Here is a 576,716-nt window from a genome sequence, read left to right as displayed (position 1 = left end):
ATAGAAATTAGTGACAGTGATCAGGATAAACTTGGATCCACCCTAATACTTACTTTTTAAAAAAGCCATTTGCAAACTTCAATTTATTATAACTCTTTACTAACAAAGATGTCAGACATACCTCACAACTTTGTCATTGAGACAACATAGTTGAGAATTGCTATAGAAAGCTGAGAGTATGTTCCTATATCTCTGTCTACTTTCCAGAAGTGAACACAGTTCTCTACGCAACTGGCCAATTTAGTGGCACCCTGGTGGCACAGTGGCTAATAGCTCAGCTCTAACCAAAAGGTCAGCAGTTTGAATCTACCACCCACTCTCTGGAAACCTGGGGCAGTTCTACTCTGTCCTATAGGGTGGCTATGAGTCAAAGTTGATTCCACGGCAGTGGGTTTGGTTTTGGTTTTGGACCAATTCAGTATCTTTAGCACAATTAAGAACACCTCCTCAAACTTCATCAATGCGAATGACTTTCTCACAGTGGTTTCTCCTTTCTTTATATGATTAAGATCAGTTATGAAACATGTTTGTCTTCTTCTCCTGATGTTTTTCCTCTTTAGGTTTAGGGCTTTGGGTAAAGAACAAGTTTGGGGTTAATAGAAATATAAAGAGCAGATCACGATAGGTGAAAAATTCCTGTATTTTAGCACTCATACTTTACCTGTCTTTGATAGGAAGTGGAAACTCAGGGATTTGAAGGAACTTGCCAAAAGCCATGAGGCTAACTAAGAATGCCAGAGATTCCCACACTGTAGTGGCATTTCTCCTCGGATGGGTTAAGCTCCAGCACATATATAAAAAAAATGTATTAAGAGCTCATTAAATTCACTGTAGGTGTGTTTCTCAAGTGAGGAGTATCAGCTCTGGTGGCCAGGACTACATTTGAGAAAGAGATAACAAAAGGAAAATATTAACATACTAAGGAAGTACTCCTAAATTTATTCATTTAATCAATTATCATTTAACTTACTGGCACACAGGACACAAAAATGATCAAGACCGATCCTGCCCTCAAGAGTATATACTCTGGCACAGAAAATGATCATATGTACAATTAGTTATGATACAATATTGTCAGGTCATAGTGGTGGAATAAGCCAGTGACCTACATACAGAGAAAAGGTGATGAATTTGCCTGGGGCTTTAGCTGTTGTAGGTGTATATGTGGTGTGTGTGGGGGCCGGGGCCTGTGTTGGGCACTCATTCAGGAACCAGGTCAGATGTGAAGATGACCACATATGTCATCGGTCTGTTTGAGAAGCCAGGTGGTCTCGTGAAACTTTCTCAAACTTTAATGTGGATCGTGATTTTGTAGAGAGGTCTGGGATGGAGCCTGAGATTCTGCATTTCTAACTACAGAGATCCCGGGTGGTGTCCATGCTACTCTTCCACGGACTACACGGTGAGGTGCAGAAGTCTAGTGACCAGAGATTTGGCATCAGAGGGAAGTGATTTTTTTCAACCCGTCTTTACTTTTTATAGGAGCCCTGATGGCACGGTGGTTAAAGTGCTCAGCTGCTAACTGAAAGGTTGCTGATTCGAACCTCGCATCCGCCCTGTGGATGAATGATGTGGCAGTCTGCTCCCGTAAAGATTACAGCCTAGGAAACACTATGGGGCAGTTCTATTCTGTCCTAGAGAGTTGCTGTGACTAGGAATCAACTTGACAGCAATGGGTTGGGTTTTACCTCCTATAGCTGGCAATATTTGGGTAAATTACTGAGGGTGAACTTCCTTCTCTATAAAAATGGCCATAATGTTATATATGCTACAGCTTGTTGTAAAGATTGAATGAGAATATTGAGTACCAGGCTCAAAGTAAAATCTCTATTAAAGTTGTTGTATCCTGTCAAGTTGATTACAACTTGTTTTTGTTGTCATTGTTGTTCTTAGGTGCCCTCAAGTCAGTTAAACTCATAGTGACCCTATATACAACAGAACTAAATACTGCCCAATTCTGCGCCATCCTCATAATTGTTGCTATTTTTAAGCCTATTGTTGTTGCCACTATGTCAATCCAGCTAGTTGAGGGTCTTCCTCTTTTTCACTCACCCTCTACTTTACCAAGCATGATGTCCTTCTCCAGGGCCTGTCCCTCCTGATAACATGTCCAGAGTACTTGGAACACCTGGCTGTACTTCTTCCAGGACAGATTTGCTCATTCTTCTGGCAGTCCATGGTATATACAATATTCTTCACCAAGACCATAATTTAAAAGCATCAATTCTTCTTTGTCTTCCTTATTCATTGTTCAGCTTTTGCATGCATGTGAGACAATTGAAAATATGGCTCGGTTCAGGCACACCTTAGTCCTCAAAGTGACATCTTTGCTTTTTAACACTTTAAAGAGGTCTTCTGCAGCACATTTGCCCAATGCAATGAATCTTTTGATTTCTTGACTGCTGCTTCCATGGGCATTGTTTATGGATCCAAGTAAAATGAAATCGTTGTCAACTTCAACATTTTTTTCATTGATCATTATGTTGCTTATTGGTCCAGTTTTGAGTATTTTTGTATTCTTTATGTTCAGGTGTAATACATACTGAAGGCTGTAGTCTTTGATCTTCATCAGTAAGTGCTTCAAGTCCTCTTCGCATTCAGCAAGCAAGGTTGTGTCGCGTGCATTATTGCAAGTTGTTGATGAGTCTTGTCCAATCCTGATGCCCAGTTCTTTTTCATATAGTCCAGCAACCCTATATAACAGAGTATAACTGCCCCACTGGGTTTCCAAGGCTATAAGTTTTGTGGAAGCAGATCACCGGGTCTTTTCTCCCCTAGGAGCCACTAGTGGGTTCAAACCACCGACCTTTCAGTTAGCAGCTGAGCACTTAACCATTGCTCCACCAAACCTGTTGCAATCAAACCCCATTGCTAGTGAGTCAATTCTAACTCATAGAGACTCTATAGGACAGAGTAGAACTGCCCCATAGGGTTTCCAAGGAGCAGCTGGTAGATTCTCACTGCTGACCTTTTGGTTAGCAGCCAAGCTCTTAACCACTGTGCCACCAGGGCCCCATTGTGCCATCAGGGCTGCTCAGTTTAAGTTAGTCCTAATGATATATAATCACTTTAGAAATAAATTTGTCTCCAAAGAACAAAATTCACTTAGAAATCCTTTTCATATGAATCCATTCAAAGTCTCTTGACCCTTTTTTAAAGTAAATATCCCTGATGTGTATTTGTTTTTACAGCAAATTAAGGCATTAAGATTTTCCCTGAGGCAATAACAAAACAATGGCCAAGTCAGATAAGAATACAGGAAGTATTATGCCTAGTCCCATAACCTAACCACTAACCCACTCAACCTTTTCAATAATGAAGTGATGCAATTGATGGATGAAACATGGGAAATTTTGGAACTTCCCAGTATAGCTGAGGGAAAAAGACCTACAATGACATGGTTTCATAAATCTAAGCTTTCCTTAATGTACTTGAGAATAGATAACCTGAGCTGAACAGTGACCACATTTGCATAGGATTTAACTGTTTCCTTTTCTCATTCATTTGCCATTTGAGCCTCCTGAAAGCCTGTGAGAATCAGGAAGGTGAGGAATTTTCACCTCTATTTTACAAAAGAGGAAACCGAGGCCCAGTGCCGTGACTTTTTCACTCTACTGTAAACAAAACTCTGACCCAGGTAGCCTGATTCTAAGTAATCTACTGTTTTGTTGTGCCATGAGGGGGTGCCAAGGATTTCTGTTGGGGGTGGGCAGTGGGCAGCAAAGAAGCTTTGAGAGTGGAATGCACTTTTTTGTTGTTGTTGTCTTCTGGTCAACTGTAGCTTCAAAGATTTATTGCCTGTGTTCTCAGCGACATTTGTTGGGCTGGAGTTAAGTAAATCAAATTGAAGGGGGAACAAAATCTCACAAGACTTATTTTAAAAATGCTTTGGCCTATTGCCCTGAGATAATCTTTAAACCTTAAACCAAAAATATCCCCTGAAGTCATCTTAAAACCAAACAACAGTTTAGCTTATGCCTTGAACATTATACTCTTCTAAGAACTATCTGTATGGGATCAAACTGACAACAGCAACTCAAAAGATTAGATAGGAACCTTAGGGGGCAGTGAGTTTATGTTAATGGGGGAGGAACAACTCAGAAAAGGAGGGTGAGAATGGTTGGACAACTGGAAGTATGTAATCAATGTCACTTACATGGCACATGTAGAAACTGCTGAATTGGTGTACCTTTTGCTGTGTATATGCTTAACAACAAAATAAATAAAATTTAGGAAAAAAAATGAACTGAGGAAAAAAACACTTTGGCAAACTTACAAATAGCATTTTTTGGGATTCGCCCAATTTTTTCTTGATTTCGATACGCCTTTTTTTTTTTGCTTCAATTTTTTCCTGTTTTCTCTTTTTCTCTGATAAAATTCCAGTTTAGGAGGTTTGCCAAATTATGAAAACACATACATGAAATTCAGATTTCCCTTTTCCTAGGTGTATTTCAACTTTTACTAATACCAGGAAAGCATAAAGTAATATTAAAAAATGGAATTAGCACCTTATATTTTAAGTAGAATTATTATTTTGCATATTATGCCACATCATTTTGACTGGATTTCTCTTCAGATGAAATATAACTGGTGGTTAAGAGCTCGGCTGCTAACCAAAAAAGTTGGCAGTTTGAATCTGCCAGCCACTCCTTGGAAAGCCTATGGGGCAGTTCTACTTTGTCCTGTAGGGTCGCTATGAGTTGGAATTGACTCGATGGCAAAGGAATTACTAAAATAGAAGATGAACTAAATGTTTTTTTTAAAATGATACTTTAGAAAGATGGCAGCATGTGCCACTACAAGACACCCACCCAGACCACAAGACAAGCTAGTTTATTTGACACTAAACCATCCAGGGATCTTTAATCATGATTTTTGGACTCAGTGATCATAGACGTTTGTGAAAATGACTCTAAGGAACCAGATTCACTCAGCAAACACACTTGATAAGCATTCCTTGGGCACAGCTGAGAACTAAATAGACAAGGTCCTGCCCTCAAAGGGTTAATACTCCAGTGCCTTCTCAAATACTTTCTGATCATCAAGTAGGTTGTCTGCTTATATCTTCGGAGTTGAATATTTCATTGTATTCTTTTAAATGTTTTTTGAATTAGCAATTGATTACAACATGGTTAATTCTTATCCTTCACTATTTATCAAATTCCTTGAATGCAGGAACCATATCTTGATCCTCCTTTTACATTGCTGGAGTGACCAGCAGAGTGCTTGCACTCAAATAGGCATTCAATACACATTTGTCAATTCAAGTTTTTGGCTGGAATTATTCAGAGAATTTCACTAACTGATCACATTCAGTAGTAGAATCTATTAGATATATAGATATTTTTCATCCTAAATTTCCTATTGAGCATCAGGATCAAATATGAGACTGGGGTGAAGAGATGGTCCATCTCTTTAAAAGTATATAACTAGCCCTCTCCCACTTTTAAGAGGAAAAAAGAATTAACATTTTTTTCCCTTATAATGACAGCTCTGACCCCATTCAAGAGTTCATGGTTACCCCAAAGCAGAAAACTTGGTCAAGGTACATAGGTGCCTACAGGCCAACACATGTTAAAACTCAAATCCCAAATAGATTATAAATCTCACCAGGTTGGATTTACATAAGCAATGAAATTTAAGAGTCCCCTAAAATCACAAATATTACTCACTGGTAGAATGACTGGCTTAAGTGAATTTGCCAATCTCAAGAGCATCAAATATCCAGATAATGAAAGGGCTTATGCCTTCCCTGATACAACAACTATCTCTGTGTAAGCTTACAATCCATGTGTTCTAAATATAAAGGCTGCAGCACAGTGTTTGCTAGGGTAACTTGTCTATTTGTTCCAATACCCTAAAACGATCTAACAAAAACATATGATCCTTGAGAATGAGTATTATTAGAATTATATAACAGTACTGAACTTATAGGAAACCCTAGTGGCGTAGTGGTTAAGTGCTACAGCTGCGAACCAAAGGGTTGGCAGTTCGAATCCACCAGGTGCTCCTTGGAAACTCTATGGGGCAGTTCTACTCTGTCCTATAGGGTCACTATGAGTTGGAATCGACTCGACGGCACTGGGGGCTGGGGTACTGAACCTATAAACTTCATTTGCCTTTTAACTCAGCATTTTTCCCATCCAGTTTGTCACCATTGCTTGAATAATTAAATAATTGAATCAGGTTATCTGGAAACCAATTTAAAAAGTAGCAAAACAAGTTGTCTGACCTTGCCAATTGTGCTGTGGACTGCTCAGCTGTAACAATCTACGTTTCTTAGGAAGGCAGGAGCCACAGGTGGTAGTAATTAAATCTATGGCCATTCAATGGGTCTGAAGAATCTGATGCAACCAGTGGTGTGCTGGTCAACGTTTAACAACCAGCTCTCTGAAAAGAGCCTTGATTATAGTGTTTGTTGATTTCATGGTATAAATACTCTCATCATGGCCATTTGCAAGCCAAAAACAGGAAATCACTGAACTCACAATTGGGATGAGAGGTTACAGACTGCTCTGGAGAGTTGGCAGGAGTCAGCTCCATCACACCACTGGACTTATATTAACAAAATGGGCTCTCATTTTCACAAACCTGCTAAAATTATCAAGGTCTGATCTGACAAAATGACTGTCATTCAGAAGAAAGGAATCCACGACATGTCTTAATATGGAAAGCCCTACTAGAACAGTGGGTCAGAGTCGATGGAACTGCGATGGCTTTTTTTTTTTTTTTTTTAGTTACTAGAACAGTGGAATCCCCGGGTGGCACAGATAATTAACTCGATTAGCTGCTAATTGAAAGGTTGGTGGTTTGAGTCCACCAGAGGCACCTGGAAGGAAAGGCCTGGTGATTTACTTCCAAAAAATCAGCCATTGAAAACCCTATGGAGCACAGTTCTACTTTGACACACATGGGGTCCCCATGATTTAGAATTAACTCGGCAGCAACTGGCTATTAGAACAATAGGGATAGTATTTCACAGACTTTGGGAACATAAAAAGCTGAATACAACAGTTTTGTTAACAAAGGTGGATGTTACCTTTTTTTTTTCCCAAGAAAATATCATTTAATAATGTATAATTGTAATGATTCAAGCTTCACTAGAAACTTAAAAAGTAAAAAATATATATATATTATTCAACATGTTTTACATAATTGTATCCCTCTAATAAAGCAATTTAAATATTACTCTAATCATATTTCATTAAAATATTGAAAAAATATTTGAATTCCCTGACTTCTTAGACAGAGTATAACAGATGTCATTCAATTCCAGGTTCTTCAACATGACAAACCTTGAAAACATTATGCTGAGTGAAATAAGTCAGTCACAAAAAGAAAAATATTATAAGTTCCCACTTAAATGGAATATCTAGAATAGGCAAGTATACAGAGACCCAAGTTTATTAGTAGTTACCAGGGGCAGGCAGGAGGAGGAGAAAAGGAAGACACAAAACTTAGGGGGACATTTACCATCTTTTAAGGGTGATGGAAAAATTCGGGAACAGTTAATGGTGATGGCTGACAACATGATGAATATATTCAATGTCACTGAACTGTACATGTAAAGATTGTTGGAATGGCAAATGTTTTGTTATCTATATATTTACCACAAAAAAAGAAAAAAGATCCCAGGTTGTTTTTAAGACATGAAGTATTGGACTGGTCTATTAGACACCGAGGTACACCAAGGAGCTATTTAAATAAACTCAGCTGTGGGAGTCTCCATGCTCACTGGTGTGTTCTTGAGTATTCAGGTTGGCTTTTTATATATCTCTGCGTTTCATCCTTTCTGCCCACTGTGAGCTGTCACTTGCTGTCTGATTGACAGCCTCTGGCTATTTCCCTGCCTCCTCCCGTTTCTAATTTGCTGCTCCTAAATTTTTAACCTGCCGAGGGCTAGGAAACAGCAGCTAGTCCAACTTCTTTGCCTTGTGTACAAAATAGACTCCAAGAGAGGGCCTGGGGGGCTTCCCTATGAGTAAAGGGCAGTGATTTCAATCCATCAATTTTGACATCTAGTTTCTTTACTGGAACTCGATCTGTACATTTCTTTCCTAAAACGAGGGAAAATGCACCAAGGTGGCTGTCATCAATTTAAGTGAGGCTGAGCTCTATTGCCCACAAACTGGCTAAGGGTTTACTGTTGTCTCCCATCTTCTAATATCTTGAAATATTAACAGTGATTCTCAGGGGTGGTGGAAGGAGGGAGGCTATCTCAGGCCATTTCGAAGAATAGACCTATCCTGCTAATTAGAGTTGGATTCAAGACATGAAATCTATTGTCTTTGCCTCTTCCAGTTCACGGTTCTCTACTGTCTCTAAATTATCATCTGGTTATTATAGAAGCCCTGATGGCACAGTGGTTAAGACCTCGGCTGCTAACCAAAAGGTTGGCAGTTAGAATCCAGCAGCCACTCTTTGGGGGCAGTTCTACTCTGTCCTATAGGGTTGCTATGAGTCGGAATTGACCTGACAGCAACAGGTTTGGTTTGGTTGTTACTGTTAACTGCTGTCAAGTTGACCCCAACTCATAGTGACCCCAACAAGTTTGGTTTGGTTGTTACTGTTAGTTGCTGTTGAGCGACCCCAACTCATAGTGACTTCATGCACAACTGAACTAAACACTGCCCGGTCCTGTGCCATTCCCATGGTCAGTTGCAGACTGAACCCTGTGACCCACAGAGTTTTCACTGGCTGATTTTCAGAAGTAGATTGCCAGGCCTTTCTTCCTAGTCCATCTTAGTCTGAAAGCTCCACTAAGATCTGTTTAGCATCATAGCAACATGAAAGCCTCCACCGAAAGACAGACAGTGGCTGCACATAAGGTGCACTGGCCACGAATTGAAGCAGAGCCCACCCCACAGAAGGCGAGAATTCTACCACTGAACCACCAATGCCTCATCTATGCTGTTGTTGGCTGCCGTTGTGTCGGCCCCTAACTCATGGCAACCCCACACACAACAGACTGAAACACTGCCTGGCTGTGGATCAGGGTAGAGTTTTCACTGGCTCATTTTCTCAAGCAGATCGCCTTCTACCTCATCTATAAACCCAAAACCAGTTGCTGTCAAGTCGATTCCGACTTATACCAATCTTATCGGACAGGTAGAACTGCCCCATGGGGTTTCCAAGGAGCAGCTGCTGGATTTGAACTGCCGACCTTTTGGTTAGCAGCCTAAGTCTTAACCACTGTACCACCAGGGCTTCTCCTCATCTATCAAAAACAAAAACAAACACACCCATTGCCATTGAGTCCATTCCGACTCATAGCGACCCTATAGGACAGAGTAGAACTGCCCCATAGGGTTTCCAAGGAGCACCTGGTGGATTTGAACTGTGGACCTTTTGGTTAGCAGCCAAACTCTTAACCACCATGCCTCCAGGGTTTCCACCTCATCTATAGTCACAGAGGAAAAGACAATTCCGATGAACAGCTTGAAACTTGTCTTTACTGGCCTCCCCCTCCCCTTCGGTAAAATTTATGTACAGAAATGCACAGATCTTAAATGTGCAATTCAATGAGCTTTAATAAATGTCTACACCTAAGTACCTGTCACCCCAATCAAGATATAAAACATTTCGTTACCCTGGAGAGTTCTCTTAGGCCCCCTCCAATCAGTTCTCACCCCTCGTAGGCAATCACTATTCTGACTGACTCTTTCTGAACTTTTGCCTGTTCCTGAATTTTGTCTCTGGCTTCTTTTGCTCAACAAGGTTTTTGGGATTTAGCCATCTTGTTGCATATATCAGGGATTCATTTCTTTTTACTGCTGAGTAACATTCCAGTGTATGAACACACCATGATTTGCATGTCCAGTCTTCTACTGATAGACACCTGGGCTGTTGCCAGCTTGGAAGTATTACACTTAACCCTGCTATCAACATTCCTGTAGAAGTCTCTGTGTGGCCATATATTTTTATGCTCTTGAGTAAATAAATATTTAGAAGTGGAATTGTTTTATTATAGAATAGGTACGTATTTAACTATTTTATCTTAACGTATTGCTATGAAATTTGTCAAACATACAGAAAAATTAAAAGAATTATACAATGAACACCCTATCCCCAATACCTGAATTCTACCAGTAGAATTTTGCTAATTTGCATTACCACATATCTGTTTCTCTATCCATTCATCTTATTTTTTTGCTGCATTTCAAAATAAGTTGTAGACCTCAGTACACTTTACCCCTAAATACTTCAACATGCATATCACTAACTAGAATTTGATGTTTGTTTGCAAAATTTTTAGATATAGTTTACATACAGTGAAATGCACAAATCTTAATCTGATGAATCTTGACAAGTACATATATCTGTGTGACCCCAACTTCTATCAAGATATAGAATATTTCTATCACACCAGAAAGTTTTTTCAAGCTCTTCCTTATCAATCCCTACCCCCACTCACCATAGGCAACCACTGTTATTATTTTTTAACATAGATTAGTTTTGCTTGTTCTAGAACTTCATATAAACAGAGGCATATAATATGTACTCTTTGGTATATGGCTTCTTTCACTCAACATGTTTTCAGTATTGACCACGTTGTTACATGTACAAGCAGTATGTTATTTTTACGGCTGAGTGGTATTCTATTGAATAGATATAACACTGTTGTGGAGCCATTCTTCTGTTGATGGATACTTGGGCTGTCTTTAGGTTTGGCTATTATGACTAAACCTGATATAAACAGTATTACACAAATATTTTTGTTTTCTCTTAGTAAATACCTAGGAGTGGAATTGCTGGGTCATAAGGTAGATACAGTCATCCCTCAATATCCAAGGGGGATAGGTTCCAGGACACCCTGTGGATACCAAAGTTCTTGGATGCTCAAGTCCCTCACATAAAATGGCGCGGTAGTATTTGCATACAACCTCCGCACAACCTGCCATATATTTTAAATCATCTCTAGATTACTTATAATACCTAATACAACATAAATGCTAGGTAAATAGTTGTTACACAGTACTATATTGTTTAGGAAATAATGAAAAGACGCAAGGCTAACAATGCTCAAACAAGTGCTGGTGAGAAGCTGTTGCTGTTGTTGTTGTTAGGTGCCATTGAGTCTCTTCTGACTCATCGTGACCCAATAGGACAGTAGAACTGGCCGACAGGGTTTCTAAGGAGCGGCTGGTGGATTTGAACTGCTGATCTTTCGGTTAGCAGGTGAACTCTTAACCACTATGACTGAGGATCTATGAAATGACGGGAGTCTAAAACAGGGTATGCCAACACATCATTCCATTCATGTGGATTAAGTAGAGTGCTTGGCATGTGGCAAATTCAAGTTTTCCTTTTTGGAACTTTTTTTGTTTTTTTTTTTAATATTTTCGATCCACAGTTCGTTGAGTCCACGAATGCAAAACCCACAGATACAGAGGGCCAACTGTACGTGCTTAGTTTTACAAAAAATTGTCAAATCATTTTCCATAGTGGTTGTACCATTTTACATTCCTATCAGCAATGTATGAGAGTCCCAGTTGCTCCGCATCCTTGCCAACATTTAATATAGTCAGTCTTGAAATTTAGCTCTTACGCTGTTGTTGTTGTTATTGTTAGGTGCTGTTGAGTAGATTTTCAACTCATAGCAACCCCATATGACAGAGTAGAACTAGCCCGTAGGGTTTTCTTGGCTGTAATCTTTACAGAAGCAGATTGCTGGGTCTTTCTCCTAAAGAGCAGATGGGTGGGTTTGAACTGTCAGCCTTCTCGTTAGCAGCCAAGTGCTTAACCATTGTGCCACTGGGGCTTCTTTTAGTTATTCTAGTGAGCATGAAATGGTATCTCAGTATGATCTTAACTTATATTTCCTTGATCACTGATGATGCTGAGCACCTTTACATGTCCTTTTTGTCCACTCATATATTTTCCTTTGTGAAATGTTTAAACTTTTGCCCACTTTTTAAATCGGGTTGTTATATTTTTACTGTTGGGTTGTAAAAGTCCTTTACATGTTCTGTCAGACAGATACATTTAAATATTTTCTCCCAGTCTGTGGCTTGCCTTTTCATTTTCTTAACAGTATCTTTCGATAAGCAGAAAATTTTAAATTTTTATGGTTAATACTTTTTGTGTCGTTACTAAGAAATCTTTGCCAATTCCAAGGTGACAAAGGTATTCTATGTTTTCTTCTGAAAGCATTATAGTTTTAGGTTTTACATTTAGCACAGTGACTTTTAAAAACCATATTCTGCAGTCCAGAAAGTACAACCAATTTATGTGTTGAACAGTTAACGTGCTGGCTACTAACCAAAAGGTTGGAGTTTCAAGTCTACGCAGAAACGTCTCACGTGAAAGGCCTGGTGACGTACTTCCGACAAAGCAGCCACTGAAAACCCCACAAGCACAGTTCTACTTTGACACACACGGGGTTACCGTGAGCCGGGGTCAGCTCCACCGCAACTGTTCTTTTGTTTCTGTTTTTTTTTAATATACAAAATGAGAACCAACAGTTAATTTTATTATCATACTTTTAAATCTTCTCTTGAACTATGGTTTATATGTCTAAATTCAACTCAAAGTGTTAGTGTTGTAAATGCCAAGAAGGAATTACGTAGCCTTGTCAACCTAGTAGAGGATCGCGTCCTGTTTGGTGAGCTCATCGGGAGCAGGACTTCACTCCGGACTGGCCACAGTGCCCAGGTCCACCTGCAGTCTACCCGGATACAGAATTGGTTAAAGCACGGTGCCGTAAAAAGGGTTGCTTGGCTGGTCTGCCTGCTTTGCATACCAGAATCTTGACTGAAACTGTCACTCAAAATCTCCTGGATCCTTCTGTATCCTTGACAATATTCTCTTAAAGTCCAGAACTTTATGGAGTTTTATTAACAGAGGGTGATGAAGGTACCCTCTGGAATGTGTTTAGTAAACAGAGAACTTGCATGTATATTCACAATAAAATACACGTCACGTTTCCTCAGCAAGGTCTCCAGCCTTTCTCACTGAGGAACTATGAAAAACCTTCGTCAGTCCAAGGGAATCCTGTCTCTGGGCAGATTTTTCGCCTTGTCCGTTGTGCTGGTTCTGCGCTGTTCGGTGATCTTGTTCAGATCCCGGACTAGTTGGTGCGGGAACAATTGCTTCCTTGTGTTAGGTCATGTAACACCAGTTGCAGCCTCTCAGTGTACAGGTGCTCAAAGTTGAGCTTTTTCTTTTTTTTTTTTTTTTTTTGACCTTTCACTGACCTCTCCACTATAACTGTAGCCAATCTTACATTAATTAATAATCTTACAAAGCAAAGGGAGATTCCCTGTACCTCCAGCACACTCCACACAATCTCCGCCACTGACTGGTTTTTTGGCCCCCAGAACAACAGCTTTGTATTCTGTTAACTTTCTGCTTGATTCTTTAAGCTGGGGCAGTGGGAAGGTTAGGGAGAAGAAAACAGTTTCTGGATATTCCAGACTGAACGTGAATTGAGAGAGTCCTTGGACTTTGGTATCCTTGAGTGTCACTTTTAATGCCCCTTTGATTCCAGCAGTTTTCCCCTTTGTTGTATTCCAGTTCTTTCCCTGAATTCAGAGCTGTCTTATACTAGCATGATTTGTCTAAAATTAGGAAAAAAAATTAATTAAGATATTTTCATATTTTTAAGAAATCCACATGATGTCAAACAACCAGCTGGAGTAAAATTTTCACTTTTTAAACCATTATTTTGGCTTCTTAACAAAACAGCCTTTGTTAAAATCCTTATCACTTTAATTTATGCAAGTTAGTAGTTCTTATTCCACAACTGGTTTACTCTCAAAATATAGGCATTCAATTACACCAAAGTCAGTAGTAAATACAATAGTTTTTTGCACAAGAATCCCTATGGAAACATTTTAACCACCTAAAATACCTTGAACTATAATTTTAAAACCAATCAGACTACATGAGATTTGGCAAATTCCTTGCCTTAAGACAAATCGTTCGTATTTTTCTTAATTTGTTCTTCCATATTACCATGGAGACAGTGAAGTCAAAACACACCAGCTAGTGCATCGTTCAGCTCTAGACTTCCTGCTATAGGTTTGATTAACTCTGGCCTAGTCATTTTGAGAATCTGAGGACATAGCACTGTTTCTTTAGCACAAACATGGTCACCATTAAGATGCGGTCAATAAGGCGGTAAGAATTAGATCTCACGTGTAATCATTGCCCTTTCTAATGTGATAAAATCAGGAAACAGTAAATCACTTCCTTCAGTTCGTTGTCTTCTCAGTAAATGTAACAGTTCTCATTCATTCCTTAGAGTAGCAGGGCTTGATCTTCCAAAAGGTCTTAAAGACACTGTTTATCTGGTAAATGAAACAGGTGGCCTTTTTGACTAGACCACCAAATAAGGAGATTTGGGGGCTTATTTCCTTTGCAGACGCATTGATTTTTATTCTCTGTCTTCCTGCCCTACAGACTACTTAAAAAAACCCAAAGCCATTGAGTTGATTCTGACTCATAGCGACCCTATAGGACAGAGTAGAACTGCCCCATAGAGTTTCCAAGGACCGCCTGGCAGATTCGAACTGCTGACCTCTTGGCTAGCAGCTGTAGCACTTAGCCACCATGCCACCAGGGTTTCCACAGACTACTTAGAACGATGGAAAAATGCACCTCTTTTTCAAGATGGTGTATTTGCAGTCTTATAATCTTGCCTTTAGGAGACCCCATCCATGACGCTCTCTCATAGGAACATTACTGTATTTTTATGCAAAGAGCGCACCCACGTTACTAATGATGAAATTATGCAAAGAGTTCTGGCATAGCACACCCATGCATACACTGCACATGTCTTGTGACATTTCCAGAAGTGAATTCTGACCTCATTCACCATCATTCAATAGTCTGAAAATGTTACTTTTGATCATATTTGTATAATAGAGGTAAAAGCCATGGTCAAGAAGTCATGGATCGAGTTTGCAGTACCACTGTAATTAGAAAATAAAACAATTGAAACTGTGCATTTGTTTCTATTAATTTAAGTTGATAATTATATCCCCATCACTTTTGAGTCATCAGTTGGAACCTGGAACCTACTGAAGCCTGTCCGTAAAACATGCGCTACCAACTGAAAGCCTAAATAAAGCGAAGCCTGCACTGGCATAAATGGCATCAAGTAGCTATCAGTAGGAATCTCAATTCAGCTTGCATTGACATAATTATCACAGTTGTCTTCCTACTCTGGCTTTTAACTGAAGGAATAAACAAAGCAAAAGTGAAATTCAATCACTCTTGGCTCAACGGTTATCAGATCATCTTAATGAAACCATTAAGCTAGGCTTAAAAAAAAGAAAAAAAAAAAAAAAAAACCGCCTTTGAGTCGATTTCGACTCACAGTGACCCTACAGGACAGAGTAGAACTGCCCCATAGAATTTCCAAGGAGCACCTGGTGCACTGGAACTGTGGATCTTTTGGTTAGCAGACGTAGCTCATAACCACTACGCCACTAGGGTTTCTTAGGGCTGCTTATTTTATAGCCTAATTATGTCTTATAAAGTCAGTGTCTTTGATCAATGATCACAAGTCACCTTAGCCACATGCTTGCAAGCAATAAAAAGACACTTGCTTCTTGTACACCTCCCATTTGAATTTTGGGAACTCTTTACTAGAATTAGCCAGTTATTGATTATATTGTGCACAGTTTTAAGTTTATAAATCTAAATCTAGCTGGTTATTGATTATATTGTGCACATTTTTAAGTTTATAAATCTAAATCTTGGAACCCTTTAGGATCATGTCAGGAATTCAATGCAACACCTACACCTTGACTTCAAACTGAAACTTGTTACCAGGGCGGAAGAAACAAGCAACAGAGCAGCAGCAAAGAGTTTAAGATTGGAGACTCGGCCATTCACGAACGGAGAAGGGAGAAAAAGGAGCTGGAGAACATGAATCTGCCAAAACACACACATCGTGGGCCCGGACAGAAATGGCCTGAGTTGGAGAATGACTTGAGAGAGTGGATTATTTCTCAAAGGGAACAAAATCAAGCTGTCTCTACTGTCCCAATTCAGATCAAAGCAAAGCGTCTGGCAAATGAAAGAGGAATCATAGATTTCAAGGTGGGTTTTGCCTGGATTTCTAAATTCATGAAAAGGAATGGCCTTTCCGTGAGGATGAGAACCACTGGTGATGATAATGAATGAATAATCTAAAGTAGCCTATTTTAAGATGAAAACAGTTTCTTCTGGTGACTTGTATTTGTTGATTTCAAAGACACTGATTATCATAAATTGTTCCATTTAAGATTTATGAAGGCAATAAAATATAAACATCTTGGCCTTATAGTTTTAGGCCTACTCTAGCTCTTCGTGCATTCATACTCTTCAGTTTCAACATGGCGTCGCATTTCCATCACGAGCTGGTTCAGTTCACCATTAACTATACTTGGTTTAAGAAAATACCTACCTTAAATGAAGTTATTATGAGATCAGTTTTATTCCAGTAACACTGAATCTGTTGGACAGGAGAAACATTGAAATTGAAATCAGCAACATGTAAAAAAATATTGGTATATTTGCTTATGAAAATAACGGCAGGGTGGTGTTGTGAAGTTTGAAAAAACATAGTGTGCACGTGTTATTTGCGTCAAAAAGGTACTTCTGTTTCCGTTGGGGCTCATCAGGAAAGTCAGCAAGGTTATCCTTTCTGCGTTGTGTTTCTTTTGCTCTGAAGATGGCAGAAGAAGCATTGCTACGGATAATCCACTGCAAGACAGACAGATGCTATGGGAAGGGCCAGAAAAGGTACCTTTTGCATATGTGGGAATCCAACCCTCCACCCCCGCATTTCATGAGGACGTGAAAAGAAAGGTTTTTGTTTTTAAATAAATGAATAAGTTGTCTGAATCCCCAGAGAATAGTCAGAGGTCATCCCTTTCTACCCTCTATCCATCACCAATATAAGCAAATTGGTCGTTTTTAGGGAATTTCCTTTTTTTTTTTGTATCGAAGCACTACCATGGAATTTTGTAGCTGGCCAGTAGTAGCAGTTTGGCTTCCTAGCAAGGGTTTTATACAGTAATGTTCAAATCACTCAAGCAGCTGAATAATTTCAGTGCTTTGTATAAAAATGTTCTGCCATAGCAAACAATAAAATGGCTTCATTGCAAGTACAGAAAAGACTAACTCTGTAGGTTTTCCTACTTGACTCCATATGGAAAACATTTCCATAATGGTTCATTAATGTATTTCTTTCCAATAATTAAAGAATGCATATTTAACCATGCAATTTCATTCCATCTCAGTAGAGAGATTTATGGGTATGATTTCTACACCAGTTCTTAAAGGATGGAACAATTCTTGCAATCTCAGGGAAGATTTCTCTTTCTTAGCACTTAAGTTGGAGTGCATACCCTCTATGGCATCCATGTAGACAAAGTTCATCTGTAAATATCAACTTTGTGAGTGAGCTAATGGAAAAGAAACCATCACTTTGAATGTGCCCAATAAATGTTCTGTTCGAGAGCTCACGTCTGGAGCAGGCCTCCTTCCTGGTTCTGTGGGTTGGGAGACTGGAGGCTGGGAGACTGTTTTGCTGCCTTTGGGAAGCCTCAGCCTTCCCCTCCCAGGAGAGCCAGGACAGATGGGCAGTGTATTTGACAAGGAACCCCTGCATCTTTGCTTCAACGCCCTGCTACTCTACTTTAAAGGCAGTACTGTATTTTTTAAGTGTTGGAACTGGCAGCTCTGCCGGCCACTGGCTTCAGTCAAACAATCCTCCATTCAAACTAAGCAGCCCAAACCCAGATTCAGTGGAAAGTTGTGATGGAGCACACAGAGGCGGGCCTCTCTGCCCTCCACAGCATGGAGGGTGAGGGTTATGTCGGGCGCCCCAAAGATTCCAGAGGGGAGAATTCAGCGGAGTTCTCATACAGCATCTATTATGCCCATTTCACAAGGAGGATTTACGAACTGGAATTTAAAAAAAAAAAAAAAAAAGGACAGAGAGAGTTTACCTTAGTTGGCTTCCTTTCACTGGTGCCACCACAGTTTGACACTCCTCAAATCTTCAAGCAGGAGGACTCAGTCTCGCTCCCTCACTCGGAGGCCTCTTCAAGCATGCCAGATTTTGTAGTACTAACATTTCTAAGTAAACATCAGAATAAAATGTCCCTTATAAAGCAGCCAGTGCATGGCTGGAGAGAGGAGGTGAGGGAGGGCTTGCAAGTTGTGCAAGGCACGTCTCAGCAAGGCAAAAAAAGAAAGTGAAAAGGAGAGTGGGGAAAGATAGGTGGATGTCTGTTAATGAATTTAAGTCATTTTTGACAAATGGCATCTCCCTAGTTTCCTAGGAGCTGAGAAATGTGCCTATGAAGTGCACTGCCCTCCAACAACACACACACTGCTCTTGCTCTTTGCAGGCCACACAGAGCTCAGCTTGGGCCCCTGCTGGTGAAGCACTTCTCATTTCCCTGTGCTTACCTCCTCAAGGGAGATGAAGCTCCAGATCTGTGGAGTAGAATAAACAGGACAAGATTGGTTCCGCAGTATGCAGAGGGGTAAAGATGAAGGCATGGGAGAGAAATGGACCACTTATCTCTTGAGTGCCTGTTGTATACCAGATCTGTGCTGAGCACTATCACAATCATTGTGTGTCTAAGAAGCTGGACCACCCAGGTCTTTTTCCCCTTGCCTTTTCCTCAAACTCCTGAGAACTTTTGACCTATAGCAGACTATGGATAAGCCCTAGAAAATAGCATCACCCAGGCTGAATTCTTAATTTTATAGATAAATCGAGAGTCAGAGAGGCCAAGTAATCTCTGCAAAGATGCACAACTAGTGTTAGAGCTCAGGCTAGAACACAATTCTGTTGGTTCCCACCCCAGCTGTCTGTGATCACACTGTTGCCTCTTTATTTGTCTTGACATTATTTGCAGGAGGGAAGTAAATTTAACCTTAGTTAACTCCCAGCCTTCAAGCCACAAGCAGAGTGTCCAGGTGTGCTGGCAGTCCCTGCCTGGGTCTCCCCTTTTGTTATCTCCCGGGATCATGCCATTTCCTAGCTATTTGCCTCAGGACAGAAGCAGATTGCATACGAGTAGAGTGTAAGACTGTCTGTTTTGCAACCAAATAAGTCTGCCCTTGCCAGGGCCTGTGTGGGAAACGGGGAGTCAGGGAGAAATGGAATGCAGCCCCTGCCTTCATGGAGTTTATAAACTTGTGGAAGACCCAGAGTTGGAAGAAGTAAATCCCACTCTAAGGAGATAAAATTTACAACAGAAGTTTTAAACCAGTGCAGAAAGAAGCTTGGAGATGGCTGGCAGCGAAGGTCCCCAGGATGAGTTGTCGTTTGCTAGGCATTTGTGGCGGAACGGTTTGGTCTAGGAAGAGAGCCTGTGTCTGGCATTCAGTGAGCTGGAGATGGGGTGGTAACGGCTAGTGCGTAGGGTCCTTGGGGCAAGAGAGAAGTAAGAAGCATCAACAAACGAGAATGGGTGGGTAGGATGGAGCCAGTTTCTTAAGAGTCTTGTGTGTTATCCTACTCCATTTAGACCTTCTCTTGTGGGTAAATGAAAGCTCAACGTTGATTTGAAGGCAGGGGAGTGACGGAAGTTGAATTTCTCTTTTGGGAGGCAGAAAGGGGGTTTGGCTGGAATGATGGAGCCCTTGGATGCACCAAAACTCGCCTTCTCTCGTCAACGCCTAATGAGGGCCTTGGGCCTTCCATTTGGAGTACCTGGCATCCGGTGACATCCCCCCGCTCCCCAGCTGGGATCCAATCACACCTGAGGGCTTCCCAGAAAAACAGGAGCCCCTAGTGAGTGTGGAATTACCACTTTACCTATGAGAAAACATAGCTCCAGTGCCACAGAGAAAAGCCCCTGACAAACTGTTGGGAAAGTGTCAGCAGGAGGGAGTCCTTGACATTTCAGAAAATCTTTTACCCTCTCTTTGTCCCTCCTGGTCCATGTCATTAATTTCCAGGCTGTCTCCATAGCAGAGTCCAAAGAACACCTTGGTATGTGTGTGGGTGTGTTATCTGGCAACCACAGGTATTTGTTGAGTTTGCTACCCAAGTAAACTCTGAGTGGTCGATGCTGCTGCTTTCCCCAAAGTTTAAAAGTTACAAGGCCGCTTTGTGCCTTCGTGGTCTGACTTCTCACAGGCTATTATGAAGCTTGAGAAGGGGAAATTTATTCATATATTTTGCATGTAAATGTTATTCTAAAAAATTCACTGAGAAAGAAAAAATATACTTTGATATATGCTTCAAGAGAACAACATTTCAATTCTTACGATCCAAGTGCCTAGCAATAAGAAAAAAGAAATCAATTCGTTTCAAATTAATTTTATTTATTACAAGCTTTCAGATATCAATAGTCATATTTATATGCTTAGTAAACTTTGCCTAGAAAAAGGAAGTTCAAAAAGAGATTCCTTCAAAATTTTCCCTTCCTCCATTCCTTTCCCTCAACAAACACGTATCAACACTTGCTGTGGGCCACAGGCTGGGTTTCTCAACTTGCAGCCCCTCAGCAAGTTATCAAGAACTAAAATAAAGTTGGCACGTGCTCATGGCCAAAGCTTTTCATAAAAAAAGAAAGAAATCCTACAGCAATGATCAAATTCATAAGGAATTTTCTGATTTATCTGTATTTGGATATGAAATTTTTCTCCTAAAGGGGAGAACAGAAAATGAATCTTGAGGGAAATAGCATGGGCAACGAGGAGTTTGGTCGCTCTCCTCTGGAACTTGTCTGAGAGGGTGAGCCTGATGGGTGTTTCTGCAGGGTGGCTTGAAAGGAATTGCTGTTACCTGCTGAATCACCCTCCTCATACCCTGACCCCATTGCCTGCTCCCTGGGGGGTGTCTGCCCTTCAGTAATGACCACACTTGCTCAGAAAGATGAGATCACCACCTTCCTGAGTTTCAGGGATGGACAGAGAGAGGCCTCCTCAAATAGACAGGGTCTACCCTCAGGAAGTAGGGAGGCTACCCTTTCCTATGTAATTAACCTAGCCCTTTTGGGCAAATAATGACTGTGACTTGGAGGTTCTTCACAACTGTCTTCACAGTTTCCATCACCTTTAATGTCTTGTGAAAAGAGAACTTTTCACGTCTCTCTACATATAAAACTATTGGCCTGGGGAGGACAATAACAACTGTAAAAAAATCCAGTGGAAGTGAAAACTAGTGGGAAACAGATCAGGAAACTTCGATTCTGGGTTCAGTTTTCAGCTTCCTGTGTGACTTGAGGAGCATCAGTTGTCATTCTTCACAGGAATGTTGCATTAATCTATAGGAACATGCATAGCAGATACTTGGTAGCAAATGCAGAATGGACTGGGGAAAAGGCAAGGTTGGGAAGAGGAGAGAATTAGGACATGGACCAGTGTGCAGAAGAAGGGCATGTCCCATAAAAGGAACTGTCAACGAAAAACCCAAGAAGGTACAAAACACAACACAGTTCTCTCCCAACATTATCCAGAGCCAGAATAAGTGATCTGCTGCTGCTGGCTCAAAGCATGAGGCAAAAATAAAGTATGGAAAGCGAAGAAATTTTTTAAGAATTTTTTTTTTAGTATGAATTAGTCTAAAAATAACTCTTAAAAAAAATTATGCCACCAGGATGGCATAAGAACATCTTTTTTAAGTCGTATTGACACTTACTCACTCAAATAAGTTGACTCTCCCATCTTAGCAGATTCATTTGGTGAGAACAAGTGCCCATTCAGTGCCCACGCTGGCCCACAGGGCCCATTTACTAATGATATTTATGTGTGCTGGACTGTCTTCCCAGGAAGCCCCAGGAAGTGATGAGCTTGTTCCCTTCCTCTCTGTCTCAGAGCAACGTGCATTACTGACCTCACCTGGGGTTGGTTCTCAGTAATGTGCACGTCAAAGATGAGAATGACATGTTCCAATCAATCAGCATTGATTGGACATCATTTACGTTTTAGGGATCACATTGGAGATACAAAGATAATTAAGACATGAGCACTGCCTTCGTGAAGGAGGCAGGCATGTAAACGAATAAATTACAACCAGGCATCCAAAGTGCAATGACAGGAACACGTGCACGTTGTGACGGAGGAGGAAGTGACTAACCCTTTCTGGGAAGGCTTCACGGGGGTCAGAAGATGGGGAAGAGAGGAGCAGGGAGACTAGACAAAGCATTTTAAAATTTATTAGGAAATGAGTTCCAATTCCATTTACCAAAAAATACATATTAAAAAAATACATATATACATGCATATATACAAACATATAACTGAGTAGACTCAGGAAGGTATGAATTAGAGCTTATAAAAAGTAAAAAAATAAAAGACAGCAATAACCCCAAAATAATAACAGCTGGCATTTATTGAGCACAGGTACTGCACCAGATACTGGTTCCTAAGTGCTTTACTTATATTAACTCATTTAATCCTCACAGCAATCCTATGAGGTAGGTAGTATCACTATCCTTATTTTACTTATGAGAAAACTAAAGCATGGAAGATAAAAAAAACTTTCCCAAGATTGTATAGCTGTACATGATGGAGCTGGAATTCAGAGCCAGACAGGGAGGAGGAGGAAGTGATTAACTCCTTCTGGGAAGGCCTCACAAAAGTGACAAAAGAAGGGGGGTGGGGAGGTATGTGCAGATTATACCAACTTTTGAATTCTTTATATAAAGTCTGTTTCAAAAATATAGAGGTTGGGGTTCCATGATCATATAATTTAAACAGACCCTTTACTGCAAGCTTTACTTTAATTTCATCACCATTTTGAGCATTTTTGTGTATGTATCTATGTCTTACAATTATCTAACACTAATGATGATATAAAGTATTTTACTGTTACCATTCTACAGAAAAGAAAATGGCGGTACGGAGAGATTAAGAAACTTGGAAATGCTCTGGAATTAGATAGTGGTGATAGTTGCACAACATTGTAAATGTACAAAAACCACTGAATTGTACACTTTAAAAGGGTAGATTTTTATGTGATGTAAATTATTTCTCAATAAAAAGATATCACCCCTCTAATAAGTGGGAAACTGGAGCCCTGATGGCACAGTGGTTAAGAGCTTGGCAGCTAACCAAAAGGTCAGCAGTTTGAATCCAGCAGTCGCTCTTTGGAAACCCTATGGGGCAGTTCTACTCTGTCTGATAGGGTCGCTGAGTCAGAATCAACTCAACAACAACGGGTAGTAAGTGGTAAAGCCTATGCCCATATATCCGGGGGTACCCAGTAACATAATAATTAGGGGTGGTGAATGACAGAAAAGAAATGAAAGAACAGAAGACGACAAAGGTTTACCTAGCACTGAAGTGGTGTGTTAAATCCTCTCATTTCCCAGAGGGAAAAAGGAAATCAGTAGGAAGAGTAAAATATCTCTGTGACATGCCTCAGTGTGAGAAGACATGTTAATAAATATGTGTTTGATGAATCTCAAATAGTTTTCTTCAAGGTAAAATTCAAAGGTGAAATCAATAAGTGCCCCTACTTGCATGATAGGATTGGTGTGTGTCTGGGGATAAGCAAGTGACACCTCCCGGGGTTTTAGATGCTGGATATGATGTAAGCTTTAGGAGTGGGGAAATTTATGTTTTATTTTGTAAGAGCCATCCAAATGGGAAAATGAGAACTATTGACTGTACTTTGTAGAAATCCTCTTGAGTAAACCAAGGATAAAATTCCACCAAATCCTTAGAAATGAAATATTGCTAGTTCTAATGGGGCAGCATGGGCACATTTTTAAAAACAGATTTCAGTATTAGTAGCTTCTATTTACTTTGGGGTCAGATATACCTAGGAGTCAATCCCACCTTTAGTTCTTATAGGTGCAATAATTTGGGGCAACTTACCCTCTCCTCATTTGTAAAATGGAGATGTAAAAACAAACCTCTCAGAGATAGGAGGATTTAATGAGATCACACAAAAATTGGGTATTCTCACAAGTACTGCACTATGTATTCTTGTGAGAGCAGAGAGGAGAAAAGGGTTGTCTCTTTCTTAGAGGAGAAGGAATCAGAGATGAGCTCACAAGAGAAAAATTCTTAAGATGCCCATTAAGATGACTACAATAAAAAAAAAATTTTTAATTAAATATAACAGAAAATAACAAGTATTTGCAAGAGTGTGGAAAAATCAGAACCCTCATACATTGCTGATGAGGATGTAAAATGCCACAGCCACTGTTGAAAATGGTTTGGCAGTTACTCAAAAGTTGAATATAGGGTTACTAATGACCGAACAATTCCACGCCTAGGTATACACCCCCCCCAAAAAAAGAAAACATATACCCCCAAAAAAGTTATACACAAATGTTCATAGCAGCGTTCTTCATAACAGTCAAAAAGCTGAACCTAAATGTCCGTCAGCTGATGAATGAATAAAGAAAATGTGACATATTCATAGAATGCAATATTATTCAATCATAAAAATGAAGTACTGATACATGCTACAATGTGGACAAACCTCTAAAGCATTATGCTGAGTGAAATAAGTCAGTCACAAAAGGCCACATCTGTTATGAAGTGTCAAGAACAGACAAATTCATGAAGACAGAAAGCAGATTAATGGTTGCCAAGGGCTCAGAGGAGGAGGGAAGGGAGTGACTGCTAAAGGGCACAGGGTTTTGGGGGGAGGTGATGGATATGTTCTGGAATTAGATGGTGGTGATAGTTGCACAACATTGTAAATGTACTAAAAACCACTGAGTCGTACACTTTAAAAGGGTAAATTTTATGTCATGTAAATTGTTTCTCAATTAAAAAAAAAAAAATTTTAGGGTAAGCCTTCAGAGGCCAGTATGGGTAAGTCAGGCAAAGTGGAAACCAGAAGAAGCCATCCCAGGAAGAGAAACTGAGTGGAGACCTGGATTAGTGGTAGAGAGGTGTCATGGATTGAATTATATCCCCCCACAAAATTGTGTATCAGCTTGGTTAGGCCATGATTCCCAGTGTTCTGTGGTTGTCCTCCATTTTGTGATTGTAATTTTATGTTAAAAGGATTTAAAAAAAAAAAAAATTAGGGTGGGATTATAGCACCACCTTGACTCAGGCCACCTCCCTGATCCAGTGTAAAGTTTCCCTGGGATGTGGCCTGCACCAGCTTTTATCTCTCAAGAGATAAAAGGAAAGGGAAGCAAGCAGAGAGTTGGGGACCTCATACCACCAAGAAAGAAGCGTGAGGAACAGAGCGCGTCCTTTGGACCTGAGGTTCCTCCGCTGAGATGCTCCCAGACCAAGGGAAGACTGATGACAAGGACCTTCCTCCGGAGCCAACAGAGAGAGAAAGCCTTCCACTGGAGCCAGCACCCTGAATTTGGACTTCTAGCCTACTGGAATGTGAGAGAATAAACTTTTGTTGTTAAAGCCATCCACCTGTGGTATTTCTGTTATAGCAGCACTAGATAACTAAGACAAGAGGCAAACGGGGCAGGCAAGAGAGCAGTAGGAAATCTCACAGCTAGCACTCTCCCACAAAGGGAAAGAGCCAAGCCAGCCTGCTCCACGTGTGGGAAAGCACTTGGAGCCTCTCAGAAGAGCCTTATATTGATTCCAGACGTTGTTATTTCTGTACGCAGAGGGAATGAAGAAAGGAAAGAAAACCAAGGTATTGACAGAAAAACCAGCTTCTACTTTCTCAAATGTCTTAGATGTCACTATGAAGCAACCACAAGACTTCCCCCATTGTCACATGCTGACTCATTCTCCCCCAAGCCAAGGCCGTTTATTTAATGTCTAGTCTCGTTAAAATTGATGAAATTCTGTTTCAGAATCCGGGGCAGTGGTAATGTAAATGCTCATTTGATTGGCCATGGCTGTGCAGAATGAAGGAAGTTTATGCTCTGCACAAGTAAAGCAATGTGTCATGCCGTGTTGCCAAAAGGTTGCATCATTTCTAAACTTTCCGGAAGACTGGAGGGACGAGAGGTCATCTATGTTTACTTTGTGAAGTTTGGCCTACCAGGAAATGTGTGGGTACAAGAGATATTTCGGGCCCATGAGACTCTCACTTTAGACCCTTAATCCGGCAACATGTGCTATAAACTTCAGTCTCTAGCTAAATCTTCTAAAAGAGTGGCAAGTTGTAAAGTATGTGAGGCTTTTGGTTGCACTAACAGAGCCACGTATAAAACCCTATTGCCAAACAGAGACTAGAACCAGATGACAAAGACTGAAAACACACCACATACTGACTTTCTCTATAAAATACTCATTACAGACTAATCCAGTAATATTCATTTCTAGAAGAACTGCATAATAACTCACAAATCCGTATTAATTAAGGTTGTAAATTGACCTTGAAGGAAGATTTTTAAGCAAGATTTTTCATGTCGGGTTTCTTTAAGAATATAACGGAGTTATTTCAATGAGGGAAAAAAATGCTTTAAGGAAGTAATTTTTAGCATACAGTTCAACAGATGTGATAATGGCCCACCAACAACCTTATGCCAGCTCTCTGATGGACATTTTATTTGTGGTATTCACATCATCCATCATCTAGAAGATAATTAATGCCACTTCCCTAGAAGATACTGCCCTTCGCTTCCCTTTCCATATGGTTCTGATGGGGTTAACAAAAAAAATATATTATCCCACCCCCTATACACACATCCACACCTCCTACCCCCACGACACCACAAGGCATGAAAGAAGCCCAACAATAGGAGATAATAAAACTAACACAGAGAAGACAGTTGCCAAGAAATGGAAGCAGAGACCAGCTCCACCTCTGGACTGCCTGGGAGTAAGCCAGTATATCTCCCCTTTTGTTTAAGCTATTTGAGTTGAAGTTCTGTCACTTGGAACCAAAGAATCCTAACACCTAATCCCAGGATTTTTCTCTCCCTGAGAAACTGCGGGTGTGCTAGCCTGGACTGGTACAATGGGAAGGACTCTCTGGGTGACTGAAGTAGTGTCTATTGACTGTCAACCCCGGGGAGCACAGCCCCATTTCCATATACTGCATGTGAATGGTGCCCTGCAGAGCTGCGCAAGGTGATGTAAGGAGGGAATCAGAAATTCCCTTGTTGTACCCATTACCAGCAATTGCTCCCACACCTAGTGCAGCTCAGGGTTGAGTAAACCTGCTTCTCCCAGAACTTCCTGGTCTTGCACTGCTGTTCCTGCCACCACTATTTCCATTTATCATGAAATGACTCTAAGAGGAATGTTCCTCCACTAATATCCTTTCCCTGGAACCTCACAACGCAGGTACCGCCTTCTTCACGGAGAATCTTTCATCTCAGGTGGAGCAATCTACTCCTCACTGCAGATGGGGCCACTTCTTGCTTTCCAACTCCTGGCTCCAGAATTTGGCCCCCAGATACCCTTGTATTGCCCACTTTCCTAAAGGCCACAGGTTCACTTCTCAAAAATCAACCTTAAGTCACATGTTCTTCAATCTTTTCCAGTTTCTTCTTCTGACCTGCCCACTCCTTCCACACTGGGTTTGGAAATCCATCCTTTCTTCTCCAATTCTAATATAATTGTAACTGAGAAAATGTACCATGTCTTTTAAAAAATATTTTAAGTCTTAGAAGTAGTGTTTATCAAAACTAGAGACTTTCTTTACATGTGGGAATTTGCAGTCAGCCAAGGTCTAGATGATTCCCTTAGCAACTGCAGATGAGCCTTTATGATTCACTGAACACACTTCCAAAAGTCCTGATAATTTATCAACAGAAGAGGAAAGGGTCCCCCTCCCTTAAAAACACTCTACATAAAAAATAGAAGACAGGCCTCAAACCTCTGATAAGAAAGAAAAAAAGACAATAAAATAAAATTAAAAAACGGACAATGACAACAGATCAACAACAACCACAAAAATCAATTAGCTGTGTACCATGCCAAGAGTCTCTGTAAAGAAAGAGTCATCCCTCAAAAATACCCCGTGAAAATGCAAAAGGAAGTAAGTGGATCTGTGGAAAATCAGCCCAGGTCTTATGTTAAGATTTTTCAGAGGACCGGGCTGGAAACTCTCCTCACAACATCTTAAAACTTCTGTCTCCACCTGTTCTGCTTCAGTCATTTGTGAAGTCAGGTCAATTCTCTTTCCACAGTAGTGGTGCATTCATTTAACACATATTTATTGAGCTCCTGCTGTGTACCAGGAATCATTGCAGGCACCAGGAACACAGCAAAGAAGGGGAGAGACAGGATCCTTGCTCTTGTGGAGTTTATATTCTAGCCGGGGAGAAACTATAAACATGTGAACACCAACCCAGTGCTGTCAAGTCAGTTCCAACTCATAGCGACCCTATAGGACAGAGTAAAGCTGCCCCATAGAGTTTCCAAGGAGCACCTGGTAGATTCGAACTGCCAGAACAAGGTAATTTCAAATTGTGACAGGTGCCACAAATACAGTAAAACAAGAGATTCAGATATCTTGAATCCAAAGTCTTTAAAATTCCCAGTTACTACCCTACATAGGATCCTCATTCCTTCTCAACTGGATGACTATAATCACTTCCTCTAAGTCTTCCTATCTCCTGTCTCTCCCCATCAGATTCAAGGTCCCCAACACTGTATGATGCATAGCTAGTCATGTTATTTCTCAGCTCAAAAATCTCAAAATGTGCCACCATACCACCATTGAAATACCAATCCTCAGCCTACCACTGAAGACACTTGAGTTATGATCCCAAGTGACCCTTCCGGATGCATCTCCCACCACACCCCTTGTGCACTCTGTGTTTCAGCCAAACTGGACAACTAATGGGACCTACGTACTCCACAGGATCTCCTGGCTCCCTCCCCTGCCCTTCAAAGTCTGTTCAGCCCTATTTGGCTTATCTCAGAGGTTATCTCCCTGATGGAGTCGCTCCTGACCTCTACTTCCTATCTCCCTGTTATGAGCTGAACTGTGTCTCCCAAAAAGATACGGTGAATTCCTAACCCTCACTACCTGTGACCTTATTTGGGAGCAGGGTCGTTGCAGATGTAATTAGTTAAGGTAAAATGCGGGTCATGCTGGAGTAGGATGGGCCCTTAATCCAATACCACTGATGTCTTTATCAGAAGAGGAGACATAGACACACAGAAGAATCCCACGTGAACATGGAGACAGGGCTTGGAGTGATGATACACCTACAAGCCAAGGAATGCCAAGGAAAGGCATGGAACAGATTTAACCTCAGAGTCCTCAGAAGGAATCAACACTGCCAACACCCTTGTTTCAGACTTCTAGCTTCTAGAACTGAGACAGTAAATTTCTGTAGTTATAAGCCACCCAGTTTATGTACTTTGTTATGACAGCTCTGGGAAACTAATACACTCCTCCCCAAATACAAAAATAACCTCTCCTTCTTTGATCCCCCAAAAGGGCCTTACCTTTCACTACCTCGTTTTAGAGTTACTGCTGCCCTATGGGGTCGCCGTGAATCGGAATTGACTCAACAGCAACAGGTTAGCTGCCCTTTTCTAACCGCCCCTGAGAGCAGATATGGTGGCTCCATAATTTCTGGATCCCAGTGCTGTCATTGTGCTTGGTAAACAGCTGCTACTAAGTAAGTCTTTATTATGAAATATTCTAGAATAATAAATCAACTGCCTATCTTTTTTTTTTTTTTTTTTGGCTTTAAAGAACAGAAATTTATTTTCTCACAGTTCTGGATGCTAAAAGTCCAAATCAGGGTCTCAACCATGTCAGTTCCTTCCTTGTTGGTAGCCTGGGTGCTCCTTGGTTCTTTGGTTTGTAGAGAAACCTCACGCAGGGTTTGTCTTCCCCAGTGTGTGTCTGCCTCCATGTCTAATCTGCTCTTTTTAGCTCTTTTTATAAATCAGAAGTGATAAGGCTTAGGACACACCCTACACTGGTAGGACCTCATTAACATAACAAAGAAAACCCTGTTTCTAAACAGGATTACGCTAACAGGTATTACCCTTTTTACTTGTTGTCTTGAGTGGATTTCAACTCATAGCAACCCTATAGGACAGAGTAGAACTGCCCCATAGGGTTTTTTCTTTTTTTATAATTTTTATTGTGCTTTAAGTGAAAGTTTACAAATCAAGTCAGTCTCTCACACAAAAACCCATATACACCTTGCTACATACTCCCAATTATTCTCCCCCTAATGAGATAGCCCACTCTCTCCCTCCACTCTCTCTTTTTGTGTCCATTTCACCAGCTTCTAACCCCCTCCTCCCTCTCATCTCCCCTCCAGGCAGGAGATGCCAACATAGTCCCAAGTGTCCACCTGATCCAAGAAGCTCACTCCTCACCAGCATCCCTCTCCAACCCATCATCCAGTCCAATCTGTGTCTGAAGAGTTGGCTTCGGGAATGGTTCCTGTCCTGGGCCAACAGAAGGTCTGGGGGCCATGACCACCGGGATCCTTCTGTCTTAGTCATACCATTAAGTCTAGTCTTATATATTTGGGGTCTGTATCCCACTGCTCTCCTGCTCACTCAGGGGTTCTCTGTTGTGTTCCCTGTCAGGGCAGTCATCGGTTGTAGCCTGGCACTATCTAGTTCTTCTGGTCTCAGGATGATGTAGTCTCTGGTTCATGTAGCCCTTTCTGTCTCTTGGGCTCGTAATCGCCTTGTGTCCTTGGTGTTTTTCATTCTCTTTTGATCCAGGTGGGTTGAGACCAATTGATGCATCTTAGATGGCTGCTTGCTAGTGTTTAAGACCCCAGACACCACTCTTCAAAGTGGGATGCAGACTGTTTTCTTAATAGATTTTATTTTGCCAATTGACTTAGATGTCCCCTGAAACCATGGTCCCCAGACCCCTGCCCCTGCTACACTGGCCTTTGAAGCATTCAGTTTATTTAGGAAACTTCTTTGCTTTTGGTTTAGTCCATCGACTGCCTATCTTTTGATGATATGAGCTATTTCATATGGCTGTGCCTAATGTCTCTCTAGATTGAGGTTAAGTAGTGACAACACTTCCTTTTAGCATCAAAAATACTTTCATTGGAATGGCAGCTCAGGCTAGGAAAAGAGAGCAACTAAAATTATTGCTTACCTACTATGTTTCAGATACTGACGCTTCCGGTACGTCATCTCATCCAAGCAAAGAAACCACCCACATGGTGAAAAACAGGCATCTTAGCGGATAAATTTATCTTTCAAAGTTCAGGGCAATTTCATCTAACATCATATATGCACTTGCTTGTTATTTTTTGTATATTGTCCATCTTCCCCCATTTTCTTCCCCAACTAAAGCAGTTTTTTCTCCCTTTCGTTTTTTTCCCCCCGTCCACTATATTTCCAGCACCTAGACTACCAGAGAAGGCATTCAAAAAATATCTAGTGAATCAAATGATTTTGACTTTAATATTTTCTTTTCCTATCTCTGCAAATTCTTTCCTAACAGGTCTTGTAGTCGATCCCTGAGAACAAAATGGTCATTTTAATCATTTGCCTGTGAAAATCACACTCTTCTCTGCTGTAAATAAAACTCAGCATTTTTCCCAAGTGACCCAGCTTCACAGGTGTACATCCTGAGAACCAGAAACATCTGGGTGAAGAGAGAGGAAAGGACCCTGCAACGTTCCAACACCACAAAATACTTTTTTAAAGACAAAATGAGAGAAAGCTTCAGGAACAGCCAAAGCCTTTTGCAAAAAGAACTCCCTTGTGGAATGATGGAAAAGTTTGGAACAGAGGTTTCCCTGGGGCTGGAAGTGTTACTGGCCTCAAGGATCGTCTGAACCAACAACACTGCGAGAATATGTTTCCAAACTCAGTGCCTGCCAAGTCCGAGATTTCTTCTCCCCAGTTCTGAAGACAAACCAGATAGAAAGGAAATCTGTTGGAAATCTGAGGTGCAAGGGAAAGTACACGTGGCTGCAATGAAGACAAGGAGTTGTTTCTGTTTATTTTCTTAATATTAGGCTCTTCTTTAGTTGGCGTTCGTTAGATTCTTGCGTAACAGAGCTACATTAACTGACGTGTGGGTGCTACTAGCAACTGCACACTTTTTTATTTTTTAATAAATAAGACAAGTGAGGGATATTGTTAGAAAGTATATTGATTTTCTTTTTTGTTTTGTTTTTGAACTTGAAGGACAAAATAAGAAGCTTTTTTTGTTTGTTTTTGGCTTTTTATTTTTCTATATTGTCTATTTATATAAAAGAGAAAATTCTAAACAATGAATATCTCTTAAACTTCAGCCCAAAAAACTGCAGCAGTTTTTACAGTGTTTTCTCCTTTTTACTGCTCTTCCACCTGTATCGTAAGAAAGAAAACCAGACAGCAATTATTTCTCCTGTCCTGGCCCATCCTTTGTTTTTAATATCACCTTTGAAATGGCAACACCAAGGTCAGCAGTGACTTCTCTGAGTGAGAGAGGCATTTCCTTGGCCAAGGGAGATAACGGGTAAGGATAAAGAAACATCGGGCTTTCTGGACCCATCACATGATGGAAGGAGGAAAATATCTTTGATTCTTTACCACCTTTAAATTCATCTCTTAACTCTACTGCTTCTTCAAGCTAAAGTTCAAATGCAACTAATATTTATAATTGTATGTCATTCTTGTGATACAGATTAATTGAGTCATCCATTCTTTAATTTATTGAGCTCCTAATACACACCATACACTGTTTTAGACCCTAGGGCTAAAACCACAAAGAAGAGCCTTGGTGATGCAGTGGTTAAAGTGCTCAGCTGCTAGATTGGCGGTTCGAACCCATCAGATGCTCTGTGAGAGAAAGATGTGGCAGTCTGCTTCTGTAAAGATTATAGTCTTGGAAACCCCATGGGGCAGTTCTACTCTGTCCTATAGGGTCACTATGAGTCGGAATTGACTCAACAGTTACAGTTTTGTTTTGTTTTAAACACCTAGCTTCATTATGAGAAGGTCATGAAGGCAACAGTGAAAGAAGTGATGACTAGGAGTTAACCCAGGAAGGGTTAACTTTACCCTTTGCACAGAGAAAAAGTGTAAAAGTCCAGAGGCAGGACACAGGGAAATGGTGCTGCAAGGGAAACACCAAGTTTAAGAGTGAGCCAGGTTTCAAGGAAGTGAAAGAAAGGTTCAGAAAGAAGGGGAGGAGCAACCATTATAGAACCACAAATAGTTCGGTGTAGTTGAAAGATAAATTGGGGGCAAGGGTGGCAAGCCACAAGCTGAAAGAGACCAGACCATGAAAAATCCTTATATTCTAAGAACATTAGGGAGTCGATGAGGAATTTTAGGTATGGGGGAAAGAAGATCAGATTAGAATCTCAGAAACATCTCTGTGGGTTCAATGTGAAGAATGGAAACCAAGAGACCTGTGAGAGGCTGTCGTGTAATCTAAAGAGAAAAAGTAACCTAAACTAAGCTAGTGACAGTGCTGAAAGAGACAAGCCCTGAGAGCTGAAAAATGTTTGAGGGAGGTAGAATCTTCAGGATTTGGCTACTAATTGGATGGGGGAGGGTGAGGAAGAGGGAAGAGTCAATGAAGATGCCCAGGAGAAGGAGCAGGCTTTAGAGGGGAAATGAAAAGAACTCACTTGTGGCCCTGTTGAGTGGAGATGTCTGAGGGACATTCAGGAGCCAGTTTGAAATATAGGTCTGAAGCTCAGGAGAGCCTTCTGAGCCACTGATATGGTTTTAAGGGTCGTCAAAACCAAACCAGTTGCCATGGAGTCTATATGGACTCACGATAACCCCACACGTGTCAGAGTAGAACTGTGCTCCATAGGGTTTTCAGTGGCTGATTTTTTTGAAATAGATCTCCAGGCCTTTCTTCTGAGGTACCTTTGGGTGGACTCGAGTCTCTGACCTTTTTGTTAGAAGCTGAGAATTAACCATTAATGCCACCCAGGGGTTCAAGGGTCATCAGCATATAAATATTCATTATAGCTATCTATGAGAATGAATAAGATCACCTAGGGTGTATACAAAACAAAAGAAGAGAAGGTAGCTAAGGTCATAGACTTGAGGACACTGACTTATATAGAAACACAGAGGAAATGCTGTCAAAAAGGAGACTGAGAAGGAGCAGCCAGAGAGGTAGAAGGGAAACTAGGAGCATGTGGTTTAACAGAAGACAAAAGACAAGAGCATTCTGAGCAGAGGACCGTTGGGAAAGTGTCAGACACTGAGAGGTCAAGCCAGATGAGAGATGAGTTACGGCTGGATTACCCAACAAGCAAGGTACACATGGGCCCAATGGTGCCTTCCTATCAATCTGAAATGTAAAATTTCACCTCTCCCCCACCATGTCAAAGATGTGATTAAACCCATGTGAAACTGCTCACCACAAATTAGCAAGTAAATACAATTAAGCCTGTGCGTACCTTGCTCGATACAAACTAGGGCATACTGGTTAATTGGCCCTATGATGAGACCCATTCGTTAGATTCAGCAGTAGGGAGGTGATCCGTGACCTTGATGAGAGCAGTTTCTGAGGAGAGGTGCGGGCAGAAGCAGATTGCAGTAAGTCAAGAGGGAAGGGAGGTGAGGAAGCAGCAGAGAATGTGGTTATTTCAAGAACTTGGACTGTGAGGGGGAGGAGAGGGACAGGAGAATGGGGGGAAAGCAAGGAGGAGTGAAATGGAAGGAGGATTTCTGTTTTTAACGATGAAAAACACTTAGGGACATTTAAATGGGAAGGATTCATTGAAAATGTCAAGGTGGAAAATATAGGCAAGAGGAGAGGATTATTGAGAGAAGTACCTGAGGCAGTCCAAGATGATGAGAGTTTAGACACAGGTGGAGGTGGTAGTCCTTGAGGAAAAAGAAGGTGGGCATAATTAAAATAGGTATAGGGACAGGTAAAGTGGTGGGTGAGGTGGCAGGAAACTGAGGGGTTTTTCATCTGTGGCTTCTATTTTTTTGTGAAGTAGAAGGTAAGCTCATCTGAGGATAAGGAGTGAGGTAGAAGTATGAAGGAGAGAAGTAATAGGCTGGAAGCAAATGGAGGAGATGCTGTGGGGATGGAAGGAAGACAGCTGACCAGGGAAATAGAAGCTCCAGGGCAATGTTGATGTTCTCGTTGATGTTGCAAACCATGGATATGGGGTACACCCATCTGGAAAGTTGATTTGCTCTAGCAGTGCTCCCCAGCCCAGGAGCATGAAGAAGGTAGACAGCTGTGGGTGGAAGGGTTTTGCCTGAAAGTTGTGAGGGAAAGACAACTTGAGAATGTTGCAGGGGTGAGCCAGGTTTAGGAAGGGAACCAAGTTTCAAGAAAACAGCGGAAGAGTCCAGAGAGAAGTGGAGGGTGGAGGCAATCGCTTTCCAAAAAGAAAATGGAGACAAAGGTTGTGAGGAGAGAAAAGCAGTGGAAGTTTGGGTCAGGGGAAAGGACACTAAAAACAGAGGAGTGAAATGGGAGAAAATAGATGTCCCAAGAGAGTAACACCTTGGCTAGTCACCAAGACAAGACAGACAGAAGGCTTAGGGAGCAACCAAGTGCATCCTGGAAATAAACCCCAGCAGTCCTCTGGTAACTAAGAAAAGCTCAAGCCCCGTGAAGGAGTAAAGCCAGACTTGCATGGATTATCTTGTTAAAGGAATCCTGGCCCAGTTGCATAGGTCTGCAGGGATTCCCTGGCTCCTGTGGCTCTCCTGCTGTAAACTGCAGCAGCCTCAAGTGACTGAGGCATTCCATTTCTTTGGAAGGAGTGCAGTCTCTGAAGGCTTGACTGGGGCTGGTTCAAGGGTGCCTCATTAGTTCTCACCTTGTGAGGTAAGTAGTACTGTCACCCAGTCATAGACAAGGCTCAGAAGAGTTTAATAACTGGCTCTAGGCCCTTGACTAGCAAATGGTAGATGCCAGACTAAATAGATTTTCTGACTCCAAGTTCAGTGCTCTTTCTTTATACCAAACTAGCTCCTCAATATCATGATACTGTTAATATCAGGACTGTCAATTCCCTAGGTAATTTAAGGCTTATGAAGAGATGCCAGTGCAAGTTGTAATACATTTGAAAATAAGCAGATATATTTTTCATTCAGATTAACTCCCAAAGTCCAGGTCTTCCCAACTCATCTACCAGATAGGTTGTCAACAAGAGGTGAATACTGTCCATCTAGTTGGGCATTTGGAAATGTTGGAGGCACTTTTGATTGCCACAGTGATTGCCACAGTTGGCATTTAGTGGGTGCAGTTATAGAGCATTAAATGTCCAACAATGTCCAGGACAATCCTGCCCAACAAAGAATTGTCCCACCTCAAATGTCAACGCTGTTCCCATTGAGAAACACTGAAAGAAAAAAGTGATAGTCATCTCTTGGTATTCACACTTGTGTATAATTCCCTCCCACCTTATACAAGGGTTTGTCTCTGTGACTGATAGAATATGGCAGAAGTGACAGTATTTTACCTCTGAGATTGGGTTATAAAGATTGCAGCTCTGTCTTGGTTGCTGTCTCTGTCTTGGATTACTTACTCTGGAGGAGGCCCTATGAAAAGGTCCACATGTCGAGAACTGACTCCTGCCAATAAAAAAAAAAAATAGTCACATGGAAATAGATCGATCTTCCACCACTACTTCCACTACTATAAAAATTCATGAAAAGGTTTACACACAAAAGAAACAATCTGTAATAGTTATGAAGGAGGGGAAGGGTGGGATGGAAAAACACAAAATAGACGATAAATAAGTGGTAACTTTGATGAAGGTCAAGACAGTACACAATACTGGGAAAGCCAGCACAACTTGTACAAGGCAAGGTCCTGGAAGCTCCATAGATACATCCAAAGTTTCTGAGGGACCAAATTGCTGGGCTGAAGGCTGTGGGGACCATGGTCTCCGGGAACAGCTAGCTCAATTGGCATAACATAATTCATAAAGGAAATGTTCTACTTTCTACTTTGGTGAGTACTGCCTGGGGTCTTAAGGGCCTTGAGATACTCCACTGGCCTCACACTTTCAGGACAAGGGAAAATGAAGAAAACTAAACAGACAAGGGAAGGATTAGTGCAAATGACTAATGGACCACAACTACCACGGCCTGCATCAGACTGAGTGAAGTATAACTAGATGGTGCCCTGCCACTACCACTGACTGCTCTGACAGGGATCACAACAGAAGGTCCCAGACAGAGCTAGAGATAAATGTATAACAAAATTCTAACTCACAAAAAAAAGACCAGACTTACTGGCCTGACAGAGACTGGAGAAACCCAGAGAGTATAGCCGCTGGACACCCCTTTAACTCAGTAATGAAGTCACTCCTGAGGTTCACCCTTCAGCCAAAGATTAGACAGGCCCATAAAACAAAATGAGACTAAAGGGGCATCTCAGCCCAGGGGCAAGGACTAGAAAGCAGGGGGAGACAGGAAAGCTGGTAATAGGGAACCCAAGTTGGGAAGGGAGAGTGTTGACATGTTGTGGGATTGTTAACCAATGCCATAAAACAATATGTGTACTAACTGTTTAATAAGAACCTAGTTTGTTCTGTAAACCTTCATCTAAAGTAAAACTTAAAAAAAGTTTTGTTGTTTTAAGCTGCTAAATTTTAGGGCAATTTCTTATGCAGTAATAGATAACTAATATAAACAATAAAGTCATGGCTCGGTTTGGACTAGCAAATCTCTCTACCTGTCTCCCTATTTATTTATTTATCTGTCTTTAATTCATACCAAGACTAGTCTTGAAATCCAGGCCCAGTAGATTCAATCCATAGAGCTTTAACGTGAGCCATGGGAAGGAAAACTCAGGATATGACATACGGGAAGTTCATGCCTACCCAAAGAGAAAGAGGAAGTAAGAGCTGTTTGCAGAGGAGATGATAAGAGAAGGAAAGGAAGCTTTCAGATGGATGCTTGAGACAAGAAGCATCAACCCGAAAGCTGAGGGCCTATTTTAATCTGACAGCTTACAGGTGGCTCAAGGACTAGCACCTCCTCTCTCCTCCCAGCTCCAGGGACATTAAGATTGAATTTATTCCTAGATGCCATGTTGGCAACAAGACCTTGGGAGGGAGGGTATCCAGAAACACTGAATATTTACCCAAAATACATGAATTAACCCAAAATGTCTATCTTAAACTAGAAGGTGTTAAGATCCCTGGGTGGCACAAACAATTTGCTCTCGTTTGTGCCACCCAGGAATCTTGATACCTAAAGGCTGGTGATTTGGACCCACCCAGTGGTGCTGTGGAAAAAAGGCCTGGCAATCTGCTTCCATAAAGATTACAGCCAAGAAAACCCTGTGGAGCAGTTCTGCTCGGTAACACGCAGGGTCGCCATAAGTTGGAATTGACTTGACGGCAACAAGCCTGGTTTTTTTAGGGACCTACAGAGATCTCCAAAAGATGAATAGTCCATCTTCCTACTACCATAATTTATTCACAGCAAGGTATGATAGAAAGCATGGAGTTACAAGGTGAGGATGTGCACCCCAGTTCTGCCCTTTACTACCTTTGTGACCTTAAAGGGCTTATTGAACCACTTTGAATCTCAGCTTTCCCATTCATAAGATGGAAATTATCATATTAATACTACCTATCTCACAGGGTTGCTGTGAGAATTCAAGGAGATAATATATGTGAGGCCTACACTATTTGGGGGCAATGTCCCAAAGCACCGCTGATGCCACAGCAAAAATGTTACGGTATTGGGAAGCTCATGTAAAATAAGAAATAAGTTTTCTTGTCCATCCCCCATCTACCTCCCTATCAAAACAAAATGGAAGCTGAAGAAAGCAGTTGCCAGACCAACACCCAAATGGTGCACAAATTAGCACCCAGCAGCTGTTCCCAGGGTTAACAACTCACTATTAAGGACTCTATGTCATCAGTAACAAAATCCCCCAGGAAACACAGACGTCCCAGGATGGGACAGGTGACAGGAGAGGACACAGACCAGACCCCCACTAGCTGAGGCTTATCAACAGTTCCTTAATGAGAGGTAACTGCAAGGTGATAACAAAAGTTTTGTTACAAAATCCTATTTCCTTTAGACTCTTGCTACTGAATGTGTGATTTGGGCACCAGCCACACCAGCATCACCAGGGAGCTTGCTGGAAATGCAGCCTCTCAAACCCTGCTTCAGACACCCTAATCCCAAATCTGCATTTTAACAAGGTCCCCAGGTGAATGAATCTGGGCACACTACAGTTTGAGAAGCATGGTTTTCAAAGTTCGCACAAGTATATAAGGTAAAGTATGTATAGTTCTCCATAAGATCTCTGATTCAAGAACCTCTCTAGGACCACAATCTCAGGGAATATGTAGCTCAGTTGGCATAAACACAGTTTATAAAGAATATGTTCTATGTTCTGCTTTGGTGAGTAGCATCTGGGGTCTTAATAGCCTATGAGCGGCCATCTAGGATACTCCACTGGCTCGCCCCTTCAGGAGCAAGGAATAATGAAGACAACTAAAGACACAAGGGAAAGATTAGTTCGAAGGACAAGTGGACCACATCTACCACAGCCTCCACCAGACTGAGTCCAGTACAATGAAATGGTGCCTGGTTACCACCACTGACTGCTCTGACAGGGATCACAATAGAGGGTCCCAGACAGAGCTGGAGAAAAATGTAGAAAAAAATTCTAACTCAAAAAGAAAAGACCAGAGTTACTGGCCTGTCAGAGACTGGAGAAACCCTGAGAGTATGGTCCCCAGACACCCCTTCAGCTCAGTAATGAGGTCACTCCTGAGGTCCACCCTTCTGCCAAAGACTGAACAGGCCCATGGAACGAAACAAGACTAAAGGGGCACACCATCCCTAGGGCAGGGACTGGAAGGCAGGAGGGAACAGGAAAGCTGGTAACAGGGAACCCAGGGTTAAGAAGGGAGTCTTGACATGTCGTGGAGTTGTTAACCAATGCCATAGAACAATGTGTGTACTAACTGTTCGATGAGAAACTAGTTTGTTCTGTAAACCTTCATCTAAGGTACAATAATAAAGAAAGAAAGGATCCCTCTAGGTATTGTTATACATAGAAATCTCATGCAGGTGGACTCTACCTGAGTATTACTATAAAGATCCTGGTATCCAGATGGGCAAAAACATAAGCAGCAGCCTTTGAAGAATAATGTCTTAATGAACGCCTATCTGTGCCTGAAAGGAGCCCTGGTGGCACAGTAGTTAAGTGCTGGGCTGCTAACCGAAAGACCGGCAATTCAAAACCCACCAGCCACTCTGCAGGAGAAAGACGTAGCAGTCTCCTTCCGTAAAAGATTATAGCCTTGGAAACCCTATGGGGCAGCTCTACTCTGTAAAATAGGATTGCTGTGTGTCGGAATTAAGTCGACGGCAATGGGTTTTTAATGTGTTTGGGAGATGGTGCAGGCTACAAGAACACCTATTATGAGCCCTAGTAAGAATTGAGTATATGTTTAGTGAACGTTCATTCAACAACCATTTATTAAACATCTACTATGTGCAGGGCTTTATTCTTAGAGAAGGCATTAACCAAGCCTGGAGTAAGTAATCGTCTTTGAACTTGAGCTACAACTCTACATAAAAATCAAAATCTGCGTGTAATTGAAAAGCATTTAAATTAAATTTTCAGTGAAGGGAATTCAAAGAACATTACACTCCTGTCTGTAGAAGTGTTAACAGGAAAGGAAATTTTTCATAGGAAAAATACTAGGAACCATAAAATATACACTCGAAATCCATTTTCTGGTCAGTTTATGTGAGCAACTAGGGATAAGGAAAGGAAGAAACAGATACAAAACAAGGAAGAATAAAAGATGAACTCAGAGAGGCTCAATGAAAGCAGATGAAGGACAAGATGGTGAGCAATGAACGGAAGAGAGAAAGAGATATGGGTAGAGCGAGGCAGAGACAGTAGTAATGGTTGGTGTATGACATGTTGGGCAAGTTAATGCTGCTGCTGCCACACTTGACAATTCCTTTGGGTTCATGGTAAAAGACAATTTCCTGTCACTTCCTTTGATAAAATTCTGTGGCACTTTAGCACTCACTCATCATGGTTCTTCAACAGTTTTTACTAAATACTGTTGGCTCTAAATGGAGGGGTTGCAGCAGCCCTTTTGTGCCTAGAGGTACTCTGGTATCACCTGTAATTGTAAAGGGATGATTTAATTAATCAATTATCAACAAGGAGGCTAATTAATTACCCAAAAATGGAATTCTAATATCTCTTGTGCCCTGAAAGACCTGACCTAAGGCCCTTGCCGTCTTCTCGTTAGTGGTCACAGCAATGATATAATTGAGTTGGACCTGCATGACTAGTGGTCATCTATCTTTTCTAAAGAATGTCCAGGAATAGAGGTGACATGTCAGGAAATTAATATAAAAATTGACAGTTGAGGTATCCTTCTGATATCTAAAATCTGTTTTAAGAGAAGACCATGTCAAGCTGTCTGAAGTGAAGAACAGTGAGACCTAATGGCTTTATTAACCCATGAGCTTTAAAAAAAAAATCTAGCCAATGCGGGGATTGCAACCAGTGTCACAAAATGATCTGTGTATAAATTTTTGAATGAGAAAATTAATTTGCACTGTAAACTTTCACCTAAAGCACAATAAAATTTTTTTAAAAATCTAACTTTGTTTTGTTTACTTATTTATTTTTACTTTTAAGGAAGAAATTCTGGAACCTTGTCAGAACTGTTGTTGCTCCTAGGATTAAGTGGAACACAGCAGATAGGTTTCATGCATTGCAATAATAATGGTGCAAGGAAGCAAAGGAACTAGCAAATAGATAGAGAGTAACTTGAGATTTCCCATGCAAATTATTCTAGAAATTTGAAGTATTTCATTTCTGATAAACTAAGAATTGAAACTTTGGTTGTCACAGATTTTACATGATCTTTCTCAGAACTGTTCACTACCACAAAGAAAACAAAGAATGAGAGGATTTCACATTTTTAAAGAAATAACAAAGGAGGAAAGCACTTCGTCTTGCTGAGGCTTCATAAAGCAAAATGATTTAGTTGGCTGCTCAAGGGAAGAAAATGTGCTATAGAAAACAGAAAACATAGCTTTTAGGCAGGTAGGCTGCTTTTCAAAAGATGACTCTGATTCCATGACAATGACATAAAAGTCGAAGAGTTATTTCGTAGTCCTTATTACATTTTAACTGTCAATGACAGTCGAGTAATGGAAAAATTATGTTTGCATGTTTAAAGTAACTATAAATTATCCATTCATTATAAAATGTTTATCCCTTCTCTATTTATATACAATTATAGCCTTGCTCTCCAGCATTTTAGAGAACAGGATGTTGGTTAATAAAAATGCCAGTTAAGTAAGTGTTCATTTTCTCTGAGTTAGTCTCTCTTATTTCATCACTCATTCTTCCCTACTAAAATGGGCAAAAGACACATGTCCCATGTGTCTAAAAATTAGCAGGAACAATAAACAACTCTAACTATAGCCTCCACTGTTTTTGTAGTCTTTTGACATTGTCTGGCATTGTCATTCAGCAAAAAGACAGACTATCAGACATGACGAATCTAGCATTTCCTAGTTAGTAAAATATTAGATATAGAGTTTGGCTGTAATTATACTTTTTAAAATATAGTATATACATATATATTTTACATACATGTAATATATATGCATATAGTTTCTACTAGATTGTAAGCTCCATGAAGGTAGTGACTAAGTATGTCTTTTTCACTTCTGTATTCACAGAATATAGCATAGTACCTGACTTATAGTAAGTGTGTGATGCATTTATTTACTCATTGACTAATATTTGTTATCTACTATATTTCAGGTTGGAAACCCTGGTGGCGTAGTGGTTAAGAGCTATGGCTGCTGACCACAAGGTGGGTGGTTCAAATCCATCAGACGCTCCTTGGAAACTCTATGGGGCAGGTTCAAATCCATCAGACGCTCCTTGGATACTCTATGGGGCAGTTCTAGTCTGTCCTATAGGGCCGCTATGAGTTGGAATCAACTCGATGCTAATGGGTTGGGTTTTTATATTTCAGGTACTGTTTCTAGATGCTAAGGATATAGGATCAAAAGATGAAAGAGAAAGTTTCTGCTCTCATTGTGTTATAGTCCAGTAGGGAATAGTAGGTAAAATATATAGCATATGCTTTAAGAAAAAGAAACCTTTGTAAGGGTTGGAAAACAATGAGTATGAGAGGGGTATGACTATGAGATGCTACCTTTATTGGGTGGTTGTAATAGAAGCTGTGTTGTGGTGTGCCACTCAGATCCCCCTTCAGGACAAGGCACTCATTTCTCCAGCTGCCAGGAATGTTGGCTGCTAAGGGCTCCCAGCTCAGTCATTCTCCAGGAATTGCCTTTGATAGAAGGAAGCTGCCTTGCCCAAGGTCATGGCCCTTGTTGGGGGAGTCTGTATGCACTAATAGGCTCATACAGTGGTACAGAGCTCCTTTGCCTCGACTAAGAACAATTCTGAGGGTCCATCCCAGCTCCAGAGCTCCCCGTAGGGTCACTGAGGCCTCTGCTGTAACTGCATCACCGTTCAACTTCTCCCTCTTCTCAGTCCTGCTCCCCTCATCCTCATCCATCATAGATGTTGGTCCCAAACACACTCCCCAATAAACCTACTCATGCAAATCTCAGATTCTAAGAGTGAAAGGGGTAGAGTGGTATGTGGATTGTATTGTAAGTGGGGTTGTCAAACAGGTACTTGATATTTGATTCTGGAGATCAGAGGAGAAGTGGGGCAGAGGATACAAATTTGGAAGTTGCCAGTGGTGGCTAAAGCCATAGGATTAAATAAAAATTACTCTGGAAGTAAGTATAAATAGAGAAGAAAAGAAGACCGAGGGCAGAGAGTTTTGAATATCTCCACATTTAGAGATCAGGAGTAATGGGAAGATTCAGCAAAGACTGAAAAAAAGCAACAATTGAGAAGCAGAACAGAGGAGCGGTGTCCCGTAATCAATAGAAGAAAGTGCTGGAAGGAAGGAAGGAAGGGAGGGAGGGAGGGAGGGAGGAAGGAAGGAAGGAAGGATAAACTAAGTCAAATGCTATAGACAGTTTGAGTTGAGGAAAACTGTGAGCTGATCATTACATTTGGCAACATGGAGGTCATTGGTAACAAGGACAGTTTCAGTGGAACAGTGGGGACAAAAGCCTAATTTGTTGAACATGAGTTAAGATTTCTTAAATGCCTACTATGTTTATACTATTTGAAGCACTTACTGATGAAGGTCAAAGACTACAGCCTTCAGTATAGATTATACCTGAACTTAAAGGAAACAAAAACCTTCACAACTGGACCAACAAACAACGTCATGATAGTGAAGAAACGGAAGTTGTCAAGGATTTTATTTACTTGGATCAACAATCAGCACCTATGGGAGCAGCAGTCAAGGAGTCAGATGACTTATTACATCGAGTCAATCTGCTGCAAAAGACCTCTTTTTAGTGTTAAAAAGCAAAGATGTCACTTTGATGACTAAGGTGTGCCTGACCTAAGCCTTGGTCTTTTCAATCGCCTCACATGCATGTGAAAGCTGGACAATGCAAAAAGAAGACAGAAGAATGATGCATTTGAATTGTGGTATTGGTGAAGAATATTAAATATATCATGGACTGCTAGAAGAATGAACAAATCAATCTTAGGAAAAATACAACCGAATATTCCTTGGAGGCAAGGATGGGAGACTTTGGCTTGCTTACTTTGGAGACATCATCAGGAAAGACCAGTCTCTAGAAAAGAACATCATACTTGGTAAAGTAAAGGGTCAGCACAAAAGGGAGAAAACTTCAATGAGATGGATTGACATAATAGCTGCAACAATGGGCTCAAATATATCAAAGATCATGGAGATGGTTCAGGACTGGACAGTGTTTTATTCTGCTATACAAAAGGTCACCATGAGTTGGAGCCCAGTGGGAGCCGAGCTGGAGCTGACTTAATGGCAACTAACAACTACATTTACAGGATATATCTGTACTTCTTCATATTTGGGAGGATAGGTAATCTTGTATTCTCAATGCCTACAATGTCTGTCTCATAGTATGGGCTTAATGCATATTTTTGAATGAATGAATTACATGGTGGCAAATTACATGCATTTTTGTAAATACACAAGCATCAGTGACCTAAACGATATAGGATTTTTCCCCACTTTTCTTTATTGAAATATAATTCATATAACATAAAATTCATCTTTTTAAAGTGTACAATTAATAGTTCTTAATATATTCACAAGGTTGTCCAATCATCAAAAAAAAAAAAAAAAAGTTGCCATCTAGTCAATTCCAACTCATGGTGACTCCATGTGTTTCAGAGTAGAACTGCACTCCAACCATCCAAACATCAATGTAGGATTTTAAGAAGGAAAAGAGATCATAACCTTTCTCTCTAATTCAGCTGCCTCTTTCTACAATCTAGTAGTTTCCATACTGCTTCAAAGGTAATTCTTTGAAATAGAAAACAGCCTGAGATTTAAGTCTTATTCTTTCAAGCAAAGAGTTACCTTGATACTTTTCAGCTAAATTTTTAATAGAGTGATGAAACATAAACCTTATCATTTGACCAAACTATAAAATTCTTTCATGTACATGGTGATTTTCTTGAAAAATTATTTTAGAGAATACAATTTAAACTGAGATAAAATTATGTTGTGCTAGTTATTTGTACTCAAAACAGCCTAGGTTATTTTCAAAGAATCTCAGTATTTAATATCAAAATCCAGAGTAAAAAATGCAGTATTTTGAAATTTTCTAACTTATTATATGGAGACAGATTTTGAATGTCACATTCAGAAAAATACTACTTGTGGGTAATATCATTAAACAAGTCTTTGGCAGAAACTTCAGAAAAAGCAACTGTCAAGTGCAGAAGAATAGAGGCTAGACTAATACAATTTTATTCTCATAGATTTTACTAATCAATACTGCTGATGCAGATGCCAAAATCAAAAGTATAATTTACTTGTCTTATTGGCTAATATGTTATAAAATTTTTTTTTTTTTTCCAGAAGTGACAGATAGCCTAAGAGGAAACATGAGATGCCAGCTGTATTCAGTTTGGTCATGGAGAAAATGAGCAAGTGTGAAGTAATCCTCTTTATTTTTGTCTACACAGGCCAAGTTAAAGAGAAAGGAAGCCATTATGTAGATCATTCAGCCTTCTAAACCTGCTATGGAAGAAAAACAGGGTTTTTAAAATAATTCAGTGTACTTCAACAAAGTTTATTTTAAACAATACAAACAATTCATTTGCAACAAAAAATGTAATAATTATTTAAGCAAGACTCATCAATGGATACAAAATCTAATGGATGAAATGTAGTTGGGGAACAAGATATTCATCTGGACTCAAAAGTAGCCTCTCACAGATTACTTGTTAATTTCAAAGGGAAACAGTGCCTTTATAATGGAAAGGTTTGGTAGGCACACACGCACTCACACTCAAACATACATGTTTGTTATACACCAGCACACACATATACTTATTGTAGTTGTTGTACGGGCCGTCAAGTAGATTACAACTCATAGTGACCCTATAGGACAGAGTAGAACTGCCCCATAGGGTTTCCAAGGAGCGGCTGGTGGATTTGAACTGCTGACCTTTTGGTTAGCAGCCTGAGCTCTTAACCACCTCGCTACCAGGGCTCTGCATTTATGTATGCAGATATATAAAAAAAGTTGTGTGCATATATATGTATGTATGTACGTAACTTTTTTTTTTTTTTTTACACACTTCTCTGCAACTTGCTTTTCTCATGTAGCAATAGCTGGTAGAATTTCCAAATCAACTTGTATATCTCTATTTTGCCATCACTAACTTTTTAATTTTTTTCTCTGGAATTTTTTATGGTTGTAAAAATACAGAGAACATATTTGCTAACTCAACATTTTTCATGTGTACAATCCAATAAAACCAAGTTGCATCAATCATGTCATACAATCATCAATTTCCATTACCAAATTTTCCATCCCCATAAATGAAAACTCAATGCTACCTAACAATGATTCCTCCCTTATCCTGTCCCCCTCACCCCTGGTAATTAAACTCTTATCTCTATACATTTGGTTATTCTAGATATTTCTTATTAGTGAAATCATACAATATTTGTCCTTTTGTGATTGACTAATTTCACTCATCATAGTGTTTTCAAGATTCATTCATGTTGTGGCATATATCAGGACTTCATTTTTCTTTAATGCAAAGTAATATTCCCCTACATGTACATACCACGTTTTGTTTATCCATTCATCTGTTGATGGACATTTGGGTTTTTTCCACCTTTGGCTATTGTGACTAGTGAACACTGGTGTACATGTGTCTGTTGCTAGTCTCTTGGGTATATACCTAAGAGTGGAATTGCTGGGTCATATTGTAACTTTACATCTACCTTTTTGAGGAACTGCCATACCGTTTTCTAGAGCGGTTATACCATATGGCATTCCTACCAGCAATGGAGGAAGGTTTCAATTTCTTCATATTCTTGCCGACATTTGTTATTTTCCCTTTTTAAAATCTTAGCCATCCTAGGAGTGGTATCTCATTACAGTTTTGATTTGTGGATTTTTTTGTGTGTGTGTGTGTGTGCGATTTTCTTTGGAGCCTGGTTGGGACAAATGGTTTGTGATCAGCTGCTAACCTAAAGGTTGTCAGTTCAAACCCACCCAGAGGCTCCATGAAAGACCTGGTGAACTGCTAATGATTACAGCCAAGAAAACCTTACAGAGCAGTTCTACTCTGTGACATGGGTTCATGCTGAGTTAGAACCGACTCGATGGCAACGGGTTTGTTTTTTTTTAATGGCTAATGATATTTGGCCATCTTTTCATGTATCTGTTGGCCATTTGTATATCCTCTTTTGCAAAAGGTCTATTTAGGTCCATTTTTCAATTTTTTTTTTTTAATCTTGTTAAGTTGTAAGAGTTCTTTATATATTCTCAGCACTAAACCCTTATCTGATATATGGTTCCCCACAAATTTTCTCCCATCCTATATGTTGTCTCTTCACTTTGTTGTTAAAGTCCATGGATATTCAGAAGCTTTTAATTTTGATGAGATTCTGTTTTGCCTTTTGTTGCTTGTGCTTTTGCTATCATATCTAAGAATCTGTAGTTGAAGACTAGGTCCTGAAGCATTACCTGTATGTTTCCTTCTAAGAGTTTTATGGCTTTAGGTCTTTGATCTATTTTGAATTAGTTTTTTTATATCGTGTGAGATATGGGTCTCTCTAACTCTTTCAATGGCTGGACAACATTCCATGGTATGGATATAGTATGATGGACTCAGCCAGTTTCCCCATTGATCTACATTTACTTTTTTTCCTCCAATTTGCCATCTCTACGGATAATGATTTTTCAGAAGTATACACATCATATGTGTTGGTTCTTTATTTCAATGAAATTAATATCTAAGAACGAGTCAGAAAGTATGTATATATCTTATATTAATACATGTTATCAGATTACTCTTTAAATAAGCTGGTAACAGTCCCATTTCCACAAGAAATATATGAGGTTATCCTTTGTCCTCAATCTTATTCCCACCAACAGTAGATAATATTGATTTACAACTTTCCTGGAGTCCTTGGGTTGTACAAATGGATAACTTGCTTGGCTGCTAACCAAAAGTTTGGAAGTTTGAGCCCACCTAGAGATAACTCTCAGAAGAGAGGCCTGGTGATCTACTTCTGAAAAATCAGCCATTGAAATCCTAGGAAGCACAGTTCTACTCTGCCATGCATGGGTTTAGCATGAGTTGGAATAGACTTGATGACTACTGGTGGTCATATATAATTTTCCTAGTTTGCTTGTATAGAAAGTGATAACTCACTGATGCTTTAATTTGTCTATATTTATACATACAGATATAGTTTAAGGATTTCCTGTCTTAGTTAAAGATGCCTTCACTATTCCTAAAAGAAGAAAATGAGTTTACAATTTTCTTTATGTAATTTCTTTGCTTTCCTTGTCAAATTTATTTGTATTTTTTTATTTTGTTGATTTTTTAAAAAAATTTTATAACAGCTTTATTGAAGTATAACTTATGTACCATTAAAAACTCATTGTAAATGTACAATTCAGTGATTTTAGTAAATTTATAGAGTTGCGTGACCATCATCACAATCCATTTTTAGAACATTTTCATCACGCCCAAACATTTCCCCATGTCTGCTTAGTCAACTCCCTTTCCAGGCAACCACTGATTTGCTTTCTGACTATAGATTTGCCTTTTCTGAAAAGGTAATTTGCCCAGCTACCACCTATGACCACCCTGACAGGGATCAAAACAGAACGTTCCTGATGGAGTAGGAGAAGAGTGGGGTGCACAACTCAAATTCTAGTAAAAAGACCAGACTTAATGGTCTGACTGAGACTGGAGGAACCCCAGAAGACATGGCCCCTGGACTCTCTGTTAACCCAGAACTAAAACCACCCCCAAAGCCAATTCTTCAGACAAAGATTAGACTGGACTATAAAACATAAAATGATACACGTGAAGAGTTTGCTTCTTAGTTCAAGTAGACACACGAGACTAAATGGGCAGCTCCTGTCCAAAGGTGAGATGAGAAGGGATAGGAGTTGATTGAATGGACACAGGAAATCCAGGGTGGAAAGGAGGAGTGTGCTGTCACATTATAGGGATAATGACTAGGGTCACATAACAATGTGCGTATAAAGTTTTGTATGAGAAACTAACTTGAGCTGTAAACTTTCACCTAAAGCACAATTAAAAAAAAATTGTTTCTTATAAAAAAAAAGAGAAGGTAATTTATATGCTTTTTATTTCATGAATAATTAAATGAATAATGCAACATGTGGTCTTTCGTGTCCAGCTTCTTTTTCTCAGCTTAAGGTTTTTGAGACTTTGTTTCCTGAGGCTGCCACCACAAATTACCACAAACTTGGCATATTAAAACAACACAAATTTCTTCTCAACAGGTTTCAAAAGACAGAAGTCTGAAATCAAGGTGTCAGCAAGGTCCATCATACTCCCTCTGGAAGTTCTGGGAGAGAATCCTTTCTTGCCTTATCCAACTTCAGTGACTCTCAGTACCCCTTGGCATCCTTGGTTTGTAGCCACATCCCTCCAATCTGTGACTCGGTCTTCACATGGCTTCTCTGTGTGTCTGTATTTTCTTCTCTTTTTGTCCATCTGTCTAATTTAAGGCCCATCTGAATAATCCAGGATGGCCTATTCATCTCAAGATCCTTAAGTTAATTAGATGTGCAAAGACCCTTTTTAAAAATAAGGTAACATTCATAGCTTCCAGGAATTAGGACATGGACAATCTTTGGGGAAGGGGCCACCATCGAATTCATTACAGAGGTTCATCCATGTTGTAGCATGGAGCAGTACTTCATTTCTTTTTATGACTAAATAACATTCCATTGTATGGATATACCACATTTTGTTTATCCATTCATCAGTTGATGGACATCTGGGTTGTTTCCACTTTTTGGCTATTATGCATAATACTGCTATGAACAATCATGTATAAGTTTTTGTGTGAAAATATATTTTTAATTCTCTTGGATATATACCTAGGAGTGCAACTGCTGGATCATATAGGTAGTCTAACTTTGTGAGGTACTGTTGTTGTTAGGTGCTGTCGAGTCAATTTCTACTCATAATGACCCCCTAAGACAAAGTAGAACTGCCCCATAGGGTTTTATGGAAGCAGACGGCCAGGTCTTCCTCTAGTGGAGCCACTGAGTGGGTTCTAACCACCAACATTTCCATTAGCAGCTGAGCGATTAATCATTGCTCCACCAGAGCTCCTTTTGTGAGGTGGTACCAAAATGTTTTTTAAGATGGCTACACCATTTTACATTCCCACTAGCAAGGTGTGAGGGTTCCAGTTTCTCCATATCCTCTCCAACATTTGATATTGTCTGTGTTTTTTGTTATAGTCGTTCTAGTGGGTCCGAAGTATTATCTCATTGTGATTTTAATTTGCCTATTTTCTAACCTTAATGTAATCCTGAAGACACATAAGACAAGCCTTTGAGGGATAGGCTACATAATAACAGACCCATAATCTTTTAAAATGTCAAGGCCATGAGAGCCAAGTAAGGAGTGAGGAGCTGTTTTAGATTGAAAGAGGCTAAAGAGACAAAGCTTTGTTGCAACGCATGATCCTGGATTGGATCTTTTCCCATAAAGGACATTACTAGGTCAGTTGACAAAACTTGAATGGTGTCTCTGGGTGAAGGGCATATGGATTCCTTTGTACTGCCTTGTGGATTTGAAATGATTTCAAACTAAAACAAATAAAAATTTTGGTGAAAGAGTTCCTGAGAGTGATTGCATAATCAGAATACACCCTACTTGGTCACATGGGTTATTATTTTGACACTTTATTGGGTTTTGATTTTAAAGTTTTTCTGGCTTCATCAAATTAATTGGGGTGCTTTCTGTTTTTTCTAAAATGTGGAATAGCTTAAATAATCTTAGAATTAGATACTTTAAAGTTTTGCTGAACCCAGAAGAGAAGGCATTTGACCTAGTTGCTTCTGTAAATGCTAGATCTTTTTTTTAAACTTTTTTTTTCAGTTGTTCTTTAGATGGAAGTTTACAGCTCAAGTTAATTTCTCATTCAAAAATTTATACACATATTGTTTTGTAACATTAGTTGCAATTGCCACAATGTGATAGCACACTCCGCCAAATTATATATCTTTATCTTTTTTTTTTTAATCTATCCAGCCAAGAAACATGTATGTGTATGTCTATACAAAACCAAAAACCAAACCAAACCTGTTGCTGTGAAGTTGATTCAGACTCATAGTGACCCTATAGGACAGGGTAGAACTGCCCCATAGGGTTTCCAAGGAGCACCTGGTGGATTCGAACTGCCGACCTTTTGGTTAGCAGCCATAGCTCTTAACCACTACACCACCAGGGTTTCTGTATGTATATACGTATAGAGGGTAGATATAGATAGATGTAAGTTGTTTAATTTTTATATATAATTTTTCACTTCTTATAATTTTGGGCTTTTATTGAATGTGAATTGTAGTTAGTATAGTCAAAATATTATTTTAACAGTGCTAGATCTTTAATCACTTTTTAAAACTCTTCTACAGTAACTGGTTTATTAAAATTTCCAGCCTTTACTTGGGTTAGTTGATATATCATATTGTTTGCTAGGAAACTATGTAAGTTTTCAAATTTGCGTTGTAGAGTCGAACATAGTGTTTCCTTCTATTTCTTTTCTTCTCTTTGCTATTTGTCTTTACGTGTTCTTTCTGATTCACAATCTTATTTATTATTGCTATCCCTGTTTTCCTTAATCTCAAATAAAAAGTGTTAATCCTTCCATATGTCATTCAGAGAACTAGATTTTGAGCTTTTCTTTCTACTAGATTTTGTTTCCTGTTTCTTTAATTTCAGGTTTTATCTTTCATAATCCCTCCTTCCTAGCTGGTTTGCATTTTTTCTGGTGTTCTTTTTAAAATTTTTGTAAATAATTATAAGGTTTGTTTATTTTAATATCTTTATTCTTTACTAATAAAAGAATTTAAGGCTATATTTTGTGTGTGTGTGTGTGTGTGAAAGTAACTTTTCCCAAGAACTATAAATCTTGGTAGGAAATATTATTTTCATTGCTTTCTTGATGATTTTTAATTTTTCATGGCTTCTTCAACATTTTTTAATATTCAATTGGATTCAAGATCACCTAGATATGTACTTCTTGATTTCAATGTAGTTAAGATTTTTTCCTTGTTATTTATTGTTAATTTATTGGATTATGATCAGAAAATATGACCTGTAAAAACCTTTCTCTTGAAAAAAAATCATTGAGGTGTTCTTTAAGGAAAAACGTATAACTGATTTTTAGAAATGTTCCATGAAATATACTTTAAAAAATAGATATCCTATACTTGAGGAACTTAAAGTTTTCATTAAATCTATATATCTATATAAAGTCAAGTTTCATGGTTATATTATTTAATTTCTTTATATCTTTATCTATCTATCTAAACTGGCCAATTCTTATATTCCAGTTTTCTATTCTAATAGTATTTTTAACAGTTGCATGTTGTCTTAGTCATCTAGTGCTGCTGTAACAGAAATACCACAAATGGATGGCTTTAACAAAGAGAAGCTTATTCTCTCACAGTTGAGAAGGCTACAAGTCCAAATTCAGGGCGTCGGCTCCAGGGGAAGCCTCTCTCTCTCTGTTGGCTCTGGAGGAAGGTCCTTGTCATCAGTCTTCCCTTGGTGTGGGAGCATCTTGTCACAGGAACCTCAGGTCCAAAGGATGCACTCTGCTCCTGGCTGCTTTCTTGGTGGTACGAGGTCCCTAAATCTCTGCTTGCTTCCCTTTCCTTTTTATCTCTTGACAGATAAAAGGTGGTGCAGGCCACACCCCAGGGAAACTCCCTTTACATTGGATCAGGAATGTGACCTGGATAAGGGTGTTACAATCCCACCCTAATCTTCTTTAACATAAAATTACAATCACAAAATGAAGGACAAGCACACAATACTGGAAATCATGGCCCAGCTAGATAGGTACACACATTTTTGGGGGGACATAATTCAATCCATGACACTTGTCTAATATATATATATATATTTTAACTCTATTTGTTTAGCTGCCATTTTATGTCATGCAGACAAGGTTACAGCTATTTTATTTTCTCATATATTAAAACTTTTGCTTTTATATTGTGTCCTTTTTTTCCATTTAGAGATTTTAAAGTTAAATTTCCTGTCCTATGATATTAATATCATCATGCCTGCTTTGAGATTTTGCTATTTTTTACATTTTATTGTTATTTACCTTTCCTAGCTTTCATATATAATCAGGTATTCCCCAGTTATTACATGAAAAGAAGGCACCAACTTTTTGCCCACTGAGTTTTGTTACGCCTACTGTCCTTCCCACACATGAGATACAGCTTGAGAAAGACTTTTATTTCCATTAATTCCTTGCTGTCCTCCCAAGAGATAAGATCTGTGGAATACTTTGGCTTCCTTCCTTCTTATGACCCTCCTTACCGCAAATTCTCCAGTTTTGCTGAGGTGGTTTTGTTCTTTAAATTCCTTGTAGTATGCCTTTCAGTTTCTAAAATCTCTGTTTACTACTTGCTACACGTTAACAGGAAGCCCTGGTGGCCTGGTGGTTAAGTGCTGTGGCTGCTAACCAAAAGGTCAGCAGTTTGAATCCACCAGGTGCTCCTTGGAAACTCTATGGGGCAGCTCTACTCTGTCCTATAGGGTCGCTATGAGTTGAATCGAATCGACAGCAACGGGCTTGGTTTTGGTTTTGGTACACGTTAACAGTCTATCATTGTCCACTTATTTTTAATTAAATATCACAAGGTCATCACTCACTATGACTCCCTCTCCTCTTCAGGCCCCTGTTTTACTTGTTGGGTTTTTTTTTTTAATGAAGTCTTTCTCCGATATTTTTCCCAAATGAGTAATGTGTGTGACATTATCTGAATTTTCATATATCTGGAAATATCTTTCATGTGACAGGTGAAAAAGTATCCCACTACCTTCTAAAAGTCTGTCTTCTAGTTTCCAGTGTTGCAAAGGAGAATTTCAGTGCCAATCTAATTCTTTTTCCTTTTTATAAAATAGCTTACAAGCTTCTAGATATTTAGAATAATTTTTTTCTGTTTATCTTAGGAATTCAAAAATTTTACCAGTGTAGGTCTTATATCTTGAGGTAATACATGACTATTAGGAGTCTCAGGTGGTACAAACAGTTAAGCACTCGACTACTAGCTGATAGGTTCGTGGTTCAAATCCACCAAGAGGCTCTTCAGAAGAAAAGCCAGGCAATCTGCTTCTGAAAGCTCATAGCCTTGAAAACTCTACGGAGCAGTTCTACTCTGCATACGTGGGGTCGCCATGAGTTGAAATTGACTTGGTTGAACTAACAACAACGACATACTGGTTTAACGCATACGTTACAGAAATGTCAGATTTAGAATTCGGAAATGGAGAAACCCAGAATGTACCTACAATCCACGTAAGGAACTATTTTACAAAGGAAAACATATGAAAATGCTTATTCCCATGTTTACAAGTTTTGTGCTTAATATATAAATTAACGTTAAATTAGCTTTTGAAAAAAGCGAAAAAAAGCTATGTTGTTTAATTAGATCGTGATCCTGTCTACCCTCTGTAGGAACACCAGGTTCAGGAGCTTCTTAGAAGTATTGAACTCTTGCAGAAAACATTATTTTTCTATTTTTTAGGTGAAATTCACATAACATAAAATGAAGCATTTTAAAGAGAACAATTCAGTAACATTTAGAACTTTCATAATGTTGTTCAACCATTGAAGCCTCCGCTGAAACTCCCCCCCCCTTCCTTTGCTGTTCCCCGCCCCCCTTGCAGCCCGCCAAGCCACAGCTTCTAACTGTGGTTTGGCCCCAACACGCTGAGGCCATAACCAATTTGAATTTGGTGCCAAAATCCTGCAAATGCACGAACCAAGGCATTTTGGCACATGTGCAGGACCTAAAGAGCTGTGTCCTCAATCTGTCCTTGGACCTGAGCATCATGGACATGATTCAACATCCGGACCTCCAAATGTGAATCTGGGAGACAGAGCTAAAGGCAGAGAGTTCTGAGCACCAAACCCAACCCCCAGATGCCATTGGAAATACAAAGCTCCACACCCCCCTCAGACAGCGAGCATGTGACCTTATGGTCGCTAGACGTGGCGTTGCTCCTTGTCTGTAAGCAGACAATCAATTTCCACTTTCTATTTCCCTTGCAACTGGTGGTGTGATGTCTGTCTTATTTCGATCAGCTAATAGAAGGGGACAAGAACCCTCGTTTGGTTACACCATCACCTCTTTCTAGTTCCAAAATATTTTCATCACCCCAAAATGAAGCCGCATAACTATTCAGCAGTTATTCCCTATTCTTCCTATTTCTTCCTCCCCATAGTCCCTGGAAACTGCCAATCTGCTTTCTGTTTCTGTATATTTACTTATTATGAACACTACATACAATGGAATCATGTATGTGACCTCCTGTGTCTGACTTATTTCACTTAGTATAATGTATTGAGGCTCATCCATGTTGTAGCATGTATCAGAATTTCCTTTCGATGCCTGGACAATATTCCATTGCATGTGTGTATCACAATTTGTTTATCCATTCATATGTTGACGGATGGACGTTTGGGTTGTTTCCACCTTTTACTTATTGTGAATAGTTTTGCAATGAACTTTCATGTAGCAGTATTTGTTTGAGTACCTATTTCAATTCTTTGGGGTATATACCTACAGGAGGAATTGCTAGGTCATATGGTAATTATGGGAGCCCTGGTGGCACAGTGGTTAAGAGCTTGGCTGCTAACCAAAAGGTCGTTGGTTTGAATCCACCAGCTGCCCCTTGGGAACTGTATGGGGCAGTTCTACTCTGTTCTATAGAGTCACTATGAGTCGGAATCGACTCCGTGGTAACGGGTTTGATTTTTAGTTTGGTGGTAATTTTGCAGCCCTGGTGGCATAGGGGTAAAGAGCTCAGCTGCTAACCAAAAGGTAAGCAGTTCAAACCCATGAGCCACTCATTGGAAACCCTATGGGGCAGTTCTACTCTGTCCTCTAAGGTCACTATGAGTGGAATTGACTCAATGAAAACAACAAAAAAAATTGTTTATGGTAATTCCGGAGTCCCTGAGTGGTACAAGGAGTTAATGGTGCTCAATAAAAGTTTTTTTAATGGCTAACCAAAAGGTTGGAGGTTTGAGTCCACCCAGAGACACCTGGGAAAAAAGGCCTGGTGACCTACTTCTGAGAATTCAGCCATTGAAAACCCTGTAGGTACAGTTCTACTTGGACACACATGGGGTTACCAAGAGTTGGAACTGGCTCTCCATCAACTGATAAATGTTAATTCTATGTTTAACATTTTAAGGAATTCTCTTTGGTTTCAATTTTGCTTAACTAATATGGGGTAAATAACTTGAAATTTGATCCAATGTACAACAGATCATGAGAATGTCATAGGACCAGGGAGAGTTTTATTCAGTTGTGTGTTGAGTGGCCAGGAGTTAGGAACCAACTCCATGGCAGCTAACAACAACAGCTTAAATCCCTGTTTATTTCTACTAGATGAGTGAATTAACTGCTGGCCGTGTAGGAATATTAGATAATGATGACACATATTCCTCATCACCATTTGGCTCATGGGGTATTTTCTTTTTCCTGTTTTTCCCTGAAACTGCTGAATAAAGAAGTAAAAAAAAAAGAGCCTAGAAAACCCTGCTGGTCTGAAGCATACATTAGAAGACAGTTCTTCCAATATAGAATTAACTTACTAATAATCACAAGGAATTGACAAACAAGTTACAAATTACAGCATTGTATTAATTATTGAACAATGCCAAGGGTGGAGAGAAGCAGACAGATTAAGAAAAAGTATACAAGTTAAGTGAAATACTAAAATTTAATCCTTGAAGTCCAGGTAGTAACAGTTGACCTTCTACACTCTTTGAAATCAAAACAGGCTCATGAACGTTCCAGAGAGTAATGTTTAAGGGAAAAATCTTTTAGAAAATATTTCTGAGAACTTCATACTCACATGCATTAATATAAATGTGTGATATGGCTGTTCTTATTTTTAAGAGGGGAAGAGGCAACAGTCGTAAAGACAATTTGGTTTATTTTAAAGGCATCACTATTTAAAATTCACTTTCCCTTTTCCTTTTGTATCTGCTATTTAATTAATTATTTATTTTTGGTTGTTTTGAATGACAAGAAAGAAGACAAATTGAGAGTTGTAACGAGTCCTTCAGGGGAAACTCAAGGGATATAACCACCTAATTATGAATTTCCTGAATGTGCAATGCAACCAGCAGCAACTGGACATGATTAGTACGGTGGGCCTCATCTCCAGCTGTTCTACAAAAACAAATCAGTGAAGGATTTCCAAGGCATATTTTCCTTTGGACTTGTTTTAAGCTTTAACAATGCAAACAGTGCAGAGTGGCTCCTTTTTTTTTTTAATAGGCAATAGGTTGTCTGAAAAGAAGCAAAAGTTTCCTATGGCCAAAGAATTAGCCTATGGAGCAACTACTTCTGCTTGCAGCACATGTGTTTGAGTCTATGTAAGAAAATAAAAACTGCAAATCTGTATATGTGGCACCAAAGCTGGGTAACTGTGCTCTAGAAGCAACTGTAAAATCATATTTCATTCTGGCATATGGGCCAATGATCATGTTGTGTGAGTAATGCCTATATGTAATCCATGTGGCAAGCTTCATGGGCTGGGAAAACGTCAGGGTAATTGGCTGAGGTTTGGCATGCAGGAACCATTTATTTAGAAAAATTTACATGGCCAAAAACAATGTGAAAAATGCACTGTCCAGTTTGTCAGCTTGTGAACATAGCAAAAACCATAACACTTTGATCAGCACAAAGGCTGAGGAAGAAAAAAAAAAAATTTTTTTCTGTTTTCTAATTTACACTCCAGGAAAAATTAATTCTTTTATAAGATAAGGGCATTTATACTTAACAGATACTATCTTTCACCAAATCAAGATGTCCAAATGGACACTGGATAAAAATTAAAAAAAAAAAAAAAATTCTGGCAATGTGATATACTAAGAGTAAACCTGAAAGTTTTTATGTTATTGCAATTTCGTATCAATTTTTAATTGCTTTTAGCTGTGGGTTCTTGGGTTTCAAAATAATTATAAAATATCTACGCTAAGTACATAATAGAGTAAGTTTTACAGGATGTATGGCTCCATTGAGGAGGAAAAAAAATGAAGATAAACTATCTTGGAGGACTCACATTAATCTTTGTAAATAGTAAGATATTATTTAGACATTGTCATGGATTGAATTATGTCCCTCCAAAAATATATGTCAACTTGGCTAGGCCATGATTTCCAATAATGTGTAATTGTCCTCCATTTTGTGGCATTGTGTAATTATCTTCAATTTTATGTGTTGTAAATCCTAAACCTCTATATGTTTATGAGATAGGATTAATGTGGGTGTATCTTGACTCAAGTCACCATCTTACTCAGCCTTATTCAAGTCATGCCTTTACTCAAGTCACCGCCTTACTTAAGTCATGCCCTTAGTGAAGTCACACCCTTCCTTGGGTTGCATCTTTTATCTTATAAGAGATAAAAGGAGAAAGATGCAAACAGAGAGGAAAGGGACCTCACTACCACCAAGAAAGTAGGACCAGGAGTGGAGCATGTCTTTTGAACCTAGGTCCCTGCACCAAGAAACTCATTGACACAGGGGGAAGACTGACACCAACACACATGGTGATCTCCAATGAATGTGGGGCACACAGATGTTGAAGGGAGACAAGGACCTTCCCCCAGAGCTGACAGAGAGACATAGCCTTCCCCTAGAGCTGGCAACCAGAATTTGGACTTCTAGACTCCTAAACTACAAGAGAATAAATTTCTGTTTGTTAAAGCCATCCACTTGTGGTATTTTTGTTGTAGCAGCACTAGATAACTAAGACAGACATTAAACACAAGTATACATTGCTTAACATTCACAATACACTGTGTGACATAGGACTCTATGTGATTTGAACATTGTGACCCCTGACAGAAGCCCTATTATTACCCAGCATACTGCCTTGAGGTCATTTCCCAATAACAGCATAAGGAAAAAGAAACAGCATCTCATCAAGCTGAGGAATCAGAGATCAGTTTGGGCAGGTCAAGGCAGCCTGAGGGCAGAAGTCAAGAGAAAGGGAGCTAAGCAGTGAAAAAATTCCAGAAATCTGCATAGGGGTTCTCTTGAGTGTTTTGCTAAATGCGAATCTGTGTATCCATGAGGTGAAATACCTTGTTTCTGGGCAAGAAAATCCTCTGAGGAAAGATTACTGAGGGACTATAAATGAACAATTTCTAGAGAACACATAAGGCCAGAAATGTTTGAATTCCCTCCATTGAAAGTAGAGAGACCTTGTTGAACACTTAGCCACTTTGTAGAGACCCCAGAAGGGCCATGCCTTATAAGTAGAATTAAATTAGCTCTAGAATTAAAGCTAGTTTAGAAGTTGCCTAAAAGAGCTTAAAAACAAGCCTCAGAATGATAAACTAACCTGCAAGTAACTGAACTGCCTATCAGAAAAAGTCTAAAATTTGTATAAGAAATACAGCACTAAACAATGTAAAATTACATTTATCATCAAATTAAAAAAAAAAATCACTAGACATACAAGTAAGCAGAAAAACTGACGCACAGTTACTCAAAAAAAAAAATAGTAAATAGGGACAGATACAGAAATGACAGATGTTGGAATTAGCAGACAAGTATGTTAAAAGAGCTATTATAAATATGCACTGCATACTCACAAAGATAAATAAAAACACGCACATAAGGAAGTAAGAAAAGAAATATATTTAAAAACAATCAAAAAGAACTTCCTTCAGAAAAGAAAAATATAGTATTTTAAATTAAAAATACACTAGATGGGATTAACAACAGATTTAGAAACTGCAGAAGAAAAGATCAGTGAGCATGATGAAAGCAATAGAAAAAAAATGAAGCAGAGAATTGCAAAAGACTGAAATAAGTAAGTAGAGCCTTAATGAATTATGGGTCACTATCGAGTGGTCCAACACACACATAATTGAAGGCCCTAAAGAGAAAAAAGAAGGAAAGAAATCTATTTTTTCAAATGTTGGCGAATAACTTTCCACTTTAAATGAAAACTATAAACCCACAGACTCAAGATGCTCACTGAGCCCTAAAAGGATTAACAAAATAAAACATACATGAAGAGACTTCATAATCCAATTTCAGAAAACCAGTAATTTTTTAAAAAATTATAAAAACAGAGAAAAACAAAAACCTGAAAAAACAAGTGAAACAATTATATTTAGGAGCCCTGAACATCAAAGGCAAAGTTAGAAAATGGACTGAGCAGCAGGGGGAGGGACAGATGGTAAAGAAGCAGAGAGGAGTGGCTGAACTGGAATAGCCAGGAATGCGCAGGCACCATTCCCTAGAGCAACTGTGGCAGGGTTGGCAGTAGCATTCCAGACTCAGTTTCCTCAGGGAGAGACAGCAAGCCGTACAACCTACTCACACCTTTAGACCCAGAGAAGAACGGCGCCCTTGGCAAAAGCTAAGTACTTCCATTTATTTTACTGTGCCCCCAGCCCCCAAGCTGGCTTCAGTGACTGTCGATTTTCCTGGGCCTGAGATAGGCCCAGCTTCACGCCCTGAGCCACTCTTCTGGCCTTAGAGAAGGAGTAAATTCACAATTGGTGGAAAAGATAATCTGCCAGTTCCACTAAGGTGGGGAGCTCAGGAGAGAAGTGGCCCCTGTCCACGCACAAACAGTCCATGGACTTTGAATACATTTCCCCCTGCATGGACCTATGTGGGTCTATGTCAGGAGAATAGGCTCTTGTTGGCAGACAGCGACCGTTTCAGCTATGCGGTGGAGTGATGCGTGTTTGATGTTTGACACTGCTTTGCCTATTAAACAGGGTCCTCACCTACCCACATAAGGAGTCTAAGGACTGGTGGCTCCACCCATGTCACCTAGCCACCTGCGACATCGGTCCAAGGATAACTGGTACTTCATAGTCCTTATAATCAAAAGCGTTGGGTGCCCATGATCCATCTGCAAAACCCACCCACCTGTGCACTCTAGAGAACAGGGACGTGCTTACCTCACAGACACTTGGGGGATGGTTCTCAGCCCCCTGCCTTGTTCAGAGCATGAACCCCTCCTGCAACCAGATACCGTACCTACACCAATCATCCCTGCCCCTCTAAGACTGTAGGACACAGCCTGTACCACACACTTGATGACCAACTATCTGAACACCTGACCTGAATCCATACAAGAAAAGTGAATGTACTCCTAGGCTCATATACCTGATAACATCTTTAGCCATCTGGTGACAGGACGTGAGCTGTTCAAAAGTGAAAATAATCAAGATAGCTCATTCAAGCAGCCTATTTGGGCATATCAAAACAAAATAAAGCAAGAAGCAAGGATACAGTAAGCAAACATAAAATAAACTAATACAATAACTTGTAGATGGCTCAGAGACAACAGTCTATATCAAGTTGCAGAAAGAAGCAGACCATGATCATTTCAACAAGCTCTCAAAAGAAAGAAACAAGGGATCTCCTGGATGAAGCTACTTTCCTGGAATTACCAGATGCAGAATACAAAAGATTAATATACAAAACTCTTCAAGATATCAGGAACGAGATCAAGAAAGAGATCAGGCAAAACTGAGAACAAGCCAAGGAACACACAGAAAAAGTAGTTGAAGAAATTAAAAAGGTTATTCAAGAATATAATGAAAAATTTAATAAGCTGCAAGAATACATAGAGAGACAGCAATCAGAAATTCAGAGGATTAACAGTAAAATTACAGTTAGACAACTCAATAGAAAGCCAGAGGAGCAGAACTGAGTAAATGAAAGGCAGAATTGGTGAGCTTGAAGATAAAGCACTTGGCACCAATATATTTGAAGAAAAATCAGGTAAAAGAATTTTAAAAAATGAAGAAACCTTAAGAATCTTGTGGGACCCTATCAAGAGAAATAACCTATGAGAGATTGGAGTACCAGAACAGGGAGAGAGAACAGAAAATACAGAAAGAATTGTTGACGATTTGTTGGCAGAAAACTTCCCTGATATCGTGAAAGATGAGAAGATACCTATCCAAGATGCTCATTGAAATCCACAAAAGGTAGATCTCAAAAGAAAATCACCAAGACATATTATAATCAAACTTGCCAAAACCAAAGATAAAGAGAGAATTTTAAAAGCGGCTAGGGAAAAACGAAAAATCAACTAAAAAAGAGAGTCAGTAAGAATAAACTCAGACTACTCAGCAGAAACTATGGAGGCAAGAAGGCAATGGTATGACTTATATAAAGGAAAAAGATGCCCAGCCAAGAACCACATATTCAGCAAAACTGTCTCTCAAATATGAAAGCGAAATTAGGACATTTCCAGAAAAACAGAACTTTACGGAATTGGTAAAAACCAAACCAAATCTACAAGAAACAATAAAGGGAGTTCTCTGGTTAGAAAAATCAATAATATCAGATATCAACCCAAGACAGGACAGAGGAATCAGATGCCAACCCAGAAAGGAAAATAAAAAAATATACCAAGATAAAAAAACGTTCAAAACAGGGAAACAGCGATATCATTACGTAAAAGAAGACAACATTAAAACAATAAAGAGGGACTAATAAATGTAGTCATAGATCTTTTCTATGGAGAGGAAGACAGGGTGATATAAAGAAATAAAAGATAGATTTAAACTTAGAAAAATACGGGTAAATATTAAGGTAACCACAAAAGAGACTAATAATCCTACTCATCAAAATAAAATACAAGAAAAAAAATAAAGACTGATCAGAAACAAATTCAACAACATCGAACAAGAGGAAAAGACAACATATAAAGATAAACTACTCAGCACAAAAAATTAAGTGGAAAAAAGAAACTGTCAACAACACACACACAAAAAGACATTAAAATGACACTGATGAACTCATACCTATCCATAATTACGCTGAATGTAAATGGACTAAATGCACCAGTAAAGAGACAGAGAGTGGCAGAATGGATTAAAAAAACACAATCTGTCTATATGCTCCCTACAAGAGACACAACTTAGACTTAGAGACACAAACAAATTAAAACTCAAAGATGGAAAAAATATATCAAGCAAACAATCTAAAAAGAGCAGGAGTGGCAATATAAGTTTCTGACAAAATAGACTTTAAAGTTAAATCCACAAAAAAGGATAAGGAAGGACACCATATAACAATTAAACGGACAATATACCAGCATGATATAACCATATTAAATATTTATGCACCCAATGACAGGACTTCAAGATACATAAAACAAACTCTAACAGCATTGAAAAGTGAGATGGACAGCTCCACAATTATAGTAGGAGACTTCAACACACCACTTTTGGTGAAGGACAGAACATACAGGAAGAAGCTCAGTAAAGACATAATAAAAATATATATTTTAAAGACATGGATGATCTAAATGCCACAATCAACCAACCTGACCTCACAGACACATACAGACACTCCACCCAACAGCAGCCAACTATTCTTTCTTATCCAATGCACACAGAACATTCTCTAGAAGAGACCACATATTAGGTCATAAAGTGAGCCTTAGCAGAATCCAAAACATTGAGATATTACAAAGCATCTTCTCTGACCATAAGGCCATAAAACTAGAAATCAATAACAGAAAAAGCAGGGAAAAGAAATTAAACACTTGGAAACCGAATAATAGTCTGCTAAAAAACAACTGGGTTATAGAAGACATCAAGGATGGAATAAAGAAATTCATAGAATCCAGTGAAAATGAAAACACTTCCTATCAGAGCCTTTGGGACACAGTGAGAGCAGGGCTCAGAGGTCAATTTATATCAATAAATGCACACATCCAAAAGGAAGAAAGGGCAAAAATCAAGGAATTATCCCTACAACTTGAACAAATAGAAAGAGAGCAACAAAAGAAACCCTCAGGCACCAGAAGAAAGCAAATAATAAAAATCAGAGCAGAATTAAATGAAATAGAGAACAGAAAACAAAAAATTGGAAGAGTTAAGATCAAAAGCTGATTCTTTGAAAAAATTAACAAAATTGATAAACCATTGGCCAAACTCACAAAAGAAAAACAGGAGAGGAAGCAAATAGCCGGAATAAGAAATGAGATACGCAATATCACAACAGACCCAACTGAAATTAAAAGAATCATATCAGATTACTAGGAAAAATTCTACTCTAACAAATTTGAAAACCTAGAAGAAATGGATGAATTCCTAGGAATACACTACCTACCTAAACTAACACAAACAGAGGTAGAACAACTAAATAAGCCCACAACAAAAGAAGAGATTGAAAAAACTCCCAACAAAAAAAGAGCCCTGGACCAGACAACTTCACTGCAGAGTTCTACCAAACTTTTAGAGAAGAGTTAACACTGCTACTCCTAAAGCTATTTCAGAGCAAAGAAAAGGATGGACTATTCCCAAACTCATTCTATGAAGTCACCATATCCCTGATACCAAAACCAGGTAAAGACACCACAAGAAAAGAAAATTATAGACCTATATCCCTCATGAACATAGATACAAAAATCCTCAACAAAATTCTAGCCAATAGAATTCAACAACATGTTAAAAAAATAATTCACCATGACCAAGTGGGATTCATTCATTCATGCAGGGATGGTTCAACATTAGAAAAATAATTAATGTAATCCATCATATAAATAAAACAAAAGACAAGAACCACATGATCTTATCAATTGATGCAGAAAAGACATTTGACAAAGTTCAACATCCATTCATGATAAAAACTCTCAGCAAAATAGGAATAGAAGGAAAATTCCTCAGCATAATAAAGGGTATTTAGAGAAAGCCAACAGCCAATGTTTTCCTAAATGGAGAGAGTCTGAAAGCATTCCCCCTTAGACTGGGAACCAGACAAGGACGCCCTTTATCACCACTCTTATTCAACATTGTGCTGGAGGTCCTAGACAGAGCAATTAGGCTAGATAAAGAAATAAAGAGCATCCAGGTTGGTAAGGAAGAAGTAAAAGTATCTCTATTTGCAGATGACATGATCTTATACACAGAAAACCCAAAAGAATCTTCAAGAAAACTACTAAAGCTGGTAGAAGAGTTCAACAGAATATCAGGATAAAAGATAAACATACAAAAATCAGTTGGATTCCTCTACACTAACAAAAAGAACATTGAAGAGGAAATCACCAAATCAATACCATTTACAGTAGCCCCCAAGAGGACAAAATACTTAGAAATAAATCTTACCAGAGATGTAAAAGATCTATATAAAGAAAACTATGAGACGATACTGCAAGAAACCAAAAGAGACCTACTTAAGTGGAAAAACATACCTTGCTCATGGATAGGAAGACTTAACATTGTAAAAATGTCTATTCTACCAAAAGCAATGTATAGATACAATGCAATTCCAATCCAAATTCCAACAACATTCTTTAATGAGATGGAGAAAAAAATCACCAACTTCATATGGAAGGGAAAGAGACCCCAGATAAGTAAAGCATGACTTAAAATGAAGAACAAGATGGGAAGCCTCACACTATCTGATTTTAGAACCTATTATACTGCCACAGCATTCAAAACAGCCTGGTACTGGTACAACAAGGGATACATGAACCAATGGAACAGAATTGAGAATCCAGACATAAATCCATCCACGTATGAGCAGCTGATATTTGACAAAGTCCAAAAGTCCATTAAATGGGGAATAAATAGTATAGAAAATGTTACTAACAATGCACAAACACCAGAAGAGAAACTAGGTATCTGGGAGCTCCTAAAAATCAAACACCTATGCTCATCCAATCAGGATGTATTGATAATAACTGGTGATTTGAATGTGAAACTTGGGAACAAAGAAGAAGGATCAGTAGTTGGAAAATATGGCCTTGGTGATAGAAAAAATGCCAGAGATCCAATGATAGAATTTTGTAGGACCAATGACTTCTTCATTGTAAATATGTTCTTTCACCAACATAAATGGCGACATACACATGAACCTTGCCAGATGGAACACACAGGAATCAAATTGACTACATCTGTGGAAAGAGACAAGGGAAAAGCTCGATATCATCAGTCAGAACAAGGCCAGGGGCTGACTGCAAAACAGACCATCAACTGCTCATATGCAAGTTCAAGCTGAAACTGAAGAAAATCAGAGCAAGTCCACGAGAGCCAAAATATGACCTTGAGTATATCCCACCTGAATTTAGAGACCATCTCAGGTATAGATTTGACGCATTCAATGCTAGTGCCCGAAGACAAGACGAGTTATGGAATGACATCGAGGACATCACGCATGAAGAAAGCAAGAGGTCATTGAAAAGACGGGAAAGAAAAGACCGAGATGGATGTCGGGGAGACTCTGAAACTTGCTCACAAATGTTGAGTAGCTAAAGTAAAAGGAAGAAATGATGAAGTAAAAGAACTGAAGATTTCAAAGGGCAGCTCGAGAAGACAAAGTAAAGTATTATAATAACATGTGCTAAGAGCTGGAGATAGAAAACCAGAAGGGAAGAACACGCTCGGCATTTCTAAAGCCAAAAGAATGGAAGAAAAAAATTCAGGCCTCGAGTTACAATACTGAAGGATTCTATGGAGAAAACATTAAAAGACGCAGGAAGCATCAAAACAAGATAGAAGGAATACATAGCTATTATACCAAAAAGAATTAGTCGATGTGCAACCTTTTCAAGAGGTAGCATATGATCAGGAACCAATGGTCCTAAAGGAAGAAGTCCAAGCTTCTCTGAAGGCACTGGTGAAAAACAAGGCTCCAGGAATTGATGGAATATCAATTGAGATGTTTCAACAAACAGATGCAGCGCTGGAAGTGCTCACTGGTTTATGCCAAGAAATATGGAAGACAGCTTCCTGGCCAACTGACTGGAAGAGATCCATATTTGTGCCTATTCCCACGAAAGGTGATCCAACTGAATGTGGAAATTATAGAACAATATCATTAATATCACATACAAGCAGTATTTTGCTGAAGATCATTCAAAAATGGCTGCAGCAGTATATCAGCAGGGAAGGACATCATGCTTGGCAAAGTATGGGGTCGGCAAAAAAGAGGAAGACCCTCAAAGAGGTGGATTGACACAATGGCTGCAACAATGAGCTCAAGCATAACAACGATTATAAGGATGGCGCAGGACTGGGCAGTGTTTCATTCTGTTGTCCCTGTGAGTAAGAACCGACTAGACAGCACCTAACAACAGCAACAACATGCTCATCCAAAGACTTCACCAAAAGAGTAAAAAGATTACCTACAGACTGGGAAAAAGTTTTTAGCTATGACATTTCTGATCAGCATCTGATCTCTAAATCTACATGATACTGCAAAAACTGAACAACAAAAAGACAAATAGCCCAACTAAAAAATGGCAAAGGATATGAACAGACACTTCGCTAAAGAAGACATTCAGGTAGCCAACACATACATGAGGATATTCTCAGGATCATTAGTCATTAGAGAAATGCAAATCAAAACTACAATGAGATTCTATCTCACTCCAACGAGGCTGGCATTAATCCAAAAAACACAAAATAATAAATGTTGGAGAGGTTGTGGAGAGACTGGAACAGTTATAAACTGCTTGTGGGAATGTAAAATGGTACAACCACTTTGGAAATCCATTTGGCGCTTCCTTAAAAAGCTAGAAATGGAACTACCATACTATCCAGCAATCCCACCCTTCGGAATATATCCTAGAGAAACAAGGGAGTTTACAAGTGCATATATACGCACGCCCATGTTCACTGCAGCACTGTTTACAATAGCAGAAGAGATGGAAGCAACCAAGATGCCCATCAATGGATGAATGGATAAATAAATAATGATATAGTCACACAATGGAATACTATGCATCGATAGAGAACAATGATGAATCTGTGAAACATTTCATAACATGGAGGAATCTGGAAGGCAGTATGCTGAGTGAAATTACTCAGTTGCAAAAGGACAACTATTGTATGAGACCACTATTATAAGAACTCAAGAGATAGTTTAAACAGAGAAGAAAATATTCTTTGATGGTTATGAGAGTGGAGAGGGAGGGAAGGAGAGGGGTATTCACCAATTAGGTAGTAGGCAAGACCTATCTTAGGTGAAGGGAAAGACAATACACAGTACAGGAGAGGTCAGCACAACTGTACTAAACCAAAAGCAAAGAAGTTTCCTGAACAAACTGAACACTCTGAAGGCCAGCGTAGCAGAGGCGGGGGTTTGAAGACCATGGTTTCAGGGATATCTAAGTCAATTGGCATAATAAAATCTATTAAGAAAACATTCTGCATCCCACTTCGGAGAGTGGCTGCTAGCAAGCAGCCATCTAAGATGCATCAATGGTTCTCAACCCACCTGGAGCAAAGGAGAATGAAGAACACCAAAGTCACAAGGTAATTATGAGCCCAAGAGACAGAAAGGGCCACATAAACCAGACTGCATCAGCCTGAGACCAGAAGAAATAGATGATGCCTGGCTACAACCAGTGACTGCTCTGACAGGGAACACAACAGAGAACCCCTGAGGGAGCAGGAGAGTAGTGGGATGCAGACCTCAAATTCTTATGAAAAGACCAGACTTAATAGTCTGACAGAGACTAGAAGGACCCCGGAGGTCATGGTTCCCAGACCTTCTGTTAGCCCAAGACAGGAACCATTCCCAAAGCTAACTCTTCACACAGGAATTGGACTGGACTATAAGATAGAAAATGATACTGGTAAGGATTGAGCTTCTTGGATCAAGTAGACACATGAGACTATGTAGGCAGCTCCTGTGTAGAGGGGAGATGAGAAGGCAGAGGGGTCAAAAGCCGGCTGAATGGACACAAAAATGGAGGGTGGACAGAAGGAGTGTGCTGTCTCATTAGGGGGAGAGCAACTAGGAGTATATAAAAAGAAAAAAAAAAAAATCCATTGCCATCAAGTCAAATCCAACTCATAGCGACCCAATATGACAGAGTAGAACTGCCCCATAGAGCTTCCATGGAGCACCTGGTGGATTTGAACTGCTGAGCTTTTGGTTAGCAGCCGTAGCACTTAACTACTATGCCACCAGGGTTTCCAGGAGTATATAGCAAGATGTATACAAATTTTTGTGTGAGAGACTGTCTTGATTTGTAAACTTTCATTTAAAGCACAATAAAAATTAAAAAAAAAAAAAGGCAGTCCTATAAATAATAGCACATTACATATAGAGAAACAAAGAGAAGAATCATATTGTCTTAGTAATCTAGAGCTGCTACAACAGAATTACCACAGGAGGATGGCTTCAACACCCAGAAGTTTATTCTCTCACAGTCCAGGAGGCTAAAAGTCTGAATTCAGGGAGCCAGCTCCAGAGTAAAGCTTTCTCTCTGTGTTGGCTCTGGGGGAAGGTCCTTGTCATTAATCTTTCCCTGGTCGAGGAGTTTCTCAGCCCAGGGACCCCAGGCCCAAAGGACACACTATGCTCTTGGTGCTTTGCTCTTGGTGCTTGAAGTCTCCATGTCTTTCTGTTAAATTCTCTCTTATATTTCAAAAGAGATTGACTTAAGGCACAAAATAATCTTATAGACTGAGCACTACCTCATTAATGTAACTGCCACTAATTCCACCTCATCAACATCATAGAGATAAGATTTATAACACACAGGAAAATCACATGAGATGACAAAATGGTAGGCAATCACACAATATTGGGAATCATGTCCTAGCCAAGCTGACAGACTTTTTAGGTGGACACAACTCAATCCATGACAGATATTAGAGTTCTAGTCAGAAGCTATGCAAGCCAGAATGACATCTTTGAATTCCTGAAAGAATTAAAAACAAAACAAAACAAGAATTCTATACCGATCATATATGTCATCTGAAAATGAAGGCAACATACAAACTCTTTTCATACAAAGAATAGTTGGGAGAATTCATTGCCAACATAAATACACCACAAGAAATATAAGAAGTTCTTCAGGCTAAAGAAAAATAATAACAAATAGAAATGTGGATCTACACAAAGAAACGAAGAGCATGAGAAATGAAAGAAATATATATATACACATAGGTAAATATAAATAATATTTTTTCTCATTTTTTATTTCCTTTGAAATGTAACTGTTTAAAGCAAAAATCATAACAACGTATATGTAATAATGTGTTTGTAACACATGCAGAAGTAACATATATGATCCCAACAGCACTAAAGAAGGAAGGGGAAAATGGAAGTATGTGTTATAAGCTTCTTACTCTATGTGTGAAATTTGTTGTTGTTGTTAGGTGCCATCACGTCAGTTCTGACTCACAGCAACCTCATATACAAAAGAACGAAACTCTGCCCAGTCCTGCACCATTCTCAAAATTGTTGTTATTCTTGAGCCCATTGTTGCAGCCACTGTGTTAATCCATCTCATTTAGGGCCTTTCTCTTTTTCACTGACCCTCCACCAAGCATGATGTCCTTTTCCAGGGACTGATCCCTCCTGATAACATGTCCAAAGTATGTGAGATGTAGTCTCGCAATCCTTGCTTCTAAGGAGGATTCTGGCTGTACTTCTTCCAAGGAAGATTTTGTCATACTTTTGGCAATCCATGGTATATTCAATATTTTTTGTCAACACCATATTTCAAAGGTAACAATTTTTCTTCAGTCTTGCTTATTCATTGTCCAGCTTTCACATGCATATGACTTGATTGAAAATACCAAGGCTTGGGTCATGCATACGTTAGTGCTCAAGGTGACATGTTTGCTTTTTAACACTTTAAAGAGATCTTTTGCAGAAGATATGTCCAATGCAATGGGTCATTTGATTTCTTGACTACTGCTTCCATGGGTGTTGATTATGGATCCAAATAAAATAAAATATTTGACAACTTCAGTCTTTTTTCCATTTATCATGATGTTGCTTATTGGTCCTTTTGTGATGATTTTCCTTTTCTTTATGTTGAGGTGTAATACATACTGAAGGCTCCAGTCTTTGATGGTCATCAGTAAGTGCTTCAAGTCCTCTTCACTTTCAGCAAGCAAGGTTATGCCATCTGCATAGTGGAGGTTGTTAATAAGTCTGCCACCAATTCTGATGCCCCATTCTTCTTCATATAGTCCAGCTTCTCAGATTATTTTGTCCAGTATATAGATTGAATAGGTATGGTGAAAGGATACAACACTGATGCACACCTTTCCTGACTTTAAACAGTGCAGTATCCCCTTGTTCTGTTCGGTCAGCTGCCTCGTGATCTACGTACAATTAAGCGTAATGGAATTTCCATTCTTCATGATGTGATCCATAATTTGTTATGATTCACACGGTCAAATGCCTTTGCATAGTCAATAAAACACAGGTAAACATCTTTCTGGTATTCACTGCTTTCGGCCAGGATCCATCTGTCATCAGCAATGATATCCCTGGTTCCACATCCTCTTCTGAATCTGGCTTGACTTTCTGGCAGTTCCCTGTCAATGCACTGCTGCAACCACTTTTGAATGATCTTCAGCAAAATTTTACTCCATGCGATATTAATGATATTTTTCAATAATTTCCACATTTGATTGGATCACCTTTCTTTGGAATAGGTGTAAATATGGATCTTTTCCAGTCGGTCGGCCAGGTAGCTATATTCCAAATTTCTTGGCATGGACAAGTAAGCGCTTCCCTTTGTTGAAACATCTCAGTTGGTATTCTCTCAATTCCTGGAGCCTTGTTTTTCACCCATGTCTTCAGTGCAACTTGGACCTCTTCTTTCAGTACCATTGGTTCCTGATCATATGCTACCTCCTGAAATGCTTGAAAGTTGACCAGTTCTTTTTGGTACAATGACTGTATGTATTTCTTCAATCTTCTTTTGATGCTTCCTGTGTAGTTTATTTTCCCTATAGAATCCTTCAATATTGCAACCTGAGGCTTGAATTTTCTCTTCATTCCTCTCTGCCTGAGAAATACTGAGCGTTTTCTTCCCTTGTGGTTTTCTACCAGGTCTTCACACATTTCATTATAATACTTTACTTTGTCTTCTAGAACCACTCTTTGTAGTCTCCTGTTCAACTTTCTTCATAATTTCTTCCGTTTGCATTTGACACTATTCTAAGTTCACAAGCAAGTTTCAGAATCTCTTCTGACATCCATTTTTTATTTTTCTTTCCTGATTTTTTAAATGGCTTTTGCTTTCTTCATGAATGATGTCCTTGATGTCATTCCACAACTTGTCTTGTCTTTTGTCAGTAGTGTTCAACACATCAATTCTATTCTTGAGATGGTCTCTAAATTCAGGTGGGATGTACTCAAGGTTGTACTTTGGCTCTCGTGGACTTGTTCTAATTTTCTTCAGCTTGAACTTGAACTTGCATATGAGCAGTTGATGGTCTCTTCTGCAGTCAGCCCCTGGCCTTGTTCTGACTGATGATTTTGAGCTTTTCCACCATGTGAAGTAGTATAATACAATTTGAAGGTATTGTGATAAATTAAAGGTGAATTCTGTAAACCCCAGACAAATTACATTTAAAAATTAAAGAAACATAGCTAATCAGCCAATAAACCAAACCAGAAGAAAGGAAATAATAAAGATCAGAGCAGAATAAATAAAACAGAGAATAGAAAAACAACAGAAAGAATCAACAAAACCAAAAGTTGGCTCTTGAAACGATCGACAAAATCAATAAACCACTGGCCAAACCGACCAAAAGAAAAACAGAAGGGGAAGCAAATAATCCAAATAAGAAATAAGATGGGGGATATTACAACAGACCTAACTGAAATAAAAAGGATCATAACAGAGTATTATGAAATACCTCAACAAATTTGAAAACCTAGAGGAAACGGACAAATTTCTAGAAACACGTTACCTATCTAAACTAACACAAACTGAGGTCGAAAATCTGAACACACCCCATAACAAGAGAAGAGATTGAAAAGGTAATAACGAAAAACTTCCAACAACAGCAAAAAAAAAACCTGGCCCAGATGGGTTCACCAGAGAATTCTACCAAACATTCAGAGAACTTGCACCAGTACTACTCAAACTATTTCAGAACATAGAAAAGGAAAGGATACTTCTGAATTAATTTTATGAAGCCAGCATAACCTGATGCCAAGTCCAGGCAGTGAAAATTAGTTTCTCACTCAACAATTTATACACAAATTGTTTTGTGACATGGTTGCAATCCCCTCGATGTGTCAGCGTCTCCCTTTCTCCACCCCAGGTTCTCCGTATCCATTCATTCCGTTTTCCTGTCTCTTCCTACCTTCTTGTCTTTGCCTTGGAGCAGGTGTTGCCCACTTGGTCTCATTTATATGATTGAGCTAATAGCCACTTTCTTCACATGTGTTATTGCTTGTTTTGTAGCCATGAGTAATCTTTGGCTAAAGGGTGAACTTCGGAAGTGACTTCAGTTTTGAGTTTAAAGGGTGTCTGGGGGCCAAAGTCTCAGGAATCCTCCAGTCTCTGTCAGACCAGTAATTCTCGTCATTTTTTGTGGATTTGATTTTTGTTCTACATTATCCTTCTCTGTCCGAGATCCTCTATTATGATCCCTATCAGAGTGGTAGCTGGGCACCATCTAGTTCTTTTGGCTTCAGGCTGGTGGAGGCTGTGGTACCCGTGGTCTTTTAGTCCTTTGGACTAACATTTCCCATGCGGGGTTTTTTTTTTTTTTTCCCCATCCTCCCTTCCTCCAGATGGTATGGAACCAATAGATGCATCTTAGGTGGTCACACAAAAGCTTTTAAGACCCCAGATGCTACTCACCAAAGTTGGATGTAGAACACTTTCTTTATGAACTAAGTTACGCCCATTGACCCACATGTCCCCTGAGACCATCGTCCCCAGCCATCAGCCCAGTAACTCAATTTCTGAGGGTTTTTGGATGTGTCTATGAAGTTTCTATGACTTTGCCTTGATCACGTTGCGCTGACTTCCCCTATGTTATGCACTGTCCTTCCCTTCACCAAAGTTACCATTTACATAATATCTAGTTAGTGATTTCCCCACCCGTCCCCTCTCCTCTTCATAACCATCAAAGATTGTTTCTGTGCAGAAACCTCATGAGTTTTATAATAGCGGTCTCATACAAATATTTGACCTTTTATGATTGACCTATTTCACTCAGCGTAATGCCCTCCAGATTCATCCATTTTGTGAGAGGTTTCATGGATTCATCATTGTGCTTTATCACTGCATAGCATTCCGTTGCGTGTATGCACCATACTTTGTTTACCCATTCATCTGTTGGTTCCATCTTTTTTGCTATTGTAAATAATGCTACAATGAACAGGAGTGTGCATATGTCTATTCGTGTGATGGCTCTTATTTCTCTAGGATATATTCTAGAATATATATTGCTGGATCATGTGGTATTTCTATTTCTAGCTTTTTAAGGAAGTGCCATATTGTTTTCCATAGGAGTTGTAACATTTTTCATTCCCACCAGCAATGCATAAGAATTCAATCTCACTACAACTTCTCCAACATTTGTTATTTTCTGCTTTTTTTGATTAGTGCCCGTAATGCTGGGATTAGATGATATCACACTGTAGTTTTACTTTGCATTTCTCCAATGGCTAACGATTGCCAGCATTTCCTCATGTATCTGTTAGCTGCCCAAATATTGTCTTCGGTGAAGTGTCTATTTATACCTTTTGCTCATTTTCAGTTGGATTGTCTTTTCATTGTTTCAGTGTTGTCGTAACTTATAAATCTTAGCCATTAGACCCTTGTCAGATATGTTGTAGCCAAAATTTTTTTCCCAATCTGTAGGTTCTCTTTTTACTCTTCTGGTAAAGTCTTTTGATGAGCATAAGCATTTAATTTTTAGGAGATCCCAGTCGTCTAGTTATTTTCTGGTGTTTGTACAGTGTTAGTTATGGTTTGTATCCTATTTATGCCATGTATTAGGGCCCCTAGCATTGCCCCTATTTTTTCTTCCACGATCTTTACAGTTTTAGGTTATATGTTTAGGGCTTTTGAATTAGTTTTAGTGTATGGTGTTAGGTATGGGCCTTGTTACATTGTTTTACAGATGGACATCCAGTTTTTGTTAGAGAGACTGTCTTTTCCCCATTTAATGGACTTTGGGCCTTAGTCAAAGATCAGCTGAATGTAGGCGGATGGATTTACGTCTGGGTTCTTGATTCTGTTTCATTGGTCTATGTGTCTGTCATTGTACCGGTACCAGGCTGTTTTGACTACTGTGGCTATATAGTAGGCTCTGAGATCAGGTAGTGTGGGGCCTCCTACTTTGTTCTTCTTCTTCAGTAATGCTTTATTTATCTGGGGGTTTTTCCTTTCCATATAAAGTTAAAGATTACTTTTGCCATCTCATTAAAGAATGCTGTTGGCATTTGGATCGAGATTGCATTATATCTATAGATCACTCTGGGTAGGATTGACATTTTTACAACGTTGAGTCTTCGTATCCATGAGAACGGTATGTTTTTCCACTTATGTAGGTCTCTTTTGCTTTTTTCAGTAGTTTTTTTTTTTTTTTTTTTAGGTCTCTTACATTCCTGGGTTGATTTATTCCTAAGTATTTTATTTTATTAGGTGTTATTATAAATAATATTGGTTTCCTGATTTCCTTTTCATAGTTCTATTTGTTGCTATATAGGAATCCAACTGATCTTTGTATGTTGATCTTGTATGCTGCTACTCTGTTGATGCTATTAGTTTCAGTAGTTTTCTTGTGAAATCTTTAGGGCTGTCTGTGTATAGTATCGTATCACTGCAAATAGGGATATTTTTTCTTCTTCCTTATCAATTTGGATGCCCTTTATTTCTTTTTCTTGCCTTATTGTTGTAGCTAGTAGTTCCAGCACAATGTTAAGTAGGGGTGATAATAAAGGGCATCCTTGCTGTGTTCCCATTCTCAGGAGGAATGCTTTCAGCCTCTCTGTTGAGAATGCTGGATGTTGGTTTTTTATAGATGCCTTTTAATACGGAGAGAAATTTTCCTTCTATTCCTATCTTATTGAGTGTTTTTATCAGGAATGAGTGTTGGCCTTTACCAAATGTCTTTTCAGCATCAATTGAGATGATCATGTGATTCTTTCATTTTATTTATGTGGTGGATTACATTGATTGATTTTCTAATGTTGAACCGTCCTTGCATGCCTGTATGAATCCCAGTTGGTTATGGTGTATTTTTTTTGGCATAATACTGAATTCTATTGGCTAGAATTATGTTGAGAATTTTTGCATCTGTATTCATGGGAGATATTGGTCTGTAATTTTCTTTTTTGTGGTGTCTTTACCTGGCTTTGGTATTAGGTTTATGTTGGTTTCATAGGATGAATCCAAGACTATCCCTTCCTATTTTATGCTCTGAAATAGTTTGAGTAGTGGTGGTACAAGTTTTTCTCTGAATGTTTGGTAGAATTCTCCAGATAAGCCATCTGGGCCAGGGCTTTTTGTTGTTGTTGGGAGTTTTTCTTTATTACCTTTTCAATCTCTTCTCTTTTTATGGGTCTCTTTAGATTTTTGACCTCAGTTTGTGTTAGTTTAGGTAGGTAGTGTGTTTCTAGAAATTTGTCCTTTTCCTCTAGGTTTTCAGATTTGTTGGGGTATTTCATAATACTCTGTTATGATTCTTTTTATTTTGATTGAGTCTGTTCTAATGTCCATTTCATTTCTTATTTGGATTATTTGCTTCTCCTGTTTTTCTTTTGTCATTTTGGCCAATGGCCAATTGTTAGTCAATTTTGTTCATCTTTTCAAAGTACCTATTTTTGGTTTTGTTGTTTTTGTCTGTTTTTCTTTTCTCTAGTTCATTTATTTCTGTCCTGACCTTTATTATTTCCTTTCTTCTAGTGACTGTGAGCTTCTTTTGTTCTCTTTCTGTTTGCTCGAGCTGTAGGGCTAACGTTTTGATTTTGACCCTTTCCTCTTTTTTGAAGTGTGCATTTATTGCTATAAATTGACCTCTGAGCACTGTTTTTGCTATGTCCCAAAGGTTTTTGTATGATATGTTTTCATTTTCATTTGATTCTAAGAATATTTTTATTTCATCTTTGGTTTCTTTTATTACCTTGTGGCTTTTAAGCAAGGTGTAATTCAGTTTTCAAGTTTTTATTTATTTATTTTTCCTTGCTCTTCCTGTTATGAGTTTCTATTTTTATGGCATTATGATCAGAGAAGATGCTTTGTATCATTTTGATGTTTTGAATTTTATCGAGCACTGCTTAGTGGCCTAAAATGTGGTCTATTCTGGAGTATGTTCCATATGTGTTGGAAAAAAATGTATACTTTCCTGCTGTTTGGTAGAATTTCTGTATATCTCTATGAGGTCAAGGTGAATGATTGTGTCCTTGAGACCTTTTGTATGTTTGCTGAGTTTTTTTCTAGATGTTCTGTCCTTCACCAAGAGCGGTGCGTTGAAGTATCCTATTATGTGGTACTATCTATTTCTCTTTTCTGTGCTGTTAGAGCTTCCGTGCTGTTAGAGCTTGTTTTATGTATTTTAGAGCCCTGTCATTGGGTGCATAGATATTGTTACAGTTATGCCTTTTTGATGGATTGTTCCTTTAATCATTGTATTATCTCCTTCCTTGTCTTTTATGGTTGCTTTTGCCTTAATGTCTGTTTTATTTGAGATTAGTATTGCCACTTGTGCTGTTTTTTTGGTTATTATTTGCTTGATAATTTTTTTCCACTTTTTGACTTTTAATATATTTACGTCTTTGTGTCTAAGGTGTGTCTTTTATAGACAACATTTTGATGGGCCCTGTTTTTTTTTTTATCCGTTCTGTCACTCTCTGTCTCTTTGTGGGTGCATTTAAGCCATTTACATTCAGTGTGATTATGGATAGCTGTGAGTTTATTGCTGTCGTTTTATTGTGCTTTTTTTTTTGTGTTATGCTGATGTTTTCTTTGTTCCTCTTACTTTCCTGTGCTGAATTCCTTTTGTCTGTGGAATTTCTTTTCATTTTTTTCATAATTTTAGATTTTGTGTTTATTGAGTCTCAATGTTCTTCTTTTTTATTTTGATGAGTATATTTGTTAACTTTGTAATTATGTTGAAATTTACACTTATCTTCTTACATTTAAACTAGTCATTTATTATTTGGTATCACTTTGATTTTGTCTTCATTTGAAAGTTTTATACCTACACCATTTTTTTACCTTTTATTGTTTTGATGTTGTCACCATTTACAGATTGATGTTTCTGTTTCCTTGTTTTAAATCTTTTAGTTTTGTTTTATTATTGAGAGTTCTTTACCTAGGTTGGTATCTGGCTGATGCTGTCCTTTGTTGTAGCTTCAGGTTGTTGTCTCATGTTAGTTCTCTAACTGAAGAATTGCCTTTAATATTTCTTGCAAATTTAGTTTGGTTTTTACAAATTCCCTTGATTTCTGCTTATTTGGAAATGTCCTAATTTCACCATTGTTTTGAGAAAAGAGTTTTGCAGATTATATTATTCTTGGCTGGCAGGTTTTTTCTTTCAAAATTTTGTATATATCATCCAATTGCCTTCTTGCCTGCATAGTTTCTGCCAAGTAATCAGAGCTTAGTCTTATTGTTTTCCCTTTGTAAGTGACTGTTCTTTTCTCTCTAGCTGCTCTCAGGATTCTTTTTTTTTTTCATTGGTTTGGGCAAGTGTGATTATGATATGTCTCAGTGACTTTCTTTTGGGGTCTGTCCTATATGGGGGTCATTGAGCTTGTTGGATGGTCATCTTTTCATCTTGCATGATATCAGGGAAGTCTTGTGCCAGCAAATCTTCAGCAATTCTCTCTGTGTTTTTCATTTTCTCCCAGTTCTGGAACTCCAATGACAGGAAAATTTTTGCTATTGGTTGTGTCCTACATAATTCTCTGATTTTCCTCAGGTAGCATCCCTGGGTTTGCCTTCAGTTTTGTTGATTCTCTCTTCTTTTGTTTCAGTTTTGCTCCTAAAGCCTTCTATTAAGTTTTCCATTTCTGAAATTTTGTTGTTTATCTTTTGGATTTGTAGTTCCTCTTTCTGTATGATTTCTGGTTGTTTATTTTGATGTTTTGTTCTTGTTTTATTTTCCAGAATTCTTCTATTGCTTTGTCTGTGTTTTCCTTCATTTTGACTATGTTTTCATTGGTTTTGTCTGTGTTTTCTTTCATAATCTCTTGGAGAGTCCTAAGTATTAATCTTTTGAATTCTGTATCAGGTAGTTCCATTGCCTTTTCTTCCACCAGAAGGCCATCTCATTCTTTATGTTGGTCGCTTGTTGGAGCCATCTTGTCCTGCTTTTTTATATGTTTTGATATTGTCTGCTATTTCCAAGACATTCAGGTATTATTTTCTTTATTTATTGGTAGTATTTTTTGTTTGTTTGTTTCATCATGCTTATTTGTTTTGTTTTGGTGTGTCTTGGTGGGTGGGCTGGGCTTGGTTTGTTGCTTGCACCTCTGTAGGCACTATAGCTCTCATCACCTTGTCCAGATAGGCAGGGCACCCTGCTTGGCTGTGATACAGCAGGGCGTGGCTCGTGGGCAGGGAGGACATGGGAACAAGACATCTGTACAGGGCCAGCAGGAAGGGAGGGATGGATGGCTGTGTTTCTTGGCTGTGATGCAACAGGGCCAGCCATGTAAGAGTGTCTGGGCACTTCTTTTGAGCTTCATCCAGCAAATAGGACCTTAGCTTGCTCTGGGTGTGTATGCGACACTCATCTATCTTTTATTAAAGGTTTCTAGAAGATGTCTTTCTGTGATCTTTGTGCGGAACTTCTGTCTTTATCTCAAGATGGCTGTGCTGTGCCATGCTGGTCTGCAGGGAACCACCATTCTGTATCTCTACTCATTTGCTATTTTCAATCAGTTTCTTCTTCTCAGTGGCTTCTGATCTAATAGTTTATCCTTTCATTTGAAATTCAGGGTTCTGGGATTAACATCTGTATCTGTTGTATTTTGGATTTTTGGGTCTTTGTTGCAGAGGAATGGCTTGGTATGTCTGATTAGCCTTCCATCTTGGCTTTGCCTTCAGTGTAGCTTTATTTATATCAGACAAATTAGAATTCAGAACAAGGAATATTACCAGGAATAATAAAGGATACTTTATAATGATAAAGGGGTCAATTCATCAAGAAGATATAACAATCCTAAATATTTATGCACATGAATCAAAGATTTAAAATAAATGAACCAAAAATTGATAAAATGGAAGGGAAAAATAGACAAGCCTACAATTATATTTGAAGATTTAAATACTGCTCTCTCAGTAATTGATAGAACAAGCAGATAGCACTAGCAACTTGAACAATACTATCAACAGCTTAACACTCCTCTGAGCAGTAGGAGAATACATAACTTTTCCAGCACCCACAGAATATCCACAAGGAAAGGCTATATTTTGATTCTTAAAACAAGTTTCAATAAACTTAAAAGCACTGAGAACGTACAGTATATATTCTCAACCACAACAAAATTAAGCTGTAAATCAATACCAAAAAGATTTCTGGAAAATCCTCAACACATTTCTAAATAACTCAAAAAAAAAAAAAAAAAAAAAACCACAAAGAAAATTAGATTTTATTTTGAACCTAGTGAAAATAAAAAACACAATGATTCAAATTCTATGGGAGGCAGCTAATGTAGGGTGCAGAGCGAAAGTTATAGCTTTAAATGCTCAAATCGATAATATAAATTTCTACATTAAGAAACTAGAAAAGGAAGTAATTAAGTACACAGAAAGCAGAAGGGGAAGTAAAGATAAAACTAAGAGCAGAAATCAATGAAATAGAACAGAGGAAATCAATAATAACAAAAACTGTTAATTTGAAAAGATTCAATGAAATTGATAGACCTGTATCCAATTTGATCAAGATAGAAGAAAAGAAGACATAAATTATCAATATCTGGAATGAAAAGGAGAATATTTCACAGATTCCTCAGACAACAGAATGATAATAAGGGAATATCATGTAGTATGTAGTAGTTACTGTCCATTCCCCCCTCTCCATAGCCTCTGGCAACCACTAATCTACTTTCTGTCTACATGGATTTGCCTATTCTAGACATTTCATATCAAGGAAATCATACAGTTTGTGGCCTCTCATGACTGATTTTTTTTTTCACTTAGTATGATATTTTCAAGATTTGTTCACGTTGTAGCATGTATCAATAGTGCATTCTTTCTTATGGCTGAATAATATTTCATTATATGATTATGCCACATTTTGTTTATCCATTCATTAGTTGATGGACATTTGGGTTATTTCTGCTTTTTGATTATTATGACTAATGTATCTATGAATATTCATATATACATTTTTGTATGAAAATGTGTTTTCAGTTCTCTTAGATATACACCTAGAAATGAAATTGCTGGATTATATTGTAAATTTTATGTTTAAAATTTTGGGGAACTGCCAAACTGCTTTTCAAAGTGGCTACACAATTTTACATTCCCATAAGCAAGGTATGAGTGGTCCAATTTCACTACATCCTCACTGACACCTGTTTTTGTTTTTTTTGTGTGTGTCTTTTTTTATTTTTGTCAGGTAGGTGTGAAGTGGTAATAAGTTTGGTTGAATGTTTGAAAATCAATCATATTAGATGACTAAAAAAGAAAACCCTTATGATGATCTCAATAGATGTAGAAAAAGCATTTGACAAAATTCAATACCCATTCATGATAAAAAAAAAAAAAAAAAAACTCTAAGCAAACTACGGAAGGATAGAAACTTCCTCAACCTGAAAAACTTATAACTCACATTAGTGAAAGATTGAATGCTTTTCACCTAAGATTGGGAAAAAAGCAAAATTTCTACTTCCTCCACTTCTTTTTAACGTTGTACTAGAGGTCCTTATCAGTAAAAGAAGACAATTAAATAAACAAACAAATAAAAGGCATACAAATTAGAAAGGAAAATGCAAAAATGTATTTATTTGCATGATCATCTACATAGAAAAGGCTTAGAAAACAAACACTACTAGATCTAATAAGTGAGTTTAGCAAGCTTACAGGAAATAAGTGTACATAAATCAGTTGTTATCCTAGCAACAAACAATTAGAAATTGAAATTTTAAAATACCATTTACAGCTGTCTCAAATACATAAAATATTTGGAGATAATTTTAACCAAATAACAAAAAAAGTCCTAGATGAGCACACTGAAAATTACAAAATGTTGTTGGGAAAAATTAAGAAAGTCCTCCATAAAAGGAAAGACATACTGTGTTCAATAAAAACCAAACCAAACCTACTGCTGTCAAGTTGATTCCAACTCATAGTGACCGTACAGGACAGGGTAGAACTGCCTCACAGGGTTTCCAAGGCTATAATCTTTAAGGAAACAGACTGCCACATCTTTTTCCCATTCAGCAACCAGTGGGTTTGAACATCTGACCTTTCAGTTAGTAGCCAAGCACTTAACCACTACACCACCAGGGCTTCTTACTGGGTTCAGTATTTTTCCTCAATATTGTTGAGATGTTAATTCTCCCCCAAACTGACCTGTAGATTCAAAGCAAAGCCAATCAAAATTCCAGAAAGCTTTTTTTTTTTAGAAACTGACAAGCTGATTATAAAATTTAAATGAAAATAAATAGCAAAAATAATTAAAAAAAAAAAAAAAGAGCAAAGTTGGAGGATGCATACTACCTGGGTTCAAGATTTATTAGAAGGCTACCAACCGAGTCTATGGTGCTGATATAAGGATAGACATAGAGATCGATGGAACAGACTGGAGAGTACAGAAATACACCCATACATAAACAACCATTCAATTTTAGACAAAGATACTAAGGTAATTCAACAATGAAATAATACTCTTTTTACAAATGATGGTGGAACAATTCGATTTTCATATGCAAAAACATGAACCTCAATCTTTACCTCACAACATATTCAAAACTCACCTTGAAATGGATCATAGATCTAAGTGCAAGAGTTAAATAACAAGACTTCTAGAAAAAAGCATTCATGCTTTGAGTTAGACAAAGTTTTTTTTTTTTTTTTTTATAGGATGCAGAAAGCATGAACCATAGAAAAAAGAACTGGATAAATTGGACTTCATCAAGAATAAAAACATTTACTCTTCAGAAGACACCATTAAGAATATACAAAGTTAAGTCATAACTTGGAGGAAATATTTGTAAACCTGAAAAATGACTTCTATCCAGAAAATATAAAGAATGCTTACGACTCAATAAAAAGACAAACAACTCATGAAAAATGGATAAAAGATTTGAATAGATATTTCAACAAAAAACGATACATAAATAGTAAATAAACATATGAAAAAAGTGCTTACCATCATTAAATACGTTGCTATCAAGACAATTCCGACTCATAGTGACCCTAAAGGACAGAGTAGAACTGCCCCACAGGATTTCCAAGGAGCAGCTGGTGGATTTGAACTGTCAACCTTTTGGTTAGCAGCTGAGCTCTTAACCACTGCGCCACCATGGGTCCTTACCATCATTAGTCAACAGGAAAGTGCAAATTAAAATCACGATAAGATACCACCACATATCTACAAGAAGGGTTATAATTTAAAAAGACTTAAAATTCTAAATGTTTTCAAGGATATGAAGCAACTGGAATACTTTGGGATACATACAACTGGAATATTTATATTGCTGGTGGAACTGCAAAATAGCACACCCATTTTGGCAAAGAATTTGCCATTTTCTTAAAAACTTAATTGCACATTGACCGGGTAACCTAGCAATTTCACTCCTGACCCAAGAGAAATGAAAACAGATGTCCAAACAAATACTTGTACATGAATGCTTGTAGCAGCTTCAAGACAAAAATTTGAGAAAAACCCAAATGTTCATCAATAAATAAACATATTTGGTATGTCTATTCAATAGTCGGAGCCCTAGTGGTACAGTGATTAAGAACTCGGCTGCTAACCAAAGGGTCGACAGTTTGAATCCACCAGCTGCTCCTTGGAAACCCTATGGGGTAGTTCTACTCTGTCCTTTAGGGTCATTACGAGTCAGAATCAACTCTATGGCAACGGGTTTCGTTTGGTTTTATTCAACGGTCCACTACTCAGCAATAAATAGAAATGAATTACTAATACATGCTGTAACAGTGATAAATCTCTAAAATGTCATGCTGAGCAAAAGAAGCCAGTCACAGAATGTATAATTACATTTCTATGAAATTGTTAGAAAAGGCAAAAGTTATCTGTTGTTAGGTGCTGTCAAATAAGTCCTGATTCATAGCAACCCCATTTACAACAGAAAAAAACACTGCCCAGTCCTGCATTATCCTCACAATTGCTGCTATGTTTCAGCCCACTGTTGCAGCCACCGTGTCAATCCACCTCCTCGAGGGTCTTCCTCTTTCTCACTGACCCTCTACTTTCCCAAGCATGATGTCCTTCTCCAGGGACTGGTCTCTCCTGATAACATATCCAAAGTATGTGAGAAGATGTCTCGCCACCTTGCTTCTAAGGAACATTCTGGCTGTACTTCTTCCAAATCAGATTAGTGGTTGCCTTGGGCTGAGGGTGGCAGTGGCGACTGCAATGTAGCAGAGGGAACTGTGTGGGGTGATAAAAATGAATGTAGTGTGTCTTGACTGAAGTAGTTACATGGATGTACACGTTTGTCAAAACACATGAAAATGTACACTTAAAATAGATACATTTTATTATATGTAAACTAAGCCTCTATAAAGTTGATTTTTAAACATTTGTAGAAAAGGCAGTAGTTTTGGAGAATGTGGCTAGAGTAGTTCCCCTCGCTCTGCCTGGCTATCTCCCTCTCTGCCCCCACTTCTTCTTCTCCACCCCCACACCCAACCTCTGCTCTTAAGCCACAGCCTTCTTTCATTTGCCTGCTTTCCAAATATTTGGAGAGGTCTCTATCAATGGTTTCCTTCACCCACCCCCCAACCAAAGTCTCCTCTCCTGCAGGTTAAACATTGCCAGCTCTTTGGCTATTCCTATGTGATGTAGTTTCTACTCTGGAGAAAAGAGGGACTGGAAAAGCTGTGTGGCTTGTATAGGAAGGCAAGATCTGGAAAGGTGATGAATTTCCCAAACACAGGAGGTATATTCAAAGGGGCTAGGCAGCCAAAACAGAACAAACAAAAATGTGTGTTTATATACCTATAGGGGCCCAAATCACATAAGCCCAAATAGGCGAGGGACAGATTTTGTGTTTCCTTCAAGCAAGTTTTAGGAACAAAGTAATATGATCTGCCACACTGTGGTCTCCCTGCTTTGGGCCCATAGAATTTTCTTCAATTAGTTTTCTCTTTTACTGGTCATATCAAGGTACTAATATCTAAGCAAATTCATCATCCTCCACACAATTTCTCTTTTCAGATTCCAAACACTCTGTGAAACACAGTGTCCTTAAAACAGCTTTTGCATTTTATTTGATCACTTGTGTTCTCTTCTGCCGCCCCCCTCCACCCCCCAGTTATTCTGAGTCTACTGTGTGACCTTAGGCAGGTTATTTAACCTCTCTTTTCCTCAGTTTTCTCGTCTGTAAAAGAGAGGTAGCAATTGTAATAGTTTCAAAGTGTTGCTAGGATGATTAGATGTATTAATACGGGTGAAATGCTTTGAACATTTCCTAGCACTGAATAAAAAAAACAAACAAACCCAGTGCCGTCGAGTCGATTCCGACTCATAGCGACCCTACGAATAGCACCGAATAAGCACTCTGTTATTCTTTATACCCAAGGATAAAGAGAAAATCTAACAGGCTTCCAGATAGAAAGAATAAATTATTTGTAAAGAGAAAAAAATGAGACTGACAGTAAATTTCTATGAAATTGTTAGGAAAGCAAAAGTAATGTGTTGCTGTTAAGTGTCACCAACTCTGTTCTGACTCATAACGACTACAACAGAATGTAACACTGCCCAGTCCTGCGCCATCCTCACAATCATTGCTGTGTTTGAGCCCATTGTTGCAGCCACTGTGTTGATTCATCTTGTTGAGAGTTTTCCTCATTCTTGCTGATCCTCTATGTTACCAAGCATGATATCCTTCTCCAGGGACTGATCGCTACTGATAACAAGTCTCTCTAACCTCTTTTCTAAGGAGCTTTCTGGTTGTACTTCTTCCAAGACAGGCTTGTTCGTTTTTCTGGCACTTCATGGTATATTCAATATTCTTCGCCAACACCATAATTCAAAGGCATCAGTTCTTCTCTGGTCTTCCTTATTCATTATCTTATTTATTTTCCAGCTTTCCCATGCATATGAGGCGATTGAAAATACCATGGCTTGAGTCAGCTGCACCTTAGCCCTCGAAGTGACATCTTTGCTTTTTAATACTTGGAAGAAGTCTTTTGCAGCAGATTTGTCGACTGCAATGTGTTCTTTGATTTGACTGCTACTTCCTGTTTTAACAGTGCCAACCGCCCATTTATACCCAGTAATTCTTGATCTCTTTTACCCTGTCTTTCTTCTTTTTCTCTTATAACTTATCACCTGCTAATATAGTACATCATTTACTTATTTATTGCACTTATTATTTATTGTCTGTCTCTTCCCCATTATAACGTAAGCTCCATAAAAGCAGGGATTCTTGTCTGTTTATTGTTGTAGCACCAATGCCTAGAACTGTGTCTGGCACATAGTAGGAGCTTAATAAATATTAATTGCAAGAAAGAATGAGATAGAGAGAGAGAGGACAGTCCCTCGTCCCCCAGAATATGCTCTTTCTACTACTTTATGTTGTCTAAACCAAGTGAACACACTAACTCCACTGACAAAAAACCTTAACAAGCTAAAAACAAGGCAGACTTGGGCAAAACCAGGAATTATGTAAGACTTGTTCATTATGTCATCTTTTCTATGTTCTCTTGTTCATCAGGCAAAACTTCAACTCCAGTTCTCCTATTCTGTTCAAAATTTTTCCAGTGGAACCATTAATTTCCTTTAAATTATACAAATACTCTCATTACAGTTTGCTTACAATGTGTTACACTTCCTTAGGTTATTTACATTTTAAGAGAAAACAGCAGGAAGAGGGCAATACTTAGTCTTAAGTAAAATTTCTGGCAGTATAGTATGTAGATGAGAGGGTTGTCTCAGTTGCCCAACAGAAGGATCTGTTTACTCTGGGTAAAATTAGCCCACTATTCTAAATTTGCCAAAATATTTTTTAAATAGATGTAAAATAAATTGAAGAAAAATTACAAAACAAATATAAAATGGAAATGACTTTTGAGCCCAGGTATAGTAAGGTCAATGATCTGGTTTAGAAGGATATATTCAGTAAAAAGAAGGAATAAAATAAAACATAGCTTGGAATAAAACTTTGAATATGGAAAAAGGTAAAATTATATAACATGGTGTGAAGGAGCAGAGGTTCAACTAAAATATGAATGTATTGGAGATCAGTGCTAAGACCCTCTGGTAAACAACAATTTTTTTTTTTTTAACCAGGAAAGCTGGTAGTGGGGAACCCAAGGCCAGCAAGGGGCTGGCAACCAATGTCACAAAGCAATATGTATATTAATTGTTTAATGAGAAACTAATTTCCTCTGTAAATCTTCACCTAAAGCACACACACACACACAAAAATTGGATCAATGTTTTAGATATTTTAAGCAAAATAATTTCTGTTGCATCTTTCACCAGCCTATATATTACAAAGCATCCAGAGAGACAAGGCCAGGTTAGGAATGCAGATAGGCACAGAAGAGACAAAACAGATGGAAGTATCTTAAGAAAATAGATCTGAATTTCAGTATTGACTTCAGGAAAGAAAGAGTTGATCAGTTTAGGTGTGGGAATGAAGCAGCTTTGGGATGGGTTGAGAAACTGAATTAAGCTTAAGTCTAAGAATAGACTAAATATCATTCCATTTGTGTAATGAAAAAATTTGTATATTTTTGTTCACACATAGAAAACTTTTGGAAGCCTACATAAAAAATTAATATGGTTACTTCTAAGGGGAAGATACTCATAGCTTTTTATAAGGGGAAGATATGAACATTTGGTTGGGGCATAAATAAGGAAAATTTTACATATACTTCATATGCTTCTATTCTATTTGAATGTATTACTTTGAGAACGTATTTGTTACATAATAAAATATGTTTAATAATTTTAAAGGGTAATATTTAATACTAGTTTGAAAAAAGACATAATCAAATCTTGATAATGCCTCAAACCTTACTTAACAATTATAAATAGCATCTCCCTCAGTGGTTTATGTAATTTTTAATGCTGACATGAAATTTGCTCTTTAAATCAAGCACAACATATACAATTTTAACCAATTTTCATTTCTTTAATGACTTTAAACAAAGACTTTAATCTTTTTGTTCATGGATTTTAGGAGGTAAACAAATTAAGTGAACTAACAGTATTATGCAAGGGTTACTATTATAAATAATTGCATGCAAGATTTTCAATTCCATTCACCAATATTTATGAACCAACTATGCTATAGTGGCTCTGTGCTCAGGTCTGTGGGGTGCAGAGCTGTCCCTTCCTGTGGTGTGATGGATCACTTTTGTGTGGCTTTTCTAGCCATGGTCTTGTAACTCCTACCCAAGTGATTGGGCGGGACCATGTGATAGGGTAATTTTGGCCTGCCAAAGGGATTGGTCAGTTTTGCTATTCCACTAGACCAAAATGAACCACCCCAGAGGCAGGACAGAGAAGATCCCACCACAACCAAGGAAGAACAGCCAGGAGCCAGCACATCCTTTGGACCCGGGATCACTGCACTGGAAAGCTCCCAGGCTCAGGAGACAGAAAGCAAGCTGTAACACTGAAGATGACAAGAAGTGGTGGCAGAGAACTAGCAGCAGAAGACAGTATGGTGGGCTTTCCAGCCCATAGAGAAAGAAGTGCCTTTGGCCAGAGGCTGAGGGCCAGGAGGAGGCATGCCTGCATGCATGGCTGGGAAGAGGCTGTCCTAACGGAGGAACTGTATCCTGACTGTTACTCAGCCAGAATTGTAACTTGTTACTTCCCTAATAAACCCCGTAAACATGATGGTCTGTGAGTTCTGTGTGGCCACTGCAATGAATTATCGAACCCAGCAGAGAGTGCCATGGGAGGAATGGTTGGTGTCAGAACTGGTAAAGACAGCAGAGAGAGGAGGCATGTCTCATCTCCGCCTCATGGAAATCAGCCTTGGGCTGTTGATCTTGATTCTCCTTCCACCTGGCGAAGTTACAGGAGGTTAGACACTGCCCCTATGCCATTTTTACACCTCCCTTTAGAGAGCTTACAGTGTTGCAAGAGAGACCACTGACAGCACACAGCTTCTGTTACTGTAGAAGCTTAGGGCAGGAGGGGTGCACAGCAGAAAGAAGGTAAGGCTGAAAAGGTGAATTGGTTGGAATATGATACACCTTGGATGCCAGGCTAGGAAAACTGGTCCATGAGGGCAGGAGTGTGTCTCTCGTGTTCACTGCTGACATCCCAGCACAGTGCCTTACACTGGTAAGTAGGAAACCAATAAATGTTGGTTGAATTAATGAATTAGATGGGGAAAGAAAAATAAGAGGTAGGGAAAGAACTAGGAGAATGTGTAGCATCAGATACCAAAGTCAAGGCAGAAGAGCTCTGAGAAGGGATTGTACTTGGATGCTATAAAGCCGGGCTATATGTACCCCATAACATATATGTGTATTTGTGAGTGTGATAAGCTTTAATTTGTTAAATGTAAATACATAAACTATTCCACAATTTTTGTAACTTGTTTTGCTATTCCCTAACTTGTTAAAAATATTTTTTATCGAGATGAAATTCATGTAAATTAATCATTTTAATGTGAACAATTCAGTGGCTTTTAGTATATTCACAACGTTGTGTGACCACCACTTCTATTTCCAAAACATTTTCATCTCCCCAAAAGGAAATCCCTTACCTATTAAGCAGTCACTCCCCTTTCTCCTCTCCTTCCAGACCCTGACAACCACCAATCTATTTTCATCCCCTATGGATTTACCTTTTCTGAATAGTTCATATAAATGGAATCATAAAATGGGTGATGGCTTATGTCTGGCTTCTTTCACTTAGCATGACGTTCTCATGGTTCATTCACACTGTAGCATGTGTCAGTACTTCATTCTGAACATTATTCCATTGTATGTACATACCACGATTTGTTTATCCATTCATTACTGATGAACATTTAGGTCGTTTCTACCTTTTGGCTATTGCGAATAGGGCTAGTATGAACATGCGTGTAGCAGTATATGTTTGAGTTTCTATTTTCAATTCTTTTAGGTATATACCAAGGACTGGAATTGCTGGGTTATTCTTTATTTTTTTGTATATCCATCCAGTATTCAGCAGATGTAAACACTCCGATATTTAGCCAGATTCTACTATCAGATGGTGTGAGTCTGGAAGCATGCCCCTGAGCTTAGAGGTGTACCATTAGTTTGTGGAGGAATCAGGGCATAAAAAAGACCTCCACCCCTCTTAACTCCGTTTTTGCCTTATGGCTCACAATCTGAGCATTGTTTCAATCGTTAAGAGCACGCTGACTCCTCCTTTCACATTGTGTCCAGCAAGGAATTTCATCAAAGGATGCCACTTGGAAGAATATTTTAGGGCAAGATCCCCAGGTCCTTCCCCCTCTTGGCTAAGGCCCCAGTACAGTGAACCTCTCTCAACCTCTAAGATGCCTTGATTGGGAGTCAGAAACCATTTCCACTGAGTGGTGAAAGGGGAGTCTGATTGCAGTAAATTGACAATGAGGAATGATTGTGATCCCAGAAAATGTGGCTCTGAAGCACATTCTTTGGTCTAAGAGTAAAATCTGTTGTCTTTAGAGAGAGACAAAATAATCAGAAAAAATATTTTAGCTTGGCTGTCTGCATGGAAAACGTTCCTGTATTATAACAATAAAGGATTTACTGCCTGCCTTTCTTAGCTTTCTCACAGTAATGCTCACTTCGAACTTTTTCCCTTGCTTATCATTACTGAATGCCCTCCTCAGCCTCTCTGCCCGCCTAATGTCCTTTGCTACCAAGCATCCATTCCCCTGTTCTAGAAATACTTCCACAAATTTCCTTTGAGAAACCTCCTCCCCTGTTGTTAGTTACTGGTTTGGGTGGAATTTACTCCACTCTGAGCTTTAGGGCCAGACCCAGGTTGGCTTAAACCAATCACTATATCCCTTCGCCCAGGTTACCACGATTAATGTTAGCATTGACATATAACATAATCTGAGCCAATGAGTTGCTAGGATGCATTTACCAGGGTTTCTAGGAAAAAGACACTTACTTGCTTTCTCTCAGGGCTTACTGGAAAAGATTTTCTCTTCACCTGGACAATGTGATATAAAGGAAAAAGTCTGGTACTGCTACAGGCATTTTATTGCCAGGAGAGAAGCCAGCTGGAGAATGAAGCCAATACTTTCTTATTTCCCTTTGCCACAGACTTTGGTACTTTAGTACTAAATCATATCATTAAATAATGGGTAAAGTTATTTATCAGTATTATATGTCAACAGAGCACAGTAGCTAAGAACACTGGCTCGAGAGGCATACAGCCTAGATTTCAATCCTGGCAATGCCACTTGCTAGGTGTATGACCTGAGATAAGTTTCTTAAAATTTCCATGTCTCTATTTGCTTATCCGTGAAATGGGGTGTCTTAGTTAGCTAGTGCTGCTATAATAGGCTGGGTTTAACAAACAGAAGTTTAGTCTCTAACAGTTTAGGAGGCTAGAAGTCCAAATTCAGGGCACCAGCTCTAGGAAAAGACTTTCACTCTCTGTTGGGCCTTCTGAGGGAAGGTCCTTATCACCAACCTTCCCCTGGCTTTGGATCTTCTCAGTGCAGGGGCTCTGGCTCCAAAGTATGCATTCTGCTCCCAGTGCTTCTTTTGTGGTGGTGTGAGGTCCCTCTTCTCTCTGCTCCAGTCTCTCTTTTATGTCTCAAAAAAGATCGACTCAAGATGTAACCTAATCCTATAGAGTGCATCCTGCCTCCTTAACATAACTGCCTCTAACTCTGCCTCATTAACATCATAGAGGTTAGGATTTACAACACATAGGATAATTACAGAAGATCACAAAATGGTGTATAACAAGACATTACTGGGAATTATGGCCTAGCCAAGTTCCAAGTTGACACACATTTTGGGAGGACAGAATTCAATCCATAACATGGGGTTAATAAAAGTGCATCATATTAGTTGCTTTGAAAATTAGGGATTTCCAGTTCTAGAAAGACAACAGATACAGCTAATAGTGAAAACTCACCATAAACACCTAGAAATACTAGGTGAAAAACAATAACAAAAAAACTTAATGCATATTTGAATTTGGAAGAAAAATATAAATCCTCATGTGCCATAATGGAAAAGTGGTGAGTTTGTAAGCTGATGTCTTATTGGCTCCGGGAGGAGACTATTACGTGTGAGTAATGGCTAGGAATTTTGATTTTAATACACACACGAGGAAAGGAAACGAATCCTTGGGTCTGTGGAAAGTAGAGAGTTAGAAATAAGATCCCTACACAAAGCTGGGACTTCAAAGATTGCTAAAAAAAAAAAAAAAAAAAAAACTCTCATCAACATAATGAGATAGCAAGAAACTTGTCTCTGCCTGGGCCACTCTAGGTTAACAAAAGAAAGTCTGCCCTGAGAAATTGAGATCCTGTATCTTTTAGAGGATTGAATTGGGAATTTATATTATCTCCATGGTAGAGGGATCCCCTAATGTGACAAAGTAACATAAACATGGTCCTGAGATGATAATGACTCTGGGTACCTGAGAAATGCAAATGTAGAGCCGATCTGGAGGTAGGTGCCCACATTCTAGTTCTTCCAGTGTTCTCTCAGTGAAAGATCCACTAATGATAAACCCAAAAACCATTGTCATGGAGCACCTAAGGAAATACTCTAGCACAAGCAAGAGTAGCACCTTCAAGAATTAGAAGTAATGGAACAACGGTCTGAAAAAGTCAACAAAATAAGTGTATTTAAATGTTAAATACATAAATGAAAGAAATTTGTATTCCTCAAAAGGAGAGCAAGAATAAGATACTATGATGTAAAATGGTGTTGAAAACAATTTGGCAGTTCCTAAAAAAGTTAAACATAGAGTAGTCATATGACCCAGCAAGTGCACTCTTAGTTATATAGCCAAGAGAAATATAAATATGTCTATATAGAAACTTGTATACAAATGTTCATAGCAGCATTATTCATAATAGCCAAAAAAGTAGAAACAACCCAAATGTGTATCAACTGATGAATGGAGAAATAACATATTCATACAATGGATTATTTTTTGGCAATAAGAAGGAATGAAGTGCTGATATATGCTACAACATGGATGAGCCTTGCAAACATTATGCTAAGTGAAGGAAGTCAGTTACAAAGGTCACATATTGTATGATTTCATTTGTATGAAATGTCCAGAATAAGCAAATCTATAGAGCTAGAAAGTAGAATGGTTGTTGCCTAGGCTGGAGGAGCTAGGAGGGTTAGGGGATGATGGTTAAGAGGTGCAGGATTTCTTTTAGAGGTAATGAAAATGATCTAAAATTTGTTATGGTGATGCTTGAACAACTTCATGAATATATTAAAAGTCATCGTACACTACTAAGCAAAGACGGGCTAGCATATCTGATAAATAAATAAAGGACTTTTAAAAGTAGTCATACTTGATCTATATCCCAACAGAGATCAAAAACCAAAGAATCAAATCCGTTGCCATCAAGCAGATTCCGACTCATAGTGACCCTATAAGACAGAGTAGAACTGCCCCATAGGGTTTCCAAGGAGCAACAGGTGGATGAGAACTGCTGACCTTTTGGTTAGCAGTTGAGCTCTTAACCACTTCGCCACCAAGGCTCCAACAGAGATCAGGGAATTATTAAATATCACTTAGGGTTCTAGCAGGAAACAGATGAAAAACTGAAGAGAGTTTAATAAAGGTAATATTTTAAATCCCATGCACCTGTCAGATTGTCTTACTGTGGTGGCTTGCATGTTGCTGTGATACTGGAAGCTATGCCACTGGTATTTCAAATACCAGCGAGGTACCCATGGTGGACAGGTTTCAGTGGAACTTGCAGATTAAGCCAGACTAGGATGAAGGACCAGCTGTCTGCTTCTGACAAATCGGTCAGTGAAAACCTTATGAACAGCAGCCGAACATTGTCTAGTAAAGTGCCAGAAGATGAGCCCTTAAGGTTGAAAAGCACTCAAAAGATGACTAGGGAAGATCTGCCTCCTCAAAAGAGTCGACATTAATGACATGGATGGACTAAAGCTTTCAGGACCTCCATTAGCTGAGGTGGCACAACTCAAAATGAGAAGAAACACCTGCAAATATCCATTAATAATTTGAACGTGGAATGTAAGAAGTATGAATCTAAGAAAATTGGAAGTCGTCAAAAAAGAAATGGATCGCATAAGAATCAGTATCCTAGGCATTAGTGAGCTGAAATGGACTGTTATTGGGCATTTTGAATCAGATAATCATATGGTCTACTATGCCTGGAATGACAAATTGAGGAGGAATGACGTCACATTCATAATCAAAAAGAACATTTCAAGAACTACCCTGACGTACAGTGCTGTGAGTGATAGAATAATACACAAACACCTATAAGGATGACCAGTTAATACGATTACTATTCAAATTTACACAACAATCACTAAGGCCAAAGATTAGGGAACTGAAGATTTTCACCAACTCCTGCAGTCTGAAATTGATCAAACATGCAATCAGGATGCACTGATATGCAAAAGTTGATTGGAATGCGAAAGTCGGAAACAAAGAATGATTGGTAGTTAGAAAATACGGCCTTGGTGATAGAAACGACCCTGGAGATCCCATGATAGAATTTTGCAAGACCAACTACTTCTTTATTGCAAATACCTGTTTTCAACACATAAATGGTGACTATACACATGGACCTCACCAGATGGAATACAGAGGAATCAAATAGACTACATCTACGGAAAGAGATGATGGAAAAGCTCAATATCATCAGTCAGAACAAGGCCAGGGGCTGACTGCGGAACAGACTATCAATTTACTCATACGCAAGTTAAAGAAGAACTGAAGAAAATTAGAACAAGCCCACGAGAGCCAAAATACGACCTTGAGTATTCACACCTGATTGTAGAGACTATCTCAAGAAGAGATTTGATGCATTGAACGTTAATGACCAAAGACCAGAAGAGTCGCGGAGTGACATCAAGGATATCATACATGAAGAAACCAAGAGGTCATTAAAAAGGCAGGAAAGAAAGAAAAGGCCAAAATGGATGTCAGGAGAGACTCTGAAACTTGCTCTTGAGTGTAGAGTAGATAAAGTGAATGGAAGAAATGACGAAGTAAAAGAGTTGAACAGAAGATTTCTAGAAGACAAAGTAAAATATTATAATAACATGTGCAAAGACCTAGAATTAGAAAGACAAAAGAGAAGAACACGCTTGGCATTTCTCAAGCTGAAAGATCTAAAGAGAAAATCCAAGCCATTGAGTTGTAATACTGAAGGATTCTACAGGGAAAATATTGTACAACACAGAAAACATCAAAAGAAAATGGAAGGAATACACAGAGTCACTGTACCAAAAAGAACTGGTCAACTTTCAACCATTTCAGGAGCTAGCATGTGATCAAGAACAGACGGTACTGAAAGAAGTCCAAGCTGCACTGAAGGCATTGGCGAAAAACAAGGCTCCAGGAATTGATAGAATATCAATTGAGATGTTTCAACAAATGGATGCAGCATTGGAGGTGCTCATTCATCTATGTCAAAAAATTTGGAAGACAGCTTCCTGGCTGGAAAAAGGAAGAGATCCTTATTTGTGCCCATTCCAAAGAAAGGTGATCCAACAGAATGCAGACTTTACTGAACAGTATGATTAATTTCACTCACAAGTAAAATTTTGCTGAAGATCACTCAAAAGCGATTGCAGCAGTACATCTACAGGGAACTACCAGAACTTCAAGCTGGATTAAGAAAGGAGAAGATGTGGAACGAAGGATGTCATTGCTGATGTCAGATGGATCCTGGCTGGAAGCAGTGAATACCACAAAGATGTCTACCTATGTTTTATTGGCTATGCAAAGGCATTTGACTGTGTGGATCATGACAAATTATGGATAATATTGCAAGAATGGCAATTCCAGAGCATTAATTGTACTCATGAGAAATCTGTACATAGACCAAGTGGATATTGTGTGGTTTCAAGTCAAGAAATATGTGTATCAGGGCTGTATCCTTTCACCATACTTATTCAATCTGTATGCTGAGCAAATAATCCAAGAAACTGTACTATATGAAGAAGAACAGGGCGTCAGGATTGGAGGAAGACTCATTAATAACCTGTGTTACACAGATGCCACAACCTTGCTTGCTGAAAGCGGACTTGAAGCACTCACTGATGAAGATCAAAGACTACAGCCTTCAGTATGGATTGCACCTCAACATAAAGAAAACAAAAATCTTCATAAGTGGACCAATAAGCAACATCATGATAAATGGAGAAAATATTGAAGTTGTCAAGGATATCATTTTACTTGGATCCACAATCAACACCCATGGAATAGCAGTCAGGAAATCAAACAACATGTTGCATTGAGCAAATCTTCTGCAAAAGACCTCTTTAAACTGTTAAAAAGCAAAGATGTCACTTTGAGGACTAAGGTGCGTCTGACCCAAGGCATGGTATTTCCAATCACCTAATGTGCATGGGAAAGCTGGACTGTAAATAAGGAAGCCTGAAGAAGAATTGATGCTTTTGAATTGCGGTGCTGGCGAAGAATATTGAATATACCATGGACTGCTAGAAGAATATATCCCTTGGAAGAAGTACAGCCAGAATGCTCATTAGAAGCAAGGATGGTGAAACTTCATCTCATGTACTTTGGACATGCTTATCAGGAGGAACCAGTCCCTGGTGAAAGACATCATGCTTGATAAAGTAAAGTAGAGGGTCATCAAAACTAAGAAGACCCTCAACGAGACAGATTGGCACAGTGGCTGCAACAATGGGCTCAAGCGTAACAACGATTGTAAGGATAACTCAGGACCAGGTAGTGTTTCATTCTGTTGTACATAGGGTCGTTATGAGTCAGAACTGACTCAACTGCACCTAACAACAAAAACCGTTATTCTTTTGGATCAAGATTTTGAAGACATATAAGTTTTCATGGGGAAACAGTTGATCTTTAGGGCATTCCCAGCCATATCCACTTTTTGTTCAGAGAATACCCTACACTAACCTCTAGCATAATATGTGCTATTGTAAACAGTGCAGCAATGAGCATGGGCGTGCATATGCCTGTTCCTGTGAAGGCTTTTATTTCTTTAGGGTGTATTCCAAGGAGTGGAATTGCTGGATTGTATGGTAGTTCTATTTCTAGCTTTTTAAGGAAGCTCCAAATTGATTTCCAAAGTGGCTGTACCACTTTCCGTTCCCACCAGCAATGTATAAGCTTTCCAGTCTTTCTACAACCTCTCCAACATCTATTATTTTGTGTTTTTTGGATTACTGCCAGCCTTGTTGGGGTTAGATGGAATCTCATTGTAGTTTTGATTTGCATTTCTCTAATAGCTAATAAACAGGAGCATTTCCTTATGTATCTGTTAGCAGCCCGAATGTCTTCTTTGGTAAAGTGTCTGTTCATATCTTTTGCCCATTTTTTAATTGGGTTATTCATCTTTTTGTTGTTGAGTTTTTGCAGTATCATGTAGATTTTAGAGATCAGACACTGATGAAAAATGTCATAGCTAAAAGCTTTTTTCCCAATGTGTAGGTAGTCTTTTTAGTCTTTTGGTGAAGTCTTTGAATAAGCATAGGTGTTTGACTTTTAGGAGCGCCCAGTTATCTAATTTTTTCTCTTCTAGTATTTGTACATTATAAGTAATGTTTTGTATACTGTTTATGCCAGGTATTAGGGCTTGTAGTGTTGTCCCTGTTTTTCTTCCATTATCTTTATCGTTTTAGATTTTATATTTAGGTCTTTGATCCATTTTGAGTTGGCTTTTTGCATGGTGTGAGGTATGGATCTTGTCTCATTTTTTTGCCGATGGATATCCAGTTATGCCAGCACCGTTTGTTGAAGAGACTGTCTTTTCCCCATTTAACAGACTTTGGGCCTTTGTCAAATATCAGCTGCTCATATGTGGATAGATTTATGTCTGGATTCTCAATTTGGTTCCTTTGGTCTATATATCTATCGTTGTACCAGTATCAGGCTGTTTTGACTACTGTGGCAATATAATAGTTTCTAAAATCAGGTACTGTTAGGTCTCCCACTTTGTTCTTCTTTTTCAGTAATGCTTTACTTATCCGGGGCCCCTCTCTCTTCCACATGAAGTTGGTGATCTGTTTCTCCATCTCATTAAAAAATGCCACTGGTATTTGGATGGGTATTGCATTGTATCCATAGATCACTTTGGGTAGAATAGACATTTTTACAGTGTTGAGTCTTCTTATCCATGAGCAAGGTATGTTTTTCCACTTATGTAGGTCTCTTTTGGTTTCTTGCAGTCGTGTCTTACAATTTTCTTTGTATAGGTCTTTTACGTCTCTGGTTAGATTTATTCCTAAGTATTTTAACTTCTTAGGGGCTATTGTAAATGGTATTGATTTGGTGATTTCCTCCTCGATGTTTTCTTTGTTGGTGTAGAGGAATCTAACTGATTTTTGTATGTTTATCTCATATCCGGATACTCTGCTATTAGTTTCAGTAGTTTTCTCGAAGATTCTTTAGGCTTTTCTGTGTATAAGATCATGTCATCTGCAAACAGAGATACCTTCACTTCTTCTTTGTCAATTTGGATGCACTTTATTTCTTTATCTATCCTGATAGTTCTGGCTAGGACCTCCAGCACGATGCTGAATAAGAGTGGTGATAAAGGGCATCCTTTTCGAGTTCCCGTTCTCGATGGGAATGCTTTCAGTCTCTCTCCATTTACGATGATGTTGGCTGTTGGCTTTGTATAAATGCCCCTTATAATGTTTAGGAATTTTCCTTCTCTTCCTATTTTGTTGAGAGTTTTTATCATGAATGGGTGTTGGACTTTGTCAAATGCCTTTTCTGCATCAATTGATAAGATCATGTGGTTCTTGTCTTTTGTTTTATTTATGTGATGGATTACATTGATTGTTTTTCTAATCATCCCTGCATGCCTAGTATGAATCCCACTTGGTCATGGTGAATTATTTTTTTGATATATTGAATTCCATTGGCTAGAATTTTGTTGAGGATTTTTACATCTAAGTTCATGTAATTTTCTTTCTTTTGTGGTATCTTTACCTGGTTTTAGTATCAGCGTTATGCTGTTTTCATAGAATGAATTTGGGAGTATTACATCATTTTCTATGCTCTAAAATACCTTTAGTAGTAGTGGTGTTAACTCTTCTCTGAAAGTTTGGTAGAATTCTCTGGTGAAGCCGTCAGGGCCAGGGCTTTTCTTTATTGGGAGTTTTTAACTTACTTTTTCAATCTCTTCTTTTGTTATGGCTTTATTTAGTTGTTTTGTCTCTGTTTGTGTTAGTTTAGGTAGGTAATGTGTTTCTAGAAATTTGTCCATTTCCTGTAGGTTTTCAATTTTGTTAGAGTAGAATTTTTCCTAGTATTCTGTTAGGATTCTTTTAATTTCAGTTGGGTCTGTTATGGTATCGGCCATCACATTTCTTATTAGGGTTATTTGCTTCCTCTCCTGTTTTTCTTTTGTCAGTCTGGCCAGTGGTTTATTGATTTTGTTAATGTTTTCAGAGAACAAGCTTTTGGTCTTGTTAACTCTTTCAGTTGTTTTTCTTTTCTCTATTTCAATTAATTCTGCTCTAATTTTTATTATTTGTTTTCTTCTGGCCTTGAGCGTTTCTTTTGTTGCTCTCTATTTTTTCAAGTTGTAGTAATAATTCTTGGATTTTGGCCCCTTCTTCTTTTTGTATGTGTGCATTTATTGGTATAAATTGACCTCTGAGCGTTGCTTTTGCTGTGTCCCAAAGGTTTTGGTAGGAAGTGTTTTCATTTTCATTGCATTCTATGAATTTCTTTATTCTGTCCTTAATTTCTTCTATAATCCAATTGTTTCTGAGCGAAGTGTTGTTCAGTTTCCATATGTTTGAATTCTTTTCCTTGATTTTTTTGTTATTGACTTCTAGCTTTATGGCTTTATGATCAAAGAAGACGCTTTGTAATATTTCAGTGTTTTGGATTCTGTTAAGGCTTGCTTTATGGCCTAATATGTGGTCTATTTTAGAGAATGTTCCATGTGCATTGGAAAAGAAAGTATACTTGGATGCTGTTGGGTGGAGTGTTCTGTATATGTCTATGAGGTCAAGCTGGTTGATTGTGGCATTTAGATCTTCCGTGTCTTTATTGAGCTTCTTTCTGGATGTTCTGTCCTTCACCGAAAGTGGTGTTTTGAAGTCTCCTACTATAATCGTGGAGCTGTCTATCTCACTTTTCAATGCTGTTAGAGTTTGTTTTATGTATCTTGAAGCCCTGTCATTGGGTGCATAAAAAATATGGTGATATTCTCCTGGTGTATTTTCCCTTTAATCATTATATAGTGTCCTTCCTTATCCTTTCTGATAGATTTAAGTTCGAAGTCTGTTTTGTCAGAAATTAGTATAGCCACTCTGCTCTTTTTTGATTGTTGTTTGCTTGATATATTTTTTTTCCATCTTTTGAGTTTTAGTTTGTTTGTGTCTTTAAGTCCAAGGTGTGTCTCTTGTAGGCAGCATGTAGACAGGTCATGTCTTTTTATCCGTTCTGCAACTCTCTCTTCATTGGTGTATTTGGTCCATTTCTATTCAGTGTAATTATAGATCGACATGAGTTTAGTGCTGTCATTTTGATGCCTGTTTTTGTGTGTTGTTGACAGTTTCATTTTTCCACTTTTTTTGTGCTGAGTAGTTTTTCTTTGTAAATTATGTGTGTCTCTTTTTCATTGTTGTTGATTTTATTTTTGCTGAGTCTTTACGTTTTTTTTGTATTTTATTTCGATGCGTAGGATTGTTAGTCTCCTTTGTGGTTACCTTAATATTTACCCCTATTTTTCTAAGTTTAAACCTAACTTGCATCTCCTTATATTGCCTTGATTTCCTCTCCATACAGAAGATCTATGACTACTTTTTTTAGTCTCTCTTTATTGATTTAATGTTGTCATCTTTTATACGATGACATCACTGCTTCCCTGTTTTGAGAACTCAAATTCTTAAACAGTCTGGACTTACTGAACAGGTTGAGACTAGAGGACCGCCCAAGACTATCTCCCTGAGATACCCTTCAAACCTTGAACTGAAACTATCCCCTGAGGTCACCCTTTAGCAAAATAACAGATTGTCTCATAAAGTAAAGAATATTGCCCGTCAGTACTGTGCTCCTTTAAAAAATCATCTATATGAGAACAAAAGGTCAACAATTATTCTAAAGAAAAGATGAGAAGGTAAGGGAACAGGAAAACTAGATTACTGGGGTCAGAACAGCCAGAATGGAATTAATGAGAATGTTGACACATTGTGAAAAATGTAACCAATGTCGCCAAAAAATTTGTGTAGAAATTGTTAAATGGGAACATAATTTGCTGTGTAAACTTACACTGAAAATACAATAAAATATTATTAAGAAAGAAAGAAATGATGAATGAATGAATGTGGGAATCAGTGAGGATTAATCACTCAGGGGATCCTGAAGAAACTGGCTTTAAGCAGGTACATTTAGGTTAGGGCAAAGAAGGGTATCTCATTTTGGGCAGTGGAAGTTTATGGGTGGTGTGTGGGAAGTGTGTGCTGAAGAAAGGGTGCCTTGATTAGTAAATGTTGACCTCGTAATATTCCCTTCGTCTGACTTGTTCAGTTAGTAGTTAGCTGTCATAACGATACTATACTAATTTTTCGCAACTGCTCCATAGATACCACATTTTATATGGTGATAGCTTCAACCTTGGTAAAGTTGACTGGAATCTTTAGCTATGTCTTTGGCTTTTTTAGTGCAGGCTGGAGCTCCACCTCGGTCTTTGTCAGACCATAGCATTGTGCTGAATCACATCCAGCTTTATGAGTAGTTTTTATAAGTTTCACCTAGTGAACCAAACTTCCCCTTAAAACTGTTTCTATTAGGGGCCAAAATAACCTATTGACTCAGAATTCTGGTAAAAATAAGAAAGTCAGTGAAACTGTTATTTGTAATAAAAAAGGCAAGCAATAAATTAATCGAATTTCTCCTCTTGGTTGGATAACTTTTGGAAATGGTCTTGGGACAAATTTTCTTCACCAGAACCATTTTCTTCACTCTTGAGTGTAGTCAAGAATGTCTTCTGAGCACCAGTGGGATTTGCAAAGGTGGTACAATGGCTGCTAACCAAAAGATCAGCAGTTCGAATCAACCAGCTGCTCCTTGGAAACCCCGTGGGGCAGCTCTATTCTGTCCTATAGGATAGCTATAGTTGGAATTGACTCAATGGCAATGGTTTTTTTCTATGCCCAGAGATCATTGCTTTAGAGGAAAAAGAGAGACCAGTAGAGTAAGGGATAGTCACCATTTAGAGTGATAAGACCTGAATTCAGGGGAATATTCAACCAATACATCTCTATGTGGTGTAAGGGCTGGTTGGTGTTCATTCTGATAGGCTGGTGTCAAGGTCTGTTATGGATTGAACTGAGTCCTCCAAAAATATGTAATGAAATCCTAACCTCTGCACCTGTAAATATGACTCTGTTTGGAAACAGAAGTTTTTCTTTTGTTGTGTTAATGAGGGTCTACTAACGTAGGTGGAGTCCTAAATCTAATCACTTCAGAGTTATTAGAAGAGTGTAACAGATACAGAGACACACAGAGGGAGGAGGAAGAAGGAAGACAGAGACAGGTGCATCTACAAGTCCAGGAACACCAGGGGTTGCTAGCAGCTACTTAAGAGCTGAAATTGGCAAGGAAGGACCTCTGCCTAGACCCATGCCCTGAATTTGGACTTCACCTTCCTCAACTGTGAGAAAATCAATTTCTGTTCTTCAAAGCCACACATATGTGGTATTTCTCTTTTGGCAGCACTAGGAATCTAAGATCATACCAAATGTTAATTATTTTGTTTATCATTCCTGCCTGGACTCAAGTTACAGCTCTGTTTCTCTTTTACTCTGTGACTTAGGTTAAGTCACTTCTCCCAGTTAGTTTCCTCATCTATAAAATGGGGGCAGTGATGATAATAACACTTGCTTTACAAAGATTAGATGAGGAAATGTAAATGATAGCACATAATAACCTGCAAAAGAACTATAAATATTAAATGTTATTATTGCTTATAATAATAATTGGTAAAATACTCCTATTGATAATGTGTTTTGCTCTGATATGCTGGGAGGTTAGTGCAACACACAGGACAACTGTTGATTCAGTAGTCCTCTTCAAGATGACCACCTTAAAGCTAGCACCTTGGGTAGAGGGGAAGTCCTTGGTGGCACAGTTAAACATTCACCTACTAACGAAAGCCCGGTGGTTTCAACCCACCCAGAGGCACCTTAAGAGAAAGTCCTGGCAATTTCCTTCCAAAAGGTCACAGCCTTGAAAACCCTGTGGAGCACGGTTCTACTTTGTAACACATGGGGTCACCATGAGTTGGAGCTGACTCAATGGCAAGTGGTTTGGTTTTGATTTTGAATAGAATGTGAGTTGAGAAGGATCTAATACTACCAGATTGGCACATGGCTGCTATGCAGTTAAGTCTTTATATGTGCCTCATGTGGAAGAGACTTCTGTTCCTTTCTTGGTGTTTTCACACATATACTACATCCTTGATCTCCAACAGTGGCACCATTGTTTAAAATTAAAGATAGCAATACTGAAGATACTGATAAACACATACAATGTCTTTGTGTCTGTGAAGCCTTAGAATGCCACCTTGTCACAATAAAGACAAAAATTTTGTTCTGGGCATTGTGATCATTAAGGTCATGTGTCAACTTGGCTGTGCCATGATTCTGTGGTTTGGCAGTTATGATATAGTTTGGCAGTCGTATAATGATGTATTCACCTCCATGATAAGATCTGATACAATGTGATCATCTCCATGTTGGGATCTGCTGTGAGTAGCCAGTTGGTTGACAGGGAGTTCCCTTGGAAGCATGGCCTGCATCCAACATAGGTGGACTTTCTGGCAAGGCTTGCGGGCTTTTGTTCACTCTGGATCCTGTAGCTGGCTCCTATTCATATGACCTCCGGTTCTTGGGACTTGAGCTAGCAGTTTACCTCCTATCCTGTCTGCCGATCTTGGGATTCATTGGTCTCTGCAACCTGTGAGCTGGGAGAAGCCTCCAGTCTGACCCACTGACTTGGGACTTCGCAGTGTCTACAACCGTGTGAGCCATTACCTTGGTATAAGTCTCTCTCTTCATATATTTATATGCTTTACTGGCTTTGCTTTTCCAGAGAATCTAGCCTAAAACAGGGATTATACCTATTTTATGAATCATGACATAAAATTGAATAAATCTAAATTGTCCTACTTTCAGAATATCTAGATTGCTAATATTTATATACTTTTCCAAATGTGCAAACTATTTCTGATTTCAAGTACTATGTATATTTTAAAATAAAGAGAATAAGGTAGGATAAAATCTCACAGTACAGCTAATACAATTTCCAATTTGGTGATTCAACAAATACTTACTGAAAATCTATTATTTGTAAGGCTGTTCTAGACATTCTGGGATAAACTAAGACCTAGCAGACAAAAATTGTTCTTTCAGTCTAATAGTTCTTAAGTACTTGATCTGGGTATATTTTTCAACATGTTTTTTTAATTTTTTTTTTTAATAGTGTCACTTGAATAGATAATAAGTTCCCTAAGAAGAGGGACGATGTTTAAACTTTCTCTGTCTTCCTTGGAATGATTAACATAAAAAAAAAAAAAAAGGCAGACAGTAAATGTTAATAAACACATGAAAAGTAAGTGAAGGCATATTAACATATTTTAATAAGTATACAGGAGTCTGGATGGGGCAAATAGTCAAGCTCTCGACTACTAAACTGAAAGGTTGACTGTTCGAACCCACTCAGAGTCTACTTGGAAGATGGGCCTGGCAATCTGCTTTCGAAAATCACAGCTTTGAAAATCCTGTGGAGCAGATCTACTCTGCACACATGGGTGGGGTCACCATGAGCCAGAATTGACTTGATGACGGCTAATGATGACAGCAACAATAAATATACATAATGTGTTCTTTGATCCATCATATATAAAATAAGGAATTTAAAAACAGATTACAGTCTGTTTTGCTTGCATTAGTATTGTAACGGTTCAGGAGTTCTAAACCAGCTTTAGCAGGAGGTGTTCCATTCTAACTTTATTTTTTTCCCTTAATCTGCTTTGAATTGGTTCCCTGTTGCTTGAAGCCAAAATACTCCTTAATATAACCACCTTTCATAAAGAGAGAACATTACATAAAATAAGGATAGATACAATAGATTCGTTAAAACCAATAAGAGTAATGTAATAAAAAGGGAAGAAGAATGGTCTTACCAGAAATCCTAGACTAAGTATACCCGTTGCCGTGGAGTCGATTCCGACTCATAGCAACACTATAGGACAGAGTAGAATTGCCCCATAGGGTTTCCAAGGCTGTATTTTTTTTCTTTTCTGTTTTTATTGTACTTTAAGTGAAAGGTTACAATTCAAGTCAGTTTCTCATGAAAAAACTTATGCACACATTGTTATGTGACCCTAGTTGCTGTTCTTATAATGTGACAGCACACTCCTCCTCTCCACCCTGTACTTCCATGTCCATTCAACCAGCTCCTGTCCCCAAGGCTGTAATCTTTACCAAAGCAGACTGCCACATCTTCCTTCCAAGAAGCTGCTGGTGAGTTTGAATTGCTGACCTTCTCGTTAGCAGCTGAGCACTTAACCACTGCACCACTAGGGCTCCTTTCTAGGCTAAGAATAATTGCCATAATTGGGACCAAAACTTATTTCTGACTTTCTTAACAGCCAAGGTAAAAGTGAATCACAATAAATACCTAATTCTCATTGTCAAATAAAAGAAGCATATTGCTTTTGTCAAGAAAGATAAGATTTTTGGCTTGAACTAAACTACTACAATGAGCTGTTAGGGATTTTCATGTAAGCGGCGCTGAAAGAGAAGAGAAGGAATTTACAAGTATTTATTCAATACCTATTATATGCAGAGTTGTAGCCCTGGTGGCACAGTGGTTAAGAGCTTGGCTACTAACTGAGAGGTTGGCAGTTCAAATCCTCCAGCCGCTCCTTGGAAACTCTATAGGGTGGTTCTACTCTGTTCTATAGGGTCTCTATGAGTCAGAATTGACTTGATGGCATTGAGTTTGAAATGGTTGTATTATATGCAGAACATTGATGAGCCAACAAAAGATCAACCTGTCTTTGTATTGCAAGCTCAGTGGTAATTCATAAAAGCATACAACAAATTCTATCATATAGGATATGATGTCCTGGTAAAGGTGTTATTTTGACCTGTCTCTCATTTAAACTTTAACATCATGATCTCATGATTGATAGTTCAAGGTGACCCAATTCACAGGGATTTTGCGAACCAAGGGAAGGTCAAATTATCTGAATACATGGCTACATCCTCACAGGGCTGACCCTGCAGATGCCATACAAAATTCTGATAAAAGGTATATGATAATGTTTCCTTGCTGAAACAAATATTGTGATATCTTTGCACTGGGTTTTATGGATATATTGTGATATCTTTATGAACAAGCTAGGGACATGGTTCCAAAAAAAAACCAAACTTATTGCGATCGAGTTGATTCCAACTCATAGTGACCCTGCAGGACAGAGTAGAACTGCCCCATAGAGTTTCCAAGGAGTGCCTGGTGGATTTGAACCACCAACCTTTTGGTTAGCAGCGGTAGTACTTAAACACTACACCACCAGGGTTTCTGGGACTTGGTTAAGTTATTAAAAATGTTATACTAGTAATTCATTCCTAAGAGTCTCAGAAAGTTGGAGATAAAATGACTAGATATTGTCCAGTCCGGACACAAAATTCTAAAGATATGTCAGAGAAAGAGCTTGAGACCTAGAGAGGCAGAATTATTTTTTTGAGATTACACAGCAAGTCAAAGCCACTGTCCAGAACCCAGGACTCCTCACAAGTGCTCTTTCCATTAGATAAGTATAACAGCATGAGTTTTTACTTGACACTACCTCCAGGTGAGAGTGGAACAAAAGCAGCGACCCTAGTACAACTCACCTTGTGCATTTCATGGATATTTGTTTGGAGTATCGTACAGACACAGGTCCAAGGTTGGGGTTGAGGCATGTCTGAGCACCTCTGATAGATGGCAGTATGGCCTATGGGGACTCTGGGAAAGAGCTTATCCTCAGTGAAGCGAGTTGTGCCAGGAGTCTGGTCTAATGACATTGCCTAATTCCTTAGAGGGGAACCATGACAATGGGTTAGACTCCTCCTCTAGTTAACCTTAAGAGATTTGTGTCTGGGTTCCAAGGGCAGAGGGGTAGCAAGTAAAAATGGAAAAAATCATTTTTTTTTTGTCGTAGCTTTTCCCTCACCTTCAATAACTAACTAGTGAGCTTTTGCTAGAATATCTCTAATCCATTTATTAATCTCCATCTTTTTTTGCCACCACTTTTGTCTAAGCAGCACCATTTCTTACCTGATCTACTTTAATGGGCCTCCCTGATTCACATCTAGTCCTTTTCCCAGTCCTTGTCTACACATCAGGCAGAATAATCATTTATATAAATAAATCAGATCCTGTCACCTTGTTAAGTCCACAGTAGCTTCTCTGAACACCATCCATACCCTATACCATGACCTACAAACCTGTGTGTGGAATTGCCCTGTCCATTTGTTGACTCCTGCCATTCAAACCCTCATTTTAGTGCTCAGCTGCTAACCCAAAGGCCAGTGGTTCAAACCTACCAGCTGCTCTGCAGGAGAAAGACATAGCGGTCTGCTTCCATAAAGATTACAGCCTTGGAAATCCTATAAGACAGTTATATTCTGTCCTATAGGGTCACTTAATGCAGAGGTACATACTTTTTTGTTTGTCTATTGAGTGCCTCCCTAAGCCCATCAGACTTATTAGCAGGGACTTGGCATGCCTTGCTTGCCATTATATACCCAGAGTAGTGTCTGGCTCATGGTAGGTACTGAGTAAATATTTGTACAATCATTAAAAAAAAAAAAACAAAACATGAGATACTGTGAACCAATATACTGATCTGGTGATCAGTATAACAGAGTATGTCACAGAGAGAGGGAGAAAGGGCTCTATCCAAGAATGATGCTGGTTTTATGGGATGGTCACGGTGGGCTCTCCCCAGTTCTACCAACAACAGCAGGCTCAACACAGTGAAAGATGCCATAGCAACCACTTTGGCTGTGTTAATACATTACTCACACTGCTTCTCTGGCTTCTGTAAGGTGAAAAAAAAAATTGCTCATAAACACTGAGGAAACTTGTAGAAAGAACTGAGAAGAGTACAAGGTGAGTGGGAAGTCCAGCATTAATGGTGGTTGCCAGAATTGGAGAAATGGTATTTTTTAATGATAATGTCATCCAAATTTATTCCCCCGGTTGGTGAGGTCCGAGACACAAATTATATATGAAATACCAAAAGATGTGTTTCCAAGAACTAAAAGAAATATTGTGGTGACTGTGAAAAAGATGAGAAACAATTTTAAATATAACATCCTCCTCTTCTTAAACCAGAATGGGTCCAGTTGTCTCTGTAGTAAATTTATCCTGTTTTCAATGTACTATTTTCTAGTCAAATCTTCCCTTGATGAAAATGTTTTATATCTGAGACATGCTGCTGGAGCTAAAGACATTTCTTTGCCTCATTTCTCTGTAAAGGGCACATGTCTATACCTATGTACATACATGTATTTCTATCCAGGGTGTATTTTTTATTTGTTTGAGTAAGATAGTATTTTGCGTACCTGCTGGGAAGAGAAAAAAAAAAAGACCCAGGTATAATTCAGAGGTCTTGATCTCTTAGGAAGTGAAATAATCAGGTATGAGAGTGAGCAAGAGTGGGGACAATATTATGAAGAAAGTCAGACTCAACCTGCCCTCCTATGGTGAGGTGGTTGGGATAAGACAGTGTGATAGGCAGTTCATAACTTTTAAAATAACTTTGTCTCAAATTTGCCTCCACTGGAGAGATATGACTAGTATTATGTCCTTGGCCCTGTTTTGTTGAGTGTTTTTGTTAGTGTTAGCTACTTGGATGGCAACATGGAAAACATGCTTATCATACTTACCAATGTCACAAAGCTGGAAAATGTTGTTCGATGATAGATTGTTAAGATTGTGTGTCAACTTGGCTGTGCTGTGATTCTCAGTGGTTTGGCAGTTATGGTGTAGTTTGGCAGTTGTATAATAATGTGACCATCTCCGTGATGGGATCTATTGTGAGTTGCCAATCAGTTGAAAGGGAGTTTCCTTGGGGATGTGGCGTGTACCCAATATAGGTGGATTTTCTGGTGAGGCTTAAAGGCTTTTATTTGCACTGGATCCTGCAGCTGGCTCCTATTCATCTGACCTCTGGTTCTTAGGACTTAAGCTAGCAGGCCGTCTTGGGATCCATGAGCCTCTGCAGCCTGTAAGCCAGCAGCATGCCAGCTTACCTGCTGATCTTGGGATTCATCAGCCTCCACAGTGTGAACCAGAGGCCTATTGCCTGATGTGTCTATCTTGGGCACACGAGCCGCTGCGGCTACGTGACTCAGGAGAAGACTCCAGCCTGACCCATGGACTTGAGACTGTCTAGGTTCTACAACTGCATGCACCATTTCCTTGATAGAAATCTCTCTCTATATGTGTACATAGATGCTTTACTGGTTTTGCTTCTGTAGAGAACTCAGCCTAAGACATACTCAATATCCAGAAAGTCTTAGGTAGGCTGGAATATGAGGATAAAACTTACAAAAAAAATTTAAGTCAAATATTCAATCTGTTAACATTAATTAAGGTCAATTCAGATTAAATAAATTCCATACCTAATGTTTGCCCAGCTTGACTACTTTTCATGGGAGAAGAAACGTGAGATAATTGGGTGAGGAGAATGCTAAGAAAATTAAAACAATACTAAACTGCGGAGATAGAAGTGTGGTGTCCAGATTGAAGGAGGAAAGGATACCACTCTTTTTTGGTCGTGATCTCATCTGCCTGAAATATTGTGAACAGAATCTGGGGCCTCAACTTTCAGAGATGTTGAACAAGCCAGGTCCCCAGGGGTAGCAGAAACAAATGAACAGAGATCTGGATGCCAGGCCATGAGATGAAGAATTGAGTATGCCAGAGACATTATCTACGACAAGAGAATCTATAGGAGGCACTGACAGATATGGTCAGTTTACTGAAAAGGAAGCCATGTGGAAGAGTGAGTATTGTTATTTTGTCTGCCTCCAGAGGGCAAAACAGGACCTATGGGGGAAAGTTGTAAGGAGGTGGGTTTCTGAAGGCTTGGTTTGGAATTAGAGTTGATAAACGACTGTCTTGGCAAGAAGCGTTTTCCCATTCCCTGGTGGTGTTCAGGGGCTGGGGCCCATGTCATGGGCATGGGACCGAAGATTCTGCTTTGGGAGGGGGAGCAGGTGTAAAACTTTTAGCTTCCTATCAACTCTGTGATTTTAGGAGCTCTGATAGTCATCCTGAATAGTTCTGACACTTTTAGAATAGATCTCCTTGTTTGAAAATTACTTTAATTAAAAAAAAAATTAAATATTGGGATGAATTTTGCCTTTCCTTGAACAATAGAAAAGAAGGTGAAACCACAAATTTGGCTGATTAAATTGTCCTTTAAATTGCGATTAACTGTAGTTGCAATGTTGCTCTTGGATTGTGTTATTGACTGAACTGACTGCCCTTTACTCTAGCTAGTGCTCTAATAATTTCAGAGTCTTCAAAACAGGATTAACTGGCTTTTTGTCAATATTCATATTGAAGCTGGTATCAGATCTGGCTCAGGACATTAGAACAAGCAGTAAATGCAAAGAGTTAATGACATCTATCTAAGGTGAAGATTGGTGTCTGAGATTAGAGGCAAGACTAAGCCTGTCTGTGAGGATCTAGAAATCCCAGGTATGGGCAGAGGAAGGACACAGAGCCTGAGAACTCTGCTATGTCTTCTAGATACTCTGTGATCTTTGAAAGAGATGTTCACATTAAAAGTCTTTCGGCTATACTCATGGGACATCCCAGTTAATTGGCCTAATAATATGTTTAGTGCTTCTGTTCTACCTCCTAGTTTGTTGGGTAGTGCCTGGGGTCTTAAAAGCTTACAAGCAGCCATCCAAGGCACAACAATTGGTCTTTATTCACCCAGAACAACAGAGGAAAGAGAGTCAGGGATAGGAGGGGGATATGGAATATGCAGCTAATGGCCTTCATGAACAACTTCCTCCTTTGCCATGAGACCAGAAGAACTGGATGGTACCTGGCTACCATGACTGAACATTTTGATCAAAGATTCCATTGAAGAATCCAGATCAAAAGGGGGAAAATGCAGAGTAGAATTTCAAATTTTCACGGACTCTAGACTTTTTGGAGCCATGGAGAGTGGATGAACCTCTGACACTATTGCCCTGAGATAATCTCTGAGCCTTGAACCAAAAATGTCCCCTGAATTCTTCTGAAAACAGAACAATAGTTTAACTAGTAAAAAAGGTCTGCCTTGAGCATTACTGCTCTTTTAAGAACTATCTATATGGGATCAAAGTGACAATAGCAACTTGAAAGACTGGATGGGAACCTTAGGGGGCAGTGAGTTATGTTAATGAGGGAAAAACAACTCAGAACAGAAGGGTTAGAATGGTTGCACAACTCAAAGAATGTAATCAATGTCACTAAATTGTACATGTAGAAATTGTTGAATTGGTATATGCTTTGCTAGGTATAGTCTCAACAATACCAACAAAATAAATAAAGTTTAAAGGAAAAAAGACACATTTTTTTTTTTAGACTATAGAAGTCCTCAGAAATTTAGTGGTTTGAAATCTTTCAATTTTGATTTTAATATGTTCATGTTTTCATATGGGTTAACATAGGTATTTGTTTTGTTATACATTAGTTGAGGTTGTTCCTGAGGTCATGATTTTGAATTTTTGTCTCTATGATTCAACCTACATTGAAGGGGTGAAGAAAGGTTTATAAATCTGTGTATTTTGTTATAGGACTTAACTTTCTCCGGGCATCTTCATTTGCATGTTAATTTTTGCTTTTGAGCAGATTCAAAGCTGCTTTTGGAGCAAGGTCTTGGACATGACCGTGGTTCTATAACCTGAGACCTATGATAGCTGGTGACCTGAGTTGCCAACATCAGATAATAGTACTCAAGGCCTTAGGTTGAAGTCCTTCTTCCCATTTACAGAGCCATCACTCTGGTCTAAGTCTTCATCATCTCCGACATAGGGTCAGAGCATGCTTCTGACATAAGCCTCATTCTACATCCTAAAAATAATCAACCTTGGGGCTTATTTTGATCATTTCATTCCTCTATCACCCCACTGTGTTTTCTCATTGTATTAAATCTAATCTCCTCACATGTAGCTAAGAACACTCTATCAAAGTCTTACCTTATTATTTGAAGTTTTTAATTTTCTGTACTAAAACTCTCCTCTCAGGAAGACATCTTCATTTATTCATTCACTCATTCATGGAGATATTAATATTTGCTTATAGAGAATCAGGTGCTTGAGTTTTTTTTAATCCTCACAACAACCTCAGCAGGAAGGCAGTCTTTCCATTAAACAAGAATACCTAGGCTCAGAGAACATTAATAACTGCCCAAGGTCACTGGCTTTTTTCTGATAATTTCTATGGTCTTCCCACTACATCATATTTCCTTCCACTTTGCAAACATTTATTGGGTTTCTTTTCTGTGCCAAAATGGGTGTTTTCAGTGTTAGGGATAAAAAGATGAATAAAACAATGAGATCATATGTATAAACATGTATTTTAAATTATAAAGCATTTTGTATATATTGATCTTATTCTTCTTAGTAAGAAGAAAGTCAAACTAGTGGAAGAAATAGGTAGCTAGTTCTGTCCTCTGAATTTCTCTTGCCTCCTTTGCTAAGCCCTTCCTTCAACACCTGAATTTAACTTTCCACCCTCTTTTGTTTGCCCATTTATCTAGTCATTCAGATTCTTCCACATAGTTTGCAATTAATTTATTCAACAAACGTTTATAAGGCAGGTACAGTACTCAGAGCGCAACGCAGAGTTCATGCTGGTGATACAAAGATGAGGAAGCCCCAGTCAAGTGGAAAAGGCAAACTAAAACTTCAGAGCAATGTGAGAAGAACTGAAAAGAATTATGTTCAGTGGGCTATGAGCCTGTGGAGAGGGAGGGAATAATTTTAGCTGGAGCTCAAGGATGAGTAAATAATCTTAAGATAGAGAAGAGGAAGAAGTATGTTCCAGACAGAGGGGAAAACATGTACAAAGGGGCAGAGGCGCCCTTGGAGGTCATGAGTTTAGCTGAGTGGAAGCATCTGGCTCAGGTGGAAGCTGGGTAAACAGGGACCAAATGGGATGAGTCATCTATGCCAGGACAAGAGTTTGGACAGTACCCTATAGGCACTGGGGGACCACTGTTTTTTTTTTTTTTTTTTTTTTTATTATTCCCGCCATGTAGGACTTTGATCTAAGATCACAAACATGCTTTAGAAAGATGGCTTTAAGAGCGCTGGTGAGGCCACTGGCAGGAAAGAAGCCAATTACAAGGGAGGGCCCCATTTACCTGGACTCACCATTATCTCTCACATCTCCACAAAAGAATTGCAAACTCATAAGGGAAGGAGTCATTTCTCAGTGTTCTTTGGGCTTTAATACAGTGCTATGTACAATAACGAGCTCTGGTGGCCCATGGTTAAGTGCTATGGTTGCTTACCTAAAAGATCGGCAGTTCGAATCCATCAGCCTATCCCTGGAAACTCTACGGAGCCGTTCTGCTCTGCCCTATAGGGTCGTTTTGTGTTGGAATCCACTGAACCGCAAACAGTTTTTTTTTTTTGGTTAAGGAGCATTCAAATGGTTAAAGTGCTGGACTGCTAACTGAAAAGTTGGAGGTTCAAGTTCACCCAGAGGTGCCTCCAGTGAAAGGTCCTGAGATCGCCTTCCGAAAATTCTGCCATTGAAAACTCTATGGAGCAACATTCTACTCTGATACACACCGTGTCGGAGTCAATTCGACAGCAACTTGTATATGCATAAAGAGTTACACTTTTCCAGGTCAAAGAAAGTAATACTTTGCCTCTGATCACTACTGAGTCCTGCTTTAGGGCCTAACACTTGAGGCGGAATGCAGTTATTCAGAACACCTGGGCAGCTATAGAGGTACGTGGCCTCCCTGGGCTGATTTCTGCTCTCTTATTTCCCGGATAATTTGGGCGTTTGGGAGGACGCAGTCTGTTCACCTTTTTGAGCCTGTACAACAGGCAGGTACACATTAAATTTGATTTAATTAATATAAACTAAACAATTATCTAATTACCTATTGTGGTCCATGCACCGTGCTGTGTTTGGCAGAGATACAGATATGAGTAAGGAACAATCTCTGTCCCTGTGAGTGCAGGGGGAGATAGACATTTTAATTTTCAGGCATAATAAAATCTGCTCACGCTGTGTTAGCTGTAGGAACAAAGTGCTGTGGGACATAGACAAGGGAGTGACAAAATAGCTCAAAGGGTTGCTGTGGGGATAAAAAGAAGGCAATATAAAAAAAAATATACGTGTGTGTAAATAAAAAAGTGTCATTTGAGCCCTAGCTATTATTACTGAACAAACACTGCATTTATATTTTATGCAGAACGTGCAGTCCTCGCCTTTCAGGAGTTTCTAGTTCTCTTAAGCCTCAGACTTCTTTAGTCTGTTTGAACCTATTCAGCTAGGCAGGCTTGGGGGCAAACGAGGCCCAACAGCTCCCGAGAGTAAGTATGCGTTTGTGGAGGCGGTTTTACTCTGTAGTTTACGGTAGTGGGCGGGCCTCAAATGCCCATGTGGTCCCGACATCATTGACATGGCGGAATCCCCCATCAAACCCTCCTGGTAGTTATTTGAGCGGCGGCGGCGGCCGGAGGAGGAGGTGGAGGAGAGCGGCGGCGGCGGCGGCCGGAGCAGCGAAGGGGGCGGCTGGGATATTCGGGGCTGCCGGCTGGGGAGGCGTGGGCGACCCGCTGTGTGGCGCGCACAGACCTCCGCGTTTCAGCCCGAGAAAGGTAAGACGCGCAGGAGCTGGGGATTCCAGGGGACCCGGACCCCACGTCTCGACCGCCCAGTCCCGGCGCGCTGAAAAGCCCCGGCCAGACGCGAGTCCGCCCGAGTGCGTTCCTGTCCCGGGAGCGCTCCGGGCTTCCCGGGGAAAACTTGGCGCCGGAGTGCTGGGGCGCCTCGCGCTCATCTGGGCGCCCGGGAACGCGGGGCCGGGGAGGGGGGCGGCCCCCGCCTTGGGGCTGCGTCTCGCCGGGCTCGGGTCCTCCGCCCGTTCCCCCGCTTGCCAGGGTTTGGAGGAGGGAAAGAAACGGGTAGATTCCTCTGGATGAAAAAAAATCTGGGCAGTGGCTCCCCCATCCCCCGCCCTCCCGAGCCTTCCCAGTAGATTTTGTCCGAAGAATCCGCTCCCCCTCCCGGAATCTCCGCTGCAGGAACGCGGCCCGGGAGGGGGAGGGCGGGTGGAGGGGCCGAGGAATCTTCGACGTGTCACTTTCTGAGGCTGTAGATTTCCATATGGTGGAGGGAGGGGGGCGTGCGTGCCAAGTGGGGTTGGAACTCGGGGCCGCCTCTCCGCGCCGGGCGGGGGCGGGCCGGGGGCTGCGGGCCCGGGGATGCTCGCGGGGAGGGTCCCGGGCCCGCAGCCCCGGGCACCGCTCTGGCCCCCAGCCCCGGTCGGGCCTATCCGGGACACTCCCCGCCTAGCCGCTGGCCACCTCCGTGCACGCCACGTCCTCCCTCCCCGTCCTGCCCACCGGGCTCCCCCCCGGGCAGGGGGCGGTAACCGGCGGCCGCGGCCGGACTCGGCGAGCCAGGCGGCTGGAAGCTCGGGCGGGGGAGCGGGGCGCGGCGGGAAGGAGCGGGCGACCCGGTGTGTAGCGCAGCGCAGCTCCGGTCAGTCGGTCACCCCGAGGGGCGCCCCGGCCGGGGGTGGGGCGCACGGGCGGAATCTGCGCCCGGAGGCGAACGGGAGGGGCCGCGCAGCGGGCGGGCCGGGACCGCACGGACTGTCTGGTGCCCGCGGCGGGGCGGGGGCCGGCCGGCGTGGGAAGGGCCTGTCACTCTGGGCGGAAAGTGGGGCCTCCGGCTGTGCCCGCGAACTTTCCTAAATGCCTGCGTCCCGCGCCCGGCGTCCCCGGAGACGGGGCTGGGCCGCCCGGCGGCGCCGTTGGCGGGGAGGCTTCCAGGAGTGCGCGGTTGGAGTTGGAGCTTTTCGAATCTCAACTCCCACCCTGGCGTCCCTGACGAAGCGAAGCGGTGGCATTTTATCCGGACTGCGCCGTGTGCGGACTTCCTTAAAAGTTACAACTCTATTTTATTTTCTCTTCAGCCCAGCGTTTTCTTTAAACAATTTGGAATTTGGCCGAGATGGGCGGACGCTGGGGCCAAAACCCCACACGTTTATCTCTCCATCCCGGTTAGTCTCTAGTCCTCCTCCCCCTCTTCCCTCTCAGGCTTAATCATATTTTGGAACCGGCGAGGTCTTTTGTTGGGTGGGCACCCCTGATTGCTTGTCTGTTTATTTTTTAATGTGCAGTTAATTTGATTTGAATTTCCTCCTGTTGCCAGGCCCTGCTAGGGAAAGCTAAGTGAGAGGGAATAAGCCCCCTCCCTTTTTTTAATGTGGAGATAGGTGGGGCATTGGGAAGGGGGGCACGGTGGTTGTGGGCAAAGAGTCAGAGGGAGCAGACAGACCCGGAAGAAAAGGAATCTGCTCTGGAATAACACTTTTTTTTTTTCCTGAGGCTTCAGGCCTTGGGCAAAATTGCACTGCTGGGTTCCTATTTCTGCTGCTGGAGTAATGCTTCTCCAACCCCAAGTTAAAGTTGTGAGTAGGCCACTTCCCTGGGAAAAGGTCCGCAGAGGATAGCAGCCCTGGGCCTCCCCCCCCTTTTTTTTTTTTGTGAGGCCCGTGATTGCCCTTCCTTGAAGAGGGGATCTGGACCCGAACCGAAACCGGACCCAGCAATCCGTAAATTTCCTGGCTCCCTGGGAGCAGCTGTTAATGAGGGTGAAGTCGCCAAACATGTTTCAGGTCCTGCAAGAGGACCTCACTGAAAAACCAAAAACCAAACCCATTGCCACTGAGTCCATTCTGACTCCTGGAAACTTCACAGGATAGAGTAGAACTGGCCGGTAAGGTTTCCAAGGCTGTAAATCTTTATCGAAGTAGACTGCCAAATCTTTCTCTTGCGGCGGGGCTGGTGGGTTTGAACCACTGACCTTTTGGTAAACAGCCTAGTTTTTAACCACGGTGCCACTAGGGCTCCTTGGACCTCACCCACAGGGTATAATTCTCAATTTGTTTAGACACCAGAGGACCACTAACAGGCTGGCTAAGAATGAGGCCTATCTGGTTAAAAAAAAAAAAAAAAAATCTGTCATTAAAATATTATATTTACACTGGTATGCGTTTTTAACGTGTCTTGGTTTAAATGCTTTTGAGAGAAAAAAAATTCATCTGTAAAGAGATAGTGTGCACTTAAAAAAGATGTTAAAACTGCAAGATATCATCATGGAATAGGGGGTTGTAGCTTCTAATTACAGTATATACAATTTCAGAAAGAAATTCCGGTAACTTTTTAAGACAAACTTTATAAATAGCTCACATCAGACCATGGGCTATACTGGAGAGCCAGTCTTCTGGGGTTTCTGGAAGAATGCTTGGGATCAGTTAGGAAGCTCTGGGAGTCTAGGTAGTAGTTTACTAAGTAGAAATTTGTGCCCCTTTTGCTCAGCACTTTAACATGGTAGCATTTGATAGAGTCCTTAGGAATTAACCAGAACTTCCCAAACTTTGCAGTTTAAGAAAACCAGGCCCAGGGAGCGGAAGTGATTTATTTTTTCAGTGTCACCATCATAGACAAAGTCTGATATAAACCCATTGCCTTCAAGTTGACTTGGACTCAAAGCAACTCTAAAGGACAGAGGGTTTCCCAAGCTGTAATTCTTGTGGAAGGAGCCCCGGTGGCACAGTAGTTAAGCGCTCAGCTGGTAATGGGTTGAACCCACCAGCCGCTCTACTCCTATAAAGATTCCCAAGAAACAGAGATTAAACCCATTGCTGTGGAGTCAATTCTGACTCATAGCAACCCTATAGGACGGAGTAAAACTGCCTCAGAGGGTTTCCAAGCTGTAAATCTTTAAGGAAGCCAGCTGCCACATATTTCTTCTGAAGAGGGGCAGTTCTGCCTTGTCCTGTATGGTCACTATGAGTCGGAATGACTCAACGGCAGTGGGTTTTTGGTTTGGGTTTAATCTTCACGGAAGCAGACTGCAACGTCTTTCTCTTGTGCAGCAGCTGGTGGGTTTGAACCGCTGACCTTTCGGGCTCAGTGATTCTACAGGACAGGGTACAACTGCCCCATAGGGTTTCCAAGGCTGTAATCTTTATGGAAGCGGACTGCCACATCTTTTCTCCTGCAGTGCGGCTGGTGGATTCCAACTGTTAACCTTTCTGTTAGCAGCTGAGCACCACCAGGACTCCTTTAAAATCTAAATATAGGATTGCATTGATACATAGTTTTTCTTGGATATCTAATATGTGATAAGCATTATGTCCTGTGCTTTTTATATATTAATTAAAATTCTTACAACTGGGTTTCAAATGAAACGTTAGGCACATTTTACACGCAAGGGCGTTGAGGTGTACGGAAATTTAAGTGACTTACCTAAGATCACATAGCTACTAACAGCACTGTTCGATAGAACTTTCCTTGATGATGGAAATGTTCTGTATCTGTGCTGTCCAGTATGGTAACTGTCAGTCACATGTAGCTGTAGGAGCATTTGAGATGTGGCTAGTGTGATGGAGGAACAGCATTTAGAATTTTACTTTCAATTATTTTAAATTTAACTTGTTCATGTGTGATTAGTAGGTAGCGTAACTGGAGAGTGCAGTGTAGAACTTCCTGACTCTTAAGTCTGTTCATGTTCAACAGAGTCATGATACTTTTAGTGGTTAAGCATTTGGCTGCTAACCGAAAGGTTGGCAGTTCTAACCCACCAGCCACTCCATGGGAGGAAGATGTGGCAGTCTGCTTCTGTAAAGATTAAACCAAACCCATTGCCATCGAGTCAATTCCGGGTGACCCTATAGGACAGGGTACAGCTGCCTCATAGGGTTTCTAAGGCTGGAATCTTTATGGAAGCAGACTGCCACATCTTTCTCCTGTGGAACAGAGACAGCAGAATGGCTGGTGGGTTCGAACTGCCGACCTTTCTGTTAGCGCCGAGTGCTTTACTACTGTGCCACCAGGGCTCGTTTGTAAACACTACAGCCTAGCAAATCCTGTGGGGCAGTTCTGCTCTGTCCTATAGGGTCACCATGAGTTGGAGTCAATTCCATGGTGATGCTCTTAGGTCAGGTTTTATATTCCACACCACCAGAAGATGCTTAGATTCCGCCCTTAGGTAGACTATAAATGCTGAGTTAGCTGAAAGCTCAACTTTGCTTTCACAAGTTGAATGGACAAAATGAGCACATTATTTGTTTTTAAAATGCTTACATGTCTTAGTTAAAAGTGATGGACAGAAAGTTCAGATGACTTTTTCTTGTTTGGTTGAAATAATTGTCTACAGAAATTGCTGGAAAAACCATAGTCAGTGCTACTTGGTTATTTTAGTGTAATGAGGCAATATGAAAAGTCGCCAGCGTCAGGTGATGTGTCAGCTCCAACTCATAGCTACCTAATGTACAACACAACGAAACGTTGCCTGTTCCTGCATCATTCTCAGTCATTGTGCTTGAGCCCCTTATTGCATCCACTAATAGTAGGAAAAAGATGACTCCCTCATACCCATGTTTCCTTGCTCACTGAATGATTCTTTGCAAATGAATTTATAACTGTCAGATAAATAATAGGGCCAAAACATCATCCTGCAGCTCTAAAATTAATCTGAAGAATTAAAATATAATTACTGCTTTAGTATCAGAGTATAAAGTTCAAATGCAAAACACTCTAGATTCATCCATGAATTGAGAAGAATGAGTAAGATTAAAACAAACAGCAAGAAAAATCCTTTTGGTGACTAATGGTCAAGTACTTTTTCCGATTAGTAGATTGAATTTAAAATCTAGCGCATTTTAGAGTCTATTTGGTAGAAGGAATTTCAACAACTGATTTTGTATGAAATAGTAAAAACCCCAACTCATGTTAAGGTCAGCATTCATTTAGATTCTATCCGTAAATATGCAATAACTTGATACTTTTTTTTTTTTTTTTTTTTGCGTGCCACTGTTAGGAAAAGAAAGGATAAAGTAACCTTTTTCCTGGGGATAATTGCATGATACGATCCTCAAGGGCTTACACCAGTGTATATCAGCATTAAATTGCTCTATAGTAGTGTTACGTGAATTACATTGCCTTCACCTCTTTGAAAATTGTGAATTCAACTTCTGTGCAGATAGCTGAAATCCCCTGTTTGTACAAAATTCTGGTCATTGGGAACAGTATACTATCCCCAGGAACCATGTTATAAATAGGATTACAGTGTCCTAGTGAGTGTGACAAATATAGGAAACATGATTTAACCTGTGATGTATGGTCCAATTTGTAGGACATTAAGGTGCTTAATACAAACGAGAGATTTACTGTAATCTTAAATGATGATGAAAAGATGGGCAGAGATTAGGAATCTATCCTTATGCCCCCCAGTAAAGGCCGCATGTGAGCATCAGTTTGAAGTCAGATCTGGTTCGTCAAGGAGTGCTTTACCTTTTAGCTGTGTGTCCTTGAGACACTGTGGAATCTCTCAGCCTCAGTTTCCTCATTTTAACATAAAGAGAAAACACCTTTTCAAATGGTTGTCACGAGGGATTAATGAGTCAGTGTATTAAAAAGTGTTTGGCAAATTGTTATTCAAGTGTTTATTCTATTCCAGAGTTTACAGCTGAGCTTTTCTTACAGCATTTGTTACGTGCCACCGAGTTGATTCTGGCTCATAGCGACCTTATAGGACGGAGTAGAACTGGCCCATAGGGTTTCCTACACACACACACACACACATGCGCGTGTGCGTGCACACACTGCTGTAATCTTTAGGGGCGCACAGACCATCTCCAAATTGTGCTTGGACAATTTGAAAAATGATTTATGTTTCCCCTTGTGATGAGTCAATAAAGCTTCAAGCTTCACGTTGCTGTTTCATTTTCTCCCCACTCGTGATGGAGTAGTCGATTTGTAAGTGCTCAAAAATTATATTTTTATAATTATAAATTATAAACTTATAAGTTGCCCCAGCTCTGTATTTGGTACTTTTCCCCCTAGATGTGGCCTTGAGCTAGGCCAGCATAGCTGATGTGAACAGGTCATTCTGACTTGACTCAGGGTCTTCCTGGGGTGGAAGGGGAAAGATGCAGTCTCATAGCAACTTTCAGTATTGAGCGATAGAGACGTGAGGTTTTAGTCATTGAATGTTACCTAAATAAGCCTATTATTTGAGCTTTTAATAATTACAGCTGAGAATGGAGGGAAAGAATCATATTTTCAGTGTAGGGGAATTTTTGCAACCTACATGCGTTTTCACTTTAGAAATCACAGTTGCCATTTTGCATTAATGAGGCTAATCCATTAAACGAGAGTCTTGGTAAGACGTTATTTTCAAGTAAACATTAATTCTCATCCTTAGAGCTGTTGGGAATGTACTTAGGTGATTGAGGAGAAGCTTTGTTCTTCAGTTTACTTTGAATACCTTTGAATATATTAACATATTCATCAGCATTTTTTTTTTTGTGTGTGCTTTAAAATATACAGTATGCATTATGTGTTTTAAAAAGGCAGAGAAAGCTTGACTGGCTTGTCTTTGGCTGTGTAGAAATCAAGCACAGGGCAGGTGGGAGGATGACTTAATGGTACTTGAGCGCTTTGCAAGGTACAGCTGATGAGAGGCCACAGTTCCCAGTCTCAGGCCTGTCAGGAGGAGAGTTGTTTATGGAGCAGGTTTAGTCACGTCGCCTATCAGGTCTTGGAGACCAAAGGTATGTGGGTGGGGGATGGGGGACCAGGGAGGTTTTTAAATCGTGGAAGATGGATAGACTCCAATGATCTGCCCTCTACAGGCAGGATGTTTCTCAATTTGAAAACAGATCAGTTCTTCAATCCTTTTCTTTGTACCTAGTTGAGATGTGCAAGTTTAGCCTTCTGTAAATGCTGGACTGTAATTTCTGATGCCCTTGGCTGATGAAGTGCCCTTGGCAGTCCTCACTGTAGGTCCCGGCATCAGCTCCTAATTCGTTTTGTTTCTATAATAGCATTAAAACTGCTTTTCAGTTGTCAATAGCTGGGGGCGAAGGGGGTTGTTGGGTGAGCTGGTGTTGAGCCAGAGTTAGAGTTGATTGATTGAGGTTCTAGCAAGTGTCAGCCTTTAAAATGTCCCTTGTATTAAATGACTATATTTGACTTTAAAATGCAATTTTATTTCATTTTCAGAAATCAGATTGACTTAGAAGACATTTATTGAGGCTAGGTTCTTTGTTAGTGGAATATTCTCTGTTCTGACTTTCTTTTTTTGCAATGGTTAAGTTTTCTCTTCACACACAGGTATTTTACTCATAGTTTTGGAATGCTGTACAGAGAAACCATGTCTACCACCAGACTTAGGGCAGGATTGTGGCAACTTCAGTTCTTTGCTCCTTTATGACAGTTGAGAAATGTTAAAATTTTAGAATCTACAGACTGCGTTTAAAACTAAATTTGTGTTAGGATTTAAGGCTTCTGATAGGTTCTTGTTTTGATGTTGGAAGGAGTGATAAACATTCCTGTAAAGGCAACCAGTCAGAAAAAATTACTGAAACTCAGTTGATGTAATACTAACTCACGGTGTTCAATTATGAAAAACTTTGCATTGAAATAATACTCTAGAAAATGGTCTTTATACATAAGCAAATAGAGGATGTGTTTGAGAAATAATTGAAGATTCTAAAATCCCAGGAAATAACATGATTTAATTTATTCTTAAGGGACTCAGTCAGATTATCCACAGTAGGGTGAAAGAGGGTCTCTATTAAAAAACACCATTGTTCTGGATGTAACTAATTAGGAATTTGCAATTACCCAGCAAGCCTAGGATAAGGTTTGCCTTTTTAGTTTGTATGAAAAGGTTTTACTGTGTATTTCAGAAGTTTAAATAGATCATAGGGGAATATTTACCTAATTAAAAGAACAAACCACTTTTAAGCACTTTGGGAAAATCACTTTACTGAAAAGCAATGTGAAAATGCAGTGTGGGTTGCAGCTGGTTCTGCTTGTTGCACGTTGCACAGAGGCGCAGGGCCCCTGGAAGTTGTAGGTTTTTGTGGATTGCCATGAAATAAATGTTGATTTACTTAGTGCTGTCGCTTGAATTAGGAACTGTTTGCCAGCAAAAGTTAGAGCCGTATTATCGGTATGCAAAATAAATCACAGCAATAATCAACTTTCTCCCACTCCCCCCATCAGTAGACTCCAACTATGCGTATAGTATTCATTTGCTTTGGAGTTTTTCTGTTGATATTTGTTTTGCTACGTGTTAATTTTCTGTCACCTGTAAGCATTTAATGATAGATTGGTGGAGCAGGTGTTAAAAGTTTAAGAATATTATTATTGCTTTTAGTTGCCCATCTCCTCCGGCCTCTGGCTTTTGGACCAGGGCTTCCACCCAGTTTGTTCTGGTTTGAACTCCTGCTGAGAACTTGCATTTTCATCCCGGATCTACTGAATCAGAATCTGCATTTTAACGGATCCCCAGGTGATTCTTATGTATGATGAATTTTGAGAATCACTGCTGTACCAGTGAAGGAACCCTGGTGGTGCAGCGGTTAAAGCACTTGGCTGCAAACCAAAAAGTTTGGTGGTTTGAACCCAGCAGTGGCTGTACAGATGAAAGATGTGGCAGTCAACTTCTGTAAGGATTTACAGCCTTGGAAACCCTACGGGGAAGTTCTGCTCTGTCTGATAGGGTTGCTATATGTCAGAATTGACTTAAGGGCAGTGGATTTGGTTTAGCTTCACTGGTAGTTCTCAGAATTGGTCCTAACCAGCAGCATTAAACATCACCTGGGAGCTTGTTAGAAATGCAAATTCTCAGCAGGGCTTCCAGCCTGTTAGAAGCTCTGGTTTGGGTAGACTTGTGGTCAAGTCCTGAGGTTAGCACTTAGGTATGCTCACTTCACATCCCCTTCCTCTACTTTTGCTAGAGCAAGACCCTCACAGGCAGCTCAGTTCCAGGCTTTGTATGAATTTAGAGGTAATAAGGTAAATTTCTTTAAAAATATTTTGTAACGCAGGCCTTTCTAGTTAGACGGATTTTATACTCAGACCTGAAGTTTTCTAGTAGGTGACTGACTAGGGGTCAGATTTGGTCAAGTCGTTTGTAATATATCTTTAGGATATTAAACACCGGTTTCTCTTGTATTTTACAGATTTTCTACACATTCTGTATCTTCTATTATTTTGATCATTTAAGAAGAAAACACAAAAAGTCTTTAGATATTGCTGTTTCCAATAGTTCTGTTGGGGTCTTTAACTTAGAGAAGATTCCAGTTTAGAGTAATAGAAGTAAAGATTAGTCTAAATTAGTGAATCAGGATGCTTAACAATATGTTGAAGATTTATCCAGTTCAATCACTCTTTGCTTCCCCTTGGTTTAGGAGCCCTGGTGGTGTAGTGGTTAAGAGCTTGGTTGCTAAGCGAAAGGTCAGCAGTTCAAATCCACCAGCTGCTCCTTGGAAACCCTGTGAGGCAGTTCTCCTCTGCCCTGTAGGGTTCCTGTGAGTTGGAATTAACTCAATGGCAATGGGTTTGGTCTACTCCAGGCAAGTATGTAGAAACAGCTATTATTTTTTTCTCCATTTACTGCATTGGAAAGGAAGATTCATCTAGGCCATGCTTTGAGATCAGAGCATTTCTTTATTAACTGGCTTGAATTTAAGAGAAGACTGTTTAAAAGTAGTGGCTCTCTGGAAGGAAAAAAAGGTATTTTAGTATTTAGATGATTTGGGTAGTTTACTAACATCCATAGACTACATATGCACAGACAGACAAAGTGACCCATCCTGAATTGCACCTCAAGCCATCTAGAAACCAGGGAGTAGGACGTACAATCTGATCTGTCACACTTTCTAGCCTTTCAACATTTTATTCAATTTTGTCATCTTGTACTTTAGGAAAACTTTGATTTTTTCTCAGAGACCCCTAAAGGAACACTGAAAGTGTCAGATAAAATTTCAAATGGAAAATGTTTAAGTTCACATTCAAATTATATGAGGAGTTATGGGAAAAATTGCACACCACGGCCTGTAAAGTATTTGCCATTCGTGGTAATTCATTAATTCCTGAACTCCTGAGAACGGGTACGGAATTATAAGGGTGTGATGGTAGTGTGTGTGTGTGTGTGTGTGTGTGTGTGTGTGCGCTGTATGTATGGGTATATTTTCTTCACTGAATGTATAAATGGTTTGAGATGAACAATGAATGAGCTTAGACCATGGCAGGCCATTTTGGTGGTCTACTCATTTCTCTAGAGGTGTCATCATTACCAACTGATATCAAAAGGTGAGGAGAGTCATGGTCTCTTTATATTCAGCAGAGAGACTTAAATCAATCACATTCAGAGTACCCTTCATTGATTTTGGGTTACTCAAAATAATGTCCCTTTCTTTCTTGCATATCTTCATTTTAGGTAATTTATCTTTTTCTGTAAACTCTGGTAGCACTATGGCGCTGTTTTCTTTTTTTTTTAGCACTTTATCTGTGTTCTTCAGAACACTTGTTCTTTTCACCCATGTCTGATTGTCTCCTTGTCTCCCCTACTTGAGTGTAGGGGTGGTTACTGATTTAACTTAGGGTCCTCCATGGTGGGTGTATAGTCAATGTTCCTTGAATGGGGGGTGGAGGGATGAGTTCCCAAGTTGAGTGTGCTGTTTAAACTTAATACCTCTCCTCAGGCACTCAGTCATTATGTGTTTTACAGAAGATAATCTCTTCGAAGCAAGGGGTATGTTATAGCCATTTTTCTATTCCCACAGTTTTCCTCAGGGTTTTTTTTTTTTTTTCCACCATAGTAGCGGTAAAAAAAAAAAAAAGTTTTTTTTCTTTCTTTTTTTTTTTTAGGGGTGAATAAATTATTTAATTAAAAAAATTAAAGACATGAGTCACCTCCAGTGCAAATGTAGGTCTTTATTTATTGCTATTCTTTTAAAAGAAATGGAAGTTCTCCAGAGAATAAACCAATTTCTGTTGAGTTAACTCTAACTCATGGCAACCCCATGTATGTCAGAATAGAACTGTACTTTGTGGGGTTTTTAATGGCTGACATTTTTGGGAAACAGGTCACCAGGCCTTTCTTCTCAGGTGCATCTGGGCAAACCTGAACTTCCACTCAGTTATAAAAGTTAGAAGAAAGGCTAACTTTTGATTAACAGCTGAGTGCAGTAACCATTTGCACAACCCAGGTACCCCTTCCGGAGACTACATGGACTTTTTTCATGTCTGTAGTAGATTGCTAATTAAGTTAGAAAGTTTGAACAAATAGCTTTCTTTTATTTCTTCCCTAAAAATATGGCCTTCCATTGGTTTTTTATGTACATTTTGCTTGTTTACTGAAGTTAGTTGGAAAATTATAAACTAAGAGAAGTGCTCTTTAAAAGAGATAACTTTTCCCTATTGTAAGAACTCAAGAAAATGTTTAAACACATAAGACAACATTCTTTGATGGTTATGAGAGTAGGGAGGGAGTGAGAGGGGTATTCGCTAACTAGATAGTATTAGACAGGAATTATTTTAGGTGAGGGGATGGACAACACACAATACAGGGGAAGTCAGTGCAACTGGACTAAACCAAAAGCTAAGAAGTTCCCTGAATACAACCAAACACTTCGAGGGACAGAGTAGCAGGGCTGGGGGTCTGGGGACCATGGTTTCAGGGGACATCTAAGTCAATTGACATAACAAAGTTTACTAAGAAAATGTTCTGCATCCCATTTTGATGAGGGGTGTCTGGGGTCTTAAAAGCTAGCATGTGGCCATCTAAGGTATATCAGTTGATCCTAGCCCACCTGGAACAAAGGAGAATGAAGAACACCAAAGACACAAGGAAAATATTAGCCCAAGAGGCAGAAAGGGCTGCATAAACCAGAGAGTCCATCAGCCTGAGACCAGAAGAACTAGATGATGCCTGGCTACCACCAATGACCACCCTGACAGGGACCACAACAGAGAGTCCCTGATGGAGCAGGAGAAAAGTGGGGTGCAGAACTCAAATTTAAGTAAAAAGACTAGACTTGATGGTCTGACTGAAACTAGAGGGACCCCGGAAGACATGGCCCCTGGACTCTCTGTTAGCCCAGAACTGAATCCATTCCCTGAAGCCAACTAATAAGACGAAATGATACTCGTGAAGTATTTCCTTCTTGGCTCAAGTAGATACATGAGACTAAATGGGCAGCTCCTGTTCAGAAGGGGACAGGAGGTGGCTGAATGGACAGGGAAATACCATGGAGAGGAAGACTGTACTGTCACATTGTAGGGAAAGCAACAAGGGTCATAAAATGTGTGTATAAGTTTTTGTATGAGAAACTGATTTGAACTGTAAACTTTCACTTAAAACAAGAAGAATCTCAAAGGTATTTTTCTAAAAAACATATGTTGAAGAAAAAAAAAAGTAACTTTCCAGAGATTTATAGTAGTTTTAAAAGAAAAGTCTTGTTAGTGAAATTCTAGAAGGGAGATATTAAAAACCAGCAACAACAACAACAAAAACCAAAATGTGCCTTGCTGAGATGTTGGGATCCCAATGGAGAGAGTTGACCTGCTGCTAGACTGTAATGGCTAGAATGCCCTTTAGTATGAAACAAGCCTTGGGGAAAGGGTAACAGCGTATGCCATGGAGAAGACCTCGGAAGAATGACCACAGCTATTAAAAAGGCAAAATAAAGCATGCCTGATAAGAGAATAATCTTCTGGAGAATTAGGAGGGTGTGTGTGTGGTGTACATGGGGCTATTATTCTTTGGGTCTGGGTGGGACCTGGGAATCTTTATCAAGTGTTTTGAGGTGAATGGTATGGTTAAACAAGTTTGGGGAACCCAGACTTGGAGAATTGGCTCTCTTGGTAATCTGTCCCTTTAAGTTTTTGAGCTACTGGCTGGGAAGAACTGAGGAGCACTTAGACCAAAGGACTCCATTTAGGAATGAGGGTAGAATTGAAGGGTTCAAACTTGGGTTTTTATCATCATATTCTTTGGGGTAAACTGATAGCTGGCTATCGGCATTTTGAATCTCTTAGAAAGGAAGCAGGTTCGTTTATAGACATGAAAGACACTTGTGCACTGTACTTCCAAACACTCAGATCATAAATCAGATATAAAATATAATAATAGCAACCAGCAATTGCTGAGCACCCAGCACTTACCAGGCACTTTCTTATATATGTATGTTAAAATAACTCTGAAGGTAGATCTGTTTTCCTGCATGTGCTTCCAGTGCCCTCAGTAGAAGTTGGTACATAGCAGGTGCTGTATACATGTTTGTTAAATGAACCAACGATTAGAAGACATGCTCAAAAAGGTTAAAATACTTACTGAGGTCAACTAGTTTGATTTTAGAACTTTTGTCGGCTGTATCACACTGCCTCTCAGTAGTTCAGGTCAGACACTGCATTTGTATCTCCAGACATGGTACGCTGTCTGTACGTGTTCCCAGATAGCTGGATGCAAAGGCACCGTATTTGTTGAATGCGTGCCATGTGCTCAACCTGTCTATTGCCCAGAAACCTAAAATTTATTTTGAAGCAATAATATCCTGGACATCTATTAAGAGGGAGATCTTCCTAGATTGTTTCACGTAATAGCAATTTGACCTTGAGATGAAAGAAACCATAGGATAAAAGGAAATGCAGTGGAAAGTAATACATAAGAAACTCAGTATAGTGAACGGGGAAAAATCTAGAGCAGTTGGTTAAGTAATGGTGAAGTTTTACCTTATTCAGACCCTTTAAAACTCTGTAACAGAGTCCTTTTCACCAGTTGGTAATATAGTTTTGTTCATCTTACATCCCTAGCCAAATGCCCTTCATTTAAGTCATCTTGTATAGAGTAAGATCCTGTACTTTTAATTTGCACCTGGGAAAGCAAATTCTCCCATTCCTACTAATAACTAACCTATTTCCTTTTAAGGTTAATAGTTTATGGTGGTTTGGGTTGCACCAAAGGCAGTCACAAGGGATGGGACGAGCACAGAACTGGCTGGAGCGTGTCTCATCTCTGAGAACTCAAAGAGCAGCTCCTGTGGTTAATTAAAGGTGACCTCAGGCTTCAGAGGAGTCCTGTGCCTTCCCAGATGGCCCAGGCTAAACCTGGGTAGCTGGCAACCCTAAATGCTTCCTTTGTTATAAATCATTTAGCTCTCTACTCCACCTTTAGAAAGTGAGTTCACTGAAGGTGAGTTAAGGACAAGGTTCTGAAGTGAGACCTGACTTTTTTCTTTCCTTGTGTTTTTGTGGGATGGTATGGATGAAGAGACTAAATGAAGATGTAGCCCTCAAGGCTGTGTTACCTAAAAACAGCTCCTTGCTTCTTCACAGAAATATTCCTCGTGGTCTGGAAGGAGCTGTGTGCTTCTCTGGAGGCTGTGTTTCTACAGAATGCTGAGGACTGTTAGAACCACCTTCTCTTGTTTCTCTTCTGCTTCAGAAGGGAGGCTGTAAATGGCAAAAGGTCTATGAACGGGTGGGACCCCAGAGAAGGGATTCTTAACGCGGGGCTGCCCCTGTGCTCTCCTCTTTGTACAGTTGGGGGCTGGGGAAGCCTTTGCCTTATGTGGACTGGCGTGTGGTAGATCCCCATGATGTGAGTTACCATAGGATCGAACTAATGGTTAAGAGTACAGGCAGTTCCCGGGTTACAGACGTCCGATTTACATACAACCTGTAGTTATGTATTAACCCTTGTAAAGCCTGTTTTATTAAAAATTTGAGGTACATGCAATGGTTTGTAAAAACAAACGAGCGCTACTTTGCGACACACATCAAAATGTTATTACTGCATTATTATGTTAAAGATATTTTAGTGTATCTGGTAGTGTTTCTTTAATGGTTTTTATGCATGGAAAGGTATACTATATACTAAGACAAACATTTGACTTAACTGTTGTTAGATACGAACCATACCTAACTCTTCTGATTTAACGTACATGTTTGACTTAAAGACAGATTTAGGAATAGAACTTGTTTGTAGTCAGGGGACCACTTGTACTTAATTTTAAAATGTTTTATATTTTACTATAAAGAGAACACTTTTAAGCATCTGTAAAAGAAGGAATGTTTTAATTTTAGGATTTGAGTGTTCTTTATGCTTATATGTATACCTGCTCCTCACTTATTGACTATCTTGTTATTTGACATTTTGCGTTTATGACAATAGTAAAAAATCTTCTATTTTGTGCATTAACAACATACATCTGGCAGTAACAAGTGCCAGGGTGCAAAGTGAGAGTAATGCTGGCTGTGATGGTTAAAGTTATGTGTCAGCTTTCCTGGGCCATGATTCTCAGTGGTTTGACAGTTATGTAATGATGTAATTTGGCAGTTAGGTAATGATGTAGTCATCTTCCATTTTGTGATCTGATGTGATCATCCCCCATTTTTGCATAATGCCATTTTTTGTATAATGACCCGGTCTTTGGAACCGAACTATGTCGTAGTGAGGAGTGGGTGTATTTCTAATTGATTGGATCCTCTTCTCTCTAACCCTTTACTTGCTTTCACTCCTATCATCAGAATATGCAGATATGCAGATTCAATGAATTAATTTCAGATAAATAATATTAAAACTTGCCTGTGTACATGCATTCATTTTTAAGGAAATTATTATAAAATTAGTAGTATGAGTCACTAGAAGAAAGCAAGTTCATTTTTTTAAAATGCTGTCTTTTTTTTTTAAGAGGTTGAGGGGAAAGTAGAAATGGATAATATTTTAAAGCTTATGTTTTATTTGGCTTTAATTGGCAATAGCTCTCTTAAGTTACCCTGAAATATCTCATGTTAATGAAGAAACAGTTATTTTCAGGTTTCTTTGCTTTTGGACATTCTTTAGTCCTACTATGTGGTTGTTGTGTAGCTTTAACCAGGTTTTCATGATACCTGTGACAGAATAATTTTAAAACAGTGTTTTAGCTTTTACCATTTGCTTGGTATATTCAATTTAAACATGGAAACAGTGTCACTTCCTATTTGCTATGTTTCATTTTTCAATTCTCTTAAATTCAGTGTTCTCTGGAGGTTTTTTTTTTGAACCTATTTATCAGGGCATAGTAGTTTTTTGTTTTTTTTTTAGTAGTTAGCTAAAAAGAGGAAACAAACAAACAAACAAAAAAAACCAAATAGAAGATTCACATGAATTTCCTTACTGAATTACTTTAGCTTCATTTCATTTAGTGTGGTTTTGGGCCCCACATGTTTGCCATTAACTAGTTTTTCTGGTTTTGCAAAGACTTTCCTTGTTGCTTTTGTGAGGAGCAGGGATAGTAGGAATTTGTAGAGGAGAATAGGCAGGGCTTGGGAGGAGGTAGTGCCAATGAAGGTGAGTGAGTTTGTTCCTGTTGTATTCTGTGGGGGATGGCAAGTTTTCCAGATTCTCATTTCCACTGAGTCATCCTTGAGTTCAACAGAGGGCTGAGTATAGCTTGCTTTCGGATGTTCTGCTTGGCAGATTAATGAGGAACTTTTTTTTTTTTAAAAGACTTAAAAAAGTCTTTTTAAAAGATTGTTAGATTTGTATATGTTCAGCAACTTTCAATTGGAGCCATGAAATAGCTCTCATAACTTTTTTTTTTTTTTTATGAAAAAGTGGAGAATGATTTTGGTTAGAAGATGTGTTAGATGAAAAGGAAACATCTTTTTAGATCATTCTTCTTGGGAATTCTTTTGCTGTCTCTGTAAGTAAGAGCAGATTATCACATAGGATTTTCGTGTTTGGGGGCATGGGAAACTACTTGCTTAGTTTGAAATTGGTGTTTTTGGTAGGAAGGTAAATTGTTAATCATTATTTACAGTGGGGTGGTTGAGTGGGGTAGAAACAGACCTGAGTTTGAGACTCCAGTATACAAATTTTTATCTATGACATCTCTGACTTTTAATTATAACTCAATCTCTCTAAGCCTCATTGTCTTCATCTGTAAAAAGGAATTGTTGTTAGGGTTATTTGGCTTGGCATAGTGCTTTGAACAAGTGCTTAATAAGCGATAGCTGCTACTTTATTATTTTATTGCTTTATTCAGTGGCTCCAGACAGATGTAATTGTTGGACGTACTTCTTGCTGGGATGATAATTATTTAAGATTTTCCCCCAGTTACTTTGAAAGTGTGTGACTACTAGCCATCAGTTTTGTCTTGGCCTTGCCCCGACTCCTTGATTGTCCTTGTTCAAGTGACAGCTTTGCATTCCATTTCTAAAGTCATACTTGAGCTGTTTACCTTAATAAGGTAATATGGGCATAAAATAAAATAATGCATGTAAAAAGAACTTTGGGGAAAAGCACGTCTGAATGGCGAGCAGTATTTAGTTATTACAGGTGCTACTTCTGCTGATACTTTCCTTCCTCCTGTCCCATTCAAGAGAGTTTGTCTGTTTTTAAGTAGATAGATGGCAGTTCTGCTTCCTCTTCTAAGTCTAGGATCAAAGGAAGGTTGTAATAAAGGAGAATCACTCCCTCCCATTCCTTCCCCCCTTTTGTGGATGTTTTAACTGTTTTTAAGGGGGAAGATCAGGCCTTGACATTAGTGGGTGAAACCATGGGGCTTCCAAGACCTGCCTTTCATCTCTGGGTCACCACCTCAGACAGCATTGTTCATCCTTGTCATGGCTAAAGATGCCATTGCTGGGAACAGTGCACTGAAGGCTAAGACCTTGAAGTGCTTCTAGAAATTCCAGCCACCTTTGCTGCTCATTGTTGTTTGGGTACTCGTTTCTTTAAAATGACAACAGATTGTTTGGCAGAAGTGTCAGTGAATAGAGTAGTTTTCTCTGCCCTAGAAGTGCCTGAACTTCACCAACTTCTTGTAAATTAGAGGTCTAGCTACAAAAAAAAGTAAAAGAGAAGAAAAACAGTTGTTTACTGGCAGGTTTTTCTAGACATAAACATAGTTGAATGGAAAGGATGATAGGGGTTGGAGCCTGTCTTGGTCCATGAGAGTAAATGAGCCAGTGGTACACCTTCATGTTGGAGAAAAAATAACATTTCCTTTTTTTCAAAAAACCAGGCCATCAGTGCAGGCTAACTGATGAAAATTAAAGGTCAGTTTCTTCAGTACCCCACCTCAGTACATGCCTCTGGCCATGTTAATAATGGCAATTCTGTTACTTTCTTGAAGGAGGCAGGAAATGCTGTCTATACCCATTAGATTTGTTTGAGTGGCCCCTGGCTGGAAATGAAGAAAATTTAATTTTGTAACTGGCAAGGAGAAAAAAAATCATGCAGTGCCACATAGAAGTGGATTCTTTGGCTGGAATAAGACAGTGTTGTGTTCAAAAACTTTGAAGTTCTTAATCTCCATCAAAGGGATATTTGGCCAGTATCCACTTTGAAATTATGAATGGATTTATGTGCAAGTTAGGTGTGTAGAAAACCTGATCATTGTCCAGTTCTGCACATTGTACCATATGTTTGCAGACTGCCCAATTCGTCACTTATCCCTTTGGTCGCTGTAAACTTCCTTGAAGGAAGGCTTTGTCATGGCTTTATCTGAGAAGATTAATTTGCTTTTCAAGTGAAGCATTCATGATGAAAAAAAATCTATGTATTCATTAGGGCAATCCATTACTTTGTGGTTTCAATAACAAGAAGCAAAAAATTCACATTAGTTAATGTTACAGAGAAAATACATGAACTTGTCTGTGCATATCACAACCATACTGCTTTTCAGAGTTATGTTTCCTCATTTTAGGACTGATTTAGTTTCTCCTACTTCTTTTGTGTTCTTTGTTTAAGAATGAGTTCTTTCAAAAAGTGATTTTTAGCAAGTTGATTATCTTTCCTATCTTTACTTTTTTCATATACAGTCATTATAAAAGTCAAGAATTCTGTGCTTTTCACATGACGCGACTTACTTTGTACGTACTTACAGTGACCAAAAATGAGGGACATAAGTGCTACAAAAAACATTGATGCTGGTGACAACCAGAAGCAAAATGTCAGAGGCAAAATGGTCACCATTATAGGTAAACCATAGGGTTTCCAAGGAGCTGTTGGAGGGTTTGAATTGCTGACCTTTCGGTTAGCAGTTGAGCACCTAACCACTGCACCATCAGAGTTCCTTCTTGGTGTATAATTAAAAACTAAAATACCAAACCTGTTGCCGTTAAGTCGATTCCGACTCATAGCGACCCTACAGGACAGAGTAGAACTTCCCCATAGGGTATCCAAAGAAGGGCTGGTGGATCTGAACTTCCAGCCTTTTTGTTAGCAGCTGAGCTCTTAACCACTGTGCCGTGAGAACTCCTCTTTGTGTTTAAGAACCAAATCATCTCATCTTAATAGGTCTATAGTTCCTATTGAGCAGAACGTCTAGTGTCAGCACCATAACTTCAGTTCCTCGGATTGATTTTACATTGACTATAATGGAATCCCTGGATGGTGTAGACAGTTAAGTGTTTGTGTACTAATTGGAAGTTTGAAGGCTCAAATCCACCCAGAGGTGCCTTGGAAGAAAGGCCTGGCAATTTACTTCCAAAAGATCATATCTATCAAATACCTTGTGGTGTGCAGTTCTTCTCTGAAACATACTAGGTTGCCATGAGTTGAAATTGGCTCAGTGGCAAACCCAAACCCACTGCTGTCGAGTCGATTCCGACTCATGGCGACCCTATAAGAGGGTAGAACTGCCTCATAGGGTTTTCAAGGCTGTATCTTTAGGGAATCAGACTGCCACATCTTTCTCCCATGGGGCAGCTGGTGGGTTTCAGTTAGCAGCAAAATGCTTTCAACACCATGCCACCAGGGCTTCTGACTCAGTGGCAACTTTGAAAAAAAATTTTTAATAGACATAGAGCTTTTTCTTTGTTTCCTGAAAAGATATGTTGGAAAAATGAGCAATTTCTAACCTCTTTATAGGAAAAGTGAAAATTTTTATGACATTTTTTTTCCCCCTCTCTCTTAATTTCTGGAACTTTTGGGAGCTTGCCTATAATGGTGACCATTTTGCCTCTGACATTTTGCTTCTGGTTGTCATCAGTACCAGCATTTTTCATGACACTCATTTTCCTCATTTTTTTTGTTTTGCTACTGTAAGTACTTACAAAAAAGTAAATCATGTCATGTGAAAAGAAAAGCATAGAATTTTTGACTTTTATAATAACTGTAGTATCATAACTTATATGTGTGGTGTTTTATAAAATACCTTTGACTGATAATGTATGGCATAATACATATAAAACAAAACAAAACAAAAAGCCCAGTGCCGTGGAGTCGATTCCGACTCATAGCGACATGTGGGGGGTGCTTTTTCAACCTTGTCCAAATTTATATTTCACTTATTAAAAAAAGAGGCTTCCTAGTGGTCTTTTCCTCAGTAAGGGCTCCAGGATCTATAGGACCTTCCAGTGGTTTTTATGGCACCTCAGATAATTACTTGTTCTCAGGACTCCTGACACTAATTGTGCCCCATGGTGTGGGGAATTTTGAGTTTATATAAAAACAGAGTTAGAGGACTTTGAGAAATTTCACCTGATATTCAGAGTGTGTGGGACTCAAACGTTTTGATCTGAACAATTGTTTTCTTGATTGGTAACTTAGGTTTGAAGGTAGTTGTATAGATTATTAACTAGCTAGCCGGGATCTGTTACACATGTCTAATCTATGTGAAATATATCTGGAATATTTAAGTTGAGCAAGAAATCGGAGCACGAATACAAGTTAGGCATTATTTATTTTTCTAAGTCAATATGCAGTTCATGTTTTGCCATGGAAAAGTAATCATTGAAAATATTACACCTGATAGCCTGCATAAACTTGCTTAACCTTTAACGTAATGGTATTTTTTTCCAGGATGCTGACTGGATGATTGCGTATAAGGATGTTTATCTATAATCCAGTGAATTAAAACTTTTAGACAAATAGAGGGCACTTATCACTTTTCAGTTTTATCCTGTGCGTTGATTTGGTTAGTGAGGACCTTGATCTTGAAGTGTTTCAAACCCATCAGGCATCTTTTCCCCTAAATCTTCCAGCCTTCAGCTTTGCTATTGTTAGCGGAAGTCAAGTTGGCCTCCTTGTGCATGATGGTCTGAAATGCTGCCCCAAAACGCTGCCTGGTACTGCCATCCCCATGATTGGTTGCAGACCAGATTGTTGGCTGATTTTCCAAAGTAGATGGCCAGGCGTTTTAGTTTGTCTTAGTCTAGAAACTCCACTGAAACCTGTTCAGCATCATAGCAACATGGTAAGCTTTCAGTTTAGGGAATACGTATTTGGGTTTGCAAGAATGTGAAGACTTAGCCAACTGGTCAGTTCCTATTAGTTGTGAGAAGTCTTTGGCCTCAATTGACTGGTGCTTATTAAATACCTGTTTTTTGCAGAACATGTTTCCATCATGAAGGGCGAGCCCCGATAATGAGCTGGGAACGGAACCAGTTGACACTTAATTCTTTGTTTTCTTTTAGGGTTCTCATGATTAGTCTTGTAGTGAACCTCTGATTGTTGTTGTGGGTCGTCGAGTTAACTCATAGCGACCGCATGTGACAGATTAGAAATGCACCATGGAGTTTTCTCAGCTGTAATGTTTATGGAAGCAGATCTTTAGGTCTTTCTCCCATGGAACCGTTGGGTGGGTTTGAACTGCCAACCTTCCTGTTAGCAGCTGAGTGCTTGCACTACCAGAGCTCCTTGAACCTCTGATTAGGTATAGGCAGTGAAGAATGGTGGGTTTTAATTTAAAATCATAGATTGTTCTTTTAGATATCAGTCAGTCCCATTGGTCTAGGAGGTGGTATATTCACAGTTTAGATGGCCTTAAGGTGACAGTTTAATGGTGGTGGGTGGGCAGAGAGTAGGGTACATTTATGACCTGGACCCACACCAAGTTTTTCCCTCCATTCCCAAGTCCATTCCCCAAGTCAGGAGCTGATTACCTCCTGTAGTGAGAGAGAACCGCAGTGACCCACTCCCTTTAGAAGAGGTAGGAGATTGTAGAGACCAATGGGTGCGTGCACCAATACATGAAGCTCAGGGGGAGGATTCAGTTCAATCAGAAGTACTGTTTGAGTGAAACTATAAAGGTGCGAGGAAACCCTGGTGGCGTAGTGGTTAAGTGCTATGGCTGCTAACGAAGAAGTCAGCAGTTCGAATCCGCCAGGTGCTCCTTGGAAGCTCTATGGCGCAGTTCTACTCTGTCCTATAGGGTCGCTATGAGCCAGAATCGACTCGATGGCAGCAGGTTATAAAGGTGTGTGGCAAGGGAAGGAGGAGGGGGACTTCTAATTCCTCTTTCTTGTCCTCCACTTAATTATAAATTCCTTGAGGGCAGGCAGGGACTATGTCTTTCCTGTGGTCTTTTACGCAGTCTGGCAAACAGTAGTTGTTCAGTAAATTTTTTGTTGAATGAATGCCTTAATGACAGAGCCAGACATGATATTTTGACATTGAGATGCCATGTTTTTGAACTAGGAGAAAACTTGTTATGTTTGATTTTTTTTTTTTTTTAATGCTATGTTCTAATTTCAGTTTGGGGAAGTATATAAAATTTTTGACTAAAAGGAATAACTGTGATGACCAAAAATATGTGAAGATTGAAAGATTTTTGTTGTTAGTTGCTGTCAAGTTGATTTCAACTCATGGTAACTCTGTGTGTTCAGACTAGAACTGCTCTGTAGGGTTTTCAAGGCTGTGACCTTTTGGAAACAGATCGCCAGGCCTGTCTTCCAGGGTACCTCTGGGTAGTTTGGAATCGCCAGCCATTCGACTAGTAGTTGAGTGCTTAACTGTTTGCGCCATCCAGAGCATCTGAAAGATTTTTAGTGTTCGGTAGTAGTCAAGGTGTTGCAAATAAGAGAATCGCACTCAAACTAACTTAAGCAAAAAGATGTGATTTGTTGGAAGGAAAACTGGGGCAGTGTTGGGAAGTGGTTGGGACCAAGACTGCTGTTTTTCCTTTCCTCCTTGGTACTCCTTCCTCTGTAGAGTCCATCCTGTATGAATGCTGACCAGCTGGATACTTCTAAACTCGTAAAGCTTTATCTTTTTTATTTTCCCTCCAAAATGGCCGAGTTTACACTATTACTTTTTAATAATGAATTGAGGGTATGGATGGTAGACCTATTCTCTGAGAGCCATTGTGAAGCACATTCCTTTCCCAGTGTGTCATTCGCAGTCTGTTTCGGGGAGGAAGGTCATATAAAGAGAGAATGGCCACTATTCAACAAAATAGTGATATTATATGTTTTCCTGTCTCCCTTGTTTCTTTCTTTAAAATGAACCGGAGTGAGACATGGCCAGGTTGATTTCTTCCCCTATATCATCTCAGAAACTGAACCCAGTCCATTTATTGCTTTGTTCAGCGGACAGGAAATGATTTTGTTTGTACAAGTTACACAATCTTAACTAAGTCAGGGCAAGGAAGCAAAGAGATCTCTGATCTCTTTTCCAGCGTTAGCCTTTCAGTTCCACAAATTAACGCATGATACATGTATCAGATTACTGGGGGACACTGACCAAAAAACATAACTGGTGGCGCAGTGATTAAGAGCTTGGCTGCTAACCAAAAGGTTGGCAGTTTGAATCCACCAGCCACTCCTTGGAAACCCTGTGGGGCAGCTGTACTCAGTCCTATAGGGTCGCTATGAGTTGGAATCAACTTGATGGCAATGGGTTTGTTTTTTTTTTTGATTATCTATCAGACTGGCTGCCTCTTCAGGGATATTGAAGAGTGGTTGCGTGAGTCGATCATGCTGTTGCTGAGCTTAAGTCTTTGCAGTTTTACTTCCTTAATAGTTTTTTATGTGTGCAATAAAGGACACGTCCCGAAGCTGGGGCACTGCCAGCGTTGCCGTGAAGTTGTCAGCCCCCACTCTGCCTTTCTCCACAAGCTTTTGGAAATTTATTCTTTTTCTAGGTTTGGCAAGACCCCCCCCCCGCCCCCCAAGCTGTCACCTGCCTCCAGTACCCCAATCATCTGCTAGTTTTTTCCTTCCTGAAAGTGGGAATTTTTTTTGACAGTTGCTGTTTGATGATTCTTTAGGAATTGTATTGTCGTTTTTGCAATTTGGGTAGAGCTGATTTTAGATATAGTATTTTTAAGTACTATTTGACTCTTCCTCCCTCTCTTCCCTTCCCTCTCCCTCTTGTCTCTCTTCTTCCCCCTTACTCTTCCTCTCCCCCGTTCTCATCTCCTCCCTGCCTCTCTTCCTTTCCTCCTCTCCCTTTTGTCTTCCCTTCTTTCCCTCTCTCATTTTGACTTCTGTTGGCTATTTCCTGAAGCACATATATCACCAAGAGAAAATACAATCTTAAGTAAGGGAATAACTAATAGAGACCAAAATGAGAGGAAAATGAATGAATGAAGTGACTGTAGGCAGTCAGAACATAGTTTTCTTCTTTAAAACATAAGCTACTGGTGACTTCTTTGAAAGAAGTGAAATTGCTGTGTGATCTCTTGCTTCAAAATCGTGTTACTCATAGATTATGTAAGTTTCTCTTCTCTTTTGAATGATGCATTGCCATCCTGTGTTCACCTGTCTTTTATTCCCTTTCTTCCCTGTTTTTTGTTGTTGGAGCAAGTTTTTATTTTTCTCCCATTTTTCTGCAAATGTTCCAGAACTCCTTAAAATTACATTGTATTCTTGGTCTTTTAAAATAATCTGTTCTTTGCCATTTACCAGATCACCACCCCCCAAAAAAACAAAAAAAGACGAAGTGTCTTCGGGAAGTTCCTGTCTGTCCTTTTCCATCTTCTTTCTCTTCACAACCTTGCAGTGGTTGTTGATGCCCTTTCCTACCCATTCTCCCGATGGTTAGTTTTCTCTGATGGTCTACCTGCCTTGGAATTTCTACCTGTGGCACCTTGGGAGAGGTAATTCTGTCAGTGTTCACTTCTCTAGTCCAGAGGACTGATGGCAATGACTCCTCCTGCATTCCTGTGATTCTACTCTAAGGTTTCTCCTTTCTTTCTCTTAGCAAGTTTCTGAATTCTCTGTGACTTTCCTGATAAGATCGCTGCTCTCTTCCCTGTCCTCAGGGGAGGACACAAGGGTACCATTTGGAGTTGGTTCAGGACATTCACGTACTATTAATTTAGTAATGATTACATGATGCTTTGGAGGCAAGCAAACAAAAAATAGCTTCTCTGAGGTGAGCTGGTGGCGTAGTGGTGAAGTGTTACGGCTGCTAACCAAAGGGTTGGCAGTTTGAATCCGCCAGGCGCGCCTTGGAAACTCTATGGGGCAGTTCTGCTCTGTCCTAAAGGGTCGCTATGAGTTGGAATCGACTCAACGACACTGGGTTTTTTTTTTTTTTTGGAGGTGAGCTGGGTAGCACTGCGATGGGGATGACCGCTGATGCCTTTTCTTGCTTTCTTATTCTGAATCTGTGAATTGATCCTGAAGGAGTAATTGTTCATCAGAAAGATGAGACCTGCTGTTGCCTAGTATGTATTTTTGTAACCTATCTGCAATTTACTTTTTTAATTAGGGGTATGCTGTAGTTTCACTCATCTGTAAAACTCTTTATGACTTGTCTTCGTGAGAAACAGCCTGCTACCAGATACATTTTCAGATTGGAAGCTTTAACATTTTACTTAAAAGGATAAGTTAATGGGAAGTGTGACTTCAGAGATAGCTTTCATTTCTTTGAAATCTGGAAAGAAAATGTTTACAGAAGTCCAGAGCCTTTGTTGGTTGACATCTTTCTACTTAGTGTGCTTGGGGAGATTATTAAATGTAAGCCTCTGAACTTTCAAGTTGCTTTTACTATCTGTAACATACTACACGTAATTGGTCTGGGATGTTCTAGATTTATATTTTTGGCAGAGATGTTGAGAGAGGTGATTTTCAGTCACCATTTCTGTAGGACTTCGCACATAGTAGGCTTTCCATTATAGTTCATTGAGTGAATGACAAAGTGATTTTGTTGGTCATGGGAGTGAAAACAACTTCTCCACCAACTTTGTAGGTCACCGTTCATCTCTGGTTCGCCCGTTGCCCTGTGTATCATGCGACCCCATGTTTATGGCTTGGCTGCTAACCGAAAGGCTGGTAGCTTGAATCCAGTTGCTCTTTGGAAACCATATGGGGCAGTTCTACTCTCTCTTATAGAGTTGCTATGAGTCAGAATCAACTCTGACAATGTTTTTTTTTTTGGTGTTTTTGTGGACATCTCACTCACTGCAGGATATGGGCTCTTAAAATTTCTGGTGGACTCCCATTTTTGGAGAACTGATACATTAACTGCTACACAGACTTCATTTGAGTTTAAAGATGGCTCTTTTTAGTGAAATTTGTTAGAAACAGTCCTACGTCCTGCCTGTGAAATAGGGCGATAGGATCACATGGGAAAAAATACCACCTTGTTCGGAAATGACATGATTGCTGTTCGGTTTGGAATATTGAAAAGTGGGCAGATTTGGACGCACTTTTTTTTTTTTACTAATGTGTGAAACTCCAGAGAGCACTGAATAGGCTATGAGGTGCTCCCTTTTGGCTGTGCGTTAGCAACGTGGCAGTTACGGATCTTTGAAAAGGACTTAGAAAGTTTTGGCCTTGTGCCTGGAGTAGCTCCAGATGGTTAGAAAAGATTCTTGTACTGAAGTCAGAAAATATATTGCAGTGATAGAATTGGGCTTGTCATGTTTATATTAGAACATTGGCTTCCCACTTTATCCCTTTGGAAGGTGTTTTTTTTCTTTTTTCTCCTAGAGGGAGTGAGGGGAGGGAAATGTTGCTTTTGAGTAATAGAATGTGATCTTTGGAATGCCTTTGTTTCCGGTGATAGTGATGTAGAGGTATGATGTGTGGTCCATACAGTGGTTTTGTCACCCCTCCCGCCCACCTCCCTGACATTTAGTATTATAAAGGATGCATGAAGAATTGGAATGAAGAGATACATACTAAGACCACGCTGGCTGGTTTGGAAGTGGGGACCAGAAGCTTCATTTGAGTTGCATGGACTTATGTGATAACCTGGCTGTTAGCCCACAACTGTTACTTAGTGGCTTTCCTTTGTCTGTTGGCCCATGCCCTGATGGGACCTAGGCATTACTTCATCTCTTCTCATGTTTCTTCATGACTCTGTGGTCCCTAGGGTAATGATGAAGTATGGTGTCCACTATGGGGGGGAGGGTCAGGGCTGGGGAGGTGAGCAGGGAGGAGGCAGTAATGTTAACCAGCATTTATCAGGCTGGTCTGGCACTAGAACTTACTTTTAAGTTCCACACATGACCTTCCACATCCACCTTGGAAGGGACATGATGTGATTCCTATTTCACAGATGGGAAAACTGAGACTTGGGGAGGTAATAATCTGCCCAAGGTATCAATTAGGTGACAGTTTTCTCCCACTTGTTGACATAGAATTTTGGGTAAATTTATTACGTGTTTCTTGCCCTTTCAGGGTAGAGGTAACTGAAGGCTTCAGGAAATAAAACTGCTTTTCCTCTGAGAAACTCAGGGCTTTTCCAAGTTGAGCCTTTTAGTAAAGCTTGGTCACAAGGCTCAGATTAAGACCTGAGTCTTGTGCTGCTGCTACCAGACTGCTTTCCGTTACTCTGGTGGTTATTGAGTAACTTGGAGTTATAAAAATATTAACAAAGTTGTCCGTTTTCGAAGAACACGCCTCATATGGGGAAGTGACATGAAAGTTGTGTTCCACAAGATGGAATTAATCTACTTTAAGTAAGATTTTGGTATGTAATTGAAAACAATTAAAAAATCAGCAGTTTTGATTACTGTTTTCTTAATCGAAGGAGCCTGGGTGGCACAGTAGTTAAGCTCTTGGCTGCTAACCAAAAGGTCAGCAGTTCGAACCCAACAGCTGCTACCCCAGAGAAAGATGTGGCAGTCTTCTTCCATAAAGATTTATAGCCTTGGAAACCCTGTGGGGCAGTTCTGCCCTGTCCTGTAGAGTCACTGGGAATTGGAATCCATTCAGCGGCACACAACAACAACAACAACAACAACACCACAGTCTTAACTGGCTGGACTAGTGTTAGATATAGGTAGGCTTTTCAAAGCATTTCTGTTGAAAAGTGAAAAGATTTTTGTTATTGTTCAGTAGCAGGTATATAAGATTCCCTTATTGTGGCTTTACAGGGCTCTGTCAGCTCACTCTTGACTCAGGTTGTAGCCCTTCCGGAGTCCCATTGTAGGTGGGGTGTTTCTAAACCGTGTTCTTTCCTGTGTACACCTAAGACTTGGTCAGCAGTCTTCTCTGAGCTACCAGGCTGTCCTCTAGGCTGTGTTGTCCTGCTTCTTAATCTTATCCTCTTTTTTTTTTTTATTGTTTAGATATTATTCAGATAGCAGTATTATTTTTCTATAATACTTTATATATATAAAATATACTTTCTATATGGATTTTTTACTGTAATACTTTCTATCTTTACTATAAATAAAAAGTATGTCTATACTTTTTACATATAATAAGTATTACATTATATATATATATATATATATATATATATATATATATATGCACACATACGGGGTTGCCTTGGGTCAGAATCTGAATTGACTCCATGGTAACTATCAGCAACAACACATATACGCGTATGTGTGTTAGTGTGTATACAAAAGACCTCTTTAAAGTGTTAAAAAAGCAAAGATGTCAATTTGAGGACTAAAGTGCACCTGACCCAAGCCATGGTATTTTCAGTCACCTCATATGCGTGTGAAAGCTGGGCACTAAATAAGGAAGACCTAAGAAGAACTGATGCCTTTGAATTATGGTGTTGGCAAAGAATATTGAATATACTGTGGTCTGCCAGAAGAACAAACAAATCTGTTTTGGAAGAAGTACAGCCAGAAAGTTCGTTAGAAGCAAGGATAGCGAGATTTCATCTCATATACCTTGGGCATGTTATCAGGAGGGACCAGTCCCTGGAGGACATCGTGCTTGGTAGAGAGAGGGTCAGCTAAAAACAGGAAGACCCTCAACGAGATGGATTGACACAGTGGCTACAACAATGGGCTCAAGAGTAGCAATGATTGTGGGGATGGTACAGGACCAGGCAGTGTTTTGCTCTGTTGTACATAGGGTCGCTATGAGCCAGAACTAACTCTATGGCACCTAGGAACAACAACAGCATATATATATGTAATCAGTTATGTGTGTACTGTAATTGGAAACCCTGGTGTCATAGTGGTTAAGTGGTACGACTGCTAACCAAAAGGCTGGCAGTTCAAATCCATCAGGTGTTCCTTGGAAACTATGGGGCAGTTCTCCTCTGTCCTGTAGGGTCGCTATGAGTTGGAATTGACTCATTGGCAATGAGTTTAGTTGTTTTTCGTTTATACTGTAATTAGTTCATGAGTTTTTTGGGAGTTGCAGGAACAGCTTATTCTGGTTGACATGCTTTTTGAATCCTTACTAGTTTTTTGAAGAGAGGATAAAATGGCATGGAGGTGGGTTTGTCTGACTTGATGTAAATCTCACCTGTAAAGCTTTGTCACATTCTCGAAGGCATCCCAATGGGCCTCTGCTTTTTTTTATTATTGTTGATATTTTACTACTTAATTATGAATGAAACATTAATGCTGTGATTTATAAAAGATCATACACTAAAGGTATGCTTTCTTAGTGTTCTATGTGGTTAAACAAAACACAACACCTACCATGCATAATGGAGGTAACTATTCATGAAGAGTTTCCTATGTGAAACAGAATCTGTGGTGGTACAGTCTTTGCACCTGTATCAGTGGAATGAAATAATGTCATCACCCTTGAAAAAAAAGTTCACAGATGTATTAAGAGTCTGTAGAAATTTGCACCATCTTAGGGACATGTGGTCCAGGAGTTGGTACTATAGAACAGACTTTTTCATAGATCGAGGAAACCAGTGATTTTTCCCTATACTTTCCATGACTTACAAAATATAATGTATTTTAGTTTGGAAGAGACTTTGTGTGAGGAATAATAGTAGAATGGGAGTGTTGGTGGTGCAGTGTTTAAGCGCCTGACTGCTAACTGAAAGGTCAGTGGTTCCAACCCACCAACTACTCTGTGGGAAAAGATGTGGCAGTTTGCTCCTGCAAAGATTAAGGAAATAAACAAAAAACCCACTGCTGTCAAGTCGATTCCGACTCATAGCGACCCTATAGGACAGAGTAGAACTACCCCATAGAGTTTCCAAGGAGCGCCTGGTGGATTTGAACTGCAGACCTCTTGGTTAGCAGCCGTTGCACTTAACCACTATGCCACCAGGGTTTCCCCATAAAGATTACAACCTTGGAAACCCTATGGGGGAGTTCAACTCTGACCTGTAGGGTCACTATGAGCCGGAATCGATGGCAATGGGGTTTTTTGGTATCGATGGTAGACTATTTAGAGATCTCACATACAGAGGGTATGGTATTATCACTGCGTTCATTTGTGCATGTGGTATTACCCTAACACCAGATACGCCAGTCAGCTTGCTGTTCAGCACACCTACCTGTGTTCCCATTTCCTGGAGTGACTCCCACTCTTCTCTGCCTCACACTCAGGATGGATGACTGCCTAGATTTCAGCCCAACATTCCCTATTAGGCAATTAGTGGAGCCCATGCTACAGCCCCTAAAGCTCCTTCCAGTTGCTTCTGTATTGTTTTTACATTCTGTTGTCATTAGTTACCTGTCCCTTCCGCTACTGCACTTGCATTCTCAGAGGGATTATAGGTTCATGTTTTATATCCCCAGGGTCAGAGGTGATGCTGTGCCCACTGAATGAGGAAGCACGTGAAAGAAGAAAATAAAAATTAGTGATTCAGGCCTAAGCATGGCTTCCACCCTTGCAGTATTCACCTCCTCCGTTTCCTCAAACGCTTTACTTAAATTAACACGAGTCTCTCCTTCTGAATCGCTGACAAAGTGTTTGGCAATACTGTTGGAAAATTTAATAACAATAATAAACATGCCTTGAGCACTTACTATGTGCCAGGTGCTGTTCTAAGTGCTTTACATGCTTTTCTTCATTTAATCTTCACAGTGTGATAAGGTAGGTACTTTACCGTCTCCATTGTGTCAGTGAAGACACTGAGGCTCAGACTTGCCTGAGCAAAAAGCCAGTAAGTTGCAGAGTCAGGATTTGAACCTAGGCAGTCGTGGTCTTTAGGTAAGCTGTGTTGGGGTATAAATAAAAAAACCAAACCCACTGCTGTCGCATCGATTCCGACTCATAGCGACCCTATAGGACAGAGTAGAACTGCCTGGTCGAGTTTCCAAGGAGCGCCTGGCACATTCGAACTGCCTACCTTTTGGTTAGCAGCCGTAGCACTTAACCACTACACCACCAGGGTTTCCCAATGTTGGGGTATAGGAGAGGGTATAAAAACATTCCCCTCCTTAGATTCCCTTTTCCTCTGTAAATATTTTCTGTGTGATATATTTCATTGTTTCTTGTATAGTTATTTGGGCCAACTTCTTGTGCTTTTGCTGCAAAATTATTATTGGGTAGAAACCCCAGTTGGCCAATGAATGAGAGACCAAGGTGGATGAACAAGAAAGGCACCCTTATTTCATTGTACAAGGAAATGAAGTATTCGGTGCTTACTGCTGCCAAGACTGCTTGCCAAGAGTGGGCAGGCAGGTTACTTTTAAAGGGGTTTACAAGTAGAGAGTTCATACAAGTTACATCAGCACTATTCTTAGTCAGCAGTGTTCTTGATCATACCATGCAGGTGCAGTGGGGTTTACGTATAACGTCCAAGCAAAATTAACATTCATATGCAGAGTTGAGGTGGGAAGCCCAGCAAAGGGAACAGTTTTGCAATACAACACTGTAGCGGAGGAAGTCAGGTAAAGAATACAGGTGAGCTGCTGCCCTGTCTCAAAATGTCAGTGTCGACTTCCTTGTCCTAGCAAGGCCTGATGAGATTTGTTAGCCCTGCCAGTAAGTTCCCACCTTTGGCTTTACTGCTGGCCACTCTCTCCGTTTGAAGTAGAGAATTTAGAATATAGAATATATTAATGAGATCAAATCAGAGATTGCTTGGCATTCAGGTATTTTTATTTTGCTAAGGAAAATGTTTTGTGGCTTATATGTGTCTGGACTCAGCAAATACAGTGTTAACACTCTTAGGCAAAGGTTGAGATCTTCCAAGAATTGTGGCTTTTTATAAGTGTGTGCCTTCTCTTGCCTTTGGTCTGGTTGGCCTGTCTCAGCTTCTCAGTTCTTCAGAGCCTGATTTGCATAGTATTTTTTTTTTTGGAGGTCTCAGAAAACCTGGTGGTGTAGTGGTTAAGAGCTTCAACTGCTAACCAAAAGGATGGCAATTCTAAGCCACCAGGTACTCCTTGGAAGCCCTATGGGCAGCTCTCCTCGGTCATTTAGGGTTGCTTTTTTTTTTTTATGAATCAGAATCGACTTGATGAAAACGGGTTTGGGTTTTTTTTTTTTTGGCGGTCTCACCCAGATTGTTCCTAGATGGTCTGGGCAGGGGGCTTTTTCATTATCATGGGGAGGAAGTTGTGGAATCCGGCAGATTATTCCATTTAGATCCTCCTCATCTAATTAGCTCTTTTTTTCTTTCTGATTCTACCAGGAAAATAGCCTGATGCCTTATATTTAAATAGCACTTTATTTACAAAGCACTTGTCCACATATTATTCATCTTTTCATTCTCACAGTGGCCCTGTGAAGTAAACAGAGTGGATGTTGTTGCAACTTTACAGATAAGAAAACCTAACCTGAGTCTCGGGGTGCCTTTTCCAAGGGCACCTCAACTAGTAAGAAAGAAACCAGGCAAGGATTTCAGTCTCCTGACTTGGGGTCCCTTTTTTCTTTCCAGGGCGTAAGAATGTCTCAAAACTGACTAACTTTTAACTGAAAATCTGTAGGTGCATGTCTTCTGAACTTTTAAAATTATATGAACGTTGGAATTTTTTTTTTATCATACATTTCCCAGACTGCATTATTGAATATCTTGACATGCATTTTTGTAAATGGAGATGCTAGTTAGAAATCACTTGAGTTACCATAATGGTGTGATTTTAGATCTTCTGGTGCTAAACCTGGATCCATCGACAGAATGCAAAGCCTTGATAGCCTTATAAAAAAGGGTACATGTTGGACTTAAGAATTGTAATATCAAAATCAGACCCTTGACTGTTTTGGGAGCATGTCAGCTAATCTACCCTGCAGATTTTTTTTTCTTGTGGAATTGGTGTGATGAAAAAAGAGACCAACAAAATGCAAAACCAAGTCACATGAAGAATTAACACTCCTTTGGGCATACAGTTGTTTGGGAAATTCGTAAATCCTTTTATCACCTGTAGAGGAAGAAAATAACAGAATCTAGCACTCTGGCTACTGAGTATGAAACTGATGCATGTTTATTAGGACTTCTAACCTTTATACCTTTTTTTTTTTACTTTAATCAACAAAATAAAACCATACACTTGTCTTAAAAAACCAAACCAAACCCATTGCCCTATAGTCGATTCCGACTCAAAGTGATTTTATAGGACAGAGTAGAACTGCCTCGTAGGGTTTCCAGGGAGTGGCTGGTGGATTCGAATTGTCAGCCTTTTGGTTAGCAACCAAATGCGTAACCACTGAACCATCAGGGCTCCACACTTGTCTTAGGTGAGCTTTTTCTTTAAAGATTGTAATGATGGAAAATTTCATACATGTACAAAAGTAGAGAGTAGTAGTAGATTCCTCCTGTACTTATCACCCAGCCTCAAAACCCATGAACTCGTGTCAATCGTGTTTGTCAATCGTGTTTCGTCTGTGCCCTTACTAATTACCCTACTCCCTGCTGTGATATTTTGAAGCAAACCCCAGACATCATATCATCTGTAAATATTCCAATATTTTTTCAGGTAAGGCCTTTCAGGAATTTAAATTTAAAACAAAGAGTTTTCCAGATGAATATTGTAATTTTTTGCTATGTAATTGGTGGTTAGGGTTATGCAATTGGTAACTAATCAGCATTTTTCAAATCGGCTGGTTTTGGCTGACAAATTTGTTTTTTTTCTGAACTAGGGAAAAAATTATAGTAACAAATAGGTGCGTGTTTTGGTATTGCTAAAAATTAGCCTATCTTTCAGGCTTAGAAAATGGTTTCTGACTGAAAAAATTAAGGTGTTTCATAAATTTTTAAACTATTATGTAGGAGCAAAATATTCTTCAGTTTTTTGCATTTCCAACCTTTACATTTTCCAGTTATTCTGAACGAGCTGAATATAGTGCACCTTAAGCTTATGCAGTCATTAATTTAGACTGTACTGCTTTGGAATTTCCAGTAAGTTGACTAACTTTAATAGCAGGTTTCCATTCAAGGAATATATTTGCTAATTGCAGATGTTATTCAAGAGAATTTGCAAGATGTTACAGAATAAATAGAAGGATTTATGGGCTCATTTATCTTTAGTTATATATATTTACAAAGCTTAATGCTCTAAATTTAACCTGACCTGGGAAAATGAACCTGGTTTATATATACATATAATGAATTGATTCATTAAAATTTTTATTATAAGGAAAAAAATGAATAAAACCAGAATTAATTTTTATTCATTATAGGTAAAAAGCTGACATTTTGAAAGTGGTCAGACTTAAAAGGCAAATGAAATTTTGTCTAATGAATCTTACTCGTAAGTTCTCAAGATAGCATGAAGGTAGGCATTCACACACTGGAAGGAACAAAAGACCAATTAGAAAAGGCTGTATTTTTAAGGCCTTGAAGCATACTGTAGAGCTTAATTATAATAATAACAGTAAATATTTGCATAATGCTTGCTATTCCGGAGTTAATTATGCATATTGGCTCATTTAATCTTCACCACAGTTCTATGAGATAGACATAACTTTGTTTTATAGATGAGGAAACAGGCATGGAGAAGCTAAATAACTAGATTAAGCGGTTGCCATCAAGTTGGTTATGACTCATAATGACCCCATGTGTGTCAGAGTAGAACAGCACTGCATAGGGTTTTCAATGGCTGTTTTGGAAGATTGCCAGGCCTTTCTTTTGAGGTGCCTCTGGGCGGACTTGAACCTCCAACCTTTTGGATAGCCATTGAAATGTGTTCACTGCACCACCCAGGGGCTCCAGAGGTGAAGTTACTGGCCCCAGTTCCAGACCTAGTAAGTGGTCGAGCCAGGGTTAGAATTCTTCAGCAGTTGGGCTGCAGAGTCCTGCCTCTTAACACTTCTTCCAGGGTGCCTCATTTAGTTTATAGATGAAATACTAATAGCTCATATGCCAAAAACCTGTTTCTCGTATTTTTTTCCATGAAAATACGACATTTTAGAGCAGCGTTGTCCAATAGAACTTTCTGAAATGATGGAAATATTCCATCTGAAATATGCAATGTGGGCATTATGCAATATTGAGCACTTGAGACATGGCTAGTATGACCAAGGAACAGAATTTTTTATTAAATTTAAATAGTCACACGTAGCTAGTGATTACAGTATTGGACAGAGTAAATTTTGAGTTCAAGAGACCTGTGAGAACTTACAGTTTACATTCTCCTGGGGGAAGGGCAGCATCTTGACATTTTGTGACTGTCAGTCTCTTGACCTCATTTGGGTAGTCAATAGTCGTGTCATTAAATAGCAGTGATGTTAATGAGGGTAAAGATATTTTACAAATCAGATAATTGAATGTTTAAAACCATAATGCCTAAGAAATTCCTGTTTGTTTACCAACATGAGAAATTGTCAGCCTACTGCATTGGAGGCATCCCCTTGCTAATTCCTTTGAAGCCGAGTGAAAATTTTCAGCCTTGTAGAGGAGTTCATGCTTTGTAAGGGGTCCAGCTCCTTGCCCAAGCTTAACATCGAGGGGCAATGATAAGATAGTGAGTGAACTTCATGGGCCCAAAGCATCCATTAAGAAGTAGGTGTTCAGCTTGTCTTCATCTTTCTCCTCAGCAGAACATTGTTGACAGAGCTCCCATCCATGAAAGTACATCAAGGAAACACAGCCGTAATGAGGCCACTTTTCATTTCAAATGAGGCCGGGTCACCTATGGCATTGGTGCCTCCCATAGTGTGCTTTCATCTAAGCCTTTATGAGGCACTTAAGCCTAATTATTTTAATCTTTCCTTTATGTTGATGAAAAGGGCCAGGGTGGTGGTTTCCACCAACTATGGGAGGGATCTGAGATGTAGACAGGCAGAGCACCCAGATTGTGGTGGGTTTTGGATCTTAGCCACTCAGCAGGCATAATTAAACATGTCTGCAGTCCCCTCATTCAGCAGTTATAAAACAGACGTTTTCTTTGTTTATGAAATTGAACTGTTATTATTAGCATTTGTTTAAGTGAAGGGCTTGGAGTACTCTAGCTAGGTGCTATTTATTATTCAGCTACATGTGTTAAACATAGGAGCCCTGGTGGCACAGTGGTTAAGCCTTTGGCTGCTAACGAAAAGATCAGCAGTTCAAACCCACCAGCCACTCTGCCGGAGGAAGATGTGGCAGTCTGCTTCCATAAAGATTAAATCAAAACCAAACCAAACCCGTTGCTGTCCAGTCGATTCCGAAAGATTGCAACCTTGGAAAACCTATAGGGCAGTTCTGCTCTGTCCTCTGGGGTCAGGATGAGTGGGATGCAGTAGGTTTGGGCTTCTTTTGTTGTTAAACATTGGGACTGGAACTTCCTAAAAGGCCTGTAAGGAGAGAAGTTTCCTCCAAACACTGGAAATTAGCATAGTGGTGAGATATTTTCAACGGGTTCTGCTTGCCCACTTCCTGTTCATAATTTTCAAGTGTAGCAAAATTAGAATGTAGAGAACCAGGACTGAGTATGAAAGTGGGTTGAGACTTTTTGACAGAGAGCATTGAATGACAGGTGAAACTTAACCTCTTTCCAGTTGTGGTACCAACTGCTAAGTGTTTGAAGCTGCTCAAGTCATTTAGTTGCTGTGTAATTGACTTCTCTGCTTGGCAAAGCTCCTTTTGGGATGGGAAACCACATATCACTAAAATGTGATTTCACTTCTTGAAAAGACAATTATGGCTTATTTGTAGAAGGGCAGCTATGATGAGTGAGTTCCCATGTTTACCGTAACTGCCTCATTGCCAATAAACTCTCCATTTACACTTTTAATGATGATTAAAGGAGCAGCAGGTGGGCAGATTAAAAGGTATTTGTGATACATTATTCTCATGCAGGTCACTGTACATCGTGTTCCGTAGTTACCTTTCTCACTGAAGCTCAGAACTGAGTCAGCCTTGTAGTGGGTAAATGATTCTACAGTATATGTTCCGTTAACTGACCTTGCTTTATATCCTCTTTACTGAGAAATAGATTATTTTAGCCAGAAAAATCCAAGGACATTTACTTTGTGCTTTTTTTCCCCTTGCCCTCTTTCCCCACACATAACCCCTAAGACCTGTTCTCTTTTTGGGAGGCTAGGCCTTCTGTCATAGGAGAACGTGGGGTGTATCACAGGATGATGGCTGTGGAGGAAAACTAACTCTGGTGATGACCTTGCAAAAGATGCATTGAAACACAGTTGCCTGTCAGATGAATTGACAGGCGTGGGACCCCATTTCTCAGTCACTTCATCGAAAGGATGCTTCTAGCCTAAGAGAGGTCTTTATACAATTGACAGCACACTGGTGCTAAGCTATAACCTATGGCTATTGTGACTACCTCTGAGGTGGCACAAGGAGTAGCCCTTCCAAAATTCCACAGGACAGTATTCAGACCTAGTTCTCTATTTTCACATTCTGTGGATTTCACAACTAAGCAACCATGCACATAGATGTGTTCTCATATGCATCAGCGTATACGCACACACGGAACAGCTAGTAACAAGGACTTCAATGACAATTGAGATTTGAACTCTGTAAAAAGGAAAAAATTGCAGAAAGTTAAAACCTTACTTATTTAAAGACAGTAGATTGGTTCTTTTTCAGAGCAGCCTATTACTTCATGCTTTTTGTGTATCGGTATCTTGTTCTAGAGTCAGTGAAATTTGTTGCTTGTGACTAAATAATCTTGTCTTCTGGCTGTAGAGGATGATTTCATGGTGAAGGATGTGACAGATAGCTTAGATAACACGGGTTATGTTAGAAGGGCTAAAAAATAAAAAAAAATAAGGCAATTTAAGCCTGTTTTGAGACACATGGAAAGGAAGCTGTTTCGTAACTATTGGGCACATGAAACTTGGAAGGCCCCAAGCCCTTAGTGGCCCCAGTCACATGATTGATTGCCAGTTGGGGACCCGCAGTTAGGTTATTGCAGAACTACATCTGGCATGATTGTTATCGGCACCCAGTGTCAAACTGCCCACCCTATTCTGCCAACTTCCTTCCAGTGATAAAAGCATCTTGCCTTGTATGTTCTTTATGTGTGTGAAAGTTAGGTGATTGTGTTTGTATATAGGATTATAGTTTTAAACATGCTCTAATAAGGTTTTTTTTCTAATAAGAGTTGTTTGACCTTCATGATTTTAATAAACTATTAAGGAGATTGAAGATTCCATCACCCCCCCCCCCCCCCATATTATGGAAACCTATGAGTTTCTTTTGTACTGGTTAATTAAGAAGAAGTGAGAAAGATTGTCCCAAACCATAATAGATAACTCGTGCCTGGGGCCTAAAAGAAATACAGACACAGATAGGCTCCCGAAACTTAGACAATGACTTGAAAACATGAAATAATATAAATGAATTTTAAATGTTCTTTGCTAGTCTTTCATGGAAGTTAGTAGGTTGTTTTCTGAGGCAGTTACCATAGAGAGACATTTTGGTCCTTTAATGACAGAGGTGGAGAGGGTGATGACAAGGTGGGTGGGACTGGTCAGAATTTTAAGAGCAGATCTTATTATTGCTTCCTTTCTTCTTTGCTACATATTCTTGAAAAAAATTAGGGGTTAACTTCTCTTTTGGGGGAGAAGATTACAAATGGAATTCCAATTTCAAAGTTTTCTGCAACTCATTTCAAGGTGTAGCTTCTTCATTTAGTTATGGATTATTTAATCCTTTTTTTTTTTTTTTTGGTTAAAAGTTTTTCCTTCTCTTTCTGTCTTCTAAAACTTCAAAAGAGGAGGTCTTTAATTTTTCCTTCATGGCTTTTATCGTATTTGAAGTCCTGAGCTCTGTAAATAATGACAGGTATATAAATTTAGCCCCCATTATCTTTTTATTCTGATAATTTATAAATCTGATTGTCAAAAGATAGGTACAGTACTTGTAGTTTTATGTCAAAGAATTTTAATAGACAGGAACCAGTAAGGTCCATTCCAACTAGTGCCAAGACCCTAACGCCCATGTTACATGGTCAGCAGCCTATGCTGGAGTCACTATGAATCCACTAAGAAGACTAGTGGGCTGGGAGCCTGGAGACTGGCCTCAGGCCTAGCTTTGTCACTAATTACCAGTTTGGTATTAGGTATCTTCGCCTTTATGATTGAGAGAAATGAAAGAGTTGGACCGGATGATCCCTAAGGTTTCTTCTAGCTCTTAATCTCTGTCTTAGTCATCTAGTCCTGCTATAACAGAAATACCACAGGTGGGTGGCTTTAACAAAGAGAAATTAATTTCCTCTCAGTAAAGTAGGCTAAAAGTCCAAATTCAGGGTGTCAGCTCCAGGGGAAGGCTTTCTCTGTTGGCCCTGGCGGAAGATCCTTGTCCTCAATCTTCCCCTGGTCGAGGAGCTTCTCAGGCGCAGGGACTGACTCTGTGTCCAAAGGATGCACTCTGTTCCTGGTGCTGCTTTCTTGGTGGTATGAGGTCCCCAGCTCTCTGCTTGCTTTTATCTCTTAAGAGATAAAAGGTGGTGCAGCTCACACCCCAGGGAAACTCCCTATACCTTGGATCAGGGACGTGACCTGAGTAAGGGTGGTGTTACAGTCTCACGCTAATCCTTTTAATTTAAAATTACAGTCACAAAATGGAGGATACAACCACACGGTACTGGGAATCGTGGCCTAACCAAGCTGATACACACATTTTTGGGGGGACATAATTCAATCCATGACCATCTCTGAATATCCTGTTGACAAGGAGCTTCAACTTGAGAAGGCATCAGTTAATTTTTTTTTTTTTTTGATGTCGTGTATCCTTTGAGCCCATGAGCCCAAATTGTTGTGATCGGAGTTAGGTTTTTCTGTAGCACCATTTATCTACATTTTTTTACCAGGACACACATGAGCAGCATGTTTTACACTGAAGCCCAGTAAATACACACACAAAAATTATGTTCATAGAACTGAATCAAAAGTTTCACAAATTAGTACTTACCTTTATTGTTTCTGATGCAATTCTGTTCGGTTTTATTTAAAAGAATACCAGTTAGTGACCCACTAAATTGCTTATACGACCCAAGAATAATCTTGACCTGTAGTTCAAAAGACACTGCTCCATAGCAACCAGAACAAGTTTGTTTCTTCTTTCACATGACAACCCTTCATACTCAACAATAGCTAGCCTTTTTGCCTTTAGACCTTATCTTCTATAGGCTTAAGGTCCCCAGTTTCTTAAGCTTTTCCTTGTATGGTTTGATTTTTTTTACTTCATCACTCACTATACTGGCCACCTGTCCCTGGATTCTTACAGCTTGTCTGTGTCCCTCTTAAAGTATGGTGACCAGAAAGAAGCATGGTTTCAAAATAAAATTTCAGACCAGTTCTTCCCTCTGCCTCCTATGTGCTGTGCATTTCTTCTGCAACTGCTTGTTCCACACATGGTTACTGGCACTATTGTGTGACAGGACTGTTCTTGGTGCTTGGGGATGCAGCAGTGAGCAAAAGAAAAATCTCTGATTGCAGAGAGTGCTCATTGTAGAGGATTGTGCTAGCTGCAAGAGTCTGGCAGTGAATCCTATCCAGCCCTTCTCTCACAGATCTCCCTGTTCAGTGCTCAGTTGCACGTGGACTGTTACAGCTTTGTGTTATTGTCTGCTTGTTAGGCATTTCCCCTCCGAACTGTGAGCTCTTCCTGCCTTTCCACTTGAGTGCACATCTCAACAAAGAAGAAATGTCAATTTCTAGGGAGAGATTGTATGTGTTAAGTTTTTCCTTTATTATTTTTAATTTTTTTAAGTGGAAATTAGAGAGTTAAAAAATTACCAATTAAAAAAATACTAAGTTACCTTTCTGAGTGGTTAAGAGGAGGTTGAAAGTTTCCATTATATGTGATGAAAGCATGTGAATTCAAGTCACGAGAGCATCTAGAGGGGTCTTTTAACTCTTTGGCACCATGAAGTAGACTTTTAAAATAAAATTAGGACTATTCTGGGAGTGACTTTGGCATGGGTAAATTTGGGCCTATATTAATGATTCTAAAGATTGAATTTTTAAATGTCTGTTGTATGTAAAGTAATATGTTTTGGGGGAAGAGGGTTGAGTGAACAAAATAAAGAACAGGGTCTCTATCTTCAAAGCTTACATTCCAGTTAGGAAGTAAAATCTACATACATGAAATTATGTAAACCAGTGATCAAGCCACTAAGCACAACTGGAATATGATTTTAGGTAAGTACAATTAATTAAGAAAGAATAACTGGAGACCTAGCCATTGAAGTTGCTGGGAATGGACCGGTAAAGATCATATCTGCTGAAAGTTGAATGTAGTGAAAGGAATCTGAACATTTTAAAATCTGTGCTTAGGTAAAGCTGCAATTTATTTACTTTTAAACAATAAACTGATTTATTTTTTTTCCTGTTGTTTGAAAAGATGAATTGGGAGCTTGTCACAGGAGATAGAAATATATTCCTAACATGAGAAACGAAGGTTTAGATAAGGAAAGCATGGGAAGCAAGCCTTAAATATGACATTATTTAGTAAGAATGAATTGCTTTGATTCAGGAGTGTGAAAATCGTTCTGGCGTAGTGTTTTTCACACAGGCCTCTTCCTTTACTTTATTCTGAACTACATAAATATCAATTAAAGCTTTCTAGTCCAAGTTAACAGATGGCGATTGCTGGACTTGTAAACAAAGCCTTAGAACACTACTACACTTAATTGATGAATGCTCTCTCCCTTCCCTGAACAAAGATCTTGGCTGCCAGTGTGGGTTGTCTGAGAGAAAATTAATGAATTCTTTTCTGTGATCTCATGTAGAAAGGCTCCCACTATAGAAATATTTGACGACACCCCCCCCACCCTCCCCACCGAAAGAAGAAAACTTGAATACTTTTAAGTTGCCTAGTAATGTCAGTTTACAAAGATAGACTGGAAAAGTGTTTTGGCAACTAGTACTCAAGTCACCTAAAGCATATATTTTTGGTTGCAAATTACATTGATGCCTCAAGACCAAAAATAGTAAGCAAAGTAAAATACATAAAAAAGGAGAACCTGTCTAATTATGTGATTTCGGGTAGACATTTGAATTAGATCTTATATTTTAAATCATTTTTCTGTGAATTTCCACTTGTTGCTCTTTAAGGTGAGATGATACTTTGCGCTAATTCCTGAAATGCTGTCTCTCTTCCTTTTAAAATATGTGAAAATAGCTGTTACATAATAACCAAAAAAACCAAACCCAGCGCTGTTGAGTCGATTCTGACTCATAGCGACCCTATAGGACAGAGTAGAACTGCCCCATAGAGTTTCCAAGGAGCGCGTGGTGGATTCGAACTGCTGACCCTTTGGTTAGCAGCCGTAGCACTTAACCACTATGCCGCCAGGGTTCCCCATAATAGGGGTGTGTAAGTGGTATCTTGGGGGCTAGGGAATGCAGATCTCTGCTTCAGAAGAACATGGGAAGAGCCATGGGTTGTAGAATGGACCGTTTTCATTTGCTTGAAAATGGAAAGAAGTCTACCTTGTCTTTTCATCCTAGCTTCTTTGAAATGATCAGTAGGCTGATTGCAAGACGCATTTATATATCCTGAAACATTTAGGTTGCTGCAGATGAAAACACTGGTTCCTCTGGTTGAATGCAATCCACACAGAATGATTTTGACTTTAATGACAGCTTTCTGCCTGCTGCCACCCAGGCGTCTTTTCCTTCCTTTCTTGTGCTCATTGGTTTGAGGGGCCTTCTCTAAAATGACAGGGTAATTTAGGTAGAAGTTTTGGAAATTCTTGCCCAAGGCACCCTTCTAAAGAGACCTGATAAATGTCAGGTGATAGCCAGGAGACTGTGTTTATCTGTTGACACTTTGATGCCAGAGATAAAGAAAACACTGACCTCTTTTTTGTGAACTCTGATATAAGCAGCCTTTGAGATAATACTGGAACCCACGCCCTGTAGAAATTATATGTGTTGTAGGGCCTTAGCAGGGATTAACATTTGTATAAAGTCAATGTAAATTGACCTAGCTTACATCTGGGTTTAGTTTCGTAAATAATTGAATCAACATCTGCCCAGAAGTGGGAAGACATGAAGCACTGTAAATGCTATGCCTCTAAACTACACCATTAGCGTCTGCGATGAGGCCTCGGTACCTTCTGTCCTGTGCTGAATGGGGAAAAGGAGTCTCAGAGTCTGCTTGGTCCTCAGGCCCCCAATTCAGAGTAGGCTTCTGGCTTCCTCCATAACTGCCATTTGCTGTTGGTGGGATTCTGTGTCGGGAGATACAGGAGGCATCAGAAAGAACAAACTGGCGATTAAATTCTGGAAACACTGACACAGAAGACTTAAGAGGAAAAGAAATTTTGTCGTCAGGACATTTTTTTTACCTTCAAGACTGAGGTATTTTTGGAAGTATTGTGTTGCCATTAATGAGGGCTTACTTTAGCCCTCAGTTTTGTGCGTTCCGAAATTTGCCCAGATAGTGCCTGATGCCTAGATAGCCACAATCTAGGAAATCACCACTACCCGTTAAGATAATTAAATTCAGTTTCCTAAAAGAAAGTCAGAATCGAGAGCATTTTTTAAAAGTGAGGTGCTAGATGAGAGGAGGGACCAAGGCAGATTTCTGATACGTGCTTCTACTTTATTTTTGCGAGTCAGTGCTTGTCATGAGAAAAGTATTATTCTGGTAAATGAAAAGCATGGAGGCAGAAAATCTATTTCTTAAAAAAAAAAAAGAAAGTGGATTATTGCCCTGCTGGATTAGCGGTTGATTTGGCAGCACTGATAACTGAAGTCATGCGTACGTGGCTGTGTAAAATCTCAAATGCCTGGTTTCAAATTTGAAATCACAAATAATAGAAAGAGGAGAAAGAGAAAAAGATTGAGAACCAGGCCAGTTATTTGCTTTTAGCCCTTTTGTGCTCACGGGTACCTCTAGGGACCAAGTGCTTTTTCTGCCTCTGAAGATTTGTTGGGAAGCTGCTGTACATCGACGGTGCATGCTGCTACAAGGCAGGGGCCCTTATGACTCCAAAACTGAAGAAAAGGGCGTGTGCCTCAAATTACTGTTTTTAACAGGGTATTATATGAGATATCTGAATTTTGGGTAGGAAAATAGAAATTTTGAAAATGTTACACATATGTACCAATAGACTTCAGTGGGGACTCTGGGGTATAATTAGTGGTACTTCATATGTACCACTGAACACTTAGGGGGTAGGCTTGTGGGAGGTGGGGAAAAAAAAATCCATGCTGACTACCAAAAATTCAGATACATCGAAAGATTCAGCATGCTTCCGTTAATGAAAACACTTGGTATCAACAAAAAATTCAAAGCAGAAAATTAATTCATTCATGAAGGGGCTAAATAAGAGTTAGGAGTTTGTTTAAATACGCCCAAATTAAGAAAATGGAGGTATGAATATGTGCTCAAAACCGAAAAATCAGGTTTGTCTTATAAAAATACTTATTTCACTCTTAGGCCTAGTTGCTAATGACATTCAGTCACCTGGAGTAGTTATAGAAAAGGGAGCACTACTCAGGTTCACTAATTGTCTTGCATCTAGGACTTTGGAAACAAAAACAAAAAAACTTTGCCGTTCTGACTCGTAGTGACCCTGTAGGACAGAGGAGAACTGCCCCATAGGGTTTCCAAAGGTGTAATCTTTACTGCTTATTTACGCCATACTTATTCAGTCTGTATGCTGAGCACATAATCCCAGAAGCTGGACTGAATGAAGAAGAACGGGGCATCAGGATTGGAGGAAGACTTATTAACAATCTGTGATACAGTCTTACTTGCTGAAGGTGAAGAGGACTTGAAGCACTTACTGATCAAGATCAAAGGCCACAGACTTCAGTATGGATTACACCTCAACATAAAGAAACAGAAAATCCTCACAACTGGACCAGTAAGCGACATCATGATAAATGGAGAAAATATTGAAGTTGTCAAGGATCTCATTTTACTTGAATCCACAATCCACACCCACGGAAGCAGCGGTCAGGATATCAAGTAACGCGTTGCAAAAGACCTGTTTAAAGTGTTAAAAAAGCAAAGACGTCAGTTGAGGACTAATGTGCGCCTGACCTAAGAATATACCATGGACTGCCAGAAGAACAAACAAATCTGTCTTGAAAGAAGTACAGCCAGAGTGTTCCTTAGAAACAAGGATGGAGAAACTTCACCTCAAGTGCTTAGGACATGTTATCAGGAGGCACTAGTTCCTGGAGAAGGACATCATGCTTGGTCAAGTAGAGGGTCAGCAAAAAATAGGAAGACTCTCAATGAATTGGATTGACACGGTGGCTGCAACAGTAGGCTCAGGCATAACAATGATTGTGAGGATGGCTCAGGACCAGGCAGTATTTCGTTCTGTTACACATAGGGTCACTATGAGTCGGAACCGACTCGTCGTCACCTAACAACAATAATAATAATACTTACTGTGGAAGCAAACTGCCACATCTTTCTCTTGCAGTTGGTGGGTTCAAATTTTCAACCTTTTGGTTAGCAGCTGAGCACTTACCCACTCTGCCATCAGGGTTCCTTTTAGAACTTTGGAAGGGATTGGATATTTTGTGCATTGACTCTTGAAGTTAAGTGTGGTTCAGCCATCTCGGGGGTTCTCGTCCTTCAGCTTAAAGGCATGCTTTTGCATCTTGGAATTTTTGGCAGTACCCTTGACATGATGGAACCCACTCATGGGCTGTTTCACTTTGGTGTGGAACCAGAAGGCCCAGCTCTCATGATGGTGTACTGATTAGCCCATCACTGGTTCAGAGTATATGTGTACTTAGTAAAAATCTGCCAGGCCCCAAAGAGGGCTCAGAATATGAATAACCTAGTGATTGTTTTTATTAAGGGCATCTCATGTGTTACACATAGAATGTTGGTGTAGACGAGATTTTCTGAATCTAGCTGTTAGTCTTTGAAATACCTAACTCATTTTCCTGATAGTAACTAACTTAGGAATGAGTATTAAGAACTTCAGCTGCTTAAATGGGCTCTCAGGGTTTGGAAATAGCTAATGCTTTTCTCAAAGTTGATCGATCACTGGGGTGTCATTTTAGTTTAAAAATTGATATATGAAGATTTACAGTTGTGATTTGTTTACTTTCCTTGAAAATCATCTGTCCAGTTTTTTATCCCTGTATTCCTTTCAAGGATTGATTCAAAGACATTGATTGCTCCTCATAATTTTCAGTTAGTATTTTTAGTAGGTTTTTTTAAATTAGAAAATGAACAGCAAGCGTTGGGTTACCTTTTGGTTTCTCTCGTTTAGCAGCCACACTGAAATTTCCATCTGCCTTACTTCACCTCTCCAGTCATTTCTGTGTTCTCTATTAACCAGGTTTCTGTGGAATTTCTTTGGTCTCATTATTTCCTCTTGTTTCACATTATCAAGCACAGTGGCTGAGTGAAATTAATTGCTGACCTGAAACACATGTATTTTCTATGGATGTGGATATTCCTTGAGTACATTTGACGCTTTGATAATAATTATGATTAGGTTTGCAGTTCGTCTAATAAATTGAGCTGCAAGTCAGGAGCCTGTCACATTTACGAAAGTTAAATAACAAGAAACTTATCATTAACTAGCCTTGTAGGGAATAGTGTTTTGGCATTTGAGACCTTTGAAGTATAGGGATTCTTTTCTGTACCTGTCTAGTAAATTAAATGGGATTCTGGCCAATATGTACTTTTTTTCTTTCATAAATATTTCTCCCCCCCAAAATAATTTGAATAAACTCAGCTTTGGTCCTGCCTTCCCTAGCCATTCACTTTCTGTGGATAAGTCATATTCCTTGTTATTTGCAAAGCTGATGTAACAGCACAGCTGTTAAATGCTTGGCATTTCTGCTTCTGGTGAAATGCTATTTGTGCAAATTTATCTGCTCCAGATGTGTGACCAGCAAGCCACATTTCTAATTATAAGGATAGCCAAATTCCATTATAAGCACATCATGGGATTATTGGGGCTGGGAGGCATTTTGAGAGGACATCTAGTTCATTCTCCAGCCTTTCAGCAGGACCACACTTCATAAACCACTCCAGCACTGAACACAGCGGCAAAGAATGTTCCACCCATGTATAGGCTGAGCGTAGAATCTTTGGAATTATATCTGGAAAAAAAGATGAGTCCCTTTGGTCCAGCCCTCTTGCTTTATGGGTAAACAGGTTCTATCCACAGAAGTTTTGACTAATTCTGGACGTTAGGACTTTTTGCTTAGGCCTCACTCTGCTTTCACCTGAAGTGGCCTGTGTTGAAGGAGAGAAGATGGAAGTCTTGATTGGAGACGTTAATTTCAGACCCAGATGTAGCTCTCATTAACTTCATTTTAAAATAAGAGGTACAGGCATACCTCTGAGATAGGTTCGCTTCCAGACCACCACAATAAAGTGAATGTTGCCATAAAGTGAGTCACACGAATTTTTTGGTTTCCTAGTGCATATAAAAGTTATGGTTATACTATACTGTAGTCTCAGAAGTGTACGATAGCGTATGTCTAAAAAACAATGTACATACCTTAATTAAAAAATGCTTTATTGCTAAAAAATGCTAACCATCATCTGAGCCTTCAGCACGTTGTGATCTTTTTGCTGGTGGAGGATCCCGCCTCAGTGTTGATGGCTGCTGACCTGCCTCATCAGGGTGGTGGTGGCTGAAGGTTGCAGTGGCTGTGGCATTTTCGAAAAATAGGACAACAGTGGAGTTTGCCTCATTGACTGATGCTTTCAGGAAAGATTTCTCTGTAGCATGTGATGCTGTTTGATGGCATTTTACCCACAGTACAACTTCTTTCAAAATGGGAGTCAGTCCTCTCAAATCCTGCCGCTGCTTTATCAACTAAGTTTATGTAATGTTCTAAATCCTTCGTTGTCTTTTCAACAGTGTTCACAACATCTTCACCAGGAGTAGCTTCCATCTCAAGAAACTACTTTCTTTGCTCGTTTGTAAAAAGCAGCTCCTCATCATTAAAAGTTTTATCATGAGATTGCAGCAATTCAGTCACATCTTCAGGCTCCACTTCTCATTCTAGTTCTCTTGCTGTTTCCGCCGTATCTGCAGTTACTTCCTCCACTGAAGTCTTGAACCCCTCAGAGTCATCCATGAGCGTTGGAATGATTTTCTTCCAAACTCCTGTTGATACTTTGGACTTCCTCCCGTGACTCATGAAATGTTCTTAATGGCATCTAAAATAGTAAATCCTTCCTAGAAGGTTTTCAGTTTACTTTGTGCAGATCCATCAGAGGAACACTATCTATGGCAGCTATAAACCCCGCTATACAGTCTTACTAAATGTATTTCTTAAATAATAAGACTTCAAAGTCGAAATTATTTATTGATCCATGGGCTGCTGAATGGATGTTGTGTTAGCAGGCATGAAAACAACATTAATGTCCTTGTACATCTTCATCAGAGCTCTTGGGTAACCAGATTCGTTATCAGTGAGCAGTGAGCAGTAATACTTGGAAAGGAATCTTCTTTTCTGAGCAGTAGGTCTCAACAATGGGCTTAAAATATTCAGCAAGTCATGTTGTAAACAGATGTGCCGTCATCCAGGCTTGGTTGTCCATTTATAGAGCACAGGCAGCATAGCTGTAGCATCATTCTTAAGGGCCCTAGGATTTTTGGAATGGTAAAGGAGCATTGGTTTCAACTTAAAGTCACCGGTTGCATTAAACCCTAACGAGAGTCAGCCTGTCCTTTGGAGCTTTGAAGGCAGGCATTGTCAGAAAGGGATACTTAAATAAAACCTATTACCCCCAACTTCACAGAGAGTAAAAGACATTAGGTAGTTGTTAGGAAGCAAATTCACAATAAGAGAAAATGGTGAGTGCTAGATAATTAGGATAATGAAAATGGGAGGAAAACATCAAAAAATTTAATTTGATTTCTTCTGTAAATTGATGTTACCAGAATTTCAGGACATGGTCAGATCATATTAAAATATTATCACACCAAAAATATTAGAGATTATAAATCTTGTTTCCACACTATTAAATCCACGTATTTTTAAAAAATAATTTTTATTGTGCTTTAAGTGAAAGTTTACAAATCAAGTCAGTCTGTCACATATAAGCTTATATACACCTTACTACATACTCCCACTTACCCTCCCCCTAATGAGTCAGCGCGCTCCCTCCTTCCAGTCTCTCCTTTCGTGACGATTTTGCCAGTTTCTAACCCTCTCTACCCTCCCATCTCCCCTCCAGACAGGAGATGCCAACACAGTCTCAAGTGTCCACCTGATACAAGTAGCTCACTCTTCATCAGCATCTCTCTCCAACCCATTGTCCAGTCGCTTCCATGTCTGATGAGTTGTCTTCGGGAACAGTTCCTGTCCTGGGCCAACAGAAGGTTTGGGGACCATGACCGCTGGGATTCTTCTAGTCTTAATCAGACCATTATAAATCCACATGTTTTTTGTTAAATGAACTTATAGTAGCTGTGAGATCCCAGGCATAGGTTTGTGTTGTTTACTGTACTGTAGTCTTAGTTTTTTTTTTTTTTAATTACAACAAAAGTTATTTATATTCTTTGTTTAAAAAAAAATCAGACAAAAGAGAGGTATGAAACGTTGTACCCCTCCTTGTTATCGCACTTTGGCCTTTACATCAGTCTGAGTTCACAGAGTCTGCCACAGTTCTGTGGCCTTTGGATCAGTCAATGTCAGAAGGGAGAGGAATGTTCATGATTTTAGTGGCTACTTATTGCTTCTGAAAGACCAGGACCTAGTACTTGCTGGGAACATTTAAGAGGTATTCCAGAATCATAACAAAAATAGTATTATTATAACTGATATGTTTACTTTTTTCTAATGATTCTCTTCAACAATAGTGGGGGTGAAGTAAATCAGGCTCGATTATATTATGAATGAGGAAACCGAAGCAGAGGAAAGTTAGGCCGCTCGGTTAATATGGTTTGTTAACCATGTTAGGTGTCTGCTTAGAAAAGATTTTGGCTCCAAGCAAAACCTTTGTAAGACGTGTGACTAAGTATGTGGTTCCCTGTTTCTACTTTTCCTGCTTTTAAAAAAAAATAACATGTATTGCTTTCTTCTACACTATATAATTTACTTATTTATTATGTTCATTACCTTCCTCCCCCTAGTAGAATGTAAGCTCCATGAGGGCAGGGATTTCTGTCTTAGTAGGCACTGGTGGAATTTCTAGTGTCTGTAGGTGCTCAGTAAATTTAGTGACTAAGTGAATTGACCTGTGGCATACACTTGGTGCTATCAGGAGGTGGCAGTTCAGTGGTGGAATTCTCACCTTCCACGCAGGAGACCTGGATTTGATTCCCAGCTACCCAGCCTGTCTCTCAGTGGTGGTTTGCGTGTTGCCTGTTGGAATCTACTTGATGGCAGCTAACAACAACGTGATGCCGAATAGGTTTCAGTTGAGCTTCCAGGTTAAGACAGACTGGGAAGAAAGGCCTGGTTATCTGCTCCCAAAAATCAGCCAGTGAAAACACTGTGGATCACAGTGGTTCAATCTGCCCCTGGTCATTGGAATGCCACAGGACTGGGCAGCATTTCATTGCTGTGCGTGGGCTCAGCGTGAGTCGGGGCCAACTTGGTGTCAGCTAAACACCACTACCACCACCAGGAGATGAGACCTGCTTCCAGTGTTGTTTCAGCGGTTTGAAATCGCTGGATGACACTGATCACCTGACCTGATTCGAAGAGGTCATGTTTATAAACTGAGGCTGGGGATGCGGCCTGCAGATTTTTTTTTAGCTTTGCACAATATTATTAAAATATTTGGACCTAAGAAATGGAAGGACTTCACGTAAATCAAGATTTGTGATTTCTCTAGAAAAATCGGGAAATCTGGCAATAAAGGCCCCTATTCCTGCAGAGTAAGCTGCGTAACAGCTCGCTGTTTAGAAGGTTTATGCTTTACAGTTTGCAGTAGTCCCTGTCGCTCTCTGGTGGCCCCTGAATACTGGAGTTGAGTGTCGTTTGTTTTTCGCCATCATGTATATGCTGTTTTTTTTTTTTTTTAATGTTTTTAGCAGTGAAGAAATACTTCTCTGTAGCTGTTCATGAAAGAGGAAACATGGCAAGGTAGATCACTTCACTCGTTGACAATACCTCCTCGGCCCTTGTAATTTGAACACTGCCTCCCCTTGACACATTAATTATCTAAGCCTCTGCGCCTTACGTCTAGAGCCTCTGTTACTGTAGTGATGATTGCTGATGGTACGGAAAAGGGAAGAGAGAGCAGCCCAGACTTAGAGGAATTAACCTTGGTGCTTGGACTGTGGAAGTAGTGCCACGGAATGTGAGTCTGGGGAAAAACGCTTCCTTTGTGGAACATTAGCGCATAATAGATTCAGATGTTGAGAGTGTGTGGCCACATTGCTCAGTGATCAGATACAACCTTAGAAGGGCCCCAGAGGTGTATATTCTCTATGTGTACTATTTCCTGTCTACCAGAGAGATTTTATTTTTCTATTTCTTTCCACTTCTGTTTTTCTATTCCTATGGTTTTTATGGTGGCAGGAAATGCAAAAGATTTAGAAAACATTCTGATGTTTGAAAAAAAAGTGGTACTTTATCGAGGCAAGTGAATGTTTTAACATTCTTGCTTTGAAGACATAAAAAATTGAGTTTTGAATCTCTTAATAGAACAAACGGCCTACTATTCCTAGGATAAATTTTAATAAAGTGACATGGTTGAAACTGTGTAGAATCCAGATAGAATGGAGAGGGTCGTTTTGAGTCTTCATTGTTTAGAAAACAAATATATCTATTGTATGTTGAAAGAAATTGATTTTCTATTTTTAGGTAGTGTGTTTTTAGTGAAGACACATAACAGGAGTCCTGGTGATAGAATGGTTAAGTGCTCAGCTGTCACCCGAAAGGTCAGCAGTTTGAACCCACTCATCAGCTTCCCAGGAGAAAAGACCTGGCAGTCTGCTCCCGTAAAGATTACAGCCTAGAAAACCCTATGGGGCAGTTCCACTCTTGTCACATGAGGTTGCTATGTGTACCTAACAACAGTAACAACATTATAACGCAACATCTTAGGTGTTGTCCTGTTTTTCTTTTGCTGTTGTTTTGGACATAGCTGTTATGGACAGAGATAATGCTTGTTTTCTCTGTGGGCCTTAGTACTTGCCTGGTTTGGAATTTTGCAGATAAAACTTGATGTAATAGGATAATGAACACTTTGGAATTTGATAAGAAAGTGTGTGTGTGTTTTACAGAGCTTATACCTTGGTTAGGTTTCATTGATAAACTTTGGCAGAAATACGTTCAAAAATTTGAAGTAATTTGAGAGGCAAGTGATCTTACCCTCGTTTGTCAGAGGTGTGAACTCAGGTACTTTGTCTAAAAACTAAGGGGTGAATTTGATCATCTTTAAGGCACTGTGATTTAAAAACAAAACCAAAGGAAACATTTTAATTTCATTGTAAATTTTAAATGCTGAGGTTGCATTTCTGAAACTACTACATGTAGGTTGTAACCTGCTGGAAGGGAAATCCGAAGTTAAAACTGATGTAGGATGTGATTTGAAATCTTTGGTATCCGCCAGGGGCTACAAGAATTAAATGGCTGTCCATTTGGGATCTTCTTGGACCACATAGAGGCTGCAGGGGAATTCGAGAGCTGTAGGCTGGCTTTATTTAGAGCTTTGTAGCTGAATACAGTCTACTTTAACAAGAAATGATGTTAGTATATACCTCTTCTGGCTATGGATTTTGAAGCTTTTCCTGTTTATCACTGCAGCCCTTAACATTTTCAGAATAAGGAAAGAGAAGCTTAGAACCAGGAAGTAGCTTACCACATCTTGTTCCTGGAAAAGCTGGCCGCCTAAAAATGCTTATCATTTAAGGTGTGACCTGAATGAGTGTTCTACAGTTATAATTCTCCCTTAAAGAGCTGCTGTGGCTAAACGAGTACTTTCTAGGGAGCATTTCTAACTAGGCCTTTAGTTATGACTGCAATCACACATTAACAAAACTGCTGTGTTAGGGTCACAGAATTTAGACTTAGACTACATTCTCTTCAAGTTCCCTTCTAAGCACCTCATGTTGCAGATAAACACAGACCCTGGGAAACGTATGTCACACAGTCAGTGTAAGTAGCTGAACTAAGTTGAACCCAGATCTCTGGATTGCCATCCAGGTCCTCTTTCCCTAGTTTGATGTGGATTTTAGGCAACGTATCCTGTGTTAGAATTCCTTGCGAAATATTTAAAAACGGAAATATAACATACAGCAAATTATACAAGTCTACATCTTCATAAGTATATTTTGAGAGGTAATTGATCATTTCAAAACCATTTTTATTATAAATTCTACAAAAAGTTGCCACTGTGAGAGTATGGTATCATTTGTGTTGCCAATATTCTCCTGTGAAATGTGATGCTTAAAACAATTAGCTTTTACTGAACCAAAGTTGCTGTCAAGTCAATTTTGACTCATAGTGACCCTATAGTACAGAGTAGAACTGCCCCATAGGGTTTTCACGGAGTGCCTGGTGGGTTTGGACTGCTGACCTTTTGGTTAGCAGCCGAGCTCTTAACCACATCGCTACCAGGGCTCCAAGCTTGTACAGAAAAGGGGTATGTGTGTGTGTGTGTGTGTGTCTGTCTGTCTGTCTGCATATGTATGTATGTGGTAGCTTTTTACTTACTCAACAGTGAGACTTTAAAATTTATAGACAATGGTCACATAATATTCAAGGTTCTGTTTATTAGCTTTCTTGAGGGTAGAGAAGGCATTGAGAAAGATGTGACTTGTAATGGTGTTGAACTTCACAGAATCAGCTTTGAATAAATAGGATTTTTAATGTGCTGTCAACTTTTAAAACTCACAGTGAACAAATAAAACCCACAGGACTTTGTAAAGTAAAAATTAATTTAGAACAAATATTTCTTTCACTAGTTCTTGTTTCTGAATCAACCATTTCCATGAGGAATTCACAAAAATGTCTTCTAGAATGTGTATCATAGGAGTACAATTTAAGATTGGGGCAAAGTGTTTTACCACAGGATTTTTTAAACCTTGGAAAAAAACAGTAAGAATTCATCAGGGGTGAGGAAATTTCCTTAGTGAATGTTGGGAACAGGATGCGATGTGGCACAGCTGTCTGCAGAGGTTTGGAGGATTTCCCTGGGACAAAAGGCAGCACTGAGTCATCGGTGATTGGATGGGGGAACAAAGAATCAACACACACCAGAAACACGTCGAATGTCAGATTCGTTAAACCCTCAGCAGTATGAAAATTTTAAATTATAATTTCAATCTAAACAATATATTGGACAGAAGGATCCTGGAACATGAAAAAACAAAAGATTCCATTAACTTTTGTAAAGATCAAGGATATGGAGGTTAGAAAATCTCATAATTGACCCCTTATTTCTAAGGTCTCTTGAAATCCCAGCCCAGTTACATAAGTGGAAGGCTGTATTTCCAGTGTCTGCACAGTGCCAGGTGCATAAGACATCCGGGAAATGTTTGAACAACCAAGGGAATGAATTCCCAGGTTTGCCAACTCAACTTCTTATAACTCCAATCACAGGTATGATGTCAACATGGACTATTCATTTGTATTAGTGCTCTGGTTGTAATATCTGTCAGATGTGATGATGTTAAATTAGTTGAGTGGGTGTATTTAACCCTAATATCTTTTAAAAAATACTAGCTTTATTATAATTTTTTATAGTTTATTTTGTTGAGAATATACACAGCAGAACATACACCAATTCAATAGTTTCTACATGTACAATTTAGTGACATTGATTACATTCTTTGAATTGTGCAGCCATTCTCACCCTCCTTTTCTGAGTTATTCCTCTCCCATTAACATAAACTCACTGCTCCCTAAGGTTCCTATCTAATCTTTCAAGTTGCTGTTGTCTTTGATCCCATATAGACAATTCTTAAAAAAGCACAATGCTCGAGGCAGACATTCTTTACTAGTTAAGCTAAACTACTGTTTGGTTTTAAGATGATTCAGGGGATATTAACCCTGATATCCTAATTATTAGATACTGCTTTAAAATTTTTAAAAATAGTCCATTTTTAAATTCTCACAGCATTAATATTGTCTCTGAAATGTGACTTGAATTACAAGTAGAGGCCAGTGACTGTTTATACAACTTGTCCAGGATCAAACATGCTTCCTCTTTTCTGCTGGTATTATTTTGATTGACTTTGAGGATACCTGTGAGGAAGCGTCCTTGGTGTTTTTCTAACCAGTGGTTGGTAAATATGTGACATGAATCTCCTTGTTTCTTAATCCCACGACCTTGACAGTCATCTCTAATTATTGTTGAGCTGGGGCAGTGAATCTTCCTCAGTACTGCACTGTAGGCGGCTGGGGTGGGCATGTTAGAAGCAACCTAGGGCCATCACCAAATAACATAGGTGTGATGGAGCTAGAGAGGGATTTGCAATCAAGGTCACAGAAATGGTTCTTGATGGATTCTGAAGAATGACCCAAGTTTCCTGATTTTCCAGTGCAGCATTCTTTCTCATTTTGCTTGCTCATATAGCAAGGTTGTTGTGTGCCATCGAGTCGATTCCAGCTTGTAGTAACCCTGTAGGACAGAGTAGAACTACCCCATAGGGTTTCCAAGGCTATAATCTTTACGTGAGGAGGAGCCCTGGTGGTGCAGCCCTGGTGCATCATAGGTTAAGCACTCGGCTACTATCCGAAAGGTCAGTGGTTCGAATCCACCAGCTACTCTTGAGGGAGAAAGATGTGGCAGTCTGCTTCCGTAAAGATTACAGCTTTGCAAACCCTCTAGGGCAGTTCTCAGTCCTATAGGGTCCTGTGACTGGAAATAGACTCAGTGACAGTAGATGTGGTTTTTTTTGTTTGTTTAATCTTTATAGGAGAGATCATCAGGTCTTTTTTCCACCCCACACAGTGGCCTGTGGGTTAGAACTGCCGGCTTTTTGGTTAGCAGCTGATGCCTTAACTTTTGCACTACCAGGACTCCTTTACAGCAGGGTAAAGTTGTGAAAATGAATTGAAGTAATACCCTTACTTAGGACCTAGCCCACAAAAGTAAATCATCGTTTATCTTGTTTGATTTGGGTATTGAAGATATTATAGAAATCTAACTTTTCATCCCAGAAATCTCTTCAGTGCCTGTGAAGAGTTTGGGCAATAATTTAACAAAATAAGACTAGGGTTGGAAAAGTGGTGACTGGGAGTAGACTATAATAGAATAAAACAGTTTTGAAGTATTTGGGAAAATATATATTTTTTTAAGTAGCAATTGTTATAGGTACAAGTATGTCTTATGTGTTAAATAGAGCAGATAGGATTTCCACTTGGCAATGCTGCCAAAAGCTCAGCTGTATTTAAATTTGTTGTGGCAGATGATTCTTTTCATACATTTTGATGGGACTTTCTTCAGTTTGAATTACCAAGGTTTTATTCTATCTCTGTAATATTAAAATGTGAGAGGAGTAGAATCTGAGGAAGAGGTGGACATTTTCCCCGAATTTGCAAACATCTGAAAAAAATATGGTTAGAAATTACAAAAGTCAGGTATCTCATAGATATAGAAGTAGACATTGTTGCATCAAGCACACTATAATTTCATAGTATTCTAGTACTCTATTGGCTATATATATATGTGCATGTGTGTAGGTATGTTTCTATTTGTTTTGGGACCTCCTCATTTCGGCTCTGTGAAGTTAACTTGTCACTATGTTGCTGGAAACATGAGGACACTGTAAAATATGAAATACGGAAGTTAACAGTTCTTCAGAAAGTTGGCTTTTTTCTGTAGAATACACCCTTTAACATGCATTTTCATGTGGAATTTGAGTTTGTCCTGACAAATAGTCAGTCACTGAAGAGCAATTTTCAAAATGGTTTTTGCTTCCAGGAATATATCCCTAGTGCCCTGACTTTTTACTGACCTTTGTGTTGTGTATGTGTGGGAGGCGGAAGGGGACCTTTAATGAATGGCTTTAGACTGCCTCAGAGAATAAGGTTGCAGTTTTGAGCACAAGGTGGGCCAGCTACCTCTGTTCAGTTCATGACTGTGGGATGCACCTCTGAACTTAACACATCTTCTCTCAGACGCTGTCATAAATCCGTCATTACCGATGGAAAAAACAACACACGTTGCAAGCCTTTTTGATAGGGCTTGGTAATGTCATCTTGGAAAAAAGCAGCAGACCTCACCTACCTAACAATCAGTGCAGAACTGACAGGTCTTGGCACACAGAAGATCTGTGTAGATACCTCACAAACTTAGAACTTCGTGAACAGACTCAAGTGAAAGAACTGACTTAAGTATCAGTTAAAGAATTCATCAAATGCTTGAGTCCCTACAGTATGCCAGGTCCTATATAGGGTTGCTATGGGTCGGAATCGACTGTTCTTTTTGGTTTTATACTAGTATACTAAAAAGCTTTTAAAACGTATATTTTCTCCATCCTTAAAAAAAATTATTAAGTTATTTAACTTCCTCACACATTAAGTGGGAGGGAAAAGTGCACAAGACACATTTTATAGATGTAACAGACTGAGCAGAGGAAAGGCTGGAATGTCTCGGAGAGGCTCAGGATACCAGATATGGAGAAGAGTCTGACACCTAAACTCAGTTCGTCACCTTTAGTTCACACTGTGGGGAGGGAAGACACAGGGGATTCTTCGTAGATGCCATCGAAACTGGTTGCTGTCAAGTCGGTTCCGACGAACAGTGACCCCACAGGACAAAGCAGAACTGCCCACAGGGTTTCAAAGGCTTTGTAAGTCTTCGCTGAGGCAGACTGCCACATCTTTCTCCTGAGGGACAGCGGGCTGGTGGGTTCAAACTGCAGACCTTCCAGTTAGCACTCAAGTGCTTAACCACTGCACCAGCAGGTCGTTGTAGATTAATCTTCAAATAGCTTTAAGCAGTGAATAAAGGCTGGGCCTGGTGGTGTTAGTGGTTACACGCTTGGCTGGTAACCAAAAGGTTGGTGGTTCGAACTCATCAGCTGAAGAAAGATGTGACAGTCTGCTTCTGTAAAGATTAACAGCCTTGGAAACCCTACTGGGGTAGTTCTGCTCTGTCCTGTAGTGTCGCTATGGGTCAGAATCAGTTTGACGGCAACGGGTTTGGTAAGGTCTGGGAAGAATGGATGGAAAGTTTGGGAGAGGAAGAGAGAATAACATGAACAAAGGTACCGCAGGCAGCAGGAGGATGGCACACTCCCTGAAGAGTCAGGAAACCGTTTACAAGGGAGGGTTGTGTGAGCAGAGTACAGAGTGACATGTATATGGGAAGGGTGTTGTTTATGAGGATTTTTTATTTGGCCTGAGAAATCAGAGGTGTACAATATAATATATACCTCTTTAGTGTTGGGAAGGATGTAAGGCAGTGTAAACTTTAGTGTACTGTAAGAATCCATTACCTGCTGTTGTTCAAAGGGAAGATACCGAGGCTCTCTCTCCAGAGATTTTGATTTAGTTGATTAGAGATAGATTTGAGGAATTCGCATTTCTTAAAATAGCTTTATTGAGATACAATTCAGATACCACATAGTTTACCCATTTAAAGTTCAATGTTTTTTAGTACTTTCACAAGGTTGTACAACCATTGTTGTTGTTAGTTGCCATTGAGTTCACTTCTCCTTGTGGTGACCTTATTTATAATGGAACAAAACATTGCGAGGTCCTGTGGCATCTTTTTGTGATCTTTGGTACGTTTGAGTTCATTGTTGTGGCTGTTGTCTGTAGTGCCTTCCAACCTAGGGAGCTCACTTTCCAGCACCGTATCAGACGGTATTCTGTTGTGATCCATAAGGTTTTCATGGGCTAATTTTTGGAAGTAGATCTCCAGGCCTTTCTCCCTAGTCTGTCCTATCTCTGGAAGCTCCACTGAAACCTGTCCACCGTGGGTGACCCTGCTGGTATTTGAAATAATGGTGGCATAGCTTCCAGCATCATAGCAACATGGGAGCACTAGAGTATGACCAAGTGTTGGATGGGTGGCTACATACAACCGTAGCTGCTATTTTGTGCCGTCGAGTTGATTCTGACTCATAATGACCCTGTGTGACAGAGTAGGACTGCCTCATAGTGTTTCCTAGGCTGTAATATTTACGAAAGTGGACTGCTAGATCTTTTCTCTTGGGGAGCTGTTGGTGTGTTCGAACTGCCTACCTTTGGGTTAGCAGCCAAGCGCTTAACGATTGTGCCAGTAGAGCTCCTTTGTACAACCATTAAAAAAAAGGAAACCAAACTTGTTGCCATCAAGTCAATTCTGACGCATAGCAACCCTATAGGATAGGGTAGAACTGCCCTACAGGGTTTCCTAGGATGTAGATCTTTACAGAAGCAGACTGTCACCTCCTTCTCCCAGAGTAGCTGATGAGTTTGAACCTGCGGCCTCGTGGTTAGCAGCTGAGCACTTTAACCACTGTGCCACTAGGGCTCCTGTATAGCCATTAAAAACAACGATAAAAACACCTTGTTGCCCTCGAGTCAGTTGCGACTCATAGCAGCCCCATAGGGATTCTAAGGAGTATCTGGTGGATTCGAACTGCTGACCTTTTGGTTAGCAGCTGTAACTCACCGTAATGCTTAACGACTGCACCACCAGTTCCAGAATATTTTTTCCCCTCCTAAAAGAAACCTGTGCCTGTTAGTGGTTACTCCCTATTCCTGTTCCCCACCCCAGCCCTAGGCAACCACGAATCTACTTTCTGTCTGTAAAGATTTGTCAATTCTGGACATTGAATGTATGTAGAATCAGACAATATATGGCCTTTTGTGTCTGGCTTATTTCACTCAGTGTAATGTTTTCAAGGTTCAGCCATATTGTAGCATGTATTTGTACTTCATCCATTTTTATGCCAGATTTATATTCCATTACCTGAATATACCACATTTTGTTTATCCATTCTTCACTTGATGATCATTTAGGTTATTTCTACTTTTTTAACTTTTGAAAAATGCTGCTGTGAGCATTTGTGAGGACTGCATAAAACTTGATACTATTGTACCTGGCAACTGCATCATACCTGCAGAAACACTAACTCGAATGGTTTTAGAGCAACTTCCCCATTAGGTGAAGTCCCGTTCCACATCTCTGCCGCCCTGGCTTTTCTGCTTGAAGAATCACTAGTTTGTGAGTAAGTGAATGGCTTAGTGGAAGTGATGTTTTAGAAATGAATTGCATGGCCTGTACGTAGAGGGTAGAGTGGATGGAAGGAAGCTGATAGGCAGAATCAGCTAGTTTCCAGAATATAGAAGTGATTGGATTAGTTCTTGAACTCGGATGCTGCTGCTCCTGCTCATGGTAATGGAAAGGAATGGTCAGACTTCGTTAAAGGAAGAGTCCATTCAATTGCAGTGATTTAAAAATACCCAGCCATTTATATTTTTCACGGACTCAGACACAGCTCTCTCTGATTCTGACCTTATCTATTCCTATCATCCTGTTATTCCAAATAAATGTATTTTTACCGAGTCTGAGAGAGGAAATCCTGGGGTAATTTACGGATATGGTGTAATAAAAAATACTAGGTTATATTTTAAAGCCTCTGGTTTGGTGGGGATGTTTAGATATTATACAAGTCTGAGTCAGGACTGAATCTTTCGTGGTTCATTTTTAGACTTAGGATTCTATGATCTGTCTTGAAACTGAAAATAACTACTAAGAGGTTCATAGTCCGAGTGGCCCAGCTGTGCCTAGAACGAGCGGAAAACCGCAACTTTGCTCATGAGCGTTTGTGTGCCTTTAGAAGTTGTGACTGTCTTAGCCAGTGGCCCTTGGAACAGGAAGTTGTAGAGCTGTGTTTTGTCTAGTAGGATTGTCCTTGGCCAGATATCCATGATCAGCTCTACACTTTTCCATTAGATTATTTGATAGATAAGAAGAGGCTAGCCTTAAAATTCTCTTTGTTCTGTACACTTTCTTTTCTCTCCTGAAGAAAGTGTCATTAAACAAAATCAGAAAGTATTGAAAAAAATTCTTTATCCCCTGTACCTCACCAGTATCCTTAAAAAACTAGAAGTATACTTGTATACCTAGTTTTACACAAATAAGATCACAACGTAGACCTTTTTTTAACTTGTTATTTCCCTATAAACAAGGAGCCCCGGTGGTACAGTCATTAAGCACTTGGTTGCTAACTGAAAAGCTGGCAGTTCGAACCCACAGTGGCTCCACGGGAGAAAGATGTGGCAGCAGGGGTGGATTAAGGCATGTGAGGGCCCTAAGCACTGATCATTTGTGGTGCCCTCTCCTCTTCCTTTTCTTAATCACACATTCAAATAGGATATATGAGTTAGATACATACATGTGTTTGTGTGTGTGTCTTAGCTATCCATGACCATGAACAAAAGAAAAAACTCATAAAAGAAAATTTAATGACTAGAAAACAAATATTACAACAAATTATTTTTGGATAGATCTTTTATATCTAACATGTTATAGTTAAAAACATTTCTATTCTTTGCTCTTACAAATTCTTCAACGGTTTGATGACAATTAAGTGGTCGAACAGTATTTCCTTCCATACGTAATAAGAATAATGAATTGAGTCTTTCTTGAATCGTTGTATGCTGAGGGTTTTTGAGACTCTTTAGGGACAAAAATGAGTGTTCTGTTGTGCAGTTTGTGTAAAGTGAGGAGTGTGTGTAAAGCAATTTCAGCATTGGGAAATAGTGCATTGTATTTTATCTTCCGTTATGGAATCATATATGCCTACACGAGTAAAATTTGTCTTTCCTGAATCTGTAAACTTAGTTCTCATGTGAGAATGAAATTATTGCACTTCTCCGAAAAGGTTTGTATTTAAGTTATCGGCATAAGCCTGCGGTAATTTCTTGGGTGCCTTTGTGCATTTTTCAGCAGGTATATTCACATTGTTTAGGAAGGAAAATCTATTTGAAAAACCTTCGTATACTTTTGCCCTTCTTTTCATGCAAGATCCAAGTGTGTCAGTGATGGTGTGGTATGTGATTACATGTAGTGGATCTCTGGCACTCAGTGCTACTTTTGGAGCACTTCTGTCATTTACTAGTTTTTTTTCACTGCTTCTGTGGCGGTGAGCTGCTTGATAATCAGTATTTGGCAGTATTGCATTTTCAAAATCCTCTTAAATTATGTAAATACCCTATTAATGACTGGTAGGAATCTGTGCATGTCTTTAAATTTACTTCTGAATCTTGGAAAGCTTGACTCGTCTGATGAAAACGCTGCAATATATTATTTCACATAACCAACATAAATACTCTAGTGTTTGCATTTTATTGATGATGTTTTCAGCTTCTCTTTTGATAATCTCCTTTTTATGTCTGGTCTTTAGCAGTGTTTTCTAAGGCATCTAGAATCTGAGTGTACGATTCCAGAATTGCATTCATTGCTACAGCTTTCACTTTGCAGCATGTTTTAGACATTTTAGTACTCAATTGTTGCCTGAACAGATTTTAAGAACTGCCCATTGGTGAGTAGAGGCAGCAAGAAATGCATAGAGTAACTGAACAGTAGAAAAAAAAAAACTGCTTCTGGGCAACAATCTGCTGCACTATATCCTGCGAGATGAAGTGCATATGCGGCGCTTAGTATGAAAATGGTATATTTATTGTGTTCTAAAATTTTCTGTTGCATGCTTTTATAGCACCCTGAGACATTGACAGCGTTGCAGTAGGACTGGCCGCTCCACTTAGAAAAATCAATTTTGCAAACTTCACATAAATAGTGAAGTACTTGATTTGCAGTTTCTTCACCACTTTTACCTTTAAAGCTGATGTATGTGATAAATCAGTTGGAAATCAGATGGAAAGTCTGCTGAAGATACATATGTATCTCAAAACAATGCTTAGTTGGTCTGTTTGAGAAAGATGAGGAGTGGAATCTACAGACAAACGGAAATATCAAGCTATGCTTATTTCACTGAAAGTAGTTGATTGAACTTTATCACTTAAGTGTATAAATTTTTCATACAGTGTTTTAGAATATATGGTGAGTTGCCCTTTCTTCTGTTACCGTATTTTGACGTATGACCTGCTAAAAATGGATCAAACTGAGCAACAAGTTCAAATAAACCCCTCAAATTTCCATTTTGTGAGAAATCAAACACTTCATTTCTTCTTGAAAAGTTAGTCCACATTCAGCGAGTTTTATAATGACAGCAACAGTACTGACATTATTCATTAATTTGTGTTTCCAGTTCATGAGTTAAGCCGGAACCATGTCTTTGGTTTAAATATAACATACCATCTCTGTGAATTAAACTGTTTTCATGTTTATCAGTCATATTCAAGTTGCACCAATCACTAAATCCATCTGTAGCAAACAGAATTAAATGATTTAGAACTGAATAGTTTGCAAACAAAACAGTTTACAGAGCTGACTGATGGAGGGTATAGTAGCCACTCCCTTTTATAATTTTCCCCATTAGTTTTGCACCCTAGAAATATATTCTGGCTACAGAACCTTGTTTGTTTACCATCCAGAAACTTTCAACACAAATTTTCAAATGATCCACTGTCGTGTTGACAATCACTTGGCCCTCTTTCAGTCCAATAATTTGTATCATTAGAAGAAAAACTTCCATGAAACAGGATCTGTATTTCTGGTATTTATCGGGTCTACAGATGTGACAATTTCAAATTCTAAAAGGATTTCACTTTCTACACCATTAATTTTTTTTTTTAGTGCAACAAGGAATGGGTACAGGAATATGATTTATTTTATATTCCTATTGATATTAGTAATTTCAGCACTGTCAGTACTAGTGCAGCAATTTGCACCCATTAAAATCGAGTGTGCAATGGAAGAAGTCTCCTTCGATTCATTACGTTTTAAAAAAGAAGTTAATTTTGAAATTGTCTTAGGAATTCACAAATCCTTTTTATCTTGTGAGCTTTTGTTTTTGCGCTCCACTTAGTTGTTGCCATTTCATTTTTCCTGGATATAAAATTAAGTCATTTTTTAAATTCGTTTCTTCCATATTGAGTAAATTTGAATAATTGAAAATAAAAGTTATAAAACTAGTAAACTTATGTTCTAGAAGTCCTACCTAGAGCAATAAAGCAAGAAAAAGAAATAAAGGGAATCCAAATTGGAAAGGAAGAAGTTAAACTCTGATATGATCCTGTACGTAGAGAACCCTGAAGATACTACAAGAAAACTACTGGAACTAATAGATCCAACAGAGTAGCAGGATACAAGATCAGCATACAAAAATCAGTTGTGATTCCTCTACACCAACAGAGAGGATTTCAAGAAGGACATCAGGAAAACAATACCATTAATGATAGCCCCTAAAGAGATAAAATACTTAGGAATAAATCTAACCAGAGATGTAAAAGAGTTATACAAAGAAAACTACAAAACACTATTGTAGGAAACCGAAAGAGACCTACATAAATGGAAAAACATACCATGCTCATGGATAGGAAGACTCAACATTGAAAATACCAGTATTACCCAAAGCGATCTACAGGTACAATGCAGTCCCTTTCCAAACACCAACAGCATTCTTTTATGAGATGAAAAACTAATCACCAGCTTTATATGGAAAGGAAAGAGACCCCAGATAAACTAAGCATTGTTGAAGAAAAAGAACAAAGTAGAAGGCCTCACACTACCTGATCTCAGAACCTACTCTACAGTCATGGTAGTCAGAACAGCCTGGTACTGGTACAATGACAGACATGTAGACCAATGGAACAGAATTGAGAACCTAGATGTAAACCTATCCACCTACACAGAGTTGATATTTGGCAGAAGGCCAAAGCCCATTAAAAGAGGAAAAGACTGTCTTAACAAAAGGTGCTGGCAAAACTGGATATCCATCTTTAAAAAAAAAAAAAGAAACAGGATCCGTACCCCACACCGTACACAAAAACTAACTCAAAATGGATCAAAGACCTAAATGTAAAACTTAAAACGTTAAAGATCATGGAAAAAAAAAAAAAAGGACAACACCAGGTGCCCTAATACATGGCATAAATAGTATACAAACCATAACTAACAATGCACAAACATCAGAAGAGAAACTAGGTAACTGGGATCTCCTGAAACTTAAACTCTTAGGAAAAGACTTCACCAAAAGAGTAAAAAGAGAACCAACAGACCAGGAAAAACTTTTGGCTGCAACATGTCTGGCAAGAGTCTAATCTCTAAAATCTGTATGATACTTCAACAACGCTATGGTGCTTCCTTAAAAAACTAAAAATGGAAATACCGTATGATCCAGCAATCCCATTCCTAGGAATATATCCAAGAGAAATAAGTGCTGTGATGTGAATAGACATATGCACAACTATGTTCATTGCAGCATTATTCACAAAAGCAGAAAGACAGAAACAACCTAAGAGCCCATCAACAGATGAATGGATAAACCAATTATGATACACACAGTGTGATGCTACGCAACGATAAAGAACAGTGATGAATCCCGGAAATATCTCACAACATGGATGAATCTGGAGGGCATTGTGCTGAGTGAAATAAGGCGATCATAAAAGGATAAGTTTTATATGAGACCACTATTATAACAGCCCAAGAAAAGGTTTACACAGGACAAAACAATCTTTGATGGTTATGAGGGAGGGTAGACGTGGGGAGGGGAAATCACTAACTAGATAGACAGGTGTCAACTTTGGTGAAGGGAAGGACAACACACAATATAGAAGTTAGCACAACTTGATTTGGCGAAGTTACAGAAGCTTCCAAGACACATCCAGATACCTGGAGGGCACAACTTGATTTGGCAAAGTTATAGAAGCTTCCTAGACACATCCAGATACCTTGAGGGACCAAGTTACTGGGACTGAGGGCTGGGGACCGTGGCTTTGGGGGCATCTAGGTTAATTGGCATGACATAGGTCATAAAGAAAATGTTCTACATCCTACTTTGGTAAGTAGGGTCTGGCATCTTAAAAGCTTGTGAGCAGCCATCTAAGTTACATCTATTGGTCCCATCACTTTCAGAGCCAAAGGAGAGTGAAGAAAACCCAAAGACACAAGGAAAATATCAGTCCAAAGGACTAATGGACCACATCAACCACAGCTTCTACCAGCGTGAGACAAGAAGAACTAGATGATGCCTGGGTATCACCACCAAATACTCTGACAGGGATCACCATGGATGTTTCTGGAAAGAGTGGGAGAAAAATGTAGAACAAAATTTAAATGTAGAACACAAAAAAAGACCAGACTTATTGATCTCAAAGGGACTGGAGGAACCCCTGAGAGTGTGGCCCCTAGACACGCTTCTAACTCAGAACTGAAGCCACTCCTGAAGTCCATCTTGCAGGCAAAGATTAGACAGGCCTGTAAAACAATAACACATGTGAGAAAGATACTTCTTTGTTCAATCAAGTATATGAGACCAAATGGGCAATACCTGCCCAGAAGTAAAGAGAAGGCGGGGATAGAAAACCTGGACAAATGGACACAGGGAACCCAGTGTGTAAAGGGAAAAAGGGGAGATTGCTGACACATTGCAGAGATTTCAGCCAATGTCACAAAACAATTTGTGTATAAATTCTGAATGAGAAATTAATTTGCTCCGTAAACTTTCACCTAAAACACAATAAAATAAAAACAAAAAAGTAAATTTATAAAATTCTGTTTATATTTGAATTTGGATGCTAACACAGGTATTTATATTTGAAAATCGTTGTTAGGTGCTTTCGAGTTAATTCCGACTCATAGCGGCCCTGTGTACAACAGAACAAAACACTGCCCAGTCCTACACCATCCTCACAATTGTTTCTGTGTTTGAACCCATTGTTGCAGTCAGTATGTCACTCCATCTCATTGAGAGTCTGCGTCTTTTTCACTGTCTGCTTTACCAAGCATGATATCCTTTTCAAGGGACTGTTCCCTCTTGCTACCACGTCCAGAGTACATGAGACGAAGTTTCACCATCCTTGGTTCTAAGAAGCATTCCAACTGTACTAGTTCCAAGACAGATTTGTTCGTTCTTGTAGTCTGTGGTATATTTCAGTACTCTTCACCAATACCATAATTCAAAGGTATCAATTCTTTCTGGGTCTTCCTTATTCATTGTCCAGCTTTCTCATGCTTATGAGGTGATTGAAAATTACACATGGCTTGGGTCAGGTGCAACTTACTTCTCAAAGTGACATCTTCACTTTTGAACACCGTAAAGAGATCTTTTGCAGATTTGTCCAATGTAGTATGTTGTTTGGCTTCTTTCTTTCTTTTTTTTTTTCTTTCTTAATTGTACTTTAGATGAAGGTTTACAGAATAAACTAGCTTCTCATTAAACAGTATGCATATTGTTTTGTGACATTGGTTGACAACCCCACAACATGTTAACACTCTAACTTCTCAACCTTGGGTTCCATATTACCAGCTTTCCTTTCCTCTCCTGCCTTGTAGTCCTTGCCACTTGGGTGGTGTGCCCCTTTAGTCTTGTTTTGTCTTATGGGCCTGTCTAATCTTTGGCTTTAATCTTTGGCTGAAGGGCGAACCTCAGTAGTGACTTCATTACTGAGGATCCGGGGGCCATACTCTGGGTTTCTCCAGTCTCTGTCAGGCCAGTAAGCCTGGTCTTTCTTTGTGAGTTAGAATTTTGTTCTCATTTTTCTTCAGCTCTGTCCCGAGGGACCCTCTATTGTGATCCCTGTCAGAGCAGTCAGTGGTGGTAGCCAGGCACCATCTAGTTTTACTGGACTCAGTCTGGTGGAGGCCGTGGTAGTTGTGGTCCATTAGTCCTTTGGACTAATCTTTTCCTGGTGTCTTTAGTTTTCTTGACTATTCATTGCTTCTGAAGGGGTGAGACCAATGGAGTGTCTTAGATGGTGGGTCACAGGGTTTTAGGACCCCAGATGCTACTCACCAAAGTAGAATGTAGAATGTTTTTCTTTATAAATTATGTTATACCAATTGAGCTAGATGTTCCCTGAGACCATGGTCTCCACAGCCCTCAGTCTGGTAATTTGGTCCCTCAGGGAATGTGGATGTGTCTGTGGAGCTTCCATGACCTTGCCTTGGACAAGTTGGTTTCTTGGCTGCTGCTTCCATGGGTGTTGATGGTGGATCCAAGTAAAATGAAATCCTTGACAACTCCAGTATTTTCTCCGTATATCGTGATGTTACGTATTGGTTCAGTTGTGAGGATGTTTTGCTTCTTTTATGTTGAGGTGTAATCCATAGTGAAGGCTACAGTCTTTGATCTTCATCAGTAAGTGCTTCAAGCCCTCCTCACTTTCTACAGGCAAGGTTGTCGCATTTTCATATCACAGGTTGTTAATGAGTTTTCCTCCAATCCTGATGCCTCATTCTTCATGTAGTTCAACTTCTTGGATAATTTGCTCAGCATACAGACTGAATAAATGCGGTGAAAGGATACAACCCTGACACAGACCTTTCCTGACTTTAAACCATGCAGTATCCCCTTGTTCTGTTCAAATGACTGCCTCTTGGTCTATGTACATTGGGTTCCGCACGAACACAATTAAATTAAGTGTTCTGAAATTCTCATTCTTCACGATGTTATCCTTAATTTGTTGTGATCCACATAGTCGAAGGCCTTTGCCGAGTCAGTAAAACACAGGTAAACACTTTTCTGGTGTTCTTTGCTGTTATCCAAGATCCATGTGATGTTAGCAGTGATATCCCTTCTTCAATATCCTTTTCTGAATCCAGCTTCTGCAAACCTTTAAAATAATTTTCAAAATTTTATTTGTGTTTGATATTAATCATATTGTTCAATAATTTTTGTGTTTTGTTGGATCACCTTCTTTGAAACGGGCAGAAATATGGATCTCTTCCATTTGGTTGGTAGGGTAGCTGTCTTCCAAATTTCTGGGCATATAGGAGTGAGCGCTTCCATTGTTGTATCTTTGTTGAAACATCCCAGTTAGTATTTAGTTCATTCCTGGTGCCTTGTTTTTCCAATGCCTTCAGTGCAACTTGGACTTCTTCCTTCAATACCATCGGTTCTTGATCATATTCTGTCTCCTGAAATGGATGAATGTCAACAAGTTCTTTTTGGTATAGTAACTCTGTATTCTTTCCATCTTGTTTTGATGATTCCTGCATCCTTCAGTATTTTGCACATGGAATCCTTCAGCGTTGCAACCACTGAGGCTTAAATTTTCCCTTCAGTTATTTCAGCTTGAGAAATGCTGAGCATATTCTTCCCTTTTGGTTTTCTAAATCTAGGTTTTTGGACATTTCATTATAATACTTTGTCTTCTAGAGCTACCCTTTATAATCTTCAGCTCTTTTACTTCATCATTTCTTCCATTTGCAGTAGCTACTACTCTACATTCAAGAGCAACTTTCAGAGTCTCTTCTGACATTCATTTTGGTCTTTTCTGTCTTTTCCTTCTTTTTAATGACATCTTGCTTGCTTTATGATGTCTTTGATGTCATCCCAGAACTCGTCTGGTTTTTGGTTGTTAGGGTTCAAAGTGTCGATTTTGTTCTTGTAATGGCCTCTAAATTCTGGTGGAAGGTACTCCAGGTTGTCCTTTGACTTTCATAGGCTTGTTTCAATTTTCTAAGCTTCAACTTGAACTTGCGTATGAGCAATTGATGGTATGTTCCTCGGCCAGCCCGTGGGTGTGTTCTGACTGATGAAATCGAGCTTCTCCATTGTTTCTTTCCACAGATGTACTTGATTTGATTCCTGTGTATTCCATCTGGTGAGGTCCATGTGTGTAGTTGGCAGTTATGTTGTTGATAAAAGGTATTTGCAATGAAGAAGTTGTTAGTGTTACAAAATTTCGTAATGAGATTTCTGGCGTTGTTTGTATCACCAAGGTCATGTTTTCCAACTATGGATCCTTTTTCTTTGTTTCTAACTTTTGCACTCCAATCACCAGTAATCAATGCATCTTGATTATGTGTTTGATCAATTTCAGATTGTAGAAGTTGGTAAAAATCATCACTTTCTTCATCTTTGGCCTTAATGGTAGGCGTTTAAATTTGAATAGTAGTCATATTATCCTATTATTGACAATGCTGTACTCTAGGATAGGTATTGGAATGCTCTTTTTGGCAATGAATATGATACCATTCCTCTTCAATTTGTCATGCCTGGCATAGTGGGCCGTACGATTTTCTGATTCCAATGGCCAATACCAGTCCATCTCACCTCACTAATGCCTAGGAGATTGATCTTTAAGCGTTCCGTGTTATTTTTGATCACTCCCAATTGTCTCAGATTCATACTTCATATATTCCACATTCTGATTATTAATGCGTGTTTGCAGTGGTTCTTCTTATTTTGAGTCATGCCACATCAGCAGATGAAAGTCTCAAAAGCTTTACTCCTTCCACATCATTAAGGTTGACTCTACTTTGAAGAGGTAGCTCTTCCCAGTCGTATTTTGAGTGCTTCCAACATGAAGGGCTCATCTTCTGGTACTATATCAGTGTTCCACTACTATTCATGGGCCAGTTTTTTAAAAAAGTTTATTGCCAGGTCCTTCTTTCTAGTCTGTCTTAGTCTGGAAGCTTGCCTGAAACCTGTCCACCATGAGTGACCCTGGTAGTATTGAAATATTGGTGGCATAGTTTGAGCATCACAGTCACATGCAAGCCACCACGGTACAACAAACTGAAAGACAAGTGGTGGATATGAAGGTTAGTAAGTAGAAAAAGAATTTATTTGGAACATGTAATTTTGTTCTTCTGGCCTGAGACAGTCAGAAGTAATTTTATTTGCTTATCGTACGCTGTTGTTGGCGGGCCCTTCTCAGATCTCCACGAGTTTCTTCACCTTAAATAATACTTAAAAACTTGCTCATTAACTTTCTGTCCTTTGATGCTCTGTCTGCACAATTCATTGGCCTATTGGTGATACCCAGTGGAGGTGAGAGCGATAGCCAAGAGTGTGATACATATGTAATGGTATGCTCAATCTGAAGACTCGTTTTGGTTTGCTTTGCACAAGACTGGATCAGATACGTCACGAGTCACGTGCTTTTAGTGATTATAGTGCCCATGGCGTGTTCTTATGTGGTTGACAAGAGAGAACTGAATACGAGGTTATTCCTGATTGGTCAAGCACAAAAAGAAAAATATAATTGTTAGCATATATAAAAGTTATAAAATGATATTAATTTCATTTTGTGCCTCGCTAATTCCTTTCCACTGCGGCACTAGCTTTTCCTTGTGCCCTATCTGCTTGTCATCTTTGGGCCTTTGCTTTGGACAACTTGGTGCCCCTGTTTTGTTGATGCACTAAACATGTGCTTACCTTGCTAACTGGGTAATTCATCCCTGTGTGGCAGTCCACTTCATTAAAGATTACAGGCTTGGAAACAGTACAGGTCAGTTCTACTCTGTCCTTCGGGGTTGCTTTGAGTTGGTATCGGCTTGACGGCAAAAGGTTTGGTTGGCTTAGTATTTCCCTGTAAAGAGTGTGTTGTGAACATTTTCCTATGTTGGCATATTAATTTGTACCACATTTTAAAAAATGGGTTCATAATCTTTCATTTTGTGGATTAGAACACTTTCAACTTTTTAGTATTTCATACAGTGATGAATATTTTCATATTTTAATACTTAGATGTTTTGGGTCACATCATACACTTTTGCCAGTCCGATTCGCTATTAATAGTTTTTACCAGCAGCTGTACACCTAGACACTCAGGCTTAAGTGTGTGGGACCAAGCTTGTGTAGACATTTTGCTTAGAGGATAGGATCGGTTTATGGTTGTGAAGGAAGTGGTATGAATAGTTAACGTAAAATGCCCTGTAGCTCTTAGGAGATAGAGAATAAAACTTTTTACTTTTCAAGAAACTTGTAAACATAGATATAAAGAATTGTATTTTCATTAATTCATGGGGATCATTCACTTCATAAATCTATTTAAAATACGTGTACAATCTAAAAGCCTCCCCAGTCATCTTCTTGTCTTTATGCCAATATCAAGGACCCTAGAGGATTTGGCCATCTTCTCTGAAGTTAAATGTTATTTAGGAATTGGTTCCTGCTTATTTTAAAGATGTCAGTTTCATTGTGATAATCATCAAATAACAAAAATAAAAATGTGTGGATGACCTGTACTGTGTAAACTGTAAAAAAAAAAACAAAGGACAAACTAGTTGGCTATCAAGTTGACTCTGATTGATGGGGACCCCACGTGTCAGAGGAAAATTGTGCTGCATAGGGTTTTCAGTGACTGATTTTTCAAAAGTAGATTGCCAGGCCTTTCTTCCAAGGTACCTCTTCATGGACTTGCACCTCCAACCTTTTGATTGGCAGTGAGCACGTTAACCTTAACCGTTTGCACTATCTAGTGACTCCACTGTAACCTCTGTAGCTCTTTCTCTCTAAATCTATACTGGTAGAGAAACAAGACCGAAATACGTTATCTTTTCACAGTGGTAATTTCTGGGTGTGGTGACTATCAATAATTGACATGTTCTCCTTGTTTTTCTGTATTTCCAGATTCCTAGAATGAACATGTATTACATGTTATAATACATGGGAATACAAATACAGGAAAAGTCTTTTTAGAAGGTTTGGGATGAGGGTGAGAACCCACAAAGATAAGAGTGAGTGGTTACCTTTGCAGGCTGCAGGAATGAGACCTGCCAACCCTAAGGAAAGTCTCTGACCCCACCCTGTACTTGTCATAGCAATAGCTTTTGAAGTCCTTTGTGCTGGTTGAGGGACTAGCATAGTTAGCACAGCTAAGTAAGTATGTAACAGTTTCTATTATTAGTTTATCTTTGCTGATTCCCATTTGATTGACAGAGAGCTCTCCACCCAGAAAGCTTGATTTATTTTGGCAGTTGGAGAAGGATTTTATGCTGCACTTGTTATCTAAAAAGAGTAAAGCTGGGGAAACTGCCCCCCCCCCCCCCCCGCCCCTTAACTGCTTGGGATGGTCCTAGTGAGCATGCCTACTTTAGGGATTACTCAGCAAACAGGACCCGAGGGGCTAATTTTGTAAATGTTACCAAATCCGCTAATAACCCCGGATGTTCTTCCGTTGTAGTATCCTTAGTCGGAGTTGAGTGGTGGCGGTTCTGTGAGGCTTGGTAAGCCCTTTTATCCTGCAGGTCTGTGTATTGTACAAGTGCCTTGAAAATGTTTCATCACAAACATCTAAATAATCACATGGTGCAAAGTAAATTGAATCATATGGTTTTTAAAGTTAACTTTCTTTTTTCTTTTTGGCTTTAACAAAGAGAAGTTTATTTTCTCATGGTCTAATAGGCTAGAGGAAACTGGTGGAGTAGTGGTTAAGAGCTATGGCTGCTAACCGAAAGGTTGTCGATTTGATCTGCCATGCACTTCATGGAAACACTGTGATTCAGTCCTATAGGGTCACTGTGAGTTGGAATCAACTTGATGGGAGTGGGTTTGGTTTTTTCTTTTTCAGTAGGCTAGAAGTCCCAATTCAGGGTGTTGGCTCTAGAGGCTTTCTCTCTCTATGTTGGCTCTGGAGGAAGGTCCCTGATATCAATCTTCCCCTGGGCCTAGGAGCTTCTCCACTGGGAACCTCGGGTCCAAAGGACATGCTGTGCTCCTGGCACTGCATTCTTGGTGATATGAGGTCTCCCACTCTCTACTTGTTTCCCTTTCCTTTTATCTCTTGTAAGATAAAAAGTGGTGCAGGCCACACCAAAGGGAAACTCCCTTTACATTGAATCAGGAATGTGACCGCGTCAAGGGTGTTACATCCCACACTAATCCTCTTTAACCACAGGCAGAGATTATGATTTATTACACATAGGAAAATCACAAAATGGAGAACAGCCACACAGTACTGGGAATCATGGCCTAACCAAGTTGACATGTTATTTTTCGGGGACACAGTTCAATCCATGACATTCTACCCTTTGTCCCCCTAAAATTCATGTCCTTGCCACATATAAAACATATTCTCCCCAACATCTCATAGCAAAAGTCTTAAATCAACTTTGAATCAAAAAATCCCAAATTCCTCTTCATCTGTGAAGTCTAGAACAAGTTATCTGCTTCTGAAGTACAGTGGTAGAACAGGCACAAGCTAGGCATTTCTAGACATTTCCATTACAGATAGGAGAAATTGGAGAGAAAGAAGGCATAACAGGCACCAAGCAAGTAAGCGGAACACATTGCATTAGCCCTCAAGGCTTTGAAAATAATCCTTTGTTCTCTGAGACCATTTACACAATAACCCTGCCCTCCAGAAACCCTGGTGGTATAGTGGTTAAGAGCTACAGCTGCTAACCAAAAGGTTGGCAGTTTGAATCCACCAGGCACTCCTTGGAAACTCTGTGGGGGCAGTTCCACTCTGTCCTGTAGGATCCCTATGAGTAGGAATCGACTGGTTTGGTTTGGCTCCAGACTCTAGGTATTGGCCCACATTCTCTGAATTCTGAGTGGAGGTCCCTTGGCCCTGGGCTTCAGCTCCACCTTCCAGACCCACTGTGGAGGCATCTCTGCTCCCTCAGCTTTAGGCACCATTCTCCTAGTCCATCCGAGTGGCGACTCCAGCCTTAGAAACACCAGAGGCCATGGCTCCACCCTTTGAAACCCCAGAGGTTATGGCCATATCTTTTGAGACTGAGGCAGCTCTTGGGCTCTCTGTGTTCCTAGACCCCTTGGCCCTCAGGCCTCATGCCCGCATCTGCCCTGCTGCAGCAAGTGTTCCAAAGTTCAGTAGCTCTACTGATAAATGCCCGGAGGCACCCCACTCGTGTGGACAGCATTCAGCTCTTGCTCTGTAGGTTGGCTCCAGTGCTGCCTGGTGCTGGTCTCCTGATTCTGCTGCTGCTGATCCTCTCCTGCTGTTTCTCACCATCAGCGCCTTCTCTGGTGTTAAGAGTTTGCCTCACTTCCTTCTGAGTCTTCTGTCTATTCACAGTTTCAAAACTGCTTCCACATTTTAGGTATCTGTTAGAGCAGCACCTCACTCTTTCAGTACAAATTCTTGTCTATGCTGCTGTAACAAATATCACAAGTGAATGGCTTTAACAAGGAGAAATTTATTTTCTCACAGGCTAGAAGTCCAGGGAAGGCTTTCTCACTGTCACCTCTGGTGGAAGATCCTTGTCATCAGTCTTCCCCTGGACTAGGATCTTATCTGCGCAGGAACCCTGTGTCCAAAGGACACACTCTGGTCCTGGCACTGCTTTCTTGGTGGCATGAGGTCCCCCCTAAAGTTAACTGTTATCACTGCAAAAATTATAGGTGCTCATTACAAGTAGTACAAAGCAGAAACTATAATTCATTATCCATAGGTTAACCATTGGTAACATTTTGGTTCTATTTCACTTCAGTGTTTTAAAAAATCGTATGTATGTACACGTATAATCTTACTGTACATTTTATTAAACATTGTGTTGTGAATATTTCCTCATATTGTTTCTGGCTTACGTTTTCTATATTGCAAGAGTTACTTCCTGAAACTAAAACCAAACCCATTGCAGTTGAGTCGATTCTGACTCATAGCCACCCTATAGGATGGAATAGAACCGCCCCATCGGGTTTCTAAGGAGTGGCTCGTGGATTCGAGGTTAGCAGCCTAGCTCTTAGCCACTGTGTCACCGGGGCTTCACTCCTTGAACTAGATAATGATATTATTTGTAATTTGCGTGGATGCTTAGGTAGCCTCCAATAAACCCTTAACATGTATGTGTTATTGTGATATTCTTTGTTGCTGTACCCAAATTGATAGATGATTATAACTGACAGGGACGTTGGTCCTGTAGTCTAGTCCCTTTTGAGAAATGAGAAAAATAAGCCAGAAGAATTGCCCTTTGCCCAGTAACATTCAATTATTTAATGGCCTTAAAATATTATTGTAGGAAGCAGCATTCTTGTAGGTTAAGAAACTGGGGCATGAGAATTTAATCATAACCTATTTTTGAAGAACCAGGTTGTGTTTCTTTACATGCTCAAGTGTAGAGGAAAAAGTCAAACTTATAGTTTAGTTTTATATCCACAAAACCTCCTATTTATTAATTACATTTTCAACCACCTCTTGGTCAATTTGATGGCTTATGTAAGTGGTCACCATTATCTTGATTTCCTGTACTTACCTGTCCTGAAGTCCTTGATAAGATACTACTGACAACACATGCTTCTCTGAGGAGTTAAAACAGTTTTTTGCTTTGCAATTAAACAAAATGGTCAATATTTAAGGAACCATAATTTTCAGTGGAGATAATGGAGTGATGTTTGAAGTTTTGGCTTTTTAAGTTTCATATTCAGCACTACTAGGTTTCATGAGGCTTTGAAAAAGGAATAGCTTCTCAGGAGTATTTTCCTGCTCACTTGAGAAAAAAAATTCATGGCTTTGTGATGGATTTTTTTTTCCTTCCCTTAAAAAACCACCGTTCAAGGCATTGTCTAGTTTTTACCTAGAAAAATGAAATGGAATTGCTGACAGCTTCCTTTTCACCTTGGGAAGAGCTGGGGGAATGGTTGTGGACAACACAAGCTTTGTTGACCCTGAACTGTATGTAAGCAGTTGGGGCCTGTGAACATGGCGTTTGCAGTGGTTATCATCCCCGCTGCCTTGGAAACTTCTCTCTGGAAGAGCCAGAGGTGCTCTTTGTAGGACCTGCTTCCTTGTGTGAATACCTGCTTCCTGTGTGAATACCTATTGTGGAGTCTTTGGGTTGACTGGGAGGTCTGTGAGAAGTGGTTTCCCACCAGCACACAATGCTGCTTCGGCAATGTAAATACACATTCCGCTCTGGGTCAGGGTAACCGTGACTGGCCACAGCGCCCTTGCAAAGAAAGATATTTTGGAGTTCCATTTATTTATAGTGCCAGTGGAAAATTATTATGCTCGTTAAATCTATTTTTAAAAAAGAAAGTCTTTCATTTAACTGTGTTTGCCGAATGCGACTCGATTTTTTTGAAATTATTGCACTAGGAAGTGAATTTCAGTCTTATTAATTGTTCTATCTATATTTGAAACTTGAGGTTCTCATTTTAAGAGTTCTTATGCCTTAGAAAACTCTTGCTTGGGTTCTTGGAAGAAAGACAAAATAGGCTGTGGAAAAAGAAAATAAATTAGTGACCACAGAAAATGCTAGATCAAGTCATCTCTGGATTTAATAAAGTGGGCTCATTTAGCAAACAGCACTAATTGAGGTCTGGAGATCAGAGCAGATCAAATCCTTATCTGGGAACGGTAGTGCAAAATTATTTGTCATTATTTCCCCGATACTGATCATTTGCTTTGAATCTAGGGTATGAGTATGATTACATGAGAGACTGACAGGGAATCTCCAGCTAACGGGTCTGGAAAGGCTTGGTGATCTGCTTTGGAAAAATCAGCCAATGAAAACTGTCTGAACCAGCCGTGCATGGGATCACCATCCTTGGGGCAGACTAGAAGGCAGCTAACAACAACCAAAGGCCTACCTGTCATCATGCCCCACCTACCCCTTCCCTGTACTCTGATTTGCTGACAGTCCCCAGCAGTGAGTACCTGGTCTGGCAGTGCATATTCTTATCCCTCCACCCTACTTCTCTTCCTTCCCTCAAGATTTTACCAAACAAATACACTTCACCAAAATGCTTTAAAATGTACCATTAAATCTTGGAGGAGAAATTCATGCTAGAATTTGAATACCTCTTCATTAGGGTTGCAGTGAGTCGGAATTTGGATTATTTAGATCTTTGTTTAGACCGTGTCCTGTGAATTGTGGCTGTCCAATGTATACATCAAAACAGCAGTCTTTGTCTACTAAAATGTGAATTTAAGATTTTTGTGTCTTTTTGCTTATAAACTGCTTGGCGTAGAGCAGTGGTTCTCAAAGTGTGGTCTGGGGACCCTTGGACATTCCTGAGACCCTTCATGGTGTTCACAGGTTGTAACTGTTTTCATCCTAGATGTCTTGTGCTTCTCTTGAGTTAGCCCGTAACATTAACTGAAAAAATACTTTTTTTTGTAACATAAGTACAGTCTTTTGTGCTCATTACATAAGGAGGAAATATTAAAATTGAATAAGGAAACGTGTCTTATAGATCAAGGTTGAAATTTAAAATGATTTTTCTGGAAAGTTTTTTTTTTAAGGCCAGGGCTTCCAACGTGTTCATTCTAGTTTGAGCCCCTGCTGAGAATCTGCATTTCTAACAAGTTCCCAGGGGGTGCTAATACTGCTGGTTTGGGACCAATTCTGAGAACCACTGGTAGAGCAGTGGTTCTCAAAATTTATTATGCATAAGAATCACCTGGGGATTTGTTAAAATGTAGATCCTGATTGAGTGCATCTGGGATGGAAATGCAAATTCTCATCAGGGGTTTGAACTGGACCGAACTGGTTCAAAGCCCTGTTTACGACCCACTACTGCATCTTTAAATTTAGAATTTGCCTGATTTCAGCACAAGAGTGTCTTGAACAAAGAGCCTAAATAAACCAAACCAAAAACCCAAACCTGTTGCCATTGAGTGGATTTCGACTCATAGCGACCCCATAGGACAGACCGAGTAGAACTGTGTCATAGTGTTTCCAAGGAGCAGCTGATGGATTCGAACTGCTAATCTTTTGGTTAGCAGCCAAGCTCTTAACCACTGCACCACCAGGGCTCCTATTTAAATTGTATTAGTATAAATTAATGATGTTATATACAGGGAATGTTTAGAACATAGGCAGCTGCTGTAGTTTCAAACAGTATTTACATACAAAACCATGTAAATACCATTATCATTCTCATCCATTGATTGAAACAGATCTAATGCTCTATAGTATAGACAACTTTTTTTTCTTGAAAGAAAAAAGGTTTTTTCTAAAGAATTCTGCATTTTTTGTGTTTTTTCAAAATGTTAGTCCAAGTTAGTGCTGTGATTGCACACATCTTTGATATGGAAATATTGTCGCAATGGCGAATCTGAGATAGTAAATAGATCTCTCTGGCATGATGCGACTTTGCACCTGCTAATTTGTTTCTTTGTTCAGTGTTATCATTTCATGTGAATTTTCTGTTTCAGTCTCTTACGAGCTCTAAGTAACACCTGGTGTTTGCTGTGTGTTTAGTCATATTAGGTGGAATGTAAAGCTGCTCGCGAGAATGTCGTCAATTGTAATGATTCTTCAAGAAATAACTTGTTTTTAAACAACTTGGCCTGTGAACTGATTTTCAGTGTATCATATACCATTCTTACTGATTTTTCCTCAATGAGGGGAGGGGAGTGGTGTGTGTGTGTGAGAGAATCAAATACTTTTTTGAAAAAATGTTTGAATCAACATCTATCAGAAATCTTTGAAGTACAAATTTTAAGTATAAACTGGGAGAAAAAATCAGTGCTACTTCAGGGTGCAGATTGTTTTCTTTATAATACGTGTAATGAAGTTGATTCATTCCAATATATGGAAGCATAGCTTTCTTTATAACATCTCTTTAGTTAAATAAAACTTATATGTAAAATAATCACAATTAGATTCTATATGAATCTATTAAGGAAATAATTTTAGTATCCTGCTTGCTAATCAGAAATGAGATTGAGGTGGGGGCATGTCTTGAAGCCAAATTCACCTCCTGGAACTCTTGTCAGATTTCAAAGACTAGAAAAGAGGCCACAGCTGGGAAACCAAATTTAGGCATTGGGGCTTATCTCAGATGAAGGGTTCCATAGAGCATGGAGGTCTGTTGACTTGGTGTGGTATTTCGTCAGAAACGTCCAACATGGGTTCCTTTTTTAGTTAGAGTATAATATTTCACTGTAATGTAATGGCTTCTCACCTCATGCCTTTATTTCTAGACTTCTCAAATTCTGGTACAGTGCCTGGCACATAGTGAAAGCACATAGTAGGTACTCATAAATATTTGTGAAAGCAATGGGTGACTGTCTTGTTCAGGTCATTTTGTTCGATGTTATTTTTCAGCTAAGTCTTTCTTTTGGGACCTTGTTACTTTTAAGGGAGAAGCTCCCAACATACTCTAATTTATTTTGTAAAAGTTATTACAAATAATAGACTGTCAAGATCCTTTATATGGAAGACATTGTTTTAGCAGGCTTCTAATCAATACCTTTACTAAGCCATCTTCCTTTGCTGAAGTATTTTTGCTTTTGTGTGTAATCATGGGTGACATAACTTTAGTAGATTCGTAATTTGGTTTCTGTTGCCTATTTTCCCCTCATTTTTAACCATATGGGCTGTATGATAAAATGGGATTTGCTTAACTTTCTGTAAGCTGCTTAGAAAAGTGCTTTAAAACTCACAGTGGTTGCCTTTGTGGAGGTGTACTTTCATTGGGTATCTTTTGTAAGCCAGCTTTTGGTACCTTTTGAATTTTGTACCATGTGCTTGTTTCATCTCATTTGTGAAACTCACTAACCTGTACATTTTTCAGCAGTTCTCCAGTCCTGTGTTTCGTTTCCAGATTCTTAGATGTTATAATCGGCTCTCTGAGAGAACCTTGACTTCTTACCATTCCTGTCTGAGTCTCCTTGGGCAATTTACTTGACCTTTCTCACCCTGAGTTGCCCCATCTGTAAAAGGGGAACACCACCTTGTTTACATGAATGTTGTGAACCTAGGTAAGAGCGTGCTGGTGCCTCAGATAGAACCTTTGCCTCATCGGGCTGAAGTAACAGCTTTGAAGCTCTTCTCCCAAGCCTTCCTCAGAAAACAGTTGTTCGGTGATTGCTGCAACATATTATTTTTCCCTAATAAAGGGTGCTGTGCAGGGCTGTTAAGTAGCCAGGTCAACACGCAATGTGAATTTGATTTATAACAGATCTCTAAAAATAGAGTAGTAAAATACATTTGGGATTTTACTAACGGGGACTAGATGTCATCTTTTTCAAACACTGAGATACAGCTTATACAGGAACACCTCTTGAACCATAGCCCTATCTCAGTGCTGTGGAGACTCCAGGTTGGTTATAGTGCCTGAGGGCTAGGTGACACGTGGGCTTCTGGTGCTGAGACAGGAGAGCATGTCTTCTGACTCTCGCTGTGTCTTTACACCTCCTCATGCAGCTTCGAGGTAGGAGGGTAAAAAACCAGAACCAAACCCGCTGCCATCGAATCAGTTCCAACTCCATAGGGTTTCCAGGCAACGGCTGGTGGATTTGAACTGCTGACCTTTTGTTTGGCAGCTAAGCTCTATAAGTCTAGGGCTGGAAGGGGCTTTAGAAGTGACCGTTTCCATTCTTGAACTACAAGCCTCTAGAATTTTTTTCCTTACCATCCTATCAAAAAAGATATAAAAAATTTTTTTTTAAATTTCAAATTTCACTGAAAATACGTTATTTTCATCTACTGTCATTCTTAAAGTATGTGGCAAAGGTAGCTTGTGTATGTGTGAGAATGAGGGCTTAGAGCTTGGGAACATTTCCTTCCAGATGACATGTTTGTGATGTCAGTAAGTAAGGGTGTGAAGTTCACTGTGGAATGCCTGTACCCTGAATCTCGGTATTCTAACAGAAATGTCTAATTAGGTCAGCAAACTTATTTAAACACCATTTGAAAACAAGGAGCAAAGCAAATGAACCTTTGGTTGGTAGATGTTTCAGTGGCTAGGCACCTTTCCTTTTTAGTTAATATTTGCAGAACTTAGGTGTTGTGTGTGGATGTGGGTCTGAGGTTGATTGTGTGGATACAGTGATGTTGTTTTTTCCCCTCTGGTTTTTATGCTTCTGTAAAGATTTGGGGTACGTTGGAGGGCTATGGAAACATCCTTTGCATATTAATGGACGATGAAAGTGGCCTCAAATTACGGATACTTTAAAAATATAATCCTTAGACATGTGGCATTCCCTGCACTCCCCCCCCACCCCCGCGAAAAGCAGTGTTTTTTAAAAAATGACCTTACCCAATGTAGAGGTTCTGACTTCAGACATGACAATGCCTTGCCATTTAAGCAAGGCCAAATTAAAGAAAAAAAAACAAAAAACTATGCATTCTTGAGGGCAGGGGCTGTATGTTCAGATGACTTGGCATGTCCTCTCTGCTCCCCAGAGCACAGTGGATGGTCCCGTTTTGATTTGTTGCTTGAACCATTTATCATTACTTACTTTAATCCACAGTTGTCTTTTTTAAATAAAAAAAAATTTCCATTTCACAGGGTTTCTCTGTGGATTTAAATGTTCCCAACTAAATCTTGTATGTTTATAATTGGATGCAGAAAGCAAGCATGTTTCTAAGGCTGGAACTTTTCAGACAACAGTGATTTAACTTTGCTAATGAACACGCGTATCAGACAAGAAGACAAATTCCAGACTCTTTGTGCCCCCACCAACCAGCTGGGCGCATACCTCCAGGTATGGCTCATGTCTCAAGAGGTTTTTCTGCATGAACAATTATTACCACTCCTTCTTTCATTCAAGTGGCAAGCCATGGCAAGAGGCTTTCTTGCACAGCTGTATAGACCTCAGCTGTAAAATTAGATTCATTGGCATAAAAACACAGTGATTTCCATCCCTATTGGCTCAATACATTCTTTTTTCAGCATTTTACTTAGATTTTTTCTTCTCCTTCTTATGAATAAGGGTCAGGCTATATTTTTAGAGTTTGAATAAACTTTTTTTTTTTTTTTTTAGCTGTAGTTTAATCTATATTAAAGAGGTAATTGCTGTTTGAAATAGCCTGTGAGGAACAGAAAGGAACCTTAAAGATTAATCTATAGTCTTGTCGTTTCATAAAAGAAGATGTTAATCACTCAGGTTTAGAGCAAGTTTAGAGCTAATTACTGACAGACGCTGGAAGAGAACTCAGAGTTTTTCCAGTGCTCAGTTCTGGGGCCCCTCCACTGTAGTGCCCTGCCTCCCAAGCACCCACCCAGAGCTTACTGCTTCTTTAGCTGTTTGTAGCAGAGGAACTGTCAAAAATTCTAATAAAGTCCTTAGTTCCTCTCCATGCCCCCCACCCCCCACTATATAATTTGATTTTCAAAAAAGCAAAGGGGGCAGTGTTCCTGGTGCCAGTTACCTTTCCTCATGGTTGCCCAGGATGCAGGAGAGAATAGTTCAAGCAAAAGCATTAAAGCCACCCCCAGCGTTTCTGGTGTCTTGTGGCAGTGCCCCACATTAGGTTCAAAATGGCCCAGCTGCTCAATCCAGAGGCAGTGCCCAGGGCGCTGGTTTAGGGTTTTGGGAAGGTAAGGAAGAGCCATATTTGCACAGTAGCTCGGAGGTGGTAAAGGCAGGCAGGTGTGTGTGGAGGGCCAGCAGGTTTCCCCCGGAATTTCAGAGGTAAAAAAGACTGTTTTGGGTTTCTCTTTTGTTTTTTTTCCCCCTTCCATTGATACCATTGGTGTTTCCATAGTTATTATAAGAAGGCTGTTTCTAGTTTTGCTGGGAAAGTTAGAAATGACATTTTCAGGGCTCCTAGGTCTTGAAACCTCAATCGAACAGTTTACTTTTCAAAGCCAACATGGGGCAGGAAGGAAAGGGGCTTTTCTGGTGAGGAAAATAAAATAGCAAAGGGTAGTTTGACGTCCCATTAGTTGTAGGAATGTGTGCAACTGACTGACTTTGTCTTTTTCCCCTTTTCTTCCCTCCCTCTCTTCCTTCTTTATAGTGCTAATCATGCTTGGAAAGGAAGACTACACATTTAGGATGTTGTCAGTCCTTGTCTCTGATGGCATATATACATTAAAAAAAAAAAAACCCAAAACAAACCCCATTGCCACTGAGTTGATTCTGACTCATAGCCACTCTATAGGACAGTAGAGCTCTGTCCCATAGGGTTTCCAAGGAACGGCTGGTGGATTTGAACTGCCAACCTTTCAGTTAGCAGCCAAGCTGTTAACCACTGCGCCACCAGGACTTCATTTACATAAAAGGTCATCTGAGTGGGGGAAGCTCATTGAAGTGGGCTCTCCCCCCGCAACCCTTCTTGAGCTATTTGATTCTCAAGTTTCTGACTCACCTGGATTTTTTTTTTTTCTTTTTAATTACAGCTGTGGTGTAAACAAGGGTAGGTCAATTGTATAAAAGTTGATTTGTCATAATAAGTTTTGTTAGGCTTGTGTTTTATACTGGAAACCATTTAGAAACCAGTCTTGTAATCAGTCATAAAACAGCTATTTGATACGTAGTCATTTCTTAGTAACTTCCCTGTTGTTATTATTGGTGTTAGGTGCTATGGAGTCAGTTCTGACTTACAGCGACCCTGTGTACAACAGAATGAAACGCGGTGTGGTCCTGGCCATCCTCACAGTCATTATGTTTGAGCCCATTGTTGTAGCTACTGTGCCAGTCCATCTCGTTGAGGGTCTTTTGCTTTTTTACTGACCCCTCTACTTTACAAGCGGCACTGGGTACTGGGCTTTACAAGCATGATGGCCATCTCCAGGGACTGGTCTCTCCTGATAACTTTCCTTGTTGTTATTAGGTGCCCTCGAGTCAGTTTTGACTCATAGCGACCTTATGTACAGCAGAAGGAAACAACTGCCTGGTCCTGAGCCATCCTTAAAATGCAACACAATAAAAAACCCTGATTTCTGTGTTTATTAGTTTGACTACTGATTTTTTTTTTCTGCTCCCCTCATTGAGTCAGGAAAAAAAGTTTCATTTCGTTATTACTGTTACTATGTAAACGACAAGAACATTTCTTTGGTACGTGTGTGATAATTTTCTGAAACCAGACCCACAATAGATTCTCGTTATTAGAAGTCACCTGGTATTTTTAGCAGAGAAGGACATTTTCTTGATGAATGAATCAAGCTATGATTTTACTCTTGTTCCTTCACAGTATTGTTTCTCAAGCTACACAACAGATGTGTTGTAAGCAAAATATCTACATGCTGTTTAGGTCACGTGAAGGCGATTGGTTAATCTCCATTTTATTTGGAAAGATTAAGCCTTTGGAGTACATGCAATCATGGTTAACTTTAGCAATATGAGTTCTGAAGAGCCTACTATTAGACTATTTAGCTACTTGCTTTAGAGATCCCCACAATTTTTGTACCCATTTGGTTTCTGAATGTGCATTTAAGACTGGAGCATGTGAACAGTTAAAACCTGATCATCTACGTTCTTCTTTTTGGTTCCCTTATCCAATCTGCTTTTTCAGCATTTTCCTGCAGTAGTCTAGGAGTCTGGTCAAAAGCATCATCGGGGTGTTCATAAAGTGAGCTTGGGAGCCTGTACTTCAGGGCCAGCTTGTGGTTGAACACAGTGAGTCAGTGAGTCCGGCAGGCTCTTTGCTTCTGACGGTTATACTTTGTTCCTTTAGTGTTGTTACGTTTCTTTCTCTCTCGTCATCTGAAACTAATTTGTGTACTGTACTGCTAACTCACATCTTGAATTAATGTAAGGAGATTTGGGTCATCGGCCCACGGAGTGAGGACCAGGACATTTTGTTACTATTTGAAGGCCAGGTTCACAGACTCAAAAAACTCTCCCAGTGATGATTAGGGCTTTGTTTTTTTTTTTTTTTTTTTTTAAGTTAGGAATTCTTCCTAGTATATAATTGCTTTCTCTGGCCTTTGGAAATGGATCTGAGGTTCTCTCCTGAGAATCAGGATTTTCATAAATTTGGCTAGTATGTTTCTTAGTATAGGCTGAGGCCAAAATACTATGGAAAACCTTTTTAGACTTAGAGTTGGGGAAGCAAAGTAAGGAAAAACTAATAAGCCAGTTGCTTAGAGAAATGTAAAAACTGAAGACCCTTTGTAATATTCTTTTAAAATAAGGTTTCCTTTAAAAGCTTTGGGGCTATTTGGATGGAATTAAACATATTATTAACAGTGAGGATCTGTTCATTTTGTTTCCAGAGTGCCCGCCCCTTACCCCTGCCATTAGCGCTGGAGTTCCTGTTGATAACACTTGGCCTTGCTAGCAGGTGACCAGGGACTTGCTGTCTTAGGAGAGAGGGAAGTTAACCACAAGTGCTCACATGGCATCCTTTTCCTGTCAGTCAGAAGAGTAGAACTGGCTGAGTATGAAGCACTTATGGTTTTAGTGTTAGGTTGTGTGGTTAGGGGGAGAGGTTGTGAGGGCCTGTGGTTGTTACCAGATTCCTTGAAATGGAAGTGTGGGTTAGAACAGACTAAAGAAAGAGGAGAGAAACCTTGGAGCACTGTGTGAAGAAGAGTTTAGAGGATTAGAAAAATGCGTTCTAGCAGAGATAATCTATTTCCCATTTGTTTATTCTGGTTAGTTTTGCAGCACATTTATTCTTTGTGGAACAGCGTAAATCTACTGCATTTCTAGAGAGTCATGGTCTAAAGAAGGATTCATTACAGGATGTCTGTCGTGGCGGGTGGGGGGCAGTGTGGGCGTGGTACAGCTTTGAATAAAATGGTCAGCTCTCAGATACAGGGGAGGAGGAACACAGACCAAGAAAATGAATATTTCTTCAGGGTGGGTGGTATCTCTCAGGGCTTTCTGACTGAAGTGAAAAACAGTTACAGCTCCATTGTCAGGGGTCACACATCTGACAGACTCTGCGACCCTCACAGCTGATGCTCAGCGTGTGGCCAAGGAAGATGGTGCAGGGCGTGTGGGGAGCTTCTGACACCTTCTCCCAGAAGCCATTCAGCTCTATGAGTTTACCTAATTATCTGATTTCCAGATTGAAATAGGAATTTTAGGACATGGCCCTGAGATATCAGGGAGTGTGGTTACCAGAACTGCTGATGAGGAAGAGAGATAAAAACATAAAAATTAAGCTTAAGAACTCAAAAAAGGAGAGTGAAAATTTCTGGATATGTAAGGCCAAATGCTTTAGCGACTCCCTCGTATATCATCTTATGACTAAAGCCAATGTTCTTGTTCACAACAACGCAAATCCCTAAGAAAAGTTAAAGTTATAACTGGTTTGTTCTTTGATGAAGTAAGAAAATCTATAATTCTAGGTGATTATTAGATGTATTTAGGTCATTACAAATGAAGTAAGTTTTGGTTCTTAAAAGGTAGCTGCGTGGATGCTGAGCCTTCCACATTCATTGCTTCATCTTTTTGTTCTGTTTGAAGTTTTGTCATACGCATCAGGTAAGTCGCATTCCCAGGTCTCAAAGCAGTCAAGATGAGCCACACCTGCTGTGAGTTCAGTACACGAGTAGCTTTGTCTGGGTTACCAGTCAAGAGTACTTAAGGGAAGCTGTCACTGTTGAATGATTGACGACTATGTTGCACTGAATCTGCTTTAACTGTCCGTGGTTTTTGGCTGTGTGTTTTCCCAATTTACAACCTGAGTATTTGGCTTTCCATTTGGATTTAGAAAACTTACTACTTTTTGCCCTCATCACTGGGGAAATATCCAAGAAAGTACTACTATGGATCTTAAGTTTTATGTTTTGTCTCTTTGTCTTTCATGCTTTTGTAATTCTCCTCCCTGCCTTTTCTCTTGTCGTTTATAGTCCATGTCACTAAGCTGTTTTTATTCTACGATAATTTTTAAGGGACAGCTTGGCAGGTGTTGTCTTCTTTAACAGAAATTGCTTTGCCTGTTGTTGTTAGGTGCTGTTGAGTTAGACTCTGTGCAACACACTGAAACACTGCCCAGTCCTGCACTATCCTCTGATTGTTGGCTATGTTTGAGCCCATTGTTGCAGACACTGTGTCAGTCCATCTCATTGAAGGTCTTCCTCTTTTTTGCTGACCTTCTTTACCAAGTATGATGTCCTTCTCCAGGGATTGGTCCTTCCTGATAACACGTCCAAAGTACATGAAATGAAGTCTCACCATTTTCTCTTCTAAGGAGCATTCTGGCTGTACTTCTTCCAGGACTTTTCGCAGTCCCTGGTATATTCAGTGGAAACTCTGGTGGCGTAGTGGCTAAATGCTACAGCTGCTAACCAAAAGGTTGGCAGTTTGAATCCACCAGGTGCTCCTTGAAAACTCTATGGGGCAGTTCTCTGTCCTGTAGGGTCGCTTATGAGTCAGAATTGACTCCACGGCAGTGGGTTTGCTTTTTTGATTGGTACATTCGGTATTCTTCGCTAACACAGTAGTTCAGAGGCATCAGTTCTTCTTTAGTCTTCCTTATTCATCGTCCAGCTTTCACATGCATCTGAGGCGATTGAAAACAGTATGGCTTGGATCAGGTGCACCTTAGTCTCAAGGTGACATCTTTGTTTTTTTAACACCTTAAAGAGGCCTTTTGCAATGGATTTGCCCAGTGCACTAAGTCACTTGATTTAATGACTGCTGCTTCTATGGTGTTGATTGTGGATCCAAGTACAATGAAATCCTTGACAATGTCAATATCTTCTCATTTATTATTTCTGTATGTCCCTTGCATTTCAGGCAAAAGAAAGTATCCTATGTATGTGCATGGAGCATAGAATTGGGTATTTGGTAAATATTGTTGGCTGCATGTAGTTGAATCTGTAACTTTGTGTTCTGGTCAGGATGAAGTCTGGTTTACCGCTAGTGAAAGTCTTAGAGATTAGAAAACAGGCTATGGATTTTAGCAAACTGGTGGCCTAGGGAAAAGAGATTCAACAACTCTGATTATATATAAGTGAGGCTCTGTGATAGGGTTCATATTGGCCTTTACTCACTTTTTTAAATTCTTACATTTTTCTCCATGATTAACAATGTAGTTGCTGGGTGGTTGAGTCGAGGCATTAGGAGTGTGTGATGTTCGTAAGTTTTCACTATATACTTTCTAACGCGTAGTTGTAGATACAGACTTTCTTTTATGTATAGTAATCTGGAATAATCACTACACATTATAGGAAGCAGATAATCCATCATTTACTAGGAAAAATACAGGAATCAGCCAGCTATTTCTTTATGGAATAGCTGTATTACCCAAAGTTGCCTATAAAGCTTTGAAATATAATTTGTTTTTGTACTAATGGACTTTATTTCTTTGGGAATAAAATCCCATACTAAAATGTTTTTGTAGCTCAATGTGAGTATCTGTACTCTTCCATCCTACTATTATTAAAGCCTTTGTAGGCTTGGACTGGTGATTCTTCCTCCTTATCTCACCTGAGAACCTGAAGTTTAACTCCTACTGTGTCTTGTTAGGAACCCTGGTGGCTCAGTAGTTAAGAGATCAGCAACTAACCAGAGGTTGGCAGTGCGAATCCACCAGCTGCTCCTTAGAAACCCCGTGTGGTAGTTCTGCTCTGACCTGTAGGGTCGCTGTGAATTGGAGTTGACTCAGTGGCAATGTTTTTTTTTTCTCCCTGGTGTTTTGTTAATCCCGTTGCTGTCGAGCCGATTCTGACAAAGTCCTGTTGTTTAATGTGATGCCAACTATAAGGCTTCTTAAACTGTAATTGTCAGTGTTAGACAGTAGTGTTGGTATTAGACATTCTTTGTTATTGGGACAGCACCAAGAATGCCTGAATTTGTGCTGATCACAATTATTCCTCCCTCCCCCACCCCAAGAACCAATGATTAATAGGGACAAAATAGCATTGTTAATTGGATTTGAGGCTTAAACACCAATGTTGAAAACTTCGGTTAGCTGAGTTGGACCACATGGAGCATAAATAAATTCATCCCAAAGCAGTTCCTGACTGAAGAATTCTCTCCCTCTGATCCCCCCAGACCCCTCAACCTGTATCATTACTTACTATACTCTGGCCTAATGGAAAGACCTAGGGGCAGAAAGAACCTAGTGGGGGAGCCTTGATGTTGGTTTGTTTTTTTCTGTCTCTTTGGGTGAAAAAAGGCAGAGCAGGTCCCACCCTCATGTTTGTCTATGAGGTGACCATGACTCTCCTGTGTGGGAGAGGGCTTTGGTGTTGACTACTTTAGTGAAGAAAGGAGAGAGCCATAATAGGCAGCACAGCATCAGTAGCCAAGTTTCCTTGAATCCTCTTTGGGGAGGAGTGAGGTAAAGGCAGAGAACCTGGACTGCTTCTTCAATCCTAAATTACTGCCCTATTTACCCAACCTGCAATTTTGAAGAAACAATAAAACATTAAACTTAAGAAATGCCTGTGTAATATCATCAATCTAAGGCAAACTACCCATTCTTTCCTCACACTTCAGTAGGATAAAGTAGACTACAAATAAGATTGAAATGGTATCAGTTGTTTGACCTTCCCAGGATCAAACAGTTAGGTCATCATGATAGTGTCAATGGAATTATCTTTGTTTATTTTACTGTGAAAGAATCTGCGTTCTTCATGAGGACAAACTATTGGACTTTGGGTTTTGTGCTATTATTTGCTTAAGAACTGTGTAATTGCCTTATAAAACAGTATGATGGTACTATTAACACTGAATTATAAGACCTGTTATTATAGAATGTGCTTCCCTAGTTGAGACAAGACTTCGTTGTTTGGTGCTTAAAATAGTTAGTTTCTCCAAATGGGGTTATTTAATGAATAGTGTAAAATTTTGCCTACTTAAAATAAAAAAAAAAAAGTTTATAGTCTCTTGGGTGGGCTTTATACATCACTTATACTTCCAGGCAAGGATTTTTGAGGGGAAAGAGTGGGTACGTTTAAAGTTCAGAATGGAGGTTTTTGTGAAGAAATACCATATTTCTATAACATCTAAGATAAGTTTGTGACAACCAGTAAAGGATTTGTCCCACTGTTTTGCCTGATTTCTTTATAATTCATTGAGTAATAAAAAGGTTCATTGACCAAACACCTTTAGATTTTACATTATGTGGCACTGTGTTATGAATGATAGGAATTTCAAGTGTGAAGTATATGGCCGTTGGTTTCTAAAACCATTAAAACGATGTGTGTGTGTGTGTATCCTTTTTTGTCCATGCTGGTAACTTTTTTGTGCTATAAATTTTAGGTGTACTTGAAGGATATGTAAATTATAAGAACAACGTATAATTTTAAATAGGAATTTTTTGTTGTTTTCCTGTTGTATTGAAGGGTTAAATGTTTGTGACAAGAATTATTATGGAATGAACATGCATTTTGTGTTGGTTTGAATACGTGTGTGAGTTTCATTTATTCTGTGGAAACAAGAATGGAATCTGCATTGCAGCCTTCTGCACAAGGGTGCCACAAGTGGTTTCTGGGGTACAGAAAAGCTCAAGATGTGCAGAAGGGGATAAAGATATCAATATACAACAAGTTAAATTACTGTTCAAGAAAAACGATGGCAGAGACATAATTAGAACATGATTACCAAATTAATGGCAAAGTCAGAAATCACTACAATTGCACATCGAGTCATTAACCTTTGTTTACATATTTGGATTAACTGCTCGTGACCATTATTTTGATCGTACTGAAAGAGGAAAACTGCATTTATGACTAATAATTATAGGTTATTCTGTTTTGACTTATCTTCTGTCTTGGTAATTACTTTAAAGATGATACTGCATGTTTTTGTTTGGTCTTTTTACCTTCCCATAATGTAATCTCCTTATATCCTAAGAAAGACCCTGCAGTTGGGTAGTTAGTGTTGTTCAAGCAAAACAGCCAGTTGCCCTTGAGTTGATTCTGACCCATGGGGACCCACGTGTGTCAGAATAGAACTGTGCTTCACAGGGTTTTCAGTGGCTGATTTTTCAGAAATAGATTGCCAGGCCTTTCTTCTCAGGTGCCTCTGAGTGAATTTGAACCTTCAACCTTTCTGTTAGTAGCTGAGCATGTTAACCGTTTGCACTACCACATGTTTTTAAAATTTATATCTGGATGACAAAGCTGAGGTATGAGAGCTATGTTCACAGGGCAACTTGGAGACTCAGGTCTTTGGTCACTAGTTCAGGCTGTTTCCTTGCCTTTGCTCTGCGTTCTGGGGACCTGACCCAGTAACACTCTATGGTTAGAATGGTTTGAATTTCAGCTGACGGCGTGCGTGAGCGAACACTTAGATTATTGGTATGCTGTGTTACAGGTGACTTTTGTGGTCCTGTGTCCTTTTTAAAAAATGTTGATTCTCTTGCAGGAAGCCAGTTGAGGGAAGTTCTCCATGAATGTACGTCACAATGATGATGACCGACCATATCCCTCTGGAACTGTCGCCCTTGCTGAACGGAGAGGTCGCCATGATGCCTCACTTGGTTAATGGAGATGCAGCTCAGCAGGTTGGTGTAGTAAGAGCAGAATTTAAGTTAGGCTGTTTAAGCTGGTGTGTGGATCCAGTAACTGTCCCAGGAATTACCATGTCTGTCATTTTGAACCTTAATATTCTAGGGGTAAGAGTTTTTGTTATAGAACTTCTATAGGTTTTATAAAATGATTGAGAAGAAATTGTGTTTTTTTCCGAACAGCAAATCTTACCTCATTTAGTTAGTATTCTTGAAGTATCAAAACATGTCTGATTTTTGAAATGAATCCTTCTGAAATATGTGCAAATCTTTTGAATAAAATGACCGTGTATGCATGTTATGTATTGTGCCTGAACGGTTTACCTGGTTGTCCAGAACAGGGTGCTCAGAGGGTGAGGTTTTGATCTCACTCACGGGATACTCACCTGGACAAGATGCACGGGTCAGTGTGAATCCACCCTGGCTCCCTGCATAGTCTTTCCAGATGCAGAGCCTACTGCTCGTAAAGTGGTGGTACTTATTTCCTGTGGAGCTCCTTCCTTACTAGTTCTTTAACATTACGGACTAGAGAAGTTACTTCTGAACCCATTCATGTATCACTCGGGAGAAAATTTAAACAGTAAGTGAAACTTTGAAAAATGTTAGAGACTGAACTGTTTATTATCTCTGATAATATCAATCAACTTTTTCATTGACTATAAAAACTAGATTTACTCAGTCTTGTGCTAAATAAATATTTTGTTTTAGTGCAGTTCTCTGGAAGCATAAAAATAATCATTTTCTGGAAAGTAGAATTGGCAACAATTCCTTGAAAAATATCTACCCAAAATATATTAATTCAAACAAGTTAGTCACTTATTTGATACTGGTGCTTGCCCCTCCCCTGTCTATTATAGCATCTTAAGCCTTTCCATTTGCCATGGTACATTGAGATGTCATGTATACCATTGTTTGATCTTACCTCACTATTTAATAATTTACTCATGGTTTTCTCCTGCACTGGACTATGAAACTCTTAAGAACAGAGAACATCTAATAGATGCTCAATAATGTTTGTCAGCTGAATGAATTTCATCCCTTCTCCCCAGTGATGAAGGTATTTCCTCTCCTGATTCCTCAGTCTTTTTCGCTCTACTGGATGATTTAATACACTGTAATATCTTCCATCTTAAACACGTAAACAACTATACTCTCCCCCTTGCAACTAAACAGCACCCCCTTACTTGACTCCACACCCCCTCCAGTTATCACTGCCTGTCTCTGCTCCCCTTTATGACACTGCTTCTCTAAGTAGAGCATCTGTATATCTCATTGCCTTCACTTCTTAACTCCCATTCCTCTTCAGCCAGCGTTTTGACTTGTGTCTTCCTATATCCTCTTCCAGTCTGTCACCAAGTCCTGTATGCTTTCTCTTAGGAACATTCACTGAATCCCTACATTGCCATAACCACACTATTTTCACTGCCACCACTGGACTCCTTGCCGTCATCTCTCACCAGGGTAGGATAGGCCTTCTCACTGGTCTGTGCATTTACCCTTGCCCCACACAGCAGCCTCAGTGATAGTTAAAAACAAACTGTTCCTGTCACTTCCCTGCTTAAAACTTTCCTGTAATACCTGAAATAAGATGCGAGTGTATTGCCGTGGCCCATCAGCCTCACATGGTCTGTCCTTGCCTCTCCATCAGTCTGTGTTGTCCTTCTCCCCACTGTGCTGTAGCCATTCATGGAAAGGCCTCAAAGCGCTGTGAATGGTTTCAAAACGCAGTTTTTACTTTTCCTTGTTTTTACTCATTAAAACGGTGAAAAAGGCAAGGTATTTGTTATAGATTGAATTGTGTTCCCCCAAATAAGTGTTGTAAATCCTAACCTCTGTGCCTGGGGTTATAACCCCATTTGGGAATGGGTTGTCTTTGTTATGTTAACAAGGCAGGATTAGTGTAGGGTGTATCTTGAGTCAATCTCTTTTGAGATATAGAGACTAAGCAAGCAAGCAGGATAGAGATGGGGTAAGATAGATGCCCAAGACTCGTGGAGATCTCCAGGGAACCAGGAAGCAGAAGCTGAAGAAACAAGGACCTTTCTCCAGAGCCAACAAAGAGAGAGAGGCTTCGTCTAGAGCTGGCATTCTGAATTAGGACTTCTAGCCTCCTAAACTGTGAGAAAATAAGTTTCTGTTTGTTACAGCCATCCACTTGTGGTATTTCTGTTACAGCAGCACTAGATAACTAAGACTATATTCACAAAGCAACTTACTCCCATTTGCGCATGTAGCCAGGAGGCCAGAGGCCACCACTCCGTTTCGTTGAGCACCATTTTTGTGTTGTAATGGTTTTCCTCCTCATTTCTATTAATTTGATTTGCTCAGAATGTACTTTTGTAGTTTATGAGCCAGTATACAGAACCCTCAGGTACAGAATTTTCCAGTTTTCTCTTCAGAAGTAAATTTTCTTTGCACACAGAATGAACAAAAACTGCAAAGACTGAGAACTTCCTCCAAAGGCCATGTGGCCATTTCCCTTGTCTGTATGTCTACACCTACTCAATGCTGACATTGCTTAAGTTTGATGAATAACATTTTTATTTCATCTGGGAAGCTTTCTATAAAGCTAAAAAAAAAAAAAAAAGATCTGTTTTTATAAATAGTTGAATATCAAGATTTCTCAAAATGGGGAGTACGTACATTTCACGGAAAGGAAATATTTCCATCTTTCTCATTGGTAGTAGTAAATATGTTTTGATTGTACTAGAAGCATCAATGTATATAGGTTATGTGACATTAACCCCAAATTTCCCTTAATTAGGCACAATTGTTCAGTGGATAAAGTATATTTGAAATAGCTCTCTCATCAGGATCCAACCCCCAGATTTATCGTGGCCTGATGGTGTCTCTCTGTCCCTGTGGTTCAGCCTAGGCAGTGTCCTATGTGTCTGACAGTTTCCTCCTCATTCTGCCTTCAGTGTCCCCATCTTGAGTCTCCCTCATTCTTTCAAGTCTCTGCTCTTTCTTTTTGGTCCTAACATTTAGCCTTGGCCTAATTCAGGTTGGCAGAGTCCTCAACGGCTGTGTGTGGAACCGGGGCTATGGTACAAGGGAAACACAGAGTGAGCAAAACCAAAAATGGTACTGAAATATTGGGGAGGAGGTGGGAAAAGGGAACAGATAGTGGACTGTCAAAACGGACAAGGAACAAAGGTGAGTGAGTATCCAAGACAGGATCCAGGAATCTGAGACTGCGTGGATTTTGAGTGCTTGCCCAGGGCTTACTATTTAGAGGTTGCAGGTGTGTGGTGCTCAGGTGCCTCTGTGTTAACAGAGTCAGAACAAGAGGGACATACCAGAGAAAATTATCTATCCTAATGTTTCTTTCCGGAGGGCAGTGGTGGCTCAGTGGTAGAACCTTGCCGTCTGTGCAGGGGACTGGGTCCCACTTCTGGCCAGTGCACCTCACGTGAAGCCACCCACATCTGTCAGTGGAGGCTCAGTGGTAGAATCCTTGTCGACTGTGTGGGGGACTGGGTCCCACTTCAGGCCAGTGCACCTCACGGGAAGCCACTGCCCATCTGTCAGTGGAGGCTCAGTGGTAGAATCCTTGTCGACTGTGTGGGGGACAGGGTCCCACTTCAGGCCAGTGCACCTCATGGGAAGCCACCGCCCATCTGTCAGTGGAGGCTCAGTGGTAGAATCCTTGCCGTCTGTGCGGGGGACTGGGTCCCACTTCAGGCCAGTGCACCTCACGGGAAGCCACCACCCATCTGTCAGTGGAGGCTCAGTGGTAGAATCCTTGCCGTCTGTGCGGGGGACTGGGTCCCACTTCTGGCCAGTGTACCTCACGGGAAACCACCACCCATCTGTCAGTGGAGGCTCAGTGGTAGAATCCTTGCTGTCTGTGCTGGGGACTGGGTCCCGCTTCAGGCCAGTGTACCTCACGGGAAACCACCACCCATCTGTCAGTGGAGGCTCAATGGTAGAATCCTTGCCGTCTGTGCGGGGGACTGCGTCCCACTATTGGCCAGTGTGCCTCACAGGAAGCCACCACCCATCTGTCAGTGGAGGCTCAGTGGTAGAATCCTTGCCGTCTGTGCAGGGGACTGGGTCCCACTTCAGGCCAGTGCACCTCACGGGAAGCCACCACCCATCTGTCAGTGGAGGCTCAGTGGTAGAATCCTTGCCGTCTGTGCGGGGGACTGGGTCCCACTTCAGGCCAGTGCACCTCACGGGAAGCCACCACCCATCTGTCAGTGGAGGCTTACGTGTTATTGTGATGCTGAACGGGTTCCAGTGGTGCTTCCAGACTTAAGATGGACTGGGAGGAAAGGTCTGGCAATCTACTTCCAAAAATCAGTCGCTGGAAATCCTATGGATCATAATAGTAGGATCTGCAACCAATCATGAGAATGGCACAGGACTGGGCAGCATTTTGTACCATTGTTCACGGAGTGACCATGAAATGGGACACAAGTTAACGGCAGCTAACAACAGCAGCACTTTCTGAGACTTTTATTGTGCTCTGCCATGAAGACAGCACGTTTTCATTGTAACAGTCACCTTTTGGAGGTACAGGATTGACCTATGTCAACTGAAGACACTTGGGGGAGATACTTTGAGGTAGGTGGCACTTTAGCAACCTCTCAGATTATACCGTTGTAAGGACCTGCCCGCTGGCCACAGGGCTCTGCCTCTAAGTCTAAATGTCTACTGGGAGTGTGTGTGTATGATGAAGCTTACCTTGTATGTGTTTACAGTGTTCTTAATACTTTGCAGCTGTGCAAGGGACCTTCTAAACATTTCTATGCAAAGGAACCACCAATGTTATGAGAAAGCTCTTCAGTTCCCACCACCCTCCTCCTGATTTCTGTCCTGACGGTATCTGGATTTAATTAGAAATCGTTCTTGGCAAGATTCTCTGCTGTGTTCTGGCTCTCTAAATAAGAGACACTGTTAATTTTCATCATCCAAAGTCACGTTAAGTTTGAAACCATGGGTTTGTCATTTTAGGTAGGTAGCAGGAAAAAGAATGAAAATGATAATTCTTTAAAAAAAAAAAAAACTTACTGTCCTCATTATGAGGGAAGAGTTTTTTTTTTTTTTTTGTATTGTCAACCAAGAAATGAACAACAGCAAAAACGCTGAAGCAACTGACTCAACAACTTATTTATTTTTTAAACAGCATTATTGAGATATAATTCACATACCATGCATTTCACCCATTTAATGTTACAAAGTTAAAGCCCAGCAGAACTAAAAGTTTGCTTCCCTTAATGTGCCATGCAATTCCTGAGTGAAAAAATCAGGTTTGACCCCAAGTTTTTATGTGTGGCTGTATATATTACAGTGAATGTCCTTCAGTAGTCTGAAAATTGATGCCTGTATTGACATTTTTCTAACCCAATGGTATATTAACTGTCTTTATTATGAACTTTTAGCACATTTTAGAGATTTAAAAATGTAGCAGTTGGTTTTGAGCACAAAAGAGTAAACATCATTCCAATTTTGGACTCTTCCTATTGGCTTGTTGTTGTTAGGTGCCATCAAGAGCGTTCTGACTCATAACAAAACACAGCTTGGTCCTGTGCCATCCTCACAATCATTGCTATGTTTGAGCCCATTGTTGGAGCCATTGTGTCAGTCCATCTCACTGAGGGTCTTCCTCTTTTTTGCTGACCCCCTGCCAAGCATGGTGTCCTTCTCCAGGGACTGGCCCCTCTTGATAACATGTCCAAAATATGTGAGACGAAGTTTTGATATCCTTCTAAGGAGCATTCTGGTGGCATAGTGGTTAAGAGCTACGGCTGCTAACTGAAAGGTTGGCAGTTCAAATCCACCAGGTGCTCCTTGGAAACTGTATGGGGCAGTTTTACTCTGTCCTATAGGGTCACTGTGAGTTGGAATCGACTCAGTGGCAACTGGTTTGGTTTTGGCTTTTTTAAGGAGCATTCTGGCTGTACTTGTTTCAAGACAGATTTGTCTTTCTTCTGGCAGTTCATGGTATATTCAGTATTCTTTGCCAACACCATAATTCAAAGGCATCGATTCTGCTTTGGTCTTCCTTTTTCATTGTCCAGCTTTTGCATGCATATGAAGCGATTGAAAATATCATGACTTGAGTCAAGCATACCTTAGTCATCAAAGTGACATCTTTGGTTTTTAACATTTTAAAGAAATCTTTTGTAGCAGATTTGATTTCTTGACTACTGCTTCCATGGGCACAGATTGTAGATCCAAGTAAAATGAAATCCTTGACAACTTCAATCTTTTTGCTGTTTATCACGATGTTGCTTATTGGTCTAGTTGTGAGGATTTGTTGTTTCTTTATGTTGAGGTGTAATCCATACTGAAGGCTGTAGTCTTTGATCTGCATCAGTATGTTCTTTAAGTCCCCTTCACTTTCAGCAAGGAAGTTTGTGTCATCTGTATATCACAGGTGGTTAATGAGCCTTCCTCCAATCCTGATGCTGCATTCTTCTTCATGTGGTTCAGTTTCTCAGGTTATTTGCTCAGCATACAGATAGAATAAGTATGGTGAAAGGATACAACCCTGATTTTGAACTGTATCCCCTTGTTCTGTTTGAATGACGGCCTCTTGGTCTAGGTACAGGTTCCTCATGAGCACAATTGTTTTGGAATTCTGTTCTTTGCAAAATTATCCATATTTGTTATGAGCCCCACGGTGGAATGCCTTTGCATAGTAAATAAGACACAGGCAAACATCTTTCTAGTATTCTCTGCTTTCAGCCAGGATCCATCGGACAGTGATATCCCTTGTTCCATGTCCTGTTCTGAATCTGGCTTGAGTTTCTGGTAGTTCCTGTCAATGTACTGCTGCAACAGTTTTTGAATTATCTTCAGTAAAATTTTATTTGCATGTGATATTAATGGTATTGTTCAATAATCTCTGCATTCTGTTGTATCACCTTTTGTTGGAATGGGCACTGATATGGATCTCTTCCAGTTGCTTGGCCGAGGAGCTATCTTCCAAATTTCTTGGCGTAGATGAGTGAGCACCACCAGTGATGCATCCGTTTGTTGAGACGTCTCTCATGGTATTCCGTCAATTCATGGAGCCTTAGTTTTCACCAATGCCTTCAGTGCAGCTTGGGCTTCTTCCTTCAGGGCCATTGGTTCTTGATCATATGGTACCTCCTGCCGTGGTTGAATGTTGACCAATTCTTTTTGGTACAGTGATTCTGTGTATTCTTTTTCTGATTGGACTTTTCCTATTGGCTTAGTATCTTAATAATCTCTGAAGAAGAATTAGAGCAGCCACCAGTTAAATAAGGAAACCACTAGATTAAAGATAGGAGTGTTAATAAAGGATGGCAGTGTCTACTGATTTGGTAATTCAACATGTGATACAACCTACACGGGGATAGTATGCCACATTGTATTCTTACCAATTCTTCTCATATACTATTTTCTAGGGGGTCATCTCCTAGCAAGGTGGGCACTGAGTTAGATGCCTTATCATCTGGGCTAGCATTTAGGACAGAGAGTGCACCTAGTTAATGTTTTCTGTTTGTCATACTATTTTTCTTATCTCTTGACTCTTTCCCTTTAAGCTGTCCAAATATTAATTACTCTTGGGTGGTCTTAATGCCTATTCTTCAGGAAGTAAGTCTCCTTAAATGCAAGCAGAAACATGTCTCCTGGTAGCTCAGCATAGCATGTTAACAAGCTTACCCCAGAAGACGTGAAGTTGTAGTTGCCTCAACCATGTCTAGTCTCCTGACTTTGTCTGTTCCCGTTGATCGGCGTTTAACATGTCATTTCTCAGAGCGCGAGATTTCTTTTCTCTTGTATTTCTTCTTTTTGAAAGCCTTTGCCTCCAGACAGAATACATAACCAGAGTTTTCCTGGAATGTTCTTTGAGTACACATTTTCAGGCAGCACATTAAACATATTAAAACTTCCCACGTTCAGATGGTGCTCATCATCAGCATGTCTTCTATATCACGTTTGCCTCTCTTCCTCCAGTGAGCTTTTCTGCTATGGTTGATATCTTCTTATGAGTTTTTTTTTCCCTGACGGCTCCTCCTTGTATTCAGTGGTTCAAACCCTGTCACCGCACAGGTTTACCCTTCTTTAAATATTCTGATAGCCGCCATGTTAGGGAGACTCACGCAGAGTTTTGCGCATGTAACAGATCTTGTCTGTTCCTCAGAAATTCCAGCAGAAAGGAAGTTTTACAATTAGTATAGTGTAGAAAAATGATTAAACAGTTCTTGGGAAGAGAAGGATTTTCAAGTGAGAATGGGGACTAGTAATTAAAATAAACAAACAAAAAAAAAACAACAACAAAAAAACAAACTCAGTGCCATCGAGTCGATTCCGACTCATAGCAACCCTGTAGGACAGAGTAGAACTGCCCCATAGAGTTTACAAGGAGCGCCTGGTGGATTTGAACTGCTGACCCTTTGGTTAGCAGCCATAGCACTTAACCACTACACCACCAGGGTTTCCAGTAATTAAAATAGAGGATATATATAGCTCTTATTGCTGAATAATTTTATATAACAGCTTCTTTTATGGTATAATGTTATTTAAATAGAGCCTTATCAAATGTTGGGTTTGGGGGCCCAAGTATGAGGAAGCCCAGTTTTGATTTAAATTCTTCAGCATCAAGGTATATAAGAAATAAGCAACTTGTGCAAATGTTTAAATAAACTTATTATTGCAAACTGCCATCCACCTTCCATCTACTACTTTATAAAGACCTCTAGTGTCAAAATATTATCAGTTTCTCTCCTTTGAGATTTAGAAAGGACTGGGAGGGTAGGATTTATGACTGAATTGAGGAGCGACTGAATAATAGATTTGTTCATTTTAATAAGCATTTATCAAATGTTTACTATGCCAGCACTGTATTAGGTGCTGGGACACAAAGATGAATAAGACACTGTTCTTGTCCTAAAGGAATGAGCAGTCTAGTTGGGAGAGCAATGTGGTTTACAAAAAAAAAAAGAAAGACTGTATTTACACACGGAGCCGCAGAAGTCCTGGAATTGTAGAACCCGCTTAGTGCTGTGGAAACAATGGGGGGTGGAGGAGAAGGTGAGCCAGGAGCCGGATTGGTGGCAGGTTAAAAGACCAAGTCAGTAAAATGCATGCCAGGAGGCTGAGCCTGCAATAGGGATCTATTTTGAAGTGAAGTCTAGGGCTATTATTTAGAATTTGCATACCGTGTAATCTGTTTCTATTTTATTAAAAGAAAAAACTCTGTAGGGATAGTCCAGTGGAGAGCTAATGTTGGGGATGCCCCATACAAGCCTTATCTGGACAGTGTGATTTCTTTTCTTGAGCCTATCTTATTCAGTGTTCTTGTCAGTGGGTCTGTTTTTCCTCTTCTGCACTGAGTCTGGCGGCTCACCTCTTGTCCCCTTGATGCCTGTTACTCAGATTTTGCTAACCCCATTGAGGGGTAGATTGAGAGCATCCCTCAATCAGAGCCATTTTCCAGCAGTAGCAGAGGCAGCTACCCCAGCTTCTGAGGGCCTCCTTTTAAATGTATAGAAGTGTAAGTTTATCCAGGCCTGTGGTCTGAATTTTCAGTCCTCTCTGCCTCAGGGTTGCCAATTCGGCTCACTACACAGGCTTCCAGAAAGGCATAGCCTGTGCAGAATCTCTGTCTCATAAAGGAAAATGTTGATGCTGTAGTATCAGAGGCTGTTGTTATGTGTGGCATCCACAGTAATTATGACATATGACATATAATTATGACAGCTCTGAGCTGTCTGGGTTGAGAGACACTTCAGAATTTAATTAGCCAAAGGCAGTAATAATAAGATATAAGATATAGTCAGTATCCTTCAAATGGTAGAATTGAGCTGCCTTCAAAAAAAGAGTGGCTTAAGGAAAAAACACTGGCGTGGCAAGGTTGCACTGTCGGGTGGTGGCAGTTTTCATCTTTACAGTGGTTTTAAAATGATGATTGTTTTCTACTTCTGCAGTGTTTGACTGTATCTGGTTCTGTTGTCAGCTCAGGGAGAGAGGGCCTGTGTCTGTCTTGTTCCTGCTGTGCCTGACATGTGAGATGACACTCAGAAAATCTTTCTGAATGGACGAAAGATGAAAGAAGGGAACAAATTTAGTTCATCTAAACCAGGGCTTGAAAACGTGCTACTTGCTGCATTTGTCCCCCTGGCAAATGTTTTCTTTGAACTTATGTAATTAAAAAAAAAAACAGTTGGTGCCAATATTTAAAAGTTAGAAGATTTACATTTAGAAATACCTGGAATTTTCAGCGTATCTGGAAAGAAGAGGAGATCTCATGACAGGCACCAGGCTGGTCTTCCTGCTTGACTGGCAAAAAGTAGCAGCTGCCCGCTTCAGACAGGAATGTGGCCCTCAGCCCCCACTCTGCTCCACTTCACTCAGTTTCAAAACCTGCCTGGGCTCTGTGGCCGTCTGAGTTTGGAGGCCGAGTTTGGAACCTTTTTTACCTTTAAAATTACATCTGATGCTCATATGTATTGTGCCTTGAATACAGCAAAAAAAAGGTTAAGAATTTTAGGGCATGTGCATTGTGGGTCATTCTGATGAAGAGTTTTTAAGCCTCTTAGTTTTCTGCTTGCCTGTGATTTGTAAAATGAGTTAGTGTAGGCTCTAGGAGCCCTGGTGATACAGCGGTTAAGTGCTCAGCTGCAAATCGAAGGGTCGCTGGTTCGAACCCACCAGCGACTCCACGGGAGAAAGGTGGGGCAGCTTGCTTCTGTGAAGGTTACAGCCTTGGAAATCCTGTGGGAAAGTTCTGTCCTCTGTCCTACAAGGTCATTATGAGTCGGAATGGCAATGAGTTTCTAGTTAATACAGCTTTGTAGAGGGTTTCATTGATACGTCTTAAAAGTTAGGATCTATATATTGTTTATTTTTTGGCCTGAAAAATAAGCATTTTTCAATGAATAGTGTGTAGTCCCCCAGTGTATGCCATGTTGAGCCCTCATCAAAGCATTTGATGTTGTTGATGGCCATCAGATCATGGCGAGCCATGTGTGCAGAGTAGAACTGCTCCATAGGGTTTTCAAGGCGCTTCTGGGTGGGTTCGGCTAATATAGTCTAGTAATTAACTCTTTGGGAACGCTTAACCCTTTGCACCACCCAGGGAGTCAAAGGAAGGGCAAAAGAAACAAGCCAAATGCCTTGGTTTTACTGTTTGTAGTCTAGATAGGAAATGTTAAACACAGATGCAAGATACTAGCGTTCCAGGTGCAGAGATGCACTTACTGTGTTTATAATATTTTTTACAATCTCCAGGAATTGTGTCTTCCTTAAGTATTTATTGAAAGAGGTTTTTTTTTTTTTTTTTTTATTGTGATTTAAGCGAAAGTTTACAAATCAAGTCAGACTCTCATAAAAAACTTATAAACACCTTGGTGTATACTTCTAATTATTCTCCCCCTAATGAGACAGCATACTCCTTCCCTCCACTCTCTATTTTTGTGTCCATTCGGCCAGCTTCTGACCCTCTCTACCCTCTCATCTCCCCTTCAGACAGGAGATGCTAGCATAGTCTCATGTGTCTACTTGATCCAACAAGCCCATTCTTCACCAGTATCATTGTCTATCCCATAGTCCAGTCCAATCCCTGTATGAAGAGTTAGCTTTAGGAATGGTTCCTGTCTTGGGCCAACAGAACGTCTGGGAGCAGTGACCACTGGGGTCCTTCTAGTCTCAGTCAGACCATTAAGTCTGGCCTTTTTATGAGAATTTGGGGTCTGCATCCCACTGCTGTCCTGCTCCCTCAGGGGTTCTCTGTTGCGTTCCCTGTCAGGGCAGTCATCGGTTGTAACCGGGCACCACCTAGTTCTTCTGGTCTCAGGCTGATGTAGTCTCTAGTTTATGTGGCCCTTTTCTGTCTCTTGGGCTCATAATTACCTTGTCTTTGGTGTTCTTCATTCTTTTTTGCTCCAGATGGGTTAAGACCAATTGATGCATCTTAGATGACAGCTTGCTAGCATTTAAAAAAAATTTTTTAAGACCCCAGGAAATAGAATTTTTTGAAAGTAAACTTCCTGGTATTACCTAGGTGAGGCATTTTCATTTAAAGCACTTCTGTATCAGCTTTTTCTTTGAATAAGAGTAAATTTGATAGCAGATTTCCATTCTGATTTTTAGGTTTTTCTTTTTAAAACGTTTGTCATGTTGAATGCAATGTGATGGCCATTGATGTGTACCGCATCCAAAACCAAACCAAACCTGTTGCCATTGAATTGATTCTGACTCATGATGACCCCATGTGTTACAGAGTAGAAATGTTACATAGGGTTTTCTTGGCTGTAACCTTTATGCAAGCACATTGCCGGGCCATTCTTCCATGGGGCCACAGTGTGGGTTTGAAACCTCAACTTTTAGGTAAGTAGTCGAGTGCAAACTTTGTGCCACCCAGGAACATCGTATACCTCATAGCACAGGAAAGATTGTTGTCGTTAGGTGACGTTGAATTGGTTTTGACTCATAGTGACCCCATGTGACAGGGTAGAATTTCCCCATAGGGTTTTCTAGGGTATGATCTTTACGGGAGCAGATTGCCAGGTGTTTCTCCCATGGAGCCACTGTGTGGGCTCAGGCTGCCAGTAAAAATTATATATAAATATGTATAAATATATATAGAAAAGATGGGGCACTTCTGCATCCCAAATGTGTTAAGACATATGTTTGTACATAATTGATTTCATGTAGGCAGAGTCTTTTTTCTTTTTTGTCCAAATGAGTGATTTAGAAATGTGACTGCGTATAAAATGTATACTCTCTTCTCCAAACGTGACAGTAGTCAGCAAACTGTATAAAATTAGTAACATTAGTCTTCAGATTCCAAATGCAGACATTGCCTTTCTCTCTCTCTCTCTTACATTTCTAAAGGCAAAAATAAATAGCCTGTCAAGGAGCCAGTTGATCAAGTGCCACAGTATTGTATCGAGGTAGTTTGGGGTTTATCTACCTTCAGATTATATTAGTTTTTTCATTTAAAGTGGCATTGGCCAGAGGTGGTGTTGCAATTGTTAAGAGCTATGGCTGCTAACCAAAAGGTCAGCAGTTGGAACCACCAGCTGCTCCTTGGAACCCCTATGGCCTAGCTCTACTCTGTCCTATGGGGTCGCTATGAGTTGTAATCAACTCAATGGCAACAAGTTTGGCTTTTCGGTCAGGTGCCTCTTAGTCATTTTCCACTTAACTCTAATGTTGCAATAACTTGACGCTACACCGTAGGGCCTCCAGAAGAAATAAAATTCCCGTGCTACGTTAGTGTTCTTTCCTACGTTGGTATTGCTTCTCAGCCCCAGGCCTTTTCCTTAACAGGTGACCATCAGGTTGGATCACCTGCTGAGGGGGAATGTGTTTTAGGAGTAACTGGTATGTGTAGATGGATACCTTGGTGGTATAGTGATTAAGAACCACAGTTGCTAACCAAAATGTTGGCAGTTTGAATCCAACAGGTGGTCCTTGGAAACTCTACGGGGCAGTTCTTTTCTGTTCTGTAGGGTTGCTATGAGTTGGAATCGACTCAATGGCAATAAGTTTGGTTTTTTGGTTGGTGTGTGTAGAGGAGCCCTGGTGGTGCAGTGGTTAAGCACTTAGCTGCTAATCGAAAGGTCAGTGGTTCAAACCCACCAGCTGCTCTGTGGGAGAAAGATGTAGCAGTCTACTTCCATAAAAATTACAGCCTTGGAAACCCTGTGGGGCAGTTCTACTCTGTCCTAGTTGGTCGTTAACGAGCTGAGATCATCTCGATGGCAATGGGTTTGGTTTTTATATTCTGCTCCAAAATTCCTATATTCCAGGAAAAGTGGAGTTGCCAGGGTTAGGCATGTCTCCCCTAGGCTTGTTCAGGTAAACTGTTGGAAAGAGACTTGGGACTTGGTTTTATAAGGTGGTGAATTGTAAAGTTTACAAAGAAGAGAATTTCTGTCCATTGTCTTAAGCGTTCTTCACATTAACTGCAGCACGCAACCTCTGTAGTGTCTCCTCTTTTTTCCTCAAGGAATGGTTTTCTCCTTGGGGTTAGCAGTAGGGGAGCCGTTTCCTCTGGTGTAGGAAGCAGCTGAGTAGTAGTGACTAGAGAAGGGTAGAAGGGGCTCCTTGACCCTGGAATCCTCACTCCAGGATTGAGAGGGCCATTTTGTCCACAGTCTTTTCCTCACAAACGCTGCCCTTCATTTCCATTAAAAAAATTACCTCATCCCAGAGGCACAGTTTTTGAGACTTAAGAAATCTACAAACTTGTGTAAGACTTGAACCTATTAGGTTGTTTATTTTTCATTGTGAATTTATAATTATTTCTCTTAAGTAATGCCACAATAAAAAATATATATATAAGTTTTTCCTTCAAAAAGAAAGGAAATGGCCACTTTGCTACATGAGCATGTCTTTAGTCTTTCACCTCTACTTGTTCCCAGTTCACCAGGGGGGATACAGAATTCAGTGTCATGCAGTATTTGTACCATGAGCCATGATACCGCACCCGTTTACTAGTGAGTTCCTCATTTTCTTTGTTTTAGATTGATGAAGGCCTGCTTGGACTTTGACTGTCCTCAGGATGTTAATTATATGTTTCAAAATCATGTGTTCTGTTAAAAATCACTTACGCATAGCCTTGGAAAGAGAACTGGAGGCATAGAGTTGCTTCAGGGTGCAGAATATTGTTTTGGAGGCCTTGGGAAATAAATCTTAGGAGTTAGTTCATTTACCACCAAGACATATTTAGTCAGTGCATATAAACAAAAGAAGTCACAGTGTGCCTGGACGTTATTTGTCCCAGATGGAGTTTAAACTTGGCTCATTATGCCACACTGATGTCATGGTGCATAAACTGGCCCTGAATTAAAGACGTGCACAGAATCTGCTGTGCGCTTGTATGTGATGAGGGCGTGTGAGGAGGGGAGGGGCTGGCTGGAAAATCTTGGTCACATTTTTCCTTTGCCGTCTGCAGAGACTAGTGTCAGTTCTGAGTTTGGACTTGGTGCAGAATGAGGGAAGAATTGAAATAATCTGTTCATTTGTACGAGTCGGTATGTGTATGTACTCAGCGATGATGTTCTTCCAATACAGAGTCTAAGTGCACCCAACTTTGCAAGAGTTGCTTACAAAGCTTTAGTACTGAAATCTAGAACAGAAAATATTAAAGCATGACATTTTTGAAGAGCATTTTCTGAATGTTTGCCTTGAAATCTTAAATCTGGACAGTTGCTTTAAACTTTTTAATGGTCTTAAGTATCCAGCTGTATAATTCCATTTTCCTGGATTGCATGATGGATAACCCCTTACACTAGTTGCTTAAGTGTATAAAAGGCAAATTCCTGGTGCTCCTCAGAGACTCTGGCTAGGGCTAATTTTTCCTGTGTGCCTGGAGAGGTCAGAAAATGGAGCCAGAGAGGGTTCTCTCCCGGAGTTCTGAGCATTTAATAGGAAGTTGCCACATACTGTGATGTTACTTTAATACTTTTATTGCTGACTTTCGTAATTATAATCTTAACTAGAAGCATTTCCAAATAATTCAAACCATTTTGTAGATGTAAAGAACTTTAGATTTCAGAACTTCTGTGAATGGGTTCCATAGTCATTGTTGTTGCTGAGATCTGTGGAAGCTGGACGGGCACGAGAATGCGAATGAGTTGGGAGGTGAGCTTTGAAGAAAAGCCAGCATGTTTCCCAAACAGAAAATGTGGTCGGAGGTGAGATCAGCTGGTTTTAGATTTTATTGAGAACATGAAACATGTCAGATTTGGTACATTTTTTTCTCGAGACTCTCATTAGAGCCCACAGTTTTACTGAGAAATTTGTCATTGCTGTCAATTTGAGGAAGAAGGAGTGTTAATACCAGTTATCATTTATTGAGCTCATATTATGCATCTGGCTCTGTATCAGGGACCACAGCCGATTGTCTCTATTCCTTAGAGCACACATATGATGTAGGTATCATGGTTGTTTTACAGGTGAGGAAATTGGGGGTTAGAAAGGTTAAGTGACTTGCCCCTAGAGCTGGGAGCCAGCTTGCTCTTCTCATCGTGTGTATATCTTGGGTTTTCTAGTTGGTTTTGAAGCTGTAAGCTCAAAGATGAAAGCAAAGCGAGGTTAGCAGAGAGTGATTTAACTACTCAGTATTTACATACTTATAATGCCACCCCAGAAGACAGCTCAGGCCCAAACACCATCGATTAATTTTATAGATTGGCAGGGAAAAAACTTAATACGTACTAGAAATATGTTCACCATAACCCAACAACCCATTGCCGTCGAGTCAATTTCGACTCATGTCTACCCTATAGGACAGGGTAGAACTTCCTCCCTAGGGTTTCTGAGGAGTGGCTGGTGGATTCAAACTGCTCACCTTTTGGTTAGCAGCCCAGCTCTTAACCACTGTGCCACAAGGGCTCCATGTGTACTGTACTTCTTATTTATTGAAATCCTCAAAGTAAGATTCATTTTTTAATCTGCAGACAATTGAGTTGTAGGTGATACTGTTTTTTCTTGTCTGTAATTATGAGTCTTTAGCATAGTTTTTAGACCTTTTTGTGTATGTGTAATAAAAGGTAAACTGTAACTTCAAGATACAAAAAATTGAATTAACTGGTTTGAAATGGAGTTATTTAGAATCAGAAAGCAGATGTTTTGGGGATACTATAAACTTTGGACTCTTGAGAATAAACAGTATGATGATTTCCTTAGATTCTTACTTTTTTCCTGGTAATCCGCTGGTACCCCTTCCTATTGGTCAACAAACCAACCAAAAATATAGGAGATGGGCACAGTAGTCTACTGTATCTGCTCGGTGAGTTGTCCAGAAATAAAGAAGTGCGTAGATTGTCTGTTGAATACTTTTGGGGTTAGCTTTTTAGAGCAAAGACCAAGAAACCTGAGAGAAAAAATACGGGAAGAGGAAAAGCCTAGGAGAAGATGGCACAAGATAGTGACAGCTTGTAGACACATGTCAGTGATAGCATAGTTAGATAGCAGAATTAGAGAATGTGACCAGAAGTAGGAAAACATGAGTTACGGCTTGGAGAGCCATACACATTAGTCCAAAAACAAAAAAACAAACCCATTGCCATTGAGTCTATTCCGACTCAAAGTGACCCTATAGGACGAAATACAACTGCCCCATATACCTCCATAATCTTAGAAACCCTGCAGCTGTTAGAAAGGTGAGGCAGACCTGTACAGAAGCAAACCCTAAGATCTGGATAGCCATATTTGAAGGTTAAAGATGTCACCTTGAAGGCTAAGGTTTGCCTGACCCAGGCCATGGTGTTTTCATTCTGAAGAAGAATTGACGCCTTTGAATTGTGGTGTCAGCAAAGAATATTGAATATACCACAGGCTGCCAAAGGTGTGAACAAATCTGTTTTGCAAAAAGTACGACCGGAATGCTCCTTAGAAGCAAAGATGGCAAAACTATCTGTCACATACTTTGGACATGTTATCAGGAGGAATCAGTCCCTAGAGAAGGACATCATGCCTAGTAAAGTAGACGGCCAGCAAAAAAGAGGAAGACCCTCAAGGAGATGGGTTGGCACAGTGACTGCAACAATGGGCTTGAGCATAATAATGATCGTGAGGATGGTGCAGGACTAGGCAGTGTTTTGTTCTGTTGTACACAGGGTCGCTATGAGTCAGAAATGACTCGATGACACCTAACAACAACAATGGTTAAATGGATGGTTATTGGAACAACATAATCTTTGAATTATGTCATAGATGGATATTTCAGTAAATTCTTTACTGGTCTCTGTGTGCAGTGCCTTCTCCTCTTAGTTTTGAGTTCTCATTGGTAGTAATGTTACTTTCCTGCACGGAAAAGCCACTGCTTACAAGATTAAAGTCCAGCTCTTTAAATGAGGCAAACGTGGCCTTTCTGAGGTGGCCCTGGCCTGCCTCGGCAACCTCACCTTTACCCCTTTGTCATGTACATGTAATTATAGCCACACTGGAGTTCTAGCTTAAACATCATACTGTTCAGGCTGTCATGTATTAGCCTGTGTAATTGTTCTTTTGCTTGCCTATCTGCACTATCCTATTTCCCCTATATGTGTCACTCTCAACTATACATTTTGGTCTTTTATATTCTTGGTTTCTATCTTGAAAGTCCTGTAATTGGAACTTCAGATTTGGATGTTTGTGGTTCTTTGAAAAGAGGCTTGTAACCTAGTTTGGACCATTGATACTGTATTTTGCATTTTTTCCTATTTGAGTTAATGCTGCATTTTTATTCTTAGCAAATAGCAGCCCTTTTTGTAACAGAATCTCTTTATTCAAGGCAGTATACAGTTAGGTGGGGTAGAAGTATACAGCTTCTTACAAGCCGCCATTGTTGTATTTTCTTTATAGCCAGAGTCCTTGCCACTGTCTTTAAATTATTTGTTTAAATATGATGCAAATTCTATTTGTAAGCCCCCCCCCCCCAAAAAAAAAAAAAAGACCAAAGCCGTTGTCATGGAGTCAACTTCAACTCATATTTGTAAGCCCCAAGTGGCCAGAGTTTTGCGTTGTCTAAGACTCTGCCCTCGATGCCTAGGGAAACGCCTTGCCCATTATGGGCACTCAGTAAATTTTTGCTGAATTAACCCTCATGTAGTAGTAATTCCTGTAAGGGCCTTTGTTTAATGAAATGCAGTTATTTAACTCTTCTGCATCTATGTATTCACTGGATGTGTGATTTTAGTGCATAAAAGCATCATCCTTGGTTGATGTGACTTCTGTTTCCTCAGTTACCTATTATCTATTTCAGTCTTTGGTCAATAACAGATAGGTTTTGGAAAGCATAGGAGCTTATAATGCAGTTTCCTCGGGAGTCACTTATTTTTCTTTCTTTTGGGTTCTAAGAATTGGCATCTTGTGATTATTATGGTTATAATGGAGCAACTAGCTCATTTGTTCATCTCAGGATTCTAGGAGAACTCAAGATCTTGACAAGGAGTTTATGAGAATAAATCCTGCCAAGTAAAAAACATCTAGAAGCTCTGGTGGCCAGAAGGTTGGCAGTTTGAATCCAGCCGCACCTTGGAAACCCTATGGGATCAGTTCTACTCTGTCGTATAGGGTTGCTATGAGTTGGAATTGACTTGAAGGCAATGGGTTTGGTTTTCTGTATGTGTTGTTAATTAAGAGATTCCTCAGCATCTAATTGCCAGACCCTGTTTAGGAAGGAGGATGGGTGGAGTCTGCGTCAGGGAGTGAGGACAGATTTCCTAGAACTTGTCCTCCCTCTTGTGGACTTGCCTTTAACCCAGTTAAATGCATTTCCTAGCTGTAGTTACTCTTTGAAGTGTCTCCTTAGAGAATTGACTCTGTCAAACACTTGGATATCAGAGGAGGGAAAGCTGTGTGGTGGAATAGAAGAGGATGCATTTTGGTCAGACAGGGCTGGAGTCCACTGCTAGTTCAGTCGCTTTTTAGTTTTGTGATTTGGGGCAAGTTACTTACTCTTTTTAAGCCTCCGTTTTCCCATATGTACTGTCCAGTTAATAATACGGTAGATTCTCACTGTTTGCATATCCCCTATTTGTGCATTTGCCCACCTGCTAACATTTATCTGTAACTCCAAAATCGATGCCCGTGGCGCTTTAGCGGTCATTTGCAGAGATGCACAGAGGGCAAAAAGTTAGAGGTGCCTGAGGTGCACCTTCCCAGCTGACGCTGAACATGGTGACTCTACCTTCTTGTTTCAGTTCTTGCAGTGTGAACAAACGCCCTTTTCAGTCTTGTTTCGTGCCATGTCTTTCCCATTGTTGTGCTTTTTCTCAGTGATTTTGCTGTTTAAAATGGCCCCCAAGCATAGTGATGAGGTGCTGTCTTGTGTTCTAAGTGTACAAAATCTGTGATGGGCCTTACGAAGAAAATACATGTATTAGACAGGCTCCCTCCAGGCATGAATTACAGTGCTATTGGCTGTGAGTTCACTGTTCATGATCAACAATAGATACTAAATAAGGTGTCTATAAACAGAAACACACAGAAAAGTTTATATATTGATTGGATGACGAAAATGTTGTGACCAGAGGCTTGCAGGAACCTAACCTTGTAGGCATTGTCTGTCTTCTGAGCCCTCCCCCTTTTCTCCAAATCAGGAAAATGGGAGGTAATGGGCTGCAAATGACCATTAAATACTCTCTCTGTGGTAATAACATACACAAAGAAGATGCCACAGGATTAAAAACGTGAACAGATAAAATATGTATTGGAAGATGATGGGAAGTGTTATTGATTGCCTCAAATTGCTCACCTGTCTCCCTGACGACTGAACCCAAAGCTGGCAGGTGAAGAACAGATAAAACCATGAAGTCTCCAAGAGTATTTAAACAAACAGTGGGTCAAGACACAAGGACATACGTGATACGTGAAGCTGTCCTTGATCCACACAGACAACAGGGTAAAGGTCTTGTTTTATTTCCACGCAAGTCTAGGGTGTGGAAGGAGCTCACCAGGATTTCTCTGGACTTTGAGAACCTGGGCTGTGTATGTGAGAGAGAGACCAGTAAAGAGGTTCTGCTCTTTCCCTCATGGAGCCAGAGGTCCCTTTTTAGAAGTTATTAGTTATTCCTGAAGAGGATCCTTCCTTCCCTGAAATCTGCAGCTTTTAGGTTGTATCATTTTTTCCCCTAAAGGTATCTGCTGGATGATCCTGACTGCTGGCCAAGTGAGAAGTATTCATTTACACATGAAACAGCTAAGAGTGAGACAAGCCTCACAGAGTGTGTAAGTGGAAAGAGTGCCTGAAGTGAAATGAGATCTCTTCTCCCAGCACAGTTTATATCTTGATTATCTGTACTGGATTCAGCTTTCTAAAATGCTGCCAGTGTAATATTTCATCTCTGGTCAGTCAGTACTGTTCTCTGGACAGAAGCTTCCTTGATGGACTGATAACATTACGATGATTCTTTAGCCAGATGGCTGGTAATTTTTTACTTGAGGCATAAGTTAGGAATTTGTTTCCCTGAGTAGTCTTAGATACTACTGATCTCCTGTTAATCAGCCACCCAGAATTTAAATTGCAAAAGTAGCTTTCTTTTTTCCCTTCGAATGAGTGAAAGTACTGGAGGCCTGGTGGCGTACTGGCTAAGAGCTCGGCTGCTAACCAAAAAGGTCAGCAGTTCGAGTCCGCTAGCCGCTCCTTGGAAACCCTATGGGACAGCTCTACTCTGTCCTATTGGATCTCTATGAGTGGGAATTGACTTGACAGCAATGGGTTTGGTTTTGGTTTTGGAATGAGTGAAAAACTGAGTTAGATTTAGATTTATCCTTTTGCAGAAAAGATGTGTTAAACTTGTCTCAGTTCTCTTATGACTGAAGCATTCCCAGGATGCTGTGTTTACACTTTGGTTCAATTGTGTTAGTTCTAAGGCTTGTTTTGTTGTTTCTTTAGACTTGGAAAGAGTGGTCGTTTAATTTTCATTATGCCATGTTAAACTATCTCTGTTTGTATCAGGCTTCTTGGTTTGTGTGCCACTAGCGGATCTGAAACAGCTCTGACAAAGCAATAGTAGCCTGAAGTGCGCGCCTAGGATTTGATTAGCATGATCCTATTTCATCCATCTCAGAGGAAAAAAATCTATCAGTGGTTAAAATCTTTGCCCTTTTTCCCTGTGTGTCTGAGAAGACACAGAATGCAACATAAATCGGTTTAACGCAGACTTTGGAAAAGCAGAAAATGCTTAGCGAGTGGACAAAACATGAGGAGGTTTGGACAACAATGTTATTATGTTTTACGTTCCATAAGAGGACTTGTAAACAGTTATGTCTGCTTTGTGGCCAGAGGGAGAGAGAGATTGACTGATGTGTGTGATACAAAAGGTTAAGTGCCACCAGTTCTGCCAGGGTGTGACTCATGCTCCTCAGGGCCGCCTGATGCAAGGCCTGGTGCTGCCGTTTCATTCATGTCCGTTGTCAGGGACAGATCGCTGGCCTGCGGTGTGCCCAAGCTTTATTTTTATCTCTGCTTTATTGACAGTAAAAACAGCAAGGTGGTCAGTCTCCCTCGGTAGAATAAAATGCTTTCTTTTAAAACATCTCAGTGCCAAGGTGAATACGGTTTGTTCAAATAATGACTTTAGTTCTTACTCAGAAAAATTGGTATTGGAACACAGTAGATTTTCCTGGTTTCTGAGGTAACTCAGTAGATTATAATCTGGTTGCCATAGCAACCCAGCAGCAGTGGAAATTAGGGGAAGCAAACATTTGAAGAGAGGTATGTTAGTAGGATGCTAAAAGCCCTATCATCTCTTTTCCTGAATAAGTGGCTTGGGGACCAGGAATTGGCCTCAGTAAGCGGACAGGGAAGGCGTAAGTAGATTTTGGAGGGTGGATGCCTGCAGGCCATTCTCTGAATCGTGGTCTGGTGTCAGTGACCACTAAGGAACCATGAGAGACACTTCTTGTAATCTGATGGTCAGATAATGTGACAGAGGCTGGAACATACACCAATTCAGAAATCCCTTTCCTTGCCTGGACTTTTCCACAATGATGGTGAGTTGTGTTTTCAGAACCCTTATTCAGGGCACATTGTCTGACAATTATGAGTGTGGTTGGAAAGAGTATATGAATTTGGGATTGTCAAAGAAAACCTGAGACACAGAGTCTTGGTGTCCATTGATTTTTTTTTTTTTTTTCTCTCCAGTTAATTAATTCCACAGGCATGTATTATAGCCCTGTCCTTGGGGGTTTAAACAAAAAGCAGATGATTTCTGCTCTATTATAGTGGTGTTAGACTTGGTCTAGAGACTTTTTACAATTTCTTTTCACTGAAGTGTTGCTTTATTCCATTGTAATTGAGTTGTGCTCTGTATTTATATAAAAATAAAGTTAATGATTTTGATGTTAAAGGAATGACTAAAAGCTCACTTTTAAGAAAGCAATTCAAATGTTTTAATCACTCTGGAGAGCTGAAGGGATTTCCTTCTGAGTTCTTGAGGTGGTGCAGTGTGTGTATACACTGGTGAGAATTTGAAGACTCTTAAGATCATTGATGCAGTTATTGTACAGGACAAATTGCCCAGAAATAACTGTTATAATCCAAAATAACGAGAAGCACCAGGGATGAAGCATGGACATCTTTTCTTTGAATGATCCTGTTTTTTTCTAATTGATGCATTTCCTGACTTAACAAAAATTTTTGATAGCCCAGCAGCGTCTCCTGTGGCAAGTTATTAGAAGAAGCAAAAGACATAGATATTAAAGGTTTAGTTCTTAAAGATGAAATGACTTTCATTCAGGCACTGTGCTAGGCAGTGGGATCTTGTCTATATGGAGCCTATATTATAGGGAAAGACATTCAAGAAAATAACTGCTTAATTAGTTAATTGCAATTGTAAATTCTAGGAAGAAGTAGTTTTGTTTGAGAACATATAATAGGGGATCTGACTTTTCATGAGGGACAAGGGCTAGTTCTTAAGCTGAGAACAACGAATAGACTTTAGCCAGTCAAGAAAGGAGTAAGGTGAGTGGTGGGCAGGGACAGAATAGTCCAGGAAATGCATTGAAGACAGAGGGAACAGTTGGCTTGGTGGCTGCAAGGCGGAGAGGAGCAAGGCTTGCTCCAGGAGTTCTGAGATGAATGTGACACTGACATCCCCCTGTGAACGGTGTCAACCAGATGAACATTTTGACGACAGTTTTTTAGCTTGGATTATATCCTTTAATACATGTTTAGATACAAATTAGTGATTTTTCCTTTTGTTATCCTGTGATTAGAGCTAAAATTATGAGACTGTTGAAAGAAAACACTTTGTTGTTGCCACTCATAGTCTAGTCTTTTGGAAGTTGTCTTCTAATATTAAATATTTTTGTTAGTTCATATGACTAAAACCCTGCCATTTAGGTAATAGATTTCAAAATTTGAGTGTTGGTGGGGCCAACTTGTAATATTAATTGATTTATTTAATACTGTTCGTTATTATGATCCTATACTCAGATACTTCTTTCTCCAAACATTTTCCTAAAAATTGCTTTGTATTGTTACACAGTAGACTCATGTGACCCAGGTCAGTAATAGACACTTTGGAAAAGTACGCAAGAGTGTTAAATCAAAACCTTATTTCTTGGTGCACTTTTCAATTTGTTTCTGGTCTTTTATCTTAATTTGTTGTTTCTAAATTAGTTAGCTCCATAACATTTTAAGAAACACAGAAGAATTCACTCATGTACTTTTCCCCTGCCTCAAATCTGAACCAGGTCTAAGACGTATACCCCAAGTTTTGTGTTTGTATAAGAGTTGGTGCCACATGCTTCCTGTCTAGTACATATATTTAGGTAATAAAACTGTTGAAGGAAAATCCCAGATGTTCTAGTATTAAATTGAAATTAATGTGTTATTTTGGCAGGTTATTCTCGTTCAAGTTAATCCAGGTGAGACTTTTACAATAAGAGCAGAGGATGGAACGCTTCAGTGCATTCAAGGTAAGTAAGTTTTTTGTAAACCTTCTAACCAAAGGAGTTTCCCTTTATTATTTTAAGGAAGTGAGGTTTTTCTGTGTCTGCATATGATTTTCTAGAAGGAAAGTATATCTTGGATTTTCTTGTTTTGTTTTTTCTTTCTGTCAAATCTAGACTCCTTAATGCTGATTTAGACTTGTGGTCTACTACTCCAAGGGGGAAAGTTAAATACCTCTAATATTTGATGGGATTTTAACTTAACTAGTTTAACCTGGAAAAGCTTGCGATAGCTTCATGTATTATAGAGTTTGATAACCGTGGAAAATAAAGAGGTATTAAAATATCTGAAAACTTGCTCTAAAAGCACCCTAAAATTCCAACTGAAAGTGTGATTTTTTAGATTCACTTTTCAAATGTGTATTATGATGATATCCAAATGATGCTTTCAGTAGTAAAATCTGTATTAGTATTTATTACTTATTGCTGAGTAACATATTACTCCAAAAGTTAATGAGTTAAAACAACATTTATTCTCACACAGTTTCTGTGTGTCAGGCATTCTGGTGTGACTTAGCTGAATCCTCGGCCCCAGGGCCTCTCAGAAGGCTGCAGTCAGGGCTTGAGCTAGGGCTGTGGCCATCTTAAAGCTTGACTGGGGGGGATCAGCTTCCAAGCTCACTCAAGTGGTTGTTGGCAGGATTTAGTTTTTCATGGGCTGTATATACAGGGGCTTCTCTGTGGGGCAGCTAACAACGCGGCACCTGACTTCATTAGAGTGAGAAATTTAGAGGGAAAGAGCGAGTCACTAGGTACAGCTCACAATGGAGAGGGGCTTTCACAAGGGTGTGAATAGCAGGAGGCAGGGATTATATGGGGCCATCTTAGAAAGCTGCCCGCTAGAGTTCCCAATGATTCATGTCCCTCCCACATGCAAAATACCCCCTCCCAAGGTCCAAAAGTTTGTACCATTACAGTATCAGCTGGAAGTCTAGAATCTCATCATCTAAATAAATTTCAGGTGTAGGTGAGGCTCGTCCAGCATAGTTCCTTGTACAGCTCTTAGGGCAGTTCAGCTAATTTCTAGCCTAATGTGTCTTCTCCGTAGTTCACTTTGGAAAGAAAGGATTTAGAGCACTCTGATCCATATGGAGCTTTGTGTAGGAGGTTTAATCTGGTTCTGTAGCTAGCCTGTAAACACTGCTGTCTGTGTTGGAAGCACTGTTGGTGACAACTTGTTTTGGCAGTGATTGGGGTTATGGAGCAAATGGCAATTGACGTATAATTAAATTCAGTACTAACTTACTGATTGGACTGGAATCTGATTTGAGGCCTTAATTTTAACACCTGAACTTGCTCACCAATATATAAACAAATAAGGGGAAATGCCCTTTAGTTTCTTGTAATGAGCTGCATAGAAATAATTAATTTTTCTGTTGCCTGACGAAGGAGGGCATTCTGCCTTTCAGTTTCACTACTTTTTTTTGTACCTACAGGAACAAAATTTGGGAAAATTATTTTTGAGAAATGAGTATTTATTTTCATAAATTCAGGACTAATGAGTTATTAATTGCAGTTAATTAATGTGGGATGATTTAATCATTTTATTAATGCTCTTTTACTGATTGGATTTCTGCGACCATTCATTGTGTCCTTCCAATGGATCTTTGGTGTTGTGAGTTGTTTAAAAGCAAAACCTAGCCTTTGCTGATGAATAATGTGAAGAAACTTTACGTCAAGGTAGATAAGAAATATTTTAAAATAGTATGGTATATAAAATCTTCTACCTGTTTGCCAACCAACCAACCCTGTTGCCGTCGAGTTGATTCTGATTCATATAGGACAGAGTAGAACTGCATAGAATTTCCAAGGAGTGGCTGGTGGATTTGAACTGCTGACTTTTTGGTTAGCAGCCCTAGCTCTTAACCACTGTGCCACCAGGGCTCCCTGCCTACTTGCAGTACTGTAATAAAAGGATACCAGAATCCAATGTGTATCTTAAAAATGTCACACAAAAAAACTGGATGAAGAGCCACTTCATCTTTATAGAATGAAGCTGAGGTTTTCAGTTCAGTAAGAAAGCAGTTGAGCCTCTGGTGCTGACATTGGCTCCCCATGAATTGGCTGGTAGACTATGTCCTTCTACAGCTGAGAATGTGTAGTATAATTGGTCAAAGAAAATTGCTGAATGATCAACATATATAAAATCCACTTTTTCACGGTTTTACTTGTGGGGACTTAAGGAGTTAGCCTCTCCGCTACCTTTCTTCTTTAACTTTGAACCCTTGTCAGTACCTGGTGCACCGTGCAGGAAGTGTTGCAAGCGTATTGCTCTGTTCGCAGTGGGAGCTTTGTATTTATTCATGATGATGCTTGGAGATAAGTGATATTAACGCCCCTTCCAGTGATTTCAAAAATGCCTTTGACTAAAGCAAAATCACAGAGCCACTTACCTTTGGCTTTCCTAATCTTCTTATTCTTCGATATCTTCCGAACAGCTAGATACTACACGTATCTTTGTTTGAGGCATGGTGGCAACTGGCCCAATTAGTTGAAATGGCATAGGACAGACTGAGAAGGACCTGGAGCTAAGCAGTTTGCTCTAGGGTAGAGAAGGCAGCCTGGCAGGCTGAACCCAGAGTCCAGACCTGTGGCTGCTTCTGATGTATAACAGGCAGTCACATAGGCAGAAGGCCTTCATTTGAGTTCCAGTGTGAGTTAGTGACTGTTTCACTCCAGGCAGGGAAAGCATAGCAAAGTAGGATGTGGGGATAAGCAATATTATTTGTATAGTTCAATGCCGGTTGTTATCAACTGTATTCTCGCCATGATTAATATCCTTACTATTGCTATTATCAGCTCTTATACTGTGCTATATTCTCTCATTTAATGGGTATGATAGGTACAGATAGGGAAGCTGAGTCCCATCAAGGTTAATTCACACACCTGAAGTCACATAGCTAGAAAGTGGTAGAGCCAGGTTGGCCTGGTATGTCTGACTCCAGAGCCGAAGTTGTTTATTGCCCTGCTCTGTGGCTTTACATCAGGCAAGCATGAACTTAAGTAGAAGGATTTCTTTCCCCTTGGGCACACAACCAAAGCAGGGTGTGTTTCCATTCCTGGAGGGACAGGATTCTGGGCAGGATACCAGGATGGGTACTCAGGTGGCCTGAATGAGTCAGAGATGATTCACAGAGCAAGAGTGGACAGTGGAGACTGGGTCTTGGGGAGTAAGACAGACGTTGTTTTCAGAACTAAAATGTACTAGTTTAGAGTGGACTAGCAGACAACATGATGCATGGAGCATTGGTTTGAGACTTCTTAAATTATTTCTGCCTGAAGTCTGGATTGGACCTAGAGTTGAGGTGGCTGAACTTCCTGGTGGGGCTTCCAGCTCCAGCTGCTGGGAGAGGGCTGGTGAGAGAGCAGTGGTATTATATGGGAGGGAGTCTTCTTCTGCTTGCCCTTTGTAAACCTATTAAGGAAGGATCTGAAATTGAGTGATATTGTAATGGAAACTTCTGAAAGAAGCATGTGCATTTTACTAGAGGTTAAAACTAAGAGAACGAAGCTCTAGTTACGCTCTTTCAACACCAGCCAGCAGATGGGGAGGTATTTTTATGGGGGGTTGGGGGACTGATGATAGTGGCATTCCTGGAAATATTGAAGTCACATCCATTGCTTCTGCCATGGTTGAAACTGTCAGCCTAATAACTTCGGTATTTCAACGCTAGCCAGCAGGTTAGGGACTGCACTGGGGGGATTAAGGGGTGTAGGGAGAGCAGCTTGTTGCTGTGACTGCCTGGAAACTTGAAATCATGCCATATGAGGTCACCCCCCTTTGCTTGTAGTTGAAGTTGTTAGCCTAATAATTTACTCCCGAGGACATTTATGACATCACTGGAAAGACCCCAGAAGCTCATCGCGATGTCATTAAAAGGCAGTTAGGAAATTGAAAGCAAGTTAATATAGAATATGGTTACTCTGGGAAAAAACAAGATTTTGTTTTCACGGGAATGTCCTTGGTGATAATGAGGAAAAACACAGGAAATATACAATATGCTGTGAAAGCAGATTTCATTTCTAATGGAATATTTCTCAATATTTTCCATGAAACTTGAATCACAGGTCTTGAAGGGGCTGCAGTAGGTCAGAGTTTATTATCACTGGGAAGCAGCCCTCTACCCTATGGCATCCTAGACAAAAGAGTTTTCTTTTCTGGGCCAGATGAAATTGATAAAGAACTAATTGTTAGGAAAAAAAGAATCTTAGCAATCAGTGTGAATCCTTGCCTTTACTTAAATTCAGGAATTACTAGAGGGCAGCTGTGGGTCTTCACTGTTTTCATATCCTCGTCTGAGTGCAGGCTTCCTTCCTGTCCACACATGCCATCTTTTTATCTGGGCCATTTCTCCGCTCCCTGTAAAATCCTGCTGGCTTGCTCTCAGCCAAAACAAATAACCACACTTCCTTTTTAGGCTCTAGGTCTGTCTCTTCCAGAAGCCTTCCTGGACCACTCCCTCCCATTCTGGCCTTTCTCTGAATCCCTGGAAGAGCAGGTAGAGCTAGCACTCTGCAGTCTGGTCATATGTGCGCATATTTCCTTAGCCCTTGAATTTGACTGTGAAATTTAGTTGTCAGAGGGAACAGTATATCCTTTACTCCGCCCTCCTGGTAATACTTACCGACTGGATCTTTGACTGGCTGTGGTAATTACATCAGGCGTGATGATTTTTCTTTGAAGTTTTACTGTTCTTGTGGGAAACTGATGTTTAGTTAAATGCTTTTAGTGGTCTTTATAGTCTCTGTAGAAGAACTTTCAAATTGCATTAATAATCTAAGCTAATCCATTCCCTTTAGAAGAAACACGTTAATGTCTAATGAGCTTTTCATATTATCCCTATATTAATTAATTCATGTAATGAATTTTTATTTGTGTTTTAAAACTGCTATATAAAAATTGTGAACCTGAAGAAAATAGATGAATGTCTGGTGCTAAAGAATAAAACAGATTAAAGTAAAATGCTTATTAGGAAGCACCATTATTGCTGATCATATTTACAAATCTTTAATTGCTAATTTCTGGGTGGCATAGACAGTTAAGTGCTCAAGTACTAGCCCAAAAGTGGGCTCTTCCAAAGAATCCACGAAGACGTACCAAGAAAGACAGGTCTGGTGATCTGCTTTCAAACAGTCACAGCCTTGAAAACTCTGTGGAGCAGTTCTACTCTGCAGTACATGAGATTGCCATGAGCCAGAATCAACTCGATGGCAACTAACAACAACAACTTGTCCAAAATAATTTAGACATCTTTTATGAAGGTGATTTACTCTGCCAGCTTGTGTTGAGTAGACGGAAACCTTGAACTGACTAAAAACCCATTGCTGTCCAGCCAACTCGGACTCATAGCAAGCCTATAGGACAGAGTAGAACCGCCCCGTAGGGTCTCCAAGGCTGTAATCTGTATGGAAGCAGACGGCCACGTCTTCCTCTCAGGGAGGTGCTGATGGGTTCAAACAGTCTGCCTTTCAGTTAGCAGCCACACGCTTAACCACTGCACCACCAGGGCTCCTGGAATTGACTAAACAACAGCATCATGTGTGGTAGGAGGGAAACTAAGAGGGCCCTACTCTGAGATGGCTTTAGCTTTGATAAAGGTATTAGAAAGTGAAAGGGTTTCCGTCTCTAACTAAATCACCTCAAGCCTTCTTCAGCTCTGAGTTCTCTCCCTGCCCCGTGAGTGTGAGAACCCTGTCATTGGTGAACACCACTGTGCACAGTGGCTCTGTGAATGACACCATTGAGAGCTGTTCAACGTTTCTGAATCTCCCCATTTGTCTCCTATCTCACTTCCCCCCATGTATGAGTCAGCATCCAGAATGCCACAGGGACCTTAATGCTACTTTTTTTTCTTATTTGGTGCTTTAAATGCATTTATTAGACTTGTTTGGCACATTGAACATGAACCTCTCATTCTTTCCAAAAGTTTTATGACAGATCCTAGGGGTCTTTGTTTATTGAGAAATGACATAAATGGTGTCATAGCTAGCGTTTACAAGCTGAAGTAGACTATAATTTCAAAGCAAAGCCTTTCCCTGGGCCACTCTTTTAAAGCAAACTCTATATAAATGAGAAATTCCTGTTTTACTAGCTTTAAAACATAGGACGAGAACCTGTTGCAAATGAAGTCTGTCTTCCAAGGTTGAATTGAAGCCTTGCCTTGGCTTAAATTTGTGAACGATCTTTGATAAAAAAAAAAAAAACATTTGGGTGGTGTGAAAGTGAAATTGTTGTAGCATGAAGCATTCAATCTTTTTGAATCTTTGAAAACTTTCATTACATTAGGCACATAATTGTTATGTGACTGTATTTATTTGTACAATGTCCTAAATGGAAATATTTTTTTCTGTTACAAGGTTAGGACTTTATCAGCATCCTTTTCTACAAAGGAAACTCCCTTGAAAACTCATTCCTTTTGCATGTGAGGAGGTTTGTTGAGGAATCACTAATAAGCTGAAATATTACTTTGAACAATTAGGTTTCACTTGAAAATCTTTTAGAACTGGAAATACCAAGTCTTTTTTCCAGGCCATTCCCAGTGTTCTGTCTGCCCATCTTTCTGATTGATCCAAAGCTGTATTTGGTGAGAGTTAGTTCCTAGTTCTCCAGGGAGGCTCTAAGCCCAAGGGGCTGAGTTCTGGGAAAATCTGAATTATTCTACCAACTTTCCAGCTCACTTTATAACTCTTAAATGTTACCATCAGAGGACAAGTGTAGAAAGCACTTAAAACAGTTTCTGGTTCATAGTAAAAATAAGGGCCCAATAAATAGGAACTATCAGTAAGCTCCAGAGTCCCTGGGTAGTACCAACGGTTAATGTACTTGGCTGCTAACCTCTGAAAAGTTGGAAGTTTGAGTACTCCCAGAGATGCCTCAGAAGAAATGTCTAGTGATTTATTTTAGAGAAATCAACCACTGAAAACCCTCTGGAGCATCACTCTGCCCTGACGCACATGGGGCTGCCATGAGTAGGGACTGACTTGATGGCAACTGGCCTATTAATTAACCTCCAGGTCTCCATTATGGCAAGGCATTGAACCATCCTTCAGTTTTTATTGTTGTGTTGTTAGATTCCGTTGAGTCAGTTCCGACTCATAGCAGCCCTGTGTATAACAGAATGAAACACTTCCTGGTCCTGCACCATGCTCACAATCATTGCTGTATTTGAGCCTGTTGTTGCAGCCACTGTGTCAGTCCAACCCCTCTCTTTTGCTCTACCTTACCAAGCATAATGTCCTTCTCCAGGGACTCGTCCCTCCTGATAATATGTCCAAAGTATGTGAGATGAAATCATACCATCCTTGCTTCTAAGGAGCATGCTGGCTGTACTTCTTCCAAGACAGGTTTGTTCGTTCCTTTGGCAGTCCATGGTATATTCAATATTCTTTGCCCACACCATAACTCAGAGGCATCAATTCTTCTTCAGTCTTTCTTATTCGTTGTCCAGCTATCACATGCATATGAGGTGATTCAAAATACTATGGCTTCATTTAGGCACACTTTAGTCCTCCAGATGACATCTTTGCTTTTTAACACCTGAAAGAGGTCTTTTGCGGCAGATTTACCCAGTGCGGTGCATCGTTTGATTTCTCGACTGCTGCTTCCATGAGCATTAGCTTTTATTACCTGTCATTTAAAGAGGAGACCTTCTGGTGCAGTGGTAAGCTTTTGGCTGCTAACTGGAAGGTTGACAGTTCGAATCCGCCAGCCGCTCCACAGAAGGAAGATGTGGCAGTCTGCTTCCATAAAGTTTACAGCTTTGGAAAGTCTATGGGGCAGTTCTGCTTTGTACTGTAGGGTCAGAATCAACTCAGCAGCGACAGGTTTTTATCTTATTAAAGCATTTCAGGGAAGTCTACCTGAACTTGAGCTGTTAGGATTTTTTTCTTGTTGGTGTTTTCACATTTTAGTCCTAATGCTTCAAAATAATATACTTAAAAACTGTGCAGTAGGGATTTACCCATGTGCCTTTCAGGCTTGTTAAACAATGATTAACATGTCAACTCTGAAGATACCACTGCATGGAGTTCTTTAAATGTCCCAGATCTTGGCTTGTCAGATAACTCAGAACAGCAAACAGTGTCATGTTACCTGTTACCTCAGTTGTCTGCCATGTTTTATTTACAGCTTGTAGTCCTTTAGTTCTTGCTTTATTCTTTCTGGTTTTTTTTTGGCTCTTGTTCTTACACTTACACCTTGAAATGGAAAAGCTCACATTAGAAATGTCTTTAAAGTGGACTGGCTGAGTTCTCCAAGGGGAGGGGTCAGATCTTTGTCATCTTTGTACCCCAGTGTCTGTCTAGTAGACATCAGGCATTCAGAATAAAGGAAAGCCATTCCTAGTAACACTGCTAAAGATTCATGTAGAAATGATTGTAAAATTTTCTTAGTTAATTCACAGAAGGTTTTAATTTTTCTTTCCTTTTTTATTATTGTGTTCAAGTAGTTAAGTTTGGTTATTTTTACTTTCAGTTCCTCAAATTAAGGTGATGAATGAAGGCCTGAGTATGTTTCAGATAGCAGTAATTCTGAAGACATCCAGTTCCTCTTCCCTCTAAAAAGCATGAGGGAATGATTATAATATTTATTCTTTGGATTACTTTTATTTTGGGGGGAGAGGGTGTATGCTGGGAAAGACTTTGGAAAATACTTTTAAGGCTATTTAATAGTAAAAGGTACACCAATTCTTTGCCAGACTGTATTTATTTTTTGTATTATTAGTAACTATTTTAATTTAGGTTAATAATATCTTATTATTAATGTTTCTTTGCAGTAAAAATTATAACATTTATCTTTAGAAATAAACTCTATTAGACCCAGGTATAGAGTACACTTTAAAATGTAAATGAGCCTGGTTACTGAGTTAAAGGAGGCTGCTATGGGAGTTTTTCACTTTCTTCATTAAGTATAGTTGAAGGAGTGAGGTGGTGAGATAGATGGCGGAGAGGGGTAGGCAAGAGGTGAGAGCCTGGATGAGGGCCGTGGTGGTGTGGATGTGGAAGCAGGAGTGGGTATTAGAGCTGTCGAGGTAGTCGTGACTTGGGTGACCAGTGGTGACAGTCACTGAAGGGAAACAGAGAGGGATGAGTCTCAGGTGGTTTTTGCGTTATCAAGATGTGCATTGGATGAGTTGCCGTATATTTCCCAAGACAGGTGGAATATGATCTCTTAGAAAAATTTCCACCCTGCAATGTAAATGATGGTTACTAAACGTTTTGTACTCTTTCCTACTGGGCAGGCATTGGGATTAACAAAGAAGGATGTCGTTGTTTTTAACTCAATATTTTTCCTACTCCTTAACTTGAGTGTTCCCTCTCTTGAGGACAGCTTTCCCTGATGTGGAAGATACTTCGTACAGTATTTGTGAGGCTGTGAAGACAGCTGAGTAAATGAGGACTATGTTTTAATATGTCTCTTTCTGGACTCATCAGAAAATGGAGAGAACTGACCTCAGGATTGCCCACATCAGTGGAGTTTCCTTTGGGACTCTGGTTTTGGGCTCTTTGAATATGCCCCACGTTTCTCGTGTGGTTGGATGTAACTTTCTTGTGGGCTCCTTTTGCAATTCGGACTTTTTAAAAAAGTATTCAAGTCTTTTGTCTGAGTTAAAATTGGAAGCATTCCAGTTTTGTGGTATCTTTTTGGCTGTAGGAATTTCCACATTTTTATTTCATCAATAAAACTTCCAATTATTAGTAAATTACAATTTCTGTTCCAAACTGACAGGAGGAGGAGGCCTAACATCAAGGGAAGAAAAGTCTTTGGGGATAGGGATGAAAACTTAAAAAGATCAAAATATAAGCATTATTCTTAACGTATCTGAGTAAAATGTTATTCTTTGTTAGAAGGCTATCAGGTGAATTTTATGTTTCCCCTGTTTTGCAGTTCTCATTAAAGTAGACACACATACTAATAGAATGTCAAATTAAAGTCTGTCCTTTTCTTGAAGGGTCAAGTTGTCGAGAGTTGGATTATTTTGGTGTCTTTGTGCATCAGTTCAGTGTGTTTTATGTTAGATCCAACAGCGTGAATTTTCTGTGCCTGCTCTACTGTGGCGTAAACAGTGTGGAGAAAACAAGGACTTTGGCACATCTAGAACTTGCCTCTTCCTATTGAAGAGAAGCAGTTGTTGCAGGTAGTATAAATCTAAAGGCTTATTCTTAAATTGTCTTTGTGTGTAGGCATAAAATAGTCAAAGAATGTTAATACAACATAGCAGAAACGTGGCACTGTTACCCTCAGAGTTAGAAATCAAAACCTGAGATAAATTATTCTTAGTTCGCTGTGGAGAATCCTTTTTCTGTAGGCCAAGAGTTCACATTTTGAGTAGCATATTCTTTGCTCAAGGAAAATGATGAGTCTAATATCTCAAAATTTTAAAGCTGGTCCCATTAATGTAATAGTTTGCAACTTGTGCATCTCAGAATTATCTGGGGGAACGTTTAAGGAATGCTCAAGCCCATCTCCAGAGTAACTGTAGGGGACTGTGAGATTGTCTAGGCTTAGGGGAGTTGTCAGATTGTAGTACGTATTAGTAATTTTTTTAAAAACTTCCCAGGTAATTCGGATTTGCTGCAGAGGTTGAGACCTGGTGGTTAAACTAATCCTGAAGATAACTTAAGAAAGTCTCACGCTGTGTCCTCCCAAGTACATCACGCTGCTTATGCTGCATACCTGTGTCTGTTCACCCAGGTTGATCCTCTTTAGGAAGTTGTGCAGTTTTGTAAAGTGCCTAAAGATCTTTTATCTGATATTCATATACTTACTAAGCAAGTCTTTGTTGTAGTTGTTTATGTTGAACCTGTTAGTTCAAATTGCTCTTTCACTTCTATAAACTTCCAGAAGTAATAAACAAGGGTCATCAAACAGAAATTTGTAATTATTCCTCTTGGTAGAGGAAAAATTTATTTTACCTGTGCTTGGATATAAACACAATAGCTCAACCATTTTAAACTCATAAAATTCGAAGTTGATTAAAATAGGTAAGATTGTGCAGGGTGGATGGAGTTGAAAAGTAAGATGAGAGCATAACCATCTTACAACTGGCTGCTTTTAGAAGCTGATGAGGTGCTGTTAGCTCTTTTCCCGTTTGGCTTTATGAACTAATTTGGCTGGGACTGTTGTTTTCCTCTTCATAGATCTAGCCCAGTACCTTGAATGGAGTAGGTGTCCAGGAAGCACTTTGATGATTGACTCAGGTAGTCCTCTTCAGTACCTGAATCCAAGGTGTGACATCCAATGTCAGACCCTGCCCGTTACCAAAAGGTAGACCCTCGGTTCTCAAATGGTAGCAGGAATCAGAATCACCTGGAAGGCTCGTTAAATCACAAATTGCAGGCTCCATCCCCAGGTGGAAGTCCCTAGATTCAGGTCTGGGTAGGACCTGACCTGATAATTTATAATTGTAAGGTGATATTGGTGTTCTTGGTCCTGGAATTATGCTTTGAGAAAAACTGGGGTAGGAGATTGATTGTTGGGGTGGGAAGCACTTGTCAGAAAAGGGATTTATAGACGAGTGCCCTAAAGTAAAAGAGAAAACTCTCAGGATTAAGTCTGGCCAGAAAATGGACAAGAGGGAAAAATTCCATGGAAATTCAGAGAAAAAGAAAGGATACTTGGCTTAAAAAATTCTTCAACTGTAAGTTCAAAGTTAGAATTTTTTTTTTTTTGCCCGAATTTATTTTTTTCCCTTCTTCCTGCCAACCACTCTGTGGGAGAAAGATGGTTCCATAAAGATTATAGACTTGAAAACCCTATGGGACAATTCTGTTCTGTTCTGTAGGGTCGCTATGAGTCGGAATCAACTTGAGGGCAATAGATTTAGCTTTGGTTTGGCTACAGTTTTAATGAACTGAGATCTGGACAGGGGGCTCTGTTTTTAAAGGATATGTTTGTATAATCTTTCAGTTTTTACATCTCCTTATTCAGTTGCTATTTTATCAAGAGTTAGTTTTTTCTCCTCTGTGCCTCAATTTCTGCATGACGAGAGTAAATACGATGGCCAAGGATATCCTAGGCATGTTTAAAAGTTTAATGAATAGTATTGTGTGGTATTTTTGGGGATCACTGAGGTAGGAAACTTAAGCAAATTGTGAAAAATATTCTAAGTAGATATTGTAAATAAATAAACAATATCACACTCATTTGTTTAATGAGCAAGTATACCCCTTCCTCCCAGTCAGCTGAGTCCTAGTAAAAGAAGAAGCCAAAAGAGGTTAAAAAGTAGGTGGACTGACATGGCAGTAGGCTTCACTGTGTATTCTACAGAAACAAGAAGATTTTAAAGCATAATACTAGGAGGAAAGGAAGTGACTCAGAATTCAAAATAGACCGGACTCCACACCACTGAAGACCTGGAGTGGAGGAATGGTTACCTACAGAAGAGAGGAGAAGCAAGCCACGAGAGGCAGTTGAGGTAGCGGATGTGACTCCACAGTAACGTAGAAAACAGGATTATACTTGGTTTTCACCCCACTGTGGATGGGGCGGGGGGGACCATTGTAGAAGTTGAGAATGCTGCGCTGTGCTCTCAAAATCTGATTTGAGGTTGAAATTATTGATTTCAAAACCGATTATTAGTAATCAAAGTTACAGCTCTTGAGTTTTCTCCTCGTCTAAGGGTAAGTTCTGCCACTCTTCTGTGGGTTAAGCTCATTGATCGTTTTTCTGTTCTTCAGTGCACCTGTCATGCTGGTAGCGGCAATTAACATTCCTCAGAGCTGAACAGAGTGCCAGCCTCCATCTCAGATGGAACTGAGAACAACAGGTGCATTCTACCTGTTCCTTGGCCATACCCAGAGCAGTCAGAAGGCAAATAAAAAACAGACTTTGAAGAAAATGAGATTCTTTAGAATTTGAGCCAGAGTGGTGAAAAGTAGCTCTGGAGAATGTATTTAGGAGACATAGGAAATGGCTCAACAGGAAGGGCGAAATAGCCTTACTAATCTGGCCTTATTTCAAGTCTGTTTCCCTTAGAAGATACAAGTTCTTTAACTGTGCACCTTCCACAGACCCGTTTTATGCACCTTAAAAAAAATTTTTTTTATTGACTTAAGTTGACATCAAAGGCTGTTGGACTAGAACTCATAGAGTAAAAGTCAGTTGATTATATTCTTAAATTTTCTCTTCCCTTTTAAGTGAAAACACACACACACACACACACACACACAAACACAAAAAACAAAACCCTAAACTTTCCAGCTCTGGTAAGAGGAGGTAAGTTTAACTTCCTTTCCACTCAGTATGGGTCTGTCGATGTTTTGAGTGAACCCCTCAGGACCTCAATTTGATTCCCTGTCTTCAAAAATAAGAGGATGGGCCAGATTATCTCTAGAATTTTCCCTGTCTCCCGACTTCTCTTTCCTCTCTGACCTATTCCTCTAAACTGCTCTGCCATTTATATAGCCCTAATTTTCGGGAAGACTAAAGCTTTATGTTTAGAGTATGGTTTATAGGTTCGAGTGTGGGCAGATTTCAAGAGCTTAATTACCTAGGATTTTCTGTTTGAAAGTGTTATTATTTTTTTTTTGAAACTAAGATTGTTAAATTACCATTTGGGACTCTGAATTTAGGCACTACCTGAATTTCTCTAGGATTTTATTAGCATAAATTATCTTGACTAGCAATCAAAAAGGAAGGAAAATTACCCAGTTTATTTTGAAGGGTAGTGTTGTCATGAGTATTTAGTTTACATTGCACTTGAATAAAACATTTGTGGATTTTACTTTTGTGTCATCTTATATTTATAGTATTGAATTATTTGTGAATGAAAAGAATTCTAAAGACTTGAAAACTTACCATTTCTTATCCTGGGTATTCTGTCTCAGATGAAGGGTCTGTATGTGTCTTGGCTACTCTACTCTGATTATCACCTTCTTGTCCACTAAATTGGGTGAGATTACCTCGCTGCTTCCTCTCCTCTCTAAAACATTATGCATGATTGTCCTTTTTGTGTTGCTTTCTTAGGATTATTTGCTATCATTTCATCAAATGTGGGATCCTGTTGATGTTACAATGCACCATTATTTTAGATATATTTACAAAAAAAGAAAACAGTTAACATCCTGTTGATTGTTAACACGTATCCTTTTTTCTGGAGATACTGAAATGAACAAATGTAGCTTGGAATCAATGAAATGTACTAATCTAATTTACAGCTTCTCACCTAGATTTAATTAGGGCTTTAAAAATCATAGATCTGGCTTCTTTTCAGTTGTAGAAGTATGTCTAATTTGTTCAAACATTCTCTTCAAAATATGTGCTTGAAGATGGATATGCAAATAAGAACCTTTTGATGCTTTTTGTTCATTTTAACTTCTTACCAAATGTCTGTCTCCTTAAGCCAAAAAACTTCCTTGGTTTTTGGTAATTGTGTGTGTGTATGCATCTTTATATATACATACATAAACAGAGTATGTATACACAGTGTGTATGTGTGTGTTTTTTCGGGGCAGGGGGAAGGACCGATACCACCACTTGAGTCTGTTCTGTTTTGTCTAACCCTTTGGTAAAATCTATACTTTGGGTTACCTTTCTGTTGTTCATTCATGTGTTATTTACTGTTTTAGTATTATCCTATTAGAAACAATATAACCCAGTTCACAATCATATGATGAGCTTCTAATAGTTATATGGAAAATATTTAGCTTTATTTATTTCCTCTGTCTTCCCTTTTTTTGTGCCTACCGTGTCATCCAAGAGATACGTTACCTTTGGATCTAGACCATCTGCCTCTCAGTACTTCCTTTGCATAATAACTAATTTATATTTATTCCAGATGTATAAGCAGTGTAGTGTATGAGAGTTGGTAGTTACTATATTTGAGTTCTTTTCAAGATGCTTTCTAGTTTATCAGTGCATCAGTGCATTTCTCTTCCATGAGAAGGTTATGGATTTATGTAAAGCTACAGTTGCTAATTAAACTTGAAACATTTGTTTGGTTTTCAGTAAATTAATAGATAACAGACTCTAATAGATTTTCTCTCTTCTCCTTAAACAGAGGGTTGGTAGTATCCATGTAAGGATACTCAGTCCCTGTGTGAAGACCAGGTTTGATGAAATAGTCACTTAGTTTAGATGGGGGAAACCCTGGTGGTGCAGTGGTTAAGAGCCATGGCTGCTAACCACAGGGTCGGCAGTTTGAATCCACTGGTCACTCCTTGGAAACTATGAGGCAGTTCTACTCTGTCCTATAGGGTCACTGTGATTCGGAATCGACTCCATGGCAGTGGGTTTGGTTTTGGTTTAGTTTAAATGGGCTTCATTTTTACAAATGACTGAGAATCAAAAAGGCTCCTTTTTATATCACTAAATCTCTAAGTGGCCTATGGCATTTTGGTTTTGTTTTGGCCACTAGTTCCTGCTCACAGAAAAGTTGGTGCCAAAGTCACATGAGGTCTCTTGGCTTTGCAGGATTTACTTCCTTTTCTGACTTGCCCCTAATTCCTCTATTCATACAGACTCATCTTAGAAGCTTTATTGATCCTTTTGCTTTTGGGTTTATGTGCGTGGTGTGTATATGGGGTACTTACTCCTTCTCTCTAAATAGTAGGTCAGTGCCTATCAGAACTCTTAAACTTGGGCTGCCTTCCTGTCTTCCCAAAGGGGAGGGAAAAGGTTTCTGAGAAAAATCGTGTCTCTTCTTTTCACAGATTTCCTGGTCCAAATATGTAGCAAATTATGAAAGAGCGTGGGAGGCCTGCTCTTACAAGCATATTAACCTTAATCAATGTTGGTTTACGTGAGCAAGACGGGTTTCTGGAACTCATTGAGCCAGCCCCATAAAATATGGTATTGTTAATTATTCGGTATATCTCTTGGTACAGGACAGGGCATTTGCTCCTTGTCATGAATCCCTCCTCTGAGGTATCATGATACACCTGGCATGCCGTATTTGTTTACAGTATTTACTGTGTGTGTTTAGAAGAAAAGACCCATAGTGGTTGGTTTTCTGTGTCAGCCCTGAGACCAGGTTTTCCAACCTGACTCACAGGTGTTGGGACTGCCCGAATCATTGGGTGGGTGTGCAGAATTTCCTCTGTCGGACCCAGGAGCCAGAAAGCCACGATGAAGTTTGATTTGGCTTGTGGCAGTCTTTTCCAAATATGAATTTGGACGCAGTACAGTAAACCGTCTAAGAAGGCAAAGGGAAGGAGGGAAACAAATGAACTCCCGTAGTTGGATATATTTGGGGGAACATTTAGAAACGGAGCAACTCTAAACCATAGTTTCGGTGTCTCCTCTAAGCACATGTTGCTGTGGTACCCAGAGGCTGGCCCTTTTCTCCTGGCTCAGCATGCCCTTCACTTGGGGGAACCAGAGAGACGGCCTCCGTCCTGGGTGTGCTGCATGCCGACTTGCCCCAGACAGTCTTGAATGTGACCTGGCAGCCAGCGCTGTTTCCTGCTGACGTGGCCTCCCACAGCCGAGCAGAACAGAGCCGCCTCAGTGTGCTGAGGAAGGAGCGGGCTGAGGGATGAATCACCCACGGGATAAGGAACAAATTAAGAGGGAAAGCGCCTAACTGTTTAGGTTTCCTTATAGATATACTTTAAAGACGCCTTTCTTATAAGAAGGGAGGAGGATGGAGACAAACAGGAGTGAAGAATACTACAAGAATAAGTGATTTGTTTGGCCAAAGGCAGGGTTTCTTATCAGCAGGAGTTAACTTCTGGGGCAGACCCAGTCAGCCTCAGACATCTGCAGGGATGCCTTCCTTAGAAGGCCAGACTGGGCTGCATCCTGAAGCCTGCCTGAACCATGCTCTCGCGGAGGTTGGTGGGAGTGTGAGCTCGCAGGTCACATCCTGCAGACAGCATGCAGACAGATGTTCAAAAAAAAGCTGTAGTTTGTGTCTCGGTGGAAAAGGCTCTCTCAGCTTAGTAGGAATGGGAGAAATACTCAACCAAAGTGATAGGGAGAATATGGAGCCCATCTGACATTGGAACAAATTTCTCAGTTTTTAGTTCTTTCGGTCCTTTAGGCTTCTCCTGTAAGATGCAATAAAAACCTAGACTAGTTGCCATCGAACCTGGCAACCCCATGTGATTCAGAGTAGAACTGTGCTCCATGGGATTTTCATGGCTATGACCTTTTGGAAGCAGATCACCAGGCCTTTTCTTCTAACGCATCTCGGTTTGACCCACTAACCTTTAGCATTTAGCCATTTGTGCCACCCAGGGACTCCTGTAAACTGCAGTAAGCCCGTCTCATTGAACACTCTACTCTGGAGATGGCAAAACAGTTGAATTTCCTGATTTTCCTTACTTTTGTTACAGCATCCCTTTGTGTGGTTGCTGCATGGCTTTTTGGTATATGATGTAATCCTTAGTTCCCAATGTGCCCTTTATCTATATAATTAATTTGCTCTTTTATTTTGGTGGATTGTTTATGTGAGACCACAGAACAAACCTGGGATGGATTGTGGCCTGGCATACAGATCGTATTTCTGGTTCAGCTTTGGCCTACCTGGCCTCCCTCAAGTCTATTAAATAGATGGACTTAGAAACAACTTTGGAAATCATGTATATATTTTCCAGTGTTCCCCTCCTTTGCAGGCCACTTCCTTCTATTGCTCCCCAAATTACCACCCTCAGCACAGTAAATAGAACCATCTGCCCATAGCAAACAAATTCTTAGGAAAAGCAAGCAAAATAGAAATGGAATGGAGAGTTTGGTATTAAATGTATAATAGGTCTACTTGCATTTTAAGTCATCTGATATCCTTTAAAAGACACTTTGGTTTTCATAGACCTTTTTTCATGGGTAGAATTAGAAAGTTACCTGTTATCTTTGACGGTGTTTTGTTGCTGTTATTGTAGGCTAGGTTTACATTTCATGAGGGGCTAGAAACTGTTGTCTGTTAATCCTGTTTCAGTGGAGAAAGGGGTGTATATGTACTATATGCTTTTTCTCCAGCTCCTACTGGAAACAAAAAAAATGTCCAGAGACTCTTTTTCCAAATGTTCTTCGTAAATCTGTTCTTCAAATAACAGCTGTGAGTAGGAAGCCGTGGCAGTGGGGTGATCATTCTTTTGCGTGATGGTCATGAGGTAATTTCTGCATTATAAGTTTTCAAGACCCTCTTTAAGTGAAACTTCAGAGCCCTTGCAAAGCCACATTAGTGAGTCTCTTTGCTTCATTAAAAAAAAAAAGTTATTAATTTCATGTATTTTACTGTCATCAATTGTGTAATATAATAGAAGTGGTTCAAATAAAAGAACTTAGGCACAGCGGTTATAAGAGCTCGGCTGCTAACCAAAAGGTCAGCAGTTTGAATCTACCAGCCTCTTCTTGGAAACTATATGGCGGTTCTACCCTGTCCTATAGGGTTGCTATGAGTTGGGATCAACTCAATGGCTATGAGTTTGGGTTTTTGTTGTTGTTGTTGTTGTTTAGGCACTCATTTGTTTGGTGTCTTGTCTTCTCTCCCCCAAATACTGTTTGATGAAATCTGGCTAAAACCAGCCAAACCAAAGCCATTACCATCGAGTCAAATAGGACTCATAGAGACCCTGTAGGACACAGTGGAACTGCTCCAAGTGGCTTCTTCCTGTCAAGTGGCAGATCACCTGGTGTTGGATGAAGGGTAGAGGAAGTATTCAGGTTTGAGTGCAGAATGTAGCGAATTGTTGCCCCGAAGGCTTACAGTGGCCAGCAGTCAGAATGACTGACAGGGAGTCCAAAGGGAAGGGACAGCACAGGAATTTCCATTCTGCTGCCAGAGGGACCCAGGTAGGCCTAGGGGTGTCAGATTGCCAGCCAGGATTGTTACCAGCCAAGATTGTGAAAGTTTCTTTGTATTGTTTCTTAATGGAACCTGGAAAGCATAACTGTGGCAGGAATCTACAGAGAAAAGTGGCCAGTGCTGACTTCTGAAGTTTATTTTATTTTGCGTGCTCACTGTCCAAAGCAACCGGAACTTATTTGGTTAAAAAGCAACTAATTAATCTGTTTGATCTTGATGTGGAAGTGAACCATATCAAATTACAGGTCACGTCACTTTCCCGTCTAGAATGTTTGCTTAACCTCTGGAGATATATTTCTTCAGATTAAAAAGATTACAGACTATGAAGAGTTTGCCCTTAAAATGTGAATCGGCACTTGTGACATGGCTGTTGTTGTAATAATAATAATACTTTCAAATGTAAACCTATTTTTGTTCACACGTAAGAAAAAGCCACATTTACAGATGGGTTGTAAAAGTTGTAGTGTAGTTCATAACTTAATCATGTAAGCAATATAGTACATGGCACCTTCTTTGAGCAATACCTTGCCATCTGGTCCCATTTATCTCAAATGAAATCCTTTTTTTTTTTTTTTTTTTAAGTTGCCAGCTAATATTATTATTCTTACTTTAAACATGAAAAAAGGTTCAGAATGGCCAACTTACTTATCCAAAGGCAGTAAGTTTCAGAATCAGAATTTGAAGACAGGATGGTTCCAAAACTCCTAGTATTTTTTTTTTTTTTAACTTTGTTTTGGCATAATTATAGATTCATGGGAAGTTGCCCAAAAAATACATACCCAGTTTTGCCTAATAGTAACATCTTGCAAAGTATATATAGCATAATATCAAAACCAGCAGTTGGCATTGGTACAATCCACAGAGCTTATTCAGATTTTACTAGTTTTTACATGTACCCATTTGTGTGCATGTATATAGTTCTACGCATTTTTATCACATTTTGTGGATTTGCGTAATCACTGCTACAGCCAAGACACGGAACTGCTGTAGCACCAAAAGGTTCCCATGTGCTATCCCACCATAGCCACCTCCTCCCCACCCCACCATCCCTAAATCCTAGCAACCACTAATCTATTCGCTGTCTCTATCATTTTGTTATATGTAAGAGTATCATATAAGTGAAACCTTGTGTATATAACTGTATAACTTTTTGAGATTGGCTCTTTTCACTGAGCATATTTGTTTGCGATCCATCAGGTTATTGCATATATCAATAGTTCATTCCTTTTCATTGCTGGGTAGTATTCCATGTGGTGTTGGTAGTACAGTTTGTTTAACCTTTCACCTGTTGGAAGATACTTGCTTGTTCCAGTTTTTGGCTATTACAAATAAAACTACTATGAATGTTTGTGTACAGGTTTTTGTGTGAGTATGACTTTTCATTTCTCTGGGATAAATGCCCAAGAGTACAGAGCTGGGTCATAGTGTAATTATTGCATGCTTAGTTTTATAAGAAAGTCAGTTTTTTCGAGAGCAGCTGCACCATTACATTCCCACCAGCAATGTATGGATAATCCAGATTCTTCTTGCCCTGGCCAGTATTTGGTATTATCACTATTTTTAATTTTAGCTGTTCTGATAAGTGTGTAACGATATCTCATTGTGGTTTTAATTTGCGTTTCCGTAATGGCTAATGATGTTGAGCATCTTTTCACGTGCTTATTTGCCATCTGTATATACTCTTTGGTAAAATGTCTGTTTATGCCTTCTGCCCTTTTTTTTTCTTTTTTTAAATAATTTATTTTTGTTGTTGCTGAGAATATGCACAAAAACACCAATTCAGGGTTTTTTTTGCCCAATTTTTAATTGGATTATTTGCTTTTTTATTGTTGAGTTTTGAGGTTTTTTTTTTTTTTTTTTTAAATATATATTTTCAATTCAAGACCTTTTTTGGATATGTAGTTTGCAAATATTTTCTCCTGGTCTGTAGCTTGTCTTTTCATTATGTCAATAGATTCTTTTGTAGAGCAAAAAATTTTCTATCTGATGAGGTTCAGTTTATCAGTTTTTTCTTTTATGGATCATACTTTTACTGTCAAGTCTGAAGACTGCCTAGCCCTAGGTCCTGAAGATTTTTTTTTTCCTACAAGTTTTATATTTTATATTTAAGCCTGTGATAAATTTTGAGTAAATTTGTATATAAAGTGTGAGGTTTAGGTTGAACTTCTTTTTTTATTTTTATTTTTTGCCTTTGATGTTCCATTGGTCCAGCACCATTTGTTGAAAAGACTATCTTCCTCTGGTGAATTCCTCTTGCCCTTTGTGAAAAATCATCAAGTGGGCCAACAAATAACATCATAGTAAATGGTGAAGAAATTGAAGTTGTCAAGAATTTCCTTCTGTTTGGATCAATAGTGAACATGGAAATAGGAGTCAAGAGATCAAATGACATATTGCATCAGGCAAATCTGCCGCAAAAGACCTCTTTAACATCTTTAGAAGCATAGATGTCACTTTGATGACTAAGGTATGCCTGACCCAAGCCAAGGTATTTTCAAATCCCCTCATATGCATGTGAAAGCTGGACAATGAAAAAGGAAGACCGAAGGATCGAATTGTGGTATTGGCAAAGAATGTTGAACATACCATGGATTGTCAGAAGAATGAACAAATCAGTCTTAATTTTGGAAGAAGTATAGCCGGAGTGCTTCTAAGAAGCAGGAATGGCAAGTCTTTCTGTTTCTTTGGACATGTCATTAGGAGGTACCAGTTGTTGGAGAATGCCGTCACGCTTGGTAGAGGGCCAGCCAACGAGAAGGAAAACTTCAGTGAGATGGATTGACACAGTAGCTTCAACAATGGACTCAAACATACTAACAATTGTGAGAATGGCGCAGGACCCGGTGACCTCTCATTCTGTCACACATAAAGTTGCTGTGGGTCGAAGCCGACTCGGTGGCAGCTAACAGCAGCAGCAGCATTTCTGAGTTCTTTGTTCTGTTCCATTGCTCTATGTGTGTATTCCTCCACCAGGACCACAGTATTGATTACTGTAGCTATATAGAAAGCCTTAACATTTGGGTTTTTTTTGTGTGTGTGAATCTTAAAATAGATACTTAGGGTAAATAAAGGACCCGAAAGAGATATGCCAGTTCTTCGTCAGTGAGTACTTATAAATAAAAATGATCATTTAGAAGTTGTAGTTCAGCTCTGACTTATTCTGAGAAAATTAGTGGGAACACCACGAAGGAAGTGTGCAGAAAAAAGAAGACAAGTTAAATAATTCATTGACTTCTAAGTCTTTAAGTTCTGTAGAGTTGGCACTGAGGTCCCCAGGGACTTTTAAGTATAGATTGATCATAAAGTCTAGATCTTCGGTTCTGTTTGGCTGGAAATAACAGCTGTTGATGACCAGAAAAGGAATGACATGAGCAGGAAAAAAAAAAAAAAAGTTAGGGCCCAGATTCATTAAAAAAAAAAAAAAAACTAGAGAGCCACTCATTTGTGTATTTTAAGGCATCTCACCTGCAACCAAAGCCTTCTATATGTTCTGTCATCTTCAGATAGCACAGATGTTATGCATTTTAGTCTTAGAGAGGAAGTAGAGGTCAGTTAAACCTTCACATTTTACATATAGGAAATAGGGTCCTTCTATAAATGGGCTGTAGATTGGGAGATGCCTGTCCTTGTGGAGAAAGCATCTTGACCCAAGACGTGCGTGTACCAGCGATCAATAAACATGGTGACTTCACCAGCCTTTACGTATGGAAGAAGGTCATTTGGGCACAGCTGTAACATCTTCCTGTGAGGGCATGACACAGGCAGAAGGTGGGGAGTACACTGCGAGTTCTGTGACCTGCACATGTCTGTGTGTATCGCTAACAGTTCTCACACAGTGGATTTAACTGATACTTATTAGAAGTTGTGGAAAGCATGTCAGATCCTGCAGTTTCCCAGTGCCCTTCCAGCTGTCTGGACAGTCTGCCGGGATCGGAACCTAATGTGGAAGCTGTTCAGGAGCTGCAGCCTTAGTGACTTTGAGCTTTGAAATAGTTCTATGTTACTCTAAGCCTGAGAGCCAGAGTGCTTGGGGAGCGACTTCCAGTGGTCAGCTTTGCCTTGAGGTGAGCAGCTTCTTGGATCCAAGTTCCTCCATTTATCCAAATGCACTTGGGGGTCCAGCCTGAATATCTGGGTTTTCTCCTGCCTCGGGCATTTTTGTATCCTGGGTCATTTTTGTATCCTGGGTCATTTTTGTATCCTGGGTCTAGAGAAAGAGAGAGACAAGGTGTGTGTGCAGGACAACACGCCCTGCTTGACCACACCATAACTGTAAGACGACACTCCAAACCTGCGTGGTGCTCACAGGTTGTACCCAATTTCTAGATAGCCAGGAGGCCATTAGAAAAAGCCACCAATGACTAATACGGATTGCCCTGGAAACATCACAGTCTTCTGATCAGAGCCTGAACACACCTTAGCACATGGAAAGTAGCTTTTTTTACGTATAAGAATCAGACAGCAAACAACAGGGAAAGTTCCATCATGAGCAGTCCCTCCTGAGAAGCTGTCTAGGCAGAGATGATGACTTTTCCTTGCACACCCCACTTGGTGTATGAATGAGGGACTTACATGGCCTCCTGCCTATTGCTGGTCTCCCCCTGGCCAGGTAGGTCCACTTAAGTGGACTGTAAGTTATGTGCTCCCCACCTGCACTGTAGCTGAGAGCACTGGGAGCAGCCCCCTCTCCCAGCTATTTTATACCCCAGCCTAAGTGACTAATTGTGTCTTCTGAACTCTGCTAACTTACAGGGTTGCTATGAGTTGAAATTGACTCAATAGCGACAGTTTCTTTTTTTTTTTTTAACCCTGCTAACAAACATCCTACTGTATCATGCCTCCCTGACTCCCTGAGGAGGGAGGGGTGTTAGCTCAAAATTGTATCTTTTTAACCCTGCTAACAAACATATCAGAGTCCTGGTGCCATAGTGGTTAAGAGCTTGGCTGCTAATCAAAAGATTGGCAGTTGGAATCTACCAGCTGCTCCTTGGGAACCTTATAGGGCAGGTCTACTCTGTCCTGTAGGATCGCTGAATTGACTTGTCAGCAACAAGTTTGGTTTTTTTGGTTTTGGTTTAACAAACGTATCAGGTCTCAGTGGGGGTGGTGCTTTGTTCTGAGGCCTGAAGGTGCCAGCAGGGAGAGGAAGGGAGAAAGCCATGCTTGGCTGCCTGGCTTGTCTGAGGACGTACTCCTCACTGTGGGGGAGTGGGCAGCCATTGACTGGGGTGTGCCTCACTAGTAGAGAGTCTATTATCCTTCTGCCTGGGCTGTATGCCTACTTCTAGTCTTTCTCATCCGAAACCAAGGGCAGCAATGAGCATCTGCCGTCCCAAAACTACGCCCCTATCCAGCTCCCTTGAATTGGACCCTCTGTCCATAGACCTGTGCCTGGAGTCAGACTGATGTCTGGCTGTGCTCCATGAGCCTTGCCTACTTTGGAACACCCCCCATGCCCCTTGCGTCTGCCAGGGCTTGTCTTTGCATCTGTACTGGCTCCTGCTCTGTGGCTTTATTCCTCGTTATCATCGTTACCAGCCTGCTGCTTAGACTGGACCTGGCTGTGGTTTATGTACGGTCAGACCCCAACCCTAAGAAGTCATATTAAACCTTATGCAAGAATTGCTAAAAGTTAAAGATATGGAAACTGACTTCTACATTTCACTAATATTGGTCAGCTCCTCTCAGAGTTGTCATGGAAAAGAAGTGAAAAGGCCAGCTATAAATTAGAACTGGCACTTTGATGGCCTAGAAAGACATGATCCAATAGTGGAGCAAGATTAATAGAAAAATCTATATAACTATATTTAAAATACACTCATTGTCTATAAAGAACAGAATTGTACTTTTGTAATGCTGGCTCCAGGTTATTTATTTATTTTTTAATTAGGTTTCTGAAATAAAGAAGCCAGAGAATAGTAAATTATTACTAGACATTTATATTGGCTGTAACTATTATAAATTCAGAATAATGGAAGGAATCCTTATTCCCCCCTTTGGATTTTATTCTTTTTTAAACCCCTCACTCAGTGTTGAAAGGATTGTTGGTGACTTACTGATGTGTGTGCAGTGTATTGAGATAAAATATATTTAAAAGAAGTGAAAAACAAGCGAAGAAAACAAGGTTAACAAAGTTAAGAGGGAACCAGGAGCGATTTTGATTTTTACTTTTAGAAAGCCCTTCAAAATAAGTCTTATGCTTATTTTTTTCAATGATTATTTCTTTTTACAGTATCTCTATAATTTCTTCGTTGTGTTCATTAATAACTTACGTAGAACTCTTGTTAGAAATAGGAATGAACGACATGGGACAGGTTTAACTTTCACGTCTCCATTTGGGCAGGCTGTTGGATATTGGTGGGGCGGAATGTGACTTGACTGATCGCTTTTCCAATCTTGTTATTTTCCAGTGTGGTTTGGAAAAAAACCTCTACATATGAAGTCCAGAAAGCACAAGAAAGCCTTCTGGTTAATGCATTTAGTGAGTTTTCAGATTTTCCTTTCATGGAGAGTCCTGGAGAATCACTTCAGAGAAGACGTTATATGGGTCACTTACAGAAGAAAACTGTTCTGCATGTGTGTAAGACTTAGAGCGTTCTGCAGGTCAGCATGGATTCTGGTCCAGCCTGTGGAGGGATAAAATCAAAACCTATCGATTACTGTACCCAGAGTTGAAAACAAAGACATTTTGTGAAGGATTTAGGCTTACGACCAGTCAGGTTTCTCCCAGAGTCGCAGCTGAACATAGAGATTCATTTTAACACAGGCACTTGTTTCCAGAAGCCTGATAATTTCTGACAACTGTTGTGTATTATTTCTGGCAGGGATCACCTATAGTGTACTTTTCATTTTTTAATAATCACAGTTTTATTGAGATGCAGTTCACCTATTTAAAGCACGCAGTTCAGTGTTTTTTAGTGTATCCACAGTTGTGTCACCTTCACCTCCTCAATTGTAGAACATCATCACCACCCAAAAAAGAAATCCATACACAATTAGCAGTCACCCCCATTTTTGCATATTCCCCAGCCTTTCGTTGTGCTATTGTGTGCCGTTGATTCCCACTTCTAGGGACCCTAGAGGACGGAGTAGAACTGCCCCCACAGGATTCCCAGGCTGTTACCTTACAGGAGCAGATCACCAGGTCTTTTCTCCTGCAGAGGCTGGTGGGTTTGAACTGTCGACCTTTTGGTTAGCAGCTGGGTAAGGCTTCTGCTTCTGCCTCTGTAGATTTCCCTATTCTGAACATTTCGTATTTATGAAATTGTATGCTATGTAGTCTTATGTGACTGACTTTTTTCACATAGCATAGTGTTTTTAAGGTTCATCATTTTGTAGCATGTGTCAGTACTTCACTTATTGTTATTGCCAAATAATATTTGATTGTATGGATATACCATATTTTATCTGTTCATCAGTTGATAGATATTTGGGTTTCTACTCTTTGGCTATTGTCAGTAATGCTGCTTTACGTATTCGTATACAAGTTTTTGTGTAGACATGTGTTTTTGTTTCTCTTGGGTATATATCTAGGAATGGAATTGCTAGGTCATATGGAAACCTGGTGGTGTTGTGGTTGAGAGCTATGGCTGCTAACCAAAAGGTCAGCAGTTTGAATCCACGAGGTCCTGCTCCTTGGAAACTCCATGGGGCAGTTATACTCTTTGTCCTATAGGGTCCCTGTGAGTTGGAATCAACTCACTGGCAAGGAGTTTGGTTTTGGTTCAGTATGGTAACTCTATTTTAACCTTTTGAGAAACTGCCAGACTGTTTTCCAAAGTGGGTGCACCATTTTAGGATCCCACTTGCAGTGGTGTTCTCGCCAGCGCTTGTTATCTTTTTGATCTTTTGCAGTTTCACCTTCTTTCTTTTCTTTGCATTGTTGGCATTTGTTCCTTCGGGGCATTGCTATTTATATACTAAAGGAAGTAGGGTGTGGTTAGCTATGGTATGGTGAGCAGTAATAAAGGTCTGTACTAGAACTGGCATACTTATCTCTTTTCTGGACCCCAAATCACAGCATTGACTAAACCACAATGGTATCACAAAAAAGAGTTGCTAGGAGCTCAGATCTGATCTTTTTAATTTAATCTTGAGACTTGTCAGACAGACACAAGAGCGTAAAATACATGTGTGATGAAACCTGTGAGTGCTGGAATTCAACAGGGACTGCCGTGTTTTTCCGCCTTTGACAGGGTGCAGTCTTAAGGCTTTCCTATTGCTACTTTTCTATTGTTACTGGAAAATATTTGAGTTTTTCTTCTCTGACACGTTTCCACCTTACGCAGGTTCCAACTTCCTCAGGTTTTACTGTATAAAGAATAATTACAAAGTGAATGCCCATGTAATCCACTCAGGTCATAAAATAAAAAATTTACAGTTCTAAGTTACAGTTAATAATGAACATGACTGAGAAAGTACATAAATATTGTAAACATGAATAATTATTAACAAATGAAATAAATCCTTTTTGTGCTTTTCCTTATTAAATCTCTCTCCACTTCCTGGAAACCAGTAACCTCTTGGGATGATCATTTTTCTGTTTTGTTTTTCTTTTTAGTTCTACTGCATGCCCACATGTGTGTGTATGTACATCCATCCTTAAGAAATGTTGTGTAGTTTGCCTTTTTTTTAATTTTATATAAATCTAGCCATACCATATGCATTCTCCAGTGACCTCTTTTGTTTAACATTAATTCTTGAGTTTCAAAGATACTGTGTATAGCTGTAGCTGTTCGTTTTTTGTTGACATATAGTATTCCAATGTACAAATATTCCATAATTTCTTATATTTACATTCCTCTTGATTTGGGTTGTTCCTGTTTTTCAGTTATTATGAACATCCTTATGTGTGTGTCTCCAGGTTTGCAAGTGTTTTTCTGAAATATTTACCTGTTGTGGTTAGGTGCTGTCAAGTCCCTTCCGACTCGTAGCGACCCTGTGTACAACAGAACAAAACACTGCCTGGTCCTGCGCCCCGTCCTCGCGATTATTGTTACGCTTGAGCCCACTGTTGCAGCCACTGTGTAAATCCATCTCTCTTTGACGGTCTTCCTCTTTTTCAATGACCCTTTACTTTACCAAGCATGATGTCCTCCTCCAGGGACTGATCCCTCCTGATAACATGTCCAAAGTATGTGAGATGAAGTCTCGCCATCCTTGTTTCTAAGGAGCATTCTGGCTGTGGTTTTTCCAAGACATACTTACCAGGGAGTGGAACAGCAGCCTCGCTAGATAATGCCAGACTCTTTTGCTGGATGTGTTCTTCACACAACCATATCAACCTTTGATATTTATAGACTTGAAACATTTTGTCAGTCGCCTGGGTGGGTCTGTAATGCTATTTCATCATAGTTTTAATTTGCACTTAAGTGCTTTATCACTTTAAAAATTTCACCTAGCTTATCTGCAGTTACATATTTTTATTTTGTGTGTGTGTATTTATATAGCACCAAACAAAAGCTATGTATTAAACTTTCTATCACTGATATACCCATGGCCTCAGAGCGTATAAGGTAGGTTAAGCTGTTTGACCTCTTCATTCATTGAATTAGTCCTTATCGTTACAGCCAAAAGTGATTGACTCAAAGAAGGTGTGTGCTCTTGTCAGGGTCCATTTCTTTCCAGATTCTCTGGAATCTAGAGCCATAGGTCTCTTGTATTCATTTTTTTCCTAAGGTTATGACTGTCCAAGGCAATGCCTTAAGAATCAGAACCTGTAATAACTGAATCTTAACAATGATCTTTTTTGTGCAACCAAGGGATTCAGAAGTTTGGAGATCTACTCATCTCTGCTCCTCTTCAGATCTTTGCCAGAGAACAGGAATAAAAAAAAGATCATAAAACCTTGGTGTCATTTACTTTTCAACAAAAGGAGCACATTTATATAGATAGTAGAGAAAAAAAGAATGGCGTTCTTTGTACCAGATGCTTTTTATAACTGTCCCTAGAACCCTGCAAGGTTAGAATTGTGGTTAGCCCATCTTATCGATCAGAAAATCAAGGACCCCAAATGTTACAGTATTTTTGCCCTAGAATATGCACTCCATGAGGGCTGCAGTTGTGTTTTTCTTGTTCTCTGCTGTGTTCTCCTTACATAGCATAGTGCTTGGCGTTTGGCGGATACGTACTGATTCCCTGAGATATGTGACTAGTTCGCGAAGATTTGCTTGTAGTTTCACTTATTCCTCAGGCTGTACGTTCTTTTCATTGTAGTTCCTGTAAGTTTTCTAAGAGGTCATTTTGAATCACACTTTCCTTTAAAAGTTGTCATGTATCGGGGATATGCTTATCTTGAACTTACCAATATGGAGAGGATTTTGGCCTAACGCCTGTTTTAATGCTATGGGGTAGGTGGTTACTTAGAACATGCTGATGACATTATTTGTTGGTTGCATGTGTATGTATAACTAATAATTGAGCGTTTCATAATTTTGGCCCACTTGTAGATTCTCTTACATGGGCCTGGCAGTTCAAATCCCCGCTCCCCCACCCCCGGCGTCCCTGCCATCTTGATGTAATGGAGCCCTGGCAGTGCAATGGTTGAGTTTGGCTGCTAACCAAAAGGTTGGTGGTTCAAACCCACCCAGCGGCTCCCTGGAAGAAGAGATCCGGTGATCTGCCCCGTAAGGATTTCAGGCTAGGAAACCCTCTGAGGCGGTTCTCTGTCACACTCGGCCATTATGAGTCAGAATCAACTCGATGGCATACAGCAACAGCAATCTTGATGTGAAAGTTTTTCTTAATGCCTGACAGTCATATTTTCTTTGAGTGATACCCAGAATGCTTCGCCAGTGTGTGAGGTCCTTCATCAGCAAGCCTATCTAAGCACTGTGGTCTGTTCTGGGGGCTCCTTGAACACTTGTAGAACACTGAAGGCTGTGTCAGTGCTGCCAGAGTTGTACAACAGCCCTTTAGAGGTGCCACAGAAGGGGTCACCGCAGCAGAGCTGTGGAATGTCGCGCAGCCTTGTGCAGAATGCACGTTACCGAGAGCAAGACCTGCCTGTAGAACCAAGCCAGTTAGTGCATTTGGGGGTGGAGGGGTGGGACGCGTGCATGTTTGTGATCAGAAAGTGGTTACTAAATATTAAAATAGATGCAGGGGTTAAAGGCTTCATAAGGATGTTTTTTAATCAGGCTGGTTTTGTTTACTGCAGTGACTGTTGGAGAGCAACATTGAAGAACAGTGGAGATGAGTCATAAATTTCCTGGCTGCTTCTCCAACATCAAATAATTAAAAATGATTTCATGGATAGGGTCAGAAAAGCCTTCAGGGACTGACTTAATGATAACCACTCCTTTGAAAAGAACAGGCTGAATCGACTTGACCTGGTTCAGAAGCGTGCCACCTAACCCTGCGTGATGAAAGCAGCCTGTGTGCCAATCGCACTGCTACTGGATCAGTTACCTTGTACCCCATCCTGAAAGCTGAACTGTCCTGAATCCCCTTAAATAGCACTGTATAAAACTTCTCATGAGTACCTTTCACATTCTATGCTTATCATGAAGAAGGAACTTCATCACTTAATTAAACTTACAAACAAGATTTTTTATAAATTAAGGGAACTTAAAAACTCTAGCATGACGATTTAAGCCACTTGAGTTTCTTTCCTCTGCCTTGCTGCTTTCTTTACTCAGAACTGGCTTCATGTCCAGGTTTGCCAGTTAAGCTTCCTTCAATTAGAATTGCTAACATTGAAACCTAAGTTTTTCGTTTAAATTCTATTATCTTTGTTATTTAATTAATATAGTTAAAAAAATTTATTAGGAAAATTCTTTACTTCCTTCCCCCTACTGACTTTTCTTAAACAATAGGATTGCAAGCCCAGAGGGGAAAATTATTTCCTAATTCTGCAGAGATTTTTGCAACTATTTCTTATAAAGAATCTGATAGTATCTCCTCTGTCACTCTTTAGTTGAGCATAGAGTATTTAGGATTGTGAACACATCAGATATTGTGCCTCTCTTTTCTCCTGTCCTCCATCCCCACCCCAAATGAACAAACCATGTAGAATGGTACCCTTCAGTAGAACAGCCTCTATCAGGGCAGATAGCAAAACTTCACCTTTCTGTGACAAAGGTAGGGTTTGGGGAATGTAAGGGGGCACATTCATTCATTGCTTGTCAGTGAATCATTTACCTGCCTATAGTTGCCTCAACCTCCACTCCAGTAGGACTCTGATGGGGAGAGAGGAAGGAAGTATCTCTGATTTGCCCTCCTCCTACTTGTTTCAGGGACCACTTAGGCTTGGTGGAGGATTTGAAGTAGGTAAGCCACGAGTGGATGGAGACTGTTGAGAGTATTACACAGAAACAGGGCTGTATATTGTTTCTACCCCTCACACATGGTTGCTTCCTCTGCTATTCCTGGATGAGCCAGCAAAGAGCTCAGATGATACCCATTCTGTAAATGTAACTTTCAGGCAATGGAACATGCCCTTCCCATTATTGATCTCTCTTTCTCTTTCTCTCTCTTTTTAAATAGCTAGTTTTCAGTTCCAGCGTAGGTAATAAAATTTCATTATGCAAATCTTTGAGCCACTTTTCTGGCATTGCTGCCTTAGTATTGCTCTAACGTTAGATGTCTTCTCTGTTTACTGTAAGGTAAGACCTTTGTGTTCAGGCTGAAAAGAAAGGGGCTCCTTGGAGGACTTTGCCAGTGGCTTATGAAGATACACAGCTGAGACCTACACACAAAAGCCTTCTGTGCAGGGACTTTGTGGCCCCACAAAGGTGGTAAGCTGAGCCGAGAGGGGAAGTCTACAGAAATAGAAAGCTGAAGCTCCTGTGTCCATTACTTCAAAAGGAAGCTGTACCGTTATTTAGAAAACAAAGCAATATGCCAGACAAGAACATAAATTTCATATAATTAGTTAAGATAGGCTTTTAGAATGTGCTGATGTTGACTTTAACAACACAGGGTTCAGAAGCACATATTCTGAGAAATTGTTCACTGCCATTTTGAGAGTACAGTCTAGTACTCACACTTTTTATTTAGTAGAAAATTTTGCTTTGCTTTTGTTTTTTCCTTGTTGAGATGTGGCCGATGTTAATGCTGGAAACTTTGATGCCCAACCCCTGCCCCCCCCCCCCTTGTTTTTATTGAAGAATGGAGCATCTTTTCAAAACTTGGTTCATAAATAGCATGGACCAGGGACATAATACTGGTGGATGTTGGGTTGTGGGAGGCTTAGAGGGGGGAATTGTATTCTTTTGGCATTCCTGAGAAGAAAACAGCCGTATTAACCTTTTTTTTCTGGAGGGGGAGCGAGGGGAGGTATGGGGGCATCTCCCCGACCCTCAGAATTCCAGTTCTTTACAGCTGAGCACAGACAGCTTGGCATAGTAGTTAAGCCTGGAGTCAGCATGCATGAGTGTTGCAGCTCTGAGTATTAGCCAACAGAAAACAGCTGTATACTTTAGTAATGAAAGTACTTTGAAATTAAAAACAGGGTTTTGAACCAGTTCATTCCGGTTTGAACCCCTGCTGAGATTTTACATTTCCACCCCAGATAGACTGAATCAGAATCTAGAGTTTAACAAGATTCCCAGGTGATTCTTAAGTACAATCAATTTTGAGACCCACTGCTGTACTAATGGGTCTCAGAATTGGTCCCTCACCAGCAGCATTAGCATCACATGGGATCTTGTTAGAGATGCAGATTATCATCAGGGGTTCCAACTGGAATGAGCTGGTTCGAAGCCCTGATAAAAAATCCAGTAGTGGGCTTTCCCCATATAAACACCAGATGTGAATAGTGGCTTACCCCATGCTTTCGCTGTACTTCAGCACCATTGTCCTGGGATGTAAATGGCAGCCACCCTTGCGGAGGGGGATGCCTGGTGAAAGTGGATATGTTTGTAGCAAAATAGATATGTTGTGGCTGACTAGAAACATTTTAAGGTTTATTATTTTAAGAGAGTCTTGCGCCGGGCCAGTCGTTCCATTCTTCCTCCTTTGCTTCTTATAAAAAGAAAACATTGTATGCCTACAAACATATGCCTCTCGCTAGCTATCAGGATTAAATGCCGGACAGGTCTGAATCATCTAGCAGGTTTTACTGCTGTGAGTAGGCAGATGGTGGCTTAAGGGATTTACAATTTGATATATGTGTTCTAAGCCATCTCTGGAAATGGACACTTGGTTTTTGTTGCCAATGGGAAGTTATGTACTTTTATCAGAATTACCAGATCTCAATTTCTGGATTTTTTGTGTGTGTGTGTGTGACAAAGTAAGGAATGTCTAAGGTTATGAATCTGAGGGAAAATTTTAAGATCCTATCATTTTGTGTTCCAAAGCCATGCTTACTGGGAGAAGTAGCATTCCTGGCTGTTTGTATGGAAGAAATGAAGTAGAACTTGGTATTGAAGAAGTACCTCTCTATGGGAGCACAGCAAAATACATTTCCAAGAAATTGCTTGGGGAATTCCCAGATTCTTTTAAACCTTACTTATGAATTAGCTTAACATAAATACAGGCAGGTTTAAACATAAATTAGTTTGATGTTTCAATACCTGCTTTTAAATGCATTTATATCACCGAGGTCATCTGTTTTCCAACTGTCTCAGCACGTCATAGTTTTAAAAACTGCCATAATTCAAGTATAAGGAACCTGTTTATTTTTCTGTCTTTCATCTAAAAAATCATCAATGAAAGATGAATAAGGAAAGCCCAGGGATGAGTTGCTAGTGTGTATTCTATTTTGAGTGATGTCCGTTTACTCCAGCTGTATTTAATATTGTATATCAAGTCTGTCATTCATATAATGTGGACACTAAAATAATTCCTTAGTTTGTTGTGAGAAAATCCGAATAAAATCATTTATACAGAATTAAAAGAATTAAACAACTTTTCCTAAAGAGTTTCAAAAGAGAATTTTTGCTTCACCTTGTCAGAAGTCAGATAAAAAGAAACTGGAATTAGCATATAGTGTTAGAGGTAAAGTAAAATGAAGGAAGCATATTACTATGAGACTTGCTAAGGGATGAATGACAAGGGAATTTGTAGAATTCCTTTTCTGCTTGTCGTAAGGTTATCTGTTCGTTCTTTTGGACATTTCCCTGGAGGTATTCCCAAGCCTTGTATCGTGGATTCTTCTCTCAAGAGGCGCCTAAGCTTGACTAACTATTTTAAAGTAAAACCCGAAGGTTGCCAAGTACCTTAATAGAGATTTCTCTATTAAGATACAAGCTGTAAACAACTGGACTGGAACATTCTGATGGGCTTTTTGAACTCACTGCTTCTAGGCGACGACTCAGTGTAAAATTTTTTGAGCCACTATGTGAATCACGTTGGAAATGTTTGAAGCCTCACAGTTCCCTAGGAATAGAAGGCGCTTGCTGTGTGGCAAGAGTGCCGAAATGGGACTAGTGGAAGTGCCAGTGAAACTCCCTCAGTGTTGATACAGTGTGTCACAGGAATGTGTTATTTACAGGGAAAACTCTGAGTCCGCTAGCAAACTTAGACTCCATTCATGGGTGCAGTAAAAGATGCCCACTGGGGACAGCGTTCTGTACTCTGTGGGCAGCTCTGAGACCTGAGGAATGTGAGACGCCCTGTGGTGGCGGCTGCGAAGACTGTGCTACTTTCAGACCTAGAAGCAGAATTATTCTCATTCTCTGTGACCGAAAGGTGAATTCGTGTCTTAATCTAAAGCAGTCAGGCATATTTGGGGAACATTACTCTTGTTCCCTAGTAGGAAAGATCAAAAGTTTCCCAATCCAGAACCTTATTCCAGAAATTGTTCTCTTTTTGCCTGCTCTGTTTTCTAAAGCATGGTGAGACTCTCACTTAATTTAGCCTCCTAAATTGAAGCCTGTTGCTACAACATGAAATCTAACATACATACTATTATTTCTAGCCTGGAAAACATGAAAACCAGCCATTTAAAACTCACAAATCTGAATGGCAGTTACTTCTTGCTTAAAATTACTCCTACTTTTAAGCCAACTGAAGGGGAAAATACAATTTGTTAATTGCAACAGCTGGTCCCTGAGTATCTTTATGTTACTGTTTGGAATCTGTGGATTTGAAAGCCCTTTAGAAAGAGCATCTGAGTTAGTGCAGTCCTATCAGACCCCAATCTTGAGATGCCTCGTCAACACAGAAAGGCCTCACACAGATGGAGGGGGTGACTGCAAAGGCATGGTGGTGACGTTTCTATAAAGTTGTAGTTGAATATGAAGACAAATGCTCTTGGTATGGTTGTGAGTGAACAGTCTCTTGATGTAATGTGGTGTTTATTTAGCTCCTGTGGTAAAGGAGGTGAAGTCTTCTGCGTATACAGTTAATTCCCAATTATCCATACATACTTTTGCCAAATTGCTGATTCTCTACGGACTTTGTAGACCTCCTCCCTATTTGTTGCCCATCCGGTCCCATGGCCTAATTTCCTTTCCCGCCATGCTTTCTCAGAGGGGTCTTCGGCTGTTCTCCTCGTGTTCATTTTTGTTTCCCTGTTAGGCCCCTGCCGCTTTGCTTTTCTGCTCTGTTTCCTTGACGTACCTGACAGCCCAGGGTTCTCGTCTCATACTGCTGTTGCTCCTCCGTTGTCTCCCACTAGCAATAGAGAAGCTAGCTGATTGGTACAGAAGACATCTACGGAAGGTGGTGTCTGCTGCTCCTTGCCTCTGTCCCCTCTGGGCCTTTGTTGAATGAATGAGTGGAGACTGACGAGAGATGTTTTCCTTGAAACATTTCCTAATTGTTCTTTTAAGGGAGTTCTTCCAGACTTTACAGTTCTACATAGTGGGTGTTCGGTGGGGAGGTATGAAAGCTAAATGCTTAAATACCCTTTTCATCCCTGGTTTTCTTTTCGTTCTCAGCTTGGAAGTTTCTCCTTTCCATTGCTGAAAGGCAAATAGTTAGAAAGGGACTATTTAGAGTTTGTGTTTCTGAGGAAAGCTCAACTTTGGAATGGAGTTGCATGCGGCTATGGCAGTCAGAAAGAACCTTGAGTGGTTCTTCATTTAGGAAATGTTTAATTGATTGAGTTCTTAAATTTAATTTTTTGCCTGCTTTAAATGCAGTGGGAGGTACTAAAATGAATGACCTAGACCTAGATCCTGCCTTCAGAGGGCTTTAAATAAATCTAGGGGAGGAATCTACATAGAATCTACACAAAACACCATAAATCTAAAGCATATATGTGTAAGTGCTTCGTTACCATAATACATGAGAAGCTTGTACCCTGTAGACTAACCACCAGGGATCTCCCCGAAAGAAGACATTATTTCTCCTGGGGAGAGGGGAACAGGGATAATAGAGATATAAAACTCTGCCCTGATAATCCTTCTCTGCGCTGGGGTCTAAAAGTCAAAACTCTTCTGTACCAAATATGAGTTTTAACTATAAACTTTTTATAAACCTGTTTATGTTCCTTTTTTGAATATTAAATGTCTACCTTTTTTTACATAGAGTATAAATTTCTCTATCAAATAAAAGCTCAGTATAGGCATTCAGGCCCCACTGGGCTGAAATATTGGTTAAAGTAACACACAATTCTATGTTCAATTCCCAAACCAGTCCTGAGCCTGGCAATTGGTTAAAAAAGCCCTTCATTGAACCAGTTGGATTTCAGATATGCCAACACTGAAGCATGTATGTGTTGGACTAATAGAAGGGCCCATCTTTTCCTCACTGGAGCCTGGCGTTACTTAGTTTACTTGTGGTTTCACTAAAGCTTGTGGTTTCTCAACCCCAAACAGATTAAAACCAGCAAATTAAAAATTAAGGGAAGTATCAGAGACAGGGGAAACCCTGGTAGCATAGTGGTTGAGAGCTACGGCTGCTAACCAAAATGTCGGCAGTTCGAATCCACCAGGTGCTCCTTGGAAACCGTATGGGGCAGTTCTACTCTGTCCTATAGGGTCACTATGAGACGAAATCGACTCGATGGCAACGGGTTTGATTGTGTTTTTTTTTTTTTTTTGGATCAGAGACAGGTATAGTAATAATACAATTGGAGTACTGCAGGAAGTAGACATAAGAATTCTGAGAGCATGGTAGTTTTCAGTGAGATTTCCATTTAAAAGTTCTATACTTCGAGAAGCTCAACCTTCCATAGAATATCCGAGACCATTCTTTGGATTTGTGAGGTGTTTTTGTTAGCTGGTTTGAAATAGAGTTAAATGAAAATGATTTCTGAGTTGGGTTAGGAAACTTACTTAGTTCCTATTACAACTGTGGGTTTTATGGAGAGAGGGTAAGGGAGGCCGCAGTGACTGGACAATGTTTTGGAACATTCTTTCAGAGTTCTTCCTGGGGATGATGATGGCCAAATGATCTGCTGAATCAGAATCTTGGAGGGCAAGGGTCTGAGAATCTGCATTTAAATAGTCTCCTTGGGCATTTTTTTACTAGTAGCAGTGTTTTGAAATTTGAAGTTGCCACTTATGAGACCAAGCTTTTTTGGATAGCAAAGGAGCGTGAATGTGGGCGTTCTGTTAGAGTTGGCCACAGGATTACCATGTGAAGGGGTTCCCAAACATCAATTCTACACAATGAATAGAGGTGCAGATCAACACCAAGGACTCATGTCTATCTAAAGCTTATTGTGTGTTATGCTTAATTGCCTTATATAATAGAATTTTCCAGATATCCTCAAATAAGGTATAATTTTAATTTCTTCCATTTTTCTTATAGTACCAACTTGAGGGTCAGAGGCGTTAGGTAACTTGCCTAAGACCGTACAGCTGGTCATCGTAGGAGCCGTACTAGAACTCTTATCTGTCAGAGTCTGAAACCTAAGCTCTCAGCCTTTGTCTGCCTTGGATTGCCAAGTATCAATGCTGGCAGCCAGTAGGGGACGGAGTGGGTGAGGAGAGGAAGCAGACAGAGGCTAAAGTATCACTGCAGGTGTAGCCAGGACGCTCACCTGTAAAAGCCAGACAGACCAAAACCCCAGCATAACCATTAGGTATGTGCTGTGGTTTTCAGATAAAACCCACGGTTCCATTGAAGGCAAGGCCCATGCCCTGTGTGTGAGAATCTGTGTGTGTTAGTAAAATTTCTCAGAAAAAGTTGTCGGTTTATTCATTCCTATAGCAAATACATGCTTAGTGTACACAAAGCTGTGTGTTAGTTGCTATGGGAATGGAGAGAAGAAACTATATCTAAGGAGTCAGACCAGATAGATCTGAGCAGCTGATGGGATATGAGGGTCATGGGAGAGGTCAGAGGTGACTAACAGGTATAAATGTGGGCGTTGGACTCCAGTAGAGCCATTAAGAGAAATGAGCACATGGAGCAAGCTTTGGGAGAGAAGTTGCTTATATAATGGAAGCCTGAAGAATGTTCGATGTTAAAATATGCCTGAATTTCAGCAACTAGTTGTAAAGTTGGTAATACTTTTAGATTCATAGCATTTTAGAGTTGGTAAGTATCTTCTAGATTCTGTTTTGGTGTCTCAGAATCAGGAAGAACTGGCATCATTTGGAGGCTGTGGCTCGGGTTGTGAAAAAACGGGGAAATCATTATGTAAAAGGTGACCTTTCTTCTCAGGCTTGAAAGATGCTGGTTTTTTAAAAAAATAAAACAACTGTTAATTGGTTTTGAATCTCTATAGTAATAAGCCCTGCAAATAAGATTTGAAATGATAAAGATGTTAAAGCACTTGGCTGCTAACCGAAGGGGTGGCAGTTGGAATCCACCAGCAGCTTCGAGGGAGAAAGGTGTGGCAGTCTGCTTCTGTAAAGATCACAGCCTCGGAAAGCCTATGGGGTGGCTCTGCTTTGTCCTATAGGGTCTCTGTGAGTCAGAATCGACTTGATGGCACACAACAACAGCAAAAAGCAGATACAGTTATTGGTGTTTAAAAAAATTGTCTTTAGAATTCACTTTCTGTGGTCAAGTAGAGTACTGTTAGCTGTTGAATGGACTCCGGACTCATGGCAAGTTCCCACACAAGGGAGTGAAATGCTGCCAGATCCTGTGCCATCCCCATGATCGGTTGTGGATTGGGGTGTTGTGATGCATGGGGTTTTCATTAGCTAATTTTCAGAAGTAGATCCCCAGGCCTTTCTTCCTAAAGTGGCATGTTAGCCATGGCTTTTTTAGAGGCAGCCATTCAGTACAGGCAGTCTCTGGGTTACGAAAGTCAGACTTAAGGACTTGTGTACAACCTGTAGTTACGTATCATCTCTGTAAAGCCTATTGTATTAAAAATTTGACCTACATACAATGGCTCGTAATAACAAATGGGCGCCACTTTTCAGCGTGCATCAAAACATTATTATTGTTACCTTAAAGATGTTTTAGTGTATCTGGAAGTGTTTCTTTAATGTTTTTTATGCATAGAAAGGCTAACTATGCACTATATACTAAGACAAACATTTGACTGACTGACTGACATTTGATATAAACCATACCTAAGTGTTGCAGCCTAACGTACAAATTCAACTTAAAGATGGATTTAGGAACTGAACTCGTTCATAATCCTGGAACTCTCTGTACCTCCCCCCCCTCCTAGGCTGAGGAAGAGAAGGGTAGTTACTGTTGCCTCTTCAGGAGAACAAACTGCTGCTTTGCCATTGAGTGGATTTCCTTTGGGCAGGGCCTGGGAGTCGGGGTGATAAAAAATGGCCCATTGAGTTTTAAAGGGTCTGGGGATTCTGCACCCAAAAGTAGGTTCTTAAATGTGCATTCCCGTCTCAGCAGCAGAGATTGCTACTTGCCAGGCATCCACTGAATTGTATTTGCCCTTGTGGCAGTGACTGTCTGTTGTCCTTCAGAATCAGCAAGTTTGGTTTGGAGAAACCCTTTGCCCCTAGGATCGGAAGCAGCGAGTGAAGTCTAGGCTAAGTGGAGGAGAACAATTCAAGGATCTGGTGTGGCCACCGGAAGGGTAGAGAGCCTGAGGTCAGGAAGAAGCCTGAGTCAGGCTGGTGGCTGTCCGTGCTCTGCGCTCACCAGCAGCTGCAGAGCTGGGGCGAAGGTTGAGTCAGAGTCTGGCTGGAGGTGTGGGCAGCACAGTAGATGTAGTGTGCCAGACCCCCAGAGGACTGTCTTAGGCTGGAGCCACTCTTCCTGTTGTGCAGGAACTGATGACCAGAACCATGTGAGCTGTGGCCCACCTCCTGCCCAGAGTGCCAGCCCCAAAAGGGCTTCGGCAGCCTGCCAGGTATGATTTTGCCGAGGACATTTGCAAGAGGAAAGGTCATGATGTGGTTTGTGCTTGGTGTGATGATCAGTGTAGCAGTGCTCATTCGCTGCAGCCAAATGCGAGCTATAATAGCTTTAGAGCTGGAGATACTAATGTGGAGTCTTTTGAGAAAGTTTTTCTGCTTTGACAGCATCATTCATGTTTTAATATCAATGGGAAGTAAGAATATAGTGAAATTTGGAATAAATTTTAAGCTTTCCTTATAGTAGGATCCGTTTAATATGGTGCCAGGATGTAATGAACCCAGGTGTGTGAAAGAGTAATGGAGATGAGAATTTTATTAGTTAAAAAAAAAAGGGGGGGGTGATAAAAAGCATCTCTAAGTGTTGCACAAAGCTTTCAGCTCTGAGGCCCCGCCCTTTTTGCCATACTAGTGGCAGAGAAATTACAGGAAGATGATTGTGTTGTCTATTTGGCAAGTCAAAGCAAGATCCAGCAAGCTAAGAGATGAGTATCCTAGATTGCTTTTACTTTCTGTGACAAGAAAGTTCTAAAAATAAGGAGCCCTCGGGCAGTTGCTCTTTGGAATTTGTATGGACAGGTACAGGTCATCCTTCTACTTTGTGCTTTTTAAGAAGCGAGACTTTCTGATTAAAAAACCAAAACCTGTTGCTGTCGAGTCAATTCCAGCTCATAGCGACCCTTTCTGATGAGTGAGGCAGAATTCCGTCTGATAGCTTTTAAGTTTGTTTGAAAACACAGTTTGTTAATTTAAAAAAAAAAAAAACAAAAAACTGTAAAGTAAGAAATGAAAATTGTTCTCGGTCCCAATTTCATTTCCAGAGGTTTTCAGTTACCATGTATTAAAACCTAGAATTTCTCCTCTGCTTTACAAATACAGGAAGACACTGAATCTCATTTTTCTTGTGCTCTGTGCCACTAAAGTGATTTGTGTTACTTAATTATATGTCTAACATGGTTCTCAGAGAGAACATTGTCAGAATGTATGCCATTTTAATCCACTTTTGGTTGTTGCTGAAAGTATAGTTAAGTTGCTTACTGGTTTTAGTACCGATTTGCTTTGCAAGAAAATGTAATCTATGTTTTGACTTTGGATAGCTTTGCATTCTTTAAATCTTTGATTCCATTTCATGTTTTCACTTACCCAAGTATTGCTAGACTTAGCAGTTTACATGCCTAGTCTATTATTCTTTTTGACTAAGATAACCCTTTGAAGAATTCCTGAATTCAGCTGCATTATACAATTATTAACTGTAGGTAAGGGATGTATTTTCTTCCCCTCCTCTTTCACCCTCCCTTTCACTTTGCAGAGTTAAGGCCAGAATTTCTCAAACACTTCAACCAGTTTTATTTTATTTTGTTTTTTTTTGTTCCCCTTACCCCTAAGTTTTGCCATAGTGAGAACTAGCTAACTTTTATTCATTCTTACTGTCTGCCAGGTACATGGCTATAGGTGTGTAACCTGCATCTGACCCTCATAATTACTTATGAGGAAGGTGCTGTTATTTAACGTACAAGTAAAGAAACAGGCATAGAAAATATAATTTACCCAAAATCAAATAGCTACTAAGGGATGGAGTAGAGATTTGAATCCAGATCCCTGAGCTCAAAGCCCTCATTTTTTTTTCTCTCCTAATATGTACCTTTGATTTATTTTATTCTATTTATTTATTTTTCATTTTATTGTGTTTTTGGTGAAAGTTTACATAGGAAATGAGGTTCTCATTTAACAATTTCTTTACATATTGTTCTGGAGCCTTGGTGCTGCAGTGGTTAAGAGCTCAGGCTGCTAACCAAAAGGTGAGCAGTTTGAATGTACCAGCCACTCCTTGGAAACCCAACGGGGCAGTTCTGCTCTGTCCTGTAGGGTCACTATGAATCACTGTTGACTTGATGGCAATTTTTTTTTTTTGGTTTTATGATACATATTGTTTAGTGACATTGGTTAGGTTTTTCACAATATATCAGCATTTGGATTATTTCCATTCTGGTTGTTCAGTTTCCATTAATCTAGCCTCCCTGTCCCTCCTTGCCATCTCATCTTTGGTCTAGGGTAAATGTTCATCATTTGGTTTCGTTTAGATGATTATTTTGAGGTGCACAGTACTCATGGGTGATATTATTTGCTTTATGGGCCAGTCTGTCAGTTAGCTGAAAGGTGACCCCTGGCAGTGGTTTGAGTTCTAAGTTTAAAGAGAATCTCAGGACATTTGTCTTTAGTGGCTAATCTAGTCTCTACTGGTCCAGTGAGTTTGGCCTTTTTTTTTTGGAAATTTGAGTTTTGTTCTACATTTTCCTCCTTTTCTAAGTGGAACTATCTATTGAGTCTCTTCTCAGAATGGTCAGTAGTGGTAGCTGGGCACTGTCTAGCTCTTCCAGTCTCAAGGTAGGTGATGTCGTTGTTCATATGGACTATTGATTCTGTACCTTCTTCTTTGAGTCTTTGGTTTCCTTCTCTTTTGCTCTGGATGAGTAGAGACCAGTAGTTGCATCTTAGATGGCCACATGCAAGCTTTTAAGACCCCAGACGCTATACACCAAACTAGGATGTAGAACATTGTCTTTATGCCCCATGAGACTATGGTCCTAAGCCCTCAAACCTAGTTGACCAATCCCATGAGGTATTTGCTTGTTTCTAGGGAATATCCACAACTGTGCCCCCTATGTAAACTCACTTTTAATCTCTGTGTTCTACTGTGTCTTGTGTTGTTCATTTATTCTGTTCATATTAATGAGCACCTGTCATGCCAGGCATAGTTCTGGCTGCTGAAAAGACAGCAGTAAACAGAGTAGTTGGGAGGAAACAGACAACAAACAATTAAACAAAAAGTATATATAATATCACCAGAGTTGGTAATAGCTATGAAGAAAAATACTGGATAGTAGGAATGGAGTTCTAGAAAATCTTATAGGAGTATGACATACCATTCTAGCCATTGGTTCTGTTTAACAGCCTAGGTAGAAAGAAGAGGCAAGAGTTGAATGGGAAAAATAAATCACACTAAAACAAAACTAAACCAAACCCTAAATCCAGGATCTATGACGTTTGAAATTTTAATTGCAGTGGTGATTTTACTGACAAATAGTTGGCCAGCCTGAAAAGTATTGTTTATATACCTCACAGAAGAGTGTGACAAGTCAGAGGATAAATGTTTAGGAGGTTAAGGTTTAAATGCTGGGAGCACAACATTCCAATTATTCCTGAGTTACAATGCCAGTCATTCAGGTAACAGTTGTGAGGAATTTTCTTCTGGAGTTTTCCTTTTCTGTGGGAAACACTGTTTTAAAAATATTTCACAGTTATATGCTAACAATACTTTATGGCAAAATCTAATCAAAACCATTTGAGCAACCAAGAAGTGCTAATTAGCAGAAATCTTTTATCCCTTTTGTTAATTTCCACAAATGAATTTTTTAAGATTGAGAAGCAAAGAATTCAAATATTAAGAAGGAATGTAGTGACAGTTCTGGAAAGTTTCTATCAAAACACTGAAAAATTATGTATAAAAAATTGCGTGTGTGTGTGGAGGGTGGGGGACAAAACCCATTAATATTTTTCATTTTGTCGTGGTCTGTTTTCATCAATGACTGTTGTGAACCCTGATCCGGCACAGAAAAATCACCTCAGCTTCATTATCCACTTTGTTCCATTTTTCTCTAGTAGGTTCTGTCACATGACACAATCTTTTCATGTATAAAAGGTTGGAGAAAGGGTTTTCCATTCCTTCTTCCTTAAGTAGAATTGAGAAATGTGGTGTGATCACCCCTTACTGATCCTCTTCTTCTTCAACCCCCACTGCCCTGGCCTTTGAATGGCCTGGTAGCCTGGGAGTTGTGTATAGAGACAAGCAATCCAGATAGACATGGAAGGCACTCAATCCTGTATATGGCCTCACTTTTGAAAAATTATGTGTGCTGCAAACCAGGGCATTTCGACTTTCTATACTTCCATTCTTCTGTTGGGAAAACTAGAGCCAGTCAGTTCTTCTCTAGAATGCATTTACTCTATTTTTAAGGGCTTAAAAATTGAGTGAGTTCTTTGCAGCAATCTATTTCTTTTTGAGATTTGAAAGGAAATTTTTTTATTAAAAAAATTCTTCAATAAAACTGCATTTCCTACTGTTTGCAGTATCGTGCTATCTTGTTTTTATTTAGAATGTGTTTATCATAGTTACAGCAAAACGTAACTAGTTGCCAGAAAACAGGCCAGTGGATTCTATGATCATTGTATGGCAATTTGGTTTGTTACAATGAAAAATAATTTGTCTAATGTATTCATTGTGTCATAATTATATCATGCTAATTTAATGTAGATTTTGTACCTTCCTTGCCCCTTTCTCAAAAATTTAATACAATAAGCGTGTATTGAATTCTCACTGAATGGCTGGCTCTTGAGAGCTACAATTGCTTTTTGGGATCATACTTTCTGTTACTTGGGGACTAAGATTTAAAAAGGAGAGAGTATAATTGACAAAAAGATGATTGTAGATGCTATAAACGTCTCAAGTGAGAGCCTGAAGGAGAAAGAGAGCAGTGAAAGCTGAAGTAAGACTTTCAAAAGTTGGGAAGCTTAAAGAGTTTTTGTGAATTAAGCATTCTTAGAATTACTTTTATCACCCCCCCGAACGATGGAACTTTTTCTCACTTATGAAGCTCTATCTGTTACAGTTTTTAGTTTATGGGAACTGGAAGAATTACAGATTGAGATAATGCATTATCATTTTTTCTTTTTGAAGTCTAGATAAAATTTAGGATTTTCAGTGCTTTTCTCTTCACAGCCTTGATAACAGTTTGAAAAGAACTCCAAATTTGGGATCTGAGCGTTGTGATGATGCTCTTCTGAGAGCATCAGGAAGTGCTTGCTTTCTTAGGTCAGTTAAAAATGTAAAGATTTATGGGTAGGAAACAGCCAAGGGTGACCTCCCAGAAAACCCACCACCAGACTTGTTGACTACCTCCACAGCCTTGGAAAAAGGCCTGACAAACCACATAAACTTGACCAAAGGGGAAAAATGCACATGCCATTTCTCCCAGATTCCTGGTTCCTAGTTTCTTGGCTCTGTGCTATTTTTACTCCTGTTTTATGGTTCTTAACACCAGCATAAGTCTGTGAAATAAATGGGAGGAAAATAATGGAAACTCAAAGGAACATCATGTAGCTACCTCCTCCCCTACTTTTAGTGTTGTCTTTAGCAGATGAGGTAGTGAAGAGAGGGGGAGGATTTTTCCGTTTCTGCTTTTTTTCCCAGACATTTCGTGGAGCTGTATCATAATAATATTTCTTCATTACAGGCACCTCACTGCATGGTTTCTCAGTGTTATCATCAGCCACCAAAGTGGATGAAGAGGCCCACAAGTTCCCTGTCTTGGAATTTCAAAACCAAAGTTGCCATTGACAATATGGCTTTAAGTTTTTCTTTTTTTAAAAAATAGTATATAAGTAGTAAGAAACTATTGTAAAATCTTGACTCCGTTATTGTTTAAGGTGGCTGATCATAATAGTCATAAAAAAAAAAAAAACAACCCAAACCCAGTGCTGTCTTGTCGATTCCAACTCATAGTAACCCTATAAAAAAAAAACCCTATAGGACAGGGAAAAACTGCCCCATAGAGTTTCCAAGGAGCGCCTGGCGGATTTGAACTGCCGACCCTTTGGTTAGCAGCCATAGCACTTAACCACTTTGTCACCAGGGTTTCCTAGTAGTCATTACCCCCAGTGCCACCTAAATACATTACCTCACAAGCTTCGCTGCTACACTGTGATTCACCCTGAGAAGCATTGCACATACAGATGTTTTTTCCACTGTATATGACACAAAGTGGAAAAACTGGGTTGAGTCTTTTCCCCATTTTTTTGATTGAAAAGTATCAGCTATGTGTATTATATTTATCTGCCTAAAAATGGCTTAGAATTTCCTCCTTTTTAAATATTGTATTGCAGCATCTTAAATGCTTTAAACAGTATCTTAAAACCCTAGTTATATATATATATGTGTATATATAGACACTATTCATTTTGAAAATTGAATGTAAATGGTTTAAGTGGAAACATTATTTGACCTCTGCTTTTTTTTATTTATTGGATAATGATAACGTGTAAGAGTCAAAGGGTTAATTTATTTACTTCGTTATTGCCCATTTCACTACTCTCACCACCCCAGCCAAAAAGGGGAGCTTCATGCGGAGAGTGCTCTTGTGTGTCTTGTTCGCCTCTGTGTCACTCATAGCAATGCCTGACTCTCGGTGGCACTCAGTAAGTATTAAAGAGACAATGGTCTGAATACATGAATTCTAGATCAATTCTAGAGAAGGAATACTTGAAACAACAGTTGTTATTTAGTAAAAATAGGTTAAAATAATAAATTCAAAATATTATTTCACTTATTTCTACAACTCGTTAACCAACTTCATTGAGTTTTAGCCTGAAGTATTGCAAATATGATTGGTCACCCTCTTTATTTGAATTGCTGTTACCCAGATAACTAAAACCCCAGTTTTATTCTTAACCAAAATCTAATAAGCACTAATAAGAAGTGGTGCTTTTGTGGGAAGAAAGTTTCCCCTTGCCTTTCACATCTAGTGATGAGATTGAAGTTGTTTAAGTTAAAGAGGTTTCAGGCTGAGCACGCGCTTAGCCTGCACATTTTTGCCTTTTGGCTTCTGGTCTTTGTTCTCAATTCCATACCTTGGGTGCCCCACCCTCTCCTTAAAAAGTAAAGCTCTTATCATACTTTCTTCCTTACACTCCAGGCATCTTACATTCTGTGCAGCTTTTTAGGCTGCATCTTACCTTCTTTGTAAGGAGCCCTGGTGGCGCAGTGGTTAAAGCGCTTGGCTGTGAATCACAGGGTCAGCGATTTGAACCCAGCAGCAGCTCCGTGGGAGAAAGGTGTGGTCTGCTTCTGTAAAGATTTGCAAAGCCTTGGAAACCCTATGGGGCAGTTCTGCTCTGCCCTAGAGGGTCGTTATGAGTTGGAATTGAATCGATTCTATGGTACCAGGTTTTTTTTTTGTTGTTGTTGTTAGATACAGTTTTGAGCTCAACCACATAATTTTATTTTGTTGGCAAGGTGTTTACTCCCTACTGGCGGAAGGGCCGCAGGAATGAACCATCTCAGTGGAAAGCGAGGCATTTAGATTTATTTACTATGTTTTTATAATTGGGAACTATGAATAGTTTTTTTAACATTAATATTTGCCTCCAAGGAACACTGAAGTTGCCTAAATTGAGTAAATACTAATCATAGTATAGGATATTTACAGTTGTTCTTATTAAACATAATATGCTTTTATAGTGCCATCTTAGAGGGAAAAAATTTAAAAACATTTAATATAGTACTGTCATTTAAACAGTTGTATTTTTTTAGTGGCAGATAGAGACAGACCATCTAATCCCACTTGCAGCCTATTGCTGGTATTGCCTCTGCTCCATCGTCATTGGTAATAAACTGCTTTCAGTTTCATTTTTCCATGATAAGGTGGTCCCACCTCAATAGGTGCTCACTGTGGCAGCGAGTTCATCTACTCCATTTTCAGAGCATGAAAATAGCTCCTTTTTAAATCTAGTAATAAATGATGATCCCAGAAAATGTTTTAAATAAATGTGATTTTTTGCTTTGTTTAAGATCACACCATTCAGTTGTGTTACTTATGTTGTTTACAATGGGGAAATACACCAGGGAACTAGTTTGTGGTCTTTTTATTTTCAAATAGCAGGAACTAGCACTTACTGGTTGTTTACTGTGTCTTGGCAGTATGCTATTTGTATTCCTGTTTTTCCCATGAGGAAATTGAAGCATAGTGAAGTCAAGTAACTTGATGGAATTCACAGAGTTAGCAACTGGGGGGGAATTGGAGACCCAGCCCAGGCAGCATGGCTTCAGACCCTCCACTCTAAGCCATGTCTGTCCCAATGGACTTTGCTCGAATGCTTGCTTTGTTGTGAGGCCAGTCTACTATGAGTACCTCACCCCTTATAAAAGTGCTTTTTATAAGGTGTGTGGCCCCAAGCAAACAGGACTGAAGGGCAGTGGGCATGAGGTTATGGGAATGGGTGCAAATCAGAAACCCCTTGAAATTTAGAGAGTGAGGTGCCCTGTTACTAATTTTTAAAATGATACAGTTCCAAATGTCACTTTCTTAATAAAGGCTACAAAAAAAAAAAACAACAAAAAACAAAAAACCCAAACCTGTTGCCATCGAGTCGATTCCAACTCATAGCGACCCTGTAAAAAAGTCATGGCTCCAGATGGCTCAAAAGCAATAGCAGTGATAATAAGGTGAGGTGGGAATGGTTAGTGCTCTTCTGAACAACAGCGATGTCTGCTTCACACACCGTTTGCGTCATGAAATTTCCTCTCTGCAATTTTCAGTTTTTTTCTGTAGATATTTATAGGATTAAATAGATAGGTTAGTGTAACATCTAGGAAGTTTTGATGATTAAATATTCAAAAATTAATTTTGTTAGATAACCGTTGTCTTTTGTTTAATGATAAAATAATTGAAGAACTTGAAATTATTCGCGCCTAGCAAACCATATAGTTTTGGAAGTAAAAAGGGACATTAAAACCAACCCTATTTATTTTCAAACAAAGAGACTATGGCTTGGAGACGCCATGAAATTTGTCCAAAGTCACACAGCACACAGCTGATGGTGACTGAAGCCTGTGTTCGTCTAGTTTCATCTACTGAGTTTCTTCTGTGTAGACTTTATTTATATTTCATACACATACACACACAGGAATGTGCATATACAATTATTATTTAAAAAATAAGCCATATACATGTATATATACATACACACGCGCACGCACGTAATTTTTTTTTTTTTTTTAATTTAGTTCTCGTTTTCCTAAACTCACAGACTGTTTCATCATTATTTGGTGTATGTACTATTGTTGATACCAACGCAGCAGTATATGTTGGGGGGAGTTGGGGTGGCTTGCAGGTAAAATAATATATATTAAATTTTGTGCCAGGCACTGTGCCAGGCAAATTTGACTTTTAATCTCAATTGATAATTAGCCATGAAAACTATATTGTTATTTTTTAAGTTGTTGTCATCATTACCTTCATTCTGGAGATGGGGAAAGCTTGAGCTTCTCAGAGGTTAAGCGGACTATTTAAGTGGAGGACCTGGGTTTCAAATTCTTGTCTATATAACTTTAAAGACTTGGCTATTCTATAGCAGGGAAAGTGAAGCTTCAGTTATCTGCCCACTCTTAACCAGTGAACTGTGACTGACTGGAGCATTTTGTGGGGAGGTTACAGAATCAGCCTCTGGACTTGGTAGGAAAGGCTCATTTCTGTCATGTTTGGTGATTTCTGTCATGGCCTTGGAATGGGGTTGGAGGTGATAGATGAAACACTTGTTACCAGACCTATTGTTTTGTTTTTCCAACAGAGCAATTTGATTCTCAGCTTTGCATAACGGGAAACTTAATTTTTAAAGTTTACACGGGAAGATGAAAGTAGGGTTGGTGATCAGGTTCTGGAGAACCAGCTCAAACTAACCAAATTCAGAGAAGACTATTTAATATCAACCAATTAATTTGCCTTTCTATTGTTTGGAATGCTTGCATACATTTCTTCAAAGAGGGTTAAATTCTGTAGATGGCTTATCTCGTGTTTATGTCGATTGTTATGATCTCCAGTTACACAGGGAATGGCAGTTTTTGGCCTTGTCTTGATTTTGTAGATTTCTCCTAGGAAAAGCCTATAGTGCCCAGTGTACTGACTTTAGTAACAAAGATTTAATTGCATAGCTCTGCACCTATAAACTATTATCCATCAGGGTTGGCTGTCCCAAATGCAGTTTGTTTTAGGCTAAATAGGATAATGTCTTTAAAACTCAAACTCAGATAATTATCTGAAAGGATTCATTATCTAGAATTTCAGTATCAAGAGTAATGCACTTAAAGTGAATGTCTTAAACGTCAGCTTGTGATTGCTCAGTCCCCATTAACGTTGTCCCGCTGCACCCTCTCTTAAATCTGTAGTCTTGTGCTACCTGCGTTAAATATTAGGCCCACGTCTCTCTTTTCTCCGTCTTCTTCCTTTTATTGTTATCTTACTTCTTTCTCACTCTCACTGTCATTTCTTCAAGATATTTGGGTTGTTAGTCTCAAGTCAATTAAGAGATGTACAGTAAAATACTATTCAAATGCACAAGGTTGGTCATATTATTCAGTTTTTAGTAGACCAAATAACTTTATTTTGGCTGTATAGCCCGTAATTCATTCTTGATTTGTAACCTTATGCTTGGGGTTAATTTTTTTCTCTATATTCATAAAAGCATTTTAAAATCTACCTTTTTTTAAGAACAGTTTTAAGTTTACAGAAAATTGGACAGAAAGTAGAGAGACTTCATGTATTTCCTCTCTCCCCCTGCCCAGTGTTTCTCCTGTTATTAATATCTGATGGTGCAATGATTACACGCTTGGCTACTAGCCTAAAGGTCGGTGGTTCAAACTCACCAGCTGCTCCGTGGAAGAAATCTGCTCCTGTAAAGACTTCAGCCTAGGAGGCGCTATGGGGCAGTACCTTCTACTCTGTGTGAGTCAGATAACAGCATACAACGACAATAACGTTCATGTGGTACATTTGTTACAATTGATGAACCAGTGTAGATACATTATTACTAACTGAAGTCCATGGTTTACATTCCGGTTGACTCTGTGTTTCGACAGATGTGTACTATCATGTGCCCACCACTACAGTATCTATCATTCAGAATAGTTCCACTGCCCAAAAAATGCCCTTTGCACCCCCTGTTCATCCCTCCCTCCATCCCCCTGAAGCGCTGGCAGCCACTAATCATTTACTGTCTCTATAGTTTAGCCTTTTCCAGAATGTCGTACAGTTGGAGTCATACACAGTGAAACCTGTGAGAAACAACTCGACAGGACTGCCTTGTTTTTCTGGGTCTCACAAGTTTTCTGCCTTTGACAGGGTGCGGTCTTAACACTTTTCTAGAGCTTTTTTTTAATGGAAAATAGTTGGGTTTTCCTTCTCTGACAGGTTTCTACCTTACACAGGCTCTGGCTTTTGCAGGTATACTGTAGTATGTAGCTTTTTCAGACTGGCTTTTTCCACTTAGCAATATGTGTCTAAGGTTCTTCCGTGTCTTTTCATAGCTAAATCATTTCTTTTTATTGTTGAATAATAATCCTCCATCATATGGATGTACTGCAGTTTATCCATTTACCCTTTGAAAACTGGGGGGAAAAAAGCAAAAAACAAACAAACAAAAACTATTGGTTTCAAGTCGATTGCAACTCACAGGGATTCTGTGGGATAGAGTAGAATTTCCCCAGAGGGTTTCCAGGGGGCTGTAATCTTTACGGAAGCAGACTGCCACATCCTTCTCCCAGGTGTGGCTGGTGGGTTCCAGCCACCCGCCTTTCGGTTACCAGCCGAGTACTTAACCACAGTGCCAGCAGGACTCCTTCTTTAGAAAGATAGCACCAAGTATTTTGATTGCTGACTGTGTTAACACCTCTGCCGTCCTTCATCACTGGTGGTCTTTGTCTAGTGGTTGGGAAGCCTGGATTTTGTCTGAGTTTGTTTGGCCTGGTGTCTCTTTCTTCTTGTTCTTACACTACACGTTGGAAAGGAAGATGTATTTGATGTCTAGAAATGTTCCCTTGTGAGTAATCTACAATAACTTAAGGTATTGCCACAATAGGAAAATCAACAAAACTTCAGATATTGCTTATCTGTCTCATAACTGAAGTTTTCACATTGAAGAGTGAATGAAAAAAGAATTGTTAGGGTTAGCAGGTAAATTTTTAAGAAATGTATTAAAATTATACTGTTGTAGGGTACTCATTCGCATATTCGTTCTATCAGCAGCCATTATTGAGGTCCTACTGTTTGCCAGGTACTCTAGGAGGTAACTTTGAGAGCTAAAAAGACATAAATGCATGATTCTTGTCATAGATGAGCTTATCTGTCAAGTGAAATAAGACATGGCCAGGAGTGATGCTGTGTGATTATGAATGACATCATATGTCACTGTTACAGATAATGGCAGATCTGATACTCAGGCCCATGTTTCTTCAGAGTATTCTTTCAGTGGCTGGGATGAGACTGAGACACTCCTAGCATGAAAGCATAGGATTTGTGGAAAGCATTCTGTTTTTTTTGTTTTTTTTTTAGTTATATGCAATCTTAGGTATAATGGAAATAACCAGAGTTGTAAAATCCAGCAACTCAAGTAACTCTCCATTGCAATTTTTAACTGTATTTTTTCTACCCAAATGGTGTCTGCTTTAGATTTGGGAAAGTGCTAGTCACGTAAGTTCTGAATTTGTTACTTTTCATATGTAGAACGTTGATTAATCTTCTGTAATATGCGAGGCAACGATTATAAAAAAATCTGACTTTAAAAGCAAATTATCCCTCTTTTGTTCTTAGACATTTCCAATAAACTGGAAATCATTGTACTTTCTTTGTCATTTGTTTTTTAAGTGGGATTTAATGATGCTTCATCATACCTTCCATGTTTTTGTTTTCTGTATTTGAATTCTTACTGCTTCTGTAAAATCACGTGAGCGTTATACATGGTGTTGCTGAATATATAGATGGAAACACTCTATTGAAAAGATCCTAATTATGGCATAGATCATGTTTCTAGCTTTATACTAAAAAAAAAAAAAATTAAGAGCATTAAAGATAGATTTAGAATTTAGAGTTGTGTTTATATGTATCTACTCATCCAGAACTGAAGAGTCACATAAGAACTTAATGTCATAGGTGAAGCACAGGAGCATTAAATATATAGAGAGCTATATATGTATTTGTATCTTTTTTTTTTTTGTTGCCTTGGGCCTTAGATTTAGCAAGTTTAAATTATTCTTTTGGTCTCTACCCTGTAGGTAACCTAATTCTAATACCATGGTGAATGGTTACTGTGACTACCATGTTGCTAAGAAACCTGTTATGTTATCAAGTTGCCTTGGTGAAGAAATAGCTTCTTAGGACTCCTCAGCACTGCTGGGAGTTTGTTCACCAGAGCTATGAAGGACCGTATAGAATTTGTTTCTGAGGTTATAGCTAATTTTTCATCAGGAAGGAAAACAAACCTGGGTCTGTAAAAGCTGACATAAAAGAAAGTCCAAGTTATTTTAAATTAGTTATAAAAAGATGTTGTGATCCAAGATACAAAACTATTTTTATTCGTAGTAAGTTAGAATGATTAGTGTGTTGAATGGTACTTTCTTTCCTCCTCAACTTTGTATTCAGTTTTTGTTTTCTTGGAGTGATTCTTGGCAGTGCATTTACACTGTATGGAAGAGTGAAGATTGAGATATCTGTGAGAAAAAAATTATGTGAAATTATTTTAGTTACTTGATATAAATTGCTCTTGCTATGAAGGCACCAAGACTCGATATTAGGCCGGGAATTCTGATTAGGGCAGCGACCTTTCTATTGTGAATTTACTCCATGGCAGAAGTTTTCTATATCAGATGGGTTTGGCATCATTACAGATTCTTAGAGCTCCACTATGCATGTTAAGGTAGGAAAGAATCCGAGAAGTTGTGCAGCAACTGTTTATAATCTTGATTAACTTAGATTTCCTCCAGGTTATTTTCTCCCAGTACCCTCATACACCGTGAAGTATGTTTTCTGCAAATCACATTTTCAGAGACTCTGTTCTTGACTGTTTTCCAAATGGAGACAGCAGAAGGGGTCATTCTCATTTGAAGGCAGTGTCCTTGTAGTAGTATCTGTTAAATCACAAACCAGCCTGTATTACTGGGATGAGCAGTTTAAGCATGCAGGAGTGGGTACCAGCCGTGAAGAGCCCAGGCTTTGGAAGTTAGACTGTCTGGGTCCAATTGTGAGTCTTCTGCCTCAAACTTTCTGACCTTAAACGGGTTATATAATGACGCTAATCTTCAATTTCCTCAACAGTAAAAGAGGGATGGTAACAGTTTCTGCCTCAAAGAGTTGTGAGGATTAAGTGACATTATATGAAATGCTTAACATGATTTCTGGCACTTAGTGTGAGCCTTTGTAATGTGCAGTGTTAATTATTGTTATAGAGGACATTTTTAGGGGGCTGTGAGTTTCTTTAAATCTTACAGGTTTAGGTACTTGGCATTTGATAGTGCCTTCTCAAACGAAAGCTTTTAATTGCTGGGAAGTATTGTCATGTTTTTAAATTATATTCATTTCCTTATTTTTTTTACTTTTTATATTCTATTTCTGTTTGCCTTTTTTATCCTTTTCCTTTTTTCTTGGATTTCAAATTGGACACTTTAGGTGTTAGCCATAACTCTTGGTAAATTAGTCTCCTGGGACCTCAGTTTTCTCATCTCTAAAATGGAGGGCGTGGACGTGAGATTTCTTTGCTGTCTCGTCATGCCTTGCTGTGTGACCTGAACCTTTAGCAGTACATGGTGAGTGTTTCCGTTTGGATTCCATTCTGAGCAGAAGGCAAAGGACTAGGGCTTGAAGACAAGCCCTCAAAACCGAATAAAATCAGAATGGGCCATACAAAGGAATGATAGTACCTCACTTTTCTCTTTTCCATACCCTAAAAAGGCAGTGAGTAAGTAGACATCTTTTATATGTTTAGGTTAATAGATGCTTTAAGCAATTATTCTCCCCCACTTTTAAAATAACTCCAATTTTTTAAACAATCTCAAATGTACAGAATTATTATAAGTACAGTATAAAATACTGTATAGTGCTTGTTAGCCAAAGCCGACTTATTTGGGGGAAATAGTTTTAAAAGTACAAAGAACTTTTTTCCTGATACCCATCAACTCCAAGTAACTTAGGTTTTATTTATTTCCTTACACACAAGGATGTTTTTCTGCAAAACCACAATACAGCTGTCAAAATTAAGAACTATATACATATGTGTGTGTGTGTGTACACAAACACACACGTATATAATTTTTTACCATCTAATCCTCAGACCTCATTTATGTTTCACTGTTTGTCTCAATAACATCCCTTTATACCAGAAGGAAGGAGCCCTGGTGGCACAGTGGCTTTGTACTCGGCTGCCATCCGAAAGGTTGGTGGTTAGAACACACCAGCCAGTCCGCAGGAGAAAGATGTAGCAGTCTGCTTCTATAAAAGTTTACAGCCCTGGAAAGCCTGTGGGGCAGTTCTACTCTGTCTTGTAGGGTCGCTATGAGTCAGAGTCGACAGCAGTGGGTTTGGCTTGGGTTTTATAGCAGGAGCATCCAGTTCAGAATCACGGGTGACCTTTAGTTGGTGTGTTTCTTTAATCTTCAGACTGGAACAGTCTGATGTGTCCAGGACAGTTACTTTGTAGAATGTCCTTCTGTTTTGGCTTGTTGATACATCTTCATGATTAGATTTCATGTTGTGCATCTCTGGCAGGAACATCACAGAAGAGATGCTGTGTTCTCGTTGCATCCTATTAAATGGTCATCATTTTGATTTGTCCCATAACTGGTGGCAGTCACTTTGGTCACTTGATTAAGGTGTTGTTTGCCAGGCTTCTCCATTTAAAGTTTCTCATTTTCTCCTTGTAATTAAAAAATATTTTGTAGGCAGGTACACTGAAACCTGTGGAGCAGGAACTTGATTGGACCTCCTTGTATTCCTGGGCCTCGCAGTTTTCTGCCTTGCCTTTGACAGGGTGCTGTCTTAACACTTTTCGGTTGCTCTCTGACAGGTTTCTTATACAGATTCTGGCTTTTTCAGGTTTTATTGTATTTTGAAGCTATGTAAATATCCCTTTCCTCATAAAAATCCATTTATTCATATTAGTACGGACTTATGTTTCTTTTTTTTTAGTTCAATGAGTAATAATCTAACATTATTTATTTTGATGATCAAATAAAGCCCTTTTAAGCCATCTTATGTTTTCTTTTGACATGTCCTTATCATTCTTTAAGTACTTCCTCTCTGGCACAAGAAGATGTTCCAGGCTTATTTTGTACTTTTCTGGCCCTCGTCCTGGTATTAACCATTTCTCCAAGAAATCTTGGTTTCTTTTAGTAGGTGTTATTGTCTCCCCCCAAAATACGTGTTGTAAATCCTAACCCCTGTACTTGTGGATCCCCATGAGTTGGAACTGACTCCATGGCAGGGAGCTTTTTTTTTTGTTTTAATACCAAAAAAAATGGGTGGATATATCCCCATTTGGCAATAGGGTTTTCCCTGTTATGCTAATAAGGTCATCAGCATAGGGCATGTGTTAAGCTAGTCACTTTTGAGATATAAAAGAGCAGATCAGGCACAGAAGCAAGGAAGCACAAATGAGGTAAGAAAGATTACCACATGAAGATTGCCAAGGAACCCAGGAACAGAGGCTGAAAAGAGACAAGGACTTTAGAGCCCACAGAGAGAGAAAGCCTTCTCCTAGAGCTGGTACCCTGAATTCAGACTTCTAGTCTCCTCAACTTTGAGAAAATAAATTTCTGTTCATTAAAGCCACCACTTGTGGTATTTCTGTTATAGCAGCACTAAGAAACTAAGATAGCAAAAAAAAAAAGAGAATGGTATTTAGAAGCCAAGATCAAGGCAGTATGTGACCCATTACTATTGGGAGATGGCCTTTCCAAAGGGTCTCAGTGAATATTTGAATGTATATGTGTACATACTTATACACATTGATATACACGTGCATAAAACACACATACACACATTTTATTTATAGTTATCTCTATGTCTTTCTATATATATTGAAATCTAGGAATTCCCACTGATACCTCCAATTCTAGTCCAGGGTTTGCTCTAATTCGCCTTTCCATATTTGTAACACTTCTGTGTGAGAAATCTGGCTCCCAGTATATGCAACCAACTTTGTAGTGCATGCCCCACGTTCCCCCCTGGGCTCTGATACCTCACGGCAGGCTGCCTGGGTGCACTCCTGACCCTGCTCAGGCTCTGACTTTCGATGCCAGGCTGTCCTCATGGGTGATGTCTTCCTCTGACAGACCTCTAAATCCTCATGCTAACTCACCTTTTTATGTAGACACCCATGCTGGGCTGCCCCTTTGCCTGGACATCCTTCTTACCGCACTCCAGTTATCACTCCCCAAGTCAGATTGACCCCTAAGCCTAGAATGTCTGCCTTGGGGGCAGGTACCAGGAAGGAGAAGAAGTAACATATTTCTAACATGCCAGGTGAAGAGGTAGTAGGAGTTAGGAATATTTCACTTTTGAAAACACTATTGTACTAATAACAAATCAAAAGTTATGTGTAATTATTTTTGCCATTTGAGTTGGAGTTTAAACAGATGAATGCAGTGGTGTGTGTACCCTCACCAGTTCAGTGACTTAGCTTGAAAAACAAAGTGACACCAGAACACTGGGTAAAAATGGATCTTGTAGTTTGGGTAGGGGAGCATTTTAGAAATGAGTGTTTTTCGAAAGTATACCCAAGTACCTTGGCCTTTAGTTTTTAATAAAAGGGCTGACTTTGTGGCAGTTGTTGCCACATAATCTCTGCCATGTGCGTATGTGGGCAGAGAGAGTTTCAACAGCCCTTGTTAGCTAAAACCAACTTCTTAGTGGTTTATTTGAACAATGCTTCAGAATTTTTATGCTTATCATTTTATCCCTGTGTGGATATTTGGGCCAGCCATGTTTTCAGAGCTCCCTGGTTCAACCAGCCTCTCTGAGGGCTCCTACAGTGAAGTTCTGTTAGCACTTCCAGTGGAAACCTATCATACGGGCTGGGTTCTGGCAGAGTGCCCCTCTCAAGAAAGCCACAGCCCCAGTGGGGAAAGCACAGGGTGGAGCATTTCCATCCTGATTCTGGCTGCTCTCCAGACCTTTTAGTGTGTGTGAGGTTTCTTCCTTTCTTGCTCCCTTTTGAAAAAACTGTAGCACTACTAACTTGGACACATTAGAGATGTGGGCGTGGAGTGTGTGCATGTCTTTCAGTTAGCACCTCAGCAGTGTGCTTCTGCTACGGGCTTTCTTGTGAGAAATAGTAGCAGCACCGTAAGATACTGTAAGATAAGGCTGTACTGCTTCAGGAATTTCCCTGTCATCAATGGTCCTGTGGTTGTCTGAGCAAGATAATGGGGCTCTCCAGCTGAGTCTTTAACCACCTTTCCATAGCATTCTGCGAACAAAATGCTGACATATTGAAAGTCTAAGGCCTCTGTATCAGCTTCTCACCCGCCATCCTATGCGGTGTTACAAAATGGTAGCTATTTAGCAGATTTGGGGTCCACTTTGTGTCTTCAAAGGAACCCTGGTGGTGCAGTGGTTAAGTGCTCAGCAGCCAACTGAAGGATTGGCAGTTTAAGCCCATTAGTTGCTCCTCCGGAGAAAGATGTGGCAGTCTGCTTCTGTAAAGATTTCAGCCTTGGAAACCCTATGCGGCAGTTCTACTCTGTCCTGTAGGGTCGCTATAAGTTGGAATTGACTCGATAGCAATGGGTGTGATTTTGGGTTTTGTGTCTTCAAGGTAGGGTTGCCAGATTTAGCAAATACAACTACAAGATGCCCAGTTAAAGTTGAATCCTAGATAATACAACAAATAATTTTTAGTACAAGTTTGTGCCAAATATTGTATGGGTCATACTTAACTAAAATTATGTATCTGAAACTCAAATTCAACTGGGTTGTCCTGTCTTTTACCTGGCAACTCTACTTCATGGGTTTTGGTATGATACAGTAACTTGGATACATGTCGTACATAGAATAATATGTACGTATTACTAGTTTCCAAAATACTGGTTGGCTTTAAATCATAGAAGTTACCTTTATGATGTCATTTTCAAGAACCACAGATAAACCCCTAGAGTGGATGAAAGTTTGGGGTTTAATCTCAACCCTTCTTAAAAGGCAACTGGACTGCCATTGCACTGGTAAACCACATAGGCTGATTCTCAGCCTGAGCCGTTTTAAGCTGTCCACCTTGAGGTAGGAGCTTAAAGTCAGTCATGTCATCCAAAAGTTCTCATTATCCTTTCTTCCCTCTTTTTTAGTGACTTTTCAGTTTGTTTGTTAGAAATTAGGGCTTTCTAAGTATTCCCCTGTTAAGAAGCCTCCTTCCTTTTTTCATTGAGAAATAAGTTTATAGTCTTAATGCAGATTGGTCTATTTAGAGTCATGTTTGTGCATATAGGAAGGAAAAGGAAAAGTTTTATTGGGTCTTTCACCATGCTTTGTCTTTTACTTGGTCAGTGTTTCCTTTGGCATATTCTACAAAAAGACTGGAGGACCCCATATGATACAAGTAAAGATCTTTTTCATCCTGTGTTAGGTTCTTTCTTTTATATCCTTTGACTCACTTGATTCTACCAACGTCATCTTGTAAGGGTTTTGTACGTGAAATAACATTGTTCAAGCTGAACAGTTTTTTGGGTACCTTCCCAAAGGAATAAAGATTTGGCTTATTATGAAGTCTTGTCGTCGTTGTTAGCTGCTGTCGAGTTGACCCTGACTCATGACGGCCAGAGGTACAACTGAACAAAACACTGTTGGTCCTGTGCCATCCCCATGGTCAGTTGCAGATTGGACTGTTGTGATTCATAGGGTTTCCACTGACTGATTTTTGGAAGTAGATCACTAGGCCTTTTCTTCCTAGTCCACCTTAGTCTAGAAGCTCTACTGAAACCAGTTTAGTATCATAGGAACGCGCATACCTCCACTGACAGACGGATGGTGGCTTCACATGAGGTGCATTGGCTGGGAATCAGACATACTTAGGTCTCCCATGTGGAAGGCAAGAATTCTACCACCAAACCACCAATGACCCTGTGAAGTCTTAGAGTTGTCTTGTGGAATGAGTAGAATCTATTAGGGCCCTTTTGCCCTCAGCACTGTCATTGTACCTCCCCTGAGTCTCTGGTCCCTGATGCCAGAAAGAGATTATTTCAAAGCACATTCATGATTTGGTTTCTTACTGATTATTTGACTTAAATAGAATCAGGAGTTATTATTTTAGGCTTTTTAATGGTTTAGTGCAGGGGTCCACAAACATTTTCTGTGAAGCCCAATTTAGTAAGTATCTCTATTCATGCATGTACGGTCTCGGGTGCATATTCTCCATTTTGTTGTTGTTGTTGTTAGGTGCCATTGAGTCAGTTCTGACTTACAGCGACCCAGTGTACAAGAGAACAAAATTTATTTTACAACTCGTTAAATATGTAAAAACCATTCTTAATTCATGCTTTGTGCAGAAATAGGCCATGGGCCCGCGGTAGTTTTCCTAAGTACCCAAGTTTTCGTAAATAAGAGAGTTTGCTCTTAAAACTGTATCACATGGAGAGTTCTCTGGATTCTGAGACTCACCTTTTATTTTTGACATATGTGGGAGGGATATTGATTAGGTAAAAAATAAAAGGAATACTTAGTACAAGTAGTCCTGACTTATGATGGGATTCAGTTCCAGTGACTGTTGTGAGTTCTGACGTAAGTCAAATATCTTTTTTTTTAATTTTCATTATTATTACCTTTTATTATCAGTGTCTTTATAAATCTGATCTTTATGTCTTTGAGGGTTGAAAACATTACATGTAAACTTATAGGTATATTTTAATATATACGTACATAAGAAATACACAAATCATAAAAATTTACTTCGACGAAGAGTTGTACAACATTGGCATGTTGTCAGTTGCGGCATTAACTCCAGTTGTGGAAACTTCTGGATTCTCTGAAAATGGAGATGGCGTTTCTAGTCAGAAAATTGGTGAGTGTTGCCTGTATGGTCCTTTTTTTCTTCACGTATTTCATGGCAACATCTCACTGCTTCCCGATCTGCCTGTTGACCTGAGCAAAGCAATCAGAGTTTGGATCTATGTTTTAAAGCAACTGAAGCCCCTGATTCAGTTTAGAAAACTAGATCTATACAGCAGTGTTTTGAACAGTAGATCATAAAACTGCACATCTGCGAGTGAACATCTGAGAATAACATCAGATTATGCACTGATACATTGTACGTAGTACATATTGCTAATGATAAAATGTACCAAAAAAAGCACAGAAACCCGAAAATGGAAGGTCATAGTGCGGTTCATTGTAACTCAAATATGTTGTAAGTTGGGGACTACCTGTAATAAGAATATGTTAATATTATGAGCTGTAGACAGTTTAAATATCCAGGAGGACACCCTCTCCCCAGCCTTCCCCTGTGACTGTTACTCATATTTTTAAGAAGCTAATTTTATTTATTTTTAAACGACTTGATTTTGTATTTATACTAAACGACATCCTGGCAGATTTCTGTTATCAACTATGTCAGAGCAAGTGGCCACATCGCAAGTTCATGCCCAGAGGGGGAAGAAAGCAAGACAGGCCTTTGGTTTGTCTTCTGAGTCTTTGTATTCACTCATGACATGGAGGGTTTGCTGGAAGTCTAGGTAGAACAGAACATCCTACCAGTTTTGCTGTTTTTCAGAACTGACAGTTCTTTAAAAAACTACATAAGCGTTTTATTTTGAAGCCTTATGATGAGGCACAGGGATATCACACTCAACAGGAAGTTTGCTCTTTGATTTGCCTGTCTTTTCTCTGGCTTCCTTTGAAAGATAATACTTGGTGTTCCTCCAAACTGGAGTAGTAACAACATCTATGTGCCCAAAAGCACCTTATGGGGAGAAAGAACCTATTAGAAGCATCATACACCTCATACCTGCCGCTGCTCTTGCTGGTTATAAAGGCGTCCAGCCACTCCTTGTCTATTGTAATTGGAAATTGGAATATTTCCCATCACTTTTTTCCTCCTAACCTTTGCAAGTGATTTTGGGCATGAATGCAATTGTGAATAGACAGACACAGCTTCTAGCAAAGCCGTTGGAACCCACTAAATTGTGACTGTTGGACAAAGGCATTTTGTTTAGAAGGCTTGTCCCGAAGTGGTGTTGGAGTCTGAAAGAAGGGTCGGCAGCGTCTCGTTCTTTCTGCTGTGAACTAATAGGAAAGCTGATGTTTGCTGAGTGGATGGCTGTACTCACTGTCCAAATAGATCTCTGTTTGCCAGCTGTGAACATATTGCTGCCTCTGTGAGGCACTCCATCATGCCTTGAATGGATCCTCTTGTGTTCAGAATTTTCTGACTCAAAGGGAGGAAGAGAGAAATATTTCTTTCAGACTTCAGCATTCACTGTAGCATCCATAGTCTCATCAGACCTTTAGAAACCAAGCATGCACCAGAGACTCTTCTTAAGGAGAAAGAGAAAGGGCCAGAGAAAAAGGCATAAAGTAAAAGACAGCCCCATTGAAATGCTTTTATTCCGGCTACTTGTGGCCATGTTTTCATAAACAAACCAGGCTGCCTTGGTAAATAGAGAGACTTGTGAGAATATTCCTGATTTTCTCCTGAGCAAAATGAAACTCTTTCAGCACTGAGTTTCCAACTCATGGTTCATTTCTGTTCTGTTATACACACAAGCACACATACCTTCCAAAGCATAATGCATTCATAAACGGGTGATGGAGTTTTTTCCACCAAGATAGTTCTTTAAGAAAAGGTTAATTGATATAAAGGAATTTTGATTACTATATAAATGCTCTTTCACTTTTAGAATTCCAAGCTTCTTCAGTATTAAAGGGTGACTATAAAGCAAAAAAAAAAAAAAAATTTTTTTTTTTTTATAAAGCAGAGTTTTTGTGTTGTCCTTTTAGTCACTTACTGTGCTGTGTAAGTCCACAGGGATAGTCCTTTTTGGCAAGGTCCAGTATTTGCTGCATATGTTAAGGGCCCAGCTCATTGATGAGGCCTTGCAATTACCGATCATTCTGTCTTCAGGTTTAGAATCTGTGGTTGAGAGAAGAAGAAAACATTGACTGGTGGCGCCACTAAATGGAAACATGGTATGGACAGGAAATTTGTCGATTTTGGTCTGAGTTGTTTATCAAGTGCCTGTAAAGGACTGGGCAAACGTTGCTGGGCGTTGTGGGGGAACTGAAGAGAGTTTCCTGTAGTTGATGGGAAGGACGGAATGCTTTTATGAGTGGAAAAGTAGATTTCCAGGCAGCAATACAGTGCCTAGCCTTAGTCAATGAGGAATCAACATTGATTAGCCCAGCTGGGGTCAATGATTTTTTTGGCTAACCTGATACAGGCTTAAAACTGGAATCACTCTTCCTAACCCCTCACTCCTACCCCACCCCACCCCCCAAACCAGGGTACTTAACCATTTCTGTTGTACAGATATTACTTACTTGGGAGTACCTGTGTGCACAGAAAAACCTGTATCTTTAACCTTGCAGGTTGAAACTGATATATATATTAGGAATAGTAGAAATAGAACGGGCAGATGTTGGCTAATCCATCTAGCATGCTAAGCATGTGCCAGGCAGTCTTTAATCACTTTACATATGTTAGTTTACTTATTCCTTTAACAGCCTTGTGAGATAGGTACTATTCCTATCTTCATTTTATATGGTTGAGGATACTGAGGCACAGAGTTCGGTATTGTGCCTAAGATCACACAGCTATTAATTGGTGGAGCTTGGAATTGAATCCAGAATAGCGTGGCCCTTAGAAACTGTACCACAGCTGCTTCACTATGCTTGGGAAGTAAACCTACATTTTCTTTGCAGTTTTCTGTTTATCTTTTCTCTATTTCTTGAACTGTGTGCCTTGTATGGTTTTGGAGAAGTGTATTTAAAGTTATTTAAAATCTAAGCACTAGGAAGCTGAGGTCACTTGAGAAAGATAGTGTATTAAATCTGTAGTTGTTGTTAGGTACCATTGAGTTGGTTCTGACTCATAGCAACCGTGTGTATAACAGAACAAAGTACTGCCTGGTCCAGCACCATGCTCACAATCGTTATTATCTTTGAGCCCATTGTGGCAGCCACTGTGTCAGTCCATCTTGTTGAGGGTCTTCCTCTTTTTCGCTGACACTCTACTTTACCAAGCATGATGCACTTCTCTAGGGACTGGTCCCTCCTGATAACCCAGAATAACATGCTCAAAGTATGAGAGATGACATCTTGCCATCCTTACTTCCAAGGAGCACTCTGGCTGTACTTCTTCCAAGACAGACTTGTTCATTCTTCTGGCTGTCCATGGTACATTCAATATTCTTCACCAACACCATAATTCAAAGGCATTAATTCTTCTTTGGTCTTCCTTATTCATTGTTCAGCTTTTGCATGCATATGAGGCGATTAAAAATTATCATGGTTTGGGTCAGGTGCACCTTAGTCCTCAAAGTGACATTTTTGTTTTTGAACACTTTAAAGAGGCTTTTTGCAGCAGATTTGCCCAGTGCAGTACATCCTTTGATTTCCTGAGTGCTGCTTCCATGGACATTGAGTAAATAGGTAAAGAAATTTGCTCCTCTCATATTTGTTTTTATTACATAAAGAAGTTCTATATAGGATTGCCATGAATTGGAATTGACTCTACAGCACCTGGTTTTAGTAAGTGTTATAAATTGATTGAACTGCAGTGTGGTCTAGTAGGTAGAGTAATATGTCTTGTTCAGAGCTGTTGGCAACTTGATTTAAGATTGAACCCAGTTAATCAGTATGGCATACTTTAGTATAAAATCAAGATTTTATATATACTAACATATGAAATGTTGTTATGTAAATAATTCAACCACATATTTCTTTGTGATGTTGTGGTGTGTGCGCATAAGGCTTAGAAGCAATGTTTTTATTCCTATAAGGTAATATGACTATCGGCTGGACTATAGGGCTGGTAGAGATTGGCCAGTTTAAGATTTTTAATAGGAATAATATCATTAATATTATATTTAGCAGTTAGGGGTCATATGAAATGATACACCAAGAGGAGAGGAGGTAGTATGACTCCATTGCTGGAGGATTAGGACCAAAAATAGTTTTGCATGCATGCCATAATCAGAAGTCAAGTTTTGTAGTTTATTTCTAGGAGCCCATCAAAAAGAGAGTTTGTTTAGAAGTAGATTCTAGGGACTATATTCAGAAAATCATTTATTAAATAAAAAGAGATCATACTATATTGTGATGTTTTAGGTAGCTTGTAAACACTAGCGGAATTTAAAATTTTTGGAAATGTGTTGAGCACAGGAAAAAAATCAATATTGGGTTTGCTCTGAAACGAAAGTTTGCTCAAGTTTCCTTTCTTCTTTTTTAAATAATATCTTATCGTATTTTCTGTGAAAGTTTACACAGCAGTTTAGGTTCCTGTTTAACAGTTTCTACACAAATTGTTCAGTGACATTGGTTACATTGTTCACAATGCATGAACATTCTCAGTGTCTTCATTCTGGTTGCTCCATTTCCATTAATCTAGTTTCCCTTGCCTTTTTAGTATTCTCCTCATAGTTTTAAAGTCATTTTTGATTCTTGGGTCCCATATAGATGATTTTTTAAAGGGGGACAGTACTCACAGGTGATATTCTTTATTCTGTGAGCCAGTCTGTTATTTAGCTAAAAGGGGACATCAGGGGCTTCTTTCGGTTCAAGGTTTAAAGCACATCTCAGGGCTATAGTTTCAGCAGTCTTCTAGCCTCAATTGGCCAGTAAGTTTTTTTTTTCTAAAGAAATTTGAACTTCTTTTCCACATTCTTCTCTCATGCTATCAGGGTCTACCTATTGTAGCCCTGATCAGAACAGGCAGTAGTGGTAGCTTGGCACCATCTAGGTCTTCAGGTCTCAGGATAATTGAGGCCATGTTCATGTAGACTGTTAGTCCTGTAGACTAATTTCTTTGAGTTTTTGGTTTCTTTCTTTCTCTTTCGCTCTGGACGAGTGGAGACCAATATGCCTACTCCTCACTTACTATCTCATTATCAGACATTTTGCATTTATAACAATAGTAAAAAAATCTACTATCTGACTGTTTTGCACGTGAATGATATATGTCTGGCAGTAATGAATGCCAGCATACAAGGTGAGAGTAATGCTGGCTGTGATGGTTAAGGTTATGTGTCAGCTTGGCTGGGTCATGATTCTCAGTGATTTGGCAGTGATGTTATGATGCAATTTGGTAGTTATGCCATGATGTAATCATACTCCATTTTGTGATACGCTCTTCCCCCCACCACCTTAATAATCTTGCAGTTGCTGGTTTTTAGCTTTCAGTTTTTATTTTCTGTTTAGTTTAGGATTAGCCTGTAAAAGGCAGCCAGGGTATTTATTTGTGTGAAAATCTGGAAAAACTTGAAAACTTCTATTTGGAGTTAGTTTTGCATGATATTCGTTCAAATGTAGAAGTAGAAATACTTTAAAATAGCATTATTAGTGCTTGTTCCCTAGTTGTTAAGAATAAATGGACGTGGATATCAAATAAATAATAGACTTCTTAGGGGAAAAAAATGACCAGAGCGCCTCGTGGGTCAGGTTTAATCACTTTTTTGCTTTTGTATAGGTTTTTCTAGGTTAAAATTCTCCAGATATAGTAGGTCATTTTGAGAGCAGTGAATTTCGTAAACTTAGGTCAGGGTCTTACAAGATACCTAAGTGAAACTTCAGCATTAGCAGTGCTTCCTTTCCCAGCGTCTTAGAGAAAAGTAAATTTACTTGTTAAGTCCTGTAAAGCACAGGCTAGGAGGGCACATTTGGTGATTAAAATCGGAACCTTTATCTCTCCCTTTCTTGTGACTGACATTAATAATATTGTGATGTGAGCACCTGGAAGCAAAAATAATTAAATAAGATCAGAGGTTGTGATGAAGCACAAATGACAAGGAATCAGACGTTTTCCCAGGATGCTGGAGAACGTTAGTAATTCTGATTTTAATTTATGATACGCTTACTATAATCATAGATTAGGTGGAAATACTACTGTCCATTGTCAGAAATGCCTTTTTCAAAGCATGAATAAAACAAACCAAAATCAAACCCATTTCCATTAAGTCCATTCTGACCAGAAAATTGGCAGAGCGGTGCTTCTGAAAATACCTCATGGGAGGAGGGAGTAGTTGGCCCACAAATGGAGAAGGTGCATGTTATTTGTGTAAAAATATGGTAATACATATATTTATCTTAAGCTTCTCTTGCATAGCCTTCTCAAAGGGAGGGAGTGGGTAGGGGGCGTTAGGTAGGTAGGAGGAAAACTGAGAAGACAGTGTAGTTTTTTTTAAGTGGAAAGTAGTAATTGTTTACTAGTTATTACATTCGAAGAATTAATGAGCCTAGTGGGAATGTAGAACTCTTTAAAATGTGGAGTAAAGCAATTTACTATGTTGAGATTAAGTTTTAGAAAGTACATGTATTTGTAAGGTTATCTAGCATTTTAATGCAAATCAGGTGCATTTTGGAGTTCATGGTGATGAACTGCGTTTTCCTAACACTGTTTTAACTCAGGGTACAGAGATACTAAAGTTGTTTTAAAGTTAGTTTTTTTGCTTTGCCAAACGATTGTGCTAAGAGTTCTTTACCAATGGTTGTATGCTCTCAGGATACGAGGGGTCCAGCTTCAGGGCTTTCAAAAGGGAAATTTTGCATCTTAAAACAACAAAATCCAGTAGAAGTAAGCATTTCTGAGTAAAACCTTTCTAGAATATTTCATGAATTATATTGACACTTTATAAGGAAATTCATAACATTTTAACTAAGGTAGGGAGAGATGTTAGATGAGCTGATTTCGACTTCTTCTGAAGTAAGTTAAATGTCTTACAACCTTTCTTGCTAGGCTATAAGCTGTTACCTTTTTTTTTTTTTTAACAGATAAAGGCTGTCAAATTATTGCCATGTTTCACAAATCAATGTTACAGTCAGATTTTTTTTAGAGTTTAAGAAGACTTAGACATTAATTTTTCTTAAGAGTCCTGCCGTTTTGGAGTGTTTTTTTTTTTTTTTTTAGCCAACAGCAAAATGAAAAGATAAGCAAGTGAATACTCAGATGGGTGTGAATGTTTAGAAGAATACACTAAGACTTTAGGAAAGAAAAATTCTTTTTCTTGGTTTAAGTGTGAGAAATGTCATCAGCTGAGAAGTTATTTGCTCTTTGGATGTGTTACCCATATGTAAAATTATTAAATCATTATTTTTATACACATTCTTAGAGAGTTTAAATTTTGTTATATATTTTTAAAAGTTGGGGTTGAAAAACAGAAAGTATCTTGGTTAGTTGTACCTTGCTCTTTAATGCCTGACAGTTCTGCTGTTTAGTGGCGAAGTGGGTAAGAGATACGGCTGCTGACCAAGGGTCGGCAGTTCGAATCTGCCAGGCGCTCCTTGGAAACTCTATGGGGCAGTTCTGCTCTGTCCTATAGGGTCGCTAGGAGTCGGAATCGACTCGACGGCACTGGGTGGTGGGACTGGGTTCTGCTGTTACAAAAACCTTTGATTACAGATAATGAAACTATTTCATATCAAGTGAACTTGATGATTTCACATTTACAGTATACACATACACACCTGAAAATGTAACTGTAATATCTGATTACATATAATACAATGAAATTACTCACAATATACACATGTGGAAACATAATATTTAAATCCTTTACCAGTTAGGATTGTTTAAAAAAAAAAAAAAGGAGTTTGCTGCCTTTTGAGAAAATGAACTCTGAATTTCCTGAACTCTGCCTGTTTGCTAGGGATTTTGTTCAGTCATTCAAGCCTTAAATAATTAGACTGGATGACCTTTAAAATCATGCCCTCCCCCCGCCCCCGACCATGGTTTCTGATTCTATGACCTTGGCTGTCAACTAAAAAGACGTTTATGAGGATTTCATCAACCACTCTACCTATTTCCCTATTCTTAGATGTGTAACTTTTTATATTAAATTATCAGTGGTGGCCAGTAATCATACAAATAAATTCAATAATTGCATAGACTGCTTCTTAATAGAGTGCTTATTAGTCTCTATTCCATAAAATCCTGTGATTATTTTGTTGTTGCCATGGAAATATAATAATCGTTGCTTTATTATGACTAAAGCCGGAGGGCTGTTTTTAGTTAATTATAGTTATCTTTGTTAGTTGACATATATTCATTTAAATATGCATTAATTGGACAAAATATAGAACTCTTCTGGTGGTTTCTTGTATTTTTTCTCTTTCTCGTGTTTACTTTTAAACAGTGCACTGAAATTAAAAAAAAAAAGAAATTAAGACTCAGCTAATTTGGCTTATAGTGACTACAAATGAGGTGTGCTTGAAGGATTTTGGATGGACTTCTTTTTCCCCCCTTTTAATTTTATTAATAGTGTTTTTTCTAGATCATATTTCCCGTGACTGGCCCATAGAACACATGCATTCAAACTGAGGAAGAGAGTGTGTATGTGTTTATGTGTGGGGGGTGGGGGCAACTTGTGGGAGTAAAAAAAAAAAACAGATTCCAGAGGCCTGGAAATCTGTGATCAAAAGGCTCCAGGAACTGCTAATGTAACTAAAAATTTGAAAATCACAGTAGAAAGAATTTTAGGGATTGTCCGCTAACAGCTGTTTTCTAGAATCTGCAAGCACAGGCTTATGTTATCTCAATACCACGCAATATATCACTCTAAAAGGAGGCATGGAAATCTTCACGTTCCTGGGCTTTTACTTTGCATTTGACGCAGTTAACCTGGACTGTAAGGTGACTTGTCCAAGGCCACACAGTCTAGATCTGTGTCTCCACTGAGCTACTGATGGAGGACTGAAAAGAACAGCTTTTAAAAATACTGTTGGAAAGCTGAAGTAGACCAATGGGCAGCCTCTGGATTCCTGTCATGATTTTTATGAGCTGCCATTTTGAATATTCTGCATGTGCTATGGTTTCACACCTTTTACTGCATCACAGGGACAGTTGGATAACAATTCAGTAGAGAATAATTTGTTTTTCCAGGTGTGGTGTTCTGCTTTTTTTGTAGTCCTCCCTCCCCTCAATTCCCAGATTATTTTCACCTCCTGCTTTTTTATTTTTATATATATTTTTTGTTGTTAAAAGTTAGGCATGTCTCTCTAGTCCTGTCATCTTTCCAAAGAGAGGTTCAACTTTCTGCCCCAAGCCCTTCTTTCTCCTTATTATCCATTCTCCTTTTTTTTCCTAGTAATAGACTGCCTACGAGAGCTGGCCTCAGGTTTTGGCCAGGCAATGTTTTATCAAGTACTTTGACTTTGTTTTACTCATCTGAAGGTTAGTTCCATCCCTAGGTAGGTATGAGGCCGCCAGTGAGTCTCACTCGTTTGCCCTCAGGATCTAGAACATACCCGAACGCAGATTTACAGGTGACATCCAAGGGAAGAGAAGTCACAAAACAAAATAGTTTCTCTAAAGCAGTGATGGAGATAGAGATGAAAAAGACAAAAAAAAAAAAACACAAAAACTCCCGCCCACAGATTAATCTGAGAGGGGCGTTTTCGAAGAGGAGGGGTGTAATCCTAACATTTTGCTTTGAAGGAATATATGAGTTGGTCATATTTATCATGTTGGTGGTTATACTGTTGTTTAACCATCCATAATGCTACATATGAAAACTGTCCGTTTTGATATTGAATACCAGTTGTTAATTTTGCCTCCTTCTCCTGTCCCCTTCTGTCATAGTAAGGACTGCTGCTGCTGTTGTTGCTGTTTTTAGATGCCTTCAAGTTGCTTGTGACTCATGGTTACTCAGTGTGTGCAGAGTAGAACTGCTCCCTAAGGTTTTCAAGGCTGTGACCTTTAAAAGCAGGTCACCAGGACAGTCCTCCAAGGCACCTCTAGGTGGGTTTGAACCTCCAGCCTTTCAGCGAGTAGTTGAGTGCTTAACCATTTGTGCCAGTCTAGTCTTGGCTTGGCTAGGAAACCCTGGTGGCGTAGTGGTTAAGTGCTATGGCTGCTAACCAAAGGGTTGGCAGTTCGAATCCTCCAGATGCTGCTTGGAAACTATGGGGGCAGTTCTACTCTGTCCTGTAGGGTCGCTATGAGTCAGAATTGACTCGATGGCACTAGGTTAGTCTTGGCTGTTCCTGATTAGCTGATTAGCGACCTGAGGACTGGTAGTTGCCTGGATGTAGTAAGTTTAAAATGTATCTGTTCTCTTGAAAAGCTTGCTGCATTTTCAGCTTAGGAAAAACACCAAGGAATCTGCTAGGAGACCTGTGCCATAGCTCTTTCTGGTACCTATTCCCCCAAATGTAGACCCTCCATTTTCATTTGTCCCAGGGCCCCTTATTCAAAGGAGGGGTGATTTTTGAAAGTGATATTATAGCCTGTTCAATAAAATTGTTTCTGTGGAACCAATGTGCCAGTGCTAGAAAGTGCAGCCATAAAGCAGTCTGCCGGCCCTCAACAATACCTGTTTCAGCTCATTTTTACAGCTGAGAAAATGGCAGTTCAGGGTGACCCAGCCTTCCGCAGTCACTTGGAGGTGTTTACTGGCTGCCGTTGATCAGACTTCAAACACTCAGGCGATGGGAGAGTCTAACCTATTTGAAGTTGTTGTTTACTGTCAGTTCTCAGCCTGCCTTTTGTTTTTCACATGTTGACAAAAAGTGTAAAGGTACAGGCTGTGTAAACATGGCTGATCTGTGGGAACTCTCATTTGCTCTCCTGGCCTCCTCCGTGTGGTTTTGTTAAGGCAGAGGCTAGAACTATAAATTGAGCTAGTCATTTCAAAGCCCATTATTAGGTCCTAGCCACCAGACAATTTGGAGGATTTTTATTAGCAGTCAAAACACCTTTGTAAAATTAAGTTAATTTCAGAAGATTGCTGGTCTTTGGTTCAGAGAAGAGCTTTCAACCTGACACTGGCGAGATCATGAGTGAGCCGCAGCATTCTCAATTGGAGAGCAAATGGCATCGGGTACATAACTTGTGACTTTATATTTTATGGAAAGTTTGATTCATTTTTTTTCATTCCCATAACTGTTTTGATTTTCTTTAATTGTTTTATTGCATGAATCCGAGCCATTTCTGTCTTGCCTTTGGATTCGAGGTACATGAATTAAAAGAACTCAGCTAGGAAACCATGTTTGGATATTGCCAATAAAAGGCCTTTCACAACGTTGTTAAAAGTCTTTTCCTTTACGTCTAGCACATGCAGCCGAAGAGCCAGTCTTGAGAGCAGTTGACAGGGATCCTCTGGTTTGCTTTGAAAACCTCATTAGAGCAATAAGTAATTGAATTGTCCAAATATATTAAGTGATGATATGTTGGTAAAGTTATGTATTATTATATTTAGTATGGCTTTTCAGGGTGATGTTTTGAATGGTCTTTCCTTTGTAACAAATAATGTAAAATAGAGCTTGTGAGGAATGCAGTCATGTTGTCTGGTTAATAATTTCAGTACTCTTTTCAAACCTGCCCCTGTAGAGCATGACCTTGGAGTTGTAAAGTGGAGCACAAATAAAATCGAGTGTGCATGTTTGCTCCAGAGTTCTTCACGGAGCTGTTAGGAAGATACATGCATACTTGTCCTGTGTTTTGCTCAATGCTCTATCCTTCCTGAGAGAAGAGAGCCTTGTGGCCAGGCAAATGGGGTGAGCGTGGGGTCTGGGGAGGGAGAGCGAGCAGATTTTATTCATTCCCATTCCCTTTTCATACCTCATTATGAAAGCAGAGAAAACTGGTGAGAGAATGACAGTTCTTACAACCCATTTAAAATATTCAGGGCCATAGTAAACAAGTTCAGCCCCATTCCCTGCTGACATTTTCCTTAGTTGCTTTCCTTGCCGTTGTCCTTTAATGAACCGTTCCTTACAAAATTAATACATTTTATTATTATTAAAACATCAGTCTGTTTTAATTCAGGACATTTAAAATGAAATTTAAAATACTATTATCTTAATAAGGAGAATTTGGGGAAGTTGTTATCCTCAATAAGACTATCTGGAAGGCTCTGCTGAAAATTATGCTTGTAAACCCTCACAACTAGGCCCATAAATAGCGTCATGGTAAACTGTGAAGAAATTGAACTTGTCAAGGATTTCATTCTCCTTGAATCAACAATCAACACCCAGGAAAACAGCAGTCAAAAAATGAAACAGTATTGCATTGAGAGAATCTGCAGCAAAAGACCTCTTTAAAATCTTAAAATAAAGGTGTCACTTTGATGACTAAGGTGCGCCTGACCCAAGCCACAGTGGATACTTTCAGTCACCTCATATGCATACAAGAGCTGGACAATGAAAAAGAAAGACCGAAGAAGAATTGATGCACTCAAATTGTGGTTTTGTTGAAGAATATTGAATATACCATGGACTGCCGGAAGAACGAACAAATCTGTCTTGGGGGAAGCACAGCCAGAATGCTCCTTAGAAGTGAGAATGGTGAGGCTTTGTCTCACTTACTTTGGACATGTCAGTAAAAAAAAAAAAAGAGGGGCCAATTCCTGGAGACAGAAGGACACGTTGCTTGGTAGAGGGTCAACTAAAAAGAGGGAGAAACGCAATGAGATGGATTGATGCAGTGGCTACAACAATAGGTTCAAACAGAGCAATGATTGTAAGGCTGGCACAGGACTAGGCAATGTTTCGTTCTGTTATACATAAGGTTGCTATGAGTAGAAGCTGACTTAATGGCACCTAACAACAACAAATTTCTACTCACCTTTCCTGATAACTCTCTTTTGAATTTGTTTTTAGCTATAATATCACTAGTTAGGTGAAATGTGTCCTGTTTACTCCCCATGATAAAGATGTGACAAGTTCTCTGATGCCCTTGCTGCGCATAAGAGGCAAAGAGCTGGGAATGATTGACTTTTAAAGGCCTTGAAATGAAGTGTTTCTGCCCCTTTTGATGCTTTTCTTTCAATTTTGTTGTTAATATTTTAAGATACTTTTCTTTGTAAAATATCAGAAGCCCTTTCTCAGCATCACTGAGTTTTGTTGGTGTAATTTCTCAGAGCTTGGAGATTTCAAAGGTCCTTGCTTAAGTATACATAAGCATATGTACGGATTGGATTGTCTGCCATTCCAGACCTACCATTAAAAACCAAAAGAAAGAAAGACTGAATCTTACTATTCATTTAAATAAGTTTAAATTGACAGGGTGGTACTGAATGTTTTTCACTTGTAGACTGGGTAAATTGTGTTACTGCTGAATAGCATGATAAAGTTTAACTTGAAGAGCAGGCTCTCCAGGGGCTGAAGATCCAGCTTCAGCATAAGGTCACATATAGGAACCCACTGTTCTCTTCTGTTTTTCCCCTAGAGATCAACTTCTTGAACCTTTCCTCTTAAGTCTTACACTGAATTCTTTGATCATTTCCATTGCTAGACTATACTCTCTCCAAATGCTCATGCTGCTTGAGATGTCTCGGCTAAGAGCCTGTGACTCCATGCTGAGATAGGATGTTACTGTCACAGAAACCTCAGGCCAAAAGCAGGACCCAGAGCTGGCTCTCCCCTCCCATCTCCCGGGCAACTGAGTGCACCTGTGCATTACTCATTCTGGGCCATTCTCTCCATAATTAAGAACAGAAATGCGTGCTCTCTTCAATGTCATTCTGTCCTTGGCATCCTGCACGAGGTCTGGCAACCAGAACAGGTTCAGCAAAGGTTTGTCGAGCTGAACAAAGCAACACCCAAAAACTCTAAAATAAGCAATTAAAGGATGTGTCACGGGCACCTCCCTTGGCACCTAGCATCTTTGGCAATTTTAGGGCTTACATTTCTGTAGCCCTGAATTTAAATCAAGCTCCTTTTAAAACTATGTTAGGTCATTTTAGTTAGGTCTGTTGTGAATGGATTAACCAACCTTAACATGCATTGCCAGTTCCTGAGAGTTTTCAGTAATGCTCCCCCACCCCACCATTGGACAGTTGTTATATCATCCAGCTCCCAGGCTCTTTGCCTCTAATAAAAACAAATTGCTGCTCCTTATGTAGTAGTTTGTTGTTTATATGTCTGCTCTTTTCCAGTCGATTGTAAAATCCCCTGCATGACTTTTAATTCCTTACAACAACTTTCTCAATAAGTGTTTGTTGAATTGAATTCAACAAAATATTAACTAGTATAGCATTATCTATCTACATAATACGTATATAGATATTATTAACATGTAGCCTTCAAGCAACTTGATAAAGTAGATTAGGTAGATATCTCAATTTTATTGAAATTAGGGAAAACTGGGATTTACTAAGTTTAAATCTTACATGAGAATTAAACCCGAGTCTCCCTACTCCTGATGTCCTTTTAACAGCTACATAGCAAAACAAGTTCAAAGAGGAATAGGTGGAAAGAAAGACTTCAGATTGGCAAGACATTTGTTATCTCATGCAGCCCTTTTGTTTGTGTTTTCAAGTACCTACAAGAGAATGTGGTGGTGACCCATTGTTGATGAGTTCTAACAGCAGCTCACTTTTGGTCCTTGGCGTAGTGTTTCACTTCAGGAAGATTCCAGCAGGAAGGTTTAGTCTTTGGACAATTTATTGTTATGCCCACTTGCTACTTACAAGGACAATGGCTGAGCCAGGTTAGAAATTCTTGTAATAAAGCCGCTGTCAAAGAGATGTAGAGCTGGCCCTTCGGTTTAGAGATGCTTCAGGGCATTTAGTAAGGTAGGCAAGCCCAACTTTCTAAGGTTTTCTAGAAACTAGGGAAAGGTAACAGGTAATTCTGACAGAGAGGTAGAGGGCTAGGATTTGGAACTGGAAGTAGACAACCATGGGAAAGCAGCCATCTTTGCCTTTTTCCTATTTTTCTTTCCTTTTAAAAAAATAATCGTAATTCACATATTTTGTATACTACATTTTCAGAAGAATACCATTTCCAAGCTAGAAGGTGGAAACATTTTAAAAGAAAAAATTGTGAAGAGCAAAACAGCTAACTTATTTGTAACTAAAGCTTCAGTGTTCAGTGGGGCTTGAACCCCTGCTGAGAATTTGCATTTCTAACAAGTTATGAGGCGACGCAAATGTTGCTGGTTAGGGACCAATTCTGAGCACCACTAGTAGAGTCGTGGTTCTCAAAATTTATTAAACATAAGAACCACCTGGGAATCTTGTTCAAATCTAGATTCTGATTCAGTATATCTGGGGGTGGAAATGCAGATTCCTGAACCGGAATGAACTGTTTTAAAGTCCTATTTGTAACCTATAACTCTTCATTCAGGAAGCCCTGGTGGCACACAGGTTAAGTGCTCAGCTTCTAACCAAAAGGTTGGTAGTTCAAACCCACCCAGTGGCTCCACAAGAAAAAGACCTGGTGATCTGCTCGCGCAAAGATTATAGCCTGGAAAACCCTATGGGCAGTTCTGTTCTGTCACACGGGGTTTGCTGAGTCGAAAATCTACTTGATGGCCCTAACAACCAGAATAATTCTTCATTTGGCCTCTGTGGTAAATGATTACACTACGTTAACTTTGTTCATGTAGTATCTTTCTTCTGGTTGCACGATATTATTTTTTAGATACTACTGTTTGTTAAGGCACCAAGGAACCCTAGTGGTGTAGTTGTTAAGCGCTTGGCTGCTAACTGAAAGGTTTGAACCCACCGGCTGCTCCTGTGGCAGTCTGCTCCCGTAAAGATTACAGCTTTGGAAACCCTATAGGACAGTTCTGTGTTCTCTAGGATTGCTTTGAGTTGCAATCAACTGAGTGGCAGCGGGGTTTACAGGTCAGGGCACTGTGCTACATAATATGCATTGCATCTTCTCATCCTCGAAAGAACTCTTCAGAGTAGCTTTGTTATCCCTTTTTATAGGTCAGAGAGGTTTTAACTAACTTGCCCGAGGTCAAGCTAGGAAGTGGTAGAGCCCAGATTTAAACCTGTTCCTGCCTCCTTAGCTCCCAAGCCTTTCTTCGTTGACTTAGGTCCAGACTGTGTGCTCTCTGGCAGGATGCTTTTGGGAAGATGAGGAAGTTACAGGCTGGAGAGACCAGTGTACCTTCATCATTTTACCACGGCCAGAGAAATGTGCCACCTGTACCCAGTTTCTGTAGAAATATTAAATGTTGATAGAAAATGACTTCACAACAGGAATTTTAAAAGAACAACAGATCTTAAGCCAAGGAAAGTAAAATTAGAAACAATATTGGGCTAAAAACTGGAAGAACTGAATTCTGGTCTCTGTCGTTCCGTCACCTGCCTGTTATTACTTGGGTTGGTCAGTTTGTTTCTGGGCCTCAGTTTCTTCTTGTTGGAAAACAGTGCGTCCTCTGTTAAATTACTGAGGGGCTTGTCACTGCTCAGTTCTGTAATTACTAACATTTCCACGGGACGATATTCTTTTGAAATCTTGCTAAATTTAGACAGTGCCTGAAATGCCCCCTTGTGTTTATTTGTTGATATGTGTTATCCCCATAATTACACCATCCGTTCCTCAAGGGTAGATGGTGCATCTTACTGGTCTTTGCTGGCACAGAGTCTGGAAATAGCATCTTCCCAAACATGAAGGTACGTGGAACAAAGACGTGCTAGAGGAGATTTGTACTCAGTTGCTGTTTGTTACTTGGTTAGTAACTCAGTTTTACTGTGTTACCTTTCCTTGATTAGCTGCTTATCCTTTTTTAACCAAGTAAGTCAGGTTCTCAAAGTGTGGTCCCTGGACCAGCAGCATTCATATCACCTCGGAATTGTTGGAAATGCGAATTATTGGGACCCTCCTTAGATCACCTAATTCTGAAACTTAGGAAAGTTGGGCCCAGTAGTCTGTAGTTTAACAAGCCCCCAGGTGATTCTGAACTTCGAGAATCACTGCACTAGGGGGCAGAACCTGTACTTTGTTATTTTGTATTCTTTTTAGTTCCCTTGTGGGATTAATTGGTATTGAATTGAATTTAAAAAAAAAAAAGGACGTGACATTTCCCCAAAGTGCCTACCTAATCTCTTATCTTGTCCGAGTCGTGAGTGACCATGAATAACAGGAGATTCATTCTTAGGCCTTCATCAGCCTCATCAGAAGACCTCTCATTTTGTATTCATTTGTAGAGCAACAAACAGCTCAAGTGTGCTTTTATTTAGACTATTTTTTCTCATAATTACGTTTATCTTAATTATCTGCTTACCTGTTAGCTCTGGCCTTATTCTTATGGCTACTTCTGCCAACATAGTTTCTCTCTTTCGGTTACTTAGAAAGACTTGAGGGTCATTTTTATAGTATACTGGGTTTTTTTAATCTCATTATTATTTCACCTTTGCTTAATTTTTCTCATTCGTTTTATTTTATCATGTTATGTTGTGATCTCAGCCCCCTTACATCCTTTTTGAGCAAGATATATAAAGTTAATGAGAATATTATCTGTTGTTGCTAAAGGCTATTGTTCAATAATAGCTATTTGGGCACACAAGGACCAATTTATAGATAAACACAGTAATTCTGTTTTTTTTTTTTCCCCCTTTCTGTTTATGTATCGGTGAATACTCAGCTTTTAAAAGTACTATTTAAAAATGTCGGAAAGTATGGTGTGATTAATCATTGACAGCTGGTCTTATTTCAAATTCGGTTTAAGTGATTTACATCCCGATTCCCAGTTTCCCCCACTTTTGGATTTGTATATCCACTTTCAGTCATCTATTCACTCTGCACCCAGAATGGGTAAATGACCAGAATGATAGCATTGGTTCCCACCAGACTAAGAGTTGTCTAAATGTGTGAGCCAGGGGTCGCTAGTAGCTGGGAAGGAGCACAAGGTGAGACAGGATAGCCTGGGAGCCTCAGCAGGGCTTAGGAGCTCTCCATGAGCTTGGGGGTCCCTCTGAAAATGCAGTGTTGCTGGGCTTTCCTTTAGTCTCTGATGTGAGAATAAAGTCATAGGATCATTGCATGAAATACAGTTGATTGAATAATTAAGCTGCCCTACAACCTTTCTGAGTTTGCTATAAGTAAATGAAAAGTCATTTCATTAACAGATGAATTGGATATGCAGTTAAAAATTTTTCATGACTATAGACCAGCCATGTTCTTGTGTTTCCCATTTTGCTCAGGGGAACTAGGAATTCTGGTAAATGTAGTTCATAGCCTAAAACCTGAAATTGATCAAATTTCCCAAGACATTTTTTCCCCCATGGGATTCTTGGCTCTTAGCAAACATTCTCTTTCCGCTTGTAGAAATTGTGCATGTGACTGTTTTTTTTTTTTTTTAGGCTTTAACAAACAAATTTATTTTCTCACTGTTTAGGAGACTAGATGTCCGAATTCAGGATGCCAGCCTTAGGGGATAGCTTTCTGTCTCTGCTGGCTTGGGAGGAAGGTCCTTGTCTCTTCTGAGCCGCTTCTGCTCCTGGGTGATCTTCATGTGGCTTGGCATCTCTCTTTCCCCATCTCTACTTGCTAAAAAAAAAAAAAAAAAACTTGCTAGCTTGTGTTTAATCTCTTTTATATCTCAAAAGAGATTGACTCAAATACTACAGTATACTACACTAATCCAGGCTCAGTAACATAACAAAGATAATCCATTCCCAAATGGGATTATAACCTGCATATGACTTTTTCATAGGTCTGTGAAAGACTTCTTGTGGTCTCTAGCTGAGCTTCTTATTTTCTCAGAAGTAATACTCCACTCACTGGTAGTATTTTGAACGTGTATGTTTGTATATTTTTGTTTTCAACTGTCTAAATTTATGTGTACATTTTTCTGCATAGACCTATTTACCTGTACATAGCCAGTATGTTGAGGAGCCCTCGTGGTGCAGTGGTTAAGCTCTCATCTGCTAACCCAGAGGTCAGTGGTTGGAATCCACCAGTCACCCCACAGGAGAAAGATGTGACAGTTTGCTTCCATAAAGATTACAGCCTTGGAAACCCCATGGGGCAGTTCTACCCCTTCCTACAGAGTTGCTATGAATCAGAATCTATTCCACAGTAGTGGGTTGGGTTTGGTTTAACCAGTGTGTTTAATTAAAGGGGATTCTGGACAAAAATTTAATAGTCTATTGATTTTCCAGTACAGTTGAGGAAATTAGCCTTTGGAAAAGATCAGGTAGCTATTTTTGTTTGTTTTATGGGCGGAGGGGGCTGTCATATAGCCAGCGTTGGCAGTTTGTACAAGAAGGGTACCATTTTCAATCATATTCTAAGGGCTGTATCCTTTAAGTCTTAGGTGTGTGGATTAACAAAAACAAAAGGAACCTCTAGAAGCATAGGGAGGGAAGTTTGTGTTTTAATTAGGGGAGGATTACAGTAATATCAGAACATTCTCAAACAAGACAGTTGCGCAGAGGCAGTAAACTCATCAATAGTGGGGTGAATTTAGGGAGACAGCACCTTCTCTCTTACCAGCATCGCGTATGGGATTTTATTTCGTGAGCTTTTAAACTCCTGAATGCCTGAGGATGCGATGGTTTATTTCAGAAAGCAGAGGAACCGTGGGTTCCAAGGTGTGCAGTTAAGTTTTGGAAGCCATTGCTATACATTTGCAATGCCCTTTTAAAGACTTTTGATGACAGCGACAAGTGGTAGGGGGAGTAAGCATGTTAAAGTCATTTGGCTACTCTTGAAATTGAGGTCGAGAAGAAAACATTTTCTAGCTGTAAATCACTTACTTGTCCTACATTCTTTAAAGCATTTTACACAAATGACTTTAACAGTTGTAGGGGTCATGCCTTGGTTTAAGAGCCTGTTTGCATGGTATACATTTTGGTCATTAAAAAGCAATACCTTATTGAGGTGGTAGCATTTCTGTTCACACTCTGTACTGTGAAATATTAGATTTTTACCTGAGGAAGGTTCGTTGCTTCTTAAGTCAATATTTTACAAGGTGTATACTTGTTGATTTTACAGGGACATACAATTCTAAAAAAAATTTTAGTAGTTAAAATGTAATTGTAACAAAACAATGAAAAGCTGTAAGTAAAATTAAAAACAAATGTAAAGAATAATATGATGATCACTAACATTTTAATGGGTGATTATTGTGCCAGGCATTGCTCTATTATTTAATTCTAACCATTGCTGTGAGGTAAGAATTCTTATTCTCATTTATTTCTCTTGAGAAAAATGAGGCTCAGAGAGGCTAAGTGAATTGTCTGAGCTCACAGAGCAGGTGTGAATAGAGAGCACAGACCTTACATTTAATACTTGGTCCCACAAAGTTTAATGCATTGACCCTTGGATTTCGTAGATAGTGTTCAAGCTAAGGCTAAAAGGGTTATCTATGATTTTTTTTTTTAAGTGAGTCAGTTTACATAAAAATACAGTTGATTCTTACTGTTTGCTGTAGTATGTTCTATAAAGTCACCACAAACACTGAATTAGTGACTTTTGAACCATTGTTCCTAGGGAAAATACAGGGTTAGGCTCCTGTAAGCCTCTAGTCACAATTTTTTCATCAACTGATCAATACATAACCTTGTTTTATGCATGTTTCTGTTTAAACACACCTTATTCAATATATATTATTGATTCATTAGCACTGAACTCATGCCCAACAGCCCTGTAAGTCATGCGTGAAGGAAGAAAGTTTATTTGACACACTTATTTTCTCCATAAGGCACATCACAACCTTCTTGTTATTTAGGAACATTAGATAACACTTCCGCACTCCTCTTGGGGGCCATTTTGAACAGCGAGGTCACCAGGAAAAAGCCCCAAATGCAAAAACGTGACACTAAATAGACTGCCAGAAGGATACTTGTTTACAGTATGAAGCCAAAACGAGGAGGCAGGGCGTTGCCTTGTTTGGCCTCAGCTGGGAATGTGCATGTGGAATAACTCGAATGTTTGTGTCTACGCATGTGTCTGAAAATGACTGCAGAAGTGCTGCTGGTATTGGTTTTGGGGTTACAAATACATTTTGGTGAGTACAGACTCTGCAGAGAGGACTGACTGTATTAAGTGAATACCTGAACATCTTGTTGGCCATGGCAGAAATGCTGAAGCCGAGGAGAAGGATGGGTTTGGAAACCAGTACCTTCAGTGACTGGTAGAAATGTATTTGAATTATACTTAAAAATAGTACTGTATCATGCAATTACCCGTTCTTATGCCATTCTTTTGTTTTAAAGGATCGCCAATGTGTTTGTGTGTGAGAGACCACTGTGGTTTTGTATACACATAGAGGGTATCAGATGTATTGTTCATGAAGTTGCGGGAAACTCCAGTCATTTGGAATATTACACAAATACTATATATCTTTTCTGTCTCACTCCTGTGTTTTTTCCTGCATCTACTGACTGTGTCTCTGTGCCACCCGCAACCCCCGCCCCCCGCCATGTTAATGTAGCACTGGGTGGCAGAGTCTGTCTTGGGTTGCCAAGAAAAGTGTCGTATTTTTCTTGGTTTTTGTTACAGCTGAGCAATTTTCATTGCCAGCGGCACAGCACACATTAGGGGAAAGCAAATAAACAACACAAGGGACTTGGTGCCAGGAAGTCTCATCTCAAAGTATAAACCCATAGCCTTGGATTGACATTTGGGAAGTGAGTTGCCACTACCAAACGGAAAACCAGTGACAGTGAGGTTGTTGCCCTTCTAGAAGTGGAAATTGTTTAATGGTAGGATGTTTGGGAGGGTGACATAAGTTGATGTTGATGTTATAACAGTGTTTCTTTGTAATTAATTAGCTCAAACTATGTCTTAGGTAACTGCCATCAGTGTTAACTTGTTTGCCGAAGATTTGTGATTAACATTCATTGAATTTAATAGTTTGAAGCTAGTTTCTTGTTAATTTAACTGTTTATTTTGATGAAATAATCCAAGTAATTTTGACATGAGAGGTCCAAATAGTGCCTAATAGTGCTCAATTTTAAAATATTTTCCTCTCTGCAGTATAAGACACATACCAAATTCAGTTGATTTCAGAATATTTTAAAAATTTCTTCTGTTTCAAAATAATGGCATTCTATAGAAACTTACTGAAATTAATAATCTAAATTAAATTGTAGGCTCCAAGTCTGTAAAAGCTTTTTGATTCAGAAAAGGTAAACTCATTTCAGAATTGGTTTAAGCACTTACTAATAATACATTCTCTTCAATGCAAAAAAAGTAAAAACAAAAGCAGAAACTTTTTCGCCCCACTTTGTTAGACTACTCTAAACTGAGCAGCCTTGGCCTATGGAACTTGAGGCTCTGGGAATCATTACATATTTATGAGGATGCTCATAGCTCTGTGTAACATTTTTTCTTGATCTGCAAAAGTGGAGAATTCTTTTTTATCAAGGATTTCAGGTCCAGCATTTAGCCAGGGTATACCAATTATTGAAGAGGAAGTAGTCCAAGTGATTAATTCTCTTCAGTTTTGACAGTACACTAGAAATATCAATGATTATTTGATATTGTACGTTTCTTCAACCCTTAACATCTCACTTTACCTCATTTAGGACCTGCCGAAGTTCCCATGATGTCACCCAATGGATCCATTCCTCCCATCCATGTACCTCCAGGTTATATCTCACAGGTAATCCATTTTATGGACTTCTTTCACTCACTATGGACGCTATCATTTTTCCAAAAGAATGTACGTTGAGGCTTAAAAAACTTTTTTTCCAGGAGTTAATTTAATGCTACAGTTGCCATCATTTTTGTGGTAAGGAGGTTAATTACTCAGAGTCTCACTTTATACTTCACAGTCTACTTATAACAAAGGTCACTACCACAGGACACTTCCTGTGTCTTGCCATTTGACATGCCAGAGAGACAGAGGGAGGGAAACACAGCAGGGTTCCCAGGCTGCCTTCAGCCACCTTGGGTTTCACACTTGACCATTTGCTTGTTACTCATTCATGGAGTTACCTTCCGTTTGTACCACAATTTACTGAAACAAAATATTCATGGACTAAATTATTAAAATTATCAAAAGAGATACTGTCAAAGTAAGTAGGACCTACTGTTTTTACACGAGACCCGTTTCTCTGTAAGGGTGAACTACTTGAGTATGCTGTGAGAACTTGGCTGTTTATACTGAAATTTCTCTGAACTTTGGTTTTCGCTTAAATAAAATGATGGTAATAGCAATCTCAGAGGTATGTTGGAAGGCAAAAAAAAATTTTTTAAAGGATAAAGTTATACTCCCATGCTTGGCTAAGGTATAAAATGCTTAGGATTCCTGGAATGTACTGGATGTCTGTGTGTGCCTTAGTTTTTGTCCTAGGCTCAGCATAATATGCACACTTCCTAATTCTCTTTAACTACCTCTTCAAATAACTAACCAACTTTTTTTCCCTGTCTCTCTGCCTCTGTTGTTGATCTTCTTCTTTTTTTTTTTTTTCTGATTATACTCACTGGAAAAAAAAATTAAAAGAAACCCAAGAGTTTTATAAAAGAAAATATGTATAATCTTACTACCCAGAGATGATAACCATTGCATCACCTTTTTTTTTTTTTAGATTATATCCTTCCAGATTTTTTTTTAATACTTTCTTTTGGCTTTTAAAGTGGTTTGAAAATCTGTAATTTTCAGTTTTTAATGATTTCGCTAGGGTGAAAAAAATTGGCAGCCACATAGGAAAATTACTGAAGTGCAGGCAGGAATCAAAGATTTATCCTTCTCTGAAGAGAAAACTTATCCATTTCTTCACTAAGACATATTGCAACCTCTACAATTTCATTTTTTCCATCCCTATTTTTACATGAGCCAATTTGACATGTTTTTTTTTTTTCCTTTTAGAGTAGCCAGATTGGTGGCCCGTCTTCTCATCGTTGTAAATAAATAACTTGTTTTACACAAGTCTTTGTAAATAAGAATCACTGGAGGGACAAAAGGGTGTAGAACAGGCCCTTCCAGTAAGGACATGAGATGATGGATCACATTCACGTCAGCAGTCAGTTAACAGAAAGGAACAAGGAATGTAGAATTCCAGTATGTCTCCTGCTCATTTACGTTGAGGAAGTGTTTCATTTCGTTGAACAGGCATGGTTCGTTCTCACCATTGTGATGGAGAAAATAACACCTCCTTTTATGCTAAAGAAAACCCTGGTGGCATAGTAGTTAAGAGCTACGGCTGCTAAGCAAATGTCTGCTAAGCAAAAGTCGGCAGCTCGAATCCACCAGGTGCTCCTTGGAAACCATATGGGGGCATTTCTACTGTGTCCTGTAGGGTCTCTATAAGTCAGAATTGACTTGACAGCACCGAGTTTTGGTTTTTTGGTTTTATGCTAAAGGAGCCCTGGTGGCCAGTTCTACTCTGTCATGCAGGGTCGCTGTGTCGGAATCCACTTGACAGCAGTGGGTTTTTTGGGGGGTTTTATGCTGAAAGTCCAGTTAAGGAATATTAGGTAAAGGTGGAGTTTATCTTCTAGTGGGGAGAAACTGCAGTGTGTTTTTCTTGCCAATTGTGTTGCTGTGATTCTGTGAACAGCAAAATGTTTATTTAGAGGCAGAGAAAAAAATGAAGAATTATAGACCTTGATATATTTCTGATTCTGAGAAACTTCTATAGAAAATTCAGGTAGAAAGGGTGGAAAGCAAAGCTATAAACTCACTTTCATAAAACTGATGATAGAAGCATTGTGAAACACTTTTTCAACTCAGAATTATAGAAGAAAATGCAGGAGGAGACACTGGAAGGATAGTAGAAATCAAATAATTTGGATCCTAAATTGAGAAAGAGAAGCAGTCTGTATTCATTCAACTCCAAACGCGTTGGGCTTCCTGATCAGAAAATGGGCCCCAGATTTCAGCGACCTTGAGTAGTGGTATTACATCTTTAATGACACGTGACAGTGAAGTGCTGTGTACAACATCTTCTTTAAGTCCGGCAGCATATACACTTAGAATAAACGAGGAGGTTGGAACGAAATATAAAATATCTTAGGAGACATCTAAGGAGCAAAATACATTGCTGCCATGTAATCATGGAAAGAAATAATCATAAAGTTTAAAAAAAAAAAAAAAATTCCCCTCCAGGCTGGACATATGTAAGAAATGACCAGTTATTTGTTTGTTCCCATGCTAGTTAATTCTACAGCTTATCCCCACAAGTTCTTTTCCTAAAATACAGGTAATTTTCTTGTTCAGATCCAGAGTTAAGTAAATATTGCATACAAAGCAGAGTTAACATTCTCTAGTGTAGTGTTTGAGATCCTTCCTACTCAACCCTGCTCACCTTTCAGGATTCACCTTTACCTGCCAGTCCACACTGCTACCTCCTTGAACTCCTATTCCTTGGATACTTCAGGCCTTTTCCCAACTACACACTTTTGTGCCCATTATTTCCCTCTTCCTGGAATACCCTAGAGCCCCTTCTTTGTCTGGCACTTCGGTCATTCTTCCTTTTCAAATGTCTTCCTCAGTGTGACCCTTCCAGAACTTCCAACACAGACATGGTAGTGCTGTTTCCTCTTCTGCATCTCTGGCACTTTGTCCCCATCTATGTTATGAAACACAGTGCATTTCAGACCATTCCCAAGAACTCTTAGTGCCTTATGGAGATTGTATCCTAGCATCTACAATACTGTCTAGCACATAATATGTACTCAGTAGATGTTTTTAAATTTAAGTGATTGTCCAATCTGAAATAAACATATACATATATAACCATATACACACATTTTATATATATGTATCAAGATTTACAGGTTTAAATATAGTAATACCTGATAGCTGGAAATTAGCAAGGTCAGACTGACTTTGTACTTGCAAGGAATGAAATGCCCTGAATATGGATGTAAAAGAAAGAAGTACCAAGACAATTTAGTGGGGAATTGTGTTTTGAACAAAAAGTTCTGGGACAACATGGAAAGCAATTGCAGTTGAATCTCTACCTCATACCATATATAAAAAATAAACTGAAAATGGATCATGGACATAAGACATAAGTGCAAGAACTCTTAGACAAAAAAAAAAAAGGAGTAAATTTTGATAACTTTGGATTCCTACACATGTCACCAAAAGCACAGCACCAAAAGGAAAAATAGAGAGATTAGATATCACAATTAAAAACTTCAGCACTTTGAAGACACTATCAAAAAGGCAAAAACAACTCACAGAATGGGAGAAAATATGTGCAAGTCATATATTTGACAAGGGACTTATATCAAGACTATATAAAGAACTCTTACAACTCAACAATAAGAAGACAAATAACACAATTTAAAATGGGCTAAGGACGTCGTTTCTAAAGAAGATACACAAATGGCCAGTTAAGACTTGGGAAAGATGCACAGTGTTATCAGCCATCAGGGAAATGCAAATTTAAACCACAATGAGATACTACTTCACACTCACTAGGAGAATTATAAAAACTACAACACAAAACAACAGATAATAACAAGTGTTGATGAGAATGTAGAAAAAATGGAATCCTAATACATTGCTGCTGGAATGTAAAATGGTGCAGTAGCTTTGGAAAACCACCTGGCATCTTCTCAAAAGGTTGAACATAGACTTAAAGCATGATCTAGCAATTCCTAGGTATACACCCAAGAGGAGTGAAAACATGTTCACAAAAAATTTGTACATAAATGTTTATGGCAGCATTGTTCATAACAGTCCCAAGGTAGAAACAACCCAAGTATGCATCAGCTCATGAATGGACCATCCAAATGTGTTATACTCATGCGACAGAATATTATTCATCCATAAAAGGAAATTCAGTACTAACAAATGCTCCACCAGTAATGAAACCTGAGAAAATTATAGTAAGGAAAGAAGCCAGACAAAAAGGGCCATGTATTGGACGATGCCATTTTTATGAAATGTCTGGAATAGGCCAATCCATAGAGACTGAAAACAGATGAGTGGTTTCCAGTGGCTGGGGAGGGAGTAAAGGGGAGTAACCTACTGCTAATGGGTATGGGCTTCCCCCCCCCACCCCGAATGATGTAAATGTTGTAGAATTAGATAGTGGTAATGGTCCCTCGATTCTATGAATACAGTAACTCAACCATTGAGTTAGACACTTTAAAAGGGTGAATTTTATGGTAAGAAAATTATATCTCAATATAGCTTTAACAAAAAAAGAAAAAGAGGGGAAAGACAGTGCCAATTAAAGTCAGCAAACAAAGTTGATGAGTGGGGCAGCTGGGAAAGATAGTCCAGCCTACCTTGGTACAGGTGGTGATGATAGAATCTACTGTGAATGGTGTGCACTGTGCTAAATCATTTATTTACGTTCCCAGTTTTCACTGTCTTAACTTTTTACATGTGAGGAAGCTGAAGCCCTTAAGTAGAACCAGGAGCGTACACCAGCCATTTCTGATTCTACGCTGACCTATTTCCCACTGTTAAGTGATCTCTCAGTCAGTGACAGCACCTGTCTTGGTGGGTGTATTTGTATTATTTTGACAGTTTGAACATAAGCGTGCCTACTTATGCATCTCTGATATTAAAACACCAATTAATTATAGAATGGTCCATTTTAAAAGAAATCGTAAGAAAGTTGACGAGTGAGACAGGTGAACAAGTAAAGATGTTACAGTAGTAAGTAAACTGAGTCAGTGGAGGAATTCTGGGTTATAGCAGATTCCTTATGTAATTAAGTAGTTGAAATGGTTTTAAGAATAAATTAATAAAATTGATCAAATAAACTTGATACAATATGAGCATCAGTAACGAGCTGATAACCTTGTGGTAAGACAAACACCCAGAAGGTAACCGACAGTGGTAGAGATGCAGTCGACAGCACAATCTGTATTTTCTTCCTTGAGAAGAACCAAACCTGTGGACCTTAATGATGCTGTGGATTTAGTTTGAGAAAACGCTGGAACGTTGTCATCCCAACTCAGTGGTCTCTGATATAGTAAAGCCTTTTTGTGTTGGGTGTGCCTGCGTTTTGTGCTTTATTCTTTGGTGAAGTAACGGGAAGCTTAAGGAAAAAGTAGTCTGATTTGTTTCAGCTTGAAAGAACATAAAGATTATGTGTATTTTTTCATCTACGGAGGTATGGATTTAAAAAAAAAATTTTTTTTTTTTTTTTGTCTTCCACCACGTGTCTGTCAGTTTATCGTACTCTGGTGGCTTTGATATTGCTGTGTTACTGGAAGCTTTGCCACTGATATTTTAAATACCTGCAGGGTTACCCTTGGTGGTCAGATTTCAGCTAAGCTTCCACACTAAGACAGACTAGGAAGAAGGACCTGGCAGTCTACTTCTGAAAAGATTGGCTAGTGAAAACCTTATGAATAGCAGTGGAACATTGTGTGATATAGTGCTGGAAGATGAGCTAAAGCATAACAACGATTTTGAGGATGGCACAGGACTGGGCAATGTTTCATTCTGTTGTACATAGGGCTCCTGTGAGTTGGAACTGACTCGATGGCACCTGACACACACACAGATTGTCTTATCACCATCATCATGATCATCTCCATTATGTGAAAACGTTTGGCACTGTTATTAGGGCTGCAACTGTGGAGGAATGGGATGAGTGGGATAGTTGAGAACAGCGTGGACATTTTCGGGCAGGTCCATGCTCACCTTCCACCTGGCTATTTCCCGTGTAAGTTTTACAAATTTTATTCACCACATATGTGATTACCTACCAGAATTGGTAAAGGTAAGGATTAAAAGCTGTGTATGTGAGGTGCTTGGCTCACTTACTGAGTGGGCATTCGATTAAATGTTAGCTGTTATAACGAAGAAGATGACTGTGTTAGAACAATTTCAGTGAACGTTTGACTGCCTAAATACATACTGAGGTCATGCAGTATGAAGCAGATTTTTCCTTTCACTGTATACTGGCCATGGTTTTTCCCAGTCTCTCTCTTTTTTTTAACCTCATCATTAACTTTTGGAATAATTTATATGTAAAAATTTCTTAAGCAGATGCCTTGAGTTTTATTTTCCATGCTAGCCTAGTCACTTATGATACATTTTTCAAATGTTATAGGAAGAACTTCATGTCGATCTCAAAGATTAAAAAAAAACATAAGAAAAGAAAAAGTGAACATCCAAGTTAATGTTCTAACCATCTGAGAAACCACTGTTCATTTTCCGTATTAATTGATGTGACCTAAACACTTTGACGAGGAGTCAAAATCAGTATTGTTATAGCAGTGGTATACTTACCTCGCTTCATTGGTTTGAGGATTAGCTAATAGGTCAGTACCTTTTCAAATTATTTGTATTCCATTTCCCTTAACCAGGGAAAGACAGGAAGTATACTGAGAAATGCATTTAAACTTTGGTTGGTCATTCTCCAGTGGGGGACTGTTTCAAGAGTTGGCCAGAAAGCAGAAGCCCCTGTGGAGAACCAGTGGGGCCTGCTAAATGAAAGCCATAGAATGATTTTCTCCATTTTGCTCTGCCAAGCCAGTTGAACTACAAACATTCGCCTCAACTTCTTCCCTTTGGCGATTGCAACCTAAGATCAAACCAATGCCTTATTTTACAGTTAACATTATGAAAATGATGAGCAGAAGGAAGAAAGCATGGGGGATTGCCCTGTGTCATGACAGACTGAAAATCACACCCATTTAGCATCCAGTAGTAACAGAACTAAAAAACAGAACTGGTTTCAAGACTTTAAGCCCTTTGGAGGAATAATTTTCTATAGGAAGTTGGGGAAATGTTCTATAATGTACAGAGTGTATACGTTTGGGGGGGTGGGAGGGTGGCTGTGGAAAAGAGCATAGCATTTAGGTGTACAATCTGTTTTATTAGTTTCTGTTATTAGCTGATTGCAGCATTTTTATTTTTCATTTTATAGCTTATTTTCTCATAGGAGCGGTTACGGACAGGGCTGGCAATGCTAAATTAAAGAAATCGTACCAAGGATGTCTCCTCCTCTCTCAAAGTATTGTACAACTTTGCTCTTTCTGAGCCTTCTCTATATCTCCCTGTTCTGCACTTTCTCTTGAGTTTCTTTCCTTTGTTTCTGAGATCCTGGCATTGTGACCTAATAACCAATACCAAACCCATTGCTGTCGAGTCGATCCCAACTCATAGTGACCCTATAGGACAGAGTAGGACTGCCCAATAGAGTTTCCAAGGAGTGCCTGGTGGATTCAGACTCCTCCTAACCACTACACCACCAGGGTTTCCATTGTAACCTAATAGAACACAGGATTAACAGGAGGAAAAAGCTGGCTCAAGAGGGGCTCTACCTCCAATTCCCTGTGTGATTTTAGGAATATTACTGAGTTATTTATTTGGCTGTATCACTTGTGTATCTACTTGATCGTCTTTATTTAGAATTTAAGCTCCAAAAGGGCAGGGACTCGGCGGGTACTGTTTAGTTCTGTTTATTGCGGGATCTCTAGTCCCTAGAAAATTGTCCAGTGTATAATAGGCATTTAGGAAAAGATGGGTGGATGGATGGATGAGTAATTTTTATCTTGTGGAGTGAAAAAGGGAAAGTATTTGAGAATATCTAAAGTTCTTTTCTAATCTAAAATTCATTGATTCCCTTCCTCTGTTCATATTGTACCTTAAAAAGGAGATCAAGTGGAAACATAAGTTTCTGAAAGTAATTAATATCAAAACAGTGGCATACTCTAGTGGTAATTAACATTCTATTCACTAGAAAGCTGGTCTTTGTTTCTATAGAAAAATGATAGTTGATTTCCACAGTAACAATGTTGAAACGGTGTAACATCTGGAAGTGACTTGGAAATATTAGCAAGTATTGAGTTATGTGCATTACATTTGATTTTATTGTACAATTATTCTACCTTTCTAAATTAGTAACCCATATTTGGCATATATGTAATAACTTTTTAAGAAAAACATCTTTGACCCATTAAGTAAAAATTTTACCAAGATTAGGTGAATTTTATATTTGTATATATTCTTTGACATCTATCTGAATCACAAACTTGAACTTACATGAATCATACAGTTTTTTTTTTCTTTTTGCCCTGCGTTAGGTATGACCTGATTATTGTTAGCACAGATACTTAATATTTTATTCTGACATAAAAGCCATTGGCAGATTTCTGAAGCATTTTTAAATGGAAAATATAGAACTCATAGATATAAAGGAGGTCAGTTATTTTGAAATACAGTAGTCAAATATTTTTAAAAAGGTGATACAGTAATTTTTATGTTACTTTATGAGCATATTAACAATGTCTAGTAGCAGGTCATTATGCCTCGGAATCGACTCGGAGGCACGGGGTTTGGTTTTTTTGGTTTGTTTTAGTAGCAGGTCTAACAACTACAATACTTTGAAAGTTACAATAAGCATTAATGTTGTTAATATTCTGTAACACTAATGTGATATGGGAAGATCTGTTTTATTAGTAGCAAAGTCATAGGTACTACTAATACCACTGCAGTTTGGTGTCTACGTTTATAATGAAAAGAAATACTCAATTTCAATTGTTGTTGTTAGGTGCCATCGAATTGGTTCCAACTCATAGTGACCCTGTGTACAGCAGAACGAAACACTGCCCAGTCCTGCTCCATCATTACAATTGTTGCTATGCTTAAGCCCATTGCTGCAGCCACTGTGTCAGTCCATCTTGTTGAGGGTCTTCCTCTTCTTCACTGACCCTCTACTTTTCCAAACATGATGTCCTTCTCCATGGACTTGGTCTATTCTGATAACATGTCCAAAGCACATGAGGCAAAGTCTTGCCATCCTTGCTTCTAAGGAGCGTTTTGGCTGTATTTCTTCCAAGACAAACTTGTTCGTTCCTCTGGCAGTCCATGGTATATTTGGTATTTTTGGCCAACACCATAATTCAAAGGCATCAGTTCTTCTTGGGTTTTCCTTGTTCGTTGTCCGGCTTTCACATGCATGTGAGGTGATTAAAAAATACCATGGCATGGGCTAGACACACCTTAGTCCTCACAGTGACATCTTTGCTTTTTAACACTTTTAAAAAAGTCCCTTGCAGCACATTTATCCAATGCAATATATCGTTTGATTTCTTGACTGCTGCTTCCGTGAGTGTTGATTGTGAATCCAAGTAAAAAGAAATCCTTGGGACTTAAGTATTTTCTCTGTTTATCATGATGTTGCTTATTGGTCCAGTTGTGAGGATTTTTGTTTTCTTTATGTCGAGTTGTGATCCATACTGAAGGGTGTAGTCTTTGATCTTCATCATTCATCAGTAAGTGTATTAAGGTCCTCTTCGCTTTCAGCATGCAAGGTTGTGTCATCTAGAAATTACCAAAAAAAAAAAAAATCCACTGTCATTGAGTTCTGACTTATAGTAACCCTGTAGGACAGAGTAGAACTGCTGCCCCATAGCATTTCCAAGGCTAGTGGATTTGAACCACTGACTCTTTGGTTCAAAACCAAGCACTTTAACCATTGTGCCACCAAGCCTCCTTAATTAGAAATCGGTGGAAATAAAAATGTTATTTCTTATCTGTCTGAGTTTGTGGTAACTCTGAATTCTGCCCATCTTGTCCTTGGTGGTTGAGGCTCCATGGACATAATTAAGGCCTTAAGAATCTAGTGGAATGGCCTCCATTGGTGAGTCGTAATGACATATTTGAAACTGAGAACCACATTCTCTGTCACTGGGGATGACACATCCCTAATTTCTTGATGCCTTGGGCCCAGTCTCATAATCAGAGTGAGATGATGCAGTAGTAGAAGCAGCATGGGTGTCAAAGTAACCTTGAACAAGTCTCTTAGTCTCAACCTGTGCCTCAGTGTCCTGAAAGATGTAGCAGTCTTCTTTGAGGAGATTATCATGTCTCATAGATGTGAAAGACTTGAAAAATAATATGCTTTGTATAAATGCAAGGAATTACTTAGGTGAGAAATATGTGAGTCGCCTGTTAACTGCAGAAGGTTCCATCCTGTGAGTCAGTGCACTGGCGTAATCTGCCTGTAATGCCATGAGTTTGAGTGGACTGAGAAGATGTAATTGGCCGTCTCCCTTTGCTGTTGAGGGAGAGGCATTGGAGTAACAGAGACAGTTATTTTCTACACGTTCCCACTGGTGATAACTTTATTCATTTTTCAAGAGCATCTCAGTTTTGCTGGAATTAAACCATCATAAAAATAAATAAATAAATAAATAACCATCATATGTGTACTTTATTGTTTGCTCCTGACAAATAGTCTTTTCTTTAAAACAGCATTTCCTTTTAGTCTGAAATAATTGCTTGGCCCATTTTATTATTGACCGAAATGTCCATGGATGTAACTTGTTCATTGTTCTTGTTCAGTGCCACACACATGTTGGGAGGATTAGATTTGATTTTTTTTATTTTCAAATCAATTTTTTTCTTTTGTTTTTATGTTACAGTTGGTGGTATACAATAAAGCATGATAGAAAAAGTACAGGATTTCCAGTCAGAGTACTTGGGTACGAATCTTGTCACCCGTGTAACCAACCTTAGGTTCAGTTACATAGTCCCTCCAGAAGCTTGTTCATGTAGAACTATCATATAGAACTTATGTAGGACTTAGTGGATCTTCTGAGTACTGGGTGAGTTAAGTCTTGTACCTCATAAACTAGTAAATGAAATGCAAATAGTAGAAGTTATTATTATCTTTGTTGCATCAAATTAACCAAGTCGTTATTTTGCCTTTGGCGCCAATGCCAAATGCTGTGTATCTTGATACTTCCTTTCTCCGAGAAGAGGCTTCTTAGCTGTCTGCATTATTTTGAGAAACCTATCTCTGTCTGCATAATAGAGGCCTTTCTATTCCCATGGGATCCTCAAGTTAGGGCAGTGGGGGTGTGGTAAAAAAATCTCAGTGGTGCAGCCAGATCCCCGGTTGGTCCAGCCTTGGTTTGCAGTTAAAAAGATGTGTCTCTTTACCTTACTGAGGTTCCTCAATTTGGAAGGTTTAATAAATGACTGTGAGCGTCCCCCTCAACTACTAAAAAACAAAAAAAACAGCATTATATAATTCACTAAAGTAGTTGTATCAAAGAGATACTACAGACGACCTACTTGTTTCCATCCTCTTCTCCACTTCTCAGTGGCTTTTAGTTATTAATAGATGGTAGCACCTTGAAAGAGCCAGGTGTGGCCAGTCAGGTACTAGAAGTTGATTTCATCTCTCTGTGCCCTGAATTGTGTGCTCCTTTTGCCAGAACAGAGATCTGCATAACTGCATGTAGAAGTGTGCCCTTTTTTAGTGTTAGCGCATAGAAAGCCAGCAGAGGGGGTAGTGCCATTTATGGTAGTGTCTCCTTTTATGATCTGCTCTGGAATGGGCCAGCCTGGCGACCATCCTACACAGCAACATCAGATGTGTTATCTTGATCTAACCATTCTCTCCTCAGCCCATACCTTAGTCATTTCCTCGGGTAGGTCTGTGGGTTAAAATTTCAGCATCAATGGAAATTTTAAGATTTCTGGGTATAACTGAGAAACACTGGTGGCATGGTGGTTAAGTGTTACGGCTGCTAACCAAAAGGTCAGCAGTTCAAATCCACCAGGTGCTCCTTGGAAACTATGGGGCAGTTCTGCTGTGCCCTATAGGGTCACTATGAGTTGGAATCAACTCGACGGCAGCGGGTTTGGTTTTTTTGGGTATAACTGATTGTGCAGGAAAAAGTTTGGGGACTTTTTGTCCATTCATGAGTCACCCTATTACTTAAAACCTTAGCTTTGGCTACTTACAAAGCAGATGGAATTTCGTGGTTGAATTTAAACGTTGGCAAAAACTGTTGGGGAAAAGTAATTGAAATTTTCAAGGAACTTATTTTTCTTAATACAGGAGAAAACATCTCTTATAAAATGAAGCTATGACTACTTTCAGTATAATCCTTTGATATTATGTACTGGGCGTTTAGAAACGTAGGAACATCATTTATATTTCCATTTGATTAAAAATAACCATGCCGTGTGGCAAAGGGACCTGGTCCTAAACCTAGAGAGAGTATTGTCTCAGGGTATTAATGATACTAAAACATTGGAAAGAGCAAACATTATTTCATCAGCTGTTCGCCATTACAGATGTAAGAAGAAATGAGGTGGAGAAGTTAATGTTTGGCATTTTCAACCACAATTTTAATCATTTAATTGAAAAGACAGAAAAATAAGTCAGGAGAGTTGGGTAATATATTCAGGTCTGCCACCATTTTTAAGTGAAGTAACTCGACTTGATCTATGAAGTAGAAACTTTGACCACTTGCTCCTATGACTCTTCCTTTGCTCTTCTGCTTTGATTCCTATTTTTGCTTCCTTCTTATGCTGCTTGGGTAATGGTAATGGATGTTTCATCCATAGCCACAAAAAGGGGATCAGTAGGGGAGGTGCAGGGCTTGTGTTTCAGATCTCCACCCTACATAAAGATCAAAGCGACTTTTCCTCTTTCATCTTGTTCACTGTAGTAGAAAATACTGTGAGGAGTTAGTGCAAACAGGGAAAGGGAGAGCCGATGCTTTTCTACTCCGGGTAGCTGACAAAGGAATTCCAACTTCTCAGCTGCACTTGGGATTGAAGTAAAAAAAATTACGTTGGAAATAGATGACCTTTCTCTAAAAACACTTGTGGTGAAATCACAGTTATTTAAAAGGAAAAGGTTGAGAATGACAGATTTGGAATTAATTGGATTCAGATTATCTGAAATTTGAGAATAGGGTGTCAGCTGTTTACCTGAGTTATGGGGAAGAAATTTGGTAGTGGGTGCATCAGTATCCTTGGCGGACATCAACCTAAGCAGATAAACTTTCTTCTTCTTTTCCTCCTCTTCCTTGCTTGCTTTTCATTCCTTTGTTCATTTAACCAACATTTGAGAGCCTTTTACATGACTACCTCCCCTGGAGGGACTTGGACTTGGGTGGAGAGAGAGCTCTGTAATCCATGAGGTTGGGAAAAGTCTGGGCTCGTTGCTTACGCTCCCTTCTGTCCATGCACCCGTTTTGTATTGACTGACATTTTTCTTCTGCTTGTTCACTACTTGTGTGATCAATTTTATCCAAGACTTCTTCCCTTCCCGGAATGGCCTGGGAGCGCACTTCAGACATGTTGGCAGCAGTTAGGCATTGAGCTCGAGCCTGACTTTCACAAAATCATTTGGTCCCAGTCCTCTGTGTCTAGCCAGCTCACTCAGTGTTCCTCACCACCGCAACAAGCTGGCTGCCAGGCATTCCCGTCTGAGGACATGAATGTGGGCTCATGTGTGTCCACGTGCAGAGTCAGCTCGGCTGCTTCCTGGATCATCCCTGGCCATCCAGGGCAGCCCTTTTTCATTTTTCCTTTGCCTCCTGCATTTTGAGTTCCTCTTTTGATTCTTGCGGCTTGCAGGCCAGTAGGGGTAGAAGGAAAGATTTCCAGGGGTGGAGAATTTTATTAAAATTTCTGTGGAGTATTTCAGTTCAGTACAGGAAACTACCTTCCTTCTTTGTTAGCGAAGAGAAATGCCACTCAAAATATAAGTGTTTTTAAGAGATTAATTTTAGTTCTTGGGCTTAGGTTTTTTTGCCTGCTAGCTTTACAGCCTTGGGTCAGCTAGCTTAAATTCTGTGACCTTTGTCCCTCTTATCTCTAAAATGAGAATAACTATATGCCTCACAGAATTCTTGGGATGATTTCATGAAGTGAGATAATAATACTGTATTTTTACACACATGACGCGCACAATCTGCATTTGTTCACCAACCATCCCTTCCCCCCTTGATGTATTTTTGTAAGCACACTATGCTAATTTTTTAAACAGCAACATGTAAAAAAATTGGCACAGTGCACCGGGAGTGGAGGAAGTGGTTGGCAACCAAAAGTAGAAGGTTTGCGTTATTTGCATAAAAACACGGTAATAATAGTGAGTGCTGGGTGAGATTTTGGTATTACTATGTGTCAGTCACTATCCCAGGAACTTAGTGTGTTGACTCTTTTTGATAGAAGACATTAAAGCAGGTACTCAATAAATGTTGGTTATGTTTTGACTTCTTTTACTTCTTTTATTAACCTGATTCTCAAAGTTTAAGTATTTACTTCTCAGCATTCTTGACTTTTATATAATTCTCCACATGATGAAAGCTTTGGGGTAGGACAACCCAGTATGAGAATCATGGTTCTTCTACCTAACTAACTAGTTACAAAATTTAATCATTCTTTGCTTGGTTTCCTTCATGTAAGACAGTGATGCTTAATATCTATTGCCCAACTAGTTAATAAAATTAAACATGATAACCCATGTCTACTAGCTGGGAGACTACAGGTAGTGACTGAGTTCCTTTCTCATCTCTCTCCCCATGCTGCTCCCATTGGTTTTCCCTGTAACTCCCATCTCCAGCCTATTTTGTTTTTTTAAAAAATATATATTTTATTGTATTTTCTATGAAGGTTTACATTGCAGTTTAGGTTCCCATTCAACAATTTCTACACAAGTTCAATGACATTGGTTACGTTCTTCACAATGTCATTATTTCCCTTCTGGTTGTTCCATTTCCATTAATCTAGTTTCCCTGCTCCCGTATATTCTCATCTTTGTATTAAAGTAATTGTTGACCGTTTGGTCTCATATAGGTGATTTTTAAAAAGAACTTAGTCCTTACAAGTGATACTCATTATTTTTTGAGCCATTTTGTTATTTATCTACAAAGTGACCTCAGGGATTATTTTGGGCTCAAGGTTTAAAGAGTATCTCAGGGCATTACTTTCAGGGAGTCTCCTAGTCTCAACCAGTCCAATCAGCCCCAACCAACCCATTGACATTGAGTCGATTCCCACTCATATCGACCTTATAGGACAGAGTAAAACTGCCCCAAAAGGTTTCCAAGGACTGCACCACCAGAGATTCACATTTTTCTCTTGTTCCATCAGGGTCCATCTATTGTGGCCCAGATTAAAACGGTTGGTAGTAGTAGCCAGGTATTTCATTTTGTTTTAATGGTTCTCTTGGTCATACTTATAAAAACACTCTCTCCATTTAACCTTTTGTGCCTTATTCTCTATCCACTCGTCCTCATGTCTAGGCCACAGGATACCAGGCACGTAGAAGGTTCTCAGTAAATGCTTGTTGAATTGAATTGAGTAAAAACCCAAGATAAAGAAGCAAACTAGCTGTTATTTGTCATCAGGCTGACTTTCTTCATTAGCCTGAAGAAGGTGACTGGGTGTTTGCTCGCAGAGGATAGATGCATTGCTTTTTTTTTTTTTAGAGGGCTTTTTAAGTAGACCAAGACTTCTAGAGCTTAAGATTGAGGAAATTTGGCTGCAGCCTTTACGTTCTGGGGTGCTGGTAGGTAGCAACCTGAGAATCTGGCATGATGACCTTTTTTCAAGCTTCTAGGATTCTCTGGAGAAGATACGCAAGCGACCATTCTATTGAGTCACAGAGTGGGAGGAATCTAGATAAGGAATAAAGAATACTTTCTTCTGATTTCTATAATAGAGCTTATTAGGTCTTAGTCTAATTTTTCTGTTTCTATTCTTCTTAGGCTATATAGATGCATTAAATGGTTTAGCACCTATTTTTTCTCATCTTTAGACATCCAATGCTTAGTACATAAAGTATGTACTAAATATGACACATAGTATGTGTCAGGAAATAATTGGTGAATTGAATCAGGTGATTTGTCTGCTTCGGGATATTGCCAGTTTCGTTCATCCCAAAAGGAGGTGAATCTGTCTTTTACTTAGTCATCTGTGTGAAGATTGGAAGGGACATTTTACTGCCTCAGGATTTTTTGAACTGAATTCTTTTTTGTTTAAATTCTCCTGTTAGAGTAATGTGTTTCTTTATAAACTGTGTTCATTAAACAAAGAGTATTACTGTCCACCATTTCCTAAGTTGCATATTATATCTGCACTTTGTTACTGCTCCTCGGATTTTCTTCTTCTCTGGAGGAACGTAGGCATAATTTCCTTAGACGTAGATTAAAACCGTATTTGATCATTAAAATTCGTTGCAGCCTGTGTCATGTAAGGAAAGTGAACAAAATGCTCAGCACGTATCTTTGATTTTTGTTTCTATTCAGAATTAATATTCCATTTTCTAAAGTAAAGGTTTCTGATGACACAGCAGCTCTGGGTGTAGGAAGGAACCATGTTTCTGATAGTGCCCGATTATGCACGTACATGTAAACCGACATCTTCCGCAGATCCCACAGGATAACAAGATACTTAGAAACGGGGCTTTGAAACAGTTTTTTATCTGTGTAGGCAATTCATAATTTCCAAAAGCTTCTTCGTTTCTTAGAATGGGAGAAAAATGTAGAACAAAACTCATTCATAAAAAAGACCAGCCTTACGGGAGTGGTAGAGACTTAGAGGAACCCCTGAGACTGTCGCCCTAACACACCCTTTTAACCTGAAACTAAAGCCTCTCCCAGAGGTCACCTTTCAGCCTAACAATAGATTAGCCTAATAAACAACAACACCCCTGAGAAATGTATGCCTTGGAACGTGAACTGTACTAGACCAGATGTGCAACATCTGCCCTAGAGCAAAGATGAGAAGGCGAGGAGAGGCCGAGAAACTAGAGGGATGGAAATGGGGAGAGTGCTGACACATTGTGGGGATAGCAACCAATGGCACAGAACAATTTGTATATGAATTATTGAATAAGAGACTAATTTGCTGTGTAAACTTTTACCTAAAAATAAAATGCTCAAAAATGTTAAAAAAAAAAAAAAAAAGCTAGCTTTCTAACTGGAAGCCTAGTTTCTTTGTGAAAGGTAATTTATACTCCAGATTGATACTTATTTTTTAAATAGTGGAAAATTTATTCCCAGAAAATACATTTGTAAAAAGATAATCTTTCAGCTCTGTATAGCTCTAATTTTTGTTTCTGGCCCTTTTTTTTTTTTTAACTGTGCCCTCCCCCCCCAATTCTTGCCTTTATTAGTGATTTTACCCAACTTAAAAAACAAAATCGCTTTGTTTTAATAAATTAGAAATTATATGATAAATGATGACAATAAAATCTCCTTTTTATTACAGCCACCTCTGTTTACAAATACCAAGAGTTCTTCATATTTAGTGAGAGCATTTTTTGTCTGCCAAGTCCATACCCCTGATTGACTATTGGGAGTTTTGTATTGAATGAAATAATGAAGATTGTAAGCTTCTGGAAAGCAAATACTTTGCTTCTGTGGACCTTCCAGTGTCTAGCAGAGGATTAAATAAAAAGGTTCCATGTAAGAGGGACATCTTGCATAAGCCTTATTTTTTTCTTAATAGCCAATAGGGTGGGGGAAGACACTGTAAAATAATACATGTCTGTATCAGATGGTAAGAAAAATCCATAACAGATTTATGGTAAAATTGTGTAATGTGCTATACGAAGCAGAGCATATTTGTGGTTTGCATTTTAGACAAATTAGAAGAGGCTTTGATAATACTTACCAGTCCAAGCCTGAAAATTTCTAATGGTATGGTTTATCCTTTCAACCATACTGATGCAGTCTGTATACTGAGCAAATGATCCAAGAAGCTAGCCTGTATGAAGAAGAGCGTGGCCTCAGGATTGGAGGAAGACTCACTAACAACCTGTGATGTGCAGGTAGACAAAACCTTGCTTGCTGAAAGTGAAGAGGGCTTGAAGCACTTGCTAATGAAGATCAAAGAACACAGCCCAGTAGGGATTACACTTCAACATTAAGAAAACAAAAACCCTCATAACTGGACCAATAAGCAACATCACGATAAACCAAGAAAATACTGAAGTTGTCAAGGATTTCATTTTTCTTTGATCCACAATCAACATCTATGGAAGCAGCAGTCAAGAAGTCAAACAGCATATTGTATTGGGCAAATCTGCTGCAAAAACCTCTTTAATAACTTAAAAAGTAAAGATGTCACCCTGATGATTCTGAGGTGTGCCTGACTCAATTCACGGTATTTTTAATCACCTCATATGCATGCGGAAGCTGGACAGTGACTAAGGAAGACCCAAGAAGAATTGATGCCTTTGAATTATGGTGTTGGCGAAGAATATTGAATATACCATGGACTTCCAGAAGAATGAATAAATCTGCCTTGGAAGAAATACAGCCAGAATGCTCCTTAGAAGCGAGGATGGTAAGACTTTGTCTCATATACTTTGGACATGTAATCAAGAGGGACCAGTCCTTGGACAAGGACATCATGCTTGGTAAAGCAGAGGGTCAGTGAGAAAGAGGAAGACCCTCAATAAGATGGGTTGACACAGTGACTGCAACATTGAGCTCAAACATAACAACACTTGTGAGGATGGTGCAGGACTGGGCAATATTTTGTTCTGTTATACATAAGGTCGCTATGAGTCGGAAAACTTGATGGCACCTAACAACAACAGAGCACCATGTTCGATAAACTTGTAAATTAGCAGCCATGCTTTCATAAATGGGGTTAATGTGATTAGCTTGCCAAGGCCCAGAAGAAGTTACAATATTAAAGAATGCATAAAAAGCTAAGTGCTGAGCTTTAACTCACTCTGAAAGCCTTCTTACAAACTTTCTTATTGGATGATTGAAAACTGTCCATTTTCTGGATGCTCTTTTCTGATTGATTGGTCCATCTGTACTGCCTTTTTCTGGAAAGCTTTAAGGCAGCTTCTTTGTATATAAATTCTCCATGAAGTTCTCTTGGTGCAGAGCATTGGAATTCCATTCTACTCATTTTGATGACTGTGACCTCTACAGTTGTTTTATTTTGTAGAGGTGAGGATGATCTCTTACCAGAGTTGATTCCTACTGATTCAATTCTAATTTAATATATATGACTTTTAAAAGTGATTCAGGGTAGTATCATTCGTCGTGAATAGAAGTACACATATCTGTAAATATGCTTCTTTCTATTTTAAAAGAGACTAGGGAGAAATAAATCTTTAAACATGCTGAACACTGAAAACCAAAAACCAAACCTATTGCCTACAAATCGATTCCGACAAAGTAGAACTGCCCCATAGGGTTTTCAAGGCTGTAAATCTTTATGGAAGCAGATTGCCACACCTTTCTCCCATGGAGTGGCTGATGGGTTCGAATCGTTAACCTTTTGGTTAGCAGGCAAGTGGTTAACCATTGTGCTAAACCAAAACCCATTGCCGTCGAGTCGATTCCAACTCCTAGCGATCCTATAGGACAGAGTAGAACTGCCCCATAGAGTTTCCAAGGAGCGCTTGGTGGATTTGAAATGCCGACCTTTTGGTTAGCAGACAGCTCTTAACCACTAGGCCACTAGAGTTTCCACCACTGTGCTTATCATACTCTAATTTGAGTCTCATTTTAGATGTTAAAATAAAGATTTCTGTTTGCCCATTATGATTCAGATTTTAATTTAGTCATCACGTTATTTAATTTGCAGATGAAATGATTCTTTTTTCCCTGTGAAAGCTTTATCACTCTGCGAGCTTGAGCTTGCAGAACGTGGTCTGAAGTTAGAGATGTGGTGTTTGTATTTCTATGCAAAAATCTTATGAAGTTTGTAATACTCTTGAAAGCTAATCAGGTTGGATGTTCCTTTACTATGTACTGCAGATATTTTTCAAATATATCCCTGATTTACATTTTTGTATGAAGTAGAGACAGAGCTAGTTACTTTGTGTCTGTTTGTTGGAAATGCGTTTTATCGTATTATTTGTTTATACAACCTACATTCTCAGTCAGAAACTTCTAGAACTTGCCTTGTTAATTCTTTTATATAAATGTTAAATTGACAAAGAAGAAAGTTTTTATCTTTTTAGTAAGGAGTATGACTCAGAAGCCTAAATTTAAGGAGTTAGTATTACCTTATTAATATACCTGTTAATACAGGGTAGCTAATTTCAAAACTGCTATATTAATACATTCATTAATATTAATATAAATATTTACATATTTTGGCATAAAGATTACTAAAATAAAAAACCAAACCCATTGCCTTTGAGTTGATTCTGACTCATAGTGACCCTGTGCAACAGAGTGGAGCTGCCTCATAGTTTCCAAGACTGTAAATCTTTATGGAAGCGGACTGCCACATATTTCTGGAGTGCCTGGTGGGTTTGAACCACTGACCTTTCAGTTAGCAGCTGAGTGCTTTAGCCACTGCGTCACCAGGGCTCCTTAACAAAGATTAATAGCTATTAAATAAAAATAAATTTTCCTTGTACACTATAGTCTAAACATTGTTAAACTTTTCATTTTGTTTTTACCATTATTTAAAAAAATGAAGATAAATCTAGATTTTGTGTGTTCTTTTTTTTCTTTAAGAATGCTTTTGACATGATTAATTCATTTTATTTTGGTCTATAATCAACCTCCTGAGGTATAAAAAGAAATCCATTTCAATATACAAGTTTAATTTTCCCTGTTTTTTTTTTTTTTTTAGAAAGACAAAACTTTGTATCAGTGTGTGTGCCTGATTGTCTTAAATAATTAGACCAGCTTCTCTGTTTCTGATATTCCATGTTTTTCTCTGAACCTTGGGATTATGGTATTTATTGTATTAGTTACTTCATATCTTGTCTTGCTATAAAATTATTTGCTTCTAGAGTAGGTAGCATAAAGTCAGCCACAGAGACAATAAATATTGACACTTTGCTGCCTTAGTTGCTCTTCCTTAGAGAAAGTATGGATAATGTGACTACAATGTTTAATGGCTCACTCTGCTCATAACAGGTCGGCTAGTCATAATATCTTTCTTCACAGTACTCGTTACATCGTTAGGAAAGACATCTTGGAAGCAGAGATGTCCATCCTGATTCAGGATTGCTGAAGTGTTTCGTTGGTCTGAATCCCTTCATTTCATCTACATTCTAGGGCCTAGATTAAATGACATCTTTTAAGACACTTCTGTGGTTTCTGGCACTAACGCTCCCTTTGTTCCTAAAGACCGTACGATGGAACTATGCATGCTAGTTCAGGAAGGGGGCAGAATATGATCTCTCAGCCAGACCCAGAAAACACACTTACATGGCCTTGGAAGTCTTTTCTTTCTGGAAAATCATTGAACTATGATAATTAATTTTAAAAGTATCCTTAAAATTAATTTAAGCACACATTAAATTTACTTGTCTTGGATAAAGCCAGTGAAAATTTTATGAGAAAAATGAGATTTCATATCAATCTGTTGATCTGTTCAAAGGTTTTACAAAGTGGTTGTAGAGAATCAGTTGGTTGATGAAAAGTTAATTTTCATAAATTTTAATTGATAAGCCATACTACTTATAGGACTCATTTAGTTGATTGAACTAACAAAAAACCCCATTGGCGTCGAGTTGATTCCAGCTCATAGTGACCCTATAGGACAGAGTAGAACTGCCCCATAGCTTCCAAAGCTGAGCCCTTTATAGAAGCACACTGTCACGTCGTTATCCTGTGGAGCGGCTGGTGGGTGTGAACCCAGGGACTGCTCGGTTAACGGTAATGCACTTTAACCACTGCACCACCAGAGTTCCTTGCTGATTGAGTTAGAGAACTAGAATTCAACATGCACTAAAAATTTCTTTTTCTGTGGAGGAGAGAAAATTAAATTTCTGGGTATTTATTAACATGATACACGTTTGCTAATAACATGTATTGCCTTCTTCCCTCTTGCTGTTTTCCTTAGGTGATTGAAGACAGTACTGGAGTTCGCCGGGTGGTAGTCACACCCCAGTCTCCTGAGTGTTACCCTCCGAGCTACCCCTCAGCTATGTCTCCGACCCATCACCTACCCCCCTACATGACTCACCACCCACATTTTATTCCTAACTCACACACGGCTTACTACCCACCTGTTACTGGACCTGGAGATATACCGCCTCAGTTTTTTCCTCAGCATCATCTCCCTCCCACAATCTATGGTGAGCAAGGTGAGTAGGATGTTTCCTCAGGAGCTGTTGGAACTGGTTGCAGCACTTAAGTAGTGTAAGAGAACCCTTCTTTTATCTCTACTAAGCATGGTAGAAAGGGATCTATGTGGTTTATAAACTCATGGAAAATCCCTAGTTTCCTTTGTCCTGTTATGTCTTGTATGATTACTTTGCGGGTTCCAGCTTTCTCTTTTTTCTCAATTCTCTACCCCCACCCAAGTCCTGCAGATATCAAGGAGCTGGGTAATTACTTTGTATTTTAGAAAATAGGCAGTGATCTATCGTGTGTTCCCGTGTCCTATAAACATTTTTATGTGAGAGTGGCCTGAGGCAGAACCTTTTGGCATCCTTAAGGCCTAGCAGAAAAAGGGATGCTGAAAAGTGTTTTGTGTCTTGTTTCCAACGTTAGAATAGCGTGAGATCTGAATAACCTTTGGGATATGTGAATGCTCTATATCACAATCTTGGCAGAACTCCAAATCCCCTTGCTGTTGATGAGGTCCTCCTGAGCCCCGTTTTCAGTTTCACGGTAGCCTTCAGTACAGCCACAGCTTTGCTGGTTGTTAAGCAGATACTTAACCTCGAATGGAAAAGAGCCTCAGAGCTACCTACATTATGTCCTTTTAATTTGGCCTTGGTTTTTTTTATTGGTTTAGTCTAAAGCCTGTCTCTATCAAAAGGGATACTAAGAAACCAGATAAATGAAGTTGAAAATTAGACTTCAACCTCTCAGACAATCAAAAAGTGATTTCCTTCAGTCTGACTATAAGTTGAAGCATTTTTCTGCTTTCAACATTTATTATTTTTGGTTAGATAAATTATATTAGAAATGCCTGTTATACTATAGAATTTTTGAACAAGTTCTTACCTCACCTTCTCTTATCAATTACACATACACACACATTTTTTTCCCCTGTATGTTTATCTCATATTTTTTCTCATTAATGGAAGAAAAATTTTGAGATGGGTATTTCAGGTGAAATATCCTGTTGTAACTTAGAAACAGAACTTGATTACTTTCTTTTCAGTAATCAGAAAGAAATGTAGCATAATTTTAAATAACCAAGTGCTGTCATATTGGTGTATAGGGAGAGAGTAGCAAAAGTATGAAATCAACACTTTGATTTCATGGAGATATCAATAACTTACTAAAGATCTTTACCTAATAATATAACACCCATAAATATTAGGTAGAGTGTATACGCCGTGAGAACATTTGGATAAAAACTGAAAAAAATTCAGTTAATGGTAATTTTTAAAAAGTATTCAAATGGTTTGACACAACGTACATTAAACATTTGAGCATTTGCCAGTTTCAGTCTGAGATATGATGCCATTGGGAAAAACTTGGGCTACTTACTTACCTTTTTTGGAGGAGTTTCTGACCTGCTTTATTTTATCCGTCTGTTAATAGTGTTCCAGATAGACAGTGTTTTCTGAATAGTACCTGTTGCAATTTTAGGGAAGCCAATCAAAAAAAAAAAAAAAAAAAAAGCCAAATCCATTGCCTTCCAGCTGATTCCAACTCATAGCAACAGAGTAGAACTGCCCTATGGGGTTTCCAAGGCCGTAATCTTTACAGAAGCAGGCTGCCACGTCTTCTTCCAAGGAGCGGCTATTGGGTTCACCAACAGTGTGACTCAAATTACCGGTAGTATTAAGCAAAAAAACAAAAACAAAACTTCATTTTATAGTATGTTTTAGTCTAATTTCATTAAAATTACGCAGAACAATGGTGTACAAATTGAAGTGCCTTCACTGATTTCAAATTAAAGACAGCAAAACAAAATCCCAGTTTACTTCATAAATAGCCGTTTATGTGTTTTCTCAGCTTAGTTCTGAATGTGCATACCTAAAGCAATTTAAATGTAATGTCTTAAACCGTAAGAGTTAAAAACCTGTTTTAAAAGATTAATGATTATATTACTATCCATCATGGATATTTTAAATCTCAAATATAATGCACTGTAATATTTACCATCCTTCTTATGTATTTTGACATCGTTTACATGGGTATATTTTCTCAGAATAGAACTGTATTTGTTTTACATGTTCTCTGGAGCAAATTGATTGCTTTTAAAGGTCTACCTTAACAAATGTGAATGAAAAGAAAATAAGTGTAGCTTTAGTACTGAGCACTTGAAGCATCGTTGTTAAATCATGTAGAGTGATTGTGCGTTCCTGGTGTGCCAGGGACTGTTGTGATTTAGGTCTTTTGTCCCAGAAAAATGATTAATCATACTCCTTTTCAGAAGTGTTAAGTTTTGCATGTTAAGTTAATGGTCCCCGTGTATGGGGAGACGTTTTTCTTTATAAAGATTTAAAGACTCACCTCTATATGACTTATTACCATTTTTGTTGGTGCTTAGGGATAATTTTAAACTGATTTAAAATTTAAAAATAGAATGGTAGTCCCTTTTTGCCTCTGGATCATGAGATTAATTTTCAGACCCTCGTTTTCTTTTAAACTACTCAGAAATATACATTGTAAACCAGGCGACACTCTACTAGTCAATTTGTCTTGCCTCATGATGACTCCAAAAGAGAAGTCTGAGACTACAGCTTACTGTGTTTGGCACCGGGTTGTGGAAATGGCATATCTTTACCCCTATAAGCCCTCCTTGAACATGTCCCCTAATTCTGTAAGCATTGATTAGTTTTAATGGGAACTTCTCCTCTCATTATTTTAGTGAGTGTTGTTAAAATGGTGGCGCTTCTGGATACCACAGATAATTCCTTATATTCTGATTGCTATATGCTTTCCAATAGAAAAACTATTCTGTCTATAGGGATAAATACTTCCTTGATTTTAAATGCTATGCACGTTTAAACGGGCTATTTTATTCTAACTTTTTTTGTGTCCTAAAAACATTTTGAAAGGCAAAATCAAATTTTTGTGTACTAAGTACATTTTGAAAGGCAAAATCAAATTTGGTTATAAATTCAACTACAATAAGAACTCTTTAAGGGCAAAAACCTTGTCTTCTTCACTATTCCCCATAATTTTGGGGACATTTCAAAACAACATGGTTTTTAATGATTGATTATTTCTTGATTGATTGCAAATGAATAGGAATATTTTGAACGTGTACTTATGTATGTATATAGCACTTTTTAAAATATACATTTTATACTGTATATAATACAACTTTAAACTTCTTCCTCCAGAGTTCAGGTCATTTGAGCATTTGATAGTTTTTTATCGGAACTGTAGACTGAGCTCGCATTTGTCATAATCATCCGTTTTAGAAATTATACCACTCTATGGAATGTCAAGCTACATTACCCGGGAAGACCAGTACAGCAAACCTCCGCACAAAAAACTGAAAGACCGCCAGATCGACCGCCAGAACCGCCTCAATAGCCCTCCTTCTATCTACAAACCCAACTGCACAACAGTGTACAATGGCTATGGGAAAGGCCACAGTGGTGGAAGCGGCGGAGGCGGGGGAGGCGGCAGCGGTGGTGGGCCAGGAATTAAGAAAACAGAGCGGCGAGCAAGAAGCAGTCCAAAGTCGAATGATTCTGACTTGCAAGGTAATGCACAAGATGTTTACCACCAAGGGTGAATTATTGAGACAGGGACATAAAGGAAACAACTTTTACCTAAGAACGTTACTTCATGGTGGTCACTTTTTCTGCTAGGAGTGATTGGGTAGACCTTCTCTGGGTGGGAAGAATATTGCCTTGTCTCTTTTTTTTTTGTTATTAATATTTCATGGCAGAAATATACATGTATTTTTATTACATGTGTTTTGTACCTTTCTGCTTAATATAAGTAACAAACATGTGAAAGTGTTTTCACATTAGCCAACTTCTTTTGTTTCACTCTAAATAGACAGTTGTGGAAGAGATCCAAAGTAAAACAATCTTTCTAAGAAGCATGGGACCAGTTTAAGTCTCAAAATAATGATATCTCAGAGATCCCGATGTAATTACTTCCATACTGTAGTGAAATCTGGAAACCCTGGTGGCGTAGTGGTTAAGTGCTACGACTGCTAACCAAAGGGTCAGCAGTTCAAATCCTCCAGGTGCTCCTTGGAAACTCTATGGGGCAGTTCTACTCTGTCCTATAGGGTCGCTATGAGTCGGAATTGACTCGATGGCACTGGGTTTGGTTTTTTTGTTTTGGTAGTGAAATGTATTATTATGTAACAAAAATATATTTCTGTTTAGTTTCGGGCATCAGTAATTGTTTAATGTCACCTTTGGCATCCTGAATGTTTACTGTCACCTTTGGCATCAGCCCAGAAAGACATGTTCTTTTGTAGATTAATTGTGTATAGGATCCATTGATTTTTGGGAGGGAAGTATATGTATTTTAAATGAAGTTTTAGGGTGAGACTTAGAGATGACCTATTTTGGTGCCACAGGAGGAAAAACCAGAGGCACTTTATGTAGGCATATAGAAAAGTCTGACTTTATTGAAGGTAAAGAAGGTTACATTTTGATAAGCTAAGTGAGTTTACAGATACAAATGAAGTGGAAAACAAAGACAGGAACAACTCTGAAAGGCAGGGTAAGAGCTGATTATGGCACTCATTAAATTTTCTGCTTTCCTATTGGACCTCATCCAGGTGGAAACAGGGTCTGCTATTGTGAGAATGTGTTTGTGAATGAAAAAGTCTGAGGTTGTTGCAGGGCATGGAATCACCTTTCAGAAAGCCATTGGGCTTTCTGTCTTGGTTCCTAAGAACTGGACCAACACCTGAAGGCTAATGAGTGGGGGCTGAAATGTCCGAGAGGGACCATCTGGGGTTCGATGCTGACCAAGTCCCCTGGGCATAATATAATCTACCATGGCCATGTGATGAATCTGATAAGGGCTTTGGAAGATGGAAGCTCCAGGAGCTTCCTGGTTGGTGACCATGCACACAAGAGGGTAGCGCGACCCTCTGTGGGACATGGAGGCTTCGCTCTGTGACCCCCTTTTAGACCTCACTCTGTGTCTTCATTTATACCCTTTTTTGTTAAAGATCTTATTGCAGGTGTAGTGTCTTCTGTGAACTCTGAGTCCTTCCAGCAAACTATTGGACTCAAAAGAGCAGGGAGAACTGGCCAGCTTGAAGTGGAAGAAGTCTTGTGGATTCCTGGGCTTGTGGCTGGTACCCTGAGGTGGTAGAGGAAAACCCCAGGTTGAAGTGAAGGATCCCTGGTGGTGCTGTGTGCTGTGGTTAAGTGCTCGGCTACTGACTGAAAAGACTGCCATTCGAACCCACCAGCCACTCTACAAGAGAAAGATGTGGCAGTCTGCTTCTCTAAAGATTAAAAAAAAGATTACAGCCTTGGAAATCCTTTGGGGCAGTTCTACACTGCCTTACAGGATTGCTGTGTGTTGGAATTGACTTGATGGCAATGAGTTTGGATTTTTGGTTTTTAGTCTGAAGTGTGGGCAAGAGTCCTGTGGACACCTGAGCTTGTAACTGGTAACCACCGCAGCCAGCTCTGGGTGGCTGGGGATAAGATAGGACTGCATGAGCAGCTGGGGTCTGAACTTAATAGGGGAGGGAAGCTAAGATTTCCGTAGGATGCAGCTGGCATGTGGAGTGGTATTTGTTATCCACTACACAATTTGGCATCAAAGGTAGGTGATCTTAGTCTCCGTGGACTGTTTTGCACAATTGGTGCTGTAAGCAAGACTTGCTGGAGGACCCTGGTGTGTGTCTGATTGTGTAGGGAAGACTGACCCCTGTCAGGGCAGAGGAAAACTGGGTAAAAGCAGATGTTGGCATATGGATGAATTGTAGCATGAAAAAGAAAAGTAAGATACAGTGAAATATGAAATGTAATTTCTCTGAGTAGGTGAATTATGAGTTCTTATAATTTGGTCTTTATGCTTTTCTGTATTTTCCATATTTTGTGCAGTTATCATGCATTACTCTTAGAATTTTATTATTATCATTTTATATATATAAAGAGATCCAAAGGTCAGGAGCTTTAAAACAGTTCTTCAGAGATAGTGCTGTGTCTGCCATATAAAATTATCTTTAGTCATTTTCTTTCTTTAAAATTAGTTCACTAGCAGTGTCACCATTTTTACCATGGACGTATGTGAGAACAAGAACACGCATACAAATAACAATAGATTTTCCTCAGGAGGATTTTAGTCAAAAGACAAAAGGAATGTATAGCAGTTATCAGAGTGCTCATGAGGTATGAACTACTTTGATTGCTTGCTTGATTGTTTTGCCTTGCCTTGCATCAAAAAGGATTTAAGGCAGATGACATAGATACATATAATAAATAGAGTCAGATAAAATAAATATAAGCAAATTTAAGGGCCAAAATGATAATAAAGCAGGGAAAACAAGATGGAGAGTTAAAAGACATATAATTAATGCAGCTATGGATTAATTATGGCAAAAGTAAGCACCCTCATACATGCAGTTCATATCGCATGTGCCCTAGTGTGTAAGCAACTCTCTATTTTAATATTCTAGCTGTGAGAGGAAGTGGATTGTTATTGAAATTTATTCTTAAATATTTGCTAGTGTAGATACATTTATTTACATGAATTTTGGCATTTTACCTTATGAGAGGGAGAGAGAGTATAATTATTTTGAGCACCTTAAGCTCTTTGTCCTTGTGTAGAAAGTGTGGAATGTATTGGGTAGCAGTGAAATCACTTTTGCTATGGGCACGTGCATTTCTTCATGAAAAGGGCAAGAAAAACATTTTTATCTCAGCTTTAGTTCAAACTTGGTCTGTGGCTCCGTTTCTCATTTTCATTGCCTCCTTAAAATCACACCAGCCAAAAAAAAAAAAAAAGCCAAACCCATTGCCATTGCATCAATTCTGACTCATAGGGACCTTTTGGACAGCGAAGAACTGCCCCATAAGGTTTCCAAGGAGCAGCTGGTGAAGTCAAACTGCTGACTGCTGGTTAGCAACTGAGCTCTTACCCAGTGTACCAGCAGGGCTCCCAAAATCACACCAAGTGCAACTTTTCACAAGGTTTAGCCTTCGAACAAAGAATTGGATGGAGAATTCCAGTAGAGATTTGAGGGGGCTTTTATGTATCGGATAAAAAGGAATATGTGAAGAAACTGAGGAAAAATAAGATGAAGCCATGAATAAGGTTGTACAAAAAAGACTCCTGCAGAGTTGCATGATGTGGGTCATACATTTGGCTTTGCGCTTCCTGGTTGTCAAAACAAAGAGGGAAACATGATCAAGTAAAGCAGGTGAATGTTAAAGTACTCCTTATTCATGGAGTTTATATATTCCCCTTACTATTTCAATCCTGTCTGCCTCAGAATGTGGTTGTTGACTCAAGTGATTCTAGAAGACTACCTTCTGCCTTCTTGTAAGTGTGAGTATTTTAATCTCCCAATGTTATCTTTTGCTTAAATTTACTGTAGCCAACTTCTGTCCCTGGAAAGTTAGCTTCTTAAATAATTCTTAGTTTACAATGCCATCTGATTAATATTAAACTAGAGTTAATGCTAGTACGGTTACCTGTTTTGGATCCATTTGTGGTTTGTACAAGAATAGGATAAATACTTAGCCATGAGGCTTTTCCTTGTGGTATTTTTCTACATTCTGTTTAGGTTCACAGTCAACATTTCTAGGAGTCCCAACATTTTTCCTGCAGATTTCCCTAACTTCTGAGGGAATCTACTTGAATTACTTACTTTTTTGTCACTTGAGAAAGCCATGTGGGTGGAAAAAAAGGAAAACTTAATTTGTTCCTGGTCCTGTGATAAAACTAAGCATATGTGAAATTAGCAGACAACTTACATAAACCTAAACAAATATATTACAAGATTGAGAGAAATTAATTACTCTCTTGACTCCTGGTTTTCTCAGTTGGCTGTACTTCGGAAACACTGGTGAAACTTTAAAAAATGCAGATTCACAGATCTACTAAGTCAGAATTTTCTTGCCTGATTTCGTTTCATATTTTTTTCAAAGCTCCATTGGAGATTATGGTCAGCCAAGCTAGAGAATGACTGCTCTAAAATTAAGGATATTTACAGAGGGCATCGTTCACTAAATTGTACACAGTATGAGGCAGGAATTTTATTCACCATTCCCACCTCCTGGTACTATGCCTGGCACATAGTTGAGTGCTCAGTTAATATTTGTGGAATAAACCCTGTATTCCTAATTGCTTTGTTTTCTAGAACAAGTCTTCTGTTTGAGCACATGCTGCTCTTGTACCATTTCCTTTTCCTGGGGCAAATTGCTACGTTGTTCAAGGGTACTGCTTTGTGACTGATCACTCTTTTCATTTCTTCATACAGTTTATGTGGGATAAAGCCCCACGGGACCCTAAGAGAAATGTAGGATTTCTATTTTCCTTGTAATACTTTATAACTAACAGTGTGATACAGGCAGGTAACAGTTGGAGCTTTGGTATCAGACTTACTTGGCTTAGAATCAGACTTTGTCACTTGTTTACTTTGCTTTTAGTATTCCCTGAATCTGTGTGTCTGTGTCTCTAAAACGGGTAGGTTAATATTGTATTTATGTGAATGTTTAATATAATAACGTAGTATTTTACAGATAAAAATTGACATAATTCCAATCCCTAAATGTGAGGATTAATGAAATTCCACTTTTCAATCATCTCTGACACTAGCCGCATACATGGCACTCTGTCTCTGTGAGCCTAACCACCCAGAGCTAGGTCAGCTCTCACAAGTTGAAAGCACACCGTCCTTCAGATGGCCAAAGAGGCGGACACCAGCTGCACGCTTGGGAGTCCACTTGACACCCTTTCTTCTGACCTGCTGGCCACCAATTTGATGCTGTCTCACAGTTGCCTGGTGAAAACCCCAGGTTTTGCTCCGTGTGACTTGTTACAGCCAATGAACGAGAGGCCGAGGTGGGAGATAAGAAAGATGCCTTTATTTCATTGTACAAGAAAAGGAGCAATCGGGGCTGCTGCCTCCAAGACTACTCACAGGCAGCTTGAGGAGATGGGCTTTTACAGAGAGCAGACAAGGAAATGCAAATTCATCATGAATATTCCGGATTTATCTTCATGCAGGCTCTCAGGGCTTGTTGAGAATGACTATGCATTTTCTTTAGACAAAGGTTCGATTCCCCAGGATGGAGGAAAAGTTTGATTTTTCTTTCATTAGGGTATAAAATTTCCACCCAGAGATGGGTCGAGGCCATCAGTGGCCCATTCTGTGGTTATCTTGTCAAGGACAGTTTCAGAAGAAAGTGCAGCTTATTCTGCTCGGTGTAGGAGGATAAGCCAGAGCAGGTGTCTCTTAGAAGGGTGGGCACTCAGGCTGCCTGCTTCACTGCTCCTTCAGGATGCTGCCAGCTTCCATGTCCAGAGCCTTTATTGGCTTCATTGCATATGCATGGTTGGATCATGTTTCCCTCTGGCCCTGGGGTCAGCTGATATCAGGCAGTGAAGTGGCTCATTTGGCTTAGCCAGCCCACCACTCATTAACACACATTTTCCAGTATAATCTTTAGGCCTGTCTGACAAAAAGCACCTCAAATACTCAGAAAATTCTATAGATTATCACTCAGGAACTAAGGACAAAGGCCAGATTGATTTAGCACATTGTATATATAGTGGTGGTAATCCTTACTGCTTCAATATTCTTATGGTCTCTCTTATCCTCAGGGCTACTGTTTTCTGAGGATTACCTCTTATCCAAGATACTCCCTCCTCAAAACAAGTATCTCTCTGCCCTTCCTTCTGTTGGCTTTTCCTCTTCCTTATATGGCTCCTCAGATTCCTCATGTAAGCCAGAAGTGGTTTCCTTCTTTTTAAACCCACCTTATATTTTGAAAGCAAAACCCTTCATTCCTGGACTCCTGCCTCTGAAAGTTGCATCCCGGCTCTCCCAGAGACTGCTGCTGGGAGGTGTGCAGTATCCTGAGGGCCTCTCTGGTAGAATAGGTACCAGAAGATTTCAAACACATCCTCACCTCATTATGGGACACCTGCAGCACCGGAAGAGAAACAACTTTAGAGCATAGTCTTCTGGGGTCATCCTCTATCCTGGACCCTGTCCTTGGGCTTCTCCTGTTATGTTCCTTATAAGCCTAAGTTAAGATTCCTTTTACCCAGGCTGGTGGTGTTCCCCATCGTCTATGTAAAAATGTCTAAATTGCTTAAACTGGCACATGCTTGCCTCCCATAGTATTCACATTTCCCCACCAGCCGCCCTACGTTTGACCCCATTTCATGAACATGCCCCGTCTCTCCTCTAGGCCTGCTCTTCTGCCTGGGAAATTCCCACTTGATCATTCAGAGTCAGCTCAGATATCACCTCCTTTGTGAATCCTGCCTGTTTCCCTAAGACAGCATAATGACAGATAGGGAAAATATTGCAATAATTTCCTCCTCTTTCCTAGCATTTCATTTTAGATTGGTTCCTGGGCATCAAGTCCACAGTTTTAGTTCAAGGATAGGAATGGAAAAGTTGTCCTTGTGTGCAAAATGTTGTGCAAGAGCTGGGCCTTGCACCTGCTCTGTGGCCAAAACCCAGTTGAAATTGCCGTATTGCTTTTCATCACATGGACTAAAGAAGCTTCTGTTGCTCTTTGCTGAGTAAAAAGGAAGCATTATTCCTTCCATTTTATCCTTAGCAACAACCAAAGCATATAATATTAAGTAAGTTACAGTGGGACACAGCGAGTCAAGATCCAGGTCTGTAACTGAAATTCCCCAATTTTCAGTCAGAGTTGTAGCCTCTTGGTTGTATATCCTCAGAAGGGAGAGTAAAGTTAACTGCTGGTATTGTTCTAGAAAGGGTTATATGACTCCAGAATGAAAACAAAACAAAACAAAACTTTGATGAGTATCCACCATCTAATAACGTGAAAAGCCCTAAGCAATCCCATTGTTAGGTGCACTCAAGTCAGTTCTGAATCATAGTGACCCCGTGTACAACAGCACGAAACACTGCCTGGTCCTATACCATCCTCACAATCGTTGCAGTGTTTGAGCTCATTGTTGCAGCCACTGTGTCAATCCATTTCACTGAGGGTCTTCCTCTTTTTTTGCTGATCCTCTACCTTACCAAGCATGATGGTTCCTCCAGATGACATGTCCAAAGTACATGAGACAAAGTCTTGCGGTCCTCGCTTCCAAGAAGCACTCTGACTGTACTTCTTCCAAGAATTATAAGAGTTTAATTGTTATGTTTTGGACTGTGTGCTTTGAGCAACTCATTTCACTAGACCTCAGTTTCCGTTTTGGTAAAATGAAAGGGTGAGTTAGGGTTAGTGATTTTCAAAATCGCATCAATGAGCAAATCTTTTCTTTTTTTTATTCAAATAATCTTATGTGGCTCCGCAATTAAATACACAGTTAATCGAAAAGTCAACAGTTTGAACCCACCAGCAGCTCTGTGGGAGAGAAGACCTGGCAATCTGCTCCCTTAAAGATTACAGCCTAGGAAACCCTATGGGACAGTTCTACTCTGTCCTATAGGGTCGCTATGAATCAGAATTGACTCAGTGGCATACAACAACAACAATCCCTCTGTTCCTACCATCATCTCTCTCTCATGCTCTCTCCCTCCGCCTTTCCCCCTCCCCCTCCTTCCCATCTTCCCCCCTCCCCTCTCTCTCCTCCCCGCTCTCCCACCCACATGCCCACTCTGAAAGCCCATAGAATTGGAGCTGCTCTAGTGCGAGTGGGGAAGTGGGCCCTGGTCGCCATCCACAAGGCTTTCCCAGGACTCAGGCCTTAGCCTAGGACCTGCCTACTCCAGAGTCTCAGACCAGCAGTATCAGCATCACCTAGGAGCTGCTGCAGGCCTACTGAATAGCAGTCTGTGGGGGTGGATTTTGGCAGTCTGTGTTTTATCAGGCTCTCCAGGTGATGATGAGGCATGCTAACATTTGAGAACCACTTGCCCTTTCAGTTCTAAGCAATTTTTAACAAAGATTTTAAACTGGGGTGGGGGGGGTCCTCAGTTAAAATATTTATCCATTGATGTTGAGTCAATTCCAACTCATAGCAACCCTATATATAGCACAGAGTAGAACTGCCCCATAGAGTTTCCAAGGCTGTAATCTTTATGGAAGCAAACTGCCATATCTTCCTCCCAGTGAGTGGCTGGTGGATTCCAACTTCTGACCTTCCAGTTAGGAGCCGAGTGCATAACCACCGTGCCACCGGTGCTTTTTAAAAATGTTTCAGTTGAAGCATGTTTCATGCTGATCCTGTATCATGGTGGGAGAGAGCTCCTTTTAGGTTGCTAACTTGCGGGAATTAGCTTATATGAAGGCCTCTCGAACTTACCGTGCCATGTAAGAAAAAAATTGGGAAAAATGGTAAGAATTCCAAATATAGAAGAAAATGAAGATACAGCATACTTTAGGCGTTTGACCTTTGGAATTTTTGATAGTCCAAAGATTCAGTTAAACTTTGGATTAGATTCTACCACGTAGAGTTGTAGTTTCACATGGTAGCACTGAAGGCCAGTGATAGGCGTTATTCTCGATGCTTTTCTGTTTCAGACATCACACATTGCCTCCTGACCCAGTAGTAGTCCTTACTACAAGGTTTTTATGTTCTGGTACCTTCTTATCTGCTCCTTCCTGGCATTTTTTTTCTTTTCTTACATTTTACTATCACTGCTCAGAAACCAAAATCTGACCCAGACATCTCTTTGCCCAGAATTTGCATGAAAGTTTATTCATTCTGTAGATTGGAATTACTGTACTAAGGTTCAGGGTGACATTTTGCTCTGGAGGTCTGAGATTGTGAACAGTTGTGGGTCCTTGGAGTCTGTCCTTTGGGTGCTGTGGGCCCTGGGAGGGGATGGCAACATCCACCTGTGCAGACTGACAGAGGTGGCCTTTGTTTGCAGCGATATGACTCATCTTAATAAGGTCTGGAATGTTGGGAGTCAAGGTAGATTTTCTTTTGGTCTTGGCTCCCTGCGAAAGATAACACTGGTGCTTTTCTGTTTAAAGTAGTGTATTTTGCGGGCTTTTGCACTGCAGGAACAGCTGGTCTTTTCTCTCACTTGTTACCCTTTCTGTCTCAGGAGCGCGTTCCCCCCTAAGCATGCTCAGACAGGGTGTTTTGGAAAACTGGAGAGGGTTTGGATCCTGGGTTGTAGAGGGGCAGGGTCCTTCTTTTCCCCTGGAATGTGTGCTTTCCTCACTGCTTTTGAAAGTTTCAATATTGCTTCACTTCTCCAGCCTGTAGTTGATGATAAGTCGTGTGGGTTCTCACCTGTCTACAGCTGTGTGTGAATCCTGAGCATGGCAGACATATCAAGAAAACATGAAAAATATTAAAAGTGAGCTCAGGTCAATGGAATTCACCCATCTGGCTGCCAAGTACAGTCTGAAAAGTGAAAATAGGCCAAACAGGCCCAGATAAGTTTTCATTTTTTCAAAGGACAATGTAGACCCCTGGATCAGAATGCAGAAGACATTCTTTGTGGCAGGAAACTGGGCCATTAATGCACTCACTTCCATTTTCAAACATAGGCTGCCAGATCTATCCCTTGAGTCTTAGAGTCTCAGAATCTCTCTGGCTGAGGTCTGAGCAGACGTCAAGGCCTGGTGGCAACTGCCTGTATGTAGAATGAAACCAGAGCCAGCAGCCGGGCCTGGGGACAGAGGCCGTTTTCATAAGGGTTGTGCTGCTCTTTAGCGTGTGCTTTCTGACCTGGGCTTTGTCTTTTGGGACTCAGAGCTGGAGAGATCAAACTATGAATAATTGTTTTTCTGTAAGACCCTAATATGCCAATTTTGTTTTTTCCTGTTACAGAGTGTTGACTTCACTGGTACAAAGACAAATTCTGTGGCTCAGCAAGGGGGAAACTGGTGACCCCGAAATTGTTGCTAATGAGCAGAGTCTGCAGTTGTCTTTATCAAGTTACATCGTTTTTTGCCTTTTGCCCCTTTCCCCTCTGCATTTTTGTTGCAATCTGGAATGTTTTAAAGATGTTAGCTGCATGCTTCTTTCATCAGGCAGACGAGATATTTTTGTCATGTCAGTTTAAGAAGTCTTAAGCCATTAAGTCATACTTGAAGCTTTCACATTTTTCAATTCCATACAAAAAGACAACACGTGAAAAAAATCTTTGCGTGTTCTTTTGAAATGAATGTTCACCAGAAGTTTGAGGGCAGAATTTTGATTAGTTTCTACCATACGTAGTACTTAACTCTCAACCTGTATCATTTTCTCTGCCTTTTTGCTTTTCTTGGGAAATGATCTTAGAGCCATTTAGATGACATCAGAACCCATGTTGGTAAAATACATGTCATTCCAAAGAACCCTTTAAACAGCAGGTATAAGCGATGATACGGTTTGTTTCCGGTATGCATGTAACCTTCAATTTTATTGAATTGAAACTTTTCGTACATTCACTCATTTAGCTAAGCTGAATTCTGATTTTAACTGGGTCAGACGTCATCCTCACAAACGTGCCATACTCAGAAGTAAAATGATGTACTAACATAGAACACAGGCTCTGGACCTTGCAGATCTAAGTTTGGTAGCAGCACTGTCCCTTGTGAGCTGTGTGCCCTTGGGCAAGTTAACTAATCTCTCAAAGCTTCAATATCCTCATGTATAAATAAAATGGGGGTAATTAATTGCACTTTCTTCAGAGGGTTTTCATGAGCTCTTAATACAATTCCAGGCACTTACTAAGTACTTTAAAACTGTTACAGAGTATTTTCCACTTAGGAGAACTACCTGTTAGTGGGTCCATTTAGCAGAACCCCCAGCCTGCGTGCCCCGCAGGGTGCTGAGGGAGTGAGACAGCACTCTGCAGTCGGAATCAGTGTTCAGTAACGTTCAATGCTGAGTCCTTCAGGTATGTGGGGATGCAGAGAGGTATAAACCCAGTGCCCTCGAGTTGATTCCGACTCATAGCGACCCTATAGGACAGAGTAGAACTGCCCCATAGGGTTTCCAAGGAGCAGCTGGTGGATTCGAACTGCTGACCTTTTGGTTAGCACCTGAGCTCTTAACTGCTCTGCCACCAGGGCTCTGCAGAGGGGTATACAGTCCCCCAGAAAGACTCACCGACTGTTGCCAACTCACAAAAAACCTGATAAATTCTAGGCAAGAATAAAATTTGTTCCCCTGTCCTCATCTCTCCTCCCTGGAGTGGCTTCTCTCTGTGTGAAGCTGAGGAGTGAAGTATTACAGGCTACCTTGATTCCATCATTGAAACTGCTCAGCACGTTGATTGCTCTGAATTACTTTGCTAGGCATAAAAAAAAAAGTATTGAAAAAATAAAAAGATTAGCTAGGGATGAGTTGGGTGAACAACAGCTTCTCTATATTTATACTGCCGACACCCACCTTCCTTGCTGTAGGGCAGTTAGGCAATACCCTGTTTTAGTTCTGCATATAGGTATTCTGACTGGCAGAGCAGGGCTCCATTTTAAGTAATGCTGATACAGGAGAAAACCCTCCTACTTCTCCTTTCCGTGTTAGGTATCTATTGCTATGTAACAAATTATCCCCCAGACATAGTGGCTTAAAACAAAAACATATATGTTATCTTGACTTCTGTGGGTTATGAATTTGGGAGTGGCTTGGCTGAGTGGTTCTGGCTCAAGGTTTTTTCAGATGTCAGGTGACAGATGACAGTGGGAACTGCAGTCATTTGAAGGCTTGACTGGGGCTAGAGAATCCACTTTCGAGGTTGCACACCCACATGGCCAGCTAGTTGCCAGTGGCAATTGGTGGGAGGGAGGCTTTAGTCCCTTTGTATGTGGGGCCATAGACCCTCTCCACAGGTCTGCTTTGAGCATCCTCGTGGCATGGCAGCTCACATCACCCAGAATGAACTATCTCAGACCAAGGCAGAAGCTGCCATGCCTTTTATGACTTAGCTTCTCTTAAAGTATAATTTCTAAAAGAATAAAATCATGACTCTTATACAGATATGAAATGAACTCATGTCAAAAATTTTATTAAACTCAATAATGAGGGGAGTATTAAGATCTTGTAATGAGTTCAAAGAGAACTCAGTGTTCTACACATTTATAGTCAGGTAAGGAATGCTGAAACGAATATACAAAGATGCAGCAATGGCAAAACTGCTCACTCTCCATAGGGTAATAAATGAGTTGCATTCCACTTGACTTAATTTGCATTTCCATGAAGAAGAACTATTTGTGGTAGCAAACATTTTCTACAAGTTAACATCTGTCTCTACAGAAATATAAAATAGCCTAGTCAAAGGCAGACAAAGGCAGATATAACCCAGATGGATAAGCTAATCAGGAAATCCACTAAATTTCACTCTTTTAAAATTTTTCCTTATACCTTGAAAGTAATACACCATCACTTCCACAGAATTCTTTTGATCACAACAGCCTGCCCTGATATATTATGGAAGGGGTCTACACAAAGATGTGAAAAACCAGGACCACGGGGGAGCATCCTAGAGGCTGGCTACCGTTTCTATTAATAATGTGTCTATTAATACTCTGAAGTAGTCTCAGCATTTGTGATGGGATTTTGGCAGCTTTCCAGCTGTTATGTCAGAGTTGGTTTTGTCACTGCACCTCCTTCCATGGAATGATGCTTTAGGATCCCTACTTATAACCACTGGGTGAAGAAGCAGGGTGTTGAATTTCTGGTGTTGTAGGATCAGTGTATTGTGTTATGATAACCGTAGACAGTATTACAGATGTGCTCATTATAGGTTAGGGTGATCAGCAGAAACTTACCTAACTAAACCTTAACTAAAATTTAGTTTGCTCCACCAAATGCACAGTGTAGCAGATTGTATTACTCCCTTTCAGGTTTTGATGCTTTAATGAGTCCTTGAAATTCTGTTAAGGATTGAGTAGAGAACACACGTGAGAAATGGGAACTATCCCTGGGAAGCAATACTGATACCAGTTCAGTGCTTGTAATTTGACTTTAACTGAAGCGTTAAATGAGTGTAAATGTCCCTGTGGTGGACTATTAAAATGCCCTGTTTTTTTCGTCTTGTGCTGAATTTGCATTTTGGAAAACGCACCTTTACTTTTTCCCCAAGCTTGTGACTCCTTCTTTCCATCTGGATCAGAAGAATGGGGCTTTCCATGTCAGTGTTGTGCTCAGAGAAGGGCAGGAAAGACCAGATGATAGTGGTGGGGGTGATTTGCTCTTAAGTACTAAAGGGAATTGTGGTGATTCAGGAAGACTGGAAATTACAGAGAGGGGAGAGTGAGCAGGGCCTAGGAAGAATGGCTCATGGAAATAGAAGGCAAGTGGTAATTAAAAATAGGAAAACGAGTAGAATGAAAGAAAAACACAGTGGGTAGGGAAGATTAGATGGACTCTGGAATAAAGATAATTTGGAAAAAAACAGAGGCAGACAATGAGAGAGGTTTTATGGTAGCATTTTTATATACTCCTCTCCACCCACTAGGCCAACATTGCCCAGAGTGGTGGGGTAGAGAGGGGAAAGCCGTTTTGCCCTGTTGTGGTCCATGAGCCCTTTCAGTGGCCGATCTACTTTGAACAAATGTCCATGTGAGTGAATCTACTCTTTTTCTATTTGGACTTTCCTGATGCTTCCATCTTCCTCCTTTGCTGGATTAAAGCACCCACTGTCAGTGTTAACTGAGTTAATAAAGGAATTAAAAGTGAATTCCTAAATAGACGTTGAAAAGAGTAGCAAGTACTCTATATTAAAAAAGTAAAAAAAAAAAAAAAAAAATTTTTTTTTTTTTTACTCTGTATTGAGCCATCTGGTTTTTTGAGTAGTTCTTTGTAGTTGTTGAAGTTATGTTTTCAAGTTTTGACATGCTTACAAATTGAAAATTTTCCTTTTTTGGGTTTTACATTAAAAATTAAGAAAACAATAAGGGGCCCACTTCTTCACCTGCTGGGTGAGTATGCCTTTGTTAAAAACAGCCTGTTTTGATTGAAGATGCCATGATTATTTTGCAGAGCCTCTTATGAACTGATGTTATTTTAAAATGCAGGCAGCTCTTTCTAAAGAGAAAAAAGGAAATTCATTCTTACTTTACCTTTATATATAATGGAAAGGAATATTGATGGCATTTCTAATAAATGCTTAAGGCTTACTTTCTTTGCTTAGTAGAAATACCCTATAGAAGCAACATGAACAAGTATCTACCCAACAATTTACAAATCTTATTCATAAATAGACTTACTATGGCTACTCTTAATTATTATGATAAACTTGCATTGACCTCTCCCCCCCCTTATTTTAAAAGACACAGATTATTACATGGAACAACAAGATCCTTAAAACCAAGAGAGGTGGAGAAACTGCCATATTTTAGGTTCAGTGAGTTCCTGAGAACTATTTAAGAGTTTTGCCAAGCACATTAAAAAAAAATTAGTATTTAGTCTTTCAGGAAGATTTATCTTTTGGTGGAATGCTGTTCCAAAGAACTCCATGACATGCCAGCATTTCTTGAAAGCTCTGTTAAAAATCAGGTGTAGAGGGTTAGAAACTGGCAAAATTGTCACGAAAGGAGAGACTGAAAGGAGGGAGCGGCCTGACTCATTAGGGGGAGAGTAAGTGGGAGTATGGAGTAAGGTATATATAAGCTTCTATGTGACAGACTGACTTGATCTGTAGACTTTCACTTAAAGCACAATAAAAATTATTATTAAAAAAATCAGGTGTTATTCAAGAGAAAAATGGTCATTAGTATTTTAATTCTTCGTTATCGGGTTGATTTCTCCCCTGGTTTGTGGATGTCTACCAGACAACAGCTCTCAGTAGTTGTGATTCCTTTAGCACTTTTATAAAAGCAACTGTAAGTAAATGGTGTAGTAGTTTTTCTGTTACTAAGCATCTTTTGAACTCAGAATTGTTTTATGTACTCTTACTCTGTTGACAGATGAAATGAAAATCATCTTTCCTGATGGGTGGGAAAAGTTGTGGAACCTGGCTTTTCATTTGCCTTTTTGCCCTATCAGACAGCACAAGGGACCTTGGCTCCACCAGCCAGGGCTGCCTCAACTGGTCACCATGCTCATATGAGGGAGTTCTTAAGTAAACTTCAAATCTGTGCTAGAAATAATCATATTCAAGGGAGAGACAGAACAACAGATTATACTTTGAGAATTATTGATGGAGACACCATCAGCATGTGAAAGCATTTTCTACCACCTCGTACTCTGACATTTTGAAACTAGGGTGGACATTGTCTGCCATCTTGGTACAGAGAGCTCCCTAATAATCACCTTGTAGTAGGGGAAGCCTCTATGATACAAAGCTTAGGGTATATACTTGTTCTAGCAGAGCACATTTGAATAGGAAGCAAATCCTGTCCCTTGTTGGTATTGTCAGTTGGCTCCAGATGCCACTGGACTCAGGCAAAGACCTCTAATTCTGACTTTTTCCCCCAGCAATCTGGGCTAAAAATATAGGAGATATTATAAATCTATATTTGCCTGAAAACCAGGTTGTCACCAATAATAGGAGTCAGAAAGGAATCATCCCTCCCTTACTCTATACAATATGACGGTGTGAGGAAGAGGTGTTTTGGAGTTTAAAAGTAATAAAACATAGAACCATGAGCCCTGCTGGCAACTTATAAATAAAATTTTGGTGTTCTCTTTAGTAAAAAACTTCACTTTCCTGAGTTAAGCTATGGTGACCACCTGTTACGAAGCCTAAATAGAAACTCCTTTAAATACCTTAAGGAAAAAGTAGCTCCGCTTTGTGACAATAAGGAACAGTTCACAGCACAGAGACTCCATCTCTGTCCGGTGGCCAAAATTGCAGGGGGCAGAGGCATCAAGTTGCAGTGGGGAGAAGAACTAACTTCTAGAATGAGTCACTGCTTCGTTCTAGACATTATTGGATATGATCTTGTATATTAGGTTTTTTTTTTTTTTTTAATGTGTTTTAGGGTATGTTTTATTTTACATTTCAGGCCAATATTCTTTAGTTTTTGGGCTTTGCTTGAAGAGCATAGTACCCAGAAGACTTCAGTGTGATGATCTTGGAATCTCCTCTAAATTTCTTTCTTCCCACTCATAGCCTCTTCTCCCACTTTTTTTTACTGCTCTGAAAATTAACACCTGCCAGTGAAATCAACTTTATCCTGCTTTCACTGGCGACTGGTGTCTAAAAATCAATCCTGGCAACTAATGTAAAGTGAAATTTGGAAGACGCTTGGATTCTCATGAAGTCGTGCAAGCTGAAGTTATTAAGGAGGATTAGGGGACCACAGCTGGTGAGCAGATGGAATGCTTATAATTTCACAATCTTAGGTAGCTAGAAACTTAAATTTGTACAAAACCTATTTGCCTTTTCTCTAGTTCATTTCATTCTATCCTGCTGGAATATAACTCTGGATAAAATGTGATGCTTAATTGTTGTAGGTGATGAGCTATTTAATAGTTCACTCAGATGGCCATCATTTAGAATTCCGGTCATATAGTTCCTTACTCAAAATTGCACTTTAGAAATCAACTATTTAATATTGTACTTATCAGAAGCACAGTAAGGGAAGACTTTTCCATTTCACTCAAAGTGTAGAAATGGTTTTTAAATTTAAATGATGAAGACTAGTTCACAGATACTACAACCAGCAGTTCAGTTACTTACTCCTTAAAGAAACACTTGAATTGTCAGTTTCTTCAGCTCTTTTTCTGTGTGTCTATTAGTATTACTAATTTCTGCGTCATACAGTCTAACAGGACTAGCCTTCCAATTGCCGTGCTCCCAAATCAGGCTTCCCTCTCCCAATATGCCACCTCGCCAGTCCTCTTCTCTGTCTCTTCTGGCTTATAATAATACGAAGTCTTATACATTTAGAAAGCAACACTGAGCCTCCTCCGAAACACAGGCCCGGGCCACATTCTCTGGTAGATTTGTGTTTCTTCCACAAGGGAAGCGTTTGAGAGACTTCTGTTCAGCAGCTGTTAAGACGGTCAAATTAGGAACTTCATTCTATTAATACAAAGACATAAACTTACACTTCAGTGGTTGTTACTTTATTTAAGAACAGAGTTAGCAACTCATAGTACCCCTGAGTTGGAATTGACTCGAAGGCAAGGGGTTTGGTTTTTATACAGTTTAGCACATCGTTATCCTCCCTGAAAGATTTCAGAAAGATGACTGTTTTTCTCACAAGCTAATGCTGAGTGTCTGCAAATGTAAAAAAACAGCTGAAGTCATAAATATGTTGAGTAGTCTGGATACACTGTGTACTAGCTGGTTGGGAAGAAAACAACACAGATATTTCAGGTGGTGCAACCCAGCAAACAGCTGCAGTTAATGGTCCAGTGTCCTCTCTGTGCTTTTGGATCCAGTGTGGGTTTCTTCTCTGAAGCTGCAGTCAGCTGCAGAAATACTCTTAATATGTGTCTGGGAAGCAATTACCGCATAATACTCAGCGTTCTAGCCTCAGAACATCCTGAATGTTATGTTTCCATACATGGTGGGGAATATTGTTTTGCGTACTTATTGGCACTAGTCTGTAGAATTTCAGTAGCTTCTCTTTAGACTTCTAAATTGACCTTCTGCAGTTGGATGTGATCTCTTATGGAAGCAGTAACATGAATATATTTTAACTTCCAGTGCATTTATTTCGTACTGAGCCAAGTAAGTAGTCTAGCAATCCCTTTCAAGTGAATAGGTTTGCTTATCTTAAAATCATTCTCCCCACCCTGCCCTTGTTCCCCTTGTACACAGGAGATGATAGGTTGCGAGAAAGTTTTGGAGGACCGCCGAGAAGAAATGGAGCCAAAATGGGAATCAGAAGACCTACGATGGATACAAGTCTCTGAGCTTGGCCCGTGTGATCTTAAACACATTCTTTTTCTTTTTGGTCATCCTTTATGAGTCGGAATATGAGTTTTTCGTTTTGGTTATGTTTATTTAATTTTTTTATTGTGCTTTACAGAGCAAATTAGTATCCCATTAGATATTTTGTGTATAAAGTTCCATAACATTGGTTGCATTCCCCACAATGTGTAAGCACTCTCCCTATTTCCACCCTGGGTTCCCTGTTTTCTTTCATCCGGATTTTCTACCCCTTCCCATGTTCTTGTCTTTGCTTTTGGGCAGCTGTTGTCCTTTTGATCTCATATAGTTGATTGTTCTGAGGAACAGGTTCCTCTCGGGTGTTATTGTTTATTTTATGGGACTGTCCATTGTTTTGGAGCCTTGGTGGCACAGTGATTAAACGTTTGGCTGCTAACCAAATGGTTGGCAGTTCGAATCCACCACCCATTCTTTGGAAACCCTATTGGACAGTTCTACTGTGTTCTGTAGGATCACTGTGGGTCAGAATCAACTTGACAGCAATGGGTTTGGTTTTTGGTTTTGGTCTGTTGTTTGACTGATAGGTTGTCTTCAAGAATGGCTTTAGTTCCAGTTCAGAAGGGTGTCTTAGGGCCATAGTCTCAGGGGTTCCTTCAGTCTCTGATAGACCAGAAAACTGGTCTTTTTCTGCGAATTTGATTTTTTGTTCTACAATTTTCTCCCACACTGTTGGAGACCCTCTATTGTCATCCCAGTCAGAGGGGTCAGTAGTGGTAGCCAGGCACCATCAAGTTCTTCTGGACTCAGGGTCGTGTAGGCTGTGTTTCATATGGTCTATTAGTCCTTTGGACTAATAGCTCCCTTTAGCCTTTGGTTTTCTTCACTCTTTTGCGCCAAATAGGAAGAGACTAATAGCTGTATCTTAGATGGCTGCTTGCAAGTTTTTAAGACCCCAGACACTACTCACCAAAGTAGGATGCAGAATATTGTCTTTATGAATTATGTTGTGCCAATTGATGTAGATGTCCCCAGGTCTATGTTCCTTCACCTTCAAGCCTAGGAACTCCACCCTGCGAGGTATCTGGTTATATCTAAGAAGTTTACATGACTGTGCCTCTTGTGTGCTTTATTGTCTATGTTAATATACATGCAGCACCTAGTTATATATGTAGAAATATCCACAACCAAACCTGCATGTGCAGGTGGGCGTGCACCCTTACACCTCCTACACCTCTGCAGTGTACTTATCTACCTGTGTATCCTTTCATAAATTATTGTTTGTTGATACGATTGTTGCCCTTTATTCTTGTGTTCCTCTAAGTGTCTTCCTCTGCCTTGGTCATGTTGTGCTCACTTCCCCCGTATCGTGCATTGCATTTCCTTCCCTTCACCACTACTAACATGGGTCATCTATCTAGTAATTGGTAATTTTCCCTCTCTCCCCTTTCCATCCCTAGTAACCATCAAGGAACTTTTTTTTTTTTAGCATGTAAACCTTTTCTTGTTTTCCTTTTTTATAATAGTGGTTTTCTACACTATTTGTCCTTTTGTGATTGACATACTTCACTCAGTATAATGTCCTCCAGATTTATCCCTGTTGTGAAATATTTTGCAAATTCATTGTTATTCTTTATAATTGTGTAGTATTCCATTGTGTGTATGTGCCACGGTTTGTTTATACATTCATCCGTTGGTGGGCACTTACGTTGTTTCCATCTTCTTGCTACTGTGAATAATGCTGCAGTGATCATAGGGGTGCGCATGTCTATTAGTGTCACGGCTGTTATTTCTTTAGGGTATATACCTACGCGTGGGATTGCTGGATCGCATGGTATTTCTATTTCTAGCTTTTTAAGGAAGTGACATACCGTTTTCCATAGTGGTTGTACCATTTTACATTTGCACCAGCATTGGATAAGAACTCTAGTCTCCCCACAACCTTGTCAACATTTGTTATTTTCTGTTTTTTGGATTAGTACCAGTAATGTTGGTGTGAGATGGTATCTCATTGTAGTTTTGATTTGCATCTCTCTAATGGCTAATGATTGTGAGCATTTCATCATGTGTTTGTTAGCCTTTCGTTTGATGAAGTGTCTGTTCATATACTTTCTCCATTTTTTAAATTTGCTTGTTTTTTAATTGTTGAGGTGTTGAAGTTTTCTGTAAATTTGAGAGATTGTTGGATATGTTTTAGCCAAAATTTTTTTCCCACACTGTAGGTTCTCTTTTGGAGAAGTCTTTTGATGAGCATAAGTGTTTAATTTTCAGGAGGTCCTATTTATCTAGTTTATCTTCTGCTATTTGTCCATTTTTAGTTATGTTTGGCATTCTATTTATGTCATAGATTATGGCCCCTGGTGTTTTCCCTATTTTTTCTTCCATAATCTTTATTGTTTTAGATTTTATATTTAGATCTTTGATCCATTTTGAGTTAGCTTTTATGTATGGTGTGAAGTATGGGTCCTGTTTCATTTTTCTACAGATAGACATAGAGTTTTTCTCCATTTAATGGACTTTGGCCCTTTGTCAAAGGTCAGCTGCCCGTAGACAGATGGATTTACATCTGGGTTCTGCATTCTGTTCCATTGGTCTCTGTGTCTGTCATTGTACCAGTACCAGGCCATTTTGACTACTGTGGTTGTATAGTAGGTTTTGAGGTCAGATCGTGTGAGGTCTTCTACTTTGTTCTTCTTCAATAATGCTTTGCTTATCTGGAGCTACTTTCCTTTCTGTATAAAGTTGGTGATTAGCTTTTCTATGTCATTAAAGAATGCTGTTGGAATTTGGATTGGGATTGCGTTATATCTATAGATCACTGTGGGTAGTATTGACATTTTCACAGTGTTCAGCCTTCCTCTCCATGAGCACGGTATGTTTTTCCATTTATGTAGGTCTCTTGATTTCTTGCAGTAGTGTTTTGTAGTTTTCTTTGTATGGGTCTTTTACATTGCTGGTTAGATTTATTCCTAAGTATTTTATCTTTTAGGGGATTATTGTAAATGGTATCATTTTCATGATTTCCTTTTTGGAGTTTTCTTTGTTGGTGTAGAGGAATCCAGTGGTACTTACATGTTTATCCTGTATCCTGCTACTTTGCTTAATCCTTCTATTAGTTCCAGTAGCTTTCTTGTGGAATCTTTGGGATTTTCTATGTATAGAATCATATCTGCGAATAAGGACAGTTTTACTTCTTCCTTACCAGTCTGAATGCCCTTTATTTCCTTTTCTTGCCATATTGCTTTAGCTAGGACTTCGAGTACAATGTTGAATAAGAGTGGCGGTAAAGAGCATCCTTGTTTTGTTTCCGTTCTCAAGGGGAATGCTTTCAGACTCTCTCCCTTGAGAATAATGTTGGCTGTTGGAACTTTTCTTCTACTATGTTGCTGAGAGTTTTTATCAGGAATATGTGTTGGACTTTATCAGTGCCTTTTCTGCACTGATAGAGAAGTGGACGCTGCTGGTGCCTGTGCTCTGACCCCTGTGGCTGGGCTTTAGAGCAGGTGCTGCTGGTCCACAGACCCCCAGCATGGGTGGTTGGGTGGAAGAGGAGGCACCACCAGACCTCAGGCTCTCAGTGCAAGTGGGTGGGTGGAAGAGGGGGCACCGTCTGTCAATGAGTTCCCAATCTGAGTGGCTAGATGGAGAAGCGGGTGCTGAGGTTTCCCAGGCCCCTGGCACCTGTGGCTGGCTGGAGAGATGGGCACTGCTGGTTCAAGGGTCCCCAGAGCAAGTGGCTTAGTGAAGGGGCGGGCGCCAGTTTTCTGTGTGCCCCTGGCTCAGGCGGCAGTTTGGTGGTTGGTACTGACGAACTACAATCGCACGTGCGTGGTGGGAAAGGGGCACAGGGCCTTGGGGGACGCCGTGGGTGAGGTTGAGCGTGCTTAACTTTCGCAGGGAACGGAGCACTTCTGCCTGGTTCTGGCCATGGGGACAGAGTCGCTCCTGCTTTCCTGCAGCGGGTAATAGAGGCTCCTGCAAGCTCTTCTTGCATTGTCTCAGTATAGCTGCACTGTGCAGGTTCGGCTGACAGTGCGCCAGCGATCTGTTTTGTACAGTCTCTCCTTCCGCTTGGCACTCTGTCCAATTTTTTGGCCTTGCCTTTGCTGCGCAGGATTCCAAGGTTGTCATCTATATCCATTTCACTTGTTTTCTCAGGTCTTTGTTGTAAGAGGGACATTATAAGGTATCTGACTGTGTCACCATCTTGGACCATCTCCACCTTGGTCTCCCTTTAAAATTATCTGGGGGTGATCTCTGGCCTGAAGAAGTAGGGTGGCCAGGGCAGTGTCCCCTGTCTGTAAATGTAAAGTCCTTAGGTACCCATTCAAACCTTACAGAGCCAGGACTTGAATCCAGCTCTTCCGCACCCATTTAAATGCGCCTGGATTGTGGGGGTTGGCAAATCCAAAATCCATAGGTCAGGCAACCTCAGACACATTGATAAAATGTCTGATTTTTTTTTTTTTTTATATCTAGCAAATGGTTCCAGTAATATCAAATATATTTACGACTGTATGATACGTTACAGTGGGATAGCTAAATAAAAATATTACTATGATTTATAATTCTTTGAATTGCTCTGGGTAATTCAAGACATTTTAATAATATTGTATTCAAATGGACGCAATGCTAAAAAAAAAAAATCACTTTTTCCTTTATAAAAACCTAAACTCAGCTTTAAACTCAGCTGTGTTTTCATTCCTTATAATGAATTTACAAGTGAAAAGAAACATTAGCACTGTAGGAATAAGATGGAGCTGTTGTGTACATACCACTGTGGCTCCTTTCTCTTATCTTTTTGTTTGACTTAACTTTTGGAGAGTTGTTTGGGTGTTTATTGGGAAAGTTTCAGCTGGGAATTGGGTGAGTCAAATTGCTTATTGCCAGCAGGATCAAAGAAATGTGAATTACCATTTTGCTGGATGGTAAATAGATGCTCACATACCATGGAAGTTAAAGCTTGAGCAAATGGCTGTTTTCTGTAAAGTGTCTGACTGCAAGGTGATAAGCCATAAAGACAAATCCTACATCATGTCCCAAAGTAAAGCCAAGGAAAACTTTTTGGGCCTGGGATAGGGAGCAGTGCAAGAAATGAAATCCCTCATTGGAAAATGCTGAGTTTCATCCACCAGGATTCCAGCTGGAGAACTGTAATTATGGGAAGAAAGGCACTCAGATGGTCAGATACTCTTAAGGCAGAAAGGAGAAAGGGTAATCAGGGCAGTTAGAAGCATGTATTAAGATTGCAAAAAGGGAGATTTAGAAGTAATTTTGCAGGCCAAACTTCCCTTTTTGGCTGAGCAATTAATTGCTAAATAGGCATAATAGCGTCATCTCAGATGGTTCTTCAGAAATGCGCAATGCATGCACACACAAAAAACTATAGTGGAATAGGAAAGCTGGAAAACACTAATTTGGCTAAACAAAGCCTAGGCATTTTAGCCACTAAAAACAACTTTGTACCTCCTCATTTAACTTTCTGAAATAAGATTAGTATGTAGTGGATTAAAAAGTTACCCCCAGTAGGTGAAACACTCCGTTCTTCTCCAGGATACTCTCTGGAGTAAGATCTGAGAATTCTCCGTTTCTTCATTAGTAGTGTGCTTGGGTGCCTTTTTATTATCAGAGCAAACATGATGGTTTTACTGAGTTCTTTGCCCCACACGCGCACTGTTAGCTTTAGCTGCAGAAACATTTCTAATTTACACCAAATACAGGATTCTTATTTATTTATTTAGAATGTGCGTTCTGGTTTCCAATGTAAAAATATAGATCTACAGATTTTTGACAATTTTATCATAATGTGTTATTTAGTGGTGGTGGTGTTAGTTGCCATCGAGTTGATTCCAACTCACGTTGACCCAGTGTGTGCAGAGTAGAACTGGTCCGTAGGGTTTTTTCATGGCTGTGACCTTGTGGAAGCAGATTACCAGGCCTGTCTTCTGAGGTACCTTTGGATAAGTCCAAACAGCCAACCTTTTGGCTAGTAGTCGAGCGCTTAACCCTTTGCACCACCCAAAGACTCCTTATTAGACATGCGATTGTGATTTATCAAGGTCTCTCCTCTTGCCACCACCACTGCCCTTCTCTTTACCACAATATCTATTGTGTGCTGGTTTCTAAACGCCAGGAGAATAAAACACAGTACATGCCTTTGTGAGTAGTATTTGTCTGACCGTTTATTTAGTCGGACATTCAGTAAACGTTCCTGTGCTAGGCACTGGGAGATGAGGGACATACGGCAGAGGCATGATTCTGGTACTCAGGAAGCTTATCTTTTTTTTGAAGGAGTAGAGCAGAAGTTAACACATAGAGTGATACATACTTCAGTGTGGAATGGAGGATAGGTGTTAGAGGAGCCCCTACAAACTGTACCGTTGCAGGCCTAACCTGACAGGGTCCACTTCCAGGAAGAACTGATCCAAGCAGAGGCCTGAAGGATGACAAGAGTCAGCCAGGCCTGGAGGGAGGGATAGTCATTTGATACTGTCTTTCATCTCTTGAATAACTTAGACTTGGGTAACTTGGGTATCACAACTTAGTATTTTACACTTTTGTGTTTTATAAAAGAAATATTTAGCCTTATATAAACTCTAGAAAATTATTTTCAAGTCAGTTTCCTAGATGAAAATTGACAACTTAGTATACTTGCTGAGAGCCATCCTTTGAGTCTTCTCATCTGACACTCCTTTTTTCCCCTTTACTTTTGATTGAGAGGCTAGCTCTCCAATTTTTCTTTCACGTTTTTGTTTTGTGACTTTTTATTTCTCACTGAGTTCATCCCATGACCCAAATGACTGCTTTTTGCTCATGGGTGTTCTCCAGGCCTGCTGAGCTCACTGGTGCACAGGGGTTGTACACCTCAGTTATTAGGAGATGGAGACCAGGTAAGCATGGCTTGTCATCTGTAAACTTTGAAATGTGGCTTGTAAATGGTACCGTTCACCGAGCTGTTTTGGAGTATAAATGTAGTATTTCAATTATAACTGAACGTTTTAATAGAACACTAGTTTCATTTTAAGAGGGGGAAAACAATGCATATATAAAAGACACTACTAAGGTCTACGGTTACCATTTAAGAGTTTGGCTGCTAACTAGAGGGTTGGCAGTTCAGATCCACCAGGAACTCCCTGGAAACCCTACAGAGCAGTTCTGCTCTGTCCTCTAGGGTCACTATGAGTCAGAATCAACTCGACGGCACTGGGTTTGGTGTGGGCTTTTTATGATTATCATGTCTTGGAAAATAAGGGCAGTCTGTTTGGACAGTAAAGATACCAGCTGCCTTGGCTGAAGAGAGACCTTTATTTCATACAGGAAACTGAATAAATTTTAAGTTCCAAATAATTTTATCAAAGTCTTAGAATGAGACAGCAAGATCAGTGTATATGACTTGTGTATAGAATAGCTTTTTTGAAAATAATGCAAGGCTTCTTTTATACTGATTATGGATTTGTGGGATATTTGCTCTATTGTAGATTTTTTGGAGAATAAAATGGAAAAACTTAAGAGTACAGGGCTTCTGTCCTCAGAGCGGCCCCCATTCTGGAGAAAAATAATCTTTCACAGGTAGCATCCTTCGTAAGACATTTCCTGCGCACTAGCTCAATTTAACTTTTCATTTTAGTTCATTTCTTTGTCCGATACGTTTAGAAGACAGTCCTTTTTCTTTTCTGGTCTGGGGCAGGTGGTGCTGTCTGTTTTCATTATCTACTTAAAAAAAGATGGGGGGGGTGATGTCGATTAGGAAAAATAAGAAATGAAACATGACTAGGTTAAATTGAGAGCAGAAATTACACACCAAGAGAATCCAAATGTTTTCTGTATTTCTCCACTTAAAAGTTTGCCACTATTCATATTTGAGTTTCTAGAGTTCAAATTGTCTATATTTTAAAATGTCATTTAAAATAGCCCTTGGGTTATAGATTTGCTTTAACTTTCTTTTCTGAATGTATAGAAACCAGAAATATTTAGATGCTTTTCTCTTTCTAATCATTCAAATTAGAAGATCCTTGAGTAAGAGTGGCTTTTGACAAATCCAAAATGTTTGTATAAATTTTACTTTGTGCTGCTAAAAATCTCTTGCCAGCAGCCTAGTGGCACTTTGTATTTTGTTACTGTTTAGCCACATGGGATTAATCTGAGAAGTGTTTCAAAAGAGAAGTCACAAAATAGCAGCTTGTAGCCAGATTAAGTCTGCAGAGGTGTTTTGTTTGTCCCTCATAAGAGGAGGGTTTTGTTGTTGTTTTGTTTTTTGAAGTGATCTTACTTAAAAATAAGGAGCGCTAGTGGTGGCAGTAGTTAAAGCACTTGGCTGCTAATCAAAAGGTCAGTGGTTCGAACCCACCAGCCTCTCCATGGGAGAAAGATGTGGCAGTCTGCCTTGGAAACCCTATGGGGCAGTTCTACTCTGTCCTGTAGGGTCGCTATGAGTTGGAATTGACTCAGCGGTTATGGGTTGGTTTTTTGGGGTGGTTGGTTACTTAAAAGTCAAGAGATTTTTTTTTTTTTTTTTTTTTAGATTCATGCTTCTCGTATTGGAAGATACAAATGCAAACAGAATGGTGAAAGATAGTGTTGGATTTTGGTTGAAGGGAAATATACTTTTTTTTTTTTTTTACTACAATTTTTAAAATTATGTTTCTAGCTCAGTCCCATAAAAAGGCCTAGAAGCAATGGCATGTCTATAGCAAGAAACACGCTTAGCACGCAAATAGTAGGTTCTGAATACCATTCCCCTTCTTGGAGAAATGGCTGATCCCAAGTCTGGAGCAAGTTAAGCCTAGTACATCTTGTGCCAGAAAGCAAGGATGTGACCAAAGATTGATGGAGCCATGACACGGAGAACAGATTCATGGACCTCCTAATTTGGGACAGTTTTAGTGTCTAGAAGAATAATGATGATAATGGAGTTTTACAAATTTTAATGCAGTGAATTAAAAAAATGTTAGTTCATAGATACTTAAAAAGTGTGAGGCAGGTGGTCTGACAAGAGACTGGAGAAACCCTGGGACTATGGACCGTGGACACCCTTTTAGCTCAGTAATGAAGTCAGTCCTTAGGTGTGGCTTCAGTCGAAGATTATACAGGCCCATAAGACAAAACGATACTAAATAGACACACCAGCCCAGCGGCAAAGACGAAGGCAGGAGGGGACAGGAAAGCTGGTAATGGGGAACCCAAGGTAAAGAAGAGAAAGTGTTGACATGTCATAGGGGTGGCAACCAATGTCACAAAACAATATGTGTAGTAATTGTTTAATAAGAAGCTAATTTGCTCTTAAACCCTCATCTAAAGTACAGTAAAAAAAAAAAAAGTGGGGGAGGTGGCTAATTTACATACAAAGAATAACAGAATTAGAAGAAACCACCTTCTTGTAACTACCAATGTAATAATATATTCCAGCGAGGGCCATCAGTGTTTAGTACAGCCATCAGGTGAAAGGAGAAACAGTGCATTTACGATGGAGAAATGTGTTACACGACACCATAACCAAGAGATCAAACTGAGCGGCACCAAGTGGTTCAAATAAGCTTTGTGTGCTTCCTGGTGTAATAAAAAGGGACATACAACTATCTAGAATTCTTGCCAAAAAAATTTAACCTGAAGCAAATCGCAAGGAAATAGTCACCCAATCCAGAAAGAACGTACTATAGGAGCACTGCCCTGGACTCTTAAAAAATGTCAACCTTGATGAAAGACAAAAAATAAGGGAGTTCTTTCAAGATTATAGGAGACCAGTAAAACTTAAGAGGAGCCCTGGGGTACAGTGGTTAAGTGCTCTGCTGTTAACCAAAAAGTCAGTAGTTCAAACCTACCAGCTGCTCCATGGGAGAAAGATATGGTGCTTCCATAAAGATTTACAGCCTTAGAAACCCTATGGGGCAGTTCTACTCTGTCTTATAGGGTTGCTATGAGTCAGAACAGCAATGAGTTTGGTGAGTTTTTTTGATTAATGAAACATGCTGTGGAGGTCTGGTAACACAGTGGTTGAAGCACATGGCTGCTAACTGAAGGGTTGGTGATTCCAACCCACCAGCCACTCTGTGGGAGAAAAGGCCTGAGAATGTGCTCCCGTAAAGATTACAGCCTAGGAAACCCTATGGGGCAGTTCTCCTTTGTCCTACAGGGGTGCTCTGAGTTGGAATTGACTCCACAGCACACAACAACAATGAAACATGACGGCTAATGGAACACATGATCTGTGATTGGATCCTGGACAGGAAAAGAAACATTTAAGATGTTACTGGGGGGATGTCAACACAACTTGACCAAGTAAATGAAGACACAGAGAGGCAGCCAGGAATAAAGGACAAGTATGGTAAATGCTGTAACATATACAATTTTGCAACAACAGTAATAATAAGCAAAAAATAATGTCAGTAGTTTTTTTATGGTAAATGCTGTAACATATACAATTTTGCAACAACAGTAATAATAAGCAAAAAATAATGTCAGTAGTTCCACAGGTAGATGTGTATGCTGTATGGGTGTGGGAAGGTGTAGAGGAGTACACGCGTATGCATATATGGGTGTATTTGTGGCCACATGTATATACATGTTTGTATGTGCCACTTACGTATTCATATATACAATAAAGCATATAGGGCCACAGTTAGGGCTACTTCCTAGACATATCCAAACACCTCATGGAATTGATTTATTGGGTTTGAAGGCTCAGGACCATAGTCTCGTGGGACAGCTGGGTCAATTGGCATAACTTAGTTCATAAAGATACCTAGTTTGGTATTGGTCTCTTTCCATCCAGAGCAAAGGAGAGTGAAGGAAAACAAAGACTCAGGGAAGAAATTGGTCTTCTGCCTATTAATTGCCCCAGTCTTGAAATAAGTTACTTGAAAAATTTTCAGTGTGCAGTGCCAAGTCTTAATGAAAAAAGGTTTTGTGGAAACTTCTAGATGGCAATGCAGAAAGTGGTGTATAAACGTTAATTACCTTGTAAGTTGTTCTATCCTGTGTTTAAGCGCTTGCCTTCCTGTTACACACCCAGGGAGGGTACTAGCTCTTGCCTGGATAATCATGGAGTTGAGCCACCCCTCAAAATAAAAGAGCTATATCTGGCACAAGTTGGGGCTCAGCTAGCCAGTGAAACAGTTCAAACTTGCAGAAGGAAGAACAGGACTGGTGCTGGAGTTAAGCCTGCCAGGCAAAAGTATCTACCTAATAGTTTATCCATTTCGTGGGTCTTTCATCCCTGTTTAATTTGATGTTTTTAGAAATACTAGCTGCTTTTGTCCAGTTCCACAAATATATATGATTTTTGCCTTGTGAAGTAAACATGAAAAATTTTCTTAGGCAATTTGATAGAAATGAGCATAGAATTTAACCTCTTAGGATTTCAGGTAGAGCCCAATTTAGTTGACTTCAAAGAAGGTGTTAACCTGGGAGTCAAAAAGAGTATCTGGACTGTTCATTAAAGACCCAGACCTAGCACTTCCATGTTGTCTCTCTTATTACCTAAGGTGTTGTGTAACATTTGCCTGAAGAGACCCATTTTGACTACAGGTGGATTACTGTAGATATTCATGGTAGGACTTTGCTCACCTCTTGTGCCAGGAAAGAAAAATCATTCTCTCCACTGAATTCCAGAAATAGCAACAAAAGCTCAGAGGAGATCATCCCTGTAGTTCCATGTACATTTTCTGGCCATCCCTCCTTTCCAGCAGGGAATTCTATCTGCAGCGGGAAATCTCTCCCTTCTCCTCTGTCTAAGGCTCCAGAATGTTTTTGGAACTCAAGCTACTCTTTAAAATATTTTCCAAAACTGGAAGGCAGCTTCCAGCAATGTATGTTCACCTGCCTGCTGCTTTGTGGAGAGCAGTTTCCTTTTCAGTGTTAAAGCAGTTGCCTTCAAGTCAAATCTGACTCCTGCCAACCCCATATGTGTCAGAGTAGAACTGTGCTCCATAGTGTTTTCAATGGCTGATATTTCAGAACTAGATTGTCAAACCTTTCTTTTGAGAAAACTCCAGGTGGACTTGAACCTCCAACCTTTCAGTTAGCAGCTGAGTGTGTTTTTAGTGTTGAGAGTCTGGTATTTTCCTTGGCTACATTTCAGGATTTCAAATAGAGTAACCACTTAACCAGCAAGATGGCTAGAAAGATGTTTATCTTCGTATTTTTATCGTCAGGATGATTGGTATCTCAAGATATTTCTGAAATATTTGTCTTTTGGAGTTAACTGCATTGTTATATTATGCAGATTTATTCCTTGTTTTGTGATTTTTAGATATGTTTAAAATTTGCTATTAAAGCCATTAACTGTGGATCGTAATCACTAATCGGAGATTCTTAATAATAAATCCTACTTTTGTGTGCACTTATTGATTCCTCTTCTTTCTTCCCTGCGTGGGTAGTGTTTCTAAAATGAAAATAGCCCATTTATTTTTCTGACTGGAAAAGCAGTTCAACGAGCATACTTAACTGTTGCCATCCTTCTTCCCCATTTCATTCTCATTGGCATCAGCTTGTCCATATTTATTTCTGTTTATTTAGTTTTTATATTGATTATTTGCTATTAAAACTTTGAGCTTCTTGTCCCAGAAATAGGCGTGATCAGAAGTTGTATATTTTTCATGCCCCTGGTTTGTTATACATGATCTCTTAAAGAGAATACCTAAGTCAGCTCCTTGGCAGATCTGAGAATGCACGTTATGTTATGATGGGCGTAACTGCAGCTGAGCCCTGTGGATGGGAGCTAGACAGAAGGTTCCCAGAGAAGTGATGCTGGTGTCACTCCACTGGAATGAAGGGGCTGCTACAGCCATAAATACTTTCTGTAGCCAGCAGCTCGGTGTCTAGCTGTATTTCTTTTCTAAGCAGGAAAAAATGTGAAACAAACCGAAGAAGTAAACTGTGTTTACAAAGGGGTCCGTTTTAATTAGTTTAGGCCTTAGAGTTATTCAAACAGTCTGAGCTTAGGGTTCATTTTGGAGCAAACATGAAAACCATTATTTGTGGAAAGTTTAAATTTCACATGACACATCTTCCCTCTATGTGTGTGGTTTCTTCTTTTTTTTTAATGTATTGCTTTGCTTGTATATTTTTATTTTAAAATTATTCTGCTAAAAATGCTTTGTTTTCTTGCTAGGAGATTTGCATTTTGGGGGGAAGGAAAGATTTGAGTCACTGAGCTGAATCTCCCATCATCCCCCTTCTTGGCATTTCCATATGGGCTGGTTTTCAGCTGCCTGGGGGCCTGTTAAAACTAGAGGTTCCCATCTTAACTCTTCTTCAGGAAATCTCCCACTCCTTCACCGGCCACCAAAACAAACCCACTGCCATCAAGTCGATTCTGACTTACAGCAACCCATAGCACAGAGTAGAACTGCCCCGTAGGGTTTTCAAAGCTGTAAATCTTTATGGAAACAGACTGCCACATCTTACTTCCAGGGAGTGGCTGGTGGGTTCAAACCACCGAGTTATCAGTTAGCAGCTGAGCACTTTAACCACTGCGCCACCAGGGCTCCTCCCCTAATCCCAGAGGTGCCTATATCTGCCAAACAAAATACCTCTTCTTGGCTTGACGTTTTGAGTGTTGTCTGAGAGTTCTTGACCCTGTTATCTTTGTTTTAATGCTGAGGACAGTCTCTATCACATGCTAGAAGGGTAGAGGTGCGGAAGGTGGGGCGTCTTTTCCATCCCTGTCAGCCGTGGTCTTAAAATTAAGCAGGTGGAAAATGGCTTTGACCTGTTTGCTTACATCATGTCTGCATTAATGTGGAAAGGAATACATGATTGGCCTACATTTGCCTCTGAATTCATTTACCTGCTGCAGACCAGAGGGAAAGAAGGCAGCTCTGAAAACAAGAAAGAGAAATTAGTCCCAAGACCTGCCGCCAGAACCTTGTACTTCTTCCTCTTTTGGGACAATCTCTTGATCACTTGGCACACACCAAGTTCTTAAGGGGGAAAAAAATAAATGACTTGTTAAAAAAAAAAAAAAGAGTCCTAAAGGCAGATTTCTAAAATTGTTCTTTTCTGGTTTGGTTTTGTTAATTTTTGTGAAGGGATTAGCTATTTTTCCCTTAAGCCCTCTCTGCACGGTGTGTGTGGGTGTGTGTGTCAGAGTGAGAGTGCAAGTGAGTGTGTACACGAGCACATGCACACAAAAGCTTCATCCAAGCCCTGTACTTTGAGTACAGGTGGGCTATGAAGGTGAGGCACACTTAAGTCTTACATAGGGGGCAGTAGGCCATGGGTGGAGTAACTCAGTTATTGAGGTTGTAGGGTTGTGAATTCTAACGTTTTCATAGCAGAGCTGCTTTATATGTGGTAACCAGCTGTCACTTTAGCTCTGTTAAACAGATTTTGTTTTCACTCTTGTTTGTGCAAATTGTATGCCTGAGATTTATTTACTTTTTTCTTTTAGTCTGTGGAGAAGCCTTAAATAAATGTGATATAAATGCATTTTTCCCTTCTTTTTCCACATTCACATTTCTTCTGATACAACCGGGGACTGATTGTCCTGTGACTACCTTTCCTTTCCATGTCTTGCCCTTTTTATATTTGATCTCCTTGTAATCCTTTGTTCACTGGACTCCATTCAGGGCCCTTGCTCCCTGGTGTGTCCTTTTCTCATGCCTCTTCCTCAGATCTAAAGGCCTTTGCTCTATTCATTTGACAACTTTGTTCAAGTTAAAAAAAATAACAACAGCAACAGAGAAAACCTCTCGGGGTTCCAGAGGGACTTCAAGGGGCCTTGCTGCCACCTTCCCTTTCTCCCACCTACTTCAACGCCAGTACCCCAGCAGAGTGCTCTTCTTTCTCCATATCCTCTCCTTCATGATCCCCAGATCTTATTAATTTGTCATGACACAGTCCAAAGTTCTACCTGCTTTGAGGCCCAATCCACCAGGTCTTACACCCCTGCTTCACAGTGTGCTAGACGTGTGGCTTGGAGGAAATCACATCTCCTCTGAGCTTTAGTTTCTTCATCCATTCATTCATCTGTTTATTCACCGATTCAGCAAAGACACTGGCAGGTGCTGCATCCTGTACTGGAAATGAAAACTCTGACACACAAAATAGACATTAGTGCTACCCATTGCTGTAAAACAGAGCAAGGAATGTCTGTCTTGCAAGGGATTTTGTAAGAACTGGCAGAGGTGATGGATGTTAAGTGCGTTGACCAGCATGTACCTAGGTGCTCGGCAAGTTTCGTCTCTTATTGTAGTCAAAAGCAGACAGACAGGGACAGTCCTGACCTCTGTTTGGGAGATAACTGTTGTTATCTCAGTCAGGACCTTTCAGTTGTATTTTTGGTGCACACCTGAAACTCATTCTTTTCCATTTTGAACAGACCTTTTCCCTTCAAAGCCAGCCTCCCTTCCCAGTTTTCCTTTTTATGTCAAAAGCATAATCATTTTTATTGTCATCTGTGTTTGAAAGCTGGGTTGGGGGAGGTGGGCAGGCTCAAGTTTTTGTGGAGCAGGATATCCTTTTTTACTCTCCTTTCTTTCATGCCCTGTGTCACCTACACAATCTAAGGATTCTTCCTTTGAGATTTCTTTCTTTTTGTTGAATAGCTGGTCATCCCTTTTCTAGTCTAAGCTTCATCACCTCAAGGAGAAATCTGACTTCTTGCACTTCTGAGACCCTCCAAACGTGTCAGTCATGGCAGAAGGAAACAATGACCTCCTTCAGCTGGTTGTTTGAATTTACCTAGCTATTTTTTTTTTATGTAAGTATTTGAAACACAGCATCCTTCAAAGTCTAGAATAACCAGAGATTGAGAAAACTTTAACAACGGAACTGATGCATTTATTGTGACTCTGTTTTTACTTAATTTCTGAAATACATAATGTTTACAGTTTACTTATAGAAGGGGCTTCCAGAAAATGTATGCTTTTGACTCACTGGATAAGCCGTTAACTACAATCATGAATACATTCATGAATATATTAACTATAATCATGAATACATGATTTTGAATGAATTTGTGACATTTGGCTTTTTGAATGTGGGCTTTTTTTTTTTAGTTAGAACTTTTAAAAATATGATACTGCCACATACCTCTTTCCCACCAACCCATTTGTTTATTCCACCAAAGTAAAGCTAAACATGTTCTGTTAAACAAAATACAGCGGGGAGAAAAATGAAGAACTAATCTATTAAAGTTTAAGGTTTTACAAACTAGACAGTTTCGTTATTGTTGATATTTAGTCGACCATTGTCCGTTGAGTTCTGAGCATGCCGGGAACTGTACTAGGTGCTGCAGACTGAATGGTGACCGTGGTCTGTAGTTGTTATTAGCTGCCATTTAGTCGCCCCTGACTCATGGTGACACCATGCACAATGAAATGAAATGTTGTACGGTCTTTCACCATCCCCATGGTGGGCTGTGGATCAGATCTTTGTGATCCATAGTGTTTTCATGGGCTTATTTTTTGGAAGTAGATCATAGGCCTTTTTTCCCACTTTGTCTTAGTCTGGAAGCTCCATTGAAACCTGCTCAGCAACATGCAGGCTGCCACTGACAGGCAGGTGGTGACCGCGTATGAGGTGCATCAGCCAGGAATCGAACCCAGGTTTCCCAAGTGGAAAGCGAGAGTTCTACCACATAACTACCAGTGCATCACTGGCCTACAGTAGGGGTTAGCGAACAACAGCCTCCCCTGCTGCCTGTTTTTGTATGACCCACAGGCTGAGGTGGTTTTTACATTTGTGAAGGGTTTGTCAAAACAAAACAAGATATATGGCCTGTAAAGTTTAAAATATTTATTGTCTGATTCTTTACAGAAAGTTTGCCTACTCCTGACCTATTGTACCTCTGCCTTGCTGAAGCTTATATTTTAGTAGGAAAGACAAGTAATAAGCGAGGGAACAAATAAAAGAATTAATTTCCAGATTTTGATAACTAATAGGAAGGAGGGAAATAAGATATGAGAGTAACTGGCATGAGGCTGGGGCAAGTGGTAGGGGCTGGGGTAGGATTTTTTGAAGAGGTGACTTTGAGATTAGGAGACCTGAACAGTGAGAATGAACAGCTTTGTGAGAGGAACCCACTCTCACCCTCTGGTTCCTTCTCCCCCCATTACTTCTAAATACGTACTTCTCCCCAGGGCTGAGCTAGGTCTTGGCTCCTTTAGGAAGCCTTCTTGAATGCCCTCTTTTGGCTTACTTTTACCATAGCATCTATCACATGACATGGTAATTGCCTGTTTGCTTTCATTTTCCCTCATTAGACTTGAGTTATCTTGAAAGCGAGGACTTTTGTCTTAGTCGTTGTGTATCTCAAGTAATGAGTTTATAGATTAGGTTGACTAGTTAAATAAATTTATCAACTTAGTATTAGATTCATTAATCAGGTTGTCAGAGGCAAGAGACTCCTCTAAGAAATTCATAAGTTTAAATTCTATCATTTATCTTTTTTTCTTTTTTCGGTATACATTCTTACCACTCCATCCTCTCTGCTTCCAGCACTTTGTTTCCCTCATTTCTAAAATAGAATTATTTTTCCAACCTCAAAATGACTATATCCCCCATCTTGTTAAAAGATACCATCATCCTCCAGTTGATCAAGGCCAAAACTAGGAATTATCCCGATTCCTCTCATTCCTTCACTCATCTGCCCATCAACACCAATACCTCCAAAACTTAACTGAAATCAGTCCCGTTCTTACCATCTTTACTACCAGCCCTAGCCCATATCAGCTTTTCCCATCATCCAGACCACAGCAGATCGTACTGACTGGTCTTTTCTGCTTCCACTCTTACCTTTCTTATATCCATTATTCACACAGAAGCCAAAGAGCTCTTTTCAAACTAAAAATCAGATCGTGTCAGTCTCCCCGCTGAAACACTCAAGAGTTGGCTGCCCATTGAACGTAGAATAAAAATTGAATTCTGTGCTTTGGCCTCAAAGCCCTTTATGAACTGGCCACTGACTGTCTCTTTTGACCTCTTCTCTTCCTTACCCTCAGCCTCCAGCTGAACTGGTCTCCCCTCCAACTCCCTCTTAGGACCTTTTATTCCCTCTTGCCCCCAGTCAGTTGTTGCCTGCTCCTTCTTGTCATATAGGTCTCAGCTGCTCAGAACAACCTGCCTTGACTCACCTATCTGAAGTTATTATCACCCAGTTCTTTATCCCATCACTCTGTTCTTATTCTCTAAATAGCAGTTATTTATCTCTGATTTTCCTTGTTTATTTACTTGTCGGTTGGCTTATTGTCTGTCTTCTCTGCTAAAGTAAAAGCCCCAGAAGATGAAAGGGCCTGAGCACCTAGAAAGTGCCTGGCATAAAATAGGCACTAAATAAATATTTAATTGACTAAATGGATAACTGTATAGTACTTTTAGAATCTATATTGTCATTTGTTTTTTGTACTTGTCTTATTCCTCCATATTAAGCTGGAAGCTCTTTGAGAGCAAGCACTATGTGTACTTCTCTACCCTGATGATCCTAGCACAGTGTGTAGAATATGGTAGGTGCTTGATAAATATTTCTTTAATTGAATTATTGAGTGGACTTGGTGTTAATTTAGTCAATCTTGTGGATACTTAAGACTATGTAGTGGCAAGTTAGCACCAAACAAACCCACTGCCGTCGAGTCGATTCCGACTCATAGCGACCCTAGAGGACAGAGTAGAACTGCCCCATAGAGTTACCAAGGAGCACCTGGCGGATTCGAACTGCCTACCTTTTTGTTGGCAGCCGTAGCACTTAACCACTATGCCACCAGGGTTTCCGTAAGTTAGCACAGCCACCTCTAATGAAACTTCTACCCCAAAGACACCCCCATTCTTGATTCTCATTGTCATATTTAGGATATCAGAAGTTTATGGTAACAGGCAACTGATGTGATCGTAGCCCTAGTTATAAAGGCCTTGGAGAAGGAACTTGATGACCTATTGTCTTCCAATGGTATTAACTGTTTTCTTTTTTCTCTTTTGCCATGCAGAGTATGAGTTGGAAGTAAAGAGGATGCAAGACATTCTTTCAGGAATAGAGAAACCACAGGTATGTCTTCTGGATTTCTTAGCACAAATGACACTTAAGTATTTCTGGTGTGCGCTTTTTTTCATCACTCAGTAGGTAAGCAAAGGGGCCCATTCCTATTGCAGATAATTTATAGACTATGAAATAGTATTCGGTTATTAATGGTGCATGAAAATATGGAATAGCAGTCGTCTGCTTAGTCATAGTCCACTAAAAGCTCTTCTTTATTTAAGTATCCTGGCTGCAATAAGAGTTTTTCAACTTCCAAGGATACCATGTTTTTCTTTCTCAGGTCTACGAAACAGTTTTCTTTTGGTAAATTTCCTTATGTAAATGTAGTAAAAATAATTTTTGCAAACCTCAGTAATTCCAAGTATTTTTTCAGGTAAGTTAAAAAAATATATATTAAAAAAATAAATTCAGAATATTGGGTGCAGTGGCAACAAAAAATTGCTGGGAGTCCTGATAGTGTGAGGTTTTAAGTTTGATTTTGCCAGGTGCTTTGAATTTCAAGTGAAGAATTCACAATGTTGATTCAGGCTTTTCGTCTGTGATTGGAGAGCCAAAGTTCTTTGGAGTGTTTTCTCGCTGAATTGGAACGCCTTGATTCTTCATGTGTTTCAAATACTGAGGCTTTGTAACAGAAGAGTCCAGACATGCCTCAGGGCACGTAGTTGAGTTTGACTAAACCTAAATGTTTGAGGTGTGTTGGAGAAAGGGCATAATGGGGCACTTGTGAAGGAGTAGGACATTGGTATTGGGTGGAGAAGTCTGTACTTAATTTGGTAAGGAGCAAGTTGCCATCGAGTGTTCTTGAGCAAGAAATTAATGCACTGAGAGCTGCATTTTTTCATGATGACCAAACAGCCAATGAATTGGAGTGAGAAGAAGATGGACCAAGGAGAAGTGTTAGAATCTCTTATTGTAGTTCTGGTGACAGGCTATGGAAGCCAGAATTAGAATGGTGGCTTCAGACGTGGCAAGGAGGGAATAGCTATTAGATTCATTCTAGAGCTAAGTGAATAAGGTGCTATAACCTGTTGAATATTGGGTGCTGTGGATGACTGGGCTTGGAGATTTAAATGCCTCATCTCAGGAGTTGCTTCCTGCAAGATGATGTCCATGCCCATCCAGTAAGACCCCTCACCCAGCGCTTCTTTAATACCACTAGCTGTACCCTAGTCCTACTATGCCCTGTGTCTGCCTCGGCTGTTGAATAGACTGCATTTACCTGTTGCCGTGGCTTTCCCAGCAACCCGTGAACTCCTCTAGAATAGATTTATGCCTGTGTCCCTTTTGTATTTTCAGTGCCATTCTTGGACAAGTTGAGTTTGTTTTACTACCAGGGCATCCAGATGGATAAATACAGTGAGCCGTCACAAATGCCTAGTGATCAGTGCTGTGGAGAGAGGCAGAATAAGATACTGATCGGCAGATTACATGCGTAGATATGATAGAACTGTAGGTTAGGATAATAGCTTTTATAGGATGGTGTTGGGAGTATAAGAATAGACTAGAAAAGGTTTGAGTATAGAATCATGGGAAAAGCTAACATAAGGCAGCAAGAGGAAGAAACAGCACGAGGAAAACAGGAGTCCTAATCAGAGAGAAGATGGAGTAACAGGCTAGTTCACTGTTGGATACATTAACAAAACTTCTTGGTCATGTCTCTCGCTCTGTACGTACCAGTGTTCAGTTATTTCTAGTAGCTTCTCTACTGCAGAAGTAATAGCACCTATGTTTCTATGGCTCTAGGAGGATAAAAGCAAATACTTAGATGTATTGGTCCGTTCCTTAATTCGGCATTTACTATGTGCCAGACATTGTTTTTAGAGCAGGGCAGACAGACTTCTGTGGAAATAGCGATGGAAACCTTGGTGGTGTAGTGGTCAAGTGCTACAACTGCTAATCAAAAGGTTGGCAGTTCGAATCTACCACACGCTCCTTGGAAGCTCTATGGGGCCGTTCTCCTCTGTCCTATAGGGTCGCTATGAGTTGGAATTGACTGGAAGGCAATGAGTTGTGTTGTTTTTTTTTTTTTTTTAAATAAAATAAAATCTGCTAAGATTGTCATCTGAGAACTTCTGTCTGTGTCAGCTGGAAACAAGGATTGCCTTGCTACAGAAGCACATGGATTTTGACTCTGTCCATTTCAGCCCAGGCAGCTCTGTGCCCATCGTGGACACATGAATTCTCAGAGCCTGGTGCCTTTAGGCCTTGGAATCATGTAGCCGACTCCCCTTATTCTCTTTTGGTGCCCACCCGGAAGCCTTTTGAGAATTAGGTTTCCCTATATCCGGCAGAGAGAAAATGTGCAGAGCAAGCTGATAGTACTGTCTATTCTCCCATGGAGTTATGGTTTTCATTATGAGTGAATTAATTGGTGATGTGATTTTTATGCCTATGATTGTAATAAGTCTTTTAGTTTGTGTTAATCTTCCTGAGTCCAACTCTGGAGCGCAGCAACTAACTAAACTGAGTGTCTGAGTCTGCTGGGAAGAGGGCCACACCTGATCAATTCACTCAGGTAAATGCCATGTTGTAGACGCCTGTCTGGGAGGCCAGCAACTTACCTGGATGCCATCCTTTCTCACTGGCCTCCTCCAAAATTATAAAATAGCTTTTGGATAAGAAATTTAGCCAAAAGGTAACATTTCCATATCACTGTGGTTTAGATGAGTACAGGTCATAGTGAGTATAGCCAAGGACTTTCCTTGTTCCTAGAAAGTTGTCAGATTCTGCCATATAACCAACACGTTATCTAGGATTGCAAAAGGCAGGCTGAAAAACTTTCAGGAGGTGAGTAGAAACAACAGAGTTTCAAGTAGTTACAAACCCCAGAGTAATTAAAGACCTATAGATTAGCATTAATATCTAATGTTCTTTTTAACACTGAGACTTGGACTTGCTAAAGTTGTACACCCTACTCTTTAAGCAGTTTGAGGAAAATCACTTGATATGAAACAGATGTCTATGGACACAGTTGCTTGATCAGTATGCAGGTGGTTCTGGGGCAGTAGATGGCAGTGGTTGCCGGGCTGAAGGTGTACCAGATGAGTGAAGTTCTTACAGTGCCATGCTCATTCATGCCTCCTGCTTTTGCACATAATTAAAACAACTTCTCTTCCTGTTCACCTGTATGTTTCCTATTGCTGCTGTAACAAGTTACTACAAAGCTGGTGACTTAAAACAACACACATTTATTATCTTACAGCTCTGGAGGCTGGAAATGTAAAGTGAGTCTCAGTGGGCTAAAATCAGTGTGTTGGTGGGGCTATGTTCCTTTCTAGAGTCTTTAGGAGACAATCTGTTTGCTTACTTGATCCAGCTTCTAGAGGCTGCCCACAATCCTAGACTTGTGGCCCCTTTTCTGCATCTTCAGCGCCAGCAGCGTAGGATCTTCAGATTGCTCTCGGACTCTGCTTCCAGTGTTACATCTCCTTCTCTGATTCTTCTGCGTCCTTCCCCGTTTTGCTTGTAAGGACCCTTGTGATTACACTGGGCCCACAGGAATAATCCAGGATAATCTCCCCACCCTAAGATCCTTAACTTAATCACATCTGCCAAGTCCCTTTTACCATGTAAGGTAACATAGTCACAGGTTCCAGGGCTGTGGCTTTGCCTACCTCTTCCCCTCTAATACCCTTGCCTGTCTAGTGCCAGTCCACTCATCCTTTTCAGTCCAGCCTAGTTGGTTGGTTGTTTGTTTACAGGTCTCTTCCTCTCCCCTCTCCTCCCTCTCCTCTCTTCTCCTCCTTTTTTCGTCGTCCCTCCCCTTGCTCCTCTCCCTTTCCTTCCCCTTCAGTTCTCCCTCCCCCTCTTCTCCCTTTTTTTCCCTCTTTTCCCTCCCCTCTCCCTCATGGAAATTCTTATTCATGATTGTGTGTTACTCATCTTTTACCCTAGTACCTAGCACTGTGCCTGGTACAAATGCTTGCTGAATAAATGGCATGGCAGACTGAAGTGGCTATAGCTGGGATCTGGGCAGGTGGGACAAATGCCTGAAGGCTGGCTAGCATCAGCCAGGCGGAGTTCTGGGACAACCCTGACACCAGGATGCGAGGCAGCAGTGGGGTGGAGGACAGCATTGGCTTTGCATTCTGGTTCTTCTGGGCTGGGAGCCCAGTCTGGCTACTAACTGGCTCTGTGACCTTGGGTAAGTTGCATAACCTTGAACTTCAGTTTCCTTCTCTGTGAAAGGTAGCATAATAAATACCTCATTGTATCTAAGGAGCAAATTGTATACTATTTATAGAATACTTGGAATGGAGTATGTGTCTATACTTAGTAGCATATCATTAAGCAAAAGCGAAGCTCCATGTCACACTCTGAAATGAGAAGAAGGAATGTCAGGCCACTTTCTAGGGAAAGAAGCACAAGCTGGCCTCACACCTGTGAAAAGTATTGTTCTTAAATCTTTTTTTTTTTTTTTTTCCTTTCAGCCACATCTGGTAGCAACTCTAAATAAAAAAATATCTTTCTCTGAGACTTTGTTTTAGTGCTGAAACAATACTTACAACTTGTGGATTCCGGTCATCTCTCTAAAACTTTGTTGTTGCTGCCATTTAGTTGTTTCCAGCTCACAGTGACCATATGCCCAACAGAACAAAACACTGCCCAGTCCTGTGCCATCTTCACAATCATTGCTATGTTTGAGCCCATTGTTGCAGCCACTGTGTCAGTTCATCTCGTCGAGAGCCTTCCTCTCTTTTGCTGACCCTCTCTTTACCAAGCTTGCTGTCTTTCTCCAGCAGCTGGTCCCCCTGATAACATGTCCAAAGTATATGAGACAAAGTCTCACCATCCTCATTTCTAAGGAGCATTCTGAATGTACGTCTTCCAAGACAGATTTGTTTGTTCTTCTGACAGTCCGTGGTATATTCGATATTCTTCGCCAACACCATAATTCAAAGGCGTCAATTCTTCTTCAGTCTTCCTTATTCTGTAGAACTTTGGGTGTTCTGAGTTGAGCAAGTTCTTTACTCTTCAGAGGCCCAAATGCTGTAGAGACCCAAATACTTAGCCATTTAGTAAAACCATGTGCAAATATGCTAGGTATTTGTCCTAGCATATTTGCACATATTTGAACATTTAGGTGTTCTGGGAACTTCACTGGGATTGCCATGTCCAGCCTGACGTGGTTTAATCTCCTGTGATGGTGGTGTTCGATGTAGTCTCACGCATACTTGGGGGCTGTTTATTTTCAGGATGTCAATAAATGTAACCTGGAATGGTAATTCTGTGTTGTTTCCATCCATTAATGTTTAGCTTGTAGAAACAATTGATTTGTCAGTTCTAGAAGTGAGTAAGCAGACCTGAGAACCCCTGTAAGAACAGTTCCTTGAAAGACAAACAGCTGTATATCTGGGGACAGATTTGAAGTTGTTAGCATTTAAGGAATTGTAGAAGCAGTTGATTGTGAAATTCCTAGATTTGAGTATCCTTTTTCTTTGAATAATGAACTCTTTGACCTTTTCCTTTTTTTGTTTGTTTTTCTTTCTCTTACTGTTTCTCATGGTGGTACTCTCAGTGGGAAACCAGTATTTCTTTGGTAGGCTGAAATTTTTTAACATACCCCTTAATTAAATCAATAGACCACCCACATAGTTACATCCAAAGGCCAGACCAAATTCAGAAGCTACTAACTGACAAATGGTTTTGAGCATAAGAGTAATGATTTAATAACTTTGAGAAGAAATAGTATGTCTGATTCAAATAATGGATATCATTTGCATAAAATATATTCTGAGAATTAAGATATTAAAAATTGACAGAATAGTTTTGAAATACTGCGATGGACAGAGGGGAACTAGGAGAAAGAGAGCTAGGGATTACATATCAGATAGCTGCAAAAGAATTCAGTTTTATCATTTTCTGCTATGTTTACACAGATATGCTCTTAAGCATTCTTGAAGTTGCAATCTAGAGGAGACTTCTATTTAATAAACACATAGACGACTGATTTCTAATCAGTATGTAATCATCTAGAAGTAGGCAGTGGTTTTATGGGTCCTTTTTTTAAGGTACTCGAAAGCAGTTTAATTTTAAATAATTTGTATGCAGACTTATACTGATAACTTGTACAACAGGCCCATTTATATCACTCGTTCAGAAACAAAGTCAGATTGGACCTTGTCCAGTAGTTTTATAACTAGAAAGCCTCAGTTTTATCACCATGACAAAGGAGATTGACTTCTGGTTATGATAGATTACTCAAACATCAGAAAGTCAGTTTTATGGCTTCTAAACTCTTTTTTTTTTGGTGGCACCAGCCATTATATTCATGGTGATGACCTGATTGGCTGCACCTCAGTTCGTTCAGTGGTCACCACTGGTGAGAGCTTGACCACAAAGAGAGAAACCTGAAGTGTGAAGGTGATGTAGGGGTGCTGTCAATCAGACATTGGCTGAAACCCAGACAGAGCCCAGACCGTTCTGAATTTCCCATTCAGGTATCACCTCTTGGGACACTTCGAGTACTGCATCCAGAGCTGAGGATCCATCTTTACCTGGAGTACTCTTGAAAGGCATCGTGTAATTTCCTGGAATCAGCCATGAAATGGAAGAGTGTTCCAGGTTCTAACAGAGACAAAGCACTCTTTCTGTCATGGATTCAGTGCCTGCAGAAAGGAAACCTGAGGCCTGCCAGTCTGTGAGAGGGAGGGCAAATAGGGCACAGGAGGGGGATTTGGCCCCAGAACTGCAGTAGTAGTCCAGGCGGCCAGCTGGTTAGCTCTAGGAGAGAATTTGCAAAAGCTGCCGTCCATTGAAAATGATGCTGAGTTCTCAAAGTTCATTTCTAATAGACTAGCTTATGAGAAGAATGCGTTTGTACAGGTATCTGTTTTAGATGACAGTTTGCCTCAAGTTTTGCTTGGGGAATCCAGGAAAATGGTGAAAGCTATTTTAATTGATGCTTTAAGTATTTTGCATTGTTGTTGAGTAAATAATTTAGCCATGGCCAAACGCGGGGGAGGGAGGAATCCCAATAGCTAATGAAAAAGGCAGAGTTTCAAGGGCATGTGAATTTATGGCTGCCTGTTTGGTATCTAAAGTGCTATGATTTGAGCTGTTTTGAGATGTGATGTTATTTCATGCTGTCCTTCATAGAGTCAGTGTTGCCATGTACTGTCCGTGGAATTGTGCAAAGCAGCCCACTTATCACCTAGTTAAATGCTTCCCAGTACCTAATCAACCTCATTTTTAATGATAAACTGAATTCCTCATAGCAGAATATCTCCTGTTAAGTTAAAACTCAAATATAATACCCACTACCTCAGGAATATGTGTGAAGGAATTCAGCAAATACATTGGTGTAGATGGTAGAAATGCTGCCTTAAAATCTAGTCAGGGAAACAACACATAAAGAACCAAGTAATGCGGAATAAAACCTGCTGCCATCAAGTCAATTCCAACTCACAGAGACCCTGTAGGACAGAGTAGAACTGTCCCATAGGGTTTCCAAGGAGCAGCTGATGGATTCGAACGACAGCCCTTTGGTTAGCAGCTGAACACTTACCACTGCGCCACCATGGCTTCATGTAGTGCATCGTGGTATAATGAAATAATTGCTGATTATGTCCCATTGCCATACTTGTAAAATGTTGCCTGAGCCCAAAGAAAATAGTGTGATTCTGAACCAGGGAGTCAGGAAGGATAGCACAGAGAGCTTTCCTGAATTGTTCTCAGGCCACTTGGAGTCCCTCTGTGCTCAATGTATCTGTCTTGGGGTTCCTCATATGTCTGTCTCCCCACTAGGTTGGCACTCCTTGAGAGCAGAATTGTATCTTAATCCTCACGTGTCCACAGCCCCTTACCTTACAGGATGAGGTACGATGATCCGACAAACAGAGGCGCATTTGAACAGGGTCTAAAAAGAGGAAAAGTCAAAGCTAAGTCACAGGAGTGTGAGAGGGTGGTTAAAACAGCGTCGCATCGGCGCGTCGGAGGTGGACAGGAGCTGCTAGTCTGGGGCCATGAGAAGGCTGGGCTTTGATTCTGAAATGATGTCTCCTCAGATTTTTCAAGAAAGGGTATAATACTAGTCTACCACCCACTCTTTTGCCCCATTCAGAAACTCAGACTATGTTCTCCTCTTTGATTTTTATTTTTTATTCAACAACCGTTTGCTAAGCAACCACTACTCACAGTTGAATATGACTTGGCTCTGTCCTTTGTGAGTCCCCTAGTCCATTGGGAGAAGTAGACAAATGCCGTAACCTGATTAGCAGCGATCGAGGTACCAGCAAGGTTCTGGGGAACGCAAGATGCAGTGGGTGCAATGCTTCAAAGGAGACAATCGATAGCAGCTCAGGAAGGCTGCATGGAGGCCGTGAGGTAGTGAGGACTGGCTGGGGTCTTGAAGCATGAGTAGGAGTCAGACTAAATAATTGGCTAAAGATGTCATGATGCTAAACCTGTAAGGAACAGAAATGATGTGAAGGATACCTGCTTAAAAATGGGATGAATAACAGACTGGAAGGGGAGACTTGACATTTCATTTGCCATATTACTATTCATGCTTTAACATTATTTTACATTTTAATAATTTTTATATAATCAGATTAGGGACAAAGTGAGAGAAGGGGAAAAAGATGAGGAACTGGATAGTTGCATGTTTCCACCCACAGCCTAATATACAGCTAAAAAGTCTTGATGACCATTTAGCTTTAGCGTCTTTACCAAATGTTGTTTATTTTTCCTGTTATACAGACCAATATTCAGATAGCAACAGAATCACCTTTAGAATATTAGAATATTTTTGTTATGTTCTGCTTTTTTTTCTGTTTTAAAGAATTAGACCCTGTTTTAGGTTAGATTTCTCCAGAAACAGTCTGTGAGACAAAGATTTGAGTGCAAATCATTTATTTAGAAGGTGACCCAGAAAGCACCAGTAAGAGTGTGGGAAGTGAGACAAGAAGGTAAGAAAACCAATACAGGCTCTGTTATTGAGCAGGTTACTGCTGCAGTCAGCTAGGGCTTCATCCTGCTGAGGACTCTGGGAGAATAGTGGGAGGTGGTGTAGAACACGCGTCAGAATAGGACTAAGTAAGGGTGAGACTGTTGGGTATTTATCATTGACGCCTGTCCATCATTGGTTAAGGGCTGCATTCCCATCTTCCCTATGCACAGGTCAAGGAAACTCTTCCCTGATTATTAACCTGTGATGCCATCTAATTTCTTAGTTGCTTTAGAGGTAATACATGATAAAGGTTCCTATAAGGTACTCCATGACTTTAAAACGGTGGCTTTCAGACTTTTTTTCAAAAGTCCCAGAGCCCTTTGTTCAGATGAAGTCCTAAGCAGAAGCTAAGCCAAGAAGATGAAAGTAGAGCTTGGGGAGATGGAACATCCCACGTCCCGTACATTTTTCTGCCACATACCAGCCATTGGGCTCTGCTGGAAACCTGTGGGAGTCCTTCAAGGAGCATGGTTTAAGAGATGATTCAATGCCAGGCAATGCATGGAGACCACCCAAACTACCTATGGATGTGACTCCTTCCTCATGACGTGATGGCTCTCATGTAGATCACTGAATCTTACACTAAACTTTTTACCTTAAAAAAAATTCTACACGTGGCTGCCTCTTTCACTGTCTGGAGGACTGAGTGTGAATTGCACTGGGCCTGGATGGAAGTTTGCAATATGAAGGCAGACATTGCAGGAGCTGTACTGGGCATCAGAGCTTTGACAAGAGAGCACCATTCAGCATGTTTTTTGTTACATTTGAAATTGTTTACGTTGGATTAACTCTTTATGTGACTACTAATAATTATGAAAATGTTATTGAAGGAAGCAGTATCTGATCCAGGTGAAATGGATTTGAACACTCTTGCCCCGTCTTTTTCTTCCTCAGGTGTCTAATATTCAGGCAAGAACAGTTATGCTGTCTTGGGCTCCCCCAGTTGGACTTTCGTGTGGACCCCACAGCGGTCTTTCCTTCCCCTACAGTTATGAGGTGGCCTTATCAGACAAAGGACGAGATGGAAAATACAAGATAATTTACAGGTAACCTGTGTTTCCATGTATTTTTCCTTGCTGTGAAGTTAGAGGCATTAAGAAAAAAGGAAACTAAGGGAAATGTTAAGGCTTTACAGATTTTCCTTTAAATAGTTAATTTTAAGAATCGCCAATAATTATAATGTCAAGGGCTAATTTCAACAAAATTATTAATTAGAAATTAGTATTGCACTTGGGGTCGCCATGAGTCAGAATTGACTTGACCATGACTGACAATAACAACATTGTAGAGCTATTTGGTTTTGATGAAATATATCACTTGGTTCTGTTACCTTGTCAGTATAGTATTAATACAAATTTTCTACTAATGTCTACCAGGGTAAAATGTGACTCTGACTTTTTTTTTTTTTTTAATTCTGTAATATGGTTAATGTCTTTTGGGCTTACCTTCTTATCCTCTCAGAAGTTTTCCAGCATATAGTAAAGATGACTTGAGAACATTTCACGCCGAGGCTTTCTTAAATGATCGAGAAGTTTAGCACACAGACTATGGGATTAGCCTCCAAATGGCCTCTCCTGCTTTATGGACTCCCAGATATTAACTACTCACATCATTTATGGTCGTATTCTAAATGTGATATAAAAAAATTTCAGAGTCAAGTTTTTTCTCCTTTGTAATTGCTGGGCGCTGCTCAGATTTGCAGAGCAGGAAACCAGAAGGTCAGTTTTGTTTTAGCTCCTTGTTTGACCTCCCTGTGAGAGGCCCTGGAAAGGACTCCCGCAGCCCCGGGTCATGTGGCCACATCAGCCCCACTTCCCTTCCGCCTACTTGCTTTCTCTCTTGTTTCTTTGCTGCATCAGCATGCAGACAGACCTTGTGCCCACATCCCTGTTCCTATTTCTTACCTTGCTTGGGGGTTGTGTCTTATTCCTGACAAAGACAAGAAGGAAACCCATTAGCTGCTCTCTCCTCCTCTCACTGCCTGTACTGCTCCATCGTCTCTTGCCCAGACTTCTGCAGGACTCCTCAGGTTCTCTGGCACCCAGCTGTCCTGCAGTCTAGCCTGCACACTGCAGAAACAGAACTCAGGCAATACAGCTCCCTTGCAGAGAGCAGGCCAGTGCGCCCCCACTCTACTCAGAATAAAACCCTGACTTCTTACTCTGACTCACAACCATTTGGTTCTACTTTTAAAAATTAGAATTGGTAAAAAAAAAAGCTTAGAGAAATACAGAGCGCTCCTTCCTCCACCCCCACGAAGGAACAAATAGGTAATGTTCATCAGTGCAATGTTCATATTGGTGGCAGGGGCTAGAGTCTCCAGTGCCTGGAGGGGCCAGGCAGGTGACATAATGAGAAACATGGGAAGGTCGGGAGTGAGGTGAGGAGGAGAGCTCCCCCTGCCTCCTTGGGAAGGAAGCTGCCACCACTCCGCTGAAATCAGTTATTGCCATGAGGGAATGTAGCCAGAATTGCTGAATGTTTGGATTGTTTTCAAGAGCTGCTGAAAATCTGAATTGTTATGTAAAGTTTCCGGATATTAAACAAACTAAGCAAACTAAAAATATTTTAAAAATAGAGTGCAGGTCAAACAGAGTTGCAGGCAAAGTGTGGGCATAGATCTCCAGTTTATAATTTTATTATTAAAACTTTTTATTTGGAAGTAATTTTAGACTTTTGAAAAGTTACAGAAATGAAGAGGCATGCCTGTATTCCCTTTTCCCAGATTTGCCTGTTATTAACATTTTGCACTACTCGCTGTATCATTTGCCCTCTTCCTTCTGTCCCTGTGTCTCCTCTCTGTAACTTTTTTCCCTAAGCTTCATATATCGTGGCCTTTGCCACTGAATCCTTCGTTTTATATTTCCTAAGAATTAAGGATAGTCACTTAAAGAAACCACAGTGCAGTTATCAGCTTCCTACGCTTACGTAGATACTTTTATCTAATCCACCATTCATATTCCAGTTTTGTCAATTTTAATCTGATAATGTCTGTTTGAGTATGTTCATTCCCTCCCAAGACAGGATCCAGTCCAGGGCCAGATACTGCATTTAGTTGTCATGTCTCTTTAGACTTCTTTAATTTAAAGCATTTTTACCATCTTCCTCTTCCTCTGATGATCCTGACATTTTTGAAGACTACTGCTCTCCATCCCAGCCACCTTGAAAAAAATGTTAATGGAATAGTCCTTATTTTGCATTTGTTGTTTCCTCATATAGGTAGAGGTTCAGATGCAACTTATGATCATTTACATGATTTTATTTTATGCAAAAGAGCTATCTGTTAAGTGCACTGGTATGTGAGGGAAGCAGATTTCATCAAGAGAGTCCAGAAGTTGAGTAGTTGGGGTTTCTGCCAAGGTAAGTCTGAGAGCTGCCCTTGACTGACAGCTTGTGCAGTCGTTTGCTTTTACTTGCAGTTTTAAGAAGTGATAAGGCTGCACCCTGGTAGGGAGAACACATTAAATTGCTTAAAAAAAAAAAAAAAAAGCTTACATTTTGAAATTTTGTTAGTAAGTTAACCTTGCCATTTTCTAGATCTAGGCTGACATCATTAAGAGGAATCTGATTTTCGAGTCTAAAAATGCAGCAAGACCAAATAAGAAAGTTTATTTCTTCTGGCTTATGGTAGAATCAAGACATAATAGTTTTTGAATCTTTTCTGGTACATGGCTATCAGAACCAAATCCAAAAACTATTACTTTTGAAATATCATTAACTAATGATTGACTTTTCTTTGCAGCGGAGAAGAATTAGAATGTAACCTGAAAGATCTTAGACCAGCAACTGATTATCATGTGAGGTGAGTTCAGGATATAAGAACTCAAGTACATTAGAGAAACCAGGTCATTGAAGCACATCACAGGACCCCTGTTAAAGGTTCTCGGTTAATGGCACTTGCCTAACTGAAAGTTATGGCACTGTTGCTCAGTGGCCACTCATGGTGTTCTGCACTCTTGATCATCATGACTGGGAGTGCATAGAAAAGCTTCTGGTAATAGAAAAGTAGGTGATAGGCTGAACAGAATTTTAAAAATTATTTTAAGAAGTTTGTTTTATGTGGTCTTCTAAGACGTACTGGACTGTGTGATTTAATAGATAATATTTTCTTCCTATAGAAAATTTTTTTTTTTTTTTTACTAAGGGTACTTCAATTTTTTTCTTATAGACCATGTGTATAAACCATCTGGTCAGCCCAAATGACTAAATAAACCCTTCCCATGTTGCAGGAGCAACTTTGGACCTTAGAAGTCAGTAGCTTTTGAAATAAGGCAAGTAATGCAGGCATCACATTAACTCTGACCCGAATTAACCCCAGTTCGGCAAATGCCGTGTGGTACGATACGTAGTCTGGAGTCTTTACTGAGATTACTCTGGAAGGCGGGGCTAGTTTATCTTAGGAAGAAACTCGTTTAACCACAGATCCGTGAGGAGAAAACCATTATCTAAATTTTTACAGAGCCTGATTGATACATCCATCCATCCCTTTGCAGATAGGCAGGTTTCTGGATGTGGTCCATAACATTATTTTTTTAGTTTAATTTGATGTCTAAGTTTACCAGAAAATGTAATTTTATCTTACAGGGTGCATAATAACAGATTCTCAACGAAACTCACTGTCGAGTTGACTCTGACTCATAGTGACCCTCTAGGACAGAGTAGAACTACCCCATAGGGTTTCCAAGGAGCAGCTGGTGGATTTGAACTGCTGACCTTTTGATTAACAGCTGTAACCCTTAACCACTGAGCCACGAGGGCTCTGTGTGTACATGAGACTGTGTAATAAAATTGCAAGCACCAAGTACATGTCCTTTGTTATACTTATCAGAGGTTAATTCTCCCCACATGCTCCTTTGTGATAGGCGAGAGGCAGGATGGCGTAGTAGGAGGTCTGAGTTCTAGTCCTGGTTCTGCCATTGATTGGCTGTTTTAACTTTGGTAAGTCATATAGAATCCCTGTGCCACAATTTTCTCAGTAAGAAAGGTAGGAAAACTGGGATGTGTTGAGGTTACATCATTAGAAAGCACAGTGCTTAAAACTAAGTTTAAAGCAATACATAAGAGCAAGGTGGCGTTTTATATTCGGTCATGAAGTGCACATCTGCTTAGCTATTGTGTTATTTAGATAAACTCTTTTGCAGCCATCTCTTCCTGTTTAAATCAAAAGTTTTGAATTTTGAGTCTACTACCTTCAACCGTAAAACTGAACTTTTCACATGGCCTGTAGAAATAGAAGGATTTATAAAATTTGTGAAGCTGAAATGATGATAGAAATGGCATAACCATTCTTCATAATGGTCGATTTAACAACAAATCAGAAACAGTAACACCGTATAGGAAGCCATGTAAATGTTATCCATTATTCATTGTTAATATATGTTTCATTTTTTCTTCATAATGTTTTGAACAGTTCACGGCTATTGCTTTTACTGAAGGTTTACTTTATTAATTTTCTGCCCACTCACATGCTTATAGTATCCTTTTTAAGAAATTTAAATGTCATAAAGAGCCTACCCTTTATTTACCATTCTGTCTGTCATTCCCCCCTCCCCCTTCCAAAGGGTAAACTTCTGGAAAACTTGCTCAAGTCTTTTTACTCCTGTGTCTTATCAACACCTTGAACTTCAGGGAGGATAAAAAGGAATAATGCATGAATTCCACGAAAGTAATGTGAGGCTTTGGCTCCAGCATTTCTCCTAAAACATTTGGAATCCTGTATGTGTAACATCCGTGACACATGTGACACACGTGATACCACACATTAACAGCCTACAAGCCACCAATGATTAATATAATATGGCCTAGCTCTCTGCTTGCCGGAAAGAGAAAATCCTCCCTCCCCTTGATGATACTTTAGTATTTAAAAAAAAAATTCACTCTACTAATAAAAATGTCTACAGTCCAAACTTCAGTCTTTTTGTCCTGTTTAGTCCGCAGTCCGTATAGATCATCCATTCTCTTTTCATATATAGCCTTTCATTTTTCATACTAGTAATCACTTCTAACTCTTACTTGGATTTAGCTTCCTTTGCCTTGAATTGCTTTGGACAGGCAGCATGGTACATAATGGACATAGCTTGGAATTTGGATTTAATGGCTCTGTTAATTACTAAGAGTGTGTGTTAAGGCAAGTCATTCAAACCCCTTTGGCCTTATTTTCTCATTTTTATAGTGAGTGTAATACTACTAGCCTCAGAGATGGTATGAGATCAAACAAGAGATACGTTCAAATCTATCATAAACTTGTAAAGTGTTGTATAGATATTGTTTTTGTTAGCTTTGTTTCTCCAAGGTTTTTCTAGTTTTTCTACTCTCCGAAAATAAAAATTGAGGGCTTTATGACAACCTGTGTCTCATTTGAACATATCACTCGCTGTCTTATTGGGATAAGATACATCGTATTTGGCACTGAAAAGAAGAAACAATATCTTCTTCTGTGATGCAGTTGAGATTCTCAACATCTTAGTTCCAGGAATGTAAGCTTTTACTACATATGGTAACCTCAAATGGAGTTTTAAATATAATTTAAAGCCTCAAGAGGCTATATGGAAATAATTCCCTCCTTAAGTTTCCGTAATAGTGACAACAATAGAGTCCCATTTTTGGACAGCAGCAGGATGAGCAATTAGATTCATTGTCGTTTTTGTTTGTGTGTTACCAATTTAGAAAGTGCTGCCCTGGTAGAAGTCTGCCTAGCCACTGATGAAAACAGAGGTATTTCTTGTAGCAGCATGAAACTGGCTACATTTCCTTTCTAGTTGTTAATATTGCACGTTTTGACTAAGGCCTGTACAAGTCTCCGTTCAAATCACTCTTCAGTCGAGTGAAGGGTTTCTTTCTTAAATCACATGATGAAGCCTCACCTAGGGCTTCTGCTGTTGTTTCTCGTTGCTTCTGATTTGGCTGCTCTTACTCCATCCCTTTCACACTGATTGCTTGATATCTTTATATAACCATTTTTCTCGTCTTCAGCTTTTTCCTGCACATGTTTGTGAGTATCATATGAGTTCACCAGTCAGGTAGACAAACGTTTTTTTGAAGTAACAGTCTCTAGATTATGGAGCCCTGTGGTTGTATTGCCTGGTGCAGGGCCTCAGTTACTAGGCAGGAACAGTTCTCAGCTTTTTCTCACCATCACCTTACTGTTACTGGGAATAACTTATTAAGGGACCAGTGTTATCATTTAGACAGTGTCACAGGTCGTGTGCTCCTGGCTGTTTATATTGGGATCTGCCATGTTATTTGGACCAAATTCTTCATGGAAAACTGTATCCCAAGAAAATTCAGGTTTTAAAGTTTTTTTTTTTTTTTTCATTTTGCTAAGGATTTTTGTGTGTCATTAACAACTATTATTTTCCTCATGATGAATGAGGAAAATAATATTCCTCTATAATGTATACATGGATCTGCAATATTTAGGGTTGGATCTTTTGTTAGGTTTTTATAAAAATCATCATTTTTATAAAAACATTTTGTCTTTGTTATCCCATTCTTATACACATTGCTCTTTTGGGTTTATAAATTCCATTGGTTGGATGTTTAAAAGTATTTTTATTCAGTGCTTCCATAGAGTGCATTGTGCTATTTATTATATAAAGCCACTAATACAAAGTCTCCATCCTACAGTGTTGTGTGTCTCTATGGTTGGTTGTATGTTCGGAAGGGGTGGGGAAAAGAGAAAAATCAAATACATAACTAAATGTATTTATAAATACATTTATAAATACATTTTAAATACTAAATGTATTTATAAATACATTTATTTTAGTGGTTTTCTCTGCATGTTGTATGTGTATTTCCTGGAAAAGTATGCTCCTTTTTCAATTGGTAGTTTTACAATTACTAACGGCATTGAAATATCCATTTTACTATAGACTCGAACATGTGTTTTTATCAGTGATAGGATTCAGGAATCAGGGATTTGAGTAATGGAATGGATAGCATTTTTAGGGTCAAAATTGGTGAGAAGCAGTTTTCCGGTCATTGGCATGAATAGTTTGGAAAAGAAGTTGCCCAGACATGATATCATGTAATAATATTTCCCAGAAAAATTATGTGATGAAACATTTCCAAAAATACGGTTGACCAGCATAGTCCTGGATTATGAAATAGGTGTTATTGACCAGAAACCATGGCTCCCAGTTGTTACAGATGTGCTGGATGAAGTTGGAGGCATACTTCTGAAATTCTTGGAGCACCTGTTTCATAAGCATTTAGCCAGTATCTAAGCTATAACAAATGTGAAAACCCAGCACAAGATTAATTATATTTTTAGAAAAATGTATTATCCTCCTTTCCTGATATAAAAGCAAAAGAAACTAAACCATTTACTGATCTCTTTAATCCAAGAATCCAATCCTACTGCACAGATCTTCCTATTGCATGATGATATTTAGGGAAAATGTATGCCGTATATATATGCGCTCTTTGAAGCAAAGCATCATTTCCAGAGACTTTCTTAACTGAAAACTGTTATCAGTAAAAATGGAGCTATTTACATTTATTACAATTTGTTGCTGTCTATTTAATGAACAGTTTTAATTGGTGGATGTATGATGGGATACCTAGATATCTTGTCATATCTTGTTGATGTAATATATTAATATTGCCATATATAATGACTCGTTTCTCTTGCTGGCAGACTTTTACTTGTCCAAACAAAGTATATCATTCTTTGAGATTAAGACAAAAACGTTCATAAGGAAAATAGCTCCACGTGACCCAACGCAACTGTTCATCTTCAACTACCTCAAATTTTCACCTTGCTATCAGGATTTTTTTTTACTTTTATCCCCACTGTCATCCTCCCAACGTGGCCTCCAAGAGCCCCAGTGACTCATGTTTCTGTAGCTTAGGGGGTATGGGTTTCTAACTCCAAGGATCCCATTAAAAAGAAACAGAGAACTTGACTGAGTCCAAATGTACCTCTCCCCAGATAACTAACTACATACAGTCTGCTGGTATTTTGCAGGCATGTTAACCTGCCTCCTTTCCTCTGCTCTCTTATCCAAATGGATTTTTGGTACCAACTGTTTTGTGAACATCCAGGATCTGATCTGCCTGAGTTAGTTTCCCATTTGTAGGCTGATACTGGTGATTACAAACTAAGATACCAGCTGGGTTGGGGCAGGGAGCCTAAATGAATGCATAAAGTGGGGTGGGCGGGCGGCAGCTGACTAATAATCTCATTGCAGAGGAGACAGGGAGTAGTGGGGATTCTGGTGAACTGGGCGGCACCTGCCCCATCTAAAGGGGGAGCTGTTCTCAGCTGTATGCAGTCATCACAGTGTAGGAACGTGGCCTGTGTTCTTCTCAATGTTGCTGTATTCACAAGTTCATAGTGAAGGATGGTCTGGAGAAGAGCACAGACCAAAAAAAAAAAAAAAAAAAAAAAACCAGACTCTCAGCTGTAAAGTCAATTCTGACTCATAACAACCCTCTGGGACAGAGTAGAACTGCCCCTTACAGTTTCCAAGGCTGTAAACCTTTATAGAAGCAGTCTGCCACATCTTTCTTCCGTGGAGTGGCTGGCGGGTTCGAACTGCCAACCTTTTGGTTAGCAGCTGAGCACTTAACCACTGTGCCACCAGGTTCCTTAGAGCACAGACCAGGTACTTTTAATGGTGTGATCAACAGGCATTTATTACCTACAGAATAAACAGGACAGGGATGAGTAGAATTGTACGCCTCGTCATCTGCCTTGATTCCTGAAGTTAGTCTCTTGTCCACAAGGTTAGATCACATCCAAGCACGCTCCAGTTCACGTCATGGGAAGGGAATGCCTAAATTCCTCTCTCCTGGCCTTAAATACTAATAAGACAGACATGTCTATATGCTAACTAAGATGTATAGAGAACAGGTAGGGGAAGAGATAATGGAAGGGCCAGTAAAGGGGGTTAATAAAAGTGGAAGGCCCCCTGTAGGCAATGGACATCATTTATTGTCCCTGTTCAGGTTATTCTAGATTTACTGGCTCCAGAGAACAGCTCTTCCTCCTTTACCGCACAAAGATAGAGTTCTGGGTTTCTTCAGAGGGCAGTCATCTCCCCCTAGGACACCTACTTTGCTTTATGTCCATCAGCAACTAGGGAGATAGTGATGAGACAATTATAATATGGCACACCTGCAGTTCTAGAACTTCAGTTTTCAAGAGAGACGCCAAAGGTTATTTTTTTATAAGAGATCTCCAGGTTTTTTTTGGTGTTGGCTTTGATTTGATTTTAACTATTTTCGTGTCAGAAAATTGCAGTCAGAAGTAGACAGATTACTTTAACGGACTCTTAAGTACCCATCAACTAACTTATTTCTTCGATAGCCTCACCTACCATCCTCCCTCAATTATTTTGAAGTCAAGTGCAGACATCATCTTATTTCACCTGTAAATATTTTAGAAAGTCTCTCTAAAGATAAGGACTCCCCCTTGTCTTTTAATCATAGTCACAATAGCATCATCACACACCCACCCCCCCCCAAAATAATTCTCAATATCTTTAAAATCCAGAGACAGTTCCCATTTCCTCATTGTCCCAAAGATGGGTGTTTTGTTTTTCAATTAGTTTGTTGTAATTCAGGTTCAAACATGGCCTGAATATTCTGATTGGTTGGTATCTCTTAAGTTTCTTTCAATTTATAGGTTTTCCCTCCATCTTTTTTCCCCCTTGCAACTTGTTGGATTTTTTTTTTTGTCCTGTAGAGTTTCCCACAGCCTGAATTTGGCTGATTGCATCCCTGTGGTGTTGGTGTTGCTTAATAAGTTCCCCTGGCCTGTGTTTCCTGTAAAGTGGTAAAGAGGCTTAATCAGACACAAGTTTAATTTATCTGCAAGACTATTCAATAGGTGGTGGTGTGGTCTTTCATTAGGAGTGCATAATGTTTGAGTGTACCTGTTCGTGGTGATCCTTGTCTGAATTCTTTTATTCATTAGGGAACATCAATATTTGTTTTTTAAAAAAAATTGTATTTGTTATACACATGTATATCCTTGGGTCAGATTCAACCAATGAGCCACCAGTTGACAAATTCTGATTTGTCAGAGTTCAGGCTGGAGCCCTGCCCATGTCTGGAATGTTCTTTGATGATTCATATTAAGTAACTTACTCCCTGTGAGCCCCTCTTGACACATGGACATGATCTTGCCAGATCTACCATTGGAGCTTATGTTATCATGTGCCTGTTTATGTTGTTGCCTTTAGTTGCTTTGGCTCATGGCAACCTTATGGATAACAGAAGGAGACGTTGCCTGGCCCTGTGCTATCTTCATGGTCTTTGGTGCTGTTGCGGCTATTTCGTCACTCCATCTCCTTGAGGACTTCCCTTGTTTTCGCTGACCCTCTGCTCTAACAAACACGATGTCCCGCTTACAGTGAGTGCAAAAGGAAGGATATCCTTCAGCAGAGACTGGGGTGGAGACCATTGTAACCAAAAGTATCACTCTTTTGGATTAAATGTCAGAGTGTCCTTTCCTAAGGCTAATGAGTCAAATACAACAAATATGTATTTTCCTTTTTAGAATTGAGAGTTGACATTTCTGATTTTTTTTTTTCTTAGCCTCTGTAAATTTTTTTGTCATGGACAGTTCATCTTTCTTGAGGAGAAAGAACTTGTAAATTGGACACAGAAGAACCTGTCTTCTGTAATGTCATGTTTAGCTGTTGTTTTGTTTTCATTGAGTGGAGTAAGAGGAATTGTGGGCGTTAAGAGAACATAATTGCAGGATGAGCAAGGGGAGTAGGCAGTAGAGTACAGTGGTTACAGTTTGAGAGCTGAATACAGTTTATCTGACTTTCTAACTGTCGCTTTGGGAAATTTACATCACCTCTCCAATTCTCCATTTCCCTCTGTCTGAAATGGGGTAATAAGAGTTTCCCGTCTCATAGAAGGAGTCGTTGTAACAGTTAAGGGCTTGATATGTATTTTACCAGTTCTTTGAATACCTTAATCCTTGGACTTCTTTTAAACAGCAAAGATTCCATTGTTGTATTTTTTTTTATTAACTTTTATTGAGCTTCGAGTGAATGTTTACAAATCAAGTCAGTCTGTCACATGTAAGTTTACATACGTCTTACTCCGTACTCCCCCTTGCTCTCCCCCTAATGAGTCAGCCCTTCCAGTCTCTCCTTCCGTGACTATTTTGCCAGCTTCCCACTCTCTCTATCCTCCCATCCCCCCTCCAGACAGGAGATGCCAACACAATCTCAAGTGTCCACCTGATATAATTAGCTCACTCTTCATCAGCATCTCTCTCCCACCCACTGTCCAGTCCCTTTCATGTCTCATGAGTTGTCTTCAGGGATGGTTCCTGTCCTGTGCCAACAGAAGGTCTGGGGACCATGGCCGCCGGGATTCCTCTAGTCTCAGTCAGACGATCAAGTATGGTCTTTTTATGAGAATTTGGGGTCTGCATCCCACTGATCTTCTGTTCCCTCAGGGGTTCTCTGTTGTGCTCCCTGTCAGGGCAGTCATCGATTGTGGCCAGGCACCAACTAGTTCTTCTGGTCTCAGGATGATGTGGTCTCTGGTTCATGTGGCCCTTTCTGTCTCTTGGGCTCTTAGTTATCGTGTGACCTTGGTGTTCTTCATTTTCCTTTGCTCCAGGTGGGTTGAGACCAATTGATGCATCTTAGATGGCCGCTTGTTAGCATTTAAGACCCCAGACGCCACATTTCAAAGTGGGATGCAGAATGATTTCATAATAGAATTATTTTGCCAATTGACTTAGAAGTCCCCTTAAACCATGGTCCCCAAACCCCCGCCCTTGCTCCGCGGACCTTTGAAGCATTCATTTTATCCCGGAAACTTCTTTGCTTTTGGTCCAGTCCAATTGAGCTGACCTTCCATGTATTGAGTGTTGTCCTACCCTTCACCTAAAGCAGTTCTTATCTACTAACTAATCAATAAAAAACCCACTCCCTCCCTCCCTCCCCCCCGCCTCGTAACCACAAAAGTATGTGTTCTTCTCGGTTTATACTGTTTCTCAAGATCTTATAATAGTGGTCTTATACAACATTTGTCCTTTTGCCTCTGACTAATTTCACTCAGTATAATGCCTTCCAGGTTCCTCCATGTTATGAAATGTTTCACAGATTCATCACTGTTCTTTATCGATGCGTAGTATTCCATCGTGTGAATATACCACAATTTATTTACCCATTCATCCGTTGATGGACACCTTGGTTGCTTCCAGCTTTTTGCTTTTGTAAACAGAGCTGCAATAAACATGGGTGTGCATATATCTGTTTGTGTGAAGGCTCTTGTTTCTCTAGGGTATATTCCGAGGAGTGGGATTTCTGGGTTGTATGGTAGTTCTATTTCTAACCATTTAAGATAACGCCAGATAGATTTCCAAAGTGGTTGTACCATTTTACATTCCCACCAGCAGTGTATAAGAGTTCCAATCTCTCTGCAGACTCTCCAACATTTATTATTTTGTGTTTTTTGCATTCGTTGTTGTATTTTTAAGAGTATGTTTTCAAAAAAAATTTTTTTTAAGATCCAATGTAAAAAAAAAAGAAAACTAGAAAGGAGAATGATAAAAATCAACATAATCCTATTTTATGGTTTTTGAAAAGTGTGGTACTATGTGGGGCATTATATGCTTTTTCTTCATAGCTTCTCTGGAGAAATTAGGCGTATATATTTAACATTGATCCAAGCATTTCAGTGTGTAGAACGAGCATCTTTAATCTTGGCGCCCTGTACAAGAGTTAAATATTCACATAGATAAACTGTACTGGAGCATTGTTTTTGTTGAATCAGTGAGAGATGCACTTGGCAGTAGCAAACGTGTTTCTGTGTGTGAATCATCCTTTTTTTTTTTTTTTACATAAATTTGTGCACTGCTATAAGCAGTTTAGTGATGACATCTACCCTGTTGTTTGTATTTGTGTAGTGTCTGTCCAGACTGTGGACTGTCATCACTGCTTCTTGTCTCTTTTCATCCATCTCTTAACTCTACTTTTAGCCTTTTTCCAAAGTCAACCCAAGAGTGGCTTGTCTCATTTTATCCCCATTTTACAGACTTACAGTTTAAGGCTTTGAGAGGTCAATAATTTAATTTGCCCAAGGCGCTCTTGTTGGTTTTTAGAATGTGGTATTTGGAGACTATTCTGGGAATTAAGGTTTCTTTTCTTTCTTTAGAATATTCTTTTCCAGTCAGTAAAACCTGCTCAATCTTAAGTGGCCAGGAGGTTCTGACAGCATAAAGAGTGAGCACATTGAGGCAAATACTGGGACAGCTGCTAACTGGATGTGCCTCAGAAGAAAGGCCTGGCAATCTACTACTGAAATACCAGCCATTGAAAAACCCTATGGAGCACAGCTCCACTTTGACACACACAGGGTTCCTATGAGCTAGAATCGACGACGCGATAGCACCTGTACTGCTGACCATTTTTAGGTCAGCGCAAGACCAGCAGATAAGAACAAGAGTCATGGTGTTTGTTCACTATACAAGAAGTTCTGTTCATTTACAGAAAGTACTGGGGCAAAGCTGAGATAAAAATCATGGTCCTCTGTGATTGGCCACTGCCACTGACTATGTTTGTCTGTCTGTTTTCAGGGTCTATGCCATGTACAATTCCGTAAAGGGATCCTGCTCCGAGCCAGTTAGCTTCACCACCCACAGCTGTGCACCTGAGTGTCCTTTCCCACCTAAGCTGGCGCACAGGAGCAAAAGTTCACTAACCTTGCAGTGGAAGGTGGGTAGCTCAAAGTGTCAGTAACGGTCTGCAGTTAAGATGATGTCCGTTTGTAGCCGTTTGAAACATTTATGTTGCACTATCCCAGTTGTATGATAGTGTTTGGTTTTCTACATAGTAGCTATGCGAAACAAATTATTATGATATCAAAAATCACTATTTCTTTTAAAATTGGACAACTGGCTAGGAAGAGGGAACTGCAAAATCCAGCTTTCACTCTCTTTACAGGAGAATTTGGTAAATTTCTTAGGTAAGCAAGACTTTATAAGCGATGTAAGTACTTAAAATGCCCACATTTCATCATTTTCTAATGGTTTACTTCAACACACATTTGAAGACTTCAGTAAAAAGTTTTGTAAAGAAAGATTTAGAAATCAAGTAGGCTTATGGCTCTATTAAGGAGCCCTGGTGGTACAGTGGTAAAAGTGCTTGGCTATTAGCCAAAAAGATCAATAGTTTGAACCCACCAGCCACCCTGTGAAAGAAAGATGTGGCAGTCTGCTTCTGTAAAGATTAACAGCCTTGGAAACTCTTTGGGGCAGTTCTCCTCTGACCTGTAGGGGTGCTATGAATTGGAATCCAGTAGAGAGCAGTGGGTTTTGGTTTGGGTATGGTTCTGTTGGTGTCTTTCATTGGTAACCTGAAATATTTAATATTTAAAACTTTGCTTAGAATGTTCAGTGTTCTAATATACATTAAGACTTCATTAATTTTCACTAATTAGGCCTTAAATAAGTCAGGGTTACTAATTATTAAAATGGAAAAAAAAAAAAAGCCTGAATTATATAATAGTTTTCATGAAATGCAAATTTGCTGTCTACAACTAACTGTTGCCAAAGAGCCATCCAATTGAGCCTTCCTTTAGATGTGCTATTAGCTTATTAGTCATGGTTGTGCTTGCAAGAAAGTAGATTCTGTTGTCAATCTCTACAGTAATTATTTCTCTATGCTGATATTACAAAATTTAGTTAAAAATGTAAAATGTGTTCCTTTTATGTCATGTCTTCACAAAGGCATACCTATGAAGGTAGAGAATAATACAGATTTATGGTATGGGGGAAATAATGATGTATGAAAGAAATAAGGTGGCTGAGGAGATCCATTACTGGTGAAGAAATATTTTGTCTTTTGCTTTGTAAACAAGAGGGTCAAATTTATTTAGAGGGTTGATAAAAGCAGTTGAGAACAGTGGTTCGCAGCCAAGCATGGGCTTTGTTCTCACATGGACAGCTGCATACTCATAGCCAATGGCCAACCTGAGTGTGTTATTTGGACAAAGGCAAAGTTGCAACTGGCTTAGAAACTGAACTATTTTATTTTCCTTCCTGGCTTCCAGGGATAATACAGGTCAGTGATTCCCCACCTTTTCAGAGTAACACCCAACTGGTCATCATTGTTTGATTCTTGGGAGCATATATATCCATTTAAAAACATGTCCAATATATATACATGTAAATATATCTTTCTTTAAGGAAATAATTAAAATCCATTTTGTTTGGAAAATATAAGCAATCTTCTTAAGATTATTGGAGGGACCCCGGGGTCTTATAAACCTAAAGTTGGGAATCACTGATACATGCTCTGCTTGAAACCTGGATGAATTCAGGTCTCAGGTAGAATTCCTCTGAATATCGTTATCAGGGGGCAAACGTTTCACATCTTCTTTCTCCCTTTATTTATATACGAATCAGAAACATACCCTTGTTCCATCTAGTAAGGGAAGAACTTCTGGTTTCAGTTTTGGTTTTCAGTTCCATGTCCTTAGAGCAGTTTTTCTGAGCAGCATGCTCCAGGTGGGGACAGGGATCCTTTCTCTGCCTGCAGCCTGTCCTTGAGTCCATGAAGACCCTGAGAAAGCCAAACATCTTCCAGCACCCCTTCACTAGTCAGCAACAGATACTATTTACACAGCAGATACAGCTGTGCACCCCCCTCGAAGAACTGGGGTCTAATTGATGTCACAGAAAAGAGCCCTCATGGTGCAGTGGTTAAAGTGCTTGGTTGCTAACGAAAGGTCGGCAGTTCGAACCCACCGGCTGCTGCATGGGAGGAAAATGTGGCAGTCTGCTTCTGTAAAGATTATAACCCTGGAAACCCGATGGGGCAGTTTTTCTTTGTCCTATAGGGTTGCTATGAGTCGGAATCCACTTAATGGGAACAGGTTTTTATTTGGGAACTATATCTTAGAGGGAACTAGTAAATACTTTTTTTTTTTTTTATGAGCCGTCATAAATGGTAGTTCTCAACTTAGAAATGGGTTTTCATGTAACACTTAGATTCTGTCAGCTATTCAGGATTTTAAATGCATCCCTATCCTGTCCCCCAAAGCTAGCCTGCAGAAGCCTGTAGTTCTAGTTCAGGAGAGTTTGGAGCACCTACCTGAGATCTGGGATTTGGGAGTCAGGGATTATGTGATTCAGAAGGGAAACAGGGAGAAAGGAGGGAGAAGATGGAAAAGAGCTTCTTTATTAATTCAACTAACGTTTACTAAGCCCCTATGATGTTTTCTTGTTAACAATAATAGCAGCAGCTGTTTACTAAGTGATATATATATATATAGTCTCTCAATGACTTATCATACCCATCCATTCTTGGAGCAAGAAATTAGATATTGATACTAAGCGTCAACCATCAGACCACACATGACAAGTAAATGGCCAAGCTGGGATTGAAATGCAGCTCTGGTGAACCCTGTGCTGTCTTTGGCCAAGGCTCTGTGTTGTTTGTTGGTCTCCTGTTCTTTTCCCAGGGAAGAGCCAGGCCCACACACAGCTGTGAAATGGGAGCACCATCCTACTACTCCTCTTTCTATTGCCTCCTCCACCTCTTAGTTCTCGATTTCACTACCCTAGTGCTGCCAGGGACCACAGTGACACCCCATTCTAGCAGACGTAGTTTCACAAAGACTCTTTCTCCAAAGTTCTCTACTCCTGTTCCCCTTGTCCAAAACCTCAGTTTCCTCAATGAAGCCAATCCCAGGCTGCTAAAATTATATTTTATTAACTTGTGAAGGGCAGTAATCTGCCCATAACCAACCCACTGCCTCCCATTTTTCCTCATCTTTTTTAAGACTCTTAATGCTAATGCTACAACTGGCTTTCTAGTTATAAACACTTAAAAGTGGGAAAGACTGTATGGGAAAAGGTATAAGATGCACAGTCTCTACTGTGAACCTCCCTGGGTCAGCTCTGCCTCACCACGCCCCCAGCAGTGCCTGTGCTTCTCTGCTGCTTTCGCTCTCTCTTCTCAAATGTAAAGTGCCTCTTAAAAGTTTTATCCCCAGAGGAAGTAGGGCACCATGTAGGTGTGAAGGTAGAGGTGGCAGGGGAAGGCAGGTGTGGCTATATCTAGGCTATGTTTATTATCTAATAGTAGGGACGCTCTCTACAGCTGAGTTGTATTGAGTGGTTTGTGATAATGCTCGACCAAGGAAGTCCAGATTTGTCCCCTTGAGGGGAGAAAACAACTGTCAGGACACTGCATTTGCCTATTAAGTATTATTTGTGGACACTGTTTTCTAATCTCACTTTATTATTTTTTTAGGCACCAGTCGACAATGGTTCAAAAATCACCAACTACCTTTTAGAATGGGATGAGGTAAGCATATCTTCCATTCTTCCATCTAAAATACGATTCCAAAAATAAATGGTATTATGCTGAACAAATTGTTTTATTCTTTTATAAGGCATGCTAGAAACACAGATGAAAGGAATATATGTAGAGAAAAATAACCAAAATCCCATGTTATTGACTGTGGAAAATAATGATGGACTGAAGTGGTATAATGAATGGTGCATTAAAATATATTTATGTGGCTTATTTGCAAGAAATGCCACTGGAAGAAAAGAAAACATCTATTTTGGGGTCCCTACCATCTAGCCATCTAGCCATTAGTTTATATACAAAATTGGCTACTTTGTCATCTTATAGCTTCCCAGGGCCATTTTGCTTAGATTGTTCTGCTAAGGTAAACTACAGTGTGGCTTTTTTTTTTTTTTTTTTTTACCATCTAGCCATCTAGCCATTAGTTTATATACAAAATTGGCTACTTTGTCATCTTATAGCTTCCCAGGGCCATTTTGCTTAGATTGTTCTGCTAAGGTAAACTACAGTGTGGCTTGGGAAGCATAAATTGCTTTTCCTTTTGAACGTCATTTTGTACCCTGGTGTTGCACTGTTGAGTTTTCTCCATGGCGAGTGGAGCAACACATGTAGGTCTCACTCTACATGTTGTGCAGTCACTCTGCGGTTAGACCGTCCTGTATTTGCTGCTGCCTTTGCTGTTTCCACACCAGAGGCTTGGATGGTATCCACGCTGGAGTCTCCCTCTCAAGACCACTCTGCACTGAGTGGCGACTGAGTGCATTTCTGCCATAACTGACACCACTCACAAAATCTCAGACAGGAAGTACTTGATGCAGAAGCTTTTCATTTCTAAATAGCCACTGTGTGTTTTGTTCCTGTAGATCTTGATTCTATTCATCCATTTGCCCTTGCTTTATTCTTTCTATGATTGTGCAAACAGACTAAGGAGTTAGGAAAAGGAAGTGTGGAATTTGGGGCAATACGCAAGTGAACGAATGTTTTAGACTTAAATTTGGGGGGCTTGGAAGATTAAGAATGTAGGCTTAGGAAAAAATTACTGGTCAGGTGTGGAAAAATATTTTAACTAAACGTAAAATGAAAATTAGATGAAATTCTCATGCTAAAATTTTGATGTGAAAGAGGGGCCCATCATCACTTTCTGCAGAAGCTTATTTTCCCATCTGGGATGCACCTGAACAGCTAGAGTTCCACGTGACCAAAGATAATGATCTGTTCTTCTTAGGTGCCCTGTGGATAGCTTGTATATATGGATTGGTGCAATCTCAGACTTCACCAATGCGTTTTGCAGATTAGGTGAATTTCGTTTTAAGGTAATCTGATTGGAAAGTAAAACTACATGCTTTGGCCCTTGTGGAAAGAGATTTTCATAGGCAGTCAAGACGGTCGAGCATATAGTGACACCTTCCCATCTCTCCTTTACCCCAAGGATGAGTAAGAGTTTAATGAAGTCTTTTTTTAAGTGTGGTGGTTTGTTACACTGACCTGATGTTTCCAATATCTTGAGGTTTTATATGAAGGTAAGGCTTACCAGGAAAGAGACTTTTTTTTTTACCTGCTCTCTTTCTGGACCACAAGCTCATAAGTAAGGTCAGAGAAGTTGAGAACTTGAATGGGAAACCTCCAAAGAAGACCCAGGTGCTGAAGGAACTGGTGGTGATGACTCAATTGCTGGCTCCCTTCCTTTTGAATTTGAAACGGAAATGCCCTGGCACGGTGGCATAGCCTCACATGAAATGTGGAAGTCATGTCTGATGGCCGTTTATAGTCAGTAGGACCCACTGTTGTGGCGTAGTGGTTAAGTGCTACGGCTGCTGACCAAAGGGTCGGCAGTTCGAATCTGCCAGGTGCTCTTCGGAAACTCTATGGGGCAGTTCTACTCTGTCCTATAGGGTCGCTGAGTCGAAATAGACTCAACGGCACTGGGTTTGGTTTTTTTTTTTTTTTTTGGTAGGACCCACTGTGGACTGGTGTTCAGAAAGCATTAAGTGATTTGTTTAGGATCTCTTCTTGCTGTTTCCCTTCCTACCTTTCCCCCTACTCAGTCTCCTTTCTTTCCCTCCCTGCCATCTTAGTTCTTCTGCCTTACCCTTTCCTCTATTTTCTCTCCCAACTTCTGATTTCTGCTTGTCAGCTCTGTTCAGCTTTGCCGGAGATTCCAGGTTAATTGACTCTCACTTCCCACAGGCCTTTTGCCTACACAGGAATCCTTCTGGATTCTCTGACTTTAATATTCACCTCTAAGAAAAACTGCCAGACCCCAAACTCTGGAGAGCTTCCTTGCCTTCAGGTGCAGTGAGCTCCCTGGCAACAAAGTATAATCACAAGAAAGCCAAGCATTAGGAGATGTGGATTCTAGTCCCAGGTGTTTCCTGGGCAGCTCTGGGGCTTCGACCTGTCTGGTGCTCAGTTTGTCCATCTGTGAAATGGTGAATAGACTTGCCCTGATGGCTGAAAGGCTGATGTAATGCTATCCTCTTGTTGCACTTCTGAACACACACAAATAAAGCATCCTAGCCACATGCTTCTCAGTTTTTTCCGTATTGCAGCTTCTATGCTTTGTATTATACCTCCCTCCTTTTAAAAAAGAAAAAACAGATGCCGTGAGGTTGATTTCCACTCGCGGAGACCCCATGTGTGTCAGAGTAGAGCTGTGCTCCATCAGGGTTTCATTGGCTGTAATCGTTCAGAAGTAGATCACCAGGTTTCTTCTGAGGCACCTCTGGGTGAATTCAAACTGCCAACCTTTTGGTTAGTAGCCATTTGTACCACCAGGGGCTCCTCTCTCCTTTCCAGTCCCCCTAAAAAGATTCCAAAACAGTATCGTTGGGTTTCCTGCCAGTGACGATTCAACTAGCAGTAACCAATTCATTCATGTTCGTCCTGTTTCAGAAGTGACATTTCTGGCAAATTAGTCTGGCAGTCTGTGTTTCTGAATTTGGAGCTTGGTCAGGGATCTTCTTTCTTGGGGGCAGCTCACGTGAGTTGCTCTTTGTGTCCCTCATTTCCATCCTACCCAAGGCTTGACTCTGGGGAAGGAAAACAAAAGTACAGAGAACAGCCGCTGGGCCTGCAGGAAGTGTGAACACATGAGCTCTGACAGTGCTGGTAATTTCTGGACGCTGGTGTACCTGGTACCAGGGACTGTTTTTGGACTCTGCCCTGGTGGTTGCAGTGGGGCAGGAGGATGGGATGGGATGTTTTGCTGGAATAATCCCCAACCGCCCTTCCCCAGAGCCAGAGCTCTTCTTTCCTCTCCAAGGGCATCTGCCCCAGCTATACACCCATAGCCTCTCTGTCGTCCAGAGGCTGCAGAAGCAGATTTAGAGTACAGAAAGATTGTGGGGTACACAGATGAGGAAACCACAGCCTGAGAAGGATCTGGGGACTGCTCAGAGTCCCAGACAAGTCGTGTTCCACAGCAGCCCCCATGCCCTGTCTCTGCTCTGAGAATCAGAACTTGGCACAGCAGTTGTCTGTCCTGCATACTCATCACAACTGATGTCTGGATGTCCTCTTGTGGCCCCACGTATTTATTAAGGTATATAGCAGTGATTACAGTCCTGGGATACTTTATGGTTTTGTTCAGTTTTTAATCACTATTGCAATAAAATGGTTAGTATAAATTTTTGAAAGTGTCAGTTAAGAGTGAGCATAGGGCATCAAGCCCAGATTTCAAGCCTCTAGAAAAAGGCCATCACGAGTGGAAGTGCATCCTCAGAGAGGTGAGTCAGTACTTGGCCTTTATTTCTGCTGGGATTGGGAGTGCTGTGCCTGAGAGTTTTCCTCCTTGGGGGAGGTCCACTGTAGCCGGTAGCTAATAGCATGCCAGTCTCAGAAGCACCAGGACAGGTGGGCCTCGATGAGGAACAGAAACCAAAATCACGCAGCAGCGCAGAGGGAACCTAATACATCATCTGCCCAAATTCAGTGTTGTTAATTTCACATCCCTGTTGCATAGAATGCACTTAGAAATTATTAATAGTTCTGGGAGAGTAGCAGCTTGTTTTTCTGCATTAATAATTCTAACTAGGCAGCCTTTTAATTTTTAAATCAATGTATGAAATAACCGTGACTATGAAATGGTAATGAGCAACTGCAAATGGAACATACAAGTGTTGCTGGGTTTTCCACGTGGCCATCAGTTTCAGCTTGTATCTGAAACTGGTCGGTTTTCATAACTGGGAAAGGTGTGGCCTTTTCTGGCCAGTCCCATTATTCACCACGTCCCGTGCTGTGGTGACTCAGGTGAGTGGTAGTGTTCAGAGCAGTGGGGTTTGAGAACTAGCCCTTCGTTTTTGTAGGCCTTTAGACACAGTTCTCTTCTTCAGGGAATTAGGGTACTCCCCAGTATGAGTGTGAACGTGAAAGCAGAAGGTCAGGTTCAAGGCATGTTTCTCAGTTGACTATCGGATAAGTCATCATTATGTTCTTATTTCTTCCTGATGGTAATGTGCCCCTGCCTCCACATTTACATTTTAGCCTGCAAATGATAGTCGTTCTGAAGATTGGCAGAAAGCTGGTGTGAAGCCTCACAAAGAGGGTTTTTTTCTACTGGGGCGGGGGGAGAACACTCTTGTGAATTTAGTTTTAGTTTAATTCACAATTATGAATAGGAAAAAAAATTTTTTTTTTTTTAAAACAGTGAAACAATGCTTGGAACTTAGGTTTCTGAAGGTGGAGATTTCTTTCCCACAATGGAAAGAGTTGGGTGTTGGGGAGGTGAGGATGTCGTGCCTGGTCTGCACTACCTCATGGACCACCCCGGAGGTAATCCCTTTGACCAGCTTCCATCCCTTGGGTACTTTTCTGAGCTTAGATCTTTACATTGGCCACTCATGTTGCTTCTCTGCTCAATGATGTATCAGAATGTAGTAGAGGGAGGAGTTATTCTCTTGAAGAGGATGGGGGAAGAATTGAGGATCATAGGGGTGCTGGGGTAGGAAGAAGCTTTTAGGGAAAAAAAAAAAGGGGATAGGGGCCTTTGGACTAAAGCACTCCTAAATACCTGCCCAGTTTATTTTAAGGCTTCTACATGGATGGTGTTCTGTCCTTTTCCCTGAAAGCTTTAGAAAGAGTGTTTATGAAAACGTATTGTGAGTTCTCCTTTTAGGTATTGGTTTAGTTTGTGCTATACAGAAATACTCATATAGGGTCACTATGAGTTGGAATCGACTCAATGACAGTGGGCTTGTTTTTTTTTTTTTTTTTTTGGTATACAGAAATATTAGCTGGTACTAATGCAGCTAGTTATTTGGAACACATGCAGGTGACCTTGGCTCTTGCTGGGTGCTGAAACACATGGATACATATCCATGATATGCATCAGTGACATGCTGTTTATCCAGAGACCTGGTTTAATACTCCCTGCTTGGCTTCTGACCAGTCATAGTATCCCAAACAAATAATTTAAGCCGTAAACCTCAACTTCTTCAGCTGAAAAATAGTGTCTGCCATCTCACAGGTATGTTAAGACTGAATGAGATAGCTTGGACGATAGCAGGATTAAATGAGATCATAGCAGATTCCACGTAAAGATTATTTCAAGTTGTCAGTGGGAATCCACCTAAGCAGATGTTAAGATCTGGGTTAGGAAAAGTTAAAAATTAGAAGGGCTACATTCGTCTGTCAGGAACTTAAAAAACTGACGTCTGTGCTATATATAGATGTTAATTTGCCATTAGCTTAGCTTCCGGACATGGCACTGTAGTGAATATACGGAAGAACCAGAAAAATAGCTTGTGGGAATATGACAGTGGAATTCCCAAGAATTTTCCTTACATGTGACTCAGCTAGCCCAAAAAGGAACTTCACATCTGTTTTTCCTGGTGACTAATGAGCCAACACAGCTGTAAAACACAGTGAACTAAGAATGAAATACCACAGAAATAAAGGAAGCATAATTTAAAGTTGTGAGAGCAGAAAAGACCAGCAGCAGGTGGAGCCAATGAACTGCTGGGGCACCACTGGCAGGACAGGCCATGCCCAGGAGTCCTGCTGCAGAAACCTCCTGGAGCTGGTGGCTGGCCCCAGATCATAGCCTCCAGGACATCTAGCTAGGAGAGGCCATTTTAGCTCCCTCTGGAGGAATTGAATTGGCCCCATAGGAGGTGCTCGCGGGACCTGTTCGATTTATTAATACAACTCCAACTTAGCCCAGGTATTGAATAGTTAGTATTGATAATCTTTCAGAATGCTACTTAGACACGAATGAATTTGCATGTGGTTTTTCTGGTTAGATAAATACCATTCCGGGAGCGAAGGGAGCTGGAGTATCAGAAAGCAGAGTGACTTACTGGGACCCACAGGAGAGATGGGAGCACCTCCCTGAGTGTTGGGTTGACTCTGTTTCTCTGCGGTGTCACACTGCTTTAGGTTGCACAGCATGTTGGCTCAGTGGAGAAAACCAGGAAGGCCTGTTTCCTTCCCGACCCTGGTACCTGGCTGACGCGCAGTGGGAAGTCGCCACGTCCTCAGGCCCTCCTGCTCTTATGATTGTTCTGGGTCAGTGCCCTTGTGAAGGTTGGAGAGAAGTGTCCTGGGTTCGACTGGTACTCTGCATCTTCAGAGACCACCTTCTGCACAGCTGCCTTCTGAGCTGAATCAGTGACCTGGCAGAGTGGGAGTGCTTTGCCATATTACAGATCTTTGCTGCCACACCCAAGTGTGATTTCAGACAGCCGGAGTAATTGCTTCCCCCACGTCTGTCTGGTAACTAAAGCTGCTATTGAAGGAAACTAGGCCAGGAAGGATTTAAGAACTCAGAGAGGCCCACAGGCACCAAAGGCAAGGCTGAGTGAGAAAAAGCCCTCTCTCTAGGGATCTCAGCCCCAAACATCCATGCATCGGAAGGATTCTCTCCCTGCTTTTCATCATTTGTCAGTTGTGTATAGAGTGGGGTTGTGTGTTTGGGCAGTTGACTGTGTGGGGAACTTCCAGCTGAGGCAAAATTATGCATACCCATTTAAGTCCCTGGCATCTGATTTGTCAACTCAGGTTTGTCATGCCTAGTTGTTGCCAGCTGGAAGACGGCCACCTTGGACCTTGGCTAGGTGAATGGACTGAACCCGTTCCTTTGGTCAATTTGTAAATAGACAGCCTGTTCTAAAATAACCCCCTCTTAGTTCTTTCCTCACCTTTACTGGGACAGTCTCAGCACATTGATCTTATCAAAGCGATTATACCAGACCCTGAATGAGAATAAGGCTTCCTCATCTTGGGGTTATGCTGCTGTTGTTAGGTGCCGTCTAGTCTGTCCTGACTTATAGCAAGAGATGCTGTGTACAACAGAACCAAACACTGCCCGGTCCTGCGCCGTCCTCACAGTCGTTGCTATGTTTGAGCCCATCGTTGCAGCCACTGTGTCAATCCATCTCATTGAGGATCTTCTCTTTTTCTCTGACTCTCTACTTTACCAAGCGCAATATCCTTCTCCAGGGAGTGGTCCCTCCTGATAACATGTTCAAAGTACATGAGACAAAGTCTCACCATCCTCACTTCTAAGGGGCATTCTGACTGTACTTTTTCCAAGACAGATTTGTTCTTTCTTCCAGCAGGCCATGGTATATTCAGTATTCTTCATCAATGCCGTAATTCAAAGGCATCAATTCCTTTTTGGTCTTCCTTATTCATTGTCCAGATTTTGTATGCATATGAGGCAATTGAAAAGACCTTGGCTTGGGTCAGGCACACTTTAGCCCTCAAGGTGACATCTTTGTTTTTAACACTTTAAAGAGGCCTTTTGCAGCTAATTTGTCCAATGCAATGTTGTTGGATTTCTTGACTGCTGCTTCCATGGGTGTTGATTGGTTATATACCTTGAAAGGCAATCTTGCTACCTAAATAAAACCTGTGTTTGGAAGGATTTACAGGACAGTTGGGAGCAATGGTAACTCAGCAGTGGAATTCTCACCTTCCGTGCAGGAGACCTGGGTTCTGTTACTGGCCAGTCCATCTCAAGTGCAGCCACCACTCTCTGTCACTGGAAGCTTATGTGTTGTTATGATCCTGGACAGGTTTAACGGAGCCTCCAGATTAAGATGGACTAGGAAAAAAGGCCTGGTGATGTACTTCTGAAAATAAGGCCGTGAAAACCCTGTGGATCACAATGGTCCGGTCTCGTTGTACATGGGGTCTCTATGAGTCAGGGGCCAACTTGATGGCAGCTAACATCAGTAACAAATTAGAAGATTACATTTGGGTTTGTGTTGTCGTTATTTTTAATCATAGGACCTGGTGATCATTCTTGACTTTTTCAGGTAACCAAGGCTCTCCCACTAATAGGAAAAAACTGATGTGCCAGAAAATAATACACGTGCAGTGTTGACTTAGTAACATGCAACCACAAACCATCCCATTCTGTTTCTCGCCTCTAAAAGTTCCTCATGCCAGAGTGTACAGTAAAAAGAAAGGCAGTATCTCGGGGTTTGCATTGGGGGGAGTGGGGTTTGATGCAGGGAATTTTTGAATCTACCCATATGTGGAGCCTCCCCACCTCCTTGTGTGAACCCCTTCTTATATACGGTTACGTTGAACACACACATGATCTTTTATTTCTCAAGCCAAGATTTATCTTTGATGCTGCCTAGGGTCGGCCAATACTGGAACAACTTCTAAATATAGATGCGCTTGCAGACTAAATCTTTGAGGCTGGCCATAGTTCATTTGGCTAACCCAACTTTTTTTTCTATTTAATTTATCCTTGCCATTTCTGACAGGTTGAACTATGGTGTTATGGAGAGTGCCCAGCCCAGAATCACTCAGGCCACGTCTGGGTCCAGCAGCGAGGTCTGCAAGCACATGACAACTGATAGCAAAAGTGTTTGCTCCACTTCCGTATAACTTATTTAGTAGGCAGTTATTAAGCCTGGTAAGAGCAGCTTGAGAGGGCAACAGGCATGATGGTAAAAGAATCTGTATGGAAGGAGGGCAGTGGGAGAGGCCGCAGATGAAGAAATATCAGGAAGACTGCAAGTCATATGACCGGGGGGTGCTGGGTCACCTTAAATTCTAGCACCTGTGTGTTGGCCATTCTCATTCTCTTGTGCCAGGAATGAAGCTCTTTTAAAGAGAGGAACAGGAAGGATCATGTCCAATCTATTAATTTGAAGGCAATTGAAAATATCAGCCAACTCCATTTATTGGTGCCAATAGTGTTGGAAATGCCAGCTTCCAAGGCTGTTGGTGCTAGGGTGATTAGAAATGTTAGCCAGAGTAAACATGGCCCCTGCAGTCTACAGAATCACTGCTGGCAGGGAAACACTGTAGCCTAAATTCATTGAATATGTGTGGTTTATATGTGTAGAATTGGCTGTGGCTGTGTTAAGTTCCTTAAGGGGAAACCAGCCCATTTAGGGGATTGATCTTCCCAAGTACCAAGGACAGCTTAATAAAGATAGGTGAGTTACGTAAAGAAGGGAGATTGTATTGGAAAAGTTTTTTGTTGTTTTCAATCTTTGTTACATACTTTTGCAGATACCTAGAGAGGTTAAAATTTGGTTACGTATGAAGGTCCTTTGAAAGGTTATATTTAATTTGCCCACTTTTGTGGCTTTGGGCTATGTCTTATCTAAACCATCCCCAAAAGACTATTTCATGTCTATATTTAAAAATCTCTCCAAGGTTCTCAACAACTTGGGGTAGCATTATTAAAAACCTTAATTCTGTCAAAAATTTTATCTCTAGAAGATTAAGTAACTGCATTGCAGTTGATTGACATTTTGGTTGATCTTTATCATCTAGGATTCTGGTTATACTTTTAGCTTCTACAAAAAAAAAAAAATTAATTTATTCAGAGAGTCCCTTATTTGTTGGATGGCTTTGAGGAAAAGACATGTACTAAGTGCATGTAAAAAATAGAGCCACTTATTCAGGCATACATTAAACTCCTGTGTGCTAGCGTGAACATTTCCACTGCCTTAACTCCTGACTATTTATACTGTAGGAGAAATTTATAAAAAGTTACTGAAATTCAGAAAGGATGAAAATTCATAATATACATGGATATCAAATTAGATGAGTGTAGTGTTGGGTAACAAATTACCTCAAAATTTTGCAGCTTAAAGCAACCACTTTATTATTCTAATGGACCCTAGGTTAGGAATCTTGGGCCGGGCACCAAAGCAATGATTTGTCTGCGCTCCGCAATGTCTGGTGCTTTAGCGGGGAGGACTCTTTTGCTGGGAGCTGGGGTCTTCTAGTGGTGCCTTCACTCACAAATCTAGTGATTAATGCTGGCTTTGAGTGGGACCTCTTGCGGGGCTGTCCACACATGGCCTCTTCGCGTGGCCTGGGCTCCCTTACAACATGGCAGCCTCAGGGACGTCAGATTGCCAGAAGTGAGTGTCCAGGTGGAAGGCAGAAGCTGCATTCCCTTTTCAGACCTGACCTTGGAAGTCGCAGAGCTTCATTACCACTCCATTTTATTAAATAGTCACAAGCCCACCTGAACTCAAAGGAGAGGTACATAGACTTCACTCCTCAGTGGGAAAGGTATCAAAGAACTTGCAGACATGTTTTAAAATCACCACCATGTGACATAAGCCCTATCCTGACTCATTTTAGTCATGAGAAACCATTATGCTTTTTTTTTTCTTTGTTTTTATAGCACATAGGGTGTTTTAGGTGCTGTGCCTTAAGGCTGTTAGATTCTAACTTTGAAAGTACAACATAGCACTTTTTTTCCTGCCCCCGTTTCTCTTTGGAGTGTTCTGAGAAGAAAGAAAACTGTACCAAGAGATGCAGTGATAGGGACAGGACTCAGACTTCTTACCCAGTGCTACTAGGATGTGCCTTGGTGGCCCTCAAATACAGTCCTTCTCAGTTAACATGTGGAAGAAACTGTTCTCCTGCTGTTAGTGATAAGAAAAAGAAACTCATAAGATAAACAGTATTACTGCCTCAGTTGTAGCACCTGAAAAGCCAGGATAGTGTGTTCTGTTCCTTCGAGTGACTCACAGGAGTTCGTTAAAATGTTGTCTTTTTTCCTTTTGAGGGTGGAAGGGGATTAATATGTTTATAATCTTTACTTAATGGCTCGTTTTCTTTTTAAACTGTAGATTAGAAAGAAATGGAAAAATATCCAAATAAGTAGTAAAAAGGAGATAAAAATAATAATAAAAAATATGTTCCTGAAAATATTTAAGACCTTTTATATTTCGAAGTAAGGAACCCTGGTGGCGCAGTGGTTAAAAGCACTTGACCAAAAGGTCAGCGGTTCAAACCCACCAGCCACACTGCAAGGAAAACGTCTGGCAGTGTGCTTCCATAAAGATTTAAAAAAAAAAAAAAAAAAAAAAATTTTTTTTTTTTTAAAGATTTACAGCCTTAGAAAACCCTTCGGACAGTTCTTCTCTGTCATTCAGGGTCACTGTGAGTTGGAATCAATTTGACGGCAGTAGGTTTTATACTTATAATTTACCTCCAAATTTAATTACTGAGAATCAGATAAATACTAGATGTTCAACCTAGGCCAGGAAAACTCTGTGGTAAAATAGAGCTGCGACAAGATAAAGAAAGCTGGCTGGCTGTGAGTCCCTGGACGGGGTGGAGAAGAAGCCGATCCAGCAGGGTCTCAAGTGTATAAGGTCTCAAGAACAAGCACAGCTCTAGGGTATAGATAATACTCAATGTATTTTTGTTCAATGAGAAGAAATGGGACAGGCGGAACAAGGGATCTCAGGACTGGATAGGATTAATCTGATATACGCCATGAACTTGAGCCAACTTGCTGGCAAGTCAAGTCCTTTCCTAGAGAGCAGTTTTTACCAGAAGTGCAGGACAAAAGCACCCTGGGCCTCAGTCAGAAAACAATTCTATTTGTCTCAGAGCCCAGGGTGCTGAATTGGTGCTCTCAGGCTAGGTCTGGCAGTGGAATGATGATAGATTAGCCAGAACGTGAACTCAGTCCAGCGTAGAAGAGGAACACTCAGGTTGGAAAAGGAAGCAACGCAGGTTTACAATGCATCCCCTCATGCCAACTTTAATATCCTGAGGTTTATCTCCACACAGCCTGTTTGTACTCCAAGATTTCTTCACATTCTAGTAAAGATTAACTTTGTCCTTGAATGAACTCACTGTGTGCTGTAGAAACAAGCATTTCGGCATGCCCAGGACTATTAAATGGAAACAAACCAGCGAACCCTGAAAATCTGCTCTTTTTTTGGCTCATGGGTGCTGGCCGTAGGAAGGTAGGCCAGCACACGGTTGGGGGTTATGTTGGCTCATGTCAAATGAGGTCAGTAGCCCAGTGGCTAGGTCTGCTCCAGAATGCTCAAGGATGTGGGCTTCAAGTCTTCTCTCCCTGTCTTCTCGGGTTGAGGTAAAGTTTTCCTTCCCCACTGAGAGGCGTGAACATCTGTGTCGTTGTAGAGAAGTTCCGATCTTGCTTGCTCAAGTGCTGTACACCTGGTCTGCCATCATATGGAGGATCAGGGAGCTGCCAGGGATCCATGCCCCAGTTCTTCTCTGTGCAGCAGTCAGTTCCAGGCTCTCTGAGCCCTAGGCTCCTACTCTCCACAGGTGGCCTAGCAGCAGTAGCTGACGAGGATGAGGCCTGGGCCCCGGGCGTTCCTGCTGCCTGTGTTCCCATATTGATGATGACAGACCGACAAAGTACCAAGAGATTACTCATTTCTATTATGGCCATATTATGGCTAGGAAGCTTTGTACAAGGCTGACTTTATATTATTAAAAAGTAACTTTCCTTTCAAAGTAATTATATCTCAGTAATCTTGTGTAGTTTAAATTAGATTTTATTAGAAGGAACCTGCCCCAGATTATAATCTCTCAGAGTCATTTGGAGCCACTCTACCTATAAAATATGTAAGTTGTGGTTTTATCAGTCTTTAAAATCTCACCGATAGTAACAGCCAGGTCCTTTAATTTACGATAAACATTCACATTATCGCTCCTGTCAGTTCATATGAGTATTTCAGTCTTCCAAAGCATTAACTTTTTTTTTTTTACCCTATCCATTCTTGTCAACAAGAACTGAGTAATTATTTATAAATGCTGTTTGCAACCTAAAATCACTCCTTGTTTACTAACAGATTCTCCACATCAGCCTTTGCCTTTGAATATGTACTTATTCCAATGCTTAAGCCCCAGAGCCATCTGAGAGCGAGGCCTGTCTCTGTGTGGAAGACCACCACAGCCATGGCGTTCTCCGTCTTCACTTGCTAACCTCTCTACTATGGGTCACTTTTGCACTACCGTGACTTTGTGAATATCAATTGTTTTTCTTCTCAAATATCCCTTTTATTTTTGCTGTGTCATACAAGAATATTTTCTTTTATTGAAAAGCTTCTCTCATTGCCTAAAATGTTTAGCTTATTTCCCCCAGGTGTTTTTGCTTTATTCTCAATGACTTCTAAAAATTTTCCCATGAGCCCTAATTATTTAACTCTATGAAATATCTGTTTTCTTACCCCTCAGGCTCTACAGACATTGTTTCTAAAACTTGATTCTAAGCTTCCAACAACTCTGGATCTTTCTGTGTGTTCCTGAGGCCCGTGTGCATAGTAGTACCTTTTATAAGGTGGCAAAATGGAAACCTTGGCATGCTTTGCCTAAACAAATTGGAGTTACATAGGAATTGGTCCTGAACAACTGAAGTAGACAATTTTTTTAAAAGTTAGCAGTATAGGAAACTCTCTTGAAAGATACAAAAGAAAAGTCTAGTTCCCACCGTCTCTTGTTTAAGCCATGGACAGCCTAGCTTTCACAATGCTAAAGCAAATCCACCTGGTAAGGAGCAGACTGACTTTTATTTACTCGCTCTAGTTCTGTGCACCAGAAATGCGCAAAGGAGACCAAACAAAGAAATAGGAAAAATGAGGCATTGAAGGGGAGCCAGCGTCCAGTTTGGAAGGGATAAGAGCTTCCGTGGCGGCAGGATGTGCCTTTCTTGCGCTGTTTACTCTGGGCTCAGAAATAGAGGAGGAAAGAAGGTAGATCCTGAAATGGATACAGAACGTACCAGAGCAGCAGAGAGTGTAATCAGACACTGGATGTAATTATGGAAATGTGCACGTAAATGGCTTTTCTGTGAATAAATTGCCTGCATCAACCTTAGCACTCAAGGTTAAATGAGCGTAAGGGCGTGATAAGCCAGCCACACAGAGACTTCTCCCAAGTAGCAGCTGAAGAGTGTTAGCTTCACGGCCTTTTTTTTGTAGTTGTGCCTGAATGAACTTTGAATATTAGGAGCTCGCTCCCTCCCATTGGAAGGGGCACCACCTTGGTCTGGGGGGGGAGGGGAGTGAAGGGCTAGTTTAAGGATGACTGTGTGGCACGGCTGTTTTTAATCTGTTCACCCTAGTGATACTTCAAGCTAGTTGTGTGGTTATTTTATTTTTAATTAGACTTCACCTGGAGTGTGTTTTAGTTGTCAGCATTTGGAGGCCTGCTTAAAGGAAGGAAATGCTTAAATTTTCTTAGGGGAAAAAAAATGTGCCTGCTCATTCTTTTTAAAATAAAAAACGAGCTTCAAACATATTCCTGAAGGCCTGGGCCCAGAAGTCTGATTAGAAGGCTAAGATTCATTGAGTATTAGTGTGTGGTTTTCTTTTTCCCAGAACATAGATAAAATCATGTAGATTATGAGTAGGAAGCATTTGTTCTAGCAAACTGCTGCTGTTAGTATTCCATGCTTCAGAGCATGGCGTAGGCTAGTTAGTTTTTTTCCTTACCCATGGGGTCAGTTATGAGAACCCATCAGAGTGTTTGTTTTTACTTCAAGGAGTTAGAGACATCATGCAAGGTCCAGGAAGGCATTAAAAATACATTTCCAGTTTCATAAGAAACTTAGAGTGGCTTTAACATGCATAGATGAATCCAACCTATGTTCCATATACTCGTTAGACATTTAGTTCAGCTCTGCAAGCATATATTGGGCTCCCAGATTGTCCAAAGCAGTTGTAAAGAAGATGATCTAACAGTCTACAATCAATATTGAGGAATCAGTGGACAAACAGTTCACCGTTGCTGGAATGTACGAGTGAGCAAGTTGGGGGCTGCCGCATGCATGGTAGGAGAAAAGGAGTCAGGCTGGAGAGGGCTCTGTGGATGGCGGTAAGCTGCCTACGCCAGCCCTGCAGGCACTCATGATTGACGGGGAAAGGCTGTGCAGTGTCAGGTACTGTTGGTTGGTCGATTGGATAGTTTTGACCAACACAAGTGAAAGTTGGTGGGTCTCTGTAGAAGGGCCTTGAATTGTGATCCTTAACTTGAGCCTGGCTCTGTGCCTGAAATGACCTTTTTGATAACCAAAAACCACTTTAGAAATACCGTAAGTACAGTGCATTGCCTGTATCGGTTACAGAATTTTGCATAGCGCCTTTATGTTAAGGATGAGATTTCACTGTAGAGCACTTTACATGCAGCCTGAGCACTTGCCTGTAAGCTTTCTTTCTGTTGGTTTTGTTCATCTAAACCAGGAAGGTAAACAGTCCCCATCACTCCTTCATTTCTTTTGATTATTTGTGAAGAAGCTTTTATGTGCATTGTTACATTGTTTTCTTTTAGGGAAAAAGAAACAGTGGTTTCAGACAGTGCTTCTTTGGGAGCCAGAAACACTGCAAGTTAACAAAGCTTTGTCCGGCCATGGGATACACGTTCAGGCTGGCTGCTCGGAATGACATTGGCACCAGGTATGACGCTTCCTTGTCCTCTTGCCATTAAACATTTGTGTTGTGACCCTGAGCCTTCTCTCTCATTTCTAGAAGGCTTGAGGAAGCCTGCTGCCTCCACGGAAACCAATTTGAGATTTTCCAAGAGGGAATCCCAAACAGGGGAGAAGACCCCTTCTGAGGGGAAAAGTGTGTGGCCTCTTTGCAGTCGCACAGGCTGTAATGCAAAGTCCCCACTAGGGGTGTCTGAGAACCAAGAAAGCCAAGGTGAAGGTTAACAGTACAAATTTTGAAAGGAATCCCTTGTAGGATGTTTTTTTTTCGTATCGTGTGCCTTTTTCTTCTTTCATCATTTCAGCAAGCTCTTTATTAAGTTACCTTTTTGAATTATGTGTGTTTCCTGATACAAGAAGGGGTGGTGGGCCAGCCATTGTTGTCAAGCCAAGGGCAGGTACTCCCAGAATCAGAAAAAACCTGGACCATCCAGGATAGCCCTAAAGGCCTCCTAGCTGCAGGAGAAGGTGACAGCATGGGGACTGCGAAGAGCCAATTGATTAAAGATGTTTTGAAAAGGCCATCTTCCAGTTGTGCTTGCTGGGTAACTCTTGATTAAGGGAAAAATCATTTTCTTTCATCACCGCTTGTTAAAAACCTTTCTTAAAGCCTGGGCATATCAGTGGTCCCCAACCGTCTCTCCAACTTGAAGAATTTCTTTTTAACCTCACGAGGTTTTTGTAGATCTCCTGCCCCTAGACATAACAGTCATCGTAATTCTGGAGCCCAAAAAGCCATAACAATGAAAAGTTTCTGTGATTCAAGAATTTTTTAAGTAATTGGAAAAATCCATGCACTTTTAAAAAATAGCAGTGTATATATTTGTAAAACATTTATTTCTTCAACAGACAGTTATTTGTACTCACATGGATTCAAGGACTCCTTGGTAGTTGTGGCTCATAGCTTGGTAGGTATTATGCCATGCCATGTTTCTGCTGGATGTTTTTAGGAGAAAATAAATTCTTAAGAATATATTGTCATATGTTGTCCTGTACCTTGGTATACTTTTCTTGTAGCTGAGTATGGGGGATGTAGGGCACATTGTCAGTTGTGGTAGGGAATGTCACCCAAAGGCTTCTTTGGGTGACAATCCCTACCCAGATTGTCCAGCTCCAGCAAGTTAAGCAGTATGTAGGCTTATACCTTCTCTTTTTAGGACCCAGAGACAGCCCTCGGGCATACCTTCAAGTGCTCCTGAAAGTGTGTCTCACTGTCTTTATTTCTCTGCAGTGGTTACAGCCAAGAGGTAGTATGCTACACATTAGGAAACATTCCTCAGATGCCCTCTGCACCAAGACTTGTCCGAGCTGGAGTCACATGGGTCACGTTGCAGTGGAGTAAACCAGAAGGCTGTTCACCCGAGGAAGTAGTTACCTACACCTTGGAAATTCAAGAGGAAGAAAATGTAAGTTCTGCAGGTTTTATCCCCTTGCATGTATTCTGCATAAGTCAGTATTGTCGTAGCTGCAGAGCACCATGAAATTAGACTGGCTACTAGAATTCAAAACCAAACTCTTAATTCCTACCATTACCACTACCACCAGCAGCAGCAACCTGCTCTTCCACAGTCTTCCCCATCTCAGGAAATGGCACCTCCATCCTTTAAGTTGGGGAAGCCAGAAACCCTTGTGTCATCCTTGCCTCCATATATAATCAGCAAAACTTTTAAAATCTTCTCTCACAATACATCCAGAAATCTGACCATTTTTACCATCTCCACAGCTACTACCCTTTTACAAACCACCATCATGTCCCCTAGGTTATTGCAGTGGTTTCCTAAATATTACCCTACCTTCACTTTTAATACACTGCAGTCCGTTCTCCACACCAAGCCTGAGTGATCCTGTTAAAGTCACTCCTCTGCTCGGAATCCTTCAATGCCTTCCCATCTCTTCCAGAGTAAAAGCCAGAGCTCTTACAAAACCTGCAAGGTCTGCATGATCTTCTCCATTTGCCCTTGTTCCTTCCACTGCAGTCTCGTTAGCCTCGCAGCTGTTCCTTACACACACCAGCCGTGCTCTGGCCTCAGGACCCTTGCAATTCTCATGCCCTTTGTGAAGAGCACTCTTCTTCCACATCTTTGGGCTCACTTCCCTCACTTCCTTCAGGTTTCTTATGAAATGTCACCTCCTTGGAGACACCCTCCCTTACCACCCTGTAGAACAGCACACTGTGCAGTGGAACTTCCTGCGATGATGGAGATACTCTGTAATTTGTCTTGTCTAATAAAAAAAAAAAAAAAAAATTTTTTTTTTTTTAATATGGTAACCCTTAACCACATGTGGCTCTTTAGCACTTGATATATGACTAGTGTGATATATGACTGAAATTTTAACTTAATTTAAACAACCACCTGAGGCTACCATATTTAATTATGCAGCTATAGAAAATAGCGTCTCACTGTGCCCAGCACTCTATCCTCTGATCCAGCTTTATTTTTCATCATTGCTCTTAACATCACAACTGGCATGTAAGCGTCTTGTGGGCAGTGCTGGGATCCTAGAGTGTGGTAAAGAGTCTGGTGCACAGATGGTGCTCAGTGCTGTTTTTGATGTGTGAACGAGTGAATGAATGGACGCATGGTAGAGAATACTATTGAATTCTGTACCTTCTCCGCCCAAGCTGTCCTTTCGCCCTTGACCAGAAGAGGACACTGTGCGGTCAGAAACCTCAGCCAAGGCTTACTGCAGAGCACATTGCAGCCTGACAGGGAAGACCTCGATACAGAGATTTTTTTTTCATGACAACATTGTTAAATAAAACAAAACCATACGTACTGCTTTGTCACATAGTACTACTTGGTGGTTAAATTCTTCTTCGAAATGCTTATTGGGTAACGTGGAAAAGTTTGCTCTGGGACGAAGGCACATGGTGGCATTGGTTCCAAAGCAAATCCACATTCTTGACAGAGAGAGTGTTGTTCTCATGTAAATGAGCGTTCACCTCGGAAGGACCCAAAGCTTTCAGTAAAGTTGACCAGGCCCAGGAGAAGTATCAGTGTGATAGAGTTCCATTTTTATTTGAAGCTAGAGTGCTACCCACAGCGCCATGGGCTTCTGATACTCTTTTGAGGTAACTACCAGACCTCTGGCCACCGGTGATGGTGGGAAGAGGCAATGCAAAAGTCTTATACACAAAGGTATTTAATGCCCGAATTTGATAATACTGATTTCTTTTTCTGGCTTTGCCTTTTCAGGATAACCTTTTCCACCCAAAATACACTGGAGAGGAATTAACATGTACTGTGAAAAATCTCAAAAGAAGCACACAGTATAAATTCAGGGTGAGTCAGTCATTTTGGTACCTGAACTGCTTGAAATGAAGTTGGTTTGTGCATCACCCATCTACCATTTCAGAGGGCTATATAGGTTAATTTTTTTTTTTTTAATTCAAAGCACTTTACATTTTTAAAATAGTGTTTACAAAACACACATACTTTAATTTTGTTTGACAGAGAAAACTGTCATAATGCACTGTCATAAACTGAGCTACAACACAGCCAGGTGTCCTAGCTCGGGAATACCCAAAGGCTGAGTGACCTCTCACCTGCACTTCATACCTTCCTCTCAGTGCTTCTGCTTTGAAACCTGTTTCTCTTTTACTCTCCATTTTCCTTTGCTCTTCTGCCCACCGCCCCCCCCCCCCCCGCCTTTTTTTTTTTTTCTCTTCCATGACCCCTAACCCCCTTAGACTCTGCTTTGGTCATTAAAAACCAGTTGCCATGGAGTGGATTCTGACTCATGGCAACCCATGTGCATCAGAGTAGAACTGTGCTCCACTGGGTTTTCAGTGACTGATTTTTAAAAATAGCTGTCCAGGTTTTTCTTCTGAGGTTCCTCTAAGTGAACTCAAACCTCCAACCTTTCTGTAACAGCTGAGTGTGTTAACTGAGCATGTTAACCGTTATACAACCACCAGTAAATGTCACCAGAGGTCCTCTGTCTTAAAGCCTCATATTTTAGAGGAAAAAGTACATATCTTAAAAGAAAAAAAAAAAAGAGAATACCACTTGGTAGTCACTAAAAGAGGAAAGCAGTATGCTGCCTTGTTCGCTGTAGCAGTATTTATTGACCCTTCACGCGGCCATGGATTTTCTCGTACGGCGCTGTGCAGTTGGGAGAGAAGGTTGTCTTCTGACAACTCGTGGTGCTGCTCTAAATTGGGGTCCAAATTATGTTGTTTGGCACAGAGTAATCATGTAATAGTGGCAGTCTGTTTCTGTAAAGATTTACAGGCTTGAAAACCCTATGAGGCCATTCTACTGTGTACTGTAAGGGTCACTGTGAGTAGGAATGGACTCAACAGCAATGGGTTTTAATAAATATGTCAGTTTATCAAATGGAATATGTGACTATTTGGGGAAAATGATAGTTTTCGCTATTATGAAGAAAACCTTGTTACTCAGTGTGTGGTATAAATCCCATTGCTGTAGAGTCGATTCCGATTCATAGCAACCCTATGAGACAGAGTAGAACTGCCCCCTGTAGGGTTTTCAAGGAGCAGCTGGTGGATTCGAACTGCTGACCTTTTGGTTAGCAGCCAAACTCTTAACCACTGTGCTACCAGGGATCCAATATTTGGTATAAAAAAATCCATCCACCCATTGCCATTGAGTCGATTCCTACTCAGCAACCCTACAGGACAAAGTAGAACTTCCCCGTAGGGTTTCCATGGAGATGCTGGTGGATTCAAACTGCCGACCTTTTGGGTTAGCAGCCAAGCTTTTAACCACTGCACCATATTGGGTTGATAAATATCTTCAAAAAAATGTAAGTGACTTGTGAGAACCTAGCCATACTGCTAGCATTTCTCCACAAGGTGGCATTGCTCTACTCACTCTAGGTGAGGTTATTTTTATCTGCTCCCCCCTCCCCCCCGCCCATGTTTTCTGCTCATAAAGGAATACAAACATGCTGGTTTTATGCCTTTTTGAAAATGTCTTTAGCTAAAACTCACCTTATAGTTTTATTTTTAATTGTCAACAACCAACTATACAGAAAATAAGTATTCCTTAAAAAAGAAACACTAATAATTAGTACTTGAATTTGAGAGAGAAAATGTGTGTGTTTATGAATGCCTTGATTTTGCCATATAAGTCATTGATGATTTAATGCCTGATATCTAAAGCGTGTTAATGTTTTCTTTTTTTAAATAGTACTTATTGAGTTTTTGTGAAAGTTTACACCTCAAGTTAGATTCCCGTTGGACAATTTCTGCATAAATTGTTCAGTGACATTAGTTACATTTATCACAATGTATCATTCTCTTAAATTGTGTTCTTTGTTCCATTTCCAGTACCCTAGTTTCCCTGCACCATTATCTTCTCATCTTTGCTTTTGAGTAATTGTTGGCATTTTGGTCTCATACAGACGGTTTTTAAGTAGAGCACTGATCTTATGGGTAATATCCTTTATTCTGTGAGCCACTCTGCTATTTTGCTAAAAGGTGATTGCAGGGGATAGGCTCAGCTCTAAGTTTAAAGAATGTCTCAGGGTGATAGTCTCAGGAAATCCTCTGTTCCCTATTGTTCCAGTTTATCTGGCTTGTTCTTTTTTTTTTTTTGTAAAGAGTTTGAGTTCTGTTCTACATTTTTCTTCCATTCTATCCAGAACCATCTATTGTAACCCCAGTCAGAACAGTCACTGATGGTAGCCAGGCACCATCTAGTTCTTCTGGTCTCAGGGTAGATGGTGTCATGGCTCATATAGACTTGCTTCTTCTCTGAGCTTTTAGTTACCTACTTACTGTTTTGTTCCTGAGGAGTAGAGACCAGTAGTTATGTCGTAGATGGCTGCTCGCAAGCTTGTAAGACCTCAGATACTTCTCACTTCGCTAGGACGCAGATCATGATTTTTGTGAACTATGGTATGCCAGTTGACTGAGTTGTCTCATGAGAACTATAGTCCTAAGCTTTCAAACCCAGAAAACCTATCTTAGAAGGTATTTGGTTATATCTGAGGAGTATCTATATTTGTGTCTTCAATGAATATATGTGCCTGTACTCACATATTTGTATACACATACCTAGAGATAATTCTATCTGTTCCCACCTGTGCGTACACCTGTACCTACTAGTATACCAGTATGCCTTTACCCACCCATACATGCTCACTTTTTTTTTTTTGGTTGTGCTTTGCTCACTATATCTACATTTGGTGCCACTTTTCCCATTACTAAAAATAACCAGTCTCTATGGTTTTTTTTATGATCTAAAGCATATTCCGCCCCCTGTCCCCCTCCCGAGTGACCACCAGTGACACATTGTTCTCTCTGTATATATCTGTTTTTGTCTTCTTACAAAAGAGGGATCATACAATATTTGTCTTTATATGCCTGACTTACTTCACTTAGCATTACGCCCTCAGGTCCATCCATGGACTCATCATTGTTCTTTGGGGGTTGTGTATATTAATGTTTTCTTGATTGTGTTTTAGCTGACTGCTTCTAATATGGAAGGAAAAAGCTGTCCAAGTGAAGTTTTGGTTTGTACGACAAGTCCTGATCGGCCTGGACCTCCTACAAGACCCTTGATTAAAGGACCAGTGACATCTCATGGCTTCAGTGTCAAATGGGGTATGTGTCACAGTTACTGCTGCTGCTGCCACTTTTTTAAAAATTGACTAATTTTTGTAGTGACATACGGTGGGGAGAGACCAATAGTATTTGTGGGAGTTTACTATGTTTGGATTACATGTATGAAAACCATCCCGAGAATTCCACAAGTTGGTAAAATGAGCAGTAAGTTTTAAGATCATCTCGTTTATTTCCTGACTTTCCTGTAGTTCATGCTTATCCTCCTGTGTTCTTAATTATTGATTTTAATGTAGTAATATCTGAACATACATGTTGTTCTTCAGTAGCTTGCCCTAAAAAATATAGCAATACTTAATAGAAAAATTGATTTGTAAAGCTAATATTAAAAGTAAATTTTAAAATTGAGGTATGTCAGCTTAAGTAACTTTTGGTGCAAAGAATAGTTAAGGTGCCAAGAACTGGGAACGTTTTTGTTTGCTTTCATTGTTGTTGTTTGTACATAACCAGAAGGCCTGAGGAGCTTTTCATATTGAAGTTTATCATATGGCATCTACTTCAGGGATTATTTCAATGAGATGAATGCAATTTGAATGTTGATAGACATTTGTAATAGTATGTCAAACCGTTCTGATGTATATAATTACCACGAATGCCATATAATAGTGACTGTCTAATGTGCAAAAAATGTAGAAACCCAAAAGAGAAGTTTTACTTGGCAGCCAGGTAATATAAGGGAAATTTAAAACATTATCAAATCGTTATTGAACACTAACTACTGTTTCAAGTTACCTAAGAATTTTAAGACAGCATTGTTGGGATATCTATTTACCTGAAAAGACAAGTATGATTAAAAGAAACTGAAAATCTAGGTGTGCTTTTTGTACCTGAACATAGGGCTTTATTCTCAGAAAATCCTAGAAATTGCTGTCAGCACTTGATATGACTTTCATTATCCATATGCTGTAATATTTAACTGTATATTTGTCACTGTAAATATTTATTATTGAAACAAGCATATACATTATTGGAAATACCAGATGAAAGGAGGGGAGAGTAGAGTTCCTAAATCTATATGAGTAAACTTGAGGGTATCTCTAGAAAAATCTCCTTTTGCTTCTAGGAATATGTAGGTGGCATACTGATGTTGTTTTATGCCGTCAAGTTAATTCTGATTCATAGTGACCCTATATGACAGTGTAGAACTGCCCCATAGGGTTTCCTAGGCTATAATCTTTATGGGAGCAGATCATCAGGTATTGTCTGCCATGGAGTTGCTGGTGGATTTCAACCATCGACCTTTCGGTTAGCAGTATAGCACTTTAACCATCGTGCTACTAGACTTGCAAAGTTATACTGCAAGACGTTTTTCTTCTTAGAACATAAAACTCCCACAGGCATAAGAGCTAGCAGTAGCCTAAATACCCAAGGTGCCATTGGTCTAGCGATAAGCTAGAACCTTCTACCTCAGACTGGCTTCTTGGTGTACATGTTATTGATCCACATCTCTGGTTTTATATTAGGTTCACTTGGGGTATAAAGTTTGCTTCATTGCAAAGTATGGTAGAACAGATTTATTCCATTCTAATGTTTTACTTATTTTTGTCAATAGATTTTGCCTTTCTTTTTCCTTCCCTCGCTGTCTCTCAAAAGAATCTGGTCAGCTTTTTGATAAAATAAGTGAAGTTAAAAAAATAAAATGAGAAAAAGAAATATATGAATATTTCATCTTATATAAAATCACCAAATATTGAAGTATTGCCTTCAAAATTACCAGTTAATAATTCATTCTGACTCCTGTTAGAAAAATCTGTTTATGTTTCAATTTTGTTCACGTTTTATTAAATTAATGCCAACTCTTTGATATTTCTAACTCTAAGAATTTTGGTTAATCTGATACTATTCAAGGTTTTGGGGGGATTTGTTTTGTTTTGTTTTTCAAGAAAGGAGTTGCATGAAATAGTAAATTAATTATTGTATCTTTTGGCCATGCCCAGACTTAAAACAGTATAATGTTATACTACTTTATGTATTGTAGTTATTTTTAACCAATAAAAAATCAGTGTTCTTTTATAACTGATAAGACATTTGCTTACTTTCCAGACCCCCCAGAGGACAATGGCGGCTCAGAAATCCTGAAGTATTTGCTGGAGATTACTGATGGAAATTCTGAAGGTGAAGTTTTTGGAGATTGTTTTATTCAAATCTTGTAGCAGGCTCTATTTCCTAATATGGTAAACATATTTATATTAATAGCTAGCAGTCATTAATTCTAATGATAGAGCCATTACAGTAAACAAATCTTAATCACGTATTGACAGTTTATTCTCTTTCACACACAGCAGCAGGCACCAGACTTACCTTGAGAGAAACATATGTTTTGTCATGTTTTTTTGTATTTTCTGTGTTATTTTTTTTAAACCAGAGCTGTTAATTAATAGAATAAAACCAAGTTTTTCATCCGTTACCTTGCCTACTTTTTTCTGGAAATTCTTCTAAGCAGAGAAAGTGCTAGAAACAATCTGCAGGAAGGATCAGTTGGAGACAGCAAAGGAGTTCAGTAGTCCCCAAAATTCTATAATGATAACAAACGCAGTATCATTTTGGTGTTCTGACATGTGTCATACTTTTGCAACAAGTTTGGAAAGTGTCTTTCCTTGTTCATTGTGATGCCTGCAACAGTTGATTCATTTCTAGTTGCACTATCTGGATTAAAGTAGGACACTGTTAGATCAAATCTTAGATAATGCCTTTTTCGTTTTTTAGCTCATAGATTTTCTTTCTAAAAACAAATCTTCTAGGCCTTAATAGAAAATAGTTATCTAAACTTTAAAAATGACACATAATTCCAGCATTCTAATAATCCATCTTATCATTAAATTTTTACAAAGTAATACATACATATGGCAAAAATGAAAGTGAAGCAGGTGATGGTATCTTTAACAAAGAAGCAGTGCTGGCATGTGGTTTGCCTTTTATCCTGCACGACAGCCACCTGAGTTGTGTTCACACAGAGCAGTGGCTGAGTATCAGGCTGGAGAATTGGCCCTGTTTAACTCAAGTTCTGAAGCAAGGCATGTTTTGAACCAAATGATACTGAATCTTGGTAACAAATTTAATCACTTCATTTTTCTTTCTTATGTCTTACTGGGCCCTATTTTAAGCTGAAATCTTCAGAATTCTTTGAAATTGGTACAGCTGTCTTTAACATAGAATCATATTCTGTGCTAAAAATCTGATTTGTTCTTTCATGTTAGAAAACTTACCTAGAAGAGAAGTCAAGTATATGCCAGGGTTTCATGACAGTCTAAGTATGTTTGCACTTGAGTGGCTGTCTTAGACATTGATGACAAATCAAAACTAGGTATCTTAAAGCTAACAACTTAAATCATATCTCTGTGCTTAAAGCTAATAACTTTGCCAGTGCACGGGATGGGTGATTAATTGAATTGAAATCTTTTCACTCATCCCTGCTCCCAGTCATCTTTTCAGTATAGGTTTTCTGATCAGTAATGTCAGGATAATGTTGTTGTTAATTGATGTCAACTCATGGAGACCCCATTTGTGTAGAGGAGAACTGCTCCATAGAGTTTTCAAGGCTGTAATCTTTTGGAAGCAGGTCTCCAGACCTGTCTTCCAAGGTGCCTCTGGGTGTGTTCAGACCACCAACATTTTGGCTACTAGTCAAGCCCTCAACTGTTTATGCCACCCAGGGACTTCAAGGATAACTGTCTTTAATATTCTTTCTCATATGGTCTTAGTGCATGTGACTTCATTGTAAATATAACCTAATAAGCAGTTGAGGGAATTTGTGGAAGTTACTCTAGTAAAATATGGAATAGAGTGAAATAATTTCCTTAAAACAACTCCCTGGAGTGAGAAGCTTTTGTAAAATAGCCTTGGAAACACTGCGTTGAGTGGAAGCAGAGCAGAGACGGGAAAGCATCCCAACAGCTCAGGTTTGTGAGGTGTAGGCAGTGCAGTTGGTTGAGCGACCCAGACTGCTTTTTCCTCCAGCTGTATCAGCCCCCTCAGGCACCCAGACCCCTCCGGCCATCCCGCTTTCTTTCTTTCACCCTGAGAAGTAGTCTGATAACCAGGGTCATGCCAAGTGTTTCATCTTTATTTGGTGCCTCCGTGGCATTTTTGTTTTTTAAATGGGGCTGCGTGAAGATTGCAGGCTTGTACCCAAGGACTCAGTCTGTAACGGGAGGATTCCACTCTCTGGACCTTCGGGAGAAACTCTGACGGTTTCCCAGATCTGCCAGAGGGCCCGTGGCTGAACAGGCATCAACAGACCTGGCTGGTTTTCTCGCACCATAAGCATGTCGTAGCTTGCTCGACACCGTCCTTCATCTCCTTTTACCCCTCAACCCCAGTGCCATGAACACAAATTTCATATGGTTTCCAGCATCTAAACCTCATAGTCACCAAATGTAATAATGGTGATATTAACTGGTACTAAGTATTAAAAATGACTTCATGTTACTTAAGTATTTAACTTAACTCTATAAAGGAAATGGGGAAAGGGCCTTATGGCTATTAAAAAAAAAAATTTAGGGATACTGATTTTCATGGAAGCCACTTGGAGCTTTTTCTTATCAGTAATGGTTGATACTCTTACATTTTTACAAAAGACATAGACTCATACATGACCCTTGCTTTACAGCAAGTCAGTGGGAAGTGGCGTACAGTGGATCGGCTACAGAGTACACTTTCACCCACTTGAAACCAGGCACTTTGTACAAACTCCGAGCGTGCTGCATCAGTACCGGTGGACACAGTCAGGTTGGTTTTGTTTTCAGTATGAAGTAAACAGCTTTGGTCAAATTTGGACAGCCTCCTCATAACATCCGAACAAAACTGTGATTTAGAAATGCGTCTTGGAAAACCTGCCATTGTTTCACAGTAGGAAATGAAAAATTGTGCTTTTTACAGTTGTGCTTTAGAGGACGTGAAAGATGGGCCCAAATGAGTCTCCACTGAGCTGTGGTACTTTTAGGAACATTTGTCACTTAGTTGTTTCTCAGAAGACTTTGGCATGACAGTTGAAGCTGAATGTGGTCTGGCATTTGCATTAGTTTTTTTTTTTTAAATAAGGGGCCGTTTTGAGTTATTGTGGTATTGGGAAGGCATAGACTTTAGATCAAAGAGCTAGGACCTCCTGCACAGCTCTGCTGGTACCACGCCTTCGTCAAGGTACTTTACTGCCATCTGCTGAAAATTTGTAAAAACCATCTAAATATTGTGATAACTGAGCTGAGTGGCACCCCTTGGGCTTATTTAGTACCTAGCTTCTTCTCTTGTTACTGTTTATATAACTTCAGACCAGTTGACACACCCGGAGCCTCAGTCTCAACCACCCTGTGCTTTTACAGGTTCAAAACAACTAGTAAGTATACACGAAGCACTCTAGAAATGAGGCCGTTGTTGTCTGAACGGCGTTAACGTACATTCAGAAAAGTGGGTAAGAAGCAAAAGGGTAAAAGAACATTTTCGTTGTAGAGATATTTAACATTACAGCTTGAAACAATCAATATTTACAGAGTGAGTGAAAAGATGGCTTGTAGTCTTGTGCTGGTTTGACTTTACAAGAGAGGGCCCCGCCTTTAGGGTGCCTAGTTTTTGTTTGGTTAGCCAGTCACTGTACCTGCCATGCCTGCCTGAGCTTATTTTCTTTTTCCCCCCAACGATGGCGGTACTGTGATGCCTAGATTGCCCACACAGACAGAACCCTCTGAGAAGGACGTCCAGTTAGGCCATTCTTAAGCAGTGCTGGAGCTCTCTGGCATGCCTTCCAGGGTGGAGCATCCCCAAATCAAAGCCACAGAGTACTACTGGGCACCAACTACATGTGAGGTGCCATGCAGGGTGGCACAGAAGTTGTGCTGCTCACATTTAAAAAACGTGCATCTCTTCGGCACCACTTCTCCTCAGGAAGATTTAGTTTGATTGAGTTGCATAGGTCTACCTTTTTTCTCCTTCTCAAAATCGGGGTCAGCTTCTACGCTACCAACCTTCTATACAGCCAGATCCTCCAAAAATGAAGGCCTACTTATTCTAGCATTAACAAGACCTGGTGGGTAATGTTGGACTTGGTTGGTGAACATTGATTTTATTTGCTTTTCTGCTCTATATGGGGATTGTTTTTTATGGGGATGGTTGGTCATTTATGACACTGTTTTTAAGGTTTCATCCAGCTGTTGTTTTGTGTTCTCTTCTGTCCTCATGAAGGGCCTTTCTAATTAGGTTTTAGAGGAACATGATTGTGTGCTTAGGATACACAACACTCATATCTACTAATTTGACTTCAGAAAAAATCATTCTTATTTTTACCAGTTCCATATGCAGCATATATCTACAATTAAAATACACACACACACGAAGACCTTATATCATAAAAAGCATATGGTAACGTGTGTACCTATTCAATGTATAGCCCCCCTTTTTGGTAGCATTTACATTTATGGGGTGGAATTCGCCTGGTATGTAGCCATCTAATAAATTCATAATACTAAAAGGTGATTTTCTCCTGTGTTTCTCCTGCAGTGTTCTGAAAGTCTCCCTGTCCGCACACTAAGCATTGCACCAGGTCAGTGTCGACCACCGAGGGTTTTGGGTAGACCTAAGCACAAAGAAGTCCACTTAGAGTGGGGTGAGTGAACACACCTTCACATGGACATTGACAATTTGAGATTGGTTTAAGACTTAATGGTTTGTAATTAAATTTCAAATCTGCATTCTGAAAACGTTTTTTGTTGTTGTTCCTATTGAAAATGTCCATGTTCTTCTTAATGTCTGTTGGCCTGGTTTTGTGTTTTCCCCTGCACTGTCGCTCATCCTTATTCTGATGATGTCACACACACTGTTCGTCCTCTACCCTTTGGAGGGCACTTTTCCAGAGGTCAGAGCAGCCAGTCTTTTTCCAGAATTTTTCAACTTGATTCATAAAAGCAAAGTTGAGCTCAGTGTAGACATTAAACCTTGAAATGTTCCCTGGGGTAAGAGCTCATCCCTCCTCTCCTCTGTTTGTAATCCTGCTGCTTTACCTGTGCGGGTCCTGGTGTTTTTTCAGTGTTTCTCAAACTATATTAGTGTTCTCCTCTGTATCAGCAGTTCACATCGTGTGAAATTACAAATATGAGCCTATAGAAGTCTAGCAGGCTATTTTCCCACCATTTGTGACTAAAACATTATAAAATACTGTGCCAGTTCAGTATCCTACATCTTCATTTAACAAAGCTAAGTTAGTAACCTTTGGTTCCAACTTTAAGAGAACATTTTCTTCCCTCTATTTTTTCCCCTTTGCCTTGCATTGGCACGTAAGGAAATTTACCTAACGTTCCTATTGTTTTGCAAGTATTTTATTAATGTACTTTAATTTTTTAAAATATTCATGCTTTGGAAAAAGTATGGGCAACATCATTCAAAAACTTTCTTTTGTTTCACATTCCTTCTTTTCATTTTTTGGAGAGTGGTTGCTTTTGTAAGAGAAACACTGAGGACAGGCCACCTGCATTTTGCAAATTTGTGGAAAGTCGCATGTGGTTTTGTCAGCTGGAAGCACAAAACTATTCTGAAAGGAAAACAATTCTCCATTTCTAGATGTTCCTGCATCTGAAAGTGGCTGTGAGGTCTCAGAGTACAGCGTGGAGATGACGGAACCTGAGGACGTGGCCTCGGAAGTGTACCACGGGCCGGACCTGCAGTGCACAGTGGGGCACCTGCTTCCGGGAACAGTCTATCGTTTCCGGGTGAGGGCTCTGAACGACGGAGGGGTAAGCTTAAGGCCTTACACCTTAAGAAGTACAAGCTTCTTGCACTTTTACTCTCTTGAAATTCCTCAGCAGTAGCTATCCAACCTTAACAGCTATTAAAGACTCCAGGTAAATAAGAACAAGAACCTGTAGATACATTTGGTAGTTTTAGAATAATTCCTATTCTCTGGTTGACTATACTTACAGGAAACTAGGACTACATAATATTTCTATACCTTATAATCTTAGTTAACAAGCAATGTCTTAGTTCACTTTTTTAAAATGGAGTGGGTAGAGGCTAGGTAGGCCAACTTATTTGTGTTTTGTTTCAAGTGGAGATGGGGAAGCTCTCTGGCCCTTCCTCTGCCTGCTCCATTTTGAGTTGTCAGGGTGGGGTATCAGAGGTTCAGGTTATAGGTATCTATGTTATATCCACAAAGTGGTGATTTGTTTGTTTTTAAAAAGAAGGAAAGTGATGTGGATTTGGGGAGATGCATAATGAGAGCTAGGTGACCCAGAAACTGGAGCTTCTTGGTGTGTCAGAGATGGGCAGAAATATAAAAGAGGACAGGATGATGTGAGTAAAGCAGGCTGGTGCTAACGCCCCCCGTCCCCAAAGCTGCCAGAGATTCGTATAGATGAGTTCCATGCAAAAAAATAGATGTAATTAATCAATTATAAAATAAAATGAGAAAACCCAACTGACAGTGTCACCATGCCAGCAGTGACTTTTTCTAGTTCTTTATAGTCGTTTTCAAGACGCTCAAAATGAAAATGTGTCTTTAGTAAGGTCCACACTACCCACCACTGGCTGTAAAAATTTAACTCCTAACAGTTTGAGATCTGAAGTAAGATCTCAAACCGATAGGAACTACACATCTTCTAATTCTCATTTAGGAAAAATTTCAGACACAGCACAGATACTTAAACTAAAAGAAAAAACAAAACAATAACGATATGTTGGTGAGAAGATGAGAAAGCCTGTGCACCCAAACTTACAATCATGTAAGTGAAAAGAGAGTGGATGGTAGTGATCACATGTTATGCAGACTTTATTTTGCTCTTGTTTTTGCCTTTTCCCCATCTGCATTTTAGGGCGTCTCTGCCGTAATAAAGAATAATGTGCAGCTGGATTGGTTTGACTTTTGCTTTCTCTCTCCTTTCATTGATTAGTCATAGAAAATATCTTCAGCTTTGGTTTATTCCTGTTACATTGAAAATTAACCAAACTTTTGATTTGTAGCCATTCTCCAAGGCTCATTTCAGAAAGCTTTCCTATACCCCTGAAGTGTATTTACAAGTTACGTTGGAAAATTGAGAAGTTATTATTTTAAATCTTTTTTTTTCCATTTTGAAAGGCAGACTTCCTAGAAATTAATTTTGCTCTTTGCTCCAACTCTTTGAGTATCACCTATTCGATATTAAAGTAGGTGGTGACAGCTCTCTCAAAATGTACTCTCTAGTGATTGTTGACTCTGATCAGCGTGGTCACTGATGGCAATATAAAGAAAAGTGGAGCGCAGTATAAAACCTTTAATAACTGAGATGGTGGGGGCACACTGAGAAAGCATTGCAGGAGCATTAAATTAAAAAAAAAAAATACCGATAACTAGAAGAAATTCAGAATTTGATGATCAGCTAGCAATTCCAAGTATTTTTTTTGCTTTAAAAATTAAACTGCAGTGTGTCTGGCTTAGTTTCATTGACATCCTCTGAAAAATGTTAAAGCGTAATGCCATGGTTGGTCAAGAATCAGTATGTTGAAAAAGAACAAAGTGGGAGGCCTCACACTACCTGATTTTAGAACCTATCATACCGCCACAGTAGTCAGAACAACCTGGTGCTGGAACAACAATAGATACGTAGGCCAGTGGAACAGAATTGAGAATTCAGGCATAAATCTATCTGCATATGAGCAGCTGATACTTGACGAAGGCCCAAAGTCAGTTAAGTGGGGAAAAGACAGTCTGTTTAACAAATGGTGCTGGCATAACTGGATATCCATTTGCAAAAAAATGAAACAAGACCCATTTCTCACACCATGCACAAAAACTAACTCATAGTGGATCAGAGACCTAAATATAAAATCTAACACGATAAAAAAAAAAAAAAAAATTTTAACACGATAAGTATCATGGAAGAAAAAATAGGGACAGCTCTAGGAGCTCTAATACATGGCATAAACAGTATACATAACATTACTAACAGTGCAGAAACAGCAGAAGAGAAACTAGATAACTGGCAGCTCCTAAAAATCAAACACTTATGCTCATCCAAAGACTTCACCAAAAGAGTAAAAAGACTACCTACAGACTGGGAAAAAGTCTTTAGCTGTGACATTTCCGATCAGCATCTGATCTCTAAAATCTACATGATACTGCAAAAACTCAACTACAAAAAGACAAATAACCCAATTAAAAAATGGGCAAAGGTTATAAACAGGCACCTCACTGAAGAAGACATTCAGGTAGCTAACGTACATGAGGAAATGCTCACGATCATTAGCCAGCCATTAGAGAAATGCAAATGAAAACTACAGTGAGATACCATCTCCCTCCAAAAAGGCTGGCATTAATCCAAAAACCACAGAATAATAAGTGTTGGAGAGGTTGTAGAGAGACTGGAACACTTATACACTGCTGGTGGGAATGTAAAATGGTACAACCACTTTGGAAATCAATTTGGTGCTTCCTTTAAAAGCGAGAAATAGAACAACCATATGATCCAGCAATCCCGCTCCTTTATCCTAGAGAAATAAGAGCCTTTACACAAACAGATATATGCACACCCATGTTCATTGCGGCACTGTTTACAATAGCATAAAGATGGAAGCCACCAAGGTGCCCATCAATGGATGAATGGATAAATTATGGTATGTTCACACAATGGAATACTATGCATTGATAAAGAACAATGATAAATCTGTGAAACATTTCATGATATGGCAGAATCTGGAAGGCATCATGGTGGGTGAAATTGGTCAGCTGAAAAAGGACAAATATTATATGAGACCACTATTATAAGAACTCAGGAAATAGTTTAAACAGAGAAGAAAATGTTCTTTGTTGGTTACGAGAGTGGGGAGGGACAGAGAGGGGTATTCACTAATTAGGTTGTAAACAAGAACTATTTTGGGTAAAGGGTAAGACAACACACAATTCAAGAGAGGCCAGCACAACTGGACTAACCCAAAAGCAAAGAAGTTTCCTGAATAAACCGAACACTCCGAAGCCCAGTGTAGCAGGGACAATCACTGGGGACCATGGTTTCAGGGGACATCTAGGTCAATTGGCATAATAAAGTCTATTAAGAAAACATTTTGCATTCCACTTTGGAGAGTGGCGTCTTGGGTCTTAAATGCTAGCAAGCCGCCATCTAAGATGCCTCAATTGGTCTTAACCCACCCTGGAGCAAAGGAGAATGAAGAATACTAAAGACATAAGGTAATTATGAGCCCAAGATACAGAAAGGGCCACATTAGTCAGAAACTACATCAGCCTGAGACCAGAAAAACTAGACGGTGCCCGGCTACAACCGATGACTGCCCTGACAGGGAACACAACAGAGAACCCCTGAGGGAGCAGGAGAGCAGTGGAATACAGACCTCAAATTTTCATAAAAAGACCAGACTTAATGGTCTGACTGAAACTAGAAGGACCCCAGAGGTCATGGTCCCCAGACCTTCTGTTAGCCCAAGACAGGAACCATTCCCAAAGCCAACTCTTCACACACAGATTGGACTGAACTATAAGATAGAAAATGATACTCGTGAGCAGTGAGTTTCTTGGATCAAGTAGACACATGAGACTATGTGGTCAGCTCCTGTCTGGAGGGGCGATGAGAAGGCAGAGGGGGACAGAAGCTGGCTGAACGGTCACAGAAATAGAAGGTGGAGAGAAGGAGTGTGCTGTCTGATTAGGGGGAGAACAACTAGGAGTATATAGCAAGGTGTATGTAAATTTTTCTTTGAGAGACTGACTTGATTCGTAAACTTTCACTTAAAGTGCAATAAAAATTAAAAAAAAAAAAGGAATCAGTATGTTTTTGTATCTGATGTTGTAGTTAAGCAAAAATGGTTGGTAAACCAACTTTCTAATCCTTAAAAAAAAAATACATATATAATAGATTTTTACCACGTAGAGAATGTATTCAGGAGAAAACCATATTTATACACATTCTGCTGGAAGTAAAAGCGACTAGGTAATATTTTATAGTAAATTGCTTTGATGATCAGTCATTGGAAGTTCAGTGGTAGACTTCTCACCTTCCATGCAGAGACTGGGTTTGACTCCCAGCCAGCGCACCTCACTCACAGCCAACCTCCATCCGTCACTGGATACTTGCATTTTGCTGTGATACTGAACAGGTTTCAGTGGAGCTTCCAGACTAAGACAGACTAGGAAGAATGGCCTAGTGATCTTTTTCCATCCAGTCATGGGGATGATGTGGGACTGGAAAGCGTTTAATTCCGTTGTGCATGAGGTCGCCATGAGTCAGAGGACAAAATGGACAGTAGCTAACAGCAGCCTATATTTGATTATGAGCTCTTACATGCAAACACATTCACAAAAACATACATATACATACATACAAAATGTGTGTTTTCTTTTTCAGTATGGCCCATATTCCGATGTATCAGAAATCACTACTGCTGCAGGGCCACCTGGACAGTGCAAAGCGCCTTGTATTTCTTTTACTCCGGATGGATGGGTCCTGGTGAGTTGGGAGGTGAGTCAGGCACATATTGTATATCAGTTTTACTTTACCCCAAATGCAAGTTATTATGAACCTACAAAGCCAAAATGAGCATACAGGTGATTTTTTTTCTCTCCATACACAGTGATTTCCCTTGGCACTTGGCTTGTATCATTTTGAGTGTTGAACGTTTTACCACTGGTCGTAATTGAAGGGAAGTTGAGTGTCCCTTCATGCTTTTTGTATGTATTTGAAATACCCTGGGGCATCCTGCTCTCTTCCCTGTGTAGTTAGTTGAACACAAACATAGTAGGATTTTCCTCTAGATGGCATTGTCAGTTACTTAAATGCCTGCTTTCCAGAGTCCTGAAAGCTCCGGCGCCGATATATCAGAGTACAGATTGGAATGGGGAGAAGATGAAGACTCCTTGGAACTTGTTTATCATGGGACGGAAACCTGCTTTGAGATAAGAGATCTGTTGCCTGCTGCACAGTATTGCTGCAGACTACAGGTAGGTTGACATTACTACAGACATTACTCACAAACACTGGTGTTCTGTGAAAGACACTTAGGCAGAATTATTCAAAGACTCATGTTAGAGGCCATTAGGCAGGATTGATAAAAAAAAAAAAAATAGGTTATAAAAAAGGAGTCCCTTTAAGTTTGGTTGTTGTGCTATTTGACAATTAATCTATATTTGTCTAGGAGGTCCTGAAATTTAAGAACAAAACCAGATTCTTCTCCATTCTGCTTCCCACTGCCCTTGCATCTTACTTATAAAGTCACTGAGTAAAGTGGCCAAATCCAAGGGAAAGGTGGGCAGAGCTCCTTAGGGCAGATGCCTTCTGTCTAAATTCCCCTGAGATGTACATTTCACTGGGGAAGCCGCTTAGACAGAATTGGCAAAGGACAGAAAATTCTCATGCCAGCTGGCTAAATGGAGCCAAAAACAAATACTAAAGTAATTTGGACTGGCCTGCATTAGATTACAGGACCTTGCCTCACACTTCAGTGCCCATTAGCAAGGCTGGTTATCTCTAATCTTCCACAGTGGAGACCAAATAGAATAAGGTCAAGAACAAAGTTCCTGGCTCCTAGCCTGCCCTCTAAGATGACAGTAATCTTAGGCTTGCTTTTAATCCATTTTCTTGACTTGGATAAATGATTTTTCCCCCTTTGCATAGTCTTAATATCTTGATGAGAAAATAAGGATATTTGTCCACTTACTTCCACGTTGCCTGCTGCACAGTATTGCTGCAGACTACACGTGGGCTGACATTACTTCAGGCATTACTCACAAACCTTTGTTGAGCACTACTTTGTGCCAGAATCAAAGGACAATCAAGATGATCAGAATCAGGGTAGAAAGATTGATGAGATGTGGTGCTTGGCCTCGAAGAGTTCTGTCTTCACACACATTTACATTTAAACAAATGAAGCAAAGATGCGAGACTTAGGTTTCCACCTGATTGAAGCAATGGATTAAATTACTTATTCCAAGTACAACACCCCATTTCTCTGGCCTCTTTGGAAAAAATATTCCCTTCAGAAGTTAATTTTCCAGGCAGCTGAAGCTTGACTGTTAAATGGCAAAGGCTGCTTTATGGCAAACCATTTCTGATCGATCTCTTTTGTTACACACCTTCTTTCCTTCCCTCTCAAATGGAGTACACAGGACATAGTTAGCCCTTTGTCACTGAGTCAGGGTCACAACACATTACCTGACCTTTACCATAGCTATGCTGAATCATTGGGAAAAGGTAAAAGTATGCGCCACACTGTTTGTGGGACAAGGCAGGCTGTAGATAAAAAACTCTCGGCGTCACAGTAAGTAGTCTCACTTCATTGTGCTTTTTGCACTTTGAGTCTCTTTGAAATGTTCTTCTACTCTCTTTCTTTCACTGTTATGTTGTCATTTAGCATTAACTTCCCAAAATTTCATCTTACAACAGAACCCACATAATACTTAACACTCTTGCCTCCCTGTTTTTACAGTCGAGTAGAAAATATTTTCAATATGTATACTTATTTGTCATAAAATGAGGTAGACAGGAAGAAGGAGACTATTTTTTAAGACCACCATTGCTATGCTAAAGAAATATTGCCAAAAGAAAAGTGTCCCTCAACTTCTATTGATTTCTTGCTATACATGGACCAAATATGAATTATTTTCATTTGACATAGCTATAAAGTCAGACTGAATGTGAATATGCCTTTGAATATTTGGCTCCTTAGAAATTAAATTATTAAAATACCTATACTGTGGTTTTATAAAAATTGAGTGATTTTGTCCTTGTTTTACTCAGAATTTTTTCTGATTTTCCTTAGAAATATTTTAATTAAGAAATACTAAAGTAATTCTTATCACATGAGGCATATTGTGTATTTTGTGTGTGTGTGTGAGTGTGTTTTAGGTGAAAGTTTACAGCGCAAATTAGTTTCTCATTCAAAAATATAACGCAAATTATTTTGTGACATTGACTGTGATCCCTGCCATGTGTCAGCACTGTACACCTTTCCCTTATACCTTGGGTTACCCATGTCCATTGGTTTTCCAGTTTTCCTGTCTCTTCCTGCCTTCTCGTCTTTGCTTTTGGGCAGGTGGTGCCCATTTGGTCTCATATACTTGATTGAACTAAGAAGCGTGTTCCTCACGTGTGTTACTGTTTGTTGTATAGGCGGCATATTGGGTATTATAGATACGTTATTGTTTAGTAAAACATACTTTTGAACCAGTGGTTTAAATCAAGAAAGTGTTTTACGTAGAGCCAAGCAAGTAAAAGAAAGTAAAATCCTGGATTCTCCAACAGAAAAAGAACATTATTGGAAAAAGTGGTTGGGTATATTGCAAGTTCTTTTTAAGCTAAAATTAGTTCAAATTAGAAAGTTTTTTTAAAAAGTAGAAAAAGTGCTACAGTAAAAACCACAAAAGCCAGAACCTGTGTAAAGTGGAAACTCGTCAGAGAAGGAAAGTGCAAATATTTTCCACTAAAACGAACAATAGAAAAGTGGTAAGACTGCCCTCTGTCAAAGGTGGAAAACTTTCGGAGACCCAGAAAAACAAGGCAGTCCCTTTGAGTCCTGCTCTCACAGATTTCACTGTATTTTGTTTATGTTTTTCCCATTGGAAAGGAGGGAAGGGAAGCCCCTACTGTTGATGTGACATTTTGCCAGAGTTCTGCATGTTAACCACTTTAATCTTTATAATAACCCATGAATTAAATGTTACTGTGCCCATTTTGGAAACTCTGGTGGTAGTGGTTAAGTGCTACAGCTGCTAACCAAGAGGTCAGCTGTTAGAATCCGCCAGGCACTCCTTGGGAACTCTGTGGGGCAGTTCTAGTCTGTCCTGTAGAGTCGCTATGAGTTGGAATCGACTCGATGGCAGTGGGGTTTTTGTTTCTTTGTTTGGGTGCCCATTTTATAGCTGAGGAAATGCGCTCTGAGAGATTAACCTGCCTAAGATCACAGGGTTAGTAAATGATAGAATCCAAGCATGGACTAAGCTCTGATTCCAAAAGCCATGTTCTTTTCCTCCTATTGTGCATGGTGTTCTAAAGCCTTAGGAGATATCAGCATTGGCCACAGCCATATCTTATGTTTCTGTACCTGTGATAAATATGTGACTAAAAAAAAAAAAAAATCCCAAAACATATACTCTTAAAATAATTTGTGATGTCAAAATTTTTCCAAAAAAGAGAGTTGAGGTGTCGTCATGAAGCAGGACTAGATACGACAATGCATTACAATACATTTTCAACCGTGACTTTAATGCTCTTAGCCAGCTTTGAAATTAATAATACACAAGAGTTGTAAGTTTTGTGTTAGACCTCCTTTGATTTAAGAGCTCAAACTACTTTTCTTTAGTTTTGTCATTTGTCCTCATAAGCTTTCCTATGAAGTAAATGAAAAATGAGTTCTAAGTGCAATCACTTTTGTCAGGTGGCTGCTAAAGGTTTTTCTCTTTTGTTTAAATATGTGTGCATGCGTGTGTGTGACAGTCATTGAACAAATACTCTGTATTAGGTTCTATTCATGTTGCTTGGGATACAATGAGCCAAACAGACAGACAACCTTGCCCTTATGGGGCTTGCATTCTAATCAGGGGAACAAATAAAATATATAGTATGGTGCTGATAAGTGCTGTGAAGAAAAACAAAGCAAAGAGAAATAGGAAATGAGGAGAGTCATAGGGGTTTGGCAGAGGGGGCTGCAAGTTTAAATTTGGTGTCGAGAGAATGCTCACTGCAAAGGTTTCGCTTGAGAGAAGACGTGAAGGAGATGATGGAGCAAGCTGTGCAGATGTCAGGGGAAATAAAGCTTTCTGGAAGAAGGAGCAGCAAATGCAAAGTTCCTGAGGTGGCAGCAAGCGTGGTGTACCTGCAGAACAGCAAGAAGACCAGTGTAGCTGGAGCAGAGTGAGTGAGGGGGAGAGCAGTCAATGATGAAATCAAGTGGTAATGGGACTCTTGCCAGGATAGTGGTAGTGAGCACATCACATTGGGTCTAGTAGGTTATTTTAAAGACTTTGAAGTTTTTTTCTGAATGAAGTGAGGGGACATTGAATGGATCTGGACTGAAAATCTTGAGTCATGTTTAACAGTATCACTTGGATTGCTGTGAATATAGACTATGGGGCAAGGGTGGATACAGATACTAGCTGGGAAGTCATTGCAATAACCAGGTGAGAGAGAGTGTCGTTAGAGTGTGCTCAGGGCCTGGATTAGGGGTATAGGAGTGACAGATCTCCAGAGATGACTCAGGGTTATGACTTGAAGGATGGGGAAGAGTATGGGAGGTGTGGGGTTTTGGAGGGAGGATGGTGTAGAGATGAAAAGCTCAGTGTAAACATTTGAGTTTGAGATGCCTGTTGGACGTTCCAGTGGAGATACTCATTAGACAGTTGGATACAGCAGACTGGAGCTCAGGGCAGAGATCTGAGCTACACATATATATTTGAGAATGGGATATAGATGCCATTTACCTCATGAGACAGGATGAGATCCTCAAGAATTGAAGTAGAAATAAAAAGAGGGGTGTCTAAGGACTCAGCCTGGGGCCCCTGGTGTTGAGGTCAGAGTGATGAGTAGCAACCAGCAAAGGTGATTGAGAAGTAGGAGGTAAGATAGGAGGAAACAAAAGTGTGGGGTCCTGGAGACCAAGTATAAAGTATTTGAAAAAGCAGAGTAGTCAAGGTGTCAGGTGTTGCTGTCAGGTAAAGATAGATGAGGGCTGAGAACTGACTGAAGATACATGCTTATCATTCACGTGGAAAATAATAGATATCTTTTCAAAAAATTCCTATCACTGTTCCAGGGCAGCACTAGGTGTAAAAATAAAAAGAACTGATTTCTTGTCCCAGCTTGGCCTCTAAATCTGGGGCCCATGTTATTTAATCTGACTCCCAAGTTTCTTCTGTAAAATGCATCAGATACCTGCCATTTTTTATCTACCTCTGACGGTTATTGTCAAGACTGCTTCAGACAATAAACTGAAATTGGCCATTCAAACATTAAAAGTGTTATTAGAAAATTATTTTTCATAAGAGACAATAATGGCCATGTTATTATCTTTGGCTTTCCTAAGGAAATGTGTTTGCCATTCTTTGGAAAGTGGTCATTAGATCGCAGTGAACATTTTCTAGGGTTCATTTCTACGTGCATTTGTAGAGGTAAGTTGTATATTACTTTAGATTTGTTCATTAGCACCCAACGTAGAGACAGGAGAGCTTGCTAATGGTGTAATGTGGACTTTGTCTCTCTGTTCTGCTTTTAGGCTGTCAATCAAGCAGGAGCAGGGCCATATAGTGAGCTTGTCCATTGTCAGACACCAGCATCTGCCCCTGACCCTGTCTCTACTCTCTGTGTCCTGGAGGAGGACACCATCAGCGCCTATCCTGATTCGCCTTCTGTGTGCCTTGTACTAAACTGGGAAGAGCCGTGCAATAATGGGTCTGAAATCCTTGCTTACAACATTAATCTTGGAGACATTAGTATCACCGTGGGCAATACTACCACCCATGTTATGAAAGATCTCCTTCCCGAAACCACCTACAGGTGAGTGCAGTCTGTAATAAGAGAAGGAGAAATAAAGCTGCTTGGACACATCAATACTTAAGGCTACAAATCTTTCAGGCTCCAAAGGCTAGACAGGTGAGATCTAGCCATTCTTAATTAAAAGTTCTGAATGCAAATATAGCTTAAAAACTTGTATTGCTTTATGCTTATGAATCAGTTACAAATTTATGTAATTCCTAATCCCTGAGGGACAGTTATGCCTACCACTTTAAATGAGTTCTTCCTCTTGACCTCTCGATAACCACTTGTTCTTTGTTTTTTCACTGTGACTCCTGTCACCCTATGAACACCTACTGTTCTCACCCATGCCTTTGCCCACCTTGAGGCAGGGCTCTGCCATTTCTCTGCTTCCCCCAAAGCAGATAGAACTTTTCCAAACATTTGTGTTGTAGATTTTACCCCGAATTCCATGAGGAGCCAGAGAAGTTACGTCGCGTACCACCCAACAAAGTCACTTGATATCTGCATTGATCACCTCTCCCTTTCCCCCTGCAGAGTTCCTCCTGGGAGTTAGACACCTCACCTTCTTCTCACACCCCGTGTTCTCCGACATGACCTCTCAACATTTTGAATTGTTTAGCTTTGTCCCCAAGTTGCCATAACCCATTCAAAACAAAAAGGTTGGGATTAGTGGGACTACAGTTATTAGAAGTGCAAAAACCACCTGTGGTTACACAAGGGTGCCCCCTTGGAGCAGCTCCCTTTGTCAAACTAAATGTTTTCTCAGGGAGGTGTTGCTAGGGCATAGATTAAAATTCAGGTCATCAGCTGTGTCTTTAGGGCCATTACTTAGCCTCTCTGTAAAATGAAGGGACCAAGAGTGCATTCTTCATAAAGATGTTGTAAGGAGTAAATACACGCATGAACATTAAATGCATACGGTAGAGCCAAGGAGTACATAGCAAGTGAACAATGAGCATTAATTGTAGTTTTGTCATCAAGATCAGCATCCAACAAAACTGGTTTCTTCCTGTGATGGAGCAGGGAGAGTGAAGGTCAGGCAGCTAAGCTTGCTGCTGAAGAGTTCATCATTTCATGTTTTTTTTCCTGCAGTGTTTTCTAATTCTTTAGTCTGGCAGTCTTCCCTGTTTATCCTCAGAAGCTGAAGAAAGAAATCAACTTTAAGATCTAAAAGTTCTTCTGCCAGACCCTGTTGTCTCCGCCTCTTTCTCTCACCAAATCTTTCTCTTATGATAACTCATGTAAGCGTATCCACTTTGCTCTTTTAAAACAACGATAGCCTTTTGGTGGTGTTTTTCTTTAATTCTTTTAAGAAATATCTACTGGCCATAGTATTGTACAACGTGGGACTATGAAACAGTGATAAAATATAATCCATGCCTTCAGAATTACTCAAATTTGAGAAACACTTCATTAGCCATCCAAGATACTATGTGATTATGACACCACATGATAAAAATGATGCTGTGTGCAAAGCCCTGTCAAAGTTTTAGAGAGGAAGACCCCTGGTTCAGAGGGCCATGGATGATTAGAAGAAGTGGCACTTGAGCTAGAAATTGAATAAATGGCGATACGGCTCACATACTTGAAGAGGCCGTATAAGGGCATGTTTCATTTTTAGCCAGTCCCGGGAAACCATTCCTCTTCACTACTGTTTGCTAACCAAATATCGAGTGTCTATTGTGTCCAGATCATTCTAATGAGATGCTGAGGAAGTCCAAAGATGATTAAGCCCAGACTTTTTCCTCAGGGACTTTCCCAGTGATAATGCTTTAAGAAAACCTGACCATAAGGTAAACTTCGGGGGGGGAAGTGGCCAAGTGAATACCATCTCCCAGCTGTTTCTAAGAGACCAGGTGTCCAGAATATTGCCTGACCTTGATCCCTCAGGCCAAAAGACTATGAAAAAGCCACAGTCATTCAGGGACTTACTGGGAGGTTTGGGGTCCACTCTGATCCACACTCATGTTTACTTCAGAGTAGACTCAAATCCTCAGATCAGCCCTCTGAACATTCAGGCCAAAAATTATGAAAGGGCTTTGTGGGTGAAGTGTTGCCTTTTCCTGACTTTGTGCCCTACCTTAAAGGTGCCTTAAATTATTGTAAAACTTTGAGTTTGTAGGATGTCATTGGAAGTGTGTTGACTTTTATTAATCAACGTATGTCAGATGACTTCTAAAGTGAAATCTAGGGTTCAAGGGCTCAAATGAACAAATGTTGGGACTCTTTGCTTAATAAGGAAATGCCAGTTACAGTTGAAATTATCAAAAATATCTTCCATATAAGTGTTTGATTTAAAAGCGTGTTAGAAAGTACCTCAGAGTACATTGTGTTGTGTATGTTGTGGAGAAGACGAAATGATTTAGTAATGTAGAAACTATGGAAGAATGAGCTTAGATTTGGAAAGTAAGACTCAAACACTGTTTGAAAATCATTTAATGGATGTAACACAAGTAATTCAATGCAGTGTTAATATTCCAAGGCCAATAGTATATTGAGCTGAAAGAAAGTACATTGGGAGGATATCTCCTTTCAACCTTACAGCATACCTTGGAGGATGCTATTTTAGACAGATACTGTGAAAATTGAAAAGCTTTAGAAAAGGGCAAATCTTTGGCCTTAGTTATAGTGTGTATCTTGGTCCAAAAACAAAGATTTTGTGGACCAGTCAATAAATAAATTTGATGTTTCATATTTAAGATAGCAAGATAATTCATTTTTTAAGATCAACCTTTGTACAACTTAAGGAATTTAGTTTCCATAGTACACAATTGAGTATAGTAGAACTCTGGTCAACCCACAGTCTTGTTCTTTAATGTTTTCAAAAACAGAATTGGCAATAATTATGGTGAAATACTTAATGAGTATTTCAAGGAACTAAAGGGGTAATTTTGGTCCAATCAACTTCACTTTTTTTCTGTCCCCCAAATTTTTAAAAATATAAGTGAATGAATCATGATATTTTGGATAAAAATGTGGATTGAAACATTTTAAGCAGGCCATGGGGCTTGGATAAAGGACTTGTTTATTTTGTTTGATTTTTGTTTGTTTTGTAGCCTTCATCGGTTCCGCATTGTTCTCACGCAGAGTTTATTCTTTCCCTCTCTCTTCCCAGGACAGGGTTGTGCTCCTCTCAAACAAACACAAGAAGGGTTTTTCAGTGGATCCATTCTTTCTCCAGGGGTGCTTGTAAAACTAACCATTTATTCGCTTGCAGACAGACCCTGTATGAAATTTGATTGGAATTACAGTCTTTTTAAAGGCTTTACTTTTAAGCTTAGAACTGAGTTTGAAATTAGATTAAATTTGTGTTTTGGTTTGAGGAGGAAAAAAACATATTAAAAACAGCCATACTTTTCCTCTGCATGCTTCCGGTCAAGTTACAGTTCTGCCAGCTGGGAGAGATACAAGGTTGCCTGGTGCCCCCCTTCCCAGTGCCTTAGCTTGAGTCTCTGCTTACCAGCCAGTCTCTTCCATTTGTGAATACCGCTGGTTTTTATAGAGTTTCCTTTGTCTTGTCAAAGTCGCTCTGTATCTAAAATCAACCCAATTGATCTTAGGACTGCACTTAGAGCACTGGTTCTCAGAGTGTGGCCCCTGGACCAACAGCATCAGTATTACCTGCAAACTGGTTAAAGTGCAAGTTCTTAGGCCCTACTGAATCAGAAACTCGGGGGAGGCCAGCACTCTGCTTCAATTAACCCTCCAGGAGATTTTGATGCGTACTAATGTTTGAGAACCACTGTTTTGTAGACCTGTGATTCTTAAATGTTAATGTGTGTGATAATCACCCGGAGAGCCTTTACAAAGCCTCAGTTTGCAAGGGGCTGGGGGTGTCAGACATCATTATCTTACAATGTCATTGTGTCCTGCCTAACCATTTTTACTTCATTCCAATCTGCCTTCACTAACATGCGTTTTCTAGAACTTCCTCCATCCTGTTCTTCCTAGGGTGAGTTCTGTTTTCTTGATGGCCTTTTCAGCATGCGGTGATCGGACTACCAGGAATAGTCTGGCTGGCTGCCTCAGGGCAGAGCAAGACTGTCACCTTCCTTGTTCTCCACATTCAGCAGTTAGTAAGGTTGCCAAAGATTACCTTTTTTGGCAATCTCATTATATGCCTGACTCATACTGAGCCGGCAAAAAACTAAAACCTGAGGTAGATTTGTTGTGCTCATTTATGCTCTTCTATCGAGGTGAAAAGGGGATGAAAATAACACGTATTGAGTCCTTACTGTGTATGTCAAGCTCTGTTAGGCTGCCAAGAAGTGAATCATAAATCGTTCATTGTAATGATCAGGTGGGGTTTATTAAGAGACAAATTCTTAGTACATAGTTCAGAAGTAGCAGACTGTAGTTAGATAGCCTTGATTTCTTCTCTGGGTCCCTCGTTTATTGTCTCTGTCACCTTAAGCTCTTTGTGCTTCCGTTTCCTGATCTGTAAAATGGGGGATAATAATTTTAACTACTTAATAGGGTTGTTGTGTGTTTTAAATAATATTTAAAGCACCTAGTATAGGGCCTGGCACGCGAAAAGCGCTCAGTAAATTAGCTGTTGTTGGTGTTGGTAGGGAAAGATCTGGAAAGTGAATTGTGACCAGATTATGGGTAGGCTCTTCTGTGGAAATGTTGCATTGCCCTTAAAGCAATGGGAGACATTTAAGGTCTTTTTTCTTATCAAGGCAGGGCACAGAGAAAAGCAAATCTGAGCACCTGGCAACTGAATGGCGGCAGTAGTAACCAAGGAGCCGTTAAGATAAGTAGCTTGGTTGGAGGGAGGAATGAATCCAGAGCCAGCTCAGGCCACCCTTCCAGGAAGCCGCCTCTGTGTGACTTCACTCTGAGTACATCTTCCCTTCCAAAGGGGTTTTCTGTATTTGAACTATTATTTTATACTTCTTAAAAAAAAATTTTTTTTTTTCTGAAGTTAGCTGATTATTCTCTCCTTTCATGTTTTTCTCTTCTTAATTAGATGGTAGGCTTTGAGGGGGACTGTGTAAAAAGCCTATCTTCTGCATCTTAGGCCTCTCAGACCCCCATCCCCTCACCCCGGAGACCCTATCTTCACTCTTCTCTCTCCCACCCCCACCTCACAACGTCCTGAGCACCAGGGTGGCCGATCATGAATAAGGAAAGTTGTCTTCCGCATCTGAGGGCTGTGTGTTTTGAAAGTCATTCTTCTTTTTAGTATGTCTAGTATCAGAATTTGTGTGTGTAAAGTGCATTTTAGAAAGTTGATGTTCTGAAGCAGGAATGTATTGGCATCTAGAGTTAGACAACTGTTGTTAGTTGCTGTCGAGCAGATTCTGACTCATGGTGACTCCATGTGTGCCGAGTAGAGCTACTCAATAGGGTTTTTGTAACACCTCTTGGTAAGGTTCAAACCACCAACCTTTTTGCCTAGTAGTCGAGCCCTGAACTGTTGGCACCACCCAGGAATTCTGAGTTAGACAGTAGATAATAGTGGATTTTCAATCAAAATTTATAAATACTATGCTTCTCAATTTGATATATTTAATTAAGATTATTAATGTACTCATGGATCTTGCAGACTTTGGGAATTTGAAGTGATTTTTCACATCAGCCTGCCCCAGATAGAGTTGGCTCAGGCTTACCTCGCTTCTCTAAGTTGGAAAACAGAATTCCATTTCCCTCATATTTAATTTGCAGAACTTAAGATTTCAGAAACTGATATAATGCAAGTTAAGAAAAACAAAACCTGCAGATCCTATCTCAATGTCAGTATTAACGTGTTAGTTCATTAAAGAGAAAACGTCTCAAGTTTGGGTTTGAGGTAGACTTTAATAAAACTTCAAACTCAATTTTTTTCTTTTCATCTCATTCTTGGAATTATTCCTCAAGTTAGTGTTTATTTTGCCATAGTCCCTTATTCCCATGTCACCTTTTACTGGAATTGGAAATTATTTTCACAGACTGTATTTTTCATCTGAAAATAAAACTAAACAAACAAACAAAAAATAGCTACCTTAGTCTTGGTTCAAGTTCCTTAGCTTCCTAGGGTTAGAGTTCTTAATATTTTTACCAGAATACAACAAGACATTGCCTCATTTCATTTTCTTGGTTCCTGGGTTGTATTGCAATTTTGAGTTTAGTGACACTTTATCTTTAGAACTGTTTAATAGCTCATCATATCAGTATACAAAGAGATATTTTCCATGCAGAAACTGTTTTGTAAAAATACAAGATAGGTTAAAGTGAATATCTTTAAAATCTGGGTAGTTGATTTCAGGGTGGAAAACTGAATAATGTGAAAATAAACTTGATTGTCCTAAATGTTTATTTCATTGACAGAAGGTAGTTATTGTTGAACTGAAAGTGTGGTTTGAATTAAAATTGTCTCTCCATTGGATTTGTAGCTGTGTTTGGTCCTAGTTACGACAGCAGAGCTTTGTGGCCAGTTCTGGCCTCTACCCACCTTGTAGATCAGTGCAAGTGAACCAAGCCAGGTTCTTGTGAAATGGACAAAGTAATTCCTACCTGAGGGAGTCAGTGTGGAAATTAGAGATAATAATGCTTACAACAAATCCAGGCTTCAGCACCTGGTCTCCATTGTGTCATTTAGGTCACAGTATTTAACATCTTTAAGTTTAATTTTAGTTTCTTCATCTCTAAAAGCGAAGATAATAATAGTTCCTATTCCATAGCAGAGGCCCTTGAACAGAGCAAGTTCTCCATGGTTTTTGTCATGGTGCTCGTCATCTACAGCACTTTCATCTGTTCCCAAGCTCTTTCTCTCACCCTCACCTTCCTGAGGATGACATAAAAAGAAGTCACCTTAAGGCAATCTTTTTTTACTGCTCCTGGGCCCTTGACCATAATTCAGAGAGAGGAAAGACATAGACAGTGTCAGTAAATTACTCGAGTTATAAAGTGGAGTGATGGTAACAGTACAGCTGAAATGAAGATGCACCTCCGTGTGCCCTGCCCCTTCCTGACGGATGGTCAGCACGTTCTCTCTACTGTTGGAAAAGAACGATAGTCTCAAAAGAAGGCATAAGAATGATAATCCCATAAATTAGCACTTTCACCTTCACCACATGCTTTGGCCATCCTGCGTCCTTTTCATATTATATGGTGGAGTATAAAGTATTAAAAATGATAAAGCGTTTCCCGTATCCTTTTTCTTAATTTAGCAATCCTGTTGGTAAATGCAGGAGGTGTTACTATTCTCATTTTATTGATAAGGAAACCATCTCTTAAAGGTATAAGATAATTTTTCCAAGAATACTATAGTATTCTTTTTGGAACCCAGTATTTATCACAATACTCTGGAGCCTTTGGGGAAATAAGTGAATTTACAAAAGAAATCAAATATTAAAGCTAAATTTATTTTTAAATCTCAGTACTTTTTTCTTACAAACTTTAATTGATTCAGTGATTTAAACGATGGAGCTATTCTAACTTTTTTATTTTTGTCTGAGCAGAACAACAGTCTCGAGTAACCCATTGCCTCACTTCCTTTATTATAATAGCCAAGGGCTTTTGGGGCTGCATGGTGCAAAATGATAAAACCACCTGGAAAAACGGTGAGCTTGGCTTTGAAGGGCTATGGAAAATGGAAGAAAACATCTTTGCCTCAGGATTGTAAGATTATAGGGAAGAAAGTCCTAACATATAGGGAAGAAATGGTAGTTTGGACAACAGAAGGGCATTAATATATATTGTGTAGGTACAGAAATTTACTACACTGTTGAAGACAGACTGAGTCTTAGCGCTTTCTTGAGAAGGAAACCAGGGTAGTAATTTCCCCTGTCATGATGACTACCTTTTGCAGAAAAATCTATTACTTTCCAATCATAGAAAAGAAAAAATTCTTGCATTAATATCATAAAGCTGTTTTGTAAGACTCATGTTGGGAGGTAAGGAAGAGTTTATTTTAGTCTTTCAGTGTTACACTGGGAGACTGCTACTGCGTTATCTTCAAGAGACCTGATGTGCCCCTCGTATAATAGAATCTGGGAAAAGTAAGGCCCTTTAAATGGAATTTTTTGCCATCTTTTATCAGAAATAGGAAACCCTGGTGGCGTAGTGGTTAAGAGCTACAGCTCTTAACCAAAAGGTCAGCAGTTTGAATTCACCAGGTGCTGCTTGGAAACTCTATGGGGGACAGGTCTACTCTGTCCTATAGGGCTGCTATGAGTCAGGATCCACTCAGTGGCAATAGGTTTGGCAATAGGCTTTATCAGAGATAAGTATTTGCTGCTTTCCAAACTGTGAGGCAGACGGTCATCCAGTTTTGGGCAATTATGAATAGTGTGGCTGTGAACATTTGTGTGCAGGTTTTTGAGTAAACACAAGTTTTAATTTGTCTTGGGTAAATACATAGAAGTAGAATTGCTGGGTCATACGTTAAGCGTATATTTCACTTTATACGAAACTGCCAAACTGTTTTCCAAAGTGATTTACCATTTTTCATTCTTACCAGCAATTTATGGGAGTTCAAGTTGCTGTATATTCTTGCCAGCACTTGGTATTGTTGTTTTTTCTTTTTTTTGGTCACTCTAATAGGGATATAGTGGTGTCTCCTCGTGGTTTTAATTTGTTTTTTTCCTAGTGGTTAATGAGGAAACTCTGGTGGCGTAGTGACTAAGTGTGACAGATGCTAACCAGAAAGGCCAGCAGCTCAAATTCACCAGGTGCTCCTTGGAAGCTCTATGGGGCAGTTCTACTCTGTCCTATAGGGTTGTTATGAGTCGGAATCAGCTTGACGGCATTGGGGTTTTGGGAATGGTTAATGTTGTTGAACATCTTTTCATTTGCTTGTTTGCCATCTGTATCTCCTCTTTCGTGGAGTGTCTCTTCCAGCCTTCAGCCCATTTTTAATTGGGTTGTTTGTTTTCTTACTGTTAAGTTTTTAGTGTCTTTATACATCCTGGCTATAATTCCTTTTTCAGATATGTAATTTGCAAGTATTTTCTCACGGTCTGTAGCTTGTCTTCATTCTCTTAGCAGTACAATTTTTTTTTTTTTTAAATGAAGTTCAGTTCATCTTTTTCCTTCTGTGGGTCATAGTTTTGGTGTCATAGCTAAAAGGTCTTTACCTAATCGTAGGTACTGACGATTTCTTCCTGTGTTTTCTTTTGAAAGCTTTATAGCTTACATTTCGATTTATAATCAGTTTAAATTAAATAGAAAGTATGAAGATTAAGTTGAGGTTTATTTATTTTTTTCCTTTTGGTAGAAAACTCACCACCATTGATTGAAATGGCTGTCCTTTCTCCACTGAAATGCTTTAGCTCCTTTGTCAAAAAACCAATTGGCCATGTTTGTGTGGGTCTGTTTCGGGAGTCTGCTCTGTTGCATTGATCTATGTGTCTGTCTCTTCACCAGCACCACACTGTCTTGATGACTGTAGCTTTATAGTAAGCCCTACAAACAGGTAGTGATTCTTCTAACTTTAGTCCAGTTTTCCACATATATTTTAGCTATTCTGGCTCCTTTGCCTTTCCACATAACATTTAGATATTTGCTTGCCTATATCTACTAAGAATCCTGCTGGAATTTTATTGGCGTATCTCATCGTATCTATAGATCAATTTCTTATTCATGCATGCCATATCTCTCTCTGCTTATTTAGGTTTTTTAATTTTTTTAACCAATTTTGTAGTTTCAGTTTTATTTCCTTATTATCTCTATACCTTTTTTTATTTTTTTTCCTCTTATGTTTTTTGCACTGACCAGGACTCCTGCTGCATGATGTCGAACAGGAGTGGTTATAGTCAACATTCTCGCCTCATCCTGGTCTTAAAGAGCCTTTCACCATTAAGTATGATGTTAGCTGTAGGTTTTTTTGTAGATGCCCTTTTTCAGGTTAAGGACATTCCTTTTTATCCCTAGTATGCTGAGAATTTTTATCATGAATAGATGTTCAATTTTGTCAAATGCTTTTTCTATATCAATTGCTATGACCATGTGTTTCTTCTTCTTGAGACCGTTAATATGATGAGCTTGCTTAGGGGCAGGGCATGAGAGAATGGAATAAAGAAATAAACAAACAAGAGGAACGAGGGATTTCCCCTACTCTCCCGGGAGCACTGGGAGACCTCTTTCTCTCTCCTTGAGCCAGAACTAGAGGCTTGTCCTGGAGCATTCTCTGTCCACACAGACGTCCCCTTCTGGATTTCAGACTGCCCTGAGTCCAGGCCAGGGGAGAATGGGAGGGGAAAGGTGGTACTTTGAATTCTGGGCTTCTCTAATCCTCCCACTACTATTAACTTTTCAGAGACTTTTTGTCCAGGTTTAACAGCTGCATTCCGTGGGAGAGACAGAGTAGAGTATTCATTCTCCTGGAATTAACTTTTTTTTTTTCTCTGAATTTATAGGCATATTATTAGGTTGACTTGCTGATTGACATTATCTTTAAGTTGGCTACGTTTGGAGAATTTAGGCTAATTTGAAATCACATGACGAGTTTAGGTATTATAACACTTAATATTTTCTATTTAACTATAAGCAATAATTGTACAAGAGGTACATAAAACAGAATTATAAGAATATTTTTAACCAACCTATTGCTTAAGAATTTCTCCAAGCATATTTTTTATTCTCATGTGTCTTGAAACTCTGTTTTAAATTCACATTAAATTTAAATACTAAGACCTCTAAAACTCATGACATCACTCTGCTCAGGCAACTCAGTGAGATCCGTGTACCTCTCGGTAGAGGTTTCCCCCAGAGGGCTAGAAATGGGGTACGGAGAGATGAGAGGAGCTGTAGACTCAGGAGCTGTAGAAATGTGGCAGGTCACTTAAGAGAATTGCAGGAAATGCCTGTGCTGTGCAGCAAAGAGAGGAAGCACCAGCAGGGGGCGCTGGAACCTTTGGTTAGAGAAGCAGAGGAGGTGGCAGCAATGTGCAGGCCTTCAAATGTCAAGAAGACGCTTCAAGAACATGTGATCACTGCTGTACTGCAGGAACGTTGTGGAGGACAAAGATAGAGCAATGCCATTAATATGTTGTTTTCTGACATTCGATTGACTAGTGAGAATGTAGAGGAGCAAAAAAAAGGAATGATAATAGGATATTAGATATACATTTTATTCGATTTTAACTTCCTAGACCATAAGGGTGGTGTTGATGTATCTTTATTACCATAGGACTGCACCTACTAAGCATCCAGTTAAGATTTTTGAATGTTCGAATGGCACCCGGCTACTAGCACACCTGAGATTGGTGGGTGAGGCTGGCAAGAAGGGGAGGGGAGGAGAAATGCCCCGTAACTATTGAGGAGTTGTTGTCCTTGTTTTTGAACTCTAAAGAAGATTCATTCGTTCTCTTATTTCATTTATTCTTCATACCCCACCTAGTTCCAAAACAAATTTTGAGGCTTATCAGGTTGGCTAGAAGAAAATACAAAGCCGTGCCTTTAGGAGGTCTTCCCTCAGACAACAGATCTTTGTTTTATTTTTAATTTAAAGAACTGAGGGGTATCTTGTTTTTTTGCTGCTGTTTGATATGGAGAGTGTAATCTGTCCTCTGAGAGGCCCAGGTCTCTATTTATCTTGAGTTACTTCCACTTATTTTTCTTTATTCTACATTACAGGATTGCTTTAGGGGCAAGTCAGAAACACTCCATGCAATGTTTATTTTGAGTGAAGAATTGCTGCTTCTTAAACTCCATTGTCTGTATTTTTTCCTTTTCCCAGGATCAGAATTCAGGCTATAAATGAAATTGGAGCTGGACCATTTAGTCAGTTCATTAAAGCAAAAACTCGGCCATTACCACCCTTGCCTCCTAGGCTAGAATGTGCTGCAGCTGGTCCTCAGAGCCTGAAGCTAAAGTGGGGAGACAGTAACTCCAAGACACATGCTGCTGATGACATGGTGTATACGCTGCAGCTGGAGGACAGGAACAAGAGGTAAGGTGCAGGTGAGGGGCCACGGGAAAAGCCCGTGGCGTTTGCTTGCGGATGAAGTGTTACTTGTTCATCTGTCCCCAAAAGCGCTGTTCCTCCTTGTTGAAAGGTACCCTGTGTATTTGAATCCTGCATTTTATACCCAAAGTTGTACCCTCCATTCTCCATTTGGAATTTCTAAACTAAACATTCTAAAGATCCAAATTTTCCTACATGTGATTAGGTGTTTTGTTGTTGGTATTTGTTTTTTGCCTTTCGTGAACCCAGATAATGGAGAGAAATTATCTAAAAAGAAAATTGTCACATTCAACTACATGCTATGTAATAACGTCATATTAGTCACAAGTGCGGAGGGAAATAAGATTCAGAAAGAGATGTTACCTCTTTAAATATTCAGTAATCATCAGAACAAACATGTTTACCAATCTGAAATAGCTGTGGGTGATGTACAGATGGGGATTGTTCTCTGTAACTATGGGCAATGCAATATCAAATTAGCCAGAGCAAATAGGAGATTCTTTATAAGACTCATGCCCAGAAAACACTCTTGGTTATAGAAATCAAATCCAGCCTTTCACTTAGTATTTTTTTTAACCTAACTTCATTTCCTTTCAAAGTGGCCCATCAGAAGATGGGCAGCTGAACTGTATTTAGGAATAATTTAGAAGCAGAGCAAAAGTTAATGGTGACAGAATGTTCTGTTGCCAAAAGTCCAAATCGGAGAATCAGGCAAAGGGGGTGGGGGATCACCATAAAACCAAGACAGCCTGATGGGATAGTCACACGCTGCCGCCTCCCTGTGGGATCCCTGTTGAAGCACTAAACCAGTGTTAGTATAGAAGTGTTTGTCTTCCCTTTTTGCAGTATGGTATTTCCACTCCTTTACAAGGGGAGCCAATTCTAGTTATCACAGAAACCCCTGTCAGTTTCCACCCCTCCAGTGCTCTGATCATTTTGCACCAGTGGAGTCCTGTTGTTGGAAGGCACTGTTTGAGGTGGCTTCAGTGGGGACCAAGATTAAGAAAAAAAAGGACCCTGCCTCTAGGAGCATGATATCAATTCACAAGTAGTTGTGGAACATTAGGGCCATAGGAGAAAGTGCTCTGGGAGTTTGGAGACGGTGGAGACCACCGGGTTGCAAAGATCAGGAAAGGCTTCTTGAAGGATGTGCCGTTTGAACTTAACTTTGAAGAACCAGGCAAACCCAGTGATTTGACTACTGAAAAACAAAAAGTATTCAATTGGGAAACCAGTGCTGTTGTAGAAAACGCACAAAGTAAGGCTTCTTTTGAGAGGTTTGTTAGAGTTTAAATTCGTGTTCACCAGTCCACAGATCTTTCTGTGCTCTGTGCCTGTGGATGAGTTTTCACAGGCTTGTTATTTTACAGGCAAGGGGACCCTTCAGCAGTAGAGGACTGGTAAGAGCATGAATTATGGACGAACAGAAATCATGATAAATGTATAAAGCTAGCATTGGGGGAAATTTGTAAACAAGTCTTCGCATTTTCTCCTGGGCTTTTAGCTTCCATTGGTGGTAGAGAGGACCCTCTTTAGAGACTGTCTTCTAGTTGTACCGCTTCAGGGAGCCGATGCCTCCTGCCTCCCAGTGCAGCTGCCTCTACTGTTAACTCTAGGAATGCGGGGAGAGTGAAGACCTCCAAACAACCCCGGGCCCATCTTGTTGCATTCCCACCCTGCCAGGGGCAGTGGCCAGAGAGTGCCTTGGACAGGCTGGGCAGACGCTCGGTCCGATCTAGTTTTTTACATGATTCAGAGCAGTTCCTGGGCTCAGAACAAAAGCTCCGTGAGCGCTTGTCCAGATGAGCACACTGTCATGAGATATTTAAATGTGCCAGAGATAAAATAGTGCAGAATCTAGTAATCAATGCATGCTCTTCCTCCAAAGAAATGCCCAGGGTTCACCTTGTTAATCAAATAAAAGACTCGCCTAAATTTAAATAGCAATTTAAGAAAACTTACCATTAGGAACAGTATTTTTCTTAATTTTAAGAGCTAGACTCCAAATTTATCTTTTTTAAATTAGATTTGTCAGTGGTCTCAGAAAGTTATTAAAGTGATGGGAAAATAGAGCATAATAAATTCTCATTCTATTTGTAGAATAATTTTCCTGGGACTTAATAGAATGAAAGCTTGGTCTAATTTTAGTTTGAAGATGACCTTCCTTAGTGTCTTGAAACTGAACTCTTGTAGTGAACAGCCGCTTTCATCTAAACCTTTAACCTTGGATCTTGACTCATGAGAAACAGGGGAAAACAACTTGAGTTAGTTACATCATAATACTTGATATTAGGGTAGGTTTTGTCCATTCTAGTCTCCTTCAGGTTCTTTAAGGATTTGGTCCTGGCCTCTCCCACTGAAGGGGGCAATGTCTGCTTTCAGAGTGGCAGCTGTCCTTTCCATTGAACTTGTATTCCTACAGTGGTTTCTAGCTGTGGCTCTTGGAGAAAATGCACCTGTTCTTAGCATATGCATTCGCTTCTTCAACCAGCAACGTATTACCATTTTGGCAAAACAGTAAATACGGTAAAATGGTAATATATTTTGTGGCCAAGGAGAGAACGAAAGAGAAGTTTCATTGTGGTCTTAATTTACTTTCTTAGCTGTCGGCTCTCAGAATATTTCTTTTGCCATGAACACTTCCCTAACGGGTCGCTGTAGGCATCTGAAAGGAGAGCTGCAGATGCGTACGTCGTACAGCCGTCCAAGCCAGCCATGCCAGTGATGCTCTTAAAACATAGCGTGCAGCAGAAGCGCAATGAAAGTTAATGAGTCCATGCTGGGTAATTGTCAGATTAAAGTGTTGGGTAGTTTTTGACCACTAAACTATTGCTCTCACTTTTTCCTCAACTATAAAATAAAAGAATGGAACTTGAGATGATTTCTGAGTTTCTTCCCATATCTCCTTCCCTTTTCACTTTGAAGCAATGAAACTTTGTAGATCATTTGTGAACTAAATCCTTCACTGAAAAGATGTCCCTTATAAACGATTGGGGCACATCGTCTCTTTGTCTTTGTATTTTAGCTTGGCTTTTGACAGGTAAGAAAATAGGAAGATACTAACGTCACTTAAGAGTGGCCATTTAATGTCCAAATTAGAGATTCAGTAGCACATTTCATGAGAAACGGAGTTGAACCCACAGTTCTTGTTAAGAGACATTAAAATAGGTCTTATGCCTGAACACCTACTCCCAAAATAAATTTTATTTGGCAAATTCTTATCCCCTTGAGGTTCAAAACAGGAAGTTCTGGGAGTCTCTGAAACATCCTGGAGGTGACCTTACTCCTCTGCCAAGTTATCTTGACTTCCCATAGAAAAAAGCAAAAGACTAAAAGGAGAGAGAGCGATTTCTAGATACGGGAATATTGCATTATGCTGCAGTGCGTTGGAGTAGCAGTTACTGTTCAGGAGACCACTACCTAGAATGGTACCTGGAGGGCTTAGGGGAGTCACAGGTGCCACCTCATATCTCTCATCCCCTTTCTCCCACCCCATACTGTTTCAAGGACTTAGGGTAGTGACTGCCAAGTAGAAAATAAAGAGAATTCCTGTTTGGCTGAAGCAGCAAAGATTTTCATGGCCATCAAAGTGAGAACTCACCTCTAGGCAGGGTAAAAGTCACTGCGTGGGGCACTTTAAACATCTGTAGTGTTAAATCCAACGCTCTGGCAAAAGCAAAGCCCCAAAGAAAACAGGGTGTTTTGAGGTAAGTTGAACTATTTCAACATATGCTCATTGAGGTAGCCAAATTATGATGTGGGTGGCTTAAAGATTTCATATGTATGAGATATTAGGGGAGGAGAGCAGAATGGCATCTAATGTAAAGAAAGTGACAAGTTGGGGAGCCTTACAAGGACTCCAATCTTGTAGCCCCACATCGAAGAGCCTTAGGATGACGGAAGCTAGTGATTAGAAAAAGCACCTGGGTCTCTCTGCAAGTGAGTGCCACTTTCTGTTCTGACTTATTTTTCTGAAGTTTGGGCCTATTTTATATAAACGGGAGGAATCCCAAAGGACATCTTCCTTAACCCCTAGCCTCAAGGTAAGTCAACCTAGAATTCATCCAGATCACCTGGATTTGCTATATGGAAAGTTGTGGGGTTTTTCCCCCGACATTTGTTTCCCGTGTATTCAAGCTTTTGACTCACAAGTGTCCCAGTCCAAACTCACCAGTTACATATTTATGTAGCAGCATCAAAGCAGTGCTTTATATCCATAGGAATAAGTTTATCCCTAATAATTAGATTATGGTCATTCAGTCAGCAACTTTTTCTAGAATTTCTGTGATGTACTAGACCTTGTGAGCTACATGGTCTATCTATAAGGATCTTGTCTTGCTGAGGATACAGACTGACATGAAACAGTAAGCAGACAGTACATGACATTTTATTTAGTTTCAACCAAAAGACAATTAGATTCATTTGGTCTTAGAGTGATTAAGTCTGTTATTCTTAACAGATCTCGCACCAGAAAATCTGAATGTCTTTGGTTCCTATGTATGCAAGACAAAGATATACCCAAAGTAAGCATTTTCATAATGCTGGGTTAACCTAATACAGGAATCGGAAAAACAAGATTAGCTGTTGTGTTTTAAGATTGTAACATGGCACTGACAATTTTGAAGATGCATTGTCTGTGTTATTGAACTGAAACATTATGCTGCCCTAACAGAATTTGAGCTGATGCTAATTCTCGTCCTGGCCCTGACGGGTCCATGTTCCCTGATAATTGTATATAGCGCTGAGGCAGGAGGAACTGAAATTCCAGGAATGCAGTTATGGTTAATCTGTTGTTGAGTTCAGTCAGACAGCCAGTGTTTTGTAAAGCAAGGCTCCAGGATAATTGGGGTTGAGGAAAGGGATATAATAGAGTGGACAATTACCACTTGCTCTCCGTTAATTCAGCCCTTCTTCCCGTGACACTTTTCTCTTCAGCCAGCCAACACGGAGGAGCTTTGTAATGTTTATAGTATGACCACCTGTTCGCTGTAGGAGAGGAATAACAGAAAATGATCTGTATAGAGAAACTCTGAAAGAATAGACACCAGGACTCTACTAGAAGTGGTTGGTGTCAAATTGGCAGAAGTTGTATTTTATATATGTGTGTGTGTGTGTGTGTGTGTGTGTGTGTACACACAACAATTGAAAAACTGGCTAGAATATATGGACACGAGGGAAGAAGTGAACTCAGTGTATACCTACTATAGAGATATGTTGCTGAATTAAATGAAATAGATTCAAGGCAACTAGTTCAGGGCCAGGGCCACAAGAGACCCTCAGTACTAGTTTCCTTCGCTTCTCTGGAGTAGTCCCTATTTCACAGGCTCAGCCTTGTTGGATGAATGGCATTTTTATATTCAACCACGAGAAAGCAGCTGTGGTTCTTGATGGGGGTATCAAATCTTATTGTAGTCTCAGATCTGTTACTGAATTTCTAGTTGACTAGCGGCTCATCCCTTACCTTAGTTATCTAGTACTGCTATGACAGAAATTCCCCAAGTAGTGGCTTTAACGAACAGGGATTTATTTTCTCACAGTTTTAGGAGGCTGAAAGCCTGAATCCAGGGTGACAGTTGTAGGGAAAGGCTTTCTCTGTCTCTCAGGTCTAGGGGAACGTCCTTGTCTCTTTTCAGCTTCTGTTTCTGGGCTTCTTCACAGTCTTCTGGTGGCCTGGCATCTGTCTTCCCCCTGTGTGCTTCCTTCTCTCAGTGCTTAATCTACTCTTTTTATCTCTCAGAAGTGATTGGTTTAAGACACTGCACTAATATGGTCTCATTAACATAACAAAGAAAACCCTATTCCTAAATGGGATATTCACAAGTACAGGAATTAGGATTTACAGTGCATATTTTTGGGAGGGACGTGATTCAATTCATAACGTCCCTTAACTTCTTTTTGCCTTAGTTTCTCCCTGTGCAGAATGGAGCTAAGCATGCCCATTTCTAACCGATTGATGGAAAAAATGGTTACAAAAGCATTTTTATTTCTAACTGAGTTTTCAGGCTGAAGTGTCTAGGCATAGGCAAGAGGTGAAGGGCAGTAAATGAACTATTTGAGATCTTAATTGAGACTAGAGACAGAATACAGACTACAATTTTTACTTCCCAGTTATATGTTAAAAAAAAAAAAAAGAATGGAATTGGATAGCACTTTCCTCACCGTTATTTCTAAGTCACAGAGGGTTGAGGCCAAGGACACCAAAGCCGAAGCAGGCAAACAGCAGAAATTCAGAAAGCTCTATGAAGAGTCTCCTAGAATATGAGATTTACTGCGTGTATTTGAAAGGAAGGTAGAAGGGTGGGACCTTCTGAGCTTCTCAGATGGTCTTCTGAGATTCTAGTCATCCTTTCTTTGAGTATAAACTTCTTCAATATATCAATGTTTAACCTTTCAGCTAAATAATAGATAGGCTCATAAAATAAGGAATATCAACCATGAGTGCTGTGCATCTTTAAAAAATTATCTATATGAGACCAAATAGTCAACAGTTACTTTAAAGCAAAGATCAAAGAGTAAGGGGACAGGAAAACTAGATGACTGGAAATGGAACATCTAGAATGGAATCGAGAATATTGACACATTGTGAAAAATGTAACCAGTGTCCCTGAATAATTTGTGTAGTAATTGTTAAATGGGAACCTAATTTACTGTGTAAACATTCACCAAAAACTTTAAAAAAGTTATATATATGTATATATATAATATACGTATGTATATTTCTCAATGTCTACAGTGCAGTTTAATTGAAAATAGGAATTTTATTATTCTGTGTGGAGAGTTTCTACCTATCAATAGCTGTAGTGACATTTTCTTAGGAAAAGAGCATAAAACTTCAAACTATGAGCCGAAAGTGTTGCAGCTTGATCGGTCACAAGCTAGAAGATCCATACACAGCTGGAGATAGCAGGGGTAGGAACTAAACCCCTTTTTATTTTCATTAGTCTTTTGTAAATAGCTCTTAACACTTCTCATGCTTAATCTACAAGCAAGGACCTGTCACCAACATCAAAATCAGCTTAGGAAATACACCTTCCCTGCTTCAGGTATCCCCACATGATGCCATTTGCTGCTACGTACAAGTGACAGGGCTGTATTCTTTGTAGAGTGAGAGCATGTCCTATACATTCCTGTTTGAACATTCTCCATTCCCAGCACCAGTTCAGTAATGTGTAGGGGATTGCACACACATACAATCGATGGAGCCCAAGGAAATTAAGGGGGAAAATTTTCAAAAGCAGTGGTCTGTCATTGTTAATGAATATGGCCATACTGAGCTTATTAACAGCTGTTGATTTGTGATATTGTGAAATGTGTTTTGAAAGATGCCATTTGCAGGCCTTTAGTAAGCTACAGGCCATTTTAGGTCAGCAGGCTAGATCATTTTAGGAGTTAATATTAATGGGCTGCTATCAGCCTGTAAGGAGGAGCCCTCGTGGCACAGTGGTTAAAAGCACTGGGCTGCTAACTGAAAGGTCAATAATTCAGACCCACCAGCTGCTCCAAGGGAGAAAGATGTGGCAGTCTGCTTCTGTAAAGATTACAGCCTTGAAAACCCTATGGGGGCAGTTCTGTCCTGTCTATGAGTTGGATTCAACTCAACAGCAGTAGATTTTTGATTGTCAGCCTGTAATGGACCTAGGAATTATAAAATAGCAACAAGGTAGTAAACACAAAAGCTTAAGCAATATCTTATTTTCTACCTGAACAAGTTAGGAAACCCTGGTGGCATAGTGGTTAAGAGTTATGGCTCCTAACCAAAAGGTCGACAGTTCTACTCTGTCCCATAGGGTCGCTATGAGTTGGAGTTGACCGGGCAGCAGGGGGGGGGTTGATTTTTGGCTTTTTGAATAAGTTATAAGCCATTCGGTGCACTCTAGGATGTTACTTTTGCTACAAAACCATCTTAAGGAAACAGACTTTAAAGTGAAATTCTTTATATGCCATCATTTCCCTCTGAAATGGTTTAAAATAAAGGACCACTAAAGATATAACATGCCGGAACTCTTCCTTCAACTGCACTTCAGTGCAAGAAAGTCATTTTTCACAATGTTAAAGCCTAAAATGCCAAGATTAAAAGTATAGCCTTTCCCTAGAATTTCTTGAAAGTACCAAGAATCTGTTGTTTGCCTTCCTAGTGTATATTTAATAAGGAATTACAGAACTTGCCTAGTTCTTTCACTTGGGTCTCATAAAAATTCCTGTCAGATAAGCAGGGCAGTTATTATTTTCCGAAATGTCTGAAAAATGAGCCTCGGAAAGTTACCTGTCTTGTTCAAGTTCATAGTGAAGCTAGCTGACTTCTGCATTACAGCCAAGGTCTTTATACTTCTTTGTGCTCTTTGGCTCCCCTATGGAGCACTCCGACAGGCGAGCAGAATAAGCAAAATCATTCCATATTCACAGATACGAGAGGAGAAAGTTCTTTTACATCACTGATAAATCATCAACATCAAGACCCGTGCTTGTTACCACTGAAGTGGCTGGTTTTAAGAAGACATTGCAGTCAAAGCTGTAGCAAGTTGGGGCAGAGCCATAAATTCATTTAGACTGTAAACTTTTAACGGCCCACCCAAACTTCTGCCCTGTTTATGCTTCCCTTTCCCAAGTACAGGACAGTGTTTCTCCCCATTTTTCCTTTCCCTTTGTAAAAACACCCAAATTTCCATGTAACGAACACCATTGATGTAGGGCGGGCTACTGCCAGCTTCATCTGCCTTCAGCAACAGTCCACGGCCCAAGTTCACCAGGTAAGGGATGCTGGTCACACGCACAGCTTGTCTCTCCGTCTCAGGAAGGCCTCGGGGAGGTGTAAGTGATCCTGGGGGCATCCCACAGGCTTCTCCAGTGTTGAAAAAGGATAAATCCTTCATTGACCTTGGTGCTCTGTTACTGATAACAGTATCATTTGCTCTAATGGCTAATATTTGTTGACCACTTACAAGTGCTAAGCGTTGTATAATGGATGCTTCTTGCTTTATCTCATTTAACTCTCCCAATCCTGTGGGATAGGTAATATTACTGTACCTCTTTTTTGACGGCACTGGGTTTTGGGTTGGGTTTTAAAGAGGAGGAAACAGCTTTCCTGGCTATAAAGCTCAAGATTACCTGGCTCAAGAGGCTGACCGCAGAGCTTTTGTTATCATGCACCATGCTGTACCCATAGTACCAGCACAGCAGGTCACAAGCCAGTGGTCAGCACAGCAGTGGAGCCCCACAGGTGCTCCCACACCTGTCCCCTTACAGTTGCTCTCAGTCCCTCTGGGTCATGAGACCAATATGATTGTCTGTTTAGACTGAGGGAAAAGGCTTGTTGGACTAGTTAGAACTTCCTGAACTCACAGTGCTGGTGGTAGGCAGTGGAGCTGCCTGACTTGTGATATCATGCACACCCCACCCCTTTCCTACTAGCTCCACAGTGTCATCGTTACAAGATCTACAGGTGCAAATTCTGGCCTCGGGAAGGCACATGCCCACAGGCAGCAGGGGCAGTGGGTGGCATAGAAGACCCCTCCCAGGCATTGCCAGTGTGGAACCAGGGCTCCTGGGGTGCCTTTAAGGAGCCCATGATCCCATTGGTGATGGCCTATGACTGTGTAGGCCTTAGCCTGAACTGATAGAAAAATTGCTCAGCAACAATATTGAGCACGTACTACATTCCAGGAACTGCCATCTGCTGTACATATATTATTTCATTCTTGTTCCTGTCAGTGCAGGAGCATTCATGTAGTGAAAATAACAGCAGACATTTCATTCTTTCTGCTTGGCCACCAAATTAGATTGGTAACTGGTTTTGGAAGAGCTAAACGTCTGGCACAGGCCGTAACAGGTACAGCAGAACAGCACAGATTCAAAGGGACCTATTCCTACTGGAGCATAAGCCAGGATAGCCGCAGTTACCTGGAGAGAGGCCTGCATGGTGGGAACTGAGAGCCATCGTGGTTCTCAGGGTACCTCACCCTGACTCAGATCCCTAGAGACAATGTCCTAGATGTTGGCATATTGGGGTATTTTTGGTACAGAGTTAGAAGCCACTAATAATTGCTACCTATTCAACTCTTGGAAACCCTGGTGACGTAGTGGTTAAGTACTATGGCTGCTAACCAAAGGGTCAGCAGTTCGAATCCGCCAGGTGCTCCTTGGAAACTATGGGGCAGTTCTTCCCTGTCCTACAGGGTCGTTATGAGTCGGAATCAACTGGATGGCAACAGGTTTGGTTTTAGGTCTTTTCTATTCAACTCTTAGTATACATTAGGCTCAGTACTGAGCTTTTTACCCATGTTATCTCATTTGACTCTTAAAACAACCTCTGAGGTAGATATTTCAGATATGGGAGTAGCTGACACCTAGCAGAGGTGAGTGATTTGGCAGTAAGGGGCAGAGCAGAGACTAGAGTCCAGGTCCTCCTGAGTCTGAGTTCCTGCGCTCCACACCTCCCACCAACAGTGTGAAAGTACAGGGAGTGAAGCCTGGTCTGTTACCACCAGGCAGCACAGACCAGGGAAATGGCCCAAGGCAGAGCTGGAGTGACTCCCCACATAGTGTGTGTCTTGCTTCCCAGACCATGCCCACCCTCCAAAATCACCATATTAGGATCTTAGGGTTTTCCATTGGTTATACATGTGCTCCAGCTGCTCCAGGTCCTCCCCATTCCCTGCTGCTTTCTTTCCATTCCATCAGGAGAATAGCCTTCTCCCTTCCCCCAGGGCATGGGGCAATGCACACTGAAGTTGTAAGGATCAGGGCCCTCAAGGCAACAGGACCTCTTCTGTGTGACCCTGACACCATGTCCCAGGGCCTATGGTGCATAAATATGGGGGATCCACGCACTGACCCTGGTCCTCTAAATATAAGAGGTGGGTCGGGAAAGCTGGGTGAATGCTGTCCTGTGCTTCAATGCAAAGTTTGCTGTAAGCTCAGAATCCTTGGTGGTGTTTAAAATGTGGTAGCTGCATCAGATAAGCGTTGTGTCTTGGAGTGTTTAGTACGCTTAATTCTATCACAAAAGGCCTCTGGCTTACTCATTAGTGAATTTTAAAATTAAGATGGCCTTAAAAAAAAAAGATGTAGGAGAGAAAAAAATTAAGTTGATCTTTGTAAAACATGTATTTGATAAATATTTTTAATCTCTCTCAGAGCAGTTCTAGCCAGGGGAGGTATTGACCTACAGGAGCCTCCTGGAGAGGCCATCATGCAACTGGCCATAAATTGTTGGTTCTGATAAAGAAGATTATTTCTTCTGTTTCTTGAAATGATGGAAAATAGTTATAGCATCACGGTGAAAGAAACTATATTCTTTTTGCATTGGCTTATGTGCTTTTATTATGTTTTGATTGGTCTTTTTGTCACTGGAAGAACAGAGAGAAGCAGAAGTTACTGTTAGAGTGTAGTTTTATGCTTCAGCCTCCCAGAAGGAAATTTAGGATTTAGATGTTTATTTGAGGCCTACTCTGTATCAGGGGTTGGGTCTCTATACGAGTCACCGAATTTAATTCCCACCCCAGGGCTCTGAGGGAGGCCTCCTTGCCAAGCATCACAGTGTGAGAGAGGGTGAACAGCCTCGCTGAGGAAGCCCCACACGTGGTACCTCACAGTGCCAGGGCCTGGTCTCAGGGTTGGCTCTCACCACACGGCCAGCTTTCCACCCAGAAAAGAAAAGGAAAAAAACTACGTATTAGCCAAGGGTGACGTAGATAGTGTCTCAGAAGGTAGAATGGAGCTCTCTTAAAATCTTGTTCTCAGCATTATAAAGTAATTATAACTAGCACTTCATGAGCGATCGTTACATGCCAGGACTGTTCAAAGCACTTTCCTTTTATTAACCCATTTAAACTTCACAACAGCTCGCTGAGATGGGCACAAAGATGTTAAATAACTTGCTGGTGTTTCGTGGTCTGCAGAGCCAGTTCAGGTCTCAGAACCTGCATTTATTGAGATTCTATCAAGTCCCCAGTTCTTTAGGAGGTGTTGAAGAAACGTATGACCAATGTTTGCCCTTAAAGTTTCCACGATTAAAACCCTTGAAACAAGACTTGAAGTGCCGAATTGACTGTTACCAGACAGAAGAGCATTTCATTTTTTCCAGAAACCTAAAATTGAGGGGTAAGATCTTATAAAGAATTTTATTCTCTGATATATAAACAGACTTATATATAAAGCTTAACTGGGGTCCATATGCTTATGCATTTAATGCATTTCTTTGTTGAAAAGAGTAAAATGACATGAAATGGAAATGACAGTGATAAACTGGTTTCATGCTGTAAAAGGGATTAATACTGAATCTTTCTCATCTCCCATAATCTTATTTTTGCAGTTCTCTTTCTGTTCTTACCTCTTTTATTTCCTTAAGAATAAAAGGCATGGAAAACCTTTAAAGTGAGAAATCAAAAAAAAAAAAAACCAAACCCAGTGCCATCGAGTCGATTCCGACTCATAGTGACCCTATAAGTGAGAAACGTATGAACTGTTAACAATACGCAGACTCGCTGTCTCTGTCTTTATGTTTCCCTTTGGCCCTTGGTCACATGTCAAAGTGAGATGATTAGGGAAAGTCCTTGGAAGGCACTGTGTACAACTGTCTTGCCTCATTGCTCAGCCCCTTCTGATCTTGGACCTGTGTGTCCCCTTTAGGACTCAGACCCCAAGAGGACGAGTAGACCTATTTCTTTAGGCAGGCGTTTGGTGGGAGATTGACACTGTTGATGTTTGGCCATCTTGAGATGTTTTATCCACAACTCAGGATTTCTGACGTCTTCCTCTCCCTACCCCCAGACCTGCCTGACCACTGAAAATGCCTAGAGCCCATGAGCCCACTCAGGACAGAGCCTTCTCCCCTCCACCTACTGAGGGCTCAGTATCTGGTTAAGTACCTGACATAGGAATTAGTTACCATCTATTTGGGCCATTCCTTTACACATTTTAAGAACAAAATAAGGGAGCTCTACCACCCCTGCCCCCCCCCCTCCCGGAAGTTCTTCACATGCCCTTTTTGGGGAGAAGGAGATCAGATAAAACAGTGAGGGCTTTCATCCGAGCAGGAAGCAAATCACGATTTATTATTGCCAGATATTATTGGCAATTGGGCTAAACTAAAGGACGCTCAGACATAAGCTTGTTCTAGAAAAGGCTGGAGGGGAGAAGAGCTACTCTTTCCCTCCCCTTATCAGCTCCCTTCTGCTGGACCATCAGGCAGTGAGTTCCCAACTTCCATTCCAAGGGGCATTCCAGCTACCAGGTGACCCAACAGCAGCTTCACACATGGCAAAGGTAATGAGACTGAACATCTGAAATTCTGTGTGTAAATACTGCCTTCAGAACCTTCAGTCACTCTAGCTTTTTTCTAAAAGCAAATGCAGGCTTTCTTTTATTTCTCATTAACACTATTCAGAGACACGAACAAACGCTCCAATGGCAAAATTGTCAAGTTCTCTTGTGACTAACAGCTTTTTCCACAGTGCTTTTTATAAACAGGATTGCCATTTGAAAAGATGAACAAAACACTGTGGTATGAGAGCAAACAAGTTGAAGGAACAAAATGACTAGTCCAGATACAGCAAATTTTGATGTATTTGAGAACTGATATGCATGCTATCTGCTAAATTTAGATTACACTTCAAGTTAGGATACTGAATCAGCTTCAGTAAATTTCTTTGTGACTGTGACTGTTGCTGGGCACAAATATATACTCAACTTCTTTTCAAAAGGAGGTCCTCTGCTTAGCGGGTGGCATGCCACAGAAGCAGCACTGTTCCTAGTAGTCCTCTCCAAGCTCCTTGAGAAACTGTGCTTTATTGCAAGTTTCTATTGAAGATGTAACGCTTTTACTTCTTAAACTATGACTTCCATTCTGCAGGATAATTAAGGGCAGTTATTCCTGTTAGAAATTCTAGCCCAGTTGAGGCTGAGTTAATAAATAGCTGTTTGCCGCTGACATTAGCAAGGGTATCTTCATTAAGGTGGTCATGTGTCAAGAGCACTAAGTAGGTTGCCATGGAATTTGTGGGCTTCAGCCTGGAGTCTGGCTTTCCCTGAAATTAAAAATGTTCAGCCTCCTGTAAAAAGTGTTTCCTTACACAGAAAAGCGGAAGGATCATTAAGTAGATGAAATGACTGGGCTGAGGAACTTGATTGTAAAGGCTGGTGAACGCACGCATATTTTAAATAAGTACAGCCGTGCGTCATCGAACGTCCGTGATACTTTCTGTGAAATAGGATGTTAGGTGATTTGGAGTTGCGCAAACACCATATTATGTGCAGGCAGTCCCCGAATTATGAACGTCCAACTTACTATGTGCAACCCATCGTTATGAATCAGCCCCTATAAAGCCTATCGTATTAGAAATCTGAGGTACCTACAATGGTTTGTAATAAGAAATGGCTGCCACTTTGCAATGCTCATCAAAACATTCTTATTACTGTATTGTGTTAAAGATGTTTTAGTGTATCTGGAAGTATTTCTTTTAATGTTTTTTACGTACTCTAACATTATATGCCTGGCAGCGTGGTCACTTTGTATACAAGAGACACGAGATACACGTGTTGCATGCAGGAAGCTATTGCGTCTGCTACATCCAATAAGTCCTGTTACATCTGCCATGTCCCGTTCTCTAATCGGGATTCCTGAACTTATGGAACCACGGATGTACATGCGGTTGGACGTTGCCCGAACGGACGTTATGTGGCACATGACTGTATTGACAAGCTTTGTAAGAGAAGTTGTTTCAAGATTTACAGGAAGAGATTTGTTTCACTTTACTCACTCTTCCCCCAGAAATAGCTACTAAGAAAGCACTAAACTTGTTTTGAGGATTGATTAGTATCAAAGGACGATAAAGATATGGTTCAGGGGCAGGACCAGGAAGGGGGCCAGGTGAACTGACAAAGGAAAAGGGACTGTAGCAGGTCTTATATGTGCGCGCACACACATTTCCAGGGGGTCAGTTCCCTAGCACTTGGTAAAGCTGCTGCTCTCCTTCAGAGAGCCCTGCCCACGTGGACCAACCATCTCACTAGGCTTAATCATCTTTGAATCCATAGGCCTAACACATAGCAGATATTCGATAAATGTTTGCTAAATGAATGTGTAAATTTTGCTTACCGCTTAGGCCAAACTAGCCTACGAGTCAGACATTCTGAATGTGACTCCATCAGTGACCGACTTGCAGTTAACTGAGGACAATGGATTGTCCTCAGATGTTATGACAGAGCCCTGGAAACTGGGAGAATTGGTTGGCCTGTGTAGGAATAAGGCAGCATGGTTGGCTTAACTAATCTAGTGTTTCTCAAAGTATCCCTGAACCAGGAGGATTCAGATCCTGAATCTAGTCAAGATCCTAGATAACTTATGGGAAGTTATTTTTATTTCTAAAATTTTACAGTTAAGTATAAGTAATCCAGTTTCATTGTGAAAATGTTAATTTTTCAAGACCCTAGGAGAAAACACCTGAAATATAAGGCCTATTTTTTATCTTGATGCTTTCTATCGTACATCACATGGAAATATTATTAAGCGGAGAAATGCAAAATAGTCCTGGGTCAGATGGGAGGAAGAGCAGAAGCTGCCAGTCTAAACTGTCCAGCCCATCTGTACTGTCACTTTCATTAACCAGATGGTTGATTCTGAGCACCTTATTTTTTTCTTTTCTAACACATTCTCTTAAAGATCCATAATTGATAGAACAAAATTCTAACTCAAAAAAAGACCAGACTTACTGGCCTAACAGAGACTGGAGAAACCCTGAGAGTATGGCCCCCTGACACCCTTTTAACTCCGTAATGAAGTCACTCCTGAGGTTCACCCTTCATCTGAAGATTAGACAGGCCCATAAAACAAAATGAGACTAAAAGGGCACACCAGCTCAGGGGCAAGGACGAGAAGGCAGGAGGGCACAGGAAAGCTGGCAATAGGGAACCCCAGGTTGAGAAGGGAGAGTGTTGTCATGCGGTGGGGTTGTTAACCATTGTCATGAAACAGTATGTGTACTAACTGTTTAGTGAGAAGCTAGTTCTGTAAACCATCATCTAAAGTACAATAAAAATTTTTAAAGAGATCCGTAATTGATAGATGTTTTCTTATGAGTTTAGGATAGGGCTTTAATCTCTTGAAAAGATTGATAAGGGTTAAAATTAAAAGAATTTTCTGTTAAGCCTCAATTATTTACAAAATTTGGGTAAAGAGAACATTTTATTTCTCAAGTGCCTAATTGGCATTGACTTCATTGCCTGATAGACAGAAGCAGGGGGTATGTGAACACTGTCAGGTCACACAGATATAGATATATAGATATAGAGAAAAATTTGAAAATACTGATTTTTATTAGTAAATGAAAACATGAACAACTGGTGTTTCTAGAATCTAGACTGCAATGAAAAGAATCTCATCCCAAGCTTTAAACATGCTTAAATTTGTGGTTTTCATCTATGTAAACATGCACTAGACACTGTAACTTAGCCATAACCTAGCAACTGGTTGATTAGTCCCACTGAATGAAAAATGTTTGCCAAGTTGACCTAATCTGCTCCACAAGTGTGCCTCATAATTAATTTCTTGTCATTATTAAAAGTGCAGATGGCTAATGGATTCTGCTCCTTCCTTTAGGTTTATTTCAATCTACAGAGGACCCAGCCACACCTACAAGGTCCAGAGGCTGACGGAGTTCACATGCTACTCCTTCCGAATCCAGGCAGCAAGTGATGCTGGTGAAGGGCCCTTCTCGGAAACCTACACCTTCAGCACAACCAAAAGTGTCCCCCCGGCCATCAAAGGTGGGTAGACAGGGTGTCTGTCATACATTCCTTTGACAGTGAGGGAATTGTCGAAGCTCATTTCTGACCTTAAATATACTCATATATAGTCTTCTAATATTTATAATATCAGCAAGAGAAATCAAAAGAACATTTTAAAAAGAAGGTTCAAAATGGGTTGTCTGGGGAAATGAGAGGCCTTAAAGGATTTTTCTTAGATATATATAAAGGGTTATTACAAATAAGTTAATAACCAGGTATTCTTGTCCCCATAGGAGATAGATGGACAAAGTAACAGACCTCAATGACAGAGCTTTGGTTTTGAAATAAAGGTGAATTCCTGGGGCTAAGCAGTAACAACATTTTACCAGGGAAGTTTTCAGAATCTTTTTTCCCAAAAATATTTGGGTGGAGCGGAGGCTGTCATGCATCTTCAGATGACTTTGATGCCTAGAAATTGGGGATCGACTTGAGCAACCCCTGGCCTATGACTGCAGCTGTGGAGAGATGCCTTTGGAAAGCTGCAGCAGCAGCAGTGGCCTGGTCTTATCTCTCTGAGCATATGCTTTGAGGCTTGTGCGTAACTGGTTTTACTACTCTGCCTCATACATGGGCTCAGGTAGTGCAGAAAGCACTAGACCCCAACCTTCTCCCATATCTTTCTGAGGAAGTGAACAAAAACCACTCTGCCAAACCACTCTCTCCACACTCCACCAGATCTACTGAGCCCCTTTCCCCCATGTTCTTCCACGGAGTTAGCTCTGTGTATAGCAGACTCACAAGGCAGGGCCTTCAGCAGGGGCTTTTGAAGCATGCTTGGCACATCCCACCCAGCTTTAGGCCTGGGTCCCAGCCCCCTCGCGGACTCCTGAGGCTATGCTCCTGTTCCCTCCAGATCTCATGGTTCTCGTGTAGGTTCCTGCTGCGTGTCTCTCGGTGAGCTGGCAGCACTAGTCATTTCATCCATCTACTGCTCAAAGTAACCCTGTAGGTAACAGACAAGCAGCCCACCTGAACCAGGTTTTACAAGGGTGAAAAGAGTTCCTGTGTTATTTGGGTGGCTAATGGGGCGAGCACACCTGTAGAAAAGGTCCTAAATGCGTTTGGCCCCAGGAGCACAGCCATTTGACTTGCTGCTTCCACATGGAGGAGCTAAGTTAGCTACCCCTAGGGCAGCAGAGTCAATTAAATGAGAGTGGGAGGAGCCTCCAGGACCTGGTTCAGGTCTGGCTTGGATTCTGTGACGGTTTCCTATAGCTTCTACCAGGGCTAGTTTATGATAAATTCCTTCTTCCGTGCACCTCAGCTCCAGTTGCATTTTTAACAAGCTCCCAGGTAGTATTGATGTTGCTAGCCCATGGACCATAATTTCAGTAACAAGACAATATAGATCACATGATAAACTCATGCAAGAGGAATATAATTGGAATATAGCCAGTGCTTGGCACTTGCTTCTGTATGTGACTAAGAAACTAGTATGAATGTGTACATGCAAGGCCTTACTGGGTCACTGTGGCAGTAGGTGTCCTAGTCCTTGGATAGAGCTTCGAGTTTCTGCTATATCAGAACAGTTCCTGAACATGCCATGGTTGCTTGGTTTGTTGGTAACAAGAAAGGTTCACTACATTTACCAGTTAGCAAACTTCAAGGGTCTTTCTGGTATAGAGAAGCCTTAACTTTGTCTTTCAAAGTGGTTTTTGGTGCGGATTCATTTTATGGTAACTAGAACACTCTTTGTTTTGATAGTACTTCCATTTCAAGCTTCTTTTATTTCAGAAGGACAGAGTCTTTACACTACCACATGACCTGGTCTTCTTCCTCACAGTCTTACATTCAGGAAATTATTGTCCTTAGTTAGAGTCCTGTTTAGTCTGACAAGGTTCCTTATTTAGTTTTTCCATAAATTGTTTGGATTTTTAGCCAAATAATTCCAACAGACTGATTTTTTTTTTTTTTTTTAAAGAAAAACTGTTATTTTTCTGAAACAGTATCCTACAGAGAATTACAAGTTGAAACAACTATCCCTACAGAATTGCTTTTATGTCATTAGGAATTCAAATAAACTAAAACATGCAACTATAAGGGGGAAAATGCAGAACAGAATATCAAATTCTCTTAGACTCTAGACTTTCCAGAGCCGTGGAGGGTGGATGAACCCCTGTAACTATTGCCTTGAGATAATCTTTAAACCTTAAACCAAAAATATCCCCTGAAGTCACCTTAAAACCTAACAATAGTTTAGCTTACCTAGTAAAAGAGGTCTGTACTGAGCATTATGGAGCCCTGGTGGCACAGTAGATTAGAGCTACAGCTGCTAACCAAGAGGTGGGCAGTTCAAATCCACCAGTCACTACTTGGAAACTCTGTGGGGCAGTTCTGCTCTGTCATATGGGGTTGCCATGATCGGAGTTGACTCGACGGCAATTGGTTTTGTTTTTTGGGTTTTTGACCATTATGCTCTTTTAAGAACTATCTATATGGGATCAAACTGACATAGCTGCTCAAAAGATTAGAAGGAACCTTGGGGGTAGTTTATGTTAATGAAGGAGAAACAATTCAGAAAAGGAGGGTGAGAATGGTTGCATAGCTCGAAGTATGTAAGCAGTGTCATTGGATTATACATGTAGAAACTGTTGAATCGGCTTATGTTTTGCTGTGTATGTTCTCAACAACAACAAAGTAAATAAAATTTAGAAAAAAAACTTATGAGAATTAAAGGGAATAATGTAGAAGCACATATTGGAGTGTCTGATACATTCTCAATAGGTACTCAGGGATGGTGAAGCTTCATCTTGCTTACTTTGGCCACAAAATTAGGAAAGAGCAATCCCTAGAAAAGGATATTATGTTTGGTAAAGTAGAGTGTCAGCAAAAATGAGGAAACCTCGCAGTGGAACAAATTAACATAATAGCCACAACAGTGAGCTTAGACATATCGAAGATCACGGAGATGGCACAAGACCTGGCAATGTTTCGTTCTATTGTGCATAAGGTCGCCATGAGTTGGAGCTGACTCAACTGCAGCTAATAACAAGAAGCACAAGAAATGTAAAGTAAAACAATGGTAGAAAATATCCTTCTGTCAGGGTTAAATCTTGAACATTGATTATTCTTACCTCTCACATTGGAATAATGACATGACTTTATAATTTTGAATAATTTAAAATAAACTTTGCCTTGAAGAAATGTACCACAACGATAAAGGAAAAGGATAGTTTGTATTTTCCCACAGGTGAGAGAAATATCTTTATCATACCCGTTTGCCTCAAGGTAATTTGTGACACTTATGGCTGGAAATTTATGGCTAACCAGCTCAAATAAGTTGTCCAGACACAAAATACTCCCAGTAGTGTTCTCTGCCAAATGTATTTTTTTGTTATAAATGAAAATGCTGCCTAAGCTTTGGAATAGTACTATTACATTAAGAGAAGTATAGTACTCTAACAACAACTAAAAAATGCAACTGTGACCAGGGGACCAAGATGGCTGACTAGGTAGAAGCTACCTCGGATCCCTCTTGCAACAAAGACTCGGAAAAACAAGTGAATCAATCACATACATGACAATCTACGAACCCTGACCATCAAACACAGATCTAAAGAGTTGACCTGAGTGACAGAGACTGAGAATGAACAACCACGGGGAAGCAACGACTGCTTTCAGAGCCTGGAGCCAGCGTCCCAGTCAGAAAACCTTGGCGCCGGGCTTTGGACTGGGCACAGGGGAGCTGAGCACGGCATCCTGAGACGGCGTAAACACAGGTCGCAGCCCTAGCCCCCAGAAGTGACCTGGGGGGAAGCCCAGCCAGTGCACACAGGCAGCACAGCGACGCGGCTGACAGGAGAAGTCACCAGGAGGCAGCGACTGATTTTGGAGCCTGGAGTCTGGCGTCCCAGCCAGGGAACCTTGGCACTGGGCTTTGGACTGGGAGCAGAGGAACTGACCATGGCTTCTGAGACAGCACAAGCACAGGACACGGGCCTGACCCTCAGGGGCAATCTCGACCCAGCCAACGCACACAGGCTACACACCCCTCGGAAATCTCGGATAAAACAGTCATCACCAAACAAGATAAGTAACTTTGTCTATATTCCGGGGTGCTACTCTCTCCTATTTATCTGATCCCTCCCCTCCCCCAGGCGGCTTCATTAACATTGGAATTTCCTGAGCCAGAGAGTGAAGTGCTCTGCGGTTTTTCTTTCCTTTTTGGTCTTTTCGTAACCCATTCTCCTGGCCTGAGAGAAGCAGCTACAAAAAACCCAGGGACCAAAAATCCTTCCCTAATTGAACTAAAAATACACAACCAGCTCCAGCCAAGCATATGAGATCCACAGTCTTGGGCTTTCATCCCTACAGGGAACTAGGTGGCTATTATAATGCAAAGGCAATTCTGATAGGGATCTGACTGTAATTGTTTTAGCTGATTACTAGAAAGACAAGTTTCCCAGGTCTGATACCTGCGTATTCAACAGAGCCCTCACTGACCCACAAGGGGGAACTGAGGGCTGAAGTTCCCCCCAAACCACCTAGCCTCCTGCCTTAGGGGTCTAAGGATGGTGACACCTACCAGTCTGTAGAGGTACTTGCATTGGGTGCCTAAGGTACAGCTGCAGAGCACACTCAACCAAAGTGCTTTAGGAATAGAGACACACCTACCTCACTGGCATTTGGGGGAAGCCTGTCACCATCCTACCCCCCCGGAGTGTGACCCCCTGCTGCTACTAGAATCTGGTGCACACAGCTATCACCACTACTCCTCTAGGTGGATAGGTGACAGTCTGCACCACACACTTGATGACCCAAAATCAGATTCTATTCAAGGATCGTGAACGGACTCTTAGGCTTATATATCTGGTAACAGACCAAACCAGCTGGTAATAGGACATAAGTGATTCAAGGGCTACAACAATCAAGACAGCGCAATCTAGTAGCCCATCTACGTATATGGAAAGGAAACAAAACAAAATAAGACTCAGTGAGCAAATATAAAATAAATCACTACAATATCTTAATGATGGCTCGGAGACAGCAATCGATATCAAACCACATAAAGAAGCAGACCATGACTGCTTCTACAACTCCCCAAACTAAAGAATCAAAATCTTTCCCAAATGAAGATACAATCCTGGAATTGCCAGATGCAGAATATAAAAAACTAATTTACAGAATGCTTCAGGACATCAGGGATGACCTCAGAAATGAAATAAGGCAATCTACAGAAAAAGCCAAGGAACACACTGATAAAGCAGTTGAAGAAATCAAGAAGATTATTCAAGAACATAGTGGAAAAATTAATAAGCTGCAAGAATCCATAGAGAGACAGCATTCAGAAATCCAAAAGATTAACAGTAAAATTACAGAATTAGACAACTCAATAGGAAGTCAGAGGAGCAGACTCGAGCAATTGGAATGCACAGTGGGGGACCTGGAAGAAAAGGGAGTTGACACCAATATAGCTGGAAAAAAAAATCAGATAAAAGAATTTAAAAAATGAAGAAACCCTGAGAATCATGTGGGACTCTATCAAGAAGAGTAACTTGCGTGTGATTGGGGTCCCAGAACAGGGAGGGATAACAGAAAATACAGAGAGAATAGTTGAAGATCTGTTGGCAGAAAACTTCCCTGACATCATGAAAGACGAAAGGATATCTATCCAAGATGCTCATCGAACCTCATTTAAGACTGATCCAAAAAGAAAATCGCCAAGACATATTATCACCAAACTTGCCAAAACCAAAGATAAAGAGAAAATTTTAAAAGCAGCCAGGTATAAAAGAAAGGTCTCCTACAAAGGAGAATCAATAAGAATAAGTTCAGCAGAAGCCATGCAGTCAAGAAGGCAATGGGATGACATATATAGAGCACTGAAGGAGAAAAACTGCCAGCCAAGGATCATATATCCAGCAAAACTCTCTCTCAAATATGAAGGTGAAATTAAAACATTTCCAAATAAACACAAGCTTGGGGAATTTGCAAAAATCAAACCAAAGCTACAAGAAGCACTAAAGGAAATTGTTTGGTCAGAAAATCAATAATATCAGATACCAGCACAACACAAGGTCACAGAACAGAACATCCTGATACCAACTCAAAGAAGGAAATCACAAAAACAAATTAAGATTAATTTTAAAAAGAAAAAAATGCTCAAAACAGGGAATCATTGAAGTTAATATGTAAAAGATCACAATATTCAAAAAGAGGGACTAAATACAGGAGGCATAGAACTGCCATATGGAGAGGGAAACAAGGCGATATATGACAATACAAGTTAGATGTTTGCTTAGAAAACTAGGGGTAGATAATAAGGTAACCACAAAGAGGTATAACAACTCCATAACTCAAAATAAAAACCAAGAAAAACATAACGATTCAGCAAACATAAATTCAACTACTATGAAAATGAGGAACACACAATTTACACTGAAAAACGTCTCAGCACAAAAAAGTGGAAAAATGAAATTGTCAACAACACACACAAAAAGGCATCAAAATGACAGCACTAAACACATACTTACCTATAATTACACTGAATATAAATGGACTAAATGCACCAATAAAGAGACAGAGAGTCTCAGACAGAATAAAGAAACACGATCCGTCTATATGCTGCCTACAAGAGACACACCTTAGACTTAGAGACACAAACAAACTAAAACTCAAAGGATAGAAAAAAATATATGAAGCAAACAACAAGCGAAAAAGAGCAGGAGTAGCAATATTACTCTCTGACAAAATAGACTTTAAAGTTAAATCCACCACAAAGGATAAAGAAGAACACTACATAATGATTAAAGGGACAATAGACCAGGAAGATATAACCATATTAAATATTTATGCACCCAATGACAGGACTGCAAGATACATAAAACAAACTTTAACAGAACTGAAAAGTGAGATAGATACCTCCACAATTATAGTAGGAGACTTCAACACACCACTTTCGGAGAAGGACAGGACATCCAGTAAGAAGCTCAATAGAGACATGGAAGGCCTAATTGCTACAGTCAACCAACTTGACCTCATAGACTTACGCAGAACACTCCAAACAACCGCTGCAAAGTATACTTTTTTTTCTAGCGTACATGGAACATTCTCTAGAATAGACCACATATTAGGTCATAAAACAAACCTTTGCAGAATCCAAAACATCGGAATATTACAAAGCATCTTCTCAGACCACAAGGCCATAAAAGTGGAAATCAATAACAGAAAAATTAGGGAAAAGAAATCCAATACTTGGAAGCTGAACAATACCCTGCTGACAAAAGACTGGGTTATAGAAGACATTAAGGAAGGAATAAAGAAATTTAGAGAATGCAACGAGAATGAAAACACTTCCTATCAACCTCTGGGACACAGCAAAAGCTGTGCTCAGAGGCCAATTTATATCGATAAATGCACACATACAAAAAGAAGAAAGAGCCAAAATCAGAGAACTGTCCCTACAACTTGAACAAATAGAAAGGGAGCAACAAAAGAATCCATCAGGCACCAGAAGAAAACAAATAATAAAAATTAGAGCTGAACTAAATGAATTAGAGTACAGAAAAACAATGGAAAGAATTAACAAAGCCAAAAGCTGATTCTTTGAAAAAATTAACAAAATTGATAAACCGTTGGCCAGACTGACTAAAGAAATACAGGAAAGGAAACAAATAACCCGGATAAGAAACGAGATGGGCCACATCACAACAGACCCAACTGAAATTAAAAGAATCATATCAGATTATTAGGAAAAATTGTACTCTAACCAATTTGCAAACCTAGAAGAAATGGATGAATACCTAGAAAAACACTACCTACCTAAACTAACACAATCAGAAGTAGAACAACTAAATAGACCCATAACAAAAAAAGAGATTGAAAAGTTAATCAAAACACTCCCAACAAAAGAAAGCCCTGGCCCGAATGGCTTCACTGCAGAGTTCTACCAAACTTTCAGAGAAGAGTTAACACCACTACTACTAAAGGTATTTCAAAGCATAGAAAATGATGGAATGCTACCCAACGCATTCTATGAAGCCACCATATCCCTGATACCAAAACCAGGTAAAGACACCACAAAAAAAGGAAATTACAGACCTATATCCCTCATGAACATAGATGCAAAAATCCTCAACAAAATTCTAGCCAATAGAACTCAACAACATATCAAAAAAATAATCCACCACAACCAAGTGGGATTTATACCAGGTATGCAAGGCTGGTTTAATATTAGAAAAACCATTAATGTAATCCACTATATAAATAAAAGACAAAAACCACGTGATCTTATCAATAGATGCAGAAAAGGTATTTGACAAAGTCCAACACCCATTCATGATAAAAACTCTCAGCAAAATAGGAAATGAAGGAAAATTCCTCAACATAATAAAGGGCATCTATACAAACCAACAGCCAACATCACCCTAACTGGAGAGAGCCTGAAAGCATTTCCCTTGAGAAAGGGAATCAGACAAGGATGCCCTTTATCACCGCTTTTATTCAACATTGTGCTAGAGGTCCTAGCCAGAGCAATTAGGCCAGAAAAAGAAATAAAGGGCATCCGGATTGGCAAGGAGGAAGTAAAATTATCTCTATTTGCAGATGACATGATCGTATACACAGAAAACCCTAAGGAATCCTCCAGAAAACTACTGAAACTAATAGAAGTTTGTCAGAGTTTCAGGTTATAAGATAAACATACAAAAATCACTTGGATTCCTCTACATCAACAAAAAGAACATCGAAGAGGAAATCACCAAATCAATACCATTCACAGTAGCCCCCAAGAAGATAAAATACTTAGGAATAAATCTTACCGAAGATGTAAAAGATGTATACAAAGAAAACTACAAAGTACTAGTGCGAGAAACTAAAAAGGACCTACTTAAGTGGAAAAACATACCTTGCTCATGGATAGGAAGACTTAACATAGTAAAAATGTCTATTCTACCAAAAGCCATCTATACATACAATGCACTTCCGATCCAAATTCCAATGACATTTTTTAATGTGATGGAGAAACAAATCACCAACTTCATATGGAAGGGAAAGAAGCCTTGGATAAGTAAAGCATTACCGAAAAAGAAGAAGAAAGTGGGAGGCCTCACTCTATCTGATTTTAGAACCTATTATACAGCCACAGTAGTCAAAACAGCCTGGTACTGGTACAACAACAGGCACATAGACCAATGGAACGGAATTGAGAACCCAGATATAAATCCATCTACATATGAGCATCTGACATTTGACAAAGGCCCAGTGTCAGTTAATTGGGGAAAAGATAGTCTTTTTAACAAATGGTGCTGGCATTACTGGATATCCACTTGCAAAAAAATGAAACAGGACCCATACCTCACACCATGCACAAAAACTAACTCCAAGTGGATCAAAGACCTAAACATAAAGACTAAAACGACAAAGATCGTGGAAGAAAAAATAGGGACAACCTTAGGAGCCCTAATACAAGGCATAAACAGAATACAAAACATTACCAAAAATGACGAAGAGAAACCAGATAACTGGGAGCTCCTAAGAATCAAACACCTATGCTCATCTAAAGACTTCACCAAAAGAGTAAAAAGACCACCTCCAGATTGGGAAAAAATTTTCAGCTATGACATCTCTGACCAGCGCCTGATCTCTAAAATCTATATGATTCTGTTAAAATTAACCACAAAAAGACAAACAACCCAAGGCTTAAGGCGACTTCTAAGTCAATTGGCAAAATAATTTTATTATGAAAACATTCTGCATCCCACTTTCAAATGTGGCGTCTGGGGCCTTAAATGTTAACAAGCAGCCACCTAAGATGCATCAATTGGTCTCAACCCACCTGGATCAAAGGAGAATGAAGAACACCAAGGTCACACGATAACTATGAGCCCAAGAGACAGAAAGGGCCACATGAACCAGAGACGTACATCATCCTGAGACCAGAGGAACTAGATGGTGCCTGGCCGTAACCGGTGACTGCCCTGACAGGGAGCACAACCGAGAACCCCTGAGGGAGCAGGAGAACAGTGGGATGCAGACCCCAAATTCTCATAAAAAGACCAGACTTAATGGTCTGACTGAGACTAGAGGAATCCTGGCAGTCATGGTCCCCAAACCTTCTGTTGGCCCAGGACAGGAACCATTCCCGAAGACAACTCATCAGACATGGAAGGGTCTGGACAATGGGTAGGAGAGAGTTGCTGATGAAGAGTGAGCTACTTGTATCAGGTGGACACTTGAGACTGTGTTGGCATCTCCTGTCTGGAAGAGAGATAGGAGGGTAGAGAGGGTTAGAAACTAGCAAAATTGTCACGAAAGGAGAGACTGGAAGGGCTGACTCATTAGGGGGAGAGTAAGTGGGAGTATGGAGTAAGGTGTATATAAGCTTATATGTGACAGACTGACTTGATTTGTAAACGTTCACTTAAAGCTCAATAAAAATTATTATTTAAAAAAAAAAAAAAGACAACCCAATCAAAAAGTGGGCAAAAGATATGAACACGCACTTCACTAAAGAAGATGTTCAGGCAGCAGCTAACAGATACATGAGAAAATGCTCGTGATCATTAGCCATTAGAGAAATGCAAATTAAAACTACAATGAGATTCCATCTCACTCCAACAGAAAGAAAAAAAGGCTGGCATTAATCCAAAAAACACAAAATAATAAGTGTTGGAGAGGCTGCGGAGAGATTGGAACTCTTATACACTGCTGGTGGGAATGTAAGATGGTACAACCACTTTGGAAATCTATCTGGCATTTTGTTAAAAAGTCAGAAATAGAACTACCATAAAAAAAAATTTTTTTTTTTTAACCCAGAAATCCCACTCATCGGAATATACCCTAGAGAAATAAGAGCCTTTACACGAACAGATATATGCACACCCATGTTTATTGCAGCTCTGTTTACAATAGCAAAAATTTGGAAGCAACCAAGGTGTCCATCAACGGATGAATGGTTAAATAAATTATGGTATATTCTCACAATGGAATACTACGCATCGATAAAGAACAGTGACAAATCTGTGAAACATTTCATAACATGGAGGAACCTGGAAGGCATTATGCTGAGTGAAATTAGTCAGAGGCAAAAGGACAAATATTGTATAAGACCACTATTATAAGATCTTGAGAAATAGTAAACCTGAGAAGAACACATAATTTTGTGGTTACGAGGGGGGGGGAGGGAGGAAGGGTGGGAGAGGGTTATTTACTGATTAGTTAGTAGTTAAGAACTACTTTAGGTGAAGGGAAGGACAATACTCAAACACGGAATGCCAGCTCAACTGGACTGGACCAAAAGCAAAGAAGTTTCCGGGATAAACTGTATGCTTCAAAGGTCAGCGGAGCAAGGGTGGGGATCTGGGGGCTATGGCTTAAGGGGACTTCTAAGTCAATTGGCAAAATAATTCTATTATGGAAACATTCTGCATCCCACTTGGAAATGTGGCGTCTGGGGTCTTAAATGCTAACAAGCGGCCATCTAAGATGCATCACTTGGTCTCAACCCACCTGGATCAAAGGAGAATGAAGAACACCAAGGTCACACGATAACTATGAGCCCAAGAGACAGAAAGGGCCACATGAACCAGAGACTTACATCATCCTGAGACCAGAGGAACTAGAAGGTGCCCGGCCACAACTGATGACTGCCCTGACAAGGGAGCACAACAGAGAACCCCTGAGGGAGCAGGAGAACAGTGGGATGCAGACCCCAAATTCCCATAAAAAGACCAGACTTAATGGTCTGACTGAGACTAGAGGAATCCCGGCGGTCATGGTCCCCAAACCTTCTGTTGGCCCAGGACAGGAACCATTCCCGAAGACAACTCATCAGACATGGAAGGGACTGGACAATGGGCTGGAGAGAGATGCTGATGAAGAGTGAGCTACTTGTATCAGGTGGACACTTGAGACTGTGTTGGCATCTCCTGTCTGGAGGGGAGATAGGAGGGTAGAAAGGGTTAGAAACTGGCAAAATCATCAGGAAAGGAGAGACTGGAAGGAGGGAACGGGCTGACTCATTAGGGGGAGAGTAAGTGGGAGTATGGAGTAAGGTGTATATAAGCTTGTATGTGACAGACTGACTTGATTCGTAAACTTTCACTTAAAGCACAATAAAAATTATTTTTTAGAAAATGCAACTGTAAGATACTTTAATTCTAAAAAGGCTTTCAATGCTGCCCATTTTCTGGGTCTTAGATGTCTCCTGTTCCTCAAATATTTCTTAGACTCAACCATATGTGCTCTTTCCCTGCCTTGGAGCTTGCTGACGTTTTGTTTACACCTCCCTTTTAATCTGCCTTCCATTCAGTTTCTTTTTGTACTTATCTCCTTTTTTTTTCCTATCTTGCTGTCCCCATCCGTCAACTAATTTTAAATTCTTTGAAACAGGGTCTGTCTTAGCAATTTTTGCATTCCCCCAGTGAACCTCACACAAGTGCTCAATAGAAAAAATAACAGAAATGTGATCCATTTTTTGATTAGTAAGATAGTGAGCAAAGGAGTTTTCATCAATGGCTTACTGGTCACAGAGTGTCTTCTCTGTGCGTAAGACACCCTGCAGTTCTCTGGGACCCTCAGCAAATAAACTCCCCCCTCAGGACAGACATGGGCATGCTCTCGCTCTCTCTGGGTTCCCTTAATATTAGTAAAATACTCATTGTTAATGTGATACTTTGAAATTTGAGCTGCATATGTGGATTTATATTTCAGCACCTCGAGTGACACAGTTAGAAGGAAATGCATGTGAAATTCTATGGGAGACGGTACCACCAATGAAAGGCGATCCTGTCAACTACATTCTGCAGGTATTGGTTGGAAGAGAATCTGAATACAAACAGGTAAGAGCCAGTGTGCATGGCAGATGTGTGGCTTCCCAAAGTCAGCTGGCTCCATGCCTCTGCTCATTACCATGAGTGACTCAGTGACCAGTGAGCTACGGTTTTCCTAAAACCAGTGGTAGAAGCTGCCTAACATGTTACCTAATTCTTTAGGGTATGTAAACCCTAGTTTACACTTCACTTTGCAGCAGATGACATTCATCTTAAATGTTCATCTCTAAAGCAGAGCTTGTCTTATAAACGGTTAGGTTTTAAGTTCTATATTTGTGTTCTATACTGCACGTGATGTTTACGAGCATTCACGTCTGTATGTAATCGAAACCTAAAATACCTGTGGTTTTACTACAGAGGGGAAATGGGCTTCAGCAGTTACTGTTGAGACTATGTCCTGTCTGCCTTTATTATAGAAGTTCTAATGGAAGGATAGGGAGGTGACCCATAGGCTCTTGAGGCCTGTGATTCCGAAGCTCTAGGTTACTGCTTGTCACCCTTTAATTTATGTATGACACACCTGGGGATCCTTTTAAAATGCCAGTTCTGATTCAGTAGGTTTGAGGGGAGGCCTGAGATCCTGCCTTTCTAACAGGCTCCCAGGTGATGCAGGTGCTGGTAGTCCGTGGATCAGAATTAGAGTAATGAGGCTATATAGATCACGTGACAAATCCATGCAAGAAAGAATGTAATTGGAATGTAGCCTGATAACAAATTTGGTTTTAATCATTTTTCACACCCTTTGTGAACGAATTTTCCCAAAGCCCCCCATGATCCTGTCACTTGCTGTGAAGGACTCCAATGCCCTCTTGCTTCCCTGAACCTGATGCTGTTTTAGAGTAAATAACTTTACATACATGACTCTTTCATCTTTCCTTCAACTGTTTATGTGAAATCGGTATATAAATAATACTGTTATTCCATTAGGAACACCAAGGCCCATTCCTTACCAGCACTTTTAATTTGAAAAAACAAAACAGAGCAAAACCATTGCCATCAAGTCAATTCTGACTCATAGTGACCCTATAGGGATAGAGTAGAACTGCCCTTTAGGATTATCAAGGCTGTAATCTTTACAGAAGCAGACTGCCACCTCTTTATCCCATGGAACAGCTGGTGGGTTTGAGCCACTGACCTTTAGGTTAGCAGCCGAGCACTTTGACCACTGCACCAGCAGGGCTTATTTAATAGGGGCATGTATTATATCAAACTAAGAAAGTTTGAAGGTAAATGCCACCTGTCCTCTGATGCGTTAGCACAATTTGTCAAGTCTTGTTAATTCAGCTATTGAGGCTTCGGGTATACAGACAAGGAGAAAATAATTTGATTCAGAGTTTTTGTTAAATTGCTCACTGGTGTTTCATATGTAATAATAAAGAATACTTGCAAATAAAAATGTGTAAAAAAAAACCAGAGTAAAGATTGGTGCACATTGCTGTACTTTGTTAATATGAAGTGTCAGACAAAAGAATTAATTGTTTTAAACCCATCTTGTAAAAACTTTATTTTCAAAATGGCATCCACTAGTATTGATTCATATCAGTGGAAGATGGTATCACCAAAAGTTTTCACTACTCCTCTTAAATCAGAGTAAGGATGCCATAATTTCCTCTCATCATTCTATACAGTAGGTCCTATTTTAGAGTAAATAACTTTATGTACATGAGTGTTTCATCTTTCCAGAAAAATATGATTGGTGTTAGGAGCTCAACTCAAATAGCGAGCAGGGGATTTTCCTCACTAGATTTAGTCAGCTTTTTTTTACCACCAATAGCATTTGTCCTGTTCCATAAAAAAAAAAAAAAAAGCAGTGTAAAAATGATTAAAAGATGAGGTGTTGGGAAATTTCACAGCATATCATTTGACACTTAACAGTAATTCATTTCCTAATAGTACATTCATTACACGTTCGTCAGTGTATTTTGAAAGCTTTTTATTCCATGTACCATACATTTCCACCCTTTCTTGGAAAAACATTCTGCTTCTCAAAGCTCAGTGATTGATGTTACACAGCTGAAGAAGCAGCATTATTTGTTCAGTAGCTTCACATGTTCGGCATTGCTGGAATATAGGCGGATCCATTCAATAAAGCAGATCTTATTGGCCGATTTAGTGTTTGAATCTGCTGTTTGTTTAATGTTATATATTTAGATCCATGGGCTTATGAATACAATGTAATAATTTTTAATCATATATATGCCTTGGAATATTTTTGTTGTAAACATTTGTAGATAACAGTACTACAGAACAGACTCAGTAGATGGGGTTAGCATTCCCCATGTGACCACGTAGTTACTACATTTACCAAGAAATGATTACAGCGACTAGCGGCACATGAAGAGCCGCAGTTGGGTCAGGGACAGTTTGTTCTGGGTTTTTTGCATCTCCCTATTCAGTAAGCATTATCTTCAACCTGATATTTTGAGTGCTTCATTCACTTGTTTTGGACATGAGATAGAGAATGGAACCTATTTATATTATGTGTGCAGAGTAATGGTTAAAATAAGTACAGCCCAGGGATAACAGGCAATGGCCATCGAATGCATAGAGGCAAAGCGAAAGAAAATGAGGAGTACTCATTTCTGTGCATCTGCCTCCGAAGAGCGCCGGCTCTCCTGGTGCTCTGTGTGTACCTCACTTACAGCGCTAACCAGACAGGACCCGCCAACATGGGCTTTGTTATTCATGGTTCTGTTCCCAGGGCTGGCACACAGCATGCACTCTGTAAATGTTTCTGGCATCTATGACAGAGACAGTTTCAAAGTAACAGGCTTGTATCTGTAGTGGCGATAAAGAATAAACTTCATCTTGGAGTGGATTTATAATTTAGGTATAAAAAATCACTCATAAAAGGAATCTGTCCTTCTCCTCCCCAAGCTTATTTTTACAGGCAGATGTGGCAAGGGCCAAGGCTTTTTCTGATTTTTTTTTTTTTTTTTTGCTTGAAACATTGACCTTAACTTTCCCTTGGTCCTAGCTAACCAGTGTAATTTCACTTGTTATATGGTGTGGGAGAAAGAGCTGGTGTTTATCATTAAACAGTGCATTAACTTAAAGTATTGAATCCTCCCCTAAAATTTTACTCTGCATTAGAATGCATGCATATGTAGATTTGGCTTTTCCACATTTAATAAACATCCCAAGCACAAGCTTTTTTTCAGGAAGTTTTCAGCTTCTTTTCAAACAGCATTAATTGTATGGCATTTCTGAAAAAGATGAAAATTGTATCTGTATCCTTCTGAATTGCACAAGATACAGCATAAAGACAGTTTATATACACATAAAAAGAAAGTAAAGCGAAATGATTCAGATTCATAGCCCTGTACAGACAGCAATAGTTTTTACAAAAAAAAAATTGAATAAAAACATCAAAGATGAGAAAAGGGTCAGCAAACTGCAAGAAATTATTACCTGTTGGCAGCTTAACATTTGTAAGAAATTGCAGTTATTCTCAGGGATCAGCTTCATTACCTGAACAAGGAAACATGTGAAGCATCTGCTGCAAACGTTCCACAGGCAACCTCATGGCGTCTCTTTATAAATACATTGTTATTTTGTATCATTTTTAATGTGCTACAAGTATACACAACAAAACCTTCAGCATTTCAATAGTTCCTACATACACAATTCTAGGACATTGATAAGCTCTTCATATTGTACAACCCTTGTCCTTTTTCCTAATTTTTTCTACCACTATTAACATAAATACATTTGCCTCCCAGCAAAAAGTCCCCTTCCTCCACTCCTTGTAACCACTAATAAGCTATGATTTCTATATATTTGCCTATTTTATATAAGTGAGGTCATACAATATTTATCCTTTTGTGACTGACTTATTTCACTCAGCATGTTTTCAGGGTTCAGCCATGTTGAATCATGTGCCAGGACTTCATTTCTCTTTACGGCTGAGTAATATTCCATTGCGTATATGTACCATACTTTGTTTATCCATTCATCCGCAAGTGAACATTTAGGTGGTTTCCACCTTTTGGCTATTGTGAAAAGTACTGCAGTGAACCTTGGTGTACAGGTTTCTGTTTGTATTCCCATATATAATGTCATTTTTTAAATGTATCATTTTTAGAATACATGTATGTTAGAATCCATGTGTTCTTCATGGGATCACATAAAGTGCCCTGAGAGAAGATCCTCTCGTGACAGAGCTGTTTCAAAGTCTTTGAGTCTTGGAGCCTCCGTGTTTTTTAATGACCTTCCACTCTGTTCCTTAATGTAGCAATTTAAACAATGAGGCTGTGATTGTCTCATTGCATAGTTTTTAATTTTTCCATGAAGAAAGGATCAAATTCAAAGCAATATAAGGATAGAGCAAGAAGGAGCTATTTTAAAGTCAGAAGGAGATATTTAAAAGTCATCATTTATTTTACTGATTCTTAATTTTCCTAGGTTTACAGGTCCCTGTAAGTATTTGATAAAGGCCAGGACACCTTATCCCAGAAAAATGCTCATTATACCAAACCAGACCCACTGCTGTCCAGTCAATTCTGACTCTTAGCGACCTTGTAGGACGGAGTAGAACTGCCCCATGGGGTTTCTGAGGCTATAAATCTTGACGGAGCCAGACTCCCACATCTTTTTCATGCAGAGTGGCTGGCAGGTTCAAACCGCTGACCTTTGGATTAGCAGCTAAGTGCTCACCACTACGCCACTAGGTATATAAAACTCCTCTTAAATTTTTAGATAAAATAAAATGTGTATCCAGTTTCATGGAGTCCTGGTATAAGACCCTGGTGTATTGAGAGACAGGTGCTTTGTATTGCTTGGGCTGCCATTGTCATAGCATACAAAACAGCACAGTCAGTGTTCTCCGCCTTCTTAGGGCCATTGTAGTGACAAACACGTACCTGAAAGAAGCAGTTCTGTACTAGCTACCTTCCCTGTCCCTCTCCTGTTCGAAAATAAAGATGCCTGCCCAGCATCTTGCCCTGAACAGAGGAGGCCTGTGGGTTAGTGGGTTCTATCTTGAGCTGGGGGAGTAGGGGCATGGGGTCAAGTCTGCCTTCCATGTTGTTGTGTGCCATTGAGTCAATTCTAACTCAGAGCAACCCTATAGGACAGAGTAGAACTGCCTCATAGGGTCTCCTAGGCTGTAATCTCTACGGAGGCAGGTTGCCACATCTTTCTCCCTCAGAGCAGCTGGTAGGTTCAAATAGCCAACCTTTCGATTAGCAGCCAAGCACTTAACCACTGCACCACCAGGGCTCCTTCTGCCTTCTATAGTTGTGTGGTATTGAAGGAATTAATCTGCCTCACTGAGACTCACCTCTCTCATTGTCAAAGTGGGGATAATAATCTTTTCACTCAGAGGGTTACTGTGAGCATCAGACCCCTTCAGCCATGAGAAGGTGCTGTGTAAATAGTAATGCTGTGCAATTATGCTTCCCTTCCCAGTTCTTGGGGGAAGGTGACATTGGTAAAGAGGTGCAGGCATTGGCCCAGATACAGACCCTCCAGCAGCTCAGCGTGTGCTTTTGCCAGTGATCATCTCTAAGAACTCTGTTATTTAAAGGATTTAGCTAGGCAGCATGTTGCTCTGAATTTAGGGTCATGGACTCTTCGTTTCAGTTATCTGAGTATTACTTTAAATCCTGCCATTCTGGAATAAACATGTCAAAATTAAAATATGTTGTTCATCAAATCAGAAACAGAAATAGTCCTTGTAAAAATAATATTGCTTATATACTTACTGCAATAATATGATTAGTTACTTCAATAAAGAAAATCTTAAATGGAGCTGTGCCTTTTAAATTGGATTGAGGCAAGAGGAAAAGCCCTTAATGGGGCCCCAGTAAAAATGAATGAAAACAAAGGGATAGAACCAGGGGTGGATTAACCAATAGACAAGATAAGCGTGATCCTTATCTTGCTTACTAGATCATCTATAGTGAACAGTTTCACGTTTTTTTCACAACATCAAAGATTCTCCTTCTAGGTATAACAGGCATCTGTCTCTTTCCCAGCCCTACAGCTTTTTCCTACAGAATCAAAGCCTCTTTTTAAATTTAGAATCCCCGATGGGGTGGATGACCCAGTAAGCAAGGTAAGCACAGGCTTACTTGTACGAATCAATCTGTAGTGAAATGATTCACTACAGATGATCTGGTAAGCAAGGTAAGCACTGTGCTTACCTTGCTTATTGGATAATCCATCCTTCGATAGGATGGCTTGCTGGCCTGACGTGGAAGGCTGCACCATCCCAGGAAAAGTCACCTCACTGGAGGCACAGCTGTGTTCCTAAGTACTGCTGAGCTGTAAGCACCCATGTGAACAGCTGTGGACACCAGGCCAGCATCAGGGCCCCACTTCCCTTGATTCCTGCAGGTCACATGTGTAGTCATCCCCAAGATTCCCTGACATCAAGTGTTTTGTTTCTGAGTGTTTCACGGGATTCCTGCAAGGGACTCAGCGAAGTCTGATCCGGTAGCAGTGTAGTGCTCTTTACGTATGTATTGTTATGCTGGCATTTCTTAAATGCCTGCAGCGTGCCAGGCCCTGTTCTAGGAGGTTGCTGTATGTTATCACATTTAATCTCCCCCATAATCCTAGGTGGTATTCTTCATTTTCAGGTAGGGGGAGTGATTTGTTTCTTATCTACGGAAACATGGTACCTTTAAGGAATAGGTGTTAAATAATGAAATGACTCCATGGCAATAGGTGGTTTTGATATTATCCAGGGCTTTTGAGTCTCGCATGTTTGTTTTAAATATCTGTCAGTTTATTTGCTAATTAGCATAGATTGGCCAGTGTAATAACTCCGTTTATTTTCATTTAGCTATGTCAATTGGCTTATTCTATACCCAACCATGTAATTTAAAAAATGCGAGTGACATTTAATTTCATTAAGGCCCATCGCCTTTACTTTCTTCAAACCTGAAAATTCTTAATGTGTTTCTCTGGAATAGTCTTTACTTCTCTCCTGGGAGCTGTGACTGGCTTCACTCCATTGGGCCCTGTGAATTTGTTGGCCTGAGGATTTTGTAATCAGACCCGTGTAGACAAGCTGTAATTACACACGCTTCCACACTTACATGTTCATAGAGCTGAAAGAATATTCAAAAGTTGCCGTATTTGGAACACCTCAAGAAACTATTCACAGATTTTTTTTTCTTCAAGGCCTATTTAAAAATACTTTAAACTGCTAACATAAAGATATTTCATGCAGTGTTTTTTCCACATTGAAAAAGAAAATTTCAATCTCTTATGAACAGTTAATAAAATGTAGGATCTAAGCAGTCTAACTAGCAGAGCACACTGTAAGAAGGGGAACTAAATTGACCGAGTACCTACGATGGGCCAAATCCTGTGCTAGAACTCCCTGAACTTTGTATCATTTAATCCTCCCATCCAAGGAGCCCTGGTAATGCAGTGGTTCAGCACTCGGCTGCTAAACAAAAGGTTGGTGGTTCGAATCCACCCAGTGGCTCCGTGGGAGAAAGGCCTGGCAATTTGATCCTGTAAAAATTGCAGCCTAGGAAACCCTATGGGGCAGTTCTGCTCTGTCTTATAGAGTCCATATGAGTCTAAATTGACTCGATGGCACCTAACAACAGGAACACTCCTTCCAGCAACTTTGAGAGTTGAGGTTTTTATACTCATTTTACTGGTAAGGCTGTTAAGGCTTGTGGGGTTATGAATCTCCGAGGTGACACAGCTGGTGAGTGGCTGCACCATAATTGAAACCAAGAGCCAGCTGATTTTAAGTCCAGTGCTCTCTCCGTTATCCACCACTGCCAGAAGTCCCCTGCCCTGGGCCTGCTTAGGTGCTTTGACCTCCCATAGACCCCAAATAATCTGTAGCTGTAGGAACTCACACAGTGGCCATGTCATTTGCCCTAGTTACTGGGCTATCATTCAGCTCCATCCTGCTCCTGGATAATTTGTCCTTGTCTGTGCCAGTGTCACACTGCCCTGAATAGTTTAGATTTACGCTGCATCCTGAGATCTATGCAGCTAGTCTCTTTCCTCCCCCTTGCCCCCCAACACTGTCTTTTCTTCTCTTAGGAGAGTCTTAGCTATGAGGCCTTAGACATATTTTTTATTTTTAATAATTTTTATTGTGCTTTAAGTGAAAGTTTACAAATCAAGTCAGTCTCTCACATAGACATATACTTTTTAATGACAATATATTTAAAAACATAATATTCTCAGGCTATAGAAGAGTATAATGAGAAATGAGGTAATAAGAAAAAAAAAAATGGTGTAAATTCCATGGCTGTGATTATTTCAACAGAAACAAGTCAGTTATCAAACCTCAGCAACCCGAATCCTCAGGAAATGGGGCGTTGTTTCACTTTTTGCTTAGCAGAGAATCTAAAAGGCCCATATTCAAAATTAAGCATTGTAGGATATTTCTAAAATACAGTAGAAACTCCATGATTTCTGTCAATTCACTGAAAACAACTTAGCCATTGTTGATGGTTTCGTTGTTTTGCAGTGGTGGCTGTGCCTGTACTAGACTCCTTCTGTTGCCTCTGTGTGTCTGTGTGTTTTAATGCTCGAGGTTTACGTTTGTTTGTTTCCCGCACTGATCCTCATTTTTCAGTGTGGTGTCAGAATATCTACTGGGAGTACCTGAGGGCTCGATTAGAGAACAGTTGCTGAGCATCTTCTTTGTTCAAGTCATTGTGCTGGTTGCCATGGAAATATGGAGACAACAGAGCACAGTCCCAAACTGAATATACTTAATCCATCTTAAATGTAAAAAAAAAAAATCTAAATGTTAACATTGTTTTGGCAGTGCTTGTGAAAATGAGAGCTGTTCCAATTAAAGCAATAAGAATGGCTTTAAAAAAAAAAAAAAGTATTTACGAATTGAAGCCTAACTTTTGATTGATCTTGTTAAGGGAGTTCCCTTCAATTAGGAATTTGTTTATCTTTTGCTAAGCTTTTTGCCTAATGATACAAGAAAAGAAGCATTTCTTTGCTTTCTTCATACGTTTTCCAAGACCTTCACTCTAAGGATTTAGAGTTGAAAAGTTCCATCGGAATTAATACATGAATTTTCTCTTCAAGATTCTCTCAGTTGGGTTTCTGGGAAATTAAATATACTTGGGCCACCTTTCATAGAGGGATCTAGCCATGCAAATTCTAGAAACCATAGAAATAATTTAAAATAAAAATATACATTATATTCACTTTCAGAAAGTCTCTAGAACATCTTTAGGAATTGTCAAGTGATTTTCTACAATGAGGTCATTGATCGATGGCAGAAATTAAGAGGCTTCATCACAAAAATGCTTCCCAAGACCTTGCTTGGCATAGACTCGGGGGAGCTACTGTCCATGACATAAAGGAAAAGACTGTGTTTATGATGTCCTTTTCTTTATGGGACAGCAGGGCTCACAATGGAGTGATCTGAAAGATGTTTAATGGAAATACCTTTAAGGGGAGGTAGTAGGATTATATGGAAAGACAAAGTCAGAGGCCAGGTGAGCTGAACTCAGTGGCACAGTCTGTAGCCTCAGTTTATCTCTAAAATGGAAGTAGCAATACTCACCTTACCGAGTAATCATGAGGATTAAATTCAGTGAAATTGATAAAGAATTTATCGCCAGTATATTCCTTTCACAAGTGTTTTTCACATATATTTTCTCATTTGCTCCTCAAGACTTAGGTATTGTTACTATCCCCATTTCAAAGATGAGAAAACTAGGGCTCAAAGCTGTTAAGTTACTTGCCCAAGATCACAAATCTAGTAAGTGGCAGAGCAAGAATTTAAAGCTGGGATCCTAAATATAGTTTTGTGTTTAAAAAGATCTTATAGGACAGAGTAGAACTGCCCCATAGAGTTTCCAAGGAGCGCCTGGTGGATTCAAACTGCCAACCTTTTGGTTAACAGCCAAGGCACTTAACCACTACACCACCAGGGTTTCCCAAATATAGTTTTTGTGCTTAAAAAGTCTGTTTATTACCTCCCAGTGGCCAAATAAGACCAGACACAGCTCCCTAGTTTGCCCGGAGGGAAAAAAAAGAGCTCCAACAGCTAAATAGTTTTTTACCCTTGTTAAAAGTAAACGACTATTTCAAAAGGTGTGGGCTCCAAAAGAAGCAATGAAAGAGGCATATCAGTAAACCTTTATAGCTAAGGCTTAGATGACAGCTGGTTTCCAACATGATAAACATGCCAACATTAACTTATCACTTCCATAGAGTGTCAGAATGAATTGTATGCCTGGAACATTGCAGATGGAGAAACCAAAGCCCCAGATAGCAGAATTCAAAAGGACCTGCTTTATCCAACTGCTGTACTACCCCCATAGGGTGCAAAGCATTCTCTCCATGAATGGTCCTTATAGTTTCCAAGACTTGTCTCACAAAATACCAACTTTAGCATTTTAGATTGTAGAAAGTAAAGAACTTTAAAAGGTCTCTTCTGTTAAGAAGAAATGTACACCATTGTTTTCCTCTGAGACCCATATGTGTTAGAAATTGACCCATGGAGAGATGGTCCCATCGTGGTGTAGTCTCAATTCTTGAGTAGCAGGCTTGGGGTGATCACCATGACAACATGCTCACCTTAAAAATCTTCATTTAGACTCCACACTGAGCTATGAGAAAGGTGTGGTCCCCTGATACTGCCGGGGGTTTTCTTAAAACTCTTCGGTTTTTAGTTGCTCCAGCCCAGCTGTTTGTAATCGCAGTTCATAAGGCACATGTCACAGCCTTTAAAGAAACAGGGTAACTCTCCAGGAGAAACATGCTTAAGATATTATAAAGCAGTTATAAACCTGGAAAAGTATAAGAAGCAAACGGAAAATAAGACACGTTAAGTGTACTTATGAAGTTTGAAGATGAGAGAGGAAAATCTTAAGAAAAAGGTTGACTGGGTGAACCCTTGAAACTATTGCTCTAAGACAGTCTTTAAACCTTAAACCAAAAATATCCCCTGAAGTCTTTTTAAAACCAAGCAGTAGTTTAGCTTAACCAGTAAAGAATGTCTTCCTTGAGCATTATGCTGTTTTAAGATCTGTCTATATGGGATCAAGGAAACCCTGGTGGCGTGGAAGTTAAGAGCTATGGCTGCTAACCAAAAGGTTGGCAGTTTGAATCCACCAGCCACTCCTTGGAAACTGTATGGGGCAGTTCTGCTCTGTTCCATAGGGTTGCTATGAGTCAGAATCAACTCAATGGCAACGGGTTCGGGTTTTTTGGTTTTATATGGAATCAAATGAAAAGCAGCAACTCAAAAGATTAGATAGGAAACTGAGAGGGCAGTACTTTTATGTTAATGTGGGAGGAACAACTCAGAAAAGGAGGGTGAGAATGGTTGCAGACTTATAAGAATGTAATCAGTGTCACTGAATTGTACGCATAGAAACTGTTGAATTGGTGTATTTTCTGCTGTGTATATTCCAGACAACCGCAACAAAAATAAAAGGCTATCAGGTGAACTTTGGAAGCCTGGCCCCCTTTTTATACTCTAAGATTCCTTTGCTGTCTTTCAAATTGCCCATCAATAAACTTGTGGAGATGAGCCCTGGTGGTACAGTGGTTAAGCACTTGACTGCTACCAAAAGGTCAGCGGTTGGAACCTACCAATCGCTCTGTGGGAGAAAGGTGTGGCGGTCTACTTCTTAAAGATTATAGCCTTGGAAACCCTATGGGACAGTTCTGTTGTGTCCTTTAAGGTTGTAATGAGTCAGAGTTGACTCAACAGCAGTGAATTTGGGAATGCGTGGACAGTGCCTTTGTGTTCACTGGTAGAATGTTCTGCTTCTTGGTAGAACTTTGCACACTGGATTTTAGAAACAGGTAGAAATGTTTGTAGATTCTCAGCAACTCTCTATAGCTGAGATTTTTAGAAATTTTCTTTCCTAGAGGATTTGTATTAATGGGCAAAATTGACAGCTTTATAAAAGTGGCCTGTCAGTTCGACTTAGGATTATTACTATGCATCTAGATTGAAAATGCCCATATCTATTGCTTTTAATCACTGTGTTTTAAGAGAATATTTTGGATTTTTCTAAGTTCTAAATAGTAATAACAACAAACTCTTTCTTTGCAATTACTATATACCAGGCATGTTCTAAGCATTTTGTAATTACAAACTCAGTGCCATCATATAGAAAGGGCTCAATTAAATTTTCTTTTTTAATTACACATCAGTCAAATCTCTTATTGATGTGGGTTAGTTCCAACTGGTTTTATCTTGTGTTCGTTCATTAAATTTAATATAACTATAAATTTCTATGTAATTTTAACCTGATTACCATTTTCTATAAGATTTTTGAGGATCAATATCACTTTGATGAAACAGTCTTGGGAGAGGCACACCTCCCCACCCCCTCCCTCTTGAAAACTCCTGTTAGCTTTAGTCAACTCAAAGGGTGACAGTTTCTGTCTAAATAAACTGGTAGTTTTTAAGTCCTAGCCTCGTGGTTGTTATATTAGCATTAACAATGGGGAAGAAAGCATCCCAGTTCCTTAACAGAGGAAAGCAGGTTGGTCATACGGAGAACAAACACTCAAGAAAAATGTTGTTCTTATGTAGCCTCTTATGTTGTTCTTAGGTTTCATGCCCATTATGTACAACGGAATGAAACACTGCCTGGTCCTGCACCATCCTCACAATTGTTGCTATATTTGAGCACATTGTTGCAGCCACTGTGTCAGTCCATCTCATTGAGGGTCTTCCTCTCCCTTGTTGACCCTCTACTTTACCAAGTATGATGTCCTTCTCCAGGAACTGGTCCCTCCTGATAACATGCCCAAAGTACATGAGATGAAGTCTCGCCATCCTCCTTTCTAAGGGAGCATTCACGTTGTACTTGCAAGACACATTTGTTCGTTCTTCTGGCAGTCCATGATATATTCAGTAGTCTTCACCAACAGCATAATTAAAGGGCATCAGTTCTTCTTTGGTCTTCTTTATTCATCGTCGAGCTTTCACATGCATATGAGGCAGTTGAAAATATCATGGCTTGGGTCAGGCACACCTTAGTCCTCAAAGTGATATCTTTGCTTTTTAACACTTTAAAAAGGTCTTTTGCAGAAGATTTGCCCATTGCAGTATGTTGTGTGATTTCTTGACTATAGATTCCACGGGTGTTGATTGTGGATCCAAGTAAAATGAAATCCTTGACAATATCAGTATTTTTCCATTTATCTATTATGATGTTGCTTATTGGTCCAGTTGGGAGGATTTTTGTTTTCTTTAAGTTGAGGTATAATCCATACTGAAGGGTGTAGTCTTTGGTCTTCATCACTAAGTGTTTCAAGTCCTCTTCACTTTCAGCAAGCATATCATCTGCATGTCACAGGTTGTTAATGAGTCTTTCTGCAATCCTGATGCTGCATTCTTCTTCATATAGCCCCCCTTTTCAGATATTTGTTCAGCATACAGACTGAATAAGTATAGTTAAAGGATACAACCCTGATGCACACATTTCCTGATTTTAAACAATGCAGTATCACTTTGTTCTGTTCGAACAGCCGCCTCTTGGTCTATGTACAGGTTCTGCATGAGCACGATTAAGTGTTCTGGAATTCCCATTCTTTGTAATGTTATTCATAATTTGTTATGATCCACACAGTCGAATGTCTTTGCATAGTCAATAAAACACAGGTAAACACCTTTCTGGTATTATCTGCTTTCAGCCAAGATCCATCTGATGTCAGCAGTGATATCCCTCCTTCCATATCTTCTTCTGAGTCTGGCTTGAATTTCTGGCAGTTCCCTGTCAATGTACTGCTACAACCATTTTTTAATGATCTTCAGCAAAATTTTACTTGTGTGTGATATTAATGATATTGTTTGATAATTTCCACATTGTTGGATCACCTTTCTTTGGAATGGGCACAGATATGGACCTGTTCAGTTGATTGGTCAGGTAGCTGTCTTCCAAATTTCTTGGCATAAACAAGTGAGCACCTCCAGCACTGCATCCGTTTATTGAAACATCTCAATTGGTATTCCATCCATTCCTTGAACCTTGTTTTTCACCAATGCCTTCTGTGTAGCTTGGACTTCTTCCCCTGGTACCACTGGTTCTTGATTATATAGTACCACATAAAATGGTTGAACATTGACCAATTCTTTTTGGTATAGTGACTCTGTATTCCTTCCGTCTTCCTTTGATGCTTCCTGCGTTGTTTAATATTTTGCCCATAGAATCCTTCAGTATTGAGACTCGAGGCCTGAATTTTTGCTTCTGTTCTTTTCAGCTTGAGAAATGCCAAGCATGTTCTTCCCTTTTGGTTTTCTATCTCCAGTTGCTTGACATTTCATTATAATACTTTGTCTTCTCAAGCTGTCCTTCGAAATCTTTGTTTCAGCTCTTTTAGTTCATCATTTCTTCCTTTCGCTTTAGCTGCCCTACATTCAAAAGGCATGTTTCAGAGTCTCTTCTGACATTCATTTTGGTTTTTTTTTTTCTTTTTTCTTTCCTGTCTTTTTAATGGAAACCCTGGTGGTGTTGTGGTTAAGAATTATGGGTGCTAACCAAAATGTCTGCAGTTCAAATCTACCGGGTGCTCCTTGGAAACTCTATGGGGCAGTTCTACCCTGTCCTATAGGGTCGCTGGGTCTTAACTGACTCAATGGCAGTGGGTTTGGTTTTGGTTTATTTTTTGTCTTTTTAATGACCTCTTGCTTTTTTGATGTATGATGTCCTTGATGTCACCCCACAACTCATCTGGTCTTCCATCATTAGTATTCAGTGTGTCAAATCTTTTCTTGAGACAGTCTCTAAATTCAGGTGTGACGTACTCAGGGTTGTACTTTGGCTCTCAGGAACTTGTTTTAATTTTCTTGAGCTTCAAATTGGACTTGCATATGAGCAATTGATGGTCTGTTCCAGTCGGCCCCTGGCCTTGTTCTGACTGATGATATTGAGCTTCTCCATCATCTCTTTCCACAGATGTAGTCGATTTGATTCCTATATATTCCATCTGGCAAGGTCCACGTGCCTAGTTGCCATTTATGTTGATGAAAAATAGTATTTGTAGTGAAGAAGTCGTTGGTCTTGCAAAATTCTGTCATGTGATCTCTGGTGTCATTTCTGCCTCCAAGGTCTTATTTTCTACCTACCAATCCTTCTTCTTTGTTTACAGCTTTTACATTCCATTCACCAATAACTACCAATGCATCTTGATTGCATGTTTGATCAATTTCAGACAGCAGAAGCTGGTCAAATCTTTAGTTTCTTCATCTTTGGCATTAGTGGTTGGTGCATAAATTTGAATAATAGTCATATTATAGCTAAAATATAAAAGATAGCTAAAATATAGAAGACTGACAATGACAAACGTTGGTGAGAATGTGGAGCAGTTGGAACTCTCACACTTCACTGATGGAAGTGCAAAAAATGATAGAATCACTTGGGAAAACTATTTCACAAAGTTGGATGTAAGCCTACCCTGTGACCCAGCACTTCTCCTAAGTGTTTATCCAAGAAAAATAAAAACTTAGGTCCTCAAAGATTTGTACAAGAATGTTCATAGCACTCATCATTGTATGAGACCTCTGAACTAGAAAAAACCAAGATGCTCATCAAAAGGAAAATGAATAAACTGAGCTATAGTCATATACTGGAACGCTACTGAGCAGTAAAAGGAACAAACTTCTGAATCACTCAGCAACATGGATGAATTTCATCAGCACAAAATGATGCATACTGTATAATTCGTTTATCTGAAATTTTAAAAGAATAGGCAAAACTAATCTACAGGGTGGGAGGTATGGTATCTTGATTGGACAGTATTACATGGCATATTCAATTGTCAAAAATCATCCAGTTAGAAACTTTGCATATTATTGTTATGTTCATTATACTTCCATTTTTTTAATGTTGACTTGTTCTGGGGACCAAAAACAGAGTCCTTGGTAAGTAGTATATCATTTTCTGATATAGTAGCCTAAGTTGTTATTAAAATTCAGTTAGATTCATCTTTATTACTTAAAATGCCAGCTGCATTACTAGCCCGTGCCTTCTCTCTTCTGTCAAAGTTAGAGTCACTTTTATATCATGTTTTATTCAAAGTAGGTTGGAATACCTTTTAAAACCAAGCCAATGTCCACAAGGCCCCAGTGTTATATGGTTATTACATTAGAGACTACAGTTTTGTTATAAATGAATTGACCAGGACTTTTCCTTTTCCTGAAGGTGTACAAGGGAGAAGAAGCCACATTCCAAATCTCAGGCCTCCAGACCAACACGGACTACAGGTTCCGCGTGTGTGCGTGTCGTCGCTGTTTAGACACCTCTCAGGAGCTAAGCGGAGCTTTCAGCCCTTCTGCGGCTTTCGTACTACAACGAAGTGAGGTCATGCTTACAGGGGACATGGGGAGCTTAGATGACCCCAAAATGAAGAGCATGATGCCTACTGATGAACAGTTTGCAGCCCTCATTGTGGTTGGCTTTGCAACTTTGTCCATTTTATTTGCCTTTATATTACAGTACTTCTTAATGAAGTAAACACACCCAACAGAACTAGAGGTATGAATTTAATTGATGCTACACATTTTAATACACACATTTATTCAGATACTCCCTTTTTTTAAGTCTTTTTGTTCTTTGATTTATATACTTCTCTTGTTTTACAGATTTAGCTAGAAAAAAAAATATCAGTGTTTTGGTGCACCTTTTTGAAATGCAAAACTAGGAAGAGGTTAAACTGGATTTAAAAAAAAAAAAAAAAGGAAACCAGATACCAAAAGCTAGCTTTCTTATATTTTCTTTTAAATTTATAGATTTGCCTTTATTCTGTTCTTACTGATGTCTTTTGCAAGCCTTTGATTTTTTTTTTTTTTTAACGTTACAGTTTAGTAATTTATATTCACCTGTCACTTGTGTCTTGAACATCTATATGTGTAAACAGGAATCACAGTGTGTGTAGTTACAGGGCTAGGGTTTCAGTGATGTCAGAGGAGCACCGCACACCACCACCGTACAGAAGCTGTGTGCACTAAGATGGGCTTCCCTAAACGGGTTCCATTTTGTTACTCAATTACTTAACTGTGTTTAGCTCGTTTAAATCAAAATGTGTACTTCAATTGAAAATGTTTTAATAATCTGTATTTCTTATGATTTTAACACTATGAGCTGCCTGTATACAAAATCAAGTAACCAAAATGCACCTATAAATTGTGGAGCATTGTAGATTTTTACCACGTCGATTCATAGCAGTAACTTTACGAGGGCATTGTGCAATAGTTAGTTGTTTCCTTGTTCAGCTATTTTAAAAGCTGCTTTAACGTGTTTGTTTGTCTTTGTATATAACTACGTGCTTCTAATCTAATCACTAGAGTAATTATATTCTGTTATGTTTGACCAGAATTATATGATGAGAACTGGTGACAGTTTAGTGCCTCTGCCCATTGTCCATGATTTACACTAATTGTGAGCAATCTTGTAACGTGTCAGCTCATTATTTTTGAAAGATTTGCCTTTAGGCTGTTCTTTGAGGTATCAATGAAGTGATTGAATTTCAGTACCTTAATTCAGTGCACATAATACTAATCTAATAGCAGATAAAAATTGAGAAAGCCCAAAAGCGAGTCCTCTAAATTTGTAGTTCCTATTTCTGTGGGGTTGACCTGGCCGTGTATGGAGAGCAATGGTATTTGGCGGTAAGCACAGGGTGTTTGGGGGTCAAGAAGCCGAGATTCTCTCCCTGGATCTGTCACTAACTTGCTGCGTGACCGAAACATGTCACCTTTACCTCTGTGCCTCAGTTTTCCCATGCATTAAAAATAAAATAAAATGGGGATTCTAATGTTTGTAAGTGCTTTGAGATCCTTGATCAACAGGTGCTATTGGAGTGCAAAGTGTTACTCTTGCATGTTTATTTTGAGTCATGAGATAATCAATTTTAACCCAAAGTCATTGGATTATTTATATGAAGTCCATAATGTTCGAGTACCTCAGGGACATTTAAGAGTTGGAGGTGCAAATATATTCCAAAAGGGTGCAACAGACACAGTGTATCCCCCCTGCTTCTGTTTTTGTATATTTTTGCTACTTGGTTTTTCTCAATCATAGCTACTTTGTGCTTGGTCTGTGTTGTCTAAGATGCAGTATCCTGTACTAGCTTATAATATTCCCATACCAAAGTCATGGGGAAACCAACATTATTTTGTTTTTGGTTTATTTATACTATATTCTGCATACAGTACTTTAAATGCCAATTACAGTGCAATCTTTATTTATTGTAAAAATTTTAAAATGTACTTATGTACTAATTTTCCCTTGTAGCATGTTATTTTTTGTGCGTGTGTTTTATACTTTTGTAATTCTAGGTCACTCTTGTTCCTTGGCAACATCTGTAGTATTATTAATCTTCTGACATTTTCTTGCATTTTTAAGGGTAAGAGCATCTAGTGCATTAAATGCCAAAAGAAAAAAAAAAATCCATTATCAGTGATTGAAACGTTTACATGTACCCAAAAAACCATAATCATCTCTTGAAAGGTAGTGGTAAGATCAATGAATTATTCTGTGTGCCTATATTGATGTAGTAAATACTAGAGAGTTCTGTATTTTGTTATTGACTATAATAATCAGTTTAATTAGCCTTGCAAACTAATGACATCAAGGTAATATATTTTTGCCAAAGTTCTGGCCTTTCAAAACGTATCCCTCTATTTACATAAATGTGTGATGTGATCCACTCTGACATTGCATCTGCATTTTCTGAGACGATTTCATGCAGATATTTAGAGAAGAAGGTATTTTTTAAGCAATGAAGATTCAACTGAGTACAAAAACCCTACTGTTCACAAAGAGAAACATCCCTTTTTGGTACACTTCAGAACTGCTGCTATAAAGAAGTTCTCTGAATTGGTTGTCTTCTTGAAAATGAAATTAGGCCAAAGTTGTTAGGAAAATTTGATTGTTTTGAGCTTTCATACTATCCGTTGAACCACCAGAAAGCTGAAGTGTTTGAAATACAAGCTGACGGCACTTTATTTTATTGCTCTCCATTGTTTGGTATTCGTTATAACCCCTCAGTCAGGAAATTATTATTCTATATGGCACTGTGTTCTATCACGAATATGTATATGTGATATTGATGTATAACTATATATATTGCCATTACACAGGAACAATAAAATAAAGTGTTATAGTAACCTTGTTTCTTTACCCCTTTGCAGGAAGTAGGAATGAGTGAATGGCTTTCTGATGGCTCTGACTCTTCTGTCTGTCAGATACATCCCTGGCACAAGAAATCCCAGTCCCGTGAAGCAAATGGCCCTTGTCCTCAAAGAAATGGTTTAAAAAGAAAACTTTCTTAAAATATTTTTTTTTCTTATTATATGCCTTGTTCTTATCAACTTGAAATGTTGGCATTTTCTAACCTTGTTTTGTTGGCTACAGTAATTCAGTATTCCTGTCAAAATTGAAAAGTGCCCTAATTGAATGTGTTTTGAATGTTATCCTTGCACAATTCTTTAAATTGAAAAACAAAATGTTTTACCTCACTGTTGGACATACATTCCAAGCTTTTCAACTCTAGGAGAAAAAAAAAAAATAATCATATGTTTTCCTGTATTGTAAATTTTAGACTTTCATACACATTGTATTAAAACTGCCATATCAATTTTAATGTATAGATTTTGCAAATACAATGCTATATGTAATACCTAACTGTATCTGTAGTGTATATGTAATATATTTATGCCCAATAAATGTTTTAATTCTTTCTGACTTAAGTAGGGTTTTTCTGCCATTAATAGGATTGCTGTTGTTGTTGTTATTTTTTTTAAAGCTCAAACAACATCCCAAAAGTTGCCAATTCAAATAAATGCCTTTAGAGGCCACGCAGTGGCGTAGTGCATGATGCTGGCTATGTCATCTGAAGGGCAGCCACAACTCAACTGCTGCTGAGTAAGACAATCACATGTGCCAGTATTTCCAAAAAAGCTTAAAATTCAGATTCTGATTTAAAATCTCCTGATTTTTTAAAATAATTTGTCTGAATCGTTTATAAAACTTTATATGGGCCAACTAAAATGTGATTGTGGACTACATAGGCCCGTGGGCTGCCAGTTTAAAACCTTTGACAGAGTGTGTGTGGATAGCATACCTCTTTGCCTAATATTTCATTTATATGACCAAACTCAGGCATCCACATATACCTCTGTCGGCCTAGCACCCTGGGTGCTCCCTCCTCTGGGTCTCATTCAACAACAACAGCAATAAAGCACATTGTTCCTACTATGACCGTAGTTTCATCATCAGGTTAGATTGTTTTGCTAGGACTCTCTACTATCTTAAGTTCTTTATATTTCAGGGTTGGGGAAATGTTTATAACTCAAACCTAACATACAAAGAATGGCAGTCATCCTTATGGGTAAAGATGACAAATTGAACAAAACAAATTTTGCGTGCTCCTGACACTCCACCAAAAAGAAAATATTTATTTTTTAAAGTCACAACTCCCTCACGATGAAGTAAATGGGAGAGAAGTTATTGGCACCAGAATTTTGGAAACCTGACCAAAGAAATATGAGTTCTAAGTTAGCAGAGGGAAAATTTGAGAGCCAACTCAGCTTACGTGCAGAATGCCCAGAAGGCTCAAAAAGTGGCAGCATATCCCTTTCAAGTGTTGCTGGGAGGGTCTAAAATAGAATTGACTGAAAATTGTTTAAGATGCAGTTAGATTCCCAGAGCTGTTCTCCATTTCTTTTAAGCTGGACAACTTCATCTCTATCACACTTGCAGAAGCCTGGAAGTTTATCCTCAGGAAAAGGTAAAAAATACAAGGTCCCTAGAACTGAGAGACACTATCCACAGTTGAAAGTTGAAGGTACAATACCAATAGTGGGGATTAATGAACTGAAGCATACAAGAGGATGTCAGAAGAGTTTCACCTGAAGAACCTCATGGACAAAGAAAGATCTTCATGAAAGGATTCAACCAGATCACCCTTTGGTAGTGCTTCTCAACACTAGCTGCACGGTGGTATCACCTGGCAAGCTTTTTAAAATTCCTTTATCCAGGCCACATCCTAGGCCAATTAAATGGATATTTCTGGAGTATCAGTGTTTTTGGAGCCCTGATGGTACAGTGGTTAAGAGTTTGGCTGCTATCCAAAAGCTTGGCAGTTCAGATCCCACCAGCTGCTCCTTGGAAACCCTATGGGGCATTTCTACTCTGCCCTATAGGGTCACTGAGTCAGACTCATCTCAACAGCATTGGGTTTTGTTGTTTGGTATCAGTGTTTGTAACACTGCCTAGGTGATTCTACTATGCAGCCAAGATTGAGAGTCATTGCCCTAAAGTGAAACTATCAGTCAACAATCTCATATCAGCTTTTTAGTCTGCCATCTTAGAGTTAACCTGGCATCTGATGAAAGCTTCTAACATGAATGAAAAGACCAAAGCCAACAACTTGGAAGAACCAGAGACTACAGGGAGAAGAAGCCTCAGAAAAACTGCCAATCTCCAGGGAGATGAGAAAAGATAATGCATCTGTAAAATAAGGATAGAATCTATTGACAAGGAACTCTTGAAAAAAGGGAAATGTTCTTGAAAATTAAAATTCGGTGGTAGGGTTGGAAGCTGAAATTGAGCAAATAACCCAGAAAATAGAGGAAAAAAAAGGATTAGGATCAGTCCGAGATGTCCAATACCCAAGTAATAAGAACTCCTGAAAAAAAGGAAAAATGGAGGGGAGAAAATCATCAAACACACGTGTTTCCAGGAAGAAAGCACAACACAATGGATAAAAATAGGACCTTTACTAAGGTATGGCATCTTGAAATTTCAAAAAAGTGGGTTTAAGAGAAGAGTCCAAAAAAGATTTTAAAAAGCAGGTCACATAGATTTGGAATCAGAGTGGCTTTCAGACTTCCCAACAGTCAGTAATTACTTCAAGATTTTGGGAAAAAAAAGATTTCCCATCTGCCATACTCAGTCAAGTGTAAAGGTGTCATAACATCTCCAGAAATGCAAGATCTCAAAAATTTTGAGTCCATGCATGTTTTCTCAGGAAGCTGCTAAAGGATATGCTCTCCCATATAAGCGGATAATCTAAGAAAGAAGCAGCCATTGGATTCTGCCTTCTGTGTTCTCATGCAGGTCAGAAGTTGGCTCTCTTAAGGTCCCTGGGTGGCACACACTTTTGCACTCAGCTGGTAAGCAAAAAGTTGGCGGTTTGAACCCACCCAGCAGCACTGCAGAAGAAACGGGCCTGGAAGTCTGCTTCCATAAAGATTACAGCCCAGAAGACCGTATGGAGCAGTTCTATCCTGTAACATACGGAGTCTCCTAAGTCACAAATCAACAGGAAAAACAAAAAAATTGACAGAAGTTACTCTCTGACCCTTTGCCCCAAAATGATGTATGCAACTTTCACTTTGTTACCTCTTCCCATCCCCAGTCCTCCTCTGTGCATACACACACACACACACACACACACAGACTAAAAAGTGATTATTTTAAACGAACCTCTCAAGATCTCTTGCCTTGGCTAATTAAACCTAACAAATCTGTGTACAGATTTAAAAAAAAAAATTTTTTTTTTTACAGATTACCCTTTATTCCATCCATGTGGTGATGCAAGACTGTAAAAAAAAAAAATTATAGTAGGAAAATTGCTGAAATATTTCACTTAAATCCCTATTAGTTTCCATTAAATTTTCTACTCCTTAAAGAAACATGCACATCCTTGTTGCTATCCAACTGTAATCTTTGCCTAGATGAAGAATTTTACTTTTGGATTTTTAACAATGACTTCCAATCTGAAGCTATAAAAAAAATAACGATGTTTACATACATTAGAAAGCTGATGTTTGTTGTATTTTCTTCTTGAAAAAAACTTAAATGTTTCTCAAGGCATAAAACCAATACATAAGTGACATTTTTGAAAATGCATAAGACTGACGTGGAGTTGGACCTTCCTATATTGTGGTTTGAGTGACGAGTGACTTGAGTTTTGGTATCTGCTCATTTTCTTCTCACTTTATACTTTAAAGGCAAATTGAAGATATAGGTAGTACAATAACCTTAATGTAAACTAAACACCAAATATTTTCTTCTGATGCTTAAGTGCGAATACATACAAAGAAGTCCAGAAGGATACAACCTAAATTCATAACTTGGATTAACCCCAAGAGGGAATGAGGGGGTGATGATCTAAAGGGATTATAGTCTTAACTATAGGAATGATGTGTTAACTTTTAGACCAAAAAAAAAAAAAATTCTGTATTTGTGCAATCAAAATTTTATGGCACACAAAGCAAAACTATATCAAAAAGTAAACTCCCCTTTTTCTGAGTCAAAGGATAACTAAAAGTTCGTTCTTAACTTATATCCCAAGAACTGAAGGTACATATTTTTTGCTTTGTATCCAAACAAGTTATAAGAGAAATGTGTTCAGTTCAGATAAATAAGTTTTCTTGCATACACGAGCCGTTGAATGCCTGTGCTTTTCAGTATACCAGTGTTTCCCAAAGTGAGGAAGTATACAAGATCATTTTAAATGTTACATGATTTTAACATTTTTCAAACTGTGTAGTTTTTGTGATCTGTATTAGGAAAAATGTAACTGTCACATCAAAAGAAAAACAGATCAAAGTGGATATAAAAAGAAGTCAAAGGAATCTAGCAAGTAAAAAGTACAGGTGCTATTCAGACATGGTAGATATCATGGGGCTTCTAAGCAAAGGACTGAAGGTTGGGAACAATGCACCATGGAGTGCTGCTTCCTAAAATACAAATGGAGGTATGTAACACATCACATTTTTAAGTTAGCATCTGCTAATACTTTTTTTTCTTCATGTAAACAGAGCTCTGCTTTCGGAAAAGGGGAGAGGGAGTGGGAAGAAAAATCAGAATCTATACTGAAGTTGAAATTGAACTGAACGAGAAAGTCCATGTAGCTGATCCCTACCAGCCTCAGTAACCTGCTTACACCCTCTATCTTACTGCGTATTTTCATGTTCACTACTTACGAATAGTCATAATTGAGGATACATAAGATGATTTTGCCAAAACTCTGATGGTTTTCTGATGTCATTTTGCAGAGCCATAGGTAACATAAAACAGCTTTGGGTTCTGCACTAGGCCTGGGGGAGAGAAGGAGAGCGTAATGGGTCTGTAATGTTTTGTAAGCCACTCCTTCCTCCCTTCTCTGGGCAGTGAGCTAGGGAACACCTTCTCTCACCCCCAACTGGTTCTCCAGAAGTTGCCATGCTCTTCCAAAGCCCTTCCGCAGACTTCACTACTTTATTCTTGAAATGGGTCCTTGGCCAACATTGGGGTCTCATCCTGGATTTGGAACGAAGACTCAGTCTTGCTCCAGTGGCTGAAACTGTCAGAAGAAAAGCTTGAAAATTTTGGGCGATCGTATTTTCTCCACGTGGGGAAAGCTAGTATTCACTGAGATAAAAGAATGAAGCTGGCAGGAAAAGAGAAGCAAAGAAGAGGGGCAACGATAAGATACCGGTTCCCTAGTTGAAGCCCAGTTCATTCTGTTCTTACGTTCACTGAGATCCTTTCCCTAGTTTCTAATAAATTTCCCTTTGTGTTTAAGCTAATTGGACTTAGCAGCCAGAAGATTGCCAACTAGGACAGAAAACACTTAGCCCTGTTTCATATTGCAAAAGGGACTTGTTTAAAGTAGGATGCGTTGTATGCGAAATGTACAACCTCAAAGTTTTCTGTGCTGGGAATTCATTCAGATTTGGCCTTTTGTTTCTTGTGGGGTTTTTTTTTTTTTTTTTTTGTATGTTTTCTTTTACCCTTCAAACAATATAGACAACTAGTAAAACTATATTAAAATAAAAATGGACTAGAGCACCAAACACTTGCAGTATGTCAAGTACTTGACATGCATTATCTCATTTACGCCTCCCAACAACCCTCTGAGGTGAGTATGACTCTTGCTTTGTACACTGGAACCACAGGTTCCTTGAGTAACTTGGATAAGGCATGTGAATAAGTGCTGATGGAGGATTAAATCCTGGCTCTAATTAATTTCTGAGGTCAGTATGCTTTACCCCTGTGCTGTATGGACTTCCTGCTGAAAAACACTACAGGGTATTTTCTGTTGTGGTCTGTTGTGTTTTAATTGATGTGAATAAGAATGGTGCCAGCATTGGACTTTATTTCATAAATGTTGTGGTGTTAAGGTTTAAAAAAATATTAAAGGACCAGCAGCTGTAGCTTTAACCTTCGGTCTCGAGTTGATCCCTTCACTGCCATCCTGATAAAAGATATCATGTGTACTCATCCAAGAGTCAGGTTTTTAACTAAGGGATGATTGTCTATAAAGAACAGACTGAGTATCCCCTGAAACAAAAAGTGATAGCTCTCGCTTCTGAGCCTTGGTTGCCTCCTGTGGAAAGCAAGTTGAGCTACATAACCTCTGAAGTTCTTAACAACTCTATGGCCCTGTGGAGATTGGACTCTTCTGAGGTAGGACCCCTTAAGAGATGGATTCCAAACTACAGTTCCTTGATTGAATTAATCAGTGGACAGTCTACATGGTCTTCCACACATGTGCAGCCTTCAACTTGAGAAGATTGCACCAAGCCCTGTGAACATCTGAAATTTGGGTTGCAAAATGCCAGTCAGGAGAGTTGTCCAGCAGCCTCAGTACTCCTACTGCCTAGGGAACACACCATGTTTCTACAAAGCTTATTTCAGATGTGACCACATAGGGATTAAGAAACTTAAAAAATAGTATAGAAAAGGATAAACATATGGTACTAAAGGAGTAACGGGAAAGGAAGTGCTGGGCTGAGTTCTAAAGCTATGGGTGTTGAAATGACAAGGGAATGTGCTGAAGCAATCCCAGGAATTCTTGCTAGGTTTCCTCAGAGGAGCCCTGATCTCTGGCCAGTGTACTTGTTCACCAAGGTGCCTGCCCATTCTAAGGTATTCGGCCTTGCAGTAATGTCAGTCCCTTCAGAACCAACCCCAAGATTTTCTTTCCTTCTATCAGTTATCGGATTTCTTACAAGAACCTGGTAAACATCTTTCTGAATTGGTTTATTCAGCTTGCTCAATGGGAAGGGACTTGTGATAATTTCTTACAGTGGCAATAGAAAACGAATACAGTATTATAAAAAATACAGAAAAATATTTGTAAAAATCTTGGGATGAGTGAGGTAGCAAGCATAAAAAGAAATCTAAAAGCTAAAAATGAAAAGATGGAGATACTTAACTATTAAAAATAGAGAAAATGATTGCAAAACATCACGGACAAAGGGTTAGTAGAAAAAAAAAAGCTATGCATTAATAACAAAAACAACCCAATTCCTTTAAAAATAGAATATCAAATGGGAAATTTAGGGAAAAAAATATAAATTTCAAATAATCCTATGGAACAATGTCCAGCCCTAGTACATGTTGGGAAAGTGAAAGTGCAAGTAACGAGAAATATTTAGCCCTTTGGTAAAATTTTAAAATATCCGTATCTTACACTGGAGTAAGTATGGGGAAATAATTACATATCTTTCTGACAGGAGTAATTTGCTACAACATTTTTGGAAGGTACTCTGAAAATGTCTATTAAAATTTTAAGTAAACATACCCATTGACCCAGCAGTGTTTCCAAGTCTAAAGAAATAAATGAATTTGTATATAAGGATCTATGTATAAAATGTTTATTTTAGAACTGCTTATTAAAGCCAAAAAAATTATTCATCAATAGAGCAATGCATTCGTATTATGGATTATTTTATGTCTATTAAAAATGAATTAAATCACAAGAAAACTACAGGCTAGTATCCCTTATGAAAATAGATTCAAAATTTTCAAGAAAATATTGGCAAATATAATCCAGCAACATAAAAAGAAAGGATTATAAGCCATATCCAAGTGAGATTTAGCCCAGGAATGCAAAGTTGATTCAACATAAGGTATTCAACCAGTGTAATATACCACTAATACAGGACAAAAATAACATAATTATCTCAATAGACAGAAAAAGCATTTGACAAAATCCAACACAATTTCATGGTAAAAACAAATTATGAAAAGATAGGAATCTTGCCAACTTGATAAAAGGCGTCTACAAAAAAATCTACAGAAACTTCATACGTGGTGAAATACTGAACGCTTTCTCCCTAAGATCAGGAACAAGACAATGGTGTCCACTCTAAAGCTGTCTCTATTTGTAGATTATTATCTCGTATATGGACAATCTTAAGAAATACACAGAAAGAAACTATTAGAGTGAGTGACTTCGGCAAGGCTGCAGACTACAAGATCATTATACAAAAATCAACTATTTCTGTACAATGAACAGTCTGAAAAATGAAATTAAAACAATTCCATTTTTAATAACACCAAAAATAATGAAATACTTAGGAATACACAACCAGCGAAGTGTATAAGAAGAAGGCTTGTACACCCAAAAGGACTCTGCATTAATAAAAATAGTGAACGTTTATCAACTACTTGCTGGTTTCTGGCACAGGGCTATTATAAGCATTATTTCCTTTAGTCATCACAACAACCCTTTATAGGATATTGTTATGCTCATTTTACAAACTGGGAAACTGAGGTTTACAGAGTGTTTTAATTTCCTAGTGCTACTGTAACACAAATACCACAACTGGATGGCTATAAATAACCAAAATTCTCTTAGGGTTCTGGACATTAAAAGTTCAAATTAGGTCTCTTCCAGGTCAATTCCTTCCTTGTAGGTAGCCCTGGGCATTCCGTAGCTCCTTGGCGGTCCTCACATAGCATCTGTCTTCCCCTATGTGTGTATCTCTGTGTCTAATCTGCTCTTTTTAAACTCAGAAATGATTAGGTTTAGAACACATCCTGCACTGGTATGGCCTTCTCAACATAATAAAGAAAATACTACTTCCAAACAGGATTACATTTACTGTATAGGGGTTAAGATTCAAACACATATTTACAAGGGACACAGTTCAATCCATAACAGGTTATTTGTCCAAGGACACCATGATAGATTTTATTTTCCAAAGATGGCTGCAGCCATATCTCCAATGTACAACGTAGGCTTGCCACTCCCCCATCAGAGAGTAAAATCTAATTCCTCTCCCATTTGAGTCTGGGTGATTTTGTGATTGCTAAAATGACACTGTATGACTTCCGAGGCTACTAAGACTAGGTCATAAAAGGGCATGTATCTACCTCCTGGTTCCCTGGGAGCACTTGCTCTGGCCGAGGATGATCACTGTATGAATTTTGAGCATCACCTGAATATGGCTGAGCTCCCAGCCAGTGTTGTTGTTAGGTGCCATCCAGTTGGTTCCAACTTATAGCAACCCTATAGGGAAACCTTGGTGGCATAATGGTTAGTGCTGCGGCTGCTAACCAAAAGTTCGGCAGTTCAAATCCACCAGGTGCTCCTTGGAAACTCTATGGGGCAGCTCTACTCAGTTCTATAGGGTCACTATGAGTCGGAATCAACTTGATGGCAATGGGTTTGGTTTTGGTTTTTTGATGTGCAACAGAACGAAACACAGCCTGGTCCTGGACCATCCTCACAATCATTGTTATGTTTGAGACCATTGTTGCAGGCACTGTGTTAATCCATCTTGTTGAGGGCCTTCCCCTTTTTCACTGACCCTCTGCTTTACCAAACATGATGTCCTCCTGCAGGGACTGATCCCTCCTGATAACATGTCCAAAGTATGTGAGACAAAGTCTCGCCATCCTTCTAAGGAGCATTCTGGCTGTGTATCTTCCAAGAGAGATTTGTTCCTTATTCTGGCAGCCCATGGTATATTCAATATTCTTCACCAACACCATAATTCAAAGGCATCTATTCTTCGAACTTCCTTATTCGTTGTTCAGCTTTCCAATGCATATGAGGTGATTGAAAACACCATGGCTTGGGTCCTGCGCACCTTAGTCCTTAAAGTGACATCTTTGCTTTTTAACACTTTAAAGAGGTCCTTTGCAGAACATATGTCCGATGCAGTACATCATTTGATTTTTTGACTGCTGCTTCCATGGGTTTTGATTGTGGATCCAAGTAAAATGAAATCCTGCACAACTTCATTCTTTTCCCTGTTTATCAAGATGTTGCTTGTTGGTCCAGTTGTCAGGATTGTTTTGTTTTCTTTATATTGAGGTGTAATCCTTATGGAAGGCTGTGGTCTTTGATGTTTATCAGTAAGTGCTTCAAGGCCTCTTCACTTTCAGCAAGTAAGGTTGTGTCATCTGTGTATTGCAGGTTGTTAATGAGTCTTCCTCTAATCCTGATGCTGCATCCTTTATATAGTCCAGCTTCTTGGATTATTTCCTCAGCATACAGGTTGAATAAGTTTGGTGAAAGGATACAACCCTAATGCACACCTTTCCTGACTTTAAACCACGCAGTATCCCTTTGTTCTGCCTCTTGCTCTATGTACAGGTTCCTCATGAGCACAATTAAGTGTTCTGGAATTTCCATTCTTCACAATGTGATCCATAACTTGTTACGATCCACACGGTCAAATGCTTTTGCATAGTCAGTAAAACACAGGTAAACATCTTTCTGGTATTCTCTGCTTTCAGCCAAGATTCACTTGACATCAGCAATGATATGCATTGTTCCGTGTCCTCTTCGGGACCTGCCTTGAATTTCTGGAAACTCCCTGTTGATGTACTGCTGCAACTGGTTTTGAATGATCTTCAGCAAAATTTTACTTGTGTGTGATACTGTTTAATAATTTCCACATTCTATTGGATCATGTTTCTTTGGAATGGGTACAAATATAGATCTCTTCCAGTCAGTTGGTCAGGTAGCTATCTTCCAAATTTGTTTACATAGACAAGTGTGCACTTCCAGCACTGCATCCTTTTGTTGAAACATTTCAATAGGTATTCCATCAATTCTGGGGCCTTGTTTTTCACCAATGCCTTCAGTGCAGCTTGGGCTTCTTTCTTCATTAGCATTGGCTACCTTCTGAAATGTTTGAACATTAACAATTCTTTTTGGTACAGCAGCTCTGTATTCCTTCCATCTTCTTTTGAAGATGCTTACTGCACCATTTAACATTTTCCCATAGAATCCTTCAGTATTGCAACTTGAAACTTAAATATTCTCTTCAGTGCTTTCGGCTTGAGAAATGCTGAGTGTATTCTTCCCTCTTGGTTTTCTAACTCCAGGTCTTTGAACATTTCATTATAATACTTTGTCTTCTTAAGCTGCCCTTTGAAATCTTCTGTTCAGCTCTTTTACTTCATCATTTCTTCTTTTTGTTTTAGCTACTCTATGTTCAAGAGCAACAGAGTCTCTTCTGACATCCATTTTGGTCTTTTCTTTCTTACCTGGCTTTTTAATGACCTCTTGCTTTCTTCATGTATGATGTCCTTGGTGCCATTCCACGACTTGTATGGTCTTTCATCATTAGTGTTCAATGTGTCAAATCTGTTCTTGAGATGGTCTCTAAATCCAGGTGGAATATACTCAAGGTCATACTTTGGCTCATGTGGTCTTGTTCTAATTTTCTTCCAGTTCAGCTTGAACTTATATATGAGCAATTATTGGTCTGTTTCACAATTGGCCCCGGCCTTGATCTAACTGATGATATCAAGCTTTTCCATTGTCTCTTTCCACAGATGTAGTCAATTTGATTCCTGTGTATTCCATCTGGCAAGGTCCATGTGTATAGTTGCTGTTTACGTTCTTGAAAAAAGATATTTGCAATGAAGAGGTCATTGATCTTGCAAAATTCTTTCATGCAATCTTCCACGTCATTTCTAACACCAAGACCATATTTTCTAACTACCGATCCTTCTTGTTTCCAACTTTCGCATTCCAATCACCAGTAATTATGAATGCATCTTGATTGCACGTTTGATCAATTTCAGACTGCAGAAGCTGGTAAAAGTCTTTACTTTCTTCATCTTTGTCCTTACTGGTTCATGCATAAATTTGAATAATATTCATATTAACTGGTCTTGCTTGTAGGCATATGGATATTGTCTTATCACTGACAGCGTTGTACTTCAAGATAATTCTTGAAATGTTCTTTTTGACAATGAACGCGATGCCATTCCTTTCCAGTTTGCCATTCCCAGCATAGTAGACCATATGATTGTCTGATTCAGAATGGCCAGTACCAGTCCATTTCAGCTCACTAATGCCTAGGATATCAATGTTTATGAGTTCCATTTCATTTTTGACGATTTCCTAAATTCATACTTCTTACATCTCAAAGGCCACCATGCTGGAACATCACCTGAACATGCCTGAGCTCACAGTCAATAGCCACCATCAACTCCCATCTTTGTGCGTGAACCATCTTGGACTGATACCTGCTCCAACGTAGTTGAGCTTTCAGATGTCCGCGATCCCAGTCGACATCTGGCTATAACCTCATGAGAGACACCAAGTGAAGAACTTCCCAGCTAAGCCCTTTCTGACATCCCGACCCACAAAATCAAGAGCAAATGAAATGGTTATTGTTTTACAACAAGTTTTGTGGTAGTTTATTGTACAACAACTGTAACCAGAATAGCCTCACAAGATCACACAACAACATAGCCAGGATTTAAATGCAGGCCTGACCGTGGAGCCCAGCTCTTCACTGCTTCATTCTCCTTAGTATTCCTTTCCCTCCCTCTCTTTTTTTTTTTTTTTTGTTATGGCAAAATATACACAACACAAAATTTGCCGTTTCAATCGTTTGCAATTATATAACCCAGCGACATTAATCACACAGTGTTGTGTAACCATCACGACTATGTTTCAAAAACTTTTCAACTATCGCAGACAGAAATTGTACCTATCAAGCAATAACTTTCTGTTTCCCTTGTTCCCAGATCATGATAACTACTAATCTACTTTCTGTTTCTATGCTTTTGTCTATTCTAGATATTTCATATAAATAACATCATACAATGGTTATGCTTTTGGGTCTAGCTTATTTTACTTGGTGTAATGTTTTCAAGGTTCATCCATGTCACAGTATGTATTAGAACTTCATTCCTGTTTCTGGTGGAATGATATTCTGTTACACATATACACCACATTTCACTTATCTATTCATTTATTGATAGACACTTGGGTTGTTTTCACCCATTGCCTATCGCAAATAATGCTGCAGTGAATGTTGGTGTACAAGTTTGAGTCCCGGCTTTCATTCCTTTTTAGTATAAACCCAGGAGTGGGATTGCTGGATTATGTGCTAATTCTGTGTTTAACTTTTTGAGGGCCCATCAAACTTTCTCACAGCAGCTGCACCATTTTACATTTCCACTTGTAATGGACGAGGATTCCAATTTCTCCACACCCTTGTCAACATTTATTATTTTCTTTTTTTAAATAACCAACCTAGTGGGTGTGAAGTGGTATCTCATTGTGGTTTCAATTTACATCTCCTTAACACTAGTGATTTTGAGCATTTTTCATGTGCTTATTACCATTTGTGTATGTTTGGAAAAATGTTTTTCAAGTCTTTTGTTTAACTGGTTTGTAGTGTTGTTCAAGTCCTCTATTTCTTCATCGATCTTCTGTCTAGATGTTCTGTCCTTATTGAAATTAGTGATATTCCTCTTGTATATCCCTTGCATCTAGCCCAGTTCCCATCTCAGAGCAGATGCTGAATAAATATTTTACCCACTTCTTAGACGCCTATTGCTTACATCTTTCTCTCACTTCCTAGCAAACTTACATAATACAGTGTTATTGCCTAACATTGCTAAAACACAGCAATACTTATTAAAACTTTTTATCATATTACTGCCAAGTAAATCTCTAATACAAATCAGTCGCATTTACTTTTATGCTTTAGAAAGTCAAAAAAACTCCAATTTCTAGACTTGGAGAAAAAATATTGTGTCTTCCCTTTGTACTTACTAACTAGAAATTACCTGAATCTTCACGTCTTGAGTTTTTGTCAGGCACATTAAACTTAGGGAGACCAAAGACACAATAGACACAATAGACACAGACCATAAATGACCTATTGTGACTGAGAGAATTATGAATTAAAGAGAGTTGAAAGTTGGGGTTTTGTATAGAAGCTAGATCTTAAACCTTTTAAGTGCTTTTAAATTTGGATATGTTATCAGGAGGGGCCAGTCCCTGGAGAATGACATCATGCTTGGTAAAGTAGAGGGTCAGCAAAAAAGAGGAGGATCCTCAATGAGATAGATTGACATGGTGGCTGCAACAATGGACTCAAACAGAACAATGATTGTGAGGATAGCAGTGCTTCGTTCTGTGACATGTGGGGTGACTATGAGTCAGAACTGACTCGAAGGTACCTAACAACAACAAATGCTTTCTTTTCAATATGCTACCTCTTTAAACAATAAAGCATCCCTTTGAATGTTCTATTCCTCTTGAAAACACCTGTATCAGCAGACAGCAGAGCGCGTTAGGAATCCTGAAACAAATTAAATTTCTAGCAGATATGAGTCAACTTGCCCTATGTTTCATTAGCACCATCCAGTGAAGTCACCAAGCCTGGCTGAATTGAAATCTAAACCTCACCAAGATCATGTGACCTGTTTTCAGATCTGTTTTTCTTCTGCATTATAAAGAGCTGAGTTGTTACTACTGGACTAAGAAAACAAGGCTATCCTTGAGTCAACAAGTCATTTTAAATATTCAGTCAATCCCTGTCTCTGTTGCTGCTTTTACACCCCATATCAAAAAGGAAAGGGTCTTAATGCTCACTCTACCCCCTTTATTATGATTTTATTACTAGATTTCCTTTCTAATATTTGTGAGCTGTATCCCTAATCTTGACATGAGGGATTGGCACAGTTTTTATTGAAGACACCTTTTGCAACATCATCCAAAGTGGTCAGTTTCTGTGGGAGCCTTGACCAAGGAGTGCTGCTGTGCTTTCTTTCATGTACTAACTACTCCAGAAGAGTCAAGGGCCCATGGTGAGCCATCCAAGGGCAGGATGATAGCTTTACATCGAGAGCAGCAACATCTAGCTCCTTTTCACCCCATTCCCAAATCTCACTGTCTCCCTTTCCTTCTCCAGTTTGCCCCCACCTTCCTGTGCCTCCTAAGATAACAGCCGATTTGCAAATGGGCAGTTCAAGCACTGATATATTATTGCACAATAGCAAACATACATCATTTGATAATAAGCAGGATAGGTCTTGGGGAACAGTCACACAACTTTAATTCTCATATTTCATTATTTGATGTTTATTACTTCACCAGCTGAAGATTTGGTGACAAAATATCACAAGTAATATGAATTCTGTAGGCTAGGTCTGATTTATCTATTGTGCTTGTGGTATGGTCACTCTGATTTTGCTTTCAATTCTTCAAAGATGTTCTTTGGGCCCTGGATACCAGTTTTCCTATTTTATTTCCAGAATTTGAACTCTTTATTTTATTTTATTTTCAAAATTCTAGGTTTTAAGGGAATGAGATGGTGGCTAAGAGTAAGCATTTGAGTCATAATTCTGAGGTTTGAATCCTGCCTTGACATTACTGGCTGTTACTTGGGCAGGTTCCTTAATGATAATAGATACTTAACCTGATTCTTCTTCCTGAGCATGCAAGAAGATTACATTGCAAGTATGCTGGAGCCTGTGACTGGCTGATGGGACATGAGGAAGTTATATTTTCACAACTGGCTATAAAATATCCCATGTACGCCTCTTCAATCTCTCTCTGATGGTCAGCTGTGTGCACAGCCCAGCAGAAAACTCCAAGGAGACCAAAATCATGGTGGCTCCATAGGACAGTAGGAGCCAAAATCTCTGAGCTGTCATTCGGAGGAGAACACTCCAGGACAGCCAGTGCTGAAAAACCAGCACTGGAATTCTCACATTATAACAGAATTTTTTTATGCTGTTATACTGATAAGCCACTGAAATTTATGGATTGCTTAATATGTTTTAATGATTTTGGTGAGTGAAAATGAAAAGCATTGACACTCCAGAATATCAAAGCATAAGTTGTCTTACAGAAGACAGAAATGCTAGAGGGGAAAAGAGATCCAAGTACATAAACAGTTCATAATTAAAATTCACAGTCACACAATGCCGCGATATAGGACATGGAGCTGAATAGGCAGTCAGACATAACAAATGCAGTTCTTGTAATTCCTCTTGGTGGGATGAGACAAAAAACCTCCTACCATCATCATATAACTTGGGCTTTTTACACTTTAGAGATTTTGTAACTGGTGATCTAAATGACTGTTTTCAGAGCCAAACACATCTGTTTTATAAGCTTTTTTTTTTTTTTTTTTTAAATATGCAGTATGTCCTTGATTCCATTGCCAGTTTTTGGCTACTGCCCTAATAGAAACCTGGTTTCACAATTTAGGGTAAACATCTCTTTGGATTTTCTGGCTAAGATTTTAACACAGTTATTTTGTTATAGCAAATAGCAGTAATTACCCTAATACTTAACCTTTCTCCATTTCCTTTTCCTTGTCTGAATAACAGAGATAGTAATAATAGTATTTTTCTCACATGATTATTTTGAAGCAGTGCTTGCAAAGCTCTTAGAGCAGTGCCTGGATAATATAGTAAACAAATACCAATGTCCATTACATACGGTGCTTGGAAATATCACAACCATCACTACTAACCCTGAAGGAGTAGAGGCCCTACACTTCTTCTGTTCATTTTCCATGCTGCAGCCAGAGGAATCTTCCCAAAGCTAATACCTATCAGTCCATACTCAATCTGAATGTTGTTTCTTTCTTTTTCTTGCCTGATTGTGCTAGTTAGAACCTCCATTACAATGTTGAATAGAAGTGGTGAAAGTAAACAATCCTTACATTTCCCTGATCTTAGGAGGGAAACATTCAGTATTTCACCAATAAGTACAATGTTAGCTATAGATTCTTCATAAAAAAAAAAAAAAATTTTTTTTTTTTTCTTCATAGATAGCCTTTATTATGTTGAGGCAGTTCTCTTGTATTCCTAGTTTGCTGTGAATTTTTATCAGGAAGATAGGTTTTGTCATATAATTTTCTGTTTCTATTAAGATGATCAAAGAGCCATAATGGTGCAGTAGTTAAAGCGTTTGGCTGCTAACCAAAAGGTTGGCAGTTCAAACTCCTCAGCTGCTCGGCGGGAGAAAGATGTGGCAATCTGCTTCTGTAAAGATTACAGCCTTGGAAACCCTATGGGCAGCTCCACTGTGTTCTGTAGGGTTGCTATGAGTCTAAACCAGCTCAACGGCAATGAGTTCATGGGTTTATTAAGATGATCTTTTTTTTTTTCTTTTTTGTTTGTTAATATAGTTAATTTGTTGAATAGGGTTCCATTCCTAGGATAGACACCACTTGGTCATTATGTATTAGTTTATTATTATTTTTTAATATATTATTTAAATTTACTTTTTAAATTTTTAAAAAGAATTTTGCACTTATGTTCATAATGGATTATTAACATTTTCTTTTGATGTCTTTCTGTTGTTTGGGTATTATGAAATTATTTCAGATGTGTTCCTCCTGCTTGCATTTTCTGGAAGAAATTATGTAAAAATGGTGTTAAATCTTATTTGTCTTTAAGGTGCTCTTTATTTCTTCATGTGGATTTAAGTTGCTGTCTAGTGTCCTTTCATTTCAGCCTAAGGATGGCCTTTAGTATTTCTTGGAAGTCAGGTCTGCTGGTGACTCTCTCAGTTTTTGTTTATCTGAGAAAGTCTAAATTTTTCCCTTCATTTTTTGAAGAATAGTTTAGCTGGATATAGAATTCTTGGCTGACAGTCTTTTTCCTTCAGCACTTTGAACATGTCATCCTGCTGCCTTCTGGCCTTCTTAGCTTCTTATGAGAAATTAGCTGTTCATCTTAATGTTCTCTTGTATATGACGAATTGTTTCTCTCTTGCTGTTTTCAAGATTTTTCATTGTCTTTGGCTTTCAGAAGTTTTCTTATGATATGTTTACGTGTTGATCTCTCTGAGTTTATCCTAATTGAGGTTTGTCAACTTCTTAAATGTGTAGATTAATATTTTTCATCAAATTTAGGTAGTTTTGTGCCATTATTTCCTCAAAAATTCTTTATTCTCCTCTTTCTTTCTCATCTCCTTTTGGGACTCCCATTGTGTATATATTTGTATGTTTGATGATGCCCCACAAGTCTCTGAGGCTCTATTAATTTTTCTTTATTATTTTTCTTTATGTTTCTCAGACTAAATAATCTCAATAAAACTGCGTTCAGATTCACTGATTTGTTATTCTGTCAGCTCAAATCTTCTGTCTTGCCTTTCTAATGAACTTTTCAACTCCAGAATTTCTGTTTGGTTCTTTTTATAATTTTGATCTCATTGTTGATATTCTCTATTTGGTGAGATAGTGTTCTCACAGTTTCCTTTAGTTCTTTAGACATGGTTTCCTTTACTTCTTTGGATATACTTAAAATACGTGATTAAAATCTTTGTCTAGTAAGTCCAATGTCAGGGCTTCCTCAGAGACAGTTTCTGTCAAAAACTTTTTACTTTATAGTGCCCTTTTTTTCTAGTTTCCTAGCATGTCTCATAATTTTTTGTTGAAAATGGAGCATTTTAAGTAATGTGGCCACTCTGGAAATCATATTTCCTCCTCTCTCCAGAGTTTATTGTTGTTGATGTTTTCTGAATTAATTCTGTACAGTCTCTATTCTTTGTCATGGTTATCTTAATGATCAGCTGATGATTGGAGAGAGATTTCTTTAAATTCCCACAATTCTCTACAGAATGAAGCAAGGATGTAGAGACTTCATCTCACATACTTTGGACATGTTATCAAGAGGGATCTGTGCCTGGAGAAGGACATCATGCTTGGTATAGTAGAGGGTCATCAAAAAGAGGAAGACTCTCAATGAGATAGATTGACACAGTGGCTGCAACAATGAGTTCAAGTGTAACAATGATCAGGAGGATGGTGCAGGACCAGGCACTGTGTTTGTGCTGTTGTACATAGGGTTGCTATTAGTCAGAACTGACTCGATGGCACCTAACAACAATAACAACATTCTCTACATTGCTGGCAGGAATGCACTATTCCTGTACTTGTGTGAGTTCTGGGTGATGCTCCTTTTAATATCTCAGGTAGCTCTTTCCCTGGCCTCTGGTAGTTTCCTACTATGAACATGCTGAATACTTGACTGGGGCACTCTGAAAACCTACAGAGCTCTCTGTGTTTTTCTTTTCTGTCCAGTACTCTGCCCTGTGAACTATGGCATTTGTCCCTGTACTATCAGCTCCATCTTTTCAACTCAGGCAGTGGAAACTCTCTCAAGACATTAAGTTAGGACTATCATAGGACTCACCTCATTTATTCCCCATCTCTCAGGGATCACAATTCTTTGTTGCTTGATGTCCAATGTCTTGAAAACCATCATTCCAAATATTTGTCTGAAATTTTAGTTGTTTTAGGTGGGAGGGAAAGTCAGGGCCCAGTTACTCTATCTTCATGAACAAAATGAAGATATGTCCAGTGAACAGATGTCCGAGTTCATTGTTTTGCTGCATAGTATGTTATTGTATAGATGTACCACAATTTGTTTATGCTTTCTGCTGATTGATGGACATTTGGTTGTTTCCAATTTTTGACTATTATAAATAAAGCTGTTAAATACATTTTTCATGTAATAATAGGTTAAAAAAAATGGTCATGTATTTTTATTTCTCTTAAATATCTGGGAGTGAGATTGCTGAGTTGTATGGTAAGTTAATTTTTAAGAAATTGCCAAATTATTTTCCAAAGTTGCTGTACCATTTTGCATTCCCACTCACAATATATGAGAGCTACAGTTGCTCCACAATCTCACCTTCACTTGATACCGTTAGTATTTAAAATTTTTGTGAGCATATAGTGGTATCTCATTGTGGCTTTAATTTAAATTTCCATAAATACTATTGATTTTGAGAATCTTTTCATGCTCTTCTTTACTAGTCTTGTCACTGGATTTTTTTTTTTTTAATACTGAACTTATATTCTGTTACCTTGCTAAACTCACTTATTAATTCAAGTAGCTATTTTTTGTTAAATTCTTTGGAATTTTTCTATGTGTAAGATCATGTTGCCTGTGAATAAATGTAGTTTTACTTCTTTCTTTACAAGCAGTTTGTCTCCTGTTTCTTTTTCTTTCCTTATTACACTGGCTAAGACTTCCAGTACAATATTGAATAGAAGTTAAGTGGTGTAAGAAGACTCCTCACTTCACCAATCTTAAGGGGAAAAACATTAGCCTTTCACCATTATGTATAATGTTATCTGCAGGTTCTTTATAGATGTCTTTTATCAAGTTTATGTTTTCTTTTATTCTTAGAGTGTGAAGAATTTTTTTTATCATGAGTAAATACTGAATGTTGTCAAGTGCTTTCACTGTATGTATTAGTAGACACAGTGGTTAAGTGCTCGGCTGCAAATCAAAAGGTGGGTTGTTTAAACCCACCAGCCCCTTTGCAGGAGAATGATGTGGCAATCTGCTTTTGTAAAGAGTTACAGCCTTGGAAACCCTATGGGGCCATTCTATTCTGTCCTATATGGTCACTGAGAGTCACAACTGACTCCATGGCAGTGGGATGGATATTGAGATAATCGTATATTTTTTCTTTTTCAGTCATTCTTTAGCACATACAAAAAATAAAAATTTTATGGCATATACAGTTCTTAAACTGCCTTAATTGCTTAATTGTTTGTCATTTTCAATAAAATTGGAGCACCAAAATATCTCTTGAACTTAGAGGAGCTAAAGCAAATGAAAGAAATGATGAAGTAAAAGAGCTGAACAGAAGATTTCAAAGGGCAGCTACAGAAGACAAAATAAAGTATTACAATAAAATGTACAAACACCTGGAGTTCAAAACCCAAAAGAGAAGAACATACTTGGGATTTCTCAAGCTGAAAGAACTGAAGAAAAAATTTCAAGCCTCGAGTTGCAATATTGAAGGATTCTATGGGGAAAATACTAAACAATGCAGGAAGCATTAAAAGGAGATGAAGGAATACAGAGTCACAGTACCAAAGACATATGGTCAATGTTCATCCATTTCAGGAGTTGCATTATGATAAAAAACAGATGGTATTGGCTGGGAAAGTCAGTACAACTTGATCAAGGCAAAGTCATAGAAGCTTCAAAGACACATCCAAACTCAATGAGGGACAAAATTACTGGGCTGAGGGCTGGGGACCATAGTTTCTGGGGACATCTAGCTCAATTGGTATAACATAGTTTATAAAGAAAAAGTTCTTCATCTTACTTTGGTGAATAGCGTCTGGGGCCTTAAAAGCTTGTGAGCAGCCATCTAAGATACTCCATTCATCCCATCCCATCTGGAGCAAGGAAGAATGAAGAAAACTAAAGACAAGGGAAAGATTAGTCCAAAGGACTAATGGACCACAACTACCACAACCTCCACCAGACTGAGTCCAGCACAACTAGATGGTGCCCAGTTACCAACACTGACTGCTTTGACAGGGATCACAATATAGGGTCTTGGACAGAGCTACAGAAAAATGTAGAACAAAATTCAAACTCACAAAAAAAGACCAGACTTACTGGTTTGACAGAGACTGGAGAAACCCTGAGAGTATGACCCCCGCCATCCTTTTAAATCATACTGAAGTCACTACTGAGGTTCACACTTCAGTCAAAGAGTAGACAGGCCCATAAAACAAACAACAATGCACATAGCTCAACCACGTATATGAGACTAAATGGGCACATCAGTCCAGGGGCAAGGATGAGAAGGCCAGAGGGGACAGGAAAGCTGGATGAATGGAAATGGGGAGCCCAAGGTCAGAAGAGAAGAGTATTGACATGTCATTGGGTTGGCAATCAATGTCACAAAACAATATGTGTATTAATTGTTTAAGAAGAAACTAATTTGCTCTGTAAACCTTATTTAAAGCACACACACACTCTCACACAAAGAACTGATGACATTGAAGGAAGAAGTTCAAGCTGCACTCAAGGCACTGGTGAAAAATAAGGTTCCAGGAATTAACAGAATACCAACTGAGATATTTCAACAAATGAATGTAATGCTGGAAGTGCTTATTTTTCTATGCCCAAAATTTGGAAGACAGTTACCTGGCCCACAGACTGAAAGAGATCCATATTTGTGCCTGTTTCAAAGAAATGTGATCCAACAGAATGCAGAAATTATCAAACAATGTCATTAAAATCACATACAAGTAAAATTTTGCTGAAGATAATTCAAAAATGGTTACAGCAGTAAATTGATAGGAAATTGATTACAAAGAGGACATGTAATGAAGGATATCATTGCTGATCTCAATGCACCTTGGATGCAAGCAGAGAATATCAGAAAAGATGTTTACCTACTTTTTATTGACTATGCAAAGACATTGGACTGTGTGGATCGTAACAAATTATGGAAAACATTGCAAAGAATGGGAATTCCAGGACACTTAATTTGCTCATGCAGAACCTAAGCATAGACCAAGGCAGTTCTTTTGAACAAACAAGGGGATACTGCGTGGTGTAAAATCAGGAAAGGTGTATGACAGGGTTGTATTCTTTCACCATATTTACTCAATTTCTATGCTGAGCAAATAATCTGAGAAGCTGGACTATGTGAAGAAGAACATAGCATTAGGTGTTTCGAAGAAGACTCATGAACAACCTGTGATATGCAGATGATGCAACCTGCCTTGCCGAAATCAAAGAGGACTTGAAGCACTTACTGATGAAGATCAAAGACTACAGCCTTCAATATGGATTATGCCTCAGCATAAAGAAAACAAAAAAATCCTCACAACTGGCCCAGTAAGCAACAACATGATAAATGGAGAAAAGACTGATGTTGTCAAGGATTTCATTTTACTTGGATCCACAATCAACTCTCATGGAAGCAGCAGTCAAGAAATCAAACAACATATTACATTAGACAACTACTGCAAAAGACCTCCTCTTTCAAGCGTTAAAAAGCAAAGATATCGCTTTAAGGACTGGGATGTGCCTAACCGAAACCTTGGTATTTTCAATTGCCTCACATGCATCTGAAAACTAAACAATGAACAAGGAAAACTGAATAAGAACCAATGCCTTTGAATTATGGTGTTAATGAAGAATATTGAATATACCATGGTCTTACAGAAGAACGAACAAATCTGTCTTGGAAGAATTACAGCCAGAATGCTCCTTAGAAGTGAGGTTGGTGAGACTTTGTCTCATGTACTTTGGACACATCACCAAGAGTGACCAGTCTCTGGAGAAGGACAACATGCTTGGTAAAGTTGATGGTCGGGGAAAGAAAGAAAGACCCTCAGTGAGGTGGAATGACACAGTGGCTGCAACAACGGGCTCAAACATAGCAAAGATTTTGAGTATGGCACAGGATTGGGCCATGTTTTGTTCTGTGTCATTATGAGTTGTAACCAACTCGGCAGCACCTAACAACAACAATCAAAAAGCAAAAACTTTGTCTTTTTACCACTGTATCCCTAATATTTAGAACATTGCCTGAAACATAGTGGGCACTCAGTAAATACTTATTGAATAGGTGAATTTATATATGAATGTGCAAATAGTGCTAGTTAGTTATATGATGCTTTGTGCATCTAATCTCCACCTTCAGTGCATATTGAAAACCTGGATGGCAGGCATTGTCTCACTCATTTTTTTGTCACCTACAACACCTACCCTAGGGTTTTAGATGAGACGTGCATGAACATTTGTGAATTTGAATGCATTTGAACTGAAAAAAAAAAAAATCACTGCATAATCAAAGTATCTTTCTATTCATTTCTGGTGGAAAGCAGAACGGTTAGAGGGAATCAGGAGAAAAGGATGGCATTGTGGAGTGACATCAGCTCTCTTCCCTTACCTCTAGTCCTCTTCTCCCTGCTCATTGGGGGTAGGACCCAGATTTTTTTCCCTTAGCCTTCAAAGTGAATAAAACTGATCCCTAGATGATAAGCATCTTTCATAACAACCAGGCTCTAATCCTACATTCGAATCCCAATTGCTCTATAACCATGTGTTTAACCTTCAGTAAGTCAAGTTGACTCATTGAGCCATGCTGGGTGGGCCACACTGTCACTTTGGGGAGGGATTCTACTTCATGGAGTCATTGTGAGGGACTGATGAAAGAAAGAATATGAAAGTGCTGTGAAAAGAATTGACGTAGGTGGCAATACTCAGTTTTTTAATTAAAAGATAACACTAGAGCTCATTTCTCTATGAGATTTAGAGAAAAATAGTCGAGACAAGCCATTATAGGTACCTCAATGGAGATACTTCTAGTACTATTACAGAATATAAAAGACATGGTTTTTTTTGTATGTGTTATTTGAGTCGTTGCACAAATACATATGGGACACTTGCATTTTGCCAGGTGCTGTTCTAATTACAGAGGAAAGTTAGTTAGGAAAACCCCTGATTCTGTAGGTTTACATTCTACTCATGGAGCCAGACATATAAACAGATAGTTACCTACGTGTGATAAATAGGATGAGAGAAATGACTAGGATATTTATACTATCACAGCCTAGAGAAGGGACCTCTCACTAGGACTGGGGAGGTGGTTTTGCTGACGGAGATTAGGAAGAGATGCCTGAGATGAGCCTTAAAGGATAACTAGACACTCAGCAAATATTTTTGAATGAATGAATGGAACTTATCCCATTCTGCTTGATATTAGAGCTCCTGGAAAGCAGAGTTCGGCAAGGAAAAGAGGAGAGGAATCACCAGCATTCTGTTTTGAAGATACCAAGTAGGGTGCTGGGGGTGGAGGAAAATGAAGCAGAAGGATTGACTCAGGGGTCTTCAGGTCATGGGGGACCACATTTACATTTTTCCGGAGCTCACACATTTTCCTGCAGGAGATGGGAGTCAGAGAGGAAAAAAACTTACTTGGTCATATTTTACTTTAGATGGAGAACCCTGAATGAGATTTTTGCCTTACAGTCATTGAAATGACACAAAAAGAACTTGAGACTCATATGTTCTCTATGCCCTGCTCACCATGTTTCTCTGGGAATGATGATTCAAACTTAATCTGTACAAAGTAGTTTTATTTTGATGTTATCAATTTCTTTGAGGAACAACTGGACTGGGTTTCTAATTATGATCAGCCTTCCTCTGAGAGCTACTTTTATGCTGCTAATACAGGTCTGTCACAGACATTACTGTTCAGCTCCATTCAAGATACCTTTGCTGGGCATTCTTTGTGAAAAGCATCTTGCTAAATACTGAGGGAAACACAAAAATAAAGTCAATCTCAACCTTGTACTCTGAAGAGACTCATGATGGGATATGATAGCTGTATCATTCACTTGGATAAAAGCTTGACTTTAACAAATATATCTTTTGCTCAGAGAAATCCACCTACTCCTCACCACTGTCTGTTAATCTGTTAATTCCCTACCATCCCACTACATTTCATAGCAATTTTTAGTTTAGAAAGTTCTTTTAGTCATCATTTTATTTATCACCATACTAATCTTGTGAAATACTAAATCTGGTATTATCAGCCTCATTTTGAAACAAATAAAAAAAGTGAGGCATATAGTAACAGAATCAAGACTAGAACCCAGTACTTTTACAAAACACACACAGCCAAGACTGGATCCCGTTGATCTACCAAAGAAAGAACAATGATTTCCTTTAGGATTGCTTTATTTCCTCTGAAAGTGGACAAAAGAGGCAGAGTGCTCACGCAGTAATGAATTCAATTTTAGAAGCCATAAGGGAAAAGTTTGACCTGTCTGTCAGTATTTTTTGCCTTTTAGAATCAGACATACTCTCACGCATGATCAATAATAAGGATGCAATACGCAGTCTCATGGAGAGAAGGACTTCAGTACAGCCATTCCTCACACAAAATAGAGCAAGGAAAACGCTTAGAACTAGGGCTTCTCTCTATCCTTTCTCTCTCTTCTTCCTTCTCCTTCTCCTTTTCTGCCCTTCTTTTTCTTCTTCTCCTCCTCCTCCTTCTTCTACCTATAATGTATTGCTCTTGGATCAGGTAATTATCACTGGGCCAATCACTTGGGGCTAGAAAGAACAGAGTCCCACAGTATAAAAATGGCTGCTGGCCAGTTTTTTTTTTTTAATTGTACTTTAGATGAAGGCTTACAGAACAAACCAACTTCTCATTAAACAGTTGCTACACATTTCGTTTTATGACATTCATTAACAACACCATGACATGTCGACATTCTCCCTTCTTGACCTTAAGTTCCCTATTACCAGCTTTCCTGTCCCCTCCTGCATTCTAGTCCTTGTCCCTGAAGCTGGTGTGCCCCTTTAGTCTCGTTTTGTTTTATGGGCCTGTCTAATCTTCGGATGAAGGGTGAACCTCAGGAGTGGCTTCATTACTGAGCTAAAAGGATGTCTGGGGACCATACTCTTGGGGTTTCTCCAGACCCTGTCAGGCCAGTAAGTCTGGTCTCTTTTTGTTAGTTAGAATTTTGTTCTACATTTTCCTCCAGCTCTGATCAGGGCCCTCCATTGTGATCCCTGTCAGAGCAGCCAGTGGTGGTGGCCAAGCACCATCTAGTTGTACTGGACTCAGTCTGGTGGAGGCCGTGGTAGCTGTGGTTCATTAGTCCCTTGGACTAACATTTCCCTTGTGTCTTTAGTTTTCTTCATTCTCCTTTGCTCCCAAAGGGGCAAGACCTGTGGAATATCTTAGCTGTCCACAGGCTTGTAAGACCCCCGATGCTACTCACCCACTAGGCCCATTTTTTGAGAAGAACATTTGATGGGAGCAGTCCCGCTCTGCTCACAGCACAGACAAAAGCTCTAAAACATGTCTTCTACATTCTTATTTATAACCATTTTTTTGTAATGTTGAGAATTTTGAAAGTCTCTCCCAGGAAAAGTAAACTATATATCGGTAAGACTTTTGTAACCATGTAGCATGCAGATTTCCCAACTCTTTAGTTTTCTTTTGCCCTTAAAAAATAAGTAATCAATATATTCTCAGAGTGTAAGAGTAGCAAGTAAAACAGCTCACTGTTACTGTATTACTGGCTTGTTGTGCAAAAATTCTTTCTGTAGAAATTGTTCCAAGTACAGGAGCAAAGAGTGCCAGTAATTTATATATATATATATAAAGAAAAATTAGGAGAAAGAAAGGAATTCTTCCTTTTTCTCTGAAAGTTTCTTTCCTGACAGAAAAGTACAAGACCAAAAGCATCTATTATTCTCAGAATGACAGCTTACAATGACACTCCCTTTCAGATGGAAGCCCCCTTCTCTTGAAAGGATCCCCTGACTGGGGCACTGGACTGTCTCTCAGAGGTTTTGGTCATTGGTAGGTTGTATGGGAGCAATTTTATCTCTGGTGATTGGGGGAAATGTGGCTAAGGGAAGAAGACGGGAACTCATGGACATAGAAATGGGTTCTGTTAATACAGGGGTGCACGATGTAGTCATGAAGCTTTGGCCTCTTCCAGGAAGAGCTAGAAAACACAGGATACCAAGACTTCCTTAGCTTTGACTCACATGAAAAAGTACCACACTGAGGAAACGGTGGCTTTGCTGAGCTCTATTGGGCACCCACTGAATGCATCTTATGCAGTAAAGGAGGCCATAGTATACAGATGGGGCTTATGAGCATTGGCTTGGATTTGGACAAACCTATATTCACGGGCTTCATCACTTACCAGCTGTTGGATTTGAGGCAAATTATCTAACATCTTTGAGCACCAGTTTCCTTCTTGTTACCTCTTTTGGTCTCACACTCCATCTCCAGGACTAATTATGCCAAATCAGGCAAGGCTATGGAGGAACTAAAACTCTTATACTGTTGATGGAAATACAAAATGTTACAACAAGTTTAGAAAACTGTTTGGAAGTTTCTTAAAAAGTTAAACGTATGTGCATACAACTCAGCCATTCCACTCCTAGGAAAGAAAGCATATGTCCACACAAAGTTTGTACGTGAATATTCATAAGAACTTCGTTTGTAATAGCCAAAAATAGGACCAGCCCAAATATTCATCAACAGATGAATGGATAAACAAATTGTGATGTAGTCATTCAGTGGAATACAAAAAAAAACTACACAGTAATAAAAAAGGAATGAACTATTGATAGGTATAACATGGGTTAAGCTGAAAAACATTTATGATAATTAAAGGAGCCGGAGAGGGAAAAAGTACACATTGTATGATTCCATTTATAGAAAATTTAAATTTATATAAATTCCATTCATAGAAAATTCTAGAAAATCCAAACAATTTAGTAGTGACAGAAAGCAAATCAGTGATTGCTTGGGTCCAGGGGTGGGGTGCAGAGGAGAAAAGGATTGCGAAGGGTCAGGAGGAAACTTTTGGGATTGATGCTTATATTCAGTATTTTGTTTGTGATGAAGGTTTCATGGGTGTGTACATATTTCAAAACTTATCATATTGTACACTTTAAATATGTGCAGTTTGTTGTGTGCTATTCAACTTCAATAAAGCTGTGTTTTAAAAAAAAGTTCATGTAGGGAGCTCAAAAGAAAGACTTCAGTGACTGGTGATATTTGAAATTCATCTAGAGCTGAATTAACAACAACAAAAAAAACCTCACTGCCATCAAGTCCATCCTGACTCCCGGCGCCCCCATGTGTGTCAGAGTAGAACTGCACTCCACAGGTTTTCAGTGCTGTAATATCACAGAAGTAGACCTCTAGGCTTTTCTTCCCTGGTGACACTGGCTGGATTTGAACCACCAAACTTTTGGTTAGTAGTCAAGTGCAAACTGTGTGTGCCACCAAAACAAACCAAACCCACTGCCATCCAGTCGATTCCGACTCATAGCAACCCTATAGAATAGAGTAGAACTGCCCCATAGAGTTTCCAAGGAGCGCCTGGTGGATTCAAACTGCTGGCCTCTTGGTTAGCAGCTGTAGCACTTAATCACTACACTACCAGGGTTTCCCTGTGTGCCACAGTAGTTCTGAATGTTAGAAGCATTGGGGAACGTTAAAATATTTATTCCTGGGCTCTTCCTACTCTCCCAGGGTAATTCTAATGCAAAGCCAAGGTTGAGATCCATGGCTATAAATAAAGATATCATGGTAAATGAGCACATCTGGGGAGTGTACATTTGGGCAAACTCTGATCCAGGGAGAGAAGTTCACTTAAATGGAAAGAACAGGCGTGGAAATAGAACACATGAAACAGTCCAAGAATCAAGGACAAAGGTAGAAGAAAGTAGAGTTCGGTGCCATACTAACGTACTAATGGCCCTACTCTGAGGATGGGAAAGCAGTAGAAACTGAAGGGAGTTTTGCTTGGTGGAGTTTCAATGGCAGAACAAATAATTGGCCCAACAATGCAGGAAAGTTGAACAGCAGGGTTGTATCTTTACATCATACTTATTCAATCTGTATGCTAAGCAAATAATCCGAGAATCTGGACTATATGAAGAATAGGGCATCAGGGTTGGAGGAAGACTCATGGACATCCTGCTATATGCAGATGACACAACCTTGCTTGCTGGAAGTGAAGAGGACTTGAAGCACTTACTGATGAAGATCAGAGACTACAGCCTTCAATATGGATTACACCTCAGCATTAAAAAAAATAAAAATCCTCACAACTGGGCCAATAAGGAACATCATGATAAACGGAGAAAAGATTGAAGTTGTCAAGGATTTCATTTTACTTGGATACACAATCAATGCCCATGGAAGCAGTAGTCAAGAAATCAAACAACATATTGTTGTTGTTGTTGTTAGGTGCTGTCCAGTTGGTTCCAACCCATAGTGACTCTATGCACAACAGAATAAAACACTGCCAGTCCTGAGCCACCCTCACAATTGTTGTTATGCTTGAGCCCATTGTTCCAGCCACTGTATCAATCCATTTCCTTGAGGGTCTTCCCCATTTTCACTGACCCTCTACTTTACCTAGCATGATTTCCTTCTTCAGGCTAATCCCTCCTGATAACATGTCCAAAGTATGTGAGATGTGGTCTCACCATCCTTGCTTCTAAGGAGCATTCTGGCTGAATTTCTTGCAAGACAGATTTGTTCATTCTTTGGCAGTCCATGGTACATTCGTTATTCTCTGCCAACACCACAATTCAAAGGTGTCAATTCTTCTTCAGTCTTCCTTATTCGCTGTCCAGCTTTTGCATGTCTATGTTGTTGTTATTGTTGTTAGGTGCTGTTGAGTCGGTTCTGACTCATAGCGACCCTATGCACAACAGAATGAAACACTGCCCAGTCCTGAGCCATCCTCACAATCCTTGTTATGCTTGAGCTCATTGCTGCAGCACTGTGTCAGTCCACCTCGTTGAGGGTCTTCCTCTTTTCCGCTGACCCTGTACTCTGCCAAGCATGATGTCCGTCTCCAGGGACTGATCCCTCCTGACAACATGTCCAAAGTATGTAAGACGCAGTCTCGCCACCCTTGATTCTAAGGAGCATTCTGGTTTTACTTCTTCTAAGACAGATTTGTTTGCTCTTTTGGCAGTCCATGGTACATTCAATATTCTTCGCCAACACCACAATTCAAAGGCGTCAATTCTTCTTTGGTCTTCCTTATTCATTGTCCAGCTTTCACAAGCATATCATGCGATTGAAAATACCATGGCTTGGGTCAGGTGCACCTTAGTCTTTAAGGTGATCTTTGCTCTTCAACGCTTTAAAGAGGTCCTTTGCAGCAGATTTACCCAATGCAAAGCGTCTTTTGATTTCTTGACTGCTGCTTCCATGAGCACTGATTGTGGAGCCAAGTAAAATGAAATCCTTGACAACTTCAATCTTTTCTCCGTATATCATGATGTTGCTCATCGGTCCAGTTGTGAGGATTTTTGTTTTCTCTATGTTGAGGTGAAATCCATACTGAAGGCTGTGGTCTTTGATCTTCATTAGTAAATGCTTCAAGTCCTCTTCACTTTCAGCAAGCAAGGTTGTGTCATCTGCATAACGTAGGTTGTTAATGAGTCTTCCTCCAATCCTGATGCCCTGTTCTTCTTCATATAGTCCAGCTTCTTGGATTATTTGCTCAGCATACAGATTGAACAGGTATGGTGAAAGAATACAACACAATGCACACCTTTCCTGACTTTAAACCAATCAGTATCCCCTTGTTCTGTCCAAACAACTGCCTCTTGATCTATGTAAAGGTTCCTCATGAGCACAATTAAGTGTTCTGGAATTCCCATTCTTCGCAATGTTATCCATAATTTGTTATGATCCACACAGTTGAATGCCTTTGAATAGTCAATAAAACACAGGTAAACATCCTTCTGGTATCCTCTGCTTTCAGCCTGGATCCATCTGACATGAGCAATGATATCTATGGTTCCACATCCTCTTCTGAAATTGGCCTGAATTTCTGGCAGTTCCCTGTCCATATACTGCTGCAGCCATTTTTGAATGATCTTCAGCAAAATTTTGCTTGTGTGTTGTTCTGTAATTTCCACATTACGTTAGATCACCTTTCTTGGGAATAGGCATAAATATGGATCTCTTCCAGTCAGTTGGCCAGGAAGCTGTCTTCCATATTTCTTGGCATAGAGGGGTGAGCACCTCCAGTGCTGCATCTGTTTCTTCAAACATCTCAACTGATATTCCATCAATTCCTGGAGTCTTGTTTTTTGTCAATGCCTTCAGAGCAGCTTGGACTTCTTCCTTCAGTACCATCGGTTCCTGATCATATGCTACCTCTTGAAATGGTTGAACATCGACTAATTCTTTTTTAGTATAATGACTCTGTGTATTCCTTCCATCTTCTTTTGATGCCTCCTGCGTCGTTTAATATTTTCTCCACAGAATCCTTCGCTATTGCACCTTGAAACTTGAATTTTTTCTTCAGTTCTTTCAGCTTGAGAAACGCCGAGCATGTTCCTCCCTTTTGGTTTTCCATCTCCAGCTCTTTGCACATGTTATTGTAATACTTTGTCTTCTCGAGCCGCCCTTTGAAATCTTCTGTTCAGTTCTTTTACTTCATCAATTCTTCCTTTTGCTTTAGCTGCTTGACGTTCGAGAGCAAGTTTCAGGGTCTCCTCTAACACCCATCTTGGTCTTTTCTTTCTTTCCTGTCTTTTCAGTGACCTCTTGCTTTCTTCATGTGTGATGTCCTTGAAGTCATTCCACAATTCATCGGGTCTTCGGTCACTAGTGTTCAATGAGTCAAATCTATTCTTCAGATGGTCTCTAAGTTCAGGTGGGATGTACTCAAGGTCATATTTTGGCTCTCGTGGACTTGCTCTGATTTTCTTCAGTTTCAGCTTGAGCTTGCATGTGAGCAATTAATGGTCTGTTCCGCAGTCGGCCCCTGGCCTTGTTCTGACTGGTGATATTGAGCTTTTCCATCGTTTCTTTCCACAGATGTAGTCAATTTGATTTCTGTGTGTTCCATCTGGTGAGGTCCATGTGTATAGTCGCTGTTTATGTTGGTGGAAGAAGGTATTTGCAATGAAGAAGCCACTGGTCTTGCAAAATTCTATCATCCAATTTTGCATGCATATGAGGCAATTGAAAACACCGTGGCTTGGATCAGGTGCACCTTAGTCTTCAAGGTGACATCTTTGCTTTTCAACATTTTAAAGAGGCCTCTTGTAGCAGATTTTCCCAAGGCAATGTGTCTTTTGATTTCTTTTATTTATTTTTTTAATTGCGCTTTAGATGAAGGTTTACAGAACAAACTAGTTTCTAATCAAACAGTTAGTACACAGATTATTGCATGACATTGGTTAACAACCCCCACAACATGTCGGCACTCTCCACTCTCAACCCTGGGCTCCCTATTGCCAGTTTTCCTGTTCCCTCCTACCTTCCAGCCCCCGCCCCAGGGCTGGTGCACCCCTTTAGTCATGTTTTGTTCCATAGGCCTGTTCAGTTCTTTGCTGAAGGCTGAAGCTCAGGAGTAGCCTCATTACTGAGCTGAAAGTGTGTCCGGGGTCCACACTCTTAGGGTTTCTCTTGTCTCTGTCAGGCCAACAAGTCTGGTCTTTTTGAGTTAGAGTTTTGTTCTACATTTTCCCCCAGCTCTGTCCGGGACCCTCTATTGTGATCCCCATCAGAGCAGTCAGTGGTGGTAGCCGGGCACTCTCTCGTTGTACTGGACTCAGTCTGGTTGAGGCCATGGTAGATGTGGTCCATTAGTCCTTTGGACTAATCTTTCCTTTGTGTCTTTAGTTTTCTTTATTCTTCCTTGCTCCCGAAGGGGTGAAACCAGTGAAGTGTCCAAGATGGCCACTCACTGGCTTTTAAGACCCCAGACACCACTCACCAAAGTAGAATGTGGAACATTTTTTTCACGAACTCTGTTATGCCAATTGAGCTAGATGTTCCCCGAGACCATGGTCCCCACAGCCCTCGGCCCAGCAATCCGGGCCCTCAGGGAACTTGGGTGTGTCTATGGAGCCACCATGGCTCTGCCTTGTACAGGCTGTGCTGGCTTCCCCAGAATTGTGCACTGTTTTAACCTTCACAAAAGCTTCCACCTTTTTATTGACTATTAAGTGTTTTTCCATCCCTACCCCTCCCCGCCCTTGCAACCATCAAAGATTGTTTCTTTTTGTATGTAAACCTTTTCATGAGTTTTTACAGTAGTGGTCTCATACAAATATTTGTCCTTTTGTGATTGACTTATTTCACTCAGCATAATGTCCTCCAGATGCGTGCATGTTATGTGATGCTTCACAGATTCATTGTTGTTCTTTAGCGTTGCATAATGCTCCATTCCTCCACGTGTCTGTCAGTTTGTTGTACTGTGGGGGCTTGCGTGTTGCTGTGATGCTGGAAGCTATGCCACCGATGTTCAGATACCAGCAGGCTCACCCATGGAGGACAGGTTTCAGCTGAGCTTCCAGACTAAGAAAGGCTAAGGAAAAGGACCCAGCAGTCTACTTATGAAAAGCACTAAAACCCAGTGCCCTCGAGTTGATTCTGATTCATAGCAACCCTACAGGACAGAATAGGACTGCCCCATAGAGTTTCCAAGGAACGCCTGGCGGATTCGAACTGCCAACCCTTTGGTTAGCAGCCGTAGCACTTAACCACTACGCCACCCAGTGAAAACCTTATGAATAGCAGCGGAACATTGTCTGATATAATGCTGGATCATATGGTCTTTCTATTTCTAGTTTTCTAAGGAAGCACCATATCATTTTCCAAAATGGTTGTATCATTTTGCATTCCCACCAGCAGTGCATAAGAGTTCTGATTTCCCCACAAGTTCTCCAACATTTGTTATTTTCTGTTTTACTGATTGGTGCCAGTAATGCCAGGGTGAGATGGTATCTCACTGTGGTTTTGATTTGCATTTCTCTGATGGCTAGAAGTCATGAGCATTTCTTCATGTGTCTGTTGGCTGCTTGAATGTCTTCTTTGGTGAAGTGTCTGTTCATATCCTTTGCCCACTTTTTAATTGGATTATTTGTCTTTTTGTCGCAGAGGTGTTGGATTTGCTTGTAGATTTTAGAGATTAGATCTTTGTCTAATTTGTAATAGCCAAAAATTTTTTCCCAGTCTGTAGCTTCTCTTTTTACTCTTTTGAAGTCTTTTGATGAGCATTAAGTGTTTAATTTTTAGAAGATCCCAGTTATCTAGCTTATCTTCTGGAGTTTGTGTGTTGTTGCTTGTGATTTGAATTCTGTTAATGCCGTGTATGTTGATCCTATTTTTTCTTCTATGAACTTCATAGTTTTTGCCTTTATATTTATGTCTTTGATACATTTTGAGTTAGTTTTTGTATATGGTGTGAGGTATGGGTCCTGTTTCCTTTTTTTTGCAGATGGACATCCAGTTTTGCCAGCACCATTTGTTAAAAGCCTGTCTTTTCCCCATCTGATGGACTTTGGGCCCTTGTCGAAGATCAGGTGACCATGGGTGGATGGATTTACATCTGGGTTCTCAAATCTGTTCCATTGGTCAATGTGTCTGTTGTTGTACCAGTACCAGGCTATTTTGACCACCGTAGCTGTACAGCAGATTCTGGGGTCAGGTAGTGCAAGTCCTCCTACTTTATTCTTTTTCAGTAGTGCTTTACTTATCCAGGGCATCTTCCCTTTCCTCATAAAGCTAATGATACATTTTTTCATCTCTTTAAAGAATGCTATTGGTATTTGGATCAGTATTGCATTGTATTTGTAAATCACTTTGAGTAGAATTGTCATTTTCACAATGTTGAGTCTACCTATCAATGAGCATGGTATGTTTTTCCAATTACGTAGATCTCCTTTGGTTTCTTGCAGGAGTGTTTTGTATTTTACTTTTTTAGGGGCTATTATAAACGGCACTGCTTTCCTGACTTCCTTTTCATCGTTCTCTTTATTGGTGGATAGGAATCCAACTGATTTTTGTAATTTGATCTTGTATCCTGCTACTCTGCTGAATCTTTCTATTAGTTCCTGTAGTTTTCTAGTGGAATCTTTTGGATTATCTAATTATAGTATCATATTATCCACAAATGGGGAGTGTTTAACTTTTTCATTACCAATTTGGACGCCCTTTATTTCTGTTTCTTGCCTTATTGCTCTAAGACTTCCAACACAATGTTAAACAGGTGTGGTGATAAACAGCATCCTTCCCTTGTTCCTGTTCTCAAGGGGAATGTTTTCAGCCTCTCTCCACTGAGAACTATGTTGGCGGTTGGTTTTGCATATCCAAAACCCAGTGCCATCGAGTTGATTCCGACTCATAGCGACCGTATGGGACAGAGATGCCCTTTATTATGTTGAGAAAGTTTCCTTCTATACATATTTTGAGAGTTTTTATCAGGAATGGATGTTGGACTTCATTGAATGCCTTTTCTGCATCGATTGAGATGATCATGTGATTCTTTTCTTTCCTTTTATTTATGTGGTGGATTACATTGATTGATTTTCTAATGTTGAACCATCCTTGCATACCTAGCATGAATCCTACTTGGTCATGGTGTATTATTTTTTTGATATGCTGCTGATTTCTATTGGCTAGAATTTTGTTGAGAATTTTTGCATCTATATTCACGAGACATATTGTTAATTTTCTTTTTCTGTAGTGTCTTTGCCTGGTTTTGGTATCAGGGTTATGCTGGCTTCATAGAATGAATTCAGAAGTATCACTTTCTTTTCTGTGTTCTGAAATAGTTTGAGTAGCACTGGTGTAAGCTCTTCTCTAAATGTTTGGTAGAATTCTGCAGTGAAGCCATCTGGGCCAGGGCTTTTTTTGGTTGGGAATTTTTATTACCTTTTCAATTTATTCTATCGTTATGGGTACGTTCAGATTTTCAGCATCATTTTGTGTTAGTTTGGGCAGGTAGTATGTCCCTAGAAATTTATCCATTTCCTCTAGGTTTTCAAATTTGTTGGAGTACAGTTTTTCATAATACTCTGTTATGATCCTTTTTATTTCAGTAGAGTCTGTTGTAATGTCCCCCATTTCATTTCTTATTCGGGTTATTTGCATCCTCTCCTGTTTTTCTTTTGTCAATTTGGCCAGTGGTTTGTTGATGTTTTTGATCCTTTCAAAGAACCAACTTTTGGTTTTGTTGGTTCTTTCTGTTGTTTTCCTATACTCTATTTCATTTATTTCTGCTCTGATCTTTATTATTTCCTTTTTTCTGGTGGCGGTGGGCTTCTTTTGCTGTTCTCTTTCTATTTGTTCAAGTCATGTAGCTAATGTTTTGATTTTGTCCCTTCTTTTTTTTTGATGTGTGCATCTAGTGCTATAAATTAGCTGCTGATATCTGCCTTTGCTGTATCCCAAAGGTTTTGGTATACTGTGTTTTTATTCTCATTTGATTCTAGGAAATTTTTTATTCCATCTTTGATTTCTTCTCTTACCCAGTTGGAAACCCTGGTGGCATAGTGGTTAAGTGCTGTGGCTGCTAACCAAGGGGTCAGCAGTTTGAATCTACCAGGCACTCCTTGGAAACCCTATGGGGCAGTTCTACTCTGTCCTGTTGGGTCGCTATGAGTCAGAATCGACTCGAGGGTAGTGGGTTGGTTTTTTGGTTTTGATTACCCAGTGGTTTTCAAGCAGGGTGTTACCTAGTTTCCATGTAATTGATTTTTTTTTTCCTTGTTCTTTCTGTTGTTAATTTCTACTTTGATGGCATTGAGGTCAGAGAAGACACTTTGTATTATCTCAATGTTTCGGATTTTGTTGAGCGTTGCTCTGCGGCCTAAGATGTGGTCTGTTCTGGAGAACGTTCCATGTGTGTTCGAAAAGAACGTGTACTTTGCAGCTGTTGGGTGGAGTGTTCTATATATGCCTATGAGGTCAAGTTGGCTGATTGTGCTCTTTAGCTTTTCTGTATCTTTGCTGAGTTTCTTTCTAGATGTTGTATCCTTTACTGAGAGTTGTGTGTTGAAGTCTCCTGCTATTATTGTGGAACTGTCAATTTCTGTTTTCAGTGCTGTTAGAGTTTGTTTTATGTATTTTGGAGCCTTGTCATTGGGTGCATAGATGCTTATTATGGTTAAGTCTTCATGATGGATCTTCCCTTTAATCATTATATAGTGCCCTTCTTTGTCTTTTATGGTAGATTTTATTTTAAAGTCTACTTTAAGAGATCAGTATTGCCACTCCTGCTCTTTTTGGTAGTTACTTAATATATTTTTTCATCCTTTGATTTTTAATAAATTTACATCTTTGTTTCTAAGGTGTGTCTCTTGTAGACAGCATATTGATGGGTCCTGTTTTTTTAATCCATTCTGTCACTCTGCATCTATTTATGGTTGCATTTAGGCCATTTACATTCAGTGTAATTATTGATAGGTTTGAGTTTGTTGGTGTCATTTTGTAGTGGTTTTTTTTGTGTGTGGTGGTAACATTTTCTTTGTTCCTCTTACTCTCCTGTGCTGAGTTCCTTCTGTTCATGGATTTCTTTTTCATTTCTTCTGTTTTTATTGAGACTTTATTTTTTTCTTCTTCATTTTGATGAGTAGGTTTTTTTTTAACTTTCTTTGTGGTTACCTTGAAATTTACCCTTATCTTCCTAAGTTTGAACCTGTCTATTATTACTTGGTATTGCCTTGCCTTCCTCACCATTAAAAAGTCCTATACCTATACCATTTATTCCCTTTTATTGTTCTGGCACTGTTGTCATTTACAGACTAACCTCTCTGGTTCCCTGTTGCTATTCTTTTTGTTTTGGATAGTCTTTGAGAGTTCATTTCCTAGGTTGGTACCTGGCTGGTACAATCTTGCATCCTAGATTCAGGCTGTGGTCTGATGTTGTTTATTCTCAGACTGAAGGACTCCATTTAATAATTCTTGTAAGCTTGGCTTGGTTTTTACATATTCCCTTAATTTCTGTTTATCCAAAAATGTCCTAATTCCACCATCATATTTGAATGAAAGTTTTGCAGGATACATTATTCTTGGCTGGCATTTTTTTTTCTTTCAAGGTTTTATATATGTCATCCCATTGCCTTCTTGCCTGCATGGTTTCTGCCAAATAATCAGAGTTTAGTCTTATTGTTTCCCCTCTGTACGTGACTTTTGGTTTTTCTTGAGCTGCTTGCAGGATTTTTTCTTTGTCTTTGATTTCAGGGAGTGTGATTACAATAGGCCTTGGTGTTTTTCTTTTGGGGTCTATCCTATATGGGGTTTGTTGACTTCTTGGATGGTCAGCTTTTGATCTTTCAAGATATCAGAGAAGTTTTCTATCAGCAATTCTTCAATGATCTTCTCTGTGTTTTCCATCTTCTCTCCCTCTTCTGGAACTCTGATCACTTACACATTTTTGCTTTTGATTGTATCCCACATAATTCTCAGGGTTTCTTCATTCTTTTTCCTGATTTTTCCTCAGAGTTGTATCCAAGTGTTTGTCTTCAATTTTGCTGAATCTATTTTCTATAGTTTCAAACCTGCTCCCCAGCCCTTCTATGACACTGTCCACTTCTGAAATCTTGTTGTTTATCTTTTGGATTTCTAATTGTTGTTTTTGTATGATATCTATTTGTGAGTTTATTTTGGCATTTTGTTCCTGTATTACTTTCCTGAATTGTTCCATTTTTTTGTCTGTATTTTTCATGAATTTGTCTGCCTTTTAGATATATTTGTTTATTTTTTCCCCATTTTTGTCTGCTTTTTGCTTCAACTCTTGGATTGCTCTGAATATTAGACATTTGGATTCCCTGTCAGGTAGTTTTAGTGTCTTTTCTTCTACTGCAAAGTCATCTGGTAATTTATTTTGAACGCCTACTGGAACCATCCTGTCCTTTTTTTTTTTTTTTATTGTCTGCTGTCTTCGGGACATTCAGTAGTTATTTTCTTTGTTTCTTGATTGTAGATTTGTTTGTTCTGTGCTGCTTTTTTATTTTATTTGGTTATATCTGAGCAGGCAGGCTGTACATTCTTGGTTGTTTTCTCATCTGTAGTCAGAATACTTTTCACCTCCTTGTCCAATGGGCAGGGCCAGTCAATCTGCTATGGTACAGCAGGGCAGGTCCAGCTGAAGCAGAGGGGCTGGGATGGGTTATTTGTGGCACACACAGCGTGGGCCAGAAATCAGTGCTGGGCAAGTTCTAGTAGGCCATGTCTGTGCTGCTCGGGGGTGTGATGTTCAGTGCATGGTGTAGGTAGGCAGGAAAGAGGGGGAAGGTTGTGATGTGTGGTGCTAATAGGGGTGCAGGGAAGCGGAGAGAGAAACAGGAGTTAAAAACAAGCAAGCAAAGAAAAAAAATTTCTAAGGGAGCTTACCACTGGAGTAGAGAGAAAAGAAACAGAGAAATGGAGAAAAGAAAAAGGGAAAAAGAAAGAAAAAATAACTAGATAAAAATGTGGAAAAGGAAAAAAGATAAGTCCCCAGGAGTCCCAGAATCCCACCAGTGGGGCTGCTAAGACTGGGGAAGTGGCTCCCAGACTGCACAGTATAGCCGGGCTAGAGGGGGTATAGATGTCACATAGCACCAGGTATTCAAGAGACAGGAAAAGAAGATAAGCGTAGAGAGATGAGAACTGAGAAATGAGGAAAGGCAGAAAGGGAAAAAGAGAGAGAAAAAGAAAAATGAAATGCCCCAGGGATCCCACCTTTGAGGCTGCACAGATTGGGGGAGTGGCTCCTAAGCCATGCAGTGCAGCCTGACTAGAAAAAAAAAAAAGGGGCTCCCAAACTGTGAAAAGAAAGAGAAAACAAACAAAACAAAGTAGGACAAAGCAAAACAAGACACAAAAAAGCCCCAGGGATCCCACCAGCATAGTGTCATGGGCCGGGGAAGTGGTTCCCCAGTCAAGCGTGGCTTCACAGCCTTTCATGAAGAAGCAAAGATGGCACATGGAGCCAGGTGTTCCAGAGAAAGGAGGTGGAGGTGGTACCAGGTACAGAAGAAACCAAAAGAGACAAGAAGAACCAACACCAGCTCAGGAGCCCAGCCAGTGTGGGCAGGGTGAATCCAAGCAGCCTGAGGCCAAAGCAGTTGCCTCCCAGCCAAGAGACCGTGGCTGGCAGGAAACAGAGGCAGCCGAAGTGGGAAGGAAGAAGGCGGCGGGGGGGGGGGGGGGGGGGGCGGTTAGGAAAGCATTTATCGCTTATTACTGGGTGCTCTGTCTCCTGCTGGGAACTTCACGAAGCTGCTTTCCCGTAGTCCCTGTCCGCAGATCTCCTATGTGGGTGGGGCAAATCCAAGCAGCACAGATGCTGCACTTCCCAGCCAGCCAAGCCACCACAGCCAGCCAGGAAGCTCAGAGGTAGGGCAGCAGGGAGAGAATGGGGGGTGGGAAAGCGTGTATGGCTGGTTACTGGGTGCTCTGTCTCCTGCGGAAGTTCCACGAAGCTGCTTTCCCATGCTCCCTGCCTGCTGATCCCCGACAGGAGTCCAAGATGGCGGATCCGTGCTGCGTTAACGATGGGGCCCTCCACAGGTATCTCTCCTCACTCTCTGTCCTCTATCAGTTTCTTATTCCATTTGGTCCTTGGCTGAACTCTTTATCACTTCATTTGACGCTTCAATTTCAGTAATGACATTTGTCTCTGTTTTACTTAGTGTTTTGGGTCTTTGCTATAGAGGGATGGGGTGGTGCTTCTGTCTATGGTGCCATGTTTGCCGGAAGTCCCAGCGACTCTTGATTTCTTGACAGCTCCTTCCATGGTTGTTGATTGTGGATCCAAGAAAATGAAATCCTTGACAACCTCAATCTTTTCTCCGTTTATCACAGTGTTGCTTATTGGTCCAGTTGTGAGAGGTTTTGTTTTCTTTATGCGGAAGTGTAATCCATATTGAAGGCTGTGATCTTTGATATTCATCAGTAAGTGCTTCAAGTCCTCTTCACTTTCAGCAAGCAAGGTTGTGTCATCTGCGTAGCGCAGGTAGTTAATGAGTCTGCCTCCAATCCTGAAGCCCCACGCTTCTTCATATAGTCCAGCTTCTCAGAGTATTTGCTCAGCATACAGATTAAATAGGTATGGTGAAAGGATACAACCCTAACACACAGCTATCTTGACTTTAAACCATGCGGTATCCCTTCGTTCTGTTCAAATGACTGCCTCTTGTTCTAAGTACAGTTTCCTCATTAGCACAATTAAGTGTTCTGGATTTCCCATTCTTCACAATGTTACCCATAATTTGTTATGATACACACAGTCGAATGCCTTAGCATAGTCAATAAAACACAAGTAAGCATCTTTCTGGTATTCTCCACTTTCAACCAGGATCCATCTGGTATCAACAATGATCCCTTTTGGTATCTATATATTTGCCTATTTCATGTAAGTGGGGTCGTGTAATATTTGCCCTTTTGTGGCTGTCTTATCTCACTCTGCATAATGTTTTCAAGGTCCATCCATGTAGTAGCATGTATCAGGACTTCATTGTGGGGAGTCCTGAGCAGGCTTAAATGCTGGTGGGTAGCTGACAGCAGAGAGGAAAAGGATGAAGCTTCAGGAGAGAGGGGGGATAGTTCATAGGCAGTTGGAGGAGAAAGGAAGCAGAGAAGTGAAGGAAGAAATGGCTTTGTTTAGGATAGCAGATACCACTCCCGCTGTGACAGGAGAGGAGAGCAAAGGGCAGGTGCAGTTCCAGATGACCTTTTCCATGTGGCAAAAGAGCTAAGAGAGTTCTCAACTAATGACTTCTTTTTTCCTTTTTGAAGTAGAAGGCAAAGTTATCTGCTGAGAGACTGGGTGGTTTGAGGAGAATGGAGAAAGTTTAAAATAGATTCTGCGGAGAATAAGAAAGAGAGCTGACTAGGGAGAGATAGAGTGTTGATAGACCAAGAGCATTTGTTTATCTTGAATTTTGGAGGCACCAAAGGCTTGGCTATGAGATGTTTCTCCATTGTCATTCAATGTGGCGGAGGATAGCTGGCTTGGCCTGGGACTGGTAATGGGATGGAAAACAGGCATGTGAATTGAGAACATTAACCAGAAAGCAACTAATGTGAGAGGTCATGGATTGGGTTAGGGTCATAGACAGGGGCGGATTATCTAATAGGCAAGGTAAGCATGGCACTTACCTTACTTACCAGATCATCTGTAGTGAACAATTTCACATTTTTCCGCCACATCAAAGATTCTGCTTCTAGGTATGGCTGGCATCTGTCTCTCTCCCAACCTATAGCACCTTCCTACGGAATCAAAGCCTCTTTTCAAATTTACAGTCTCTGACAGGGACGGATTATCCAGTGAATAAGGTAAACAAGGGCTTGTTTGTGCTTACTAATCTGTAGTGAACAATTTCACACGTTTTTCACCTTGCTTATTGTGTAATCCACCCCTGGACATGGGGATAGTGGGAACTGTTTGACTGGGAGAAAGTAAAGAGGTTGAACAACTTCTGTGTGAAGGGAATGCCAGCTGAGAGTCCTGGAATGGCTGTGGTCATAGAACGAGATGTTTTAAATGTAAGATTTCCTAGGAGGAGTAGTTCTACATGTCACAACAGTCCAATTCTGCATGCTAGGAGTGAGTAGCTGAAGTGGAGTAGAGGTAAAGCTCCAGGGAACTGAGAAGGCCAAGAACTGGAGATCAGTCTATCAGAGTCAAGGATCTATTGCTTGAGTGGGCCAAACCTGGTAAGCAAATCGCCTTACAGGATTCAGTCTTCACAGGAGAGCTGTGTGTGCCACAGCAGTGATTCCTCACACAGTTATCATAGGTGCCAGGGGGAAAGGGTTTTTCTCACTCTCTTTCTCCTCTCTTTACCTATCAACTGTCCACATCTTGAAGCTTCCTGGGACAGATACAGAGATAGGAAGGGATAAACGAATCAAGAAACTGATAAAGAAGGGTCACACAGCCATTGAAATAATAGGATTCAGATGGCATTGACATTTATATATTCGACTCTTGCTCCTAGCTCCAAGCCTAAATGAAAATCTTTGCCCCATAACAACTGTGTTATGAGAGACCTTCTTAGGGCCTGCCACTGCTAGCACTGCCACGTAAGGATTTTTCCTTCATACAAGAAAGTATATAGGATTAATAGACAATAATAATTTCCCCAGAAGGAATCATCAAAATTAGAAAGTGCCTCAAAACCCTCTCCCTTACTCGTAGCAGATATCACTAACAGATCATGGCACTTGTTACTGCAGAAGTCAGATATAGCTTTAGAATTAGAGTGACTGTGAAATTCACTGGCCATACTGGGACTCTTTAGGGTATGAATAGAATGTACAATTATTGAAATATTTACTTACTGACTGACAGATTAGTTTTATTATATTGGTGGAACTATAAAATAGTTCTATTCATGAACTACTTTCAAAGTTTCTTCTACAAATAAAATCTGTATATATTAAAGCAAATTAAAGAAAATTATATTGATTTTCTGAATGTTGAAAATTATATAAACAGGAAAGTCAGCAAATTCTGAGAAAATGGAGTATATATTTTTTCTAATTAAAACATTTAATTTTAGTCCAATATTTTTAGATTTTGTCATTTTGCCCCCATTCAGAGTACCTTTCCATGATGAATATTTTGACAAGACAAAACTTGTTGAATAATTTGACTCTGTGATTCTTTTGAATGTTTCACAATATTTATATCTTAGGAAATAGTCAAAACAACCAAGCAGTTACCATCAAATTCATTCTAACTTGTGACATGTCAGAGTAGAACTGTGTTCCACAGGGTTTTCAGTGGCTGATTTTTTGGACGTAGATTTCTGGGTCTTTCTTCCAAGGTACCTCTGGGTACACTCGAACCTCCAAACTTTTAGTTAGCACTGAGCACATTAACTATTTGCATCACCCAGGGCCTACTAGGAAATAAAAATCCATTGCTGTTGAGTCGATTCTGACTCATAGCAACTGCATATGACAAAGTAGAACTGCCCCATAGAGTTTTCTTGGCTGTAATTTTTACTGAAGTAGATTGCCAGACCTTTCTCCCATTTAGCAGCCAAGTGCTTAAACATTTGTGCCACCTGGGCTCCTTGTTAACAGCATGCATGTATGGTTTTGTAATACAGAGAACATGTTGAATTTTTGCACTGTGACTTCCTTTTCTGAGATTATGCCCTTTCTCCTTTTGTAAAGTTAGTGTTATTTTTAGGTTAAAATGATGGTGTTAATGGGTGGTAGAGTTTTTTCAAGTCCCTTAATTGATGAATAAAAGTTGGGCACTTTTATTGGTCCCCCGATTTTAGCTTTAAATTTCATTGGTCGCTAGGATCCATACGTCTGGAAGCTAATGCCCAGGTTGCACATAATCCAGTGTTTGGATCTCCATTTGTCCAGCCAACATTCAGTGAGGGACTGCTAAGTGCGAGATGAACAGGCACCCTTCCCTTGTCTCAGAGAGCTTGACGTCTGGTGAGGTGCACATTAGTGCAACACCGTGAAGGAAACATGGGCTCTGTGGCAGACAGGCTGTAAGGGCTCAGAGAGATGGGGGAGAGCATGACGATCACAGTTCATCACAGGCTTCCTCTCACTTCTTAATACATACAGGAATTGTTAAACTTTTTTAAAATATTGGAGCCCTTGGGGGAATAACAGTCACTGCAACAACAGCACACACCTCCTCACAGCTGCAAAATAGGTATTTCAGAAATTAAAAGGACAAAATAGAGCTGAACTAGGACAGGATTGGAAGTAAAAGGTCACAGACACAACGTTTCATAACAGTAAGTGGATGAAATTAGCTATATGCTTTTAAAAGATATTTATTAAACATTGCTTTAGCCAAGAATACGCAAAGGAAGGACAACCAACTCCTGATTCCATAAGACAGGTACATGAGAGCTACAGTGAGCTCTTCTTTCACATTCACAAAAAGCTTAAATGAAAAGAATCATAAGCCAAAACATTATCAGTGACACCCATATTATAACATGAATTGACCCAGTATTAAATTCCATATAGACCAAGAATACATTTTATATCAGTGAAGCAGGAGACTACGTGGTTTGGTTATATTTTATATGGGTGGGTGTTCTCTAGTGTAGTAAACCTATAGTGTTAAAAGTGAAAAATAAAGAGACTTACGCATTTTTGCCGTTTGAGCCAGAGAAAAGTTTTCGATTAGAGATGGTAAAACCACAGAAAACCTTTCTAACTCTTCTTCCCCCAGTGCCTTCTCTGGGGCAGGGGAGGAGGGAATTCTTCTGGAAGGAACATTTGTAAACATTTTGACAGCTTTTTCTGAGCATTTATATGAGATGGACTTTGCGAGTTTTGAGGGTCCTTGTCGGTTGCCTGAGCAAGGTCCCTTGAACAAAGGTTCACAGCATAAAATATTCATTGGCATTCCAGCAAATATCCAGGCAATTAGGCGGGACGTATGACATGACAGCTCTGGTTTTTTAGATGATGATAATTCTACCAATCAAACAACAAGTCTTCAGCATCCTGTGAGTTGGAGTTCAAGGGGAAAAACACAGAAATCGGTCTGATCCAAACCTTCTCCCTCATCTGCTTCACTCTTAGATTATTGCCCAAAATTAACATGACTGAATTCATGTAATGTGACAAAATAATTGGTGCACGCTTAATGCAGCTACAGTGTCACCAGCACTTTGTCTTCTGTTGATGATGACTTGGGGTTCATGCTCCGGATAAAAAATATTTATCAATTCATGGAATTAACCTGTCACCAATTACCTAGTTAGGTTACAATTGCATTTATCTTGACTAGCGTTGCAGTTTAAATTGCAAAGAAATCATCTGAGAATCATTAAATAATGAACCCTGTTAGGCATGGTTTACATGTGATATTTAAATGACATTATTTTCACCAGGCACAGTGTTTCTGCAAGCAGAAAGCTCTATTCTATTCACTTAGACATTGTGTCAAGAAATTTTGATATATATAAATATGTATTTCACATTTTAAACATGAACACAGTGCTTTTTAAAAGACAAAGGTGTGTTTTCAGGCACCAGTCTTACCAAAAAAATCTCACAGTTGTGTGTTTCTTTTTTTTAATGTTAAATTCAAGTTTGTGGATAGATGAAAATGGCAAAAGTAATTAAAATTGTCAAAGTAGAACTAAAAATTATAAATATTTTGAAATGACCTCAAATTCTTAACAAAAGCGTTAACATGAAAAGGTCAAAACCCATCACAGCAACCCTCACTGCAACAAAAAGATGGCTCTAAAGAATGATCTTCAAGGTCTGGCCAGGGACTGGAAATGTTTCTAAATCTCATTACCACAAAATTTCCAGCTCTAACTAGCTTAGAGCAATGAATATTTTCTTTAAAACAATTATTTAAAAGTCCTTGCTCATGTAACAGTCACTTCCTATAATGAAAATGACTCAACCCTTGACTTTGTGACATAGCGTAAGCTGTGGTGACAGAAACCTCATTGCTGGATAATCAGGAAAATGGAAACACAGGTTAAAATAGAAACCAATTCCTTTACTTTCCCTCCATTAGTGAAGAGTGCTTAACTTCATTAATTACCACCAGCAGACACATGAGCTACATCTCCGAGTTGGACTGGTTTGTATAGGAGCAGCTCACTTGAACTTACTTAGAGCCCAAAACACAAGAGTACAGCCCTTTGAAATTCTGGGGAACAATTTATCCAGTGTCTACTGGAGAGGTTTACTTCACAGACATAAAGGTATTTATCAGTTACCCACTGCAACGTAACACATAAGTGACCATGAGCTCACTAAGGACAGAATCTTTGTTTTATTAATCCCCAGAATTCAGGACATGCTAGGCACATCATAAATGCTTGCAAAGTGATGGACTTTTAGAAACAATTTTTCTAAGTGCAAATTCCTCTTTTCCCTGAGTCTTAAATAATGTGTGGAGTATGAGGCTATAAATAAAGTTACAAACAATAAAACGACAATGGTACGATAAGAGGACAAATTAAAGATCCTTTTTATGGGAACATATCCTCTAAAATCCCAGATTAATGCCAGCGAAGAACAATGGTGGGCCTCGAACTGTTCCCTGGAAGCGAGTTAGGCCAAGTCTATGGGCATGAAATCGACTTGATGGCAGTGGGTTTGGTTTGGTTTTTTTATGGGCATGAACTCGTGAGAGACCACCACTGAATAGGCTAAGCAACTAATTAGAAGTTAGATTTGTTTTTATCCAAAGCAATCAATTGTGTGATGGAGGTCAAGCTTTTTAAGCTTATTTCCTCTTCAATTAGATATATTTGCAGACAAAATTCTAAGACTTTAGAATGCTGAATTACTTCTTTGAGATTTGCTGATCGCTATTTAGGACATCAGTGCTGAATGTCCTAATTACTATCCTACAGGCTTCAATGAGTCAGTGTACTTTTTGAAAATACTGGTGTGATGTGACAAGAATTAACTGAATAATCAATTTGCTAAAGTTCAGCATTTAGACAAAATTAATGGTGAAGTTTTAGTGTCAGATGGATTTCAGAGAGATTTCTCTAGAGAGAATTAGGATTGTGTCAATTGATTATTTCAGCTCAATACTCTTTCCCTTTGGTGGGGAAAATTTGGTAATTTTATGGTAATTTTCCTTAATCAGCTCCATAATTGAACCAAAAACATCAAGTAGAAACTGCTTATATGACATAGTAGTGTACAGGATTAAAAAGAAATGATTTTTGGAATAAAGTATTTAATATTAACCAAAAGGTCAGCAGTTCGAATCTACCAACTGCTCTTTGGAAACCCTATGGGACAGCTCTGCTCTATCCTATAGGGTTGCTATGAGTTGGTATCCACCCATGGAAATTTTTTTTTTTTTTAAATATGTAAGGAGTTGACACTACAGACAGCAATGTCAATATAAATGAAAATTTGAGATTTATAACCAAAATATACAATATTTAGCTGAAGGTGTCTAATCATTCATAATCATGACTAAGAGGGAGACTGGAAATCCTTGTAAACAATCTATCAGATAAGCAGTGGGGTGTTAACAGCCAAACTAATTTGGAGAGAGGAAAAGGCAGAGGCATTTTGAAATAAATGGCTAAAAGATTTTGAAAAGTTTTGAGTATCAATAAATGGTAGCATTTAAGGAAGTCTGAATTTTTCACATGCAAATGCCTTCACCAATTAAAAAAATTTCTTTCTTCGTTAAGTCCAGGAAGCTTTCTGAAGTAAGTTATGAATTATACCCAGGTTATTTTTTTTTTAGTTCCCTTATTTTTTTTTAGTAGTTGGCTTAAGTATTTCTGTTAGGCCAATAAGGCAGTTTGTGATTACCTACAATTTTTATTAACAGTTCACTTCCTAAATATTAATATAGGCAGTTCAACTTAAAATATACCTTATATTTCATATCCAGTTTTTACCAGCATGATGAATAGAACATTTAGGTATCATTTTTACGAATCCTTTCTCTAACACTTTACTATGTGAATTTCATCATTAAAACATTTCAGGGAAAGAGTCTATATTTTAAAGTTTTTCATGTAAGCTTAAATAATAAATTTGTATATACTCTAGAGCTACACTGCCCAATAGGGTAGCTACTAGCCACAGTTGGCTATGGAATGCTTGAAATGTGGCTAAGGAATGGAATTTTAAAATATTAATTTAAATTTAAAAACATATAGTCATTTTATTTACTGGAAAACTTTTAAGCATTTTAGACAATATGGGTATATGAATCTACTTTTTCATCTGTGAATTTTATCTAAATATGTCAAATATTATTGACTAAGACTTAATGCCCACATTGAGATGTGCTGTGTTTGTAAGAAAACACACCAGATTTCAAAGGCTTAGTAAAAAAGAGTAAACTCTCTCATTAATAATTTTTATATCAATTACTTATATGGCTTATATTACACTTTTCTTGGACAGCACTGCTCTAGAGCTAAATGAAAATTGTTGATTTTTAAGTCATGTTTTAAAATTTTTATTTTAATGTCATTCTTTTAACCCAATAATTTTGTCCCTATGAAAAAGTAAATCACATTTAGAATTTACCCACAAAGAAGTGCCCTAACTGCCCACTCTGCAGCATCTCTCTCCAAATTGCAAAGCCCTTGCCAACAGCAGAATGCAAAATCATAGGCAGTGAATATGCAGAAATAGTGTATGAGAGCACTGATGAGTGTGCAATCAAATCAAACTGCTCACGCTCCGCAAATCCTATCTTTTCTTCCCTCTCAACTGATTCCAGATCTATGTGTCCCCTAATTCCAAAATTAACCTTCACCTTCCTCCCAGGTTCTGCTGTGCATGGCTTCCGGTTTAGAATAATAAGCGATGACTTTGCTCAGCAGCGTGCTCGGTCATGTATTAATACTAGATTCTGTCCAGGCCCGAGAACTTTCATCCTTCAGAGTGGAGAGCTTCCTCTGGGAGAAGGGTTCGAATCCCAGAAGTCTGAACACTGCCACTCGGTATTTCTTGGACATGATGTTGTACAGGATGGGGTTGATGGCAGCGCTGAGGTAGAAGAGGACAAAGGACACCAAGTTGCAATACTGGCTGATTTGGGCAATCTCCAGGGAGCCCGGCTCGAAGGACTTGGAAAATAAGTATCGACCAACATGGAAGGGCAGCCAGCAGAGGATGAAAGCAAATACCACTACAGCTAAAAGGACAACGAGAGAGATAGCATCAGGTCAAGAAATGTCATAGCAAGTGACATTCTTTTTTAAGAAATAGCTTTGCTTTGATTAGCTGTGGTATGATCATTGACTGAAACAACATTCCTACATTTTAAGGAAGATTGACTCTATCTGGACCAACAGTTCAACTGATTTTACTAAGCTTCTTAGCCATTTCTGTTTAACAATTATTTGGGTGATTTGATTGATTCGAGTCAGCATATCGATTGGCTTAACAGAGTGAACAATTTATCCAAAACATTTCACCATTTTATATATGTTAGATACAACCAAATATATATGAGGTGAGATGGTTGTTGTTAACCATGGTTGTATAGCAGAATTTTCTGGGTGGCTTTTTATAAAATACAGATTCCCTGGATGTAATATAGATTCTCTAAATTTTAATCTTTAGGAAGAAGACCAGGGTACCTTTTTTGTTGTTCTTTTCTCCTTCCTTCCTTCTTTCTAAAGTTTCACAGAGAACTGAATTTATAGCCAGGGTTGGGAACCACTGAGATGGATGATTCTATGCTGCTTAGAAGAGACATATGCGAGACATAAAGGGGCCTAAAACCAACTAACATTAATTATCATCCATCCAAGTCTTCATTTTACCTATTTAAGCTATCTTTTCAAGATCTCTAAATTTTTGGATTAAGTTTTTAAAATTCAGAAATCATAGGAAAATAACACAAAGTAACATTTTAGCCCCTGGACCACTTTAGTGAATCTCTTTGAGTTGTCAAGGCGAAAGGAAATTAACACTTGTGTTGAGACACCAATGAGGATAAATAGCAGCCTAAGCAAAAAAAAAAAAAAAACCTGCTGCCCTGAGTCCATTCCGACTCATAGAGACCCTATAGGACAAAGTAGAACTGCCCCATAGAATTTCCAAGGAGCGCCTGGTGGATCTGAACTGTTGACCTTTTGGTTAGCAGCTGTGGCACTTAACCACTATGCCACCAGGGTTTCCAATTAACAGGCTACATAATAAAATTAGAGAAAATTATTAAACATCCTCAAAACTAAATTGCAAAGTAGCAACTGGACTCCACAGTAGTAACCTGAATCTCGTGGGTAAGAGCTTAGAATCCCCTGGAGGGGACTAGTGGGTTTACAACCCATGAGTCATATCATGAAAATTGCTGATCTAGAAAATGAAAATATTTGACGTTCCTTGAATAAACTCTGGCAATTTAATATGTAGGATTCTAGGAATCATAAAATTGTAAATATGAAATTGCCCTGAAATTACTTCTAAGAAGCAGTAAATATGCAAATAAATATAAAATGTAAACTATAGTGTCCAAATAATAAAATACAGAGATCCTGGTTTTGAAACAGCATGTAGAATTAATATTTTGCCTGAATGTGGACACATTTTGTATTCACCTGGAGCAAACACATATACTTAAAGAATTTGAATTCAGATGATAAATAGCACACCCAGTCATTGGACACTCTCTAAAGGGCCACAGGAAGGGTCCTAACTACTGTCAACTTCCACAAAGTCTCCTTTCCTTGTGTTGGAGGCCTGCCTCTCCTAGCTCATCCTAACCTATCCCACCTGGAGAGACAGGTAATCATGAAAACAAACTGAGAAGACTCCAGCACTTCCTCTCAAAGCTGTGTAAATAGCAGCAGGGTAAACAGAATGGATGCAAGTATCTGAAAAACACAGGGCAGAAGACAAATCGCAGTAGTGCAAGAAAAATAAATCATCTCTGATAGAATTATCCAAGTTGCTTATGTCTTTGGTTAAATTTACCACTGAATACTTTCAAAATTCCCTGACTGCTTTTCTCGATGTAACCTACAGATCCACAAACTCTCTATGAGGCAGGAAGCTTTACATCCCCTTTCACACTTAAAGACAACAATAGATTTTCTAGAATATCTGAGTTTTGAAGCAAAGTTTAGGAGCGATATAAACCTATTTTAGGGAAATGCAAAGGTGGGACATTTTTCCATCAAAGAGGGAAAGGATCGTGGACAGGAAGAAGAGACACAAAGAATTAGAGGCCAAAAGAGAGAGAGAAGACAGTGAAGGAGACGGAGGGAAGGAGGAAGGGAGGAAGGGAGAGAGAGGGAGAGGTTAGAGAGAGAGTCAAGATAATGACAGAGATATACAGAGGGACCGAAGGAGACGAACAGGGGGAGAGAAAGAAAGGAAAGAAACAGTGGAAGAGAAGGAGGTGGGGGGGGGCGGGGAGATGAGGGAGAGCGAGGGAGCTCAAAAAAGGAAGAAACGGGACATACATATAGAGAGAGAAACTGAGAGACCAAAAAAGAGAGAAACAGGAGAGAGAGAGCAATTAAGAGAGACATACAGAGAATCAGAGACTGAGAGAGAGACAGGAGAGAAGGGCAGAGACTCAGGGAAAAAGAGAAGGAATGAGGAGGGGAAAAGGGAGGAGAGAACCAGAGAAAGAGTCCGAGGGTGCGCTGAGACCCACCCAGCATTTTCACGGTTTGCTTGTGGTTCTGGTCCCTGAGCGAGGCGCCCACTGCCGCGTCGCCGCGCCCCCTCCGCCACAGCTTCCTGCCGATGAGGCTGTAAAGCACAGTGAGGCAGAAGACAGGCAGAAAGAAGAAGATGCTGGACACCCATACCATGACCGTGAGCAGCCCGGAGCGCACCGCGAACTCGGTGGCGCGGCACTCGTTGGTGTCCCGTGGGTCGGTGCCGTTCTCATGCTCCACCCCAACCAGCACAAAGATGGGGCCGGCGCTGCAGAAGGCCACGGCCCATATGATCAGGATGACCAACTTCACCCGGCCCTTGGTGACCACCACCTTGGCCCGCAGCGGAAAGCAGATGGCGAAGTAGCGCTCGATGCTGAGCGCGGTGATGGTGAGCACCGTGGCATAGGTGCAGCTCTCGCTGACGAACTGGAAGAGTTTGCACAGCAGGTCTCCAAAGTTCCAGGGTCGGTACTGCCAGAGGCGGACGAGGTCGAGGGGCATGCAGAGGAAGATGAGCAGGTCGGAGAAGGCCATGCTGGACAGGTAGAGGTTGGTGGTGGTGCGCAGCTCACGGGAGCGCGATACCACCACCATGGTGAGCAGGTTGCCCGCGATGCCCACCACGAAGAGCGCCACGCAGGTGGCGGTGACTCCGGCCAGCAGCGGCGCGGGGAAGAGCGGCAGCACCTCGTCGGCCAGCGAGTCGTTGTCGCGGGACTCCTCCCAGTCCAGGTCCTCCTGCGTGAGGTTGGACCCCGGCTCCTCGCTCGGCGTGGTGTTCCACATGCTGCCTCCTCGGCTTCACCGGCGCCGGGCTCCGGGAGGCGGCTGTGCTGCGAGGCTGGGTCGTGCTGGTCCGGGAGAAGGTCCCTTCAGGCCCAGCAGAGTCCGAGGGAGAAGCGGGCGGGAGCGCAGGGAGGATGCTTGGAGAAAAAAAAGAATCGAAGTAAGGGACAGAAGCCGAGGGAGAAGGTGGAACAGGGAAGAGAGTGAGACGTGGAGATGGGGACTGGTTGAGAGAGGGACAGAGAGTGACCCAGCGGTCACCACCGCCCTCTCTGGCACCTCCCCTTGCCCCCGCCCTCTCCCCTAAAGTGCTTCTTTCCCAACCCAACATCTGGTCTGCCCCCACTCACGTACCTGTCACCGACGCCGCCCCGCCAGCCCGGCCTCCCGGGCGCGTTCTTGCTCCAGCTCCATCTAGCACTTCCCAAAGCGCCAGGGAGTGGAGGACAGCGGAAAGCACGCGCTGGGGAGCCGGGAGCGCGGGGGGAACTGTGTTCCGATCCTTGGGCGCTGCCGGGCTAGTGTGGCCTGGAAAAGCGGGTCACACTCGGGAGGGTGGGGGTAAGGGGACCGCGGCAGCGGCAGGGGCAATGCGGTCAGCAGCCCGGACTTGTGTTCTTCCTTGACGAGGGGTTGAGTTGGCTAGGAACAGCAAGCATGAGGGCGAGTAGAATGAAATAGAGAGGGATCGCTTGTTTGCTTCGGTGTGCACCTGGAAAGAGTTTCAGCCCGTCCTAGAGCCTTTTATTCTTTTAGCTAGGAGAAACTGAGGCTCAGAGAAGTAGGGTCACTTGTCCAAGGTCACGCAACAAGTTAGGGGCTCAGGGAGCGGGCTTGGTTTTCTCCCACCCGGTTTTGGGCTTCTGAGCACTCCAGGGCTAGAGGCTGATTTGTGAATGAACCCTGTACTGAATTGCAGTCGTTTGTACACACCCCCAGCTTGGTGGTGGGGATGGTATGGACGCTGTCTAGGAGATTACTTTTACCTGATGCAAACTTCGTGGAGGGGGGCCGCAAAAGAAAAGGGGCGTGAAGGAGGGGCAGAAGCTGTGAGACTAGCACATCGATGGAGCGCAGTATGATTATGTGAGGCATGATTGAGAGAAATTATCCATTTAAATAGTAGCTGGTTCTCTTGGGCGAAGTCTTCACGTCTTCTCCCCTAAAGATAGTTCATTTGCTTTGAATTGTGAGGGTCGTGTGAGGAAGTCGATATCAAGTGTCGGGGACAGAGTAGGCGCTCAGTAAATTAATACCAGCTGCGTTACTGTTGGGAAACTCTGGTGGTATGGTGGTTAAATGCTAAGGCTGCTAACCAAAAGGTTGGCAGTTCGAATCCACCAGGAGCTCCTTGGAAATTCTATGGGGCAGTTCTACTCTGTCCTGCAGGGTCGCTAGGAGTCGGAATTGACTCGAGGGCAATGAATTGGTTAGTTTCATTTGTTATTGAGGTTGCTGTTGAGAGGCACCCAGTGGAAATGGGTCGGAGGCCGCCCCTACCCTCTCGGGGTGGCTGCCCTGGACGTGGCCTGTTGCGCTTTCCTCCAGGAGCCAAGAATCGACACCCAAAGACTTGCGACTGGCAATTTGCAAACCCTGGGGCCGCCAACCTCCTTGTAGTCCCAGTCGAGGATTCAGCACCCCGGCCAGCGCCCGGCACTACCGAGCTCCACCACTCCGCCACAGACATCTTTTTCCACTGGAGCTTCCACGGCCACGGCTCTGATCCGGAATTCGTCCGAAGTATAGACGAGTGTTAAGTGACCGCACCCGTCCACACTTACACTCCCCTCCTTCGCCTAAATGAGAATTCATTCACTCTGTATAAGAGAGGACTTTCTCACACTTGAGCGCGTTTGTACACGCCTTTGGCAAATGGTCTACACATTTCTGCCACCTAAATTAACTAACGCTTAAAAGTCCCTGAAGATTTAAGGTACGTTGTATGCACGCGTGCACGAACTAAGATTCCACACATAGTGAGAGACGGTGTGGGCAGGGTTTGATGCAGGCACGTTACTGGTGTTTATGCTACATAGTGGTGTGATTGCAGCTGGTGAGCTACTGATGTTAGTTAGCTTAAATTGACTTTTTCATTGTGGTAAAAAAATACATATATATTTGACAATTCAACAGTTTTATGGGTGTAATTCAGTGACATTGATTATGTTTATCATGTTGTGCAGCCAACACATTTTCCAAATTATTTCACCACCATTAACAGAAACTTAATGCCACCTAAGCAAGGACTTCCGCTTTCCTTCTCCCTTCCACTCCTGGTAACCACTAATAAACTTTCTTCTCTGTACATTTTCCTATTTCAAGTAAGTGGGATTATATAATATTCGTCCTTTTGTGACTGACTTATTTCACTCGGCATAATGTTTTCAAGGTCTGTCCATGTCATAACATGTATCAGGACTTCACCCCTCTTTATGGCTGAGCAGTATCCCACTGTATGAATATACCGCATTTTCTCTTCATCTGTTGTTGGACAGTTAGGTTGTGTCCACTTTTTGGCTATTGTGGATAGTGCTGCAATGAAAATTAGTGTACAAGTTTCTGTTTGCATTCCTGCTTTCAGATCTTTTCAGCATATATCTAGGATTGGGATTACTGGATCATATTGGATTGTATGTTTACGATTTCATTTCAAACCCACTTTTAAAAAACATTACGACTAAGTCAAACCACCAGTTACTAACAAGTTGTTTTCTTAAAAAATCAATAATTTAACATAACACTTCCCACCCTATATTATCAACAAGTTTATGCATGTAAACAAATCTTTAGGAAGAGAAGACAGGCTGGGATGAAGCAAAATATTGAAGTTACTGCCTAAGAATAAGAATCAGGAAAATTTGTCGAGCATATTCCTAGTGTACTAGGTGCTAAAGCAAAGGTTGAAAAATGACAAAATCTTTTTTTAAAAAATCTACTGTGGCAAAAATTTGACATGTTGGCTAAATAGACAGCTATTTAGTGACCCTGAATCATTTTCTAAAATATAGACAAATTAGTATTGTGTGATCAAGAAGAAATGGGTACTCTTGAAATTGACCCATTCACTCACAAAGCTTAATATATAAATATATAAAACTGTCTTTTTAAGCATGTTGTACTTGCTAGGTACTGGGGATACCAGAATAAATAAGACCCAGAAGGGTCCCCTATTTGCGAGCTTATAGTCTAGAGAGAAAATACTGTTAACCAAACAATTCCAGCATAGTGTGGTAAGTACATTTAAAAAGAATTGTACAATGATTTCTGCTAGAATAAAGAGAAAGGAACAATGAACTACTTAGAGGTTTTAAGAAAGTCTTAAGAAGAAGTGGCATATAAGCTAGACCTTGAAAGTTGAGTTCTGTCAGTTGAAGCAAACATGCCCAACTGTCCAGAAAAGGAACACAAAAGCACATCAGAGTGAAAAAGGCCAGCACGACGTGTCCTATGAATGATATGGGGAATATTATGGACTCATTAGAGCTTTTTATACAGTCAATGCAGTATACCAATCAGTTATGGCTTTTTTTTTTTTAATGCTCATATTATCCCATCTTTGGCCAATGGAATCCTGTCAAGCTTGCTCCAAAGTCCTTTTGACACGACTCATTTAAATTTGTGTCTCATGTCTTGCTTTGGACACAATAAGATACGCTACTCTTACCTTGTACCTTCCCTACTCTAGATCTGAAAGCAGGCTTTTCTCCAAGAACCCCTGGTACCTTGTTGGGGGAATGGTGTTTAGAGGCCTAAATTTGGGATGTTGGGTGGTTTTTACCCCTGAAGTATTGTTGACTAGTCCTCTTCTTTGAACAGATCTAAGATATATCTTTTTTTTTTTAACCATGACATAGTTATTATTATCATTCCATAAATAAATCTGACACACAATGACCAGGTGATAGAAATTAACATCACCAATGTGATACCCTGGGAAGCACACAACGTCACTTATATGGTATTCTAGCTGCGAATGCACAACCACAATCTAATCACAAGGAAACATCAGACAAACTCAACATGAGGGACATTATATTTTTAAAATTATTTGAAAAGAATTACAGAATTACATAAGACGAAGAAAGATTAAGGGACTGCTTCAGATTAAAGCGTCACAACTAAATATATACCTGATCCTAGACTGGATCCTAAACTGGGTAGAAAAAACTGCTATGAAGGATATTATGGATCAATTAACAAGTTTAGAATATGGATACCAGTATCCAGAACACGTTTAGAATATTATATACAAGTATTGAATCAGTCTTAAGTTTACTGAAATTGATAATTGTATGAAAGAGAATAATTGTATGTATTGATAATTGTATGAAAGAGAATAATTTTTTCTTGGTCAATACATACTGAACCATGCGTGATGTATGCCACTTACTCTCAACTTGTCCAGGTAAAAAAAATCAAGCTTTTGAGAGGCATAAGATGTTTGCACTAGAGTACTTAACCTAAAGGTTGTTAGTTCAAATCCACCAGGAGGCACTACAGGAGAAGGGCCTGGAAATCTGCTTCACAGGAAAACCCCATGGAGTACAGTTCCACTCTGTAACACATAGGGTTACAATGAGTCAGTATTGGCTCCATGATAACCTTTATTTTTTTTTAGTTAGATACCGCAAATGATAAAGAAAATGTTGATAATAGATGAATCTGGGAAAAGGGTAAACAGATATTTTTGTACTATTCTTCCAACTTTTCTTTAAGTTTGAAATTATTTCCAAATAAAAAGGCTGAGAAGTCATAAATTTATATAAAACCAAAAACCAAACCCATTGCTGTCGGGTCAATTTTGACTCATAGTAAGCCTATAGAACAGAGTAGAACTGCCCCATAGGGTTTTCAAGGCTGTAATCTTTATGGAGACAGACTGCCACGTCTTTCACCAGTGGCTTTGAACCATCAACCTATCAGTTAGCAGCTGAGCACTTAACTACTGGGCTACCAGGGCTAGATACTTTCAGTTCAATTTTCCATTAGTTTCTTTGATTTTATATTTATAGCAAACATCTTGGTTCATAACAACATAAACATAATTATTTATCTTATGGAGCCCTGGTGGAGCCCTGGTAGTGCAGTGGTTAAGAGCTTGGGTGGTAACCAAAAGGTTGGTAGTTAGAATCCTAAATGATTTCAAACTAATAACATCAACATTACCATTGATAATAAAATTGCCAAATGAAGTTTGAGATTTTCTAGCAGTTCTATTTTATTCTTAGAATATATCTCACTAAGTGTACAATGATTATTTTCTAAAATTAAAATAATGTTTTTCAGTGAGTGGTTCTGTTACCAATTTGATATGTGGTTGTATTCATTTGTTACTTTTAATATTAGGAATCATTTAAAAATTTTAATTAATTTCATTTTTTAAATATATAAAGCATTTATATGATTTGAAACTTAAAACTTTAAAGCCAAGTATGGTTCCAAATTCAAAATGGTAAAGTATATTCAGGAAAGTGTTGCTTTTTTCCTCCACGCCCCCTATACCTTAAAAAAAAAAAAGTGTCTGATTTATCGGCTCTGCGTGTGTTTCTTTTTGTAAATGTGTGTCTCCCACAAAAGGTAGCATACTGTATGCAGTGTCCGCTATCTTCGCTTTTACCCTTAACATTGTATCTTGGAATTCTTTCATATCAATATTCCTGTTTTATTTTTTTATAGCACTCCACCTTGGGAAAGTTTTATTGGTAGATATTTGTTTTAACAACCTTTTACTATTATAAATAATGGCGCATATGTCATTTTACACTTGTATAGGTTTAACATTACATTGTATTCTTAGAAATAGGATTGTTGAATCAAAGGGTAAAAGTATCTGTAACTTCGGTATTTATTACCACATTTTTCTCCATGATGTTGTACCAAATTGCATCTCTACCAGCAACGTATGAGAGTGCTTGGTTTTCCCCAACGTGTGCAACAGAGAATGTTGTCAGACTTCTGGAGTTTTGCCACTATGTTGGGTGAGAAATGGCTGCTCAGTGTGTTTTTAATTTGTATTGCTTTATTATGAGTGAGATTGAGCACCTTTTTGTATGTTTCAGGACTATTTGTGTTTCTTTTTGTGTAAACTGCTGGGCTCTGACTTTCTCCCACTTTGATATTGGGTTGTTGATCTACTTTTTAAATTGATTTTTAGGAGTTCTTTTTGTATTAGGGAGATATCCCTTTGAAATAAAATAAATTGGGAATCTTTTTCCCAACTGTTTACCTGTCTTTTTAACTTTATTTTTTTCAAAGTACAAAAGTTTAAAATGTTTATGTCACCGTATTTGTCAGTCTTTTTTATTCTTGCTGTGGATTTTGAGTCATACTCACAAAGGCTTTACCCATTTCCAAGTTGTAAAGTTACTCAGCCATGCTTTGGCCTATTGTTTTGTGGGTCTTATTTTTTAAACAGTGGTAAATGCATAGGTAACAAAGCATTTGCCATTTCAATAATCTTCACACGTATGGTTCACTGACATTAAATATGCTCACAGTGTTGTTCAACTGTCCCCATTAATCATCTCCAAGTTTTTCCATCACTCTTAATGGAAGCTCAGTGTCTTGTGGGGCTTTTTTTTTTTTTTTTTTAAATGTTTATACTTAGTTTATGGAGTGATATATGGATCCAGTTTTATCTTTTTCCAAATGGTTGTCCAGTTGTTTATTATTTATTAAAAATTTCACCTTTTCCTTAATAACTTGAGATGTCCCCTTTATCTTATGCTAAATTTCTACATATATTTTCAGAGTCCAGACTCAACACTTAGACACTATATACTACCTCTCCGTGCTTTAGTTGTGCTAGTCAACGAGTTGTAAACTGCCATTTCTTCTTTTATTGAACTGTAACTTTATGTTTATATTACTCTTAAACTTTTTACTTCCTTATGCATTATTTCTTGTAGTGATTAGTATTAAACTTGGAGACATACATCAGGAGATCTAAAAAAGTGATTGAAACAAGATAAAAGTTTACAGATTTATTTTTCTTCTGAAAGGCATATAAATGTAGAGTGACCAGGGCTGGCATGGTGTCATCAGGAACTCATGTTCCTTCTAGCTTTCTGCTCTATCATCCTTGTGAATGGCTTCCAACCTCAAGGTCACTTCATGCTTCCAAGGTAGGTGCAGAAGCTCCAGTTACCCAAATGAGTTCCAGGCAAGGAGAAACAGGAGGGCAAGAGAAAAGGGCTTTACTAGAAGCTCAGTTCAAAACTCTCCCTTACATCACATTGGCCAACCCCATCTTCAAGGGAGGTTGAGAAATACACTGTTACAGCAGCACACATTATCACTCTCAGGGTTCTAGATTTGGGTAAACCATCCTAGTCCACCATGTTTTCCCACCTAGACTACAAGCAATTTGAGAGCAAAATAAGTTTTTTCTTTAAATGACCCATAAAACCTAATATAGTGTCTTGCAGGTAGTAGAGCACATAAAACAAGCATTTATTCATTTAATTACATTTATATTTAAAATCACAAATATAAACATAGGGCACATAAGAAGGCTCATGGGTAAATTTAAGTGCCATGTGCTTTTCTAATAAAAGACATTTATTTTAATGTTCCATTCAGACTTTATACGTAATGTACCTCATTGCTCTTTCCACCATATCATGTAGCCTCATTTAAATAAAACCATGCACATATTTGAAAGTAAGAAGTACTCATCACTCTTCTCAGACTTCATTGCTCTTCTCAAGCTGTAAGAATTCAGATTTAATATCAGTTATATCAACAGAGCAGCCACTCTGTGAGAGAAAGATGAGGCAGTCTGCTCTCGTAAAGATTACAGCCTTGGAAACCCTATGGGGCAGTTCTATTCTGTCCCATATGGTCGCTATGAGTTGGAATCGACTCAGTGGCAGTGGGTACATCAACAGAAGAATAGGTAGATCGTGGTTCTGAAAAAAAAAATTAATCTTAGTATTCAGACACCTAAGAAGACATTTTCTAATTAGAAAATTAGACACATTATCATGAGTGATCTCAATGATAATTAAATTATAATACAGTTTACAAATTAATTTAAAAATCTTTATGATTTTTTTTGATTATATAAGTAAAATATGTTTATTAAAAGCTCAACTGTGTTTGGAAATTACAGGCTGTTCTCATAGATATCCCAGTGGGACTTTTCATATTTTCACTGCTATTCAGACAACTACTATCTGATGTCAAGCATTATTATTTCTGTTTTTTCATTGTACTTTAGATGAAAGGTTACAGCTCAAGTTAATTTCTTACTCAAAAATTTATCCACATATTGTTTTGCAACATTGGTTGCAATCCCCACAATGTGACAGCACACTTCCTCTTCCTACCCCGGTTTCCCTGTGTCCGTTTGACCAGTTCCTGCCCCTTCTTGCCTTCTCATTGTGCTTTTGGACAGGAGCTGCCCATTTGGTCTCATATATTTGATTGAACTAAGAAGCACATTCCTCATATGTATTATTATTATTTTTTATAGTCCTGTCTAGTCTTTGAAGAGTTAACCACTGTGCCACCAGGGCTCCAGTTTCTATGTAAATAATTTATCTTCCTCTCAATATATTCAAACACACCAGACTAGCTTATGAATTTCATCTGTTTCTTGGAGACACTGCTTCTGGAGCCCCCCACTCTCCTGCTCTAATCTGGACTAACACTTTCTGGCCTCCTGCACAGGTTGTTTTCCCGGTTCTGCATCATTATTTTGGGTATTTCCTTTGCTAGGCTTCTTTGCTTGGTCAGGTTGGATCACATGCTTTTTGGATCCTGGATTTTCCTCTTCATTTGCTTTCTGTTTGAATGGAGCACATTCTCCAGTAGCTTCTGAGAAAAGGTGTGGGAGAGGTAAATTATTTGAGACCTTGTTATATCAAATATCTTTATTCTACCATAACAATCTATTGAGAATTTGGGCGTGTTTGGGTATGAAATTCTAGTTTAGACATTATTTTCCCTCAGAATTTCAAAGAAATTACTTCATGAAATTTCTCAAATGCAACACTATTTTAATTCCTGATCCTTTCCATATGACCAATTTTTTTGATTTTATAGAAATTTAGGACATTAATTGATTCTACTTAATAGAATTCCACTTAAATAGAATTAATTAAATTTTTATTAAATTAATTTAAGACTTATTAATTTAGTCTACAAATATGTATTGAGAACTGCTATGTGCCAGGCACTATTCTAGACAGTTAGGATATAGAAATGAATGAAAAAGACAAAATATTCTGTCTTCTTGTTACTTATATGCTAGTAGGGAGAAGAGATAATATAAAAAATAAATAATAAAATATATAGTATGTTGGCTGTTGGTAAGTGTTAGGGAGAAAAAAAAAACCAGGGGATTGAAATTTCAGATGAAGTGACCAGGGAAGGTGATTTTTGAGTGAAGCCCTGAAGTATGCATGGATGTTGGGAGGTGTTGGGGGTGCGTTGCATTCCAGGCAGAGGAAAACAGCAAAGTACAAAGTCTCTGAGGGAGGTGTGGTAGCTTTGTACTGTGTCGACTTAGCTAAAGTAGTTTTAAATAGCTTCCAAATGTGGTTCTTAGCTAGGATTAGCCACAAGAGTAATTTGTCCAAGGTTGCGAAGGGGAAAGTGAAGCAGCAGCCATTTTTATGCTCAGAGATTGGTATAGGGTCAGGTGCTGTTTCAGCTCATGTAGTAGTCAAGAACTTACTGGTTCACCTTTGCTGATATGGGCAGTCACCAGGCTTGTAGCTCTTCTAGCCTCTGCTGGATGTCCTCCTTCAGTTTCTCCAACTCCTGTGCCTGGTGCATGATGCTTAACTCCATGACAAAGGACATTAGCTTCTTCGACAGGTCACTTGCAACATCGCAGCTACAGTTTGAAGGTGGAGAGAGAGTACCTTGGGTCCTGGAGAAAGACATGTGGGTTCCAGTTCATCCTCATGGATTTCAGCTCCTCATCAGTAGTCCTTTATTGTCCTTGATCCCTTATTGTCCACTTCGTGTCTATCTTTTCTTCCCAACTTTCTGCTCCGCTGACTTCAGACCCAGCACCAGATGTCAATAGCCATTTGCCAACCGTTTAACCAACTACTTTAATTGTGTAAGGTCAGTTTCCCAAAATAAATCCCTTATTCTATATCACTCCTAGTGGATCTGCTTCAGTGATCAAACTCTCTGATACAGCAGGATAATGCCTGGCTTGTTTGGGGGACATCAAGGAGGCCATTGAGGCTGTAGTGGAGTGATTGAATGGGAAGATAATAGGAGATCAGTTAAGAGAGGTAATGGGACAAAACCATGAGGGTCTTGAAGGTCGTGGTTATAGTTTTGGCTTGATAAATCACTGGAGCATTTTGAGCAGAACAGTGACATGATCTGAGTCACGTTTTAATATTATCACTCTGACTGCTGTTTAGAGAATAGACTGAATGGAGGCAAGGGCAGAGGCAGGAGACCATTTAGGAAGCTATTTTAATAATTCAGGCAAGAGGTCATGGTGGCAAAAGATGTTGGTTACCTTGACTAGAGTGGTGGCATGGAAGTGGTGAGAAATAGTTTAATTCTAGACTTCTGGAAGGTAGAGCCTAAAGGCTATGCTTATGTACCTGGTATATAAGTCTTTTAGCCAGTGCAGCTGAAAGTATCAAGTTGTCATTAGCTGATATGGGAAAGATTGGAGGTGAAAAAGGTTTTGAGGGGAAGATTAAGAGCTCAATTTTAGATACGTTAAATTAGGAACATCTATTAGAAATCTAAGCAAAGAACTTAAGTGGACAGTTGGGCATACCGGTATAGCAATCAACCTGCGTATAAAAATTGGGTGTGGTCAGCAATAGGTAGTATTTAAAGTTTGGAGGCCAGTTGAGATAACCTAAGGAATGATTGTAGCTAGAATACAGAGCAGATCCAAGGCCTCTGAGATTTGGGGTTCCCTAATATTTAGAGACATGTCAAGGACATGCCAGAGATATGAAAAGGAACCATCAAAAGATGTTCAGGTCAATGAAGTTGATAACCAGGAGAGTGTGGTGTCCTAGGAGACAAGTGAAGTATATCAAGTACACCAGGGAGGAAAGAGTGATCAACTGTATCAGATACTGTCGTGAGTTGAGTAAGATGAAAACTGACCACTGTGTTTAGCATTACAGTGGTAATTGGCGATCTCTCAGTTTCACTGGCATGTTGGGGGTAAAAACGTGTTTTGGTTCAAACTAGAATGAAAAAGAAAAAAAAATGAGATAAAATAATTTGGAGACAGTGTGTATAGACAACTTTTTTCAAAGAATTTTACTGTAAAGGTAAATAGACCATTGAGGTAGTAGCTAAAGGGGGTGTGGGGTCAAAGGAACTCCTTTTTAAAGGTGTGAGAAAGAATAATAGTTTGTATGCTGTTGGGAATAATACACTCTAGAGGGAAAATTGATGATGTGGTAGAGAAGGAAGGATGGCTAGAGTAGTGTTCCTGGGAGGAGTTGGATTTTGTGCTCAAGTAGAAGGGCAAGACCTTAGCTAGCCATGCCCAGGGACAGGAGAGAATGCAGAGGACAGGGGCAAAGATACAGGAGAGTGAGTAGGTGTGGTGGGGCAGGTTTGTAGCCTTTGAAGGCTCAGTTTCCTCAACAAAGTAGAAAGCAAGGTTGATAGCTGAGAGTGGGTGGGGGAAAAGGTGTTGGAAGTTAGAGGAGAGCGAAAGAAGTATAAAATAGTTGTCTAGAAGACCAGGAGAGTGAAGCAATGAGGGTATTATAATATGATTGCTGGGAAGCAGTAAAGGCCCACTTGAGGTTAATGGTCATGAACTTAAAATGACGCTAGTCAGCTGGCTGTTTGTTTTCCCCTCTTTATATTCAGATGCAGAAATGGACTGGCAGGAAAATAGACTTTAACCATGCTCAGAGAGGATGAAGAAGCACAGGATGGGCAAAGTTTTTGAGGTTATATTCATGGAAGTGATTATAATTATTGGCCATTGAGTTTAAGCTGAATAAGGAGAGAAAGGGGCTATGAGGAGAGTGAGGAACTGAGAAAAGGTAGTTTGATCAATGGATCTTCTCTTTGTTTCCAGGGCTCCGAAATTTCCCAAGCTGTGCCTGGGTGTGAATTTTTGCCCCACCCATTGTGCTTTTGGCTTTTCAATTTATGACCTCCAGTTCTGGGACATTTTACTGAATTATTTCTTTGTTGATTTCCTTCCCCTTCCACTTTCTCTCTCTTTGAAACTCCTATTATTTATATATCGAACCTCCTGACAGGCCGCTCTGGTTTTCTCCTTCTGGCTTCTGCTCTTATATAATGAACGTAATATCATCTTATAGTGCTCTGGTTATATTTATCATATTTTGGTGGGGGGGGGATTTTCTTTTACTCTCTACATTCTCTGTTTCCTCTAAGTTCTTTTCCAATATAATAAAACCCCATGTACCCACCCATCTTCAACTATTATCAGTGTTTTGCAAATTCTGTTTCATCTATTCCCCCAACTTTTGAAAATATATTTTTAGTACATATTTTGAATTTCAATTATATTATTTTGACATGCATGCTCTTAACTTTTGAGGACTGATTTGATAATTTCCCTCCCTTGACCTCTCTTAAAAAAAAACCCAGTGCCTCTCTACTTTCTTTTAATATACCATGCCTTTTCTGTCCTTATTTCTCTCATTTTGCAACTTGTATTTCATGCTTCATTGTTTCAAGAACACTAGCATCAACATCCTAAATTCACTGGCCCTCCAGCTTTTACTTATCTGGCAAAATGCCAACTCTGAATGAACCCAGAAATCTCTTCTTTTTTTGCTTATACTTGGGCATCCCAAGGATGTTGGAGAATACCCCAATAGATGACAGACTAGTTCCTACCTAAATTCATAACCACTGATTTCAAGTAGGCCCTCAACACTGTTTATAAATCTCACTACATTTTACTCATCAATTCACTCTCTATCATTCTTGGTAAATACTTTAAACCAACTTCACATTTCTTTCAAACTTCTAATCATACCTCTCCTCACTTCCTTTTTTATAATCAGTAGAAGACCTATCTTATTACTTTCAGAAAATAGAAGCCACCAGACACAAACTTAACTCCCACACCCAAAGTTAGTTGCATGTACCCTAATGCTCTCCTCTCTCCCTCTTCGCTAGAGGTACCACCCGTTTTCCTTTCCAATACAAATTCCTTTACCTTTTTTTTGGAACCCATCCTCTGCCTTTTTTCAGAAACCTTACATTATCTGTTATTCCTTCTGTTGCATACCTAACCTCTCTAGATCTTTCCCACCTACTTTTAAATATGCTCAAGACTCTCCAATCAGAAAACAACAAACCCTTCTCCTTCTTTCAATCTCACATGGGCTCCACCTTTCTTTGTTTCATCCCTCTTATTGCCAAGCCTACTCAAACTTCAGCCCATTCTAATCTGGCTTCTGTCTCCAACTCTTGGCTAAAATAACTCTTGCTCAAGTCCAGAACAGAGCAAGGGGAGAAAGATTTCCCAGTTTTAAACACATGAGGTGCAGTTGCAGACTGGAGCTGGGATCCTGAGAAAAAAGAGAAAAGACAAGTAGAAGAAGGGCCCCTTATTTGAGAATACCTCTGAGAAGTGTGAACAGTGATCACGTGTACTCCAACCATATTTGTGAGTTCTTAGAAGTGATTCTTTTTCTTTCAGATAATGGACTGTAATGCCCATTTTTCTCAACAGTGGGGAATAATGACAGATCTATTCATAACACTATATCATGAGGACGTGAAGGAGTGAGATGCTAACTAATACTTCATATTTGCTTCATGTTAATTTTATTACACAGTACTGCACACTTACGATTGATTCAGAGTTTGGGGTTCAAAATCCTCACAATGAATAAAATATATAAAGCAAAAAAAAAACAGAGTAGTCATCTCTGGGAAGTAGAATTACAGATGATTTTACTTTCTACTCTTCTGAGTTTTCAAATTTCGACAATGGGAAAGTATTACCTTTATAATATCATATATAACATATATATGAATTACTTTGTCTATTTTCTTTAAGAGGCAAAGCTTTAACCATGATATGTGTATTATAAGGACAAGATTGGTGTGAGGTCCCTTCTCTCAGTGCAATCCCCATCCTGAAGGCTCTCTTCACTGCATCTCTGGATGACTTTCTGGGTCTGATCTAGGTAGAAAAAGAGGGATTATCCCTACGGCCCTCCTCTCTGAACCTGCTCTATACAACCCCTCCTTTTCCCTTGCGCCCAGCCTTTTGCACTGTGTGGTGGACGCTGGAAGCCCAGTCTCTGATGAGGTATAGCTACAGAGTACTGCCTAATTCAATTAATTTGGTTCAAGTTTAAACCATTAATTAGGTTCTTTCAGCCATTGGACTTCTCCTGAGTCCGTTTGACCCTTGAGATTATGCTTTTTTCTTGCCAACTCATCTTCTAATGATTCTGAAAGCATTGGAAAGCAAGTGGAGGGAAGAAAAATTGGTAAAAAGTAATATGCCATTTTAATGGATACAGTTGTTACATCCAGTTCTATTTAAGTAAGGCAGTTTGAAAACCTCAACAGATGGTGCATAGCAATTGCGCTTTGCTGATAGAGTTCAACAAACTCCATTAAATTAAAAATCCTACTTAGCAGATGTCTTCAACAGTTGTCCTCTCTGAAGCTAATCTCTGTAGCAAAGACATTGTTCTTTGGGTGTTTTTCATTTATACTGTGTTTGGAACTTTGAAATTTGAGATTTTCTACAAAATACTATATTGGTATTTTGGTGGTAGTTTATTTCAGAGGATTACAGAGTAGGAGGATGGAGGGATAAAGAATACTTTCTTCTCTGACAAAAAGGCACTATGGTGGGTGAGTCATTAATAAACCACAGAAAACTTGCAAATGGAACATCTATGTTCAAATTTCTTTACAAAAATGAATAATACACCTCAAAACTCTTTTGTTATAGACTGCAATATATTTTAATTTTAATAGGAGCTAAATATTATAAATTATTTTTTATCTCATTGAGACCACTAAAATAGGATTCTACTTATAGTTCTCAAAATTAATATTATTAGATTTTCTAAAAATCAGTAATCACTTACTGAAACCGATAAAGAATATTAAAAAATCTATAACTCTTCGGGCAATTCATTTTTTATGTCAGAATATTATTTAATATGATAATAAGAGAATGTACTAACATATTTCATTCTGTAAAGTCTTGCCATCTGGTTTAAAAAGCAGAATTTTTCCATCGTACAAACCATGGAACACTTCTTTTGGGAAAGCTACTGAGGGAAGGTGAGGCATTGGTGGTTCAGTGGTAGAATTCTTGCCTTCCACGTGGGAGACAGGTTTGATTCCCAGCTGATGCACCTCATGTGCAGTCTCCACCCATCTGTCAGTGAAGGCTGGCATGTTGTTATAACGCTGAGCGGGTTTCAGCAGAGTTTCCAGACTAAGATGGATAAGGACGAATGGTTGGCAATCTACTTCTGGAAATCAGACAGTGAAAACCCTATGGATCACAACAGTCCTATATGCAACCAATCGTGGAGATTGCACAGGACTGGGCAGTGTTTTGTTCTGTTGTCCATGGGGTCACCAAGAGTCAAGGGCTAACATGATGACTGCTAGTAACAACAACAACAACAATAAGGGAACACAACATGAGATTGGAAACAATGCAGAGAAATGCAAATAAAATAAGCCAGTCAATATTGCCTACTGGATATTTATTATTAGAGAACTCATCATCATTTCAAGCTCATTGTTATGTCTAAAGCAGAATTCATCATCTCTAACCTGCTGGATGTCTCTAATATCCATCCTTCCTCTCCATTTCTAATTGCCACCAGCTAAATCCAATTCCTTACTCAACAGCAGCACAGGCAATAAGCTCTTCCTGGTCCAATTTAGCCACAAGAGCCTGGCCAAACTAAACTTCTTTAAATCTTGCTTTCATCTTGTATCCTTCTTATGAAGGAAATTCTTTGGGCTAATTCTTTAGTATCACATCAAGTCTTTAAACTCTGACCTTCTCAAAGTCCTCACCCTGCATATCCAACAATATTTGTTTTTCTTTTCCATGTGCCATCTCTGCTGTATGGGACCCTGCTATCACTGTCCCTTGAACGCACAGCACTAATGCCCAGCCCAGTGCTTTGAGTCAGGTGATGCTTCTTGCCATCTCTTATGTCCTCTGTTCTCTTTATCCAAATCTTAAGCATGAGAGGACTGATTTCCCACTTTTAACTCCTGTAGCGCTCAGAGTTTGAACTTCTCAGTTTACTTCCTCACACTACACTGTTGCTGTGATTTTATACGTCTGAGTCATCTCCTCAGCACATTATAATCACATCACCCATTTGTGCCACCCAGATACTTCACTGTGTAGAAAAGGCTCATTTTCAATTTGGAAAAACACAGGGAAATGGCTAAAATATATCTGATAATACAAGCACAGACAAGATGAACATAGGTTTCATTCTTTCCTATAATAATAAAATTCAGAGATGCCACTTTTAGAACATGGTTTAAAGCAAATAAAAGGAAGGACTGCAGTTAATTCTAGATCAGGGTGAGCAAACTTTTTCTTTATAGGACCGGATAGAAAATATTTTAGGCTTTGTAGGCTATACAGTCTCTGTCACAGCTACTCAACTATGTCATTGTGCATGAAGGCTGCCATCAGCAACACATAAAGAAACACACATGCCTGTGTTCCCATAAAACTTTATTTACAAAAACCTGTGGTAGGCCAGATTAGTATGCTGCCCCTGACCAGATTAACCGGAGTTGTTGAAGTAAGGACTAATTGATTATACCAATCACAAGGAAAACAAACTTGCAGTCAGAATTCTCACACCCTACACTGGGTTTTTTGTAGATATTTACTAAGCCAATCCTCCAGGCAGTGGCTGAGTCAGTGAATGAACATATAACCCAACTCTGGCCAGGAGAAGTATGCTAGGGGCACCTGGGAAAAGTCCTCCCACTGCTAATGGACAGCTGCCAGTCTGCCCCTTCTGAACAATGCCAAAACTGACTGGCTACTACACCTGAAACCCTTACAGCCACCAGCCTGAGAACAGAGCCAACACCAAGGAGAGCAGAGCCAACAGATGGAAAGAGGGAAGTCGACCAACCCTAGAGCCTGCCCTACCTCTGGATTTCTTGCAATGAATGGTGAATTTTCTTATTGTGTCAGTCTGCTAGGTATGGACTTCTGTAAACTGAAGCTGAAAGTACCCTAACTGATTCCGCTATGTTCCCTGGCGAATCTCTTTTAGGTGCAGGCGTAATGCTGAACCACTGGTTCCTCTGTGTAGGGAATTTCTTGTCTTTTATAGGAGACATGATCACAGTGTTATCTCTCCCTGATCATCAGGAGTTGAGGCTGTCATTTAAAATCAGAAAAAAGGAAGTGGTATTGCCTAATTATTTATTCCTTACTACTTATTCTTGCCACATAAGAAGAACACCCTGGAAGCACCAGCACTGCTTTTGGAGCTGATTCTTTTTAGGCTCTTCCTCTGACTCAACTTAGTAGATACTGTGGACCACCCACCCAGCAGCCATTCCACCCACTCATCTTCCCTTGATTTTGTTCATCTTTCAGGAGACTACGTGCTTTAGGAAAGGCTAGGCCTTTCCCCAGCCCAAGGGAGGATAGTCTTGATTAATCTAAGCCAATCATGGAAATTCCATTTTCCTTGCCAGTGAATGATTTAGGGATGGGCATGGCTATAGTTCTGACCAGTGAGTGTGGGAGAGTTTTTCTCACTCTGAAGAAGGAATGCAAGGGAGCCTTTTCATATCATGAAGTACTTGAAGCTGCAGCAGCCATCCCGCAAGCCTGAGGTCAAAAGCCAACATGATGAGTACATCGGAGCAGAAGAATGAAGACAGTTGTGATCAG

At 39.8% G+C, this 576,716-nt stretch overlaps 2 protein-coding genes and 1 long non-coding RNA gene across 6 annotated transcripts; 1 reads left to right on the top strand and 2 right to left on the bottom strand.

The window, feature by feature from the left end:
• Window positions 1-12,303: 12,303 nt before the first annotated feature.
• On the bottom strand, window positions 12,304-18,021 carry LOC126066432 (uncharacterized). Its single transcript, XR_007515084.1, has 3 exons — window positions 17,946-18,021; window positions 16,397-16,444; window positions 12,304-13,559 (listed from the first exon to the last, which is right to left on the bottom strand). It is a non-coding gene; the product is annotated as an uncharacterized LOC126066432 (long non-coding RNA).
• Window positions 18,022-115,121: 97,100 nt separating this feature from the next.
• Window positions 115,122-506,561, top strand: FNDC3B (fibronectin type III domain containing 3B). Of its 4 annotated transcripts, none has more exons than XM_049867193.1 (27): window positions 115,122-115,318; window positions 207,323-207,461; window positions 231,731-231,806; window positions 314,714-314,790; window positions 336,646-336,889; window positions 340,139-340,426; window positions 377,463-377,521; window positions 387,357-387,508; window positions 390,205-390,264; window positions 401,020-401,158; window positions 404,702-404,755; window positions 420,287-420,411; window positions 421,675-421,849; window positions 423,641-423,727; window positions 426,879-427,017; window positions 429,079-429,150; window positions 431,645-431,763; window positions 433,525-433,630; window positions 434,581-434,753; window positions 439,347-439,460; window positions 439,790-439,939; window positions 445,204-445,484; window positions 457,132-457,344; window positions 473,954-474,120; window positions 486,793-486,920; window positions 503,033-503,365; window positions 506,023-506,561. In XM_049867193.1, the coding sequence occupies exons 2-26, from the start codon at window positions 207,351-207,353 to the stop codon at window positions 503,342-503,344; spliced, it is 3,621 nt and encodes a 1,206-aa protein (XP_049723150.1). In that variant the 5' UTR covers window positions 115,122-115,318; window positions 207,323-207,350; the 3' UTR covers window positions 503,345-503,365; window positions 506,023-506,561. The 4 variants fall into 4 exon arrangements, with proteins under 4 accessions (XP_049723150.1, XP_049723149.1, XP_049723147.1 ...); XM_049867192.1 differs by lacking the exon at window positions 506,023-506,561 and adding an exon at window positions 164,886-165,030 and having other exon boundaries at window positions 503,033-505,622; XM_049867190.1 differs by lacking the exon at window positions 506,023-506,561 and having other exon boundaries at window positions 503,033-505,622.
• Window positions 506,562-555,259: 48,698 nt separating this feature from the next.
• On the bottom strand, window positions 555,260-558,835 carry GHSR (growth hormone secretagogue receptor). The gene is made up of 2 exons (XM_049867194.1): window positions 558,040-558,835; window positions 555,260-555,564 (listed from the first exon to the last, which is right to left on the bottom strand). Exons 1-2 carry the CDS (start codon window positions 558,833-558,835, stop codon window positions 555,260-555,262), a joined length of 1,101 nt encoding a protein of 366 aa, XP_049723151.1.
• Between the last annotated feature and the right edge of the window lie 17,881 nt (window positions 558,836-576,716).

Source organism: Elephas maximus, chromosome 23, assembly GCF_024166365.1.
Source record: "Elephas maximus indicus isolate mEleMax1 chromosome 23, mEleMax1 primary haplotype, whole genome shotgun sequence".
NCBI classification, from domain to species: domain Eukaryota; kingdom Metazoa; phylum Chordata; class Mammalia; order Proboscidea; family Elephantidae; genus Elephas; species Elephas maximus.
This window is presented reverse-complemented; position numbering and strand designations above follow the sequence as displayed.

What these genes read in the sequence shown, in the direction of transcription:
- GHSR (XM_049867194.1), bottom strand. Translation starts at nt 558,835, where the DNA reads ATGTGGAACACCACGCCGAGCGAGGAGCCGGGGTCCAACCTCACGCAG. An exon ending in GCAAACCGTGAAAATGCTGG is followed by an intron (nt 555,565 to 558,039) that starts GTGGGTCTCAGC and finishes TTGTCCTTTTAG; the next exon opens with CTGTAGTGGTATTTGCTTTC.
- FNDC3B (XM_049867193.1), top strand. Translation starts at nt 207,351, where the DNA reads ATGTACGTCACAATGATGATGACCGACCATATCCCTCTGGAACTGTCG. An exon ending in GAATGATTCTGACTTGCAAG is followed by an intron (nt 340,427 to 377,462) that starts GTAATGCACAAG and finishes TTTGCCATGCAG; the next exon opens with AGTATGAGTTGGAAGTAAAG. An exon ending in AGAAGTCCACTTAGAGTGGG is followed by an intron (nt 433,631 to 434,580) that starts GTGAGTGAACAC and finishes CTCCATTTCTAG; the next exon opens with ATGTTCCTGCATCTGAAAGT.